This window comes from Mauremys reevesii, linkage group 6, assembly GCF_016161935.1.
Source record: "Mauremys reevesii isolate NIE-2019 linkage group 6, ASM1616193v1, whole genome shotgun sequence".
NCBI lineage: Eukaryota > Metazoa > Chordata > Testudines > Geoemydidae > Mauremys > Mauremys reevesii.
Window position 1 is genome coordinate 14,500,966 of NC_052628.1, and position 576,716 is coordinate 15,077,681.

The 576,716-nt window shown below is 43.6% G+C and overlaps 4 protein-coding genes, 3 long non-coding RNA genes and 5 other non-coding genes across 17 annotated transcripts; 3 read left to right on the forward strand and 9 right to left on the reverse strand.

Moving 5' to 3' along the window:
• Window positions 1-55,158: 55,158 nt before the first annotated feature.
• Window positions 55,159-422,462, reverse strand: DYM (dymeclin). Of its 2 annotated transcripts, XM_039543377.1 has the most exons (19): window positions 422,263-422,462; window positions 403,432-403,503; window positions 395,473-395,662; window positions 372,107-372,159; window positions 371,077-371,170; window positions 369,022-369,155; window positions 352,943-353,015; window positions 328,157-328,282; window positions 324,688-324,830; window positions 267,555-267,737; window positions 262,058-262,236; window positions 252,615-252,740; window positions 224,591-224,704; window positions 221,430-221,524; window positions 168,031-168,195; window positions 146,605-146,707; window positions 109,477-109,659; window positions 97,765-97,878; window positions 55,159-55,484 (listed from the first exon to the last, which is right to left on the reverse strand). In XM_039543377.1, the coding sequence occupies exons 3-19, from the start codon at window positions 395,610-395,612 to the stop codon at window positions 55,335-55,337; spliced, it is 2,175 nt and encodes a 724-aa protein (XP_039399311.1). In that variant the 5' UTR covers window positions 395,613-395,662; window positions 403,432-403,503; window positions 422,263-422,462; the 3' UTR covers window positions 55,159-55,334. The 2 variants fall into 2 exon arrangements, with proteins under 2 accessions (XP_039399311.1, XP_039399312.1); XM_039543378.1 differs by lacking the exon at window positions 168,031-168,195 and having other exon boundaries at window positions 422,263-422,457.
• Window positions 81,799-107,035, forward strand: LOC120407628. Its single transcript, XR_005600143.1, has 4 exons — window positions 81,799-81,984; window positions 82,539-82,605; window positions 106,286-106,405; window positions 106,927-107,035. It is a non-coding gene; the product is annotated as an uncharacterized LOC120407628 (long non-coding RNA).
• A 12,307-nt stretch (window positions 422,463-434,769) lies between the features above and the next one.
• Window positions 434,770-438,956, reverse strand: C6H18orf32 (chromosome 6 C18orf32 homolog). 4 transcript variants are annotated; one of them, XM_039543381.1, is made up of 3 exons: window positions 438,816-438,956; window positions 436,998-437,251; window positions 434,770-435,664 (listed from the first exon to the last, which is right to left on the reverse strand). In XM_039543381.1, the coding sequence occupies exons 2-3, from the start codon at window positions 437,223-437,225 to the stop codon at window positions 435,590-435,592; spliced, it is 303 nt and encodes a 100-aa protein (XP_039399315.1). In that variant the 5' UTR covers window positions 437,226-437,251; window positions 438,816-438,956; the 3' UTR covers window positions 434,770-435,589. The 4 variants fall into 4 exon arrangements, with proteins under 4 accessions (XP_039399315.1, XP_039399319.1, XP_039399316.1 ...); XM_039543385.1 differs by lacking the exon at window positions 438,816-438,956 and adding an exon at window positions 438,710-438,732; XM_039543382.1 differs by lacking the exon at window positions 438,816-438,956 and adding an exon at window positions 437,675-438,441.
• Window positions 438,957-443,985: 5,029 nt separating this feature from the next.
• Window positions 443,986-451,433, reverse strand: LOC120407626 (60S ribosomal protein L17). 2 transcript variants are annotated; one of them, XM_039543379.1, is made up of 7 exons: window positions 451,333-451,433; window positions 450,103-450,155; window positions 449,976-450,016; window positions 448,275-448,409; window positions 446,983-447,081; window positions 445,798-445,989; window positions 443,986-444,079 (listed from the first exon to the last, which is right to left on the reverse strand). In XM_039543379.1, the coding sequence occupies exons 2-7, from the start codon at window positions 450,140-450,142 to the stop codon at window positions 444,032-444,034; spliced, it is 555 nt and encodes a 184-aa protein (XP_039399313.1). In that variant the 5' UTR covers window positions 450,143-450,155; window positions 451,333-451,433; the 3' UTR covers window positions 443,986-444,031. The 2 variants fall into 2 exon arrangements, with proteins under 2 accessions (XP_039399313.1, XP_039399314.1); XM_039543380.1 differs by lacking the exon at window positions 451,333-451,433 and adding an exon at window positions 451,083-451,181.
• LOC120408795 lies at window positions 445,621-445,686 on the reverse strand. Its single transcript, XR_005600971.1, has one exon. It is a non-coding gene; the product is annotated as a small nucleolar RNA SNORD58 (small nucleolar RNA).
• LOC120408794 lies at window positions 446,253-446,318 on the reverse strand. Its single transcript, XR_005600970.1, has one exon. It is a non-coding gene; the product is annotated as a small nucleolar RNA SNORD58 (small nucleolar RNA).
• LOC120408790 lies at window positions 447,149-447,215 on the reverse strand. The gene has a single exon (XR_005600967.1). It is a non-coding gene; the product is annotated as a small nucleolar RNA SNORD58 (small nucleolar RNA).
• LOC120408793 lies at window positions 449,231-449,297 on the reverse strand. The gene has a single exon (XR_005600969.1). It is a non-coding gene; the product is annotated as a small nucleolar RNA SNORD58 (small nucleolar RNA).
• Window positions 450,248-450,314, reverse strand: LOC120408792. Its single transcript, XR_005600968.1, has one exon. It is a non-coding gene; the product is annotated as a small nucleolar RNA SNORD58 (small nucleolar RNA).
• A 7,113-nt stretch (window positions 451,434-458,546) lies between the features above and the next one.
• Window positions 458,547-467,160, forward strand: LOC120408600. Its single transcript, XR_005600815.1, has 3 exons — window positions 458,547-458,607; window positions 465,268-465,376; window positions 466,824-467,160. It is a non-coding gene; the product is annotated as an uncharacterized LOC120408600 (long non-coding RNA).
• An 11,308-nt stretch (window positions 467,161-478,468) lies between these two features.
• Window positions 478,469-494,161, forward strand: LIPG (lipase G, endothelial type). Its single transcript, XM_039545617.1, has 10 exons — window positions 478,469-478,752; window positions 481,336-481,532; window positions 483,733-483,912; window positions 485,107-485,218; window positions 488,508-488,732; window positions 489,224-489,466; window positions 490,069-490,189; window positions 490,905-491,123; window positions 491,732-491,836; window positions 493,472-494,161. Exons 1-10 carry the CDS (start codon window positions 478,659-478,661, stop codon window positions 493,491-493,493), a joined length of 1,518 nt encoding a protein of 505 aa, XP_039401551.1. The 5' UTR covers window positions 478,469-478,658; the 3' UTR covers window positions 493,494-494,161.
• Window positions 494,162-520,720: 26,559 nt separating this feature from the next.
• Window positions 520,721-533,236, reverse strand: LOC120408398. Its single transcript, XR_005600669.1, has 3 exons — window positions 533,065-533,236; window positions 529,089-529,213; window positions 520,721-521,330 (listed from the first exon to the last, which is right to left on the reverse strand). It is a non-coding gene; the product is annotated as an uncharacterized LOC120408398 (long non-coding RNA).
• Window positions 533,237-576,716: the final 43,480 nt, after the last annotated feature.

Genomic DNA, 576,716 nt, shown 5'->3' on the forward strand with positions numbered 1-576,716 from the left:
GCCAAGACTATAACAGGGTTCAAAAAAGAACTAAATAAGTTCATGGAGGATAGGTCCATCAATGGCTATTAGCTAGGATGGGCAGGGATGCAAAATCATGCTCTGAAGTGTCCCTAGCCTCTGTTTGCCAGAAGCTGGGAATGGGCAACAGAGAATGGCTCACTTGATGATTGCCTGTTCTGTTCATTCCCTCTGAAGCAGCTGGCATTGGCCACTGTCGGAAGACAGGATACTGGGCTAGATGGACCATTGGTCTGATCCAGTATGAACATTCTGATGTTCTTAATCGGAGTTCTGTAAGGTACTGAATTAGGGCTTGGTGAACGGTTACCAGGGAGTAGCTACAGCAGCAAGAAGTAAACAGTTATGCTAATTTTTCTGAGTTTGGTGTTATTCTGGTTTCCCAATTATATAACATTGCACCAGAGATGACAGGTTAAGTATCCAATTTGCTAATAAACACACACTCTTATAGACTTTAACGTCAGAAGGGGCCATCATGATTATCTAGTCTGACCTCCTGCACATTTCAGGCCACAGAATCTCACGCACTCACTCCTGTAATAAACCCATAACCACTGGCTGAGTTACTGCAGTCTTCAAGTCATGATTTAAAGACTTCACGTTACAGAGACTCCACTATTTACACTAATTTAAACTTGCAAGTGACTTATTTCCCATGCTGCAGAGGAAGGCGAAAAAACCCAGGATCCCCCAATCTGATCTGGGGGGAAATTCCTTCCCAACCCTAAATATGGCAACCAGTTAGACCCTGAGCATAGAGAAATACTGTTGGTAACATGCTGGTGAAATGTTTGCCACAAAATTTATATCAACACTGTAATCCTAATGATAAGAGGCTGATTGTTCTTTTAAATATTCTTGTCATTTTTTTAGATCTAACATTTTTTGTTAATGTGTCCGTCCCACAATAAGGAGCCGTTAAATGGACCACTGTGAAAAACTGAGCATCAGCATCCACGTCTTTGTGGATATATGGAATATTGGTGGGCTGAACTAGAAATTGACACAGTGCAGCCTTTCCTAAGTTGTAGGTGGGACAGCTGTTCTTGCAAACAGTGTTTTTATTGATTTGGCATCAAGCATTTTTAAAAGTTTCATTCTGAATGGTTTGTGTTATGAATTATGTTTATATGGGCAAGGCCTGAACCCTGACAAGTAGTCTTTACTCACACATGTAGCCCCATTCCTTTCTGAGTCAAGCTTTGCAGGACAAGGCCATTGTATTAAGTACATGAATATATTGTTATAGATATTGTGATAGACCCAGGCCAGTTGGGAACAGCAGAGTAGTAGAATGGAGATATACTGGCCACTGGATAAGCAGTTTTCTGTTCCCTGAGTGACCAGAGCAGGGGCTGCTCCAGGCTAATGCGAACACCTGAATCCAATTAACCTGCTAAGAGTCAAGTGAGGCTGTTAAGCACCTGACTCTAATTAAGGCCCCTCTGATGCTATAAAAGGTCTCACTCCAGTCAGGCCAAAGGGAGCCAGAGGAGAGGAAGTGTGTGTGAGGAACTGGGAGCAAGAGGCGTGCAAGAAGCTGAGAGTGAGTAGGCAGAGTGCTGGAGGACTGAGAAATACAAGTGTTATCAGACATCAGGAGGAAGGTCCGGTGGTGAGGACAAAGGAGGTGTTGGAAGGAGGCCATGGGGAAGTAGCCCAGGGAGTTGTAGCTGTCATGCAGCTGTTACAGGAGGCACTATAGACAGCTGCAGTCCACAGGGCCCTGGGCTGGAACCCGGAGTAGAGGGTGGGCCCAGGTTCCCCCCAAACCTCCCAACTCCTGATCAAACACAGGAGGAATTGACCTGGACTGTGGCTTCTACCAGAGGGGAAGGTCTCTGGGCTGTTTCCCGACCCAGGTGAATCTGTGAGGCGAGCAAATCCACCAATAAGCGCAGGACCCACCAAGGTAGAGGAGGAACTTTGTCAAAATATACAAATCAGGCAAGTTGAACACTAATATCCAATTCACCTTCAGTGAAAGGAGTCTCAAACCTATTCTGAAAAATAGCTCTAAACTACAGAGATTTAAAATTCCTTATGATAAAGATCAGACCATCCTGATATGTTAGTCTCATATGGAGCCTTTTACCAATAGGGCCTTTGTCTGTATGGGGAAATTGACCAATGTAGTTATAGCAGAGTAATTATTTCCCTATAGCGGGTATAACTCCCCTGTGTGGACATTCGATTCTGGACATGACTTTATTCCAGAGTAATCACAGTGCTGCTAAAGGAAAAAGGAACACTCCCATTGGTCAGACCTGGAGGCTTGAAGTTATGCACCTCTACATCCTTTTTAAGGCACCTAAGTAAGTTGCCAGATTTTCAGAGGGCTGGAGCACCTACATCTCCTATTGACCTTTTTTATTTAAATTTTAAATCACAATTTTAAAATGCCCCTACAAGTTGTGTGTGTCCTAATCACAAGCTGGATTTACAGTGGCAAATGACAGCCACGCTGCATCACAAATAATATATAAATATAATTTAATTCTGCTAGCCAATAAATCAAAGCAGCAAAACAAACCCATCACCCTCAGCCTTTCCCCAAAGCTCTGTTGAATTAATGCCGTTTGTATTCGGTCCAGAAGGTTGTCAAGTTTGGGCCTCTTTAATGGACGTTGGGGAAACTCAATACTTCGAAAATCAAGTTATATATCTATCTATATCTGTATCTATCTATTTAGGTGCATAACCTAGGCCACCCAGAGTGAAATTCTGGCCTCAGTGAAATCAATGACAAAGCCCCTATTAATTAAATGGAATCAGGATTTTAACCCCAGATTTGTAAATACTGGCCTATGTTATTTGTCTATTTTATTGGCGAGACGAGGTGGGTGAGGCAATACCTTTTATTGGAACAACTTTTTCAAAAAGATATCACCTCCCCCACCTTGTCTCTCTAATATCCCGGGGCCAGCACCGCTACAACCACCCACGGAATGGTCAGAGCCTCAGGGTTTGAGAAACGCTGAGCTAGTGACAGCAAAATAAGCTGTCTCCTGAGCCATCAGAGTTCTGTCTCATGCTGGTATGGGTGACACTGCACTCTGCCACAGGACACAATGAGAGGCAGCAAATAGGGGGGAAACCCCCCTATAAAATCCAGCGCGGGTGGAGTAGGAGAAGTTGTTCTAGGAGACCAAATGAGAAAAGGGTTCTAGAGAACAGGGGGCACATTTCCAAAGGTAGGAATGCACAGCTAAATGTAGACCGTTTATCCATGTATAATGAATGACTCTCTGATGGGTTACAAATAGGACTTAAACACAAGATCCTCTGCGCTGGTATAACCCACTGGTGTGTTACAGGTACTGTAACATCCTCTGTGCTCAATCCTCAGAGGATAAGTATCTGTTACAGTCCCAGCTAAATAGCCAAGCTGTAGCAGCCCATGATTTTAGCTCTGGAAGTCCCCATTTCAGTACCTCCTGTGTCAGCCAAGATGGCAGCCATCACATTTGCACTAATAGCATTGGCCTCTTGCCCTCTTCTGCTTGAACTAATGGAGTCCCTCCACCAGTTGTAGCAGAAGTAGGCTCTGATCCTCTTAAGCACCTCCCTAGAGTGGGACACAACACACACTTGCCAGTGTTTTATACATGTAAACCCTCCATGTGCTTGTGTAACTCATGTATTTGCACACATAACTTACCAGCTGGGTCCTTTGTTGGCCTTGAGCATGCACAAATACCTGACATACACGCACAGTGTGAATATTCACGCACAAATGCTACGGTTGTACGTATGTGGGCACCCAAGTGTGTGCATCTAATTCTAAAAAATCTGAGTGTTCAAGGCAACTGGAGGTGAAACCTGTGGGCGCGGGGAGTAAATAAGAAGCAATACCAATAAATACATCATGTTGGATTCATCGGAATAAAAATAAATACTTTTGTTGTCAGTTAATGACTATCTATCAAAAGAACAGCTTCTTTGACATTGAAGCACGCTCACAGTCATTTTAACCACAGGGTCACTCTAACCTAACGATTATTTATACAGCCTCATAAAAGTCAACAGATGCCAAACAAGTCAGTCCCTGACCCAGCAAGCTGAGAGTCTAAAGGCACAAACAGTTACAATGGAGCACAATTCTGAGGTCTGTGTCTTCAATAAATTACAAGCCAAGCTATAGACCCTAGCAGGAAAACGCATCATTTATTCTTGCTCATGACATTGATGTTGATCTTGTTGTGCATTTTAAATAACTGGAAGGCATGTGCATTATTTCAAAGCCATCAAGTAAGCATGGGCTATATTCTGATGTAAATCCAGGGTACCTGCACCGACTACATTATAACACCAGTGTAATTGACACTACAATTTGGCCCACAGAGACCTCCATGAACAGATACAATAACACTGCAGTGCAAAAGACCCATACCAGTTGATGGTAAGGTATTGTATGAAGATTTTTTTCCACCAGTGAAGGGAATGTAATTGGATTTTCCTTTAACAAACAGTGACACTGCCTAGGGTGATCAGCTGTCCTGATTTTATAGGGACAGTCCCGATTTTTGGGTCTTTTTCTGATATAGGCTCCTATACCCCCCCCCCCCAACCCCCGTCCCGATTTTTCACACTTGCTGTCTGGTCACCCTAGACACCGCCCCTTAGAAGGACAGTCTGCAAGTGCACGCTTTACCCTTTCACTCACTGCAGTAAGGCAGCAATGAGACCCTCCCAATGGCACTGACAATTTCACCTCTCACATTTCAGGCAGCTCCCTGATGGCAAGGATTTTCATAAAAGCAGTTCAGACAAGGGTCTTCCTCGCTGAGTTGCCGGCTGTAGAAAGGATATTTGTTTGTAAGACTCGGCTGGATTTTTCTTAAGAAGTTCTCTAAGTATTTCAGTTGCCATCTGTACACCTTTGTTGTTCAAGTGCATTAGCTGAACTTCCCCTGCTCAATCTGAATTGATAACTTTATCCAGTCTCCACTTATTATCACCATGTAGCAGCTGTTTGCGGAGCTGTTTAATCTCCATTAGAGAGCTTTGGTTAAAATCCACACCTGCCTCCATATTAAAGAATGACCAGATAAGATGCTTGCATGTGCAGTGCTTTCCAGGGCAAGAGATGTCAGGCCCCTTACAGAATTTCTTAAGTTTTAGCATATACCCCTGGAAAAGGAAATTGCTTTTCACGGCACCTCTTCCAAGGGATGGTCCTTAGCCCCAGTGCTCTGGGAATTCTAACAACTGCAAATCTACTGCTTTTGACAGCTCTCTATAGGCCCAAGGTTGATAATTACGTAAAAAGCCAATGCAGCCACTAGGGCAGTGCTGGTTTTGAATGAATCAAGTTAGAGTCACGCTGTTCACTTAGGGGCCAGTTATGCAACCCTCATTCCTGCCGGATAGTACTTATGCAAGTAGCTTCATGGATCTCTGTAGGGCTCCTTGTCAGACCAATATGAAGCTAGCTGCATAGCCATACATACAAATATTATACCTAATAGCCACAATGCTGTAGGACACAGACAAGGGAAAGTTCCATTTAATGAGACTCTCATAGGACAAAGGGGATTGAACCTCACACTGACTTGACTATGTGCAATATAAGGAATCCACACAGGTTATCATTTCTTCTTTAAACACAGTGGGTCTGATCCTGTAAGGAGCTGAGCCAGGGGCACCAGGACAGGGGGCTATGCCCTCCCTCTTTTTACGGGTTGTAAAGGCGAGCGACAGGGAGGAGGCGCTGGAGAGGAGGAGTCTTAGTGGGAAGAGGTGGTGCAGGAGCGGGGCCTTGGGGTAAAGGCGGGTGCGAGGGTGGGGCCTCGGGGGAAAGGGCAGGGTAGGGGGCCAGGGAGGGGGGTGGTGGCTCGAGGGAAGGGATGCCACAAGGGGCTTTTATGATGCCCCCCCACACACACTTTTAGGGACCTTCTTTTGCTCCTTAGATGAGCACCTCCTGCCAGGTGCTGACTGCAAAAGAAGTGCTCCCTGCCTTGCAGGACTGGGCCCAGTTGAGGGCCAGAGCCTGTTGGCTTCAATGAGACTTTTTGTATGCATAAGGGAAGGGAGATTTGGCCTTTATTCAAGGAAATGTGTTCATTGTAAAGTTACTCTCAGCCATCTGAAGTGCTTCCGAAGTGATATATGTTACACCTTGTTTTGTCTACGGGGAGTGAAATGTAGATGTTTGGAATCACTTTAAATTATGTCTGATAGCTGGAATATAGATTTTTTTGATCTTTTTGTTGTTTTTTCCTTCCATCCATGTAGTATATCCCCCATCAGACATCTGGGACCAAATCCCAGTGAGTATAAATTCCTTCACTGAGATGTATTACTTGAAGAGAAGTTATTTATTAGAGCAGAGTTTATTAATTAGAGGAAAAAAGAGACTCTCTCTATTCAGTCACTTAGTTGTTTGATCATTTTTCATCGCTGCCTGCCTGAAATATCTTTAAGACAACTCAGAAATCCACCCCAAATGCTTCACCAAACTCATCCATTTCATCTTCACTTGTAACAACTTTACTTTTAACAAGAAACACTTTGTCCAAACCATCGGAACAGCTGTGCATACTAGGATGGTTCCCCAATATGCCAGCCTCTTCATGGGCCACCTTGAAGAAGAATTTCTGGAAAAATGCACCAGGAAACCAATGATATACCTGAGATACATCAATGATATTTTCATCCTCTGGACCAATGACCTAAACTTACCCTTAGCTTTCCACCACAACTTCAATAACCACCACCCATCCATCGAACTCTGTACAATACTCCCACATTAGCATCAACTTCTTGGACACCACGAACAGTTTCAACAATGGAACACTACAGACAATACATACAAGAAACCCACAGATTACCAGACCTGCCTCTACAGATCCAGTAACCTCCTAGACATACCAAGAATTTGTTATCTACAGCCAGGCACACAGATACCACAGAATATGCTTCAAAGAGATAGTCTAGGTAACATACCTTAACACTTAAAAACTGCCTTGCTAAACAAGCACACTCCACCAGAAAAGCGGTGGACATCATGGAATGAGCCAATCAAATATTCCAAGAAAAAAAACCCTCCACTGACTGTACACCCCCGCTTGTCATGCAATATGTCATGCTGGAAGCCATATGTGCAGGGCCGGATTAACTTTCTGTGGGCCCGGTGTCAAACATATTTGTGGGCCCCCATTGGGGAAATAGGGCATGTGATGGGGGGTGGTCCGCAGAGCGAGGGGACGGCTGGGGGCAATGAGGTGCAGCGCAGCGGGAGTGGCCCCACTCAGCCCAGCACAAGGGCACTGTTTACAAACCCACAACTGCTAGACGCACACTGGCCCGCCCAGTCCTGCGCTGCCAGCATGCCCCTTCCACACTGCCCCCCTGCCCAGCATCCCCTCACCCAGACACTTCCCCCACAGATCCCTATGCCCAGCAGCCCCTGCCCAGAGACCCCTCCCGCTGACCTCCCACCACAACTGCACAGCACCCTGCACACCATACCCTCTGCCCAGCTCCCCCACCCACAGATCCCCTGCTGTCCAGCACCCCCTTCACAGTCCCACCATCACAGCTGTACAGAGCCCCATATTCCTGAGGGAATTCTGCATCAAATTCTGTGCATAATATTTTAAAATTCTGCATTTTTTTTTTTTACAATAAATAAATGTGGAAGCTCCACCATGGCAGTGGGGAGCACAGGCCACCGGCTGCATGGAGGTGGGAGATCACCCGGCAGCTTCCCCCACCCCCTGGGAAGGGACTTGGCAGTGAGGCTGAACCTGACCCTGACACAGGGCCATGCCTGCCACAGAAACACCCTGTGCCAGGCACACCAGATGTGGGCAGGGAGGCTCAGCTGGCAGCAGGATCCAGCAGAGGAACTTAGTGTGGGGGGGATCCAGATGGAGGTAAGAGGGTTCTGTGTGCAGGCAGCTCAGTGGGGGATCTGGATGCACAGGGAGGTTCCAGGTGCAGGGGCAATAGGAGTCTGCAGGGGGGACCAAGTGAAAGTGGTTGGCGCTCAGCAGGGGATGGAGGGTGGTGGTCTGGGTGCAGGGGAGATGTGGTTCATTGCGGGGGTCTAGGTGTCGGTGGTTGGGGCCTAGTGGGGAGGGTGTCTTGGGGTGGGGGGCTCATCGCAGTGGTACAGATGCAGGGGAGGTGGGGCTTGTCAGGGTGAGGGTTTGATGGGCCTGCTTAACAGGGGAGCCCCAGCTGCTGCCAAAGGGATCTGCATGCTGGGCTCCAGCTTCCCCCCAACCCCCACTTCCCCTATCCCCTTCTCTTCCCCATCCCATGCCACTTCCCCACTGTCCCATCTCCTCCCCATCCCACCCACTTCCTTCCCCACTGCCTCCTTCCCCTGCTCCAGCTTCCCCCATCCCCTTCTCTTCCCCATCCCATGCCCCTTCCCTACTGCTCCATCTCCTCCCCATCCCACCTCCTTCCTTCCCCACTGCCTCCTTCCCCCTGCCCACGCTTCCCTTGCCTGCTTCTCTTCCCCATCCCATGCCCCTTCTCCTCCACATCCCACTCACGGGGCAGTGGGAAGTGAAGTAACCCATGGAGTGGCGGCATGGTAAACCCGGTACTGCATACGGGGTATCATCAAACAATTATAACCCATACTTGATGAGGACCATTCTGAAATAAATCTTTCACAAACCCCCTCTTCTAGCCCTCAAATCCTCCCTCCCTCCCCCCCCACCCAAACCCGCCCCCCCAACCTCGCCAAACTCATGGACCAGGACACATCAACTGGAGAAACTAAATGAATTTGTTGCATCAGTCTTCATGGCTGAGGATGTGAGGGAGATTCCCAAACCTGGGCCATTCTTTTTCAGTGACAAATATGAGGAACTGTCCCAGACTAAGGTGTCATTATAGGAGATTTTGGAAAAAATTGATACATTAAACAGAAATAAGTCACCAAGACCAGATGGTATTTACCCAAGAGTTCTGAAGGAACTCAAATGTAAAATTGCAGAACTATTAACTGTGGTGTTATAATCTATCATTTAAATCAGCTTCTGTACCAGATGACTGGAGGATAGCTAATGTGACGCCAGTTTCTAAAAAAAGGCTCCAGAGGCAAGCCCAGCAATTACAGGCTGGGAAGCTTAACTTCGGTACTGGGCAAATTGGTTGAAACTATAGTAAAGAGCAGAATTATCAGACATGTAGATGAACATGATTTGTTGGGGAAGAGTCAACATGGTTTTTGTAAAGGGAAATCATGCCTCACCAATCTACTAGAATTTGTTGAGGGGGGCAACAAGCATGTGGACAAGGGGGATCCAGTGGATACAGTGTACTTAGATTTTCTGAAAGCCTATGACAAGGTCCCTCACCAAAGGCTCTTAAACAAAAGAAGCTGTCATGGGATAAGAGGGAAAGTCCTCCCATGGATCAGTAACTGGTTAAAAGATAGGAAACAAAAAGTAGGAATAAATGGTCAGTTTTCAGAATAGGGAGAGGTAAATAGTGGAGTCCCCCAGGGGTCTGTACTGGGACCAGTCCTATTCAACATATTCATAAATGATCTGGAAAAAGGGGTAAAGAGTGAGGTGGCAAAATTTGCACAGGATATAAAACTACTCAAGAGAGTTACGTCCAAAGTAGACTGCGAACAGTTATAAAGAGACCTCACGAAAAAGTGACTGGGCAACAAAACGGTAGATGCAATTCAATGTTGACAAATGCAGAGTAATGCACATTGGAAAACATAATCCCAACTATACATCTAAAATGATGGGGTCTAAATTAGCTGTTACCACTCAAGAAAGAGATCTTGGAGTCATTGTGGATAGTTCTCTGAAAACATCTGCTCAGTGTGAAGTGGCAGTCAAAAAAGCAAACAGAATGTTGGGAAACATTAGGAAAGGGATAGATAATAAGACAGAAAAATATCATCTGCTCCCACATCTTGAATACTGCATACAGATCTGGTTGCTCCGTCTCAAAAAATATATATTTGAATTGGAAAAGGTACAGAAAAGGGCAACAAAAATGATTAGGGGTATGGAACAGCTTCCATAGGAAGATAGAGTAATAAGACTGGAACTTTTCAGCTTGGAAAACAGGCGACTAAGGGAGGATATGATAGAGGTCTATAAAATCATGGCTGGTGTGGAGAAAGTAAATAAGGAAGCGTTACTTACTCCTTCCTAGAACTCAAGAACTAGGGGTCACCCAATGCAGTTAATAGGCAGCAGGTTTAAAACAAACAAAAGGAAGTATTTCTTCACACAACACACAATCAACCTGTGGAACTGTTTGCCAGAGGATGTTGTGAAGGCCAAGACTATAACAGGGTTCAAAAAAGAACTAGATAAATTCATGGAGGATAGGTCTATCAATGGCTATTAGCCAGGATGGGCAGGGATGGTGTCCCTAGCCTCTCTTTGCCAGAAGCTGGGAACAGGCAACAGGGGATGGATCACTTGATGATTCCCTGTTCTGTTCATTCTCTCTGGGGCACTTGGCATTGGCCACTTTCAGAAGACAGGATATTGGTCTAGATGGACCTTTGGTCTGACCCAATATGGCCTTTCTTATGTTCTTAACTCAGAGTGGCACCAAACCTTGCCAGAACAACAGATGCAAAACCTGCAGACATTCCGCCACTGCTATCAGGACCAGTACCCTCCGCAACACACCTTTCAAGATCCATTGCATGGATAGAGGGTATAATAGGCCAGAGGAGGCTCAGCCTCCCGTGGTCTGCCGCTGCCTCTGGACCCCCAGTTGCAAGGTTTGGTGGGGGAAGTTTTTGCTTTATTATGCCCCATGCAGGTTCTGGGACGGCTGAGGCGGTGGTATGTGCTATTCAGCTTCCCGGGTTCATCATTAATCTCTCTGGACTTCAGAGAGATTACTGATGAACCCAGGAGGCTAAGTAGCAAATACTGCCTCCTCAGCCGCCCCGGAACCTGCATGGGACATATCAAAAGCTTCTTCGGGATGAGAGTGAGATGCTTTATCTCAGGGCAGTTTGGGGTCTGTGGGGGGGAGGTGCAGAGTGGCAGCGGCTGGCCCAGGGCTCCTCCGGGAAGGTCGGTGGGGGGGAGACTCAGGGCACATCCAGGCAGGTGCGGGGGGCTTGGAGCTTCGGCCAACCTGGGGCTACTCCAGCCACACGTGGGCACTTAGGCCTCCTCCAGCCGGTGCAAGGGGCACTTGGGCCTCTGGCCATCTCAGGGCTCCCCCAGTCATGGGGGGGAGCTCAGGGCTCCTCTGGGTGGGGTGGTCTTGGGGCTCTGGCCACGGATATGTGTGTGCATGCAGGCAGAAGGGGCAGAGCAGGGGGCTAATCTCCCCAAAGGGGGGCTCCACCCACCATCCATTGGTCTTACACATGCCTATCACAACATATGGTGTACCATATCAAATGCATCAAGTGCCCCAATAACAAATATCTGGATGAAACCAGACAATCACGACACTCTCAAATGAACTCTCACAGAAAAATGATAAAAGACAAAAATGTCCTCTCACTTGTGGGCAAACACTTGTCACAGAGCGGGCTATGACTCAATGTCTGACCTTTCAGTGCTCGCCTTCAAAGGAAACATGCACAACATATGCAAAAGACAAGTCTGGAAATGTAAATTCATAACTCTGCCAGTCATTAAAAACCAGGAACTTAACAGAGAAACTGGTTTTATGACACATTACAATTTGTGACGCATTCTTCAGCCTTCTAACCCTCCATTGTCCAAGGATTGCAGAAGTGTTAATTGCCCACTTCCTTTTAAGTGGGCTCCTACAACATGTGAACCCCTTATGCTTATTCTGTCCCATCTTGTATTTAGCTTGGACTCTCTGGTTACCATCGCCAGACCTGAGGAAGAGCTCTGTGAAGCTCAAAAGCTTGTCTCACCCACCATCAAAAGTTGGTCCAGTAAAATATACTTCCTCACCTACCTTGTGTCTCTGGTCTCCTGGGACCAACACGGCTACGACAATACTACAAACAATTTTTTTAAATCAGACATGAAATATCAAGCTGCTCATATCTTGCATCAACCACCATTTTGTGTCTAACACTGCTGGAATTCCATTCAGGAACAATGATTTAACATGACACATTAACTTGGATACCAGCTCCGCTTTTTTTCTGGACCCTTTGGATAAAGTCCTGGCCCTACGGAAGTCAATGGGAGTTTTGCCATTGATGTCGACAGAGCCAGGATTTCACCCCTACTGTTTTGGTCTGTTCCAGTTTTTGGGTGTGATTTATAAAAAAGGGGCCTAATTTCAGTAGCAGGTGGGCACCTGACTCCTTTAACAATTCCAGGCTCCTTTAACAATACCAGCCTTCATATACAAAACCAGATAACCCATCATCCCGCCTTGGGAAAAGAAGAGAGGAAATAGAGACACAGCAAACAACAGGAGTGTCACTCACCTCCCCACAGAGCCACCGGTGATGAGCATGGTATAAATGTAGCATGATGGACATCTGTAAAATAGCACTTCCCTGCCTCCCAGGGGTGTTGTGTTAAAGACTGTGAGGTGCTCAGGTGCCATGGCATCGGGGGACATACAAGTACCACAGACAGAGAGACCCTAGGCTGATTAGTGATATTTGTACTGCTGTGTACTCTGTCCTGACACCTTTGCAGAGCTGCATTTTGATTAAAAAGACCAGTTAAAATACAATTTTTGAAAGCAGGAACAATCAGGATACTTGTGTTTGGTTCTAATGACAATCCAGGGCCTACTTCTCAGGTCCTTATCGCCTTTCTTCTCAGGCAAAATGCTCCTTACTGAGTAAGGACTCAGTAAAAGCTAAGGAGTAGATGGGGCCTTCATCTTACACGGTGTACCCCTCCTTCCCAGTCAGACGGCACAAGACCTCCCTGATCGCGGCTCTGGGAATTGAGAGGAGGGAGAGTAGGGGCTATATGTCTGTTATCCCCACCCACTGGCTCTGCCCCATTACATGGCAGCCAGCAGAGCTGCCTGAGTGCCCAAGAGGGAGCATGCTACATCTAAAAAGGACACCCCTCCAGTGGGAGAGGATTATTAATTGTAGGAGAGGCCCCAGCTGACAGTGAGGTGCTGTGCAGACCGACAGTCCCTGCTGCAAACAGCTCACAATCTACATAGACAAGGCAGGCAAAGGTGGGAAAGGGAAACAGAGGCAGAGAGATGGGAGGTGGCTTGCCTAAGGTCACTCATCAGATCAGCAGCAAAGCCAAGAGTACAGTCTAGTCACTGGACCACTCAGCCTCTTGATCCTGGAGAACAATAGTGCCTTGGAGACACAATGCCCCTGAGGCAGCTCAACTATCCACCTCCTCTTTCTCTGGTTCCTGCCTAATGCTATTGTCCAGCCGTAAGTTCCTGGACATTTAACCCTTGGGCTGCACAGCATGTTCCCACAGCATGTGCCTCTGAGTATCTCTGAAAACAACGCAAAGCGTGGAAACTAGAAACCAAGGTCTAAAGTATTGGTTTAAGGAAGAGCCTAACGATCCCTTTGCCAGGACAACGCTGTTAACGTTAGTTAATGTTGGAAAGGTGTCATGGAAATGCCTCAGGATTAATAATAATACTGGAACTGCCTATGCCACACTGATTCACTACACAGAAGTACCAAATGAGGCCCAGTGCTTAGCAACCTCCCCAGGCTCTCTCTGCCCCTAAGGCCAGGGACCCCATTCACCCTCCTCCTGTAGCTGCTCAGCTCAAGCACAAGGGGCCTGGGCACCCTCTGCGTGCCCCCCCCCCCCATGCATTCCATACCCCCATCCCATCCCAGCCTGCACTGCGGCCTGATCCCCTACACTCTGCACCACTAGCCCATCCCAGCCTGCACCCCCACCTGATCCCCTACACTCTGCACCACCAGCCCCCCCCTCAACTACCTGCCGCCTGACCCCCCAGCAACTCCCTACCCCTCCCACACACCTTTCCGGGTGAGTTTCAGGCTGTTGAAGCATCGGCCGCAGTGCAAGTCCAGTGCAGCCAGGGCAGGGCCCCAGGGCTGGGCCCAGAGTGGCAGGTGTAGGCCAGGCAGAAACCTAGAGCCACGTGGGTGGCTGCATTTGTGGCCTAAGCCCCAGCAGTGCAGTGCTGCCAGGAACCGCCCCAAGCTGCTCAGCACCTGAGCCAGAGCCGGAACCGTACCTGCAACAGGAGTGGCTGCGGACGGGCAGGAGCGCTCCGTGGCAGCCGGGCTGGTGGCCACTTCCTGCTCCTCAGAGCCTCTGGAGATGGTGGCTGTGTAGTCTGCCTCTAGGCAAACTGTGCTGTAACTAAAATGGTGCCTCCGGTAGGGTGCTCTCTGCTGATTGGCCCCCATAACCTCATGGGTCCTGCTGTAACCGCACCACTTGTACCATTAGAGCTACGCCCCTGCGACCAGGACTGCGTTCAGGGTGTTTTATCTCCCCATATCATGCATGAATCCAAGTACAGGTTCTGTGCATCACCTGCTGATGAAGGATGCCATGTGTCTTTTTTGGGAAGCAGAAGGCTGTGTACAGTGTGCCCCGTGCCTAGGGTGACCAGATAGCAAGTGTGAAAAATCGGGACTGGGGGTGGGGGTAATGGGCACCAGTACAGTAACTCCTCGCTTAACGTTGTAGTTGTTTCTGAAAAATGCAACTAAATGAAACGATGTTAAGCAAATCCAATTTCCCCATAAGAATTAATGTAAACAGGGGGGATTAGTTTCCAGGGAAATTTTTTTCACCAGACAAAAAATTATATATATACACACATATACACACTTATACACACAGTATAAGATTTAAACAAACAATTTAATACTGTACACAGCTATGACGATTGTGAAGCTTAGTTGAGGTGGTGAAGTTAGAGGAAGAGGAAGAGGGTGGGATATGTCCCAGGGAATGCCTTACTGCTAAATGATGAACTAGCATTTGGCTGAGCCCTCAAGGGTTAACACATTGTTGTTAATGTAGCCTCACACTGTACAAGGCAACACGAATGGAGGGAGGGGAGACAGCATGGCAGACAGAGACACACACCCTGCGTGTGGCAGAGAGAGAGATGCACATTGCCCTTTAAGTATGCTGACCCGACTCTAAGTACATTGCCTTTAAAAAAAATCAGGAAATTGAGACAACAGTTGCAGCCAGCAAGCTCTCTTGGTCCTGAGCCCTGTCCTGTCCCCACCCTGCTCTGTATGGAGAAAGGGTAAGCGGGGGGCAGTAGGGGGGAGGGGGACACCCTGACATTAGCCCTCCTCTTTCCCCCTCCCCTGCACAGCAAGCAGGAGGCTCCCGGGAACAGCTCCAAGGAGAGTGGAGGAGCAGCACATGGCAGTGGGGGGGAGGGACAGCTGAAATGTCTGCAATTGGTAGCCTGCTGGGCGGCTGCCACACAGGGAACTTTGGGGAGTGGGGAGCTGATAGGGGGCTGCCAGTCCACCTTGGTTCCAAGCCCCCACCATCTAGCTGCAAAGGACTGCTCTTCCTGCAAGCAGTGAACAAAGCAGGCGGCTGCCAAACAACATTATAAGGGAGCATTGTACAACTTTAAATGAGCCGGTTCCCTAATTGATCAGCAACGTAACAATGAAACAATGTTAACCGGGACAACTTTAAGTGAGGAGTTACTGTATAAGACACAGCCCCAAATATTGGGACTTATCCCCATAAAATCAGGACATCTGGTCACCCTACCGGTGCCGGTTGAAATACAATCCTATGCTAACAGGTAGCACAAACACCACATAACCCCCCAAAATAAGTCTTCGTGGCCTATGCCATAGACCTTGTCACAGATTCAGAGATCCCAAGGCTGGAAGGGACCACTGTGATCACCTAGTCTGACCTCCTGTGTAACACAGACCTTAGAACTTCCCCAAAATAATTCCTAGAGCAAATTTTTCAGAAAAATATCCATTCTCGATTTAAAAAATTGTCATTGATTGAGAATCCACCATGACCTTTGGTAAATTGTTTCAATGGTTAGTCTCCCTCACTGTCAAAAATTTACGCCTTATTTCCAGTCTGAATTTGTCTAGCTTCACCTTCCAGTTATTGGATCATGTTCTAACCTTCTCTGCTAGACTGAAGAGCCCATTATTAAATATTTGTTCCCCATGTAGATGCTTATAGACTGTAATCAAGTCACCCCTTAACCTTCTCTTTGTTAAACTAAATAGATTGAGCTCCTTGAGTCTATCAATATAAGGCAGGTTTTCTAATCCTTTAATCATTCTTGTGGCTCTTCTCTGAACCCACTCCAATTTATCAGCCTCCCTCTTGAATTATGGGCAGAACTGGACACGGTATTCCATCAGCAGTCACACCAGTGCCAAATACAGAGGTAAAATAACCTCTATACACCTATTTGAGATTCCCCTGTTCACGCATCCCAGGATCACATTAGCTCTTTTGTCCACAGCATCACACTGGGAGCTCGTGTTCAGCTGATTATCCACCATGACCCCAAATCTTTTTCAGAGTGCCCCATCCTGCAAGTATGGCCTACGTTTGTTGTTCCTAGATGTTAACATTTACAATTAGTTGTATTAAAACATATTGTTTGCTTGCACCCAGTTTGCTAAGCAATCCAGATCACTCTGAATCAGTGACCTGTCCTCTTCATTATTTACCACTCCCCTACTTTTTGGGTCATCTGCAAACTTTATCAGTGAAGATTTTATGTTTTCTTTCAGGTCATTCATTATTATAAACTTCCTCTTTCTTCTATTGTTTATATATTCATTTTTTACAGCTGCTTTCACTTCCCCTCTAAACCAGGTCATTTTTTTAATCAATACAGCCTTCTTCCTAGACTAAGTTTTGAGGCACTTAGTAAGGTATCCTTAAATTATTCCCAATTATCATTCACATTTTTTTTCTGATTAAGTTCTTCTTCCCAGCTGATTTGGCTCATAATTGTTTTCAGCTTTGTGAAATTGGCCATATTAAAGCACCAAGTATATATATTACTGGTCTGGACTTCATTCTGCTTGCACATTACAAATGTGATCAAGTCATGATCACTTGTACCTAAGCTACCATTAATTTTTAGTTCTGTGATCAGTTCCTCTTTATCTGTTAGGACAAGGTCTAATATAAAATCTCTCCGTGTTGGCTGCAACACTTTTTGAGTCAGGAAATTGTCATCTATAATGTTTAGAAATTCCAATGATGTTTTAGTATTGGCAGCATGAGATCTCTACCATATGCCACTCAAACTGAAGTCCCCCATGATCACACAGGTTTTTTCCCCCCACACTTATAGATAGGTGTGTAAGGAGGCAGTTATCCTGTTCCCTAATGTGATTTGGTACTCTGTAGCAGACACCAATTAGTGCCCCATCTTGTGCTTTATCTGTTAGAACATTGATCCATAAGCATTCAAGATCATTTTCTTCCAAGTAATCAGTGATTAGGAAACAGGTAATGTCATTTTTGACAAAGAGTGCCACTCCGTCTCCCCTTTTGCGCACTCGATCCTTCCTAAATAGGTTATAACCATTGATCTTAACATTTGACTCATCCCACCAGCTAGATTGAATTTATGCTAATAAATGAGCAATTCCAATTCCTCTGTTTGTTACCCAGGCTCCTAGCATTGGTGTATAAGCAATTCAAGTATTTCTTCTCTTCGTGTCCTTTGGTTCTTTGATTAATTTTGTTCTCAACATCTCTATTTTGTGCTGAGTGCTCATATGTTCCTTCTTTTTACCCTCCCCTTTTGTTTAAACTAATAATTTAACACTCTTCTAACTGCTCTAGCCAGCCTGTCCCCAGGAGATTGGTTCCCCTTCTACTGAGATGGAGGCCATCCAAACTGTATAGCCCCCTCTCCCTATAGAAGCCAGACCAACATTCCACAAAACTAAAACCCACCACCACTTACCTAGCCAGTGGTTCCTTCGCTTGTGGGACAGTGAGGATCTTAGAGAAGATTGCTTGGACATTCTTCTTCAGCATGCTTCTGTGTTCCCTGAAGTCATCTACTATCTGGAAGATATCCCATGACATACTGTCATTATAACCTAAATGAACCATCACCAATGGATCCTGGTCTGTCAACTTCAGAAGCCTATCCAATCTTAGAGTGATATCGCATGTCTTGGCTCTGGGAAGGCAGCACACCATCCAGTTGACCACCTGTCACAGAATTTCTTTTGGTTCTTCTGAATATTGAGTCTCCAAGAAGAAACGTCCATCTGCCTTGGATGCTTGGAGAACTCTTTGTGGGCAAATTTGATTTTCTTACAGGTTGGGCTGAGCTGACATCCATGCGTGTCTTGTACATTTCTCCATTCCCTTGGACCTACCGGATCTCGAGAGGTATCTTCAAAAATTTCCACATTGAGGACATGGTATCGATTTAAAACTTCTAGCTGTCTGGAATTCCTCCTGATCCTCTACTCCAGTGGTCCCCAACCTTTCCGTGTGGCGGGCGCCGGACGACTAGCCGCCGAGGAGTGTGGCCACCAGACAAGCAGCCGCCAAAATGCTGCCGAGAAGCGGCAATGACAAGAAGCATCACCGCCTAAATGCTGCCGAGAAGCAGCGTCATCAAGAGGTGTCAACGCCGAAATGCTGCAGAAAATCAGCGGGATTTCGGCGGCAGTGCTTCTTGACGTTGCCGCTTCTCGGCGGCATTTCGGCAGCTGCTTGTCTGGTGACCAGTAAATGGGCACATATAGATGCCCCGGCAGGCGCCATGTTGGGGACCCCTGCTCTTCTCTCTGGTGGCCATAGCATGCCAATCTATCTCCAGCCATGTAGAATACTGCCATGATCTCTTGCCACTAGTGGTTATGAACTGCTAGGCTTCCTTTCTGAATTCCTCTCACTCCAAATCCTTGGTGGCCAGCTCCATTCTTCCTTGAACCTGGTGTACTGGTGGTTCCTGAAACTAGCTGTCTAGGAACTCCTCAGCTTCTCTAATTCACAGCTCCTTCAATCCAAGAATTTTTCTTCCAGGACAGCCACTAAATTGGTACTTCAGGCACATGAAATTCCTGCCATCTTCAGGCAGGAAAGAGTACATGGCACATCTGTTGCATGTTACCACCGTTCCATCGCTAGCCATCTTTCCAATTTCACCCATTATGAACTAGACTCTTCCATTAAGAGATTAAAAAAGGGACTTTCCCAGGCTCACACCTGAAATTCATATTCAGATACATCTTTGGTCACCATCCACCTAGAACACTGCGCATTTTGGAGGTTTGTCTATTGATCCCGGTGCTCCCTTCTTGGATGATAGACAGCACACACAATCTGGATCTTCACACTTCAGAAAGATAATCTCTTTCAAGCCTCCCCTAAAAAATGAAGTAGTGATGGAGAAGAACAATCAGTACTATGTTTCAGCTCTGTGGCACCAGAGTTGTGAAGAGAAGTCACTCCAAGTAATAATAACCCATCATCAGCGATGGGACAAATCTTTTACTGTGCTGAGACACCATACAGGCTGATAAAAGAGCTCAAATATGATGTGGGAGTGGTCTTTTTATTTTACTGTTAGCATCCACTATGGACAAGATTCTCCTCTCAGAGCTGTGGTGGAGAGCAACTGCTATACTCTGCTTTCTTTGCAAGTGCAGGAATGGAACTTCCAAACTTGGAGGGGACAACCCGATATCAGTAGATTGAGCATGCCTTATGACTCTATGGAAGGAATTTTGACTTCTTTCTTTGCAGAAGAAAAAAAGAAGGGTAGCATCCTGGATGCTGTAGAAAAGTAAGATTGCATCTACCACATTGGAGATACTCTTCAAGTTCACCTGTTCACTTGTGTGGAAACAACAGCACCCCTCATAATGTGCCTTGGTCACTTAGAGAGGATGTGATTTGCTACCTATCATCAGCCGTGAAACAGAGTTGCTTTAAATTTGTGCACCTAATTTTCTCCACATTTCTGAATATTTTGAAAAGAAAAAAGCATGTGTAATATGTTCATTACATGGGCCAATTCTTCTTTTCTTAACATGCATCTCTCTATCCAGGGCCGGCTCCAGGCACCAGCTTATCAAGCTGGTGCTTGGGGCGGCCACTCCAGAGTGGGGCGGCACTTTCAAGGATTCGGCGGCAATTCGGTGGAGGGTCCCTCACTCCTGCCCAGAGCGAAGGACCTCCCGCTGAATTGCCGCAGATTGCGATCGCGGCTTTCTTTTTTTTTTTTGGCTGCTTGGGGCGGCAAAACCCCTAGAGCCGGCCCTGTCTCTATCTTACCTATAGACCACCTATCACTACGGCTATGATTTTGGCATGGAAATTTTTAGTAAATTTCATGGCAGAGGTGCAGGAAAAAAATGATAAGTCAGCAACAGGGGAGAAGCACTCTGGAGAGTGAGCACACCTCAATGGTGGCTCTGGTCACATGGGGCTAGGCCTGGCTACTCGCTATGGGCATTGTGACCAGGTGCATGAGGTTGCAGCACCACTCAGGTTTGCCTCATTTGCCCATCCATTGATGGAGTCAGAGAGGCGGACAAACTGAACCTGAGTGGCTCTGCAACTCTGTGTGCTAGGTTGCAATGCCACTCGGTTTGGAGGCCTAATCAAATGTGTTTTTACAACCTCTTCCAAGATTTCACAGGCTTTACTCAAATTCAAGATTTTCATGGCCTCCGGCACAAAACCATAGCCTTAGCTATCGTCTCCCCTTTCCTTAATATGCACATCAGTCTAATCACCATCTCTGTATCTTGCCTAGCTCATCTGTCATCTCCCCTTTCCTTAACATCCACTTTGAGCATATCACCTTCTCTCAACCTTACCACTAGACCACCAATCACCTCAATATCTACCTACCTAGGTACATATATGACCCTATTGCCATAATAGGTTACAAATTTCCTATGGTGTTCCCTATAAACCCAGCAGACATCTCAGAACTGAGACAAGACTGTCTCCTTACACCTGATGTATTAACGTATCTGAATTACAGTAGCATCTCCTGGCCCTCATCAGGTCAGAATCCTGTTGCACCAAGCGCTGGACAAATACAGAGCAGAGGGACAGTTCCTGTTGTGATAAATTTACGATCTAAAGCCATGGTCCTGCAAGCTGCTCTGTCTGGATAGACCCTTGTGCCCACACAAAGACTCACTGAAGATACTGAGGCGTCCTGTCTATGCGAGGGTCCGCCCATGCAGGGCCGTTTGAAGGATCAAGGCATAACTGAAGCCAAGGCAAGACTCTACAGTGAGGATAAGAAAGCGGAGGGAAGAACGGGAGTGGAAGGACAAGAGAAGTAGCAATGAGAGCATGAGAGTATCCTAGGCCAGCGACAATACAGCTGCCATGAATGCTGTGCGACTTTCTTTTGTTTAACTGTAAGGCTATGTCTACACTACAGCTTATGCTGGCATAATTTGTGTCGCTCAGGGGTGTGAATAAGCCACCCTCCTGAGCAACATAAGTTACGCTGACATAAGTGCTTGTGTGCACAGTGCTATGTCAGCAGGAGAGCTTCTCCCACCAACACAGCTTCTGCCGATCAGGACGGTGGTTTTATTATGACGACAGCAGAACTCTCTCCCACCAGCATAGAGCATCTTCATCAGATGTGTTACAGCAGCACAGGTGCGTCAGTATAGTCACAGCGCTCCCGGTGCACCAGGCAATCAGTCCCGGAGCACCGGGCGGCAGCCCCCCCCAGCCCCAGAGTGCTGGAGTGGCGTGGTCCAAGCACCGGGTGGGCAGTGCCGCCCCAGCGCCTGCCACCCCGAGTCCCTGCGGGAGGCAGGCCAGCCAGTCCCAGCCCCAGCCAGCCTGGGCCAGGGCAGAGTGCGGGGAAGTGCAGGAGCGATCTTGGGGGCAGAGCGTGGGCAGAGCCATACCAGGCTGTTTGAGGAGGCACAGCCTCCCCCAGCCTACAATAACCACCGCCCATGCCTCCAGGCACTACTGCAATACAAAGCAATACTAATGATCATCTCAGATACTCTGCGGGGAACATAAGGGAGATAAAATCAGAACAGTTTGCACAGAACTGTATAAAACCTATCCCCATCCTGCTGCACAGTTTGTCTCCTTTCCTTCCCTCTGGCTGCCTAAGGGTAATCTCATGTTTGTCCTCATTATCCTGGGCAACTGTTCTTTATGCTGAGCCCTTTCGCCCTGCTTTAGGCACTTAGCGTTTTGCCACTGATGAGTTAATCCAGATTATTATTGTTCCTGTCAACTCCACAACTAGCCTTAATTAACTGGAACCCCTGATGCTGCAAGCAGCTGTAATAGGCAGTAAGCACCCTAAACTGATAGCGCAATCGTGGCCACGCCAAAAAGACACAAAAAGGCCTTTCTGCATTGTTGCCTTTAAGCTCTTCACAACTTAATTCCCGAGTGCTTTACACACGTTAAGAGCCCCGACTCCAGCAATCCCCACTTCACGGCGCATTGCGATAAAGAGCAGAAATTGAATTCAAGTGGGAAATGATCCATATGCTTAAGCACGTTGTGCTCGGAGTATTACTGTTATCAAATTACAGCTAACAGGAGACTATTAATGTGCAATGCAACGCCATAGTTAGAGGAATTAACATGTGGCTCTATCTGGTTTAGAACGGATTCAGGAACCCATGTTTGCATCAATGGATTGATTAGGCCCTCGTTTTCCCATCTCGCTAACCCTTGTATGTGGCTTCTGTTTAGAGATTTTCACCACCTGCCCATTTACATGGATTTCTGAGGTTGGCTTTCCTTGGAGCTTGCGCTTAGCTCTGGTAATACATCCCTGCTATAACCTGTGTTTGTTTGGTGAGAAAAACAAGAACATACCTTCTAACTATAGGCAACTGGAAGAGATTTTTGGATGAATGAGAATGAAAATTATGAATTTTTGTGCGGGGGAGAATAGGGACTGTCCTTTCTAAATGGAGACAGAATATTGGGGGGGTGGGGGAAGACTTTTCTAGTTGCCACCAAAGAATATATTTAAATAATGCCTAGAATTTAATATAGCCCTTTAGATTCATAGGCTATTTTACAGATAGGAATAAAATGAAGCATAGTGAGATTAAGTGATTCATTGAAGGTCACAGAGCCAGGAATAGCTATTATGATAAAAAAAAAAAGGGTGTTTGTACACAGTACATCTCTCTGTGTAAACAGCAAAGTGATTTCCACCAGCTCTGTATAAACATAGTTGTACCATATTAACTGTAACAGTATAAAGCAGTAGAACCTTCCTAGTGTGGACACAGTTACACCAGTATAAATGTGCTTATACTGGTATAGCTAGTCTTATTTTGTGAGGGAAATACACTAGACTGGTAGAAGGCACTATTATACTGGGATGGCTGTTTCCGCACTAGGGGTTGTACTGGTATAGCTATATACAGATAGCTATAACCGATATAGTTACATCAGTCCAAAAACTGTATCTAGAGGAGGTCTTAGGGTCGGATTCTGCCACCCTTGTTGACAGTATTACCTTATTCTGTGAGTAGTCTCCGTGAACTACCCTGGAGTAAAGTATGGCAGAATCTGGCCCTCAGGGAATGCTCAGAGAACATTTAACATCAACAAAGTGTCTTTTCTAATCTGTCCTCGTAACAGACACTTTTTCACACAACCTTCTGGCTCACAGAGCTGAATGTATTTGTTGGCCAGACTTGGTCCTCTACACCATCTGGAAGCATATAGAGAGGACATCTGTGATGTCAGATTGCCAGGTAAAGGAACGGGTTCGCTGGGAGCACATTCTGTGGACTCAAGGATTTAGCAGTATTCCTTCCACCTTGCTTGGTACAACACTTGAGTGGAATGGCTTTGGTTCAGTACACTGCAAAGCCATATTGTTTCCAAGGCTGGATTAAGATATAGGCACATTAGGGACATGCCCTGGCCCCCAGATCTTGGAGTCATGTGATGGTGATAGAAGCACAACAAAAAATATGTTTCTAGCCTTCCTGGTTGCAAAGAAAAACATGACCCGGGTGTAACCAATGCAGTGACATCACCCTGAGTCTGCAGACAGCACGAGTCTCACTCTGAAACCTGGTGCTCAGGGCAGGGCCCTGCTGACACCACTCCAGCAGCGAAGCCTGGGGTTTGTTCCTCATTGCCACTCCCTTAATGGATCTGCTGGGATAGTACATTGCAGGCCTCCATGTGGAGTGGATTAAACCAGCCCCAACTGTTTCCTATTGCATCATTTCTTCGGGAGCCCATGTTCAGACCATGACTGCAGCATCCCCACTCTCCCAGGGCAGCAGTCGGTTTGTGTCTCTCCTGCAGGCAGGCAGACAGCCTGGGTTTCTCTACCCTGGGGTATTACATGATGTTGGAACATGGTCTAGAGGAGCTGTGGTAACAAACACAATGTTAAATGCCTCATGTAGGCAAGGGGCTAGTGTGGTTAACATCCTATCGGCTGGTCCTGTAGACCCAAGGGTCATCCACAACCAGCTGCTATGACATTAATGAAACACAATAGGGCCCCTCTATGCTAAGTTGCGTTTATCATCATGTTAATTACCACAACTCTACAGGGTTTTGTTTGAACAGAATGTAATTTCCCCTGGCAGACAAACCCCGCTTGATTACACACTCTCCCTGGAAGGGCAGATCTTCACACTCCCAGGTCCCTTCATTCTGTCTCCTACAGCCACACATTCTGTCTCCTACAGCATCTCCTGCATGCTGGAGGTGTGGGGTCTTCCAGGGTTTTCTGGGGTGAGGATGCTCCTGACAGTACTCAGCAGTGGGTATGAAGACTGGCTGCTGCTGAGCATTCACGGTAGCAACATGCTGCTGGCATTGACAGGCAGCATCACTGGGCTACCATGAAAATTGAAGCAGCCATGAACCACTGCAGTAATTATTGCGGTGGCTGTAAGTCAACCTAACATAGGTCAACTTAAGTCTGTAGTGTAGGCATGCCCTTAGTGAGGTCTCTCTCTCTTCTTCTTTTTCATGATCATCTGCAGCTCCAGGTGACCAAGCCCAATTTAAGCCTTGGAATCCAGGCTGTCATGCAAGGTTTGGGAAGCAAACAGTATGGTTTTCTGCACTATTTTAACATTGGATGATTGATCTTGGATACTCTTTCTTGTATAGCATTAAAAAGAATGCTCCATGCATGACATGCATAAGAATGCTCCATGCATGACATGCATTGGCTGCCGTTCCAGGACAGTGTCTTGGGAATTCTGTTGGAAATGTGACAGGCCCTCAATGAGTAAAGAGTGGAAAATAAATATCAAGGGTCTGAGGCTGAAGTCACTGGGAGTTATAAGTCTCAGGATCAAGTCCTGAATGGGAAGTGTCCCATGTACAGTAGCAGAACTACATATAAACCAGCGCAAATGATATTTCACATGATATTTCTGGCTTACAAGATGCACACACATAGATCTCTAACACAGACAGTCAACACATCTGGGTACACTGCGCACAACAGTAAAACATCTGGAAATGCTGTACAATAAACAAGGCATTCCCATGCAGATAATCCATTGTTCAAAGTGAAAGCTCACCACAGAAATCTGTAGGGTGGATTTCTTATTTTACTTGGAAACTATTTAAATATTTGAATATTAGAGCAACACAATTACCACTCGAGTCACTCCAGCAAACTAGTCAGTAACAGTGATTGCTTTAAGGGAAATCCATTTCCTGTTGGCAACATTCAGGACAGGAACTATTGAATAAACTAAGCTCTCCCACTCTGTTCCTTTGTCTTCAGCACTGAATCTGAGGATACATCTGATCCTCAAGCGAAATGAACACTACAGATCTGTCTACACTGGGGCTATTTGTACTGGTGTAGCTACACCAGTGTAGCTGTTATGGTGCAGATATATGACACTGGTGTGGCTTACCCTGGTTAGAATTGATGTAACTATCCTAGTGCAAAAGTCTCCAGTATAGACATGCCCTGAGAAAATTGTCAGGTTTACAGCTGACATCATTTATAAACCGAGGTCTGTATTGCAGGAAGAGGAGGAGGAAGAAGGATGATCTTGTGGCTAAAGGATTGAACTGTGACTCAGAAGACCTGGGTGCTATTCCCAACATTGACACAGACTTCGTGTATGACATTGGCCAACTCACTTCCCTGTTCCTCAGTTTCTCCTTCTGTGAAATGGTGATAACACCATTTCCCTGAAGCATGGGTCTATTGAGACGCTAGATTCATTCCTTTGAAATGCTCTGATGAAAGGCACTGGGAGAAATGCCAAGCAGTACAATTACTTAAGGCACCTACTAAAGAGTCTCGGAGAGGTTTTAAAAAATGGATGCTTACAGGAACCACACTATATGATCTCATCGTTACTGCTGGGTGGATACATCCACCCCCCCTCAAATTTGGGTGGAGAGGGGTGTCCAACTCTGAAGTGAGATGAGCTTTGCAAATGGCTGGGATGGTGCAAAGAACGAAAAGTTTCTATGAAATTATGTTAGGAACTGATGCAATTCCATGGCAGGGCAATGACAGACCTGACACTTCCTTGAGTGTCCCTCTCTAACGTGCCCAATCACGGTGGTGTCTGCAGTGTTATACAATTGTATTAAGCAAATCAGATGTTTGCTATCTTGGCCAACACACTAGGGATTGAACCAGGATCTCCAGAGCTGAAAACGTGATCTGCTACAGCTTGAGCTAACGCTTTCCAGCTGGGACTGTAACAGACTCATGTCCTTTGTAGACTGGCTCCAAGGGGGAACCCAGTGAGGTACACAACATTCTGACACTTGGAGCATGGCTCCACTTGCAGATGTAGAGCACCAGGAGTTAAACCAGCCCGCGTAGACAGCAGCAGGGAATGCACTGCCGTGCGCTCATACTGTCAGCTGCAAGCGCAGTGGCGTGGCTACATTTGTGGCACTTGCAGCGGCATTGGGAACGGTGCATTATAGGCAACTATCCCCACAGAGCACCTCTTCCCATTCTGGTGCTGAGGCTTGTGGGAAGGAGGAGGGGAAACGCGGGGCATCCTGGGTCCTGTCCCAATGCCCCATGATGCATTGCTTCGCATTTCAGCAATCCCTGTGCTTCCATCCACATTTGCCACCATCTTCCAACAATTTTTGTACTGAATGATCCGTCTTCCCTTTCGGTCTGCGGGAATGGATCCCGAACCGCTGAGGAATATGTTGATGGGTCTCACCAGCACGTCACAAATTACAGTCAAGTTATTCCTTAAGCTCCAAAGTGACAGTGAGGAGTCACCAATAATGTTTGGTGCCCTGCACGGGAGTGAAGTGCAGTGGTTCCAATGCTAGTAGGCATCTGTGACGAGCAGTGCCCTGTTGCTTTCCCGGGCTACGCTATCTTTTACTTAATGCTAAAGAATGTTTCCAAAACCAAAAAATTCATTTATTGAAAAGAAACACAACTGCTGGAGAAACACACATGGCATGACACATCTGTGCTGTGTGGGAGGAGGGAAGGGGCGGTGGTGGGGAACGGAACAATCACAGATTTGCGAATGTCCTGTTATCATATTCAGCCTTCCTGTCTGGAGTGCCGTGCAATGAGTGCTGCATTTCAGGCCTGCTAAAATGCATGGTGATGGGGGTTTGCTCCATGGTTTGTTGCTGGTGATCCGCATTCTCCTGCTGGACCCTCCTTCTGGTCTCCTGCTGTTACACCCCAATGACCCCCTCCTCCTTGGCACCCTCGCTCCCGCTTTCCTCCTCCTGCCTTGTTGAACTGCACTGTGTCCTGGTCATGGCCCCTTTCTATCATGGCCCTTGATATCTGCCCATAGGTATCATAATTCCTACGGCTGGAGCGCAGCTGGGACTGGACAGCTTCCTCCCTCGAAACACTGATGAGGTCCAGCACCTCGCCATTGCTCCGTATTGGGGATTGCCTGGTGCATGGAGGCATGGTCACCTGGAAAGATGTGCTGAGAGCACTCCACGCCTGGCTGAGCAAACCGGAAGGGGACTTTCAAAATTCCCAGAGAATTTAAAGGGCGGGTCTGACGGTTCGTCACCTGAGAGCAGAGCAGTAGACTTCAAAAGTGATAACCAGAGTGGCTAGAACAGGCATTGTGGGATATTTCCTGGAGGCTGATCAGAGCGCATTAATAGACCAGGGTGTCCACACTGGCACCGTGCCGCTCCAGCCGGGGTGCAGCAAGCTCTATGCTAGTGGTTCTCAAACTTTTGTCCTGGTGACCCCTTTCACATATCAAGCCTCTGAGTGCGACCTCCCTCAAATAAATTAAAAACACTTTTTTATATATTTAACACCATTATAAATGCTGGAGGCAAGCAGGGTTTGGGGTGGAGGCTGACAGCTCGCAACCCCCCACGCAATAACCTCAACTCTCTGAGGGGTCCCAACCCCCAGTTTGAGAACCCCTGCTCTATGCTTCTCGTGGAGGTGGATTACCAGGGACACTCCAGACACAGAGTCCAGGCACTCTACATGCCTTGCCAGTGTGGACACCTCAGGAGTTAGGGTGCCCGGGGCTGATTTAATGTGCTCCAACTTGCAAGTGTAGCCAAGGCCTTGGACTGTCGTATTCACCCTCTCAGTGAAACTGTGTTTGGTACAAACTCCTTCTCACCCTGGCCCCTTCTGCCACCTGTAGGGCGATTAGTGAAGTGAGGGAAAGCTAATACAAAGAGAGGGCTCCTACTGTTTCTTCTGAAGGTGAAGAGATCTGTGGCAAATACTATGAATAAAAATACTAAACATTATCCTCACGCCAACATTTCAGAAAGTGCTTGTTCGAGACTCTCCAATCAGCAGCATTTCAAAGGGCAACTTCCTGCCCTTCCTGTCAGAAGCTGCACAGTGGGTGGGTGCAGAACACAAGTGATGTCATCGATGTCTTCACTTAAAATGCTACAGCGGGACTTCAGCGTAGACACTTCCTACAGTGACGGGAGGGGTTCGCCCACTGCTGTACGTAATCCACTCCACAAGAGGAGGTAGGTAGGTAAATAGAAGAATTCTTCTGTTGGCCTAGCACTGTCCACACTGGGGGTTAGGTCGGCTTAACTACGCCTGGCAGGGGCGTAGATTTGTCACTCCCCTAAGAGACATTGTCATGCCGATGTTAATTTTCAGTGTAGATCAGCCCAGAGTGTAAGAACTAGAGGATGTAGCTCTCTCTCAGGCCTGATCTACACTAAAAAGTTTGGTCAGCCCAGCTACGTCGCTCAGGGGTGTGAAAAATCCCTCCCCCTGAGCGACCTAGTTAAACCAACCTAACCCCCAGTGTAGGCAGCATGAGGCTGATGGAAGAATTCTTCCATTGACCTAGCTACTACCTCTCAGGGAGAAGGATTACCTACGCCAAGAGGAGAATGCTTCCCATCAGCACAGCTAGGGTATGTCTACACTGGAAGCTTCAAAGCGCTGCTGTGGGAATGCTCCCCGAGTGTGGTCGTGTGCAAGCACTGGGAGTTAGCTCTCCCAGCACTCCTGGTAATCCACCTCCACGAGGGGATTAGCTCCCAGCACTCGGAGCCTGTCTACACTAGCACTTTAAAGCACTCAGACTTGCTGCCCTCAGGGGGTTGATTTTTCACACCCCTGAGCCAGCAAGTTAGAGCGCCATAAAATGTAAGTGTAGACAAGCCCGTACTGTCTACACTGAAGCACTATGGTGATGCAGCTGCAGCATTGCAGCTGTGCTGCTGTTGCGTTTCAAGTGGAGACAAACCTTCAGTGTTTTGGAGCAATTACTGAGGAAGACTCTTTTTTGTTCTCTAATGTTTGATGATATCTTTCAGATCTGGTTAGGAAATCCAGCACAACAGCTATGGAACGAGTCATGGAATTCTTTGGTTCCACAATACTTGTCTATATGCAGGCCCTGTGGTTGGCAGATCATTCATCATTCATGCCCGTCACCCCAACTGGGGTATGGGCCGCCAACAACAGATCTCCATAGTCTTCTATCAGAAGCTGGAGAGAAATGTAGGTCCAGATCTGAGACTTTGACCTCAGTGTGCAGGCGGTGCTTGGCTTTGGAGTTTTGGTATGGGTCTCTCTGTAACGCAGGGTTTACTAGGTTTTCTAAGTATTTGGAGAATACACACTCGCAATTCTCTGTTCTGACTTTCACAGCAGAAAAGGAAGGAATACTTTGTTTTCATTTAAGAGGGAGGACAGGTTTATACAACGGCACAGCGGATGGTAACATCACAACAGTGAGCTCGGCAGCTGCACAAACACAGCTAATCTACCCTTGTCTAATGCTTGTAGCCACAACATAAACAGACATATACACTGCATGAGGTAATAGAGGAGGTAAATTCATCATCAAGGGCCTCATTATACTTAGCATATTGCGTTCACTTTCTGTTTCTCTCAAGATCCAACTACATTGAGCTACAATTCCAGTCATGTGCACTAGTGACTTCTTGTCCTCACCCTCCGGACTACAGCTGGAAAACTGGATAGACTGAGAATACCGTAAGGCTGCTGAAACTAGACATGTTCCACTACATGTAAACTGAATAATGTAGGATACCAGACTGGGTCAGCCAGAGCTGGAATGCTCAGAGTCTGGAATATCCTCTGCCTAGAAACACGTTCTCTGTGACTCAGCTTGTACTCCTGACTCAAAAGCTAGAAACTAGCCCCACAAAAGGGAGGTTTTATGTAAGTAACACTTTGAATCTACATTGCACCTTGCACTCAAGGATCTCACAGCACTTTACACGCACTGCTTCAGTCTCACAACTGATACTATTACACCCATATTCCAGACTGGGCCAGAGAATTTAAATCACTTGTCTGAGCTAACAGTGGCAGAACCAGTAATAAAGCCTGGGAATCCCGGCTCCCAGACCAGTGGCAGAACCAGACAGCGACTCCAGCCTTCCTATCTTCCAATCCTGGGCTCTAATCACCAATACTTTACAACCCCTAAAATCGGCCCAGGTACAACAAATGGCCAAAACAGAGACCATTTGTGACATCCAGACTTGATCACCTTAATGGATTCTATCTGCATTGGTAGGATATGTACAGTGTGAGGCCTTGATGGCCCCTAATCTGTCTGGGTTTCCCCGGCATAAATCACTTACTGATGTTCTATTGATACTTGTGAATGACTTGGAAAGTGCTGTTAATGAAGGTGATTTGGGGATGGCTTATTTTATTGTCTTCACTGAAGCCTTCAGTTTGCTGTTGAAAATGGCTTCTAGACAGTTATTAGGCTTCCCCCAGCTCTGCCTCCCCATGCAGATTAGTGTTATTAACAATCTGACACGGATGCATTCAAATCAGCTCCCCACCCGTCAGCCAGACTGTCCATCTTAATGACAAACCCAATGTTCACAACAAACAGAGGTGGGTCCACATCAAAAAGCTCAGGCAAATGCAGATTTCCCCAGGGCTTCAGGGCATTCCTGATCCCAAAATATCATGACTATAACTCATTGTTCAGTGCCATAAGAGGTATTCACCATTACATTCACATCCTTCCTTTAGGCTCAATGCCCACTATGAGCGGATCAATGATGATCATTATATACATATAATTGTACCATACCACAGAGTTATAGACTCAGAGATGTAGGGCTGGATGGGACCTTGAGATGTCATCAAGTCCAACCCTCTTAGCTGAAGCAGGACCAAATAAACTCAGACCATCCCTGACAGGTGTTTGTCTAACTTCTTCCTAATAAAACTTCCAATGACAGGGATTCCACAGAGTCCCTTGGAAGCCTCTTCCACCCTTCTAGTCAGAAAGTTTCCCCTAATATCTAACCTCCCTTGCTGCAAATGAAGCCCATTACTTCTTGACCTACCTTCAACGGACATAGAGAACAATTGATCATTGTCCTCTTTAAAACATCCAGACCCTTAACATATGTGAAGACCGTTATCATATGCCCTCCCCAAGTCTTCTTTTCTCAAGACTAAACAGGCCCAGATTTTAACCTTTCCTCATAGGTCAGGTTTTCTAAACCATTCATAATTTTTGTTGCTCTCCTTGTGTCCAATTAGTCCAAATCCTTTTTAATGTGTGGTGCCCACAACTGCACAAAATACTCCAGCTGAGACTTTTTCCAGTGCCTGTTAATATACCCAGAATGACATTAGCCTTTTTTGCAACCGCATCACACTGTTGACTCATATTCAATGTGTGATCCACCATAGCCCCCAGATCCTTTTCAGCAGTACTACCATCTCCCCATGTTGTAGTTCTACATTTGATTTTTCCTTCTTAAGTGCAGTACTTTGCACTTGTCTTTATTGATTTTCTCTTGTTGGTTTCACACCAGTCAGGGCCGGCTCCAGGCACCAGCACGCCAAGCGCGTGCTTGGGGCGGCATGCCGCGGGGGGCGCTCTGCCGGTTGCCGGGAGGGCGGCAGGTGGCTCCGGTGGACCTCCCACAGAGACGCCTGTGGGAGGTCCACCGGAGCCGCTGTGCTTGGGGTAGCAAAATTGCTAGAGTCGGCCCTGACACCAGTTCTCCAATTTATCAAGGTCATTTTGAATTCTAATCCTGTCCTCCAAAGTGCTTGCAGGCCCTCCCAGGTTGGTGTCATCTGCACATTTTATAAGCAAACCATTATCCAAGCCATATGTGCACATGTCTAGCCCAAGTAATTATAAGATAAGTTTGTCCTTCTTCAACCCATGCTTTTACTATTTATGCTCACTCACTACTTCATATTTAATATCTGATTGTGAGCACTTCTGCATGCTATAATAACTGCATATGGCTACGTGGATAGGATTGTGTGTGTTCATTAATTGCAAGCAGTAGGACAAAATATTACATGAAAATAGCTGTGCCTCACACACACACTTAATTATTCTATTGATTATACTTATGTGGCCTCCATCACCATAGTATGTGAGCGCTTCACAATCTTCAATGTATTTATCTTCACAACATGCTATGAGATAGGGCAGTGCTATTATCCCCATTTTACAGATGGGGAACTTGAGGCACAGAGACAAAGTTGCTTTTTCATGTTTCCCAGTCCCAGGCTACTACCCGGACCACTGGACCATGCTTCTTCTCTTCTAGATCAAGCTCCATAGCTGGTGTATATCAGAGTAGCACCAATTTAAACCAGCAGAGGACCTGGCTCATAGCATTTAATGAGAATGCTCTCCATTCTACTGGATTTTTAAATCAACTTCTAGAATTTAAGACAGAATATATCCATGAGCGATGGGCCTCAGCTAAACCTCACCCTATGGGAAAATTCTATGGAACTCAAGAGAGAATATATCTGTATTAGCAACATTCCCAAAACACTTTCAGAAAGACGAGGTATGGTGTCTTCAGCAGCGTAAGTTCTCTACAGTTCTTCCTTTCGGGGTTCGGCACTTGGGGACAGGACTCAAACTCTTTCAATTCATTGCATGTTTGGAACTAAGAGCTACCAAAGCTCAGGAGAAGCTGCTGGGAGTCTAGCTGACAGGTATGCCTACTGCTGCTTTCAGTCGCAATCCAAGCAGCTTTTCATGCTTTCTGTAAAAAGAGACTACAGTTCTCAATAGCTCTTGAGTCTTTGTAATTCCCTACTCCTAAAAGCAGCTGCAGTACATAGCATGTTGTTCGGCCATTCTGACACAAATGGGAGGGGACACAGGTAGTATCCTACTCAATCTCCTTGTCCCAATCCCTAGCTCCATTTACAATCCACAGCATATCTGGATGCTTCTGCTGTGTGATCAATTAATGTGATTCATCATTACGCTTCAGAGCTTACACCTCATTGAGATGACCGGCAAAGCGGCCGCCTCCCAATTTTTCTCCAGTCTGTCTGTCTGCAGACTCAGGCACACAGCCCTGCCTTGTTTCACATCTGGAAGGTTTCGCCCCCTCCTCCCCCCATCATAAAGGAATACAAACAAGCCTGAGCCAAATCTCACTAAAGTCAGTGGGAGCTTTGTCACTGACTTTAGCAAACTTTGGATCAGCCCCTATTTATTTAAGGAAAGCTTCAACTCTGTTGAATTTGCTGATGCTGCCTGCAGCGCTCGCATGACGTTCCAACCTATTTGGCACATCTATTATAACAGACAATGTATTTGGCTGGGAGACATTCCTTGATGTTTGCCAGAAGAAAAATGTTGCCTTTCCCAACCCGGAAGGTGTAAAGCTATTGAGAAATTAAATTCAACCTTTCCCGGAATGACCTACAAATATAAATTCCTTGTACAAACCTTGCCTGCTGTTCATTAGAATTACCTCAGCTGCCTCCTTGCTCTGACAATACTCGCCTCTTGAAATATGCACCTAATAATAGTGTTTGCAAGGAAGTATCCTGGAAATTCCCTACACGTTGCCTATTCATACGACTGGCAATGCACAGACCTGCCAAACTGGCACCTTTAATCATCAGTTACTTTTCGTGAGCAGTATCAAGTCTGTGCCTGTGAAATACCCGTGATTCCCAACATAACTATAAAGGCCCGGTAGAGTTCAATATTAAAGGACACAGTTGCATTTCCTTTGATTTATTATGGGTCTGTAACAGTTGTAAAAATTGATGAAATCAGCCCTCACAGTTAGTCAGAGACTAACCTATGTTTGATGTATTGGGTCAACACACGCAACACACTCAGATGCATACGGTAACACACACCCATGCGCCGCATGCATATTCATAGATGGATAGCGTGGGTGGCCGGCTTCAGTTTTTTGTGCGTGGCTGTGATGGTTGTATGAGGATTTACGTCAAGTCCCCCGCAGGGCCCTAACAGTTAATGATGCCTATAAAGCCTCATGGTGCTTTGTGTGCTCAATAGGAAGTGCGCGTGCAGACAGGGAGAAACTACAGGCCCCAGCAGCTGAGGATTTGAGGGCAGGACAGGCCGGAGCTCTGCTGGGGATGAATGGTTGCCTGAAATGTCTAAGATGGTGGTTCTCAACCAGGGGTACACATACCACTGAGTGTACGCAGAGTTCTTCCAGGGGGTACGTCAGCTCATCCAGATCAGTGTTTCTCAGCCTGAGGGTCGTGACCCCCAGGGGGGTAGCAGAATAGGTTTAGGGGGTTCGCAAGTGCAGGGCCGGTGTTAGGGGGTAGCAAGCGGGGCAATCGCCCGGGGCCCCGCTAAACTGTTCCGTGCTTGCGGCCCAGGTGGTGGGGCTCAGGTTTCAGACTCCTGAAAGGGGTAGTCGGAAAAGGTTGAGAACCACTGGTCTAAGAAACACTTAGCATGTGGGGGGAAGCTGAGAACGCAAACTACTTGGCAGGGTCATGGACTTATTGAAGGCGACCTGCAAAGAGGGGAAAAATGCAGCTTTGTGCCCTTTTTAGGTATTTATTTTGGATTTTCATGATTGCCCGACTCTTCCTCACAGGTGCACCGCCACTCCTCGTCTGTCCCCAGGCCTCACCCCAGATTCTTGGGCATCGTCCATCAACCCCACTGTTCAGGGGCTGGCATGCTTCTCGCCTTGCTCAGGGGTTCAGGCAGGCTCCACTCATCGGGGTTCCTACCTCTATTCAAGCTTACAGCTCACCCTGGGTGTAGCGCATCTCTGCTTTCTGCTTCTCAACCTTCTTTCAGGCTGTTTCCACCTCCTCTCCTCTGTCTCCAGTTAGCTCTTTGGGAAAATCCCCAGCTCTTCCCTAGCTGGGTCTGATAACTACATGGAGCCACCCGATCTCCAGCCAATCAGGATCAGATGTGTGTGAAGGTAGCTGACCCGTCATAGGCTGAAACCTTAAAGGCAAAAGCCAACACTAGGGCTTTTACCAGCATAGAAATGTCACACACACAAAAATCACACACCAAACTGACATTGCTGTAGCAGGAAAAGTTTCTAGTGCACAACTGGCTTAAGTCAAACAGCTGTATGAACAGTTGGGAGAAAAGGCATCTTTGGTAAACTTTCAGTGCTCTTTGCAAGTAGGAGTCAGGAAAACACATAAGTCACCAGTGAAACCTCAAGCAAAGCCAGGGAAGAAGAGACTTGAAATTCCAAATGTTTCTAAGGCAAAAAACACAAGCAGCAAAACCAATGTCTTTTTAAAAGACAAAAACTAAACAACAGTTCTAGATCTCCTTTAAAAGGGCCAGAAAAGGCACATTCTCATTTCCTTTCATCCTGAGGGATCTAGGACAGGGGTGGGCAAACTTTTTGGCCTGAGGGCCACATCTGGGTACGGAAATTGTATGGCAGGCCATGAATGCTCATGCAATTGGGCATCGGGGTGTGGGAGGGGCTGAGGGCTCCGGCTGGGGGTGCAGGCTCTGGGGTGGGGCCAGAAATAAGGAGTTCAGGGTGCAGGTCGGGGCTCTTTTCAGGCAGGGGGATGAGGTCTCTGGCTGGGGGTACAGGCTCAGGGGGGCTGGGAATGAGAGGTTGGGGGTGCAGAAGGTTGCTCCGGGTTGGGACCAAGGGGTTTGGAGGGCGGGAAGGGGATCAGGGCAGGGGTAGGGGTGAGGGAGGGCATCAGGGGTGCAGATGCCAGACGGCGCTTACCTCAAGCAGCTCCCAGAAGCAGTGGCATGTCCCCTCTCCGGCTCCTATGCGGAGGCGCAGCCAGGTGACTCAGCACGCTGCCCTGTCTGCAGGCACCACCCCTGCAGCTTCCATTGGCTGTGCTTCCCAGCCAATGGGAGCTGTGGAACCCATTGGCTGACCCTATGCATAGGAGCCAGAGGGGGGACATGCCACTGCTTCTGGGAGCCACGCGGAGCCATAGCACGTGTGGAGCGGGGCAAGCCCCAGACCTCACTCCCTGGCAGGAGCTCGAGGGCCGGATTAAAATGTCTGAAGGGCCAGATGTGGCCCCCGGCCGTAGATTGTCCACCCCTGATCTAGGAAGATTCAATCAGTCTGACAACGTTATTGTCCAAAGAGATGGAAATAGAAGATTTTGCATCATAGTGTAATGGGCCAACTCTTATCTCAACACACCGTTCCACTATAAGAGGCGTTGTTGTTTTTTTGGTGTCTTAAGCCATGCAAAGCTGCTCCCGTTAACAATGGCGGCTATAGCTACGCAACTGAAATGCCTTAGTCTTCTGTGTACTGCACCTTTAAAAGCTCTCCTTGTTTGCAAAACTCAGTAGCCAGTTGCTATTCTCAGAGCTACTGCACAGAGACAAGAGGAGACTGACACACACTGTATGTTCTCCGCGGGAGACTTGGGTTTTGTTCTTTCTTGATGTTGTTTTCCTTAGTACAAAAAGAAAACGTGTTTTAGACTTAAAGTTAGTGTTCTCTCTCTGTGAATAGAAACGTCAACTGAAAACTTTCCTCCCACCAATAAGTAACAAAAATGTACACAAAAGGATCCTGTGCAGTATTGGCTAACCCCAGTCAATCAAAAATCATGAATCAGGCCCCAAAAAATCCTGAGATCGGCTCATAAATCATGAGTTTTTAAACATAATACAGCAAGGTTTCTTTTTATTTGCCTCTGCTGTAGGAAACTTTGCGGGTCATATTTTCAAGCTGCTCTCAACAACCACAAAGGCTAGAAACTTATTTTAAAACAACAGCAACAAAAACAAACAACAAAAACCAGCAAGCTGAGATTCTTACACTATAATGATGACCAAAGAAGGTGAAGCTGTAAGAAACGCTCCAAACATTGTGAGATGAAATCACAACCTGGAAATACTGCCAGCATCATATCTTTTTATGGTACTTATGTGTAAAAAAGGATAAATCCTTTAAAATTATTTTTCTAATTTGGTTTGCGGGAATACAGTCTGCTCAGAACTCTGCTCTGCAGCAGAGGGAAAAAACACACAAAACATGTCAGCAATTAAAATTCCACTTTTACAAACTTGATCTGAAATTGCCCAAAGGACATGGAAAATAGCGGGGCTTTGAAGATGCTCACATATCTCCCTGACTGCTGTGGACGCCTGCGTTTACAAGCTCCCCAGCTGTGAGATTATGTAGACTTCCATCCTCCTCATTCCCACCCCTACATGTATTCTTTAAGTAAGGGGAGAAAAAGATAAAGACAGGCTGAAGTTTATGGATGTTCTTTAGGTCAATAATTTATTGATTACAGACTTTGAGGTGGAAAGGTTGATCTTTCAAATGGCAATTGGCGCCTGCAAGATTTGATTTAGGGGAAGGAAAATAATTTAAATTTAATTTTCACTTCATATTTTGGTTGGGAGAAACTCGCAGGAGAGCAGACGCCAAGGACTCCTCGGCTGGTTTAAAGGTGCGAGCAAACTGCCTTGCTTCAGAGAGAAAATTGCACTGTTGATCCACCTCACTTGGGTCTGCTCTTCCTCCCAGAAGTACAAAGGAGTTTACAAAGCCCAAGCAACTAAACCCAAGCAACTAGACAGTGACAAAAGAGGAAGATGCTCTACCCTATTATCCAGTACAAAGTGCTCACATTTTTGTGTTACCAGGCAAACTGTTTAATGCAGGCTGTCTTTAAAGAGTGTGTCATTATATAAACCAATGGCAAGAATCTGCCTGGAATACTGCATACAGCCCTGGTCATTTTGCCTCCCAAAATATACAGCAGAAATCAAAAGGGTCCAGAAAGGGGGTAATAAAAGTGATTAGAGGCTTGAAGGCTTTATTAATTGGGACTCAAATGATAAAGAACTAAGGGTGGGTACTGTAATTAATGCAAATCAACATGAACTTATGGCAAATAGATCCTGTCAAACTAACTTGATATCTTGTTTTGATGAGATTACAAGTTTGGTTGATAAAGGTAATAGTGTTGCTGTAATATACTTAGATTTCTGTAAGGTATTTGGCTTGGCACTGCATGACAATTTGATTAAAAAACTAGAATTATATAAAATTAACCTGGCACACATTAAATGGATTAAAAACTGGCTAACTGATAGGTCTCAAAAATGTAAACAGAGAATCGTCATCAAACAGGTCTGTTTGGGGGCGGTCCCGCAGGGATTGGTACTTGGCCTATGCTATTTAACATTTTTATCAATGGCTTGGAAAGAAACATAAAATCATCACTGATAAGGTTTGCAGATGACACAAAAATTGGAGGCGTGGTAAATAATGAAGAGGACAGGTCACTGATTCAGAGCGATCTGGATCATTTGTAAACTGGGAGCAAGCAAACAATGTATGTTTTAACACAGCTAAATTTAAATGCAAACAAAGAACATAGGCCATACTTACAGGATGGGGGATCTATCCCGGAGAGCAGTGACTCTGAAAAAGATTCGGGGGTTGGTGGATAATCAGCTGAACACGAGCTCCCAGTGTGACGCTGTGGCCAAAAGAGCTAATGCGATCCTGGGATGCGTGAACAGGGGAATCTCAAATAGCAGTAGAGAAGTTATTTTACCTCTGTCTTTGGCACTGCCGAAATACTGTGTCCAGTTCTGGTGCCCATAATTCAAGAAGGATGTTGATAAATTGGAGAGGGTTCAGAGTAGAGCCACAAGAATGATTAAGGATTAGAAAACCTGCCTTATAGTGCTGGACAGAGCTCAATCTCTTTAGCTTAACAAAGAGAAGGTTGAAGAGTGACTTGATTATAGTCTGTAAGTACCTGCATGGAGAACAAATATTTAATAATGGGCTCCTCAATCTAGCAGAGAAAGGTAGAACACGATCCATTGGCTGGAAGTTGAAGCTAGACAAATTCAGCCTGGGAATATGGTGCTAACTTTTAACCGTGAGAGTAATTAACCATTGGAACAATTCACTAAGGGTCGTGGTGGATTCTCCATCATTGAACATTTTAAAATTAAGATTGGATGTTTTTCCTAAAAGATCTGCTCTGAGAATTGTTTTGGGGAAGTTCTATGGCCTGTGTTATACAGGAGGTCAGATGACCACAGTGGTCTCTTCTGAGTTAGAATGAGGAGAGCTCATTGAACAAATAAGCAGGGATGTGATTGAGGTGTACAATATACTAAAAGGGGTAGAAAAAATAAACTAAATGTCCTCTTCCATACCTCTTTCATAAGACGAGAATAAGGAGAAATTCAAGAACTGACAGGCAAGAGATATTAAACCAATAAAAGGAAATAGTCTGTTATAACATGCAGTTAACCTGTGGAACTCACTGCCACACGTTATATTTAAAGCCAAGAGGATTCAAAAGAAGAAGATCAGACATTGACATGCATGATGACTAAGGTTAAGGTAAAAGTCACGGACAGGTCATGGGCAATAAACAAAAATTCAAAGGAGTCAGTGACCTGTCCGTGACTTTTACTAAAAGTAACTGGAGGAAAGGGGTTGGGGGAGAAGGAATGACAGCTGGAGTCCCCTGGGGAGGGACTGGCAGCCCGAGCCCCGCTGCAGCGGGGTGGGTACAGACAGCTCCAGCTCCAGCCATGGGAGGGGCACACAGCCTTGGCTCCAGCCACTGACAGCTGACGCCAAAGACGTCACAGAGGTCACGGAACCTGTGACGTTCATGGACCAAACCATATTCTTAATGATGAGCACATGTGTGCCTCCATTATCTAGGAGGATAAAGCCTCTGGGCTTCAGGGAATAAGCCAACCACGATGGAGTTTTTGTTTTTTTGTTTTGACAATGTGGCTTCCTTTGCCTCATTTCTTCAGATGCCCCTGATGCCATGGACTGATATAAACCCTCAAGTCCAACCTTCCTGTCCTCTCTGCAGAACTGACCCTTTCCAGAGATGACATCTGTCATCAGGCAATGGAGGCAGTCGGGTCAAGCGGTGGTTGTGACTCTGCTGGGGCAATGTAATTCGAAGAAAGCTCCTTGGCTGCAGTATGGTAGACACTAAATCCAGTATAATACACTGTGTTGTTGATATAATAAACTAAAGCATGTCACACAGACCGAAGAGTTCCTGCTTTGTTGAGAACATGCCGCTCACTGTCACACTGTAAAATGAGTTCAAAAACCATGAGCTGAGCCTACAAAATAGCAGGAGTGTTTGGTGTTTTTTAATCATGTGGTTTCTAAGCCAGAGTGCCTCTGGGGCTCTTTTTGTCTTCTGGTGTCACAGTCTTTAGGATTCACGTCTTCAAGCTTTTCTCTACAACCCTGAGAGCTAGAAACTTACTTTTTTTTAAAAAAAATTTATTTTAATGAAAACTGAGATTTGCACCTAATCATATGACTCCAGGAGCTGGGGAGGAACTATCAAATATTGGGAGCCGTGCAATAAAATCACGAGAGCTTGCAATGCTGCACAAATCACAGAAAACTCCTACCTATGCCTGAGAGACGCACTGTGAAACACAGCTGAAAACACAGCACTAGAATATTAGCCATTTAGTTCAGGGAGAACTGGTGCTGAAAGCTATTTTCAGCTAAGTTCCATAAAGTAGTGTGCAGGCAGCGGTTAGGAGAGCCCAAGTGCGCTTGGTTGGTTGATGGTGCTCCCTGGCAGCCTGACCTGAACCTACTCCTACTCGTCCCAACTAGGCAAGACCCCTTTTAGCTGAAGTGATAGAGTCCTGAACAGAACTGAAGGATCAGGACACAAGGCCCAGCTCCTCCGAGGTGGGAGGTGATTTAGCCAGTAAATGGGGCCTGCCTTTTCCGCACAGCCCGCGGGTATCTAAAGACAAGCAGGACAAACTGAACAACACTGACACATGAGAGCATAATGGAACCCCACCAGGTATGGAATTCTCATTGGCCAATTATATTTCCATCATTTCTTCAGCCTGTTTTACAAAGCCTCACGCAAAGCAATGGCCTATTTATAGTCTCCCCCTCTCACTACCGGCTGTACGTATAGTTAAAGTCGGCTGAAACTCAGGGCAAACATTCCATAAATAGTTCCTATTTACCCACCTATTTTGACAACAGCTTATTTCATACACAGAATTATTCCTAAGCTTTATTTGGAAGTCAGGCGTATCGTTCTAAAGCAACTGTGCATGGGATGGAGAAGCACTGAACAGACACACATCATAGTGAGGCTGGGCTCCTAATGCTCCCCACTAGGTTTAAAATACACCGATCTGAGGGTGGCAAGTTTTGATCAGTCAAGGCCCACCACTCAGCAGAACATTTGAGGCAGTGGTCCGAAAAGAGTAACTTCTTGTACTGTAAAACCTGCGCGAAATCTACAGAGAAACTGGAGGGCTATGGGTTCTAATCCAAAGTCCACTGACGTCCATGGAAATCCTCTCATTGATTTCAGTGGGTTTTGGCTCCCTCCACCCCTTGAAAACTCAGAGAAGTTGGCAATGGGAGGTGGAGTCTTCAAACTCTTTGGTTCAAATCTGACCCAGTTTATTGCTTGGCTATGAAGTGAGCTGGTGGATCCACACCTGACGCAATTCAGACATGAATTGTTCACCCTTGGGGAAGTTCTAGCAGAGTGATTTAGGCCTGAGCAGAAATGGAGCTACATGGTCCCTTTCAGACGGGGTTCTCTCTAGAGCAGGACTGAAGCACATTAGCCAGGCAACGTATAGGAATCTTGCCTCATCAACACCTGGGCCATGCTTGTCCTGGAAGGAGAGGACTTCAGTTTTCAGAGATGCCAATCCAAAACTTTACACCAAAACTGTGTAAGCCAATTAAATTAGCTATCTTTCTTCCTTTGCATCCATATATCTACTCCTGTTTATCACTGCTGCTCATTGTGGTATCTTTAGTGAAGATGGGACTGGCAGCGGCCACTGATTTTTCTAAGGCTCTGCCTACATTAACGGCATTTCTACTGGTGTAACTATAATAGTATAGTTACAGCGCTGCACAATGGAACTGCAGATGTGTAGCACCAGCGTAAAGCCGGGTTTCCACCATTGCAGTTTACTTCAATATTAATGTTCATAGAATCATAGAATCTCAGGGTTGGAAGGGACCTCAGGAGGTCATCTAGTCCAACCTCCTGCTCAAAGCAGGACCAATCCCCAACTAAATCATGATAATCGTGAATAATAAGAACAACAATAATGAATTGCCACTACCAGAAACCCGATTCTAAGAATTACTCTCATTTGGTCGGGAAAGAGAAAAAATACCATGAGCTCAAATTTCAGAACAAATATTTGCAACAAGCTGCCACTCCCAAACCAGCTACAGCCCAAGCAATTGTCAGGAAATCATTTCCAAGAAATAAAATCATGCTCTGTTCATGGACTACTCAGGAAGAGAACAAGAGGCAAAATTTCCAGAATGAATTAATAATAATAATAGCAGCAAGCACTTTTCATCGGTAGATCTCAAAGCGCTTGACAACGGCATTGCGAATTATTCACGCAGCTCTATTTAGGAATAACAGTAATGTTGCCTGAAGGTTCCCTGAGCACTTTACTGATGTCTATGTAAAGATCACTCCCCCACCACTGAAATGCAACCAGCTCTGGGGTACACTGTGTCAGCCCCTCTGCCTCAGCAATACTAACCAGGCATAGGCTCTCTTAACAAAGTGCAGGTGGAATGAATGGAGGTGGAATATAAATTACCGATGGTGGAGGGAGCTGGCCAGGATTTTGGGGTTAGTACCACATCTCTTCTGGAAAGCGCTACAGGGGTTTTATTACGAACACAGTCAGGATTGCGGATTTACCTCTCCCTCTAAGAGATGCCACCTCCACCAAGCACAATGTCCCCTACTGCTGCTCTGGGGCATTGGGTCAATACTGAGCAAGAGGAGGAAATGCCGGAATCTGTAGCACCAGCCCCTAACTCCCTGCAGCCCCTGGGTTCCTCTTCAGCGTCTCCCATTGTAAAGCTCTGGACGATGCAAATCCACCAGATTTCAGCAATAGGTTGGAGGGAGATTATACAGGAATTAGGGCGACCAGATGTCTCAATTTTATAGGGAGAGTCCTGATATTTGTGGCTTTGTCTTATATAGGTGCCAATTACCCCCACCTCCTGTCCCAATTTGTCATCCTTGCTATCTGGTCACCCTAACAGGAATGGATGGAGTTTTAAGGTAAAGGTAATAGGTAATAATTGGAGATATACCAATCTCCTAGAACTGGAAGGGACCTTGAAAAGTCATCGAGTCCAGCCCCCTGCCTTCACTAGCAGGACCAATTTTTTTGCCCCAGATCCCTAAGTGGCCCCCTCAAGGATTGAACTCACAACCCTGGGTTTAGCAGGCCAATGCTCAAACCACTGAGCTATCCCTCCCAATAGCTGGTCACCTGCTTTGCCTGGCACTCCTCCCTCATCCACACCCTGCCGACAGCATGGGAGAGCTACTGTCTGCCCCGGCACGTTCCCCCCACATCTGAGATGATTCTTCGCCTTGCTCCTCCTGGCACGTGTGACCAAAGCGAGGAGCTGGTGGTAGGGGCTCAGCAGAGGGGCTTGGCTGTCAGCTCAGGGCACCTGTTTCGGGCAGAATGGAGAGTGTTGAAGCTGGGTGGTTGGAGGCATGGACTCGTGGCAGATAGCACAGCCCCACATCACCGGCAGGAAGAAGGGGGCAGGGGCCATGGCCCTCACTTGTCTCTGTTGACTTCAGGAGACTGGCAGGTGGCTCAGCACTCTGCGGGACCAAGCCCTGAGGTCCCATGGCTAATGACTACAGCTTGCCTCTGAAGTGGTTTCTCTCCTGGTGTGTGCTGTACCGTAAAACAAAGGCAGCAGGTAATTACCATATTTGTCTGAGTTCATGAGCAATAAAAACAGAAGAGGATTGGGCTCACCCAGTGTCTGCATGGAGACGGATTATCCATGAGATCAACCCCGGGCATCCCAGTGCATAGTTACTGTAATGACCATGCCAGCATATAGTACGTCTGTTGCTTTTTGAGACTGAGGATCCCTTTTTTAGAAAAGAAGCATCTCCAAGGATGTCATGGAGCATCGGCTGATGGGATGCAAACAGCAGCAGCAGGAAGTAGACAGATGTTTCCCGTTTAAACCTCCCAGTGTTTATTAAAGTTGTTTTGTTCTTTTTTTGTAGTAACTGAATTTTGTAAATGAACAGAGGGGACATTCTTTTCTAACTGGGGATAAAGTTGCTGGAAACGTCACCAGCCAAGGGGCAAAATAAAAGGAAGATGTTTCCCATATCTGAGTTCCAAGCCATAATCTGTGTGCACTGTCACAAGCGAGGAATGCCTGTTCAGAATTCCACATAACGCTCCCCTTATTGGGATGCTTGCTCACTCTCTGACTTTTAGATGATATTACAGGAGCAGGAACAATCCACGAGGCAAACACATTGCTAAGCATTAAGGGGTTCTCTGCTGTAACCCCATAGGCTACATTCCCACCCGCAAGAAGGAAGTGTCTCTCTCATAGGAATTCAAATGACTCACCCTATAGGGCAGGCAGCCCCTCTAGGAAAGCAGACGGCTAAGGCTCCACCATTGCAGTTCTGTTTATCCTTGTAAATTAACAACTTTTTAGCTATGTCGCCACCACATTGCACAGTCGTCTGTAATGCCACAGATGGGCCAAGTGGCAGGGCAGGGCTCAGATCACTCCCTCTGGCAGGGATACACAGTGGAAACCCAGGAAGGATTCCAGGGGTGGGGCTTTCCCCCTACAGAATGAGCAGCAGTTCCAAGCCCCACAGACTGCCCAGATGGGTAGCGTCTGCATACACCATTCCCCACAGTTTGGAGCCAGGGTTTTGGTTTGGGCCTGCACATAACATTGGAAGTCACAGGCCAAAACCAAGACGTTGCTGCTCATGAAGGAAAAGTCTCTTTCTAGTGACTCTGTGAACTATCTTCAATTCCCAGTGGCTTGGGAAATGACCGAGGTGATCCGTTATGTACTCTGAATGCCCAAACCTTGGCCTCACTGGGTCCCTACATGCTGTTCCCTAGAGACGCTCCAGCTCCTTAGGCTGCCTAGAAGGCTCTTTTTGATGTTAACTTCTATTTTGTTCATTTGGAGCTAATATGAGGCTCACAGATGTGTGTGTGTGGGGGGGGTGGGGTGAGGTGGTACCAGCCACCATCCATCCCAGCAACCCAGATACATCAAAGCCTCCTCTAGAAGGGCAAGGAGCTATGGCTGGGGAATGGGACGACCAGAAGCAGGACGGGGAAGGCCAGGGAAGATTCCCCTGGGTGGAAGGGAAGATACATTAATTCTTCCAAGACCCCCGTAATGCTGGGAGGACTCCTCTTTCTAGGGATTCCAGGGGCAGTGACTGCGGGGTGGGGGAAGCCCTGGCAGCCTGGTTCCCGTGCCCCTGTATTGTCAGAGATTTGGAGAGAGCTGCTGGGCACCCCAGGGCCAGTGCCAAGGTACTGGACTGGAACATTTCTTACTGATAGCAGCACCTCCCACAATTCTCGACGTCTGGGTTGCTCTGCTCACGGTTGTAGCTCCCTACGGCATGCTCAGAGTCGGCCTCTGTCCCCAGAAGCCGAGCCTGGGCAGGGAGCAGGCTGCCGCCCCTTCCCAGCCCGGCTCTCTCCCAGGCAGCTGGCTTAGCTGCATAGTCAGAGCAGTGACCAGGAGTGGCTCCTTCTCACTCCCCACCAGGGCCTGGCTGCGTGACTGTGCCGGGTTGGGGGAGGTGGGGGGAGCCGGCACAGGGGAGGACAGAGCCTCTCCCCCCCTCAGGTAATGTGGGACATGGGTCCTGGGCTGGGGGCGGGGCAGGGAGGAGACATGTGGGGAGGTCACATGTCTTCCCCTTTAGCTGGTTGCCTATGGAGGCAAAGTGAGGCACACAGTGCTCCTCCCCTGTTCTATGGAAGCACACTCAGGGCACTAAAAACCGGGTTACTTCCCAAGTGTTGCTCATGTCTAGGGTGTCCAGACAGCAAATGTGGGGGGTAATAGAAGCCTATATAAGAAAAGGACCCAAAAATCAGGACTGTCCCTATAAAATCGGGACATCTGGTCACCCTACTCATGTCCATTCCCATGTAAGTCTGTACGCCCCGAGCACTGCCACTGGAAAGTTTTGCACTCAGTGGTATCTGTCAGGGCGGCTCCGGTGCTCCCTGGAGTCGTGCCCTCATGGGGTTGATATATAGGGCCCCGCCGCTCCCCCAGTTCCCTCTTACCGCCCGTGCTGGTCGCTGGAACTGCTGCTTGTCCTTGTGTTTTCCTGCAAGTACCTCTCTCCGTGGACTTTGCTGATTTATCTAAAGTTCAAGTTTCAGGTAGGTAGTTAGTAGTGGACCCCGCTTACCCTTTCCGTGCCCTGGGGTGTGCCTTCAAGCCACGTGTGTCGCATCGTAAGCCGATGCCAGTTACTGACTTACATTCCATTGCCTCAAGCGTCGGGGGGAGGCCCACGTGTGGGAGCATTGCAGGATTTGCAAGAGTTTCAGGCCCAGAACAGGGGAGGACAGGGACGCTAGGCAAGCACACCCCTACATTGGAATGGACATGAGCAAGAGCTCGAAGAGCTAGATCATTCGGAACGATCTAGAAAACAGATATGGTTTGAATTAAAATAAATTCATAAATGGAGCCAGGGAAATTCAAAGCGAAAAGGCATAATTGCTGGGCGTATTTTCCAACAGCAGCCTCAGCAACCTACTTTGCTTCCCAGGCACGTGCACCGTGGATACGAACAGGAACAGCTCCCTCCCGTGCTGCTCACTCTGCTACCTCCTTTACTGCTTCGAGTGCCTGGAATAAACTCCTTAGATCTTAATTCCAGCCTGGACAGTATAGACACAAGCTTGCTTGACACTAGTGCAGATGTTCTCAGCCCCGCAGCCACAAAGAGGCATCAAGGGTTCAGGATTGTCCTGCCTTTCCATACCAATACAGGGGAGAGGGTCAGGGCCCTGATATGAAAAAAGGGGCTGCAGCACGAAAAGGTTGAGAACTACTGCGCCAGTGTCCATTGGGGTGGATGACAGGGGAATAATGGATAGAGGTTCCCTGCTGAACAGGAGAAGGGGGAAATCTGCAACATGTGCCAGGTGGGGCTAAGATAAAGCGGGAGACATCCTGACTCGCCGGGGGGCTGAATGTATCCGCAGCTCAGAGCTCCTACACCACTACCAGGGGCGGCTCTAGGCATTTTGCCGCCCCAAGCACGGCAGGCAGGCTGCCTTCGGGAAGCCGCGGGACCAGCGGACCCTTCGCAGGCAAGCCGCCAAAGGCAGCCTGCCTGCCGCCCTCGCGGCGACCGGCAGAGCGCCCCCCGTGGCTTGCCGCTCCAAGCATGCGCTTGGCATGCTGGGGCCTGGAGCCGCCCCTGCACACTACACAGCACTGATGCATGAATAGGAAGTCAGGCTATCCTTTCAACCTATCCCTGTTGGCTTGGGGCCCAATGGCTGCAGGTTTGGCAGCATTGTTTGAACTGGTCCTGCTGTTCACGTGGCAAATTAGGGAAGCCCTTCGGGTGAGGTTCCTCCGTAGACCTGTGTGTAGATCGTTTTCTAGTGCAATCTGAACTTCTAATGTGCTGAAGGCACTTCACCCCAGAAACCACAATGGAGCCAAGGAGCCGGTCTACCAGGATTTCCTGGCACCTAGGCTCTTCCCCAGGCTAGTAGCTCAGAGTGCTACAGCCAGCAGGGTCTGAGCGGGTGCATGGAGAACAGACTAGACGGCTTCCATGAGAATTTATTCCAGTCTTTCTTAGGGAACAGGCTCATCTCGCGTCTTGGTGGGCTGATTATTCTTTAAACAAACAATTGAGACAAAGAGAAGCTTTTTTTCAGACAGAGCTTCACCTGTATAAGAGGGAATGGTTGGTGTATGTGTGCATGTGTGTGTGTGTGTGTATAACAAATACAACAGTGACAAGAGCAGCAGGTTGTGGAATCCCTTCATTTGAGGTTTTTAAGAAGAGGTTAGACAAATAAATTAGAGCTCGGGATGGTCTAGGATTTACTTGGTCCTGCCTCAGTGCAGGGGGCTGGACTAAACTACCTCTTAAGGTTCTTTCCAGCCCTACATTTCTAGGATTCTATAAAACCAAGATAGACAAAACCCCTGTTCCTCCTTAAAGGTGATGGGCAAGTCAATGTGTTAATAAAATGAAGGGTAATCTTGTGGTTAAGGACTTTGGAGATCTGGGTTAAATTCCTGGCTGTGAAACAGGCCTCTCTCTTTGACCTTGAGCAAACCAATTAGTTGCTCTGTGCCTCAATTTCCCCATCTATAAAAGAAAATCCTTTCTTTATCCCACCCTTTGTCTGTGTTATCTACTTAAATGGTATTTACTGTGTATATGACAAGGGGGTCTCGATCCCTGTTGAGGCCTCTAAATGCTTGTATAACACATATAAATAAAAAATAAGCAGCAACCTGCGTGCTTAGTAAATCTACTGAATTTGCAATCACCCTGCACAGTAGCAGAGGACTACAGAAACTGATAACATTAAGCATGGGTGACACAAACGCCAAGGTAAGTTGTTTCCTTCCCTGCAGTTCCTCAGCGTGGCTTCATTTCTGTCTCTCCAGTCTTCTTTCAAATTTGCTGCAGTAGGTTAGAAGTGTTCAGAGGCGGATGTTAGGGGATGTGGTGCTGCTCTCCTGTGCAGTCCTGCTGAGGGGATGGAGCATAATGGATGTTTTTGCAACGAGGGGCGGGGGGAATACAAATTAGACTCCTGCTGCCAAGGTGTTTACAGAATGGAATGATGAATGGCTCCAAAGCAGAAAGTGCAAGTTTTGCAAAAACAATGAATGGGCATGTTTAATACAGGGATGGAGATCACCTAGCATGCTAAGCGGCCTATAATATTACAGTACTGAAGAATGTGTAAACGGCCCCTGGTATTGAGAGTTTCTTAAGTGTATAAATGTTCAGGTACCACTTCCACAGTCAGCACTTAGGTGACTGATTTTTAAAATTAAAGCCTTCATGTGCATGTAATGTAACGGCTGGGGGGGTAGGAGATCGGAGCTTTCAGATGAATATAAAAGTAAGGTCCTGCCCCCTTGTGCTGGTTGAAGGTTGCATGGCACTCTTCACTGGTCTGATGTTCAGTCCAGCATGAAGCGACCCCCCAGTTTGCACACTGCTTGGTAAAACACTTTGGGATGAAAAGCATTAACTGGTAAGATCATTTGCTATTCTTAGGTCACAGTTTGAATCCAGACCAGGCTGGTAGTGAATGAAAATCGTCTGACTACTCTTTGGTGCCTCAGGTTGGTGGTCTTGGTCCAGGTCAGATCAGCATCCTCATCATAGATCAGTAGCAGCCTTGCTGGCATGTAGCGTTAAATAAGCCAAGAAATGACTGGGCATGGATAGGAGATTGAACTGTCCTCTCATTGCTAGTGGAGATCTTTCTAGGGTGGAGCTGTAGGCTAGAAGTGGGGACCATGAGGATTTCATAGAGTCCTGGGAGGAGTTAGACAATCACACTTGAATATGTAGTCAACCTTATTCTGCTGTTGCTCAGTCTGAAGCTGCTCTCTGACTAAACAGAACAGTGGTTTTCAAACTGCGGGTGGTAACCCAGAAGGGTTGCGGCAGCTCTGGTCAGCACTGCCGACTGGGCCGTTAAAAGTTCCATCAGCAGCGCTGCCTGGCTAAGGCAGGCTAGTTCCAACCTGTTCTGACCCTGTGCTGTGTCCTGGAAGCTGCCAGCAGCAGGTCTGGCTCCTAGGTGGGGGGCCATGGGGCTCCGCGCGCAGCCCACACCCCGAGCATCGGCTCTGCATTCTCATTGGCCGGCTCCTTCTGTACTGGAGACATCTGTGTGTAGAACAATCTTTAAAAATTGGAGAAATGTCAGTTTATCAGAACATTCCTGAAAACAAATCAAAGTGTCGTACACGTGCCTGTGGACGAGAGCTGCGCGGAGCTGCTTGCGCGCTTCCGCCTAAGAGCCGGACCTGCTGCTGGCTGCTTCCGGGGCACAGCACAGTCTGCGGTGCCAGGACAGGCGGGACCCAACCCCACACCCCAACCCCGTGTCCCAGCCCTGAGCCCCCCCCCCCAAACCTGGAGCCCCTCCTGAACCGCCAAACCCCTCATCTCCGGCCCCACCCAGAGCCTGCACCCCCAGCCCAGAGACCTCCCAACCTGGAGCCCCCTCCTACACCCCAAGTCCCTCATCCCCGGCTCCACCCCAGAGCCAGCACCCCCCAACCCAGAGCCCTGACCCTCTCCTGCACCCCAACCTCCTGCCCCAGCCCTGAGCCCTCCCAAACCCAGAACCGCCTCCTGCACCCCAAACACCTCATCCCTGGCCCTCCCCAGAGCCGTGACCCCCTCCCACACCCCAACCTCCTGCCCCAACTCTGAGCCCCCCTAAACCCAGAGCCCCCTTCACCCCAAATCCCACCCGAGCCTAAACCCCAAGCCCTGATCCCCTTCCGCACCGCAATCCCCTGCCACAGACTGAACCCCCCTAAACCCAGAGCCCCCTTCACCCCAAACCCCACCCGAGAGCCTAAACCCCAAGCCCTGATCCCCTTCCGCACCGCAACCCCCTGCCACAGACTGAACCCCCCTAAACCCAGAGCCCCCTTCACCCCAAACCCCACCCCAGAGCCTAAACCCCAAGCCCAGAGCCCTGACCCCCTTCCGCACCGCAACCCCCTGCCACAGACTGAACCCCCCTAAACCCAGAGCCCCCTTCACCCCAAACCCCACCCCAGAGCCTAAACCCCAAGCCCTGACCCCCTTCCGCACCACAACCCCTGCCACAGACTGAGCCCCCCTAAACCCAGAGCCCCCTTCACCCCAAACCCCACCCGAGCCTAAACCCCAAGCCCAGAGCCCTGACCCCCTTCCGCACCGCAACCCCCTGCCACAGACTGAACCCCTCATTTCTGGCCTCACCCTGCAGCCCTCACCTCCGCACCCCTGCCCCTCCCACAGCCCAAACCCCTCATTCCCAGCTCCGTTGGGTCACAGGCATCGACCATTTTCTTCAACTGGGTCACCCGAAAAAAAGTTTGAAAACCACTGAAATAGAGGGCTCCCATTTTCCCCAGTGCTGTCAAATCTGGCACCTTTCAACAGCACAAATATTAATTTCAGAAAGATCGAAGTCTGCCATTGAGTTTGCCAAGCCATTCGGTGAAAACGTCATGTACAGCTGAACATTTTATCAGCCTTGCCAAGTCTCGTTCATTCTGGATTCATTTTAAGGCAGTTTTTAAAGTGACGATGAAGGATTAATGCAGTGTTTCAGCAGCATTTAAAATCTCTCTCTCTCTAAATCTTTCATTCAAATTGTCCCAGCTTGGCTATTCTGGAGTGTATTTGATTTGTGACTTGGAGCGATTCACTGATAATGACACTTTCATTTATCTGAGTGCTTACAAGTGAATGTACAATGCGTGGGTGGTTACAGTGCCTTCCACTTTTAAGCATGGATACTTGAAAGAATTCATTTGCAATAAAACCATATAAAGCTAATACAGTATATGAAAAGTACCTGTCCAGCAACAGCATAGCTATACAGGGACAGGATGCTGTGCAGTCGCGGCTTCACACCAGCAGTAGGAATTTCCCTACCTATGGGCTGATTGCTAGTGGCATGCAGGAGAATGGGCATGAAAGGGGCATGCAGCAGTGTCACGCTCAAGTCAAGGAGCTGAGGCAGGTGTACCAGAAGGCAAGGGAGGCCAGCTGGCACTCTGATGCAGCGCTGAAGACGTGCCACTTCTATAGGGAGCAGCACACCAACCTTGGCGGCGACCCCACCGTTCCCAGAGCTCCCAGCGGCAAAGGGTGACCAGTCGCACAGTGAAATAGCTACCCACGATGCAACACTCTCTCTGTCGATGCAAGAGCAACGACTGTGGACGTGCTCAGCTGACACAAGGAGTGTTGTGTGGACGTGCTCCACTGATATTACTAATGCAACTTACGATCGTTGACAAAACTTAAGTCGACTTAACTCTGTAGTGTAGATATGGCTTGAGATTCTGGTAAGAAGACAGCAAGGAGGGGAGAGGTCATCTATTGAAACTGTGTGTCCAGGAGCAATAGGAAAGAATAACCACAATTTAATTTCTCATATTAAATGCAGGATTTAAATGATCTCCTATTTAGTAAAATTAACTCTAGTTCTCTGTATTGGAAACCACTGATAACGTTATAAAACCGCATGCATGTAAAGTCTCAAAAGAAAATCCAAACACTCTGGGACCAAGTGTTATGTGCAGTAAGTAATTACTATGCAAAACAAATAGAACAACAGTCTGTGTTTAGGTTTTTGTTTTTTTTATTACTACATAATAAATCTTTCACACAAAAATAATGAAAAGGCTCCCTCAGGTGGTACTTTACAGATCAGAAGGAAAATCGAGTATTTGTGAACGCATCAGACTGCAGACTCCAAGACATTTCTATACCTGTATAATGCTCGGAAACTTGAAAGCATCAATCATACCAGGATGGATTCCACTATAAACCTTGGCTTGCTCAACTGCTTCAACTTTGGATTCTGGCTCCCGCTGTTACAAACCTGCTGGCTCCATACACATTGCATTTGAATTAACTGCACAAGAAAAGTATGGCATTGGAACCAGCACGCTTCTCGTTTACTTTAGTGCAATGTCATTATGAGGACAAACTGAAATTATTACATGCAACTCCTTCATCGACTCAGTGTCTTGTTTGACCTGTCTATATCAGATTGCTGCTTTATGCTTATACAAAGTTCTTTTAAAGAAAATCAGATTCTCTCAAAGTTGACACACCAGCCAATAACCGGGAGGTCCTGGATGTCCCCAGCTACCCTAAAATCAGTGGGGGTGGAGGATGCGCTTTACTTGGCAAGACCAGACTCTCAGTGTGGTTAAGTCACTTGAAGAACTGAACCATCCAGTTAGTCTCGGAATCCACAGTTTCAAAGTGCACCGTTAGAATGACCATTCTAAGGGCTGTGCACCTCTCCTGGATCACAAACACTCTAGACTTTATTTAAAGCAAAAATTACAAATCACTACAACAAACACAGAAGCCTTCATTCCCCTTTGACTTTTGTTCAGAGAGGTAAAAAACCAAACCACCCCAAAAGGTAGCACAAACACCCATATCTTCAGTCACAGTTCAATTGTTTCCCATATTTTACACTCAAAAGAGTCACAGCTCCTGTCTTCATGTCGCCTCTTCCCAAAACTACTGCTACTCGAAAGCGCTAGGAATGCCTATGCTATGCACGGCTCTTTGTACTTACAGGTTTAATTACATAGGGAAAGGCGTTTTTTGAAAACCCAGCAGTTCCATTTGTCCAAAAGGACTTTGCTTCCAAACAAGCAGATTAAAAAAAAGGACAATGCCAGCTGCTTCAGCAAAAGAAAAACGAGCACAGGAAACTCTGTTTAAAGCCACTCAGAGGATTGTGTGAGAAAGCGAATGTGCACTATCCTCCGAGTCCGTAATCAGAACATGCTGGGTCAGGCAGTGAATTGAGGGATTTGCCATATATGTGTAAGAATGAACTCCCTTATCTTTATATTTTGGCATGCAGTACACTTGATTTAGTGACAGAGACTTCCGCCAAGCAGCCCAAGGTGTAGCAGGAGTTTCTGTTAGCATGTGGAAGTGAACACTGTCAGGAGCTTGTCCCAGAGACAAACAGATCCTTGATATGCAGGGGGGAAAAAGACATTCTGTTAAAATAATGTCCACCTATTTCTTTTGGTTTTCTACCTGCAGAGAGAGTATTTGAATTGTTTTCATTACGCTAGGTACACCAGGAAAGAATACATTAAAACATTCATTTTGAAGCGTTCCACATTCTGTTAAATCCACATCTCTGCTATAATCCCTTTAGCAGCAAAAAGGGGATTTTTAACATAAAGCTTCACCAGGGATTCCCATCAGACACTGCTGAAAGTGCACAAACTTTTTATGTGGCATAGCTCTACTTTTACAAACTTAAACACTTTTCTCTGGAGATTTGTTTATGTGGTCAATTTCCAGGAAAAGCTTTTGTACAGAAGTACCATAATGTGAGTCTGTGAGGGACTTTCCTTTGGAAGCTAGTGATTCAAGCCCCATAAAGAGTATTAACCATCAAAAGTGTTTTGATAGCTCTTCAAAAGAAAAGTCTCCCAGTTGAAAACCCTCCCCCACATACCACAGTATCCTCTCTGTCTAGAAACATCATTTGATTAAAATGCGGCCTAGTTCACTCAGATGGCATTAATATGGATATTTTAGAGACTGTAGATATTACAATGTCACCAAAATAAATGGCCATGAGAGGAGACATGGTAGTGGTGAGATGAACAGTCCATTGTAGAAAATGATTGTGTTCAAAGACTTTGACACAAAGAAGTCAAAGGTAATTAAGAATATAAATGCCACTTCCAAATCAACTAACACCCTCTATTTTCTCTTTTCCCTGTTTCAGGTTTAAAAGCTATCAGTTTTCTTGGTGGCGGTAACATCACACTGCATGTCTAAGGCCTCATTTTCCTTGGATAAGCTCTAGGTTTTACGAAATACAACTAAAAGTTTGCAACCAAGCTTTTCAGTTTCTCTCCCCCACCACAGAACAATCTGCTCCCAGTGTGTCTGCTGCAGTCTGGTACCAAAATGTCAAAGTCGCTCTGTACAATAGTAGCAAGCTTCATTCTCACTAAGCTTCGGGTTTAGAGGGTGCACGCTGGGAGGGGTCACATAGTCACACGCAGTTTTGAGTTTCTTCACCTGTAATAAGACAGAGCAGAGCTGGCTCTCCCTCAGCCAGAGTCCATAGTAAAAAGCTGGATGTCCTGTGGGTTCCAGTACAGGGCCACAGCAGAATTGTACACCAGGGACCAGACATAGGGGATGAAGAATTCTTCAGGCTGCTCCTCCTCCACATACTTAAACTTCAGTTCTGGGAATTTCTGCAACAAGAAACAACAGTCTGTTGAGTGAGGGTTTGCATCAATTTGTAAACCTGGAGACTGCATCAGAGCTCAAGTAAGGTGTGGTGATAAAAAGAGCTCTAAGGGAACTGAACCATCAGACCTGAAAGCAAAATACATTGAACAAGGAGGATAAAGAGACCAGCCGAGTTTTCCCTTTTAAATGTATGCTACATTGACACGCGCTGTATTAAGCCCTTTGCTGCTGGTTACACACCTCGCTCCGGCTGCTTCAGTAGATCTCCAGGAGTCACACACGAGAAGGGCCATTAACTAACGCTAAGCAGATGGAACCTTATAAACATGAAAAGTTGTGAAAAGGAAAACTGTAAGATATAGAAGCCCCACGTCAACACTGCTGTCCATGCACACGGAGACCTGGCTATTTCAGTCAATACAAAAATGAATGATGCTATAATGGTCCACAGTAACTTGGGAAGAGACTCATTTTGACAGGCCCTAGGAATGTGTATGACACTTTATGATTTGCTTTCAGGAATGTTCTGATAAACTGACTTATTTCTCCAATTTTTAACCATTGTTCTATACACAGATGTCTCCAGTACAGAAGCTATCTCCCTCCTTCCAGGAAGTGTGGTCTGAGGAAAGAAGCGTGATTAGATTAGAGGGGCTGGGTGCCTGGACTCCTGGACACTATTCCTAGCTTTGCCACTAACTCACTTTATGGCTTTGGGCAAGTCATTGATTTCCCGTGCCTCAGTTTCCCCATCTTTAAAGAGAGAATAGTACTAATCCATCTCACAGGGCTGCTGTGAGGTTTAATTCAATTGTTTGTAAAGCCATTTGAGGCCTTCAGCTGAAATGCATTAAATATGTATTCCATTCTATAATCTAAGTTCTCATACTATTCCCATCTGAGTGCCTTATTACCCTGTTATCCTTACACACAGATAACTCCTCCTCCCCCAGATTACTGGCCAAACTGTATCATTTCCACAATTAGAGAGACAAGGTAGGTGAGGTAATATCTGTTATTGGACTAACTTCTGCTGGTGAGAGAAAGCTTTGGAGGCACACTCAGCTCTTCTTCAGGTCTGGGACAGGTACTCAGGGTCACAGTAAATGCAAGGTGGAACAGATTATTTAGTGTAAGTAGTTAGGACATATTCTAAGGGACCATTTAAGGCAGAGTGATGCTCAGGGTACGTCTACACTACGGGATTATTCCGAATTTGCATAAACCGGTTTTGTAAAACAGAATTTATAAAATCGGTTGAGATCCCAGTGCCTGATGGGGCAAAAATCATTGTCACGGTGGGTTCTGGGGTAAATGTCGCAGACAAGCATTTTGTGCCTTTTTCCTGGATTGCCCTGGCAGATGCCATAGCATGGCAATCATGGAGCTTGTTGCTTTTGCATGACAGCAGAGATGGTTACTAGCCATATTGCACCATCCAAACCCTTCCATAAATTGGAACTGAGGATGATCATGGCTACCAGTCCTTTTGTACCATTTGCTGCTAGTGAGCCATATTGCACCTTCCATCGTTTTGTACCATTAGCTGGATCAGCCAAAATTGGGAATGACTCCTGAGTCAATCCCTCCTTTTTTATCTAAAAATAGAATCAGTGCTGCCTAATATAGGCAAGTGTACTAGAGAACCACCGTATCATAGAACCAGAGAGCACAGCTGCTCTGTGTCAGAGCCTGCAGAAATTATGATCTGTATGCTATTCACAGGGGTGCTCCTGTAACAACCCCACCTGTTGATTCCGTTCTTCCCCAACCTTTCTTGGCTGCATTGTCCCCACTTGTGTGATGAATTAATAAAGAATGCAGGAATAAGACACACTGACTTGTTAGTGAGAAATGAGTGGAAGGCAGCCTCCAGCTGCTATGATAGTCCAGATAGGACATTAAGCAGTGTGTAGGAGAGAAGCCCAGCATCCCACTGCTAGTCCAGGGGCAACTGAATCTTTCTTTACACATACACATGAAGGGGGGGCTGATGGAGCTCAGCCCCTGTTGCTATGATGAGGATGGTTACCAGCCATATTGCACCATCCATCCACCAGAAAAATTAGGGCCAATAGGCTGATGATGAGGATGGATTTCCAGCTTATTGTACCATCAGCTGAGGCTGATGATGAGGATGGATTTATCTGCAGCATTCAGTAAAGATAGGGTGACATGTAAGAGTCAGAGGATTGTTTTACCGACACTGTGTTTGACCCTAGAAGCATTTGAGCTCAGCCAAGAAATGCAAATACTTTTCGGAGGCTGCAGGAACTGTGGATAGCTTCCAGTCCCAGTCCATGAGCATCCATTTGATTCTTTGGCTTGTCACGCTGCAGTGCGCTGAGTGCCTGCTATGGCGTCTGTCTGGAGATTTTTAAAAAAGATCTGAATTTCATCTTCTGCATCCGCATGGTCCATGCAGGAGCTCTTTTTATTTTGATTGCTGGGCAAACAGGAAATATTCAAAAGTTGCTTTTCCTGTTTACCTGACCACTGCATCCGAGTTCAGATTGCAGTGACCAGGCCTCAGACTACCTTTCCTAGACTTGAAGAAGAGCTGTGTGTGGCTTGAAACCTTGTTTCTCTCACCAATAGAAGTTGATCCCACAAAAGATACACCTCTACCCCGATATAACGCTGTCCTCGGGAGCCAAAAAATCCTACCGTGTTATAGGTGAAACCGCGTTATATTGAACTTGCTTTGATCCACCGGCGTGCACAGCCCGCCCCCCCCGAGCACTGCTTTACCGTGTTATATCCGAATTCGTGTTATATTGGGTCGTGTGTTGTATCAAGGTAGAGGTGTATTACCTCACCCACCTTGTCTCTCTAATATCCTGGGACCAACATAGCTACAACTACACTGCATGCAATCATTTCCACAATGTCTGGGGCTCTGCCGTACCATCTGCGGGTAAAACACTTTCCAGAATTAACATAGCATGGATGTGCCATGCAGCCTGTCCTCAGTTAGCCTGTGTCCACAGTCTCCAGTCTCTTGTCTCTCTTCCCTCCTATAGTGTAATGTACAGCACAGGAAGTCAGCCCACCCAAAAGCCAGCATATATAGTTCCTAACAAGGCAGCTATTAGCTGACTATCAATAAGCATGGGGTTTTTTTTTGGAAGAGCCGACCCTATTTTTATATTGTGCAATTCATTCATTTTATCTGCTTCTAAATGTTGCCTGTGTCAACAGCCTGGCAGAGATGCAGATAAAAGCCACATTACAGTAATCATTGGGGTAAGATAAAACAGGGCCCATTTCATTATTTATAAGGATGTGGCTAAGGCTAAGAATAAACTGCCGTGGTGCAACACGATTAGAACAAGTATGACAATGGCTTAGAAGCTTCTTTGCCCATTAATAATGAAGGGAACCTTATCACCTTTCTCTAGCTCAGACTGTCAGTGCTTCCTCGTGTTGGTCCAACAGTCTCTTCCCATCGGAATTTCTCTCTGCTGAATGGAGTTCTCTTGGCCACTTGGCTTTCAGGGTTATTTACATTTATTCATCTTGTTTATTTGTGCTCTAGGGAGCAACAAAAACATGGAAATTATGATTTCAGATATTTCCCTGTGTTGTCATCACTGCAAATGTCATATAGTAGTTTGATGCAAGCAGTGCCATCCTATACTGTGATTCCAACAAGCCACAAATTAGTCTGGCCTTTGGCTTGAAGCGTGTTGTATTAGGAACATTTTGTAGATGGACAGAAAAGCGAACAGCCCTTCCATAGCTCCACTCAGAGCCATGCTCTTGGGCTTGTATAATGTGTCAGGTTTAGTATATTCAAAGCAATGCCAATCCCACCTCGCTGTGCGCTGCACTGTGTCAGAATGTGCTGACACCCTCTTCTAGACTGGCACACTATGGCTCTGCTCTCAGTGGGATCAGGATGGAGAGAGCTACAATCCTAAATACAGTTCTAACTAGTTTGGTTCTGATCCTAGTACAGATAAGGCCTAAGACAGAGCTATCTTCGGTACTTATATGGTCCCCATTATGGAGTATCTGAGTGCCCCACAGTCTCTGGCATATTTTTCTCCCCAATACCCCTGTTAGCCGGACAGTATTATCCCCATTTTGCAGATGGGGAATCGAGCCACAGAGAGACTAAGGCCTGGTCTACACTACATGGTTAGGTCAACGCAAGGCAGCTTACGTCAACCTAGCTGTGAATGTTTCTACACTTAAATTTCACTCACACCAATGTAAGTGCCCTGCTGGACCGACTTAATAACGCCACCTCCTCGACTGTGTAGAGTCAAGGTTGATGTAATTAGGTTGACGTAGTGTCAGGGTAGACACTGTGTTACATATGTTGACCATTACTGGCCTGCAGGAGCTGCCCTATAATGTCCCACACTGACCGTTCTGGTATTGTTGTGAACTCCGTGGCCCAGGGGTCAGGTACACAGGAAGCTGCCCCTCCTCTTTAAAACTCTGTGCATCTTTGGAATTCCTTTTCCTGGTTGCCCAGCTTGGCAAGCGCACCTAGCAGCTCTCTCCACTGTTCAGTGCAGCCGCCCAGCTGATCATGCCGGCTACATGCTCCAGAAGTGCTGTTGCCTGGAGTAGAGAAGACATATTGCATCTCCTATGCCTGTGGGGAGAAGAGGCTGTGCAGGCACAGCTCTGATTTGGCCACAGAATGGTGGATATCTATGAGCAGATTGCTTGGGGGATGCAGGAGAAGGGCTACAACAGGGGCCAGCAGCAGGGCCGTGTGAAAGCCAAGGAGCTGTGGCAGATGTACCAGGTGGCCACGGAGGCCAACAACTGATCTGGTGAGGAGCCACAGACCTGCCACCTTTACAAAGAGCTGCATGCCATCCTTGGTGGAGACCGCACCACCACTGACCCACCAGAGTTTGGCAGAGAGCAGCACGTTTATTATATTGATAGCTAAGCTCAAGGAGAGGGGGTTACATTCACACTTGCATACTCACACTCCCAGGACAGGCATGGCACTGGAGATGTCAGGATCTTTCAAGGTAAGTGTCCCACAGCACAGCGATATACGGTGTGCTGAAGGTAAGTCTTCTCGAGGCACAAAGGAATGCAATGCAGCAAGCCACTGGCCAGGTGGTCCAGGCAAAGGGCCTTCACGGGAGGTACAAGCTTGTGAGTGCACTCCTGAGCACAGGGCCCCTTCCCCTTTTAAGGACCTGCTCCTCATGGCCTGCGACTAGAGATGACTTGGCTGCGTCTGGTTGGTCACATCCACATCCTCAGCCAGTGTCCATGGGTAAGTAAACAACGCCAGCGACTCCGCAAATGACCAAAGGCACATTCAACTGTCATTCTGCACCTGCTGAGCCAGGAGTTGAAGGGCTCCTTGGTGCTGTCGAGGTGGCCAGTGTATGGCTTCATGAGTCATGGGAGCTAGGGGTAGGCTGGGTCTCCCAGGATGTTGGCATTTCAACATCCCCAGTGGTAATCTGCTGGTTGGGAAAGGAAGTCCTTGCTTGCAGCTTTCTGAACAGTCCTGAGCTCTTAAAGATGCGTCTGTAAATCACCCTCCCTGACCAGCCCACATTGATGTCGGTAAAGCATTCCCGCTGATCCACCAGTGTTTGCATTACCATAGAAAAGCAGCTCTTTCTGTTGATGTACTCTGTGACAAAGTGTCTGGTGCTAAAATAGGGATATGAATGCCATCTATCGCCTCACTGCAGTTCGGTAAGCCCTTTGCTGCAAATCCCTCCACTATGTCCTCCACACTGCTGCGAGTCACAGTCCTGCACAGCAGGAGGCAATTAAAGGCCCTGCACACTTGCATGATAACGGCCTCTGCAATGGATTTCCTGACTCCAAATTGATTCCCAGCTGACCGGTAGCAACCCGGTATTGCAAGTTTCCACAGTGTAATCGCCACTCGCTTCTCAACTATCAGTACAGCTCTCATTTTGGTGTTCCTGTGCTGGAGTGAGTCTGGCACACAGTCCAGGAATGTGTCCTTGTGTATCCGAAAGTTCTGCAGCCACTGATTGTCATCCCAAACTTGCATGATATTGCGATCCCACCAGTCAGTGCTTGTTTCTCAGCCCCAGAACCAGCACTCCACCATCTCCAGCTGCTCCGCGAGGGCCATCAACAATCTTGCATTGTTTCTTTCTATGTCCCACAGCAATCTAGCTTCCAAGGAATTATCATGTTTCCTACAGCTCCTCTTGCAGCTCTGCTAATACTGCAGGATCAGGCACCTCGTGCTTATGACGCCCATGACAATGGTCCAGAGCCGTGCAGGCTCTATGCTTCTGTCACAGATGGCAGACAGTGAGAAGGGACACGCAGTTTTGCAGGGATTTTGAAAAGAGGTGCGAAATATTACGGGACTCAGCTGAAATTATGGGATGGAGAACACTGCCTTATGTAAAGTTGAACCCACGCTCCCAGTCACCCCGCGCGACTTGTTTCGGTCCATTGAGGCATTGCAAAAACTTCCCAAAACACCCTGAGAATGGTGGCAAGTTGCACAGTGAGATACTTCCCCATGGTACCCTGCACTCTGTGTTCATACAAGTGCTCCTGGTGGACGCACACTGCCAAAACAAGGAGCGCAGTGTGTACACACACAAGCAATATAATAACTGCAATGGCTGTAAGCTGACGTAACAAATGTTGACAAAATTTTGTAGTGTAGACATGGCCCACATGACTTGCTCACTCAGGAAGTCTGTGGCAGAGCAGCTTCCTCCTCAAATCCCTCCCACAGCCTCAAGCCAATCTCATTCCCTCCACCTCCTCTCCCCAACAATGTCCTCCCTTCTCTTAAATCTCCCCAATCTCTTCTACTCCTCCCAGTCTGTTCAGTCCAAATCTTTTCATCTCTCATCCTCGTCTCTCTCCTCTCCTTCCTGTTTCCTCCACTTATTATCCACTTTCTACTCTGTCCAATGCCATCACTATGCCCCAGAAATCTCTCCTCCTTACTACATCCTTTCAGTCTGTACTAACCCAAAATTTTCTTCTTCCTTCTGCTAAGCATTCCAGACTTCTTCCCAGTGTTTCCTCTCCCACTTCACTCTCTCCTTCCTTAATTCCAAATGCCCTGTCTTTCATCCATCATCCCCAACCCACGTTCTGCTTGCTTACAACCTCCGCTGTGCCTATTTTCATGTCTTCCCATAGATTTCACCAAGAACGCTCATGGCGGGATCTTCCCAGTGACCTGTCATCTGCCTCACATCCCCTCTTCATCCTCTCTTGATGCTCCCCAAGGTTTCCTTTCAACTATTGGCATCCCCCATTCCTCTTCATTCCTACAGTCTTCCTGGCACTTCTCTTTTCCTGTCTACCCTCGGGATTCCTGGGAATTCCTTCACTCTCAATTGGTATCCCCAATTTTCATGCCATCCTCAGTTCCCTGAAGTGTCACCCCTTCCCCACCCACTCCCAAAACCTACCAGCCTCCTCCATTTCCCACTACCCCCATAATCTCTTGCCCATTAGCACCCCTCACTTTTCACCAAATCCCGTGTTGTGTTCCCTCTTGACATCCAAATTCTCAAGTCTTCCTCATCTACCTTATCCCTGGCATCCTGTGTCTCAAGGATTCTTCTGGTATGTTGACCTCTCATCCTAAGAATTACCTTCCTCCAAATTTCCATCCTGCTGATCCTCTCCCCCTAATTATTTCCTGATTTTGTGATCAGCATAGACAAGGCCAAATCATGTTCAGTTTTGCACCAGCTAACTCAATGCTTAAAACTCATATTTAAAGCATGATTAAATTTCCTAGTATAGACAACTCCTTAAATGGCTGCCATCTGCCATGCCAGAGGTGGTTGGGCTTCAGTGTTGAGTATGTATGTTATTAAAGTGGTTTGGGATCCTTTGGAATGAAAGGATAAAAACAGAAAATATTATAAATGCTTCTACTGAGGTAAACAAAACTATATAAATATATTTCTTCCCCACAAGTCATGGCTTAAGAAATATTAACAGCAATGCCTGAGATGTTCAGCTCTCCCTATACCACTTTCTCTCAGTTGAAAGGAAAGTGTAGAATATTCCTGATGGTGTTAAATTTTTCTGCCAATAGCTGTCTTGTGTTGATCTTCTCATCAAGACTTTCTTCAAACTGATCAGTGCTGTCATCAACTGTGACTACTATAGCAATTAAATAATCAATTTAAGGATTAGAATTATAACCCATTGCAATCAAATTTGTCTCACTGTCATACTGAACTTTTTTCTTGAAAACTTTTCAGGTTTGGCTTGAAAATTTAGATGTCAATGATGAGATTTTTAGATAGCTATGTTTTTTGTCAGTGTCTCTATGGTTTGCAGTTACGGCATGCAATTTTCGTTATGTCTTCATAAAATGAGTATAAGTAATGACAGCTGTAACCAGACTTTGATTAAATACCTAAGCAGTGGACACTGGATGGCTCACTGGGTTGATGATGAGATATGGAGCTTTTCACTTCTAGCTCACTAATTCAAATCCAGCCTCTGTAAGGGAAGTATAATTATCCATGGCTGTTTAGTGGACTGCGTCAAACTAATTGGTGGCCTAATGTGAAAAGGTATCCACATCATGCACAGAAAGCTACCATAACTGACACCCTTTCTGGCAGTTTCAGCAAAGAGGCCAAGAACTGAACGTGTGTGGAGACTGAGCATCTTGTTCCTAATGGAGGCCCCCTCCAGTTCAATCCTGAGGCATGCTGGAGGGCCAAGGTGTTGTCCTAGTTCTGTGGATAACAAAGGTCTCCAATCGCCAGATTTACCATTCTAGCACCTTTTTATATTTATATTTAAGAAAGAAAAATAATCCTGTATTGCTCCATTTAAAAAAGTCGGGGGTGTTTATCGAACATTTATGATTATTAAGGTAAAGGCTTCTCTTACACGAGCTGCTCCTGACTCACTAGATTGATTTAAGAACAGTTTAAAATTACAGCAGGGATTAAGTATCCCCTAAAAGGTCAGACAGTTGATATAAATGTTTAACAATTTTGACATACTGTAGTTCAAAGTACAGTCTGCAACCGTGTGCAATTTATTTTTACATGTACTACTTCCAAATGGATGAACTGGAGCCTTTGACAAGTGGAGTATAGGTATGAGAAACGGTATTAAACCAGCATTCCAGGAGAGCTGTAAAACTACCTCATGTCACAAGTGAAAACACTCATGAGAAAAACAAATTCGCTAACGTAACAACAGACACACAGAGAGCTTTGTACGATAGTCAGCAAAATTCCACATACTGCTATTCAGACTATCTGGGAAACTATTTTCTTCTGTGTTCTGTTTAATCTGACTGAATACCGGAAAAACAAACATGGAGGCCAAGATTTTTCAAAAATGGCTGTTGATTCTGCATGGTTCAATTTCTGGATACCCAAGATGAATTACTTCAAAGGGTCCGGATTTTCAGAGGGTGGATGCTCGGTGCTTTCTGAAAATCAGGTGCTGAGACTAGGACACTTCAGTTTGTGCACCCAAAAATGGATGCATCCAAAATCACTAATAACTTTTGAAAATCTCGTCCAAGGACAAACTAGTACCTAGTTCTTTCTCCTGAGCTCTATTCACTTGTGCTTTCTCTCAGCTGGCTAACAGCTACACCCTTCGACTAAGAGAGAGCCTGTAGAACACACAACAATTATTATTCACCTTCCCCTTTGCTATCAGTCTTTGAACTTACTGTCCTGCCCTAAATAGGTCTGTGCATTCTGTGCATTTGTAGGTAGCCACTACCACATTAAGCAAAGACAATCCAATAAACCCAAGCTAGTTTAAAACAGAAACAATCCTAAAGACATTCAGTTGCTTTGAATTTTAAAGGCCAAGGTAAATGCTAGGATTTCAACTGCAGCCTTCAATGCAGACAGCAAGTTTATCAACTCAGATGAATCAACCTACCACAGTGGCCTATCTTGCTTTCTTCTGCTAGAAAAAGCAGAAGTCAGATTTAGTGGTTGGAGCAGCGGTATAACTAGACAGACCAGGAGCTACAGACTGTCTGAGCTATCATACGACTCGACGAAAAACCACAGGAAGTCCAATGAACAGATGTAGAAATAAACTGCAATAACTTTGCTACCACAGAAGTTCAACGACATTTTTCCCCTGCACCTAAAGATGAGAAAGACAGCATCACGAGTAGCCGACTACCCCGGCATTGCTCCAGAGGGGCTAATGCCATTTAAAATTCAATACCTCCTCAGTACATTTAAAAAAAAAAAGTTATGATTTAGGACTCAATGTCATGCCAGTGGATGATCTCCATTTAGAAACAAAACATAAAGGCAATGGCAGATGGAACTGGTCTAAGACTGAGTAGATTGGTATAAGTGGTCTCATGGTAGCCTATGTATTGCTTTGGATGAAAAGCTGGCCCAGTCAAATGGACTGGGGCAGTAACAGGGGAAAGGCAGAGTAGCAAAGTATGGGGTTACTTACATGACATCGGAGACACTTCCGTTTCTCAAATATTGTATCTGTATATCGTTTCTAGAGAGAAACTGCAAGAGATGCAGGCTCGTAAGTCATTTAGGTGCTTTTGAAAACATTAACCTAAGTCCCATTTTAAAAAGAGACTTAGGCACTTAGCAGCCAAACTCCGGTTGACTTTCAGGGAAACTGAAACTCTTAAATCAGTTTGAATATGGGACATAGGTGCTTTTGAAAATTGTACCCTTAGGGCTAGTCTACACTTACCAGTCGGGTCGACGCGGTGAGTTCGACTTCTCGGAGTTTGAACTATCGCGTCTAATCTGGACGTGATAGTTCGAACTCCGGGAGCGCCGCGGTCAACTCCGGTACTCCACCACTGCAAACGGTGGTGGCGGAGTCGACCTTGGAGCCGCGGACTTCGATTCTGCGGCGTCTGGACGGGTGAGTAGTTCGAACTAGGGTACTTCGAATTCAGCTACGCTATTCACGTAGCTGAACTTGCGTACCCTAGTTCGACCCCCGCCCTTAGTGTAGACCTGCCCTTAGTTTCATTTAGCAGCCCTGTGGCATATTGTCAGATTACGGGCTTGATATTGGCTCTGCTAATAGGAGTGCTGGGTGGGGAGCAGCTGTGTGATCAGACTCTGCATTAGTAATTCATCAAAGCTAGCAAAAAGAATTAGCTAAAGATTCAGCATGATAGTGAAGCCTTACTGCTAATGTTATATGCATCACAATGAAACTGTATCCTTACACGGCTAATTAATGTACTGGAATGAAATAGAGGCTTATCTGTTCTTATAACATGTCAGTCCCCCACAAATATGCCAATATACAAGGTGTTAAAGATTTCATCTGTACAAGACCACCAGCTAAACAGCTCAGAAAAACCTAAGAGGTCTTTTCCAAGACTTTCTCCCAACAGTCTCAATTTGTGCCAAACTAATAGCTGACCAATCAAAGTGCTGCAACAGCTGTACTTTGTATCCATTCCCTGGGATGTATAAGATGACTATGTGCTTAGGAGGTGTCTGGTTTTCCATAATTTCTGGAAGGACATTTCTCATCTGCTGTTTTAGGATACCAGATTATATCCCTGAAAGTGGTACTGCAGTTCTTTCTGGGGAGGCCATCGTGTTCCTCTCTCTTTGGTTCCATCAGCAATATTTGCATCACTTCTCTTTTTGCTGCTGACAGAGAGTCTATCTGACGTGGTTCAGTTAAGTGTCTGTGTGGTGTGCACCACATCTGCCTCAGAATATTTTTTTCAGATTTACAGAATAGATACCAACTATGAAAAACTCGTGTTGCGAGAGACAGAGGAAGCCACAGGAAATGTACTAGGCAAAGCAAGATTTGTAGATTTTATGCAAGGATCTCTGTGTGTGGGCTGGGTGAGGATGATCACGGAGGGAGGGAAGCTGCGAGTGGGAAGTTTGTCTAGAGAATGAGGAACAAAGGGAAACTGAAGAGTGAAAAAAAGGGAAGGCTTGGAAAACGTCTGCCTGGGTTAAATATTTTGTATACACCTCTACTCCGATAGAACACTGTCCTCAGGAGCCAAAAAATCTTACTGCATTATAGGTGAAACCGTGTTATATCGAACTTGCTTTGATCCACCGGAGTGCGCAGCCCTGCCCCCCTGGAGCGCTGCTTTACCGTGTTATATCCGAATTTGTGTTATATTGGGGTAGAGGTGTAGTGTGAACAATAGCATGGACTGTATAGAAAATCAGTTTGGGAAAATGGTATTTTTGTGGGGTAAGTCAATTGTCCAGGTAACCCATGCTCATCTTAAGTGAAGTGACTGTAATTATGCCACATATTTACTATTAGCTCTAATAAAACATGTAAATTTACACAGCCCTTTACAAATTCAGATACAACACTCCCTGCCCTGAAGAATTTACAATCTGAAGAAACAAAATGTTTCAACAAGTTTAGGTCACTGATAGTATCCTTCCTGAAGCCGCACAAGAATGGACCAAATGATGAATGATGAACAATATGGCCAATTGTTCAGCTAAGTCATGGGTGAGTAAACTTTTTGGCCTGAGAGCCACATCAGGTTCCCAAACTGTATGGCGGGCCGGGTAGGGAAAGCTGTGCCTCCCCAAACAGCCTGGCCCCCACCCCCTATCCGCCCCCTCCCACTTCCTGCCCCCTGACTACTCCCCTCAGAACCTACAACCCCCGCCTGCTCCCTGTCCCCTGACCGCCCCCTCCTGGGAACCCCACCCCTAACTGCCCCCCCGGGACCCCACCACCTCTCCGACTCCCCTTGCTCCCTGTCCTGACTGCCCCAATCCCTATCCACCCCCACCCCTGACAGGCCCCCCCAGGACTCCCACGCCTATCCAACTGCTCCCTGTCCCCTGACCCTCTCCCCCCCAAACCTCTGCCCCATCGAACCGCCCCCTGCTCCCTGTCCCCGACTGCCCCCTGGGACTCCCTGCCCCTTATCCAACCCTCCCGCTCCCCGTTCCCATACCATGCTGCTCAGAGCAGCATGTCTGGCAGCCGTGCTGCCCGGCAGGAGCTTGCAGCCCTGCTGCACAGAGTGCTAGTGGCACGGTGAGCTGAGGCTGTGGGGAAGGGAGACAGCAGGGGAGGGGCCGGGGGCTAGCCTCCCCAGCAGGGAGCTCAAGGGCCAGGCAGGACAGTCCCATTGGCTGGATGTGGCCCGTGGGCCGTAGTTTGCCCACCTCTGAGCTAAGTGTTGAAGAAGCAGCTACAGTAGGGATAAGGTTGACATGTTATAAGATGATAAGCCTGAAAGAGGTGTAAATACCCAAAGAATGGAAATCAGTGGATTGTAAAAGAAGAACCACAGCCACAAATAGGAAGAAAAATATTGTCAGCCATTGCAAGATCTGTTTGGGTCCATAATAGGTTTTCCTGAAGATACATGTGTAGTCTTTATCTTGTAATGGGGAGAATACAGTGGTGGTGCTGCTGCAGATGATAATGAATAACTGCATGACAGCATATAAGAGTGCTGAGGAAAGTTTCAAGACTGAAACCCTGGGAAATAAGTCAGGGGATTTTTTAAACCCACTTGAATAAACAAGCAAGCAAACCACTGAAAAAATTATATAAAATGGTTCCAGCTTCTGACTCTGCTGGAGCATTTGTGATATCAATAACTGTTAGACTACTCAGACAGATAAGTAAAATCCTTTGGATGTTTTTGAATTTGGAAAATTAAAAACTGAAAAACAGAATAATCCTTAGACCTGTTTCTCACTGGCATTAAAATAGATCACTGCAAACCGCACAAATAGAGATGAGCCTATTGGACTAACAGAGATAACCTTTATTGACATGAAATGGATGTATATTGCTTCCTAACTAGGGATTTGCAGAGAATGCACATTTTGTAATGAGTAAATGCTATTTTTGTCAGTGTAAAGGAAAAGGTAAATGAGTTTACAGCTCAAACTTCTCGCTCTTCATTCAGAACTCATACAGCTGTAGAATGCCGGGTAAAGCTTTTCACAACAATGAAAAAGCAGTGTGTTTGGAGAAACTATTCTGATTACAAATTTGAACTGTTTATATCACATAAGCAACTATAGATTTACTGTCAAATATACAGACAAGATGTTGATATTTGTAACTTGATCAAAAGTACAAAAATATGGCTCCTGGTTTACAGACTCTGCAAATCTTATTCAGGCACAACCCAGACTAAAGTCAGGAAGAGCTGTGCCTGTGTAAGACTATAGAATCAGGCCTTCAGACCTGCCCGTTCTTCTGTCGACATAGCTACCGCATCTCAGACTCAGACTCGTAGACTTTACGGTCAGAAGGGACCATCACGATAATCTAGTCTGACCTCCTGCACGTTGCAGGCCACAGAACCTCACTCACCCACTCCTGTAATAGACCCCTAACCTGTGGCTGAGTTACTGAAGTCCTCAAATCACGATTTAAACTCTTCAAGTTACAGAGAGAGACTACACCATCTACACTAGTTTAAACCTGCAAGTGACGTGAGTGGATTAACTATGCCGAGGGGAGAAGCTCTCCTGTTGGCACAGTAGTGTCTTCATCTGCTGCAGTGTTTTAAGTGTAGACCTGCTCCAAGAGTGAAACCCTGGCCCTATTGAAGTTACTAAGGCCAGGATTTCACCTTAAGTCACTCCCATCTGTCATATGTTTTAACATCTTCTAGTTACATTTTAAATGAATTCCATGCAGTTTACTTTATAACCAGAGGACCTGTGTGTTCTGCAGAATACACAGGAAGCAGAGTCCTTTCATAACTTTACTGTTCTGAGTACAAATGTGTTTTAAGACCAGCCCTGATCAAGGTGTAGGGTTGTCTAATAGGAATTAAAATGGAAGCTAAACAACATAATACAGGCTAGAAATTACTGTGTTTTTACATGGTTCAAAATTAATTTTGTATCTTTAAAAAAAAAGAAAGTGATTTCTAAGTCTTTCAGCTCTGGCTTTTGTAAACGGATCATGTTTAAAACCTGCTCCCTTTCAAATATGCTACATCTAAACTCAAAACAAAGAAATTGACTTAAGGAAATCATGAATCCCAAGTGCACAAAGCAGGCCGGGCAAAGAGGGGAAAACCCCCTCAAATGTCTAGACCTGGAATACCAACTGGATTTGTTCTGAATCCAAATTGCAACTAGATCATACTGCCAGAGATAGGAAATTTAAAAAATTATTGTGTGTAACCCACACACCTCCTGGGCGTGGTGTTCTGCTCCATCTAGTGGCACTGAGACCACTGAGAGAGATAAAATGAGTCTGCTCTACAGCCTTAGCTACCAGGCATATGGCTTTTAGCTCATGCGGTAGAGGCTCATGCAATATGCTCCAGAGGTCCCTGGTTCAATCCCACCCCTCGATGACTAGGGTCTGTTGGTGTTACACATGGGTTTCTATAAAGTGGGATTGGGGTTCCTGAGCACCGTGGATCAACACTGTTTATTAGTAGCACAGGCGTTTCTGTAACTGTAGTTCGGTGCCTTGGACAAAGCTAAGAGTGCCCTCAGATCCATAGTTTCACATGTGCAGTGCTAGCGTTTATACAATGGGCGAATACAAAACAAAAGGAATATTGGATAGTTCAGGATTTGCCAGAGGTTTTGAGGGTCTTACACAGTGTGTGGTTCTGTGCTTATAGAGGTATATTTCTGCTTGGTTTCAGAAGGAGCACATTTATAGAGGAGCATGTCAGAGATAATAAGATTGGCTTTGAAGCCAAGAACCTACCTATATAACGCAGGGCAAAAATCTTCTTTTGACTGCTCACACAGTAGATTTTCTATTGTGTATTCTTTGTTTGGAGCTTGCATTGACATTAATGGGAATTTGACTTGGCGAATGAGTGCAGAATACACAACACAGTTTTGCACATTAAGGGGCTTCCTTGGGACTCAAGATTCCTGGTTTCAATTCCCAGTTTCACAGAAAACTTCCTCTGTAACCTTGGGGAAGTCACTTAGTGTGTGTCTGTCTCAGTTCCAACCTGTAATATGGAGACAAGAAGACTTTCCTACCTCCGACGAGTGTTGTGAGGATAACTGCATTAAAGATTATGAGGCACTTAGATACAGTATGATAATGGGAGCCATATAAATACCTAAGATAGACAGACAAAGTGCAGTGCTAACATGCAACAAATGTCTAATATAACAGATGAAAAAATGGGCTGGGACTATACTGCAACAGTGATAACACATTCAATCCTAAGGGACTTGAGCATCGAGTGTAAATGAGCATCGAGGTAGATTTTTAACACAATTTTATGGCTATTAAAGCAAGTGAACATCTTTCCCTTTTAACGACAATTTAAAAAGTCACAAAGCTGCAACAGAAATGTGATCTCTCCCTCCCCAGGCCAGCAGGAGGTGTGGAAGCATCTGGGGAGAAGGCACAACATATCACCCTCAGACTACTCTCTTGGTCAATAAAGGGAGCGGTGCTGGCTTTCTCAGGGGAGTTGCATCCGGCACAAACTAATTACCTATTAGTACATAGGAAGAAAAAGTCAGTCCAGTCCAAGCCTTGTACAACAACATGAACTTTGATGTTCAAATTATGACAGATTATAAACAGGTAAATGCTCTTTGAAGGTTGCAACTGACACCACAAAGGAAAGGGTTAAAGCAACTCTTGTGGAAGTGCTTTCACTTTGTCCCAAGTTTAATGTTTTAATCTTTGCATGGTTACTACTACTGAGCTCAGTTTCTGGGTCTGTCCTTCTAATCGCTGGGTGTTAGAACATAGCACCCTTGGGTTTTTTGGAAAATGAGCATTGCATTGGGTCTCCCTGCAGTAGTCTCTCTTGCTGAGCTAGGAATGGCCCCAATGGACTGCGAAGGAAGTACCATCCAATGAAACCCTGTCTAGACTACAAATACAGCCATGTTTTGGTAATGAGCGCATGAAACGCATCTGGCCTGGAAACAGAACTGAATCGTGTCTCCACTGCAGCATCCCACAACACACCCACGTGTCAACTGTGTCTCTGCATCTGCACTTGCACCAGCCACACTGTGTATCAGTGCATTCTGGAAAAAATCTAGACAGCTATCCTATATGCCTCAGCGGGGGATACTGTTCCTGGAGGATACGTGCACAGAATGGCACCAGCAATATACAGAACTATGCACTCTGGATACCATGGATAAAATTACAGCCATGTCTTCACTCTGTACCTCTCATAAAATATGCAATATTACAAACAATGACAAAGATATTCCAATTGTCTTGTCAGAGACAGTAAGGTGCCAATTATCTTCTCAAAAGTTAATCACATGCTTTTATCTCTTGTTAAGCAGATCTGTTACAAATCTTACCTATGAAAAATTAAACTGCCTAGAAAAAGAATTGCAAAAAGTTTTAAAGGGGTCTCTAAATGTGAAACACACACAATAATGTTCTGAGAGCCAGAAACAGCTGAATAATGAATTCACTCATTGTATTTAGTTATTCATTCAGAGAAGAGGATGTACCGCAATGTCCTGTACATAAATTTTATAGCCATCCACACGTTAATGAAAATATAGGAAATAAACTTCATATAAAGAGAGCTACTGTACTTGTATCTTCAAAGTCACAACAGCAAAGTGATGACGCTTTCACTGCTATTTTGATTTTGAAAGATGAATGGTATAAAAGAGAAGGAATGTTGTTTACTGTGGAACTATTTTGTGCTAGAGATACCATCTTCTAAACTTGCTCCACCTATGTTAACAGACAAGCCCCTCATCTAGTGCTCCCCCATAAGAAGAGTGATGTTCTACTACAAGAGCACAATCAGATAAAAGCCCTCATTACAAGCTGACCTACCCACCTCTCTCCCCCCGCCCAGATACTGTAATCCACCAACTGCGCAAATAAAATTCAGACTGGGACTGAACCAGGGAGTTCTGATCAGCAATATAAAATAATCATACTGCTTGTTTATTACATTCCATAGCAACAAAAGAAACAATTAAGCTTCAAGAACATGATGAACATTTTATGTTTAAGCAATAAGCCAGAACAGGGCATGCATTACTGCTCCTGATAGGTGCTTCAGATATGCTGGGAGGTAGGAATGCAAATTCCGATCTGGCTCATTATTAGAGCATTATTTACAAACAGGACAATTTGGAGCATTATTGTGTTTTCAAATTCTTTTTCTGGGTACTGTTATGGCTGCAGTAGTTTTCTCTAGGGAGGAAAAAAGAGGAAATTTTTGTTGTCCTCCTATTAAATTGTGTCTTTTTTGTTTATCATGAAGAAGAGTCACCGGTCACCTGTGAAACCTCTGGTGTTTCTTTCCCCATTTCTGATTGGTGCCCATAATGAAACAGAAGGGGTAAAGGGAGTTGGGAGTACAAACTACACTTTAGGTAACACATTTATGGAGTTTTCTTTTGAAAGTTACCATTTAAACTGCAGCAAGGTCGGTTTAGGTTGGACATTAGGAAAAACTTCCTAACTGTCAGGGTGGTTAACCACAGGAATAAACTGCCTAGGGAGGCTGTGGAATCTCCATCATTGGAGATTTTTAAGAGCATGTTAGACAAACATGTTAGATAAACAGTCAGGGATGGTCTAGATAATACGTAGCCCTGCCTTGAGTGCAGGGGACTGGATTAGATGATCTCTCGAAGTCCTTTCCAGTCCTATGATTCCATGATTTTTTTCGGAGACTTCGCCATTATCCCAGGATTTAGTTATGGAGGCTTCCCATTTCACCCACAGAGGCAGGGAATAAAGCAGACATCAAACTCCAGGAACTCAGTAGATGAGCTTCCCGAAAAATAAAAGTCTAGGAGGTTAAAACAGACTTTTACATTTTTTTCTTTTTAGCTGTGTAAAAGTTGTAATGTTCCCAAGTCCTAGAGGGTGGCAAGAGGAGGAGCACAGTGATTCAGTTTGCATAGTTTTCCAGTGACGAGGTCCCAGATGTGCTTTCACTGGAAGTTGGTGTAAAGCTATGACACTATCCACAAGGTTCAATCAGCCAAATGACATTGCTTTGGGCAACTATCCCTGATGTCACTCCATCCAGGTCCCAACCCCCCACTAATCTTGGTTTCATGCACTGAGTGGAGAAATACAATCTCTGTCCCCACGCCACCATGCCAGAGCCAAGTTGAACAAGTTCTCCATTTGTCTTTTTATTGCTGACTTTTACAGCAGATTTACTTCTGCATCACAGGGCTCCGTGCAACTCACTTTGTATTTTACTTTTACATAGTAGTAGCCCACAGAGATGAAGACAGAACTGATATCCTCTTCCCCCACCCCCACCCCCTAAGTATGTCGCCTGCATGGCGTGCCAAGCCTGCAACATCCTCCCCCTTAAAAAAAAAAAAGTGTCTAGGAGAAAGCAGTGGTGTATGTTTCTGAAGGAAGAAGTTCTTTTTGATTTTCTACATTTTAATCTGAGGGAGCCAGACCTGTAAATATTACAAAATGATAACAATTACTTAAGAACAGAGACAGACTTACTGTCACCAACTGTTAACTTTCTGATCAGGGCAGCCTAGGAAGTGGACCCTTATCTGTCTTAAGTTCAGGACATGCTGACTAACATCCCTATTCAGTCTGCAGACCTTTGGCTCTGTAATCTTTGTGAACTGGAAAATGTACACTATGACTGACATACTCCCTTCAGAACTAGAGGCTTAGCAAACAGAGAATCGTGCTCTGAGATAAGCAGGCCCCCCACTAAAATGTAGGAAATCAAATTAATTTGTATTCAGAAGAAAAATATAAGTGTAATGACAGCAAAGCCTTTGCAACTTCAGTACATAGTGGAAGAGAGACTTTGGCTGAGAGAATAAACGAGAGAGAGACACACACACAGACAGACAGGGAGAATATGCATTAGCTTAGGGTGAAGGGCATTTAAACTTATCCGTGTTTGGGTGACTGCATCATTTGTGAGTAGCACAGTACAGGAGGGTCTTGAGTTGGTGACTGGGTCACTCTTACAAGTGAATTGCTCTCTATCGTATCTCCCCATACTTAGCGGTTTGTATAATGGAAGTTTATAGGGAAGCTATTTTTTTATTGACACAATAGCCGCACTCTATGTGAAGGTTTCACTGGAAACAGAGGCTCTTTTCACATTGTGATAATGCATGGGAACGATTTGGGCCTTCTATTTTGCTGCACTAGCATGGAATTTCTCTATATCCACTCACCCTAAGTGAGTTCAGTGTCCATGTGTCTCCTATCTCATAGATCTTACGTCGATGGCATGAGGGAAGTGGTTCATAGGATGCTGTCTCCTACTGCTGCTGATTTTTAAAGGGCAGTTTTGGTAAAAGAATTACTGTGGCCCTTTATTACTCCACAAATCTGCTCTGTGTGTGTATGCAAGTCATGTCTGCTACCTTGCTGACAACAACTCGTTTTTGCTGCTGTTAGCATTGAATAACAGAGCTGTGCAAACCCCAGTGAGAGAGAAGGTGGGTGAGCTAGTATCTTTTATTGGACCAACTTTTGTTGTCCCTCTCACCAACAGAAGTTGGTTCAATAAAAGTTACTACCTCTCCCACCTTGGCTCTCTAATATCCTGGGACCGACACGGTGGCAAACATTGCAAACAAATTGTAATGAGATCAGTTAGTGAGGAGTTCATGACCAGTACCCAGTTGTTTGGTCCACATGGCTTGGGACTACATCTGCCACCAGGGTTTCACCCTTCTCACCTTGAGTAAGAGATCGAATTTGAGGGCTGGGCTCCCTCTCCACTTGCCCTGTTCTTTGGCCAGGAGATTGCCTGCCTTGGTCTTGGGGTATGCCAGTTGACTGTACCTGCGCAGCAGGCTCTTCAGTGAGATGAGTCCCGTTACCCTACCCATAAAAAGGGGCTCTGTATAGGGGTAGTCTGCACCTTACAGCAACAAGACTTGGGAAACATTCCCTCTGCCACATCTGGATCTTTGCTGAGCTGGAACGGACACAACACATCTTAGCTTAAACTCTTGCTGTGGCAAGCCAACTCCCATAGATTCTCTAGCAGGTGTGTTAGTAGGAATTTGGGGATACATCCAGTGAAACTCATGGTGTTGCCCTGCTTACTCCCCCAGTAGAACTTTGATGGACTGTGGAAGGCAGCAGCTGTCACCCCTAAAAACAATGAGACTGCCACCTGACTCAAGGGCAGAGGGACAGAAACTGGCTATTTGGGCCATCAGAATTCATAGTGTTTGTTGGGACAAGGGAGAAGTGTGTGAATATGATCAAGGACCTCAGCTCCTGTTTGCAAACCTGCACCACGGGCTGACGCTTCAAATGTATGAACCTTAATCACAGGCTAAATTCACATCGATTCAAAGTTCACTATAAGCACTTCACCCCAGCTACACTGCATAGCTAGAGGAGAGTTATGGAGCACTAAACAAACCGCCCCCTAAATGCTAATTACAGAATCTTTATCACTACTGCTGGAATAGTTGAAAGAGTGAACCCCATAGCTGGCTTAAAAAAAAAAAAGTCAACAAAAACAGTCTTTCTAAAAAAGAACAAAATCAGCTTGATAAAAGCATTTGCAACTTGTACTGAAAGTTGTTATAAAATTTAACCCATGGACTGGAATGCAGTTGAAGCAACTATCAGTCAACAAAGCACATTTGTTCCTTATTTTCATTTTTTGGGTGGTTACTGTAAATATTCTAAAATTTATCTCTACTTAAGCATTCAGAGGAAAGATATTTGTATTGTTCTTAGTGGTTAAACATAAACCAAAACTGCAACAAAAATTGTAGTCTTACCTAGAAATCATAAGCCATATCTCAAACCATATCTCAAACCACCCTCGACACATTTTTTCCCCCAGCAGGCATTGGGGGCTCTACCCAGCATTCCAATGGGCAGCGGGGACTGCAGGAACTGTGGGATAGCTTCCCACAGTGCACCGCTTCCAAAGTCGACGCTGGCCCCGTTAGTGTGGAATCACAAAGTCGAATTACTGTCCTTAGTGTGGATACACAAATTCGACTTCATAAGGTCAATTCCACAAATTCGAATTAAGTTGAATCGAACTACTCTTGTAGTGTAGACATACCCTTAGGCTTCCTAATTTAAACAAACACTGGAGTGAAAATTTGTCTAATCACAGAAAAAGTCTTATTTTCTACTCCATTATCTAGCTCATCTGTCAGCCCAGGCAGCTCTGTTCCATACATTATATTCTTCAATATGCCAAATGTTATTGGAAGTTTAATTGAAAAGACTGATATAGAAAGCATTTTTAACATTAAAAATGTCATAGCAGGAGAGTTAGTGAATGGCAGATAGGGTTGTATGATAGTTTCCATTCTAACCTTGTATTCAGTTGCTCATAACTTTCGAAATCTTGCAGCTTCTGGGCTAAAGTTTTCTAGACTTGGCCTCGGCCCAATTATTAATATTATTTTTTGAAGTCTGGAAAAAAGTATTTCAGCCATTTTTAAATACAAGACTGAAAAGAAAACACCGACTTTATTATAATAAAATACAATAATATAAATTATTATTAAAAATGAGATTTTTTTGAAAAGCTCTCCAACCCGAAAAACTGAGGGTAAAAAGCTAACACATGGTAAGGAGGTAGCCCTCACTGAAAGGAAATGCCTTTGAGTATTCTTGTGAAATTTTCCTTTGATTTGACCCAAGTTACAAGTCCTTTGGAAATAACATGTCATGCATGCGCAGTGCATTTGGCACAGGGCTTTTCACTACACTAATAGTGGGTGTAGCTAAGGGAGGCTGCACAGTGCATGGTGAACTAGCTTAGCTAGATAGAGAAAAGTGTCATGAGAAGAAGGGATCCATGGGAGATGTCACCTTCCTCAACTGTGTGGCTCCTAAGATTTGTAAGAGAGGAGCTCTCCCCCACAGCGTTTGTAAGGGACAGGGTGTTCTGGGCTTGTTTAGCTTGATAGTTTTGGATTATTGACAATTTGTTGCAAAGCCAGAGGAGCTTTGAAGTCCTGGATAGTGACATTCCTTTTATGTGCTCTTAAAAATATTTGAATCATCCTTAAAAATAAACATGGTTTAAATGACACGGGGGTTAAATGGCCTGCAAAGTCAGAGCAATTTTGTGAATACTTGGGACTTGTTCATGCTCCATTTTCCTGTTTGAACAAAGTCCTCTAACGTCAAATAATTTACCTTAGTGTTTTCTTTTGTCCTGTATCTTACAGTATCTTTTTTGTTTTTGCATCAGTTTCTTTAAGTCAATGCCTAACCAAAGCAACATATCTAATACAACTGGTGCCAGATAACCAAGAGAAACTAAACTGCAATGGGCCACACAGTATGCTATGCTTTGTGTGTAGTATATCAGGTCTTTTGCTCATCACTGCATTTCTATGAAGTCAGACCTTCCTATCTTTCTTCAGCGTTGAAGGAACTTTTAGGGCCTACTTAAACTACTAGTTTTTTATTTTTTACTGCATCAATGCCAAACAAGGTAGACTGACTTACAAGCTATGTCATCCCAAGGCCTGCCTAGAAAATCAGATTTTCTATTGCCTTACTCATTTCCAGCTGATCTCATTGTGGAACTTCATACTACAATGAGAAGTCTAGTCTAGACTGTAGCTTGTGTAAAGAGAGAAAGAGAAACATTTTCTTTATTTCTCTTGGTCATTCAAACTCCCTTTAAAGACGGGAATTTGTATTTAATGGGCTGCCCCCTCCTCCACAAGGTTTTCAAAACATCTAATTTTAAGGTCGGGTCGCACATTCATCATGACAGCTTAAGAACAAACACAAAAAAGCCTTGGCTTTTGCTAGGACTGCTCAATCAGTGGCTGTTCTTCAATAGGAAGGAAAACAAACCTTTGTTGGTGGAAATATAAAAACACCCCTCCACCCCCACCCTGACAATGTCCCTGACAGTCCTGCAGATCAAGCCTTCCCTCCACATCCCCTCACTTTACACCCCCGCAGTGCAGCCTTCCTCCTTATGGATAAGAACTGGATGAAGAGTCCCTCCGGAGCCAGTCAATGACACTCAACGGAAGGAGTCATGAGGCACTGAACCTTCCCTTTTCAAGGCTAAGCTTGCTACCTTTTGATTGAGGGAGGGAGAACCGATGAAATGGCTCTTCCAGTGGCAGGACAACTATTGCTAGGCTCACCACAGGATAAGCTATGCATTATTAATTATTATTATTATTTAAATAATCAAGTTTTGATACATGGAAATTTTCACGATATCGATTTTGCATTTTATAGCACCCCTCACCCCTCACATTTGAGAACATAAACCAAATGTTAACTGCCTAGTGGTGAGGAGGTAAGATCCTCCATGGGCAAATTATTGCACGATTGCTCATTATGGGAGTTCTACTCTTTCCTCTGACGTGTCTGGTACTGATCACTGTCCAAGGCAGGACACTGGACTAGACAGACCATTGGCACAGCCCTACTGGTTTTAAAACATTGGAAATTAGCAGCTACAGTAACAGTCAATGTACCAAGGGGCACAACAAAACTGTAAACACTCCCAGCTCCAACTCCAGTATCACAAAAGGCTCCAGAATCAAGCAAATAGTTTGGCCACTGGATATGGAACACTAAAAAGTTTTAATATTATTTGAAAAGTTAGAATTTGTTTTTATGGGCCAATCACAGGTTAGTTCATTTGCACTGTTTTTTCTATTCAATTCTATATAGGCTTTTATACTGCACTCATCACAGCAGTGTCTGAGTGCTTGTATTTCATGCCTCAACAGGTAGCATGTGAAGCATCAACAGTGATGCCAAAAGATACACTTAGACCTTGTTTGTCTGGAGGGAACTGACTCACACGGCTATTCCAGAATAACTATTCCAGGATAATGTAGCAATCCTGGAATAAATCCCCCGTGTAGACACTCTGTTCTGGAATAAAAGTGACACATCTCAGCCCTGAAGTGTCACCTGAAACCCAGCTCTGCTAATGCACCTCAATGCTTTTGTGCAACAACCTATTCCATTCCAGTCTTTGGCCTCCGCCAATCATATCAAAGGACTGCCAATCATATCAAACATTTATTTGCATACAATGTGCAAAGTGACGTCTTTGAACAGGAAATACACTGTCCCTGCCCTCAGAGAATTCACAATCAAAGAATAAAAGCAGCTCATGAAGGGTAGGGCAGAAGGAGGCAATCAAAATATATACAAGGTGGGATTTGCAAAATCACCCACTGTCAGCCTAACTGACTTCCACTGAAGTCCATGGAAGTGTTACCCTTGCCTTTGAAGATCTCGCCCATAATGTTTATGCATAATGTATACTTACATTACTATAACCTACTGCCCCCAGACCTGTCCATTCTCAACTGCCTAATATTTTGCAGGTGTTAAGACAGAACTGTATTGTGAGGAGGAGGAAAAGTCAGTGTCCTTACAGATCAAATAGTGATAAGGTCTATGGTGGTTTTATGATGGCAGCTATCCATTTGGGATCATTATGAGCCCACCAAATATTTTTCCACTTGTGAGGCAAGTCTGTATTTGAATGTAGGAACCCATGGTGAAAGACTAATGACATTTGTTTTCTGGGGCACCTTTCACCATTAATTCTTTCATTTGTAACAGGAAGGATGCCAAATACAAGCACTTAGGGCTTTTATTTACGTTCTGGCTTGAGAATCTAGGGGAAAAAAAGATGAACGAAGTCTCTGAACTTTTCAGTCGCATGTTCTCTACACTGTGTATGTGTTTTAAGAATGTTGCTTGTTAGCAGGAACGTTTTGTTTATACAAGCATAATAAAAACAAAATGGCTCCCTTTGTAAGACTTGTAAGTACAATTTTAGCCTCAGACACAGCTTTGAAAATGTATGATTTTTATGATTCTCAATTACATCAGTGACAAGGCTTCACCGGATGAGACAGAATCATTCATCTATTCTCTTTTGCAACGGCTTGTCCCTGCAGGGTCCAGACTGTGAGCAAGGCCAAGGACTGGTCTTGTGACACCACGTCCATCTCAGTAGGTGGTAGACAAGACGTCCAATTCTCTACCGCAGGTTGCTGGGTAGCTCTTTTCAATAACAATTTGTTAATGAAAGAAGGATCCAAAACACTGACAAAGGCTGAGCATAAAGAACCCTAAAACATTTTCCTTGTGATCCATTCTTAATGAAAAAGAGAAAAAGCTACAATGATAAGACTGCAAAGGATCCTGTTTACAGGATCTTGTCATAAGGACGGATGAAAATTAAATAAGGCTGCTTTTAGTTGCTACTGCCATCAATTAATGCGGGAACCACTTCCAATCATAATAATTACCATATGTGCATTGTGCTTTACCTCTGGGCCTGTTAATTCCACAGATAAGAGGATACAGCTATAGACTGCATTAGAACACATTGATGTCACAATAGAAATGCTCCTATTGTAATATTCTGTTACACAAACTGAAATGATTTGGGTGATAGGGAAAGAGGATTCAGCTCTGACCACCAGACAACTTGGTGGTGATCATTCCTCTATCTGTCCTCAAACACAAAAACAGTATTGCAACAGAAGAATGACAACAGCTCACTTAGCTGTTTAGCAGACAAAGCCTTCATAGTCTTGAGAGACAGATGCTGTCTCCTAGATAGTTGCAACATTGTTCCGGGTACGTTTTGTATCAATGACTCTCCCTCCTCACTGTGATCTGCCAGATTATAGATTTATATTCAGAGCAGCAGTAAGTGCCACACAGAAGTGCTACATAAACTGCAGAGCAACCCTTAAATCTGAGTATGTCATATTTCCCAGTAAAAGATGTACTTTAATTTTATTTTATCAATTAACTTGAATTTATATATGTATATCTGATTTTACAGGTTTAGTATAATCTATGGAAACTATATACATAATAAAAGATAACGATACCCCAAATACCTTTAAAAATTGTTTGTAGCCAGTAGGGGGCAAATGGTTTGTAAATAAAAGTAAAATGCAAAGTTAAAAGTAAAGTGCATCCAAAGATGACCATATCCTGTTTATACTTTTCATGTACATCAGAATAAATTTAAAAAAAAAATGATCTGGTCCAGTTGTGGCCAAGATCACGTAAACTAGATTATCTATTTTAAAACTTAAACTTCCCAGTAAACAATAAAACATTATCTGTGTTTTTCAAATGCATGCTTCTCTCAATTTTGTTCCTTCTACTTTATGCACAAGTTGATCAGTGACATGAAGAATATGCCTAATTTGCCATCACACTGAATCACAAGTTAAAAGCATTCAGGTATGATCAAACTGAGAATTGGTTGAATATCATTTCTAACTATAATGCAAAGAACCTGAAAGTAAAGGTTCAAATTATCGAGTTCACTATCTTCAATAAGTTTATATAGTGAGAATGCATGTCTGCAACCTCATACAATATTTAAAGTTAAAAAGGATATAGAGTCTTCTTAGCAAAGTCATAAAGAACCTAACAAGAGTAAACAGTTAATGTGTTCTTGCTACTTCTGAAATTAGGAACAAACCAGATTTCGTCAGTGAGGTTTGGCAACGTGAGAAATCCTGTAACCAATTTCATTTCCTGATAAATGAACGGTCCACAGGGGAAAGTCAGCCAGAGGGTTTCGGAACTGTCGAGTGCTCAGACATTACTGAAAGACTCCTTGAAGGAGCCAGACAGTCTATTGCTTATCACTGCTGAGCCAAATAGCACCATGCAAACATTGGAACTGCCAGATTCCATTTAGAACTCTTACTGAAGCACAACATGATAGTACTTCATCAACATGTGGTATCCCCTTAAAAAATGAAACGGCTATAGTACACCTCCTATATTATGCTTTAAGCCACTGACCTGGAAACACGATTGTATAAAACACACACTGGTATATGGCTTTTAACTGTCTTTATTGTTTATACATTTTAAAGCCAAGCCCTAAAAGCAACTCTGTATTTAAAATGAGTTTAGATTTTTATTTTATTTATGTATTTGAACTGGAGAAATATAAGCACAGAAAATACATAATTCAAGTATGGATATATTTTGGCAAGAGAGTGACTAGGGAAAATTTTCAAAGGAATTGACCAGCTACGTTGCTTGCAAAGTTGAGCAATCTCTCTAGCATTTTGGAGTTTCTGGTTTTAATCTAAGTAAACCCTCTCAGAGTGCTTTTCTTTTTTAAAGTTATCATAACTAGTATAGGTGATCATTTTACAGCGTAACATTAACAGTAAATATCAGATATACCTGCAAAGTAACTCGAACTCTTCAACATGCTAGGCAAGCTGGGGTATGTTTTTAGATATGACAGTACATTTAAAAAACATCTTTCAAAACAGAGCTAAACTGAATGTTTGTTCATTTTTATATTATTACAAATTGATTCACCGCTCAAACATTTTTACAGGAAATTCACGTAGCTTGACATGTAGAGATTTAACTTTTAAAAGTCCAAAGCCTGAGCTCGTAAAAAAAAATATTGCAAGTCTGATGACCCCTGAAGGGAAGATAAAAGAAAAAAATAGCTCAAATAATAACTTCAGGCCTTCATTACAAAATACTGGCTAACTTTTCAAGTGGCTTGCAGGCTTAGATTAGCAGTGGAGCCTGCAGTTGATTAGCTACACCCTCACAAACAGATGTCACAGTAACAAGGAGAAAAATGCTATAGGTTCTAGAGTTTACAAGGAAGAGCACAATTTCACTGACGAATAACAAAATATTAAAAAAGGAAACCAGGCAAGTCAGAGAATTATTATATGCTTGCTCTTAGCCCAAATGTCAGAACTCATTTTCCCTGCATCTTCTATTGCTCTAGTAACCATAGGAGAAATTCTTCACTTCAAAGGAAAATTTTGCCCATCTGATTCATTTTACACTTTATCATGATATAATGATGCATTGATTTGCTGGGATCTAAGGTATATTGTACTTGAGGTTCAAACTGAAGGAATGCTTCTGTGTTTGATAAACACAGGGTGGATACATTAAAAAAAGGAAAGTTCTCCATGTTAAGTATTTACCATTCAAACTCTGGCTGGTTGTAAGCAAGGTGCATGAATACCAGAATGCACCTTGGAGAGAGCAACGTGGTGTAATCTTAGAATACAGAGCTAGGAACTACAGGAGTCATAATCCCAGCTGACACTGACTCCCTTCTGTGGCCTTAGTCAAGTAACTTAAATTCTCTGTACTTCAGATTCCCCATCTGTAAAATGGGGAAGATACTATTTACCTTACCTGGACACTGGGAGGTTTAGTTATGCTTGCAATGCATTCTGAAGATAGAAAGGAGTATCTAAATGCTAAGTATTACTAATACCCTTTGATTAAAGCAGTTAGTGCTATACGTTACATATATGTGATCTCTCTCCTCCCCCTCCCCCCATCCACACACAATTCAAGAATTAAGGTATTGAAAATAGGAAGTGTATTTTCTTCTCTTTTCAGCAAAAAACATAGCTCATTGGCTGTGGTATGAGAATGAAAGGCAATACTACCGGTTATGGTGTATTGTAAACTGGGTGACTTAACTGAAAACCTCTACTGAAGGACAGAAATTTATAAATAGCTTCTGAGATTACTAGCCAAAGCAAAATGAAGACATTTCAGCACTCTCTCATTGTAAGCATAATGCGATGCAAATGAGATGATTCCTTAGGCAGGTTCTATGGAGTACATGATTTACCAGCAACTTCAACACTCAGGCACCCAACAGTTAGATTGGGAGAGAAACATGATAATATGGTACTCAAGACTCACCCACAGCTCCCTCACGCTGAGATCTCCTCATTAGCCATGCCACTAATTCCATCTTTTCCCACCCACTCAACATTACTTTGCTTCCATAACCCTGCTATTCAGCTCCTGCTTGCAGAGTTGAAAAGTGAAATTGGCAACATTTTTGAAGCACTGGGGTCTCCTAAATTCCACCTTGCTGCTCCACTTACATACACATAAGAAAAACATGTTGGTGTGCTATATGAGATATACCAGTCCTGTGACCACAGACGCATGGCAAGGTGGACAGAGGTGTGGATTTAAAAGTGGATAACGGTAACTGAGGGAATAGCAAGTGTATAAGAGTAATGATGTGACTGGATAACAATGAAATATTTACGGATTCAATAGTTATCTGAGAGGGGATAAGGCCAAAGCAGAAGGGACACGAATCCAACAAGTGCTCTCTAATCGGCTTGTTGATCAGGGTGATGGATGCCTGCCTCTACTAAAGAACAAACACGATCGCTATGCAGCATCCTCAGTCCCTGCTGATATGGGGAGTAAGACTCAGGTCACCTACATCTAGGCAACAGCAATGCAAATGACTATTACTAAGTTTGCTCCACAGGTGACAAGTGATTAGAAAAGCAACATGTATAATATGTTCATTGTGAAATATTATGGTAAAATATTGCACCAGTGCCACTATTATGAAATAGTGGTCATAATAAAAATGAACAACATTATGCTTAAATAGCATCACTTATCTAAGTGTCTTAAAACACTTTACAAAGAACAGGCCTCGATTTGTGAAGTAGGCAAGAATTAAACTTGTTTTACAAACAGGGAAACCAAGGCATTGAAACTCACAGTTTCACAATGAGCCAATGGAAAAGCCAAGTAAAGAACCCAGGAGACCTGAATCCCAGCCCTGCAGTCAATTCACCATACCATTTGGGGGCCTACTCCCACTCCTGTTAACTTTACTAGGAGTTGGAAAAGTCCTTGTTTCCTATTATTAAAATAATATTAATGGTTCATAACATTTAAAACTACAGGGCAAAATCATGGCCCCACTGACTTAGACAGGGCCAGTAGTTCAACCATGAATCTTTAAAATGCTAAGGAATAGGAATGCACGTTTAGGAGGGAAACAGAGCTGAAGTTCTCTGTTTACTCTTGATCTACAAAGAAAAAGTTTTATGGAGTGCTCTTTCCAAGTTGAAGGCATGATTATTATTTTCTGCTGGAAAACATTCTGGCTCGTTTACAGTGAGAATCTAATATTACATGGGAAAGAGTTTAAAGAGCAGAGACTCAAGAGCTTGCTAATGCATATTTTCCTATGCTGATGCTGTAGTGATGTTTATATTACTCTTTGATAGGGAGGTGTCAGAAAAGCATTACTACAGTTTTGACTTTGTGCCAGGAGTACAAGTAAACTAAAATTGCTGTTTCTTACTAGCCCTGGTTAGCAATGCCAATAAGTTGCTTTTTAATTCTCCCCTCGGCATCCCACTTCCCATTTACTAGGTTTCCCCACCACCACTACTGGAAGAATCCACAGCAGGCCCTTGAAACAAATTTAAGCGAAAATCCTGTTTTAATTCCAGAAATGACTGACAGCTGAAATATAAAAGCAAACCTAAGTTGTTTGGGTTCTCAAGAACAGCCACATTTTTGAAATGCGTTTCCTAAAGCCACTTGAGGGTTATTTTTGCACATAAGCCTATAAAAATAATTTAATAAAAATGTATATTCTAGAATTTTCATATCCAGAAGACACCTGGGGAGAGGTGGACTGCACATCCCCTTTTCAAACAATCTTGAAAGTAATGTATAAATATGGTATCAGTTACAACATTAACTAACTCTCTTTGGGAGTGCCACACAGAGGTTGTGGATGCCATGCTATACACTACTGCTGCTAGACCTGGCAATCTTTTGACAGATAACTTGACTGTAACTAGGACCTTATGTGCAAAAGTACTTTTCTTACACCACCAAAGTAAGCCAAGTCTTGGAATGTGCAACATTTACAATTCCATATATAGGTTTAGAGGAGCAGTAATTGTACTGGGCATTTTCGTTGCTTTTTAGATTTAAAAATTCTAACACAAAAACAATCTTTTTATATCAATATGCTTTACAAATGACTCACCATATTAAGCAAACATTTTAAAAGTCTAGAGGTTCAGTAATATGAAGCTTCTCACTTATTGAATGTATCAAACTGAACTACATTCCAAATAGTCACAGTATACATTTATTTCACTTTCCTTAAAGCTTCCAACTTATGTGCATTCTTACAACTTATACTGGAAACATGGCTTGGAAAACAGTTTTGTTAGTAGTTGATCACTACCTCAATTCCCCCTCATCTGCAGCATTTGCATTATATATATTGTATGTACATAGAAACAGGCCATATTTTCATCTCTTCAGAGCCTGCTGAAATACCTTTTAGACAAAGGAAGTTTCAGCGATGGGTTTTTGAGAGCATCGTCACAACTGAGGTCAACCCATTTTTCAAATCATTGCGATCTGAAAACTGCTGCTGAAGAGTTATTTTCGTGCACTTGCGATAGCAAAGTTGATGTAGTGCCGTAGGCTATGTCTATACTTACAGCTCTACCGAGTAGAGCACACACACTGCTCGCCTCCCTAGCAAGGGTATAAAGAGCAGCATCACAGGGAAAGACTCTAGCAGTGGGGAAAGGCTCTGATAGGCAGGCAGGAGGCAGCGGGGAAAGGCTCCAGCAGCTCTCTATGGCAGGGAAAGGCTCCAGAAGCAAGGAGCTGACATAGCCATTCCCCTCTGTCTCCCCCCTGCCAGAGTCTTTCCCCACTGCCAGAGCCTTTCCCTGAAGCAGAGAAAGGTTCCAGCATTGGGGAGGCAGCAGGATAGATGGGGGCGGCACTGACTGGGCATGTAGAGAGCCTTGCAGGATCTGGTGTGCCTTTACTCCATTCACCTAAGCAGTGCTTCACCATTTATGCTGCTATTTATACCTGTGTTACGGTGCCATAGCTGTGTTGTTGTAGAACCCGTAGCGTAGACCTGGCCTGAGCCACTCTCATTCCAAAATAAGAGTGTCCACACATGGAGTTAATCAGGAATAGCTATTCCAGAATAACTCCCCTTAAACTAAGTAATTAAACTAAACTAATTCCCCTTACACTAATGAACTTAACTAAACTAGTGACAAAGAGTCCTGTGGCACCTTATAGACTAACAGGGTGAATACCCATCTGACAAAGTGGGTATTCACCCACGAAAGCTTATGCTCCAATACGTCTGTTAGTCTATAAGGTGCCACAGGATTCTTTATTGCTTTTTACAGATTCGGACTAATACAGCTACCCCTCTGATACTAAACTAAACTAATAACTAACTAGTTAAACTAACTAAACTAACTAAACCAAGCCCTATGATTATAAACCAGTTTAGTTAAACTGGTGTAAATCCCAGTGCGGACTCTTATTTCAATTTAGGCTATGTCTACACTACAGACCTTACAGCAGCACAGCTCCTGTGCAGCCGCTTTATGCCGACAGGAGACAGCTCTTCCACTGGCCACAACCAGTGGTGGTAGCTATGGTAGTGGAGAGCGTCTCCTGCCGACATAGTGCTGTTTGTGCCAGTGCTTTTGTCGGTGAAATTTACATTGGTCAGGGATGTGTTTTTTTTCATACCCCTGACCGACAAAAGTACTAGTGTAAACATACCCTTAGTTTAAGACAATTAGGAACAGGTTTAAACTAAATGGAAATAAGTCACTATTAAATAAGGGTTTTCACCACTTTAACTAAGGCTATTTAATTAAATCAGTGCAAGTTTGTGCGTAGACAAGCCCTTGGGCACCATCCTCAATGGAGCCATCTACTGTCACAAGTCCTGTCACAACACTTCACATAATTGTTCCTGGAACACCTGACTGTCCCAAAGCATATTTGTTGAGGGACAGGCAGCACATTTTTCTCTGCCAAAAGCCTGTGAGAATATGACCTCTGGGTATGAATGTTTTCAAAAGGAACATGAATTATTCTTCACTGCTTCTCAAACAGCTCAGAAGTGAGAAAGTGACATCTCTAGGGGTATGTCTACACTACAAGCGTCACAGTGGCACAACTGCAGCTTCTCTGCTGTAGCATAGGCACTTACTACAGCTACAGAAGGGATTTTTCTGTCACTGCAGTAAATCCACCCCCTCGAGAGATGGTGAGCTATGACAGAAGAATTCTTCAGCCGACTGGCTGTGTCTACTACAATGGGGGTTAGGTTGACTCAACTATGTCACACGGGTGTGAGAACCTAAGTTGTAGGTGCCATTGTAGGCCTTAGTCTCTTTCACTATGAAACAATGACATTCAGCCCAACGTCTGAGTTGCATTGCTTTGGTCTGTAGATGTACACTAGAACCGTGCTTTCATTTTTATTCATGGTCCATGCGGCCCCAATAAAACCACTACATATTGTTTTTAGCATCAGTTCTGGAGAGCCACAAAGCAGTTTGCCAAAAATACATCCTACATTCCTCATTCCAGTTTGATATTCCTTAGGTTAAGGGTTAACAGCAGCTGTGGGTTAGTAAAGGGAAGTTTGCATTACAGCTGCCTGCATAATGTCAGATCTAAGGATGTATTAGACACAGTCAGTTTCCAGTATTGTCAGATCCTTGACCTTTCAGAGCAGAAAAACATAAATATGGAGAAAAATCTGATGAATTTATTTTAGGAAGTTTTCTGTCTCCCTCACCCAGCACTATGCCCCAGAGTCCCTAGTCTCCAGCATTAATCTGCCATTTTCTCCTTTGCAATGCCATGTGGCATTAATTTACATATTCCTACGCACTGCCCAGTGTCTATGGCAGCTGGGCACTATTACAACAATTAAAACAAACATAAAACAGTCACAGGCAGAGACAACCCATTTAAGTTAGTAAACCGTATGTCTGCAATGGCTTAATTAAAGGCCTGTGTAAACAAATGTGCCTTGCACTGTGCCCTGCAGCTTGCCGAAGTCTTGTTCTGGCACAGCACAGCAGCATGACCTCCAAGCACTGGGGGACTCACTGGAGAATGCCCTGTTGCAAGGACTCCTACAATGAAACTCCATTAATCATCAGCAAGAGCAATCCGGCTGATCTTAACTGGTGTCATAGTTCACAGAGGGAGGGATGATCTCCCATGTAGTTGCACCCTAAACCACCCATGTAAGACTTTACAGACTGTAACCAACACCCTGACGTAAGGACGGCCATACTGGGTCAGACCAAAGGTCCAGTATCCTGTCTTCCGACAGTGGCCAATGCCAGGTGCCCCAGACGGAATGAACAGATCAGGTAATCATCAAGTGACCTATACGCTATTACCTATTCCGAGCTTCGGGCAAACAGAGGCTAGGGACACCATCCCTGCCCATCCTGGCTAATAGTCATTGATAGACCCATCCTCCATGAATTTATCTAGTGCTTTTTTGAACCCTATTATAGTCTTGGCCTTCACAACATCCTCTGGCAAAGAGTTCCACAGGTTGACTGTGCGTTGTATGAAGAAATACTTCCTTTGGTTTGTTTTAAACCTGCTGCCTATTAATTTCATGTGGTGACCCCTAGTTCTTGTGTTAGGAGGAGTAGTAAATAACACTTACTTATTTACTCTCTCCACACAAGTCATGATTTCACACACCTCTATCATATACCCACCTTAATCGTCTCTTTTCCAAGCTGAAAAGTCCCAGTCATATTAATCTCTCCTCATACGAAAGCCATTTCGTACCCCTAATCATTTTTGTTGCCCTTTTCCGAACCCTTTGCAATTCCAATATATCTTTTTAGAGATGAGGTGACTACATCTGCACACAGTATTCAAGATGTGGGCGTACCATGGATTTATATAGAGGCAATATGATATTTTCTGTCTTATTATCTATCCCTTTCTTAATGATTCTCAACATTCTGTTTGCTTTTTTGACTGCCGCTGCACACTGAGTGGATGTTTTCAGAGACTATCCACAATGACTCCAAGATCTCTCTTTTGAGTGGTAACAGCTAATTTAGACCCCATCATTTTATATGTATAGTTGGGATTGTGTTTTCCAATGTGCGTTACTTTGCATTTATCAACATTGAATTCCATCTGCCATTTTGTTGCCCAGTCACCTAGCTTTGAGAGATCCTTGGATCTTGGACCCAAATGCAAATAGGTGGTCAATCCAGAGCATGGAGCACTGGTGACCCAACGTACTCAAGATGTGGGTCTTTGCATTTTGCGCCAGATGTACAATAAACACTGAAGAGCATGTTGCAGTAATATAGTGGGAAGATAGAAAGGGCAAGCATAACTGTGGCAGTGTCTGCATCCAAACAGAGGGCCGAGCTGTCTAGCCAGCCTTTGATGAAAAAATGTTCTACAGGCCAACGCCAGTATCTGAGAATCCCAGTGCCATGGCAGACCGAGGATGACTCTAGTATCAGTTGCCATTATGTGTCAATTATTTGCAAGTGACACTGATGTGGGGGTTGATTTCATACTGCACAAGATTTATGCACCCCGTATTTATTTGCTGAATGGCACTCCCCTCACTCTGCATGAGCTCAGGCAGTACCTATGAGCCTCATAAAGGGGCAAGGAAGTGAACAAAAGATGCCAACGCCCTTCTGATCACCCCGGAGGAGAGGACAGAACCCTTCCAGGCTTCTGAGAAGTCAGCAGCAGAACCAGCAAATTGCCTGCCCTCTGCATTGTAAATTCAGGAGCTTCCTCCTGCCAGCTTCTGGGAGGTCAAAGACACTTTCCTCAAAGAGTATGTCTTCACTGTAGAGCCAGTTACGCCTCTCAAGTGAGCTTCGCTCAAAGTGAGAGTAGCCACACTGTGAAAACACACTTGAGTTGCTGCAGCCACACTAGCGCTACACTCACTTGTGCGTGCTGCTAAAATTTCTCAGGGCATATGCCATGATTTTTAGGACTGCAGTAAGCTAAGCTGCTCTATGAATTCTTTCACACTGTATTGTGGGAGAAGTTGTCTGTCCTTTCTGAGCACATGGGGGGACTTGTGGGAAAACATTGGAGAACTAGAGGCAGTTGAGTCATGCTAGCCTGTATCAATGCTGCAGTGGTTATGTTATTAGCAGACAAGTTGTGCTCACTCTAGCTTAAGTCTATACCCCCTCTCTTGGGCCAGCCAACTCAGTGAAAAGTACCACTGCACTCAAATTAAGGGGTTTTGTGCACGGACAAGAGTCAAGTTAGGGGCCACTCTTGAGCTATAACTTGAGATAACACTGCAGTGCAGACAAGCCTTACAATTTAAAGGCCAGAAGACGGAGTCCTCCATTACCACCTTTGCCCAAAGCCATGGTTTATTTTAATTACATCGGTTTCATTGTCTGTCTTCGGATGGATTAACTTTTGGGGTTGACAGTACTCCTGCAACCAGCTGGATGGTATGCCAAGGCTGCACAGCTATTAGGCACTACTCAGGAACAATCCTGTCTCCAATTTTCCATTCCCTCCCTACCCCCTGCTGTCTGGTGACTAAGGGCTTGCTTCCTATGTAACAAACAGGAGTGGAAGGACCTGGAACTGCTCAGCTAAGAGAGGAGCAAGCCTCAGAGGGTATGTTTACGCAGGGATTTTGGAGCGAGCCTCCCAGCCCAGGTTGATAGACTTGGCCTAGCAAGGCTCATGCTAGTTCCCTAAAAATAGCTGTAGAGACAATGCCTTGAAATTGAGGCATGGGATGGAGCTCAGACTCGTAAGCGACCTGGGCTGGGAGGCTCGCTCCAAAATACTTTGTTGTCATACCCTGAGATGTGCCCTGAACACTCAAACCCTGGTTTTTTGTTCAGTCAAGACCCAGAGACTGGATGGAAAAAGGTTTTTTTCCTTTTACATTTTGTTGAGTGAATTTTATTGCTCGTAAAACTAGAACAAGTTTTAATGACTGTTAAATGCTTGACTCATATCAAAGAGGCGGTGTATAAGAGCATAACTGCTTCTGTCGAGCACAGTGAGAGATTATAAAGAAACAGAAAAAAGAAGCAAATACAAATCAACACAGTGGAAAAAATCGGGCAGAGCGGAAATCCAACTTAAGCAAGTGTTTGTAAAAATAAAATGTTTTTACTTTAAATGGCTTAGCCAGTGGGAAATTTCTTTCAAAAGCAAGAAATGTGGTCTCTCAAGTGTGTTCACTCCATGAACCCAAATGTCAGCTTCCAGTTAATATCTGGCATTCAGAACAAGTTTTCCCACTTATTGTAAAATAGCAGTTATCTGCTGGCTAACTCCCATTGAAAATCCTGAGATAAATCCCAGACTCCAGACACAGTCTCACTTCTCTCACGCTCCTAATCCTCAAACTACAGATAATTCACTGAAAGGAAGAAAAGACAACTTGTGAATTTAAAAGAGAGAGAGACACTAATGCCAATTTTCACCTATCGCCATGATCTTTAAATTGCTCTTAATAAGCTTCTGCAATAAAAAAGGGAGCCTGGATTGTGGGCTGCTTGTCTGCAAAGGAGACAGCTCTATCTATGAGCTGTGGTTTCCACCTCAGTCCCAGCTTATTAGCTTCATTTATCTTCTCTCTCAGGCTGAAAGAGAAATAACCAGCTCTCGGTTTCAACACCTGCCCTTTATCTCTCTGTTTATTCAGGAATCTTCTAAAAGGCTAATTACTCGGCATGGACTTTCCCTGACTTACACAGTATATGGCTAAAAACACATGATTTAAAATAATGTTAATTACACTATGTTTATCTTGAACAGCAGTGAGGTTGCTTCTTGTAAGGATACTAAGACACAGAGCTTCCAGTTCTTGACATGTATTTGCCAAAAAGATTCAAGGGATGATTTTTCACATATTTACCTAAAAAGGTCAATTGAATTAGCAATCTGAGATTTGCATTTGAGTTACAGGTATGTGTTCCTGTCAGTCACATGCCACTTCCCAGTGTGAAAGTGATGAGGAGTGGCATGGAGTGCAGTGAAACTCATAAGCACCACTGTGCAAATCAGGATCATGGCTGCAAGTGCTTTTTTTGGTTTACTTTTTTCGTATTTTAACCATGGCTCCAACAATATGCTCAAAATCTAAGTACCGGTAAATCTAATTCATCTGAAGTTATTTCTTCCACTAAACCCACAATAACTGTCAAGAACATTCACTATTTTAGATATTTTCCTTATTGTTTTAATAAATAAATAAATAAATAAATAAATAAAACAAGCCCTGAACTGAGCTACCAGGATGCATGTCTGCCTTGAATCAGTGAGTGAAAGCACGGCTTCAGTCCTCACCCTTCCACCCCATGGCCTGTTTACTGTTCATCAACCTCACTCAACATCGGGGATTACTGATGTTTGAGAACTCAAGATGAAACTCCCTATAGATAGAGCTAACCATGGCATGCAGTGACCATACCCAGAGAGGAGTCATTCACGGTATTATAGGATTAAGGCACTTCTCCTTTGTCTGGTAGTTGAAGCTCTGAAGTTCCTTTATAGCACAGAGCTGCTGCACAAAAAGAGGGCAGACGCTCAGGCTGCCCTTCAGGCATCTACTCAAGCCCTGGGCTAGGAGTTTCCCAGATGAAAAAGTCAGGGGCTAGAGCAAGAAGAGCTATGAGGTGCCATGGACAGAGAGAGACAGAAGCCTGGTCTACACTAGGTGTTTAAACCGGTTTTAGGAGCGTAAAACCGATTTAACGCCACAACCGTCCACACTAGGAGGCACCTTATATCGATTTTAATGGCTCTTTAAACCGGTTTCTGTACTCCTCCCTAACGAGAGGAGTAACGCTAGTATCGGTATTAACATATCGGATTAGGGTTAGTGTGGACGCTGATCGACAGCATTGGCCTCCGGGAGCTATCCCACAGTGCACCAGTGACCGCTCTGGACTGCAATCTGAACTCGGATGCAGTGGTCAGGTAGACAGGAAAAGCCCTGCGAACTTTTGAATATTTCCTGTTTGCCAAGCGTGGAGCTCCGATCAGCACGGGTGGCGATGCAGTCCGAAATCAAAATAAAAAAAGAGCTCCAGCACGGACCATGCGGATGTGATCGCTGTAAAGGCAGGCAAATCCGTTCTATCAGCGCTCCGTTACAGAAGATGAAATTCAGAATCCTTTTTTAAAAATCTCCAGACAGACGCCATAGCAGGGACTCAGCGCACTGCAGCGTGACAAGCGTAACGGAAAGCCAAAGAATCAAATGGACGCTCATGGACTGGAGGACTGAAGCTATCCCACAGTTCCTGCAGCCTCCGAAAAGTATTTGCATTCTTGGCTGAGCTCCAAATGCTTCTAGGGTCAAACACAGTGTCCGCGGTGGGTCAGGGCATAGCTTGGCAATCTACTCACCCCCCACACACACCCCCAGAAGCGAAAGGGAAAACAATCCTCTGACTCTTTTACATGTCACCCTATCTTTACTGAATGCTGCAGATAGACACGATGCTGCAGCCGTCAACACCAACATCATCACTCCCCCCCTGCCATGGGTGGCTGATGGTACAAAAGGACTGGTAACCGTCCTCGTCATCAGCCTATTGGCACATGGGGCAGTAACCATGCTGACTAGCATCCGTCAGGTCAATCAAGGGCACCTGGCCCTAATTTTTTCTGGTGGTGGATGGTGCAATATGGCTGGTAACCATCGTCATCATAGCAACAGGGGGCTGAGCTCCATCAGCCCCCACCCTTCATGTGTAAAGAAAAGATTCAGTTGCCCCTGGACTAGCAGAGGGATGCTGGGCTTCTCTCCTACACACTGCTTAATGTCCTGTCTGGACTATCATAGCAGCTGGAGGCTGCCTTCCACTCATTTCTCACTAACAAGTCACCATGTCTTATTCCTGCATTCTTTATTACTTCATCACACAAGTGGGGGGACAATGGTATGGTAGCCCAGGAAGGCTGGGGTAAGAACGGAATGAACAGGTGGTGGTGTTACAGGAGCACCCCCTGTGAATAGCATACAGATCATAATTTCTGCAGGATCTGACACAGAGCAGCTGTGCTCTCTGGTTCTATGATACAGTGGTTATCTAGTACACTTGCCTATATTCTAGGCAGGACTGATTCTATTTTTAGATACCAAAAAGGAGGGATTGACTCAGGGAGTCATTCCCAATTTTACTTTTTGCGCCCTGGCTAAGAGCAGCCGGGGCACTTATGACAGCAGCAAATTGTACAAAAGGACTGGTAGCCATGATCATCTTAGTTCCAATTTATGGAAGGGTTTAGATGGTACAGTATGGCTGATAACCATCTCTGCTGTCATGCAAAAGCAAAAGCATGCTTCTGTGTAGCGCTGCTGAATCGCCTCTGTGAGCGGCATCTAGTACACATACGGTGAGAGTCACAAAAGGCAAAACAAGCTCCATGACTGCCATGCTATGGCATCTGCCAGGGCAATCCAGGGGAAAAAGGCGCGAAATGCTTGTCTGCCCTTGCTTTCCCAGAGGAAGGAGTGACTAACGACATTTACCCAGAACCACCCGCGACAATGATTTTTGCCCCATCAGGCACTGGGATCTCAACCCGGAAGTTCCAAGGGGCGGCGGGGGAGGCTGCGGGAACTATGGGATAGCTAGGGAATAGCTACCCACAGTGCAACGCTCCAGAAGCCGACGCTAGCCTCAGACCGCGGACGCACACCACCGAATTAATGTGCTTAGTGTGGCCGCGTGCAATCGATTTTATAAAATCTGTTTTACAAAACCGGTTTATGCAAATTCGGAATAGTCCCGTAGTGTAGACGTACCCAGAGGCACAAAACAGCTTCTTCTGAGGGACAGGGCTGAGGGGCTTGCCCTGAGGTTTCTGCAAGAGACAGTTGCTTGGGCTACTGTTTGTTACCACCCACTTGAGGAAATGAGGCTTGTGTACATTTTACAAACAAACACACACACATTAAGGAAAACCTTGATTCTGCATCACTGATATCTGCTTCAGAAACTGACTGCTCTGATCTGTCCTTTGGTCAGCAAACGGGCAACAATAATAAAGTCAGTATTTGGGAGCAAGTGTTGTCTAGTGCAGTCCTTAGAACATCTGGAGCTCCGAATGATGAATGATGTTGTCTAGTGCAGTGGTTCTCAAACTAGGGCCGCCGCTTGTTCAGGGAAAGCCCCTGGCAGGCCGGGCCAGTTTGTTTACCTGCCGCGTCCGCAGGTTTGGCCAATCACGGCTCCAACAGGCCGCAGTTCGCCACTCCAGGCCAATGGGGGCTGCAGGAAGGGCGGCCAGCACGTCCCTCGGCCCGCGCCGCTTCCCGCAGCCCCCATTGGTCTGGAGCAGCGAAGGGAGCAATGTGGGTGTCTGGAAGGCCAGAGAGGATGACGACGCAGTAGTAAAAATGGGAAATGATGATGGCCTGGTTGAGAATTTTTACAGTGTGGTCAGAGAGAAAAGACTTCATCTCTGAGACATTATGAGAAAACCCCACACCGTGGGCGTGTTCTAATTTCTCCAAATCGTAGGCACCAAAATTCACTAGCAAATCACGAAAACAGATTTTACACACACACAAAACATAAGCTTACAGTCCAAACTAATGGCGTATTTTAAATTCAAACATAAACATACTACAATCCATACTGCAGTACCATATGACCTGATCTCAAAAGAAAAATGACATTTTGACATAATTAATTGGAACACTACATTTGAATTGACTAGGTCTTTGCCAGCACTTACTCTTAGTCTGTCTTTGGGCAATGCAACAGCTCCTTGTTTGATAATTTCCAGAACTCTCTCCACTGACAGCTGGGCTCCAGCTTGCTCTAACCGTGAGCTGAAAAAGCTGATCACCTGAAATAGAAAGTGATAACATATAAACAAGTGCAAGAAAGAGATAATTTTACCAGTTTACGAATGAAACGATCATTTTCTCCCCCTCCTTGATCAGAATATCCTTAAACTGTTCTTTTCAAAGCACTCGTAATTACTTATGCCACCATCAAGAAATGTGCTGATTTATGACAAGTTAATAAAAATTATCAACATTCTTCAACAGTCAGTGTTGGTGGCTGATTAATTTACTACAGTTTATTTAGCAATGCAATTCAATTAATAGATTTACAATTTCTAGTGCCAGTATCAACATATGTTGACATTCCGTTCATATATATTACGTTACTAATGTGTACAAGTAGAAAGTTTCCTAAACAACAGAAATCTGTGTAATACCAGATTTATTTCTTCCATTGTTACATATACAAGAAAACTTTTGGGTAATATTTGACTGAAACAGGCTTATAATGAGTCAGTTTCTATTGAAACAAATTCACGATTACCTAACACTTCACAGTGGATGTCACATTGCTAAAAAAGATTTCAAAACTAGACTGGAGAAAGCATTAGAAAAAGCACTGTTGGGAACAATCTTGCTTTGGCAGTCCAACCTCTAGTATAACACAGAGCATAAAATATTATCCAATGATTCCTGCCTCAGGACCAATAACTTGTGGTTGAAGCAAAGCGTCCATTTTAGAAAATGGGATAGATTAATGCTTCCATCACAGTTGGACCCAAGTATTCAGAGATGCCAGCTCTCACATTCAAAGCAGTATCTCGGTGCTAGCTTGAGATTTTGCTGCTCTTGGAAAATTGGGAAATGAGCACTCTTCCCAGACCCATACACTGAGAACAATCACTGTAAAAACGACTGCACTGGCTGCTCCCTGCCTCTCCAGTTATAGCTGGCTGAGCCCCAAGGAGGGGGTGATTATTGGGGTTAAAGAAAAATAGAATAAACCCATCAACATAACTAAACCAGAGGCAGAGTGAGCAGAGAAACGAGGCGCCCAGGGAGCACGGGGTTTGGGACTCAGTGTTAATAAAGCTGGAGTGTGGAGGAAGTGATCCAAAACCCACATAAATCACAGACCATAGACAGGGGGCTGGCAGTACTGCCAACCCCAAGTGTCCAAATATCACGAGTCAGGTCCCCCCAAATCAGGATTTTTTTTTTAAATTTCACGTGCGTACCTCTACATTTTAAGCCTTTACGGTCCAACTTTTCAAGATTTTCTCCACCATGATGGCCAGAAATGTACTTTTGTTTTAAAAAATGGAAACTGAGGTCTGCATGTAATCACATGATTCCAAGAACTGGGGATTTAAAAAAATCATGAAATATGGTGATAAAACTGGGAGAGTTGGCAACACTAGGTTGGAACTTCAGGGGTACCAAAACCACAGTGATTAAAACTAAGCATGCACCCAGGTTCCCCACGTGTCTACCCTGTTTGTTCCTTCCTGTTGCTGCTCCCGCAAGGCTCTGAACACCTCATGCATCCCACTGGCCAGGCCAGGCCAGGCCGGGCTGGGTTCACACCATATTTTATTCTCCCTTCTCTGGTCCAGCTTGCCCCTGTCAGTCAGGGCTTAACCCCCATCATTCACCCTCAGGTTTCAGTAGAAGCAGGTGGTATGGCCCGAGTTCCTGATTTGGAATAACATGGAACAATAATTCCATCATCCTATATTTCTCTATCTCCTTTCATCCTCAAAGAACCTAAAGCACTTTGCAAATGACATTAGTTCATCTGGAAGATGGTGGCAACCATGAAGCACAGTACAGTGTACAAGAGCACAGAGAGGAGAAATTCTGGCCAAGGACACAAGATACTGCCTGCAGTTCCACAAAAAAGTGGGATAATTCAGAACCCAATTCCCAGAGCACAACTGCACGTACTCACTGGGCCTACAGAAATACCACAAGTCTGCATGCATAAGTGAGTAGCTGGATGTCTGATTGACTATCTCCATATGCAAATACCCAAATCAGTGTACATATTCCATATGCAAAAACGTCTGTGTACATGTTCCTGTTACGTGGGGATGCAGTCTAGATGGGTGAAACTGTGTGTGACATCTTAGAAAAGCAGTAATTCCACATTATGCATCTGAAGCTTTACAACCCTAGCACACTGAAGTAACCTTTGTTAATCATCTCCAAGTTTAAAAAAAAAAGTGTACTGTATTAAAAAATCTCAGTGGAGCTGCCTTTGTTCTGTTGAGCGAGACACACAGCTGGAGCCAGGAACCATTAACCTAATTATGCCTCACAACTGGGCTGCTGTTAGTAGAACAAAGACAGCTGATGGTTTGATTACTTTGGGATTCAAATTAGGCACTCCTTTACCCTGAGCCTGTAAACTCTGCCTCCTTTTAGAACAGGTAGATTTGCCAGGTTTGCAGAGTAAACTTCTCTGGAAATTGCAAAGTACAAAGCAAATTAAATACAAAAATATTTTATTACAATCACTGTAGGGATCCTTTCACAAGAGAAGTTAAGCAATGGTTTAAATAATACAGTTAAAAATGTGGTTTGAAAATGTCATTATAAAGTTACAAAATCTTTTAACTTTTAGGCAGTCTCATCAAACCAACAGACATATCTTCTACACCACACATAAATATCTTGTCCTTAAACAATGTGTTATGCAAAGGACATAAAATGATTATGTTTGAAATGTTCTGTCAAGCGAATAATGCTAAACAGCTCGTTGGCTAAAATGGGAGTTTAATTAAATAATGGGAAATACCCAAAAATACTGGGAGCAGGTGAACACTTGATAGAGTGGATATTGATACATTTAATCTTGATATGTCTGGCCTAAATACAATAAAATGTTTTAATATCTGTAGTTTGTGGCTTCGCTGAACAAAAAAGTTACCTCATGCATCTAGTCAAGTTATATAAAATCGCTCCACTCAAAACAATTTCTGTTGAAGGAATTGTGGGCAATCTTGGTACTGTGTGCACCATTTTGTGTAAAACACTGAGGAAAAGATACCAATCTATGGGTAAGCAATCTTGTATTTCATATAGAGGTGAGTGGGAGGAAGAGCTTTGGTCAAATTTTACTTTTATCTTCTATATTGCGCTTTCAATGTATGTCAAGGCGCACAGAGCTTTGGATGGGTATTCTTTGGTGTGGAGTTTAAGACTGAAATCTAAATAAATAGATATATTAAGATAAAAATATACAATTGTTTTGGTATTAAGACTTTATAATTATCGATTAGATGGCATAGTTGAGTAATACCATTTTTTATCCAAATATTAAAACCTCCCAAGTGAACCGGGGGGTTTACAAAAAAAGAGATGCACTATATATAAGGCATAGTATCCAAAGTATTTCAAGCCACATAGCTCAAGTCTGAATTGATGGCAGCTTCTCAGGGAAATGAATAGGTATATCATGTGTTGAGGTGAATGCTTAAGAAACCAACAACAGTGGTATGGTATTGTTCAATATTCAACCTGTATGGGTGAAGAAAACCACGGAGAGACGAACACCACCTTTCTTCCTCCAAGCCACTTCTCTGCTGTAACACAAGGTAACTGATTTTATACAAAAACAACAAGGCGTCTAGTAGCACCTTAAAGACTAACAGATTTATTTGGTAAAAGATGAAGAAGTGAGGTTTTTTTATCCACGAAAGCTTATGCAGACAAACACGGCTACTCCCGATACTTGATTTTATACAGTTTATTAGTCCAAACAAACTTGGAGACATATTATGGTAAGATGTTCTGGGGGGTGGTTTAGTTTGTTTTTTTGTCTAAGAAAAAAAAGGAATATACTCTTGGAAAAGCAGATACAAATAATTCATTACAGACAGAAAAATCATTTTTAGAATTAAGAGTTATTCAATAAAAGCTAAGACCAGTAAAAGTTGTTTTATCCGGCACGTCACCAACCAGAAAGCTCTATAAACCAGCAATTCTGATCTTAACTGAAATTCCGGTTTATAGTCTGGTTGGTGCGGGGCCGGCAGGGGGTTGGGGCACAGCAAAGGGTGTGGAACGTGGGTTCTGGGAGGGAGTGTGGGTGTGGGTGGGGGGTTGGGGCACAGGAAGGAATGCAGGGTGCTGGATCCGGGGGGGTGCTCACCTTGGGCAACTCCCCACAAGTGGGAACCTAGGTGAAGGCAGATCTGCGTACTGCCCCCATCCCGCCCGAGCACTAGCTCCACAGCTCCCATTGGCTGGGATCCATGGCCAATGGGAGCTGCGGGGGCAGCGCCTGCAGGCAGAGCAGTGCGCAGAGCCACTTGCTGTGCCTCCGCCCAGGAGCAGCCGGGACAGGTTGCTGCTGGCGGGGAGCTGTCTGAGGTGAGCGCTCCCCCAGATCCGGCACCCTGCATCCCGTCCCACATCCCATGCTCTCTCCCGCACCAAAGCTCCCTCCCTCTTAGTTAACCAGCATTTTTCACTTATCGGCTCCCCCCCATTCCCCTAACATGCTGGATAAAACAGCTTTTACAGTATTTTCCAGTGGTCAAGATCCTTAACTAGATCCCACTCCTAAATTACTATATTTAAATAAATCCTGAATATTAACTGAAACCTCAGCTCAATCTCATGCTCACTTAAAAGAAGGCATGTGAAACTGAAAGCGCTTCAGTTTTATCATAGTTATTTTAAAACCTGAAGGTAAACACACAGTTTTACTACCTTTTGCAAGGAGGGTTTGAGACCAAAAGAAGCACAGTTTCCATGTATTGAGGACTTCTATATTTTGTAGTGTCCATTTTGCTATCTCTGAAGTGATTGTTCTCGCTAACCATTTCAGCAACTGGTCTGATGGAAACAGTAAGTAACTACAAAGATGACAATGGGCAACCAAAGCTGGTCCCTCTGAATTATTTAAAGCCCTACAAATTCAAATATACAAGGATCCTGTCTACAGGAGGAAGATGACCCATGGTAAAAGGTTGCTCCTCCACCCTGGCCCAACCTTTAAAAGGGATTGAATAATCTTTGGCGACCAGTGTAGTCAGGGCCAAACTGCTTCCCTCCCCTATTACAGAAAGCAGTTTGGCCTGGCTGACAATAGTGCCTAAACAATTTTTGTCCCAATTGGTCAATTTCCCAGTAGAGCTGCATCTTTAGTTCCTCTTTTCATGTCACACAACAGTCACACAACTAGAATGCAAGTATAATTTATAATAAAGGTGTTTTGGTGTTTTTTAAGAAATGGCAGAGAATCCAAAATGTCTAACATTTTGCCTGTCTGCTGAAGTCATCTGACATTTTGAAATAAAGAAATATTTATAAAATGCGTATTAAAAACCAAAGCTTCTAAAAACATAGCTACTCATCTCTGCATTTCCTCAGCTTGGATTCTATTTCAGGTTAAGCTGAAGTGATGCAGAGCCTGTGAGCCTTTGCAGTGCAGCACCGTCTGCCTAACTAGCAAACTCACAACTTAACTTTCTTTCATAGATAAAAACAACAGCAGGATTCATTGCTGCCTTCTCGGTCCACAATTTTCAAGGCTAACTCTGTGAAAGAGGAAAATAGCCTGCAATAAATGCAAAAATCGTGACTTTTTTAAAATGGTGAAAACAGAAAGGCGTGTGTATATTCCGAGGTTTGCTATTTTAGATTTGCAGCATGGGCCATCACACTTTGAGGAACATGCCAAACCCACAAGCAAATCAAAGGAAGAAGGGGACAAAACAAACCTCTCATGAGAACAGACAATGAGCATCAGCACCTCACCTAAGCAGATTCCTTAGCAAGACATAGATCAATACATACAAGTAACACTTGGGTAGAGTATGGTGACTGCTGTTGGCCCCTACTGGCCTGCAGCACAGGTGAAACAGACCCTCTGACTAGCTCTTTAGCCCTAACAAAAGTGGCTTCAGGCATCAGCAATGAGAATTGTGCAAAAGGTTCAACATCAAACCCAAAGTAACAGTAAACACATCTGGCAGAACCTTAAAACAAAGAGTAGGTTCACTAAATAATCTGAGAACCTTCCTTGGGACTCTGGGACCATTTTCAAGTGATCCTTTCACGGAAAATTATTAAATATTATAAGAATACTACAGTACTGGGTAAGTTTTACAAACTCAAAACCAGGCAAATCATCATGAAAAACCTTTCATTGGGAATATTTCAACAGACTCTTGTAGTCAGCAAGGCTGCAAATTTTCCAGCAGACATTTTTAGAAAATCATGGAAATGTAGTTAAAAAAAACCCTAATTGAACAAAAGAAACCCCGCAAGCCATTTACAGTGTTTGGTACCGAAAATAACCTTCAGAGAGGTAGCCCATGTAAAAGCAGCAGAGAGTCCTGTAGCACCTTATAGACTAACAGACGTTTTGGAGCATGAGCTTTCGTAGGTGAATACCCACTTCATCGGATGCATGAGACGAAGTGGGTATTCACCCACGAAAGCTCATGCTCCAATACATCTGTTAGTCTATAAGGTGCCACAAGACTCTTTGCTGAAAATAACCTTTGCATTCCATTTTTAATGCAAAAGAGTGCTCATGAACACTGTAAGTTCTGTAATAACAGGCCCAAAAATAAAAGCTGCCATATTAGAGCCAAGCCAAATCTCCTCATTTAGAAGTCTCTAACTGGGGACGGAGATGGGAGCCATGAGACACACTGGGGAATTAAAGTTCTCACTAGGAAACACTGATCCTCTGCATCATCACACTGTTGTTGCTGAGCTCCTGCTCGCTATCAAACAAGGATTTTAGTAGCTCCTAATGAAGTTTGTTCAACTACTTATCACATCCATCCAACTCTCACAGCAGCCGTGAAAGTAATGAAGTCAATGCTGCTCCATGACATTCCTGGCACAGGTCCAGCCCTAGCAATTACCTGTTGGGAGCCTCTACCAAACTCCTGGGACATATGAGGCTGTTTACCAAATTAGAGATCATTTGCGGAATAAAGACAGGTACACAGTCTGCACTGCAGGGTTTCAGTAGTAAGCTGGAATAGAAATCATACCATTCCTCTGTGCTAGATGAGCCAGAGCAAGAATACCCCATTTAGCTCAACAAGATACACAATATCCCAGTAAGATGACTTTCTAAAATTAAAAGTAAATTAATAGGAAATGGAAGGTATTTTGATTTCAGGCTATTGTTTACAGTGTTAAGTGTGCCCATGTGTTCCCAGTTACACAGTGATGGTGATTACTAGTTTGTTTGTAAAAGATACAGAGAAGGGAAATATAATTAATGTCCAATTTACACTGGAAAGTCCTTTATACTCTGGTTACCCTTAAACACTTGCCATAAATATAGAGGTTACATCAGTATCTGCAATATTACCTCTAGGGAATAACTTGAATACTTCAAATACTGAGGCAAAGTTATGAGTTATCTAAGGCAGCTGAGTAAGTTTTTAAGGATGACCACTGTATGAAAAACTCTACAGATTTTTCACATTGGATAAATCATCAGTTACCTTCTGCACTGAACACTGGCATGCTGCCTAACAGTTTAGGGTGGGAAAAATCCTACGTCCAGTGTAAAGGGAGAATGATTTCACTCTGTAAGCAGGATTTTGCTGATGACTTCTGATCCTGCTAGTTGTGCAAGGAACAGTGCTACTGCACGAATGAGGTCTGCATAAGTGATGAGTGCAGCACCCCTTCTAGCAGGAGTCCCCAGTGGCACCTGGTGTGGAGAGCTACACACATTTGCCATGTGGTAAGGGTCAGACAGGGTTGGTGACGGGTGGAATCGGCATTTGGCATCACAATCTCTGCAGAGTGAGACAAGTGATTTAGAAGGCATGAGGAAGATGTCCCCCCACTGCCAAATATCCCTACACCTGGAAGCTTAGGGGCCATCATGTAGCCAGGGACCTGGTAGCGGCATCACAAGCACAAAGACCCTGAATACAGGCAGCCCTGCTGGAGAAGAGGCATGTCTGAAGGCTAGCCAGCCTATGGTGTCCCTACCATAGCCAGTCAGAGAGACACCCCAGATGGAATCCCACTCTGCAGTGTTGCGGAGCCATCAGATCATCTGTGGCCCCAACTTTCCATGGGGGGTGGGGTGGGGCTGTTTCAAGCTGCATAGGGAATCCCTGAACAATGATGGGCTTTAGATTGTGTGCCACTCCATGGGGTGGTCAGCATCCTCCCACAGGACTCCATGCACTCTGCAGCACCCTGAGAACCATATACTGGCAGGATCAAGTCCACAGAGCAGAGAAGGGAAATGTAGTGGCATGAGCTCAGTTCTGGGATTCAGGGACACTTGGGCTCTATTCAGATGCTTATGCCTTCTGTGGTCTTAGGCAAATACTTAACCTCATTGCCTCAGTGTTTTCATCTGTAAAGTGGGGGTAATACTCCTTACTACTCTCTTGAAGTTGTTGGGAGGACTTGTCCATATGCTTTAGCAACTGCAATCTAAAAAAGACTGATTCTGTTCTCCAGGGAATGGCAACTGTGCAGGCACTACTTCTGGATTGAGGGTGAGGAGAGGAGTCTATTGAGTCCAATCATTTATTCAGATGGGAAAGCTGACAGCTCTCACCACCTGCTAGCTGGTGACAGGTACATTTTAAAAATAAAATTTTTGACATCTTTGCTTTCCTAACAAAGAGGTTATTTAAAACTTCAAGACACTCCCTTGGAAGGCTTTAAATAGTTAGAAGGCTTCAGAACCTGCCTGGCATTATCCTATATCCTAACATTAAAGGGTTTTGTTTAAATGGTTACATTAGTAAATCCACATTTAACTGTTACATGGGGAAGAACGCCTTTGTCTTCCACAGAAGGCGTAGCCTAGAGCAATGCCTGGGCTCTATTCCTGGCTCTGCCTCTGACTCGCATGGTCACAGACAAGTCAAACCTCTTGATAAAATAAGTACAGAGGCTACCCACCTCACTGGGTTATTCAGTTAGTGTTTGTCTAGATGGAACATTGTTCCCCTTCCCACAACCTGCAAATGAAGTATTGTAGGTCACCTCTCCTAGCCAATCCTGCATCATTACACATCATCTGAACACTGTAGCTGCGAAAGACCCTGAGGCATTTTGAGGTCTGAACTCTACCCCTCAAAAATCTTTGGCAGGCAGCAAAATGAGAACAGTGAGTGGAAGAGAAAGAACAGCAATTCAGCCCCTTCAGATAAGGATGAAAATGGCTTTGCTTATGGATCTTTAGAAGCGTGTCAATCTCATCTGGTATTTTAAAGAAAGTAAACCAATATACGACTCACAAACAGGCTTTTAGTAACATCACATGAAAAATCAGGTACCCACTGCAGCAAGAAATACAACATTCTGTAGAGCTTAAGGCTCCAGCAGCTTGAATCCATTGCTCATAGTAGGACAAAATCACAGTAAAGTCCTGATCATTAGGAGCCTAATCTTGGAATCCATGCTGTGCATGTAGAATGCCTATTGAAGTCAAAGGGAGCTCCTGGAATTACTATGGCTATTTAAATTACTATGGGTATTTGCAATGTCTCATATGACAAGAACTGCTTTAACAATTTTAGTGCACCTCTTCTGATTAGTGAGCTCAAATATCAAAGGAGCAATTAATAAGGAGCACACGGCATGGATATCAGCATTGCACAATTAAGAGAGAAGTGGGAGAAGGAAAATATTTTGGTACATAGCAATCTGTAATTATAAAGAGGTTTAATTAAAACTGAAGGGAAAAATGAAAACAAGTTTTGTTTTATATGCAAACACTCCTGGTTTTATTTCATTTACTTTTCCATAGAAAGATAACAATTATGCTCAAGTTTAGATATGGTGCAGTTGAGAAAAAAAGCACTTAATTGGAGTTAAAGCTTCAGTGGGTCATGTGTGTTCCCCATTGTATGCAGCAGATACAATGACACAAAAGTGGAACACTGCAGGTCCAGGGAAAAGATTGGATAGAGAAGGCTGCACAGCAGCTGCCTCCTATACCACTGGCTCTGGCCTCATTTTTATGAATGCCAAGTGCTCTTGCAGAATATAAATATATTGGGGTTTTTTTTGTTTTGTTTTTTAAATCAACCAATCCTCTGTCCTCCCTAGCTATGATAGGGCCAGTAGGAATCTGTACCATTTGCTAATCTATACCCACTCATTTGGTTACACAAACTGAAAGAGGGCGATGGATTTGAAATGTGGTGAATTACCATCTAAGTTTTTAAATAAGGCTGCTAATGCTAATTTGGCTCTTCTAGTACAGAAGAAAACAAACCATTGGTGATATTAAATTAAAATATCTGTATATCACTCAACTAGTGTAGCTAGCTGACAGTAAGCCTGAACTATGGCCAGAAGAGATGGTAAACTATTTGCATTTAATTACTGAATAAATATTAACGAATGGAGGCCAAAATACTGATCTATTGAATCTTAACATTTGTTATTTTCTAGCAAGTATTATCATCCAGGTCCTTAATATATGAATATTAAAGGCACCACTATATTTCATATTAGAAAATACTTAACTACCAACCCCTTTTCCTACCAAATCCCCCATCACAGCAGCCTGCTATGTATGGAGATACATATGAGGATCTAACATGGCTCCCTATAGAGAAAGTAAAAACAACGAGGAGTCCTTGTGGCACCTTAGAGACCAACAAATTTATTTGGGCATAAGCTTTTGTGGGCTAAAACCCACTTCATCAGATGTATGGAGTGGAAAATACAGTAGGCAGGTATAAATACACCGCACATGAAAATATGGAAGTTGCCTTACCAAGTGCTAACGAGCCTATTCAATTAAGGTGGAAGTGGGCTATTCTCAACAGTTGACAAAAAGGGGTGAATACCAAGGGAGGAAAAATCATTTTTGTAGTGCTAATGAGGCCAATGTAATCAAGGTGGCCCATTTCAAACAGATGATACAGCCTAACAAGGCTACCACTCTGAAACCTACAGAGAAAGTGAAGTTCATCCTTTCTAATAACCAGCACAGGTCCACTTGAGAGTGGCAGGAGAGAAATTAGGGCTAAGAATTCTGTTTTATGCTTTTCCTAAACTCTTACTCACCAGACTCTTCCGTAGGTCAAAGCAACACAAGTTCAGGTAGGGTATGCTGCCTGCCTGCAGTTAGCTGAAGGAGAAACTCTCCTACGCTAGTTTTTTCTTCCACTTCCATCACTGGAGTATTAAGAGAGATTACTGTAGGAAAAGAACCTTCTGCTTGTCTGAAGAAAGAGGGTCCTTGTGGTGTGCCCTTGCAGAGGGGGAGTAGAGTAGCTGCCACTGGCCTCCTTTAGAAAATTGAAAGGCAACTACTTGGAGGGAGCTCCTTCCAGAAGAGGATTTGTTGCAGCTTGGGGAAATCCTCATCAGTGGGCTCCCTCAAATCTCATGGCACAAGTCATGGTGTCTGCCAAGTAAGGATGGAATCCAGTATGGTTCATGGTGGAGTCCCAGAGACTGAAGGAAGGGAGAGGTGTTGAGAACAACCCAAGTTCCACCCCTTTCTTAGCTACAATCATGATTTGGAAGCTCAATATTTTTAATAGAGTCTAAAAATATCTAGCAAAAGAAAGGGATATATAAATGTGAAAAAAATCATCACTTCTCTCAAAAGCATATTCAGCTAACAATGTGTTCAAGAGGCTTGTTTTACTGCTTGCAAGTGATTAATAAATATTACTTACCAGGTCTATATTTTGCATTATGTCCTGGAAGGAAGGGTGAGTTCGAAACTGTTCAAACAGATCCCGCTTGTAAAGCAGTGCATACACCAAATTGGGGTTGTGATGGAGAGAATTTGTCAAGCAGGAATTGATAATCTCTAACATCATTCGGATCACTTCTTCAATCACATTCAGGTCTTGTGCCTTAAGGAACAAACAAAAGGTTAGCATGCCCCTTCCATTATATATTAGGCAGAAATTATAGTACTCAGGTATTATTACTAATGTAGCTGTTAGCTGGCTGATGTCTCATCAATAGTGAAAAAGTCTTCCATTCTTGCTTGTCTGGTAACATGGCTATGCTTTCTCCTTTAACATCCAAACTTTTACCTTAAAGGTCAATGGACTCTAGCGTCCACTTTGCAGCCCGCCCTAAAGAATTTTAACCACAGTAATTGCAGTCAATTAAATTCACTGAAGTTATGTGATTTTAGTCAATTTCCACTCCTAGCAGGTGCTGCAGGTAAATGCAGCTCAGTACAGGTGCACTGCATTTTATTTTCTGTTCAGCATTCATTGTGGAAAACAAAAAGGAGAAAGAGTAAACAGAGAGCCAGAAAAAGTCAGCAAGAAGGAAAACAAAAGATGGCAGGGAAAAAGAGAAGGAAACCAAAAGTAGGAAGACAATCTGGACCAAAACACATTCCTCCTCCAAACGTTTCTATTGCACGTTATTTTGGCACTCTAGGTTACTGAAGTTGGATCACTGATGGTTCCCTACTGGTAGTGCACTAGGCTACCATACTTTAGATCAATTGCACTTAATGTATTTGACAACCAATCCAAACAATGACCACTCATAATCCAACCTTCCATTCTAAGCAAGATCACAGAGAAGATAGCAAAATTCCATCTCCAACCCCACCTGACAACATCCTGGATCCCTCTCACTGGGCCTTCACTCTAGGATATGACATACAGACAGTCTTTACATTGGACAATAGTCCTCTCTTGGTTGTGGACAATGGGCAAACCTCCCTGCTCATATTGTTCAACTTCTCAGCAGCATTTGACACTGTTGATCAAGACACTTTACAGACCTGGTAAGGGAGAGCAAAATCACCCCAAGATGGCTTCAGTCTTTCTTATTATCCTGAACACAAAATTGAGAATATTAGCTCATGAGCCTAGCATTGGTTTGGCCTTCTACATTTCAGAAAAAGCCATTAACTACCCAATAGCACTTCCCTATTTCATAATTGAACTCTGCTGACAGTGTGGGGAGTGAAAATCATTCCAATGCATTTTACTGGACTCTCAATCTGCAAATAGTAAAGTTTCTTTCCAGTATAAAGCAATACCACTTTTTAAAATCCCGTCAGATTGCAGCGATTATCACATATCAGTTAACACTGCCTCCTTTGCCAAGGCTGAGGAGGGGAAGAAAAGTTGCCACTATTCCACTTGGGGGAAGACAAGTGGGGGAAAAGGAATTCATGGCTTCCATGCATGGCTGTCCCTAGCCATTTTGGTCCCCTCCAAAGCCCCCCCCCCATGGGGGGGCTGTGTAGAGCCCCAGGCCTCCATGGGGGGGGGAGGAGGTGTGCAGGGCTGGTCCCAGGCCTCCGCGGGGAGAGGGCTGGGGGAAAGGGGGAAACCGCCCCCTAGCCCCAGCCCGCTCCGCTCTGCTCCCCTGGCTCCCAGCCTTGGGGGGAGGGGGGAAACCGCCGCCCAGCACTCGCCAGCAGCACAGCTGGCAGCCAGAGGAGTGGACAGGCGGGGGCCAGGTCGCTCCACTTACCATGCGGTGAGTGCAGGCCCGTCCCCTGCAGCAGTCCTCAGGAGAGTGGGGGTGGGGATGGGGCGGAGCAGGGGCTGGAAGAGGCGGGGCTAGGGCAGGGGCCTTGGGGAAGAGGCAGATCAGGGGCTGGAGCAGCACACAGCTGCACATGGCACCAGGAAATGTGGTGCCTCAAATTCCCTGGTGCCCTACACAGCTGCGGACTTTGCGTATGGGTAAGGACGACCCTGCTTCCATCCTACTGCAGCTACTTCCTATCGACAGTGGAGAGAAGTTAGTCTCCCTGCAGCTTCTCTATACTGGTAGTGAAGATATGTCTGCCTCTTTTCCCCCACCTTCATCTCCTCCACAGCTTCAAGTTCCCTGTGCAACAATGTCCCCGCCCCCACTTTATTCTGCAGTGAACTAAGCAATGTAGATCAGATAGACTCCAGTCTTTCACGCGTGTTTGTCTCCCATGTATACAAAGCAGGTCTAAATTATGAAGTCCTTATGAAATGCTTGTTGGAATAACATTGTACTGTGCACATGTTCAAATTCATTTTTCTCCTCAGCATGCCAACTGTTTTGACTTTTTAATTCTAATGCAAGAGGTTTCTTTTGAAGAATAGTTATGGTTCTCGTTCCAGTCCTGAGGATATCCCATATTTTTACTGCTTTGGTGTCACCCATCTTGAAAGCCTTTTGTATGGTGGCCAATACAATCCTGGCAGAAACTCACTGCAGAGATGAGCACTATGGCTATTTAATCAGCCAAAGAGATCATAGTGTTGTATGACAGAAAGCACTCCTGGCGTTCTGGACAAGATGTGCTCTCTCTGTAACAGTCCCAATACCAGGCTTTGAGTAACAAAGTGCATTTTAGTGAAAACGGAGTAATTAGTTCAGATGAGTTACAGTGAAAAATTCAGACCTGACTAAGCAAGGTGCATCTCCCATGACATCACCTGAGTTGTACCTGCTTAATTAGGTTTGAATTTGTCTCAACGTATTTTGAATGATGGGAGGATAAATAGAATATTACGGTAGGATTTTCAAAAGCTCTTCTTGCTTGTTTAACTCTACTCCCACTGAAATGGGGAGAAGAGGAAGGATAATCCAGCAGTTAGGACACTAGCCTGGGACTTGGGATATATGAGTTCAATTCCCTGTCCCACCACAGACCCCCTGTTTGACCCTGGGCAAGTCACTTAACCTCTCTGTGCCCAAGTTCCCCATCTGCAAAATGGGGATAACAGCACTTCCCTACCCCACAGCGGTGTTGTGAGGATAAATACGTTAAAGACCATGAGGCAATCTGATACGACAGTAATAGAGCCCACACAAATTCCTAAAGCAAATAGTTTAAAGCTGATAGTAAGACTCCAATTGTCTAAGACTTTAAGAAGGTAAAAATCACTAAATGGCTATTGCATGGTAACATTAAATCACTACCAATCTGGACTGAATTAATTAGCAAAGAGGTGAAAAGCCTTGTATCCCATCCCATTACCAAACTGATGAACTATCAAGCGTTCCAAAGTAGTCATTAAAAAATCTTCCGGGGCAAGGATTTGGTTTGCTAAGCTTTGAGTCACAAGCAAATTTTATGGCAGAGTTGTAACCCTCATGCCCTCTCCAAAACACCAGCACCCTTGGGTTCAGGATGGAAAGAAAGCAGATCTTACTATAGCAGATATAGCCTGCTGCCTGAAACCCGACTTAGACACATACCTAATTCCCACAAGTAAATTTTTTTTTAAACCTAAAACGCTCACCTAAAACATGGGAAGTAAAGCTATTTTAAACCGAAAAATATTAGTATCTACCAGCATGATGTTTAATGAAAAACAAACCTGTTCATTGCTAAGCACACAGTCTGCATCGAACAGCTAAAAGAACATGAAGTAACTCCTCAGTAATAACGTCTCAGGTTACTTTAGAATTTAATGGATGGAACTTCCCCACACATTTTAATTCCAAATATAATTAACAAATAGGGGGAACACTGTTAGATGTCATATTTCAGATTTCTACCTGTAACTTTCTACATAGATATTATGTAGAATGAGCTATATGAACGAATGTTAAAGAAAAGAATGGTTGATAATCCTATTATTCCGCACATACTATTTGCAAATTTGCTGCTATAATTTCTGATTAAAGCATTCCGAATAGCTTTAAATCTTAAATTTCTACAAAGAGGAAAAAAACCAAGTTAAAAGCCAAGGACAGCATTTGGATGGGAGAATGCAGACATGCTGTCAGAGCTGATAAAATATTGCGCTTTTGTTGCTTTGCATCACTAGTATCAAGCTAAGGCACCTCTGCATCTAGATGTGGCGTCAGGAAAGATATAAACGAGGTTATAAAAACATTTCATAGTTAAAGAAAAAAGTTTTTATCACCCTGTGTAATAACTTTCAGACCAGTTTCACCACAAGTGAAACACAGAGCGTGTGTGTCTGAGATGACGGCTAGAAACAGCAAAATGTTAGGAGCTTTTTTCTTGAGTAGATTAGATGCTATCCATAAGAAAAAGAAAACAATTACGCAGATATTTTTTGTGCCAACCAGTCTAGCTGTTGTGTGGTAATGGTGAATCCAAACAAGACACTAGTTTGAACTAGTGAGGTTTCCACAGTGCCTAAAGGGCTGAGTGCAAGCTCTGCATGTTCTTCATAATTCAGTTTGTTACCACATTTGCTGACTGTTAATTACTCATTAGGATACCAGTATCAAAAACATCTCAGATGCATAGGGCTCAACTAGACCATGACCCTTATTTGTGCTGCCAAATGTGCTTGGTGAAAACTGAGATTTATGTAGGGCCTTTCACACAAAAAGATCAGAAAAGAGATTTGATTATTTTTAAATAATCTACCAGTGAAATAGGATGTGAAACTCTCAGAGTGCACAGCATCACTTTGCAACTGTTTGTGACTGGATATTGGTCACTGAAAGCAGGGCAAAAGTAGGAACAACAGTTGCCGTTAGCATTTGCCAACAGAGCCCACAGAGCGGTAACCTTATGTACCACAGGTTTTCCCTTTTACTAAGGATAGGGAATAACTTTGGTAACTTTGTTGGCAAATATTTACTTTTTAACTAGATCCCTGGCTAAGGCCAAACTGCCTGAGGCACAATTCAGTTGGTGCTGTGAAAAGGTGGCTGAAAGATCAACTTTAGAGTCCCTTGATCCTGGTGCTGGTCTTTGCAGCCTGTTCTTCTTGTGTAGAGAGAGAAAGGAACAGGCAAACGAGACTCCGAAAGAGAAGAGAATGAAAACAGAGACAACTGACAGACACAGAAATGGGAGGATAACAAAATATATGAGCAAGCTAGATAATCACGGAGAAAAAAGATACAAATGAGGGTGCAAAGACTAGAAAAACTGGTGGACAAACCTAGATGGTCCAGTCTCCATCCATCCTAAATCACCGATTTCCTTATTTCTTAACATAATCCATTTCATGACTAGCAGGACAACACTCCAGGCACTGCCTTTCAGAGGATTCAGTGCAATCCTGGAGTGTTTAAAGCCATAAGTCTGGTTCCTTAAAACACCAGGTGCAGTATGATTGTTCAAAAGTGTACTGCTTAAAATGATATTAATATCTGCCTAAACATTCAAAACTGGGTATCCAAAGCTAGGCTCCTCAAATCCATGTTTAGACATCTACACAAAAGTAGACTGATTTTCAATAAGTGGACGATACAAAGCTCAATGCATTTGGAAATCTGCTCACATTTAGTTAAGTGCCTAACTATTGGCTTCTAGATTTTAATATTATGGCCATAATATTTATTGATTGCTTGTCTTTTTAATTTTATATTAAACATTTAAAAAAATACCTTAAAAAGTTCTATGGTGAGTGAGAGCGAACTCCCAACCACTAAAGTTTTTTGATTCCAAAGTCAATTTCTGAGGAAAAAGATGTCTCCCTTGCCGGTCTAGACCTACCTTGTAGGTTTTTTGTTCTTGCTCCCCTCCTCCCCCCAAAATACTACTACTAAGGATCTATCCAACAGGAACTGAGATAAACTACTGGTACTTTGTTTCTTGGTTCCTTTCCTACGATTCTAATTTAACTTTAGATGGGAAATTTTAGTCACATAAGATCAGAATTTCAGTCATTTATGAGAGTTCATTCCCTTATCCAAAGAGACACTAATTGATTAATCTATCTCGCAGGCTGAAATACAGCTTGTGCTAAGCTCCAGAATGTGAGAGAAGAGTGTTCTTTTAAAGAATACTAGATTTCTAGATGAAACCATTCTCTGTTCATTTTCAGCCTATACCAACTTGCCAACTACATTTTTACTTCAGTTAGCCTTCAGCAGTCACGAAGGCCTTGTCTTCACTGCTGAGCTAACGTGGGCTCTTATTCAAGTGTTGCCTTAACCCAGCTCCCATCCACACACAAAACCCTCTCGCTCAAATGTGGTGGTGCTTCCAACCCAGAATAGCTGGCTAGTCTTGAGGTACAGGCTTAAGAGAAGGTTACTCATCCTGTGTAGTAACTGAGGTTCCTCAAGATGTGTGTCCCTATGATTGCTCCACACTTTAGAGGTATCTGTGTCCCTGAGCCTAGGGTCAGAGATTTTTAGTAACAGTGCCTGTTTGAGCTGCACATGTGCTTTCCCTGTCTCACACCATATTTGGCAGCTATATAGAGCTGTGTGGCCAAACTGTCTTCAGTTCCTTCTCTACTACAGAGCTTGTGTCTAGAAACTCCGAAGTAGATGGGAGGAGGGTAGGTAGTGCAGCACCCGTGGGGATACACCTCTCACAGAACCTCACTTACTGCACAGGGTGATAGCTAGCTAGCTAGCTACTTCTTCTAGTAGCATCCCAATAGGTGCTGCAATTTAGGTGACCGTAGAACAGTGCTTCTTGTTAGAAAGATGTGGATTTGGAGTTGGATTCGTTACTGAGATAAAACAGTCAGTCCCAGTATTGCACCAGATGCTGAGTGACTGTGTAATGTTACGTGAATGTGTGAGTGGATCCCCAGGTCCCTGCTCTCCAAATGTCTGTGATCGGTATATTGTTCAAGAAAGCTACAGAGGTGGAAAGTGATTGCGTGGAGTGTGTTCAAGTTCCTGGTGGGGGTTGCAAGTCATGTTGATGATAACAAAGGTTAATGCATTTGGAAATAGATTTTGAAAGTCTTTATTTAGATATGGCTGATCCCTTAGATCGCTCCGCAATTGAAAGGAATAGCCTTAGTAATTTCCTGAAGGGTTTGGTCCTTTCGAGATATGAGGCTCAGACCCTTCTAACATCTAGTGTGTGGAACTTCACCTCCCTTTTATTCCCATGCGGTTTGGCGAAGAACAATGGAAGATGAATAGGCTGATTCAGGTGGAAGGATGAAGGTATTTTAGGCAGGAACTTTGAATGCAGTCTGAAAGTGACTATCTCTGAAGAAAACTGTAAAGGGGGTTACGCCATAAGAGCCCTATTTCCCTCACTCTTCGAGGGGATATGATGGCCACAAGAAAGGCAGCCTTCATGCATGAATGAGCAGGTCACCATGGGTTCAAAAGGGATCCAGAGAGGCATCTCAGCACTAGGTTAAGGTCCAAAGATGGAGTAGGATCTCAAACTTCAGGGTAGAGGTTTCGAACATCTCTGAAAAAACCTTTTTGTTATAGGATGGGTGAATACTGAATGTCTGTCGACCTTGTGGAAGGCTAAGCACAGTCTGCATCAAACAGCTTAAAGAACATGAAGTGACTCCTCAGTAATAAGGTCTCAGGTTACTTTAGTATTTAATGGATGGACCTTCCCCCCACATTTTAATTCCAAGTATAATCAATGAATGGGGGGAACAGTGTTAGATGTCATATTTCAGATTTCTACCTATAACTTTCTACATAGATATTATGTAGAATGAGATATATAAATGAACGTTAAAAGCCGTAATGGCTGCGAGATGTACTCTCAGTGAACTTGAGGATAATACTGTTTTTTAAAATACTAGTATATAGTCTCGCATCAGTGGCAAAGGCGAGGATATAGCCATAACATGTATACTGTCACACCAGATCTGGAATCTCTGCCATTTGTTTTCCTGCTATTTAATAGTGTCTCTTTTATGTCTTCTGAACAGGGCATTTCAACATTTTGAAACCATTAAGGAACCATGCTTTCACGTGGAGAACTTCTAGATTAGGGTAGTGAATTTGGATACAAAACTTGTATCCACATCCGATATGCGATCGCAAACAAGGTCTGTGGATATAAAGTGGATATCCACAGATTTGCAGAGCTCTAGCCATATACCCTAGTTGTAAGCAGGTTCTGGCTGATATCTGCAGGCTGGTGTGAACTGTGGAAATCAAATTAACTGGTTGTTGCAGCACATAAGTCTGGGGGAAGCACCTTGGGGCCTCCACCAAATTCTCAAAAATGTTTTGAAGTGGATAGTTGAGATGTAGATGCTTCTTATTTACAATGGCACCTGTTGTAGAACAGCGTTGCAAGATACTTATGTGCCAGATATGCTAAACATTCCTATGCCCCCTCATGCTTCGACTTGTAGGCTCTAAAGTTTTACATTGTTTTGATTTTGAGTGCAGTTATGTATTGCACTTTCATGATAAAGAGATTGCACTACAGTATGTCTGAGGTGAACTGAAAAATACTATTTCTTTTATCTTTTTTACAGTGCAAATATTTGCAATAAAAATAATATACAGTGAGCACTGTGAACTTTGTATTCTGTGTTGTAACTGAAATCAATATATGTAGAAAAACATCCACAAATATTTATAATAAATTTAAATTGGTATTCTATTCTTGTTTAACAGTGCGATTAAAACTGAGATTAATTGCAACTATTTTTTAAATCTACTTAATTTCTTTTTCATTAATTGCATGCATTAACTGCGACTAATGGACAGCCCTAAAACAGAGAGAACAAAATCAAGAAGGATATCTTATAGGAGGTGCAGTTAGCAACGTCTATACTTAAGGTCGTCTGAAGCTTTCCATTATAAAGACCCAGTTTTCAGTTGCTTGTAACTTTGCTAAACTTTACCTGTTCGGGCTGAAATTTTCCATCTGCTCTGAGCATGCACCATCCCTTCCCAGCTCCCACGTGCCATCCCAACAGAGTGAATAAATATGTTCCATCTCAGAGCTCTAAGGGCTGAAAGTGACTTTCCCTGCAATTGCAACTCTCAAGTGCAGTGGGTCACTGTGGTGCCAGGCACCAGAACCGAGACCAGGGACACACACTCTTCTGTGCTCTCAATTCTCCCCCAGTCAACACCTAGGAAGTTTCCTCCATCATGTCATAGGTCTCACCCCCACTTAGAGCTGTTGGGTTCCAAAATGGGGACCTGCACTGGTTTCCCTCTAAACTAAAAATCCTAGTTTAGATCTGGTAAAAGCTGCCACCATCCAATCAAGTACGTGGATTGGGACACAGTCCTTCCCCAAAATCCTTGGGGATCCCAAGAACCCCAAATCTATGGAGTTCTTACACCCAGGAGAAATAAACCATTCCCCCCCCTGCTTCCTCCCCCCTCCCTTTTCCTAGGAGAGATACCGGGATCTAACTACAGAGGGATGCCTCCCCCTCCCCTTTCCCTGAGAATCCACCCAAGGAAAAATCAACCAAGTCCTTTATAGAAAAGATTTATTACAGACTAAAAAGAAAGTCACTGTCTCTGTAACCAAGATGCAAACATACAGGGTCTAAACTCATCAATCTCTGGAGTGAATCCCCCCCTCCTTTCTTTCTCAGTAAAAGCAAAGTAACAGCAAACAGAAATAAAGAATTTCCTTCAGCAAACACACAATTGCAAATGTAGAAATCAAATTATAAGACTAATCCGCCTTTCTAATTAATACTCACTATAAGATAGTATCAGAGGGGTAGCCGTGTTAGTCTGGATCTGTAAAAGCAACAAAGAATCCTGTGGCACCTTATAGTCTATAAGGTGCCACAGGATTCTTTGTTGCTTTTATAAGATAGTAGGAACTACTCCAGGAGAACTTGGAGACATGACTGGCCTCTCTTAGATCCAAAGAGAGCCAACAAGGAACACAGACAAAGGCTTCCCTCCACAGAGATTTGAAATTATCTTGTCTCTGATTGGTCCTCTGGTCAGGTGGTCATCAGGTACTGCATGTTAACCCCTTACAGGTAAAAGAGACCTTAACCCTTAACTATCTGTTTATGACACATCACGATGCCAAACTTGAATGCAGAAGGAACAAGAGATTGGGAGGGAGGCAGACTGACATAGAGCCTGAGGGAGAGACTGGGAATAGCTGGGTCAGGAGCCTGGGACTGGGAGCCAGTAGGTGAAGGGAGGGAAGGGAAGCCTGAGCTGCAGGGGAAATAAACGGGAGCAGTATTTTGAATGTATAAAGTGCTATATAATGCTAAGTACTCTGAAAAATCAGGCTCAGATCAAATTGGGCATCCCAAATCAGTGGACACTTTTAACCTTCCTCTCTCTATACCAAGGGTTCTCAACCCTTTTCTTGCTAAGGTCCCTTCAACATGCTATAAAAACGCCAGGGCCTGGCGGGGGGGGGGGGGGAGGAGGGGGTAGCGGGGAGCACGGGCTCTGGGCTGGGGGGCATAGGCATAGTTTACTTCTTTGGGGGGGGATGGAAGGGCTGGTGGGGCTCAAGCCAACTCCACACAGCAGGGTCCAGGGAGGGAACACCACCTCCACCCCCTGACTCACTCAGGAGCCCACCCAGCCTGTCTGGGCTGTGTGTGTGTGGGGGGGGGGACACAACCAAACATATAACTCAAATGGGGGGACTCAGTTCAAAAAGTTTGAAAATTGCTCAGGGTGCAGGGAGAGGGTAGCTAGGGACTGTGTGTGGGCAGGGGGTAGCTCAGGGTGCAGGGAGGGGGTAGCTAGGGGCTGTGGGAGGGCCGGGGGGTAGCTCAGGGTGCAGGGAGGGGGTAGCTCGGGGCTGTGTGTGGGCAGGGGGGTAGCTCAGGGTGCAGGGAGCGGGTAGCTGTGGCTGTGTGCAGGCAGGGAGGTAGTTCAGGGGGTAGCTAGGGGCTGTGTGCGGGCAGGGGGGTAGCTCAGGGTGCAGGGAGGGGGTAGCTACGGGCTGTGTGCAGGCAGGGGGGTAGTTCAGGGGGTAGCTAGGGGCTGTGTACAGGCAGGGGCGGGGTCCCAGTGTGGCTCCCAGCTTAAACGGGAGGAGGCGGCTTCAGCTTTGGGGGGAGGGGAGGCAGGATGCCGGCTTCAGCCCTGCGCCGCTCCCGGCTTCAGAGCTGGGGCTCTGGGGGCCACGGACCCCCAGTTGAGAACCACTACATGGCACAGTGCCCTTTCTGTAAAATTGGAATAATAATACCCCCTCATATTATCAGGAGTGTTTTAAGCAACCTTAGTTTTGGACTTTCCTAACTTTTTAGTGCTCAATTTTGCAACCTTAATGTTCCTTTAACATTGCTGTCTGCGTGCAATATTGTAAACAACATGAGATTTTTACAAAATAAAAATTTACAACTCCTATTAAACTTAAATCTGCAACCTGAACCATAATATCATGACCAGTTCCATTATAATATAGATACAGTTCTAAGTGGGTATTGCCAACAATGGAAAGTACAAGGAAATGTCCATTACATATTCCAAAAGGCATATGAGTATGCTGTATTAACCCCAAGATGGCAGCTGTTTCTTGAAAATAAATCCAGGATTATAAGGAGCTCTGGAGTTTTTCTATTAACTATCTTCTCCTGAACCAAACTCTGCTCTCACCAGAGATGCTCGAACAAATGAAATTTGATAATTGGTAGCTAGGATCCACCTTTATCCATAGAAAACCCAGATTGATATTTGATGGATGTCCTTGGCTAATTCACCACTATGTTTTAATGCAGCTAGCTTCATAAATGCAAATTATTAGGTTTTCGGATGTTTAGCAGTTGGTTCTTCCTTGTCTACTTCTAATTTAATTACCAGAAACTCTGGTATCAATGCGCTATTTTACATCCAATAGACAAGTTGGCACTTGGGGGAATTTTAGTTTGATAACATCATTTAACAGCATCCACAATCAGAGCTCTCATTATGTAAACTTCCTTTTCCTCTTCGGAGGGGAATTTATAAAGTTAACTGGTTTCAAATCATTTACTTTATTTTTAGTTACTTTAAGAGAAGCATATGTATCTTGTTTGTATTAGCTTTGGGGAGCTTCCAAGAGGGTTGTCTGAATTTCCTGCATTTTCAGCAGAAAATAAAACCTTTAACAAAATTATGTGGCTTTGCCAAAGGGGTGGGGGGGTTGGGGGAAAGAAGGAAGTGCGCAAGAAAGCTGCTTTTAAAGTTAATGCACAAATGGCCTTCAAAGCCAGTCATTTAGTGATACAGCTCTGTTATCTTTGTGTAGCTAATTTACTGGCACATATAATACTTTGTGGCTCTCATGCCTCACAACCTGAGTAGTTTTCAGCCACAATGCTGAGTTGTTGTGGGGAGAAAGAAGGGGACTTCACTGTTAAGAGAAAAATTACATGGCTCGCAAGCAAATATACCATCAAAAAAAGACGAAATCAGAGTGCTATGCGCGTTACTCAGAATTGAAAATGGAATTGTCACTTTGGGAGCAAAGTTAATAATAATAAATTATCAGCCACATGAATTTAATATCCTTGGGACTATGGCTCTTTCACTATCATTCGCCTTCTGTCATTCGATTATTAAAAAATGCAGTTTTTAAGTGACGTCCAGCTGCCTTCTCCATAGTGTACACCGCCTATATCCTACCATGATAAATTAGATTCTTCAACATGCAATGTATACTGTCACTCTTCATCAGATAGAAGAACTCTTTCAGGGATGGGAGGCAGAAGCTTTTTAAAACTACAGCTGTCACTCAGAACAGCAAGGGAGAAACTGGGGGAAGAGAGGACAATCTGTGTTCCATACCAGAGAAAACAGCCAGCAACCAGCCTGACCCAAAGTAAAATATGTGCCAAATGAAAACTGGCAAGGTGATGACCCCAACAACGATGTTAGTTTTGCTAACCCTTTGAGAGGGTTTAACAGCCACAGATGCTGACAAGAATGCTCAATCAAACATTGTCTGTGAGGATTTATAGACACCCAAGTTGAACTCCTGCTCAAGTAAAGTGGGTAGTCTGCAATTACAATGCACGTTGGAAGATGAAGTCCATGCCAAAAGGCATACTGTTCCTCCAGTGCATCATAACAAATCTGAACTGGAACGGGAGTCTCCTGCAGCTGACCTTTAGCAATGACAGATTATCTTAATCGATGCAGGCAGCCTTTATCTTCTCACAAAATGTATCGGAGTGTTTGATCTCATCATTCCTTACATGAATAACTTTTTTTCTCTATACAATAAATAGTCAAATCCCTTCTTTGAGCTGTTCATACTGCGCAAACACTGTGCATACCTCCTGTCATCAGGACAGCACAACGCTGCAAGTCAAATGAATTGACCTGTACTTTTTATACAATTTACTACATCAGCTGCTATGTGTCCCTTCAATTTCCAGTTAATCCATAACTTGATGCCTGGACACATCTCTGCCTTCTCCTTTTCAACCCATGAACTTTAAAACTAGTCCCAGTAAACAGTCCTAAACAGTTGCTTTTTTTATTCATGATAAAATAGCCTCCCAAGCAATCAAAACTTTTTTGACATCCTCCTCTAAAAAGCTTCTTACAATCCACCAATTCTGTGACATATCTCCATGATGATGTCCAGCCACTAGTCGATCTTTGTACTGAACATACTCTATCCTTATTGACTGAGGCTTTTGCAACAGGAAAACTGTTATATGTTTGATCCTACTTTCCTATTATACATCAACATATAAAGCTTCTGGTGGTATATAAATAACTGGCGGATTCTTTTCATGGGTTAGTAAACTACATCATGGAAAGAACCAACTGCCTAGCCACTGTTGAGGCCAATAACTTAAAATGATACTACACAAGTGCTACACAATGTAATGGTTTCAGATTCAAGTTCTACATACATAGCTTAGCAACTGTAAAATGTCTACTGTAAAACATTTAGGATGTGAAATGTAACAGTTAGAGACCTGATGGACTACTGTCTAAACACGCTTATTTGAGAAGCTAGCAAAAACAAAACCACCTATCAACTTCCAGTATCCTGGACTCCTCTGAGTCAGGCTTCAGGTTCTCTGGCCTAGTTCCTCATTGACTGCAGAGTACAATTTTAAGATCGCTGTCCTGCTCTTTGAAGTCCTTCATTGAATTGGCCAGTAGCAGATACTATCTGACCTTCCATGCCAGCTACATTCCACTACACAACTGAACTGTCCGTCCATTTTGAATTTGGGGGGAAAATGTATGAGTGTAGGAGATGGAAGTTTCACAGAAGCTGGAGACTATGGAATGTACTCCCCACAAGAGGTAAGAATGACTATGGACCTCAACACTTTCAGGACTAATCTAAATAAAACTCATTTCTTTGATTTAGCTTTTCTCTCAGTAAGTCACACAAACATAATATTATACAGTGACTAATCAAAGTTATTTCTCATACAAGGTGAGAAGGAAGCTAGTTATTATCGCTAAATGGACTAAAATACTATGTTATAAGGATAATGGGGTCTATGTAAGTAGATCAGTTAGACAAGAACAAGTATTTTTGTGATGCAGCATCTGTCTGTTTCTATAATGTGAAGTAACAACAGAAATAGCAAACAGAATATCTTATATGAAGTACTAGTAGCTTGATAGCTTCTGTCACTTGTAATGCATGCTGTCTCAGTACCCTAAGAGACATTAGTTATCAGACTTCACACAGCAGCCAAAAAGCCTTTAAGTGTTTTTGTCTTTAGGGTGAAAATTACTTTTGAAGTGATTGTACGTGGCATAAATAAGTCAGACCGAGGTCACAAAACAGAAGTTTCAAACCTTTATGAAATTTTTTTGATGCCAGAAAAACAAATGAAAATTTTCTTGCTCTGAGACTGTCTAGAACCGGGATCTCAGGACAAATTTTTGGGTGGACTCAGAATGCGGCCTCCCATTCTTGCTGGTGGCCGCTCACATACTTTTTCCTAAAATACTTAATTAGCTTTAGAAAAACCAAATAAATATGCACATATACATGTCCAAATCATTGCAATTTATTTATTGCTAGCTAAGAGCTGAGAATAGAACCCAGGTTTGCTGAGTCCATGTCCAGAGCTCTGACCACTGGACTTCACTACCTCTTTGTTGTAGTCCAAATGACTGAGTACAGTTTATAGTTGCTTGTGATCCTGATTCCCTAAAAAGAGTTTCACAAATTAAAAGTTAACTGATAATACAAACTACCCTAAGGACTTCTTTTTCAATAGCTGCTTTTCTACCCCTTTAGCCTATATATCAACGTTGCAGTGGGCAAATGAATAAAGCAACATTGCTGTGATGTTGCACTCCATATGTTTTATGAAAATATGCTTATAAGTGTGACTATGATGTAACTGGAATATGCTTTATGCAAAAGGTCTCTTGTAAGGTATCATAACAAAGGTTATAACCTACTGAATATATTCCTCCTACACCTCTACCTCAATATAACGCTGTCCTCGGGAGCCAAAAAATCTTACCGTGTTATAGGTGAAACTGCGTTATATCGAACTTGTTTTTTTCCACAAGTGTGCAAAGCCCCCCCCCCCCCCCCCCCCGAGCACTACTTTACCGCATTATATCCAAATTCGTGTCGCATTATATCGGGATAGAGGTGTATTTGTATGCATGTATCATTCTTGTATTTGAAGCTAGAAATATGAAGTATAACTCTGAGGTCCTATTGTAATTATGCAAAGTGTGGGCTATTAATGGTGGTTTAGAATCTTAATGGCTCCCACTGACTAGGACAATTGGTTGTAAATGGTTTATCTATCTGCAAACCTTCCTGTGTACGTGTGAGCCAGTCCACAGGGAATGGAGACTAGGGGTCTTACAGTGACATGTGACCATGTCACCTGAACTGGAATCCATCTTAAATCTGGTACTTTTCCATTAGGAGGAGGGTTGGGGACCCAGAGAGACAGAAGATTCCCGCCTTGTGCCAAAGCTATAAAAGGGGCTGGATCAGGACAAAGGGAGTCATGAGAAAACCCCTGCTTACCACCTGAGATGTTTGCTGGATCTAACAAAGACTGGAGCAGGGGAAAGGATTGGGCCCAGACTAAGAAGGAGTCTAGTCTGTGAAAGAAACTTATTGGAACATCCTTGAGGGTGAGATATTACCTATAATCAGTTTCTTAATGTATTAGGCTTAGACTTCCATGTTTGTCTTATTTTCCTTTGTGACTTACTTTGTTCTGTCTATTATTACTTGAAACCACTTAAATCCAACTTTTTATACTTAATAAAATCACGTTTGTTTATTAATAAACCCAGAGTAAGTGATTAATACCCGGGGGAGCAAACAGCTGTGCACATCTCTCTATCAGTGTTATAGAGGGCAGACAATTTATTAATTTACCCTGTATAAGCTTTATACAGAGTAAAACGGGTTTATTTGGGGTTTGGATCCCATTGGGAACTGGGCGTCTGGGTACTGGAGACAAGTAACCTGCTGAGCTGTTTTAAGTTAAATCTGCAGCTTCGGGGGCGTGGACCAGACCATGGATCTGTGTTTGCAGCAGGCTAGTGTGTCTGGCTCAACAAAACAGGGTTCTGGAAGTCACAAGCTGGCAGGGAAAACGGGCTCGGAGGTAATTTCAGTACATCAGGTGACAGTCCGAAGGGGATCTCTGTGACCGAACCCGTCACCATTACCTTCTGATAAAAGGCCTCCTGAAAATATTAAACAATATTGAAAACTATTGCTAAATATTAGCAATGCACTACAAGGAGTTCAGGTCCAGATAATAAGCACTTGATAGGAATTATGGTACAAGACTCCCAGACTGTAAGAGCAAGAATATGCTACTTTACAGCCATCATTTTACCCTGCAACTGAAGCTAAATCATGAGAGGTGCTTTTATTTCTTCTAATAAACTGAGGAACCACAACATGGTCAGAAAGTTAATTCAGCAGTGCAACACTTTGTGAGAGCTATTGGCATACACACGCTGCACCTACCTTAATTTGTTAAGTGTTATTAAATATTTAGAAAATACAGTTGGACAGACACAGATGTTAGAAACATACTGTATTGTGAAGCAAAAACGGCAACATTGGCCTTTGAAGTGGTTTGCAGCCTAAAGTGCGTATAGGTAAAGCCTTTTAAAAGAATCACCAAAGTGGGTTTATTTCTATATCTTATTTTCTCTTTAAAATGAGCCTACTGCTAATTACAGTTTTCTTCATCATCTACTAATCTGTCAAGGCACAGACTGGTGTGTGTTTATATATATATATATATATATATATATATATATATATATATATATATACACACACACACACACACACACCAGTCTCTGCCTTGATAGATTAGTATTAAATATATATATATATATATATATATATATATATATATATATATATATATATATATATATATATAAAAGCAACATAAATAACAACAAAAAGAAACTCCAAGAACCTCTTCACAGATTAAGGAAAGTGCAAACAGGAAGGAGACAGGAGACAGACTTCTGAGAGCTGATAGCAGGCAAGCCAAATGAGCAGGGCAACTTTTAGATTAAATGTTGTCTTTTACTACATTCCTTTTTCATTTTTTTCTTTCGTAGTGCATTCCCCTAGACACTGGATAAGAGCACTGCATGATTTCTGATAAACACAGGAGCTGATGACGCTACTCAACTTCCTGCCTAATGTACTGGGAGCACACATCTGACAGCATTATTAAATGATACTGAAAAATTGACTTTTCACAATATGATTCCAAAAGGCAGGATATAAGAACAGCTTTCAAATGTCAGTTCCATTATATCCCTATTTGCCAGGATGAAAAAATAATGAGATATTTATATTGATCCTGCACTATATAGTCTTAACTGACATTTCCCTCCCCCCCCGCCAATATTTAATTAAAATTATCTTCATTTAAATAAAGTTATTGTCATATCAATCAAGTGCAAGAAAATATCTTAGAGTATTTCTGAAGAACCATCTATTTTGGATATGAAACTTATTCTAAGCAGTACGTTTCAGAAAATACAGAACTGACAGATATAGGTAGGGTAGCAGAGTGGTGTTTGTATGAGAGAGCAGAGAGGTAGACCATATATACTGCACATCCATACTGGCATCATTTAATTGCCTTAAACAGAAACCCAGTCAGCCATGATAATTATTTGCCTACAAATTAAGAGCAACGACTCAAGGCTAAGTTTTCTGATGAACCTTAATTAATAGATAATAGGAGTCAACAGCAAGGTGAGATAACTTTATGAAGAAAAACTGGACTTTATATTTCAGGAAAATTCAATTACGCTTTTTCCCAGGGCAATGTAACATGAGTCTCTCCATGGTTTTGATACACAGCAAGTTGCAAGAACAGTGTGAGAATGGGAAAACTCACAATTACTGACTTAATCAACAGTTTTTGTTTTTCTCCAGGCAAGTGGATGATTTTATGAAAAAAAAATAATTTTTTTTTACAGGGTGGAGGCAGGTTGCTGGTGAGCAAATGCCCTAAGCAACTGCAATTTAAACTTTGGTGTTTACTTATAATGCAGAAAATAATTGCTATTGTAATAAAGGTTTGGAAATATAACTAGAAAGACTTTAATTTGTATCCAGTTCTGTAGGAGAGAAAGGGAGATTTACTTTTTTTTGAGAGCAAAGAAGAAATTGTCTAAGGTCTGATGTCTGGGTTAACATACGCAGACGTGCTCATGTGGAACAGATTCTGTACACACTATCTCAGATTTGCATCAATCAAAGAGATGCAGTAAGACAGGGTGTCTTTGAAATAGATGTCATAGACTTCAACAGAAGTCTACAGCTCTCTAAGCTTCAGCTCAAGTCTAAATATGAACACCAGCAATTTTGGAAAAGCTCCACTACATTCCAGTAACATATCTGAAGGGTAATAAAAATGTTATTTGCCTTGACTCTGTTTTTGAAGTAGCATTACCAGCAGTCGGTCAATCACATACAACTCCCAAAGGTTCAGGGGAGAAGAATATGACAGAATTAAATCACTTGAGGTAAAATAAAGTCTATTCTCTTTATGCATGTTTTAAAAGATCTTGGACCCGAGTCTCCACTTTGTTCCATTGGTTTTATACCTGAAGTTTCACAGCATAAAATCAGAGTGAGAATCAGGCCAATCATCTTTTGAAATCCTTTCTCCTTTTATTTTGTTTAGCTTTAGAAAACGATATTTGTGCTTTTATGAAGTCTCAGGCAACCTAAGAATTAATGAGACAATGAGCAGTTATTTATAATTACATGCAAAAAAATGAAGTTGAGGAAACATTTAAGTTGCATGATAAAACACTCAAAAGCCAGGAAATGAGAAATTAAAGGTTGAAATCACAATCTTAACTCTGGCCCAATGGGTATATACATCCCAATTCAGTCTAATTACATAATACTTATCAAATATGATGCTTCACTTTCCCCATAGTTAAAAAGAGGGCAATAATATTTACCTACCTTATGGGGGTGATGTGAGGAACAATTTATAGTATTTGTAGCATTTTGAAAAGGTAAAGCACTATTTCAAAATTCGGCCTAAAGAAATTAGGTATCCAACTCCCATGGAATTTCAGTGGGATCTGAAAATTCCAGCTTGGGATTCTAGTTATTCTTATGAATGCAGAACATCACATTCATGTGCTTGCAGTCATTCTGGGAAATTTATAATTATTATCCAGTTCCAAAAGGATTGTTTAAAATCATTACTTTGTCCCCATTTCAGGGTTGCTCAGTAGTTGCTGTATTTGCAATAATTCATTTTGCAGAAGAATTCATATTTACAAGAACTGAGCACATGAAATGCACAACTTATTCTAATACCTCATTTAGAACATAAAACCATAAAGAAATGAGAAATGGGATAGAATTTAATGAGCAAACAAACAAAACTGAAGCATGTCCTGGCAATGTTTGGGCAAACTGTATCATTAAGAAGGGCAGTGGGAATGAAGATTAGCTTCTCCGAAAAATGGCCCTATCTGTAAATTCTTACATGAGTATATTGGTAGGGTTCTTTTCGGGGGTTTGTCAAAGGAAGACAATGTCCACAGATGACTAAAAATAGAGGAACACATTTTTTTAAAATGTCCCATTTTCTGGTTCTTTATATTGTCCCTTGGGTCAGGTGATTTAATCCTCTGTTGGGTAAGCCACTTTCCAATAAATTACCTGGCTTTCCACTTGAAGCAGCGGGGCTTCTATGTAACTGACAAGAGTACCTGGCTTTGGTGGGATGTTTTGTCTTCCTGTATTTCTGCCTATCTTCTCCATTTTCCTCTTCCTTCCCCTTTCTTCTTCCACTCCTTTATTCTTTCAATCTTTTCCATTTTGCTTGATCCCTTAAGTACACTTCCCTCCTATCTCAAACCTTGGCTATAGTCCTCCTCTAATACCTGCTCCCTTGGTATTACAAGCAAGTCCAGCATTTACACATTAACTATAGTTCACATGTAATGCTGCAAATCCTACTAACACCAGACGTTCATTTGAGAAGCACTACTAATAGATCTCAATGGGATGGTGTGCAATGTTGTTCCAGGGGATAAGAATGTGCAGTGATGGACCATGTTTCCTGTAGCCTCAAATGAAACCTTTACATTTTTTTAAACAGATTACTGCTTGGATTGAAATTTTATAAAGTTACATGCAAACAACTATTTGACTACCAGTAAAAACCGAACAAACCAGTGCACGTGCACTCACTGTGATGATAGTACTTGGATACTACAGTGATGGGTACCATTAAAAAAACAACAACAACCATAGAACCAATGAGTTTACAAGTATTCTTACTTTTATTTTATTTTTTAGGACATCCAACCTACCGTGAACCTCAGAGTTTAAAAAATACTTTCACACACAAAATCCTCCCCCCACAGGCACTCAAACAACCTAGATATCAGGTTACTATCAAGGTGAATATATTTGCAGGCCGACCAACTGTGACAGAGTTTAAGAAATGGTGATAATTTTTTTTTTTTTAAAAAGAGGCCAGGAAAAAATAGAAAAGAACAGCTGAATAATTCCAGCAAATATCTACATGTTGGGTTTAGTTTCTACCCCCTGCTCTCCCAAATTTTGATAAATTGATTGCTGCTGGAAGATACGAGACCAAAACCTCCTTCATGGAGAGCAGTGCATGTTTTCCTTATGTCTCTTACTGTGCTGTTGGTACAGTGCATAGCTCTGCTGGGCCCGGCAGGAAAAGGAACAATAATTTATCCAACCAATACATCTCTCCATCCCTACAAATATTTATACCATGTCCACCATTCTTGTACCTGAGCACTGAAATCTTCAAATAGTGAGACCAGCTTTAAGAGTGAGTGGTTAGTTCAGCTTCCATGTCCCAGTGAATCCTTGGCATCTCTGCTTAGGCAGCTAACAAGGCAATCAGATCCCTTGTATGGTTTAAATAGCGTAAATGCCTAGCGACAGAGTTTTGCCAGTTACTGCCAGTTGTGATGCTGGTGGTTTTTGTGATGTGGGCATGTTTGGTGTCAAACCAAATATTTTCATGTTGGCCATCAAATGGTCATAGAATCATAGAATCTCAGGGTTGGAAGGGACCTCAGGAGGTCATCTAGTCCAACCCCCTGCTCAAAGCAGGACCAAACCCAACTAAATCATCCCAGCCAGGGCTTTGTCAAGCCTGACCTTAAAAACCTCTAAGGAAGGAGATTCCACCACCTCCCTAGGTAACCCATTCCAGTTCTTCACCACCCTACTAGTGAAAAAGTTTTTCCTAATGTCCAACCTAAACCTCCCCCTCTGCAACTTGAGACCATTACTCCTTGTTCTGTCATCTTCTACCACTGAGAACAGTCTAGATCCATCCTCTTTGGAACCCCCTTTCAGGTAGTTGAAAGCAGCTATCAAATCCCCCCTCATTCTTCTCTTCTGCAGACTAAACAATCCCAGTTCCCTCAGCCTCTCCTCATAAGTCATGTGCTCCAGCCCCCTAATCATTTTTGCTGCCCTCCGCTGGACTCTCTCCAATTTATCCACATCCTTCTTGTAGTGTGGGGCCCACACTACAAGACACAGTACTCCAAATGAGGCCTCACCAGTGCTGAACAGAGGGGAATGATCACATCCCTCGATCTGCTGGAAATGCCCCTACTTATACAACCCAAAATGCCATTAGCCTTCTTGGCAACAAGGGCACACTGTTGACTCATATTCAGCTTTTCATCCACCATAACCCCTAGGTCCTTTTCTGCAGAACTGCTGCCCAGCCATTCGGTCCCTAGTCTGTAGCAGTGCATGGGATTCTTCCGTCCTAGGTGCAGGACTCTGCACTTGTCCTTGTTGAACCTCATCATATTTCTTTTGGTCCAATCCTCTAATGTGTCTAGGTCCCTCTGTATCCTATCCCTACCCTCCAGCATATCAACCACTCCTCCCAGTTTAGTGTCATCTGCAAACTTGCTAAGGGTGCAGTCCACACCATCCTCCAGATCGTTAATGAAGATATTGAACAAAACCGGCCCCAGCACCGACCCTTGCGGCACTCCACTTGATACCGTCTGCCAACCAGACATGGAACCATTGATCACTACCCATTGAGCCCAACCATCTAGCCAGTTTTCTATCCACCTTACCGTCCATTCATGCAGCCCATACTTCTTTAACTTGCTGGATGAATGGACGGTAAGGTGGATAGAAAACTGGCTAGATGGTCGGGCTCAATGGGTAGTGATCAATGGTTCCATGTCTAGTTTATCAGACTGTAACTTCTGGTCACTTCCAAGGTGGGCTGGATTTGAACAAGCAACCCAGAGGTGAAAGGCTTTATATATTCTTTTATCCATGCCCTAAGCATCCAGTCTACCACAGAATATTTTCTGTCTCTATGTTACTAACTCTCATTTACCTGCAGCTCTTTCTTATTTTCTGTTTCTGGACACTTCTTCTAGAGAGAGGTCTCTCCACTGCACACAACTTCCAGCCAAATCACTCCCCATAATACAACTCAATAGTGAAGGAAACGCCATAGAACTTGTTTTACTCTCCTTACACAACAGTGTAACTCCTTTTCAATGCATACAGATATTGTTTAAAAATGCCAGTCATCCAACTAGAAGAGTTCAAAGACCCTGTTAGTTAGTCGCTATATGTCATAAAATAGGGATTAAAGGAAAGCTAAGAGTAATTAGAAATAAGGGGACAAGGTCTTTTGTGCTATGAAATTTCACCAATATCTCATATAGAAAAGATAACAAAATATTTCAAAATTTTAAGAATTTATTTTAAACAAAAGCTTGAAAAGGTAATATATATTCCTTTCAGTGTCTCTGTCACCTACTTCACCTCCCCCCATCTTTGTATGTTTATAAAGAGAAATATTTAAACATCTGTAAAATAAGGAAACATACTTTGGGCTTTCTAAAGGTTATTTTTTTTGTTCCAAACTCTGCTTTATGACTGTTAACACTCTGTTTTACTAAACTGATGCAATATACAGAGGCTACAAAAATAATCTGACTCTTTCCAGAAATGCTGGAAGAATTAGGAACTATTCCTGCAAACACTTAGCCCTATTTTGGAGAACTACTGAATACAGAATTTCTCACTACCCATGAAGCCTTGATAAAGCTCAACTCCACAAAGACTGATCAGCCTTTTAGAAAATGTCCGGAGCAACCCATTCCGACTGAGGAATAGGTCACACCACAGACAACTAAAATATTCTCAACCAACAGCTGTTGGCAACTGGCTGTTGCATTCAGACTCTCCTACACTGATGCTTTCATCTATAGGTCTATTACTAAAAATTCACTCTTGGATGGCAGTGGGGAAACTTGTTAAAGACCAATCAAGAAGTAAAAATGAGGAACAAGCTTATTGGGGTACATGAACATAAATACTTGGATAGCATTTGTATCCAAGGAATTAAAAATTCTTTACTAACAGAAATTAATCAAGTCAGAGGCTTATTAACAAAGGTCAGCACCTTCACTTGCGAGCCAGCAGTAAATTGTGTTTACAAAAAGAAGGCCTATGAAGATTCTCTTCCCCCACAATGGTGGTGTCTTCTCTCAAGAGTTTAAACAGAATCATCTTGGGTTTTTTAAACACTGGACTGCATCAGTGTTCTAAATCCACTTTTTTAAACCCAGGCAACTATAATATTGATGTGTAAGGCAGTGCACAAAAATGTAATGGGGGTGTTTGGGGTCCAATATGAGAGCACTCAGTAGTTTCTAAAGAAATTATTCCACAATTTATTTAGCTAACCAATCCCTTTCACCTTTAATTATGTTCACATTAATTGCTTCCCCAATATATTTCTTCTGAGTGTAAATAAAAGTAAAAATCTTCTATACCTTTTTCTCCAGAATTATGAAAATGAAATCTGAGGAACAATAACCACCACATTTCAATGGAAAATAAAACATACAAATTTAGTATTTAAGTCTCTTCAAAAAATAGTAGAGTTATTGCATCTTTATACTTCAATGGGTATTAATATTATATATGTAGTCTAATTGCTATTGCTAATTGTTCTCACCATTTCTAAGTTTATTTTCATGCCTCATAAATCCAAAGGATGCAGCTCTTTTGACCAGAAGTTCATGAAACATTCCTACTACACAGAATATCCTTAAAGCAAATGTAGATGCTAAAATAACTTTAAACCTGATGCCTGGTTTGTAAACAACTCAATTTCTACGTAACATAAGATATATCTAGTAAATGAAACATAGATCATATGACACATTAGACTTTCACGAAATTCCTCGTGTTATACACCGAAAGTATTTTCTTGAACTTAAAATTGTCCAAAAATCCTTCAACTACAAACTTGTCACTAAACAAAAAACAATGTGAAGAGCAACTGCAAAAACAAAAACAAAAAAAATCCCCAAAGAAAACATACAAATAAACAGTACTTTAAACAGTTTGAACCGTACCAGCATTTTGTCACATAATTTTAGGTTAATTTGTTCTTTTTGTTCAGGGGTAAATCATGCAGTCTTTACTTAGTAAAGACTCCGAATGGATTCAAAGGGAGGTGCTGAGTAAGAATTCAGAAGGAACTGCAGAATTTGGCACTTACTTAATAAAGGAGCTCATTTTGGCTCTTAAGTTAGACTGTTATTCAAGTCTACCCAAAAATTGCTACCTTTTGATTATATGAAAATTGTGGGATTAGGTAGGAGTAATTTTCTCTCATGCTAAAACATAACTCATCTGGGGGAGAGGATGAGTAATACTTAGAAAATATATTTATAGCCTGCAGCTCAGCATTCACAGTGGAGGGAAGAGCACCCTAAAAAGAGTCTGATGTTAAATGGCAATTCCATTTATAAGCCAACAGTGTAGGGTTGTCAAGATCCAGACAGCAACCAGAATAGTCAGAAGGAGATTAAACTAATAGCTAAAGAGAGGGTAAAAAGAGGGAAAATACAAGCACTCAATACAAAATCAAAATGCAGAGAATAAAATTAATCAAGGAACCAAAGGACACAAAGAGAAGAAATACCTGAATTGCTTATACACCAATGCTAGCAGCCTGGGTAACGAACAAGAGGAATTGGAATTGCTCATTTATGAGCAGAAATTCTATCTAGTTGGTATCATTGAAACCTGCTGGTATGATTTGAATGATTGGAATGTTAAGGTCAATGGTTATAAGTTACCTATTTAGGAAGGATCGAATGGGCAAAAGTGGAGAAGAAGTGGCACTCTATGTCAAAAATGGCATTACCTGTTTCCGAGTCACTGATAACTCACAAGAAAATGATCCTGAATGCTTATAGATCAATGTCCTAACAGATAAAGCACAAGACGGGGCTTGATGTCTGCTACAGATCACCAAATCACAGAATGACCAGCTCCTTATGCATCTATGTATACCTGCAGGATAATGGAGGACTTCAATTTGAGTGACATATGCTGGAGGTTTCCTGCAGCCAGTACTATAACATCCTTCGAATTTCTAAACATTATAGATGACAATTTCCTAAGTCAAAAAGTGTTGCAACCAACACAGGAGAATTCTATAATTAAACCTTGTCTTAATCGGTAAAGAGGAACTTATAGACTTTAAGGCCAGAAGAGACAATGGAGATCCTCTAGTTTGACCTCCTGCACATCGCAGGCCACAGAACCTCAGCCACCCACTCCTGTAATAGACTGGCTGAGTTACTGAAGTCCTCAAACCATGATTTAAAGACTTCAAGTTATAGAGAATCCACCGTTTACTTCAAACCAGCAAGTGACCTTTGTCCCATGCTGCAGAGGAAGGCAAAACCCACCAGGGTCTCTACTAAATTGACCTGGGGGAAAATTCTTTTCCTACCCCATAATACAACGATCAGTTAGACCCTGAGCATGTCAGTGAGACCCACCAGTCAGACCTGGGACCTGAGAAAGAATTCACAGTAGTACCTTAGAGTCCTCCCAATCTATTGTCCCATATCTGGCTGATGGAGATATTTGCTACTAGCAATTGCAACAGGGTCACATGCCATTGTAGGCAATCTCATCATACCATCCCCTCCATAAACTTATCAAACTCAGGTCTGAAAACAGTTAGAATTTTGTCCCCTTGAAAAGCCATTCCAGAACTTCACTACTCTGATGGTTAGAAACCTTCATGTAATTTCAAGCCTAAACTTGTTGATGGACAGTTTATATCCACTTGTTCTTGTGCCAACATTGGCCCTTAACTTAAATAACTCCTCTCCTTCCCTTGTGTTTATCTTGCCAATGTATTTATAGAGAGCAATCATATTTCCCTTCAGTCTTCATTTGGTTAGGCTAAACAAGCGAAGCTCCTTAAGTCTCCTCTTGTAAGGTAGGTTTTCCATTCCTCTGATCATCCTTCTCTGCACCAGCTGCAGTCTGAATTCATCTTTCTTAAGCATGGGAGACCAGAATTGCACAGTATTCCAGATGAGGTCTCACCAGTGCCTTGCATAGTGGTACTAACACTTCCTTATCTCTAACGGAAATACCTTGCCTGATGCATCCTAGGACTGCATTATCCTTTTTTCATGGCCGCATCACATCAATGGCTCATAGTCATCCTGTGATCGCCCAATACACCCAAGCCTTTCCTCTCCTTTGTCACTTCCAATTTATATGTCCCCAGTTTACAGCAAAAATTCTTGTTGTTAGTCTTTAAGTGCATTATCTTGCACTTTGCACTATTAAATTTCATCCAGTTTTAAAGGTCATCCAAATCTTCTTGTATGATATTCTGATCATCCTCCGTATCGGCAATACCTCTCCATTTTGTGTCATCTGCAAATTTTATTAGCACACTCCCACTTTTATGCCATGGTCATTAATGAAAATGTTGAATAAGATTTGTCCCAAGACCTATCCTTGTCGAACTCAAACTACTGACCTCCCTCAAGCCTGACAATTCACCTTTCAGTATGACCCATTATAGTCTCCTCTTTAACCAGTTCCTTGCCCACCTTTCAATTCTCATATTAATCCCCTGCTTCTCCAATTTAACTAATAGTTTCCCATGTGGAACTGTATCAAATGCCTTACTGAAATCGATGTAGATTAGATCCACTGCATTTCCTTTGTGTAGAAAATTGGTTATCTTCTCAAAGAGATTAGGTTGATCTGGTGGCACGATCTACCTTTTATAAAACCATGTTGTATTTATCCCAATTGCTGGTTATCTCGATGTCCTTAACTACTTTTTCTTTCAAAATTTGTTCCAAAACATTGCATACAGTTGAGGTCAAACTTATGGGCCTGTAGTTTAACAGACCACTTTTTTCATTTCTTTTAAAAAAGGTACTATATTAGTGATTCTCCAGTCATGGGGTACCACCCCCAAGTTTACAGATTCATTAAGAACACTTGCTATTGGGTTTGCAATTTCATGCATCAGTTCCTTTAATATTCTTGGATGGAGATTATCCGGGACCTCTGATTTGGCCCATTAAGCTGTTTGAATTTGACTTCCACCTCGAACTGATCGCAGAACTAGAAATAAGTGGTAGCTTAAGTACAAATGATCATCATTTGATCCTATTTATAATGTGCAAGCACAATGAAGGACAGACCAGTATTTTATATACTTGGTGCTTTCAAAGGGCCAATTTCACAAAGCTGAAAACAATTACGAGCTAAATCAGATGGCAGGAAGAATTTAATCAGAAAAATGTAAATGATAATTGGGAATCATTTAAGGACACCTTACTAGATGCCTCAAAAGCCACAATTCTACAATTGAGGAAGAAGGCCATGCTGGTTTAAAAAAACATCTGGTTTAGGGGGAAATGAAGGCAGCTGTACAAATTAAAAAAATAATATACAACAAATGGAAGAAAGGGGAAGTTGATAGTAATGAATATAAATCAGAAGTTAGGAACTGTAGAAAATCGACAAGGGACACACGGATAAATCCATGGCTAGCACATTAAAGGACAATAAAAAGGCGGTTTTAAAATATATTAGGAACAAAAAGAATCCTGACAATGATATTAGTCCATTAGATGGAAATAGTAGAATTATCAATAATAATACAGAAAAAGCAGAAATGTGGAATAAATATTTCTACTCTGTATATGCGGAAAAAACATGATATAGTCTCATCATATGGTGATAAGACAAGACTCCCTCCATTCCACTAGTATCTCTGGAGGATGTCAAACAGAAACTATCTAAAGTTAGACATTTTTAAAGCAGTAGGTCCAAATAACTTGCATCCAAGAGCTTTAAAAGAGCTGGCTTAGAGGTCACTGGACCATTAATATGATTTTCAATAAGTCTTGAAGCGTTTGGGAAATTCCAGAAGACTGGAAGAAAGCTAATGTTGTGCCAATTTTTAAAAAGGGTAATGGAATGACCCAGGTAATTATAGGCTTGTTAGCCTGAAATCAATCCTGGGCAAGAAAATAGAGTAGCTGATACAGGACTCAATTAAGGAAGAACTAAAGGAAGGTAATGTAATTCATGCAAATCAACATGTATTTATGGAAAACAGATCCCATCATACCAAAACTTGATTTTTTTTTGATGAACTTGCAAGACTGGCTGATAAAGGTAATCGTGTTGATGTAATATACTTAGACTTTTGCAAGGTATTAGATTTGATATCACACATTTTGGTTAAAAAGCTAAAATGATATAAAATTAACTTGGCACACATTAAATGGATTAAGAAATGACTAACTGATAGGTCTCAAAATGTAACTGTAAATGGGGAATTGTCATTCAGCAGGTTTGTTTCCAGTGGGGTTCCACTGGCACTGGTTCTTGGCCCTATTCTATTTAATATTTTTTATCAATGACCTGGAAGAAAAATAAAATCATGACTGATAAAGTTTGCATATGACACAAAAATTGGGGGAATGGTAAATAATGAAGAGGACAGGTCACTGATTCAGAGCAATCTGCATCGCTTGTTAAACTGGGAGCAAGCAAACAATATGCATTTTAATATGGCTAAATGTAAACATACATCTCTTGTGATAGACCCAGGCCAGTTGGGTACAACAAAGTAGCAGAAGGCCACTGAACAGTTTTCTGTTCCTGACTGACCAGAGCAGGGGCTGCTCCAGGCTAATGAGAACACCTAACTCCAATTAACCTGCAAAGAGTCAGGTGAGGCCATTAAGGTAATGTGAACACCTGACTCTAATTAAGGCCCTTTTGTATTATAAAAGGGCTCACTCTAGTCAGGCTGAGGAAAGCCAGGGAGCCAGAGGAGAGGAAGTGTGGCTGAAGGGCTGGTTAATGAAGACACCCTCAAGCCATCGGTAAGGGAGCCCTAAGGTAAGGGTGAAGAAGAGAGAAGCGGGAGAGCTGTGGGGAAGTGGCCCAGGGAAATGTAGCAACTCTGGCAGTGAAAGGTTGGCTGCCAACAGCTGCTGCCACTAGGGTCCCTGGGCTGGAACCCGGGGTTGCGGGCTGGCCCGGGTTCCCCACAACCTGCCACTACAGAAAAACCTCCTGGGAGGGGAAGACAGGCCCCTGTCAAGACAGGAGGCTAAACTGTTCTGAAATAAGCCCCTAGGGACAACAGAGACGGTGGGAGTTCTCTCACCAGCCTCCTTGCTGGCTTATGATGAAAAGGGCTCAGTAGACTGTAACCCTGGCCCTAGAGAGAGGGTCGCAGTGAGCCACTGAGGCTAGCATAAACCGCCTAGAAGCGTGGGACTGACGGGGACAAGGTCGGAGCTCTGCCACACTCTACAAACAAAGAGTGTAGGCCATACTTACAGAATGCAGGACTCTATGGTGGGAAACAATGACTCTGAACAGTGAACTCCCAGTGTGATGCTGTGGCCAAAAGAGATAACGTGATCCTTGGATACATAAATGGGAATTTCTAGTAAGAGTAGAGAGGTTATTTTACCTCTGTATTTGGCACTCGTGAGACCACTGCTGGAATCCTGTGTCCAGTTCTGGTGCCAAAAATTCAAGAAGGATGTAGATAAATTGGAATGAGTTCAGAGAAGATCCATGAGAAGGATTAAAGGATTAAAAAATATGCCATATACTTGTAGACTAAAGGAGCTCAATCTATTTCGGTTAACAAAGAGAAGATTAAGGAGTGACTTGATTACAGTCTATAAGTACCTAGATGTGGAACAATTATTTAATAATGGGCTCTTTAATCTAGTAGAGAAAGGTATAATACAACCCAACAGCTGGAAGTTGAAGCTAGACAAATTCAAACTAAAAATACAGTGTAAATTTGACAGTGAGGGTAAATTAACCATTGGAACAATTTACCAAGAGTCATTGTGGATTTTTTATCACTGACAATTTTTAAATAAAGAGTGGATATTTTTCTAAAATATATTCTCTAGGAATTATTTTGGGGAAGTTCCATGGCTTCTGCTACACAGGAGCTCAGACTAGATGATCATAGAATCATAGAATCTCAGGGTTGGAAGGGACCTCAGGAGGTCCCTTCTGGCCTTAGAATTTACGAATAATTTAGTGCAAAACTGGGTAACCATCACATTAGAGGGGGTCTAAATTGCTAGATTTTGCATACCTTAAACAGACATTGCCAAGTTAAAAAAATATCACAAATATCTGATATTGTTTTATGTACTGCAACTTCCAATAATAACAAGTCATTTTATTTCATAATTACAGTAGAAAAGCTTATTAAGTGCAGCCACAAAAAGGTCTAAAATTCAAGGACTCAAACATTTAGGAGTAAGTGAATACTAAACAATGCTATTCATTCATTAACATTATGTAACTAAATACTATCATTTTGGTAAATCAAACCCTGAAAAGCTTAAATTAAGTAGGGACCTTGACAAGTAAAAATGGAAGAAACTATACAGGAAAATAATTCTGGAAAGAAGCCGACAGAGCTTCAATGGAAAGAACAGAGCTAAACAATAGATTTTAAATATGACTCTTGAGTAAACACTATGCCAGGAAGATTACTTTCTTTTTTATAATTTTGTATATATTAGGCATATACTGCACAATGATGAGAAGCCTTTTCTCGTTCAGCAAAAAATGACAACTTCTACTGCTAGCATAATAAAGGATACAATTAAGGAACTCTAATGCAATACACAGTCACTCTGTGTAACTACTGCTAGACAGTATATCGACAGACTACTGTCTAGACCAGTGGTGGGCAATCTGCGGCCCATCAGGGTAATCCACTGGCAGGCTGCGAGACAGTTTGTTTACACGGACCATCTGCAGGCATGGCTGCTCCCAGTGGCTGTGGTTCGCCGTTCCTGGCCAACTGGAGCTGCGTGAAGCGGTGCGGGCCTTAGGAATGTGCTGGCCACTGCTTCCCACAGATCCCATTGGCCAGAAACGGCAAACCGCGGCCACTGGGAGCTGTGGGCGGCCGTGCCTGCGGATGGTCAATGTAAACAAACTGTCTTGTTTATTATCCTGGTCTAGACATTATCAACTATATCTTACTAGCTGGATGGCTAACTGGTTTAGTTTCACCTCTAAAACACTACTAAAGTTACCAGATGGTAGCACAGAAGACTGTTTTCTTAGTTCTATTTCTCATTAATCAATCTATTCATTTAATGATAGGCAGCTCACCTTAGCAAGAAATGCTTATTGCCAATTGTGATGCAGTTCTTCTTTAGATGCTGAGAATATCACAAGTAAAGTCTGTTCTACCTTAATATAGCTCTATAACCAAACTTTTGTTAGGTACAGCTGCTGCCTATAGGTTGTACCCATGTAAACATATAAGACTTTACATGGTGCCAAAACATTACAATCTCTTAGTTACAGTTTTTACATTGTCCAGACTGAGTGACTGAAAGTCTCATATGTTGGCAGTTTGGTAGACAGATTAACTCCTCATTTGTTCAGGTCACAAAAACCACTACCTCAATTGGTACAACTGTTGGCAATCTTAGCTAACAGATCAAGTGGTTGTCTAAAGAGATCACAGCTGAGAGAACATCACAGACATTTATTCCTAAAGAACAAGGACAGGACAGAAGATATGGTGGCATGGTAGGGTGAAATAATCTATATTATAGAGCATTAATTTTGCTTCAGCAGTTTAACAAAACTGAAATTAAATCACACATGCTGAAGATAAAGCTTATCTAATTCTTATGTACAGTCATTTTTTATCAACAGCAATGTCATTAAATCCTGAATAAAATATGTAGCTTTCTATGTTGGTTTCACCTTGTTTAAAAGATAGCTAATAATATTTCTGTTCAGAGACCTTCCTTCAGCTAGACTTTACAGATGCCAAGCCATACAAGACAAATATGTAGATTTGACTTCTAACACACTATTTGTTTTAAGGAATTAAATGAAATAAGGGAATCATTTAACATCCACCCATATATAAGAGAGCAAGATTACAGGATCCTTTGGTTCTCAGTTGGGGGAAGCTGAAACGAAGGACTATTAATAAAGTACTTTCAGCTTTGACTATAATCAACTGTAATAACAAGATAGAAGTTACAAAAAATTCTTTTTGTTGAAACCACTTTTGTAATACTGCTTTTTAATAACCCTCATAATGGCCGAATTAGGAGGACCCCAACTGAAGTCATTCATCCCACATAAAACAAACATTGCTTTTTCTTCTTAGCTTTGTTTTACAAGCTACATTATTTCCAGATGATGCTTGAGGGGCCTAAGGGTTTCAAGAATTAGATGCTTAAAAAGACAGCTGCTTTCTATTTACCATATAAATCAAGGATAAATCAAAGAAGAATCTAAATAGTGGACTTCATTTACCACCATTATAGAGCACAAGCTGAGAAAGAAAAAGAATTGACAGAAACATCTCATCAAGCAATTACAAAGTTTTATTTAGATTATTAACAAAGGAGGAGGAAATGCAGTGACATTTGTAGAATCCTGGGCTTCCAAATAACATTAGCTCTGCACAGCAGGTAAGAAATAATTCACTAGACTGGGAATTGGCCAGGAAAAATTCAGCTCTGATCAGCAGTTCTCACAAATCCATCAGGCTTTGCTACTGGGCTCAAAATGCAGGGCTACTTTGCTCAGATCGTTTAAACTTTCCTTATTGACTATAAAAGTAGATCAATTCTAGCCCTTAACCAATGCAGAAACGTCACATTTTGGACTATGCTTTGGAGGATGGATCATGAGAGCATTTTTGTATTTTCAAAGATGGGGTCAGATGACCCCCATATGAAAGATGCGTTGCAAAGGAACTTTCTTGCACAGTTCATATGATTTGGTCACATGACCTTCAGCATATGGCACCAGAGTGCTCTAAAACACTAGGAATTTCTTGAGACTGACTTTAAAATGTATCCAAGAAATAAATGTTTAGTAAAAGTATGTACTGAGCAACTGTGTAGCTACTCTATAGATCTTGTGGGATGAAAAAAATAAAATTTTGTACTTGTACAGCACCTTTCATCTGAGGGATTTCCAAATGTTATATAAATAAGCCAGAGGTTTAATTGCTAACGGGTACTTCAGGCCACTGACAAGCTTTTAAAGATGGGACAATTTAGAACTCCAGCACCTAATTGATATGTGTATGAGGATGTATTTCTAGGGCTCACTTTGGGAAACATCCACTTATTTTCTACCTCCCAAATATAAATGTCAAATTTTAAACTCAACTGAGTTACAGAAATTTCCCCATGTGGCCAGTTACCAATTTACCTTGGCTGTTTGTGGATAACCTAGTCAAATAGAAGATCGGTGGCTTAAATTTTCAGTGCTGGTAGTTGGCTAGTGTGAAAATAAAGGGGTAGATTTTCAAAAGAATTCAGCAGCCAGGTACCTCTGAGTGCTGAGAACTTCTGGAAGTCTGACACCAACTATGGGTGTTGGGTACTTCCAGAAGTCTGCTCCAAAAGGCCTTCAACTTGGTTTGAGCATTGGCCTGCTAAACCCAGGGTTGTGAGTTCAATCCTTGAGGAGGCCACTTAGGGGTCTGGGGCAAAAAATTGGTCCTGCTAGTGAAGGCAGGGGGCTGGACTCGATGACCTTTCAAGGTCCCTTCCAGTTCTAGGAGATTGGTATATCTCCAGTTATTACCTTTAAGGCCAAATACTAGTAAGCAGCAAGTAAAGCACCTGCTACCATAAGGCCCCTATCCCAGTTTTGCATATAATTGCTGTTAAAATTAATGTAGACACTGAACAAACCAACATGACTAAATGTGCACTGAATATGCACAAGTGATGCATGTCAACTTAGTAGAATAAAAAATTATTTTTCAATTTACATTTTGTTCCTTAGTGAGTTTTTCAACTTCTACCTAAAATTAACTATTTCATAAGATTTGGGGGAGAATTCTAAAGATAAAAAAGATCTTTAATCTTAAAAACTAGATGTAATCCCCCAGACCCCCAAACACAACCATCTCTTTCCTCCATCTTGGGGGGGGGGAAGGGATGGACAGAATTCCAAGGGTCTCTTCTTAAAATCAGCAGCCTTTTCCATGACAGCACAGTTATGACCTTCCAAGCAACCAGATGAGGCCATTACAGCTATAATTCATTGGTTAAGAATGTGTGCAAGCGGTAAAATATTTTGTCCTTCTATACAGATTTTCATTCAAACATCTCAAAGTGCATGCATACATTAGCTATTTAAACTCCACTACATTTCAGTGAGATGGGTTTGATAGCTAGAGAATGATTGTGCCACTACCACTGAAACACAGCCACTTCTGGGCTGAAATCAGTCAAAGCAACTCTAGTCAAGATTTTAGGACGGGTCATGAAGACTCCTGTAACTGAAAGAGGCCTTTGAATATGTAGAGCTGTAATTGCCCAAAGTTGGAATTTGACAAGGCACTGAGGTTAATTACCCCTACGAAAAACTATCTGAGATGTGTAACGATAAGTGCTCAGGAATAGTTTAAAATGGCACCTCTAGCAGTGTAGTGCCCCCTTACAGCACACTGGGACATGGGTTCAAAACTGACCCAAAGGAAAGAGTACCACTTATGAAGAACACCAACCCATTGAGACCCTTGCAAAGTCTAATGGACATTTGTTTGTCCATGCTTACGCAACTGAAAGAGCTTTTAGACTTATGTTATATTCTCTTTTAATAAAACACATGATATGGTTCTTTCCTTATGCTAAGAGGTGACTTTCTGTTTTGTTTGTTTAACACCATGTTTTGAGTTACAAATCAGTTGATATGTTAAAGGTTAGAGTTTTACTTCTCAAAAGCACAACAGACATAAATCGGAGAGTATAAAATCACTGGTGTTGTAAGAAGTTACTCTGAAATATATCACATCACAGGTAGCAAGACTAAATAGGAAAAAATGCTGATTGTTTACTCAATAACCTTAGCCAGCACTCTGCTTTTGAATAGCAAAATGGCATTGTTTGTGTATTGCATATAAACAACTCTGGCCAGGATATGCGCAGGGGCGGCTCCAGGCACCAGCACGCCAAGCCTGTGCTTGGGGCGGCAAGCCACTGGGGGCACTCTGCCAGTCGCCGCGAGGGTGGCAGGCAGGCTGCCTTCGGTGGCACGCCTGCGGAGGAGCCACTGGTCCCGTGGCTTTGGAGCCGCGGGACCAGCGGACCCTCTGCAGGCAAGCCGCCGAAGGCAGCCTGCCTGCTGTGCTTGGGGCGGCAAAATGCCTAGAGCTGCCCCTGGATATGCGAGTCAAGCGATGTTGCTAGTTAAATTAACCATTTTGAGCCCTCAAAATATAACCTGTTAGATAAAAAGTAATAGTTTTAATAGATATTAGCTAGTGTGTTGAGACCACAGCCTATCGTGCTGACCAATATCGTTTCCGTGTATTCCCTTATTAGTCTGTCTGTATTCAGCAGTTGTCTCTTGTCTTATACTTAGGGTTTGTAGAGCAGGGACAATCTTTTTTTTTTTTTTTTCTATTTGTACAGTGCCTACCATTGGATTCTGGTCCATGACTGGAGCTCCTAGGTTCTAAGATAATGCTAATAATAATAATAATTAATAATAAAAGATCTTCTAAAAGGTACATAAGCTTTTAAAAGCTTGAAATATGTGAAGATGGAGTTGTACAGTTTGTAATCCCTCAGCGTTTGGTTTCCTGAAACGCTTACTAAAACTCAAGGTAAAATATGGTTATATTTCCATGATCAAACACATAGCAATTTATAAATTAGGAAAAACATTTTTGCACAGATTTATAAAATAAAATGTAACAATGTAAACCAATATAAACCAGTGACATTTGAAAAGAATGTATAAAAGACCTGGGAGGAAGTTTCTTTGTCGTATAAATTAACAGTATAGTAAACAAGAAGTTTTCTGACAATCATGTAATCAATTTTCAAACTGTTCTCCCATCTGCAGATATTGGCTTAGACCAGATGAGAAGCCATCCTTAGAAGTGCATGTGTACGTATGTTCAGAAAACACCAGTTTGGTCTACAACTTCAGTCTTATATTGGGCACTGCTGTTTCAAATATGTATTAGGGTTTGTTTCAAGAGCAGATCTGCATAATATTTTAGGCCTTTTAAAATATTGGTAGATGCCAAAGAGTTTTTTTTTTTAAAGTATGGTTTTAACTATATCTCCCAAATGCATCTGATTGCAACTGTCTTGAAAATTGCAAGCTGACAGGCTATGGAAGGTTTCTTAGCTTTGAATAGCTGTGGTTTTGTTTTGCCATTTGTAAGTATATTTTTCATTTTCTTACAAAGTTTCAGACATGATGTCATTTTTGAGAGGTTCCTATATTTTGGTGTTGGTGGTTGCCTCACTGTCACACACTTTGATAAACTTTTGCAGATTTAGGGATGTTGCTGCTTCTATTTTGAGAAGTTCACTAAAACATTAAATTCAATACTCACGTAATCAGGAAGTGGAGAGTCATCTGAACTGAGGGAACCTCTCAAGGTTTGTGTGGCTTGCTCCAAAACTTTGTTGTGTTTTTTAGACAACAAAGAAAACAAACTGAAAAAGAACACAAAAATCAGAAAATGTTTACTATAATAAGAATTCACAAGCGACCCTCTTCTTCCAGTTAGCTAGACTATTCAATTAGAAGAAACTGTCCATAATATTTCCTTGAATTGGGAGATCTAAAGAAAAGTACAATGCACATCAGTTGCTTGGGTAATATATGCTTTACATCTTCGGTAAGTGAGAAAGAACTCTGAATTCCATACTACAAAATATGGAGAAAGAAAGTTAAGTTACGTTTTAAATATTCAAAAGCCTGGGAAAACAAAGTTAAGATTGTATGTGCAACTTAAATTCTGCTCATGTGTATCCATAACAATTAAGTCTTCAAGCTCACTATCTCAATGCAATATACTTATTTTCCACAGCCTTGGGTACATGTAGTATCTTGTACATTTCCCCCCACTTTTTATGTTTCAGTTCGTTAATGTTCTAGTACATTAAAAAACCCTAAGTTAATAAAGATATGTATTTTGCTAATTTAGTCAGGACTCCCGTACTATACGTTTTCTTTTCAAGGAGCAACAGAGATTTCTGGTGCAATTCAAAAGATGAGGAACTGAATTACACAGGTAATTTCTCTATGAATTTAGAGGGGCTATGTATGTCTACATTGTTTTCTATTATTTTTAACTTCTTATACTTTGGGTGGAAATTTCAAAATCATATAAGTTACGTACATCATCATAAAAAGTCCCACTAAGGACATTCCCTTATGCTGCTAAGTCACTTTGGATCTTTTAAAAGTCCTGTGCTTAATCTTTACTAATTGGGGTAAGCACTGTGTATTCCCCAAATAAGTTATTTTGCATGCACTACCTGGCGTACCTAGTACTACAAGATGCTAAACAGATGTATTAAGTCTGAAGAAAAATGTAAATTATGCAGTCCATTACTGTATAGATTCATAGACAAGCCCAGAAAGGACCACTTTGATCATCTAATCTGACCTGCATAATAAAGGTCATAAAACTTCCCTGAATTAATTCCTATTTGCATTTGAGCCTATCTTTTAGAAAAACATGCGATCTTGATTTAAAAAGTGCTAGTGACAGAGAATCTAACCCTTGCAAATTACCAATGGTTAGTTACCCTTACAGTTAAAAAGGGGCACCTTATTTCCAGTCTGAATTTGTATGAGTTCCTTGGCAGTGATTTTACTGGTTCAGGTTAATTACATAGATGAAAGTACTATTTTAGAAGGTATGTATTTTAAAGAGACTGCTCTTTAGTGCCACTGGTATTCCTTTGTTGAGTGTCTTCACTATATCCTTCACTATTTTGTACACCACCTATTCTTTCTCTTCAGGCTAAAGAACGTCAACAATCTGACTTCATATGTAAATCCTGCGTACCTCTAAACTGTTTTTTGCCCTTCAAGACTTTGACGGTCTCTGCTACTATAAATCATTCTCTAGGTGAGCTGATCAAAGCTGAACACAGTACATAATAGAATATCGAAGTGACACAGTGGCCAAGAATTATGGGGTTTTGTGTGCTTAACCTGATCTATTACATTATCGTAAAAATAATTCACGGGCAGTTGACCGCTTCTTACTCTCACTTCTTGCATGTAGGTCCCTTCACCAGGATATCCATCTGTTAATTTTTCAGATTTTAAAACTTTACCCTACTGCACCCCCCAAAAAATTAAATCAAAATTTATTTTCATTAAGGTTAATAGATGATTTAGAAGATGGGTGGTTTGATGGATAAAACACTGGCCTTTCAAGCAGAGTTTAAATCTAGCCTTCAGCTCTCAGTCACATTAAACTGACAGGTTCAGCTTCGTTTTCAGATGTATGGGTATGTTCCTGGACACTGAGTAGAGCATGACTATTAATCTCAACATTCTGAACACATTTAATAGTGAATGTAATCTTTATGCTGTATATTTATTATAAACACAAAGACATCACAATACTGTACTGCCTTGTTTAATGTTAACACAGAGATGTGCATGGTGCTTTAAAGACACAGAAAGACAAGTCCCTGCCCTGAGGATCTTACCATCTAAGGAAAGCAAGGCATAGGGAGACAGGATGTAGTCAAGGAAGTGGAAAAGCAAGGAACAGTGTTGCACAACAGAAAGCCAAGAAATCGTCTGTTTAACATACGCACCACAGTGTTTGATGGAGGGATATGAAGGAGGAAAGTAGCCTGAATGATGTGGATGAGAGGTCATTCCAGGCATACAGGGCAGTTGTGTAAGGAAGCATGGCAGTGAATGTAGGAGGACGTAAACTGAAGGTGAAGGCAGAGGGAAGGCCCTGACATTGATAGCAGTAGGAAATAAAAGACTAGGGGTAGTGCTCAGCACTTTGACAATCAGAACTCCTGTAAGTTGAGTTGAGTATCTAAAAAATGGAGACCTCCAAAATTGCTAGTCACTTTTGAAAATCTTGGCCTAGAAGAATGCAGGAGCAGAACTGTGTACAGCCTTGAAGTGTTCAGCCTCTGGCCTTGACAAATGTTATATTGCCCTACTTATACTATACATTTACTAACTCACAAATCATACAATTTATTACTGTCTGGATCTCTGCTTTATGAAGCTCCCCAACCTGTCTATTATAATTTCTAACCTTTCTATGTCTCTCAGACAGTTAGCTTACTACTTTTACCCTCAAATCCATTCACCACTTCTATTTTCAGTCTTCCCATATATTATATTTTACACACAGAGACAAAGTACAGACACTTTTGCTTCTCTTTGACGGCTATAACCATTCTGAAAGTGTGACGTGCCACCACCACAAGGTCAGAGAGAAACTCAAAAGACACTTTAAAGTCAAGCATGTTTTAGTTCTAGATATGGCTTAGACAACACTGGTCTCATTGGTCAATTATAGCCGGTTTGAGGTAATCAAATGTCAATGCAGATTCTTTGAGATCTCTCAGTTGCCTTTGGTACCAGTCAGGGCTGGCTTTAGGCCGATTCCCTGGAATCAGGACCCACGTTGAAGAGGGCCCCACACCCGCGCCTAAGGGGGCCCCGCTCCAGGGGTCTTTGGCAGCATTTCAGTGGCGGCGGGGTCTGTTCTGGGGGTCTTCGGTGGCGGGGGGGGGGTGTCCTTTGGTGCCACAGAAGACCCGGAGCGGACCCCTCACTGCCAAAGTGCCGCCAAAGCCCCGGACCGCCGCGGAGTATTTCAATCAGGCCCCGCGGGTCATAAAGCCGGCCCTGATACCAGTGACCACAAGGCTGCAGTTCTTGGCAAGGATAGAGTGGCTTGAGTGGCTCCATTCTTTTATCTCTGAAAGAATCCACATGGTAGCACTGCCCCAAGAAATCCCTCTTTTGGAGGGTTCCACAGGGCTCCTCTGGTTCAACACGCTTGTTAGATAATCAGAATATATAGTGACACAATCTGAGGCTGCAGTGCTTTCAATTTGCAGATGACAATAGCTCTATAATTGTGTGATATCATAACTGTTGAAATATTCTCAGTTGCTTAAACTACTAACTCCTGGATTTAAAAGGGAGGGGAACGGGAGATAAGGCACTCAGGTAGTATGGTAATAGGCATAATATAAGCTAGATTGATTGCAGAGAGCATTTCCAGAGAATCCACCTCAGTTTTCGAATCTGCTTCCTCACACTGGTTCATCAGAACCTGAATTTGTTAAGCTCATATATTCCCCTGCCACCCCCCAAGTTTTTCTGGAATTGTGGACTGAGTGAGTTTTATCTGGATGGTTGGAGAGTTCGGATTGGTTTGTGTCCTAATTTGTATGTTTTATTATATAGTTCTTCTACATGCACCCACAGCTCTGGATGGTCATAGTTGTAAAAACCTTTTTTTCTTGGTGCAGTCGACTATATCCAAGAGGTGACATGATTTGCCATAAGTAGAAGAGGTCTGCTGTTGTACATTCTTTTATCAGCTCCTGCTGGCTCATTTTCAGAGCATTCATAAGGATTTAGAGCTGGTATAGGATTTCACAAAAATCACTAATATTATTTAGCTATTTATTAGTGAATATAAAACCAACAACACAAAACAGGGTAAATAAAAGCTAGTGACACCCACTAACATTGAAGTGGTGGTGTTAGCATTGGGGAATGCTTGGTATTCTCTCTTGATAGGCACCAGGGTGCAGCGGCAGAGTCTACTCTGTTCAAGTGTTACATTTATATAGCTAGTTTCATAAAATAGTATGCAAGAGGCAGAATATTTCCTGGGTTAATATACTATAGATACAGAATCTTTTTGGGATCTGAGAGACTGAGGTTTAGTGCTTTGAAGAGCAGAGAGAATTCAAAACTTTTCTCTCTGCAAAAGTGTTGATCAGAGTTTGAGCAAGTCCTCTTTGTTTGAGCAAGTCTTCTTTGTTCTTTACTTGCTTAAAATAAGAGTTAAAGGGCGGGTCACCTGAGGCCAGGGCAGGAGAGTTCGAACTGATGAGCAGAGTGGCTGAACAGGCATTCTGGGATACCTCCGAATACCTCTGGAGGCCAATAACAGCGCTTTTGGTGGCCACACTGGCGGAGCAGCGCTGCAGCACCAGCGCTGCAGTCGTTATTCCCCGGGCCGAGGTGGAGTACAGCCAGCGCTGTAGCCAGGGAGATACAGCGCTGTATGTGCCTTGCAAGTGTGGACGGTGAGTGAGTTGCAGCGCTGTAAAGCCACCACCAGCGCTGCAACTCTCCAGTGTAGCCAGGCCCTCAGTATCTTTTACACTAACAATATATCCTCACACTAACATCCTGATTATTGTTATCCAAAAACCTCAGCAAAAGGCAAGAGATTTTTGCAATACTCTTCTGAAGGAGTCAGGAGGAATGAATTAGTTTTTCACACCCACACCTTACCTTTTCTCTTAACAATCAATTCAATGTCCTATCAGTTCCCAACATCTCTTCAGTCTGTGTCATTTTAGGAATAGTGTTAATAGCTTGATTTCTATAACACTTCATATTCAAATTCCTTATCAGTCATTAATCCTCACAACTACCTTTATGATAGCTATATATTATCCTCCCTATGTTACAGATGGAGAAACTGAAGCAGAATAATGAAGTAACATGCCCAAGACCAGAGGGAATCAGGATCAGAGCTGATGTTAGAAATATGGCTTCCCAAGTCCAAGCCCCAGGATGTAACTATCACTGAACCACACCTCTCTCAATTAGTCTGATATACAAATAGCGGTAAGTAAGATTAAGAAATACTAATCCTTTGTGATAATTATAGGTGGTGATCAATACCTACAGCATTAAGAATAATTCAATAGATCTGAAGGCAGTGAAAATCTGCATCCCAGAGAAAAGTACAGAAGAAAGCAACCACTTTCCTAGCCTCTGGAATCTCTCATCCTCTTTTCCCCTCAAGTGGATCCATCTGCAGTCTTTTATCAAGATATCTACCTGCTTAGGCCTCATATCAGCCTCCCACCAATCTACAACCTTTACAATTGGAAACACTTGGAATAGACGAGGGGTAGGCAACCTATGGCACACGTGCCCGGAGGCGGCATGCGAGCTGATTTTCAGCGGCACTCAGGTCCAGGAGCCTCTGCATTTTAATTTAATTTTAAATGAAGCTTCTTAAACGTTTTTAAAACCTTATTTACTTTACATACAACAATAGTTTAGTTATATATTATAGACATAGAAAGAGACCTTCTAAAAATGTTAAAATGTATTAGTGGCACCCGAAACCTTAAATCAGAGTGAATAAATGAAGACTCGGCACACCACTTCTGACAGGTTGCTGACCCCTGGAATAGACCCTCAGTCTACAAGACTACTGAAAGTGAATAAGAAAACAAAAATAAGATCTAGGATAATGGCATACACAGCAGCACAGTTCCTTTTCCCTTCCCAAATCCAGATGCTGTATTTATACTGTAAATCGCTCATTTGAGGACAGATTTTCAGCTTGTTTAAAGCTTGGCTTTGAAAACTGGTTGTTTACCTGCACTGGGGAATGTAGTGTTACTCCTGCTGTCATTAATACTGCTAATTCAGTAGTGTCGTCAGCACCATCTAGTGCTGCGCAGACAGCATCATTGGTTAAAACTGATCTAGAGGTGTCTGTTTAATCTGCACTTGGACTCACTGCACTAAAGTGTCTCCATCTATTTTGGAAGGTACAGTTCATTTCATGAAGAGGAAGAAAACAGCTCTGGAAGGAAGAGGGGCTTCCACCATAAGCAGCCTTTTTGGGAAACCCCAATGAGCTGCTTTGGCTGAAAAGGGAATTTAAATACAAAACACAGAATAAGGTAGCAGGGTTTTGGGTAATGTATTTCTTCAACATGTGAGAATGGAAACATGCACAATATTAATCCTGCACAGACGTGGAGAACATATGGCAAAATGAATACCCCACCCCACTCTAGAAAATAGAGGAGGATGGGTGAGGAGAGGGGAAGGAACAGCAGAGTTAGAGAGAGAATTCCGTCTTCTTGTCTGATTTTCCCTTTTCTTCATAAAATTTAAAAGCTCAGAGAATTTAATTAGGAGATTAGCTGCTGAAACCTCCCCTACCAATTTCTACTTTTGAAGCATTGGTGGGTGTGTGATAAGGTGAGCTATTAATTTCACAGAATTCCTGGGATTTGATGAAATTAGGCGAAGGAAAATGTAGGATGAATATCAGGAATAAATGCTGAACACTTATGTCTCAAGGAGTGTGGAACAGTGGAACGGGGAAGTGTGGGGAAGCCTCATCACTCTAGACAATTAATAAATTAGAATAATAATTTGCACTTTATGTAGCACACTCTCTCTGAGCATCTGACAGCAACTGGTAAAATATTAATTTAGCCTCAGAGCACCACCTAAAGGTAGTATTGTTATTCCCATTTATCTGTGGCAGAGTCACAAAAAGGTCTCCTAATTCCCATTCATATGCCTTAATCACACTTCTACTTCTGCCTATTTAAAACTAGACTGGACACAACAATGGAAAAATATATAGTAGGAAAAAATCCTTCATGGTCAGGCTGGATAGACTAAATGAGATGATGATAGTGTAGGGTTTTCCATCATTACTTTCTGTGATATGTAATTTATATAATTAAATTATATAATTAATATACTCAAGTTCAAAACGGTTAGAGCTCAAATACACAGGGACCTCCTTACCACATCCTTTCATAAGCATTCTTATGGATCAATGTTTTAATGAATCAATGGACCTCCAAAATCACACTAGAGAACAGGAAAACCAACTATAACATGTAGGAGGAAAAAAACGCTGAGTTATCATGGGAGACCTCAAAGTTTCATGCTGCCAGTCCTAAAGTGTCCTTAGAATTCCTAAAAATTATTTATGGCAATTTCCTAACTCAAAGTGTTGAATCCAACATGAGGGAACTGTATATTAGACCTGATCTTGACAGATCAATTTCTCTTTATAGCGAAACTAAAAATTAGTGGTTGAATAGCTGCAAGTGATCATGACTTGATTATTTTGTTTATGTATAACAAATGTAAAGTCCAAACCAGTAAAATATATATATGGTGCTTTTAAAGGATCAATTTCCAAAGGATTAAAACAATAATGAACCAAATCAGCTGGGATAAATAATTTTAAAAGACAACTGTCAATGATAATTGGAAACTGTTTATAAACATTTTACTAGACACCCAATGCCACAATTAAGAAAGAAGGGAAGCAACAACCTGTCTTAGAAGGGACATGAAAACAGCTATTTTTTTGTTGATAGCAATGAATATAAATTAGAAGCTAGGAATTACAGAATATTGATAAAGGAAGCAAAAGAACACAAGCAGAAATCAAGGGCTAACAGAGCTAAAGAAAATAAGGAGTTTTTAAAGTATATAAAGAACAAACAAGTCCTAACAATGATATTGGTCCCATACTAGAAATGGTACAAAAATCAATAATGCAGAAAAGGTAGAAGTGGTCAATAAATATTTCAGTTCTGTATTTGGTAAAAAGAGATGATGTATTTATATCTTATGATGAAATACTTTCCATTACAACAGTAACTAAAGAGAATGTTAAAAAGCAGCTACTAAAGTTAGACACTTAATATAATATACATTTTGGATGTAATATACCTAAGACTTCTGTAAGGCATTTGGCTTGGTTCCACATGACATTTTGATTAAGAAATTAGAACCACAGAAACTCAATATGCCATACACTAAATGGATTAAATACTGGCTACTGATAGGCCTCAAAATGTAATTGTAAATGGAGAATCATGATCAGGTAGGTATGTTTCTATTGGTCAATCATAGAGATAAATTCTTGGCATTATACCATTTAATATTTTTATCAATGACCTGGAAAAAAACCCAAAATCATTACTGATAAAATTTGCCGTGGAACAAAGATTGGAAAGTGGCAAATAATGACAAGCAGAGGTCACTGATATGGAACAATCTTGATTGCTTTGTAAGAGGGATACATGCAAACAATAACCATTTTGATGGTACAACCACTACTAAAATACTGTGTTCAGTTCTAGTATCAGACTTCAAGGAGGATGCCGAAAAACTGGAGAGGGTTCAAAGAAGAGCCACAAGAGCGATTAATGGATTGGAAAATGTGCATTATGGTGATAGGCCTCAAGGAGTTCAGTCTATTTAGCTTATCCAAGAGAAAGTTAAGCGGTGACTTGATCACAGCCTATACGTATCTACACAAGGAACAGAAATTTGATAATCTATCAGCTAAACATATACTAACATTCAATGTCTGGAAGCTGAAGCTAGACAGAGTGGAAATAAGGTGCTAATTTTAACAGGGAGACTAATTAACCATTGGAACAACTTACCCAGGGTTGTGGTGAATTCTCCATCAATGGAAATGTTTTAAATCAAGACTGGATGTTTTTCTAATAGATACGCCCTAGATCAAACAGGAATTAATTCAGGGAAGTTCTATGGCCTCTGTTTTGCTGGAGATCAGATTAGATGATGACAATGGTCTATTCTGGCCTCAAAAAAAAAAGTATGAATCTAAGGAATGTCCTACAACAAATACTAAATGAAAAGATAGAGAGAGGAAAGGCTGCAGCAAAATTTGCATGCATTTTTATTTTGTGGTTTGCCATCAGACATAACCTAAAGAAAGAGACAGACAAGACAAACAAACCTTTGTGGGAGATGGGTTTTCTTACATAAAGAAAATCAGTCTAATTAAAATGGGTATACTGGCCCATGTCTCAGCAGAACTAATCTCTTGCATTAGCACCCTCACAGACCATCGCGACCATACAGAAAGGCAATATTAGCACTGGATCTGTATTGCTATTAGCCATGACCCTATTTGTAATTAAAGCTGCAATGATTAATGAATATATTTAGTTACACAAATCATTTATTTTGATTTGAAAATGTTTAACTGAATATTCAGGCAGGCAGTGACATTAGGACTCCAATCCTGTAGCTGAATGCATGTCAGCAGGACTCCTGTGTGAATAAGGCTGTTGGACTGGGGGTCTGGGGACATAATACTCTAAAGTTCCCTGCCTCCTCTGATGGTCAGAGGAGAAGTCAAAAATGACACTGAAGTTTGGAGCCTGGGTGATGGGGAAGATGGTTGTGTTAGCAACAACAGCAGAGAAGAGAGGAAGAAGAGAAGGTTTGGGAGGGAAGAAGAGGAGCTCAGAGTTCCCCAGATTGAGTTTAAGCAGGTGCTAGGATGTTCAGGAAGAGGTGAGAGGTTGAAAGGAAGGGGTAAGGTCAGAGGAGGAAAGGTAAACTGAGAGTTGCTGGAACAGAGAAGACAGACGAAACTATGAGAGAGAGAAGAGAAGGGGACCAAGGACAGAACTTCTCCCTCCCAAACAAACACTTCCCCCCCCAGTTTTCAAGGACAGTGGTTAACTTTAATTTATCAGACCAATTAATTTGTAATTGTTTATTTGGTGTGTGAGGGAGGGATAGCTCAGTGGTTTGAGCATTGGCCTGCTAAACCCAGGGTTGAGAGCTCAATCCTTGAGAGGGCCATTCAGGGAACTGGGGTAAAAATCTGTCTGGAAATTGGTCCTGCTTTGAGCAGGGGATTGGACTAGATGACCTTCTGAGGTCTCTTCCAACCTCTAATCTATGATGACCCAGAGGTCTCACGTAATCCCCTTTTCAGGAAGTACATGGTGATAAACTGAGCAGCAGCTAAACAGAAAACAAAACACAGCCTAGTGGGCCAGAAATTGGATGAACATGGTGTGACTCTGTATGGAATTTGGGGGACACTTTAGGATATTATGAATATTGTAAAATAGCAATGAGTTGTGCCAGATATGCTCTGTAAAGTATTTGCAAAAATGTTATAATTTGCCAAGTATGGTAATCTTGTATATGTGTGTGTATAGTAAGTTATATGTATGGTATGTCTGTAGTTCCAAACTTGTGCTGTTCATCTGGGTGATACCCCCAGACAGATTGGCATCAGCACTGCCTTGCCTGCTTGATGGTCCATCAAGGAGCAGCAACTGTACAATGAACCCATTGAAAAGGCCAGGGGCTACACCTTATGACTGAGCAAGGCATGCAGGGGCCTGCCTATGGCCAGAACTCTAAGGCTTCCAGGCCATGTGCTGGACACCTTGTGTTTGGAACAAAGGAAATAGAAACTGCATGGCAAAAGACTATAAAAGGCAGCTGCATCTTCTTCATTATGTCTTCATCATTCCTGCTTCTTACCTCTGGAATAACCTTTCTACAAACGAAGCTCTAGTCTGAGCAAAGGACTTCCATCCAAGCTGTGGATGTGTTCCAGAGGGACTTTCAAGCCAGCAAACTCACCAATACTGCTAAGAACCTGATATATGGACTTTGAAGTCTCTGTATATATGTGACTGCTTTACCATTTAACCTCTTCTTCTTGTTCTTTCTTTTTTCTTTATAATAAACCTTTCATTTTAGAGACTAAAGGATTGGCTGGCAGTGTGGTATTTTGGGTAAGATCCAAACCTATACTGACCTGGTAATGTGGCTGACCCTTTGAGGTCAGAAGAACATTTTGTATAGTGAGCAGAGTTTTTTAAATAACTCCTCACTGTACTGGACCTACACGCTGATTAGGAGCCAGAGAACTGGAATGCAATAAAGGGGGTGGTGTGATTTCTTTTTTGCTTCTTGATAATCAGTGTGGGGGATCAGAAGCACAGTTTGTGACTGGTTGGGGAGATTAACTTTAGTGTTACCCACCAGTCTTGGGAGTATCTGTTCTCCCTTTTGCAGCCTGCCCTGACCTTGGCATTTCCAGTGAGGGCTGCTCTAGGCACACCTGGGTCACACGTGGGTAGTTATGTACTCTAATATTACAGTAATATTCTCTGAATTATTGTTTCTCTTCTCTCTCATTTTCACATGCCAAGTGTATTACTGTCCTCAATTTAAAAATGTAATAAAGTTACAGAATTAAATACAGGCCATAAAGGCCACACATTATAGAAACACACTTTAAACAATGGCATTCTACAGCTTACATTTCACCATCATAATTCCATTAGAAAAGATCCCCTTTATATAAAGACATGAGAATAACTTAGACTCAAAATTTTACCTTTTTTAAAGTTAATATAATCTTATGGAGAACGTCCTCTATGTTGTACCTGTAGCTTTTGGTTTTGAGCTACTGTTTAATGCATCACTGAAAGAAAGATAATATCTACATAGAGTCCCATTATAAACAATAATTTCTTCTCCCTCTGTTGGCTCATTAGTCACAATCAAAATATTATTTCCCAAGTTTTACTGTTTTAAGCTTTGTTGTTTTCTGTGTTGCTGTTGCCGTGTTGGTTCCAAGATATTCGAGACACAAGGTGGGTGAGGTAATAATTTTTATTGGACCAACTTCTGTTGGTGAAAGAGACGAGCATTAGAGCTGCACAGAGCTCTTCTTCAGGTCTGGACAAGGTAATCAGAGGATGGAAACATCACGATGTATCTCACGGGGCCTATGCATGCCTATCACAGCATGTGGTCTACCTCATACAGTGCACTACGTGCCCCAATAACAACTGTGTGGTTGAAACCAGACAATTGCTACTCTTTCAAAAAAGCTTGTCTCTTTCACCAACTGAAGTTCATCAAATAAAAGATATTACCTCACCCACCTCGTCTCTCTGATCTAAACTTTTGCAAAACAAATGAATCACCTCCAGTTATTAGTTCAGTCCACTGGTTTTTATTCATTAAACAAACAGATTCCTTTATTTGGCATTAGTTTCGATGTAAACGGGGCATCAGTGATGAATGCATTATAAGACCAATCCACAATATATTCACTCAAGTGGATTTCAGTTCAAACAAGTAAATAAAAAGCATACATGTGTATCATACACTAGTATTATGATTGATATTAGCAGATTCAATGCGAAGGTATTGAAAACAGCTAATTAAAGCTAATAAAAATGATTTCCTGCTAAAATACAGCAAAATAGACACAAGAAGCATAAGAGAGCAATGAAATCATAACCTCCATTTACTCAGCCCAAAAACACAAAGATCAGGTAATTTCAGCAGATAACCATTGTCCATATTACAAACACAACCATGTCAAAGAACTTTGTTACAAGAATGTCTGCTACGCAGGTTACAAACAAGGTTTCAGTCTTTGGCATAGGATGGATCTTAACCTTATTTTATAACAAGAGCTAGGTCAGACCATGGTGTATCCGAGGTCTTTAAGGTGGTCATATTTCTAGTGTAGTCAGGGACTAAAATTTTTCTAAAAACTTTTTACAGATTTATGAAATCTCAAGATTTATAAAAGCTATACAAGCAAATATCCATTCACAGGCATGCTATTAAAGGAAGGCGTTGACTTTACAATAGGTAAAATATTTTAAATTTAAATAACCCTTCTAGTAGGAGAACAGTTACTAATCCATGTACATACTATCTCTGCAGCAGACTATTCATTTTATTTGTTACAATCCATGGGAATATGTATATTCTAAGAAGTCAGTAAAAGGAATCGTTCAACAAATACATACAAACTTCTGGATTGCTGGGAAAATCAATACAGATTTGTTCAGTCTTATGATTCTTACTAATGTACTTGCAGTTGTGCAAGTTTTTTCCATCTGTAAAACCACCATGGCATTCTTTTTTAAAGAAGTCTCAGGCCCCGAAGAGCACAGTAATTAAATTTACATTGTCTTCAGTTTGTGTGGAAATTAACCTAATTTCCACAGAGGAAGCAGGGTTTGCTCTTTGTTCCTTCACATTTTATTTCAGCATTTTAATCTTTCCTTATGCAAAAACCAACCAAACCAACCTCCCCCCACAACCAAATAAAAAAGGCCAAATTTATTATATTCTGTACCTTAAATTACTCCATTTACAAATTAAGAGGAAAATTCTATCCTCCAGATCACACTGTGTCCTCATTAAAGCCAATGGGAGCCCCAGGTACACAACTAAGGGTAGAACTGGGCATAATGATAAAGCCAGCAACTGCGGGATCCCAGACACAATATTATAAATGTATACTGCAGCACACTAAGTGTATGCTATATAGGTCCATGGAGAATGCTAATCCCATTGGGTCTCCATAGCATTCTCAACAGGATGCAAAGCCTTTGCCCAGAGAATACAAGAAATATTGGTTTCTAGATCATGCTAATATGTCTCATACTCAGACATTAATTTGCACAGCAGACTGCAAAATTTATGCAAATACCACAATGCTCCCTTCACTGCATTAGTAATTTGGACTAATTTCTACTTCAAACTACTCTGAATACTAAACAAACTTGCAAATCTAAACTATCTACCATACATGTAGAACAGAACAGCCTTCAAAAGAATAATAATTGGATTTATATTTGTATTTAATAGCATCTACCCAAGCTCTAGGTTCTTTTACATATAGATAATATATAAAAATAAAAAGGAATATAAAAGACAAGCACCACCCCGAATCCCATTCAGCCTCCAGCCCTGCTCTGCCTCCAAGCCAGATCCAGCCCCAGTCCCACTCCAACACCAACCCTGCTTCGCCTCCATCTCCAGCCCAGCTCTGCCCTCATTCCCTCTCTGCTCCCAGACCAGCTTCTCTCCCATCCCCAGCTCTGCTGCTGAGGAAGCCTTGGCTGTGCACTAACGGGGGAAGAGGGGCACAGATAGATTCTGTTAATGGGGTCACCAAATGAAATTAATAGGCAGCAGGTTTAAAACAAATAAAAGGAAGTTCTTCTTCACGCAGCGCACAGTCAACTTGTGGAACTCCTTACCTGAGGAGGTTGTGAAGGCTAGGACTATAACAATGTTTAAAAGGGGACTGGATAAATTCATGGTGGCTAAGTCCATAAATGGCTATTAGCCAGGATGGGTAAGAATGGTGTCCCTAGCCTCTGTTCGTCAGAGGATGGAGATGGATGGCAGGAGAGAGATCACTTGATCATTGCCTGTTAGGTTCACTCCCTCAGGGGCACCTGGCATTGGCCACTGTCGGTAGACAGATACTGGGCTAGATGGACCTTTGGTCTTACCCGGTACGGCCTTTCTTATGTTCTTATGTTCTTATGTTCTAATGGTAAGGGGGAAGGGCGTGTGACTGGAAAAGTTTGTGCACCACTGCTCTAAGGCATGTTTTCCACTCCTTTAACCATTCTCATGGCTCTTCTCTGAACCCTCTCCAATTTTTCAACATTCTTCTTGAAGTGTGGATACCAGAACTGGACACAGTACTCCAGCAGTGATGGCACCAGTATCAAATACAGAGATAACGTAACCTTTCTACTCCTATGTGAAATTCCCCTGTTCATACATCCAAGGATCACATTAGCCCTTTCAGCTACACCATCGTCCAGGGAACTCATGTTTATCCTACATGACCCCCAAGTCTTTTTCCGTTATTGCTTCCCAGGATAGAGTTCCCCATCCTGTAAGTATATAGCCTGCACTCTTTGCTCCTAAATGCGTGACCTTACATTTGACCATATCGCAACACATATTGTTTGCTTGCATCATTCTTACCAAGCAGGGGCGGCTCTAGACATTTCGCCGCCCCAAGCAGGGCGGCATGCCGCGGGAGGCGCTCTGCCGGTCGCTGGTCCCGCGGCTCCGGTGAACCTCCCGCAGGCGTGCCTGCGGAGGGGCCGCTGGTTCCGCCTGCGGAAGGTCCACCGGAGCCGCCTGCCGCCCTCCTGGCTACCGGCAGAGCACCCCCCGCCCCAAGCACGTGCTTGGCGTGCTGGGGTCTGGAGCCACCCCTGTTACCAAGTGTGGCAGGGGTAAACCCCTTGAATGCCCAGCTAAAATGCTGGCTAAGCCCTGCCGTTTGATAAGGAGGCCAAGTGCAGGGGCTCGGGTAGCCAGCAGAGGGCCAGGCTGCAGGCCCTAATGGGGGCTGACTCACAGCAATGACTGGAGTTAAATCTCGGCAGCTGGGCTGAGGATGGGAGGGCTATAAAAGCCCTGAGGAAAGCTCAGCCTGGAGGCTAGCCTGGGAAGAGACAGGAGGGCTATATCACTGTCTCCCCAGCCAAGGAAAGGAGCCTCATGGGCCAGCAGACCCTGGGGAGGGTCTAAATGTGGATAACTGTTGGGGGAACAAAGAGGGCTTGCACTGCTGCACGGTAAATAAAGACACCAAAGAAGGAGAGGACTATTTATTTAACCAGCCAACACAGGGCACAGGCACAAGAGGGTGCAAGCGTGTGCGGACCCTGTGACACCAAGCAACCCAGATAGGTCTATGTCATTAATCAGTCACGTTCATTATTTACTACTCTCCCAATCTTCGTACCATATACAAACTTGATCAGTAATGATTTTATGTTTTCTTCCAGGTCATTGATAAAAAATATCAGATAGCACAGGGACAAGAACTGACCCTTGCAGGACTCCATTAGAAACATACCTGCTCAGTGATAATTCTCAATTTATTGTTACAATTACATTTTGAGATCGGTTAGCCAGCTTGTAATCCATTTAATGTGCCAGGCTGATTTTGTAGGCAGTATTGGTGTAGCTGTGTTGGTCCCAGGATATCAGAGACACAAGGTTGGTGAGTATCTTTTATTGGACCAACTTCTGATGGTGAGAGAGTCAAGCTTTTGAGCTTACACACGATCTGAAGAAGAGCTCTGTGTAAGCTCGAAAGCTTGTATTTCTCACCAACAGAAGTTGGTCCAAAAAAAGATATTACCTCACCCAATTGCTCTCTCTAATGTTCACTTTGTATGGTTCTAATTTTGTATAGTTCAGAATGTTACATGGTACCAAGTCAAATACCTTGCAGAAGTCTATTATAGCAAGCAAACTTGTAATCTCATCCAAAAAAGATAGTTTGACAAGCTCTATTTTCCATAAACCCATGCTGATTGACATTAATTATAGTACTCTCTTAATACCCTATTTAGTCCTGTATCAGCCACTCCATTATTTTGCTTGGGATAGAAACTTAAAATGCACACATCATTTCAGCTATAACTGCAGCATTGCTACTGCAATCTTATGAGCCCAAGTTATTAGTTTAGTTTGTTTCTCATTGATGGCTTGATCAGCAAAATGCTGTGCACTCCTGTAAAGTGTGATCTCCCTCAACTCTCAGTCAAGTCCCTCTGATGTAAAAGTGAATGCTCAGTCTCTTGCCTATCTGAGCACTTTGCACTTGAAAAAAAAATCTACATTTTAAAAAGTGTCTAATGATTCTGGATGCTCAACTTGATAACTTAAAGGGACTTGATGTTCAGAGTGCTGATGCAGTCTCAAGTTGGGTACCTAAAATCACTAGTCACTTTTGAAAATTTACACCTGGCTTCTTATTCCTACCATGATCTTCTTAAGTTATTGTTTTTTATTCTGGAGTTATAATGACTTTTCCTTCTGTTTAATTCCTTCTAATCAGACACTGGGATTGAATTCCAACAGTACAAGGCTCTGTGATTTTTTTGTCTTGATACAAATCATAGTCTGCAATGACTGCGCACGTGCTTAAATTTATGGAAGTGAATAATTCCCACTGACTTCAGTGGCACTAGGACTTCCCAGGTCTGCAAAGTTAAGCATATGCTTAAGTCTCTGCAGGACTGGGGCTTGCCTCCAAAAAAAAAAAAAAAGGGCCTACATAATCTTACTGTGCAGTTCCTGTGGTTATATAAACCTAAAATAAAATTACAAACAATATTCACAATAGCTAAGACTAAAATTTCGACAACATATTCCTTTCCTTTTCTTCCTCTAGCAAAAGCTTGACTCAAATAAATTCCAGTCATTTTTTCTTTCACTCTATTACAGCGGTTCTCAAACTTCATTGCACCGTGAACCTCTTCTGACAACAAAGATTACTACACACCACCACCTCCGTGCCAGGCGGAAGCCACAGCCTGAGCCCTGCTGCCCCGGGCAGAAGCCCTTGGGCTTTGGCTTCAGCCCCCTGGTGGTGAGGCTCGGGCTTCTACTTCAGCCCCAGCCCCAGGCCTCAGCGAGTCTAACACCAGGTCCAGGCCACCCTATTAAAATGGGATTGTGACCCACTTTGGAGTCCCAACCCACAGTTTGAGAACCGCTGCTCTATTGCTTCATGAATTTGCTTACTCAGTTTACCAGGCTCATCAAAAACCTATTTCCTGGTCGTTCTCTCTCTCTCCCTTCTTCCCACACAGAAAATAAAACTGTCCTTAATTTGTTTAGCATCCCCAAAACCATTATCTTGTTAGCTGCCTTTTGCTAATACATACATCAAGGAGTCTGTTTCACTTTCTAGAGTTATTCTCTAGGGATGACTGGAGCTCAAAGAGGTTTGAAATGGACATTGAAGTATACATGACTAATAGAACATCATACAATGAATATGTAACCAAAAGGAAACCATAATGGTTGAAGTTAATACATTTCATGAGTTAGAAATACCATGGAAATCAATAACTAGTACAGCCACAACAGAATTAAGACAGTATCAAACAAATCTAAAGACTGTGATCCCAGCTTCAAGTATTTATGCTACACGAATGTATGGTATAATAAAAAAACAATGTGTGTGTCCCCACAAGTCACCAGAGTGACATTGTCATTAAGACAGAGCTGAAACCTCATTCTCCTCTTTAAGTGCCTTGAGAACAGGTACCACAGGCTGATAGTGCTCAGGCAATACAAGTGATAACCAAATACATCCAACCCCACCTTTTCTTCTTTTAAAAGCCCATTCATTTTAACCAGTGTTTGTTGTTCAACAAATGTGGTATAAACATGTTTACAGATCCAAGAAACAACAGGTCATCAGAAGCTTTTACAAGTCACCAGTCTCAAAATGTGAAAATAGTGTTCAACAGACACCAACTAAAGTAAATTTAAAAAAAATTAAATATAACTTGCAATGAGTAAGAGCAGGCATGAACTGTGTTACTTTTTCTTAACTCTGTCACCTCTAGAGGTTCCATGATGCCCTTCCTTCTCCCTCTCTTTTTTTCTTTGACGTATGCTCTCCCCCTCTCCATTTAAAAAAAATTAAAATGGTATTACTCTTCACAGTACATATGCAAATAAAATGCCTGATCCCACGTGGTGCTATGGAGGGGAACACCACCTCACAGGAGCAGATACACGGCTTCAGAAGATTAACACACTATTTGTACAGTTTTTGGAGTCTGATTCTATTGTCCTTACTCAGGGAAAAGTCCCACATATTTCAGTGGGAGTTTTGCTGGAATGAGGACCACAGTGCTGTAGCGCAGTAGGAACTGTACTACAGCGCAGTGGGAGTTTTGCTGGGCTCAGCATTAATGAACTGGTGTAATTCATTGCTTTCTGTGCTCACTTCTGATTTTTGGAGTATAAATAATATTTGCAACCTCTAAGATAGGATAAAGGTATCGATAATGAATACTACAGTAAATGTTTGTACAGAATTTGTGCATGAACCCACACTGTCGGTACGAACACCTAAGTTTTAGATGCTTTTCACCAGCTCCTTTTATACCCAACACATAGAACTTGATTTTTTTTTATCTACAGATTTATACAGAGTTTTACTTTTAGCTGAGAAAAGCTCACATATTGGTAGGGGTTTCCATTCCCAAATCATTAATTATCCATATAAAAAAGAAATAGCTAACACAAAAAAGGCAGTTGAATATTTTCATGAGCACTGTTTTTTATTTGAAGTATTTTTGGTTTAAACAACCTCAGTTTGTCTTGTAAAAAGATAGCTTTTTAAACTGAAAACCACATTCTCAAAACTTCTTGGGGTGATATATTCTGATACCTCTCAACTGGTATACAGGTCACATTTCATAAAAGAATAATGTCAAGTTAGTTGATAGTTTATAAATATGTATTCATTATTTACAGTATTCCAATACCAAAGCTGTTTCCTTCCACTATCTATAATTACATGCTTTGTTATTGTAAAGCTATTTTAAGTGCTGAGCTGTTGTCACTTTTTGTATTTATTTATTTTCAAGAACATATGTTTGGAAGGGAAAAAGGTGCTCACATTTTGTAAACAAAACAAGATTTTTTGGCCTTCCCAACACACTGTAATTCATAAGTATAGTTACTGGAAAGAAACCACTGATGATTTTCATGATCCCAGCACTCAGTGTTGGATCATTTTGACTGCACCATTTTAGAAGAGCTTTACAATTGTGCTGAGTGCTGATTGAAAGGTTCCTTCTATTCTACATAGGTTTTTATATTGCCCCACACCACAGTATTATCTGAGCATTTACTATTGGGTGTGTGCTCCACTCTTCCATCCATCCCCGTAATTGCCAGCACAAGCGCAAGTAATCTTTCTGCCCCTGCATCTTAGTTGCAGGAGTCTTGGAAATATCCCTGTGGTACTAAGTGGTTGCAGTAGTAGCTTGGGGTTAGAGGTGAGGAATTCTATCTCCAGGTGGAACAAACTAGTTTCTTTTGTTTTTTAGTGGTTTCTTACATTTAATTTAAAACTAACGCTTAATAAATATATACCCAAAGCCCTAAATACAATTTGGCTCAACAATATCCATTTTAATAGATTTTCTAGAGTTTTGCAGATTAATTAGCATTTTTAGTTCATAAACTATAGTCAGGGGCCTCAAGCCAAAACGGGTCATTTGGGCACTACCACAATACATATATTTACTAATAATACAGATATATAACTAACAAATGAATACACAGAATAATTTTATATTAAACCATGTCATTATATGTACAGGATTTCAGTCCCTAGCACAGCATAACATTTAGCCTGTGAATTTTTCTTCATTATTATTACTATTACTTTTAAGCAATGCCTTTGTATTCTTTACATTTTTTTAAAATAGTGTCTTGTCTTCCTAATTAGTTGGTGATTGCTTCTGGGATTGCTAGATTTTCATTGCCTGTTAGGATTCTTTGGCATGATTCCCCATCATTATGGACTACTATAAAATTCATACAAACAGAACTATTTCAACTTGCATGCCACAGTTTCTTCTTCCCTGGATAATCAAGCTGGTTTTACTTATGTTTACTGTGTGGTCTGTTGCTATTGTACGCTTGCTTTGCTGGGAAGCTGCATTTCCATTCTGGATTCTTTCCATGTTCTGGTCAATTTTGTCATGCAATTTTTTCCTTGCTTTCCTAAAACTCTTAGCATCTTGGATAATACATTAAATTATCTACCTACTCAACAGAATAGTGAGCACAGAACTATTTTTATTTAAAAAAAAAAACAAAAAAAAACCCTTATGTTTTGTCCTTCTTAGTAGAGATTTTTAAAACATTCTTTCTATTTTACTGTTTTTACGTATGATCTAATAATTCTGGTGACTTTCTATTGTTATTTGGGATTGATGGCTATTCATTACTCTCCCCATTATATCTAATCTAATCTACGATATGTCAAAAAAATGGCAGCTCTCAGCTTACTGAAATGAAGTAAGGTTCAAGAAAAGAGAGAAGGCTCTATCTCCATTCCCTAAACCAACATTGCTGTAAAGACTATCTGCAACAACAGGACTCAGGCTTGTGTTTAAGACAGATGCATCGCTATACCAGCTCTGCAGTGCAAAGCAAATACATAATTATGCAGTAGCTTGAATATTATAGCCCATGAGTCTTATATTTTAAATATTATGGAATTTTGGAAGAATATTAACATAATTTATATCTAATGTAAAAATCTAAAGCTTCCAAAGGCTGCACACAACTTATGAAAGCTTGTGCTCGACTTATGGTGACAGACACTATGTCGTGTACCACAAAACCTAACCGTTGGGTCCTCTATTTATACCACACTTGTTATGACGCATATTTAGGATTCCATTAGTTGTATGATATTAAAGATACAAATAACCCCCTTGACCATTTCATGTTTTACATCTGTTCACTTAAGCATGCAAAGATCAGTCACACACAGCATGCAGCATGCAATAAATGCAGAGCAGAGGTTAATAACCTGGAAGCATAGGATCTGAGAATGTGAGAACAAGTTAAAGACAAAAGTTCCTCTCCATTGTCACTGAGGGTCGAGAAGCAATGCTGCAGCGTAGAGCAGTGAGAGTGAGGGAAATACAGTTTGTCCAAGACATATACATATCTCCGCAAGTGGCGGCAGGCATAACTGAAAGACAAGGGTAAAGGGAGAAAAACAGAAAGAGGAATTTTCCTTTAAGAAAGCCAATTAATGTTTTATGTCCAAAGAGGTTTTGTGCCGACACTTAGCAGAAGATGCCAAACAGAGCAAAGTAGCAGTTCAAACTAAAACAACAAAAAATTAGAAAGGCAGAAAGAACTGATAGTCTGTGGTCATGTGCTGGGGAGTTTGCCAAGTTTGGGGGCTTGTAAACACACAAAAAAAAAGAAATAAATTTTTAAGCTAACTTTTAACTTGGCTTGAAGATGAACACATGAGCCTTTGGACCTGGTTTACAATGTTACCAGAAAAAAATGAGAATATTCATAGAATTTAACTGGCTTCATGGAAAATGACATCTTACCCCCAAGAAGTGAAAAAGTCATGTAGAATTACTGAATCATTGCTTTGAAGTACTTATGCACCCTAAAATTCCAGCAGTGGAGACAGCCTATCAGTTATTTCTAGTTATTAGAACAGGGTTGGTCAGTCCTTCCATGAGAAACCACTTGAATTTATTTTCAAGAAATATACACTTCTGTCTTAGAGTTGGCAGATGGCGAGGGTTCTGGGGAAATCACTCTGAGATGTTTGGCTTTAGTGTTAATAATACAACATGTGGACAGAAACCCTGAAAATATGTTGATCACTCTTGAGTCAAAGTTCATACAGTATGTGTCAATGCTGTTTCACACGATGTCCTCGCACTCATGAATTTACTGGAGGACAAGCTGATCAATAGAACAGTTCACCTGCAATATATTGTACTGCTCTCACACTACCATGTGTACACACTTTAGATCCACAGAAAATGTATATCACTACAGTTATTGTATAGTAAGGGAGTAGTGTATGCACAGTACAGATTAGATCATACACACGCAGTGACCAAAGAGAAGACTCAGGCAATCTGCTCAGGGTACAGAAAGTGGCCACATTGCCCAGAAAATTCCTTAAATTATCTTTTAGCTCATGCTAATATTTAAAAAGAGAGGAAATCGTAGGAAAAAACTTGGCTCAGCATAAAATGCTGAATAGTATTCCATGTATTCTACTGAAGAATTGAAGATTATTTACCCAATTACTTTTATTTTGGTTTAAAGTTCTGTGAGTAAAATTCTGACCTCTGTTATGGGGCATACTAGATGGAGAAAGAAAGAGTAACTACTGTTATTACTGCTCCCCCACCCAGCAATTCAGCACTCAAAGTGCTAGAGTGACAGAGTGGTTTTCAGTCTGGACACTAAACCACAACCTTATGGGCCTGCATACTATAATTATTTAATATCCCCCAAAAGTGTGCTAGACATTTCATGGAAGATAGATATGGTCTCTACCTCAAATGGCTTACAATCAAATCTGGCACTTTAGGGGCATATATGCAGTCCTCCTGTCCATAGCACATATGTTGCAGTGTTCAGAAGTAGCGAGGGGTGCTACCATTGAAAAGGACCAATAAAGTACAACTCAGGATGTGTCTTAATTGCAGATTTAATTCAAGTGCTCAGACCCATGTGCCAATCACATGTGTTAGCTCAGGGATCTCAAAATCAAATCACCACAAAGGCCACATGAGGACTAGTACATTGGCCCGAGGGCTGCATCACTGACACCTTTTCATATAAAGATACAAAAGTCCCCCCCAGCCCCGCCCCCACTCCACCCCTTCCATGAGGCCTCACCACTGCCCCGCCTCTTCACACTTCTTCCCCGCCCCCATTCCAATCCCTTCCCCCAAGTCCCCACCCCAACTCCGTCCCCTCCCTGCCCCCATTCCAACTCCTTCCCCAAATCCCTGCCCCTGCCCTGCCTCTTCTCCGCCTCCTCCCCTGAGCATGCAGCTTCCCGTTCTTCCCCCCTTCCTCCTGGAAAGCGCTAAGCACCACCAAACAGCTGTTCGGTGTCGGGAAGCGCCTGGAGGTAGGCAGAGGAGCAGGGACGCAACACGCTGCGGGTGAGGGGAGCTTGGCACCTGCAGGAAATAACTCCGGGGGGGAGCTTGGCGGGCCACAGCAAATAACTCCGTGGGCCAGCCGCGTGTTTGAGACCCCCGTGTTAGCCTAACCCATGTGTGAGCAGCCATACTGCAAAGTTGTACCCAAGTTACCGTGCCCTCTCTGGTGCTGCACTCACCAGTGTGTGTTGCTAGGACTTCTGCGGGCACATCTCCTGTGGTAAGCTGAGTTGCTCCATGATTCCTTCCTAGTGAATTGAGACAGAACTTGTCTGTCTCTCTGAGCACACAGAAGGATTGTGCGAAAGCACTGGAGGATTATCAGCACTTGAGTGATTTAACCTGCATATTCAGTGCAAAGCGTGTGGGGTTACTAGCTCAAGTGAAAGCAGTACCGGAGCTCTAGCCTATATCACCAGCTGGGCCAGCTAGCTTGGGTTTAAAGCACCACCAAATTCAGGAGAGGTTTGTGCGTGTGGACTGGAGCGGAGTTAGGGACAACACCCAAGAAACAGCCCAAGTTAACTCTGAAGCATAGTCATACTCTCAATGTACAAACCTCCCCTGAACCAGACTGCAGTTTAGATTATAAATTCTTCAAAATATGGGCCATGTCTTTGTATGTTTGTACAGTTCCTGGCACAGCAGAGCCTCAATTCTGATTGGGATCTCTGGGCACCACTGCAATAAATAAATAAATAAATAAATAAATAGATGGCTGTGGGACTCTGTGGGCAGCGCTGCTCTGCTATCCCGACTTCCATGGTTCCAAATAGCAAGGCAAGGCCTTATCTATATTCAAAGTTGAACCAGTTTAACCTATAAACTGCTGAATAAACACTCAATCATATAAACTTGGCTTATATGGATTTAACTTAATTTAGCATTGAATTAATTTAAGCTATTAATGTAAGCATAAATATGAGAGTAATATAAATTAAACTGAATTAAAGAATGTCCACACTGTTTTGCACCAGTTTAACTAAATCAGTTTTTAAAACGACTTCAGGTTAAACTGGGCCAACTCTGTATATAACCAAGGGTTATATACTCTCTCAGTATATGTGTATGTAAAGAAAAACAACAGTGAAATTTGGAAGATAGAGCCAATACCAGTTTAAACATGGATCTTAACCAGAGTCTGAAAACTAATGTTCCAATGGGCATTCAAACTACAATCAAATGTTATGGAAAATTTTGTGATTTTTAATAATTTTATTGGGTTGACTATTTTCATTTTAAAGCAAATGCCTATTTTGTATTTGCAATTCATTATTAAAATTTCTGAAAAACACACGATTACAGCAAATGAAGAATACTGTTAAATACTGAGGGGTAGGGATATGTGCATTCACACATGCATACACATACTCTCTCTCTCTCTCTGTGTATGTGTGTGTGTGTATATATATATATACACACACACACACACACACACAATACATAGATATAGATAGGCAGATATTTAATCCTAAACACAAAAAGCCCAAGCATGTATTTTATCCTTTAAAAAGAAAAAGAGGCACCAGCACAGCAAATTAGATTTGTGCATTTTCCTCTTTTAAATAGTAAAACATCAAACTGAGTATCTTGAGATTTGATAGTAAAATGTTAAGGAATCAATATCAACTTCCAATAGTTCAAATTTGGAACCTCTGGGTAACTGTAGCCTGGGAAATCATTAAGTGTGGTCTGGAGTTATCCCATTAAAAACAGTTGTTCTTACTTAAAAGATGAAACTTTGCCATTTTCTGAGATAATGAAAATAGTAAAACATCTCTAGTGTCTTCTCACCATATAAATATTTCCAGGGTTATATGATGCATAAATCTGAGAAGTTATTAGTAATAAAATATTCTCATCTGCTCCATTAAATCTAAAGATATCAAATTCTTAATGATCTGGAATAATTTCCTCTCTGTAAGAATCAAAATAAGACCCAAGACCAGTGGTGGGCAAACTACGGCCCACGGGCCGGATCTGGCCCGTCATAACTCCCTGCCTACCCTGGCCCCGCGCCGCTCTTGGAAGCGGCCGGCACCACGTTCCTGCGGCCCCTGTGGGAGGGGGAGCAGAGGGCTGCCCTCGCCTGCACACACCGCCCCCCGCAGCTCCCGTGGGCTGGGAACGGGGAACTGCGGCCAATGGGAGCTTCGGGGGACGTACCCACAGGCAAGGGCAGTGCTTGGAGCCCTCTGTGCCCCCGTCCCCCAGGGGCCACAGGGATGTGATGCCGGCCGCTTCCGGGAGCAGCGCAGGGCCAGGGAGCCCGCCCTGGCCGCGGTGCGTGCCTCTGCCACCCCAGAGCCGCTCCAGGTAAGCAGCACCAGACCAGAGCCTGCACCCCGAACCCTTTCTGCACCCTGCCCCCTAACTCCCTGCTCTGAGGCCCCTGCCGCACCCTGCCTGCACCCCAACCACCCCCGCACCTCAACCGCCTGCCCTGAGCCCCCTCCCACACCCCAACTCCCTTCCCTGAGCCCCCTTGTACACCCCACACCCCTCCTATGCCCCAACCTCTTGCCCCAAGCCCCTTCCTGCACACTGCACCCCCTCCCACGCCCCGCACCCCAACCCTCTGCCTCAGCCCTACATTCATGGCCCTGCATGCAATTTCCCCACCCAGATGTGCCCCTTGGGCCAAAAAGTTTGCCCACCCCTGCCCAAGACCTTACAATGACAAACCAAAAGAAAATGAAATGTGCATAGAGAAAGTAATTTAAATAAGAGATTAGCATTACTATTACAGAGCCCAAAGTGACAGGAACATAAGAATGGCCATACTGGATCAGACCAGTCAATATAGCCCAGAATCCCATCTTCTGACAGTGACTAATGCCAGAAGATTCAGAGGGAACGAACAGAACAGAACAATTATCAAGTGATCCACCCCTGTCATCCAGCCCCATCTTCTGGCAGTCAGAGGCTTAAAGACACCCAGAGAATGGGGGTGAAGCCCTGACCATCTTGGCTAATAGCCACTGATGGACCTGGCCTCCAGGAACATATCTAATTCTTTTTTGAACCCAGTTATACTTTTGACCTTCATAACATCCACTGGCAACTAGTTCCACAAGTTGACTGTGTTGTGTGAAGAAATACTTCCTTTTGTTTGTTTAAACATGCTGCCTATTAATTGCATTGGGGGTTCTTGTGTTATGTGAAGGGGTAGATAATACTACTTTATTCATTTTCTTCACACCAATCCTAATTATATAGGCCTCCATCATATCCCTCTTTAGTCATCTCTTTTCTAAAATGAACACTCCTAGTCTTTTTAATCTCTCCTCATATGGAAGCTGTTCCATATCGTTCATCATTTTTGTTGCAATTCTCTCCACTTTTTCTAATTCTAATATATGCATCTTCTTTGAGATGGTGTGACCAGAACTGCACACAATAGTCAAGGTGTGGGCGTACCAAGGATTTATAGAATGGCACCATGATATTTATTGTCTTATTATCTATCCCATTCCTAATATTGTTCACTTTTCCAACTGGTGCTGCACACTGAGCAGACGTTTTCAGAGAACTAGCCACGATGACTCCAAGGTCCCTTTTTTGAGTGGTAATAGTTAACTTAGATCCCATCATTTTGTCTGAATAGTTGGGATTATGTTTTCCAATATGCATTACTTTGCAATTATCAACACTGAACTTCATCTGCCATTTTATTGCTCAGTCATCTAGTTTTGTGAGATCCCTTTGTAATTCTTGGCAGTCTGCTTTGGACTTAACTCTCTTGAATAATTTTGTATTGTCTGCAAACTTTGCCACCTCACTTTTTACCCCTTTTCCCAGATCATTTATGAATATGTTAAACAGCACAGGTCCCAGTACAGATCTTTGGGGGACCTCCTCTATTTACCTCTCTCCACTGTGAAAACTGACTATTTATTCCTACCCTTTGTTTCCTATCTTTTAACTAGTTACTTATTTGTAACAGGACCTCCCCTCTTATCACGACTGCTTACTTTGCTTAAGAGCTTTTAGTGAGGGACTTTATCAAGTACACTATATCCACTGGATCATCCTTGTTCACATGTTAGTTGACACCCTCAAAGAATTCTAATAGATTGGTGAGGCATGACTTTCCTTTAGAAAAGCTGTGTTGACTCTTTCACAACATATCATGTTCATCTGTGTCAGATAATTCTGTTCTTTTCTATAGTTTCAAGCAATCTGCCTAGTACTGAAGTTAGGTTTATTGGCCTGTAACTGCCAGGATGGCCTCAGGAGCCTTATTTAAAAATCGGCATTACATTAGCTATCTTCCAGTTATCTGGTACAGAGGCTGATTTAAGCAATAGGTTATACACCACAGTTAGTAGTTCTGCAATGCTAGAAAAAAGAGGAGGAAAGGGAAGACAGGAATCTAATAGACACTAAAATCAAGGTGAAAAGAGTCAATAATATGCTAACTACAAAAACAGTAATTGCCTTTTAAACCAAAATGTACCTAGAAAGTTCAAGCTGCAGCAGAGTTAGTTGAAGGAATCTTCCATCACCTGGGCATGCCTGTCTGCTCTAGCTGGAGGTTTATTTACCTTCTCTGGCCTACAGTTCTGACATCTACCACAATGCTCTCTCCCCTGCTTGTGGCCTCTTCTAATTTGGCCCAGAGACATATGTGAGATGAGGAGGAAGCATGCAACAGTCACTGCTATTATCCACTGCCTCCCCATTCCAAAAAAGCTCCAGCAGAAGATTTTAGAGGCCTCCCCAGCCTACCCTATAGTCATTAGATATGTGAGAAGCATAAGTGTATTTTTACTATCCTCTTGATATGCCCCTTATCATGTCTGTGATCCTAAAAGCACCCCAGTGCCAACTGACACACAGTTATGATACGTAGCCAAAAGGGGCATGTAATTTATCACCGGAAAACTCACAATTCACTGATCATTACTATTATTGCGTGGTGTATGTATGGGTAACATATGCAAAGTTACAAATGTGTGCTGACATTATGTTCTTAAAATGTGTCCCAAATAGGACAAAAGTTACCCACCCCTCCCCAGACAAAGGAATGTGGTTCCACCTGCTTGAATGTGTCTCCAAGGTAAATTGAGAGACACTGGACATGTATTTACATAAAAAGTAAACAAAGCCATCAAGCTGAAAGGAGGTTGCAACCACTCATCTATTACCAGCAGGGGAGGAACCAGCATGAAGTCTTCACCAGACTGCATGGCATCTCCTCCCAGCAGGAGAAAAGGAACTTTAAATCAGGTTTTAATCTTAGGAGCATATTTTGCTTTTGGTTACTTGTAACCCTTTCTATCTTTATGACTTATACTTGGTATCGCTTAAATCTATGTCTTTCCGATTAATACACTTGTTTTATTTTTAATACAAAACTACTCAAGATAATTAAGTCCCAGGCAGACTACGAAGAGCTACAAAAGGATCTCTCAAAACTGGGTGACTGGGCAACAAAATGGCAGATGAAATTCAGTGTTGATAAATGCAAAGTAACGCACATTGGAAAACATAATCCCAACTATACATATAAAATGATGGGGCCTAAATTAGATGTTACCACTCAAGAAAGAGATGTTGGAGTCATTGTGGATAGTTCTCTGAAAATATCCACTAATGTTCAGCGGCAGTCAAAAAAGCAAACAGAATGTTGGGAATCATTAAGAAAGAGATAGATAATAAAACAGAAAATACGATATTGCCTCTGTATAGATCCATGGTATGCCCACATCTTGAATACTGTGTGCAGATGTGGTCGCCCAATTTCAAAAAAGATATATTGGACTTGGAAAAGGTTCAGAAGAGGGCAACAAAAATGATTAGGAGTATGGAACAGCTGCCATATGAGAAGAGATTAAAAAGACTGGGACTTTTCAGCCTGGAAAAGAGATGACTAAGGGGGGATATAACAGAGGTCTATAAAATCATGACTGGTGTGAAGAAAATAAATAAGGAAGTGTTATTTACTCCTTCTCATAACACAAGAACTAGGGGCTACCTAATGAAATTAATAGGCAACAGGTTTAAAAGAAACAAAAGGAAGTATTTTTTCACACAATGCACAGTCAACCCATGGAACTCTTTGCCAGAGGATGTTGTGAAGGCCAAGGCTATAAGAGGGTTCAAAAAAGCACTAGATAAATTCATGGAGGATAGGTCTATCAATGGCTATTAGCCAGGATGAGCAGGGATGGTGTTCCTACCCCTCTGTTTGCCAGAAGCTGGGAATGGGCAACAGGAGATCGATCACTTGATGATTACCTGTTCTGTTCATTCCCTCTGGGGCACCTGGCATTGCCCACTGTTGAAAGACAGGATACTGGGCTAGATGGACCTTTGGTCTGACCCAGTATGGCCATTCTTATATTCTTATGTAATATAAACCCCAGTTAAATTAATGACATGCTTTATCGTCTCTTTAACAGAGCAGGAAACTGAACTTCTGACAGTGTTCCAGGAGAGGGCTGGAAACTCAAGGGCAGCCAGTTCTGGGGAAATCTGGGATGGGAGAGTCACCTTAGAAGGAGTAACCAAGGTTTGTGGAAGCCAGGGTGAGGCTATGGTGCTGTGAGCATGCTACTGGTGTCAGGGCAGGCAGTGACACAGACCCTTACTGGTCTGCTTTGAACCACAAAGCGTCACAATGGCTACAGGATTATTGCCTTCTCCCACCAAGTCCTACGCTTCCTGCCAATTCTTTTTTAAAAATTTCACTGCATCACTGGCAGTAAGCAGAGGATAAACAGTCCCTCTTCATGCAGTGTTTCAGCAAAGGCAGGGACTGTGCCTGTATGCACTCCTCAGAACTTCTGCCACAAACACCATCAGAACAACACTCTACTAGATCCTACTGAAAGTTGAGACTGTTCCTGAGAATTCAAAATGTTATCTAAAACACAACTACTTCTAAGAGGAAAAAGAGAGATGCAATGAAATTTTAGACCGTAGGGCATTTATTTTCTTTAGTTTGGATTGCAAGAATTGACTCTAATGGGCCCTAAATGGAGGAGTCTTGGGGGTGCAAAAACACATGGGCGTATACTGTAAAAAACCAATCCCGTATTAGAATAGAGATGGACAAGATGACTTAATATGGTAGTTTTTTTCCAACTAAACTTTCAATGAGCCCTCCTACTTCACCATATTTCTCCCTCCCAAACCCAGAAAGAAGCTGCCTGTGCTCCCCTCCAAAGACATACTCTCCCTGGGGGGACTGGGAGGGACAGAAAACTCTTTATCCACAGTAGTGCTTCTCTATAAAGAGCTGCTGGCATTTCAGCTAAGCTCTCAACCCACAGAACCAAGACCTTAAGGTTGCTCGCACTTTTAACTAAGCCATCACACCTACCAGGCAGCATTTTTTAAGTTATCTGTGCCAACTTTATACATTGCACACTTCCGCATTGGATTGTGGTATTTATCAAATAGATGAATTAATGCTTCCAAAAGTTAAAAAACAAACAAACAACTTTTATTGTGTATTGTGGCTTTGAAGGAGGCAAAGACATTTATTCTCCATAATGTCTACAAAATCCCAACCAGCTGAACTATTGTGAGGCAGGGAAGGTTTTTTTGTTTTGTTTTGAAGCCCAGTTGTCTCTACTCAGTCTCTCTTGCAGAAAGGAATTTTCATGATACTCTGAAGATAAAAATTTCTTAATTCTGAAATGAGCTCTGTACAGACTGTACAGAAGTGTCTCAAGGGCACAAATTTAATATCTTCTCTCCAGTTTTTAGCCAGTGTCACTCACTGAAGTTCTGCAAGTTTTAGGGGGTTGTAAATAAGTGGTAATTCTCACCCTCCTCTGGACAGAATCTACACACACTTTACTCCAAGTTTAGCCTCTTTCTGGGTCATAAACCTTAGCCTAAGCTTTCTCCCAAGTCTGGCTGTTCCTAGACTTTCATAGAATCATAGAATCATAGATCAGAAGGGACCAATATGATCATCTAGTCTGACCTCCTGCAAGATGCAGGCCACATTAGCCGATCTACCCACTCCATTAGCAAGCGACCCCTGCCCCATGCTTCGGAGGAAGGCGAAAAACCTCCAGGGCCACAGCCAATCTACCCTGGAGGAAAATTCCTTCCCGACCCCAAATATGGCGGTCAGCTGAACCCCGAGCATGCGGGCAAGACTCTCCAGCCATACCCTCTGGAAAAAGGTTAAGAATAACATATCATTGACCCATTGTACTATTTACCAGTGTGGCACTTAATTAACCTATTGACTAAGCCCGGTATCCTATCATACCATCTCCTCCATAAACTTATCTAGCTTAGTCTTAAAGTCATGGAGGTCCTTCGCCCCCACTGTTTCCCTCGGTAGGCTGTTCCAGTATTGCACTCCCCTGATAGTTAGAAACCTTCGTCTAATTTCTAGCCTAAATTTCCTAACTGACAATTTATATCCGTTTGTCCTCGTGTCCACATTAGCACTGAGCTGAAATAATTTCTCTCCTTCCCTGGTATTTATCCTCTGATATATTTAAAGAGTGTAATCATATCTCCTCTTATCCTTCTTTTGGTTAAGGAAAACAAACCGAGCTCCTCAAGTCTCCTTTCATATGACAGGCCTTCCATTCCTCGGACCATTCTAGTGGCCCTTCTTTGTACCTGTTCCAGTTTGAATTCATCCTTCTTAAACATGGGAGACCAAAACTGCACACAATACTCCAAATGAGGTCTCACCAACGCCTTATATAACGGGACTAGCACTTCCTTATCCCTACTAGAAATACCTCGCCTAATGCATCCCAATACCGCATTTGCTTTCTTAACGGCCACATCACATTGCCTGCTCATGGTCATCCTACGATCAACCAGGACTCCTAGGTCCTTCTCCTCCTCCGTTACTTGCAACTGGTGCGTCCCTAGCTTATAACTAAAATTCTTGTTAGTCATCCCTAAATGCATAACCTTACACTTCTCACTATTGAATTTCATCCTGTTACTAATGCTCCAGCTTACAAGGTCATCCAAATCTCCTGGAGGATATCCCGATCCTTTCCCGAATTGGCAATACCTCCCAACTTGGTGTCGTCCAAACTTTATCAGCCCACTCCTACTCTTGGTTCCCAGGTCAGCAATAAATAGATTGAATAAAATTGACCCAAACCGAACCTTGAGGAACTCCACTAGTGACCCCCTCCAACCTGACAGTTCCCCTTCAATACTACCTCTGCAGTCTCCCCTTGAACCAGCTCCTTATCCACCGCCGCATTTTCAATTCACTCCCCATCCTATCCAATTTAACCAGTAATTCCTCCTGCGGTACCGTATCAAACGCCTTACTGAAATCTAGATATATTAGAGCCACTGCATTTCCCTTGTCTAAAAATCTGTTACTTTCTCAAAGAAGGAGATCAGGTTGGTTTGGCACGATCTACCTTCGTAAATCCATGCTGTAAACTATCCCAGTTGCCATCGGCCTCCTGCTCCGTAACCACTCTCTCTTTTAAAATTTTTCCATGACTTTGCATACTACAGATGTTAAACTAACAGGCCTGTAGTTACCGGTCACTTTTTTCCCTTCTTGAATATAGGAACTACGTTAGCTAATCTCCAGTCCAATGGTACAATCCCGAATTTAGAGATTTATTAAAATCATCGCTAACGGGCTAGCAATATCACTCGCTAGTTCCTTAATATTCTAGGATGAAGATTATCCGGCCCCGATTTACTTCCATTAAGCTGTTCAAGTTTGGCTTTCACCTCCGATACCATAATGTCTACCCCCATATCCTCATTCCCATTGGTCCCTGTATCACTATTCCTTAGCCCTTCATTAGCCTCATTGAAGACCGAGGCAAAATATTCGTTCAGATATTGTGCCATTCCAAGATTATCCCTAATCTCCACTCCGTTCAAAGTTTTAAGCGGTCCCACTTCTTCTTTCTTGGTTTTCTTCCTATTTATATGGCTAAAAAACCTTTTGCTATTGGTTTTAATCCCCTTCGCTAAGTCCATCTCCACCCGTCGTTTTGCCTTTCTCACTGCTTCCCTACACCCTCTGACCTCAATAAGGTAGGTTTCTTTGCTGATCCCTCCCATTTTCCAGTCCTTGTACGCTTTCTGTTTTTCTTAATGACCCTCTGAGACGCTTGCTCATCCAGCTCGGTCTAAAACTGCTACCTACGAGCCGTTTTCCCTTTCTTGGGATACATGCCTCTGACATCTCCTGCAACTTCAACCTGAAGTAACCCCAGGCGTCATCTGCCCTTAGATCCCTAAATATGTTAGGCCAGTCTACTTCCTAACTAGTCGCCTTAGTTTAGTAAAGTTAGCCCTTTGAAATCATAAACCCTAGTCTCAGATGCACTATTGATTATCCTCTCATTTATTTTGAAACGAATTAGCTCATGATCACTCGAGCCAAGGTTGTCCCCTACAACTATTTCCTCAACAAGGTCCTCGTTGCTCACCAAAACCAGATCTAAAATGGCATCCCCCCTCGTCGGTTCAGCAATCACTTGATGAAGGAATTCATCCGCTATCACGTCTAGGAAAAGCTGAGCCCTATTATTGTTACTAGCATTTGTTTCCCAATCTATATCCGGGAAGTTAAAATCCCCCATGATCAAGCAGTTCCTATTAGTGTTTACCTCCTTAAAAACATTAAAGAGCTCTCTATCCGTCTCTAGGGTAGATCCCGGCGGTCTATAGCACACCCCAATCACTATCCCAGGTGAGGCTCTAGTAGTTTTCTTCCCCAATGTGACCTTTGCCCAGACAGACTCCGTATTATCCATTGCATTGCTAGTTATTTCATTACATTTCACCTCATTATTGATATACAATGCTACTCCCCCCCCATTTACCTTTGCATCGGTCTTTCCTAAATAGCACATACCCTTCCATACCTGTACTCCAGTCATGGCTACCGTTCCACCATGTTTCGGTTATTCCTACGATATCCGGCTTCAATTCTCGGACCAAGAGCTCCAGTTCCTCCATTTTATTACCTAAGCTTCTTGCATTGGTGAACAAACATCCTAATTTTTGCTGTTGGGCTCCTCTCACTCTTTTCACCCAACTCGGTAGGGACACAGTACTACCAGCATGACCTGTAGATCTAGTATCCGTCCCCACCCCCCTCTTCCTGACACCTAACCGTCCCCCTCTGGCTATATCTGTTGTTATCTTGTTCTCACTCCCAATGTATAAATTTGGCGTGGAGAGCACCAGGACCTCTCCCAACCGTCTCCCCTCAGTGTCTAGTTTAAAGCTCTTTTAATCAGGTGAGCCAGCCTCCCTCCTAGAAGTCTACTTCCTTCCCTACTTAGGTGGAGCCCATCCCGTGAGAACAGCTGTCTGTCCCCAAAAGCCTCCCAGTGCCCATACATCCCAAAGCCCTCCTTGTAACACCACTCCCTCAGCCAACTGTTAATCGTCACTATCTTCTCACCCCTTTGGCGCCCTTCCCTAGGAACAGGTAGGATCCCACTGAAGATCACCTGAGCCTCAATTTCCTTGAGCGTCTTACCCAACCTGGCATAGTCTCCCTTGATCCTGTCTAGCGAGAATCTAGCAGTATCATTCGTTCCCACATGAAGGATGATCAATGGGTTCTTACCTGCTCCTCTTAGGATCCTTTTCAACCTCAGGTCCACATCCCGTATTTTAGCGCCCGGTAGACAGCACACCCTTCTGTTTTCCGGATCGGCCCTGGTCACAGGCCTATCCACCCTTCTCAGTATGGAATCCCCAATCACGTAGACCTGCCTTCGCCTGGGGACAGTGCGGTCTGCTAACCTATCCCCTGTCCCCCCTCGTCGCACGCTCCTTCCATTCCTATCGTCCCTTATGGTTCCCCTTACGCCATCCTGTAACCTCCCTGGGCCCAAACTTGGTGCTGTCTCCATAGACTCCTCCCCTCTTTCTATGGGACTGGCCGCTCGTCTCTTTTTCCTTGGCCTCCCACCATCAGCTACCACCTGCTGTACCCTTCCTCATTCTCCAAACCTTCATACCTGTTCCTTAGCTCTATTTCCCCTCACTGGCTCTCCTTTTCCTCTGCCTGCTTCTCACGGTCACATGCTTCCACCGCCCATCTTCCTTGTCTGGTGGTCCCCTCGTTGGCCTTAGCCCCTGCTTCCCCCTTTGCCCCTGGGCGCCCCTTCCGTTACTGCTTGCCATTGCTCCATCAGCTGCTCGAACCCCTTCTATTCTCTATCAGGGTTTCTACCTGCAGCTCTAGGCCCTGGATCTTTTCCTCCAGCAGCTCTATTAGGCGGCACTTCATGCATACATAGTACTGCTCTGGGTCCCCCGCTAGGACAAGGTACATACCACAGCTGCTGCATGCTCTCATCCTCAGTGTGTCCTCCAGGGCTTGGCTCATGCTGTCCCGGCCTCGCTTGGTGCTTGTACCTGGGGGGACAGGGGGGACACTCGCCACCTTCCACCTCCCCTGCAAACTCCCACTCAAAACTCCTGTTAGCCGCCCTGTTGGCCGGCTCCTGGGCCGCTGCGATCAGCTGTGCCGCTGCCTGGCTGGGCCCTCCGCCTAGCTCCGCCCCTAATCAGGGGGCAGCAGTCTGCCCGACACAGAGAGACACAAGCACCCCAAAGACAGACGCAAACACAAAATACCTGGCTCCTCCAATGGGAACTCCCACTCAAAACTCCCTGTTAGCCGCCCTGTTGGCCGGCTCCTGGGCCGCTGCGATCAGCTGTGCCGCTGCCTGGCTGGGCGGCCGCTTTATAGGCCCCTCCTCCGCCTAGCTCCGCCCCTAATCAGGGCTCAGCAGTCTGCCCCACAGAGAGACACAAGCACCCCAAAGACAGACGCAAACACAAAATACCTGGCTCCTCCAATGGGAACTCCCACTCAAAACTCCCTGTTAGCCGCCCTGTTGGCCGGCTCCTGGGCCGCTGCGATCAGCTGTGCCGCTGCCTGGCTGGGCGGCCGCTTTATAGGCCCTCCTCCGCCTAGCTCCGCCCCTAATCAGGGCTCAGCAGTCTGCCCGACAGAGAGAGACACAAGCACCCCAAAGACAGACGCAAACACAAAATACCTGGCTCCTCCAATGGGAACTCCCACTCAAAACTCCCTGTTAGCCGCCCTGTTGGCCGGCTCCTGGGCCGCTGCGATCAGCTGTGCCGCTGCCTGGCTGGGCGGCCGCTTATAGGCCCCCTCCTCCGCCTAGCTCCGCCCCCTAATCAGGGCTCAGCAGTCTGCCCCGACAGAGAGAGACACAAGCACCCCAAAGACAGACGCAAACACAAAATACCTGGCTCCTCCAATGGGAACTCCCACTCAAAACTCCCTGTTAGCCGCCCTGTTGGCCGGCTCCTGGGCCGCTGCGATCAGCTGTGCCGCTGCCTGGCTGGGCGGCCGCTTATAGGCCCCCTCCTCCGCCTAGCTCCGCCCCTAATCAGGGCTCAGCAGTCTGCCCCGACAGAGAGACACAAGCACCCCAAAGACAGACGCAAACACAAAATACCTGGCTCCTCCAATGGGAACTCCCACTCAAAACTCCCTGTTAGCCGCCCTGTTGGCCGGCTCCTGGGCCCCTGCGATCAGCTGTGCCGCTGCCTGGCTGGGCGGCCGCTTATAGGCCCCCTCCTCCGCCTAGCTCCGCCCCTAATCAGGGCTCAGCAGTCTGCCCCGACAGAGAGACACAAGCACCCCAAAGACAGACGCAAACACAAAATACCTGGCTCCTCCAATGGGAACTCCCACTCAAAACTCCCCTGTTAGCCGCCCTGTTGGCCGGCTCCTGGGCCGCTGCGATCAGCTGTGCCGCTGCCTGGCTGGGCGGCCGCTTATAGGCCCTCCTCCGCCTAGCTCCGCCCCTAATCAGGGCTCAGCAGTCTGCCCGACAGAGAGACACAAGCACCCCAAAGACAGACGCAAACACAAAATACCTGGCTCCTCCAATGGGAACTCCCACTCAAAACTCCCCTGTTAGCCGCCCTGTTGGCCGGCTCCTGGGCCGCTGCGATCAGCTGTGCCGCTGCCTGGCTGGGCGGCCGCTTATAGGCCCCCTCCTCCGCCTAGCTCCGCCCCTAATCAGGGCTCAGCAGTCTGCCCGACAGAGAGAGACACAAGCACCCCAAAGACAGACGCAAACACAAAATACCTGGCTCCTCCAATGGGAACTCCCACTCAAAACTCCTGTTAGCCGCCCTGTTGGCCGGCTCCTGGGCCGCTGCGATCAGCTGTGCCGCTGCCTGGCTGGGCGGCCGCTTATAGGCCCTCCTCCGCCTAGCTCCGCCCCTAATCAGGGCTCAGCAGTCTGCCCCGACAGAGAGAGACACAAGCACCCCAAAGACAGACGCAAACACAAAATACCTGGCTCCTCCAATGGGAACTCCCACTCAAAACTCCCTGTTAGCCGCCCTGTTGGCCGGCTCCTGGGCCGCTGCGATCAGCTGTGCCGCTGCCTGGCTGGGCGGCCGCTTATAGGCCCCCTCCTCCGCCTAGCTCCGCCCCTAATCAGGGCTCAGCAGTCTGCCCCACAGAGAGAGACACAAGCACCCCAAAGACAGACGCAAACACAAAATACCTGGCTCCTCCAATGGGAACTCCCACTCAAAACTCCCTGTTAGCCGCCCTGTTGGCCGGCTCCTGGGCCGCTGCGATCAGCTGTGCCGCTGCCTGGCTGGGCGGCCGCTTATAGGCCCCCTCCTCCGCCTAGCTCCGCCCCTAATCAGGGCTCAGCAGTCTGCCCGACAGAGAGAGACACAAGCACCCCAAAGACAGACGCAAACACAAAATAACTGGCAACTCCAATGGGAACTCCCACTCAAAACTCCCTGTTAGCCGCCCTGTTGGCCGGCTCCTGGGCCGCTGCGATCAGCTGTGCCGCTGCCTGGCTGGGCGGCCGCTTATAGGCCCCCTCCTCCGCCTAGCTCCGCCCCTAATCAGGGCTCAGCAGTCTGCCCCGACAGAGAGACACAAGCACCCCAAAGACAGACGCAAACACAAAATACCTGGCTCCTCCAATGGGAACTCCCACTCAAAACTCCCTGTTAGCCGCCCTGTTGGCCGGCTCCTGGGCCGCTGCGATCAGCTGTGCCGCTGCCTGGCTGGGCGGCCGCTTATAGGCCCCCTCCTCCGCCTAGCTCCGCCCCCTAATCAGGGCTCAGCAGTCTGCCCCGACAGAGAGAGACACAAGCACCCCAAAGACAGACGCAAACACAAAATACCTTGCTCCTCCAATGGGAACTCCCACTCAAAACTCCCTGTTAGCCGCCCTGTTGGCCGGCTCCTGGGCCGCTGCGATCAGCTGTGCCGCTGCCTGGCTGGGCGGCCGCTTTATAGGCCCTCCTCCGCCTAGCTCCGCCCCTAATCAGGGCTCAGCAGTCTGCCCCGACAGAGAGACACAAGCACCCCAAAGACAGACGCAAACACAAAATACCTGGCTCCTCCAATGGGAACTCCCACTCAAAACTCCCTGTTAGCCGCCCTGTTGGCCGGCTCCTGGGCCGCTGCGATCAGCTGTGCCGCTGCCTGGCTGGGCGGCCGCTTATAGGCCCTCCTCCGCCTAGCTCCGCCCCCTAATCAGGGCTCAGCAGTCTGCCCCGACAGAGAGAGACACAAGCACCCCAAAGACAGACGCAAACACAAAATACCTGGCTCCTCCAATGGGAACTCCCACTCAAAACTCCCTGTTAGCCGCCCTGTTGGCCGGCTCCTGGGCCGCTGCGATCAGCTGTGCCGCTGCCTGGCTGGGCGGCCGCTTATAGGCCCCCTCCTCCGCCTAGCTCCGCCCCTAATCAGGGCTCAGCAGTCTGCCCGACAGAGAGAGACACAAGCACCCCAAAGACAGACGCAAACACAAAATACCTGGCTCCTCCAATGGGAACTCCCACTCAAAACTCCTGTTAGCCGCCCTGTTGGCCGGCTCCTGGGCCGCTGCGATCAGCTGTGCCGCTGCCTGGCTGGGCGGCCGCTTATAGGCCCTCCTCCGCCTAGCTCCGCCCCTAATCAGGGCTCAGCAGTCTGCCCGACAGAGAGACACAAGCACCCCAAAGACAGACGCAAACACAAAATACCTGGCTCCTCCAATGGGAACTCCCACTCAAAACTCCCTGTTAGCCGCCCTGTTGGCCGGCTCCTGGGCCGCTGCGATCAGCTGTGCCGCTGCCTGGCTGGGCGGCCGCTTATAGGCCCCTCCTCCGCCTAGCTCCGCCCCCTAATCAGGGCTCAGCAGTCTGCCCCGACAGAGAGAGACACAAGCACCCCAAAGACAGACGCAAACACAAAATACCTGGCTCCTCCAATGGGAACTCCCACTCAAAACTCCCTGTTAGCCGCCCTGTTGGCCGGCTCCTGGGCCGCTGCGATCAGCTGTGCCGCTGCCAGGCAGGGCGGCCGCAATTATAGGCCCCCTCCTCCGCCTAGCTCCGCCCCCTAATCAGGGCTCAGCAGTCTGCCCCGACAGAGAGAGACACAAGCACCCCAAAGACAGACGCAAACACAAAATACCTGGCTCCTCCAATGGGAACTCCCACTCAAAACTCCTGTTAGCCGCCCTGTTGGCCGGCTCCTGGGCCGCTGCGATCAGCTGTGCCGCTGCCTGGCTGGGCGGCCGCTTATAGGCCCTCCTCCGCCTAGCTCCGCCCCCTAATCAGGGCTCAGCAGTCTGCCCCGACAGAGAGAGACACAAGCACCCCAAAGACAGACGCAAACACAAAATACCTGGCTCCTCCAATGGGAACTCCCACTCAAAACTCCCCTGTTAGCCGCCCTGTTGGCCGGCTCCTGGGCCGCTGCGATCAGCTGTGCCGCTGCCTGGCTGGGCGGCCGCGATTATAGGCCCCCTCCTCCGCCTAGCTCCGCCCCCTAATCAGGGCTCAGCAGTCTGCCCCGACAGAGAGAGACACAAGCACCCCAAAGACAGACGCAAACACAAAATACCTGGCTCCTCCAATGGGAACTCCCACTCAAAACTCCCTGTTAGCCGCCCTGTTGGCCGGCTCCTGGGCCGCTGCGATCAGCTGTGCCGCTGCCTGGCTGGGCGGCCGCTTTATAGGCCCCTCCTCCGCCTAGCTCCGCCCCCTAATCAGGGCTCAGCAGTCTGCCCCGACAGAGAGAGACACAAGCACCCCAAAGACAGACGCAAACACAAAATACCTGGCTCCTCCAATGGGAACTCCCACTCAAAACTCCTGTTAGCCGCCCTGTTGGCCGGCTCCTGGGCCGCTGCGATCAGCTGTGCCGCTGCCTGGCTGGGCGGCCGCTTATAGGCCCTCCTCCGCCTAGCTCCGCCCCTAATCAGGGCTCAGCAGTCTGCCCGACAGAGAGAGACACAAGCACCCCAAAGACAGACGCAAACACAAAATACCTGGCTCCTCCAATGGGAACTCCCACTCAAAACTCCCTGTTAGCCGCCCTGTTGGCCGGCTCCTGGGCCGCTGCGATCAGCTGTGCCGCTGCCTGGCTGGGCGGCCGCTTATAGGCCCCTCCTCCGCCTAGCTCCGCCCCTAATCAGGGCTCAGCAGTCTGCCCCGACAGAGAGAGACACAAGCACCCCAAAGACAGACGCAAACACAAAATACCTGGCTCCTCCAATGGGAACTCCCACTCAAAACTCCCTGTTAGCCGCCCTGTTGGCCGGCTCCTGGGCCGCTGCGATCAGCTGTGCCGCTGCCTGGCTGGGCGGCCGCTTTATAGGCCCCCTCCGCCTAGCTCCGCCCCTAATCAGGGCTCAGCAGTCTGCCCGACAGAGAGAGACACAAGCACCCCAAAGACAGACGCAAACACAAAATACCTGGCTCCTCCAATGGGAACTCCCACTCAAAACTCCCTGTTAGCCGCCCTGTTGGCCGGCTCCTGGGCCGCTGCGATCAGCTGTGCCGCTGCCTGGCTGGGCGGCCGCTTATAGGCCCTCCTCCGCCTAGCTCCGCCCCCTAATCAGGGCTCAGCAGTCTGCCCCGACAGAGAGAGACACAAGCACCCCAAAGACAGACGCAAACACAAAATACCTGGCTCCTCCAATGGGAACTCCCACTCAAAACTCCCTGTTAGCCGCCCTGTTGGCCGGCTCCTGGGCCGCTGCGATCAGCTGTGCCGCTGCCTGGCTGGGCGGCCGCTTATAGGCCCTCCTCCGCCTAGCTCCGCCCCCTAATCAGGGCTCAGCAGTCTGCCCCGACAGAGAGAGACACAAGCACCCCAAAGACAGACGCAAACACAAAATACCTGGCTCCTCCAATGGGAACTCCCACTCAAAACTCCTGTTAGCCGCCCTGTTGGCCGGCTCCTGGGCCGCTGCGATCAGCTGTGCCGCTGCCTGGCTGGGCGGCCGCTTTATAGGCCCCCTCCTCCGCCTAGCTCCGCCCCTAATCAGGGCTCAGCAGTCTGCCCCGACAGAGAGACACAAGCACCCCAAAGACAGACGCAAACACAAAATACCTGGCTCCTCCAATGGGAACTCCCACTCAAAACTCCCTGTTAGCCGCCCTGTTGGCCGGCTCCTGGGCCGCTGCGATCAGCTGTGCCGCTGCCTGGCTGGGCGGCCGCTTATAGGCCCTCCTCCGCCTAGCTCCGCCCCTAATCAGGGCTCAGCAGTCTGCCCCGACAGAGAGACACAAGCACCCCAAAGACAGACGCAAACACAAAATACCTGGCTCCTCCAATGGGAACTCCCACTCAAAACTCCCTGTTAGCCGCCCTGTTGGCCGGCTCCTGGGCCGCTGCGATCAGCTGTGCCGCTGCCTGGCTGGGCGGCCGCTTTATAGGCCCCCTCCTCTGCCTAGCTCCGCCCCCTAATCAGGGCTCAGCAGTCTGCCCCGACAGAGAGAGACACAAGCACCCCAAAGACAGACGCAAACACAAAATACCTGGCTCCTCCAATGGGAACTCCCACTCAAAACTCCTGTTAGCCGCCCTGTTGGCCGGCTCCTGGGCCGCTGCGATCAGCTGTGCCGCTGCCTGGCTGGGCGGCCGCTTTTATAGGCCCCTCCTCCGCCTAGCTCCGCCCCTAATCAGGGCTCAGCAGTCTGCCCCGACAGAGAGACACAAGCACCCCAAAGACAGACGCAAACACAAAATACCTGGCTCCTCCAATGGGAACTCCCACTCAAAACTCCCCTGTTAGCCGCCCTGTTGGCCGGCTCCTGGGCCGCTGCGATCAGCTGTGCCGCTGCCTGGCTGGGCGGCCGCTTATAGGCCCTCCTCCGCCTAGCTCCGCCCCCTAATCAGGGCTCAGCAGTCTGCCCCGACAGAGAGAGACACAAGCACCCCAAAGACAGACGCAAACACAAAATACCTGGCTCCTCCAATGGGAACTCCCACTCAAAACTCCCCTGTTAGCCGCCCTGTTGGCCGGCTCCTGGGCCGCTGCGATCAGCTGTGCCGCTGCCTGGCTGGGCGGCCGCTTAGATAGGCCCCCTCCTCCTCCTAGCTCCCCCCCCTAATCAGGGCTCAGCAGTCTGCCCGACAGAGAGAGACACAAGCACCCCAAAGACAGACGCAAACACAAAATACCTGGCTCCTCCAATGGGAACTCCCACTCAAAACTCCCCTGTTAGCCGCCCTGTTGGCCGGCTCCTGGGCCGCTGCGATCAGCTGTGCCGCTGCCTGGCTGGGCGGCCGCTTTATAGGCCCTCCTCCGCCTAGCTCCGCCCCCTAATCAGGGCTCAGCAGTCTGCCCCGACAGAGAGAGACACAAGCACCCCAAAGACAGACGCAAACACAAAATACCTGGCTCCTCCAATGGGAACTCCCACTCAAAATCCTCTGTTAGCCGCCCTGTTGGCCGGCTCCTGGGCCGCTGCGATCAGCTGTGCCGCTGCCTGGCTGGGCGGCCGCTTTATAGGCCCCCTCCTCCGCCTAGCTCCGCCCCCTAATCAGGGCTCAGCAGTCTGCCCCGACAGAGAGAGACACAAGCACCCCAAAGACAGACGCAAACACAAAATACCTGGCTCCTCCAATGGGAACTCCCACTCAAAACTCCCTGTTAGCCGCCCTGTTGGCCGGCTCCTGGGCCGCTGCGATCAGCTGTGCCGCTGCCTGGCTGGGCGGCCGCTTATAGGCCCCTCCTCCGCCTAGCTCCGCCCCTAATCAGGGCTCAGCAGTCTGCCCCGACAGAGAGACACAAGCACCCCAAAGACAGACGCAAACACAAAATACCTGGCTCCTCCAATGGGAACTCCCACTCAAAACTCCTGTTAGCCGCCCTGTTGGCCGGCTCCTGGGCCGCTGCGATCAGCTGTGCCGCTGCCTGGCTGGGCGGCCGCTTATAGGCCCTCCTCCGCCTAGCTCCGCCCCTAATCAGGGCTCAGCAGTCTGCCCGACAGAGAGAGACACAAGCACCCCAAAGACAGACGCAAACACAAAATACCTGGCTCCTCCAATGGGAACTCCCACTCAAAACTCCCCTGTTAGCCGCCCTGTTGGCCGGCTCCTGGGCCGCTGCGATCAGCTGTGCCGCTGCCTGGCTGGGCGGCCGCTTTATAGGCCCTCCTCCGCCTAGCTCCGCCCCTAATCAGGGCTCAGCAGTCTGCCCCGACAGAGAGAGACACAAGCACCCCAAAGACAGACGCAAACACAAAATACCTGGCTCCTCCAATGGGAACTCCCACTCAAAACTCCCTGTTAGCCGCCCTGTTGGCCGGCTCCTGGGCCGCTGCGATCAGCTGTGCCGCTGCCTGGCTGGGCGGCCGCTATAGGCCCTCCTCCGCCTAGCTCCGCCCCTAATCAGGGCTCAGCAGTCTGCCCCGACAGAGAGACACAAGCACCCCAAAGACAGACGCAAACACAAAATACCTGGCTCCTCCAATGGGAACTCCCACTCAAAACTCCCCTGTTAGCCGCCCTGTTGGCCGGCTCCTGGGCCGCTGCGATCAGCTGTGCCGCTGCCTGGCTGGGCGGCCGCTTGTATAGGCCCTCCTCCGCCTAGCTCCGCCCCTAATCAGGGCTCAGCAGTCTGCCCGACAGAGAGACACAAGCACCCCAAAGACAGACGCAAACACAAAATACCTGGCTCCTCCAATGGGAACTCCCACTCAAAACTCCCCTGTTAGCCGCCCTGTTGGCCGGCTCCTGGGCCGCTGCGATCAGCTGTGCCGCTGCCTGGCTGGGCGGCCGCTTATAGGCCCCCTCCTCCGCCTAGCTCCGCCCCTAATCAGGGCTCAGCAGTCTGCCCCGACAGAGAGACACAAGCACCCCAAAGACAGACGCAAACACAAAATACCTGGCTCCTCCAATGGGAACTCCCACTCAAAACTCCCTGTTAGCCGCCCTGTTGGCCGGCTCCTGGGCCGCTGCGATCAGCTGTGCCGCTGCCTGGCTGGGCGGCCGCTTATAGGCCCCCTCCTCCGCCTAGCTCCGCCCCCTCATCAGGGCGCAGCAGTCTGCCCCGACAGAGAGACACAAGCACCCCAAAGAAAGACGCAAACACAAAATACCTGGCTCCTCCAATGGGAACTCCCACTCAAAACTCCTGTTAGCCGCCCTGTTGGCCGGCTCCTGGGCCGCTGCGATCAGCTGTGCCGCTGCCTGGCTGGGCGGCCGCTTTATAGGCCCCCTCCTCCGCCTAGCTCCGCCCCCTAATCAGGGCTCAGCAGTCTGCCCCGACAGAGAGAGACACAAGCACCCCAAAGACAGACGCAAACACAAAATACCTGGCTCCTCCAATGGGAACTCCCACTCAAAACTCCCTGTTAGCCGCCCTGTTGGCCGGCTCCTGGGCCGCTGCGATCAGCTGTGCCGCTGCCTGGCTGGGCGGCCGCTTATAGGCCCTCCTCCGCCTAGCTCCGCCCCTAATCAGGGCTCAGCAGTCTGCCCCGACAGAGAGACACAAGCACCCCAAAGACAGACGCAAACACAAAATACCTGGCTCCTCCAATGGGAACTCCCACTCAAAACTCCTGTTAGCCGCCCTGTTGGCCGGCTCCTGGGCCGCTGCGATCAGCTGTGCCGCTGCCTGGCTGGGCGGCCGCTTATAGGCCCCCTCCTCCGCCTAGCTCCGCCCCTAATCAGGGCTCAGCAGTCTGCCCCGACAGAGAGACACAAGCACCCCAAAGACAGACGCAAACACAAAATACCTGGCTCCTCCAATGGGAACTCCCACTCAAAACTCCCCTGTTAGCCGCCCTGTTGGCCGGCTCCTGGGCGCTGCGATCAGCTGTGCCGCTGCCTGGCTGGGCGGCCGCTTTATAGGCCCTCCTCCGCCTAGCTCCGCCCCCTAATCAGGGCTCAGCAGTCTGCCCCGACAGAGAGAGACACAAGCACCCCAAAGACAGACGCAAACACAAAATACCTGGCTCCTCCAATGGGAACTCCCACTCAAAACTCCTCTGTTAGCCGCCCTGTTGGCCGGCTCCTGGGCCGCTGCGATCAGCTGTGCCGCTGCCTGGCTGGGCGGCCGCTTATAGGCCCCCTCCTCCGCCTAGCTCCGCCCCTAATCAGGGCTCAGCAGTCTGCCCCGACAGAGAGACACAAGCACCCCAAAGACAGACGCAAACACAAAATACCTGGCTCCTCCAATGGGAACTCCCACTCAAAACTCCCTGTTAGCCGCCCTGTTGGCCGGCTCCTGGGCCGCTGCGATCAGCTGTGCCGCTGCCTGGCTGGGCGGCCGCTTTATAGGCCCCCTCCTCCGCCTAGCTCCGCCCCCTAATCAGGGCTCAGCAGTCTGCCCCGACAGAGAGAGACACAAGCACCCCAAAGACAGACGCAAACACAAAATACCTGGCTCCTCCAATGGGAACTCCCACTCAAAACTCCCCTGTTAGCCGCCCTGTTGGCCGGCTCCTGGGCCGCTGCGATCAGCTGTGCCGCTGCCTGGCTGGGCGGCCGCTTATAGGCCCCCTCCTCCGCCTAGCTCCGCCCCTAATCAGGGCTCAGCAGTCTGCCCCGACAGAGAGACACAAGCACCCCAAAGACAGACGCAAACACAAAATACCTGGCTCCTCCAATGGGAACTCCCACTCAAAACTCCCCTGTTAGCCGCCCTGTTGGCCGGCTCCTGGGCCGCTGCGATCAGCTGTGCCGCTGCCTGGCTGGGCGGCCGCTATATGTTGCGCCCTCCTCCGCCTAGCTCCGCCCCCTAATCAGGGCTCAGCAGTCTGCCCCGACAGAGAGAGACACAAGCACCCCAAAGACAGACGCAAACACAAAATACCTGGCTCCTCCAATGGGAACTCCCACTCAAAACTCCTGTTAGCCGCCCTGTTGGCCGGCTCCTGGGCCGCTGCGATCAGCTGTGCCGCTGCCTGGCTGGGCGGCCGCTTATAGGCCCTCCTCCGCCTAGCTCCGCCCCTAATCAGGGCTCAGCAGTCTGCCCCGACAGAGAGACACAAGCACCCCAAAGACAGACGCAAACACAAAATACCTGGCTCCTCCAATGGGAACTCCCACTCAAAATCCCTGTTAGCCGCCCTGTTGGCCGGCTCCTGGGCCGCTGCGATCAGCTGTGCCGCTGCCTGGCTGGGCGGCCGCTTTATAGGCCCCCTCCTCCGCCTAGCTCCGCCCCCTAATCAGGGCTCAGCAGTCTGCCCCGACAGAGAGAGACACAAGCACCCCAAAGACAGACGCAAACACAAAATACCTGGCTCCTCCAATGGGAACTCCCACTCAAAACTCCCCTGTTAGCCGCCCTGTTGGCCGGCTCCTGGGCCGCTGCGATCAGCTGTGCCGCTGCCTGGCTGGGCGGGCGCTTTATAGGCCCTCCTCCGCCTAGCTCCGCCCCTAATCAGGGCTCAGCAGTCTGCCCCGACAGAGAGACACAAGCACCCCAAAGACAGACGCAAACACAAAATACCTGGCTCCTCCAATGGGAACTCCCACTCAAAACTCCTGTTAGCCGCCCTGTTGGCCGGCTCCTGGGCCGCTGCGATCAGCTGTGCCGCTGCCTGGCTGGGCGGCCGCTTATAGGCCCCCTCCTCCGCCTAGCTCCGCCCCTAATCAGGGCTCAGCAGTCTGCCCGACAGAGAGACACAAGCACCCCAAAGACAGACGCAAACACAAAATACCTGGCTCCTCCAATGGGAACTCCCACTCAAAACTCCCCTGTTAGCCGCCCTGTTGGCCGGCTCCTGGGCCGCTGCGATCAGCTGTGCCGCTGCCTGGCTGGGCGGCCGCTTGGAGAGGCCCCCTCCTCCGCCTAGCTCCGCCCCTAATCAGGGCTCAGCAGTCTGCCCCGACAGAGAGACACAAGCACCCCAAAGACAGACGCAAACACAAGATACCTGGCTCCTCCAATGGGAACTCCCACTCAAAACTCCCTGTTAGCCGCCCTGTTGGCCGGCTCCTGGGCCGCTGCGATCAGCTGTGCCGCTGCCTGGCTGGGCGGCCGCTTTTATAGGCCCCCTCCTCCGCCTAGCTCCGCCCCCTAATCAGGGCTCAGCAGTCTGCCCCGACAGAGAGACACAAGCACCACAAAGACAGACGCAAACACAAATACCTGGCTCCTCCAATGGGAACTCCCATTCAAAATCCCTGTTAGCCGCCCTGTTGGCGGCTCCTGGGCCGCTGCGATCAGCTGTGCCGCTGCCTGGCTGGGCGGCCGCTTATAGGCCCTCCTCCGCCTAGCTCCGCCCCTAATCAGGGCTCAGCAGTCTGCCCCGACAGAGAGACACAAGCACCCCAAAGACAGACGCAAACACAAAATACCTGGCTCCTCCAATGGGAACTCCCACTCAAAACTCCCTGTTAGCCGCCCTGTTGGCCGGCTCCTGGGCCGCTGCGATCAGCTGTGCCGCTGCCTGGCTGGGTGGCCGCTTATAGGCCCCCTCCTCCGCCTAGCTCCGCCCCCTAATCAGGGCTCAGCAGTCTGCCCCGACAGAGAGAGACACAAGCACCCCAAAGACAGACGCAAACACAAAATACCTGGCTCCTCCAATGGGAACTCCCACTCAAAACTCCCCTGTTAGCCGCCCTGTTGGCCGGCTCCTGGGCCGCTGCGATCAGCTGTGCCGCTGCCTGGCTGGGCGGCCGCTTTATAGGCCCTCCTCCGCCTAGCTCCGCCCCCTAATCAGGGCTCAGCAGTCTGCCCCGACAGAGAGAGACACAAGCACCCCAAAGACAGACGCAAACACAAAATACCTGGCTCCTCCAATGGGAACTCCCACTCAAAACTCCCCTGTTAGCCGCCCTGTTGGCCGGCTCCTGGGCCGCTGCGATCAGCTGTGCCGCTGCCTGGCTGGGCGGCCGCTTATAGGCCCCCTCCTCCGCCTAGCTCCGCCCCCTAATCAGGGCTCAGCAGTCTGCCCCGACAGAGAGAGACACAAGCACCCCAAAGACAGACGCAAACACAAAATACCTGGCTCCTCCAATGGGAACTCCCACTCAAAACTCCCCTGTTAGCCGCCCTGTTGGCCGGCTCCTGGGCCGCTGCGATCAGCTGTGCCGCTGCCTGGCTGGGCGGCCGCTGTTATAGGCCCTCCTCCGCCTAGCTCCGCCCCCTAATCAGGGCTCAGCAGTCTGCCCCGACAGAGAGAGACACAAGCACCCCAAAGACAGACGCAAACACAAAATACCTGGCTCCTCCAATGGGAACTCCCACTCAAAACTCCCCTGTTAGCCGCCCTGTTGGCCGGCTCCTGGGCCGCTGCGATCAGCTGTGCCGCTGCCTGGCTGGGCGGCCGCTTTATAGGCCCTCTTCCGCCTAGCTCCGCCCCCTAATCAGGGCTCAGCAGTCTGCCCCGACAGAGAGAGACACAAGCACCCCAAAGACAGACGCAAACACAAAATACCTGGCTCCTCCAATGGGAACTCCCACTCAAAACTCCCTCTGTTAGCCGCCCTGTTGGCCGGCTCCTGGGCCGCTGCGATCAGCTGTGCCGCTGCCTGGCTGGGCGGCCGCTTTATAGGCCCCTCCTCCGCCTAGCTCCGCCCCCTAATCAGGGCTCAGCAGTCTGCCCCGACAGAGAGAGACACAAGCACCCCAAAGACAGACGCAAACACAAAATACCTGGCTCCTCCAATGGGAACTCCCACTCAAAACTCCCTGTTAGCCGCCCTGTTGGCCGGCTCCTGGGCCGCTGCGATCAGCTGTGCCGCTGCCTGGCTGGGCGGCCGCTTATAGGCCCCCTCCTCCGCCTAGCTCCGCCCCCTAATCAGGGCTCAGCAGTCTGCCCCGACAGAGAGAGACACAAGCACCCCAAAGACAGACGCAAACACAAAATACCTGGCTCCTCCAATGGGAACTCCCACTCAAAACTCCCTGTTAGCCGCCCTGTTGGCCGGCTCCTGGGCCGCTGCGATCAGCTGTGCCGCTGCCTGGCTGGGCGGCCGCTTTTATAGGCCCACCTCCTCCGCCTAGCTCCGCCCCCTAATCAGGGCTCAGCAGTCTGCCCCGACAGAGAGAGACACAAGCACCCCAAAGACAGACGCAAACACAAAATACCTGGCTCCTCCAATGGGAACTCCCACTCAAAATCCCCTGTTAGCCGCCCTGTTGGCCGGCTCCTGGGCCGCTGCGATCAGCTGTGCCGCTGCCTGGCTGGGCGGCCGCTTTATAGGCCCCCTCCTCCGCCTAGCTCCGCCCCCTAATCAGGGCTCAGCAGTCTGCCCCGACAGAGAGACACAAGCACCCCAAAGACAGACGCAAACACAAAATACCTGGCTCCTCCAATGGGAACTCCCACTCAAAACTCCCTGTTAGCCGCCCTGTTGGCGGCTCCTGGGCCGCTGCGATCAGCTGTGCCGCTGCCTGGCTGGGCGGCCGCTTTATAGGCCCTCCTCCGCCTAGCTCCGCCCCCTAATCAGGGCTCAGCAGTCTGCCCCGACAGAGAGAGACACAAGCACCCCAAAGACAGACGCAAACACAAAATACCTGGCTCCTCCAATGGGAACTCCCACTCAAAAACTCCTGTTAGCCGCCCTGTTGGCCGGCTCCTGGGCCGCTGCGATCAGCTGTGCCGCTGCCTGGCTGGGCGGCCGCTTATAGGCCCCCTCCTCCGCCTAGCTCCGCCCCCTAATCAGGGCTCAGCAGTCTGCCCCGACAGAGAGACACAAGCACCCCAAAGACAGACGCAAACACAAAATACCTGGCTCCTCCAATGGGAACTCCCACTCAAAACTCCCTGTTAGCCGCCCTGTTGGCCGGCTCCTGGGCCGCTGCGATCAGCTGTGCCGCTGCCTGGCTGGGCGGCCGCTTTATAGGCCCCCTCCTCCGCCTAGCTCCGCCCCCTAATCAGGGCTCAGCAGTCTGCCCCGACAGAGAGAGACACAAGCACCCCAAAGACAGACGCAAACACAAAATACCTGGCTCCTCCAATGGGAACTCCCACTCAAAACTCCCCTGTTAGCCGCCCTGTTGGCCGGCTCCTGGGCCGCTGCGATCAGCTGTGCCGCTTCCTGGCTGGTCTGCCGCTTTTATAGGCCCCCTCCTCCTCCTAGCTCCGCCCCCTAATCAGGGCTCAGCAGTCTGCCCCGACAGAGAGACACAAGCACCCCAAAGACAGACGCAAACACAAAATACCTGGCTCCTCCAATGGGAACTCCCACTCAAAACTCCTGTTAGCCGCCCTGTTGGCCGGCTCCTGGGCCGCTGCGATCAGCTGTGCCGCTGCCTGGCTGGGCGGCCGCTTATAGGCCCTCCTCCGCCTAGCTCCGCCCCTAATCAGGGCTCAGCAGTCTGCCCCAGAGAGAGACACAAGCACCCCAAAGACAGACGCAAACACAAAATACCTGGCTCCTCCAATGGGAACTCCCACTCAAAACTCCCTGTTAGCCGCCCTGTTGGCCGGCTCCTGGGCCGCTGCGATCAGCTGTGCCGCTGCCTGGCTGGGCGGCCGCTTTATAGGCCCCCTCCTCCGCCTAGCTCCGCCCCTAATCAGGGCTCAGCAGTCTGCCCGACAGAGAGACACAAGCACCCCAAAGACAGACGCAAACACAAAATACCTGGCTCCTCCAATGGGAACTCCCACTCAAAACTCCCCTGTTAGCCGCCCTGTTGGCCGGCTCCTGGGCCGCTGCGATCAGCTGTACCGCTGCCTGGCTGGGCGGCCGCTTATAGGCCCTCCTCCGCCTAGCTCCGCCCCTAATCAGGGCTCAGCAGTCTGCCCCGACAGAGAGAGACACAAGCACCCCAAAGACAGACGCAAACACAAAATACCTGGCTCCTCCAATGGGAACTCCCACTCAAAACTCCTGTTAGCCGCCCTGTTGGCGGCTCCTGGGCCGCTGCGATCAGCTGTGCCGCTGCCTGGCTGGGCGGCCGCTTTATAGGCCCCTCCTCCGCCTAGCTCCGCCCCTAATCAGGGCTCAGCAGTCTGCCCCACAGAGAGACACAAGCACCCCAAAGACAGACGCAAACACAAAATACCTGGCTCCTCCAATGGGAACTCCCACTCAAAACTCCCTGTTAGCCGCCCTGTTGGCCGGCTCCTGGGCCGCTGCGATCAGCTGTGCCGCTGCCTGGCTGGGCGGCCGCTTTATAGGCCCTCCTCCGCCTAGCTCCGCCCCTAATCAGGGCTCAGCAGTCTGCCCCGACAGAGAGACACAAGCACCCCAAAGACAGACGCAAACACAAAATACCTGGCTCCTCCAATGGGAACTCCCACTCAAAATCCCTGTTAGCCGCCCTGTTGGCCGGCTCCTGGGCCGCTGCGATCAGCTGTGCCGCTGCCTGGCTGGGCGGCCGCTTTATAGGCCCCCTCCTCCGCCTAGCTCCGCCCCCTAATCAGGGCTCAGCAGTCTGCCCCGACAGAGAGAGACACAAGCACCCCAAAGACAGACGCAAACACAAAATACCTGGCTCCTCCAATGGGAACTCCCACTCAAAACTCCCTGTTAGCCGCCCTGTTGGCCGGCTCCTGGGCCGCTGCGATCAGCTGTGCCGCTGCCTGGCTGGGCGGCCGCTTTATAGGCCCTCCTCCGCCTAGCTCCGCCCCCTAATCAGGGCTCAGCAGTCTGCCCCGACAGAGAGAGACACAAGCACCCCAAAGACAGACGCAAACACAAAATACCTGGCTCCTCCAATGGGAACTCCCACTCAAAACTCCTGTTAGCCGCCCTGTTGGCCGGCTCCTGGGCCGCTGCGATCAGCTGTGCCGCTGCCTGGCTGGGCGGCCGCTTATAGGCCCTCCTCCGCCTAGCTCCGCCCCTAATCAGGGCTCAGCAGTCTGCCCGACAGAGAGACACAAGCACCCCAAAGACAGACGCAAACACAAAATACCTGGCTCCTCCAATGGGAACTCCCACTCAAAACTCCTGTTAGCCGCCCTGTTGGCGGCTCCTGGGCCGCTGCGATCAGCTGTGCCGCTGCCTGGCTGGGCGGCCGCTTTATAGGCCCTCCTCCGCCTAGCTCCGCCCCCTAATCAGGGCTCAGCAGTCTGCCCCGACAGAGAGAGACACAAGCACCCCAAAGACAGACGCAAACACAAAATACCTGGCTCCTCCAATGGGAACTCCCACTCAAAACTCCCGTTAGCCGCCCTGTTGGCCGGCTCCTGGGCCGCTGCGATCAGCTGTGCCGCTGCCTGGCTGGGCGGCCGCTTTATAGGCCCCCTCCTCCGCCTAGCTCCGCCCCCTAATCAGGGCTCAGCAGTCTGCCCCGACAGAGAGACACAAGCACCCCAAAGACAGACGCAAACACAAAATACCTGGCTCCTCCAATGGGAACTCCCACTCAAAACTCCCTGTTAGCCGCCCTGTTGGCCGGCTCCTGGGCCGCTGCGATTAGCTGTGCCGCTGCCTGGCTGGGCGGCCGCTTATAGGCCCTCCTCCGCCTAGCTCCGCCCCTAATCAGGGCTCAGCAGTCTGCCCCGACAGAGAGACACAAGCACCCCAAAGACAGACGCAAACACAAAATACCTGGCTCCTCCAATGGGAACTCCCACTCAAAACTCCTGTTAGCCGCCCTGTTGGCCGGCTCCTGGGCCGCTGCGATCAGCTGTGCCGCTGCCTGGCTGGGCGGCCGCTTTATAGGCCCCTCCTCCGCCTAGCTCCGCCCCCTAATCAGGGCTCAGCAGTCTGCCCCGACAGAGAGAGACACAAGCACCCCAAAGACAGACGCAAACACAAAATACCTGGCTCCTCCAATGGGAACTCCCACTCAAAACTCCTGTTAGCCGCCCTGTTGGCCGGCTCCTGGGCCGCTGCGATCAGCTGTGCCGCTGCCTGGCTGGGCGGCCGCTTTTATAGGCCCTCCTCCGCCTAGCTCCGCCCCTAATCAGGGCTCAGCAGTCTGCCCCGACAGAGAGACACAAGCACCCCAAAGACAGACGCAAACACAAAATACCTGGCTCCTCCAATGGGAACTCCCACTCAAAACTCCCCTGTTAGCCGCCCTGTTGGCCGGCTCCTGGGCCGCTGCGATCAGCTGTGCCGCTGCCTGGCTGGGCGGCCGCTTATAGGCCCTCCTCCGCCTAGCTCCGCCCCCTAATCAGGGCTCAGCAGTCTGCCCCGACAGAGAGACACAAGCACCCCAAAGACAGACGCAAACACAAAATACCTGGCTCCTCCAATGGGAACTCCCACTCAAAACTCCCTGTTAGCCGCCCTGTTGGCGGCTCCTGGGCCGCTGCGATCAGCTGTGCCGCTGCCTGGCTGGGCGGCCGCTTTATAGGCCCCCTCCTCCGCCTAGCTCCGCCCCTAATCAGGGCTCAGCAGTCTGCCCGACAGAGAGACACAAGCACCCCAAAGACAGACGCAAACACAAAATACCTGGCTCCTCCAATGGGAACTCCCACTCAAAACTCCCCTGTTAGCCGCCCTGTTGGCCGGCTCCTGGGCCGCTGCGATCAGCTGTGCCGCTGCCTGGCTGGGCGGCCGCTTTATAGGCCCTCCTCCGCCTAGCTCCGCCCCTAATCAGGGCTCAGCAGTCTGCCCCGACAGAGAGAGACACAAGCACCCCAAAGACAGACGCAAACACAAAATACCTGGCTCCTCCAATGGGAACTCCCACTCAAAACTCCCCTGTTAGCCGCCCTGTTGGCCGGCTCCTGGGCCGCTGCGATCAGCTGTGCCGCTGCCTGGCTGGGCGGCCGCTTTATAGGCCCTCCTCCGCCTAGCTCCGCCCCTAATCAGGGCTCAGCAGTCTGCCCCGACAGAGAGAGACACAAGCACCCCAAAGACAGACAAACACAAAATACCTGGCTCCTCCAATGGGAACTCCCACTCAAAACTCCCCTGTTAGCCGCCCTGTTGGCCGGCTCCTGGGCCGCTGCGATCAGCTGTGCCGCTGCCTGGCTGGGCGGCCGGTGTTATAGGCGCCCGCCTCCGCCTAGCTCCGCCCCTAATCAGGGCTCAGCAGTCTGCCCCGACAGAGAGACACAAGCACCCCAAAGACAGACGCAAACACAAAATACCTGGCTCCTCCAATGGGAACTCCCACTCAAAACTCCCCTGTTAGCCGCCCTGTTGGCCGGCTCCTGGGCCGCTGCGATCAGCTGTGCCGCTGCCTGGCTGGGCGGCCGCTTATAGGCCCCCTCCTCCGCCTAGCTCCGCCCCTAATCAGGGCTCAGCAGTCTGCCCGACAGAGAGAGACACAAGCACCCCAAAGACAGACGCAAACACAAAATACCTGGCTCCTCCAATGGGAACTCCCACTCAAAACTCCCCTGTTAGCCGCCCTGTTGGCCGGCTCCTGGGCCGCTGCGATCAGCTGTGCCGCTGCCTGGCTGGGCGGCCGCTTTTATAGGCCCCTCCTCCGCCTAGCTCCGCCCCTAATCAGGGCTCAGCAGTCTGCCCCGACAGAGAGACACAAGCACCCCAAAGACAGACGCAAACACAAAATACCTGGCTCCTCCAATGGGAACTCCCACTCAAAACTCCCTGTTAGCCGCCCTGTTGGCCGGCTCCTGGGCCGCTGCGATCAGCTGTGCCGCTGCCTGGCTGGGCGGCCGCTTATAGGCCCCTCCTCCGCCTAGCTCCGCCCCTAATCAGGGCTCAGCAGTCTGCCCGACAGAGAGAGACACAAGCACCCCAAAGACAGACGCAAACACAAAATACCTGGCTCCTCCAATGGGAACTCCCACTCAAAACTCCCTGTTAGCCGCCCTGTTGGCCGGCTCCTGGGCCGCTGCGATCAGCTGTGCCGCTGCCTGGCTGGGCGGCCGCTGGTATAGGCCCCCTCCTCCGCCTAGCTCCGCCCCCTAATCAGGGCTCAGCAGTCTGCCCCGACAGAGAGAGACACAAGCACCCCAAAGACAGACGCAAACACAAAATACCTGGCTCCTCCAATGGGAACTCCCACTCAAAACTCCTGTTAGCCGCCCTGTTGGCCGGCTCCTGGGCCGCTGCGATCAGCTGTGCCGCTGCCTGGCTGGGCGGCCGCTTTTATAGGCCCTCCTCCGCCTAGCTCCGCCCCTAATCAGGGCTCAGCAGTCTGCCCGACAGAGAGAGACACAAGCACCCCAAAGACAGACGCAAACACAAAATACCTGGCTCCTCCAATGGGAACTCCCACTCAAAACTCCCCTGTTAGCCGCCCTGTTGGCCGGCTCCTGGGCCGCTGCGATCAGCTGTGCCGCTGCCTGGCTGGGCGGCCGCTTATAGGCCCTCCTCCGCCTAGCTCCGCCCCTAATCAGGGCTCAGCAGTCTGCCCGACAGAGAGAGACACAAGCACCCCAAAGACAGACGCAAACACAAAATACCTGGCTCCTCCAATGGGAACTCCCACTCAAAACTCCCTGTTAGCCGCCCTGTTGGCCGGCTCCTGGGCCGCTGCGATCAGCTGTGCCGCTGCCTGGCTGGGCGGCCGCTTTATAGGCCCTCCTCCGCCTAGCTCCGCCCCCTAATCAGGGCTCAGCAGTCTGCCCCGACAGAGAGAGACACAAGCACCCCAAAGACAGACGCAAACACAAAATACCTGGCTCCTCCAATGGAACTCCCACTCAAAACTCCTGTTAGCCGCCCTGTTGGCGGCTCCTGGGCCGCTGCGATCAGCTGTGCCGCTGCCTGGCTGGGCGGCCGCTTTATAGGCCCCCTCCTCCGCCTAGCTCCGCCCCCTAATCAGGGCTCAGCAGTCTGCCCCGACAGAGAGAGACACAAGCACCCCAAAGACAGACGCAAACACAAAATACCTGGCTCCTCCAATGGGAACTCCCACTCAAACTCCCTGTTAGCCGCCCTGTTGGCCGGCTCCTGGGCCGCTGCGATCAGCTGTGCCGCTGCCTGGCTGGGCGGCCGCTTTATAGGCCCCTCCTCCGCCTAGCTCCGCCCCCTAATCAGGGCTCAGCAGTCTGCCCCGACAGAGAGAGACACAAGCACCCCAAAGACAGACGCAAACACAAAATACCTGGCTCCTCCAATGGGAACTCCCACTCAAAACTCCCCTGTTAGCCGCCCTGTTGGCGGCTCCTGGGCCGCTGCGATCAGCTGTGCCGCTGCCTGGCTGGGCGGCCGCTTTATAGGCCCTCCTCCGCCTAGCTCCGCCCCTAATCAGGGCTCAGCAGTCTGCCCCGACAGAGAGACACAAGCACCCCAAAGACAGGCGCAAACACAAAATACCTGGCTCCTCCAATGGGAACTCCCACTCAAAACTCCTGTTAGCCGCCCTGTTGGCCGGCTCCTGGGCGCTGCGATCAGCTGTGCCGCTGCCTGGCTGGGCGGCCGCTTTTATAGGCCCCTCCTCCGCCTAGCTCCGCCCCTAATCAGGGCTCAGCAGTCTGCCCCGACAGAGAGAGACACAAGCACCCCAAAGACAGACGCAAACACAAAATACCTGGCTCCTCCAATGGGAACTCCCACTCAAAACTCCCTGTTAGCCGCCCTGTTGGCGGCTCCTGGGCCGCTGCGATCAGCTGTGCCGCTGCCTGGCTGGGCGGCCGCTTTATAGGCCCCTCCTCCGCCTAGCTCCGCCCCTAATCAGGGCTCAGCAGTCTGCCCCGACAGAGAGACACAAGCACCCCAAAGACAGACGCAAACACAAAATACCTGGCTCTCCAATGGGAACTCCCACTCAAAACTCCCCTGTTAGCCGCCCTGTTGGCCGGCTCCTGGGCCGCTGCGATCAGCTGTGCCGCTGCCTGGCTGGGCGGCCGCTTTATAGGCCCCTCCTCCGCCTAGCTCCGCCCCTAATCAGGGCTCAGCAGTCTGCCCGACAGAGAGACACAAGCACCCCAAAGACAGACGCAAACACAAAATACCTGGCTCCTCCAATGGGAACTCCCACTCAAAACTCCCTGTTAGCCGCCCTGTTGGCGGCTCCTGGGCCGCTGCGATCAGCTGTGCCGCTGCCTGGCTGGGCGGCCGCTTATAGGCCCCTCCTCCGCCTAGCTCCGCCCCTAATCAGGGCTCAGCAGTCTGCCCCGACAGAGAGAGACACAAGCACCCCAAAGACAGACGCAAACACAAAATACCTGGCTCCTCCAATGGGAACTCCCACTCAAAACTCCTGTTAGCCGCCCTGTTGGCCGGCTCCTGGGCCGCTGCGATCAGCTGTGCGCTGCCTGGCTGGGCGGCCGCTTTATAGGCCCCCTCCTCCGCCTAGCTCCGCCCCTAATCAGGGCTCAGCAGTCTGCCCGACAGAGAGAGACACAAGCACCCCAAAGACAGACGCAAACACAAAATACCTGGCTCCTCCAATGGGAACTCCCACTCAAAACTCCTGTTAGCCGCCCTGTTGGCCGGCTCCTGGGCGCTGCGATCAGCTGTGCCGCTGCCTGGCTGGGCGGCCGCTTATAGGCCCCTCCTCCGCCTAGCTCCGCCCCTAATCAGGGCTCAGCAGTCTGCCCCGACAGAGAGACACAAGCACCCCAAAGACAGACGCAAACACAAAATACCTGGCTCCTCCAATGGGAACTCCCACTCAAAACTCCCTGTTAGCCGCCCTGTTGGCCGGCTCCTGGGCCGCTGCGATCAGCTGTGCCGCTGCCTGGCTGGGCGGCCGCTTATAGGCCCCCTCCTCCGCCTAGCTCCGCCCCCTAATCAGGGCTCAGCAGTCTGCCCCGACAGAGAGAGACACAAGCACCCCAAAGACAGACGCAAACACAAAATACCTGGCTCCTCCAATGGGAACTCCCACTCAAAACTCCCCTGTTAGCCGCCCTGTTGGCCGGCTCCTGGGCCGCTGCGATCAGCTGTGCCGCTGCCTGGCTGGGCGGCCGCGTTTATAGGCCCTCCTCCGCCTAGCTCCGCCCCCTAATCAGGGCTCAGCAGTCTGCCCCGACAGAGAGAGACACAAGCACCCCAAAGACAGACGCAAACACAAAATACCTGGCTCCTCCAATGGGAACTCCCACTCAAAACTCCCCTGTTAGCCGCCCTGTTGGCCGGCTCCTGGGCCGCTGCGATCAGCTGTGCCGCTGCCTGGCTGGGCGGCCGCTTTTATAGGCCCCCTCCTCCGCCTAGCTCCGCCCCCTAATCAGGGCTCAGCAGTCTGCCCCGACAGAGAGAGACACAAGCACCCCAAAGACAGACGCAAACACAAAATACCTGGCTCCTCCAATGGGAACTCCCACTCAAAACTCCCCTGTTAGCCGCCCTGTTGGCCGGCTCCTGGGCCGCTGCGATCAGCTGTGCCGCTGCCTGGCTGGGCGGCCGCTTTATAGGCCCTCCTCCGCCTAGCTCCGCCCCTAATCAGGGCTCAGCAGTCTGCCCGACAGAGAGACACAAGCACCCCAAAGACAGACGCAAACACAAAATACCTGGCTCCTCCAATGGGAACTCCCACTCAAAACTCCTGTTAGCCGCCCTGTTGGCGGCTCCTGGGCCGCTGCGATCAGCTGTGCCGCTGCCTGGCTGGGCGGCCGCTTTATAGGCCCTCCTCCGCCTAGCTCCGCCCCCTAATCAGGGCTCAGCAGTCTGCCCCGACAGAGAGAGACACAAGCACCCCAAAGACAGACGCAAACACAAAATACCTGGCTCCTCCAATGGGAACTCCCACTCAAAACTCCCCTGTTAGCCGCCCTGTTGGCATTTTTTAAGTTATCTGTGCCAACTTTATACATTGCACACTTCCGCATTGGATTGTGGTATTTATCAAATAGATGAATTAATGCTTCCAAAAGTTAAAAAACAAACAAACAACTTTTACTGTGTATTGTGGCTTTGAAGGAGGCAAAGACATTTATTCTCCATAATGTCTACAAAATCCCAACCAGCTGAACTATTGTGAGGCAGGGAAGGTTTTTTTGTTTTGTTTTGAAGCCCAGTTGTCTCTACTCAGTCTCTCTTGCAGAAAGGAATTTTCATGATACTCTGAAGATAAAAATTTCTTAATTCTGAAATGAGCTCTGTACAGACTGTACAGAAGTGTCTCAAGGGCACAAATTTAATATCTTCTCTCCAGTTTTTAGCCAGTGTCACTCACTGAAGTTCTGCAAGTTTTAGGGGGTTGTAAGTAAGTGGTAATTCTCACCCTCCTCTGGACAGAATCTACACACACTTTACTCCAAGTTTAGCCTCTTTCTGGGTCATAAACCTTAGCCTAAGCTTTCTCCCAAGTCTGGCTGTTCCTAGACTTTCAATGAAGATGCCCTCTGTTCTAAACCCCAGCTCCCCAGGACCAAAAAGCCAGTCCTACCTCTCTTATATCCAAGGCAGAGTTAATGAGCCTCCCTTGTCACAACAATTAACAGAATCAGGCTTTGGCTACACTTACACTTCAAAGCGCTGCCGCGGCAGCGCTTTGAAGCGCTAAGTGTAGTCAAAGCGCCAGCGCTGGGAGAAAGCTCTCCCAGCGCTGTCCGTACTCCACCTCCGTGTGGGGAATAACGGACAGCGCTGGGAGCCGCGCTCCCAGTGCTGGGGCTTTGACCACACTGGCGCTTTGCAGCGCCGCAATTTGCAGCGCTGGAGAGGGTGTGTTTTCACACCCTGCTGCAGCGCTGCAAATTTGTAAGTGTAGCCAAGCCCTCAGGAACTGAACACATGTTCTTTGTGACTGGCTTAGTGAGACAGTGTGGTCGGATGAAGGAAGTTGTGCAATTTGTATTGTGTGAGCTGGGTTTTCATTTGGAAGAAGTCATTTAAGATTTTTATCCTGAATCCTATACATTTAAAATATTGCACAGAAGCCTAGAGCCCTAAGAAATATGAAGGAAAAAATACAAAAATGCTAAATATGTGAAATTCTTATACGCCTTTTCTTGTCAAACTTCAAGGATAGATTTAAAGACCTGGGTTCCAGCATCCAACAAAGTCTACAGAACAGCTTAACTTCTTATTTATTTACATTTCTATCCCTCCAAAGAGAGTTTAAGTAATCAAAATTAGATATCTCCGCTACTCAAGTCAGCTGAAGTTTTATAACAAATATACAGAAGACTCAAATGCAAACTGTACTGAACCAATGTCCTTATGAGTACACAGACCCAAACTAACCAAATGACTGAGATATGGCATAGAAAGTGTGTTTCAGTTTGTGAATATTGTGCTTCACCCCTTCTGTTAACACAAGAAAGTCTAAAGCAGCATATCCAGGCATATTCAAAAAGGAAATAATTCCAAATATTGATTAACATTTCAGTTATTGTAGTTCATAATCTGGCTCTCAACAAATGGCAGAGAGATTTTATGAAGGTTATAAATCCTTAAAATTACTCAGAAAAAGTAAGGTTTTGATTTTAAGTCTTCGAGACATGCATGCCACACATATTAGCTCAGAGAAGCTAGATTAATCTGGAGCCATGAAAAAAAGCCAATTCTGCAAAGCCTGATTAAATATTTAGGTCATACTGTTTCTGCAGCAGAGTCTGAAAAATATACACTACACAACACTGTCTGCTACATGAAGAGTTAGAAAGAGCTTAAAGGTCTAATCATTTATCTTTTCAAATGACAGTCATCATGCCGCCACGAGACCCAGTGGGAAAACCCAGCTAAAACAATTTGATAAAGGAACGGTGAAAGTCCACAGTGTTTGTGAACATGCCCAAGTGTTTGCTGGTATCCAAACTATACACATATGTATCGAGAATGTGACCCACTAGTCACTTACTCAGACTTTCCCAAAGAGTGACAGTAAAAATGTACACCATGTAGACCCAAGGAGGATATAGATGATGATGATGACCTATTAGATCATCCAATCAATTTCCTGAGGGTAAATGCTGGATTGTTCCACATCTTCACATATTAGATTAATGCTACATTTCATCTTAATTTGTTACATTTCTGTTTTTCAGGCTTGTCTTGTTCTCCCTTCCCCAAAATGAAGTACTTTTGTTATTATGGAAACAAATAATCTCACATTGGCATAGGCTCAAGTTTAATGATACACACAAGTACAAAACAGAGTCAATTTTTTCCCTGATTTATAAACTATCAATTCACATAATGGTCATTTTGCTCATATACATACTATAAACACTTTCCTCCAGCTACTGGAGTTGGCATAAAACCATGATGGCTCGAAGTTGTATATGCCGTCTTGGAAAGAGGCATTGCAGAATAGTAAATAAAATTTCTGACCATAATGCTCATTTACATATAATACTCTTCCATCTTGCAACTAATATATACTGGCAGTGGTATCTAAGCACTGAGAGTGATATAAAAGTTTAGTGCATATTTGTTGGTGTATCGAGCTCTTTTTTGCTACTCTGCCTCAGCAATCTCACATGTTAAGCACAGTCAGCTCAATTCAAATACTGCAAAAATTGGTGTTGCAAATTCAGTAGGTAGTAACTGTTTATTTGGAATCAATACCAAACCAGTGCCCTAGAAGGCACTGCTGGAAATGCTCTCTTTTGGATGAGAAGTAAAATCAAGGCCCCGGCAGTTTGTGATCATGAAAAGATTCCATGGTAGTTTCTGAATTTTTACTTTTTTTGTGTGTAAAAAATGAGAGTATTAATTCCTAGTCTGCTGGCCAATCTATGGTAATTATATTCTCCTTATATACACCCTCCCTACAATTTCAGTTGAATACTGGATTTTTCTTCACTTCTTATCCTAAATCATCAGGTAATTTCCCTGTATGTTGTTAAACAATTTACATACCCCACTCTATGGGAGAGCACTTTTCTGAGATCTTTATCTGCCATACAGGGGGTATAGTGAGGCTTAATTAATGATGACTGAAAAGCACTGTGAAATCCTGGGAGGAAAAGACCTATAGCACTGAAAAATATTATTTAAATTCCAGAAAAAGGAATAGCTTGTGCTAATGCATAATGAGCATGAGTTCCCACACCCTTGAAGAAACACTCTGTCACAGCAGATCCCTATTTAATGAATGTAACAGGCAGTGGGTTTAAAGCAAACAAAAGGAAGTACTTTTTCGCACAAGGCACAGTCAAAGGAATGTTGTGAAGGCCAAAACCATAACTGGGTTCAAAAGAAAATTATATAAATTCCTGGAGGATACGTTGATCAATGGCTATTAGCCAAGATGATCATGGATACAAGTATCCTTACATTTCCAGCTGCCAGAAGCTGGGACTGGACGATACCAGATAGATCACTTGAAATTGCCCTGTTCTGTTCTTTCCCTCTGAAGCATCGGGCATTGGCCATTGTCAGAGAGCGGATACTGAGATAGATGGACCATTGTTCTGACCCAGTATGACCATTCTTATATTCTTATTTAATAATGTGATTAATGATGAAACACAAACTAAAGTCTTATCAGATGGGTATTATTTCCATACTATAGCATTTATTGTGGAGGAATATGGAAAATGGATACAGATTTGGTGATTCATTGGCTGTCCTTGGTAGACTGAAATGCTAGTCGTACATTTACGAGAAGAAGGATTCTCCATTATATAGGGTCCACATTACCTTTCTGAACAAAAAAGGATTTGTAGATTAGAACCAGACATAAGAAGTTGATGACCCATATGAAGAAAAATATGAAAGAGCCAGGAGGTGGTGTTTACATGGTACCAATGTTAAAGACAAAGCACAAAAATATTTAATCATGCAGATGGACCAGCTATTTAGAAGGAATGTATTCAGGGCAGCTTAAGGAATATTACTACTGGAATGCTACCTTTGAAATGTATTATACTTTTATCCTTCAGTTAGACACTTGTGATAATTCACAAACTCTACAGAGAATTAAAGGAATTTCTTAATACACTGGTATTAATACAGACACTGCTTTTGTGCAAAGCTGCAAATTTGCAGTCTGTATGAACTTGAAAATCTCAGTCATGAGAACAAGTATTTGCATGAGCCAGCTGGTCTCTAAAAGAGGGCCTTCCAACTGTAACCTGACAAGTCTTTAGAGCTGTTTTTCTAAGCCATCACCCCTTCTACCAGCATCCTCACAGCTCTGCCCTAACACACACACTGACTTTGGGGAAAGATCCACTTGTGGACCGAAAAAGTAGTTAATGAGTCAGTAACACCTATTCACATGACATCATTGCAAGGTTGATCATTCATTTCAGACTTAAGTTTATATCCACTACACAGAGCCTGCTGTTATTTCCCATATTTACTGTAGACTACTAGCTTTAGAAATGCTGAATCATAAAAGACTTATAGAAAACTTGATGCATGTTGCAATTGTCATATCCTACATCATTTCAAGCTTCTTTCCTCTGTAGCTATAGCTTCACCCTTCATTTAAATCTGCATTAGCGATTTTAAAAGCCCATGTTCCATCTTTGGGGACTTGGCAAGTTGAGACATAAGCATATGGAGTTAGTAGATATCTTAGATGAAGTGCTTAACTGGACAGACAGATCCAGACTTCTCTCATTTGAGACCGCTCTAAGATTCCATCCTCAGCCAGGATCCTTAGTATAAAGATGAGGTCAGAGTGAGAATTACAGATTCCTGGGGGCAGAGTAGGTTTCTTTGGGATGGAAGCTATGGAACTTAGACTCTGACTGATACAGTTTATTTGGGAATTCTACCACCCTCTTTTATTTCCTCTTCAGCAGCTACTTCCTCAGACATACCTATCCTGATCCTGTACTACCCACACTTTCCATAATCCCTAGACACAGTGATTATATCACTCACTGTACTGCAATGTTGCAATAAAAATAATGCCATTAATAAAGTGTGAAGAGCAGAGAACAAATCTCACAAGACATATCATGTTTTATAAGCAGTTGAATATTTTACTGTGCATTATTCTTTACACAGAAACAGTAATAGAGTCTTTAATTAAGCTGGTAAGTGATGATTCCTAAAACCTCAATATTAATTTCCTAATTTAGATCAGATTTTCACTCCCAAAAAAGAACATTTATAACAGGAATCATTGTGTGTCAGACCCGAACTAAGACCACATGCACTATGTGTCAGAACTCCTCACTGATGCTTGCAGAAATAGTCAACAATCAAACTACCACCCAACTGGAGATGACAGACAGGCTCAAGCAAATCGTGACTTATCCTGAATTTCTCTTTCTTTCTTTGTTACAGAATGTGGCTCATAGTTCTATAAATATGTTTAACTTAGAACAGACTGAGAAGATATGGTCAGGAATGACTGCTGTTTTTAAGGTTCTACTGGAACAACAGAATTGTTTCTAACATTCTACTGAAATGTCTTTTTTTTTTTTTGGTTTTCTTTTTCTGAAGCTCAGAGAAAACCCTGTGTAAGGCAATCATTACCACACACAGTCGCCTTAATTTTTTTAAAATGGAAATGATGCATTAACATGTAGGATTTACATTTTCAAAGCACTGTGCTGCAGACTAGACAAATCCCAAGTAAAATAATGGGACACATGGTAACCACTTTTGAACTATGTTACTGTGCTTTTCTTAAACTTAGGGTACATCCATACTACCCGCCCGGATCGACGGGTAGCGATCGACTTCTCGGAGTTCGATATATCGCGTCTCATCTAGACGCGATATATCGAACTCCAAACGCGCTCCCGTCGACTCCGGAACTCCACTACCGTGAATGGCGGTGGCGGAGTCGACGGGGGAGCCGCGGACTTCGATCCCGCGCCGTGAGGACGGGTAAGTACTTCGAACTAAGGTACTTCGAGTTCAGCTACGCTATTTGCGTAGCTGAACTTGCGTACCTTAGTTCGAACCCCCCCCGTAGTGTAGACCAGGCCTTAGAGAAGTATAGTGTCTACAAGGCATGCATACTGCCGGTAGTTCTTCCACTCTCCTTCCTAACACTGTTTAACAAGAGAGAAACCGAATGTCATCAGTTTTGGGGACTCAAGAGAGTACAGAATTGCTCAGCAGCAAAAACCAGAAAACAAAAGACAGTCAGTCAGTCGGTCATCTCCCTCAAGGTTTGTCCTTGAAGAAAGAAATTGAACGTTCACAACAAATAAAACAGCCCATCCAGCAGAACAGAGTCAGAAGATGCCCAGGTTGGGGTTGAACTCTATGGAGTCAGGTAGTCTCTCTCCTCTGTATCCTAAGCACTCACTCTTACAGACCTAGGCCTAGGCAACCAGCGCAAGGGGAGTGGAAAGCTGAGTTGGAGTTAGCCCCCTCTTCACTGAAGACCAGTGAACAAACGCTGGCACCTCACCACACAGGAGATGTTAGATCTCAGATCTCCCTTAGGTTAAAAGCTGAAGATTGGATACAAGCCTAAGCTTTATTTAACCCTCCCCCAAAAGTTTAAAAATAACTGCCAGTTGCTTAAATGCCAATTTTCAAAGCAAATATAATGTAAGCTATTCTATTTGGAAGTTCTTTCTTGCCATCAAAGACTAGAATATCTTCGTAAAATATTCTAGTATGATTGAGAGGGGTAGACATAAGGCTAAGTACTTCTGTAAAAAGGGAGAATAGAAGGAATTTGTAGATTGTTTTCTGGCTGATAGGAGAATATGCAAGACAGGATCAGATAAACTGTATTTGTTCAAGTCTTTCCTCTGTCACTCATTCACTAATTAATTTAATTAAATTTTACTTTGCAAAGACATTTGCAGGAGACATTTGTGCCCCCTTTCAATGTCTTATCTTTCCCCTATTTTAACAATAGAATCCTCATTTTTGCTACATTACTTTTTATTAATGACAGTGACCTCCCAATAATGGAATAGCTGATCAGCTTATCAAACTCCCCATGGCTGAACTAGGTCAACAAGCTACTAATACTGCCAGCATATGTTTCTTTATTTAATTATTACCTTGAGACTTTCATGTATTGTTTCTGCATTCCTCTGACATACAACACAACATGTGCATTCTTGCAACTAAGGGTATGCCTACACTGAAAACACAGATACATTCTTAACTCAGGTTAGCTAACTCACATTAGTTAACTTGGGGATGCTCATTGCTGTTTTTGCCCATCACGTCCATCCTCTTGCACTTTGTCCTTGGGGGTGGATTTATACCTTCCCTGCCGAGCTCTGTCATTTGCTGCAGTCACCATCAGGGAGTTAGGGGCCAGGTGAGAGTAGAAATCCCCAAACACTTGCGTGGGAGAAAAATATTATTTCTCTGAATGCTTTGCAGCAGGGAGCAATGAAGCACAGGTATTCCAGAGGGCCTTTGTAGGCTCCAGGAGAGCCTCATTTATCAAGAGGGCTATTCTCTCTGGAGATGATGGTTGGAGAATATCCAGCAGCTTATGCATATTCTCCTGCAAGAATTCCGCTTGGATACCCAAGGTAGCAGCCATATGCTTCAGGGGATCCTTACATGACTTAAAGCCCTTGGGCACTGAGGGAGAGGACGATGACGGCACAGTAGAGTCATCCAGGGAAGATGAGGAGGTGGTTTGCCGCACCAGTGACAGATCCTTCTCTTGTACCACAGGATCTGGTTGGAAGAGCCCCATTGGTCCAGGGGAAATGACTCAGTGATCACTTGCAGCTGAGATGACAGGAAAGCAGGCGCCACTGTCAGAACCAGTGATCTTGCATTGGAGTGGGACCTCAGGGACTGAGGAGTGTCCCAGGGATTCCAAAGAGGCCATAGGGCATACAAATAAGGCACTGGTGGCCAGAACGCACTGGACCAAGAGCACTTGTCTTGACTGCAGGACACATGCCAATCTCAGTACTGACAGCGAACCAAGGATTGGTGCCTAGCCAATGAGGAGAAGGAGGGCAATCTTGAACTGGATCTTGAGGAATCCTGGAGGTTCTGTGGTGACAACAGAGGAGCCAGCCCCGATGGGGCAAATAACCAGTCAGACTCATCTGAAGCCCAATAAGGAGGTGATATTAGTTCTAAAGAGGAGTGGGGAATCAGCACCAGTGGCACTGAATGAGACATTCCCACTTGGTGTCAGGAGAGGTATCAGCACCAAGGCCGGTACCAAACTCAATGATGGGATGCATGAGTATTAAGTGGGCCTTCGGTGCTGGGCCGGGCCTTGAATCCATAGTCTGTGGCCCAGGTGATGTGAGCTGCAGTGCTGATGGACCCGTCAGCTCTGCAACATGGGCATAAGATGCCAAGGGCACAATGCAGGATAAGCTGGTAGAAGCCATAGCACCGGACAACTCCTGAACCAGCAGAGCGTCTGGGATTGAGAGGCAAAGCAGATCTGATGCCACCTGGCATGCCACCGGAATGGAGACAGCACAGTAGCTGACATCATTGGTACTGGACTTAGTGGATGCCCTGTGGCCAGAACCAGAGTCAATGATACGGGCCCTTTCTGATCTTGGACAGACCTGCTCCATCTCACATGCCAGTGGGAGTATGGTGTTGGTCAGCACTCATCCTAGAAGAGGAGGAGGAGTCTCCCTGAAAAGTGCTGTTGATTGTGGGTAGCCCAATTTTACTGCATTTCTGCCCTGTTTGTCCAATACTATGACTATATGAAACAGGAAGCCATATTTTAAAAAGTTTCTCTCTAGCATAGTGACCATCAAAGAAAAAAATAAATAGGCAGGAAGACTGGAATGCTCACATTGGGTAAAGCAGTGTGGTATACCCATTTGTTTATCTTCCTGTGCCAGCAGCCTAATGAGTTCTGAACTAGTAATTATGTTTTGGTAATGTCACTGCTTGGAAACTTTATTAACCAATCAGAGATTTCTAATCTCCCACCATATTTTTAGACTATTAATTTCAGGATTCTAAATCCAACAAGGCCCCAAATAAGCAGCTCAGATCACATGCATCTTGCTGCTGCACAAATGTTTTTACTTCTCGACAGAAAACATGTACTGTACTAATTGAATAAACTTTCCTGTTTCATATAGGCATAGTAATGGACAAACAGGGCAGAAATGCAGTAAAATTGGGCTACCCACAATCAACAGCACTTTTCAGGGAACAAAATTTGAAAGGAAAATGTTCTGCTCTTCTTCAAAACATCTTCCACTTCTTTAAAAGATCCTTTTTAAAGAAAGTTAGGGTTTGGAGTAAAAAAGACATGCCCCAAAAAACACGTTACTACAATTCACCTCTGAGGAACTGGTGAGAGACATTAAGCTATCTTGAAGTTACTTTCTGCTTTAGATCCTGTAAGGTGCAGATATCCTTCAACCCCTCTTGAAAGAATGGGAATTGTAAGTTCCAAGCACATTGCAGGATTGGTCCTTATAAGACTGATTTACTTCAAAAGACTGCTATAAAACAAAACCAAATGAAAATTCGAACTCTATACATATAAGTTACCCAAGGCATTAAACACCACTTCTCAATCTGCACCGTATCTCTTTGTTTTCAGTTCTTGTGGGTTATTTTATCTCTAGCTGTTTCAAATATTTCACCAAGATAAACTTCTAAAAATAAAACTTCTTGTTTTTATAAAAATTGCAAAGGTTACAAACAAAACAAAAAGTACCCCATGAATCCAGATCTAAATACAGGCATTTGTGAGTTTCTGTACTTCTACCAAGCATCAGACAGGATGTTTGATTAATTTCACTCTTGTTTTTAACTTGAGGAGTTAACTGACAACAGAGAAGAAAATATAAGCAAGGGAGTTTTAGCGTTCTCTACCAGTATAATTCTGGACACTACATTTGTCAGCGCTCTCCAAATACAAAAAGAGTTAGACAGTGGCAGATAATATCCTTAGCACATTGTGAAAAAATAGCATGTGTGTAATTAATGAAGAGGATCCTAACAGTTAAGAGATGGGAAGGCTCTCCACACGCACAAAGCAGGACAGTCTTCAATACACGATGTATCCAATATTAATTGAGTGCTGTCAAGGATTTTATTATAAATAATGTTATATCTATTTCCATTCCCAGCAGCTGAACATAATGAAAATATTTATACAAATCTATCAAGTTTGATGTTTACAGGAATGTGATGTAAATTTTCTGATGTTATAAAGTTATAGTTTATTGAGATCCTACATGCATTATATTAGCTATTCTCAGTCTTTAATAGACAATAGTCTTCAAAAAATTTTTAAAAATTGGCAGTCTCTGCTCAGAAGAGAATTAGCAAAAAGCTTGCATGGAAACAGAATTTACTTCTCACACTAAAGAAGGAATTATTAGAGCATCTGGTGAGACTTGAATTATGACTGTCTGCATTCTGTTGTATGGCTAAGCTATTAGCTATTTTGTTTTAAAACTGTATATCCTAAAATAAAAAATATGTAGTTGTAAAGTATTATCTGCTTTTTAGGGCTTTCCTGTGGCCCTCATTCAGGGCACCTTTTTATTATGGGTATGACAGTTTCTTAATTTCCCTTCAGAGAGACATTTGTATTCTGATGGGTTCAGAATAAGAATCTAGATATAAATATAATTCTGCTTTATTCCTACTAGAGCAGTTGGGTCCACTGGGTGCTGAAACAGTTTAATCACAGTGGCTATTCGGATTGTAGGGTATGAAAAGAAGGATGAACAGAAAGAGTACCCCTAAGACTATTTAACTCTTATGATATACGTGTGGTACGATATGACGCACAGAATACAGAGGGACCAGAGGATGAAGAACAGGCTACTCTGCAATGAGATTACCTGCTGGTCACATTGGGCAAACACCCCAATCCATTTTGGTCAAGAACCTATATACGGTACTGGCAACAAGAGGAGAGGAGCACCCTAAAGGTTGGGGAAAAGGAGCCACCTGCCCTGAGGCTGGGAGACTCATTGACTCCACACTCAAAGAGGAGAAGAAATAGGATGTTTGTGATTGTGGACTCCCTTCTGAGGGGAATGGAGGCATGTATCTGCTGACCTGACATGATGTCTGGGTGGTGTGCTGTCTGCCTGGAGCCCATGTCCGAGACATTACAGAAAGGTTGCCGAGGTTCATCCTTCTGACCACTACCCCATGCTGCTCATACATGTGAGAACTAATGATACTGCCTATGACCCAGAGCATATCAGCAATGCCTACAGGGCTCTGTGAAGTGAAGGTGAAGGAGTGGGGGGTGCAGATTGTATTCTTGGCCATCCTCACAATTAAGGGTAGGGGCCCAGGCAGAAACACATACATCCTGGAGATGACACTAACGGTCCATGCCTTGCAGAGCACCAGAGCTTGGGCTCCAACTCAAACCCAGTCGTCTTCACAGTAATTGTACAGCCCCACAGCTCAAGCCCCAGGAGCCCAAGTCAGCTGACCCTAGCCAGCCGGGGATGTTTAATTGCTGTGTAGATGTATCCTGAACCACCAACCTAGTGAGGAAGGCTTTAAACTAGGTTCAAAGGGACCAGAAGACAAAAGTACACAGGTAGGTACAAAAAAGAGTGACCTTAATAAAGGGCTAGATGCTGGGGGTGGGAATGGAAAATTACAATTGAGTCACAGGAGCAGCAAGAGGGAAAACAGTGGGGGAATCTGTTCAACGGCTTAGATGTCTATACAAAAATGGAAGGAGCATGAGGAAGACACAGGAAGAAATGCAAGTATTAGGGCATAAGCTAAATTATGACTTAACTGGCATCACTGAGACTTGGTGGGATAAATTTCATGACTGGAATTATTGGAATTTGGGGGATAGTTTGTTTAGGAAGAACAGACAGGGGAAAAAAGAGGAGGTGTTGCATTTATCATCAAGAATATATATACTTGTTCTGTGGTCCAGAGGGAGGTGAGAGGCAAACTAGTTGAAAGTCTGGCTGAAAGTAAAAGGGGAAAAAACAGGGATGATGTCATCATAGGAGTCTACTACAGATCACCAAATCAGGAGGAGGAGGTGGATGAGGCATTTTCAGAACAAATAAACATCCAAAACACAAGACCTGGTATTAATGAGGGACTGTAACTACCCAAACATCTGTTGGAAAAGTACTGTGGGAAAATACAAAATGGTTCTTGGAATGTACCGGGAACAACTTATTGTTTCAGAAGTGGAGGAAGTAACCAAGAGACACCCCGTCTTAGACTTGATTCTGACTAACAGGGAGGAATTGGTTGCGAATCTGAGGTGAAAGTCAATTTGAGTGAAAGTGAGCATGAAATGATACACTTCATGATTCTCGGGAAAGGAAAGAGTGACAGCAGCAGAATAAGGACAATGGACTTCAACAAGGAGGCTTTAAACAAACTCACAGACCTGGTAAGGTCAGATCCCCTGGGGAAAAAAAAATCTAAGGATAAAAGGGGTTCAGGAGAGCTGGCAGTTTCTCAAAGACATAGAATCATAGAATATCAGGGTTGGAAGGGACCTCAGAAGGTCATCTAGTCCAACCCCCTGCTCAAAGCAGGACCAATCCCCAACTAAATCATCCCAGACAGGGCTTTGTCAAGCCTGACCTTAAAAACCTCTAATGAAGGAGATTCCACCACCTTCCTAGGTAACCCATTCCAGTGCTTCACCACCCTCCTATTGAACATGTTTTTCTTAATATCCAACCTAAACCTCCCCCACTGCAACTTGAGACCATTACTCCTTGTTCTATCATCTGCTACCACTGAGAACAGTCTAGATCCATCCTCTTTGGAACCCCCTTTCAGGTAGTTAAAAGCAGCTATCAAATCTGCCCTAATTCTTCTCTTCTGCTGACTAAATAACCCCAGTTCCCTCAGCCTCTCCTCCTAAGTCATGTGCTCCAGCCCCCCATCATTTTTGTTGCTCTCTGCTCGACTCTTTCCAATTTTTCCACATCCTTCTTGTAGTGTGGGGCCCAAAACTGGACACAGTACTCCAGATGAGTCCTCACCAATGCCAAATAGAGGGGAACGATCACGTCCCTCGATCTGCTGGCAATGCTCCTACTTATACAGCCCAAAATGCCATTAGCCTTCTTGGGAACAAGGGCACACTGTCGACTCATATCCAGCTTTTTGTCCATCGTAACCCCTAGGTCCTTTTCTGCAGAACTGCTGCCTAGCCGCTTGGTCCCTAGTCTGTAGCAGTGCATTGGATTCTTCCACCCTAAGTGCAGGACTCTGCACTTGTCCTTGATGAACCGCATCAGATTTCTTTTGGCCCAATCCTCTAATTTGTCTAGGTCCCTCTGTATCCTATCCCTACCCTCCAGCATATCTACCACTCCTCGCAGTTTAGTGTCATCTGCAAACTTGCTGAGGGTGCAGTCCACGCCATCCTCCAGATCATTAATGAAGATATTGAACAAAACCGGCCTCAGGACTGACCCTTGGGGCACTCCACTTGATATCGACTGCCAACTAGACATGGAGCCATTGATTGCTGCTCGATGATCTAGTCAGCTTTCTATCCACCTTATAGTCCATTCATCCAGCCCATACTTCTTTAACTTGCTGGCAAGAATACTGTGGGAGACCGTATCAAAAGCTTTGCTAAAGTCAAGGAATAACATGTCCACTGCTTTCCCCTCATCCACAGACCCAGTTATCTCATCGTAGAAGGCACTTAGGTTAGTCAGGCATGACTTGCCCTTGGTGAATCCATGCTGACTGTTCCCGATCATTTTCTTCTCCTCAAAGTGCTTCAAAATTGATTCCTTGAGGACCTGTTCCATGATTTTTCCAGGGACTGAGGTGAGGCTGACTGGCCTGTAGTTCCCTGGATCCTCCTCCTTCTCTTTTTAAAAGATGGGCACTACATTAGCCTTTTTCCAGTCATCCGGGACCTCCCCTGATCGCCATAAGTTTTCAAAAATAATGGCCAATGGCTCTGCAATCACATCCGCCAACTCCGTTAGCACCCTCGGATGCAGTGCATCCGGCTCCATGGACTTGTGCTCGTCCAGCTTTTCTAAATAGTCCTGAACCACTTCTTTCTCCACAGAGGGCTGGTCACCTCCTCCCCATATTGTGCTGCCCAGTGCAGTAGTCTGGGAACTGACCTTGTTTGTGAAGACAGAGGCAAACAAGCATTGCGTACATTAGCTTTTTCCACATCCTCTGTCACTAGGTTGCCTCCCCCATTCAGTAAGGGGCCCACCCACACTTTCCCTGACCTTCTTGTTGCTAACATACCTGTAGAAACCCTTCTTGTTACTCTTAATATCCCTTGCTAGCTGCAACTCCAATTGTGATTTGGCCTTCCTGATTTCACTCTTGCATGCCTGAGCAATATTTTTATATCCCTCCCTGGTCATTTGTCCAAGCTTCCACTTCTTGTAAGCTTCTTTTTTGCGTTTAAGATAAGCAAGGATTTCACTGTTAAGCCAAGCTGGTCGCCTGCCATATTTACTATTCTTTCTACACATCGAGATGGTTTGTTCCTGCAACCTCAATAAGAATTCTTTAAAATACAGCCAGCTCTCCTGGACTCCTTTCCCCCTCATGTTATTCTCCCATGGGATTTTGCCCATCAGTTCCCTGAGGGAGTCAAAGTCTGCTTTTTTGAAGTCCAGGGTCTGTATTCTGGACAGATGTGTAACAGCAAACTATCCCAGCGCAAAAGAAAGATAGGAAGAATGGTAAGAGGCTAATATGGCTCCATCAGGATCTCTTTAATAATGAAAATCAAAAAGAAATCCTACAAAAAGTGGAAACATTGACAAACTGCTAAGGAGGGGTACAAAAGAACAGCACAAGCATGTAGGGAGAAAATCAGAAAGGCTATGGCACAAAGTGAGTTATATGTAGCAAGGGACATAAGAGGCACTACGAAGATTCTAAGTTGATCCAAGATACGTCGACTTCAGCTACGCTATTCTCGTAGCTGAAGTTGCGTATCTTAGATCGACACTCCCCCTCCCCCCCCAGTGTAGACCAGGCCTGTGAAAGCAGTATCCCTTTTATTAGAACACAAACTGACATTAACTGACTTGTTACAAGAAAGGCAATGAACTTGACCATTCAAAAAGGCACAAAAGTAAATAACTGCAAAAAGTGCACAACACCCCATCACAAAGGAATGGCCATATTTTGTCTACATTAAAAATAAAGGCAGAAATATACCAAGTTGAAAGTCCAGTTAGCAATGTTCTGGAGAACTATTACCCATTGTAATTTTGTCATAACAGAACAAGTGACTGAAAAATATTCCAGTTTAAAAGCAATCGCTATGGCTGCTCTATGGAGAACAGAAAAATATCAAAAGTTTCTTTGATAAAGATTCACAGTATTTTTCACCAACTCACAATGTAACTCAGACTTCATGAAGGGAAATAAAATGTATCAGGTGTAATTTAATTCCAATTTCACTTATATCTATTCAGTCATAGAAAATTCAAGTCCCTTTCCCTCTGAATTTATCTGGAAGACCAGTTTAAATATTTTTAAAAGGCTTATATTTACCTGATGATTCTCTGAGCAGCATACTGATGAAGTGAGCGGAACTGTGCTGACATATTTGCTAAGGCTGCCAGACAATTTGTATGAAGGTATTTGTCCTGTTGGAAAAGGGGGGAAAAAAACACATCAAACTGTCCTTTTCATATACACTGAGACCTGTCATAAGAAACCACTCCAAGGACTTACAAACATCCGTTGCTTAACAGAGGTGGTCTTCTAATGAAGGTGGAGCAGAATTGCACTTTGTAGACTTAGAGATGCTTTAATAATGGTCTCTTTAGACATGAATTTTCCTAATAAGGGTGGTCTCTTGTACAGATTTCACTGTACATATATATTTTAAAATCAAAGTTGATATACAATGGGATCATGAATATAACTGATAAATGGTAGAGAAAATAGTCTCTACTGCTTTTTAATTCTCTCTCCTTTCCTTTGCCCCAATTATCTCTAACCTTACCCAATCCTTTTTGCCCTATACTCTTTGACCTCTATATTAATTATTTCAAAACATTCAACTTCTCCACAACTACCACTAATATGGTACTTCATAAGTTCTGCTCCTCTATAGTTGGAGTTTCTGAAGCCCATTTTAACTGCCATCTTTCCAGATAAATGTTTAAACACTGGCTCACTCCAAGTCAGAGAACTGCATAGCACAGACAAAACGGTGGAATCCACAATCCTATGGCTTATGCAATATTTATTGATCCTGCTCACAGGGGAGAGGCAAGTAAACATGGATTGTGCTATTCTTCAAGGGAAGAGAATAAATCTTAAGAAGCATATTGGAGGGATTAATTTACTGTAATAGATATTACAAGTGGTAGGGGTTGCTCATTGTATCCTCACATTTTGCAGAAAATTACATTCTCCACTCCCAGGCTTTATCTTTAGTCATATGTTTGACCAACCCCTCAACAACATGAAGCATGATTTGTTTAATGATTTCCTTCATTAAGAGTTCCTCTTCCCTACTCAGTACTAAAACGTGCATTTATTCTCCCTAAGAGTAACACAGACCCCCAATGCCACATATAAATTCCAAGTATTTTCCCGTCTAACTGATGTAAACATGGAGTGGCCTCTGGCTCCTTCTACTACTTATTCTGCCAGTGCCAAGGGAATCTGTATATTATGGCAATCAATACAGTAGGCTGAAATAAGTGTGACAGACCCAGGCCAATGGCATACAGGAGTCTGGTAGAGGGCAAATATACTGGTCACTGGAGGAGTAGTTTTCTGTTCCCTGAGTGACCAGAGCAGGGGCTGCACTAGAGTAATCAGGAACCTGCTAGAACCAATTAAGGCAGACAGGCTGATTAGATCACCTGCAGCCAATCAAGGCAGGCTAATCAGGACACCTGGGTTTAAAAAGGAGCTCACTCCAGTCAGGCGAGGAGGAGCCAGAGGAGAGGAAGTGCATGTGAGGAGCTGGGAGCAAGAAGCACAAGGAGCTGAGAGTGAGGGGGTGTGCTGCTGGAGGACTAAGGAGTACAAGCATTATCAGACACCAGGAGGAAGATCCTGTGGTGAGGATAAAGAAGGTGTTTGGAAGAGGCCATGGGGAAGTAGCCCAGGGAATTGTAGCTGTCATGCAGCTGTTACAAGAGGCACTATAGACAGCTGCAATCCACAGGGCCCTGGGCTGGAACCCGGAGTAGAGGGCGGGCCCGGGTTCCCCCCAAACCTCCCAACTCCTGATCAGACACAGGAGGAGTTGATCCAGACTGTGGGGAAGATCACTGAGGTGAGCAAATCTGCCAATAAGCGCAGGACCCACCAAGGTAGAGGAGGAACTTTGTCACATCAGATATAGATTCAAAATTCCATTTCCTATGTCACCTGCACTTGCCTTGCCTGGAACAAGGCTAGATAGAATTCCTGTGCTCCCATGTTCAAACTATAAAGCTCCTTTTGTGAGCAAGAAGATTCATTCAGCATTGTTTGCTAGAACTTAGCCATGATTCAAAAAAAGGGGGGAGGGGGGAAAGAACAGGGGCTGGGGTGGGGGGAGGAGAGTTTCTGGTTCCAACTGAATATTCTGTAAAGCCTCTAACTTAAACCAGAGGTAAATCTGATAAATATTTGGAATTTAATATCAAAATGCAGCCTATTTACAAGAAACTATTTACTGGTTAAATGGCTCGCAAACCCTTATTCCTGTTTATAAAATCTTACTTGACAAAGTATTGCTTACATTTAATCCAATATAAACTCTGCAACCAGTATCAGCTTCCTTTCCTTCCATCTCAGTGTGTCTGTTATCTCATGAAATAGAACTTACAGCCAGTTAAGTCTGTTTTAAGTTGTTAATGGGGGTGGTGTTAGTATTATTACCATATAATTATCTCATCTATTTGTTTGGTGTGACCACATAGATGGTGATTTTTGGTTTTAAATTCTTTGATCTAGTACAAATAACACCATGCTTTAGTTAATTTTATTGCAAAAACTTCTCAACATTTTCAGCAATGAAAGAAACGTACAGAAGTCTTTAATGTAGTTTACATGTCTGCTACACACATTAGAGAGAGACACTTGAAGTGCCCCTAATTCGAAGATCCACAAAATATAACCTAATGGATTTTAGGGAAGTCAGAAGTGAAATAATGCATGATGGGGAATGTATCTGAAACAACCATGCTTTGCCACAGATCTCTCAGTTATACTCATAAGAAAAAAATGAACTTCTTTTCAGAAAAAAAGTAGAAGTAATTTTTTTCCACCTCAATTTCCACACCTGTTTATAAAACTATACTATCAAATAACAAGGAACCCAAATCCGTACTTCTGAATAATTTAATACAGGTGAAAAATCCCATACATAATTTAATTATATGGCATGCTGATATTTTTTTCTCTGACCAGAAATCTATTACTTATTTCAGGAACTATGCAACTACTACTATGACTGGACTTTGTATGTTAGTAATCAAAGCAGCTGAACTGAATGATATCACAGAAATTGCTTTACACATTCAGAAGCATCTCATACTGTACCTGAGTGCTGACTCTTTTTCTGCCTCCCCCACTGTGTTTAGGTGCTCATTTGCTGCGAAAAGGTTCACTTTTGTTTTTTTACCACTGTTTGGAACTGAACTCCAGCTGATGGAAAACCACAGATATACACAACATGTGTAAGTTCTAAATATAGCTCTTACCCTTGTCCTTGTCATGTTGTACTGAATGGTTCTTATCACCACCAGTATCAGGAGACTCCCCAGTGAAATCTCGGTTAGAACACGCTCTGAGTACCAAGTGATATTTTTCAGTACCTGCAATGAGGAGAAAAAATAGCTTTCAACACCACATTTCAACTGTGAATGAGATGACATAAAATCATGCAGTTCTCTGGGCTCTTGCTTCCCTCGAGACAAATAAATTACCCTCCAAGTTCAATACACTAAACTTTATCGTGTTCTAGAGTTTCAAATGATACTGCAGTAGTATCCAACTTGCAGATCTTATTAACTTTGTTTTGCAGCTCATGTGGAAAAGGGACAAAGAGGACATCAGTAATTTTTTATTCACATGTGTGCTGAACTAACTTGAATTGAGCAGTATGAGTGAACACACACACACACGCGCATATGTGTGGAGAAAGTAAATAAGGAAATGTTCTTTACTCCTTCTCATAACACAAGAACTAGGGGTCACCAAATGAAATGAATAGGCAGCAGGTTTAAAACAAACCAAAGGAAGTATTTCTTCACACAACATACAGTCAACCTGTGGAACTCTTTGCTGCCAGAGGATGCTTTGAAGGCCAAGACTGTAACAGGGTTCAAAAAAGAACTAGATAAGTTCATGGAGGATAGGTCCATCAATGGCTATTAGCCAGGATGGGCAGGATGGTGTCCCTAGCCTCTGTTTCCCAGAAGCTGGGAATGAGCAACAGGATGGATCACTTGATGATTATCTGTTCTGTTCACTCCCTCTGGGGCACCTGGCGTTGGCCACTGTCGGAAGACAGGATACTGGGCTAGATGGACCTTTTGTCTGACCCAGTATGGCCATTCTTATGCAAAGTGAAATCTGTCTTGAAAGACTATTTAAGAGACCAGCAAAGGTCAATGCTTACCATGACTAGAGTTCCTAGGTTCTACGGGCAATACAAATACATTTATAATAGAGGTAGCTCACTAAAGGTGGAGAAGAACTGTACTCAGTGCATTTGGGAATACTTTGGAAAGACTAGTGAAACAGGAAGCTGTCTAATAAGGGTGGTTTCAATATAGAGATTTTACTCTACGTAAATGAAAGATATTAGTATGAGTTAAGTTTCAATGCAATATATGAGATTTACAAAAAAGTCTAATACCATGAAAATGCATATACAACAAAACCTATGCAATAGTTTAACAATGTATTAGCCAACCTCCTATCTTGAGACCATTCAAAAATACCCTGAAACTAACAGAGTACTGTTCTGCTCCACTTTTATTAAACAGCCACCCTGTTAAGGGACAGATCTGTCAACCCTCCGAACTGTCATTTGTTGCAAGTTTAAACCAACATTAGCAATAAAATGAGGCAAGGAACTTCCTCTTGTTAACAAAGCCAGCACAAAACTCCAAACATCCACTTAGTATGGATGGAATTTTAAAACCCATGACACATTTACCCCTCACTGAGCCCCTCCACACTTGAATCCTGCCTGGTTAAGCCTACCTGCCCCATACCTGGTATACCTAGGCAGGGCTCCAGGGTGTTTCTGGAGCAGGCCCAGGCCTTGTGCTGTGTCAGAGTGGGGTGCAGCCTCACCGCTGAGTCCGTGTCCTGGGGGTTGGGGGGCTGCCGGGTGATCTCCCACCTTCATGCAGCCAGTCGCCTGTGCTCCCCACTGCCATGTTGGAGCCTCTGCATTTATTTATTGACCAATAAAACTTGCAGAATTTTGTAGAATTTTTAAATATCATGCACAGAATTTTTCTTTTTTTGGCACAGAATGCCCTCAGGAGTAAGTATTATAAGTAAATCCTCGTGGCAGATGTAGTTTTCAAGTCAGTCGGTCTCAGACTCATTGAGTTTTTTGCACCATTTTATCTCCTCAGAAAGGGAATTCAATCTATGTGCATCTTGACAGAGTACAATTTACAAGTTATGAGATAAGAGTACATGGAGAGGTCTATGCCAGAGGAACAGCCGAGACTATGGCTATCTTTTGCTTCTCCAGTTGGAGTTTAAAGGAATTGTTATGATTCATTTTGTCAGCTAGGTTCCCCTTCCACATTTCCAGAACCAGACCCTCATTTATCAAGTGTTGAATAGAAAGCTTTCAGACTCAAACATCCCCTTTAAAAATAATATTTTGTGCATCTGTACTGCACCCCATGCACAAGTATTCACTTCCTTCCTATAATTAAACTTCTAGCTTAAGAGTCAAATTAAAAGCAGCCCTTGGCAGAACTCAAATTGTACTGGTACGGACCAGTACATCAGGACTAGAACATTTTGCCAATGTATCAGCACTTCAGTGACTCCTGAGTCTTCAGCTATTCTTTTGGGAACCCAGGCTGTATCCAAGTTCCACACCCTACTTCAAAGTGAGGGATACTACTACTGGTCGACTTCCGTAAAGCCAATCCAGCCTAACAACTACTTTCACTCTACTGGGTGGAGCCCAACCCCAGTATAAGGTATAGGAGGGTGGGAAACTTGTCTTCCAGGCTGATTGTGTTCATCTTCTCATCTCTCCTTTGGATGGCACCAAGACAGACCAATACTCTCTCTTTTCCAAGTAAAGGCTCTTCAGATGGCAAACAGCTTTACCCATTCCAAAGAAGCAGCAATGAAAAACTGTCCTCTGGTCTGCTGACTTTTACAGCCTCTTAGGTAACAGACTTAGAGGGAAATATTTCCTCCAGAAGAGAGAAGGATGGGGAGGTGGCAGCCACTATCCTCAGAAAGAAACAAAGACCTGAAGGGGTGGTCACTACAATACACAGACAAAGGGAGGAGGTCACACCTGGTACTACTTCAGGTTCTGGCATCTTTACACTCACTTCCTCTCTGGGATTAATGGGGTGGGATCAAGGATCTGCATATACACCCGCCCCTTTCAAACAGGAGTCAGAGGAGGTACCTACAGCAAAAGAGAGCGTCATATGGGCCAGCCTTTAAAACGTTTTATAAAAGGAAGTGTCCAGGTTTCACAAAATAAAATGCAGTTGGTGAAACTCCAGAATGTTTTAAAAAAAGTTACAAGATGTCTTGTGAATCAGAAGTCCTAACATATACAATTACCAGACAAAGAGTGCAGCCTGTGTTCTGAAGTCTACAGGGGATTCTGGAGGAATGCAGCACTAAGGTTGTTAACTCAGCAAAAAATCTCCCACAACATTTGGAACCAAAGCAAAAAAGTATAGGAGGCCGTTATTAAAAAGTACACTAGGGCTGTCATACCATTACACTTAACATTAATATACAACGGCAATTTGATATACCAGAAATCATGGCATTGTAATTCCACACTATTACAGGGCAAATGCATTTGAAAATAAATGCATTGGCCATGCCTCAACAGATAGAGCCCATTATTCTTTGGTGATATTGTAATCCTGGGACATACGTTAGCCTGCAAGAATGTACTTCTCTAAACGTGGATGTCAGAGTTCGGGGCAAATGCACTGGTATTTCCACTCAATGGTTCAGCAAGAGTACCCAACTCTCAGGCTTTCAGCTACCCAGCTCTTGCCTCTCTTGAGTGGAGATGCACATCTCTCCCCCTTCTGACCGGCTACTCCCAGACTGCCCTATTCCCTTGCCTCCGCTGTGTAATTCCCAGCACAGACAGGTTCCCTAGGCCACCTGCTTGCTTTCTCTTCAGAGACAGGTAACAGATATAATTTACCACACTGTTCTTTCTAAGCAAGCCTACTCTATTCTTAAGGTACAAAGCATTACAGAAAAAACATTAGAAACAATAAAAGAACCTACATGTATGTTAATAAACTTATCAGAGTTCATAGCAACTCTCACAGGGGCTCTGACAACTGCAGTCTTTTAATAACCCACCGTAAGGGCATCCTTGTGGTAACAAGTTCATCAAAGCTTCAGCTCAGAACAAGCACACAGTCTTATGAAGCCTCAGTAGGCCAAGTTCCTCCTGTCCTCCCTTAAGGATTGGGGGCCTCTGTGGATCAGGGGTCCTGTCCATTTGCTGGACCAGGAAGAAGGCCCTGAGTCAGCTGAAAATGAAGGTTTTCACCCAAAAGTCTATTCTTTGTCTGTTGATCTCTGGAGAATCCAGGTTGAAATAGTATATGCATCTCTCTCCAGGGGAACTTCAAAGGAACTTCTAATAATGGAGGAAGTTCATTAGCATCCCCTCTCCCTACTACAGAAGGTACATATAATGTGACAGCAACACATACACAATTGTATTTTTAATACAATTTACCTCAAAAGATGTTAATCCGAACTCAGCAAGGTGTAACTTAACTCAATGAAGCTTATCTTAATTCCATAAAGTTTCTTCAAGATATTGTCAGTCTGTCACAATGGGTATTTAAATAATAAATGTATGGCTTGATTTTTAGATGTATGTAGCACTCACACTTCTCACCGATGATAGTGGAAGAAGCTGTGGGCAGCATCTCTGATAGTCACACCATTTCCTTCTTTGACAGAGTTACTGGCCAACTGGATACGTATAAGCAGATAACATGACTTATCTTGACGTTACTAAAGCTTTTGATAATCCTACATGACAATCTCATAAGAAAACTAGGAAAACATGGTGTAGATGAAATTACTACGAAGAAGTATGTGCACAACTGATTGAAAAACCATATTCAAAGAGCAGTTATCAATGATTCACTGTTATACTGGGAGGACATATCTAGTGGAGTCCTGCAGGACTCCTAGTTCCTAAACTATTCAACCATTAATGGAATGGAAAAGACAGTTACCTTTTTGTAACTGGTGTTATGAGATGTGTAACGAGACGTGTTGCTCATGTCCATTCCATTGTAGGTGTGTGTGCTCATCACATGCACTGGTGCCAGAAGGTTTCCCCTCAGCTGGTGGGGGGAACCACCAGTGCCCCTTATACTGCAGCATACAGGCACCACTCCAGAGCACACCCTCTGGAGTGGTGCCTGTATGCCGCAGTATAAGGGGCGCTGGTGGTTCCCCCCACCCTCAGTTCCTTCTTGTTGGAAACTCTGACAGTGGGGAAGGAGGGTGGTCATGGCAGGTTTACCACTGGAATGGGGCATCGCTGTAGTCGCTGTGGGAAGCACTGGTAGGACTAGGATGTCCTGAGTAGCCTGCAGGACCTAAGGCTTCAATGGCATGTCCAGGTGCTGAGCACCCACGCCTCTATCTGGGGTGGCAGGCACGTCTCTGTGTGGGCTAACCCACTCCACCTGAGCTGGGGCCCGACTCCCACTCGGAAGTGAGGACCTGCCCCTGTTGGGTCTTTGCTCCCCTCTGGCCCTATCTTTCCCTTTATGGGATGTAGGTGATTGTCCCCTGCAGGCCTTTCTTTGCTTTCTTGCCGGTGCTGGGGACGGGGATTGGCGTCAGTCCAAAGATGGTGCTGGGAGCGAAGTCTGATCTGGATGGTTCCAGTGCCGGTGCCAGCGCAGACTCCTTACGGAGTGCCCTGAGACGTATGTCCCTTTCCTTTTTTGTCCAAGGTTTGAAGCCTTTACAGATGCGACAGTTGTCGCTGATGTGGGTTTCGCACAGGCACAGCTACCGTTAGGATCGCTGATGGGCATCGGCTTTTCACACCGGTCACAGGTGTATGTGTGTGTGTGTGTGTGTGTGGCGAAAAAAATTTCCCTGGAACCTAACCCCCCCCCACCCTCATTTATATTAATTCTTATGGGGAAATTGGATTCACTTAACATTGTTTCACTTAAAGTAGCATTTTTCAGGAACATAACTACCATGTTAAGCAAGGAGTTACTGTAATACACTGGAAGCCAGTGTTTCAACTTTTATCCAATTTGTTTCATAGCTTTAGTACGGAAATTATGAATCACAGAATTCTATTAGGGATGGAAAGAAACATATTGCCCACTCTGCTGCCAATACAGGATTATTCCCATACAGTACGTTCTCAAGTGCTTTGTCCAGTCCAGTTTTCAGTGACTAAAACAATTAAACTTCCCATCAATTCCCTTGGAAGATTATTCTACAGCCTAAAAGATCTCAATGCTAGGAAATTTTTCTTAATTTTCAGCCTACATCTTCCTCTTTACCCACTCTCATCCCAATTCTAATTAGTTATACTCCACTGGACTATCATGGGTATTTCCTTTCCGTCAGCATTTATGCTCTCCAAATAAATCATATATTCCTCCCGCCCCCTCCTCGAGTTATTTTAGTCTCCGCCTGGCCACACTTTGCATTTTTTGTTCTTGTAATTTTTCATACTTCCAATGTAAAGACTTTTTAAGTACCAAAGTGCAGAGAAACTTATGGTATATTTTAGGTGCAGTCTCAACAGTGACTTCTTATAAATTTCCTGGTCCATAACACAATGTCTTTGCAGGCTGATCAAAATTAAATCAACTCCCCACCTTTCAAAAAAATAAAAAATAATCATCATATAGGAAGCTTGTATTCAATTTCCTGCTCATCATCACCCGAGGTCTTTCTCATTATTGCTGCTCTGCAAGTATCTCCCCCACTCCTCTTAAGTAAAACCCTTTAAGTACAATTGTTTGATTAATATACTATTTTACTCATTCTTCCAGATGCCAAACCAAGGCACATGCAGGGGCGGCGAGTTATATGGGCCCGTGGGGCCCAGGCCCCACCAATAATCCAGGAGCTGGGCTCAGCCCCACCAATGTTTGGGCCCCAGGCCCTGTGCTGGGGGTCCCCCCTTTGCAACACCCGGCCGGAGCTCTCACTCACCGCAGCGGCAGCTCCCGGGAGGGGCCTCAGGAGCGACTGGACTCCCAGCCCATTGGCTGGGAACCCCAGCCAATGGGAGCTGCCGGGGGCGGTGCCGGAGCTGCCTGGCCGCGCCTCCACAGCAGGGAGGGGGAGCGAACCACAGGCAGCGGCTGAGCCCTGGGCAGCCATTGTGAGCAGCAGACAGACACAGACGGTGAGCTGTGGGCAGCCAGACACACACAGCCGGGGAGGGGGGGTTGGTGGGGACAAACACACAGAGCCAGGGGGTTGTGGGACAGACAGACAGACAGACAGACAGCCTGTGAGCTGTGGGGGCAGACAGACACACACACACACAGCCGGGGGGGGGATTTGGTGGGGACAAACAGACACAGCCAGGGGGTTGTGGGACAGACACACACAGTGGGGGGCAGCCAGCCAGCCAGACACAGCTGGGGGTTGTGGGACAGACAGACACAAGGACACAGCCAGGGGGTTGTGGGACAGACAGACACAAGGACACAGCCAGGGGGGTTGTGGGGACAGACAGATGGAGCCGTGGGTGGGGAAAGGAGCAGCAATGGGCACCCCGGGGCTGGTATAAAATACACAGGATGGGGGGGGCTTCCTGAGGGAACTATAGCAACACCCCCTGCAGGGCAGACCCAGGTTGCAGCTGGCTCCGCCCATCACAGCCCCCTGCCCCACAGAGACCTACACAATCCTCTGCCCCCTCGAGAGACTCCCAATGACCCCTGTGCCCCTGTCACTCCTCTCCAAAGAGCCCTCCCCTTTGTGCCAGCCCACTCCCCTCCCCCACTGCCTCCCCTCCTCCAAAGCTCCCTACAATCTCCCCCTTTGCCTTCCGCCCCCCAGCCCAGCCCATTCCATTGGCCGGGAGGCTCCCAGTCTAGTAGCTAGCAGGGCCCATGGGAGCTGCACCTGAGGCAGGGTGCCTGCCTGCAGATGCAGACCTGCCTGGCTGTGCCTCCACAGCACAGGGAGGGGGAGCCACAGGTGAGCAAGCCCTGGTCATCATCATCATCACAGGCCCAGTAATTCTCTGGATATTTAATTTCACTGAGGCAAAATGTGTGCACTGGTATGGGCTGAATGACTGAATGACATAATACCCACCTGCCTGCATTGTCCGTCACTAAGTCCAGTAATTTTGTCAAGTGTTTGTTGCACAACATGGTGGTGCCTACCCCTACCTTGTGCTTCAGGGGGTGATGGGGTCAGGGCAGCCTGTTATAGAACTACCTGATTAGTAATTGGATATGTTGGCTGGCATCTTTTTTAGTAATTGGATATGTTTGCTCCCCCTGATGTTAGAACCTGGCTACACCACTGGGGAGGGGAGCTTCCTAGACCTGTGCAGCTGGGGCTTAGGTGAATTTTGTGATACTGTGCCCCTTCCCAGCTACCACCCTGCAGTCCCCACTCCTGCAACATGCTGGGCAAGGGGCAGCCCCATCCCCAGTGAGGCTCTGGTGAGGGATGGCAGCAGGGAGGCCATGCGTGATGGCAACCTCCCCCGGTACCCACCATAGGGGGCCGAGTGGGCTTTCTGGACCTGAGAGGGACCCTAGGAGCATGTGCAGTGAACTGCGGGGGAGAGGAGGGGTCCCTCCCCTGGAGCTTGCTGCTGCCAGGGAGGGTGGAGGGGAGTCCTCTTTGGCCCTAGCCCTGGGGCAGCCTGTTTGCACCCCAAGTTCCTTATCCCCAGCCCTGCCCCAGAGTCCTCACCTGACCGGAAAAACACGCAACTTAAATTTGGTGGTCAGTTTAGAGTATCATAGAATATCAGGGTTGGAAGGGGCCTCAGGAGGTCATAAGGTCCAACCTCATGCTCAAAGCAGGACCAATTCCCAACTAAATCATCCCAGCCACAGCTTTGTCAAGCCGGGCCTTAAAAACCTCTAAGGTAGGAGATTCCACCACCTCCCTAGGTAACCCATTCCAGTGTTTCACCACCCTCCTAGTGAAAAAGTTTCTCTTAATATCCAACCTAAACCTCCCCCACTGCAACTTGAGATCATTACTCCTTGTTCTGTCCTCTGCTACCACTGAGAACAGTCTAGATCCATCCTCTTTGTAACCCCCTATCAGGTAGTTGAAAGCAGCTATCAAATCCTCCCTTATTCTTCTCTTCTGCAGACTAAACCATCCCAGTTCCCTCAGCCTCTCCTCAGAAGTCATGTGCTCCAGCCCCCTAATCATTTTAAATCATTGGATTTTCCAATTTTTCCACATCATTCTTGCAATGTGGGGCCCAAAACTGCACGTAGTACTCTAGATGAGGCCTCACCAATGTTGAATAGAGGAGAATGATCATGTCCCTCGATCTGCTGGCAATGCCCCTACTTATACAGCCCAAAATGATGTTAGCCTTCTTGACAAAGGCCAGAGGAGGGAGTGTTAGTGCCTGTGTGGACTTCTGAGAAGTGCATGGGGTGGAAGGAGATGCTGGGATGCTCTGGAACCACTCCTTCAAAGGAAGTCAGGACTCTGGGGGAGCCTCCTCTCTGAGCAGACTGTCTCCAGGGCAAGAAGCTTACACCTTCCTGGGTCTGACCTCAGAGCATTCAGCATGCCCTTCCACACCATGCACTTTCCGCAGTGAGTCCGCCCAGGCGGGGTCCTGGGGCAGCCAGAGGTCCCTGCACCCCAACTCGGCAGTCAGATGTGACTCTCAGCCAGACTGTAAAACAGAAGGATTATTAGATGATGGGAACACAGTTTAAACAGAGCTTGTTGGTACAGAAAACAGAACCCCTCGGTCAGGTCCATCTTGCGGGGTGGGGAGCCCAGAACCAAGTTCTGAGTCTCTCCCCATTTCCCCAGCCAGCTCCAAACTGACACTCCCTCCTCTGGCCTCTGTGTCTCTTCCGGACAAGGAGGCCACCTGATCTCTTTGTCCCCAACACCTTCAGTTGGCATCTTGCAGGGGAAACTGAGGCACCCACACAGTATTCAGAGAAAATATTAAGAACATTCCCACTTCATCACAACAGGTACAACAAAATATAATACTGTATATTGAAGTAGGCAAGTGCTGCTTCTGACTTTCCACTTTTAATTGACCCTTGTAATCTTGTGGCGCTGACGCATTGTAGCTTCATTTTATATCGGCTTACAGGGCGGGAGCGGGGGGGCACCACCATTTTGGGCCCCACCAAAAATTATACAAACCTGCCGCCTATGGGCACATGCTGGATACCTCTCCTCCTTTATTTTGTACTTGCACTAGCACCAAAACTCAGAGTTGCCAATAGTACCGATTTAGCTAGGATAAGCCCTAAGACAAAACCTTCTTCATAATTTTCTATCCAATAAAGCTAGACTTAACAAGCCACATCTTTTCAAAAAATAAATGACTAATTTACGCAGTAGTCAAAATATTTTGCTCATAAATATACTGCTGCATCACAGATTTACAGATTCCAAGGCCAGAAGCCCCATTCTGATCATCTAGTCTGATCTTCAGTTCATAGAACTTCCCTAAAATAATTCCTAGAACAGATCTTTTAAAAAACATCCACTCTTGATTTAAAAATCCTCAATAATGGCAGAATCCACCACAACCCTGGTTAAGTTGCTCCAATGGCTGGTTATTGTCACTGTTAAAAATTTACACCTTATTTCCAGTCTGAATTTGTCTAGCTTCAATTTCTAGACATTGGAGTGTGTTATACTTTTCTCTGCTAGATTGGCGAGCCCATTATTAAATATTTGTTCCCCATGTAGATACTTACAGAGTGCAATCAAGTTACCCCTTAACTTTCGTTGTGTTAAACAAAATAGACTAAAAGAGCTCAATCTATCACTATGAGGCATGTTTTTCTAATTTTTTGATCATTCTCATGGCTCTTCTTTGAACCCTCTCCAATTTATCAACATCCTTCTTGAACTGTGGATACAAAACTGGACACAGTATTTCAGCAGCGATAGCAGCAGTGCCAAATGCAGAGGTAAATAACCTCTCTACTCCCACTCAAGATTCCACTTGCATCCTAGGATTCCATTACCTCTTTTGGCCACAGTGTCACATTGGGAGCTCATGTTCAGCTGATTATCCATCATGATCCCTAAATCTTTTCCAGTCCCTGTTTCCCAAAAGAGGAACCTCCCTTCCTGTAAGAATGGTCTACACTCTTTGTTCCTGGATATAGACATTTACATTTAGCCATATTAAAATACATATTGTTTGCTTTTGCCCAGTTTACCAAGCAATGCAGATTGCTCTGTATCAGTGACCTGTCCTTTTCAGTATTTACCACTCCCATAATTTGTGTGTCGTCTGCAAATTTACAAATCCAAAACACCTTTACAAACCCACTTCCTAAGCCTACAGGTACACGTATTTGCAGCATTTTCACGTAAAATAAAACACTTTACCATCTATGCAGGAACACTGAGGACCATGCATAGCTGCTAAACACTATGTATTTTGCCACTACTCATTCTTTCTTTGTTTTATAAAAACAAAAAACAATCCCCTCTCTCCTCCCCAAACAAATAAGTTGTGCATTGGTAGCATTTATTCACAATCCCAAGTTTTTAATAAGGTAATTTTTTAAAGTCCCAAACATAGGATAGTTTTCATGCAACAGAACAGCAATAGGATATGTGATCAGTACTATACAAAGATTGTCAGGGCTGCGCAGTGGCTTTAAAACCAGAGACCAACACACACAGTAATTATTTTGTTTTTAATTTAGACAGATTTCTTTGGGGAGGGACAAAGAAAAATACTGGATTTTTTAGAAAGAATATATTAAAAGGATGACTTTTCTCATCCTCCCTTCTTATCCATCTTTCTGAATTCACCAATCTTCTCTTTTCGTTGAATTTTCCTACACTTCCTGGAGTGTGTGCTTGGGACATCACTAATGCCATTATAAAACAGTAGGACTCTGCTGGTCAAATTCCAAACGGATGTCAAACAGCAAAGGAGTTTTATGTTTCAAAATGTAAGTGTGTATTTTAAAGCATGCATCCCTTTTGCAGTCAGTGACCAGAGCTTTTCCTCAGTATGTCTTTACTCCCTTTACTCCCTATACTTCCACCCACAAAACTCCATGAACTAATCAAGTTAACTTCTTCTACAGCCTGCGAAGGAAGAAAGCTTTTTAGTGTTGTTTCTATTTTTATATACTTTGGGGGCACTCAGATTGCTGGGAATAACACGGTGTAGGCAGGGAACTGTGCAGCCCAGAAAAACCCTAGTCAGGGGGAGAGAAACATAACTCACTGCCCAAGAGAGGTGACGGCTGAGGAGCCAGGAGTCTACAGTGGGTGCCTTGTTGAACCATGTAGAAGGAATACAGGTGCAGTTACCCTGAACAGTGACAAATGTCATCTCACAGAACTTGCACCCTTAAGTCTCAAACTATAAGTACAAGTCAAGCCAGGCATTCCTTATCAATGGGGTTTAGTCCTGTTAGCTAGGCATGGTTCCCGCTTCCTCTTTGAATATTCACCAGATGCCAGTGCCTAAGACATTAAGAATATTCTTGCCAATTCCAAACCACAAGGGAAAGTAAGAGTTACCCTATGAAAGCCAAATATAAAACACCACCCCTAAAGTCGTATGCTATAATCACTCTAAAAGTCAACATACGACCTCCTAAGGCAAACTCCTTAAACATTTAGGAAATGTGGGGTGAGTGAGATAGCTATAATTCTGTTGCTGTGAAGGTAAGTAATTTTCTCTCTCTCTCTTTAAAAAAAAAAAAAGTAACATACCATCTCCTCCATAAACTTATTAAGCTCAGTCTTGAAGCCAGTTCGTTTTTCTGCCCCCACAGCTCCCCATCACTCCTCTGATAGTTAGAAACATTCATCAAATTTCAAGCCTAAACTTGTTGATAGCCAGTTTATATCTATTTGTTCTTGTGTTTCAAAGTAGAAAAACTGCGCACAATTTTAAGCCAATGAAATAATTCTGCTTTTGTTGCACAACTGAGCTCTGTATCCTCCTCCTCCTACTATTGTATGATGCACATTGCTCTATTTGCTTAACTCGTCCTGAGGCATCAACCTCCTCCAATACAGGCCAGCCCTCTGATTCCTGTCCACAGTGCCAGCTACTCCACTAGTTTTACCTATTTTACAGCCACTGAGGCATGTGCTTTTGGGATTTGGTTATGAACAGGGCTCCTCTGCAGAGCACCTCAAGTGCAGCTCTGACACATATACTAGGGGCACTAATTGGGCCACCGATACTAGGACAGACAGCACTATGTTTGTAAGGATCTGAGATGAAGACCTGACACATTGTATTACCCTAAACACCTTATGGGGTTCTACACAAAATTACATTACAACGATCAAGAAGTAGGTGATCCATTTTATCTACGTTAGTCAAAAGATTCCAACTGAAAGTCCAAGCGAAAGGATCAAGTTAATAGAAATGACTGTTTAGAGGAATGTTTTAATTTTTCAAGGCTCCGCACAGTTCCTCACTTGCCTACCCTCTCTCCATTTATTTCCTCTTACACCACCATCTGCTTTCTCTGCTGCACTCACTGTTCTCTGTTAACTGTTTCCATGTCTTGTTGGTCTGCACCCAAATTACTGTTCTCTTTCATGCAATCCAATATGCCTGAAATAGCACTCTAATCTGGCTCTCTTCAGACCTCTTTCAAAAATTTCCTAAAGATCCATCTCTTTCGTAATGTAGTCCCACTACAAAGACTATGCTCTTCCTTAGATGGCCCTGTTTGTACTGTTCTGCATTGTACCATCTAATGCCTTTTAGACTAACCTCTAGGAGGCAAACATTCTTGTCTGTTTAATACATTTACACTTTGTAGACCACCATATAGAGCAATTCAACAATAGGGATGCCACAAATACCGTCACAGACTAGATACATTTAGAAGAGGTATGGCCAGGGAAGGAAAACTTAGTGCTAGTAATATAATTGTGGTGTGTTAATACCTAAACCTATACAGGAGATTCCTTTCATATATGGAGACAAAATAAGTGATTGATCATTAAAACAGGGTCACATTTTCAATAGCTATGTGTTGCAAAAGTCATAATGGAAATGTTAAAGAATGCTATCTGGCTAACAAATGGTGAATCTTATTATACGGGTAAGTCATAAAAGATGCAGCTCTCTATCACTGATAGAAATGCAAGGTAAGCATAATCAATAATGAGAATAAGCTGCTCAAAGAATGAAGCAAGGAAATAACAACATGGGTAGACTAAGTAAGAAATGGTCATCATCAGACTAATATCAGAGGGGTAGCCGTGTTAGTCTGGACCTGTAAAAAGCGACAAAGAGTCCTGTGGCACCTTATAAACTAACAGAAGTATTGGAGCATGAGCTTTCGTGGGTGAATACCCACTTCGTCAGACTAATAGTAGTTCAGAACATGGAAGAGACACAGAGGAGATAGGTATTCCAGGATAAGTGAGGAGGAAGAAAAGGGGTAGACTGTAGTTTGTGAAACAGAAGTAAAGATAATGCATATCTTAAAAAGGAAAGGCTGATTTGTCACTAAGTAGGAAAAAGTGAGTAAAAAATACGTATTAACACGGTTCAGAAAGCTTGAGTAGAACCTGAAGAAAATCCTGAAAAATAAACCTTCATGACCAGTGCTACAGGACACAAAAACAAATAAAGAATGAAGCAGTCGTTAAGAGCGGGCCATCTTCTGTCAGCACCTTCTAATTTCCCACATTGGAGGAAAGGGAAGGCAACAATTGCAATCTACATTGGGGAAAAGCCACATGACCTCATGTTATGTTGCACAGTTGTGTAGTGCTGGACAAAGTGATGGTGGTACTACGGATGCGATTAAGTGTGAACATTTCCGGTAGGCATTTTATGCTGAAGGGGCTCAGAAACGCTAAAGGAGAGAGACTAAAGGGAAATTGATATTTATTGGAAGCATAAAGAAGGCTGAGGAACCCAACAGGAAGCATGAAAGTACCATAAAAAGTTTTTCAGATGCAGTGTATATGAATGGATGAGGGAAAGGTAAACTTTAAGGCTTTGTGTGGCCATTTCCACTAGTTTGAGATTAAATTGACAGGGGTATAAAGTTAAAGCAAGGCATGCATGAAGTTTTGGAAAATGAGAACTACACATAGAAAATGAAGGCCATGGTATCTGTAGGGAGGACTAATAATGAGAGATTGAAAAAAGACACTATGATAAATTGTATAAAATAGGCCTATTCAGGGCCAACCCTAGACTGAATCGCTCCCCAGGCGAGGAATGTCTTCTGTGCCCCATCTCCCCATTTGTTAAACTTTTGAATACTTTTTTTTTTTTTTGCACTTGTAGCTCATTTCCTGACTTTGATGCATGATTTGCATGCATGATTTACCCCGTCACAGAAGACAATAAATTGGCATGCTAGGATCTGTAAACCTTTATTTACTCATACCATATATAAGCAAATAAAAATAATTTCCTCTAAGCTTATAGAAACTTCTTAATTTTAAGAATAACTGAAAGTACTAACGTCAAGAAATTGAACTGTGCACCAACACTGGGTGGACCAACACTGGGTGGACCAGTGTTAAATAGTATTACAGTAGGTAACAGCCTTAGACAGTTAATCCTAGCCCTTTAGTTCTAAAGGTCGCTTTTCTTGCCTTTGCCCTTGCAAATTGAAGCACAGTGTCAGAGATCCAAAGACTGGCCAATGGTATTTTCAAGCAATAAAATAGCAAGCGATGTCAGTATCTTGTCAGCTATAATCGATCGAAGATATGTTTTAATGAGCCTGAGCTTCGAAAAGCTGCACTCTCCACTCATGAGTGACTGGCAGCATGAAGAGAATCCTCAAAGCTATCCACACATTAGGAAAAGTGTCCTTGAGCTCTGCATCATGAATGAATTGGAGAACTTGAAGTGGAGAATCTTTCCCGATGCGGTGTTAAAAAAAGTGACGGACGTTGTCCAATTCAACACAGACATCTTTATCACTGATGTCTGAACATTCCCCATGTGTCAGAGTCCGGTGAAGGCCCATACAATTATTCAAGAGTGTTTTCCTGTGCGCCAGCAGCTTACCTCGGTCATACAGAACTGCTCCAGGTCTTTTTGTGGTGCTTCATTTGTCCAAACCTTTCTTTGATGGACACTAGAGTAGTATCAATGAGCGTTCAAAAAAAACAAAAAATCCCTCTTGAATTTTTTTCCCGAGCTTCCTATCTTCTCATCTCTGCCCTCATAGCCAAACTGACTATTCTTCCGGTGAATACGAGTTTCCATGAAGACAGGCTCAACTCCTAAGTTTTCCACCATTTCTTTGGCAGCAGTGATGGCATCTTCAAATCCATTGTCTCTGTAGGCCACAATTAAATCAAGGCAGTTTCTCATTAAAGTAGTAGCGGTCGTGATGTCCATTGACTGAGTTTGTAATGCTTAGCTTACAACATTTGCTTGGAACAGGATATCATGTCAAACCACAATTGACACCAGAAATTTGAAGTGAGGTGATCTGGTTTGCCAGGCTTTGTGCATCGGTTTGGATTCTGACCTCGGCTTTATTTGACTGCGCCAGTTCCATCAGGGTGTCGTAAACCTCAGACACTTGGTACCTCACTGGCTTTACACTGTCAATGCGGCTCTCCCAGCAAACATCACTTAGCAGCTTCACAGTCAGATTTGTAACATTGTCCATGAGGAACTTCCACCTGATAGTTGATGCTGAAAACACGACGTATACCACTTTGCAGTACTCCCAAAAGAGAGATATTGAATCTAAAGATGATGATGCTACATCTGACACAACCAAGTTGAGGGAATGGCAGCCACAAGGCATGAAGAAAGCTCTTGGATTCAGCGTAAGGATTCTTGCCTTGATGCCACAGTTTCTTCCCTTTATGTTCACACTGTTGTTGTACCCTTAGCCATGGCAATCCTGAAGCTTTATTTTATTCTCATTCAAAATGTTCATAAACATTTGATTAGGCCTTTTCCAGTAGAGTCATCCACAGATCGGAAACAGATAAAGTGTTCCTTTACTTGGATACAACCACTCTCATCGTCAACAAATCTTACTGTAAAAGACATCGTTTCACTGTGACTAACGTTGGGAGTGCAGTTCATTATTACAGCATAGTATTTCGCTTTGCTGAGCCACATCAGCATGTTATCAAGCAGTTTCCTTGCCATAAAGTCAATCACTTCATTTTGAATTGTTCTGCTGCAGTAATAGTCCATAGTTTCATTACAAACTACTTGATGTAGGTATTCACCCATGACATTGCCTTATTCCCCAAGGAGCTCTACCAAACTGAGGAAATTACCATTATGTTTAGTGAACAACTTACCTGACTAGCCCTGTAAAGCCAAATTATTCTTTGCAAAGAAGAGAGGTGATTGAGATCCATGCACTAGCACATTCCTCCAATGCTGGGTTTCTACATTAATAATGCATTGGTTTTCTGTGTCTATGCATTTATTCAGCTTGAGCATGGATTTGACCTCCATCCACTTGCAGTAGGCCGTAAAATGTTTGGATAACTTTTAATGTTGCTTCAGAGCATCAGCTAAGTTATGCCAGTAATTGTACCAGGAAAGTGCAAGCAAGAATTTGGCTTTCTTGTCAAATATTTTGAAACAAAAACAACACTTTGTCACTTGATTTCAGGTAAACTAGCCAACGCCAATTGAATTTCTCACCATTCTCAAGCACTCTTTCGCAGTATGACTTTGAGAAGTGTCATTTCTGCTCATTTACAGAAACGTCATTTCGATTTTGCCCAGCCCATTCAAAACTGTATTATGAATAACAGCAGAGTTTAGGATCGCGGGCCAGAAGGCTTCTTTGGGGGAAATATTTTATTTTCTACGGGCGAAAACAGCCAGTATTAGGCAAAGCAAAAGACTATATTCTGCATTATTATAAAATCATCAAACATTACATGTTAAGCCTGGGGAAAAAGTAACAGTATTTCTTTTATAGTCGCATAGATAGGGGTTTGATAGCTATCTCTGGCATCTCATTAAATATGTCCTTTATTAGTCGCTGCTTACACTTTTCAAGTCTTAAAACACAAGTACACTTTCACAATTACACAATAAAATAAGGTTCATAATATCGCAGCTGGGCTCACTTCACTTCAGTTTGTTCTTATACCTCACTGACTGACTGGCGACATCCCACCCCTTATATACCCGCGGGGGCACAGCTGACAACATTCTAGGAGGTTCAAGGAAAATGTAGTTCTCAGAAAGACTGGAAGGTTCCACGAGATACTACAAAGGTCCAGAATATTCTAGGAGGTTAGTGAAAAATGAATCCACATACGGAATACCTGAAACATTTTACTTCAAACATTCTATTTTACCTTTTGTCGCTAACAACAAAAATAGCACCCCAAACCTGGCACCCCAGGCAGTTGCCTGCCCCTAAATCTGGCCCTGGACCTACTGGTCCATGACACATCCTACAAATAAAGAGGCGCTTATCTTAAATATTAATGGCAGTCTACCCAACAGTATTTAATAATTATTTATAGGACAGCTCCTGCCCTAATTTGAGAGAGACACAGTGAAGTGGAATGATGCTGGTCATGAAGTGATGTTGTGCCAGAGCCATCCAAGTGGCACAAAACAAGAAGATGTGGGGGAGGCTAAAATCATGTGATGTGCACATTGAAGACTGACTTCCTAACTGCTATGTACGGATATTGCTCTGATGCATATATGCAAGAGACAGGGAGTAGAGGCACCCACATGCTTTTCTCCCCACAACAGCACAGAGTAGAATTTATTCTTAGATATTCAATGATATACAACACAGCTCCTCCCTGGGTACTTTAAATTTGTCATTGCTGAGAATTTGGCTAGGCTGCTGAATGTGATTACTAAGTTGTTACATACTATTAGTTACAGATAGTAGTTTAACATGCAGAATGTTAGCTTGACTTAGTCTGTGCAACCTTAATTCAACCCTTTATTATAATGCAGTCTAATCACAAGATTGCATGATATTTTTCCACAGGGCCACTGCCTCATTCTTTGCACAGGATGACCCTGCTCTGGGGACGAATCATAATTGTCTGTTTTCTATAGGATGCCTGTCTCACTTGTTGCAGAAGTTGGAAGATATGTAGTGAATGAGATGCGGGTCTAAGGGAAGACAAAGAATTGCCTCATGGTTAATGCAGTTGAATGCCTTGGAGAATTGGAGAGCTTGACTTGCAACCTTAAGAATGTTCTTTTAATATAGAAATTACAAACAAAACATAGTTTTTTTTTTAAAAATGGCAAAGTGAAAAAACAAATTCCATCATGTGACATCATATCCACATCCACATGCTTTGTCAGCAGGGCTGGAACCTTTAGATCCACAGATCTCTACCGCTTGAGCTAATGGAAGAACTGATAGGATGACAACCTACTGTTGTTACGTGGCCCATCACTAGAGAGGGATAAGACACACTCTGCCACTGTGTCACAAATATTTGCTGACAGCAGAGTAATGGTGACAGTCGGGAATCTCAGGTTCAATTTCAGGCTTTGGAGAGGAATGTGCTCTATTTGGTCAGTTCTGCATGTCCCCCCGCCAACCGTGACCCCTTTTGCCCCTTCCCTATCCATCTTGTCTCTGTCCAAGTCTGCTCTCTTCCCCACCCCTGGCTCTTCATCCCAGGCCCAATCTTCTTGCTCAAATTGTCCTTTTCTCCTAGTTTGCCCCTTCAGGCTTCCAGTCCATGTCCCAGGCTCCCCACAACTCTCAATCCAAGCCAGTCACCCCTGCCAGCTCCCCATCAGATCTCCTCCCCTCTGCCTGCCACTCCCCTTTCTCCACTACGCAATAGCTTCCAATACCAGTCTTCCTCCCAGGGCTCCAGTTCTAATCTGAGTCTCCCCGCTCCCAGACACCTTGTCCCAGTTTCCCCCTACACTGTATCTTTTTCCAGGCAGTCAAGTTCTCCCCCCACAACCTGGCTCCTTGTCAGATCTCTCTTTCCTCCTTTTCCTGCCTCCCTTTTCCCCCACCCCACTTAGTTCCCAGTACCAGTCTAAAAATTAATGGTAGCTTAGGTACAAATGATCATGACTTGATCACATTTATAATGTGCAAACAGAAAAAAAGTCCAGACCAATAATATAGATACTTACTTGGTGCTTTAAAAGGGTCAGTTTCACAAATCTGAAAACAACTTTCAGCCAAATCACCTGGGTGGAAGAATTTCATCCGAAAAATATGAATGATAATTGGGAATTATTTAACAGAACTTTACTAAATGCCTACTGGTATGGCTCGTCCCCTCTGTATTCAGGTCAGGCAGATTCCTCCTCAGTGTTGCCTAGGCATCAGCAGGAGTGTCACTGACCGCACAGGACAGACAGGTTCCCTGCGCTCAGTTCTGATATCCAGCCTCACATCCCAAAGCAACTGGGGCAACAATTACAAGGGAAGTCTGGCTTTGCCCCTGTAGCACTGGTCTGGTGCATGCTTAGTTGCTCTGTGGGGCTGGTGCAAGTACAGTCCAGGCAGCACTAGAAGCGGTGAGAGAATGAAGCATGCACAGTCACTCTGTGGGGATGGCGCATGTGCAGTCTGGTTAATACTCGGAGCCAGAGCATGCCCAGTGAGCATGGAATGTTTTGGACTGTTAAATTCTAAGATCTTGGAAGTCTCTTCTGAGCTTGTGCAAAATGGAGATTTTTCAAAGGTTTATACCTTAGCCAAATTCAGGCAGATTTTCATAGGATCAGAGTGATGGGATGTCTATCCTACATTAGCACAAAAACAGTTATCAGGAGCTAAAGAGATCCATGAAGGTATTGGCCACACCTGGAGGATGTGCCAGTCTCAGTTACTGATGAATCCCATCTGGGGAAGGAGCTGGTCGCTAGTGTAAACAGAGGAAGTTTGCAGTAAAAGGGTTCTGCAGGGGAGAGAGGGAAGGAACTCTGCAGTCACCTTCTGGGATCAGAGCATGGAAAGAGCCCAGAGAGGCAGCTGAAGGTCCAGGGTGTGATGAAAGATTAAGCCTGAGGATGACAGAAGGGGGTTTAAATTTATACTTTTACACTGGGATTTATAGGAGGATTCCAGGGGAGAGCCCTGTGAGTCCTAGCCCTGCAACAGGGGTGAGTTTACAGAGGTATTAGAGAGGCCTGCTGATAGGCTCAGATAGAAGAAAGCCCAGGAAATTAGCAGGGAGTGGGTCTGAATATAGACAGACCTTGCTTGCTAACTACAGGGTCCCTGGGCTAGAACCCAGAAGAGAGGGAGGGTCTGAGTTCCCCTACTAGCTACTGGGGAAGATGGCGGGAAAGCTCCCCAGAGAGAACAGGATAAGGATAATAAAGCCCTGAGAGAAGGGTGTGGACAATGGGGCCTGGAGTAGGAGACAGAAAATCGGACATAAGGACATTGGACATTCTGCTAATCTGGAACAGATGGATTTAAACGCAATGGGGCTGGAAGGCTGAATTGCAAGAGTATCAGCAACTCGGGTGTGGTCTACACTACAGACCTATACTGCTATAATTACATCACTCAAGGATGTGAAAAATCCACCCCCCTGAACAACGCAGTTATGCTGACCTAACCCTCTGTGAAGACAGTACTATGTTGGCAGGAGAGCTTCTCCCGCTGACATTATTAATCCACCTCCCTGAGGGGTGGTTGCTATGCCAATGGGAGAGCTCTCTCCCGTCGGCATAGAGTGCCTTCATTAAAGTACTGCAACAGCGCAGCTGCATCAGTGCAGCAGCGCCAATGCAGCGTTTTAAGTGTAGACTTGCCCTCAGTCTTCTCTAATGTCCTTTGTCAACAGTTGCTCCAGTCCTTTGGTGTTCTATCACACCTGTCCCGGAGGAGGGGCTCTTGTGATGAGTCCACTCATCCACAAACAGCAGAAGACACATCCTTGACACAAAGGCCACCCCATGGTTCAAAATATGGAGCTCCTCAAAGAAAAGGTCACCAGAATTTTTAACATGTTCTAAACAACATGCTTTCCCCTGTCCTCATTCTGGAAATTGCTGATCCATTTCAGTTAAAACTTTCCAAAATATTCTGCCTGAGGTGGACACTCAGAGAATTTCAGCCCCAATGGTTAAAGTTTGCCAAAGCAGTAAAACTGAAAATAGGGTCTTACAATGGAAGTGTTAAGCAACCTTATTAACAGGCGTACTAGCCACACCTTTAATATAATTCCCCACTCATCAGCGTTTAATAGCACTGTGTAGAACTATGTCATTCCTGATCTACAAGATACTCGGCAACTCTACTTTTAAGACTCTATTAATAATTACAGTACCTAACTATATACTCAGCTGACTCTTCAGCTCTAGTAATTTAATAGTGTCAAATCAAAAGGCATACTAACAATCACACACAAAAAACAGTAAAGGATGTGGAAATCTCCTTTCTACTGATTCACAGAACATACATTTGAAGCTCTATCACTGCTACATGAATCTTTCGGAAGGAGGAACTAGTGATATTAATTTCTCAGATACAGTAAGATAATAAACCAAGTCAGTTCTGATGGCTAAGAGGACTGATTATATTGTTAATGAGCCTAGAAGGGAAAAAAGTAACCTGGGTACCATTAAACCAAAACCAGCACAGTTGACTGTAAGGCTGAGTGCCACAGAGACACACGCTTCACTAAAACAGAACACATCAAAATAACAGCCTGCATTCCAGAGTAGCCCCAGAACACACAAATATGATTTTATTCCTCAAGAAAAAATGTTTCTGAAATTTTGACTGATTCATGGTGGTCAAAAGAACAAACCCCTAACTCCTGTATGTCATGCCTACAGCTTTCATTTCATATTTCGTTTACACCAATTATGCCTTTAAGATACAAAAAATTCCCAGAAAAGAATGCTTCAAAGCTGGTTTCTGAAACAATAGTAGTATACAAGTACATTAAAAACACGCCACCAATTAACAAAGAAGCAAAGAATTCAGCAGTGTCAAATGTTGTCTCCTGTCCTATACTTAAGATTGTAAGCAAACTGGGGCAGGAACTATCTTTTTCTTCCACGTTTGTACAGTACCTAGCACAATGGGGTCCTGGCCCACGACTAGGGCTCTGATGCACTATGGTAGTACAAATAAATAATAATAATAAGTCATTTCATAAGGGGACTGGTAGTCAGGAGATCTTGGTTCCCAACTCTGCCACAGACTCATTAGGTCATTAATTAAATAACCTCTGGCTGATTTTCAGAGGTGCTGAGGACCCACAATTCCAGCTGCAGCTAAAGGGAAACGTGAATACTTGGTTCCTCTGGAAAACACCTGACTCTCACAATCAACATTTTTTTAAACAAATGGGGAAAACGAAACTTCTGTCTTTGCAAAGTACTTTGAAATGCTTGACAAAATGTGTTATTTTCACACACAATAAAATTTCATTACATGACTGTTCAGCTTCAAAGTAGCTTCATCAAAAAAAAAAAAATCCATAAACTCTCAGTAAAAAACAGGAACTTTAAATTAAGATTTAATTAGCCAAATTATGACATTTCTGCCTCTATATTCTCACTGAAGCTTACAAGTTAATGGATAGAAAGAGTGGTCATGACAGAAAATACATCTCTTATCAAAATGACAACGAGCTACAAAACAGAGGCAGTTACTAGACCAACCATGTATGCTTTCTTGCATTGTTTAACTATTCTTCAGCAAACAATCTCACAAAAAGCAACATGACTAAGTAAGCAGCATGAAATGCTCACAACAAAACCCCAAAACACATTAAATTTACCAGGTTTTAAGATTTCATAAATTCAAAATTTAGTTACGGTTTTAAGAAAGTTTTGCTAAGGGTCAAACAATTTAAAAGGGAATGCGGACCCAGTTTCAAACAAATCTGGTACGATTTATGGATTTGCACTGAAAATGAAAATAAAACCTGAAGCTTTGCACACAACACCCAGAGAAAAGTCTGCAAATTTTGACTTGAGTTTAGCTCTGACTTCTCAAAGTGAAACCAGGGCTGTAGACCCAAGAGAACAGAACTTCAAAAATGTGTTTGCATGAAACCCTGAGAACTGAAACTTCAGAATTTCCCACAGCTCCGATTATGAGGCATTTCTTCAGAATCTGAGGAAGACTGACTCAGTGTTAAAATTTTCAACTGCAACATACACAACGTATTTCCAGTTATTATTATTGGATAACAGTGTCACAGCACCATTCAGGTTTAGCCCAGCCCCCCATGGTGGGATGGGGGGCAGAGGAAAGAGGTGTGTCTGGGTCAAATTTGAGGCCCAGTCTACACGGGGGGGGGAAGAGGGGAGAGAATCGAGCTAAGTTACGCAACTTCAGCTACACGAATAACGTAGCTGAAGTCGATGTACTTAGATCGACTTACGTGGTGTCTTCACCGTGGTGAGTTGACTGCTGCCGCTCCCCCGTCGACTCCGCCTGCACCTCTCGCCAAGCTGGAGTACAGGAGTCGACAGGAGAGCACTCGGGGGTCGATTTATCGCATCTAATTAGATGCGATAAATCGATCTTCGCTGGGTCGATCGCTGCCCGCCGATCCGTCCGGCAGTGAAGACATACCCAGAGTGAGTGGCATTGCAAATCCCATGCACCAGAGGCCAGGTCACAAAGCCCAGAGCAGGGAGCCAAGCCCAGCCAGCCTGCGGGACAGGAGCCAGCTCAATTGGGACATTCTGGCTTTCCCGTGGTTTCTTTATTTCCCCCCAATGTCTCGCAACTCCTCTGAGGTCACAACCCACAGTTTGGGGAATGTTAATTTAGAGAGCTATAAGAAGGTGTTCATTAGTATTTGTACAGTGCTATGAAGCGTTACAGAAGCATTTGCTAATGGGCAGCACAAATTCATTGACGAGGTAATTTTAAGTGTACTGTGGCAATTTGGAAACAAAATAACATTTAAAAATAAATACAGCTGCCTGTAGGAAAAAAGTACCATAAAAGTTTTGTGACACTGCATCTCATTTGAAGATCTCAGTTAAATTATGATTTCATATTGCTGGGGGGGTGGGGATAGGTGGGAGGGGATCAATTCACCAAAGACCCATCCCAGTTAGGGAACTCCGGATTTACCAGTTTACTCCATTGTTACTACTGAAGTAAACCGGGTTCTGTGCGAGCCCTGGGGGTCTGCCTGCATGGAGTCAGTTGCAGGAACAAGGTCTATGTTTTTGATCACCTCTTCCATGCAGCTAAGACCACATTTATTTTAAATAAAAACGCTTTAGCAGTTAGAAGAGTTTCTGTGGTTTCCTGGGCTCTTTACCAGTCTGTATAATCACAGAGATTTATAAAACTGTGCTTACTAAAATTAATCTTAAAAATCAATAAATAAATAAATGTGGGTGTAATACCACAAAGGAAAATATGCCCATAAATGGATCACACAGTAATGACTGTTATAAGAATATTACAGGATATGCATCAGCACAGAGAAAAACAGGTCGACTCAAAATACATTAAATTATTCTCTTATTTTCTCAGACTTCAGCCAAGTGATGGAAGAAGCTTCCTGCTGAAATTGCTAAAATGCAATAAATACTTACAGTGAATAAGAGCTTCATTCAGGTTGTATGACTGGTGCTAGACATTCACATTTTACAGCCTGATTTAGATAGTTCCCTTCTCTCCATTGATAAGTTTTTTTTCTTCCCTATGAGAGCCTCTCAGCATTTGGGGAGTTGTGTGTTTGAGATTTAAGACATTTAATTAAACTAATTCACTAATTAACACTATACAAAACTAATCTATTTGGAAGCTAGTCCCACACCTTTCACACTGTGAGAATACACACCTAGAAACACTGAAAAGGATGTAAACTGGTGTCAGATGCACCAATGCATTCCTACACCTGATTTCCAGAGGAAAAGAAAAAGCATGGCTTTATCTGTCCTTTTATTTTCTTCTGGCAGCTATGCACAGGTGAGTGGGTCCTCAGGAAGTGGCATCAGGAAGATGCTTTCACAAACTGTCCATCCAAACAGGGTTGGGCTTAACCTGCAATATTCAGATCTGGATTTTGAAATCCTCCTTTTCTTCTCCTCTTCCACAAAGTTCAGGGATGTTCAGAATTAGGAATGAAACAAGGGAATCAGAAAATGCTGCTTGCCCGGGGTCCTGGGTAAAGCAAATAACTGGAGGGGAATTTTCTTGAAACGCAGGAATCCTGGAGACTCAGGGTCGTAGTCCTTGACCCACTTCTAGTCAAGTATGTCATGGCTGCTAAAGCAGTGTTGTAGCCTAGACAGGGACCTCACCTGCACATCCATAGCTGAATTCTCTGGGTGAGGGCAGGAGATACCCAACCTCTCCTCTTCATTGCACTTGTCCATCTCTGTGATGAAGTTTTGGAGTGCAAGGGGAAACAAAAGCCCTGGAGTTCAATGTAAGCAATGCTACAGGAGTAGCAAAGGTGCATTTTGTTCGACTTTAGGCCTTATGCACAGAGGGAAGTACAGACCACTCATGGGGTGTAAAAGAAGGGTAGAAAAGAGGACTGCACAGAGGAAAGGAACAGAGGAGAGTGGAAAAGGTTGGATGACCCCCAGGTCTGCCCTCTAACTCAATGCCAGTGTGTTCCTTCAGCTGTTGATAGAGCAGCATGCAGCTCCTTGAAAGTCATCGATTTTTGGCCCTCTTCCCAGATGCAGCAAGAAGCTGGTCACATGAGCAGTTCACATACACAGGACTATGGGCTCAGGTAGCAGCCCACAGGCCCAGGAGTCTCTCCCCCATTCCCATAGTACTCATTTAAGGAACAAAAATATGTATGTCCTGGCTGCCTGGAGCCGCCAAAGGATACCCCACCAAGCATCCTCTGCTGAAGGGGGAAACAGAGGCATAAGATAAGGCAGCAAAGAAAATACTGAAAGAGAATATATGGGAAAGAAAAGAGAACAGAGGCAGAGAAGGGCTAGCATGTGAAAACTGGCAGGAAAAAGGAGGACAAATACTTGTTTTAAATAAAGGGAGATCATAAATACCCCTGACATTATAAAGTCACCATTACAGCCATGTTGGCAATCTCAGCAGTGAGGACAAGGATTAAATGGACATAGAAAGTGAATTATGCTCTCACCCCATGGCTTAATCTACCCTGGCCATTTTAGGAAAATCTGCCACGTTTGCCTAAACAATGAGAGATCTGTTGACAGAGCATGTTTAAAGCCTTTAAAATAAATGAAGAAAGATGAGGCAAGGAAGTGATGGTGGTGGTGGGTATACTGTATCTCAATAGTTCAATAAACTCAATTCATGAGCAAAAAACTTGAATGTTAAGGAGATACTAAATCTACAGACACTGCATCCAAATATATACACCCATGGTGTGTGGGGCGGAAGGAAATGTCTCCAGAGAAATGTTGGCTTCAGCAGTTTGCATATTTGCCATCGGTTTTCGTCCCAAAAGTTGCTTATTAGTCCCAAGAAACTTCACATACACACAAAGTCCTCCTGTTTTCTACATACAGATCTATATAATCTCCTATGAAGCTAAAGAAATTTGTGACCAAAATTCTCTCTCTTGGGTTTTTACAAGCCTCTATCACTTTGATACACTGGGGAAAAAGTCACATTCCTGCTAAGACAGGACAAACTTACCTGCGAGAAAGATTCTGTTTAACTACCTGAACATTTGCTTTCAGTTTTTCACATCTCCTTTATGAATCAATGCATCACATAATCTCAAGAGATACTTTGCATGTCCGAGCCAAAAATCAGATAAAATTAGTGTAAACTTCTTCTACATTATGATAGTTTTACAAGCTCCAGCACAGTTGGTTAAGGCCAATGAAATCTAGTCAGAATTTGGACCATGTTATATGGCTAATATAAAATAGATATTAATCTGGCCGAAAGACAGACTGGAGATGCCAAGTAAGGAAGTTACATCCAGTTTGGGAAATAAAAACTCCCAATAAAGTCCCTTCAGTTGGAATATAAGCTGTTTAAGTAAGGTTGCTGTGAAAGCATAAGACTGTTTACCTATCATTCTATTTCTTTTTCTTCCTTGGCAAACAGCATCCTTGAGAAACCTGCCTGCCTACTTCCATGCTCAGTTGGAAAGAGGAAACACCAGAGAAGAACAAAGTTATCCTACTGGCAGAAAAATCATTTGTACACATCACTAAACAAAGATTCTTGAAAGGAAGCTTGTAATCCTGTTTTAATTAGTCCTGTAGGAAATGAGTATATATCCTCAAATCTTGAAGAGCAAATTTAATCTGTAAGCCAGTTCTGCTGAGGAGACAATTATTGTCCTAGTGGAGTAGGCAGTACAACATGCAAGCTTATTTATATTCAGATAAAGATCTAAATGATTTTTATTTTCTAAGAGTTATTTACCATAACAGTAACTCACCACTTCATGAATGGATCGATTGAAGCCATCATCCTCTGTAAGGATCAACAAAATTATAAGAGCCATGTAAACATGGTGTGAATTCCTTTCTTCAACATGATAGAGAATCTCAAGAATTGGCAAAACCTTGAGGGGAAAAATATGAATACGTTAGTTTAGTCTTTCAAACATCACAAACAATAAACACAGAAGGTTTTAAACCCTCCTTGTGTCATCCTGTCCTTTCATAATATCACAGTTTCCCTTCCCTCCTGAAACAGCCACCTCTAACTACTGACATAAAATGCTCAAACACCTTCCATCTGCTTTTTATGTCTCTGTGAGAGTCATTAATAGTCTAAACATATTCTTTCTTGTAGTGAGACACTGAATTTTAATTCCTAATAAATGGAATACCTAGCCACACCAGTTACTATAAGGCTCTGAAAATTCCATCTCCCATTGGACAGAAAAACTGTTTGCTGAACCAAATTTATACCAGTTCACGGCTAACTCAGTTGAAACACAGTTTGCCTGGCTACAATACACCAGGCTCAATCATCTTCCTCACAACATTTTACAAAGGTTTGAAATGGTTATGTCCCATCCATCATAGCTAGACAGTGTTTGAACTGCACTATTCAGAATCATTGTAAAATCAGAGGAGGGCCAAAACTGGCACTTTAATCCAAACCTCTTTGAATTTCAAGGGGTGGAGGTGATCAAATTAGAATCCCCAGATCTGAAAACCAATCTGGGTTGGATCCAAAACCAGTAAAAACCTGTTTTTTCCTATTCTACTTCATATACTGCCAGGGTTTGAGTGTTCCCATTCCTATGAGAGTTCAGCCCAAGGTCTTGCAACATTTCCACCAAGATGGCCAGCTTGAGCCAAAGTCCTGAAAGACGAGCTGACAAGATTTCATTGCCACAGAATTAGTACCTGAACTCTAGTCTTGATTTGTCCTCAAACTCCAGCCTAAACTTAATCCAGAGGCAAATACTGTCTCTTCACCATCTCTTTGAATATTAGCTTTACACTGGCTCAGTAAAATTTCCCCTTCCCATGATTTCTAAAATCACAAAATAATATAGTAAAAGGACTTCAGAAAATTCTTATTTCCAAGACTGAATGAGGCACAGAAAACTCTTCCCAAGAGATTATAGATGCTTAAAGACTTAGCTTGATGTTTTAAAAAACAAACCGAACGTAGCAGGATGAATCATGTGAAACCTTTTCTGGTGACCAGCCAGTACTCTGAATGCATCATATGCCTCTAAAATTACCAGAAATGTTCTGTTATAATCACCAAGTTCCAAAACAGTTTGTTTTGGCTAGACACATTAAAGACATTTTTACAGTTTCTTATAAAACCAGTGGGTTTGTCTTTATGTGCTTCTGGCACATACCTTTTCTGGGGCACATTAACCAGGATCAAGATAACACCACAGGAAAGAATGAGACTTTTTAAAAACACTTTTTTCCATCATTAGAACCAAACATCTTTCTCTACAAATTCAGAAGTTAGGGATTTCAGACAGCCACTTCTTTGCTGTTAAAAACAGTAAATTTTTCTACATCCTGCAACTGTAGGGATTGAGATTTTTTTCTCTAAACTACATGATCACTAAGACAAAGACCACTTTTTTTTATAACATTTGAATTACAGATAGCACAATATCTGTGCTAAAAATAAAAGATATTTATTTCTCCCATCCCTCAGTGGGAAGTGGTTTTCCTCATATCCCTGAGCTCTTCATTTTCATCTATCCCTATATACAATAAGCACCATTGTTATGGCTGAAATGGACACAACTCTCATCAGCATTAGATGCCACTACAATTCCTTCATTAGAAAGTCAGCATTTCTGTTAAGGAATGAGAGATACTTATCTCCCAGCTCCAATCAGAATCAATGTGTGCTCGCTCTCTCTCTGTTGCATTCCCAGGAACTCCTGCCTTGAAGCCAGGAGAACAAGGTTAGAGACCCAGTTCTCCTGGATGGTAGCACAGAACACTGCCATCTAGATCATCCCTACTTTGATATTTTTAAGCATAAGAAAAACAGATAATGACTAAAGACATTTGTTTTTCTGACTTGAAGACTACAACTCTTTAGTGTTATTATTTTGTACTGGCTTGTTCTGTCTTTCACAAGTTTTTCAACTGAAAAAGAAAAAAAATTCAAAACTACCTCACACAAGGCTTACTGCCTGAGCCCATAGCTCATAGGTAAGAATGGTGTCCCTAGTCTCTGTTCATCAGAGGATGGAGATGGATGGCAGGAGAGAGATCACTTGATCATTGCCTGTTAGGTTCACTCCCTCAGGGGCACCTGGCATTGGCCACTGTCGGTAGACAGATACTGGGCTAGATGGACCTTTGGTCTGACCCGGTACAGCCTTTCTTATGTTCTTATGTTCTCCAATTGCTTCCAACTAAAATACAGTAGAAACTCAGAGTTACGAACCGGTTGGAATGGAGGTTGTTCGTAACTCTGAAATGTTCGGTACTCTGAACAAAACATTATGATGAAGTTTACAAGTGAACATTGACTTAATATAGATTTAAAACTTTACCATGCAGAAGAAAAATGCTGACGTTAACCATCTTAATTTAAATGAAATAAGCAAAGAAACAGTTTCTTTACCTTGTCAAATTTTTTTTTAAACTTTCCTTTTATTCTTGGAGTAGTTTACATTTAACACAGTACTGTGCTGTACAGTAGTTGCGGGGGGGGGGGGTGGGAGGGGGGGAAGGAGGGGGTTTGGTCTCTGCTGCCTGATTGCGTACTTCTGGTTTCAAATGAGGTGACAGGTCAGTTCGTAACTCTGGTGTTCGTAACGGTGAAGTTCTACTGTATGTATATTGCACATGGCTTTGCATTGCATACATTCAAAATCCAAATCCTTTCCTAGTGCTAGTACTGTTATAAATGCCAATAGATGAAAATTCTCTTTGCACAACATAAAGCAATATAAAACTACTGCAGAGTTTCTTTCACAATTTTGCTTTGCAGTGAAAACAACAAAAAGCTTTTTGAAGTCTACCAAGTGATGCATATACTTAGTTTCTTGGATGGCTGCTGAGTTGAGAAAAGGGGGAACATCAGCTTTTTAGTCCTGTAGGATTTATTACAGTAAAATACTAATATTTATTACTAATCAAAATTTAATACATTGCCATGCAAGTTATAGGGCCTTATAATACTTGTCAAGCAGTCTTGGTAGTGCTGAATAACACTGTACCAAGCACATTTGGGACACCTGTTGCTTCAGAACTGCCCAAGATACATATTATCTCTATTTGAAAGGATGTTAGTTCATAAACCATAGCTGGCGAAGTGTATTCATGTTCAAGAAGCACCCAAGGCACTAAAGGTGCAGGGATAACACCCTTATTGACACTGAGTGAAATACTGTATATCAGCTCAATCCGCAGTAATTTGGAAATAAACCAGACACCCGTTTCCACCCCACACTCCATTTATAACACAGCTTCTAAAATCAGATTTCTTTATTATCATTCAGATCATGTCACCTTCTCTTGGAAGCCCTCCACAGACTCCCCAATTCACTGCAAACTTAACTTCCTTGTTCTCACCTTCAAGGCTTTTCATATCTGTGCCCCTCCCTACTTATATATCCTTATCACTCAGCATTTTGCCCAAGCCTCCTCTGCTCTGGGAATTAGGCCAGACTTAACACTCATTTGCTTCCCGAACAACTGTTATTGTGCCCTCTTCCATGCTGCCCTTTGCATATTGAACCTGAAATGATTCATAAGTGGAACCATCTGAACCTTGAGATTTCTGGTTCACCGCAAATTTTGATATTTTGAAATTTCCTGTGCACCAGAAATTCTGAAACATTTTTGTTTCTGAAACACTGACACATGGCTTTTGCAAAACTAAATATAGCCCACAGGACCCTGCCAGTTGCTACTGAAATTAACATGCATCTGATCAGTATCACCCCTGCAGTTGTGAAATTGACACGAATCATATCAGTTTCAGTCAGCAGCTTCTAGGGCTACCAGGGTTTGCAGTTCTGGGGCAGTCCAGCCATGCAGACTGCCTGAGGCCAGGGATCCAGGATTCCACAGTCCCCATCCTGAGGCAGTCCACATGGCAGGGCTGCCCTGGAGCCACAGAACCTGGAAGCCTGGTCTCTCCAGCAGCCTACCAGGAAACAGGCAGAGTTCTGACAAAAACCTGCATGTGATTAGATGAAAGGTCATGAACCCAAGATGTTTCCACAAAACCTGTTGGGTTTGATGAATCAGTATCTTCCGATGAAACTTTGTTTTGTCTGAAAATTCTCCATCAGCTTTATTCATCCCTTTTCCTTCTTCAAACTCTCTTCAAGACCCAGTTCTGCTATAATTTTTATAAGAAATTAGCCAACTAATTTTGGCTAGGGTGCAGGTATTAAATGGAGATTAATGTGGTAATTAAAATAAATATTTTTGTCTCACTCTTTTTTCCTTTTTATGTACTACATCTTGTGTTAGTTTGTAAGCACTTCAGGTAAATGACAGTCTTTATACATGTGCATCTGTGTGTGTGGACAGCACCGGGCACACAGTGGGTCGTACCGAAATATTATTAATTATCATTAATCATAATAATAATTGTTAAATCACTATATGCACCAGGGCTTGATCACAGACAAAATATTTTAAATGCAGTTGAGATCTCAACATTCTTACTTCCAGACTTCTCAATAAATGCATTTTCACATACTTGAGTTAATTAAAAAATTTCTATATGAAATATATTTATGCTTATAAATCCATTATTTAAAAATAAGATATTAACATGCTCCTTTCATTCAAAGATCTTGTCTTATACTCCTCTACTGCATTATGTGGTACTGATATTCATTGAATAAACTCTTTTACTTCTACAAAACATGAAATAAACTGCAAAAACATGCAATAAACCATTTATTTTGCACCATGGGCCCACCTTACACACATTTTGCCGACTAAATCATCTCTACTGGGCCTATTTCTTACATTTCTTGTCGCTGAGCAGTCTTCAATCAGCTGACATTTTTACAGAAATTAAAAAATGTGGGCCAAATAAAAACAGACACTGAAAATTACAGATACTATAGTCAGTTCAGGGCCAGAGACTATTTAACCAGGAAAAAAAAAAAGGTTTTTATATACATCTTATCTAAAGTACATGACAAAATATACAATTTCTGATCAATATGCTCATACCAAATTTTTGTCAATGAAAATTATAACAAATCATCATATTCTATAATAATACATCATCTCATCCATTCCTTAAATACAATCATTTCTGGGAGGAGAGAGGCAACTAATGAATAGTCCTTAGCAACAGTGCACAACTGTGCAGGACCCAAAGCAAAGAATTACTGTATTCATTAGAAACTACATTTTGCATGCTTAATATTGATTTGCAATTACCCAACTAATATTTAGCCTTGAAAATGGGGTTAACAATCCATATCCTTGCAAAAAGAGTCAACATTTTTCATGAACACAAGTAACACACAGCTTGTTTTTATATCTGAAAAGCTGTTCCATGACACCGTGTTGGGGCATTGGCTTTGCAAAGTGCCACCTACTGCAACACCAGCATCACTTCCTGCAGCAACCTGAGAGCATTTCCCAGTGATCTCCTTTCCAAATACGAACTAGGGATGCCCCTTGCTAAATTTATGATGAACTACATCACGTCATATAATTTAGGACATTGGACTACATCATTTCACACAATACTATGGATGCACAGAGATGATCTAGAAATTGTTATAATTAAATGAGTGATCTATTCTTGTGCGCAGATTGTTGTTATAGAAAGAACAGAGTCATATTCTTACAAATAAAGTTTTTATATAAGTAAAGCTAGCATTACCATACTGTTTTAATACAAGGTAAGCATACTTCACCACCTTGTAGCTGAATGATCATGACTTGGGAGAAAAAAAAAAAGAAAGAGCCCTTAATAGATAAAAGTAGGCTCACACACAATTAAATTAAGAAATGAGTTCAGCTAAAATAGTTTAACACATACAGGACTAATTAAAAAATGTAACTAAGAAGTTATGAGAGAGTAGAGATTGATGTCCAAAAAATCAATCTCAAAAATAAGGAAATCACACTAGCAAGTCTGCCAATGATGTTTCCTGGGCAAAGAAAGGGTATTAAAAAGAAGATGAGGGGTGGGAACTACCAGATGTTTTGATGTGGCAAATAAAGTGTAATTTTTCTTTTAGAGTGATCACAACAACAAAGAAGATGGACCCAAAGTAGCATTAAATAAGGAGTAATAATATCATACAATCATAAAAGTGTAGGATTGAAAGGGACGTCAATAAGTCATCTATTCCAGTCCTCTGCACTCAAGGCAGAACTACAGTAATAACTAGACCATCCCTCACAGGTGTTTGTCTAACCTGCTCTTCAAAACCTCCAATGATGGTGATAGAGTTTCACAGCCTCCCCGGGCAATTTATTCCAGTGCTTTACTACCCTGACAGTGAGGAAGTTTTTCCTAATGTCCAACCTAAACCTCCCTTATAGCAATTTAAGCCCATTGCTTCTTGTCCTAACCAAAGAGGTTAACAAGAACAATTTTTCACCCTCCTCCTTGTAAAAACCTTGTATGCTGTCATATTCCCCACTACCTCCCCGCCCTCCCGCCTGTCTTCTCTTCTCCAGACAAAACAACCCCACTTTTTTCAATCTTCCCTCATAGGTCATGTTTTCTAGACCTTTAATCACGTTTCTTGCTCTCCTCTGGACTTTCTCCAATTTGTCCACATCTTTCCTGAAATGTGGCACCCAGAACTGGACACAATGCTCCAGTTTGAGGCCTTATCAATGCAAAGTAAAGTGGAAGAATTATTTCTCGTGTCTTGCTTATAACACTCCTGTAACACATCCCAGAATGATCTATGCTTTTTTTGCAACAGTGTTGCACTGTTGACTCATATAATCCCTAAGGCAACGTCTGAAGTTCACAATATACCAAATACAATAATTAAATAAACCCAGCAAAAAGTAGCAAAAAACCCCAAACTTATGAATATTTTCCCACAGAACAGAAAACTAGTACACTTAGTGCCTTACTGTCACACTGATAGCCTGGAAACTTAATGATGCTATTGATCCACAGAACTGATCCACCAGAGTGACTCAGCCCTGACCTACACTGTTCATCTATGGGGGGGATAGAGAGGAGTTCAGTCTTCATTGGCAGTTCAGTAGCTGGCCTCCTTCCTGAATTTGCCAACAAATGTGCCTATGAGTGCTAATTTTCATCATGTCCTTATCTGTCGACTAGGAATCAGACTGAGACCAAACACATTTCATACAGGTCCCCAAACAGCCTTCAGATGCTAGCTAAAATCCAGCCTAGGTTGTTAGGTTATCTAACTATGAAAGGCTCTCTTTTCTTTTACCAATCCCTGAGACATCCAATTCCATCTTTACAAGAATTTTTATAAAATAAGATTTGCATAAAAGATTGCCAGCATGTCCGCATTATATAAAAAATAGTGATGTTCTGTAAACTGCCATACTACAGAACCACAGATCAGATAGGATCACACTGGCCATTAGCCACAACTGGCTGCTGGAAAACAAAAATTTAATTTCATAAAAAAAATTCAAGGTTTGGGCATTTGTTTCAGCTTTGCATTGGAATGAGACAGACCTTTTGAAATTTTTCATGAAAAAACAAGAGAGAGAGAGCGATACACTTCTTCAACCCCAGAATAGCCAATAGCCGAATCACGCAGAGCAGGGTCTTGAAACTAGGTCTCTCCAACATTTCAGGTTAGTGTCCTAATCACCAGGCTATTGGGTATTCTGGGGAAGGTCTCTCTTTTAAGATCCAAGAAACCTCCCCAACAAATATGTTTCCACAAAATATTTCCATTTTGACACAGCATTTTCCTGACTAAAAAATGTTTTGTTGAAAAAAGTTCCAGACCAGTCCAAGTCATGACCTCAATTCAAAGCAGTGAGAAAGTTTTTGCTACCATAACATTTCTAACTAAACTTTGTCAGCCTCCCTCCCAGAACCTTTAGAACTGCCTGTTTTATTTCTGTACTCCAGAGCAGGTCAACTTTCATTACATTAATAAGCAAAGTAGTAACACTCTGCAGTTTAAAACTTACTTAGCTCTGCAGTCTGAGTATAATTAACTGGAAATAATAAAACTGATCACGTTTCTTGAGCATACCCTGAAGGTCAACAGATTTGGGCTATATCAAACCAACTGTGGCATGTGAGGGGGTGAGGAGAAATTGTCCAATAAGGATCATTAGGCAGGAATAGTTTAAGAGCCTGGAGTGAAGATCACAGCATTTTGCTCACTACTGATCCTTAACAGAGAGGGGAGGAAAGCAGCAGAAGAGGTCTGTTCCTCATATTTTAATGTGGGGTGTGTGCATACACAAACAGGGCAGGGGAGGGAAGAGCAGAAGAGAAAAGATGGTGATCTTAGAATAGCTGTTCTGGGTGGACACCACCTTCTCATGCTCCTGTAGTTAGGACACCTGAAACAGGAGAGGGATAAAGCTAGTAAGTGGCTTCAGAAGATGCAATTTAAGCAGAAGTGGCTTTACCATGGTCAGATGAAAGACTGAGAGGAGAGGCTATCCCAGTTAAATAACAACTTAGCAACAGTTTGGAGGCCACTGTCGAAGCTGTGCTCCTTATTCTATAAAATACCATAAGAAGAGTGGACAATTCATCACACCTTTAACTAATAGTCACAAATTTTTACCTGTTGACACTAACACATTTAGATCTGTGCTGACTAATAGTTTCCTGGCTAATGAAAGCTTGGAACACAGTTTATTCGTAAGAATTCAAAGTTTTCCTTTTGATTTCTCCTCACATTATTCATCAAAAAATACCAACTAATGATATTTATATATAAAAACAATGGAAGACCATCATGTCACTAAGGGCCAAATTTATATAGGCCTATAACAACATGTCTGATTATACAGGCACATGCAGAGCTGCATGTTGATACTGAATCGGTCTATGCAAATGCAGGTTTCTGCACATGCAAGTTTGCAAATGCATTTTTGGAACCCTGTTAAAAATATCAGAGTCATAGAGCTTAAGTTGCAAAGGGACCACCAGATCATGTAGCCAGACCTCCTGTATATCACAGGCCACTAAACACCTACGGTCCTAACTCTCCTCCCATCTTGGCCCACCCATGCCACTCTTATTCTATCCAATCTCCTCTTCCTCCCACCCCCCATTTTAAACATATTAAGTTTCTCTATCAATTTTGCCAACATTTCAGAGATTTACACTCTTATCAGTGCTAATCCAGTCACATGCTGAGCATAATAATATGAACAAGTATTGAATAACATTACACAACCATACACAAACCTCCACAAATCAACCCCAATTGCCAAATATTAAGTATTAAATATGCAGTACGATACTTACAAGATTTTCCATATCAGTGCGGGCCAACATATATGTCCGAACATTGCTGTTCTGATGCAGTAATATGTATAAAAGGAGAGTTGCTTGATCAGATTTCTGCTGTTCACACAGAGCTGTGTACAAACTGTTAAAATTAATCTGGAAAGCATGTGGACTTGGTGAAGGAAAAGCAGTGCTATCTGGAATAAAGAAACCAAAAACATATTTTTAAAAAAAAAAAGAAAAAAAATCATTTACCGTCTTGGTTCAACTTTTACTGGTGTCAATAAACCTTAACCAAGTCTCATAAAACGTCAGTTCTGTCAAAGTTACAATTGTTCTCCCACATGAGAACTGGTGAGCCTTCCTTATACCCATATTAGTCTTTCTTGCTCCTCCCTCCAACTCACAGTCAGTCATGCCTGTAACAAAGCTGCCTTGTCACCCTTTCTTCCCCTCCTTGACTCTTAAGGTAAGAAAAGAAGGCATCTCAGGAAATGCTGGGTAACGATGCAGCTACCAGGCTTTCCTTGACAGCTAGAATTCCAAGGGAACGTGAAGGGGTAGGTTTGTTTCCAGTCCCAAAATGACCCAACTTCAGGGTTTAGTTTACAGTGCTCTAGGAGTATCAGATCTGTATTTGCCGGTTAGTATTAGTCCTTCAAAGGGCTAGTCTACATTGAAAACTTACATTGGCTTAGCTACGTCTCGCAGAGTTGTGAAAAATCCATACCCCTAAGAGACTTAGCTATGCCGACCTAACCCTTTGTGCAGACAGTGCTAGGTCAACAGAAGAATTCTCTCAATTTAGCTACTGCCTCTTAGGGAGGTGGATTAACTACCCTCCCATTGCTGTGGTGAGTGTCTACACTGAAGAATTACAGTATTGCAGCTGTAGCATTTTAAGTGTAGACATACCCTAAGTAACCTATGTTCAGTGGCCATAATATAGGCCTTGATTAGACTAGAAAGAAAGGTGTGTGTTGTTTTAAATTAGGTAAGTGATGTTTCAAATCACATTAGCTAAGCACAGTTTAACTCCTTGAAAATCATGTCAGGTGGCTGTAGTGTGTATGGCATAATTTAGGATGAAGATAGAAATGGAACCAGAACAGAATATTATGAAAGTAACAGTAAAACAGGTTGAAAACTGGTTTCTCTGTGTTTCTATGATGTTCGTGGAACTAATTATGTGACTTTTCAAGTGTATTTGAGACATAAGCAGCTCAGAAATGTCCATTTAAAATAAAAAATTTGTAAGTGGATACATGGAGAAAGATATTTCTTGCTATATGAGTTTCCAGAATGCTGCAAGAAGTCAACTGGACATAGCTTTATTTTCAGAGAAGGTAAGCTGTTTGGAGCACCAGGAAAAATTAAAGCAGCCTTTCAAGATAACACTTGATCTTCTGCACAGAGTAATTTTTAAGACAGAATGGAAAACGTATGGAGGAGGGGGTGTTTATTTTTGTTGTATTTTTTTTTTAATTGTGATCACCATGGTGAGTGTAGGAAGCAAGCATATTGTGTGTGTCTGGGCAGGTTTGTTGATTACTTTCCATAACAAGTTTTCAAAAGCTGAAAACTGGACTGAGCAGTTTTAACTTTCTTAATATAACCGCATCAGCTACAGAATTTCCAAAGTGTTCAAAACTTCAAAATCTACTTTTACTCTCCCCAGGACTTGAGTTAGCATATTAGGGGTGCTGGAGAACAGCTAATACTTTGCATGTGAATCCTCTATTTTGCATAAAAGCAAGATAATTATCAAATAATATACATTATATCACCATAAAGAACAGTGGCGACTTTTAACATTCTCACCAGCTGTGCTCCTATGGAAAAGAATTGCAAGTCAATACAAATTTAACCTTTAAATGAGCAGTCCTGCACTTCTCTACTATGCTTTTCAACTTTTCTTAATCAACCTTTACATCTGTGCAGCGTATGCAGCAAAAACTCCTATGCATCAAAAACACTCCCCTATTTTTAAAAAAGCCACTACTCTTCTTTCTCTTCCTTTTTCTTCCATATTCCCAGAAAAGCTTCTAAACCATTGTCACTGTGTATTCCATTAATCCAAAACAACTGCTACTTTGGGAAAATATTTCTTATTAAAATTTAAAATGTATGTGTAGCTACAGATGGTGAAGCAGATTAATTCAACATACTCTACTAAAGGAGCACTTAGGTGCTATAGTCAGCTGAGAATTCTACATGTCTCAAGGCTCGAGCTGTGTGAATTACTAAACAAACCCACTAAGAGTTGCAACATTTCTTTAACTGTTTTGTTACAGAGACACTTACAAACCTTTTTAAAAATTGACAAAAACTAGCAAAAGAATCTTTTAAAAACATTATGGAAGAAGAGTCCTAAAGAATTTAATAAAGACAGATAATCTTTCTAAACCTATTTATGGATTTCAATAGCAGGGATATAATCTGTATTATATTCCATAGAATGGTTTTAAAAATTCTATAGAAAAGATGTAGTTACTCTTTATTAAATTCTACAAGTTTCAGAGTAATTTCTCTAGAACACAATTGGTTTCATCCCCAATAAATTAGATAGGATATTTTCATAAAGAAAAAAAAGTTATTTCTCATATTATATTCAGAGCCTATACATAGTTAAAGTTGCAACAAGGCTTCCATTGTAATTCTTGTTAAGAACATAAGAACAGCCATACTGGGTCAGACCAAAGGTCCATATAGCCCAGTATCCTGTCTTCCAACAGTGGCCAAAACCGGGTGCCCCAGAGGGAATGAACAGAACAGGGAATCATCAAGTGATCCATCCCATTGCCCATTCCCAGCTTCTGGCAAACAGAGGCTAGGGACACCACCCCTGCCCATCCTGGCTAATAGCCATTGATAGACCTATCCTCCATGAACTTCTCTAGTTCTTTTTTGAACTCTTTTATAGTCCTGGCCTTCACAACATCCTCTGGCAAAGAGTTCCACAGCTTGACGGTGTGTTGTGTGAAGAAATACTTCCTTTTGTTTGTTTTAAACCTGCTGCCTAATAATTTCACTTGGTGACCCCTAGTTCTTGTGTTATGAGAAGGAGTAAATAACACTTCCTTATTTACTTTCTCCTCATCAGTCATGATTTTACAGACCTCTATCATATCCCCCCCTTAGTCATCTCTTTTCCAAGCTGAAAAGTTCCAGTCTTATTAATCTCTCCTCATATGGAAGCTGTTCCATACTCCTAATAATTTTTGTTGCCCTCTTCTGAACCTTTTCCAATTCCAATATATCTTTTTTTGAGATGGGGCAATCACATCTGCATGGAATATTCAAGATGTAGGCGTACCATGGATTTATAGAGGCAATATGATATTTTCTTATTATCTATCCCTTTCTTAATGATTCCCAACATTCTGTTCGCTTTTTTGACTGCTGCTGCACATTGAGTGGATGTTTTCAGAGAACTATCCACAGTGACTCCAAGATCTCTTTCTTGAGTGGTAACAGCTAATTTAGACCCCATCACTTTATATGTATAGTTGGGATTATGTTTTCCAATGTACATTACTTTGCATTTATCAACATTGAATTTCATCTGCAATTTTGTTGCCCTATCACCCAGTTTTGTGAGATCCTTTTGCAGCTCTTCACAGTCTGCTTGGGACTTAACTATCTTGGGGCTTGGCTACACTTGAGAGTTGCAGCGCTGGGAGTTTACAGCGCTGGTCATCCAGCTGTGTAGGAACAGCGCTGGTGTGTGGCCACACTCACAGCTACCAGCGCTGGTGTGTGGCCACATTTGCAGCATTTGCAGCGCTGTTGGGAGTGATGCATTATGGGCAGCTATCCCAGCATTCAAGTGGCAGCAATGTGCTTTTCAAAAGAGGGGGGTGGGGTGGGGTGGGGCGTAGTGTGACAGGGAGCGGGGGAGAGAGAGAGAGTGGATTTTTGGAGCCAACACTGTGTGTTAGCTTCCTGTCTTGCAAAATCAGAAAATGTTCCCGATCCCTTACCCTTAACTCTTAACTGCAAATAGCCTGCATCCAACGGACTCCCTTTCTCCCCTCTGCTCCCGCTGTTTCTGTCAAGCAAACACTCACTCCCTGCCTGCCTCTTTCACAGGGGTTATCTCATTTGATTGTTCACAGTCAGGTACAGATTGATCACAGCAAACAGGAGGTGTTTGATAAGCAGCTCCCGAAGCACCGGAGCTCCGAGTTCACAACAAAACAAAGAGAGGCTGCATAACAAAACAAAGAGAGTAATTTAGTTAAAAGCATTCTGGGATATCTGCTAATACCCTGGAGGCCAATAACAGCGCTGGTGTGTGTCCACACTTAATCAGCAGCGCTGGATCACCAGCGCTGCACTCGCTACACCCCAAGCAGACCAGGTGTTCAGCCAGCGCTGAAGCCAGGGAGTTGCAACGCTGGATGTGCCTTGCAGGTGTGGATGGTTACTAACTGCAGCGCTGGAAAGCCTCCACCAGCGCTGCAACTCTCAAGTGTAGCCAAGCCCTTGAATAGTTTTGTATCATCTTCAAATTTTGCCACCTCACTGTTTACCCCTTTTTCCAGATCATTTATGAATATGTTGAATAGGTGATCTGGAAAAAGGGGTAAAAAATGTTGTCATTCCCTTTTGTTTTCCCTGCCTCCCAGTTTTTCCACAGGAACAAATTTAATCTGAAGAATAGCATGGTTAACAATGGGTAGGAGCAGAATTCATCTGTTCTAATTGTTCAATGCAGATGCAATGTTTCCCAACACTTAAAAATGAGTCTAAATAAATTAGATGTACACTACAAGTAGGCAGCATGTCATTTAAACCACCACCACCACCACCATGATGAAATGAGGGCAGCGGTAGCCCAAGGACCCCCTCAGGACTAAGAGCTTTTCTGGAAAATGAAAGCAGCTCTGGGCCCAGGTGAGCTGATTAAAGTTTCCTGCTTAAATAAGCAAACTAGTTGCAAGCTCATCCCTTCAATGCTTCAAGTTTCAGGAGTATAAAACTTTAAGTGTCAAACCAGCTCAGCTACACACAAGTTCACATCTTCGCATATAAAACTAAACAATGAGGTATGGTCCAGGCTGCCCAGATCTCCCAATGCCCTATAGCATTCCTAAGGCCAACAGGATCCTTCTGGCTGCCTGACTTGGCCCCGGCTACCCCTCCCCCCCCCACCTTCCTATTGCTATTTCTATCTTGTGAAGTTCCAGAGCCATGCAGAAGAGAAAAGGTCTTAAAAACTTTGCAAGAAAGCAAGCTATAGAAACTCCGTTTTCCAAAACTGAATTGCACAGTACCTTTCAGTGTTTAACCCATCCCTCCCCCCGCCACAGTGTCTAAAGTTTCATGGGCTGCGACATGCCGGCTCAGGAAGTTCACAGGATCTGTGGAAGAGGAACTCCCTTTCTGTACATTTCCTAGGTTTACAGGATTATTATAGCATACCTTGGTAAGAGCAATGGTTAAGAAACAAGGATAACACAATGCCTCAGTTGCTTCAATTCACACTAGAAGATTAAGAAAAGGTACAAACCTTGTGTGTTCTTGAAGGACATAATAGCTTGTCTGTATGGGTTTGGTGTATCTGGAGCATCAGTCAAATTAGCTAGCACAAGCAGAAGCAGAAGGCTCTGATTAGCTAATGGTGATGACTGTTCCTGCTGTGGTGCTGGTTTACTTCCTACTCCACCCAACGTGAATACTGTCCACAGGCCAGCTAAAGGGAAGAATTGAAGAAGAGACTCCTCTTAGCGAATGTTATTAAATATTTATGGTGCACTTTCAGGGCATACCTATCTTTACAAATGAGTAAGATGTTTCTTTTGGTCTACCCCAAAGTACAGATACAATACAGAGAAGAACAATTCATCCTGAGAGAGACAAAGTGACAACACTAATCATGAATTTGATGGTGGAAGAATTCATGAAAGCACATTTCAAAGGAGTAGAGGGGAGAGCATTTGGCAGATGAGAACAGGGAGGCTGCTGGAAGTGTAAGAGGTAATAGTGCAGGAGGAAATGAAAGGTGCAATCAGGAGAAAGAGGCAGGGCCATAATGGTGCAAGGCTCTGAAGGTAAAGAGATTAAACCTGATGTGATAGAAGACACAAAGCCTGTGAGGGGATTCAAGAAGGGGACGCTGACACAGTTGGTGCACAGGGAGAGGAAGACAAATGCGTACAATATTTTTGTAATCAGATAATCTCCTTTAAAAATGCAAATTGATTCCGACATGCTGCATTTCTTAATGTGTTTTATTAAACCCAGAATGTTATAATAGATTCCAAGGCCAGAAGGATCACTGTGATCATCTAATCCAGGATCGACAACCTTTGGCACTCGGCCCGCCAGGGTAAGCCCCTTGGCGGGCCAGGCTGGTTTGTTTACCTGACTCATCTGCAGGTTCGGCCGATAGCGGCTCCCACTGGCCACGGATCGCCACTCCAGGCCAATGGGGGCTGCGGGAAGTGGCGGCCAGCACATCCCTCGGCCTGTGCCGCTTCCCGCAGCCCCCATTGGCCTGGACGGAGAACTGCGGCCAGTGGGAGCCGCAATCAGCCGAACCTGTGGACGCAGCAGGTAAACAAACCGGCCCGGCCCGGCCCGCCAGGGGGCTTACCCTGGAGAGCCGTGTGCCAAAGGTTGCTGATCCCTGATCTAATCTGACCTCCTATATAATAGAGGCCATAGAACTTCCCTAAAATAATTCCTAGTGCAGATCTTTTAGAAAAGCATCCAATCTTGAATTAAAAATTTTTAGTGATGGAGAATCTACCATGACCCGTGGTAAGTTGTTCCAATGGTTAATTACTCTCACTGTAAAAATGTACGGCTTATTTCCAGTCTGAATTTGTCTAGCTTCAACTTCTAGCTAGTGGACTGTATTATACCCTTCACTGCTAGACTGAAGAGCCCATTATTAAATATCTGTTCCCCATGAAGGTACTTATAGACTGTAACCAAGTCACCTCTTAACCTTCTCTTTGTAAAGCTAAATAGATTGAGCTCTTTGAGTCTATCACCATAAAGCATACTTTTTAATCCTTTACTCATTCTGGTGGATCTTCTTTGAAACCCTTCCAACGTATCAACATCCTTCTTGAACTGGAGACACCAGAACTGGATGTGGTATTCCAGACAAGGTCACACCAGTGCCAAATCCAGAGAAGTAAAATTACCTCTCTACTTCTACTCAAGGTTCCAGTTTTTCCATCCAAGGATTGCATTAGCCCTTTCAGTTACAGCATCGCACTGGGAGCTCACATTTAGCTGATTATCCACCACAACACCCAATCTTTTTCAGAGTCACTGCTTCCCAGGATAGCATGCCCCATTCTTTGTTCCCAGGTGCATACAGTTTACATTTAGCCTTATTAAAATGCATGTTGTTTGGTTGTGCCCACTACAAGTAATGCAGATCACTCTGTATCAATGACCAGTCCTCTTTGTTATTTACAACTCCCCCTATTTTTGTGTCATTGTGACAGGATCCCCAGAGTACAACCTGGAACTAGTGTACCGCTGTGCCCCCTTAACTCTCCAGCCTGGGCTCTCTCTCACAATGCTTTGCTAGTGACAAGCAGCAAACCCCTTCAGGTGCTGTTATCACTCAGCATAACCGCATGTGGAGCCCCAACTCAGCTAGACTGTATGAATGCTGCTTGAGCCACTCACGAATCACACAGAGAAAGGCACCACCAAATCTCCCAAGCCCCTAGCCTTGGACCCCACAACTTTACCGTCTTGCCCTCGTCAGAAGCCTGACCAGTATAAGTTCATTATCTAGTGCGCCCCTCCTCTATGTGGAGAGGGCACACATCATCCTTTGTAACCTGAGATTTCCGAAGTACTTCAACCAAAACACACTGTTTTAGGTAAAATATAAAACAGATTTATTAAGTGCAAAAAGATATATTTTAAATTATTATAATTGGTAGGCACAATAGGTCAGAGATAGTTACCAAAGAAAATAAAAGGTAAGCACACAGTCTAAATCCTAAACCGTATTAGACGAGGCAGTATTTGGATCAAGCAGTTTTGTCACCCCACTAGGTGTTACAGTTCTTAGTACACAGGGATCCCCTTTAAGCCTGGGACCAGTCTCCTCAGTTCAAGTCTTTGTTTTCCCAGCATTCTTGGTGCTTCCAGTGTAGGCAGGGGGAGGAGAAAGGCCCAAAGCATGATGCCACTGTCCCCTCTTTTATATCCTCAGTCCATGTGCCAGGAAGACACTAGCTCAGGTATGCCTGGTGGGCTTTGTTAAGTCACAGGGTTGAGCAATCCCCCTGGTGTGGTCTTGTGCAACTTAGTCATAAAGTTGAGCAGTCCCCATTGTGTGGTACTTGCACAACTGTCACTGAATTGTAAATCCCTTGTTTACTATTCCCCTGCTGGTCAACGGCTGGTGATGATCATTCAACGCCCATTCAACTGATATCGATTGGTATTAATTATATTATCTTCCTTTAATTCTTTATTAATCGAGTCCCATATCAGCTATTCCATTATTTTGCCTGAGATCAATGTCAGGCTGACAAACCTATAATTACCCAGGTCATCCCATTTACCCTTTTTAAATATTGGCACAACATTAGCATTCTTCCAGTCTTCTGGAACTTCCCCAGTGTTCCAAGACTTATTGAAAACCCAACATTAACAGTGCAGCAAGCTCCTCAGCCAGCTCTTTTAAAACTCTCATATGCAAGTTATCCAGATCTACTGATTTTAAAATGTCTAACTTTAGTAGCTACTGTTTAACATCCACCTGAGATACTAGTGGAATGGAAAGCGTGTTATCACATGATATGACTACTTCACATGTTTTTCCCCCCAAATACACAAAGAACTTTTCTGAATTATTTATGACAATTTTACCATTTCCATCTAGTAATGGACCAAAACCATTGTTGGGATTTTTTTTGTTTGTTCCTAATATACTTTAAAAAACTACATCTTATTGTCCTTAACTCTGCTTGCCTAAGCAGTTTTTTTTACAATTCCTAACTTCTAATTTATATTTATTTTTATCAACTTTCCCTTTCTTCCATTTTTTTAAAAATTTTATAGCTTCCTTCACTTCCTCTCTAAACCAGGTTGGTTTTTTAACCAATAGAGGCCTCTTCTTCGAATGTGGCTTTTTGGGCATCTAGTAAGGTGTTCTTAAACAATTCACCTGTTTTAGGAGAAGCACGATTAGCTCATGACCAGGGAACATAACAATTGCTAGTACTTGTTAAACTTTAATAGCCAGATTTACAGTTATGCAAAAGACAGCAACACTGTACACTTTGTTGTGGATGAATGTCATGTCTTTCAAATTCCAAACAATGTTCTTAATGAGGACTAGGCAAAACTAACAATAGTTAACCTCAGTTCTGTTTTAATCAGATCCACCCTTTGATTTTTAAGTTAGAATTTAGAATAAATGAATGAAACTTGAGAAAGTCTAATACTTCAGTGGAAGACACTTATGCTACCTTTGGGCTTTTTTAATGGATTAGATAGAACACATGCATTTATGGAAATACAAATTTAGCCAGGAAAACTAGCAGACAATAGTTTACCTTTGACCAATTGGCTTCTGTTAAGCTTAAAGCACACAATTTACTAGGAATTCTGTTGGGAACCAGTCACCTTTATTGATTGGTGCCTCTTAGTAAAGTGGTAGCTTCCCCACACAAACAAAACCCCTTAAGTAATTAATTACAAAAAATTACATTAATGCAATGCTATGGTTGCACAATTAAGCACCCAAAAGAAAGCAAAGCAAAGGACCTTAACTCTAGCCCCTTGCTTTAAGCCACTATGATACAGTCTTTAATTACACAATCACGTTACTATATACATGTATATCTAAGATAGTAGAAATTATCTTATATAAAATAGTATGTCATGTAGCTGTAGAGTTTCTGTAAAAGAGTTAAGATTATGCGTTAAGCTTAATTTCCATATTTTCCAAGCTTTGGATGCTTGAGTGCTAATTTGCATATTATAGTTTAATTTTAAATTAAATGTGTTAATAATACCTTAAAACAGTATACTTGAATGTCCACTTCTTATTAAAGTACTGATGATTAACAAAGTTGATCAGTTACATTCCTGTTTAGCACTCAATACATCTCCCAGCACATCCCTGTTTCCACACATTGTATGACAGAAACTGCTTGATTAGCAAAATCTTGAAACTCATTACTCAGGATCATGAAATGAACAATCCTAGCATTAGGAATTCTTACTGATCACCTGTAAACTAAAATTTTAATTTACAATAAATACAATGTATTTCTCCAATTTAAAGAAACAATTTAAGGCAATTTAGTCTTCTTTGAGACTTTAGACACATTGGACATGAGCGCCCGTATGGATCCTTTTGAATTTAAAGCAGAAATATACTCTGCCTGATAGAATCATAGAACAATAGGATTAGAAGGCACCACAAGGGTCAGCTTGTTTAACTCCCTGCAAAGATGCAGGATTTGTTGTGTGCCTAAATCATCCAAGACAGGTGGCTATCCAGTCTCCTTTTGAAAGCCTCCAGTGAACGAGATTCCATGACTACCATATGTAGTTGTTCCATTGTCCTACTGTTCTTACAGTGAGGAACTTTTTGCTGAGATTTAATCTGCTATGCTGTAGTTTGAACTCGTTGCCTCTTGTCCTGCCTTCTATGGCAAGAGAACAATTTTTCTTCATTTTTTAAGGCATTCTTTCTAGTATTTGAAGACCTCTATCATGTCCCTCTGCCCCCCCAGTCTCCTCTTTTTCAAACTAAACAGACCCAGTTCCTTCAGCCTTTGCTCATATGGCTTGCATTCCATCTCTTTGACCATCTTTGTCACTTGCCTATGGATCCTTTCCAGTTTTTCTACACCCTTTCTATACATTGGTGACCAAAACTGGACACAGTACTCCAGCTGAGGCCTAACTAGTGTTGACTTATGCATCTCCCATGACTTGCATGCTATGTCTCTGTTAATGTAAAAAAAAATTGCCTTTGATTTTTTGGCAACAGCATTGCATTGTTGATTGCTGTTGAGGTTCTGATCCACCACAACTCCCAGATCCTTCTCAGCAGTGCTGGTGCCAAGCCAGTTATCCCCCATTCTGTATCTGTGTATTTGGTTTTATTTCCCTAAGAGTAGCACCTTATATTTGTCTTTGTTGAATTTCATTTTCTTGTCTATAGCCCAGTTCTCCAATTTATCAAGATCTTTTTTTAACTTTAGCTCTATCCTCCAAAGTGTTTGCAACCCCCCAGCTTTGTGTCATCTGAAAATTTGATCAGTATGCTCTCTACTCCTACATCCAGATCATTATTAATACGTCAAACACACACCAGACTAGAACAGATCCCTGTGGAACTCCACTTTTGAGACCTCCTTCCAATCTGACATCATTCCATTAATAGTTATTCTTTATTTGCAGTTGTTTAGCCAATTATGTATCCACTGAATGGTAGTTCCACCGAGCCCACATTTCGCCAGCTTACTTATCAGAATGTCATGTGGGACTGTGTCAAAAGCCTTGCTAAAGTCCAACGAAAACAGCTTAAACTATAGTTGGCCTTGTATAAACTCAAGCCACCTGAATGGCACTTTTCTTCAAACACAGTTATACATTCAGATTCTGTAATAAACCAACACCCACTTCCTCATGCTCACTGCAAAGAAATTATTACAATGCCAAAAGAAAGAGAAATAATGCCATTCAGCATTAATTAGTTTGAAGGAGACCCCTTAATGAAGAGCAATTATAATTAAATACTTCACTAAAACAATCATGTTACATGAATCACCCTTTATCAGTAAATTTTTGATCAGTTGCTCCCAAATTGAAACAATGCAGCTGAATAAAAAACGCTGCTCAACAACAACACTGAAGTGTACCTTTAACTCACATTAGAGCCATTTGGAAGTGTAATTTGGCTGGCCACATTTTGCAAAGAAGGTTAAAAAAAACCCTGACAATCATTTATTTTATCTTCGCTCATTAAATTAACCAGTCTGTAATACATTTGACCCCTTTTAAACCACAACTATTCTCAGCTAAACCAGCATTTTTATTTTCCACCATCCCCTCCCCATGCAAGGCACTGCATTTAGCCGTATGGAGTGGAAATCCATCAACCTCATCCGACGAAGTGGGTATTCACCCACGAAAGCTCATGCTGCAAAATGTCTGTTAGTCTATAAGGTGCCACAGGATTCTTTGCTGCTTTTACAGATCCAGACTAACATGGCTACCCCTCTGATCCTTGACAGAGTAGTAGAAAGTTTGTTATATTATTCCATATTTAGTTCTGTTCATAATAAAGGGTTAATCTGGATATTGGTATGTTCATCAGTAAAATACTACACTCACTACAGCAGAGAGTGAAAGTTGTTTGGATGACTTAACTGCGCGTTTTCATACCATGTTTGGATTTCTTTTTAAATATTATCTTCACTTTGAATTTTATTTGCTATTAGTTGTTTTATGAAGATCCAGAATGTGAGAATTAGATTGATGTTTTTTTAAAGGCTGTTTCCATCCCAGAAGATGACAAACACTAGCTGCGACTCCCAGCCTCTAAAATATCCTTTTCCTGTTGAAGATTTGTACATTAGTTAACACAAAAGGCTTTGCTTCAACTACCCTAGTTGTCAGTCTATAAAAGCAACAAACCCACAGCCACAAAAAATTATTTCTCCATGTGTTTTCAATAAGCACATTTTTGGGTGTTTTATTTACATTTATGCCTTAATGTTGCACGTAAGAATATTTGCAGTGAATTCTATAATTGAAATTCTCTCATATGATTCTATTGATGCATTCGACAACAGGATACCCTATTACCTGTATTATTGTCCTCTAACTAATAGAACTGCCAACAAATTTTAAAAAATTTATTTTGTTTTGGCAAATACACAGAAGAGTCTGGAGAGAACATGTTGTTTTGATCTTAAACACTAATCGTTTTTTTCCTCTGGCAGCTCAGACAATGGAAAATTTCTTACTGATAATTTCATTTCTGCAAGCAGTTATCTCCCACAATGCTGGGCTTCTGGGCTGCTCTCCTCTCTCTGCAGCTTCATGGAGGCAGATCAGTGCTTTGACTCCGCACATTCAGGCCATGCCCCATTTGCCACCAGATGAGTTATTCCCAAACCTGTAAAACCTGCATAATATCAGTACTTACAAAATATTCCAGACACTGAAATAACTGTGTACATGAGACCAAGGAAAAACTATCCTATGGTAACGATTCCACTTAATATTTGACCTTTGGCTCACAAGGGGAGTAGTGGGGGCAAAAGACATACTTGGTAATAGGTAATAATTGGAGATATACCAATCTCCTAGAACTGGAAGGGACCTTGAAAGGTCATCGAGTCCAGCCCCCTGCCTTCACTAGCAGGACCAATTTTTGCCCCAGATCCCTAAGTGGCCCCCTCAAGGATTGAACTCACAACCCTGGGTTTAGCAGGCCAATGCTCAATCCACTGAGCTATCCCTCCCACAGATAAGGCTGCCAACTCAGACATTCGCTTGGTGGATGTGACAGCTAATAAGAAACAAGTTTTAATGGATAAATAAAAACCTAACACTGAAAGCAAAGGTTCACAGGGATGGCTTGTCAGTGCCCTCAAAACTAGAGGTAGGTCCCATTTTGGAAAGTAGTTTGACCACTGATCTGGCTGGTCAGACTGCTCAAAGGAATCTGGCTACCTGTGGACTGTACACCTGGGTGCTCGAAAATCCTATAAATAGCACACTAAAAGTGGACCTTACATGCAATGGTGCTGGGCTGAAGGCCTCTGTTTAGGCCTTCTTGGAGAAAATCCAGAATGGCTAGAATTCCAGGATCTCTGGGATCAGCACTGTATTCTTGGCACCAGTTATAGAATGTGGTCCAGATAGAGGAACATGCTTTTAGTGTGGATACCCTCTTAGATGAAAGCAATGTCCTGATGACTGTGGAGGACAGACATGCCTCCTAGTGATTCCCTTTCAATAATCAGGCTGTTAGTTGAAGCAGTTTCAGTTCCGGATGAAGAAGAGGACCTTTCGAAAGAATGTTCAGTCTCCATGGAAGCTGGAGTGGGGATTCCGGTTTCAGCTCTATCAGGTCTGAAAACCAAGGTCTTCTTGGCCAATAAGGAATTATAAGCATTAGTTACGCGGTCTTGTCTTATTTTCTGAACCACCTTCCGCAGTTGCTGAAAGCAAGAGAACAGGCAAAATAGGTCTCACGCCCAACTGTATGATAAGGCACACAGGGGTCTGCCTCCCTTGTGAAGTATTTCAGCCTCTTTGCGTTTGTATGATTCACAAACAGGTCAGTTGAAAGGAGGCTAACCATCTGACAGATGAGACTGAAAGCTGCTTGATTCAGGAATAACTTTGAGTTGTCAACCCTGAGCCTTCTGAACCAATCTGCCTTTTGGTTCAGATCTTCTTTGATGTGGATCATTCTGAGGGAAAGGAGGAACTGTTCCACTCGCTTCAATATTTCCAGTGTTTCTGAGTATAGTGTCAGACTCATTGTTCCCGCTTGGTTGTTTAAATATGTGACCACAATAATAGTGTCTGATTGAATCGGGACATGGTTTCACCTTAGGGTGGGCTGGAACCTTTGCAGAGCTAATTCGACCACTCTCAACCCTAGAGGTTTATATTGTGAGACTTTTCCTCCTGGCTCTAGAGACCCTAGGTCTCCAAGTGAGCTCGCCAGCCCTCCAGACTGGCACCGGTTGTGAGGACTAACTAATGTAGAAGGCAGATGGGCATGGTTTTGCAAACAATGTCATGGATTGACCTCCACTGTAAGGAGTTGATTTTTCCTGCATTCCTGGGAGTGTTCCCACACCTTTAAAATGAAGGCTTGAAGACATCTGATGAGTGACTGTGCCCATGAAGCGATCCCTATGCACGACATCTGGAGTCATAGCAGTTGGAGGCATAATGCTATGGTAGAGTCTCCTGTGGCTCTTGAGCAAGATGATAAATTTCAGGATTTTCTGAAACCTTTCTTATGATGGGTAGATCCTTGCTACCAAGGTGTCTATTTCTGCCCCAGATGGATTATTCTGGTGGACAGAACCAAAGAACTTTTCTTGGCATTGGTGATGAAGCCGTGTACCTAAAGGAGATTCAACATTCAAGATGTGGCCCTGTGCAGTACTGATCGTGATGGAGCTCTCATCAGAATGTTGACCAGGAAGGGGGATAGGATAGGCTCTCTGTGACCTGAGTCTGACTATTATCATTACCAACATCTTTGTAAAAACCTTGGGGACCCAGGAGGGGGGCTGAACAGAAGTGTGCAGTACTGATAAAGATTCCCATCATGAGCAAACCTCAGAAATCTGTGGTGGCACGATCTGATAGGGATATGGAGATGCGCATCTGGTAGACCTACAAAAGTCAGTAAGTCCTCCCTTGACAGAGATGACAGCATTTAGACCAGGGTCAAGAATGAGACTTTTGAAGTCAAGAATTCTGCACAATGAAAAAAGAGGGAGTAGAACCCAGAGAACCTTTCTTCTGAGGGAACATTCTCCACCACTCTCATATCCAGAAGATGAGTTATTTCATTCTGGATCAGATTGTGTTTTACAGGGTCCTTGGAACTGGGTGACTGGATGAAAAATGGATGGGATGGAGCCCTCAGCTCAAGGGAGTACCCCTAGCTGACTACCTCCCTGGTCCATTTGACTGTGGCTGATGAAAACCATTTGTCTAGGAATGGAGAAATTCTGCCTCCTAGCTTCAGTTCTGGGTGGATATGATCTTTGTCATCAAGTAAATTTGATGACAAAGTGGGGGGGTGGAGAAGTGAGGTCCCTCTAGATCAGGGGTTCTCAAACTGGGGGTCGGGACCCCTCAGGGGGTCACAAGGTTATTACATGGGGGGTTGTGAGATGTCAGCCTCCACCCTAAACCCCGCTTTGCCGCCAGCATTTATAATGGTATTAAATATATAAAAAATGTTTTTAATTTATAAGGGGGTCACACTCAGAGGCTTGGTATGTGAAAGGGGTCACCAGTACAAAAGTTTGAGAACCACTGCTCTAGATTGTCTCCCTGCACCTCAATGCCACTGTTTTCCCTCAGAGAATCTGTTATCCTTCGCTGGTGCCTCTATTAGGGCGAGCAAAAGGACTGTCTCTGTCTGAAAGCCGGTTTGTACCCTCTCCTAGGGATACTTATTGGGGCAGGGAGAGACTGTTTGGATTTTTCCATTCATAGAATCATAGAATATCAGGGTTGGAAGGGATCTCAGGAGGTCATCTAGTCCAACCCCCTGCTCAAAGCAGGACAATTCATATACAGAAGAGATATTTGAGTCAACGTTCTCCAGCTCTTCTCCAAAGAGAAAGGAACCTGTAAAGTTGGCCGAGCATAGAGTGAGTGTCCACCTTTCAGGGACGGAACCATAGGTGGCACCTGGCTACTGAACTGGAAGCCACGGCTTGGGCTGAGAACCTCATTGCATCCATTGAGGCACCAGCTACAAACACTGTTCCTAGGGAGACTTCTTTAAAATCGAACCAGAAGTGGGTGATTTCTGTCCTTAAGGGCTTTGAGATCTTCCAGTCAGGAAAGAGTTACTCTTCCAAAACAGGTAGCTGCCTAGGATGCTCAGGGGAGGCTTCAAAGGCCTTTTTGAGCATGGCCTCCATCTTTCTACCTGTGGGGCCCCCAAAGTAGAACTCCCCCTCTGAGTGAATATCCATAATCCTGGCAAGAGATGCTATAACGGTGTTCACATTCTATATCTTAATAATAGAGCCCTTTGTCTCTTGAATATTATAGAGCCTGAGGTTGCTCTTGTTAACTTGCTTTCCCTTATCAGGCTTGTTCTATTCATCCCTAATCACATCCTTAAAGGAGAAATGAAAGAGCACTGCCACCTCTAGGGAGGATTGTGAGGCAAGAAATTTACTCTGAGGCTAACTCTCATGAGCCTGCTCGGGTGGGATCTGAATAATGGAAACAACCTTATTGCACACAGCTTGAAATTTTCTAAGGCGAAAAAACCTTTGCTGTATTTTTCCCCACCCTGTTTAGATTCAGAGCCGGACTGCTCAACTTACTCAGTGGAGGATGGGGAGGATAACGAGTCAGAGGATTAATCTCTCCTGGATTTTTCATGCCTTTTCTTTCCTCTTTTGACTTTTTAGCATGTCGGGAGCGCAAAAGTTCTGCTGTAGCTCTAGTGAGGACTCTTGCGGCTGCCTTCTTTAGAGCCTGGAGCCCTCTCAAGAGGTCTGACAGAATCCTCTCCCTCTGGGTCCTATTCCCCCTGGAAGGGCGGAACTTGTTGTCAGAATTATCTTGGTCAGCTTGGGAGGAAGGAGGGATGATTAGAAGCTTTGCTTCTTCCCCAGGTGCTCAGGACCCACTTTAAAATGTTGGGAATGGGGAATTTGTGGCCCCGCAAAGCTCCCCTCTTTCTTCTGCAGGGATCTCCTGTGGCTTACTTCTTGAGTCAAGTGGACAGGGTCCTCGTCACTTTTAGAATCTCTCCCTGCTCTGGACTGGGATTCCTAGTTCATTTTTTGCCACTGGATTCACAGTGAGTAGGGTATCCCACCCCATCTGACTTGTAGCCCCAGGACCTAACAGAATGAGGAATGGAAGGCTAGGAGCAGGCTGGGCACAGCTCACCATCTGCCAAGGCTGGGAAGGCCACCTCACAGATAGAACAGTGCTTGGATTTAGCCCTGTGCTTTCCTTGCTGCTGTCTCATGCCAGCAATGGATCGAGGAGCTGGCAGGCAAACACTGCAGCAAAGGCTCAGGGAGGATTAAACCCCCAAGAAGTTAACTGACCCAGAGAGAAGAAGGAATGTCAGACAGAGAGAACTTTGCTCCTCATTGCCCAAAAGGTGGACAGAAGCAGCTCAATTTTCAAAGTAAGAGCAGGAGCAACAGAAACCGTCCATCTGCTGCTGCAGACGTAGAGAATCTGCAGTAAGCCGGAGCAGAGGGGAATGTGTCCAGAGTGTGCAAACCCAAAACACTCAGCTGTCTCCATGAAGTTGCAGAGAGAGAAAAGCAGCCTAGAAGTTCAGAATTGTGGGAGACACAGGTTGCAAAATTCTCTCTCCTCCTGTAATATCAGTTTAATATCAAACATAGCATGTAATCAAATGTCTTTTCCTTGCTTTGTTCCAGTGTTTCAAGCAGCCATTTTATGTTTATATCCAAAATACTGACGAGAGTTTTGCTTACAAACCCAACAAAGTCATATCTTCTGATTCCCTCATGAGATAATACAATCACAGAATCATAGGACAGAAAGGGACCTCAAGAGGTCATCTAGTCCAGTTCGTGGCAGGACTAAGTAATATCTAGACCGTCTCAGTTGTTTGTCCAGCCTGCTCTTAGAAACCTCCAATGATGGAGATTCCACAACCCCCCTAGGCAATTAATGCTAGTGCATAACTACCCTGACAGTTAGGACGTTTCTCCTAATGTCCAACCTAAACCACCCTTGCCACAATTTAAGTCCACTGCTCCTTGTCCTATCCTCAAAGGTTAAGGAGAACAAATTTCTCCAAGCTTTTATGTACTTGAAAACTGTCATGTCCCCGCTCTACTCCAGACTAAACAAACCCAATTTTTTCAATCTTCCCTCATAGATCATATTTTCTAGACTTCTAATCATTTTTGTTGCTCTCTTCTGGACCTTCTCCAATTTGTCCACACCCTTCCTGAAATGTGGTGCCCAGAACCAGACACGATACTCCAGTTGAGGTCCTATCAGCACGGAGTAAAGCAGAAGAATTACTTCTTGTGTCTTGCTTACAAAACTCCTGCTAATACATCTCATAATGATGTTTGCTTTTTTTTGCAACAGTGTTAACATTGCTGACTCTCATTTAGCTTGTGTTCCACTGTGACACCCTCCTCCCCCTGATCCCTTTCCGCAATACTCCTTCCTAGGCAGTCATTTCCCATTTTGTATGTGTACAACTGATTGCTCCTTCCTAAGTGGAGTACTTTGCATTTGTCATTATTGAATTTCATCCTATTTACTTCAAACCATTTCTCCAGCTTGTCCAAATCATTTTTAATTTTAATTCTATCCTTCAAAGCACTTGCAACCCCTCCCAGCTTGGTATCATCCGCAGACTTTATAAGTGTCCTCTCTATGCAATTATCTAAATCATTGATGAGATACTGAACAGAACCGGACCCAGAACTGATACCTGCGGGACACCACTCGATATACCCTTCCAGCTTGACTGTGAACCACTGATAACTACTCTCTGGAAACTGTTTTCCAACCAGTTATGCACTCACCTTATAGTAGCTCCATCTAGGCTCTATTTCACTAGTTTGTTTATGAGGTGTAAAGAGGTGTAAGCTGGGCCCCTCTGGTTTCTGCCCCTGCTTCCCTCGCAAATCAGTCAGGGACACCTCAGGTTGATGCAAACACCAGTGCTGTTTATTTACAGTTGTTCCCCATCCACACACACACACACACCTCACTATCTATGCACTGGTTTTTCACAGCCAAACTCTGCCAGCAGCAGGCCTGGCCAGCAGCAGACTAGAGGGCCCCACCTTTGTGCCTGGCCTTTCTCTTCTCTCCTCCTACTCTAGCTTCCTTCCTCACAACCTTTATAGCCCCTGGCTAATTAGGCTGGCAGCTGTTTCTCATTGCCAGGCAGGCACAGGGCTGTTCAACCAGCTCCAGTCCATTCCCCTTGATTGGGGCTGGAGTGGCAGAGTGCTGATTAAGCCCTCCTTACTCAGCACACTGTCACAGAAGGTCATGTGAGATTGTATCAAAAGCCTTACTAAAGTGAAGATATACCACATCTACTGCTACCCTGCTATCCACAAGGTTTGTTACCCTGTCGAGGAAAGCTATTAGGTTGGTCTGACATGATTTGATCTTGACAAATCCACAGTTACTTATCACCTTATTACAGGGGTCAGCAACCTTTGGCACGCGACCCATCAGGGTAATCCGCTGGCAGGCCACAAGAAATTTTGTTTACGTTGAGCGTCCGCAGGCACGGCCCCCCACAGCTCCCAGTGGCCACTGTTCGCCGTTCCCGGTCAATGGGAGCTGTGGGAAGCGGTGGCTAGCATATCCCTGCAGCCTGTGCCACTTCCCGCAGTTCTCATTGGCCAGCAACAGCGAACTGCAGCCACTGGGAGCTGCGGGGGTCCATGCCTGCAGACGGTCAATGTGAACAAAATGTCTCACAGCCCACAAGCCGATTACCCTGATGGGCCTCGTGCCGAAGGTTGCTGACCCTTGTCTTATTATTTTCTAGGTATTTGCAAACTAACTGCTTAATTATTTGCTCCTACTAAAACCTTGGCCTTATTGCTTCAATTCCTGTCTTCAAGATCATCAATTAAATAAATTAATAAAAGACAATCTGAAGCTCCCTCTCTATGCGGGTATGCTTTGAATAAGAAGGGAAGAAACCTTCTGGATGCAGGGTACATTTGTTCAGCAGAGAATTTCAGGGCTTTTATGAACTGATTGGAAACATCTTCCGTATCAGTGAAAACAAATTTGGGATTTTAATTTAGCTTGACAATTTGTGGAACAGTATCAAATATATGAAATGAGATTTTATGACAATAAGGAACCTCCATTCAACATCCTACATAGTCTTTTATATAAGCAGAAAACTAAAGAAATTCAGTGCTAAAGATCTAATTTCCATTATCCAGGAAAAATAGGACACATCTGGGTGATGTTCATGTTTGTGCTTCCACTCAGTTAAGTTTTAAACTTTGCTGCACACATTCATGCTTTCATGTGATTAAAGAAAAAATTTAATGGCTTGGTTTCAAGGTGAAAGGTTTTACATTTGAATGGGGGATGGGGATGGGAGAATGGAGAGCTTACTTTAAAATATTTAGATTCAATTGAAAATGTTGCACTGATTTAATTTTAGCTGACTCGCATGTTAGAACCATACATTATTTCAACATACACAATATTTCCACGAGTTTTCCCCCTCTGGAAATTAGTGGCCTCATTGCATCAGTTCTATTGAGTTTGGGGCTCTTCCTGGGATACTGATTAAACTACTCAGTGGTTAATGGTCTCAGAATGAATGTCTTTTTCTATTTCATGACCTTTAGTTTAGTAGGGGATAAAACGGCCACTTCTGAGCCTTCTTCCTGGAATAAGAACTAAATCAGCATGTATTCCCTTTGTTGCTTATTTCATGTTTCTGACTGGAAAAGAAATATGGGAGGGGAATTTTCAAATTCTTTTAGAATTTTTTCCCCCTAGTTACTGCAAGAATCCATTCGTGTTCCAACATCTACTGCTACCCTCAAGATTTATGTTCTGGCACCATCTTACTTCATTATCAGAATCTTACAGAGCAGGATCCTGTAACATTCAGCCACACATTATCAGTCTCCACATTTATGACAGAATGCAAGACAAACTTTCAGTGAACTTACATGGGTCAGTCAACTACACAGCTTCCAAAGTCTCAAACAATTTTCCATTAAATTGATTATCCATCATTTTAAGTCAAAGCTTAACTTTTTATTTTAATTCATGCTGACAGTCTTTTTGGATTGCTCATTCCTGTCATCACTGGAGCCTAACAGGATAGCACATCCATTTCTTCTCAGCAGCCTCAACCTCTACTACACATTCTCCACTCTGCAGTTGAGTTTATTGATTTAAAAAAATTTGACTAAGTGCCAGCTTCTGGCCATCAGACTTTTGCTGAGAGCCTTCATCAGAGCCTTACATAAAGCAGATTTATTTGGCAGCCTCTGGCCACTTTTTGGCTGAAGGAGATGTAGGAGTTTTAGAGACTGTAGGGCCTAGAAATGCTGGTGACTTGTTTTGGTCTCATTTTAAACATTTCCAACCTGACAATCATATCCCTAGCTACCAACTAGAAAGAAGAATACTTACAGATTGGACTTGGGGGGAAAAAATGAACAGGCATCTAGTTGTACACGTCAACTCAGCTCAAGAACTAGTTCCATGTCACATCCCACCATTTGGTGAAACTTTTGGAATACAGGCAGCTGTTTTCTGCTGCATCCCAAAAAGCTTACTGTGAAAGTAAAAGTTGATTGTGAAGGACAATAGCAAAAGGGAGTTTCCTCAAACACTCACCTAATGCTAACAAGTCTTTCTTCCACCAACTGTTCTTAAAAAAAATAATCAATAGAACTAATATTTAATTATTATGTCCAGACAGCAGCTTTAGGAACTTCAGGGTATTTCTTTAATATTCAGCATGCATACCAAATTTCTTAAATCAATGGTTCTCAAATTGTGGGCTGAGAAGCACTTGCTAGTGGCCTGTGGAGAGCTGGCTGTTGACGTGGTGCTCTTATTCTTGTTCCCAGCTGCTATATTGTATTAGACGAAAGCTAAAAATATATAAACATTTTCCTAATATTACTTTTCCCTGTAAGCAATTTCGCTAGTTGCCACGGGGATGTTATGTGATAACAAATGGGAAAGGAAAAAGTGGTCCATGGAATCATTAATGAGAAAGGACAGATCCACAAGGCCATCTCTGTATCAAATTGTGGTTCCCATAATGAAAAGGTTTGAGAACCCCGGTCTTAAATCAAAGCACATTTTTATAATTTCTTAGAATTTTTTTTTAAGTCCTAAGACAGACTTTAAAGAACTAAAATAAAGCTAAAATTGGGGAGCACCAGCCTAACCCTGTCCTGTTGATTAATGACTTGGATACCATTGCAGCCAAATAAATGTAGGAAATTCCCATTACAAGTTTCTGAAAGACTCAGCCTAGAGAGAAACTGGCAACGCTGAAACAAAGGAAACATGGGGTAATTTCATCTGTATAGTGATCTTTTAGGTCAAAAATCTTTCATCCTCAAAATTACTTTACTGCTCTTTATAAGTTTAACACACTGTTATATAAACTATACAGAGGGATTACTTCATCCAATGAAACAAAGTAATTAAGAGCAAGGCCTCACAAATTAAGACAGGAGTAGCTATAGCCTTCATGCATTCTAGTTTTCATGCAGTGAAATTATAACACTTCAGAGGGACAACAGTTTTTTTAAATATTGAAAATGCTATCTGCAGTAGACACAAGTTTTAATAGAATAACATATCTCAAAAATCTGACAATATATGTGGCACTATATAAAATAATACTAATAATAAAATAATAATAGCAGCAACAGAATTTCTAATTTTCAGCCATATTTAACATGCTTTGTGCAATCATAAGTGCTGGCTCATCCACTGCCTGGCATTTGGATAAGATAATTAACCAAAACTGGCTTGCAACATAAAAGAAAAAAAAACTAATTATGAAAGCCTAGTTTCTAGCATATTCAGAATCTGGCAAAGTAAGTTCAGTTATCAAATACTTGTATACTGGCATATTTTTAAGACATTGGCACAGTGTAACAAGAATGAATGCAAGAGAAATACTGAATTTAAAGAAATTTGTGCAAAGTTTTAAATGTTTTGAGATGAAAGCTAAATACCAGCAAATCTTTATTTTGTTTTTACCTTTTGGAATATAAACACTCACAGTAACTGTACATATAAATGGTAAGTCCATACCAAATGGAGGCAGCAGGATCTTTAATAAGCATAATCATATCAAGCAAACATTTACTCTGAAACCTGAAGTACTGTGTGTGCAATGTTTTAGTCTCATGATTTTCATGAACTTTAATAGGAGACTCTCATAAGATATTAATAAGGGTGGCATTACTAAATCTCCACACACCACTGTAAAAATATAATTCTCTGGGTCTAGACTAATTAAAAAAAAGCTCACTTCAAATACATTAAGGGAGTTGTTTTTTTAAACGGACAATTTGCAGAAAAGCTACTTTTCACAGTATGCGTCCTTTTGATCAAATCAGCATAACAAGTCCATTAATATTGGATCACATGCAAATATTTGACTGTCAACAGGAAATTTGGTTATTGGTACAGAAGATTTTTCTTGGGTCAAAGTTCTTTAACACATACTACTATTCAAAAGCAGAAAAAAGTACTCTCTCCCTGCTGCCAAGGGAAACAAACTAAAAACTTCTAATAGGTCAAACTATGAAGTTAGAAATCTACTGCCTGTCCCCACTTTTGATCCTAACTTTCCTGGGAACAGCACAGTAAGAGTCACCTGATTCACTGCTGTCCATGTGGTTCCCAATAACCCAATGCAGCTGCAGCATGGAAAAGCGGTGAGATGCAGCAGAGACAATGAAGCTATCTGAACAAGGTGAGAGAGCATCAATTTACAACTGAAAGATTCTCTCAATCACAATGGGCAGAAAATTTAACATTTTTAAAATGAGAGTTCAGATTATACAGAAAATTATGGCACTCACCAGAGATCCTTGGATGAGTGGATTTTTCAACATGTGGGTATATTACCACTGAAAAAGGTGTTACTAAGAAGAATGAATGTGTTTGAAGAGACCAAGGCTCTGGTGTCATTAACATATTCTGGAAGCAGCTTTTCAAGAAATGATCTTTCCCGTTCCCAATGCAGGAGCGTTCCCTACAGTACATTCTGCTATTTGGTCCAGTCTAATTTTAAGTGAACGGCAACGAAGCTTGAATAACTTTAGGAAGAATGTTCCATAATCTAATAAACTTCAACTTCATCCATTTACTCCTACAGGTAATTCTCTCTCTGTAATACCATAACAGCCCCCATCCTTTCGTGTTCAGACCCCTTGAATAAAGGCAGACAGTCATTGTCTCTTTTGTTGTTTAGCCAAACTACACATATAGGGTTTTCCTTTTAAGTCATTTCTTTTACAGACACTTTTCATTTTGTTTCCTGTGATTAATCCTAGCTCCAGCACTCTGTGACCTCAAACATCACAATGAAAAAAATCACAAATAAACTGCTAGTGTGTAGAGATCACTACGTACCACGCTGACCTATACTGCCTCATTGTTTACTTGTACTCCCTTGTCTGTTTATATCCATCTGTTGTCTTTTGGGTTGTATTTACATTGTAAACCCCCTTGGGCAAGGACTTTCCATTTGTTCTGTGTTTATACAGCACCTTGCACAATGGGGTCCTGGTCAATGACAAAGGCTCCAAGGTGCTATAGTAATACAAATAATAAACAACAATACATTTGACAAAACAAATGAGCATAATTATTTGTAAAGAGTACACTCTCAATAGCTGTATTCATTTTCCTTCATCATCTACCTTTTCTCCTTCCTCACTGTCCTCAATGATTTGTCCTTATTTCATTACGATACCTAATTTAAAATAGGCTTTTCTAGACAGGAACCTTGGTTTTGTCTTTAAAGAATCAAACATCCTTTTTCCACTAAATGAATAATGATAATTGGTCAGTCCTTCCTAGTCAGTAATAATTTTTAATCACATGTCTGAGTTCCCTCTAAATGGTCAACCTCTTCCTGGAACTTGAGATACACTCAATTATACACATTCTAGGTGCAGCCTCATCAACGTCAAATAGCACATTTAACAACAACTAAGGCTGTCAAGCGATTAAAATTTTTTATCATGATTAATTGTGCTGTTAAACAATAATAGAATATCATTTATTTAAATATTTTGGGATGTTTTCTACGCTTTCAAATATATTGATTTCAATTACAACAGAATACAAAGTGTACAGTGTTCACTTCATATTTATTACAAATATTTACACTGTAAAAAACAAAATAAACTGCTAGAACAGGGCCTCATCCTCCCTGATTGAACTAACCTCGTTATCTCTAGCTTGCTTCTTGCTTGCATATATAAACCTGCCCCTGGAAATTTCCACCACTTGCATCCGAAGAAGTGGGTATTCACCCACGAAAGCTCATGCTGCAAAACGTCTGTTAGTCTATAAGGTGCCACAGGATTCTTTGTTGCAAAATAAATAGTACTTTTCAATTCACCTAATAAAAGTACTGTAGTGCAATCTCTTTATCACGAAAATTGAACTTACAAATGTGGAAATATGTAAAGAAAAAGGGAAAAAACTACATTAAAAAATAAAATAATGTAAACTTTAGAACCTACAAGTCCAATCAGTCCTACTTCTTGTTCAGCCAATTGCTCAAAGAAGTTTGTTTATATTAGCAGAAGATAATGGTGCCTGCTTCTTGTTTACAATGCCACCTGAAAGTGACAACAGGTGTTTGCATGGCACTGTTGTAGCCAGCGTTGCAAGATATTTATGTGCCAGATGTACTAAATATTCATATGTCCCTTCATGCTTCAACCACTATTCCAGAGGACATGCATCCATGCTGACGACAGGTTCTGCTCAATAACGATCCAAAGCAGTGTGGACTGACACATGTTCATTTTCATCGTCTGAGTCAGATGCCATCACCAGAAGGCTGATTTTCTTTTTTGGTGGTTTGGGGTCTGTAGTGTGCATATCAGAATGTTGCTCTTTTAAGACTTCTGAAAACATGCTAAACACCTCATCCCTCTCAGATTTTGGAAGGCATTTCAGATTCTTAAAACTTGGGTCGAGTGCTGTAGCTGTCTTTAGAAATTTCACATTGGTATCTTCTTTGCATTTTGTTACATTTGGAGTAAAAGTGTTCTTAAAATGAACAACGTGTGCTGGGTCATCATCCAAGACTGCTATAACACATAACAGAATGCGGGTAAAACAGAGCAGGAGACATACAATTCTCCCCCAAGGAGTTCAGTCACAAATTTAATTAACACATGAAGAGGCATATAAATCTGGCACATAAATATATCTTTAGTGTATCTGGCACATAAATATATTGCGACACCAGTTACAACAGTGCCATGCGAATGACTGTTCTCACTTTCATGTGACGTTGTAAATAAGAGTGGGCAGCATTATCTCCCATAAATGTAAACTAACTTGTTTCTCTTAGCAATTGGTGGAACAAAAAGTAGGACTGAGTGGAATTGTAGGTTCTAAAGTTTTACATTGTTCTGCTTTTGAGTGAAGTTATGTAACAAAAAAAAAAATCTACATTTGTAAGTTGCACTTTCATGACAAAGAGATTGCATTACAGTACTTGTATGAGGTGAACTGAAAAAAATACTATTTTGTCAATTTTACAGTGCAAAATTAATATGAAGTGAGCACTATACACTTTGTATTGTGTTGTAACGGAAATCAATATATTTTAAAATGTAGAAAAACACTCAATTATTTAATAAATTTCAATTGCATTCTATTGTTTAACAGTGTGATTAATTACGATGAATGTTTATCGCAATTAATTTTTTGAGTTAATCACATGCGTCAACTGTGATTAATCTACAGCCCTAACAAAAACATTTTTAAACACTATTGTATTTAACTCCTTTAGAACGGTGCTAGCTGGTCACAGCTAGGAAGAAGACAACAGGTTGTGCTGAGAAATGAACTATTGGACTGGAGGGAGCTTACTAGTGGAGTTCCTCAAGGATCAGTCTTGGGTCCAATTTTATTCAATATTTTTATTAATGACCTTGGCACAAAAACTAGGAGTGTGCTAATGAAATCTGCTGGTGACACAACACTGGAAGTCGTCATCAATAAATGGAAGGATCAGAATATTATAATGGAAGATCTGAATGAACTTGAAGACCGGAATGACAGAAATGGGATGAAATTCATTAGTACAAAGTTCAAGGTCATGCATGTAGGGTCTAATAATAAGAATTTCTACTACAAGGTGGGGGCTCATTAGCTGGAAGTGACAGAGGAGGAGCGAGACCTGGCTGTCTGGGTCAATCACAAGATGACTATAAGCCACGACTGTAATGTGGTTCCGAAAAAGGCGCACGCAGTCCTAGGATCTATTAGGCCAGGCATTTCCAGTAGAGAAAGAGAACTATTAATGCTTTTCTACAAGGCACTGGCAAGACCACATTTGAAATACTGTGTACAGTTCTGGTCATCCATGCTCAAGACAAATTTAAACTGGAACAGATACAAAGAACAGCTACTAGGATGACCAGGGGAATGGAAAGCCTATCTTTTGATAGGAGACTGGAAGACCTTGGCTTTAGTCTAACAAAAAGAAGGCTAAGAGGTAGGGTGACCAGACAGCAAGTGTGAAAAATCGGGACAGGGGGTGGGGAGTAATAGGAGCCTATACAAGAAAAAGACCCAAAAATCAGCACTGTCCCTATAAAATCGGGACATCTGGTCACCCTACTTAGAGGGGATATGATTGTTCTCTCTCTAGATACATTAGGGGACTGAATACCAGAGATGATGAAGAGCTATTTAAGCTAAATAACAATGATGGCACAAAAACAAATGGATATAAACTGTCCATGGACTAATTCAGGCTGGAAATTAGAAGACGTTTCTAGCCATCAAAGGGTGAGATTCTGGAACAGCCTCCCAATAGGAGTTGAGAGGATTAACAACTTAATCAAAGCTGGACAAATTTATGAGTGTGATTGTATGACGGGGTTGTTTGTGATGGTAGGGGACAGGGTTTGGCAGCCCTGAGCTCACTTTCCCTTCATGTCTAAGAACTCAACTTCAGAGTTTCAGAAGACCACCTGCAAGGGCCAGGAAGGGATTTCCCACCTTCCTCAACTAATGAATTGTGAGTATTTTTCAAATATCCTTCCTCTGAAGCATCAGGCATGGCCATGGCTGGAGATGGGACATTGGATGGGGAGGGCCAGAGCTCTTAGGGGCACCAAGCATTCTCTCTCTCTCCCTTTCTCAGGTGCTTGGCTGTCTGGTTCTTTCTCAGATGCTTGGGCTCTAACTGATTGCCATATGTGCAGTTGGGAATAAATTTTCCCCCAGGTCAAACTGGCAGTGACCTTGTGGGATTTTCATCTTCCTTTGCAGCATGTGGGTGTTGGTCACTTGCAAGGATTATTTGGGTATATCTCACTTAATCATTTCCCTGGCATTGTGGGGGCCTCAAACTGGTGTACCTCGGTCCTTCCTGTTCTCTGCATGCAGCACATACTAGTCTAGTCTCTTTGAGCTGTAATTCTTTGGTCCAATTTCACTTGTTGGCAGAAGGCCTTCAGGCCAACCCAGGACATGCTGGAGGGATTATATCTCTGGCTGGCCTGGGAACACTTGGGAATCCCCCAGAAGGAGCTGGAACCTGTTATGGAGGAAAAGGAGGTCTGATTTTCCCTACTCTCCATGCTGCCACTGTGGCCTTCTAACTATATAACTCTGACTATATTAGTGCTTAAAGATGTCACTTAAAACATGTTAGTTAACCCATTTTTAAACATGACCTGTATCTCTGGTTTACACAAAGTCACAGAGAAGGATAATCCTCTTTCTAGTCGTAATGTCATGCAAGAGATACTATAACAATCCCAAACCCCAACACATTTCCTATCTAGAGCATACTTCAGAGTAGTGGGCATATCATGTGATACCCATCTGAAAAAACTGCATCGGACAAACTCCAACTCAAACAGTTTTTAAACTACCAAATTATAAAACTGAATATGGAACAAACTGTGAAACCATCAACTCACCCTCAATCAGCGTAGTCAAAAAGACAACAGGATGAGTAAGAACAGCTGTTCTTTCCAAAAAAGGACCTAATTCATCAATGTAGGGACTATACACATGCTTGTGTGTCTTTGCTGAACTAGGCCTAAATTAGTTTCATTTTTTTGTATCTTAGTTTACAATTAATAGTAACAGGAAGAAAAATACAACAAAGGTTAAACAGCTAATGTGCTAGACCATTGCTTATCACACCACACAATCTTGTCATGGTTTCCTTGTGCTCCCCCATCTGTTTGTTGGATCCACCTATTGTCTCTCATCTTATACGCAAATTGTAAGATCTTTGTGGCAGGGACCATCTTTTTGTTACACATTTGTACAATGCCTAGCACAAAGATCCTTAACTGAGGCCCATGGCTACTACCAAAATACAAATAATAAAGAAAGTTTTACAACATTATACAAAAACAGAATATCACAGCATTAAGACTGCTTTAAACCTCAGAAACCTGGGGAAGTGGGGCTGATAGAGATTAAAAGCCTAAGAGAAATGTGGGAAAGACTGCAGTCCACCTAGTTTTGGATTCAATTACGTAATAACTGACTCAATCAGCTATCACGTCTCAGAACAGCAAACCCCAAGCCAAAAAGAAAACCACAAAATGAGACATAAGAAAGAGGAAAATTTATAGAGAACTCCCCTGGCTTCTACGCAGTGTCCTACTTTGTGACTCCTCCTTTTCATTTTTTTTGTTTGGTTTTGGAGTGGCAGGGAGGGAGGGCACATTGTGGCTATGTGTAACTACATTTAGAATCAATAATATGATCTGTCAATGGTTATCAGACAGAAACAAGAGAGAGAAACATAGAAACACGTCCAAAAATTTCTCCTGGCAAAAAATACAGCAACATTTATTTGCAGTATTGATTGTGAAAACAAAATGATCCAGTTGGTCTGATGGAGAAAAATACCACCAAAAACAACACATGCCTCACAGACTGGACAAAGGAGGAAAAGTACAGACAACAAATTTACAAAAAAAAGGATCCAAACATGTAAACTGAGTAACGGTATATAATAACCTATAAATAACTTGTTTCCCAGTAAAACATCAGGAAATGTTTTTATAATAGGTTCTTGATATCTAATATTTGCAAGTCTTTTACCTTCCAAATTCACCTTTACCAATTTGTGTTTAAAGCACAGTCAAGGGGAAGGACAGAAGAAAATCCATCTATATTTAAAAAGGCTACTTCGCAGTATTTTCTGGGAAAAATGATAAGTATTGGCACTAAAGTCAAATCTGTTTTTTTCACATTTACTTTCATTTAAGAAGGTGTTTAAAGTGACAGGTCAAGTGGATTGGATTGCTACAGAAACATTTTTAAATGATTTCATGACTAAAGTGTAAGATATATTTTAAATGAACCTAGATAACTTCAAACCTACTGTTGGTATATTTAAAAATTCAAAGGAAAATTTTACTTAATCTATTAACACCAGAGAAATTTTTGGTTAAAACAAAAAATGGCAAGCCAAATTTCTCTCAGTTACATTGTTTTATTATTTGCAGTGGAATCTATAGGTCCTTATCAGGAACTGGAGCCCCAATGCTAAGCAATCTCTACACATGTAATAAAGAAAAAAGCCAGTGTCTGCCCTGAGAGCGCACAATCTTAGCATATGACAAAAGACTATAGATGAGGGGGTGGGGGTGGAGAATATACACTGGAGGAAGGAAAGAGCTAACAGTATAATGAACCTGTTCGTTTCACTAAGTAGCACTCAAGAAAAGGCGGCTATGGAAAGCAGAATACAACTATTCTAGGTGATTTTATTACACTAAGGCAGCTACAAATACTGTAGCTTAATAATTATGAGAGAGATAATAGACTAATGTGCAGCTGTCTAGGACATAACCACAGTGATCATGTTATGCTACACCCAACAACAATTCCAGTGTAAACATGTCAAAGATAGCTAGAGAAATGTGATGAATTGAAATCAGGTATCAAGGTTTTATGTTTTGAAATAACTTGGCTTCCTAAAGTTAAGGGAATATTTTGAATCTTTCTAAATCTTCTGAGTGAAAACTAAAAATTCTTTGGGTCCACATTTTCAAAAGTGCTCAGCACCCACAAGTGGGACCAGATTTCAAGACCACGCAGCCCCTGTTTGGGCACTTAAGTGAAGGGGCTGGATTTTCAAGCAATCATCTTCCTAAAATTTGTAGAAGAACAACAAACGCTGCTGGATGCTGAGCACTACTGAAAGTCTGCTCTCTTGTTATTAAATTACACACAGGTAAAAGTTTTAGAACCTCGGCTTACTTCAGAGGATGGTCTGGATTTATCCCAATTCCCTTGCCCCCAAATTATTTAAGGTACAATGTGGGTCTACAGTGCTCCAAGCATGTGTTATCTAAATCACAAATTCACAGCAAATTGCATCAGTTCCCATTTGAGAGGGCGGATGTAACATCTTTTTATGACCACCACTAGTTACTGTCAATGCATAGGTTGATACAGGATACTCTAGAAGTAGGGTAAGTCAGCATGCTTTCCTGGAGACCAGCCTTCCCCTCAGCAAAAGCTCTAGTCTCCACTAATAAAGAAAGCAGGATTCCCGAAGTACTGCCAACAGGCTTCCCACCAAGCAAGTGTAACTTATTAAAGAGACAAGGTGGGTGAGGTAATATCTTTTATTGTACCAACTTCTGTGGGTGAAAGAGACAAGCTTTCGACCTACACAAAGCTCTTCTTTCGGACTGGGAAAGGTACTTGCCTCTCTCACCAAACAGAAGTTAGCCCAAACAAGATATTACCTCACCCACCTTGTCTCACTAACATCCTGGAACCCACATGGCTACAACAACACTGCAAAAAACTTTTAAAAGGCAGACAGAAAATTGACAAAGTCAGCCTATAACCAAAATAGTTTGTGGCTAATCTTTTTTCACATGCTTAAGAGGGAGATGCTGAGAAACTATGTTGACCTTCACGGGTAAATTAATGGATGAATTTCACTATAGCAGTCCTTGCTGGACAGTCTGGGACGCACCAATACCTGCTTCAAACAGTGATGCTCTCTCACATCACTGAACAGAAAAGCTGGAAATGAAACACAGTACCTTTGAAAGCCATCCCAAGGGCATCCAAGTGCAATACCAGTAGAAAGGCTTCCGGTGCGAGCAAATTTTGCTTACTAGGAAGTCCCACTCACTGCAATTCAGTTCTGCCTCAGAAAAATTATTTGATCCTATGCAAGAATTTGATGGATTTCCCTAAGATTAAAGACACAGCTGAAAACAAATCTGCGCAACCCTCCCTTTTCCTTACGCTGCAGTCCCTAGCCACTGCCAAATACCTATACTAAAAGAGGCTGAGGTGCCACAGTCAAGTACTCAGACGTTAGGAAATGCCAAAATTAAGAATGCTTGTGCAGCCTTAATTCTCTTGCCCCTGTTCCCCTTCTCCTCCTCCCCCCTCTATATTCCATTCAGGCAACTTCCTCTTCCATGATGCCAGGTACCAGCAGGGGGTATTAAGAGTACAGAAAAGACAGTCTCCATGGTCTCAGTTCTGCTGCTTGGAGCCACAGGTCCCCAACTAACCAGAAAGAGCAATTACTAAGCTCCTGCAGCCCTAGGGTTGGAGCATGCTCAGTGAACTCTAGGGGCACAGTATGCTCCATGTGGCTGGCATGGTGCTCTGTGGGGGTGGAACACATTCAGTTTTCATGAAGTGTGCAGACTATTTTTCTCCCAGCTAACAAACCTCTACTGAGCATGTGCAAACAGCTATTTTTCAGAAGCTTATAACTTTGCCAAGTTTGGGTAGATTTTCATGGGGATAGCAAATGGTACATCCTCGTGCCCAGGGGACCCTGATATGCCAGGTATCAGGTAACCCTGCCTATGGAAATCACTACTAGTTCTGCCTGTAATAAAAATAATAAGTTGATGGAAATGGCACTTGTGTGTATGTGCAGGGCTGCCCGGGGGGGGGGGGGGGGGGGCAAGAGGGGCAATTTGCCCCGGACCCCACAGGGGCCCCCACGAGAGTTTTTCGGGGGCCCTGGAGCAGGGTCCTTCACTTGCTCCGGGGGGCCCGGAAAACTCTTGCGGGGCCGGGCCCAGGAGCTTCTTCCGCTCCCGGTCTTTGCCGGCGGGAGGGGTCCTTCCGCTCTGGGACGGAAGGACCCTCCTCTGGCGAATTACCGCCGAAGCGGGACCCGCCACCGAAGTGCAGCCCGGTCTTCAGCGGTAATTCGGCGGCGGGGGGCCCTTCCGTTCCGGGACCCGCCGCCGAAGTGCCCCGAAGACCCACGGTGGGGGCCCCCCCGCCACCGAATTACCGCCAAAGACCGGGCTGCACTTCGGTGGCGGGTCCCGCTTTGGCGGTAATTCGGCGGCGGGGGCCTTCGGGGCACTTTGGCGGCGGGTCCCAGAACGGAAGGGCCCCCCGCCGCTGAAGACCCCAGGGCCCCAGAATCCTCTGGGCGGCCCTGTGTATGTGTGAGAGATTTTGGTTCTGACAAAGGTGCTAAAGTGATTGGCCTGCAGACTGAGGTCCTATTCCTAGAACAAGCGTATCATGGTCAAATGAGTGCAATCTTTGCTACAATTTGACAACTTGCCTCAACCTTGACTGCATGGGATTACTTCTAAGACTGAGTGAGAAGTCTAGTCCTTGCTTTCCCTGTTGATTCTTCAAGAAGAATTATAATTATTGCCAGTGCCAATAGGTTGTTTTCTTTAACAGCTGCCTCTTGCTTGGCTCTAAGAACTGAAATCAACGCCACAGACATCAGATCGTAACAACTTTCTGTCACCCAGGCTGGATTGAAACCAGTGACATGGAGGTGTAAAACATGATATCCCATTACCAATCCTCTGATCCATCTAAACCCTATTAAATTCCTTCTTTTGGGGTGGGTGGCGGGTGTAGAGAGCAGGGAGAAGGGAGGTCACATTCAATGAATTTGGGGCGGCATATTTAAATATGTAAAACTCTATAAGATACAGACCCTTAGACCAAATGGAATCTGATTCTAAGCATTATTTTTATATATATTTTACACAAACAAAAATACAGAAGAAAAATAGCACAACATTGAAAACATGGAAAGTGTGTGCTAACATTCACTAACTTCGGCAGTTAAATCTTGTTAGAAAATAATACAAAAGAAAGTTTTGGTTCTGGGCAATTATTTAATATTTGCCAATTGCACTTTAATATATTAATCAAGAGTAAGGTCTGACTGTATACAAGGATTTGCATTTTCCCCATAGGACTTCCCCATAGTGTTGAAGTCATATTTGTCTTAACATTTTTTCATGTAGATTCTGTGACAGACCCAGGCCAGTGGGGTACAGGAGTCTGGTAGAGGGCAAATATACTGGTCACTGGAGGAGTAGTTTTCTGTTCCCTGAGTGACCAGAGCAGGGGCTGCACTAGAGTAATCAGGAACCTGCTAAAACCAATTAAGGCCGACAGGCTGATTAGATCACCTGCAGCCAATCAAGGCAGGCTAATCAGGGCACCCGGGTTTAAAAAGGAGCTCACTCCAGTCAGGCAAGGGAGAGCCAGAGGAGAGGAAGTCCATGTGAGGAGCTGGGAGCAAGAGGCACCAGGAGTTGAGAGTGAGGGGGTGTGCTGCTGGAGGACTAAGGAGTACAAGCGTTATCGGACACCAGGAGAAGGTCCTATGGTGAGGATAAAGAAGGTGTTTGGAAGAGGCCATGGGGAAGTAGCCCAGGGAGTTGTAGCTGTCATGCAGCTGTTACAAGAGGCACTATAGACAGCTGCAATCCACAGGGCCCTGGGCTGGAACCCGGAGTAGAGGGCGGGCCCGGGTTCCCCCCAAACCTCCCAACTCCTGATCAGACACAGGAGGAGTTGATCCAGACTGTGGGGAAGATCACTGAGGTGAGCAAATTTGCCAATAAGCGCAGGACCCACCAAGGTAGGAGGAACTTTGTCACAATTCTCAGACCTCAAGACCTCCTAAAGGTCTTGTCTTTCCTTCACTGTCCACAAATTGTTACCACAGGGCAGGGGATGCCTTTGGCGTCTCATCTTCATAAAAGTTTCATAATGATTGTTGTCATTAAAGGTCTGGTGTTAGCTCTCAGAGAGATGTTTGGAAGTACACATGGGGTATTTTCTATGACTCAGTCTTAGATTATACTGTTTACGGTATTTCTAAGCCTACACTTAGAGAAACAGAAATTACTAGCTTACCACAATTTTGATTCCCTACCAGACTAGATCAGGCACTGGATGTTGCTTCAAGTTACAGTATTGTCTTCGAGACTGAAAGACTGCACACTGCTCTCCTACCTACCTGATCCACTTTCTTTTCATAAACTGAATGTTTCTGTTTTTAGCTAAGTTCTATCTTGTGCCAGAACTGTTTTGAAAGCCTGTGCACACAAACCCTTCAGTATATAATACAGAACCTTTGTAGGCCTTCAAAATCTGTGGTGGTTGCTTTTATAGAGCACTGATTTTTAATGAATAAATGGTTTTGTGTAGCTGGATATGAATATTTTAATATTTGTGAAAATATCGCATTTTGTCCTACTGTCCACTTAATATTTGTGCAATTGTCAGTTTCAGTTAACTTCATGAAAAACAGACAAACTGGTATCATTGCCAAGCTCTTCAAGTACTTACATCCTCTGTCTAATAAGCCATCTCCAGCTGCAGTGTAGAGAACTGACAGGGTGAGTTAAGATAGCAAGGTCTTGTGACCGACCCCTGTACATCACTGGCACCAGAGAGACTAGACCAAGGCTCCAGCCTCCAAGTCTTGGCATGACTACTTCCTGACTGACTGGACACATTTCCAAAGCTTCCAGCTCTCCTTTCATTTCGTCTTCTGCTTGGCTGGTCCCTTTTACCTCCTGTAATCACATTTACTGAGGTTGGTTGTTTATTTAGTTACTTTTAACAAACAACTTCGACTCCATAAATTTAAAGAGCCATACACTAAAATATTTAATTGTATTTTTATCTATTAGAATTACATTTGATGTGACTGGTTTTTACACCTCATAATAAAAGTTTTTCTGAGAGAGTAATGTTACCAACATTCCTGAAGGGCAAAAATGACATTGATTACCCAAGTATTATACTTAACTTAAAATGTAAAATATTACCCTTGCAAAGAAAAGGTACTGTACAGCTACAGAGCCACCCCTACACGTTAACCATTTTAGTTCTTCAAACGGGGACCTTATATAGTAAGTTATTACACACGCAGCAGTATGTTTTATAAATCTTGAAATAAGGTCTAATGGTTACAACATGGCACTAGGAGTTAGGACTCTGGGATTCTATTGCTAATTCTAATGCCAACTCACTGTGTAATCTTAGTCAGGTCATAACCTTTTTGTTTCCTCTCTTTCCCCACCATCTATAAAATGGAGAATATACCCAACAAGTGTATTCAGGCTTATCTGTCAAACATTTAGATGCCCTTGGATTGAAGGTGCTGTATTTGGTATTTTGGTTTAAGGCACTGGACTCAGATTCAGGAGCTATGGATTAATTTTCTGGTTCTGTGACTTTCTGTGCAACCTTGGGCAAGTCACTTAGTCAACAGAGCAATAAACAATACCATGAGTCATCTTCATCGAAGCCGTAATTCAGCAAGGTACTTCAAGTGTAACTTCAAGCACTGAATAGTCCCTAATGTGACTACTCCCATGCTTATAGTTCTGTACCTGTTAACATACCTTGCTGAACTGGGGACTGAAAGACTGGTTTCCAGAAAAAAATCCTGAATTAAGACTAAGGAACAGAGGCCATGTAAAGTAAATTGTCCAAGTTACCATACTGCTATTCATATAAACAAAAGCAGAGTCGCATGAGGCTATGGTACAAGTCAGCTGACAGACTAACCTTGCAGAAACTATAGACAGCTACTATTTGTATATGATTCCAAATTGTTTTAAAAACCTTTAATGATTCTAGAGAAACATTAGAGAAAGAGTGAGTGAGTTCCAGTCTCAATTTATGGATGGATGCACAAGAGTAGAAGAGACCCACATTTTGGAGAGCACCATGGATATGGAAACTTTCAATGACAATAATTTTGAGAACTAGCTCTGAAGCAGAAATGAATGCAAGCATGAAAATCCACCAGAAAGATGGATCATATTAACAGAAATAATATAATCAGCAAGGCACAGAAACAATTAGCTCCATAAAACAGCCAGTGTCCAATTTAGAGGCAATCTGTGAATTGCATGAACAACTTTGAAGCCAGAATGGAAACTGAACCAACCAAAAAAATAGTTTTCAGTCTTACTAAAAATCCTTTCTCCTTTCAGCTTCGTTACATATAATTTCATTAGCTCTCAACATGCCACAAGATTTTCCAAGATGAGACCTGATTATTCAATAATAAACATTATAGTTTCCCCAAAAGGCAAGTAAATAAGGCACATCTTCCAGTCAGTATTGAAAAATTAATGAAAAGACCCATAGGCTTCAGATTAAATAGCTTGTGTCTTAATTTTCAACACTAGATCTCATATTTTCCAAAAGCTTTTCTTTTTTAAAGGGACTTGCTACTGACTTTTATGAAAATGTATATCAGAAGCTTATAATCATGTCCCCAAACCCAAACTGGTCTGACAAATTTACAAGTTATTTATTGGTTGAGCAGTCAAATAATTTATTTCAATGTATTCACAGATACGCCTTTCAGAAGCTTTAGGTGCATTTGTTTTTAAAAGAAGAATTAAACTGATCCACTGCATCCTTCTCCATCCATGGCAGGAATAATCTCGGACTGCTCTCTCCCTGAAGACTGCAAATTTTGTACATGTGAAGTCTTGTCACAACCAATTTCTCTCTCTTTCAGAAGCATAAAATCCCTACTCCGGGACAGGATCCTGGTATCCTTCCTTTATTTACACACAAATCCACTTGCGCCAATATTATATATTAAAATGTGAAAAAATGTGAACAAAAGATTTATCCAGCCCCGAAGCATCTTGTCATATTGTAATTGTGTTTTTATAGTGCGCCCAAAACTGACCTGATATATATCCATAACATTACACATGTATGATGTGAAAACAAATACAATAAAAGATTGTGAGATACTCAGATGCTACGGTATTGATGCTCTGTAAATCAGTTATTGATCCAGTAAGATAATCTAAAGATAATGTAACACTAACAATACAGGTATAATCAAAACAATACATTGTAATTATTAATTTGTATTAGTGTAGCATCTACAAGCCCTAGTCATGAACCAGGACCCCACAACACTTTAAGAATAGAAATGGATAGAGCCATATAAGGGTGCTTACACTGTTACAGCTTATTTCTTTAAGGGAAAGATGATAAACTACAATATCAGTATAAAGTATCTTTATACCCAGGGCCGGCTCCAGGCACCAGCACAGCAAGCAGGTGCTTGGGGCGGCACGTCCGGCTTTTCGGCGGTGGGTCCCTCAGTCACTCTCGGATGGAAGGACCTGCCACCGAGTTGCCGCCCAAGGATGAAGCAGCAGCAGTAGAGCTGCCGCCGATCATGGCTTTTCTCTCCCCACTGTTTGGGGCGGCAAAAACGCTGGAGCCGGCCCTGTTTATACCAATAGGAGTACATCACAGTCAGGATTCCCAATTCATCTACTTCAGTAGAAAGTCTCACGCCCCTAATGAAAATAATTAAATCGGTACCAAAACCATGTGTAAACCAGGCTTAGATATTCAAGTAGTTTCTGTAAGCCACTCTAGCTGGACTGATCAGTATTAGGTGCAGATATGCAAGAGAGAAATACATGCTGTAATGTTTAATTGCTGCTCCATTAACTGATTAACTAAAATCTTCATTTAAGACATCAGAGCTGTAGTTAAAAGGGACCCAAAAATACATTCAGAACAAAATTGTGAACACACATATTCAATATATTAACCATTATGGCACAAGCTTTTATTACCTCCCCCATTTCTCACACAGACATTAAAGTTTAATGATGAGTCGCCCACATGCATGATTATAATTTATGGATGATGGATCATGTTCAATACTGGCCAAAAGCATTTGGCATTCTAGCAGATTATTATGTCCCTTCCTACGCTTGAGAAAGGATACAATAATGATTTACATAATGAACACCACACTTCATAAGGAATTATGTCTAGCACTACACCCACACTACCAGAGAGAAGTATAAATTACCTTTTATAAAGTCTTTCTTCCTTTTCTGCAATCTGCCTCCTAATGAGAAAAAATTGTTAGCAAAAATGTCAAGCCTACAAAATGCAAGGATTGTCAAAATCTAACTTTATACAGTGTGTGCAATTACAAGTTTGAAGGTTGCCATCTGTAGTGGTTGGCATGTGCTTGTTCTAAAGCACTGTTAAATTCTTAGTGAAAATTAAATTTCAAATCCACTAACTTTACGGGTCAAAACGTACTCAGTAGTGGGAGGTGTCTGGTTTGTGCTGGGGCTGTGAACTAAATTTTCTCTTTTGTCCTGGCGTGTAGATGCCCAGCAAGCAGACAATGGCCCTAGATTCTTTTAGGATATGAAGAAAGGTATCCGTCTTCTCTGTGAAGAGCTTTGTGCCTTCAAAGGGAAGGTCTTCAACAGTTGACTGCACCTCTTTAGGGAAGCCCAACAGACGTAGCCACGACGCACACCGCATAACCATCACAGTGGAGATAGACCTGGCCACCGTGTTGCTGCATCGAGAGTAGACTGTAGCGTTGTCTTGGCTGACCCTCCTGAATGATGGCTTTGAACTGATCATGGTGCGACTCAGGCAGCTGATCAATAAAATTAAGTTTTGAATAGCTGACGGAGTCAGATTTTGCTGCAAGGGCTTTGTAATTGGCAATTTGAAACTATAGCATGGCTGAGGAATAGGCTTTCCTCCCAAAGAGGTCCAAACACTTCCAATCCCTGTCGTAGGGAGTGGACCTCATTTGGTGTAGATGGCCACAAGAGTTCACAGCTTCCACCACGACGGAGTTAGGTGGGAGATGAGGAATTCCGTCACCCTAGCTGAGACATAATACTTTTTGTTGGCCTGCCTGCAGCTAGGCACCACCGATGCTGGGGTCTGCCATATGGTTTTTGCAGGATCCAGGAGAGCCTCATTAATAGGGAGGGCCACTTCAGAGGATGAGAAGGAGTGTAGTATGTCAAAGAGCTTGTGATGGGTGTCACTGAGGGACCAGTAAGATCACTTCTGCTTCCTCCTTTCTGTTCTTCTGTATTACCCTGGTGATGATAGGGACTGGATGAAAACCATAAAGTAAGCCTTTTGGCCACTTGAGCAATAGAGCATCTATGCCCAGGGCTCTTGGTACCTTTTTTCTTGCTAAATATTGGTGAACCTTCCAGTTTGCCTTGGATGCACAAAGATCCAGAATCGGAACTCCAAATTTTTTTATGATCAGTCAGAAGGATTTGTTGTGAAGAGTCCACTCTGACTGATCAATTTTTCTCTGCTAAGGCAGTCAGCCATCACATTGCTGGTGCTCTTGATATGTAAGGCCCTGATAGCCAGTAGATGGGCCTCCACACATCGCATCAACGGAGATGCTTCCTTTTGTAGATCCCTTGAACCTCGTACCTCCCTGATGGGTTACATCTGACATTGTCGACGTACTGTTTGCTATTACCAGAACAAAACTGCTTAGCAATACTAGGGCCAGCTGTTGAAGAGCATACTTTATTGCTAGGGCTCTACCAAATTCACAGTCCATTTTGGTTAATTTCACGGTCATAGGATTTTAAAAATCGTAACTTTCATGATTTCAGCTACTTAAATCTGAAATTCCAGGGTAATGTAATTGTAGGGTCCTGACCCAAAAAAGGAGTTGGAGGGAGGTGACAAGGTTATTGTATGAAGGGCTGCAGTACTGCTACCCTTACTTCTGTACTGCTGCTGGTGGCAGCTGCCTTCAGAGCTGGGCAGCTGGAGAGCAGCAGCTGCTGGCCGGGAGCCCAGCTCTGAAGGCAGAGCCACGGCCAGTAGCAGCACCGAAGTAAGGATGGCCTGGTATGGTATTGCCACCCTTACTTCTGCGCTGCTGCCTGCAGAGCTGGGCCCTCAGCCAGCTGCCACCATTCTCTAGCCACCCAGTTCTGAAGGCAGCAGCGCAGGAGTAAGGGTGGCATGGTACAGTATTGCCACCCTTATATCTGCGTTGCTGGTGGTAGGGCACTGCCTTGAGATCTGTTGTCCAGGAAACGGTGCACCTGTAACCCCTTCTGCCTGAGAAAAAGCCACTAGAACAACAAAGACTTTAGTGAACATTAGAGGCATGGATGACAGTCTAAAAGGCAGTGCTTTGTATTGAAAATGATTAGTCCCATGAGCAATTCTTCAAAATCTCCTGTGCACCTGGTGAAGATAGGCAACCTTCAAACTGACTGATATAAGGTAATCCCCCTGGCAGATCACCTCCACTGTAGACTTCAAAGTCTCCATCTTGAATCTGGTCCTCCTTATGAACTTGTTCAGGTATTTTAAGCCCACCACGGCTCTGTCCTCCCTGGATCTCATGAGAACCAGAAACAAGATTGAATAGTGGACAGAGATGATCTCTGCTTCAGATATTCTCTATATTGTGCCACTTTACAAAAGATCATTCATGGCAATTAACATATTTCAGCTCTTTTGCGGAGGAGAAGATACTGGAGAAGGAAGAAAACAACAGGTTGGAATCCTGGAAAATCCTATGGCATTCCCTTGTTGAACCACATACAGAACTCATCTGTCCAACACGGTGGGAGATTATAGGTCCTTGAATTTTAATAGTCTCTCCTCTAGGAGTTGCTCACCAGACAGCAGTCAAGCACTTTTTTCTAGTGTTGGAATTTTCATTGTGGGAAGATTGGTCTCTCCCCTTTCCAGGCTTAGACTTGTTCCACTTGCTTCTGCTGTAGTCTCCTTCCATAAAAAAACTATTTAGACCTATAATAAGGCTGGCTACCCCCTTTTCCAGATTTGGTGTCCCGGATGTAAGCTCTTATTTTATTTACCTGAGGATTTTGCCACCACTTCGTCTAACAACTTCCCAAGAACGAACCTCCTACATATTTCCAAGCCGCTAACATGATTTTGGCCTGTATATTTCCTTTCCAGGCTCACAACCAGAGGTGCCATCTGGTATGTTGGTGGCTATGGCATGTGCTGAAAACATCAACGTATCCCTGCCTGCATTGGCTATGAATGCTCTAGCCCTAGAGATTTTCTTTAACTCCAAAACTAACTGCAATGATCTCTTAGCCTTTTTTTGGCAGTCTGGCTGCCAAACTGTTAGTCCAGGACAGTACTGCTCTTGCAAATATGTTGCTGTAGCAGAAATTCTCAGAGAGGAAGACTTTTGGCACTGTGATATTTTCATTCACAGTCATTGGGTTCTTTTGGGGAAAAAGTCCTCTTCCATCAGTATAGTGTCTGTCTAGTGCTGAAACTGCTCCATCCTCTTTCAGAAGAGGCATAAAATCTGCTTTGCTATGGTGCATATTGTAGAATTATTTGGCAAACCAGAACAATCTGACAGACTGTGCTAGTGTTTTCCATTTGGTCTCAATGACTTTTGCCAAAAAGACATGAAGGGAAATGAGTGGTTCAGATTTTGAACCAGTTGGAAAACACTTTTTTGTAATTTCTGTACCCATCCTCTCTTATTCCTTAGAATCTTTTTCTAATGGTCTCATCTGACAGAATACCCAAGTGTCTAATCACCTTTTGTAACATCTCAAATGATGAAGTAGGAAAAAAGATCCTCCTACTTCACTTCATCCTGCAATTCAGACTCTGAGATTAAGAGTTCATTTTCCTCCTGTGAAGAAGATCCTGACTTTCCTCTTAACTTTGGTTTTTCATTTCCTAACCTTCTCCTCCTTTGGCAATGCCCAGGAAGATGATGATGAAAATGAATTAAATGACAATAAAGATGAAGAACCAGACACAAAAAATTCTATTCTTTTTGCTATTCTTTTTCTTTCTGTGTAGGAAAATCTTGGGAGCAGAGCCTTTAGCTCTGGCACCCTCTGGTGATGAGTCAGATGAAGTGCTATTCCCAGAAGAACAGGCCAGTTTTCTCCTAAATTTAAGAGTTAAGGTCTTGAAAAATTTTACTCCCTACCGGATGTGGGATTTGGGAACCTGAGTCAGATGACACGGCTAACAGGCAGCTCTATATCTTTGCCCCTTTGAGAATGAATAGCATGCCTGGAAAAGGACACTGTAGCTGCTGCCTGGCGATCACAAGATGGTGACCTTTGAGGTGAAGGTATTTTCATGCCAAATCCAAGGGCTTTGGTCCAAAAGGAAATTTCTTCCTGAAGGGGAGATTCCCTTCTTCCCTTTAAAACAGAGCCACAGAAGACAGAGTTCAAGGACAACACAGTTCCTCCAGGTGGAGTTTTCAAAGCCCATCACCAAACGAGAAGTCATCTGCACCCTACTCACTGAACACAGAATTTGGGTTCCTAACACCAGAAGAAGCATGGCCTTGCTGTTAATGTTGTGGACTGGGAATCTATAGACCTGAATTCAATTCCTGTTCTGCCAAAGGCATGCTATATGAACTTGAGTAAGTCACTTAATCTCTCTGTGCCTCAGTTCCCGATTGCAAAAAGGGATAAACAACATTTCCCTACCTCACAGCAGTGTTGAGAGAATAAATTAATTAAATATTTGTGAGATACTCAGATATTACAGTGATAAGGGCCATATAAGTCCCTTGAGTACATAGATAGTCTTATCCCATGTTTCTGATTCTCTGTCTCATGGACCGTAGAATCTCAGGAAGTGCATTCCCAGTGCGGGAAAAATTGAGATAGAAGGGACAGTCTTTGAGAGCCAGTAATCTTCAGTCTATACACTTATCCCATTTTCTTATGGGTGGGTATATTCCCATAATGAAAGCAGACTGTCAATCACTTGCTCAGCAAGCTTATAAAATTTCCAGATGACACCACGCTCAGAGGTGTTGCAAGCATTTTGGAGGACAGGATTACAATTCAAAATAACCTTGACAAATTAGAGAACTTGTCTGAAATCAGTAAAATTAAATTCATTAAAGACAAATGCAAAGTACTTTACTTAGGAAGGAAAAACCAAATGTATAAGTACAAAATGGGGAATAACAGGAGAGGTGGCAGTACTGCTGAAAAGGATCTGGGGGTTATAGTGGATCACAAATTTAAATATGAGTCAACAACGTGATGCAGCTGTGAAAAAGGCTAATATTCTAGGATGTATTAACAGGAATATGACATGGGAGGTAACTGTCTGACTCTACTCAGCACTGGTGAGGCCACAGCTGGAGTACTGTGTCCAATTCTGGGCACCACACTTTAGGAAAGATGAGGAGAGATTGGAAAAAGAGCCACAAAAACTATAAAAGTTTAGAAAACCAGACCTATGAGGAAAGGTTTAAAAAACTGGGCACGTTTAGTCTGGAAAAAAAAGATGACAGTTCTCAGATACGTTAAGGGTTGTTACAAAGAGGACACTGATCAACTGTTCTCCATGTTTACTGAAGGGGGGACAAGCAGTAGTGGGATTAATCCATTGCAAGGGAGATTTAGGTTAGATATTAGGAAAAACTTTCTAACTATAAGGATAGTTAAACACGGAATAGGCTTCCACGGGAGGTTATGGAATCCCCATCAATGTCCAACTGATCTTAAAAAGCTCCAAACACCTGTCAGGGATAGTCTAGGCTTACTCAGTCCTACTTTGGTGCAGGGGACTGGACTTGACATCCTGAGGTCCCTTCCAGCCCTACATTTCTATGATTCTGTGGTTATTCACTGGGAGAATCTTCTTAGACCGTAACTGCAGGCTATATATTTTATTTAGCTGCATTCACCAATTTTTAAAACTTGTATTGGTAATATTCTTCCCACCTTAAATTGTCTTTTTTCCTTTCCTGTGTTACTGCATATGACAGGGTTGGCCAAAGTTACTGACCCTGTGAGCTTCATGCAACAATCTTCAGAAATTCAAGAGCCAGGGTACACCTGCCCAGGGCTTGGGGCTTCAGCCCTGCAGGGAGTGGGGGTCTCAGGGCTTCAGCACAATGGGATGTGCCTGCCGGGACTCGGGGCTTCAGCAGGAGTGGGGATGAAACCCTGAGTAGGCTCACGAGCCAGTCTGGCCACCCCTGACATATGACATCCTAGCAATATCCTTTGGATCAATGGTTTTAAATGTGTTTACAAGAGGACAAATTTTTTTCTTACCTGTAACAACTATTTTTTCTCCAAAGAGACAATTGCCAACCCAAAGGAATCCTTGCTAAATTACCTTGGTTTACTTTACTGGTTCTATTTTTGTTACAGATATGCAGCTTTGCAAATAGTTGTCTGGGGATTTTTTTGTTCTGCAGCTATTAGTTTGTAAAGTGTGATGCCAAAAATATTGAGCAGAGCTGCCCCCGGGGAAGAGCAATTCTGATGGCATCTTTTCCCACATATTAATAAACACAGTTTACTAATGTATCTATATTAATATAGTATGTATCCTTGGGGCATTTCATGGCTAGCCGCCTAACATTTTGAAAATTGCCTATTTATTGCTACTCTTTATTTTTCGTATCTCTTAAAGTCTCATTAAAAAAGCTATGACTAGCATTGAATTTTTCTTGTTACAGCTAGTATAATAATTTACTCTGAAATTAACATATTTAATCCATTTTCCTATATCTTGACTTGATATTGCACTGTTGAAGTGAATGGAAATTTTGCAACTGGCTTCAATGAGAGCAGGATCAGACCGCCAGTTTGGTAACACAATATTTGTCTCATTGGATCCACTTTATTACAATTTCCATTTCAATGTTTGCCATAATTCTTTGTAGGAAATTAACAGCAATTATTGTAAAACTTATTTGAGCCTTCACTGTTAAGTGTTCTTCAATAGTGCAAAGAGACCCATAGTCTTTCACAAAGTGTCATTTAATCACCTAGATATCAAGTGATTCTCAATGCAATAGCCAAACATCATGAAACATGTCTGCAGAGGATGGAACAAGGTTTTCTAATGGCTTGAAAAAAAACAAACAAAGTTTCAGGGTAAGTCTACACTGCAATTAGACACCTGCAGCTAGCCTATGCCAGCTGTCTCGGGCTCACAGGGCTCGGGCTAAGGGGCTGTGTAATTTGCAGAGTAGATATTTGGGCTCAGGCTGCAGCCCAAGCTCTGGGAGCCTCCCACCCCAGAGTCCTAGAGCCCGGGGTCCTGCCCGAACCCAAACATCTACACCGTCATTAAACAGCCCCTCAGCCTAGCCCCATGAGGCCAAGTTAGCTGGCACGGGCCAGCTATGGGTTTTTAACTGCAGTGTAGACAGACCCTCAGCCACTTGGGAGAAATGTGACCTCTATCCCTTTCATTTATATTGGGATCCTGAAGCAGACACATCCCTGACATCAAAATCCTGCAGAAATGCAAGAACTACTCTCACAGGATAAAATAGATTAACATTTCACAATGTAATAAAGGAGTACACTTTTTTCTCCATTTCTTTAAAAAAAAAAGTAATTACATTTAATATTAAAAGCTGAATCTCTCATATAAGGAACAACTGCGGACTCCAGGATCAGTAATTTTTTAATCCATAAAAATCTGCTAAATCTTAGCAAAAAATCAAATTAAATATCTTAAAACCATGTAGGAAAGGGATGACTTCAAGGCGCAGAATCATAGTGACTGTATTCATGTTGGCATAGTTACAATTGTGTTAGCATTTCCATTATAAACCTCTGCTGGGGGGGAAATTTCAATCTGGAATGAATTCCAGAAGCTAAATTATTTGTTTTTTAAATAAATTTGTAAGGAAATTGACTCAGTTACATATAAATGATAAGACAGTTAAACGGTGATTTCAGATGCTTTTGAGGCTTTCAGTAGTTCCTAAAACATTCTATCATTAAATTAATTTTTATATGTGATTAAGTAATGTCCTAGGTATTGGGGTTTGGTATTTTAGTTTAATGAAGTACATTATACCATGCTCCATGCACCAGCAGCTGATCAATTTCTAAGCAGAAAGGGTTGAAAAATACATTTATAGATGTTGATATGGTCTATTTGATCAATAATACTTGTACTAAACATTGTCATGATAATTGTCCTGAATAGGCAAAATACCATTTAGAAAATACATGCTGAACATAAATGTGTATTCAGCTGTTTTGAAAGGCAAACACTCACCAAAATATACATCTGCTCAGGCGTGCAAAGTGGCTGCAGCTGATCGAAGGGATAATTGCAGCAAACGCACCCCCAGTCTTGATGTGAGGTACATGATGGACTACATGGACATACTCTCCATGGAAATGGAACATTTCTTTAAATGCACAAATTACGATTTCAGCAACCTACTTCCTACTTTTGTCCCATTCTCATCCCCAGTGGCTAAGGGATGTGCAGAAAAGGTGTGGGTTTTGTTGTTGTTTTGTTGTTGTTTTAATTAAATAACATTTGAAATTCATGAAATCATGAACATTCTCCAATGCACATATGAGTAATGTATTGGTGCCTGCTATGGTTAGTTAGAGACACTACCTTATGCCTCCTAACACACAAATTCATATGAAACTGCATGCATGCATTATTGGACTAAACATATCTTCTTGTGTTTAGCCTATACTTTGGCTCATCTTTCATCTGGTTGAGATGGAACTGAAATGCACGATTACTGATTCTCTGACAACTGTTGATCACACATTTGTTTTTGTGTAAGTGTTAAATATAATTTATTTTTCATTGCTCCTGGTATAGTAGGCAAATGAGCAATGAAGAAGGTGTGTTCTTATTTCCTCCATTACTAGAAATTACAGATTGTGAAAAACTTTATCAGGAAATGCCCTTTGGTATTCAACTTTTTCCAAGAGAAAACTAACGTTTTTGGCAAAAACTGATTGGAGCAGCTTCCTGCAACAGAGTTAAAAGCTCTCCCCCACACACTTCACAAGGTGATCCCACTGAATGTCACTGGGACGCTGCACAGGCACATGGGTGTGTCTATGTGCATCATGTTACAGGATCATGACCTACTTTGTTTAGGTCCCTTAACCCCACATGTCATCTGAGTAGTATGCCTAGAGGGGCATATATGGCACATCTCACACAATAGTGGTTGGTTCTATTGCTCATTAATTACAGTGGGGCCTACCCACTTTAAGATCAGAACTGTCTAAATATATGCTTAAACAAAATTTTAACATGGCTCCTTTACCATGGAGGGATAGCTCAGTGGTTTGAGCATTGGCCTGCTAAACCCAGGGGTGTGAGTTCAATCCTTGAGGGGGCCACTTAGGGATCTGGGGCAAAAATTGGTCCTGCTAGTGAAGGCAGGGGGCTGGACTCGACCTTTCAAGGTCCCTTCCAGTTCTAGGAGATTGGTATATCTCCAATTTATTTTTATTTATTTTATTACCAGTGTAGACAAGGACCTTTTACAACAAGAACTATGATCTGAAACTCCCCTACAGTATACTGGGGGGAGAATATCTAACATGGTTTTCAGTAAAGGATTCCTTTCTCAAGTTGATCAATGTGCCAATCCATCCCACAATTTCCATCTCAGTTTCCCAAAGCAGTGCATTCAGGGAGATTTGTCTAAATCACTGGTGCCCCGGGAGTTGGATAGTAGGAGGAAGACTACTTTTGTCTGCATCCACACTGGCACTAAGTTGATTCAGACTGTTCCAATTATGCTTTAAGTGGTTATCACACATGCTGAAAAGTAGTCTGCTCTAACCACTTACTAGACAATTGTAAACTGAGGATTTTTGAGTGTATAAACAGTGTATTACAATCATCACAATGCCTTAACCGGTTTAAATTTTTCTAGTGTAAACTAGACCTTAGATGCTGGTGATATACTCTATTATGGCAAGGACCAGACCTAAGTAAGTAGTTCCAGAGACTTGACAGTTTCAATATACCTCCTCCACGCCACAACTTCAGCAAGGTGTGCATATGTTGTGGAGAGAGAGGTTGAGCGGGAAGAGCAGGGATGATGTTTTTCCCTGCTTGCTCATTCCACAACTCTCTCAAGACGATGAAAAAGCAAGACTCCTGAGCTGCCTGCTCCCTAATCCTCCAGAGGGGAGGAAGACAAATATTTTTAAAGATTTTCCCCAATTTTCTTGGGCCACTATACTAAATGTGAACATCCATCCGGATACTTCACTCGTGAGGGCTCTTCTAGGAGTTTTCAGAGACCAGCCAGTAGAGAGAAGGGAGGTCCTGTAGTAGCAAGAGCAAGATTGGATCCAAACTGCCTTCTGGATGGCCTTTAGATGTCATCATCATCACCATCACCACAGTGCTCTTACTAAGAAGGGTGTGGGGGATGTTCATGCAGGAGGCAGCAACATAGTGGGCATTTTCCAAGGTCACTCTCCATTCTTTTAAGTTTTACTTTATGCCACTTATGAGGTGCAAAGTGAATTAAATGGATTGGAGAATCTGGCCTTCTATATTATAAATAAAATATGGCTTCAAAATGAATGCCAGCTGCAGCTGATTTGAGTAGCTCTATTGCCATATACAAGCTGTCAGCAGAGCCTGAGTGAATTACAAACCTACATATACTCCAAGGACACATATTAGGCTTATGTAACGTATAACAACAGCTGTTTAATAAAAAAAATTAATAGTAGTTTATGTTCCTGTCTGAAATAAATGGACTTACATTGAACTGATTAAGTGTTTTGTGTTATAGTTGTTAAGATTCAAAATAAGTTATTCCAATAAATGAGATTAGTATGTTATTTTGTGAACTAATATGCACTCTGGTTGGAAAGTGAAAGTTATTTTACTACATTGAAGTTGAGATCTTATTACCATGTGCACGTTCACCGATTACAAATTTTCATTATGCTGAACAAATAGCTTCAAAACACTAATGAAACCAGGAAAGATGTAAGCACTGTAACAGACCCAGACCAGTGGGGTACAGGAGTCTGGTAGAGGGCAAATATACTGGTCACTGGAGGAGTAGTTTTCTGTTCCCTGAGTGACCAGAGCAGGGGCTGCACTAGAGTAATCAGGAACCTGCTAGAACCAATTAAGGCAGACAGGCTGATTAGATCACCTGCAGCCAATCAAGGCAGGCTAATCAGGGCACCTGGGTTTAAAAAGGAGCTCACTCCAGTCAGGAGAGGAGGAGCCAGAGGAGAGGAAGTGCGTGTGAGGAGCTGCGAGCAAGAGGCACAAGGAGCTGAGAGTGAGAGGGTGTGCTGCTGGAGGACTAAGGAGTACAAGTATTATCAGACACCAGGAGGAAGGTCCTGTGGTGAGGATAAAGAAGGTGTTTGGAGGAGGCCATGGGGAAGTAGCCCAGGGAGTTGTAGCTTTCATGCAGCTGTTACAGGAGGCACTATAGACAGCTGCAATCCACAGGGCCCTGGGCTGGAACCCGGAGTAGAAGGTGGGCCCGGGTTCCCCCCAAACCTCCCAACTCCTGATCAGACACAGGAGAAGTTGACCCAGACTGTGGGGAAGATCACTGAGGTGAGCAAATTTGCCAATAAGCGCAGGACCCACCAAGGTAGAGGGGGAACTTTGTCACAGTACATTAAGCTATTGTAACAAACAAGATTTTAAGATTATTATGGAAGTGTCAGGAGCAACTGTAGAGTTAAGATTGTATTGAACTTTTCACTTGATGTAGGATTCAAATCCTCTTTTTTCCCACAGTTCGTTCATTGAATTTAGTCTCTAAATTTGCCACACACACTGTTCAGAGGAAAAGTGGCAACATCTCAGCTGTGTTGCTGTTAGAGGCAGGACAAAAAGGCAAGTTTGTGTAACAGGCAGAGTTTGGATCTCCGCCATATAGAGGTATCTTCTCTTATGGTTTACCAGATGGCAACCCTGCTCACTAAACTGTAGCAAGTCCATCAGACCAGCGGTGCCACGGGTGAACCCTATCAGGTCCTTGAAAATTTGGGGGAAAGAGAGCTATACATGGGGTGAAGAACGAAATGCGGGATCTGGGGACTAGCTAGCTGTGTAAAGGCACATGCTTAAGTGCTTTGCTGGATCAGGGTACTCAGCACCTTGCAGGATGATCAAGCCTTAAATAACAAGCCTGTAGTAAAGAATGACCTGACAGACTGCAGCTGAGCTACAGAGAAGTAGGGAATGGAGCTAGGAAGCATGGCTCTTTGCCATTCAGCCTGCCTCCCTCACACCACCATCTCAGTTGCATGCTTCTCCGTCTGTTCCACTTTATAGGACTGGGAAATGAGGCAGGCTGGAAGGAACTGGGGGGGGGGGGGGAAGAGGGAAAGATGCATATATACTCCCTTCCAGCCTCTTCCATCTATCCAACCATTCTCCTTGCCACATTCCTCTTTAAATTTATACTTCTTCAAAATTAAATACCTCCGATTAGATGTTGGTAACTACCGGGTAAAATTATAGTGCAACTATAATACTTCAGAAATAGATTTCACTTTTTAGAGCCTCAGGCCTGTTACCACTAAAATGGATGACTCCTCTTGACTTCAGTGGGAGCAGGACTGGGTCCTTATGGAAAACATTTGAAGTTATAAAACATTTAAACATCATTGCAAATAAGCATTTTAAAAGCTGGCACGGTTAATTAAGCAATAGTTTAAAACAAGACTATCACCTTAAAAGGTGAAAAACAGTTTAAAACCATTACAGCTGTACATCTTGGTTTTGTTAACTCCAGCTTGAAAGCCATTTTTGTTAGGCTCGGTCTATACCACTGGGGAGGCTTTGTCAGGGCATCTCTACTGTTATATCAGCAAAATACTCCTAGTTTGGACACAGCTTATATCTGTAAAACTGCACTTTTGCTAGCATAGCCCAAGCTTCTTTCCCTTTTCTCCTTCCCATCAAAATATGTTATACAGAGCTGTGTCAGTCACAAATAACCCCTCAACACACCCCTGACTGGCATAGTTATGCAGCAAAAGTTTGTAGCATAGATCTGGCCTTATGTCATTTCCAAATCCTCAAATTACTGGAAGGTGAAAACAAATTCCTGTTGGGATACTAGTTAAACTTCCCTATAACTCAAAAATATATTTTTAAAAGTGGAAATCCATTCTTTTCAACAAGACGTCTGTTCCTAGGTGCCACATTCTTTTCCCGTTAATAGTGTTTTTCTTTCCCCCAAATGAGTCATTCTGGAAAATGCCACTCACTTGAACTTGAGAGGAAACTGACAAGCTAACCCAACTGTCATGAAAAATAATGATCGTTGCTATATATTATAACTATCACACACCAACCATCCCCCAGCTGCAGCCACCAAAAAAAAAAAAATCCCAAATCTACTCATCAATAATCACTGGTTTCAGGAGGAGGAAATAAAATAAATCTGCAACAGTTGAATAGTTAGTTTTTACCACTATACTGTTATTTTGCTAAGCACAGGATCACTATTTTGGCCTTCTAATTTGGCTGGGAAACTCTTTCACAGAAATAAGGAAAAAATGTTTTCGATGGCTTGTTCAAAAGGAAAAATAGTCATTTATCAGAGGTTATGTAAAAATCTCATACTTGTGTTGAAAATTCCAGTTTGGCAGAACACATTTAATTAGAGCTGGCTCTTTTAAAACATTAAATACAAAATAAATATGTTTGCTATGATCATGTGAAGGGTTTATCCTAATCCAACCAAGACAGGAATTTTCAGAACCAAAGCCCTCATAAAAACCTTAGCTCACCCTTTATTGGAGCTACATGTTGGAGCAGTCATGAAGAAAGTGCACAATGGATAGGAAACACAGCTGCAATCCCTAGGACCAACAGCATAGATTAAGGATATAATGAAGGCTTCCATATTCAATGTGTTATTTTCCAGTATTTTAGAACTTTTTTATTCCCCCACAAAAAACTTTGTTCACTAGGAACTAACATTGCTGAAGTAAAGAGAAGAACAAACATTTTAGTTCATACAGACCATATTGCAGGGAACCATATTGCAAATACACACAGACATCCATGCAAGACATGCACAAAAGATAGCACTCTGTATACTTAGCAGGTTTGAAGGTGGTGTTACTTTTTGTATATATGTCCCTGTCTTCCATATCTTCTGTCATTAGGTGCCAGCTGAGGTCACGTCTACACTACAAAGTTATGTTGACGCAAGATACATTGGCATGAAGCCAATAGCAAATGAGCCACTGAGCCAATCCTTTTCCTGCGCCTTGCTTCTCTCCACCGTTTTACATCTCCAGGCTATCTCCAACGTTCATCCTCCAGGCCCTACGCTCACAGCCTGGTGCAGCACAGGCTTGCAGGACCTCATTCAACATGTCATCCTGAGTCCTCTTTTCTCCTCCTCACCTGGTTCAGACGTTCCATGGGAATGGAAGGGGAGACACTGAATGCCACAATAGCAACAGCTGTAGATAACACACACTGAGGTGCCCTTGTCAGTCTATTCAGTATGGAAAGCTAAACTTAAGATGCAGAACTAACTCCCCTTGCTCCCCTAAAGTTTTAAGCACTACATTCTCACCTCTGCTTGGGATTGCTGGTGCACAGCACCCGTCACAGCACCCATCATGCTGAATATGGTTTGCTGGGGGTTAGGGACATGAGGAGGGTGCCAGTAATACATTTTAATGTTTTTAGAAGGTCTCTTTCTATAAGTCTATAATATATAACTAAACTATTGTTGTATGTAAAATAAATAAGGTTTTAAAAATGTTTAAGAAGCTTCATTTAAAATTAAATTAAAATGCAGAGCCCCCCGGACTGGTGACCTGGACCTGGGCAGTGTAAGTGCCACTGAAAATCAGCTCACGTGCCGCCTTTGGTACACATGCCATAGGTTGCCTACCCCTGGTATACATGAAGGCTCGGCACACCACTGCTGAAAGGTTTCCAACCTCTGTCACAGATCAAGACCTTACTGTGCTAAGTGCTATACAAACACAGAACAAAAATAATAATACCAGCCCTCAAGAGCATACAATATAAGACAACAGACCACAAATGGACAGACAGACAGATGGCGTAGCACAAGGAAACAATGAGACAGTATTGGTCAGCACTATAGGCAGTGATCACAGCACACCAGCAGCCTAACCACTGCCAAGATTTTTGCAGACGTCATGGAAAAAGGGGGATTTTAAGGAGGATAATCAATCAGTTTTGTGAATGTTTACATGGAGCTTTTCCCAAGTGTGAAGGGCAGCATGGGAGAAAGCACAAAAGTACTTGTTAGAAAATTTAACAACTAGGCGACGGAGGCTGATCCTTTCAGCAGCTTTCTGTATGGTTATGACATAGTGTTTACTTCAGACCATTTACTTCAGCTAGCTTCAGACCACTTCTCCAGTTTGTCCAGATCATTTTGAATTTTAATCCTATCCTCCAAAGAACTTGCAACCCCTCCCAGCTTGGTATCGTCTGCAAACTTTATAAATTGTACTCTGTCTGCCATTATCTAAATCATTAATGAAGATATTGAACAGAACCGGACCCAGAACTGATTCCTGCAGGACCCCACTCGTTATGTCCTTCCAGCATGACTGTGAACCACTGATAACCACTCTCTGGGAATGGTTTTCCAACCAGTTTTGCACCCACCTTATAGTAGCTCCATCTAGGTTGCAGTTCCCTCGTTTGTTTATGAGAAGGTCATGCGAAACAGTATCAAAAGTTTGACTAAAGTCAAGATATACCACATCTACCGCTTCCCCCACATTCACAAGGCTTGTTACCCCGTCAAAGAAAGCTATCAGGTTGGTTTGACATGATCTGTTCCTGACAAATCCATGCTGTTACTTATTACCTTATTATCTTCTAGACATTTGCAAACTGATTGCTTAATTATTTGCTCCATTATCTTTCCGAGTACAGAAGTTAAGATGACTGGTCTGTAATTCCCCGGGTTGTCCTTATTTCCCTCTTTATAGATTGGCACTATATTTGCCCTTTTCCAGTCTTTTGGAATCTCTCCCGTCTTCCATGACTTTTCAAAGATAAATCACTAATGGCTCAGATCGCTCCTCGGTCAGCTCCTTAAGTATTCTAGGATGCACTTTATCACACCCTGGTGACTTGAAGACATCTAATTTGTCTAAGTAATTTTTCACTTGTTCTTTCCCCATTTTAGCCTCTTCTGATTCCACCTCATTTTCACTGGTGTTCACTATGGCAGACGTCCAATCACCACCAACCTTCTTGGTGAAACCGAAACAAAAGTCATTAAGCACCTCTGCCATTTCCATATTTTCTGTTATTGTTTCTCCCTTTTCCCGCTTCACTGAGTAACGGGCCTACCCTGTCCTTGGTCTTCCTCTTGCTTCTAATGTATTTGTAAAATGTTTTCTTGTTACCCTTTATGTCTCTAGCTAGTTTGATCTCTTTTTAATACCAGGTACTCAGGTTTGCCCATTTTAGTATTGAAACTTACAGCATTTGTATGCAAGTACTTACAAAATGTGTCACTTTTTAGCTGTCTGCCATTAAGTAATGTAACTGAATGGGACTCTTTCATTTGACTGTTTCCCTTCAGTTCCTAACTGTCCTTTATCAACTTCTATACTCTCCACCTTTCTCAGATATGGAGAATTCCCATTAATAGATCTTTCTTTAAGGGATGTCTCTGTCAGTATTCCTCCAGCTCTTAATTTAAAAACTCTTCTACAACCTTTTTAATTTTACATGCCAGCAAACTTCTGCTTAGATTTTCAAAATCCTTATTTATTGTGCCCTGCCAATGTATTTGATGCTGTATAAAACAGAGGAGCACACAGAGCTTAACTTAGAAGTGTCAGGAACTGATCAACATGTAATTTACATGACCACTATATTGCCTCTTATTTTCACTTATGATCCATACCCCAAAGAAATGTAATATTCTAAAATGACAAAGAATACAATTCAGGCACACAAAGCACTAGTTGACTCGCGTATGAATACAACGACATACTCCTGGGGGAATTCTGCACTATTGCGCATGCGCATAATTAATGAGCCCCACAGATTTCTAAGTTTTTGCACAGAAAAAAGCTTCTGCCGAAATGTTGCTGCAGTTCCGCCTTTTGCCTACAAGAGGGCGCTGTGGCGCAAGAATGGCAGCAGCTCCCAGCAGAAAATAACTTCTGTATAGAATCAGAATATCAGGGTTGGAAGGGACCTCAGGAGGTCATCTAGTCCAACCCCCTGCTCAAAGCAGGACCAATCCCCAACTAAATCATCTTCCGCCTTTTGCCCACCAGAGGGTGCTGTGGCGATAGAACAAAGCTGCAGCTCCCCAGCTGCGAGGGAAGAGGGCGAGCTGCCTTCTTCACAGGGGGCCAGGTCAGGAGTCAGGGGCTATGGGGAGACAGACAGTGTGGGGTTGCTGGGGGGTCAGCCAGGGGCTCATAAGGGCTAGTTGAGGAGGACAAACTGGGGCAGGGGCTGAATGGGAGTGGAGGCACAGGGCCACATGGGGGAGGGAGGTACAGAGACACATGGGGACGGAGGGGGAGAGGGTACAGGGACACAGGGTGGTGGCACAGAGACACACTGGGATGGGGGAAGGGGTACAGGGGAGTGGCTGGATGGGGGCACAGAGACATGAGGACAGGGGGAAGGGGTACAGGTACACAGGGAGGATCAGGATGGGATACAGGGAGACACAGGAACAGGGGAGTGCCTGGGTGAGGGCACAGAGGCACAATTGGATAGGGGGAGGGGGACAGGGAGACATAGGGACGGGGAGCGGCTGGGTGAGGGCAGAGACACACATGGGACAGAGGCAGATGTGCTTGACTGAATGGGAGAGGCTAGGGATCAGCCGGGGTCTGCATGGGGGAAGCTCCATAACAATCTCTCCCCGCCACCCCAAAAAACCTGTTCCATACTTTTCCCACCCATATCCAACAACCCTCCAAGTTCACACCCAGACTCCTTCCCAGCAATTTACTTCCCTCTTCCTCAGCTCCTCTGTTACCCCCGATCCCCCAAGCCTTTGCACTGTTTCTGGGGGTGCGGGAAATACAATTCTGTTTTGTAGGTTAAATAAATGATTACTCAGAGTTCTGTATTAAATATACCTAGTATGGAATCTATTTGTCAAAAAACATTTCCTGAATCTTTTTTGTTGCCTATATTGTTACAGACATATTTGCTGACAGGTATTTTGAAAAAAAAATGGCCAAAATAATTGAAACTGGTGTGATTATATTCTGTTATTTTGACAAATAAAATATTCAGAATTTTGCAGAATTTTAAAATATTGTGTGCAGAATTTTTATTTTTTTGGCACAGAATTCCACCACAAGTAAACTAGAGCAGCACTTTAAAAGAAAAAGGAGAAGACAAGTATGTCTTTTTTTTCTGGGATGGATCTTCAATGGTTTCATGGAAAATAGTGTTTTAAGAAAATTTTAAATTAAGACTGATTTATCATGAGATGCAACAATGGCAATGAAAGCAGAAGCATGAAAACTAGTGTGAGAGGACACCAAGGGAGCTGTAAGAAATTTTGTTTAGGAAGAGTGAAGGGGAGAGAGGCATAGGAGGAGATGAGAACAGAGCACATGAGTGCGGCACTTCTGAGATGAGGACAAAAAATTTGAACTTGATAAGGAAATATAGTAAAAAAGGATTCACACAAAGGCACCATGTCATTAGAGCTGCATGTGAAAAAGAATCTGTAACAGTGGCAATTTGAATAGATTGGAACAAGGCAAGCAGACTGCCGTATTCTCTATATCATTGATTTGAGGGCACGCAAATACTGTAATTCGTGATGCTTAACTTTCCTGTATTCCCACAATCCCATCCATTGCACACAGGCCCAGTCTACACAGTGCTGTATTTGTTTACTCCTGAGGGAATTTTGCACCAATACATTAAAAATTCTGCACCCAAAAAAAAAAAAATGCTGTGCACAATATTTTAAAATTCTACAAAATTCTGCATATTTTATTTGTCAATAAATAAATGTGGAGGCTCCACCATGGCAGTGGGGAGCACAGGCCACTGGCTGTACAGAGATGGGAGATCACTCTGCAGGCCCCCCACCCACCCCAGGATACAGACTCTGCAGTGAGGCTGCACCTGAATCTTGACAGTGCACTGCCCCAGAAACAGCCTGGGGCCCTGCCCCTCCGCGCCAGGCGCACCAGGACAACAAGCGAGAGGGACAGCCTCCCATGCATGCCCAGCCTTGGCCCCCAATCCAGGTGTGGGGCAAGTAGGCTCATCCCAGTAGGATCAAAGTGTAGAGGAGCTTCGTGTGGGGTGAGAGGGTTCATTGTGGGGCAATCTGGGTGCAGGCAGCTTGGTGAGGGGTCTGAATGGGTGTGGGATCTGGATGCATAGGGGCTCGTTGAAGATTCCAGGTGCAAGGGGGTCCAGGTGATTGGGGGTTGGGACTCGGTGGGGGGAGGGTCTGAGAGTGTGTGTGGGGGGGAATAGGGCTCAGGAGGGGTGAGTCCGGGTACTGGGCAATGTTCCCTCTAATTTTTTCCACCCCTGGGCAGAATGAATTTTGTTATGTGCACCAATATCAAGGTAATGTGTGGATGTGCACCACCGGCAGAAACAAAAATCTAATAATATAATAAGATATAACATATATACACAATATATATTTTTTAAAAAAGTTACCACAGGGATAATTACTCCAGTTAACACAGGTTAGGAATTTTAGAACTCAGTACTCAAAGAATTAAATTTAAGCATAAGAGAGAAATAAATTATGAAATGCAGAGACCAGTCAAAAAACTAAAATAACAGCACCTTGAAAGAATAAAATTACAGAGAATATATGTGCACTGCAGGAAGTATCAAGTAACAACAAAACCAAGAACACAAATATGCGTTGGGAGGTGAGTGTGAAAGAGACAGAGAGTGTGTGTGTGTGTGTGCGCGCGCGCGCACGTGTGTGTATGTGCGTGGGTGTGAAAGACGCACTGGCTGCTGGGGAAGTGTATGAGAGTCCGTGCAGAGAGGCACTCACCAGTGAAGGCTCATACAGACCGCAGCAGCCGCATCTAATTCCCAAGCCATGTCTCCCTTCTCACATAAAATAAGAACATAAGAACGGCCGTACCAGGTCAGACCAAAGGTCCATCCAACCCAGTATCCTGTCTACCAACAGTGGCCAATACCAGGTGCCCCAGAGGGAGTGGACCTAATAGGTAATGATCAAGTGACTTCTCTCCTGTCATCCAACTCCATCCTCTGACAAACAGAGGCTAGGGACACCATTCCTTACCCATCCAAGCTAATAGCCATTAATGGACTTAACCACCATGAATTTATCCAGTTCTCTTTTAAACGCTGTTATAGTCCTAGCCTTCACAACCTCCTCAGGTAAGGAGTTCCACAAGTTGACTGTGCGCTGCATGAAGAAGAACTTCCTTGTATTTGTTTTAAACCTGCTGCCTTTTAAACTTCCTTGTATTTGTTTTAAACCTGCTCTGTGAAGATGGGGAACATGAGTGGAGGTGAGGCAGGGGGAGGGGACACCCTGACATCAGCACCCCTTCCCCCTGCCCCTCTCTGCACAGCAAGCAAGAGGGTCCCGGGAGCAGCTAGCCAGGGGCTCCAAAGCAGAGGGCAGGAGCAGCGCGGCAGGAGGGGCACCTGAACATGTCACCGCTGTGCATGGTTCTACTAATCCAGTGTGTGGTACTTGATTGACTTTTGCATGGGGGCGCAGCTTAGAGGGAACACTGATGCTGGGAGAGTGGGCCTTGGTGGGGTGGGGTCCAGGTGCAGCTGGTTGGGGCTCAGTGTGGGGGGGAGGTGAAGGCTCGTTGGGGTAGCCCAGGTGCAGGGTGCAAATTCAAAATCGGGTTGCAAATTCAAGGGGGGACTCGGTGCAGAGGGAGGGGCTCACAGGGAGTCCAGAGACAGTAGAGGCAGAGTGGAGGTGCAGGGGGTGAGGCTCGGGGGTAGGGGGGTCTAGGTATGGAGGGTTAGGTAATTTGTCCATGGTAGCTGATGTCCCTTTGAAGTGGGCAGATATTGGAGCATGACTGAAAAGCCTGGGCCTATGGAGGAAGACATGGAGAGAAACAAAAAGATTGGGAGGAACAGCAGGAATCAAGTAAAGGTGGTTTTCCATGTTGTAAACAAGATCACAAACCACACAGAAACTCACCTTTTAAACAGTTTTAAAGTAGTTATCACTATATCCTTCTAAGACTGAAATAAGAGGAAGAAGAGTGTATTAGTGGGTAGAACAGGGACTGGGTGTCAGGACCGTCAGAATAACATTAATTTTATGACCAATATATGTATACATAAATGTTCGGTTATTTAAAAAAAGAAGTGTCAAATTATATTGCAAGGGAAACAACTGCTTTATGACAGATTCTGGGCACAATTCAAACACTGTCAATGTCTGCATATTTCTCTATTAGAAAACTGTAAACAGAATTTGAAATTAGAAAAGAAATATGGGCTAACAGATATAAAGATGTGTGTGACTGTATCTCTTTATGTGTAAATAGCACTATGCACTGTGTTATAAAGACATGCTCTTTTACTGCCTCCATGAGGAGATCCAGATACACAGTCCCAGTTGGACTGTAAAGTATTTCCTGGCAAACCACTCAGGGTCTGAACTTTAATACTCCTTAGAGAAGCAGTCACTGAATGGATTACACAAAAGAATAAAATAGAAAGTCTACATTCCAGCAGCAACACACTTGCACAGAGTAGTCATTTAACTGGTCAGATTAAAAAAAAAAAAAGGAATGTACAATGTTTATTTAACATAGTAGATATATTCTCTTCTTCCCATTATGTAGCACTACTCATCTCAAAGGACTTTGCATACTATACACTGAACACACATATACAGAAATACAAGCCCCCCTTGGGGGTTGACGAGGGCAACAACAAGCCAGAACTCCGCACAAAAGTAAGACAGATAAAAAACTTATCAAGGACAGTAGAAAAACCCCCTACTCTTAGGGGGATGACATAGGACCTTTAGTATCATCTCAGCAGACAGTACCTCTGTTTTTAAGCACAAGACCAAACCACAACAAGCTACATGTACTCAGTTTATATACCATGCCTGTGTTGAAAGTAACTGACCAACCTTCTAGAATCCGGAGCATAAGTCTGGTCCACACTTCAAACTTAGGTTAACATAGCTCCACTGTCCTGAGTGCAATAGCTATGTTGAACTAATCATCAGCGTAGATTCGACTAGGTCGAGGGAAGAATGCTACTGTTGTTCAGGGAAATACCTGTTACAGTGATGGAAAAAACCCTTTAAAATCGCTGTATTCTAGGTTTACAGTATGGGTTACAGTGCCACATAGTGCCCACAGTGGAGGCACAGACAAAGCGTTGCAAAACTGATGAGGACACTATCTCTCCAGCTACAGTTATGTATCAAGCAAGTACAACAAATAGATAATTATGTAAGTTTGTTGCTTCCTATTCAACCAAAAAAAATGTATAATCCTAGATTAAAACAATCAGAGGTGTTAAAGGGTCAATCAGTTTATGGTCACCATTTTACATATCTTGCAATGTGTAATTTGGCAGAAGTACAGACATAATTCTTTCTAATTAAATTTTTCTTCAATACACGTCTAAACAAGAGGAAAATGAAAATTAAATGCATGTGACAACCCTTCTACCACGTGCAATGATGCAGTTAAGACTTATCTGCAATCGTTGCAGAGACAAGATTACTTCAAACTATAGCAGACATTCAGAAAAGGATGGCTTAAAAGAATGATTCATATCACGTCTTGGGAGAAGCTTTCCCTTGTTATCACACTTAATATATTAAATGTAATTTTTCCTGTAGTACAGTAATTTAAGAGAAAACAGTAACTGTCGTAACTCTTAGAGCCTTACATCTTCAGAGTGGTTTCTCAATATTCACTACTTAAACAAAGCCAAAGAGGTAGAAATTATGGCAGATTATTATTATTATTTAAGTGCTATGGCGATGGAGTCTATAGAAATATTCAAGATTGATAATGACTTGAATACTTGAGAGTGGCAGAGATTCTGAATTATTTTTAATTTTGCCCAGTTCCGGCTTCACCTTCCAGATCTGTCCTCAAACCTATTAAAACCTGCAAAAAAAGTCCTCCTCTCTGCTGTTGGGCCCTGCTCCTGCTCACTCCTCCCTGCCACTGGCTAAGTCCCCACAATCACAGGTACAGGTATTATTGCTGCAAAAGGAAATGAATTGCATGTATAAAAAAAACTTATTACACAAACTACAGATTTGGATAGCTGTTTAGAGGAAAGGTAAGACTTACTTGCCACCCCTGATGCAAAACCATAAAGCAATCCTCCTCCATCTGTCTGCTGCTGGAAGACATGGGAACCTGGGGGAGGGCTTCTCTCTTGTCTAATGAAGTTATATAATAATGTTTTCACAAGCCTGCTGGTGTATGGGAGGCTGAAAAGAAAAAAATCTAATATTTATCAAAGTACATGAAGTAACTACAGTGGTAACTGCACTAAAACTTAAAAGAGAGATTAATATAAATATATTTGCACAAGAGGGCAGGTATTAACCATGTGAATAAAAACTCAGAACTGGAATATTAAGCACCTCTACAGTGCATTCCATCCAAGCAACTTAGAGATCTCTGCAGACATTATCTAATCCACGGAGGCTTAACTCAGTAAACATCCCTGTTTTACAGAGGGGGAAGCCGAGGCACAATGAAATTAAGTATCTTGCCTAAGGTTAAATAAGACATAAGTATGTTTAATATAATTTTTCCTGTAGGATAGTGACTTAAGAGAAAAAAATAAATGTCATAAAATTCTTAGAGCCTTGCATCTTCAGAGTGGTTTCCCAATATTCACTACTTAAACATAAAGCCAAGGAAGTAGAAATTATGGCAGATTATTATTATTTAAGTGCTAGGGCAATGGGTTCCATAGAAATATTTGAGATAGATCAAGACTGGAATAGAGTGGCAGACACAGCCAGGAATAGATCCCAGGTATCTCTGCTCACCGCCTAGTGCTTCATCCACAAGACCGTCATTCTTCTCTTTAATAAGGAAACTTAGTGAGGTATGCAACTTGACAAAGTTATAGGTTTGATGCCTCCTTTTGTTCTCCAGAATGTAAATGGTAGCCAGGGTTGTAGACACATGTTTAAAGAGTCTCTCCTGATGCTGGTCACTTTCTCCATCTTAAGGACATTAACACATATTAGAGTGGACTGATTTAAACCAAAGCAATTTAAATCACTGATTTTAATCAACAAGCAAGAAACCATGATTTAAGTAATTAATTTTAACTGTGTTTCGCATTTCTACATTTGAGTTATTTTCCCAAAGACAGGTTGAATCTCACTGGTTGATAACCATTAAAATGTTTGATTTGCAACTACATAGAACCTTTACACTAAATTTAGTGTTGTTTCTTGCTAACCAGGAGGATACACTGTATACTCATTTATTTAAGCAATTATATAGCTTAACTTTTTACTTGTTGACTAATATTTTACTTGTGATATGAGTCAAGCTCTATTTGGATGGAAAATAAAATGAATTTGAAAATACACAAAAAACATACTTTTATTAAATAAAAACTGCCTTAAATGTGCTGAATACATAAGAAAAAAGTTTATGAAAACATATTTTTCATTTAAAATTAATTTTTGTAACCCAAGGAAGTATTTGTAGTTAGTTAATTGAACTGTTTGTTTCTGATCACCACATCCTTAAAGATTAGAATTAGTAGCACTTGTCCTCCAACATTAGTTTTTATCCACAGATTGGAAGAGGAAAACAAGCTTTCCTGCTTTTTCAACTCCCATTTGGTTTATTAACTTTGAATAAACTAGTTCAATAACCTGAAATGAAGAAAATATTCTCTATGCAGCTGCAGATGAGGTTACTGCTTTCAAAAGCTGATTTAGCACCTTAGCAAACTCCGGCTCCCCACGCTTAGCCAGTGATTTCCATCAGTTCAGTGGCTTGACTCTCTTGGAAACTTTGCAGCAAATATGTACTGCTTCATATTTTTGTATTTAATTTCAATGATTGTAATAGATTATAAATTTAGGTCTTAACATATGTTGTCAGTTTCAAATTTAATTTTAATAGATCTATTTTTAATTAACAAATCTCTATTTAATTTAAATTTTAAAGAATCGGGGAAGGGGATTAAAAAATTCATTGATTTTTATCCATCCTGACACTTATGTTGATTTGCCCATTGCTGTACATGTGCGCCAAGCACTCCATCAGCTATATAAAAAGGAGCAAGCAGCAACAGCAGGTCTATAGGAGAATTACTGTCTACTGAAAGGTTGTCGACCCCTGCTGAAGTGCTGTACCGAGTCTTAATTTATTCACTCTAATTTAAGGTTTCGCGTGCCGGTAATACATTTTAACGTTTTAGAATGTCTCTTTCTATAAGTCTATAATATATAACTAAACTATTGTTGTATGTAAAGTAAATAAAGTTTTTAAAATGTTTAAGAAGCTTCATTTAAAATTAAATTAAAATGCAGAGCCCCCTGGACCGGTAGCCAGGACCCAGGCAGTGTGAGTGCCGCTGAAAATCAGCTCGCGTGCTGCCTTTGGCACGCGTGCCATAGGTTGCCTACCCCTGGTCTACAGCTAATATTGCCAGTGTTTATTTTTTGTTTCTCTTACAGTTTAAAGCTAGAGCATAAATAGCGCTCAGGAAAGTGGGATTTTTTTAATATTCTTTCACTTTTAATAATCTATGATGTTATCAGTAACTTAGTGATCCTGCAACAAGCAGCTCTGCACAAGTGGACTCCTGCAGAGCACCACTGACTTCAACAGAGCACTGCATGAAATCACTTGCAGGACTGGGGCCTACAGACTTATGTTTGTTTTCAGTACGATTTTTAAACTGATAGTGTCCCTTCAATTGCTCCATCATATTTTGCCCCCCAAGAAGAACATTTTTATTCAGAGAAAGGAAATATACAGTACTTATTCCATTATTCCTCTGCATCTTGGCTACACAAAACGGGTAGACTGTATTTTCTCCAACATTTATAGTTAGTTATGAAACTAGTTGGGTCCAGTTTACATTGATTACTGAAACACATGACCTCACCTCAGTGACTCTTAGTGGTAGAGAAGAGAGTTGTTGGAACTAAATGAATTAAAGCAAGGGAAACCACCATAATATGTTTAAAAACAATTCAGAATTAATTACCTAAATTCTCCAAAGCCAATGGGACTACTAATGTAAGTAAAGTTAAGTACATGATTCAGTGTTTACAAGATCAGGGCCTACAAAGCCTCTGTCTTTCATTTCCCCATCTATACAAATAGGGTTCATACTTCCTTATCTAACAGGGAATAATTTCAGGAGCATTTTTGAGGCACTCAGGTACTACAGAGAGGAATACTATAGAAAAAACCCACAGATAGATTAAAAAAATAAAAAATGATTTCTTTTAAAATAAAAGTTTCAAGTAATGAATAAAATTTATAAAGGATATATATCAAGTTATAAGGGCAAATGGGATCCAAAATAAAGCCGTACTGAAACCAGGGTGTGGGGAACCTTAAATGTGAAACATTTCACTAACATTTGGCAATGTTTTGGTTTGTTTTTCTAAAGTGGCAGCATAATGCAATTAAACTTTTTACATGTTCCTCTCCTGACACTGTCTACAAGTACAACAATCTATGAACACAAAACAGAAGTTTATCAAGAGCATGAAAAACTATTTGCTTTTCTCTGTGTCGAATGCAGCACTGTAATGTGACGTACCATCGGCCACGCATCAGGTATTTATGAATGACGCTCTCTCGCAGAATTTCCTTGTGAAATAGTTGGCAGGAAAGGAAGACAACAAGTGTCGTCACAGCTTCCAGGGAAATGCTGTATGTTATGTCTCTGCAGGGAGAAGAGAGAATAGTCATAAGGATTAAGCTATTGTTTCTATTTACAAACTGACTTTTACATTATGAGAAAATGCTCTAAATTCACGTTTATACAATGCTTAGCACATTGGGCCTGTATCCAATCTATGCCTATTTCCGAAAAAGCCTCTCCCACTCCCGCCAAAAACGAGGCGGCTGTATTTAAAAAAAACAAAAAAACACCACAATTAACTACCCAAAATACACAGGCTAAAATTTTTAATTTTTGACCAAGTTTAGTCGCTCACTAAAGTAATGTATATATTTTTAAAAACTGCTCTGACATTTGCACTTCATATGCATTTGTTTTAAAAGTGAACAAAGAAAATTGAGAGGCCAGCTCTGATACAGGAAATATTTAGAGATACCAGAGGGCACTGAGACCAATGTGGATGCAGGTTGCTTGAGCTCTAAAGAGGCCTACAGGGAATCCCCAAACATTGTCCCCTAAAACACAACATCTAACCCCAAGAAATATTGCACCAGACTACTGAAACCCCTAAGATGCCCTGTAGCTCGCATCTTCCTCTGATTCCAAAAGCACCAAAAAATCCCAAAGATCTGCCTCCCCCACTTCTACAAACAAGATAGTGCCTGAGCCTGATGGAACAAAGCTGATGACTGTCGCACAACAGGTGGCTACAAATACTGTTGAAATTAAATCTACAGTTTCCACCCTACAGGCCATCATGACAGAGATTCAGATGGACGGGTGAAGCAGAACACAGAGTTTCTGAAGTGGAAGATGACTTCAAGGAAAACAATTTGCAGGTTATGAAGAACTATAATTATATCAAGACTATTAAGACCAAGCTAATTGATCTAGAAAACCACTAACAACGATGTAACATCAGGTTTGTGGGTGTCCCTGAAGGAACCGAGAAAGGTAAACACTCTGAATTTGTCCCTAAATTGCTACGTACATTGCATCTGCCAGTAGATTTTTGTTTTGATAGAAAACAGGCACAGTGGGCCCTGGTCCCCAAACCAGCTCCAAGAAGTCGGCCTAGAGCACTGACTGTGAAATTCCTGAAGTTTACTACTAAGAAGCTTATATTGCAAAAATCCAGAGAAAAGAAAGAGCTAGTATGGGGAGAACCAGCAATTAAAATACAGCTCTTTCATGATTATGCCCATGATGTGGTTGCAATGAGGTCAGCTTTTAACCAAGCAAAACAATTGGCCGGGACGATGGATTTGAACTATTTTATTAAATATCTGGCAATGCTCCAATCTTACGAATGGCAAGACATCATCATTCAGTTCTCCTTAGGAGGCAGAAAAATACCTCAAAAATCTGCAAACTCCTCCTTCACAGCAGGAGACATCTAGGGAATGACCCCACCATAGGGAATTTATGTATTGCTCTCTGAGCTCTGATATGGCTGCTCTAAACAAGTTGATGAGTGCTAGGTTGATATGGATATGTTAGTTTCTTTTTGTTTTTCTCTCTCTGATTGGGGTTGAAGGGCTATCATCAATTTACTTCCTATTGCCTTAATTCACGGGAAAGGAGCATCAATGTAAAATCACTTGATTAGTAATTACATATCATGGTTTTATTAGATGGTGCTTCCTTATGGACCAGTGTATCAATGTTCTATTAGTAATAGGTGATTACTATAGTTGTAATGTTTGGGGCCCCAGGGAATGTGGGAATATCCAAGTTTCACCTTATCCAACTGCCCCTCTGGGTGTCAAGTGGATAATTTTGGACAGTTTAAACAGATACTTCTATCTGATTGTAGGGTACTACTGTGTTTTTCTCACACCACTATCTTTTCCAGGGTATTCAGTTTAAAAAAAAAAAAACACACCTTATTTAATTCCTCTTTCTGCCCCCTTCTACTACCCTCCCATGCAGATAATTTCCTTCCCACTCCTGTAGAAAATGTTCTGTGAAGTAACACCCCACCACTGGATTATATAACTTTTGCTGCTTAAATATGCAAGAACTGTATGCTGCTTGGCAAAATGTGTCATTTCTCATTTATTCATAAAGTGACTATGTTTTATCCGGTATATTTTAACAATGATGGCTCCCATAATTAAATAAGTCTCCTAGAATATAAAGGGGTTTAATAATCCTATTAAAAGGAAAAAATATACTCAATGCTTAAAAAAGAGAATGTTGGCATTGCCGTGTTCCAAGAGACAGATCTGACAGAACTTGTAGCTTATAAACTGAATAGAGATCAGGTAGGCCTCTCAGTTTCTAGTAGCTTTAATTCTAAAGCAAGAGGCACTGCCATACTAAATACATACAAAGTTGAATGTTAATATTCTGAGCACAAGGTCTGACAGTGAAGGCAGATTTACTGTCCTCAAGGCTGAAATTTTGGCAATTCTATAATCATCTTTGCCAATCTCTATGCACCAAATCAGGATGATCCCAAATTTTTTCATAAGTATAAATTACATGGCCCACGATATTGTTGGTAAAGCTGGAGACATTAAACTTCTAGACCAGGTCTTTGATAAATCTTCTCTATCTCCATATAAGAACACTAATACTCATCAGGTTCTTCATACATATATGGCTGATTCAGGTTTACAGAATGTGCAGAGACTGGGTAATCCTACAGCTAGAGGAGGTGGGCAACCTTTCAAAAGTGGTGTGCCGAGTCTTCATTTATTCACTTTAATTTAAGGTTTCGCGCGCCAGTAATACATTTTAATGTTTTTTTAAGGTCTCTCTCTATAAGTCTATATATTATATAACTAAACTATTGATGTACTGTAAAATAAACAAGGTTTTCAAAATGTTTAAGACGCTTCATTTAAAATTAAATTTAAATGTTGATCTTACGCTGCCGGCCCGCTCAGCCTGCTGTTGGTCTGGAGTTCTGTTCACCTAGGCCGGCAGTGGGCTGAGCAGGGCCTGCGGCCGGGACTCTGGCTGGCAAGGATCCGGCAGCCAGAACCCCAGACCGGCAGTAGGCTGTGCGGGACCAGCAGCCAGGACCCCAGACTGGCAGTGGGCTGAGTGGCTCCTGCCAGCCGGGATCCAGGCTGCCTGCCTGCCAGGGCCCCACGCCACTCCCAGAAGCGGTTGGCTGCTGGCACATCTCTGCGTCCCTGGTGGTGGGGAAGGCAGTGAGTCTCCATATACTGCCCATGCCCACGAGCGCTGCCCCCCTCAGCTCCCATTGGCTGGCTTCCAGCCAATGGGAGCTGCGGAGACGGTGCTGGGGGCGGGGACCACACAGGGAGCCACCTCCCCTCAAGGGCCGCAGAGACGTGCCAGCAGCTAGCCACTTCCGGGAGTGGCATGGGGCCAGGGCAGGCAGACAGTTGGCCTGAGCCCCGCTGTGCCACCGGACTTTTAGTGGATGGAGATCACGACTGACTGGCAGAGGCTCCAGGATTGATCAGTTGATCGTGATCGACCGGTTGGTGACCACTTGCCTAGGACTATCTTTTTCATGTGCTTGGTTACCAAATCCAAATTTGGCTACCAATCTATTGCTTGGATTAAGCTTTTATATTCTAATTCGACTTCCATGGTAGTAACCAATGGTATTATTTTTCCCTGTTTCTATTACAGAGAAATACTAAGCAGAACTGCCCCCTTTCTCCTCTTCTGTTTGATTAAGCTCTAAAACCTTTAACCATTGCCATGTGAGCAAATCAACATATTTAAAGGTATCATAGAGGGCTAAACAGAGCACAGAATTATGCTCTGTGTTGATGATGCCTTTGTATTTGTATCTTAAAGTCCAAGGTTACTATTCCTAATCTCTTACGTACAATTAATAATATTGGACATCTCACAGAATATAAAATTAATTGAGATAGATCAGAAATCTTAAGCATGAACAAATAAGCCCAAAAACGTCTTTTTTCAAATTGGTGGCAATCCTCTTACATGAAATCTTTGGGAATGCTGATTCCCAATAATATTCAGGACATCCCTAATATAAATGTAGAACCAGTGACTAACAATGTGGCTAATGACTGCGGGAGATGGAGTTCATTAACCCTGAGTTTGTAGGGGTCAACTTAACATACAAAATTCTGGGAAGGACATTCATTTTCAGTATGTCCTGAGAGATCTCTCTATTTCTGTTCTCAAACTCATTTTAAGGAATTCAGTAATATTTTCATAAAGTCCCTTTGGGGCACAGGTAAGAAACCTAGACCGGCTTTGAACAAATTACAGCTCCCCCCCAATCTCTGGGGGGATTTTATTTTTCCAGCCTGGAAAGTTATCATATCTCCTTTTTGTTCAGCGAGGCATCTTTGTGCCTTTTAGATAAGACAGTACAGACCCCACTTTGTGTTCAGACTGAACGAGAATTGGTGTACCCTCTCCCCCTTTCAGGCATTGTAGGATCAAATTATTGTAGATTTGATGGCTCCAGAGCTCCCACAACAATGGTTGTGAGGCAACCTTGGTCAAACTTGGCTAGAAAGTCCTGCTTCCATCCATTCTTCAATGTAGAGGCAATTCTATGGAGCAATCCTACACTTAAAATCAGAAGCAAAAATTTGATGTGGAGGAATTAGATGGAGAGAGGAATTATGACTGTGTCACAGCTAACTGACAATGATCAATTTAAACCATTTGTAGATCTTCAGCAATAATTTGGCTTGCCATGTCCCAGATCATAGAAATTTATCTACAGTTGAAGCCCTGGATGTGAACTTCACAGCAACATTAATACCACTTAGTAAAAGGAGTGAGATGTGAACCAAAGAACATGTGGGTTTTTAATTTTAATAGATCTATTTTTAATTAACAAATAGATAAGGAAGTATGAAGCTTTGTAGGGTACTTAACTTTACTTACATTAGTAGTCCCATTGGCTTTGGAGAATTTAGGTAATTAATTCTGAATGTTTTTAAACATACACTAAGAGTCACTGAGGTGAGGTCATGTGTTTCAGTAATCAATGTAACTGGACCCAACTAGTTTCAAAAAAACTATAAATGTTGGAGAAAAATAAAGTCGAGCTGCTTGTTGCAGGATCACTAAGTTACTGATAACATCATAGATTATTAAAAGTGAAAGAATATTAAAAAACTCCCAGACCAATGGACATTCCCATATGCCAACAAGTATTTCATGAGGGGAAGGATGAGTCTATCTCATGATGTGCTACCACCAAAAAATGCATAGCACTTGGCTGGTCTGTCACTAGTCACTTTTGAAAATTTTGCCATAGTTACTATTCTCTGAAAACTAGAACCTTTACATTATGCTAGACCTATGCCTTGACCTATATATAGTTCAATGTCGAAGATAATTGTTAAAGGAAGGAAAAATGTCACAGTAATTATAGTGTAAAATCAGGCTCTTTCAAATAATGACGACTAAAAAAAAAAGTCATGCTCTAGTGCACTGAATGTAATGGACAACTGAATTTAAAAGCAGCCTGGACTAAAAGCCACTGCTCTGCTAATTAGTCTCAAGATTACACCGGAAACGATCCAATTTAAAAATTGCACAAGTTCTCTCTCTATGAAAAAAGTAAATGTGATGTTTATTACACCTAAGAATTTTTGGTATTCTCAAGTGTACTATTTCAAAGACTGGCAATAATCAGGGCCACCCCGGGGGGTGGGGGGAGAAGTGGGGCAATTTGCCCCAGGCCCTGGGCCCCGCAGGGGCCCCCATGAGAATTTTTCAGGGGCCCCTAGAGCAGGGTCCTTCACTCGCTCCGGGGGCCCCAGAAAACTCTCACGGGGCCCAGGCCCCCAGAGCTTCTTCCGCTCCGGGTCTTTGGCGGTAATTCAGCGGCGGGGGGTCCTTCCACCCCAGGACCCACCGCTGAAGTGCCCCAAAGACCCGCAGTGGGGGGGGGGCCCTTCCACCCCAGGACCCGCCGCCGAAGAGCTGGGTCTTCGGTGGTAATTCGGCAGCGGAGACCCCTGCCACGGGTCTTCGGGGCACTTCGTCGGCGGGTCCCGGAGCAGAAGGACCTCCCGCCACTGAAATACCGCCGAAGCGGGGCCCCCAGCTGCCGAGGACCCCAAGCCCCCTGAATCCTCCGGGTGGCCCTGCCAATAATTTGCATTACTATAAATCATAAGGAATGGCCATTATGAAATACTTAGAACATATACAATATTGCATAAATATTCAGTAATCAAATCTCATAATATCCCAGTAGTAGTCGATATTAAGCACATTAATCGAGAGGTTAATATTTGTTCAAAGTCAAAGAGTCAATAGCAGAAGTGAAATTACTTTCCTGGCTCCCAATCTCATACACAGTCCACTCGACTATGCTACCTCCAACACTGAAGCACGTTTTACAGGAAGGTTATGCAAACTAACATTTTCCTTAAACCATTTTAATCCACGCATTTTTATTGCACACTTTGGCAAGATATTTCTGCTTTAATAACATTCTTCCTTTAAAATTGCTGGCTCTGGTTTAATTAGTTTTAGTTTCTGTGAGTCACCTGACTTTTTGCCCACTACTCAGAAAGTTAGGCAGTGAAAATGTTGATAAGATCCAAGATCAGACATTACACTGTGATCCAGTTCCACTGCAAATTCATCTAAGCCAGAAGCAATGCTGAGGTAGGAGCTGCTACCAGGTTCTCGCCAGATTGTGCTGCATAATAACTCATACCTACATCAGTCCCAATCAGAGCACTATGCAGCCCATTACAGCATGCAGGGATTAGATATCCAGGGCTCTTTACAGGAGGCATCTATGTAGAACGTACTGTGTTTGGCTTTTTTAATGACCATAAAAATAGAATACATTCAAATGTGCACTTTCCCCAGGGTTGAACGGTATATGGAGATTGGTTCTCTCTCACTCACACACACACACACACACACACACACACACAATGAACAGGGAGGCTGATTTGCCCTGGCTACAGAAACCACCATAAAATCCAGGACACTCGTGTATTTTCACTGGGAGAATACAAAAAAAGGTTTAAAAAATAAATACCCAGAGAATTTAAGATGTTCAAATTATATACATTTTTATATATTCTACCTATAATTCTTTTCCATTAAAAGTCCAGCAATATAACTGTCTCCAACTCATTTTTTCCATGAATTAGCATTTTTTTCCCGTGGCAAAACTAAATGTGAAAATACAAGTTTGAGGAGAAATTAGGAAGTCCCTTCCTCCTTTTTTTTTTTTTATCTGAATAATATAAGAAAGTTCTAAGATGTTAGTGTAATATATTATGCCACTTTCTAAAAAGCTTCTTTTCATATTATTTAACTGTTCAGAAGCAAAAATAGTAAAATTCAGTAACTGGAGTTATCATACGTGTTAGTCCCATGTTCTTTTTTATTCAAGCCCATATCCCCAGCGTTGCCATAGTTAAGGGATGTTTAAGTGTATGTTCCTTACTTTCAGCTTGCAGAAGAGCATGGACAGAATATCTAAATTAAACCTTTTCTCCTAATTCCAATGAAAACCCTGTTTTCCATTATTCCAAGCTGCTGTTCTTAAGTTACCTGCTCAGTAACACTGCTTGAGGTTTCAGAGCCCAATGCCTGCCTGTCCTGAGGGCAAGTTCTTAATTCAAGCGTTTCTAAAGGCCCCAATGACTCTAGCAGCAATCTTTTCTAACTTTTCAAAGAAAATCTTGAGTGCACACAAAAAAGGTAAAAAACATGAGGCAGTCAGTTCATACACACAGCATATCTGGCTAATCAAGTTACACCTATGTTATTCCAGACTCTGGCTTCCTCCTGTGTTAGGGTTTGTTGTTGTGTTTTGTTTTTTTTCCCCCTCCAGAAGAAAGGATTATTCCCCCTGTGCAGTAATTGAGGTTCTTTGAGATGCTTCTCCCTATGGTGTGGCAGTGCCCCTGTGCTTGGGATCGGAGATCTTCACTAGCAGTGCTCGTTGGACCGCACATGCGCACCTCCCCCTCTTGCGCTGTGCGCGGGACATATATATATATATAGCACTGTGCAGTTCGACCGTGCTCAGTTCCTTTTCTGACACAGAGCTTATGTTTTTGGCTCCGAAGCAGAGGGGAGGAGGGCGGGTAGTGGAGCAACTATAGGAACACACATTTTGAAGAACTTCAGTTACTCCACAGGTGAGTAACCCTCTCTTCTTCTTCTTCTTCGAGTGATGTCCCTATGGGTGCTCCACTGTAGGTGATTATAAAGCAATGCCTCCAACTGGAAGGCTGGGGCTTCAGACCGACACGTATGGGTAAGGATAGGCATCATACATAATAGTGTACTGCCAGGTGAAAGTACCTGTTGATGCCAACATGGCAGCCTTACAAATGTCATCATTGGGGACATTATTAAGAAAGGCAATTAATGTAGATAACGATCCTGTGGAATGTGTTCTGATTGAAGTAGGAGGTTGTCTATCGTGAAGTTCGTAAGATAAACGTATACACGGTGAGATCTATTAAGAGAGGCATTGTTTAGATAGATGCCTATGGATCTTTTGGTGGTGGAGAGGAATAATCATGGTGATTTCTGGAAGGGTTTAGTCCTGACCCAGTAGAATGCACGTCTCACGTCTAGGGTGTGTAGAGCTGTCTCCTGTTGATTACTCTGAGGCTTCAAGAAGAAGCAAGGGAGGTGTTATCAGTTGATTTAGATGAAATTATACTGGGACCTTAGATAAGAATTTTGGGTGTGGGCATAGTGTAACTTTGTCTTTATAAAACACTGTGTATGGTGGATATGCCACGAGGGCCCCAATTTCGCCCACCCATCTAGCAGAGGTGATGGCAACAAGAAAGACCATTTTCATTGATGGTGTACATAAGAACAGGTTGCCATTGGTTCATTCAGGAGCTTAGTCAGAGAATGTAGAACTAGGCTGGGGTCCCAGGCCGGGATCAGGTCTCATATATGGGGATAAGATTTTGAATACCCCTCAAGACGTGTTTCATGAGTGGGTGTGCGAAGACTGAGTGGCCATCAATGGGGGAGTAAAAGGTAGTGATTTCCACCAGGGTACCCTAATAGAGTTACTGACCAATCCTGAATGTTTAAAGTGTAGAATGTAGTCAAGAATAAGTGGCAATGAAGAGTACACTGCATCAACCTGGTGTGAGGCGCACCAGCAGTGAATCTAGTTCACTTACGAATGTAAGTGCATCTGGTTGTGTCACACCTGCTATTCAAAAGTATCTGTTTGACTATGTCTGAGCAGGTTATTTCCAGATCCTGGAACCACAGAGGAGCCAGACTTTGAGGTGGAGCATCTGTCGATTGGGATGGAGGATGCATCCTGTGAGAGGAGCCACAGTGTTAGGTGGAAAGAGATCAGTCAGTATACCATCATGCCTCATGCGTAGAAGATAAGTATACCAGACTTTTCATGGCCATGTTGAAGCTATTAATATTGTTGTCAGAGCGGTACCGGTGTGGTGCTCTGCTCTCTCCAATGTTGATATTACTCAGCTGCGTGCGTGTGTTCCCTCTGTGTGCTGCCCCAGCTCTGCGCAGATAGCTGACCCAGCAGACCCGATGAGAACCCCCAATAACCACAAAGTCTAGTAAGGTACAAAGGCACGTCGGCCAGGTTTATTGTCGAAAAAAGTACAGCCTCCGGCTCCCCGGCAAACGTAGTCCAGGGTGCTGACAAGGTGCAGCTAGCCAGTACATATGTACTCCCTGACAATGGACTCAGCTCAGTCAGTGGCGGGATTTCCACTGCCCCCTAGGCTGGAAAAAGACACCGCCCCAAGGATGCATTCTTATACACAGATACAAACAAGTTACACATCACACCTGACGTATTGAGGGGCCACCTCTCTACGTAGCAAGTTACAACCCTTCTACGTATTAAGGTACCGCCTTCTACCTTGTACATGTTGGTTCGAACAAAACAACTCTATCCATCATTTTACCCTTTTGCCCCTGTCATTGGGATGGGTCGGCCTGTCCTTTTATTATCTATGGAATGTTTTAGTATAGTGTGTTCTAGTGCTGTGTTTATGCTAGGTGAATGCAGCATCAGCCCTTTCCGTGCCAGCTTCTGTGAGCAGGGCCTACCTCTGGCTCACAGCTTAACTTTGCTTTATGTTAGCAAGGTCTTGACCATTACTTTAGTTCAGGCCTCAGGCCTCATACTGGGCCTTTATCAGGGCCTGCGCTTACTACAAATATGACATGAGCTCGGCCCTTCTGTATTTTGCAAAGTACTTAGAAGAGGAAGGGAAAGAGAGAGAAGGCATAAAGTAATGGCGCATGCCAGGTTATGAGGAATGTATCTCCAAGTAATCCACACCCCAGTCCCGCCCTGGAACAGAATTGAGGGCAGCAGACGTTGTGTTGAGTGGCCAAGAGATCTGTGATGGGATGGCCCCATTGGTTGAATATGGGTTGAACTGCTTGCTTATCCAGCTCCCACTCATGACCATGTGAGAACGTCCTGCTGTGTGTCGCCAGTAGTGTTCTGGTGGCCGGGAGGTATGAGGCTGAAATGGAGATGTTGTTCTGGACACACCAGTCCCACAGTTTGATCATCTTCAACCATAAAGAGTGGGACTTTGCTGTGCCATACCTCTTGATGCAATACATGCAGGCAAGATTGTCCGTCATCACTCTTATGGTATGAGAAGAGGTAGGAAATATCAGCGGGCATTGCAGACCACTCATAGCTCTAGGAGGTTGATTTGTAAGGTGGATTTGGTGGATGACCATCTTCCCTGCACTGTGTGTTCATGTAGATGCACTCCCCAATCGATTAGGGAGGCATCAGTGGTTAGGATCATAATCGGTGATGGCTGTAGGAAGGAACTCTAACACAGATGTTATTGGGCTGTGCCCACCAAAGTAGTGAGTCCTTGACTTATTGGCATGGATAAGAGTTTGTGGAGGCTGTGTTTGTGGGGGGAGATATACTGTACGGAGCCATGCCTGAAGTCACAGCATGTGAAGTCTTATGTGCCTGACCACAGAAGTGGCCGCTGCCATGTGGCCTAGAAGTTGGAGGCACATTCTTGCAGACATCTGGGGGCAGAACCATAATTGGATACCAGATCTAGTATGGCCGAGAATCTGTGAGGCGGTAGGAAGGCTCTGGCTTGTATGGTGCCCAATTGTATGCCGATGAATTCCAGGTGCTGTACTGGTGTTAAAGCGGACTTTTCTAGGTTCAAGAGGATGCCTAGCTTCGTAAACAGGTCCATTGTTATGTGGACAGCTCAGGGAGCATTGGTTTCAGATGGGGCCTTGAGGAGACAGTTGTTCAAGTATGGAAAGATGACGACACCTTGTTTCCTTAGGTAGGCAGTGACTACTGCCAGGACCTTGGAGAATACCCAAGGGGCTGTAGTTAGACCAAAAGGCAGCACCTTGTACTGGTAGTGGTCATTACCCAGGACAAATTGGAGAAATCATCTGCGGGCAGAGTGTATTGCGATATTAAAGTTTTGGAAGCCGAGGGCCAAGAACCAGACCCCCTGTTCCAGTGTTGGGATAATAGAGAGAGGGTAACAAAGAGAGGGTAACAATCTTGAAATATTGCAGTTTGACAAACTTGTTTAGATTGCAAAGGTCCACAGTGGTTTGGACCTCTTTAGGAAAACCCAAGAGATGAAGCTAGGATGCACGCCTCATGACTACAGGAGCTGCAATGGACCGGGCAATGGTGTCTGCAGAGTTTAATGAGGCTTGTAAGGCTGTACAGGCTAGGAGGTGTCCTTCCAACATTAGGGACTGGAATTGCTGCCTCCAGGAGATCATGACAGAGTTCCTTCAATTTAGAGTAGTTTAAGCAGTTATACTTAGCTATCAGAGCCTCGTAGTTCAAGATTCAAAACCGGAGTATAGCTGAGGAATATGCCTTGTGTACAAATAAGTCTAGGCATTTCCAAACTCTCTCTGGATGGCTAGCACAGGATTGGTAATGATGGCCTCTCTCTTGCCTCCCTCATTGACCACCAGAATATTTGGGGTAGGGTGAGAGAATAGAAATTCAGCATCTTTCGCTGAAATGCAGTACTTTTTGTTGGTGCATTTGCAAGTCATAGGGATGGACGCTGGGGTCTGCCAGAGAACTTTTGCAGGGTCGAGAAGAGCTTCATTGATTGGTAGTACGATCTTGGAGGAAGAAGATGCGTCGAAAATATCAAGCAGTGTAATGCTGCTGACCCTTGACTTCCTTGAATTCCAAAGGAATCTGCAGGGAATCTGCAGTCCTTCAGAACAAGTCTTGAAAATGACTGAAATCACTGGCAGATGTAGCGGGTGGAGGCATGATAGCCTCATCAGGAAAAGAAATGTAATGTAGGAGGAGCTTGCTCCTCCTGATCACTGGGGAAGAGATGTGTCATCCTCGGAGGAGAAACAGAGGAGTGTTGTGAGCCTGGAGAGGAGGTGGAAGTGGGGCGAGGTCATGTCGAAGAAGAGGTGACTCAGGAGTGTCTGCTACCAGGAGGTCTTTAGAGTAACTAAAGTCTACTGGGGAGCGGGGGGAGGGAGCACCATTGGTGGCAACGTGAGACTCGGTACCAAAGGAGTGATGTATTCCCCTAAGGTGTCAGTAGATGGAGACTTGACTGGCTTCGATGACCTGGCTGGCTCCAAGGGCTTGCTCAGTGCTAAAAAGGATGTCAACGCCGTAGCTCCTGCAGTCGGCTTGTCTCGATCTCCAGAGGTGATTGACTGTGCTGAGGGCTGTAGGACTGCCAGGTTAAAGTCTTTATCCCATTTCTACATTCTGTTTAGAGGTACTTGGGTGGGTCCTAGAGCTATGTCCCCTGTCAGATGCTGTTGAGGCAACTGACCTTGCAGGGGACGGTGTTCTGGTGGACTGTGCCTCAAAATGTGAGGAGGGAGCCTGTTTCTTCTCGCCCAAGTGAGAAAGGGACGACTTTCTCTTCATCTCCTGATCCTCATTCCCCTCAACCCTCATCCTGGCAGAACACGAGGACCTCACAGGAAGAGAGTCCGGGCTCAGGTCTGATGCAGGCCCCAGTGATTTCTCCATGATGAGACGTTTTAAGCAAATGTCCCAGTCATTTCTGGCCCTGGTTGTGGCAGTGAGAACATTTTTGTGGAACGTGTCCCTCTTCAAGACAGCAAATACAATGCAGGTGGGTCATCGGTTACTGGAAGGTAGCCTCGCAGGAGATGTACCTCTTAAACCCAGGGAACCTGGGCATAAGGGTGAGGGGAAAAAAGCTTCCCAGTCGGTGAGGAAATGAAACCTAAGTTATGACATAACTTTAAAGGTAAAGAAAAACAAAAAATTTGGGTTTGGTTTTTTTACAATAGAAATAAAAAAGAAAGAAGAAAATACTAACTACACTACATCTAAAAAGTAAGGCGCTAACTACTGAGGGAACAGGAGAAGCAGGCTCTGCTGTGGATTCCATCCCAGACCAAACGCGTCAGGAGAAGGAACAGGAGGCGGTCAGACTGCGCAGCACTATATATACATCCCGCTCACAGCATGGGAGGAGGGAGGTGTGCATTTGCAGTCCAAAGGGCACTGCTGAGAAAGATCTCCAATCCCAGGCCTGGGGGTGCTGCCACACGTACAGTGGAACACCCAAAGGATATCACTCAAAGAACCCCAAACTCTCTCTCCCTACCTTTTAATTATTTTCTTGGACTTTCACCACACCAATTTAGGACCCTCTAAGTATCAAAAGGTTAAAGTATAACTAATTTTCCAGTTAAGGATGCAGGGACGGCTCTAGGAATTTTGCCGCCCCAAGCACGGCGGCACGCCGCGGGGGGCTCTCTGGCGGTCGTCGGTCCCGCGGCTCCGGTGGACCTCCTGCAGACGTGCCTGCGGAGGGTCCACTGGTCCCGCGGCTCCGGTGGACCCTCCACAGGCACGTCTGCGGGAGGTCCACCGGAGCCACGATACCAGCGGACCCTCCGCAGGCACGTCTGCGGGAGGTCCACCGGAGCCGTGATACCAGCAGACCCTCCGCAGGCATGCCTGCGGGAGGTCCACCGGATCCGCCTGCCGCCCTCCCAGCAACAGGCACAGCGCCCCCTGCGGCATGCCGCTGAGTCACAAAAAATTTCAAAATCATACAAGAACCAGGTTTTATTAGAATGCTTCCTCGGGGCCCACCAGAAAGGTGAAAGAAGAGTCACCACAGAGAAGAGATCAGTTTTGAACACTGAAAAGAAGTAGAGTAGCTGATTATTGGTCTCCAAATGCAAGTACAACAGGTCAAAGTGAACATAATCTTTCCTCTTGGAATCACTTCCAAATTTATACCCAATGATGGCAAACATACACGCTGGCAATAGAAACATTTGGGAAATTTCTCAAATATGCACTCAAGAAATATGAATTGAAAGCAAAGGGCACCCACTGGCCGTTTCTACTACTCTCTCTCAAATGAAAGAACAGGAAATATTCCCATCTAGTTCTCCCATCTCCATAGATAGGAAGGGAGTGTGTCTAATGAACAGGCAGTGAACTGGGAATCAAGGTTTATGAGTTCTATTCCCAGATCATCTCTTGTGTGGTGAGCGCAAATCTCAGCTTCTCTGTACCTTAGTTTTTCCCTCTGGGAAATACCTATTTTTACCAGGATGAGATAGTTTAAGAGAGAATTTCATTAAAACCCTATATAAAGCACTATGTGAGCATTTTCAAATGCTTCAACTGATCTTTCATACCAACAAGACAGGTTTTCCTGAAAACGTTAGCTGTAACCAAATTTGAGATATTGTCATTAACGTAAGAGAAGACTTAAGACAAATGCCTAAATACCTAGCCATATATGATCACACATTAAAGTTACTACAAAAGGAAACTGAATTCTGAATGACATTTTCAACATCCTTGATAAGAAATGCAGGATTAATAAAGAAGATCAGGCTTCATCCTCTACGGGATGACCACCATATGCTTTTAGAACTATAGTGCTTTAATGTTAAATGGCACACAGTACTAAACTACTCAATATGAAACAATAGGAAGAGTAAACTTTTGTCATGCATTAGACGAACTTGGTGATGATACTCTCTGGATCAGACAAAAGGAGACAAGGCTGTGTATCACTGAAGTACCAGTGCAACTGTAGGTCTTATCATTTCACATTCACCCCAAGAGGCTTCATACTGATGTTTGAATAGAATAGGTGACAAGACTAAGCTCTGATGGACCATATAGCCAAGAGCCCTCAGAAAGGGCCATCACTCCTTGGGACAGATCAGAAGGGAATGAATGGCATGATTTTACAAAATTCCATCCACTCCTGCTAAGTTATGTAGCTGCGACAGCAACACCATGTCAAAAGATGCTAAAAGATGAAGACTTTTTAAAGCTGTTTGACTTAGGTTCCCGAAGGGGAGGTTGACCACAGTAATTGGTGTAATTTCCATGCAATTCCAGTGATGATTCCAGTCTGAAGCCTAATCAAAGGAGGGTCAAGGGTTCTGAGGATGTCAGATGTTGGAAACAGACAGTTACCGATTTCTCAAATATATTTCCAAAAAAGGGACTTTAAAAATAGCTGACTGGCTGCCAAGACACTTGTGCCCAGAGTTGGTTTCTGTAGGAGCCAGACAACAAGCTTGGCTGAGAATTACCAATGGGTACATTGGCTATCCCCTTTCAGAAAACAGCCCACGCTTTTCATAGAGGCTTTCTACATCCAGTATGGGCACTGGGTCTGGTTTACTTTAGGCATATCACTTGCAGTATCGTTGGGACCTTCATTGGGACAATGACTGAAATTCATTATGGGATGATGATGCAGCTGTTCTTTCTAACCTTAGGTTGCAATGCCAAGTTCCAGCAAGGTCACACTGAATCTGCTCAGAGTTTTCTTCAGAAGAATAAAAGTTCATCATAGCCAAAAAGAGATGCCTCTGGAGCCATTCCAAGATGACAGAACTGCTTACTACCACCTGGAATGTATCCACAGGTTGGGATTTAACTGTTGTTGACAGAGAAGACTTCTTATTCCCCAACGTGGCCATGTGTAATAGGTTGTTCTTACCACTGTAGTGCCACCTGGCATCAGGGAGCTATATTGCAGGGGACTTTGCCTCTAGTGCTCCTTCCTGGTGGCCACTTCCTTTGCCCTACAATGGCCTGTCCTGTTCAAATCTTCTATGACTTAGCCCTCCTGCCAAGTCATTTAAAAGTTCAATCCCTTTCCAGGGTAACAGAGGGTCCAATTATAATGAATTAAAATAATTGTTTTGCCCCTTTCAGGCTATACTGATACTCTCTGCTTCTTCTATGTTGCATCCTCCCAGCAGGTTTTTCCCCCACTGCCTACTTTCTCTGGGGACTCCAGCAGTTTCCTTCAGAAGTTTCTCTGCTTTTTGCAGGCCCTATCTCAGAGCTCCCCCACAGAAGCCTACCCTGCTCCCTGTGGGTCTTCTAGCTTGACTTCCCTAGGCCTGTCCCAGAGGGGGAACTGCCCTTATTCCTCCTTCCCTCTTTACTGAGTTCACAGCTTTATTTAAGTTGTCCTCACTCTCATCCCTTGAAGCTGAGATCTGGCATAATTAAGCTCCATCACACTCAGCTGGGATCACTAACTATCAGTACATTGCTCGATCACCGGCGAGGCTGAAGGATAGCTGCTAGGTCACAGGCAAGGCTAAGCCCAGCTTTCCTTAAAGGACCAACCAAGCCTGTGATACAGCACCACAGAAATGCGTTACACATTAATTACCAGACCACCACCACCAATGCTCTAGCCTTTTGCTATCTGTTTTTATAGTAGGTTATTGGTAAACCATGGTGTCCTGGGAAGGAGGTATGAAATCAGCGTGCTGATGGTTGTGTTCTGAACAATCTAACTCTCTCATGATTTGGACATTTTGGTTATATTCAAAGATGAGACAGACTAGGAGGATTTTTTCCCTTTATAATTAAGACAGATTTTCCTAAATAAAGGGTTATAGTCAAACAATTTTCAAATATCATGGTGTTGGTAAAGTCTCTTGAGTAGCTCTCTAATCTAAACTGAAGTATTTAAATTATTTTTGGAGAGTACCAAAACTAGCATCCAATATAGCAACCTTTTCAAAATGTAAAGGAGGAAAAAGCAAACTTACCTTCCTCCCTTTCATACGATTAGTGAGGGGGAAAAAGGGAATTGTATTTTTCATTGTGTATTTATGGGGAGGAGGAGGGGTTTGTACAGTCCCATGAAATTATAAAGTGCTACATAAATGCTACTATACACACTATAATTTTGCAATAACTCTCTCAAAAGATACTGTATCTGGATCACACTGTGAACCTGCCAGTTGCTACATTTCATTTTTAAATACCAGGAAATGCAAAGAGCATCCTAAACCTTTTAAATTGAAAATGGTCCTAATTATTTTCAAATTTGGAAGATTTTAGCCAACTGCAGGGTTTAAAAAAAAAAAAACTACAGAAAATAACGGAATGTAATGGAAATGTTCACTAACCTAGAGTGGCACTACAGGGTGCTGCTTAACAATGGTGTAACTGGATCAGAGTATTTCATTCTTTTCCCAACATGTACTTATAGTTCTTAATTAAGTGAAAATGTACTAACAACCACCAGATGTTCTGTTATGTACACCAATTCCTAACAAGCTGCTGAAAGATGCCTCTATAATTTACCATTTTTGGAACTTCATCTTGAAACAAAATGTTTGTAACAGTTGCTACACAAAGCATATTGGATGACATATTTAAGCAGTGCTACTTGTTAATGCACACCTTTGGGTGCTCACAGTAACAAGACCAAAGGAAGCCCAACATCTGCAACCTGAGGCGTCCATAAATCAAACAGCATTGAACAATAACTTGTCTCTTACTGGGATTACACAATGCTGATTTTTAAAGAGCAATAATGTTCTTTAGACCATATTAATGTTTTAAAATTAAAAGTTTTAAATGTTAAAAGCTTTTCCACTTAGTGTTTTGTGAATGACACTGGTTGCCTATTATTCAGCAAGCGTAATTCAAGGTCTCATTAGTAAGCCTTAAATAATAAAGGGTGCTGTCCTATGATCCATATGCCACCTGCTCCAACCCAGCTGATGACAACTTCCATGATGAGGCAAAGGGCAGCAAGCAGTCCTCAGGTAGATACTAATTTCAAGAATATGGGGCTTCCTCCATTCATGGCTACAACTCTGAAAGGTTCTCCCATAGTACATCCCAAAGTACATCTCTGGATCCTTTCCAGACAAGGCTCAAAACATTTTGTTTCTTCACTTACATTTCATGGGAGGCTTTTGTATGCTTGAGATGAGATGTGTTCTAGATTTCTGTTTTGTCTTTTGCTGGAGCACACACATTAACACTAGGCTAGGCTGAAAAAAGCTTTTCTAAATTATTTAGAAATCAAAATTAACTTTAATCAGCCCACTCCTACATGGTATCAGTACCTTTAAGTCAGGAATTATGGCTCTCAACTTTCTAGAAAGTTGTTTTCTACAGAAAGCTAACAAATAGAAATGGTGGTCAATTAGGAAACAAAATAAATAACTAATTTATATCAATCTCTGCATACAAATTTCCTAACAAAAGACGGCCATATATGACACCCTAGAAAAAGGATCTGGATAGACAAATTACCCCAGAGGAATGGAATTTTATGTGAAAAAGAAGACCAGCAACCTCAATCTGTAGCAAAATTTCCTTAAGATACTGTTTCAATGGTACTTCACACTAGTCAGGTTAAGAGAGAGAGAGAGAGAGAGAGAGAGAGAGAGATTTAATGGGGATAAACGTTGGAGAAACTGTTGTGAAGGAGGAGATTTCATGCACATATGATGGACATATGATTTCATGCACATATTATTAGAGAGTGTCTTGGGATGCAATTTATAACCAAACTGTTGGCCATCTATTCCAAATGATCTTTTTCTAATCCTCTTGGGGCTTCCTGGTAGAAATGGTCACATAAAAAGAAATAGAGAATTAATCTCTTATCTGCTAGTAGTTGCTAGACTACTGGAAAAAGAAAAAGTCCAGTCATAGAGGAATGGTTAATAAAACTCTGGTAAGTTGTTATGGAAAAATTAAAATACCAATTATGTAGCCACCAAAATAGAGGACAAATAGATATTTGTTATCATTTACTCAATACTCAAACAACGTACATTTGCCTGCACCAAAACCCAGCACATCTCTCCAATTTTTTTGAATATTAACATTTGATAGATATGGTTGGTTTGATAAATGTATAATCAGAAGTTTCACTCGATTTAGTAAAATCACCGGAAACATCACATTCTCGTAGCTTAAAGAGGCTCACTCTGTAAGTAGATAACACCTTAAGTAGAGAGATCTGATGATTATATTAGTGTAAAACATTTCTCTAAACAAAAGCTCACGGTTCTAATGATTATCTTTTTGTTCCTGAAAGATACATGGCAATGATTTGTAAACCTGTAAAAACTTTCTAAATAAATAAATCGATCAAAGAAATTGGGAGGCTACACTGCCCATTTGCAATTTTCAGACTCCTCTCCTACATGCCCTCAGAGTGTCTGTTCAGTCATCTACATCTGATTCAAACTGAACCTCTCTGGGATACCCGAGACTGAACCTCTGTGAAGAAGTTTTCCCCAGTTTGTTTTACAATCATAATTTCACCATGATCAGTAATTCAAGTGTTCTCTCTGCTCTTGAACAGTTCCCTTCACAACAGGCTGGTTCTCTATTGAATAATGTGTTCTCCAAGAGATAATTTGCGATGACACACACTGAAATGATACAGTCACAGAGAAAAAGTTACTTTCCAGTAACTGGGTGGAATGTACTGCCTCTGTAGGAGTCAAATGTCCTGCTAGGAGAGGCATAGAACCATTTAAGTAGTGAAGCAGCTGTGGGACGTGAAAATGTTACTCCAGTCCTGCATTCTGGACACAAGGAGGCAACTATATAACTATCCATCAGCTTCTCCAAGACAGTTCATTAAAATCTTTTACTGAGGGGAGGAATGCAGTATAGGTAAGGATCTAAAGAAGGGATACATTCAGAGAGCATCACCGGTAAGTAACTTTTTCTTCATGAAATTGCCTCTTCAGAACCCCAGAGTAGGGTACTAGCTTGCAGTGACAGTCCTCTGGAGGTATATTGATTGCTACTAATGGATGCTCTACTGCGCAGAGCTTCCAATCTGGACTCCCCATTGGAACACTGATGGTCTATGGAAGTGAAACTTCAAATCCAAAAGCAGGTTTACAGACCACAACTACAGAGACATTAACAATACAAGTTGCAGAAGCTGCCCACCCTGTAGTGGAATGGGCCCCAACTCCTCTGCTATTGGAAGGCCACGCAAGTCACAGTAAGTCTGAACATGTAACCTAGTCATTTAGACAACCTCTGGACTGAAAAGGCTTGACCGTCCCAAAATTCACATACAAATTTGTGGATTTTCTAGATTTATTTCTATCAAGGGAATAATTACACCTCTTATGCCCAAAATAGGGGTAAAAATGATTTGGTAAATCTGGCTTGCAGGAAGAGAAAAATTTAACTGGCAAAGAAAGTGATGAGTTAGATAAAAATCTGAAGTTACCATAATCCAAAAAAAATCTTTCAACGCTACCATATCTTTCTGAAAAAGAGCACAACACAGTTTGCAGTTCTGGGCCCCTTCTGGATGACATTATAGCTACTAGGAAGGCAACCTTCAGCAACAGTTGAGTTTGAAAAGACTAAACTAAGAGCAAATCCTCAGTGAGGATTTTTTTTTTTTATTGTGTACTAGAGGGAGCAGTTTTCCATGCATTCCCCTCCACCAAATGACCTGCAAAAGAACTTGTTGACTGGAGCAGTTTTACATTGTTAAAGGTAAACAAAATGAACAGTTTCTTAAGTATCCATATTTGTACTTAAGATGTGTCAAAACCATCAGCATCTTAACATACTATCTGAGGAATATTTTGGCTAAAAAAAAATCTAGCTCAGCATTTCTCAAATAGGGGGTCCTGACCCACAAGGGGGTCACAAGGCTATTGTATGGGGGTACTGCCACCCTTACATCTGCACTGCCTTCAGAGCTGGGTGGTCGGAGAGCAGCAGCTGCTGGCTGGGTGCCCAGCTATAAAGGCAGCGTCACCAACAGCACAAAAGTAAGGGTAGTATGGTATGGTATGGGGGAAAGGGGTTGCCACCACCTGAAATATTTTCAAGGTGGGGGGGGGGGGGGCTCAGCAAAAAAAGTTTGAAAACCTGTGATCTATATGTAAAAATATTTTGCATATGTATTACTCACAGAGCCAAGAGTATGAACATAAAAAATGTAAGTTTACACTGCAGTTAGACACTCCCAGTTGGCCCGTGCCAGCTGACTCAAGCTCATGGGTCTTAGGCTAAGGGGCTGTTTAACTGGAGTGTAGACATCTGAGCTCAGCCTGGAGCCTGAGCTCCAGGACCCTGTGAGGTGGGAGGGTCCCAGAGCTCAAATATCTACACCACTATTAAACAGCCCTGCAAGCCCAAGTCAGCTGACATGGCCCAGCCACAGGTTTTTAATTGCAGAGTAGACATACCGAAAGAGAAACTAAACTATAATGTTTCTCACATAGGCTTGCCAACTTTCTAATCAAACAAAACCGAATACCCTTACTGTGCCCCTTCCCTGAGGTCCTGCCCCTGACCCACCCCTTCTGTGAGGCCCGCAACACACTCACTCCATTCCCCCTCCCTCCATTGCTCACTCTCCTCCATCTTCACTAGCTCTTTTTCACCAGGCTGGAGCAGGGGTTGGGGTGTGGGAAGAGGTGTGGGTTCCAGGGTGGGGCAAGAAATGAGGGGTTCATGGTGCAGGAGGGGGCTCCAGGATGGGGGTTGAGGTGCGGAGGGGGTGAGGGCTCCAGCTGGGGGTGCGGGATCTGGGGTGGGGCCAGAAATGAGGGGTTCAGGGTGCGGGAGAAGTTTCTGGGCTGGGGCGGGTGTTGGGGTGCGGGGGGGGGTCTCCGGGTGCAGGCTCTGGGGTGGGACTGAGAGATTTGGAGTTCAGAAGGGGACTCTGGGCTTGGGGGTGAGGTCAAGGGGTTCAGAGTGTGGGAGGGGGCTCCAGGGTGGGAGGGAGCACGGGCTCTGGGGGAGGGCCAGAAATGAGGGGTTCAGGGTGCAGGAGGGGGCTCTGGGCTGAGGCAGGGGGTTGCTGTGTAGCAGGGCGGTAAGGGCTCTGGCTGGGGGTGCGGGCTCTGGGCTGGGGCCAGGAATAAGAGGTTTGTGATGCAGGAGGCGGCTCCGGACTGGGCCCAAGGGGTTCAGACTGTTGGAGGGGGCTCAGAGCTGGAGCGCAGGAGGGGATGCTGGCTCCAGGAGGGAGTTTGGGTGTGGAAGCTCAGGGCTAGGGCAGGGGGTTGTGGTGCAGGAGCGGGTGCGGACACCAGAAGGGAGTTTGGGTGTGGGAGGGGGCTTAGGGCTAGGGTGTGGGAGGGGGTGAGGGGTGCAGGCTCTGGGCAGCACTTACCTCAGGCAGCTCCCAGGAAGCGGTCGGCATGTCTCTCTGGATTCTAGGCAGAGGCACGGCCAGGTGTCTCTGCGCACTGCCCCTGCCCGCAGGCGCTGTCCCCATAACTCCCATTGGCCACACATGCTGTCTGCTTCCCGGTAGGGAGCCTGCCAGTCCCATGCCAACCGGACTTTCAACGGCTCAGTCAGCAGTTCTGACCAGAGCTGCCATGGTCCCTTTTTGACCAGGTGTTCCAGTTGAAAATCAGACACCTGGCACCCCTATTCCCACAGAGCTAAGTGTTTTTTTGGAAGTATGTAAAGACTCCACCAACCCACTACATGGTTTTTCCTATATTGCTGTTGGTGTAATTGTGGCTTTCAACAACTACTACTATACCTAACAGGTATATTCACAGAAAACGTGGAGACACTGAAACTAGAGTCCAACTGTTAAAAAGGGTTACGTCAACTTTGGTTGTAGAATGTGTTTTCAACTAGAATGACAGAATACATGGCATTGGGCTCCACACAATATATGACATTGGACTGCCTTCCAACAAAAAGATACAGGATTTATGAATGTCTCCATGTGTCTCAGCCCTTCCACCTCTTAGTATTTCCTCTAATCAGTTCCAAACAAAAAGTGTAACAGTTTCAGGAAGCCTCTGACAATGCCTCTTTGCTTTGCAGACCAACACTCTAAATCATACCATTAATTGATTAAACAGTGACAATGTGTAATGCTGACAGAATTCTATTTAATGAGCACAACATTTCAGAAACAGTTGTATCTTTATCAGGGCAGCAAACAGATTTGTCAGCTTTCCAACCAGAAGAGTAATTAGCAATGTAAACACTAAGGGCTGGTCTCCACTACAGGGAGATCGATGCTGCAGCAGGGATCGATTTAGCGGGTCTAGTGAACACCCGCTAAATCGATGGCAGAGAGCTCTCTGGTCAACCCCAGTACTCCAGCTCTCAGAGAAGAGTAAGGGAAGTCGATCGGAGAGCATCTCCTGTCAACTCAGAACAGTGAAGACACCGGGATAAGTCAACCTAAGCTACGTCGACCCCAGCTTCATGAATAACGTAGCGTAATTTAGGTCGATTTACCCCAGTAGCGAAGACAAGTCCTGAGTCTGCAACAACAAAGTGAAGTGCATACAGTGACAGATAATCTAAGAAAAGTTAGAAACATGGATCCCACTGACGTTCTTTCCGAATTGACTACATTTCAATTTGGACAATACATATTTTAGGCACAAGCTACCTACCAAGTGATCACACACATGAAAAGTTAATGTTGACCAAAACTGCCTTTTTAAAATTTATACTGGAAAAATGAAGTTTAAAATTAAAAGAGACTGGTGTGGGGAACACATTATTTCAAATTAAAGAAAGCAAGTACCATTCCAGAAAAATGAGGTTAGAAGATAAAGAACCTATAGTTTGTATTATCCTAGTGCCTAGGAGTCCCAGTCCTGGGCCAGGACCCCATTGTGCTAGGACTGTACAAACACAGAACAAAAAGACTGTCCCTAGTTAAGGATATTTCAGAGCACATCTCCCAGATGAACAGGTAATCAATGTATGTTTTTTACATGGTAGAAACTGTGAAAACGCAGTATCACATAAACATGGTTCCAAATCTGTTTGATTTCTGGAGATCTATAGAAACAGTGTGCTCTATTATTTCTCTATTATTCAATCTTCAATTCAGCTGTAGTTTGGAAATAGAGCTTATCGCCATTATCTTTTAGATTAAAAAGAGCAACATAATTTTAATTGAAAAACCCAGAACCCTGCATAAGTGCAGGAGGCAAGAAGCCGTTCTCTCACACTTTGTTGTGTCCTTATGCTGCCAGCAGGCACAAGTACAATTCTGTCACTCAGAAGTTTCAGGTTATAGTAACAGCAGCCTTCACTTGAAGGGAAATGATCCTGAGTCTCACCCCTGTTCCCACCATAACAATTAGTGCAGCTGTTCCCAGCAGAAATAGGTGTACATAGCACCTTTTCAGAGTGTAGTAGCTGTGCTTTCTGTGTACTCCCAGAGGTAGTGTGCAAACTACAAAGTAAAATGAAATAGGGCAGAGTAGATGGACTGAGGAGGGCTGCATGCCTACAGTTTATCTAGGGCAGTAACATTCTTCAGATCAGATCCAGAGGGCAATATATCACTATTTATATGAGACACGATGGTCTTGCAATTGGCTAACGCTCAAATAAAGTAATTATTTTTTGAACAGTAAGTTTGGGAATTATGATGAACACATTCCCTTCACAGAACACAAGTTTCAAACACAGATCCTGTAAAAAGTACTTACAGAAGAGGAATTTCAACAATGAGCTGAATGAGGCAACACAGCAACTCTTCTGTAAGGTCTTCACATTCCACTCCTGAAACAGAATAAAAGGAAACACTGTTTGTCTCTGGAATTTCAAACTAAGAAAAGAAACCACAGATTCAACTAATACTGAAACTTTTTAAAAGTTAGGTATCAAATTACTGGCATGGGAGCAACCAGGCAAATAAAATGATATAATGTTAATGATATAATGTCAATATCAGAGTTAAGCTCAAAGCCTTGTCTACATACTAATCATACTGGTGTAGTCAAAGATGTACAACTCCCAATCTCCCCTAGTCTGGTCACAGTTATATTTGAATAAAGGTCCCTTTTACCAATACGGTTATTTCCGTAGGGAAGGTTAATGAGCTATCATGGTATAAGGCACCTTTATATTTATACTGACAATTGCATCTACACCAGGAGTTGTACTGGTACAAGTATTTCAGTAGAAAGATCACATCCCTAACTGATATCAATGGTACAAAAACTGTGGGCAAACAAGGCCACAGTGGCAACTAGTTATTATTTATTATGTGTATTATTGTAGCTCTTGCAAGTTTCAGTCATGGACCAGGATGCCATTATGCTAGGCCCTGAACAAAGAATTAAAAGACAGTCCCCAACCCAAAGAACACTAAAAGCCTGAGCTAATTAAAAATTATGTCCAGTCAACCTGATTCCTGAGTGCTTAAACCTCCACTTCTTACTAACTGTTTGATTTCACTCAGTTTGGGTGATTAAGATTAGTGGTGAGTTTCACTTTTTCTAGTCATTTCTAGTCATTTCTCCCCTTTGAATCTCAATGGCCCTTCAGGGAATGTTGCAAGACCCACCACCTCCTACGGGCTTTTGGTGTTGAGGATTCTGATAAAGGTTGGTTTTTGTGGATATTAATTCAAGTTTGATTTAATCTCTGGTTAATATATTTTCTAGTTTAAAGGTAAGGAGTATCTGCTCCGTGAACTTTTTTAGGCAACTATATTTTAATTTTACAGGCGAGTCTCATCTTACGCGGGGGTTCTGTTCCGCGGTTAGCACATGAAGCGAAAACTGCGTATAGTCAAAATTACATTGAGTTGAATGGCAGGCGGAATCGCCCGCACTACAGGTACAGTATTAAAATTGTTATTTTTCTCTTTTGTTTTTGTTTTTGCCGACCGCATAAAGCTGAAATTGCGCATATTAAATGCGCATAAGATGCGACAGACCTGTATGGTAAAGGCACACTGGCCTTAGGATATCTGTTTTCTGGGAATTATCAGTCAAGGCTATTTTGCTTTCATGTTTTTATGCACTAGCACAATACAGCATTAGGATTGCACACAACACAGGGAATCCTGGATTATAAGCCTTTTAACGTAAGTTCTGTAAATGTGTATTTATCAATATTGGGGGAGGGGTGGCAAATTTGACCTCAGTGACCCCATCCGGCAAGCCAGTACTGCCATGCTAAGTTTGTACAGTCATTTACCGTAACAAACCAAACACTTGGATCTTGGCAGCAACCCAGCAAATACTGTATCTCTTTGATGGGGCGTTCACCCTACACTAGCCCTGGAGGAGTTAATATACGCAAGAGAGGCCAATTAGCCAGAGGCTGCAGCTGGAGGGGAGCTATGATGCAAATGAGGCTTAATTAGGAATGAAGCTCAGCTGGGCAGAAACAGTCACACTCCCTGACACAAGGGGAGAGAGTAGTAGCCTGTAATAGGCAGTGTAGGAAGCAGTCCAGGGAAGGAGCAGTAAGGGCGGGGAGAACAGAAACCCAAGCTTCTGGGTGGAGGGTTCCTGTATTGGAACCGGTATAGAGGGTGGGCCCAGGTTCCTCTACAAGCTATTGGGGGAGTGGCATGCTAGGGGCAGCCTATCGGGGGACTACCACGCACTTTTAAAGGAGGCACTTTTAATCCACAGTTTCCTGCTAGATGAGACATCTGGGGAAGAGCCAACACAATTTAGTTGGTTTAATCACTGACCACATTTCTTAAGAACTTTACTTGTTTAGCTGATTTAACAGTAGAGATGCAGGACAGGCCCACAATCCCCATAGGAACAGGTTAGTTTGCATCTTTTTAATAAATTCTAGACAGGAGCACAGAAGGGACACTTCTCTATTCATACTATACATCATTCCAAATCATGGCCTGCCCTCCACAAAGAATTCAGTCTACATTAGGGGGAGGGATAGCTCAGTGGTTTGAGCATTGGCCTGCTAAACCCAGGGGTGTGAGTTCAATCCTTGAGGGGGCCACTTAGGGATCTGGGGCAAAAATTGGTCCTGCTAGTGAAGGCAGGGGGCTGGACCCAATGACCAGTTCTAGGAGATATACCAATCTCTAATTATTACTTTTTTTTTATTTTACATTAGTAGACTTAAGCAATTCAACCTCGAGTTTTATCATCACTTAATACTTTTTAAGGAAAACTGTATTTATTTAGTGCAAAGCTCAGCACATTTCAAGAACAAGGTCTCTGCCAGAGCCCGTCAAGAATTATCCTCTTCCAAAGAAATCCAATAGGGTTTTATTTGCTAGAACAAGAGTTCTTCACTGTTTAACTCATAAATGCATCAGGGACAAGACATAAAATACCCACCTCACACTTGGTGCTTCAAAAAATTTATCTCAAAAGAATTCCAGGTATTTCTAATTAATAAGAACACCAATGTTTTACATTCATACAGCATAATTTAAAAAAAAATTATCTTATGGAGCAAAACTCGATTACAAACCATCGGAGATTAAAGTGTCACAGCTCTAAGCAAGTTTCAGATGTATTCCTGAGTCAGCAGGTGCGTCTGTGTTTAATTTAACATTTCATATTACAGAAAGATACTTAGGAACATAATTTACTCGCATTTTTCTATTTTTAATGCTTCACAGCAGGCAAATCTTATCCTTCAGCATATCAGATAATGGGCAGCAGAGCATTAAAATAATTACCCAAACCTTGGTATACTTCATATGTTCAATTAAACATGTCTTACAATAAGCACAACTTAATCAAATTATAGTAGTGCTATTCTGTTTAACCTGAGTTTGCTCCTAATTTCAAGACTCAATTTTAATAAGCATACTATAGGGACTACTAACAATAAAGCAAAATTATTTCTTTCCACAATTGGTTTATTAAAAACACATTAAAATTGTCACCTAGTGAACTGCACATTCTAAAGGAAATCATTTTTTTATCACGGAAACATGGTTTCCTTTATATGGAATCCCCCATGAGTAACACAATGTAGCTCCTGTTAGCGACAAACAAGAATTAGTAAATGAGCATACTTAACCTTGGATTTAAAACCACAGCCAAAAATGAACCCTAGGTAATGTAATCTAAGAAGTTTCAGTTTGGAATTACCTAACTTTATGAATCTTGGAAATGCTAACACTGCAAAATTGCTAAACTGACCAAAACTTAGAAAAGTATTCTAAAAATTCCTCCTACCAATTGGAAATAAAAATAAAATCAAGTGCATGTCAGAAGAATCTTTCCATTATGTCGTAAACACATTTTGTTAGGTAGAGTTCAATGTGATTTGAACTATTATAAATCTACAAAACATGAAGATTTCATTTTTTCTACTCCACTGAACTTAAAGGATACACCTCTGCCTTAGCATGTTCGTGAATTATGCAAAACGTTACCCCTTTTTAGTTAATAACAGTAACCAATGGCACTCAGCTAAAACAATTTATGTATCCTTTTCCAGACTGGAACGTATGCATTCTTGTCTTGCCAAGACAATGAAACGGATGCATGCCAAATCTATAACGTGAGAGAGAGCTATAAAAATGGAACACTGTGTATTTTCATAAACAATGTTTTTTCAATAGCAGGATAGACACAATACACGCCCTACTCATTCATATTAACAGATTAGATGCTTGATTAAAAGGAGAGATATACCCTCTCAAATCAAACAAGGGATGGGAGAATCCAGATAAGATTAGAACCAATTTGCATGGATGGAAATCAGAGGTACATCTTCTAGTCTAAGTAACATTGCTAAAGTAATAAGCAATAACACAAAGACGAAAGAATTCAGACTTAAGGCTGAAACACCATTTAACCAACTGGCTATGTAAAGTCTTCAAAATATGAGTTATTTTATTTATAGGATTTTGTGACAGGAATAATACTTAGCACTTAATATTTTCAAAGCCACCCATGATGCAGATGGCAAAAACAGACACTGGAGAGACTAACTGACTTGCCCAAAGCCAACTAGGCATTTTTCTTAGCATGCCGTATTGTTGCTAATATTGGTGCAGCTCCACCAGTGGCAGCCACAGAAAGAGCACTAGGTCAGTGATTCTCAACCAGGAGTACGTGTATCCCTGGGGGTACGCAAAGGTCTTCCAGGGGATACATCAACTCATCTAGATATTTGCCTAGTTTTACAATAGGCTACATCAGAGGTCAGCAACCTTTCAGAAGTGCTGTGCTGAGTCTTCATTTATTTACTCTAATTTAAGGTTTCACGTGCCAGTAACACATTTTAACCTTTTTAAAAGGTCTCTTTCTATAAGTCTATAATTTATAACTAAACTATTGTTGTATGTAAAGTAAATAAGATTTCATAATGTTTAAGAAGCTTCATTTAAAACTAAATTAAAATGCAGAGTCCCCTGGACCGGTGGCCAGGACCCGGGCAGTGTGAGTGCCACTGAAAATCAGCTCAAGTGCCGCCTTCAGCGCCCGTGCCATAGGTTGCCTACCCCTGGGCTACATAAAAAGCACTAGCGAAGTCAGTACAAACAAATTTCATTCAATGACTAGTTTATATTGCTCTATATACCATACACCGAAATGTAAGTACAATATTTATATTCCAATTGATTTATTTTATAATTATATGGTAAAAATGAGAAAGGACGCAATTTTTCAGTAATTCTGTGCTGTGACACTTTTGTATTTTTAGGTCTGATTTTGCAAGCAAGTAGTTTTTAAGTGAGGTGAAACTTGGGGTATGCTAGACAAATCAGACTCCTGCAAGGGGTATAGTGGTCTGGAAAGGTTGAGAGCTTACATAGACAAAGCACTGACAGCCATCAGGATTTTAACCACTGTGTTTTCTACACTTGCTCTGGGCTGCTGCAGCAGCTGGTTGATGGTGTGCATTAGTGCTCCTACTGTTGTCACCATGAGTGGTAGCAATGGTGGAAAACTTTAGGAAGACAAATCTAGTGCAGACCCAGTCAATGATAAAGCCCAGATTACAACTCAATTGTACCTGGTCCCTACATAGTCACTTACTCACATCATCTCTACAGTACCTGCAAGGTTGCAATTAACAGCGGACAAGTCAAGAAAAGCATTAGCCTACACTTGTTATACTACATACAAAGACATGGCCCAAATCACTTTTATTTATTAATATTTAGCACTGTCCTCCTGGCCCTGGAAAACCTATCAGCTCCACTAAATGATGGCTGCAACTTTGAAAATATGTGGTGTGACTCAATCAACCAATCCAAGGAGTTTCTTTGCTACAGATCACACATGCATGCATCAACAGGGAGTGGGCATGTTGCCGTAGAATTCACGCTCAACCTGAGCTGCTGGGCAACTGGGCAGTGTCTGACTGGTTAGTCATTTCCTTGGGCTATCTGCCCTGTCTGTTCCCAGCGGTATGCATGCACACTGAGTGTCTGCCGCCTTGTAGAGCAACTTTCTTGCCCCTACACTAGCAGCAGCATGTGAAGTCTGAGGTAGCTCATACAGCATAAACCACAGCGTCTGCTAGCTGCAGCCTGAAGGTCACTGGTGAGGGAGCTAATCAGGAGGCAGCCTCAATCCCTGCTACTGCCTGCTTCTCCCCAGACCCCGTAGGCTTCCCCCTCCAGCAGTCCCAGATGAAAGTCTAAAAATAAGTAATAAAATAAGTATTTCCAAATCACTTATGAAATAGGACTAAATAATTACAATACTTCTTTAAAATCCCCTGTATGCAAAAATGTAAATATAAAATGAAGCAAAAAGCAGCCATGTTGTCAACCTGATGGGTAAGGTCTGCAAGCAGAGAGAGAGTTTTCCATGGCTCTTTTTTAAAGAAATCTGTGTTTTGTTGATGCCCGGGCGGAGGGGGAGGGAGAAGATGTTTCCATTTGGTTTACTATAAAAAAGACCCCCAGAAAAGCTGTGAAATCTGCTGTTCTCTGGGTCACCGTCTGATCTGCTTGAACTGACACAGTAGCATCAGGCTGCATTTTCTTGAGTCATGATTCCACATTGGCAATTCCAATGCTTAAGTTCCACTGTGTGATTACTGAAAATTTCCAGTATTCATCTAATGGCTGAAAAAAAATGGTTTTTTTCCATTAAACAATTGTTTGCGTGGAAATATGCAGTAACAGAAAGCATTACATATGCAAAAGATCAAGTGTGTTTTCAGAGAAACTGTAGCTTTTAATTTCCTGCCTTTTCACTTGAAATTCTCAGCCACATTCCATGAGTAGTTGCGGGGGGAGGGGGCGCATGGTTCTGCATTTACTGTAATATTTTACAGTTATGATTAGCAGCTCAATGAACTGTAACTGGCTAATACAGAAAGAATAAGAGTTTCTGCTGCAGGTCAGGGTATGGGCTACATGGGGGGAGGGATAGCTCAGTGGTTTGAGCCTTGGCCTGCTAAACCCAGGGGTGTGAGTTCAATCCTTGAAGTGACCACTTAAGGATCTGGGGCAAAAATCAGTACTTGGTCCTGCTAGTGAAGGCAGGGGGCTGGACTTGATGACCTTTCAAGGTCCCTTCCAGTTCTAGGAGATAGGTATATCTCCAATTGTTTTTTCTTTTTTTTTTATGGATTTATGGTTATGTTGGTACATATTGTGATGTTTCCTTCCATATTCTTTATGAAAATATGCTTACAATATGGATCTGACAAAACTGAGATATATTTTAGGGAAGATGGCTCCTGTAAGGTATCATTGGAAAGGTTATGATGTACTGGATGTGATTATCCAATGTGTATGCCCATATCATTTCTGTATCTGAAATTAGGAAAGTTAACTATGTATCTGTATTACAAATGTGTTACTTTGGGTGTCACCCCCAACCAGCCCTTCAGGTACAACAATGGAAAAGCCAGACAGGGCTAATGGGCCATTAGCAGAGACAATGGACTGTGAAAGAGCTTAGTCTTCCTATGGAAGCTCCAGACAGCTGAAAAGTAATGGCTGCCACACCCCTGCAGAGACATGGGTCTGACTCACCTGGTACTGGACACACCCCTTGGAATGCCAGTATTCTTCCATTGGAAGACAAAGGGTTCCCGCCATACACAAGAGCTATATAAGGCAGGGGAGTGACATCATCATGGTTCTCCTCTGCCTCCCCACCCAAAGAGATACTGAAAAAAACACCTGGAAGCAAGAACTGAACTGAGGGGAAATGGACTGAACCCAGGCTGGGAGGGCATCCAGTCTGTGAGTGGAAATACCTGAAATCTCCAGATACAGGCCAGAGCAGCTGCCTTTCTGTTATCTACCTGTGACAATATCTAGGGAGAGAAATTACATTTTGTAACCTGTTTCTTAAGTATATTAAGCTTAGCTTGCGTATTTCATTTTAGTTGCTCAGTAATCTTCGTTCTGTCTATCTCTTATAGTCACTTAAAATTCACCTTTTGTAGTTAATAAACGTATTTCTTGTTTATAATACAACTGTTATACGAATTGTACAATTCAAAATTGGGGGGGAACAGGGGGGTTAAGAGGCTGTGCATACCTTCCTCCACACTGAGGGAGGAGGCGGATTTCATAATATATCTTTGGGTCTGCACCCCAAGGGAAGTGGACACCTGAGTGCTGGGGGCAAGTCCCTTAAGCTGAGCCTTCACAGAACTGATCTCAGTGTCTGTTTTGTTCTGCAGTTTGGTGTGGCCCTCCCTGTGTGCGTGCTGGCAGAGGCTTAATAGAATTGCTTGGCTCAGCAAGACAGGTAAAAAAGATACTCAGGCTGGCATAACAGATAGGCTCAGTGGTATCTCAGCATATCGGGTGGCATCCTAAGGGGGGACAAACCATCACACATCTATGCCAAATGAATTTTGTGTGCATGAATGGCACTGGATTGAAGGCCATGAAGATAAATTTTCTACCAATAGAAATAGCATGGTACAGGCAGCGAAAACTTCACTAATGTGTCTGATTGACGAAAGATTAACTCTCTAGGTTCAGATGCGTCTGTTCAGTCCTCTGCTTCTCTGCTAAGACTGACAATAAGGAGCTACAAATGTGACAGAAGATTTTGAGATATGGTTAACCTGCTGTCAACAAAGAACAAATGAAGTCAACTCATTTCCACAGGATGCTGGACAGCCACCAGATATCAACTACTTTCACTCAAAATTCCAGGCCAGACAGAACAGCAACCTAGGGTGAATACCCTGTCCCCACTAAAATCAACTGGAGTTTTGTAACTCACTTCCAATGGTGCCAAGATTTCACCCCTACAGATGAAAAACTCACTATCCCATTATTAGTTCACAAGTCATCCAATTCCCTATACAATGTTAGAATTTAATTCCAAGTAGAATGTTTAGTGGCTAGTACGCCATGGCACAGATAACAAAAGGAAAAATAAATTATTATTATTAGCAACAGAGTTTAGAATTTTGTTAAACTAATGGATAATATTTATTTCATTTTACTCTTAAAATATAATATAGGATTGAATTTTATGGTCACCACAACATTAAGTAATAACACCAGTGACCAGGTCATCTGCACAGATTGAACCTAGGACCTCTGGGCTTAGAAACATGAGCCTCTTCTGTTTGTACTAAATAACCAAGTGCATTAGATAGAAATTTCTGAATGCAGTAGCAGACTCTATGTCAGGGGTCGGCAACCTTTCAGAAGCAGTGTTTCGAGTCTTCATTTATTCACTCTAATTTAAAGTTTCGCGTGCTGGTAATACATATTAAGGTTTTTAGAAGTTCTCTCTCTATAAGTCTATAAAATATTGTTGTATGTAAAGTAAACAAGTTTTTTAAAATGTTTAAGAAGCTTCATTTAAAATAAAATTAAAATGAAGATCTTATCAGTTTAGTGCAGTGGTTCTTAACCCTGGGGTGCACGCACCCCCTGGGGCAGGGCCGGTGCAAGGATATTTTGTGCCCTAGGCGAAACTTCCACCTTGCACCTCCCCCCGCACCACCACCACTTGCACATTGGTTCATTGAGGGGCAAATCCCAATGAGCCTTTACAGACCCCAAGGGCCAGCCATGCCCAGAGGCCAGCCATGCCCAGGGGCTGCTTCCCAGACCAGGTTTCGCCCCCTGAACTCCCCTGGAGGGTGCACAGCCCCCCCGCAAGCCCTCCCCACCCCACCCAGGTGGCCCCCGACCTGAGTCAACTGGCTTTGCTGGGCTTGGACCCCTGCAGCAGCTCGGCAGAGAGGAGCCGCCTTCCGGAGGCACCGGAGAGCCAGAGCGTCCCACTTGCGGCAGCAGCGAGCCCCAGCCACAGAGGAGCCGGCGCGGTGCAGGGGGGCAGCAGCCCTACAAAGGCAGCGGCGTTGTTAGCGGGAAACAGCTGTGCCCCCCGCGGCCCCTCCTGCCCAGGCTGTGGCCCGGCGCCCCCCCGGGGGCTCCTGCAGGCTGCAGTGGATGTGTGCAGGTGCCAGCCCCCATGCACCCCCAGCTTCCCCCTTGCCTAGGGTTACCATATTTCAACAATCAAAAAAGAGGGGAGAGCCCTGCCCTAGCCCCGCCCTCATCCACTCCTTCCCACCCCGATTGCCCCGGTCAGAACCCCCAACCCCCCCCCCGCTCCTTGTCCCCTGACTGCCCCCTCCTGGGACCCCTGCCCCTAACTGCCCACCAGAACCCCACCCCCTACCTAAGCCTCCCTGCTCCTTGTCCCCTAACTGACCTCTCCTGAGACCCCCACCCTAACTTTCCCTCTAGGACCCTACCCCCTACCTGTCCCCTGACTGCCCCAACCCTATCCACACCCCCACCCCACACAGACCCCCAGGTCTCCCACACCCCATCCAACCACTCCCCACCCCCTGACAGGACCCCCAGAACTCCTAACCCATCCAACCCTCCCCCTGCTCCCTGACTGCGCCCTGGGACTCCCCTTACCATGCCCATGTCGGTCAGACGTTGGCTCCATGTGGAGGCAAAACTCCACATGGAGTGCTGAGGCAGCCGGAGGGGGGGAGCTGCAGGAGGGGCAGTGGTGGCTCACACTTCCGGGAGCTGCAGAACCTGAGCGAGCCTGGTGAGGGGGAAGCCTGGGGGCGCGCCTGCCTGGACTGCGGCCCAGTGCCCGCCCCCCCGGGGGGGGAGGGTTCCTGCAGCAAATGCATGCGGGCAACGGTCCCCATGTGCCCCCCGGCTCCCCCCTCACCGTGCTCGGGCTTTGCGGCTCCTGGGAGCGTGAGCTGCCGCCCCTCCCACAGCAGGCTCAGGGCCCTGCGCCCTGGCGGCTCACACTCCTGGGAGCCGCAGAACCCGAGCGTGGTGAGGGAGGAGCCAGGGGGCGCGCCTGCTGCTGGTCTGGGATCTTGGCCGCTGGCCCCACTCAGCCTCCTGCTGGCCTGGGGTTCTGTTCACTCAGTTGGCCGCGTGCCAGGCAAAATCAGCTCGCGTGCCAAAGGTGGCATGCATTCCGTAGGTTGCCGACCCCTGCCCTATGTGGTCTAGCCATAGAAGGGGGACAAATGCCACTGTTATGTTTCAATTTTCCTCTTATATTTGGTTCTATAACTTTGCTCATTATAAGCCTAGCATTGTAATTGCAACAGTATGTTCTAACAGCCTTTCTTCTCATACACTTTTTGGACCACAAAAGTTGCCACTGGGCACTTTAATTGATGCTAAATGCAACAATATGAAGCTCTTTAAACCTAAAATATAGTCTGCTGAGAAAGCACAAGCTGGACTCACTTGCATAGATCACACACTATACATAAAATGAGTAGGTACCATCTTTCAGATGAGTCACGACTACCCTCTAACTAACAGTTTGCTGTAAAAAAACTGTGCCGTCAATGAACTGCCAAACACAAAATGCTTACATATTTATAAAAGATATTGTTGCCATTGAGCACTCAGTATTTTCCCACACATCATCACTCTAATACATTGTACAATCCTTTTCATTTAGAAATAGCAGAAATCTTGCAGAAGGTGTTAATGTTTTAGTTCATTCTAGCAAGACTGTGGTGCACTGCAATAGTATGTTCTCAGTTTGTGCCAAGATCCCAGGTATCTAAGTTAGCCACATTAAAATCAAAGAGTGCTTTACTCAAATATGGGCCTCTGGCTAGAAACACTAGAGAACAGATGCTAAAAAACAAGAGAGTAGGAAAGCAGACTGTACACAATATTGACTTACAGAGTGGCTTTTAGGGGACCTTGGAAGAATTCTGCCAAGGTGACCTTGAAAAGAGGTAGCTGCTCTCTCAACGTCAAGGTGAATGACACATAAGGAAAAGGGCTGGAATCACAGGAAGCATGGATTATTATGAATGACCACAGAAGGTGATTCTTTGCAAGTGGATTACAATTAAGTTTTCAACAATAATTTCTATTGATTAAATAAAGTTATTTTTGTGGGTGGAAGGAGTCCATGTGGGCCATGTGTGCACAATCAATAAGGAATAACAATAAGCCCAACTGTATATCAGGCTGTAATGCTAAAGGTCCTTCATAAGCCATAACAAAGCTAAAGCTGATAACATCCTCAGAACCCAGATATGGAACTAATGTCTTCATTTATGTACAGATTATTTGTACTTTTATTAAATAATATATTTCATAAGATTTGCCCAAATGCACTGCCATCTGAAAGAGGGAGAAACACCAATAACCTAGTGCAGCAGCTGAAAAGCCAGTGAGAACTGTTCAAAACTGTTTCTTTTTAATAAGTAAACAGTTCATCGTATGTAGTGCTAAGTAAATAAGCAAATACAAAATGCAATAATAAATCAGCATATACTTTGTGACACTAGGGGGAACTCTAAGGTACCAGGAATGAAAAAAATTACTTTGGGAAGCTACTGTTGGTATAGTTATACAAGGGACCTTAAATTCATTTAATTTTTTCCTCTTTCTTTACTAGGTCAAAATACAACATCTTTTTTAAATTATTATATTCTTTGGTGACACTTCAGTCATGTATTTTTCCAATATCCTAAATTTACAGACTGTAAAAATCCATCAGCCTACTACAATATTAGATGTATAATCGTAATACTGTGTAAAACTGTTTAGGATCCTCAAATAAACCAGTACTCCAGTGAGGTTTGTAAGAAATAACCCCATTTTACAGAGGGGGGACCTGACGCACAGAAGTAACTGGCCCAAGTCCACAGTAAAGCAGTGACACAGTTGAAAAGGAACCCAGATTTTCAAAAATCCGGTCCCCTGCTCTAACCAACAGACCACACACAGTTACCCTCTTAATTTATAGCATTCAACTAACAATCTACTAATCTAAGATGATTGCTAAGTAACTTTGTCTATACTGCTCCATATGCACAAACTTATACTTAAACTTCATAAATATCTTTATGACTTACAGTCAAATGGTGCTAAATACTGTCCAAGTACTGTACAGATATCTAGACATCTACTCTACAGACATATAGCTCAGTGATATTAGTTATTCTGAATACTGTAGAACATGGAATTCCCTCATCGTTAAGAATAAAAAGATTATTGTGGTTCTGACGGTAAAATAAAGCACTTAAATGTCACTTTTCTCATCTGGCATTTCCCTGTGTGTTGTTACTATGCTGTATTAGACAACTAAGCAATATCTCTTTACCAGGTGAAAACCCACGTTCACTCTGCAGTGATAGTTTATTGTAATCAGGCACTGCTTGTTTAATGTATCAGCTAGCTGACCTCATTCTTAGAGATTACTCATCACAGCTTAAAGACATTAAACCATTTCAACATGTAGCTGTTAATCTTCTGGCACCAGAAGTCTGGTTTCCCCAGAGCAACAGCAGGCGCCAAGGAGTTAAATAGATTTTAATGAATGGTTTTCACTAGTCTATGCACGAACAATTATTATGCACTCAAGACACATGCCCTTGCCTGGGCTGACTGTTTGAAGGAAGCCCATATTCAGATGCTTGTGGGTTCTTTTTTCCACAACCCACACACATTGTATTAGAATTCTGACACCAGCCATCCATGCTGAAGAAAGCAAAGTAATTGGTTTTATTCAATAAGCCACATAAGATTAGAACCTTAACCAAAACTTTATTGTAAAGCCAGGAAATTGAGAGGCAAGGTTTGCACACTAACCTTCACTCTGCCTCCTTGTGTGCGCACTCTACAATAATGTCTCATTTCAGGATGACAACACTATTCAAAACAGTCTTCAGCAAATGAAGCATTATATTGAAGAATATTTTTATAATTGTAAATGGAATGGATACACAGTGTTCATGTTTTAAAAAGACTTTTTGTAATACACATCAGCAAGTAATAAGGAGAAAGTAACTATTCAGGTTGCTAAAGTAAGCTCAGCTCTTCATTTCCTTACTTCTGCAATGAAAATTATGTCCATTTTAAGCTGTCTGGGGCAGGAAACTGATATTTGTCAACACAACTTCTGCTCTGTGACTGCTATATAAATAATAATACCTCAACATTTATATTACACTAACCAATTGTTGCATTATCAAATGCATGTATGACTCTATTATTACTTTTGCAACAGAACCACTGAAAAATTGTAAGAGATTGTATATAAGAGATCATGCAGTCCATCTTCCTATCAGTGCAGTCTTTTGCCCATCTTAAATTTAAACACTCCTTGCACTAGGCTTCCATCACTTTACCTGGAAGACTATTCCACAATCTCTAGAGGTTCTCACAAGAAAAATTTTGATGGCCTTACAGCGTGGCCACCAACTCTTGCTGGTGGCCACTCTGACAATTTTTCCTAAAATACTTAATTAATTTTAGGAAAAACAAATAAATATGCATATATCCAAATCACTGTAATTTACTTATGTAGGGTTTTTTTGCAGACTCAGTAATAAAAATAATGTGCAGTTGTCTCTATTCTTTTCTGGACCTAAACAGAATAGAAACAAAATAAGGTGCTTTGCACATTCTTGTCTATTCTGTTGTTTCTTATGCTTTTTAGACTGCTTTTTTCTTAAGACGTGCTAGCTAGTAAGGCTGCTGCTATGAAAAATTATATATGTATATTTGTATGTATCACTTTTCACAGCAGACTTATTAGCTAGCTGGGAGGCAGTGAAAAGTGATATTAACATACATACAAATATCGCTTTCCACAGCAGACTTGCACAGCCCCAGCAAGCCAGGGGACAAATTAAGCCGTGGATGGAGAGGTGGGTAGGGAGGCAGTGGGGGCCAGGGGGGTGGTTGTGAGCCCAGGGCTGAAGCCCGAAGCCTCCCAGCAGGGAGACGGAGCCTGAAGCCCTGTGGCTGCAGTCTGACACCTGCCACCCCAGGGCTGGAGCAAGAAGCCCGAGCCCCACCACCCCTGGGAAATTCATACAGCTGCCTGCTCCTCTGGCATTTGTGGCTGCAGAGGAGGGCAGGGCCCAAATCCCTGCAGGCAGCACCAGGGGAGGGGCCACTGTTTTCCACCTCTTCCCCATCACTGCCCAGGAGGTTGTGGCCACAAGAAAAGCCTCTGGTGGCCGCATTTGAGAAACATACTCTAACTGGTTTCACTGTGAGGAAGCTGTCTCTAATTTTCAGCTTACATTCACTTTTCTATATTTTTCTTGTTGAGTCAGACAATTTTTTTTTTAAATGGAGTACAACTATTATCCACAAGTGAATTTTACCTGCATCATTTATTAATGGTTCTACTGTATCCATAGTGCTGCTCTTTCCACTTGATATATTAGTAAAAGCTCTTTATTCGCTTTGGCTGCTAGTTTTTATGAAATTTTGTCTTTTACATATAAAATTGTACATTCCTTTAAAAAAATAAAAAAAAGATGAAAGATACAATACACAGACAGTGAGGAGGAATTTCAGATACAACTGCAGGAAGAGATTCCAGCAGCTGTGGTCTGAAGGACACATCAGAGTGTCTATCCCTAGAGGCTTTCCTTCCAAGTCCTGACAAAAATTATTTCTATTTAACTTGTGATCTTGACAGAGATCATAGCACATCAGCATGGGCAGAGGGGGACTAAGGTTTTGTCGGTGCATTCTTTAAAACACTAGGGAGCACAATCGTCAACAGTGGGAATCAAACCTAGGTGTCTTATATAAAAGTCCAAAGCATTGCTACTAAGCTAGCAGGCATCCTGCAGGACAATAGAAATTAGAAATAATGGATCTAAACATTTAGGACAGATCCCTTACAGGACAACATTTTTGCTTCATCTTAGTAATATCAAAGAGGATCAAATACACAATTCTCACAAATATTTAAGGAAAAAGATCTCTAGATGTTAGTGAACTCGATGAGTGGCCAGTTTAAGAAAACCAAATGCTTTCAGATTCCCCCAAATTACTGAACATGCAATTTCCTGAGCAACTATAAAATCATTTTTTCCTATCATGGAAGCACAATATACAGCGCTGATCCAGGTATATTTGCAAACGACTTTTTGGTTCTCACCATCTCCCTGTACTCAACAAGGCAGATGACATTTCTCCCGAACTCCCCTATTTTCCACCCATCCCACTCCCCCCCTCTACTAGGCTTGGAACCTCGTCCTCTGATGAGGCAGGTCTTATACTTTGGGGTGGGGCTCTTGGAGCACAAATATGGATGATGCAGTCTTCTGATCAGATGGCTTTAATCTCCAATGGGAGCAGAGGTAGGCCCATGCTGAGTGCTTTTGAAAATCCCACTAGACACACTTTCAGGCTCTCCTCAGGTTCAAAGTTTCTCCAGCTGGTTTTTCCATGGCTGATGAACACCTCGATATATAGCATAATTACTTTACTATTTCAAATTTTGAAGTGATGTTTGGACTTGAAGCTGAACTGGGTGCTATAGTAATTATAAAAAACGTTTTTCAACAAATTCACATCTATGGAGCATTGCTTGTTTCCACGATAATATGCAATACCTACCATATGAGCCTGGCTTTCTCTCCTCGTAAGTAAAATGAAGTTGCAGTTCCTCTTCTGACATCTGACATATGAACACTTTTAACAAACAGCAAATAATGAACAATGCGTTGTGGGCCTGCCAAATAAAAAGATGGCTAGAAGGGAAAACAGAAAAGTAAACAAGAGTCAATAATGTTTTACTTATTAATGTTTCGCAATAGTCGTGACTAGGTGTGTGTAACAGTGAATGGAAAGATTCCTGCAGCCCATATGAGGCAAAGGCAAGTCTCAAGTGACTAAAATGTGAACACTCAATAGCAAAGAAAATGTATTTAAAAATAAACGTTTCTTTTCAAGACGACGCAGCCTTCTTGCTACATATAGTTTAGTACTATTATTAAAAGCATCACAGTTACCATTAAGTGCCATTCTCTTCAGGAAATTGACTAGCTAGTCTATTATCTTTTTTAATCTCTATACCTCAGAGGTCCCCAATCTGTGGGGCACCCCTCGGGGGGCATGGAGGAACATTCAGGAGAGCGTGGTTGGGGCCCCAGCCTCAGCCCCGGGCACCTGCGCTCGGGGCACCAGCTGCCGGCTCAGCCCCTGGCCGAGGTTCCGCTCCCAGCCTCAGCCCCCTTATCCCTGTCCGTGTCCTCCATTCCCACAGCTGTGGACCCACTCCTGGCCCCACTGGACAGGGGAAAGATGGGGTGCGAGGTAAAAAGTTTGGGGACCCACTGCTACGTACTATAGGGCAGTCTCAAATGGACTGAGACCTCTTTAAATCTCACTCTTTCTGCATGGAAATTTATCCCCAATCTTATCCCTTTACGTGCACGAATATTACTCAGATGACACTCAAGGTGGAAGACGTTCAGTGGATTTCAGGAGCAACAGCAGTAAGTCCAGTTACTCTTCACAACTTTTCCCCCAGATTTCTAGGCATGAAGGCAATCCAGGAGGGAACTGTATTATGTTCCTCTGGGTACCTACGTGCAGCTTCAGGGGGACCTAGTCAACAGCAATATATGCAGCTCCTGCTGAAGCCACGCTGTCAAGGGGCTGAGGGGCCAACACAGCAGCAGCCAAAATGATGATTTATTTCCTCTGGACATAAGAGAGATTCTCTCTCAATGGATCCCTAGATTAGAAGAGGAGTTGGCCTCAAAATGTCTGCAAACTCCTCCTTCCCCTGCCAGGAAAGAAATTTCCAAGGAAAAAAAAATCTTTGGAAAGTTTCCTGGAAAACTATACTTCTGAAAGTCTAACTTCTTGAAGTTTTCATCCCTCACCGGGAGGGAAGAGGATTGGAAAGGCAATCTGATCATACGATTTGAAAGTAGTGGAATTTTATATCATTTTCTATTCTGGCCTGGTCAGAGTTTCAAGTATTCTAGAAATAATGCGCTGATTTTAAAATAAATTTAGATTAGCTAAAAAGCTTTATCAGATGACTTATAATATGCCTTAAAGAAAGCATCTCAGTTGAAAAATAAATGTTTATTTTACAAAATAAACAGCCAGTAGCATGGCATGAGAGCCACTGCTACTACAGGTTAAGGAAAACAAAATCCCTAGAGCATCAGTTGTTCTCTTAAATTTTATTTATGCTCCAAGGAATTTTGAGTCACAGACTATAAACCTAGCAAAGGAGTATTTGCACAGCATTTTTATTGTCTGTCATGCACAGACACCCACAGAAAGAAGTGGGATAGCAGTGCCTAGGACTGCAGAGTGAGAAGGGCAGAGATTAATCCAAAGTTATATAAACATATGTTTGTTGCACCATTTAGACCCACTCACACAAATGGAAAACTTCTGTTCTTCTGTAATGGCACAACTGTACATATTATACTCCAATCCCAGTGATTGAAATACACAAGATACTTGTTCCTCTGAAATTACAGTAGTTTCTCTTTTAAAAACAAAAATAAACTTTAAGAAAAACCTGAATTTTCACCTTGCCGATTAAGGTATTTATGGAGCAGCCATCATTGCATTACCCAAGAGCTATCAACAAGTTGAACATTTAAAACATAAAAGGGAACTCCTGGCATTTCACTGCCAACTTACTTTTGACATTCCGCCGAAATTTTCAACTCTTTGGTTCTAGAAAGGAAGACTTTAATCAATGCCCCAAGATTTCCTGTTCGAGGATTGTTCTCAACTAGATGAGGGATTGAAAAGATTAGAGTACATTTGTAATTTAAATTATGATAATTAATTCAAACACTGGATATATAGAACGGGAATTACTCTCCATTGCACATTTTATGTATTTTTTTAAATAAACACACACCAAGGCTACTTTTTTATAGTTTTTTTTTTTAAACAGTCTATAGTGAAAGATGGCTCCTGTCCATGTTTCTGCTATTGCAAGATTGTTCACTACACTACATTTTCCAACCTAAATTTAAAACATTCCGAACAATGGAGCCACACCATTTCTTTCAGGAGACTATTCCAAAGCTCAATAGGTCTCACTATCAGGAAAGTGTGCCTGACTGTGACAATAATATCATTTCATTCCTCACTCTTCTACCATCCCTGGTTCCGCCCTGCATAATCTCTCTCTATCAGCATTGCTATCCTTTCAATATTTTAGAAGTTTCTATAGTGTAATGAACAGAGTTAACATTGCAAGTTAAAACTTAAAACATCCAGGGAATCAAATTATAATTCAGAATGAGAAGCAGGATATGCACTCATCTTCTAATTCCAGTGTCAATTCCACATGACAGGTGTCACATACTATACTCCATATCTGCCCACTGATATTCTACTTCTAAAGGGGCAATGCTTTAAAAATCATCATTTAAAAGAAGTCTGTTCAATTACTAAAATAACCGTGCCCAAGTCACTTCCTTCTGTTGGCAACACACAGAATAATGTGACAATGTTACATTTAAACAGCACAAATTAGAAGAATTTGTTTTCATCTTCCACTTGGGAGACAAATATGATTTTAAAAATCTCACTACCAAAATGCAGACGAGCTAAATTAAATAAATACAGACACAGAAGTTTACATGAACAGTGATTTATCAGAAAAGTTGACAACAAACAAAGAAATATGTGAAGACATCAAAATAATCTCTCTCACCTAAAGACTTGAAGATTGAGATGGTGGCTTCTTCCAACAGCTTTAACTCAGCACTGAAGACGAAGAAAGGAAGCATTTAATTATATGAGCAATAACAATCCCTGAGCCTATAGATGCCTGCCACTTGTAGAATACAATTACTGCATTTAAATACATTTGTTATAGTGCAGTACTGCAATTCCTATGACCTTGTAATTTTAGTTACTCCATTTACCTCACTCACATAGACTACGCGCGCTATTTGAAGTAGTGTGGCCATACAATGGACAATTAACATTCATCTCACTCTGTCAAACAATTCATATTTAAAGTGGGCACATCATTTCAATGTCATAAACTTCACTCATCCCAGGCTTGTTTTGGAATAAGCCCCTGAAAATAAACATAGGTCTACAGTTTCAATTTGTAGAAAAAGTTTGCTTTTGTACTAGGAATATCATTGCATCATGAGTGGATATAAAAGGAAGACTCTAACCCTTTTCTAAAACTGAAAGTGCCTCCATAAGCAAACATTTAATTTCAGACTTAATACTGTAACCCAGTTTCAATAATTATTGCATGTGGTTACAACAGATGCAATTGTAAATCATGTATATGCCAAGAGGATAGGATTTTTACAAGTTCACTAACTGCCAGATGACATATCTATATCAAAACTTCTACTTACAAAGGTTTTATAATGCAAAGGGGGGGGGAGAGGGAGGAAGAGGGAAGGGAATCAAACAACCTTAAAATAATCCCAACTATGTGAAACCTATATAATACATACTTTGTGGTGTACGTATAGGCCTGAAAAGCATTGTACAAATTAACTAATCCTCGTATAATCCTTGTGAAGTAAATCAAGTATTTGCATTTTAGAGACAGGAAAAACAAAAACAGTATGTAGGCATCTTGCCCAAGACCACGTTAAATGGGACACCTCTATACGGCTTCTATATTAGATATTTAAGGATCCTGCCAATATGTACCAAGGAAAGATAAGATTCCTTAACAACAGAATGTAAATTTCCCCTTTTCCAATTTAGTGTTGTTAACCTGACAAACTCCATTGAAAAGAACAGATTTAAAATTTTTTATTAAAGCTAACGTTAAAATTATATAATACACAGGTTAAGGAAAGAGTGTTTATACATCTGGGTATAATGCTTAACTTATCCCAAAGTACAAATTTTGGTTTAAAAGTCATAAAATACGTATACATCGCTACCTCGATATAACACCACCCGATACAACACAAATTTGGATATAACGCGGTAAAGCAGTGCTCCGGGGGGCAGGGCTGCGCACTCCAGTGGATCAAAGCAAGTTCAATATAACATGGTTTCACCTATAACGCGGTAAGATTTTTTGGCTCCCAAGGACAGCATTATATCGAGGTAGAGGTGTAGTACATAATCTGCAATAACCCAAATTAAGGTTAATAAATTTAATGATACTGTTTAGATATTAACAACCAAATATTCAAGTACATCACTCATAAAAGGTTATACTGAGAGTAGCTTGTGGAAAGGAAATATAGCAATGAGTGTAGATTGTCCCTCAGTAATTGAGCATTTAAGATAGGCTGCCACTCAGTAAATACAATCCATCACAGAAGTATTTCACTATGTATACAAAGCCAATACGTTTTTTTGGGTGGGGAAATGTCTTTTACACTTCCAGGTCCAGCTTGTTTGTTTTAAGAACCTGGTACAAAGTAACATGCTACGATCAGTAGAAAAGCTGGAGTCTATTAAACTTCCATTTTCAAAACCCCCAGCCTAGGATAACTTGCAGTTCAATGAGTTTTCTGACAAGCTGACAGTCTATAGGTAATTGCCTATTATCTCATCAAAAACAGCTAGACATATTTTACCAAGTGCAACTGTGAAATGGGATTTTGTTTTTCAAGTTGTCACCTTCTGAATACATATAAGGTAAATATCACAGCATGAATTTTCACTAAGCACCAAGAGATGTTTAGAGGCAGAACTGAGTCTCGCAAGTAAAGAGGACAGTTAAAAGACTAGATTTCTGCTCCTTGCTCTGTCACCAGCTCACTCAGATATCCTTGGGCAAGACACTTATCCTCTCAAGGCCAAATTCATTGCTGGTGTAAACAACTCTAGTTATTTGAAGCTGTCATTTATAAAATGGGCAAAGCAATACAGGAGTGAGCATTGTGGTCAGTCTTTCAGAATGAAAATGAGGGTGGCACAAACATCCTAAATGGATTTGGGCCGGGGGAGGATATCATATTAGCCCAAGGCTGAGAAAAATCTAGAGGGATTTTGTTTGCTTTACCGTAAAGGGGTTGAATAGAAAACTATGCTTTTTCATTCTCTTATATATTTCTGCCTCTTCTAAGCTTCATCTGTCTTGATGTATCTTTTCATTCTCTCTCCACAGCCCCAAAGGCTTCCATGCACTAATTTCTTCCTACTGCACTTTATCTCTCAGCTCCAGCACACACCCTCACCTAGTTCTCTCGCCTCCGCAGATTTTCTCAATTTTGTTCATCTTTTCCCTCATGCATTTCCCATACATCTTTGCCCTACTGGTATAGAAGGTAAGCAGGCAGCCTTCCTCTACTTATCTGAAACACAGGTTACCAAAGAGATATGGAGGGTGAGCAGGTGAGTAGATCCCAATATCACCTGCCAATGCAGGTGTGTTAGTAAGCCTGGGAAAAGTGAGGATTCAATCCTTAGTGTTTGCAAAATGCTCTGAGATCCCTGGACAGAAAATGTTATGAAAGTGGAAAGTATTTATGTTTAAAAAGTCTTTACAATGGGAAATTAGGGGAAAGACCGACTTTAGTGGTTTCAGGAATCACCAAACATAAACCAACCTAGTTGCCAATCTCTTTTGCAGTCAGAGGCAACCAAAGACAGTAGTGCACTTTCTCTCTGGCAGAAAGTGACTCAAGAGCCTTCTTAAAAGCTCAAATCTCCTCTACTTGTGAGATATTTTGCCCACAATGTTTTCCCAGTTTGCACTCTCATATAGTAATTATATATCATCCCACATGTTCTCAATAGAATTCCTCCCTGTAAAACCAAGAGAGGTGCATCCAGAAGCCCAAACCTCTCCAGTGGGTTAAATATGAAACAGATTAGTTCCTGGGAGGTCTGGCTCTCCCACTCACCCTCAAATCAGGCAAAAGAACTACAGAAAAACAGGACTGAATGGATTAGCCAAACCAATCACCATACTCCAAGGAGACCTCCAAATTGAGATTCCATAGGAACTGCTATGCTGCATCAGATCCACGATCCATCTAGTCCAGAACTCTGTCTTTGACAGTGGTCAGAAGCAGACAGTTCACAGGAAAATGCAATAACCCTTTACAGTGGAAAGATTTGAGATAGTTTTCCCCCATGAAGGTCTAATCTTAATCCCTAAGGGTTAGATTTTGTCTTAAACCCTGAAATATCCCTTACAAATACTCTTATTCCACCCATTAACTATAGCAACTCTGGATATATTCTGGTTATCCATATAAACATCCAATCTTACTGAAATCTTGGTCTCAGTGACATCTTGTGGTAATGAGTTCCACAGTCTAACTATATGTTGACTGAAAGAGTACTCCCTTTCATCTACAACTTGACAAAATAAGAGCCATATTTGCAGAAACCTTGGGCCCAAATGCTTCTGAGGTGAGCGCTCAGTTCCACAGCAATGACAAAAATGAAGCCTGGAGAAATCTATATCCCCAAAAACTTCCCCAAACTTCACTTCACTATGCCATAGCATTTAATATGGAAGTATATTTGTGGGAGTAGGAGAGAAAAATGTATATAGGCCAGTGGGCAGGAAAGATCCATAGATTGTAAGGCCAGAAGGACCATTGTGATCATCTAGTCTGACCTTCTGTATAGCACAGATCACAGAACATCTCCAAAACAATTCCTAGAGAATATCTTTCAGAAAGACATCCAATCTTGATTTTAAATGGTCAGTGATGGAGACTCCACTACGACCCTTGGTAAATTTTCCCCATGGTTAATTACTCTCACCATTAAAAATTTATGCCTAGCTTCAATTTCCAGCCATTGGATCATGTTATACATTTCTCTGCTAGACTGAAGAGCCTATTGTTACACATTTCTTCCCCATGTAGGTACTTATGGACTGTAATTGAGTCACCGTTTAACCTTCTCTTTGTTAAGCTAAATAGATTGAGTTCTTTGAGTCTATCACTATAAAGTATGTTGTGTAATCCTTTAATCATTCTCCTGGCTCTTCTCTGAACTGCCTCCGATGTATCAACATCCTTCTTGGAGTGTGATACCAGAACTGGACACAGTATTCCAGCAGGGGACGCATTAGTTCCAAGCACAGAGGTAAAATAACCTCTCAATTCCTACTCGAGATTCCTCTCTATATGAATCCCAGGGCTGCATTGGTTCTATTGGCCACAGTGTCACTCAGAGCTCATGTTCAGAGGATTATACACCACCGCCCCCAAATCTTTTTCAGAGTCACTACTTCCCAGAATAGAGTCCTCCATCTTATAAGCATAGTCTACATTCTTTGTTCCTAGATGTATAGATTTTCATTTACAGGACGATCACAAGCAGAAATCCACTCTGTGACACTTCCCGGGGGTACCCAGGGTTGTGAGGCACCTTGCTACCACCTGCTTTTAATGTGAGGAAGCCTTGTCTGTGCCTGCCATGGGTCAGATCCCCAACTGAGATATGTCACTTTCTGGTGACCTGCCTTAACTTCAAAACCTTAAGAACATAATTTCCTATATAGATACATCACGCCTTAAATATTATCCATCCCTACATTTTGCAATGACTATGATGACCAGTGGGCTACTGGCTCTCAGAGATCACACTGCCACCCTTCCGTGAATTATTATGCATATATCTGACCCAAGAGATCCCTATAAAACCATATGCACACACTGTGTCCTCTGCCCACTGGCACCGCATTATGTCTGGGTCACACACTCCTAGCTAGTAAACATTCACATACAGCTAAGGATAAGCCAAACCCATCTATATACATCAACTTCAAAAATCACTTCAGCAATTCCTAGTGAAGCCTCTTGCATCCTGAAGAGCCCTTCCATGTTCCAAATGGATTATTTACTCTCACTTCCATGTCTCCTCCACCTGCACACACAGACTAGCTGCACACACTCTTCCTGACAAGATTACGGTCTCAAATTGCACGACACTCAAGGCTACATTCACATCAAATGCATTTCTGCTGCCCACAGGTGTTTCTGCCTTCTTAGGGGCTCAGCTACCAGTGTGGCTCAGACTGAATAAAAAAAGGAAGCTCAACTTCCAAACAGGGGTTTTCCTTAGTCTGTGGGCACTCATTTGGAAATGTTTTAGTGGTCCAAACCCCAGGATGTTAAAGAAGGCATCTACAGTCTCTGTGCAGAGGCAGTCAATTCAGAGTCTGAACTGTAGAAATGACACAACTGTTTTAAGCAGCATTTTTCTAGCAGTTCTCAGAATACAAACACACTCAAGCCAGTTTAATATCTGAAGATGACAAATGCTACATAACATATAATAAGTACTTCCAGCACTCTTCATCTACATCTCAAGGCACTTCAAAGGTGAGTGAATATCACTGTCACCAATTTACAGATGGGGAAACTAAGGCACAGTGAAGTCAAGAATGGTGTCCAAGTTTACCGCAAATCAGAGTCTCTGTCCTAGTACCCCTAGTATACAGCCTTCATAAGCATTGTCTTATCATAATCAATTTGCTAAGTCACTCCCCATCTTTACTAAATATTAGCGAGTGTTTTCCAATAAGCAATCTGACAAACAAAATCAAAGTGATTAAAGATGCTTAGACCAGGCCGCTAGATCCCTGCACGGATACAAAATTTATATCCATGGATTCAGATATCCAAGGAGCTGCAGGGCTCTAGCAACAATGAGTGAAACCAGCAGGGCCATGGTCTGTGACCAGGCCAAGAACCACAGCAGTGAAAGCAGCAGCATGTCAGGTTGCCGCTTGCAGGAGCCAGCGCCCAGCACGGGCAGCCCCTCCGACGTGGCTGCAAATATAAATTTTGTATGAGAGCCAATGAATAGGGTATTGGTAGGATCATGAGTCAAAGGAGTTATTAAAAAGGTTTTCAGTAGTAAAGCCAGTGTTTATGCTCCACGACGGAGTAACTTCACCAGTGAGATGAGCCATCAAATTTAATTTAAAAAAAAAAAAATCAGCAGATTATCCTGTGAATTGGACTATTTTGCAGCACAGTGAATTGACTGCATGCATGAGAGAGAAAGCAGTCATCTTGCACAATGTCTCATACTCTGCCTCCTCAATTTTAGTTTATGCTTGTTTGACGCAGAGAAACGCACATTTGCACTGCTGCCTGCTTTATAGTAGCTTCTGTAGTTGAATTTCAGAAAGACTAAACTTACTTGCCAATACATATTTTTTGAAATGTTAAAATTTCATCTCTGAGGTGGTCTCTTATTTCAGCTCTAGAAACACAGCTGTAATTGAAGACAAATGGTATAAAAATGGAAAACAGAATTAACGCCTACAGACATTACAATTTACTAGGTCTGAATGAAACAGGGACTTTCAATCTTCTATCTAAAAATCTGTCCAGCTGGCTGCTTGTCATCAGGATGTATTCCTTCCTGACACTGACAGACCGGGAGAATGTTTATTGCACTCCAACTACACTTGGGAGGGTCTCCTTGAATGCAGTATAATCTGAATCCAACAAAAAGGGAGGGGAGGAGTGGGGTTTTTTGTTTGTTTTTTTAAATGGGGGTGCTTAAAAAGATACCAAAGGCTCTTGTAACTCAGATTACCTGGTTAATTTAGCTTTTTTAATTGCTCCAGGATTGAAACTTTCAATATGAAGGGACAATAATCTCATAACCGTACCTCTTGTATTTCCTAATTTCTGAATGTTTGTCTTTGCAACTGTAACACTTTTAACTACGGTAGTTTTTGTTCCCTAGTTATTTTGAAAAGCAAACTGAAAAAACTCAAACTACCACCATTCTGTAGAACCAGACAAACTTCCTTCTTTGGTCAAAATGGTTAGACAGCATAGACTTCTCTAACTCTTTAGTCATTTTCCACTGAGAATAAAATATAGAGTTAAAATCTTGAAAACCAGGCACATCCTATTTCCTCAAGTTCAGACAACAAGAAGAAAAACATAGAATTGTATTTTGCCATTTTAAAATTTTATACTTTAAGTAAAAACATGCCTGCAAAATCTCAGCACAAGAGTTACAAGCACCCGGGGGGAAGGTTATAATGGAAGTGCCTGCACCACAAGTACAGCATTGCTACCATGCCCAAATATTGTAACACTATTCCTTTACGACTCAACATTATTATTAGGCCCTCAAGGATGCCTTATGAAGAGGGTGCAGTGTACACCTAAAAAAATCAGCCCATTTTAGGAAGCTGAGGCAAAGCTTAACAGGAAATGCAAAGTAAACTGCCATGTAAACTGTAACAGTCAGCTAAACTCAAGCAGAGGGGAAAAAATATGTGCAGGAAGCGGAAAAAGTTGCCTGAATAATTTTTCTGTTATGAAGACAGAACATGGACTATATTAACCACTTATGCAGAAAATGTCTCTGCATGTCATCAGCCAAGATTCATGAGGTGGCATGAGAGCAACAACACTAGCACTAGCTATTGAATTTGCTTTGCACCACAGTCCCCGCGGAGATGCTGTTTAGTTAATGAATGAATATAAAGATGGAAACTTATCTTAAGCATGGATCCTTTCATTAATCCACAGAGTAGCAGTGTTAGACTTCAAACTGTTTTCCAGTACTGATGAACAACGAGAGAATATTTTTCAAGGAGTAAAGTTCATTTAGTGGATTGATCCAGACTGTAGTTCAAGAATTCCAATCCCCCTACCCTGCCAAAAAATTCTCTCCATAAACTAATGGCAGCCTTATTGTCAGGTAGGACTTTTTTCAAAAAGTATTTATGATTTGACGTATTCAATATATGCTTGAAGTCATGTAATTCAGACGATTACTCACCCATACATGAGAACAAATTCGAGAAGTAACCTATGAACCAGAATCACAAAAGGAGTTGCAATATACACTCTACCTACCTATCAAGTATGTTTGAAGCAATAATTCATCCCAGGAAGATGTGTCTTATACACACACAGAAGGACAATCAAAAAGAGCCCTCAACTTTATCAGGTAAACTTTTGAGAGTCCCTCTACGTTTGTCACAGAATGAAAGGATCCTAAGCTAGACTCCACCATCGCTTTTCACAAAGCGACCACTCTATATCTGACCTATTGGTCCTCATCCTCAAAGGAAACCTGCACAATACCACTTTCAAAAGATTATCTTAAATTCATAACTTTACTGGACACTAAAAATCATGGACTGAATAGAAATACTCAATTTATGGTTTATTACAAACAATCAATCACTAACAACCCTCCTGCCAGCTACTCCCCCACACTCCTTTCTTCCCTATGACTGGAGGGGTGTAAATGGACCACTTCAACTTGAATGGTGCCTTGAAATATGTGTTAACCACTTATGCTAAACAATCTGTTCCAACTCGCATTTAGGTGTAACTTTCTGAGGCTATATGTGTATACTGCCTACTTTACAGTGGCACAGCCATGCTGCTGTAAGGTACACAGTGTAGCCACTCTTTGCTGGCAGGAGATAGATCTCCTGTTGGCAAAATAAAACCACCCCCAATGAGGCACTTTTTGTCATTAAAATTTTTGTCAGTCGGGATGTGTGTGTCTTTTTTCGCACCCCTGACCGACAAAAGTTTTAATGACAAAAGTGCAGCGCAGAGATAGCCTGCGGCTACATCTACACTACAGCACTTACAGCACCCCGGTAGCGCTTGTGGCGGAGACGCTTTAAGCCAACAGGAAAGAGCTCTTCTGTCAGCTTAACTCCTGCCGTCAAGAGAGGTGGTAGCTATGTCAGCAGGAGACGCTGTCTACACCAGCGCTTAGGTAGGTATAACTTATGTTGCTCAGGGGCATGTAGTTTAAATCACATAAATTACAATAAGTTACAACAGGTTTCAGAGGAGCAACCATGTTAGTCTGTATCTGCAAAAAGAACAGGAGTACTTGTGGCACCTTAGAGACTAACAAATTTATTTGAGCATAAGCTTTCGTGGGCAACGTAAATTATACCAAAGTAACCTGTAGTATAGACAAGGTCTGAGTAAGTTTCCCAGAGCTGAAGATAAGCTCTGTGCAAGCTCGAAAGTTTCTCTCTCTCACCAACAGAAGTTGGTCCGATAAAAGATATTACCTCACCCACCTTGTCTTGCTAATATTCTGGGACCAACATAGCTACAACAATACTGCATCCACTGTCACTGTTGGATTGCTCTCCACAGACTATTCTCAAACAATATTTAAATTTAACTGAAATCAGTTATGCTATTAATCTGGATATGAATATTTTTCTAGGTTAATTTTTGAAAAATTTATTTACATCTTTATTGAAGAATATTGTCCTAGACACACTTTTTCATTCTTGTTTTACCAAGTTACATCCTTATTATTAAACATTTTATGGAAAAAAAATCAATAGATTTACTTTAAACAATATTTGATCACTGCTCTACTTAATGAACTACCAAACTAGAAACAGTAGCTTCAGTTGCACTTCCAACATTTCTATGTCAGAGGAATCCCTGGTGAATGGAGCCTTCAGGCAGAGTGTTTGCAGTTACTACATGTTCAAGAGCTAAGGATCAGATTCAAGGAAAGAAGATCTATAGGTGAAAATCTTATAAATCCCCCAGTAGAAGCGGGAGTTACTTAGGGCATGGCTACACTTGCAGATGTAGAGCGCTGTGAGTTAAACCCGCCTTCGTAGAGCGCAGTAGGGAAAGCGCTGCAGTCTGTCCACACTGACAGCTTCAAGCGCACTGGCATGGCCACATTTGCGGCACTTGCAGCGGCATTGGGGCGGTCCATTATGGGCAGCTGTCGCAGCAAGCAAGTGACTGCAACGTGCTTTTCAAATGGGGGGGTGGGGTGGAGTGTGACAGGGAGTGTGTTGTGTGTATGTGGGGGCAGATAGAGTGGGGTTTTGGGGTGCTGAGAGTGTGTCAGCATGCTGTCTTGTAAGTTCAGACGCCCCTCGCCCCTCCGCCTCTCTCTCTCACTCACTCAAAGCAAACAGTAAATGTTTGCTTTTCTCTGAGCTGATAAGCAGCCTGCCAAACGGAGCTTTGAAAGGGCATTTCCACATTCCTGCAGCCAATTTCACAACAATGGCCACTTAAGGGGATTATGGAATGTTTCCGGAGGCTGATCACAGCGCAGTAATGCAACACCTCATTCCCACTGGCGCCGCAGCACTCCAGCAGGGGCTCAGCAAACATTATTCCACTCGCCGAGGTGGAGTACCAGCAGCGCTGTAGGTGTGGAGTCAGAGCGCTCTACGTGCCTTGCCAGTGTGGACGAGGAGTGAACTAGGGCACCCGAGGCTGCTTTATTGCGCTGTAACTCTCAAGTGTAGCCAAGGCCTAAAACAACTACCTCAAAGTCAGGGTATCAAAGTCATAAACACAAGGTGAAGAAGTTCTCAATTAATTCTGATTAATATTACATTGGCAGATATAAATAGAGGGAAGTCCACTGTATGGATATAATAGGTGTTAACACTGTACTGAAGAGGAGGACGAGGCAAACAATACATACATTAATCATTAACAAATTGTATATTTTACTTCTAGCAAAACAGGTCAGTTAATTATGTGCCTGAATTTTTACTGAGCCAGACAATCTCCATAGATTGACGCTGCTTAGAGCAAGCACCAACATGTCAAGAGGGCTTTTGGGGGGAGAAAGGGAAGAGCACTGAGACTTGTGATTCCAAAGTACATGCTATGCCAATATTCATGCACTGTTCTCAGCCAGCCTTGCTCAAGGAGAATTGCCTATCACTAGTAATGAGCAAACAGCAGCATGAACAATGACCACTGTTCTTTCAAAGTATTGCTAAGGAGAGACAAGGTGGGTGAGATAGTATCTTTTACTGTGAGAGAACTTCTGTGAGAGAAAGCTGTCTCTCACCAACTGAAGGTGCTCCAATAAAAGATATTACCTTTCGATAGTGCCTTTGGACCTTCCAGTGGTTTTGATTTTACCAAGTTGTGAACGCTTTCCAGGTGGGGAGAGGGGTAATTTATTTGCACAGTACTTTATTTTTAAAAAACAACAGTAGCACTTTAAGCAACATTGAAAGCAAATGTAGGTTGATTTGTACGTGCTTGGGAAGCTAATTTAGCGGTGCATTGAACATGCAAAAACCCACTCTAATTCACTGCACAATTTACCATTGCATACATTTTGGGTTTTTTGAGGGGTGGGGTGGGGGACTTTAATTTAATATGTTCACATACAAAGCAAAAGGCATTTCAGAAACATTATAGCAAAGCAAGGTCAACCTTTCTCAACTCATAAGTGAGAGAGTGCAGTGGAACCCCAGAGTAGATGATGAGTAGAGTTGGACAACATTTTTTAGATGAAACTGATCTGCTGAAATGCAAAATTTTGTATCAACCAAAACATTTCATGAATTTGTGTCACTTTTAGCAATTAAGTTTGGTCAAAAAAAATCAGAAATGTTGAAATGGTTTGTGACAGACTGACAATATCCTGATCAAACCCTATGGAATTAAGATAAAGTTTACTGAGTTAAGTTAAACCTTACTGAATTACGGTCAATACCTTTGGGCTCCATTGCATTCAAAATGCAATTATGTATATATTATTGTGCATTGTCTGTATCTTCTCTAGTAGGAGGTGGATGCTAATATATTTCCTCTATTATCAGCCCTTTGAAGCCACCTCCCTAGAGAGGTAACTACTTCAAACTGCTTTCTACACGGACCAACCAACAAAGAAAGGATTTTGGGATAAATAGCCAAATTGATTTTAAACTTGCTCAGGGTCTTCTTCCTGAACCAGCCACGGACAAGACCTCTAATCTATTGAGGGCCTCAATCCTTAGGGAAGTAATGGATGAATTGGCCTACTGAGGCCCCATAAGACTGTGATGAACTGGTGACCATAAAGGAAACTCTTTGGGTAGAATGTTGAATAACTGCACGTGTGCAGATTCTTTTATTAATGTTTTCTCTGTAATGCTTTTTTACCTTAAGAATAAAGTAGACTTGCAGAGGAAATACTGTGTGGTAACTTATAACTATGACAATTGCACTATTAACTGTTGCTGAGGAGGAAAGCAAAGCAGGCCCGCTTAAGGAATCTGATTTTCCTGGTGAATTCACAGTACAATCAGGAAGCTGTGCAGTCTAGAAATACTCTGGACAGAAGAAAGTAAGACAAGTCACCACCCAAGAGAGGTGACAACCAGAGGAGCCGAAAACCTGAGAGTAGGTGCCCTTGCTGGACTATAGAGGCAGAATATAGGGGCAGCAGCCCTGAACTGTGACATGGTTCATTTTTTTCATTTCTGAAATGACACATTTTGATGTTTCTGGCTAGATTAACAAAGCCTGAGGTCCCATTCGCAAAACCGAGGAGGACCCCCCCCTTTTATCCAATGGCTGAGTGGTTAGAGCACTCATCCAGGACATGGGGGACCCAAGTTCTAAACTCCCTTTTGCCTGATGTGAGGCAGGGACTTGAACTCTTGTCTCCCACCTCTCAGGTGAGTGCCCTAACCACAGGCTATAGGAATGTATTCTGGGTGAGTCTCAGGGCTTGTCTACACTGGCAATGTTAAAGTGCTGCTGCGGCAGCGCTTTAATGTGGCTGGTGTAGTTTCCGCACAGCGCTGAGAGAGAGCTATCCCAGCGCTCTAAAAAAACCACCTCCATGAGGGGCGCAGCTCCTAGCGCTGGTGCACTGTCTATACTGGCACGTTACTGCGCTGAAAGTTGCAGGGCTCAGGGAGGTGGTTTTTCACACCCCATAGCAAGAAAGTTGCAGCGCTGTAAAGTGCCAGTGTAGACAAGTCCTCACTCTCTCCTGTGGAAGCTTCTCCACTTGGTATAAACAATTAAATACTCATTAAGCCAGACAGCGAGAGAATGACTACAGCCTGGTAGTTTGGGCACTAATCTGGGAGGGAAGACAGCCAAGTTCCAGTCCTTCCTCCCACATCCTGGGCGAGTGCCCTAACCACTGGGCTATTGAGTTAATGGTGGGTAGGAGACAACTACCCCTTGTGAAATGTGCCCATATCCCTTGTGAATCTCACCCTTTGTTTCCAAATTTCCTTAACTTTTATTAAAACCAGCTTAAAAGGCCCAAACATGATTTTATTATTATTATTATTTTTCAGAACTGCCAGTGAACCAAACATATCCATTATTTCTCACTCTTATTATGAGCCATTATCCGGATTGAGTGACTCTTGTATTACGCTAATCACTATTCATCCACAGTATTTTGTTTGGACAATCCAGAATTTTGTTTTGCTTTGTTGAACTGGCTTTTTAATCTGTTAGCACCTGGTCTTATATTTATATTTTTATTTTTTTGGAATTTATTTTGTGTTTCTATTTCTGTAATCACTTCTTATAGCACAAGGAGTTTCTTCCATTGATGAGTAATTTCCAGTAAGAAATAGTCTTTTTAAAAAGCAAAGTTTGAGGAGAGGTCCAAGATAGGCAATTTATTGCCCAAAATTGATGGTTATCATTCCTTGTAGGTTTTTATATTCAGCTTGGTCTCGTCTCTAGTTTAATATTAGTAGAGGGCCAGATTCTGTTCTCAATTATTACAGCATAATTCCAGTCCAGAAGTGGTTAGAGCACTCATCAATGTATTTAATCTACAGTAACTAAAGTTCGTTTCAACTCAGTTATTTTGGATTTATACCAGTGTAACTGACCCAGAATCTGGCCCACAGACTTCAGCAAAAGCATCACAGTAACAGAGACTGAGTAAAAGTTGCTGCCTGACCATGTGAAAAGATTGACAGGTTAGAATATTCTTCTTTCAAGAAGCCACTCTCCTTTTAATTTAATGACGTCAAAGCATCAGAAATAGAATTTCTACTTAAAAAAAAAAAAATCACTGTGGCTCAAAGCATCAGTCAGAATACCACCCATACAAGCTGCAGTTACACATGTTACAACACTGGACGAGTCTTCATAAGGCATAAATAAGACCCCAACTGTAGTAGACAACTACCCGGGGGGGGAGGAGGGGGAAGGAGGAGAGGAAGCTTTCCTGACAGCTTTTTCCCTTATGCAGTGTTGTTGTAGCCGTGTTGGTCCTTTTTCCCTTGACTAAGCAAAGCTTTTCCCTTGCCATCATTCACAAAACTGAGAAGAATCAGCCCATTCAGTAAATTCATACTGTGGGAATGCTGACTTTAATGGACTATTCATAAGAAAGAGACGTCGAACGAAAAGCTACATATAATTTATTGTACCAATTTTAAAAACGTACCATATTAAGGCAACATAAGCGTTGTTCATTTTATGTCTTTCCATTAAAGAATCATGCACACTATTCTTCAACCAGCCATTTCTAAAACTCAAGGGAAAGAACAAAGTGGAACGGTAAATATTAAGCATATGATTTTCAGCAAGTTCTGCTTTAATTAATTCTGTTTTAGGTTTCCATCATGAAAGCATTGTAACTAACAACAGCACTAAAAATAAGGTCACATTCCCCTCAGCAATGCACTGCTCTGCCTGACTTGAGAGCAAGGCTCACACATCACATGTCATGTCCCATGGCTCTTGGCCTAAAACCAGGCAAAGCTAGATAAAGGCCTACAGATTGTTAACAGTTTTTCTGCATACAAAAACATTATTTAGGCTGGAAAGTCAAGCAACTGAAAGTCAGGAAATGCCAAAATTATGCAACCTTAATTCAGCCTCCTTGTGTGTCCATCATGTGAACTGAACGAGCCAGGAGTCCGTTAGGAAAAAAAGTCACATGTGATCATGTAATTAAAGATTATCATGATGTATATGGACAAGGGGGCTGAAACAAAGGGAATTTCATGGGATAAAGAAAAGGCACTTCTGTAGCCTGAGGAGAGTCCACCTGATGAATACCCACAGCCTGACTAAAAACAGAGGTATTAGAGTGCCTCAAAAATAAGGATGCAGAATGCTCTATAATGGAACGCGTTGGGCAACCTAACAGAGGTCGCTACTTGCTCCCCCTATAAAACCACATACACATGCAGTGCCCACCTTCCATCACCCATAAACTCTGCTGAGGTCCCACTAGCAATAGCTGCCAAATGTCACAAGAGTGAGTCACACATTTGCCCCTGCTGCTTATCACTCATGCCAAAGGGGCTGCAGGTAGCCAGCAGTTTCCCTTTCAGCTCCTCCTTCTGGCTATTACACACTTGTCTCCTTGGCACTACATGGCAGAACCCCATCATAACAATCAAAGGTACACATAATATTTCTTAAACCAACACCAATATCACCCACTTTCCTCACAGATGGCATGTTGCATCACCCGGGGTGTACTTCCTCATATGACTAAGGGGCAAAAAGCACACATAGCTGGGGGGCGGGGGGGTGTGTGTGGAGAAAGCCACTGGAACAGGTAACAGATAAGAGCTTGTTGGCCCCAACACCCAGGAAGTTTCAGAGGTCAGGAAGAGAGAAGAGATCTCCCCTTAAGCATCCCCATTCCTGACACTACTAGCTAGAGGACTAAACCTAAAAAAGCCAAAGCTAACATCACATATATGGCCTCATGGGAGATGGCATCCACCTTAACTTTGTAAGAGCTTGCCCAATTTAACCTGACACCACTTATGAAAAACTATCCCCCTGAAGAGTCACCATCAGTTACCTCAACTTAGCATTGATATGTTTTTCATTAAAGCCTGAAAACTAGCATCTACTGATAAACCATCCAATTCTGCAAGAGACTAAAATGAAGAGGTATAATTCTAGAATAAACTAAAAAAAATTCTGCCATGTTTAACAAGTGACAAACTTGACCCCTTCAAGTCATTGTTGAAAACGACTGATCCCCTGGGGTGAACAGGAATAGCTATATTTAATACCCTCTGTAATAAAGCATGGTTAACACCTGATTTCTTAACGAGGTTGACCTTGCATTTTTACAATGAGTGTTGAACTCTTATTTTGCTCATGTGAGTAAGATCATCCAGCTCAGCCACTGGTTCAAGGTGGCATGCAGGAAGCAATGTTTGATACCATTTGTAAAACAGCAGAACTTCTTAGGCACAGCTTAACTAGAAACATTCATGTTTTCCCCTAATTATTAAGCCACATAGAAGACAGAACTATGTCTCTAAAAATACATATCTATTCTAGTTGTCATGCAAGAGCACCATCTGGTGTTCAGTACACTGAATTCTTCACACCAGTTTCCATTCCTGATCTTGATCACTCCAGATTTTCATACAGAACCAAAACACTTACAGGGCCTGACACTGTGACACTCACTCAAGTAAAGGTTGCTGAATAGACCCCCAAGAGACAGACTTTCCTCAAGGAAAATATCCATATTTTACTAACATTTCTAATATAATATCTTCCCATCTTTATTCAGTCTGTCATTCATGTTTAAAACTTAAGATTTTAAGATTAGCAAAACTCTCTCTACAATTCACTTGAAAAATAGCTCCTTATTAATAAAAGTATTTTCAAGATGACAGAAAAAATTAATCCAGAATGGATACAGCATGTTTTCAGAGAAAACATGTAAAAGCTAAATGTGTCGTCTTAGACTGCAGACAGTTTGATGCACTCAGCATAGCCAATAAAATAGCTTGGATGTAGTTGCTTCAGATCACTAAAGAATGCATGACTTCTTCGGAGCAGACAATGTTTCCACTAATTAAGAGACAGCCTGCTATCTTCAAACTCAGCAACAGAGAATCAGGGACAGAGCAATGCTTGGCAAGACGAAACCAAGTGAACAGCCCTTTGGGGGACCAGGAGAGTTGAGCCAAGACTAAGGTCGAATGAAGAGCTTAGGACAAGGAAATGTGCAACTATACGGGACTGGATGGATCATCAACATGGAAGTTACCGAAAACATGCATGTGAGATTGTGATGCGAGGAACAGAGAGACAGGAACCAAAAATAAGAGGATCAGTGGACAGAGCTGTGTGGACAGAAGATGACAGCAACATGGAGAGGTGAGTCAGAGGCAGTGCTGTTCAAAAGGAGAAAGAGTGAGAACCAAGAGGAGGAAGGGGTTAGAAGCAGCAAGTCTGATCCAGTACAGGCAATGTGAGAGAAGGACAGGCCTTCATAAGAAGGAAGCTGTAGAGGCAGTGTCAGACAAAACAAAAGAGGTCCAGGTCTCAGAGAGTCAGGAACTGGAGGGAGAAAGATAAGACAACGTCATCGATAATGGAGATCTCTTTAGAGATGGAGCAGGCATTCCAGAGACAGGAAGAGAAAGGGAAGAGGAAGTGGGAAGATGAGCGTGAGGTTAGGAAAGGTGACATGAGAGGGGAAGAGATGGTGATGGGGAAAGATGTGGGAGCTGGAAAGGGTGGAGTTGTGGCAAATGTCATCAGCAATAAGGAGGTGGAGGCCGAGAAGGCTGTGAATGTGGTTTCTGGATTTGAGCTGGTGGGAGGAATGTGGAAGGGGTGTAGATAGAACTCTTGGGAACTTTAGTGGGATGATGATAACAAGGATGGAGAGCCTGTGGGAGGGGATGGAGGAGGGTAGATGCAGTGATGCAGAAGATGAGTGTAGTGAGAGCCTTGGTTAAGTTGGAGATGGACAAAGTTACCCCAAAAAAGTTTGAAAAATACTGCACAAATTCCCACTGCTAGATAGCTAGACTGTATTACCCCAGAAATGGGGGAAGAGACAGTCAGGCTGCACCATTGTTCTGTGAGGCTGACATAGCTTTCAGGCCCTCCTCTCACCCTTAAAGTGATATAAAGTAAGACACCTTCAAGGAGAATCTAGACCACATGCATCCTATCTTGGGTGCATCATTATTAAAACCTGCCAAGAAGAAAAACCAAATTTATGACAGTGCACTAATAACCTACCCAGATTAATCATTACCGAGGAAAAAGCAAGAACATAAGCATGGCCATATTGGGTCAGACTAATGGTCCATCTAGCCCATTATCCTGTCTTCCAGCAGTGGCCAATGCCAGATGCCCCAGAGGGAATGAACAGAACAGGTAATCATCAAGTGATCCATCCTCAGTCACCCATTCCCAGCTCCTAGCAAACAGAGGCTAGGGACACTATCCCAGCCCATCCTGGCTAACAGCCATTGATGGACCTATCTATTAATTTAGTTAGTTCTTTTTTGAATCCTGTTATAGTCTTGGCCTTCACAACATCCTCTGGTAAAGAGTTCCACAGCTTGACTGTGCATTGGGTGAAGAAATACTTCCTTTTGTTTGTTTTAAACCTACCTATTTCATTTAGTTCTTGTTTTATGAGGAGTAAATAACACTTCCTTATTTACTTCCTCCACACCAGTCATGATTTTATAGACCTCTATTATATCACCCCTCAATCATCTCTTTTCCAAGCTGAAAAATCCCAGTATTATTAAGCTCGCCTCATATGGAAGCTGTTCCATAACCCAAATCACTTTTTTTTTTGCCATTTTCTATACCTTTTCGAATTCCAATGTATCGTTTTTAAGATGGGCAGATCTGCATGCAATATTTAAGATGTGGGCATATCATGGATTTATATAGAGGCAATATGAAATTTTCTGCCTTCTCATCTATCCCTTTCTTAATGATTCCCAACATTGTTAGATTTTTTGACTGCCGCTGCACATTGTGTGGATGTTTTCAGAAAACTATGCACAATGAATCCAAGATCTCTTTTTTAACTGGTAACAGCTAATTTAGACCCCACCATTTTATATATACAGTTGGGATTATGTTTTCCATTGTGCATTACTTTTCATTTATCAATACTGAATTTCAACTGCCATTTTGTTACCAAGCCACCCAGTTTTGTGAGATCCCTTTGTAACTCTTCAGTCTGCTTTGGATTTAACTATCTTGAGTAGTTCTGTATCATCTGCAAATTTTGCAACCTCACTGTTTACCTCTTTTCCCAGATTATTTATGAATATGTTGAACAGTACTGATACTGATACAGACACCTGCGGGACACCACTATTGACCTCTCTCCATTCTGAAAACTGACCTTTTATTCCTACCCTTTGTTTCCTATCTTTTAACCAGTTACTGATCCAGGAGAAGACTTTTCCTCTTATCCCATGACAGCTTACATTGCTTAAGAGCCTTGGGTAAGGGACCTTGTCAAAGGCTTTCTGAAAATTTAAGTATATTATATCCCCTTGTCCACATTCTTGTTGACCCCCTCAAAGAATTCTTGTAGATTGGTGAGGCATGATTTCCCTTTACAAAAACCTTGTTGACTCTTCCCCAACAAATTGCGTTCATCTATGTGTCTGATAATTCTGTTCTTCACTATGGTTTCAATCAATTTGCCTGGTACTGAAGGTAGGTTTACCAGCCTGTAACTGCCAGGATCACCTTTGGAGCCTTTTTTTAAAAAATGTCACATTAGCTATCCTCCAGTCATCTGGTTCAGAAGCTGATTTAAGTGATAGGTTACATACCACAGTTAGTAGTTCTGCAATTTCACAGTTGAGTTCCTTCAGAACTCTTGGATGAATACCATCAGGTCCTGGTGACTTATTTCTGTTTAATTTATCAATTTGTTCAAAACCTCCTCTAATGACACCTCAATCCGCAGCAGTTCCTCAGATTTGTCACCCAAAAAGAATGGCTCAGGTTTGGGAATTTCCCTCACATCCTCAGCCCTGAAGACTGATGCAAAGAATTCATTTAGTTTCTCTGCAATGGCCTAATCGTCCTCAAGTGCTCCTTTAGCGTATTGATTGTTCTGTGGCCCCACTGGTTGCTTAGCAGGTTCCTGCTTCTGATGTACTTAAAAAATTTTTTTTTGCTGTAACTGAGTCTTTGGCTAGCTGTTCTTCTCTTTTCTGGCCTTCCTAATTATATTTTTACAAGTCACTTGCCAGAGTTTATGCTCCTTTCTATTAAATCAAAAGGATTTAACTTCCACTTTAACAGCTTCTATTACTTTGTTGTTTAGCCACAGTGGCACTTTTTTGCTCCTCTCATTATGTTTTTTTATTTGGTGTATACATTTAAATTGAGCCTCTATTATGGTGTCTTTAAAAAGTTTCCATGCAGCTTGCAGGGATTTCACTTTTGCCACTGTAACTTTTAATTTCTGTTTCACTAACTTCCTCATTTTTGTGTACTTCCCCTTCTGAAGTTAAATGCTACTATGGTGGGCTGCACTGGTTTCCCTCCCCCACAGGGATGTTAAATTTTATTATATTATGGTCATTATTACCAAGCGGTTCAGCTATATTCACTTCTTGGACTAGATCCTGTGCTCCACTTAGGACTAAATCAAGAATTGCCTCTCCTCTTGTGGGTTCCAGGACTATCTACTCCTTGAAGCCGTCATTTAAGGTGTCGAGAAACTTTATCTCTGCATCCCGTCCTGAGGTGATATGTACCAGGTCAATATGGGGATAGTTGAAATCCCCCATTATTATTGATTTTTTTTATTTTTATAAAATAATCATCTGAAGATTTCCATCACTATCACCGTCCTGGTTAGGTGGTCGGTAGTATATCTCTTCTGCTATATTCTCATTATTCAAGCATGGAATTACTATCCATAGAGATTCTATGGTACAGTTTGGTTCATTTAAGATTTTTACTTCATTTGACTCTACGCTTTCTTTCACATATAGTGCCACTCCCCCACCCAGCACGATCTGTTCTGTCCTTCTGATACGTTTTGTACCCTGGTATTACTGTGTCCCATTGATTATCCTTATTCCGCCAAGTTTCTGTGATGCCTATTATATCAATTTCCTCATTTAATACAAGGCACTCAAGTTCACCCACCTTCGTATTTAGACTTTTTATATACACATTTGTATATAAGCACAAGGAGTTTATAGAAATACGCAGAAAAGCCTGAAATAAGATTGTGTTCCACTGGACTGAGTATGACAGGGAACTGGCTTTGGAAGCTACTCAAACCTCTTCTGCGGAAGGAAGCAATTAGCCTTGTGTTGGGGACTAAATGTGAACCCAAAGGGCTAGGTTCACTTTCAATACTTCTGTGATTCTCCGCAAGTCTGATATGGGAGTAGTGAAGAACAGCAGAGCCAAGCTTTGTACTGTTACCCTAAAGCCAGGATAGACTTTTTGCCCTGCTCCCAGTTGTCCAGCAAAAAAAAATAAAATTTCAAAATGCCGCTAAAGATAAAAATAATAAATATTTGTCATGATTAAGTGCTAGGAAACAACTGTGATGAATACTCCCTTGTACTCACACCCTACACCAGGGGTGGCCACCCTGTGGCTCTGGAGCCACGTGCAGCTCTTCAGAAGTTAATATGCAGAGCCTTGTATAGGCACTGACTCCGGGGCTGGAGCTACAGGCGCCCATTTTCCAATGTGCCAGGTGGGTGCTCACTGCTCAACCCCTGGCTCTGCCACAGGCCCTGTCCCCACTCCACCCCTTCCTGCCCCCTCCCCTAAGCCTGCAGTGCGCTCGCTCCTCCCCAGAGCCTCCTGCATGCCATGAAACAGCTGAGCGGGGGGGGGGAGAGGGAGAGGGAGGTGCTGATCGGCAGGACTGCCAGTGGGTGGGATGTGGGGGGGAGACTGATAGGGGCTGTTGATGTATTATTGTGGCTCTTTGGCAATGTAGATTGGTGAATTCTGGCTCCTTCTCCGGCTCAGGTTGGCCACCCGTGCCCTAAACACTATTGTAACAATCTTTATACAAAGTATGTCCTGTGAGGTATCATTTGAAAACTCATAATTTGCTGATCAGTATTGTCCTGATAAAATGTGTGTGACAACACTGTTTCAGATTCCACTTTATGATCTTATTAACACATGTTCCAAACACCCCCGCCCTGCCCAAAGTCAGGTTTGTCCTAAACAAAAGAAGGAACATGTGCTTGTCTTAATTTGCATTTAAGAAGTAAACAGAGTCATCAAGCAGGGAGGGAAAACAAAGGAAGCTCAAATTGGGGGGGCGGGAGGGGAGAACACAGCAGGGAATATCCTTCCACATAGATTCTTTGTCTCCTGGTCCTCAGCTGGAAATGTTTTTCAAGGGGTGGACTGAAATTAGTAAAAGGAAGAATAAATACCCCAAGAGACCCTCTCAGCCCCCATTCTTTCTGACATTGCATTTACTGCACCTGAAAAGACAAATGAAGCAGCTGTTGGACTCTGGGGCAGGAGTCCTTATCTAAAGAGTTTGGCCAGTAAGACTGCTGAAAGCATATGGCGAGAAAACTTTGTTTTGAATCCAATGTAATTTGTTAAATTAGGCACCAGTGAGCATTCTCTCTCTATTTTTCTTGTAATTATTTCTGACTTCTATGCCTCATTATTTGTAGTCACTTAAAATCTCCCTCTTTGTAGTTAATGTCTTTTACAGTTTTATCTTATCCAGTATGTTCAAGTTAAAGTGTCTGGGTAACTCCATTTGGGGTAACAAGTTGGGTGCATATTATTCCCTTGAATGAATAACAGACTCAGTTATTTGTACTGCCCAGGAGAGAGCTAGGAAGTACAGGACATACATTTCTGGGGGGAAATCTAGAACCAGGGATGTGATGGGATCACCCTGCAACATAATCAAGGCTGGTAAGAGCCGAGTTGTGGCTGGCTAGAGCCGAGTTGTGGCTGGCTGGCTGGAACACACACACCGACATAGCTGGGAGAGACTTACATGCTGGAGACCATTTGTGAGCTGTTCAGGCTGGAGGCTACAGCAGCAAAGCATTGTAAAAGGCTCCCCCAGGCTACAAGACAGGGGTGAGACAGCTACTCATTAGCCTGGATTATATCCTGGTATGTCACAAGAACATAAGCCATAAGGGACCCTATCCAGTAACAAACTTACAGCCCAATCACCTGAGATGCTGAATACCCTCAGCTCCCATTAAATTCAATGGGAGTTTAAGGGGCTCAGCACTGGCAGGATGAACCCCATAACTTCATCATTGCTTTAATTTGCTTGAGCTGGAAGCTACAGTCCTGCAAAGGAGGCACCATCTGTTCTTCAGCATTTCCAGTGGCCTATTTAGAAAAACAGTGTTATAGACCTATTGCGGACCTTTCTTGGCTGTGAGGAGAATGAAGACTAATTACAGCTGCAATGAGGAGGAAAAGAAGCTACAAGAATGAGAGAATATGGTGGAATGGTATTCCAACAGCCCACGCTCAGGTGGACTTTCCACATGCCTACCGCCTCCCAAAAAGAGAGGAAAAATAAGTCTATTTTGCATTCAGAGTTATTTGGCACCATTGCTAATGTATTTGTCATAAATGTTCAGTCCTTCAGCAAGCATCCTCTTACCTGCTTGTTGGGGCAGTAAAGCTAAAAGAAAGCAGCTGATTCCAGAATGGGTCATTCTCAGAGACAGCCTCGGCTCCCGATAATCTTTTTAAGTACTCATTTTCTGGGAGCTCACAAATGCTGCTACTGTTTGCTCCCATTTTCTTATTTTGTAAGTTCCTTTTTAAAGCTTCATTCCTTCAACAGAAGCCTACAAAAAAGAAAAAGAGGAAATATTTAAATCCTAGTAACAGGAATACACATCTTTGGCACGTGTAAGGGATATACAGAACTTACCAAACTAGAAATCTCTAGTTCCATAACTACAACAGTTGTTGAAAAGACATAAAACTGAAGAGCACAGGAGCAGGCTGCAATAGTTTGCTTTCAGCAGTTTAGGACAGTAAGATATAGTTAATATCCAGATTTTAAAAACCTGATTGGCATACATTCCAGGCCTTTTCCACTGAATTTTTCATTAGCTGTGGTCAGAGAGAGAACACCTTGACACAACAGCTGTAAGCAAAAGGGAAAGTAGCAGGAAATTTACAATTTAAGCAGGCACATTAGTTAGACCACTATTCAAAAATTTAGCATTTTCAAAGTCGTGCACAGATACTCAGGGTACATCTACACTACACTTTTGGAAGAGATGTAGGATGTATGTGTCTCTACACGCAGCAATGAAAAGCAGTCTGTGATCACATTGCACTGTGTAGCTACCCATGGCAGTGAAAGTCTCTAGCACAGGAGAGGTGAAAGAGAATGGCTTCAGCAGCAACCTGTAGTAGAAGCCTTTCCCTGAGGCAAGGAAAGGCTCTGGCAAGGGGGGGGAGGGGAGGGAGGTATAGTCAAATGGAAAAAGGTTAAAACTTTCCTCACTGCTTCTTCCCTGCCAGAGCCTTTCCTCACTGCCAGAATCTTTCCCTGCTGTGGGGAAAGTCTCCAGCTAAAGGGAAAGCAGCAGAGAGGCAGTGGGACACTACACTGCTAAAAATAGCAATGTAGATGGGGAGGCATAGCTTGGGCAAGTAGAGAGCTGTGTAGGATATGTACTCGAGTACATACCCACACTCTTTCGGGGTGTCTTTACTTACCTAAGCCATGCCTCACAGCCTACACTGCTATTTATACCCGTGCTAGGGGATATATATACACGCTATGCACCGCCGAAAGCAGCATGCAATGTAGACGAACCCTGGGGTATGTGACTGCCATAGGCAAGAATGGGAATCAGGCAACTAAATTCCTGTGAATCACTGATGGATTTTCCCTTTCTCTATGTTCACAACCACATCAAGGTCACAGATATTATCACTTCTAGGCGAATAATTTAAATCTAGACCAGGTGACAAGCCCCCTAGTGTCATTAGTGTCTCATAGCTATTCGCTGACCTATGTGAAATGAGCCCTAATCCAGTTGTTAGTGGAAAGGTCTAAGACCAAATGTTCATAAAGAATTAACTCATTTTCAGAGGTGATACCTGCAGAACTAGGTAGCAGCACACTGTCGGTTATATGGGGAAATAATCACACTGTCATTGGCTGGGCTGTACCTGTTCTGTGTATAAAGGGAGGACTTCATTCTTCCAGACTGCCAATTATGCTTTCTCATTTTTACAAACATTAACTAATTAATCTACTAGAGAAGGAAGAAACTAGCCAAGTGCAACTGGAGCTTAGAAGATATTTTAATTAAAAAGGAAACATATGAAGATCCAATAAAACTAACCTCAGTCAGTCAGGAATCCAGACCATTCTAAGAGCTGAATTAGCACCTTTCCACTGAAATTTCATACAATTCCACAAACTGAGCTATACATACTTGGAGAAGAGACTTTCAAGGAACACCTCTGGATAGGTGATGCAGAAAGAGACACTGGCAATCAGTAAGGGCACTCTTTCCTCTGACTCCACATTGAACCAATGCCCAGCATACGTTCATGGTGCTCTGTTTTACTGGAGGTGCCATCTTTCATATGAGACGAAAAACAAGGTCTTAACCTCATTAAAAATCTCATGGATCTTTAATAAGAGTACGCGTGTCAGAATTCAGTTAAGGCACTGCAGGTTAAATCTGATAATTATATTCTGCCTACCTACACTCCCCATGAAGTTTCAAATGGAAATGCTATTCATGTCCTGCCCTAAACCAGTGCACTGTTAAATGCCTGCTATGTTTCATTTCAGAAGTGGGTGCACTTCAGGGGTGGTAAAATGATCCCTGTACAGACTGTATAACTGTTTAAGTTTGCAAACTGGTTTGTCATCCTCTGGGTTAAGAGGTGCTATTGTAGAATCCTGCATGCTGGTTGGGTGGCAACAGGGAAGGGTTTATATGCATAAGTGATATTAGGAGATGATCAGCATCTTGAATGATTTCACTTAACAGTAATGGGATTTTTATTGTGTTTGTGTGTCACTTGCCCATGAACTTCCCAAAACTATCGCCATGGCAATACCTCTTACTAAGACTTTCACTGCTAGAGTAATATTAGTTTTGAAATCGATACAAAATAAAAGATAAAAACAGAAACACCAATTTCTTTCATTTGCAAAGATACTGGCATGGCACATACTACAGCAGGACAAACTCAAAGAGAGATGCTGCCCACCACACACATAAATAACTGATGGAATATTATATCAGGATTCCCAAAATACATGAAATAGATGCATGACTCCTCGCAGAAGTAAAAAGGGATTTTCAGTTTCTTCATAAAATTACAGTTGTTTAATTTTATTATTTTTTCAAGAAAAAATATAAAAGTAAAACCAATATAATTAACAAGACATTTAAAGTAATACAGCAATCATTATTACCAGTGTCGGGACAAAGAAATACAAACACAAATCTGTTGCTTTATGCTTTTAGCTTCTGGTTTTGTTTGTTTAATGCTGGCCTCCAACCAGCTAACTTATCCTACACAAGAAGTGTCACATTGGACCAGACCCAAGGTCCCAGCTAGTCCAGTATACTGTCTCCAAAGTGGTCAGAACCAAATGCCTCAGAGGAAGGTGTAAAAACCCCACAGTAGGGAGACCAGGTCCCATCCTGATCTCTAATAGTTAAAGATTGGCTTAAGCCTTTTGCATGAGGTTTAAAATCCCTTTCACAACATTTTTTTGGTATTACTTATTGAAACTTTGAATATTTGATATCCATATAAATGCAAAGGTAAATCATTTTTCTTCCCATAAATTATAAACGTACTGGAGCAATACATGCAAGATCTTTCCACAATTTTGTATGTGTCCTGCTTTAACACTCTGTGTGCTGGAATCAAGCAGCTGAATTTTCTAGTAGAGCATCTCTCAAATACCATGTCTTCATTTCCTTCTTTTTAAAAAAAGGAAAGGGTTTTTCTGCTCCTTCACTAAATTTACCTGGGTCTTTTGGTCAGGCCCGCAACCACTGCCATCACCAAACATGCCCAGGCCCATTCTTTCTCCCCCACCTTCCTCTTCCCTCTTAAGCTTTGCTGTTATTACTGGTAAACACCCTCTTGCAGAGCAGAGGCAGAGGATGCATGGAAGCTTTGCCACAACAGCAATGTCTTCGAGCAGTGGTGCCCAGACTTTTCCTGTTGTGCCTCCCCTTATCAGTAATGGAATCTGTCTGCACCCTCACTCCATTACTGCACAGCCAAGGCTTCCTCAGCAGAGGAGCTTAGGTTCAAGGCAGAGGTGGGGGTGGAACTGGCGATGCGGGAAGAGCTGGGGATGGAGGTGGAGCTGGCTGGGGGACAGAGAGGGCATGACGGTAGAGCTGAGCTATGGGTTGTACAGAGCTGCGGCTGGGGCTTGGTGCACAGCGGAGCTGAGGGGCGTCCTTCCTTGCCCTCCATGGAGGTTGCCCGGGCCCTGCCGCATGCCCTCCCGAACATTCCTCCACACACCCCTAGGGGTAGGATATGTACTCATATGTATGCCCCTGGGGGGGCACGCCCCACAGTTTGGGGACCCCCCACTGCCTTAGAGCGATCCAGCTGGCCATCAACAAACCAATGAAACTGACTAGGCACAAAGCAAGGAAACTGAAAATAAATGGAGAAAAGACAAACAAACATTTTCTCTACAATACTTTTCTTCGCGTAATTTTAGAGATTACTTGTTGTAAGTACTAATGTTCGCATGGAATTGTGATTTCCAAGTTGATGTAGTCCCTTTGATACCCTAATAAATCTAGCTCATGTAAAGCAGTTTCCCTTCTCAGAGAGATTGTTTCAGGTTGTCTGCAGACTCCGGCAGACAGCACTGCATCCATCAAACTTTAAAAGCATGAACTAAATGTACATTCACAACTCTGAAGTCTACAAGGGGGTAAGGCTATTAATGAAAACGTTGTAACAATCACAAATTAATAAATTCTAAAGGCAGAAGGGACCACTGTGGTCATCTAATTTGCCCTCTTGAATAACACAGGCCACATGACTTCCCTGAATTAATTCCTGTTTAAAACTAGAGCATATCTTTTCAAAAACCATCTAGTCTTGATTTTAAAATTGCCAGTGATGGAGAATCCACCACAACCCCTTGATAAGTTGTCCCGATGGTTAAAGATTTGCACCTTATTTCCAGCGTGAATTTGTCTAGTTTTAGCTTCTAGCCATTGGATCTTGTTACAGATGTCCCCCCAGGTTACGCAAACCCGACTTACGCAAATCCGCACTTACGTAAAAAGTTCCGTAAGCTAGATATAGGAATTGTTGGTTTGGGGTTTTTTTTGCACGTAGTGGTCAGGTATACTTTTCCAACTTACGCAAAATTTGAGTTACGCAAGGAGTTCCAGAACGGAAAGCTTGCGTAAGTCAGGGAGCGTCTGTATACTTTTGACTGATACGTTGAAGAGTTGGCCTACTATCAGATTTCTGTTCCCCATGTAGGTTCTTAAGTGATTAAATCACCTCTTAATCTTCCCTTTGTTAAGCTAAATAGATTGCGCTCCTTGGGTCTATCACTATAAGGCATGTTTTCCAATCCTTCAGTCATTCTCGTGGCTCTTCTTTTAACCCTCTCCAATCTATTAAGATCCTTCTTGAATTGTGGACATCAGACATGGACACTGTGTACCCATAGTGGTCACACCAATACCAATCTGAATTTGAGTCCATCATTCCAACATGAAGGCTGGATCTAGCCTCCAAGCCACGTGTTTTGACAAAATTGTATTAGCATATTAAACACATACTGATTATAAACTAACATTCAATCGAATGCAATACTGGATCAGCACTCTTACACTAGGCTTGCACTTCTACTCAGAGACCTACAAGATTTCAGTCAACTAATGAGGGCAAGACTGAGGGACTGTCAAGGTTTCCTCCCCCACTTTGAACTTTAGAGTACAAATGTGGGGACCTGCATAAACACTTCTAAGCTTAATTACTACCTTAGATCTGGTAACGCTGCCACCAGCCAGAAATCAGTGTCTGGCACACTTTCTGTCCCCCCAAAACCTTCCCTGGGGAACACAGATCCAAACCCCTTGGATCTGAAAACAAGGAGAAATTAACCATCCCCCCTCACCAATCCCTGGTGAGTTCAGACCCAATCCCCTTGGATCTTAAAACAAGGAAAAATCAATCAGGTTCTTAAAAAAGAAAGCTTTTAATTTAAGGAAGAAAAGGTAAAAATTATCTCTGTAAAATCAGGATGGAAAATGCTTTACAGGGTACTTAGATTCATATAGCCCAGAGGAAACCCCCTCTGGCCTCAGGTTCAAAGTTACAGCAAACAGAGGTAAAAATCCTTCCAGCAAAAAGGAACATTTACAGGTTGAGAAAACAAACATAAGACTAACACGCCTTGCCTGTGCTACTTACAAGTTTGAAAGATGAAAGACTGATTCAGAGAGATTTGGAGAGCCTGGATTGACATCTGGTCCCTCTTTGTCCCAAGAGCGAACAACCCCCAAAACAAAGAGCACAAAACAAAGACTTCCCTCCACCAAGATTTGAAAGTATCTTGTCCCCTTATTGGTCCTCTGGTCAGGTGTCAGCCAGGTTTACTGAGCTTCTTAACCCATTACAGGTAAAAGAGACATTAACCCTTAACTATCTGTTTATGACAGGGACAAACAGGAACAGCTGATTATTATACATTAGGTGGAAAAGTTCAGGTATGTATGTAAAGATTGCATATAAATTGTATATTTTTGACTGTATCTCTTACAATTGAAGTGATGGAAGAAGGGTAAGGGCAGAGACTGTATTGTGTGTTTGTACATCACCTAGAACAGCACCACCACATCACTGATTGGAGCCTCTGAGCAATACTGTTATTAATAAGAGACTAACTTTTCCACATTTGAAGTGGCTGCCAAACATAGAGTATGTTTACACTACGAAATAAGGTTGTATTTACAGAAGTCGATTTTTTAGAATTCGATTTTATACAGGCTATGGCGTATGTCCACACTAAGCGCATTAAGTTGGCGGAGTGCGTCCTCACTACCGCAGCTAGGATCGACTTACAGAGCAGTGCACTATGGGTAGCTATCCCACAGTTCCCGCAGTCTCCGCTACCCACTGGAATACTGGGTTAAGCTCCCAATGCCTGATGGGGCAAAAACTTTGTTGCCAGTGGTTTTGGGTACATGTCGTCAGGGCCCCCTCCCTCCCTCCTTCTTTGAAAGCAACGGCAGACAATCGTTTCGCACCTTTTTTCCGGGGTCCCGTCCACCGGACCCACTCAGCTGGCAGACCTCGGTGAGGTCAATCAGGGGTGCCTGGATAGACATGGCTATCCTCCTCTTAGAGCACCGAATGGGAGTGACTCCAGGTCATTCTTCTCTTTATGTTTCATCTCATGGAGATTCAGTCCTGCCTGGAATATCATGTGAACTGGAGGCTTCTGCCTCAGGCTGCTCTCCCAGCCAGCAGCACCGTGCGGTCGCACCTACCCCTATTATTTAACTCATAATTGATATCATTCAAAGTAAAATTTCACAGCGCGGTCTGTTCTAAGACTAAAAATGCAGGAGGGGAGTCGGAAAAAGGAACAGTGACCTGTTTCCGCCCGGTTTCGAACCAAGGATGTTTCACGTGTTAGGTGAACGTGATAACCACAACCCTACGGGGCTTTCATGTGTTAGGTGAACGTGATAACCACTACACTACGGGGCTTCTCTTTTTTTGCCACAGACTTTGCCGAATGCACAGGAACGTTTTCTCTAGCTACAGAAGCTACCTAATGCAACGTCTATATCTATGGCCTTCCTGCTCACAAAGCGGTCATGCCCCTGGCCCAAGGCTGACACAGCGCGTAGTGCATGTGACACAGCGACCTGGCTCGGGCAGGATCGCCAACGAGGCATGATATTTTTGCCATTAAGCAAACACAGCAATTCTTTCCTTGCCTGTGCCACTGAATGTCTCCATGCATCACGCTGTGCCCTATCAGTGCAGGAGGACTGCATGAGCTCGGAAAACATGTCCCCGCGAGGGCGGTTTTTTTCACCTTCTAATCTGCGATAACCACAGGGATGGAGATGATAGAGGGAACATAGAAACATTCTGGGGGGACTGCATGGTCACCTATGCTGCTGAGTTCGCCACACTGGCCAAACAGGAAATGAAATTCAAAAGTTCCCGGGGTTTTTCTTGTGTACCTGGCTAGTGCATCTGAGTTCAAAGTGCTGTCCAGAGGGGTCACAATGGAGCACTCTGGGATAGCTCCTGGAGGCCAATACTGTCGAATTGCGTCCACACTACCCCAAATTTGACCCGGCATTGTCGATTTCAGCGCTAATCCCCTCGTCGGGGAGGAGTACAGAAATCGATTTTAAGAGCCCTTTAAGTCAACAAAAATGGCTTCATCATGTGGACGGGTGCAGGGTTTAATCAATCCAACGCTGCTAAATTCTACCTAAACTTGTAGTGTAGACCAGGGCATAGTAAATTAATAAGTGCTAGCTTTAGTTAAAATGCAGAAGTTAATCAAAATTTCAGTTTATACATAATAAGAAGTGCTTCTTACCTTTGGAACTTGAAGATTTCCAGAATGAGCCAAACGGATGCTCTTTTCCTTTAAAGGAGGTAGATTAGAGCACTACAAAAAATGAGAAAATAAAAGATATCTCTATTATACTGTATATTCAGCATTAATCAAAGCAGTTATACTAAGACGTGAAAGTATTGATTCACTAAGTGAGCATATTGGTATTCTGAGAATTATACTTTATAGAGCACATTTCATCTGGAAACATTATGCAGTTAATGAATAACCATTCACTAGTGCATTCTATTTTATGATCATATAATCCTAATGCAAACCTTGCCATCAAGTTAGTGGCAGGTTGCAATACAAAGAATTCCCCAGGCAGCAGAAGGCCCAGAAGAGCATTCAGAGGTCTCAGTTCAGACATTCGTATTTTCTTTCACATTATCATACTCATCCAGTAGGACCATATTATCTCACTCAGAATTTCTTGTGATTATTCGTATTGCAATAGCATCTAGATGCCTTGATCAGGATCCATTGTGTTAGGTACTACACAAACATGGCCCCTATCCCGAACAGCTAACAAGAGTAGGTCTCACAGAATAGTCCAATTGACCGTCTTCATTTAAACTACTCAGGTGCATAGTTACATGTGTAAGTGCTCGCAGAATCAGGGCCTAAGTTTATAGTTCAGTGGCTCTCCCGAGTCTATTGCATAAAGTTTTAACTTCTTGCCTTTGCCTTCAAGCTTCTGTATAATTGTCCCTGCCTAGATAGCCAATCAAGTCTCATCACACCTTACGCATCCTTGAATCTTCTACTCCACCACCGAGGCCAGCTTCTACGCTCCATTTGTCTGCTTCTCACCATAACAATGCTTTATTCACATACACCCCCTAATATGGAATGCCCCTCATTGTGATCCATCCAGTAAAAACTCTCAAGATTCACTATTCCTACTATTCTCACAAGAAGACAGACTATTATTATTATTAACAAAAAAAATTCTAAATGAACCAAGACGAATAAATGCCTTAAGGACTGACTGCATGACCGTATTGCTGTAACTTCTGTCCTTCCTTAACCCAGCCCCTTTGTACACACCCCAACAGCCCTTTCTACACAGCCCAACTCACCATATTTTGAAGTTAGACTCTAAAATTCTTGACAAGCAGGGACCACATCGCTTTGTGTGATCGGTAAAGCATCTAGCCCACTTTGGGCGTGGTGTGACTTGTTTCATTATCCACAAGTTTTAGTTGCTGTTTTTCTTCCAGTTCTAACACATCTAGATTTTGGAAGTGAAGTCTCTGCAATGACTTACTCTAATTTTTAACTCACTTCGATGCAAGGAATACCAGTATCATTTATGCTGAACAATTTTACAGCCTGGCTCCTTTAAGAGTGAAATGAACTGTCAAGTGACGTGCACAACACAACCTAACAGTTTGCTGAGCTCCATAGGCATTAAAGACAAATAAAGTAGGGAGGAGAAGTTTACAACAGAAAGGGATCTTGGCCCTGTAAAGCTTTAACAAGAACACTAACTGTCAGCTGTAAAGCTGTACAATTCAGAGCTTCAGCTTATCTCAAACTAGATAGGCTACACTATTTGCTTTCTGCTCACTCCCACGTGCGGCAAACTGGGAAAAGAATGTGTCACAAAAATAACTAGAAGTCACAACCCATTGTCTATGGCAGCTCATCAGAGCTAAAGGAACGCCCCTCCCATCCCACATGTCCTTGATCCCACTGCTTTTCCAGCAAAGCTGTGAATGTCATAGTTCCCCTGAGCAGTGCTGTCTGTGGACTTGTCTGACACACTGAACTTGCGCAGTGCTCCAATCTTGCATTTAGATTGATTTAAATCATGATTTAAATAACTAGTCAGGAAGATTCGATTTAATGATGGATTTCTACATAAAAGGGCATTATTGTTGGTTGTTATAACCTTAATACGTATTCTTCACAACTCAGAGATAGATAAGACCCAAACTGGGTCTCTTTTATGGCCTGCTGCCTTTATAGGTTTTCCCTTCTAGTGAGAGAATGGTATAGTAGATCTCAAATCAATGAAGGCTACACTCAGAAAGACCTCAAGACTTCTGGAACATGATGCTCAAACAGTTTCACTTTTGTTTCTACTGCCTGTCCCTCCCTTCTCACATTTATCTCCAGACTTCTTCTCCTTGTGCAGATCTATTCTGCCCCTAACAATCTTCTACTCATTGAACTTTTTGAAACTTTTCACTTTTAGAGAGAGGTAAGGGATTGACTCTGTGTACACAAATTTGCAAAGGAACAATAGGGTTGAGGTCTTATTTCTCACCTCTATATGTTATTTATTTATTTTTAAACATTTTTACTGTTAACAAGCATGTTACCTCTGGAGACACAAATCCAGTTTGAGAACTACAAAACTAAGCATCTCTGATGGTATCTTCTAGACTTAAAACTGAGTCCCATTGGGTAGATAGAAAGATTAACCTAAATAATCTATATAGAAGCCCTTGGAACCCCATAAGATTGGGTCCCTAATCCATGAACTATTGGCATTCATTTACAAAACTTTTCTTAAACATTACGTGAATATATTGTCTCATACTACAGAATTAGAATTTATATTCCCTATTCCATTATGAGATAGTTTTAATTAAGATAAATTATAGCTCAAAGATATCTTTAGATAGTTTTTTTCCTCAAAAAGCATTTTATCAAAAAAATCCGATTTAAATAAAAAAATCTATTTTTTTTATTTATTTTTTTAAATATCACTGATTTTTATCCTCCCTGGCAACTGTCATGATTGTCTTGTCCACAGTTCAGTTTCTGTTCCTATTAATTCAATAGGCCTCCAGGGCCTTTTCCCATTTTACCTGAGCAACAGTTCAACTAATGCTTTGGCAGCACAGAATATTCCCATGCTCCATTAGCCCTTCGAATAAGCAGCCCCTTTCACCACAATATCTTGATGAGCTGAAAACTTCCTTGCTCTAAACCAGTGGTCACCAACCTGTCGATTGCGATCGACTGGTCAATCCTGGAGCCTCTACCAGTCAACTGCGATCTCCGCGGCGGGCAGTGCAGCGGGGTGCAGGCAGGCTGCCTGCCTGCCGTGGTCCCAGGCTGTTCCCAGAAGTAGCTGGCTGCTGGCACGTCTCTGCGGCCCCTCAGAAGAGGGGAAGGGGTGAGGCAGCACTGCGCACTGCCCCCTCCCGCAGCACCATCCCTGCAGCTCCCGTGGGCTGGGAACTGTCTCTGTGGCCCCTGGAGGGGAGAGGGCACTGGATCTGCTTGATAATGAGCCAAAGCAGTGCAGATCAACACACATTCATTTTCATTATCTGAGTCAGATGCCACTAGTAGAAAGTTGATTTTCTTTTTTGGTGGTTCGGGTTCTGAAGTTTCCACATTGAAGTGTTGCTCTTTTAACTCTTCTGAAAGCATGTTCCACACCTCCTCCCTCTCAGATTTTGGAAGGCACTTCAGATTCTTAAATCTTGGGTTGAGTGCTGTAGCTATGCTTAAAAATCTCACATTGGTACCTTTTTTGCATTTTGTCAAATCTGCAGTGAAAGTGTTCTTAAAATGAACATATGCTGGGTCATCATCCAAGACTGTTATAACATGAAATATATGGCAGAATATGGGTAAAACAGAGCAGGAGACATGCAATTCTCCACCAAGGAATTCAGTCACAAATTTAATTAACACTTTTTTTTTTTTAAACGAGCATCAACAGCATGGAAGCATGTCCTCTGGAATCATAGACTATTAGGGTTAGAAGGGACCTCAGGAGGTCATCTAGTCCAACCCCCTGCCCAAAGCAGGACCAATCCCCAGACAGATTTTTACCCCAGTTCCCTAAATTGCCCCCTCAAGGATTGAACTCACAACCCTGGATTTAGCAGGCCAATGCTTAAACCACTGAGCTATCCCTTCCCCCTAAGCATGAAGGGGCACATGAATGTTTAGCATATCGGGCATGTAAATACCTTGCAATGCCAGCTACAAAAGTGCCATGCGAACATCTGTTCTCACTTTCAGGTGACATTTTAAATAATAAGCGGGCAGCATTATCTCCCATAAATGTAAACAAACCTGTTTTTCTGAGTGATTGGCTGAACAAGTAGTAGGTCTGAGTGGCCTTGTAGGCTCTAAATTTTTATATTGGTTTGTTTTTGAGCGCATAAGAACAGTCACACTGGGTCAGATCAAAGGTCCATCCAGCACAGTATCCTGTCTACTGACAGTGGCCAATGCCAGGTGCCCCAGAGGTAGTGAACCTAACAGTTCACAGAGGGAATGCAGTTATGTAACAAAAAAATAAATAAATCTACATCTGTAAGATGCACTTTCATGACAATGAGATTACACTACAGTACTTGTATGAGATGAACTGAAAAATACTATTTCTTTTGTCATTTCTACAGTGCAAATATTTGTAATCAAATATAATAATATAAAGTGAGCACTGTACCTTTGTATTCTATGTTGTAATTGAAATCAATATATTTGAAAATGTAGAAAAACATCCAAAAATATTTAATAAATTACAATTGATATTCTACTGTTTAACAGTGTGATTAAATGTGCGCTTAATTTTTTTTAATAGTGCTTAATTTTTTTGAGTTAATTGCGTGAGTTAACTGCAATTAATTGACAACCCTAATTTAAATCTAGGTGTTCCATCCCCTAAGGACTGACTTTACAGTTTAGGGATATGGTACCCACCCATATAATAGTACTATGTCTCTTCACTGTTTCTTTTTGTTCAGTAACTGGAAAATAAAAATTTGAGGGCTATCACAATAATAGGGATGACATTTCAAATGCATTAATTTGTCCAATTCTCTTTTCTAGTGATTACTTTTTAAAAAAAATCTATTAAAATCATTATTGTTGGAAGCATTTCTTAACATCAGAATGTTTGCTTACTACTGTATGAAAATTCCATGGCAACTCTGTCCATCTCTTTCTTTACCTACTACACACATGTATCTAGAAATAAATTAAATTTCAAAACTCTAGCATTTCACTTTAAATTATGATTAAAATTGGCAGCTGCGTATGATGTAAATCATGCCAAACCAAGCACTTATTTGGCAATCCAGGCAGATTTACCCAGGTTAGAGCTGGCACTTTCCAGAAGAGACTCCCTTTGACACAAAAGCTGTAAGTATACTCATTTCAGCCTTATGGCCCCCCCTTTCCTCTCCCAAAGAACTTGCCTACTGGCCACAATATACTTCCACAAAGGAAATCTCAACTGTGGTATCTGCAGTGCCTTGTAGGTATGCTTTGTAGGGTATTAGGCCTGGTCTACACTATGGGGTTAGGTCAAATTTAGCCACATTAGGTAGATTTAAAAATGAATGCGTCCACACAACCAACCCAGTTCCGTCGACCTAAAGGGCTCTTAAAATCAACTTCTGTACTCCTCCCCAACGAGGGGATTAGTGCTGAAATCGACAACGCTGTGTCGAATTTGGGGTAGTGCAGACGCAAATCGACGGTATTGGCTTCTGGGAGCTATCCCAGAGTGCTCCATCATGACCGCTCCGGACAGCACTTTGAACTCTGGTGCACTAGCCTGGTACACAGGAAAAGCCCTGGGAACTTTTGAATTTCATTTCCTGTTTGGCCAGTGTGGTGAACTCAGCAGCACAGGTGACCATGCAGTCCCCCCAGAATCGTAGAACGTTTCTATGCTCCCCCTATCATCTCTGTCCCTGAGGTTATTGCAGATTAGAAGGTGAAAGAAAACACACTCACAAGGACATGTTTTCCGAGCTCATGCAGTCCTCCTGCACTGACAGGGCATAGCTTAATGCATGGAGGCATTCAGTGTCAGAGGCCAGGAAAGAATTAAGTGAGTGCGAAGAGCGGAGGCAGGACATGATGCTGAGGCTAATGGGGGAGCAAATGGACATGATGAAGCGTCTGTTGGAGCTGCAGGAAACCCAACAAGAGCACAAACCCCAACTGCATCCACTGTATAACCGCCTAACCTCCTCCCCACGTTCCATAGCCTCCTTACCCAGATGCCCAAGAATGCGGGGGGGGGGGGAGGGGGGGTCCTTTGGGCACCCTGCCACTCTGCTGCAGAGGATGGCCCAAGCAACAGAAGGCTGTCATTCAAACAGTTTGATTTTTAGTGTGGCTACAATAAGCAATGTGGCCTTGTCTTTCCCTCCTCCCGCATCCCACCCAGGCTACCTTGTCCGTTATCTCTCTCTTTTTTTTTTTAATTAATAAAGAAAGAATGCATGGTTTCAAAACAATAGTTACTTTATTTTGAAGCGGGGAGGGTGGTTGGCTTAAAGGGAATTAAAATCAACAAAGCGGGCGGGTTTGCATCAAGGAGAAACACACACAACTGTCACACTGAAGCCTGGCCAGTCATGGAACTGGTTTTCAAAGCCTCTCTAATGCGCAGCGCACCTAGCTGTGCTCTTCTAATCGCCTTGGTGTCTGGCGTGAAATGATTGTCTGCCGTTGCTTTCAAGGAGGGAGGGAGGGAGGGAGAGAGGGGAGAGTGACAACATGTACCCAAAACCACCCACGACAATGTTTTTGCCCCATCAGGCATTGGGAGCTAACCCAGAATTCCAATGGGCAGCAGAGACTGCGGGAACTGTAGGATAGCTACCCACAATGCACCGCTCCGTAAATCGATGCTAGCCACGGTAGTGAGGCCACACTCCGACGACTTAGTGAGGACATACGCAATCGACTGTATACAATAGATTTCTAAAAATCGACTTCTATAAAATCAACCTAATTTCGTAGTGTAGACATACCCCTAGATAGTCATTACGTTTGATATGGTTATAATCTTTTTGCATAGATCAAGTGTTAGAGAGGCAATTATTTTGGCTGCTGTAATCTGGCCACACGTGAGTGTTATGCAGACTCTAAAATAGAGCTAAGTGTCACTAGTTTAAACATAGCTAGAAATCTGTACACTGTATAAAACTGCATACAGCACAGAACAAAAGTAGTCCAACTTTGTTTAGCTTTTTTTACATTCATATAAATTACCTTGTACTTCACATTAGGATTTATGTCTGTATTTTACCCTCAAGCTATACCACCAGAGTCAGCTGCTCCCACCACTTGCTCTAAATGAAAATAACTTTGCCAACCAGTTTAATCACTGCAAGGTACAAATAGGTTTCCTATTTTGAATAGCATTTTCAGGCTCTGAAAAATGAGGATGATCTGCTTTATCCACCCTTTTGGATAACAGGCCATCAGACACCAAATAAGATTTCTCAGATTTTAAATATAATATGTCATCGTATCTGCTTTATATAAATAGCCTTGCCATTTTGTTTTTATGATGCCTAAAGATGAATTTGCAAGCCCAACTCTCAGTCATAAAAGTATTAAAAACACATTGAGATTGAGCACAGCTGTCAAAAAATTCTAAGTTAATATAAACTGATATTTGCTAAAGAAAACTTCTGTTGCACTGAAACTCACAATATATGAACACCAAATACTGCAAGTAGTAAAACATTTTAGACAGCCAGGGTCAAGCCTCTCAGCACTAATCTAAAGTTTCCAAGGAGGTTTGCGCCTCATTTTTCTCCCCACCGCTAGAAGGAAAAAAAAGAGATCAGACAGTACGTTTCTCCAGTACCAAGAACTGTCCAGTAGCAGAACCACAGAGGGAGCAGGGGGAGAGACACAAGCGGATTGAGCTCTCATGTGATCACGGGAAAGGTTTAAACATACACAAGGCTAGGCCTGTGCTCTCCACAACCAACTAAGAGGTTGGGATGAAGGGTTCTAAAAAGAGTTCCTCAGGGTCTAACTCACACAGTGAGAGTTTTAAAATGTATTAAATATTTCCTAGTTCTGTGCAATCTATCTATTCCTACAAATGCCTAAAGCGATTACTGCCACTGCCTAGAACTAGCATGTTACCCCATATTGTATGTAGTGAAAGAAACTAGTTGTAGGCCCAAAATTTATATGGCAGAATCAGGACCTTGCTGCACTAGGCACTAAAGAGATGCATAATGAAAAGACAGTGCTTGACTTACAATCTAATATAAGATATAAAACATAATATGAATGAGTTAATTAATTTTAATTAGAATATTTTTAAATTTTTAATATTTCCCAGCCTAACTGTGAACCCAAGAACAACATGCTAGAGTAAGGAAACTAGAGAGTGAAAGTGACTAGGAAACGTCAATGACAATTACCAGTTTTGTTTCACTGTAGAGGCTGAGTTTTTTATTTATTTCCTGAGCACCAGAAGTGCCCTCTGCTCTATTAAATGCAAAAAGAAAAACAGCAAGAACTGTAAACCACTCCACCGCAAATGAAGCATAATTAGTAAGGGCTGTGATAAGGAACACAAAATATATACACACAGACAACTCTCTTAAAGATCCCATTCTAGACTGCATATAAAAAGATCATAGATGCAACCTGCAGCATTGAGGAGAATCCCTTATGATTCCAACAAGAAGACACTAGGGAAATTTCTTAGTGACTATTCTCATAATAAACCGCTACAAACAACAGATATTAACAGCACAGGGCCCAGACTTCACAAGCATACAGACAAAAAGTGACAGACAGAGATGACCACAGCATGACTATTTAACCATGCATTAGAAGTCATGGTCTTCCCAGTTTTGGCTGCTACAACACAACACATATGGGGCTAGCAAGCCCAATCCTTTTAAAGAAGAAGGAAGACTCAGTGAACAGCAAGGCTAAGTCTGAGCATTTTATCAGTGTATTGGGAACTCTCCACAGAGATAGTGCTGAGAGTTACTGCAGTACACCCTGCACTTGCATTCCAAAGCAGCAAAGCAAGCCAATGGACATGTGCAACAGTATGGTAATAGTGGTACCATGAAAATATATGTTACTGATGGTTCCATTAAGTCAGAATACTACAGTGCGTGTCTCAAACACCTATGTGCACCACACTAAATCTGGGCAAAATTTCCTGCATTCTCTCCTATGACACTTTGAAAAAGTAAAGAGAATAAGGAAGAAAGGGGAAGGATGGTTCCAGTGGTTACAGAGCTCATCTGGGAATACTGGGGCCCAAACAGGTCGCACAGGAGTGACTGTGATCATGGGATCAACTTCCCATAATGCATTGTTAACCATCCCCTAATTTTAAATATTTATATACATAAACTTATATATAATGTTTGGACCTTTTTTTCTAAACCCACAAACCTGCCTGGCCCTCCTCACTGCCTGCCATCTCACACATGGAGCCTGCATGGCTCTGAACTGTTGTCGTGAGCATTGCAAGCCCAAGGTGCATGATCCTCTAGTATTTGCAGAGCAACAAGCATAGAAGTGGAGTGTGACATTATACTCTATGTTCTTTATGAAAATATGCTTATGATATAGATAGGACATAGCTAAGATATACTTTATGGAAGATCATTGATAAAGTTATGACCTACTGAATGTGTTTATCCAATTTGTATGCATGTATCATTTTTGTATCTGAAGCTGGGAATATTGATCATGTCTCTGCATTTCAAATATGCTAGGTTGGATGAGGCCAGACAATGTGAGTGGCTCACTGAGGAAATGCACACAAGCATAGGGCTTATCCCAGGAACTGTGTGCAATAGAAACTTCTCAGAGATAGCTCTACACAATGGGAACTGTTTGACTCAAGTCACAGCAAAAGAACCTTCCAGCAAGTGGGGGGAAGATATAAAAGGGGGACAATGACATGAGGGGGTCTCACTCTGGGAAGATGGACACTTCAGCTCAGACCAGCATACTGAGAACGAGAAGGATCTGATATTATCAACCATTAAAGAATAATCCAGGTGTGTATAGTATATCTTGTGTCTACATATGCAGACATAGGCCTTTTCCTCACTGCTAAAAACCTAATGAGAACACCACAAGACAAGTTAAGTTTTAACTGTGAGGACAAAGCTCAAGAAAATATCTCAAAAATTAAATGAGAGAGCAATGAGGTAACGTGAGCATCATGGCTCTGAGTGTAATTTTTGTGGTGATACACACACATATGGAGCAAAAAGGTAACAGTGACAAAAATGGAAGTCTGTATAAAGCACAATGTAGATTTTTCTGCCTATGAGCTTGCTTTCAAAAGGGGAATTCATATGTATTTCACATAACATTTATAATGCTTTTCACTACTCTCAATATTTTGTGTGCATTCAGTGTTTCTTTACTAATAGATTGTATGACCTACTATGCAGTCGAAAGGGACTAATAAAGATTTCTTTTTAAATGCTCAGACTTTCATTCAGGGTTTTTCATGCAATAGCCATGAAATTCCACTTGCAAAGTGTTTTAAACAGTCCTGAAAAGATAAGGAATGTGGGCTTGGTCCTCTCTACTCCAAAAATGTGTTTGGTATCAAGTGTTGTCTAATAAGTACTGTGAGGATGTTGACTAAGCATCTTGTCATACAGCTAAAATGTGACATATGATTTCTTGAGTAACAGACATCATGCACGCAAGGCTGTGACACTGTGACCCTGAACCCCTTAATTAAGGGTTGTCATATGATTATGAGATGTGATGCACAAATGCATGCTTTTGCTTTTTAAAGGTTTTTCATGCCTGTTATCATCATGATACATAAATGTGTGTAACATGGGTTTATGTATTTCAGATTCTTCAGAATTTCAGAAAACTGATTTTTCAAAAACACCTTGACTAGGAAAGGAACTAGGAAACATCAGTATGGCAGATAAGGTGGGCAAGAAGAGGGTTTTTATATATATTCTGTTGATTTCTCAATATATTAAACAGTGTCTGCAAACACTGCTACTTGTGCCTTTTTTAAAATTCTCATTCTTGTGCTGTATCCTGAGTTACTATGATTTCACTTTGTTAAAATGTTACAGGTGATCTCCTTATTTCAAATGAAATGTGATTTCCATGGATCAAATGCTGCCAGACTTTGTAAACCAGAAATACTTTGAACTTATGCACAGAGCTCAAATTTATTTATGTAGCCCTTGTGATTGGCCTATGACTGACGCTGCATTGGGGAGTTTGTTGAGTTCGGCTTTCCCTGCGTATGTGTCTGCAATTTTCATGTTATACCTACAAAATAAACTGATTATTATATGTATAGATATTTGATGTTTGCAATGTTGTGAATGTTAACAGTGTGTAATGTTCTCTTCTGTGATCAATACTCAGTGAAATCTTTTGAGGAAAAAATTGCACAGGTATTGCCATATAAAAGGAGTAGCACATATCCAGAAGGAATGAATAAAGCAGGAAGACTTAACCTGTGTCGATTTGCTGCCAACTTTTCTTTGGAAGGTAAGCAATTCTTTTCCTCAAAATACACAGAACACAATGGAATCTTCAGCATATATATGATGGTCCTGATCTCCCAACACTGGGATTACTTGAAGTGTTAAATTTACCTTCACTGGGACCAGGATTAATTTTCTTCACATTTCCAAGAAAAACTCCTTTGCCTACTGCAACAGGGCCTCTTGGTCCCGCTTCTGTCTCACTATACAAACTATGCATTGATCCTTGTTCTGGTTCAACACCCTGTGCAGTTTATTTATAATTAAGTCCCACCTACAGCTGCCAGCTATCCAGTTTTCTACCACAACAGCTGGTCAAAAACGGACCCTGGCGGCTCTGGTCAGCAACGTTGACTGGGCCAGTAAAAGTCCAGTCGGCAGCGCAGCATGGCTAAGGCAGGCTCCCTGCCTTCTGTGGCTCCGCATGCCTCCCAGAAGGAGTGTCATGTCCCTCCCTTCTAGCTCCTAGGCAGCCAGGTGGTTCTGTGCACTGCTCTGCCCCTTCGGCAATCACTGGCTCCGAAGCTCCCAAGCAACCGTGGCCAATGGGAGCTGCAGGGGAGGCGCCTGTGGATGAAGCAGCGTGCAGAGATGTCTGGCCGCACAGGAGCCGGAGTGGGGACATGCTGCTGCTTCTGGAAGCCGCCTGAGGTATGCACTGCCCCGAGACTGCACCCCTCACCCTCTCCTGCACCCCAACCCCTTGTCCCCAGCCCTGATCCTCCTCCCGCCCTCTGAACCCCTCAGCCCTAGCCTGGAGCACCCTCCTGCATTCTAAACCCCTCTTCTCCAGCTCCACCCCAGAGCCTGCACCCCCACACACATCCCACCCCCTGCCCCAGCCCAGAGCCCCCTCCTTCACCTTGAACCCCCTCGTTTCTGGCCTCACCCCAGAACTCGCTCCCCTAGTCCAGAGCCTGTACCCCCTTCTGCACCCCAATGAAAATTCGAGCGAGTGCGGGGGGGGGGGGGAAGGGGCCCAGCAAGGGTGGGGCCTCAGAGGAGGGGCAGGGCAAGGGTGTTTGGTTCTGTGAGAGTAGAAAGTTGGTAACCCTAGTCCTACCACCTTCACAGCATACCTAGCACCTTTACAAGCAAGGGGAGAGCAATCTCTCTCTCCTTCTCACTGCCTGCTTTGCCCCCTTTTCAACTCCTTCCTGTGCCTATTTGTGGGCTCTGGCTAATGGCTTAACTAGCCTTTCTGGCCTGCCCCACCCACTAATTAGGCACAGGTCTGCCTCATATGCCTGATTGGAGGTGCTAGGAATAGAGTGCCGACTCAGGGTTTCTTACCTAGCACTCTGTCGTACCTACATATGTAGGTACTGTAATAATATATTTCTCAGTTATATGACAAAAGAGTATGAAATATAAATATTACCAAAAAACCCTAAATTTTATATTTCTTAAGTATGTTATCCAGTGTATCCTACAAACAACAGTCCATAAATGTTCACTGAGCAATGAGTTCTCATTTAAATTTTTTATATCTACTCATAGTCATATATTGAAATGCCACCCACTCACCCCTTACCAAAGGCAGGACGACCCATTCAGTATTCAGATATCTTGGATATGCATATGCCTTATAATGAATCTATGACTTTGAAAATATCTGATAATTGCTTAAGCACAGCAGGTGATGTCATCATCACATCTTCATCTTCTCTGATTATCAGAGGGGGCACTTTTTTATTCTGCCAAAGGAAGAAAGGTTGTCATTGTGCACACCATAAAACAAGCCCTACAACTCTTTGAACAGTATCATGAGAGTCCACGGGGTGGACATCAAGGAATAGTCCAAACGGCAATGCCCATGAACACAAGATACTATTGGCCTGAGATGACAAAAGACATCGCCGATTGGGTCTGTACCAGAATAAAACTAAATCCTGGAATATTTACTTTGTATTTTAAATTCAAGTTTTACATTTACATTGCAAAAACAGTAATTATACATTTGCTGCAAAATGTACAATCCTTTCCCTTGCAATAATATTTTCATACAAGAATTTTAATGTCATCCAATTATTCCATCTAAACTAGGTTTCGCGATGTCTGAATTTCCTTTTTACCTTCCTTCCTTCCTGTGTCAAAGTATTACAAATGTTCTTAGTGTGGACTCCATATACATGATATCAAGTCTCATTCTCTTCCCTTAAAAACTGTTAAGAAATCTTATAAATAGAGAGTCAAACATAATTGCTTATCATTATCCATTTTTACCACTGCTACACAATGAGGCCTTTAATTCCCAATGAATGCAATGCATGAGAGCGGCACAACAGAGTGCAACAATGAGCTCTATTGCTCCTTGCACTGCCATATTTCTGCAGGTTTATTATGATATAATTTTTCTTATAAGTATTCCTGTATTACTTTTTTGGTCTCTTTTTAGCCACCAAACCTGTCCAAAGGAAGGTTTATGGCATAACTTTTTTCTTTCAGTATAACCTAGAAATTTGCAAAAAATTGGGAATACAATGTCGCTTCACCAGCCCATACCACCCACAAACCACTGGATTGGCTGAAAACACAAACAAATCCATCGAAAGGTAACTTTAGGGCTGGGAAAATTACAGTATTAATAGCAAGGAGAATGCACTAGGACATGAAGAGAGCGACGCACCCCACACACAGGGAGTAGGCTTCATGATGTCCAAACAGGCACAGAGAGCACTGATTGGTTGGGAGGCACATGGTCCCAGGATCATCACAGCATCCTTCAGAACTAAAATGAAGAGGATTAAGATGAATGTTGTTCAGTGCTACGCTCCAACCAATGACAGTGAAGAGGAGGACAAAGACTACTTTTACAACAGACTCCAGAAAATATTAGAGACTCTCCCAGACAAAGACATTACAATCCTTATGGGAGACTTTAATGCCAAAATTGGACCTGATAACACAGGATACGAACAAGTCATGGGGACCCACGCTCTGGGAGAGATGAGTGAGAATGGAGAGAGATTTGTGGATCTGTGTGCACTTAACAACCTGGTCATAGGAGGCAGCATCTTTCCTCACAAGCGGATCCACAAGAGTACCTGGGTATCGCCAGCAGGCATGACAGAAAACCAGATCGACCATGTCTGCATTAGCAAGAAGTTCAGAAGATCCTTGCAGGGCGTTAGAGTTAGAAGAGGAGCAGACGTGGCGTCCGACCATCACTTAGTGGTGGCCAGATTGAAGCTGAAGCTGAAGAAGAACTGGATAGACGCGTCAGACAGAAGAGCGAAGTACAACGTCAACCTTCTGAAGGACCATAAGACCAAGGAAGATTTTGGATTGGCGCTGAAGAATAAGTTTTCAGTACTACAGGATCGGTCTGAGGAAGAGGAAGACAGTGTACTCAACAGATGGCAGAAAGTGAGAGACACACTTAGGTCAGCATGCCAGGAAGTGCTTGGAATTAAGAAACACCAGCAGAAAGAGTGGATCACAGCAGAGTCCTTGACAAAGATAGAAGACAGAAAGAAGAAGAAGGCAGCAGTCAACAACAGCAGGACTAGAGCAGCAAAGGCCAAAGCTCAAAAGAGTATGCTGAAGCCCACAGAGCAGTGAAGAGGAATATTAGGAAGGACAAGAGAGATTATGTGGATGGACTGGCAGCAGAAGCAGAGCAGGCAGCATACAGCGGTAACATGAAACAGCTGTGCGATACTACCAAGCGACTGTCTGGAAAGTTCAGCAAGCCAGAACGTCCCGTTAAAGACAAGCAGGGAAAGTCTATAACAGGAATAGAACTACAGATGAACAGATGGGCGGAGCACTTTGAGGAACTCCTGAACAGACCAGCACCACCAAATCCACCAGACATCGACCCAGCCAATGAGGACCTCCCAATCAATTGCGATAAACCAACCAGAGACGAGATCAGAAAAGCCATCACCATGATGAAGAACAGGAAGGCGGCTGGACCTGACGATATCCCAGCAGAGGCCCTGAAAGCAGACCTGGATGCTTCAGTGGAAATGCTGTACCCCTCTTTGAGAAGATATGGGAAGAAGAAGTGATTCGGCTGACTGGAAAGAGGGATATCTCATCAAAATCCCCAAGAAAGGAGACCTCAGCAACTGTGCCAACTATAGAGGAATCACACTCCTGTCGGTGCCAGGAAGGTCTTCAACCGAGTCCTCTTAGAGAGAATGAAGGATGCCGTCGATCCACAGCTACGAGATGAACAGGCAGGTTTCGGCAGAACAGATCATGCGGACCAGATAGCAACGCTCCGCATCATAGTCGAGCAGTCTATGGAGTGGAACTCCTCGTTGTACATCAACTTTGTTGACTATGAGAAAGCATTCGATGGCGTGGATCGAGAGACCCTCTGGAAGCTCCTTCGCACTATGGCATCCCAGCAAAGGTGGTCAACCTGATCAAGAATTCATCTGACGGCATACACTGTAGAGTGATCCACGGAGGGCAGCTCACAAACAGCTTCCAGGTGCGAACGAGTCAGACAAGGATGCTTGTTGTCACCACTTCTCTTTCTTCGTCATCGATTGGATTATGAAGACATCCACTTACAAGCGTAGGAATGGAATCCAATGGTCATTGTGGACCCAGCTTGATGACCAGGACTTTGCCGACGACCTTGCACTCCTTTCGCACAGTAAACAGCAGATGCAAGAGAAGACCAACGTAGTGGCAGCCACGTCATCACAGGTTGGCCTCAACATCCACAAGGATAAGACCAAGATCCTTAGGATCAATTCCATCAGCAACGACCCAGTCACACTGAATGGAAGCCCCCTGGAAGAAGTGCAGTCCTTCACCTACCTAGTTAGCATCATCGACCAGCAGGGTGGCACAGACGCAGACATCAAAGTAAGGATTGGTAAGGCAAGAGCAGCCTTCTTACAGCTCAAGAACATCTGGAGCTCCAGAGAGCTGTCTTTGGCAATAAAGATTCGACTGTTCAACTCCAACGTGAAATCAGTCTTACTGTATGGAGCTGAAACCTGGAGGACAACCAAAACAACCACCAGGAAGATCCAGACCTTCATTAATAGCTGCCTCAGAAGGATTCTCCAGATCCGCTGGCCAGACACCATCAGTAACATCCACCTCTTGGAGAGGACCCATCAACTCCCAGCAGAGGAAGAAATTAGAAGGAGAAGGTGGGGCTGGATAGGACATACACTACGCAAGCAGCCAACCAACATCACCAGACAGGCACTGCAGTGGAACCCCCAAGGCAAGCGGAAAAGAGGCCGCCCAAGAAATACCTGGCGACGCGACCTTCAGGTTGATAGCAAAAAAATGGGCTATACCTGGAACCAGCTAGAGCGAATGGCCCAGGATAGAAGACTATGGAGATCTGTGGTTGGCGGCCCATACCCCGGTTGGGGTGACGGGCATGAATGAATGATGAATGAGTTGTGTCCACATTTACAATGGAGATTTCACAATGGTAACAAATTGTGACAAGGCATCAATCATCCATAAATGTTTGCTACCTCTGAACTTTCTCATGCTGTGCCCTGTCACACTCATAGCAAATTGGGCCAGAGGTACTTCCCTCGATCACACTTTGCTACCCCTGGATCAGAGGAGGGGAAAGTTGAGAGGAGAAACTGGAGGCACGCAAGGTGATGTGACTTGCCCAAGGTTACACACCAAGTCAGTGAAAATCCTGGCTCTCAGTTCCCTGTACTTTTCTGCAGAATCCCAAGTTATAAACTTTCTGGATTCCCCTTGCAAATTCTCCAAAGGCCTCTCTGGTATACTCCCCCGCTGTATTTCCAGCAGCAGCAGCTATTACCTGGCAGGTTCATCAAATGAAACTCTCATCTTTCCAAATGTCATCTTGTGTGTATTTCATTTTGTGCTGAGTGAGAGAAGCCAGATGAAAGTAGGGAGTGTGACTGGGCCAGATATGTGCGAGCTGAGCTAAAAGCTCTGGGAATGATAGAGAGATCTGTGTGATACTTGTTTATATCACATTCTGTCAGCTGCAGTATTATGCTCCTAATGTAAATAGCAGGATAGGTTTATTTTGCTAGGCTGCTTCACTGGCTCATTTGTGTGTTCATGGGAGAAGCCTGAACCTCTAAAGAGCTATTCATCTCACCGAAAACACCACGTCAGTTTTTCAAAAGAACTCTTTGCCTCCCCACTAGGTTTGTCTGAGTTTGAGATCCTCAGTAGTAACAGTTATTATCCTGTCATGTTTTATACAGATCATCAGCACTTTACAAACTGCAAGCTCAGTTATGGCTCTAAAGCTTGAGCAATGGGGTGGAGGAGGAGAAGGTAGTACATCTTCAAGCAGTGGTGGTAGGAGGCATGTTTGTGCTGGTGGAAGCCAGGGGAAGCCCTGGGGCCACCAGGAGTACAGTGGAGTGAGGGTTGCCCTCACCAGTATAGAATAGATGTAGCAGCATACACTCCACACAGTGCATGGCTCCTCTGGGGTGCTCAGTACAGCTGGCAGTGCCTTCTGCCCCTACCAGTCTGCCATCAGTGTATTTAGGCAGCAGTAACATTATGGCTTCCACATGCATGGGACTGTTTGGGAGAGGGAAAGGACTTTTTGGCCCTCTTCTCATGACCACCACCGCCAATGCCTCTGTGTGATGGCAGCCATATTTTGACCTGTAATAAATAGACAGGAACTGCTTCTGCCAGGAAAAATTTCAGGTGAGCATAGATGGCGCTCAGTAATGGAAAGTGGAAATCCAAAATATTCCTCTCTCCCCTTTCTACCCAGCCCCTGGAGAATAAAATATAGCTGCATGGAGACAAACCCATGTGGCTCATCTTTACCATACTGACTTCAAAATCTCTTTCTGAACGACCTTTTCATTTCTAATGAGACATTACCCCAGGAGCTTGCTGGAATCTACACTCCCTTTGATCAGAAACCTTTCTCAGTCAAGGCAACAGGACAAGTGCATTGCTGCCTGCTGAGTTGATGAACTATAATGGTCAGAGATCGCACAAGCACAGAAGTGTACTGAAGGCGAACCCTAACGAAATTAAGAGTTTAAATTATCCATGTGTCCCGCGTCCCACTACAATGAATCCAGGCAGGCTTGTTTGGAAGCTGAACACTTTATGCTTCCATCCCACACCACTGCCAAGTTTTAGCAAATTAGGACAAGCCAGCACATAAGAACCACCATATGTATCAGAAACTGTGAATGGTGGTAACCTCCACTACCCCTCCCTACTACAGGTAGCAAACTCCTGCAGCGAGCCGTTTCACACGCCCTACACAGGGTGAGAAACTGCTACCTGCAGGCATTAGCTCCACCAGAGCACACTGCTACAGGGAGCAGATTCTGACTCTACCGCCCGGCGCTACACTTCTCCCTCCACCTGCCACCCCCCATCGCCCGCCCCAACCCCTCCCAACACCCAGTCCTACTCCCCCCGCCCCTCCCAAACCGCCATCGCCCGGGCAGCAGCGACCCCCGCCCAGACACAACCAACCGCCAGCCCCGCGGCTCGAGCCCCAGCCAACCGCAAGCCTCCCCTCCAGGCACCACCCCCTCTCCCCAGAGATGCTCAGCCCCGCACCGTGGGAGGGGGGAAGGGGGCGGAGACTCACCCGGCTCCTGCTCCCGCGGGAGGGGGTGAGGGGCAGCGGCTGTCGCTCCCCTCCCCGCGCGGCTGGCGGGCTGACGGGCGGGCTCGCTCTCCGGACACCCCACACACCCCTTGGCTCTGCCGGGATCAGGCCGCGTCCATCTTTCCACGTCGTCACCGCCGCAGCTTCCCCTCCCCCGGCTGCGTCCGTCCGCGGCCAACGACCGGCGAGGAGGAGCATGCTGGGAAATGTAGTTCTCTGGGGGACTGTACGTGGGAGCCGGAGGCGCAAGCTGCGCATCTCCTGCAGAGCGCGTCCCCGGACGGGGAGGGGCCGGGACCCGCCCCGGGTAGTGCCCGCAGCGGGGGGGGAAATCTACCCCCGTTACCATTCACTGGAGGGCAAGAGAGGGGCTTGTGAGTTTTCTTTATGGGCATTTTTACTGACAAGTTTCTATTAACTCCTATTCAACTCTGGCAAGGATTACCGCTGGTCACCTCATCGGAGCTGCTATAACATTTTATTCTTTGGTCTCTTTTTAGCCACCAAACCTGTCCAAAGGAAGGTTTATGGCATAACTTTTTTCTTTCAGCATAACCTAGAAATTTGCAAAAAATTGGGAATACAATGTCGCTTCACCAGCCCATACCACCCACAAACCACTGGATTGGCTGAAAACACAAACAAATCCATCGAAAGGTAACTTTAGGGCTGGGAAAATTACAGTATTAATAGCAAGGAGAATGCACTATGACAGAAGCTACAATTTGCTTCAAATTTTTAGTATATTGCACATCCACTTGTCTTGCATTTCAAGAAAAAAAAATCATGCCAATGCACTAGGATGGCCTCTTTATGCCTTTTGGATTGCATATAATTTCTCTCAGTAAAGACAGTCCTTTCCCCTCCCCCACAAATAATCCATCACCATTTGTTATAGAGCATTGCGGAAGTTGGTTGATGACACTGGGAATCACTGGGACGAATTGCTTGGTGACATTTTATTTTCTTTGCAATCAAAACCGAACATAACCTCCAAAATGTCACTTTCGACTACTATATGGCTTTGAAGCAACATTCCCAGACCAAGTCTCACACAGTTACACGGGCATGTCTCCCTTGCAGGGGGGAGAGAGGCCCGCCCTGGCCCCAGGAGCATGACCTGAACTCCTGTTCCTGCTGCGCTGTGCAGCCGCGTGTTCGTGCCCCGTTCTCAGTGTCGCTGTGTCACAGAGTGTGCTGACTTACTATCGGTGCCTTAGAGTTTATCTCTGGGATGTGGCGTAATTTACCCTTAATATAAGATGCTTTTAAGGTTGATTAAGGGGTGGTTATTAAGTCACAGGGTAGGGGCATAAGCCAAGAGAAAAGGGAAAGGCTCAGGCCTGAATTTTAAACTTGCAATTAATGTTCAAGGTACATAAAACAGCAGAAGTCATCCAGAAAGGCCTGGTATAAAAACCTAACAAGGTAGAGACAGTGTTAACAACCTGATGTGTTAAAAAATACTGAGACAAGCCTAAGAGATTGGGTTCATTAGATTTAAAGAATACACTTGTTTTATTTGCAGTCTGTTTTTTGAAACTGTTAGCGTTCATGTTGGATTTTTTAACAGAGAAAGTTACCAAGGATTGTGGTGGAATCTCTATTGCTGGCAATATTAAAGTTAAGATTAGATTTTTTCTAAAAGATGTGTTCTATTTCGAACAGGAATTAATGCAGGGATATGGCCTGGGTTATATAAGAGGTTAAACTAAATGATCACAGTGGTCCCTTCTGGCCTTAGAATCTACATTTTCATGTTTTTCTTTCACAAGCGTGAAAAGTTTACTAGAAACTTTCTATTAAACAAATGCCAATATTCTCATTTACCATGTAACTCCAGGAGCTGGAGTCTTAAGAAAGACTATCTAATCTTCTATACTTATACAGCTCTCATCACTATAGTACCAGAGCACTTCACAATCCCAACAGCCCTGTAAGGTAGGAAAGTGCTGTTATCCTGATTTTATAGATAGGAAGCCGAGGCAAAGGGGCTAAGGCTGTGTCTACACTACAGACCTTACAGTGGCACAGCTATGCCACTGCAACTGCATCACTGTAAGGTCTCCCATGTAGCCGCACTATGCCAATAGGGGAGAGCTCTCTCCTCAGCATAATTAAACCATCCTCAAGAAGCAGCAGTATCGATGCTGGCGGGAGAGCAACCAAGGCGTGTTTCGTTTAATAAATACTCCCAAGAGTAGAGTGAGATCCCAGATAATAAGATCCATGATGATAAGTTACATTCACTTAGCACCTGTTAGTTAAAAGGTTTCAGAGTAGCAGCTGTGTTAGTCTGTATCCGTAAAAAGAACAGGAGTACTTGTGGTACCTTAGAGACTCAAATAAATTTGTTAGTCGCTAAGGTGCCACAAGTACTCCTGTTGTCAGTTAAAAGATTCTCAAATACTCAAACTATAACTGTGGATTGCTTCATCCATTAATAAATGCCATTGCCTCAGGGGTGGAACACAGCAGCTGTTTAACAGTGCATAACAATATTTTAGGATGGAAAGAAAAAAATTGTATCCCCTTGATTCTACAGGGGAATTTAAGTAGGTAGAATATAGCTAATTTAGTCATGACATCATAATTAATACAAACTTGGCAGACTCATGCAAAAAGTACTATGGGATCTTAATGATCTCGTGTGGTTGGAGTCCCAATTTTGTCTCCTCCAAAACCACTAGACGATCACCTACTGAGCCAAGGTGGGTGAGATAATATCTTTTTATTGGACCAACTTCTGTTGGGGTAAGAAATAAGCGTTCGAGCTTCCACCGTGTATTTAACTGTGACACTCTGAGTACCTTTTCCAGACCTGAAGAAGAGCTCTGTGTAAGCTCAAAAGTTTTTGTCTCTTTCACCAACAGAAATTGATCCAATAAAAGAGATTACCTCACCCACTTTGTCTCTCTAATATTTTGGGACCAACAGGGTTACAAAAACACTGCAGATATTACCTACTGCATCACATACACTACTACCTGCAGGATTTGGGTTTTCTTTGGTTGTCTCATATTTAATTGCTAACATTGCATCCACGCTTAGCTTATAAGATCTGATATGTTCACAGTCCAATGTGGTGTGACTCCAGCAGTCAATGTCTATTTGACTTGTTTAGATTTTAGTTTTTAAATGACTATTTACATTTAAATCCCCCTTTACATTGGGACATTTATAACCTTGACTCACAGAACTTGGGTCCATTCATGGATTCATATGACACCACTTTCCTATAAGACTAGAAACAGAACTATAATATTGCAGTTGTCATCCTTCTGATTAATTCTGCTTATTGCCAGAGGCTTTTCTCATTACCTGTTGAGATATTCTGGGATATTCCTTAATGTCTTGACCTAATTTCATTTTCTGATAATAGTACAGTACTTTCAATTAATGGGAACTCAGATAAATATAAAAAGTTGAATAAAAAGCAACTGTTAAAGCGATAGGAACATAGAATTTGCCATACTACATCAGACTCTTGGGTTATCAAATCACTTACCCTGCTTCTGGCAACCAGGGGTGGCTCCAGGCACCAGCACGCCAAGCGTGTGCCTGGGGCGGCAAGCCACAGGGGGCACTCTGCCAGTCGCTGCGAGGGTGGCAGGCAGGTTGCCTTCGGCGGCTTGCCTGCAGAGGGTCCGCTGGTCCCGCGGCTTCGGCGAACCTCCCGCAGGCGTGCCGCCTAATCTGTGGGACCGGGGACCTCCCGCAGGCAAGCTGCCGAAGGCAGCCTGCCTGCCGTGCTTGCGGCGGCAAAATACCTAGAGCCACCCCTGCTGGCAACATCCAGTATGTGTGTGTATATAGCTATCTAGCATGGTATTTTAAGGTTTTCTGTTGTGTCCATCAGTATCTATTCAATTAAGTATCTCATTCTTCCACTGAAGATGAAAACCCTCATAGTGTCATGAGCCCAATCCTGTTACCTGTGTGCATAAAATTATATATAAAATTTGAGTAATGCAAATGTAAGCAATAGTATTTTAACCTTGCTACAGGCAGACAATATATGACAAAGCAACATAATCTGCCTTAGAACATAAGCACAATATATAAATTATTGTTTATTTATGCAATAGGAATTGATTTGGGGTGGGGACTGTAATTTGTTGAAGTGGAAGGAGTGTTTGGGGACTGCAGGAGATAGTTTGCAGTCACTCCCTAGGAAGAGGGAGGAGGGAGATGATTTGGAGCTGGTACACCCAGAGAAGATCTCCTGGTTAAGCCAGGGTGGTCTCGTTCCATACTTCCTCTCATTCCTATGCAGTGGGATAGTTTGCTGTTATGCCCTTAATAACATCTCCTTGAAAAACTGCCAACTCCATGAGTTTGCTTAAGTCTGCCTTCTTGAAATCCATTATCTTCATTGTGCTGTTTTCTCTCCTACCATTTCTTAGACTTGGGAACTCTGTCATTTCATGATCACTTTCACCTAAGCTGCCTTCCACTTTCAAATTCTCAATGAGTTCCTTCCTATTTGTTAAAATCAAATCTAGAACAGCCTCTCCCCTAGTAGTTTTCTCCACATTCTGAAATAAAAAATTGTCTCCAATACACTTGTTGGATGATCTGTGTCCTGCTGTGTTATTTTCCCAACAGATGGCTGGAGCATGGTCTACACTAACAAGGAAAGTTGATCTAAATTGCGCCAGTTAAGTTACATAACTTAAGGCGACATAGCTTAGTTCGACTTACAAGTGTCTACTCTGTGCTATGTTGACGCTGTCCTGTCAACATAGCTTCCACCCCTCGGGGAGGTAGAGTATGGAAGTCACCAGGAGAGCGCTCTCCCATCAACTTATCGTGTCTTCACACTAAATTGACACCGCTGCATCAATCACAGCAGTGCCAATTTAGCTGGTGATGAACACAAGCCCTAGGCAGGGTGGATTTGATTTAAATCACTAGTGAGGAAGACTCGATTTAATCATGGATTTCTACATAAAAGGGCATTCTTGTTGGTTGTTATAACCTTAATACATATTCTTCACAACACAAAAGATAGATGAGACCCAAACTGGGTCTCTTTTACGACCTGCTGCTGTTATAGGTTTTCCCCTCTAGTGAGAGAATGGCATGGTAGATTTCAAATCAATGAAGGTGTAAACGTGGGAGTTGCCCTATCAACTCTAAGAGGCTAATTAATTGAACAATTATCAGCAGGAGAAAAAAAACTTTTGTAGTGATAATCAAGATGGCCCATTTCAGACAGTTTGACAAGAAGGTGTGAGGATACTTAATATGGGGAAATAGATTCAGTTTGTGTAATGGCTCAGCCATTCCCAGGCTCTATTCAAGCCTAAATTGATGGTATCTAGTTTGCATATTTATTCAAGTTCAGCCATTTCTTGTTGGAGTCTTTTTGAAGCTTTTCTGTTGCAAAATAGCCACCTTTAAGTCTGTTACTGAGTGACCAGAGAGGTATAAGTGTTCTCCTACTGGTTTTTGAATGTTATGATTCCTGATGTCAGATTTGTGTCCATTTATTCTTGTGTGTAGAGACTGTCCGGTTTGGCCTATGTACATGGCAGAGGGGCATTGCTGGCACACGATGGCATATATCACATTGGTAGATGTGCAGGTGAATGAGCCCCGGATGGCGTGGCTGATGTGATTAGGTCCTATGATGATGTCACTGGAATAGATATGTGGACAGAGTTGGCATTGGGCTTTGTTGCAAGGATAGGTTCCTGGGTTAGTGTTTTTGTTGTGTGGTTGCTGGAGAGGATTTGCTTCAGGTTGGGGGGCTGTCTGTAAGCAAGGACAGGTCTGTGTCCCAAGATCTGTGAGAGTGAGGGATCATCTTTCAGGATAGGTTGTAGATCTTTGATGATACGCTACCAGCACTCCCAGCTATCTTCGAGACACCACTGACTTCCTGAGGAAACTACAATCCATCAGTGATATTCCAGAAAACACCATCCTGGCCACTATGGATGTAGAAGCCCTCTACACCAACATTCCACGCAAAGATGGACTACAAGCTATCAGGAACAGTATCCCCGATAATGTCACGGCAAACCAGGTGGCTGGACTTTGTCCTCACCCACAACTATTTCACATTTGGGAACAATATATACCTTCAAGTCAGTGGTACTGCTATGGGTACCCACATGGCCCCATTGCATGCCAACGTTTTTATGGCTGACTTAGAACAACATTCCTTAGCTCTTGTCCCTTAACGCCCCTACTCTACTTGTGCTACATTGTTGACATCTTCATCATCTGGACCCATGGAAAAGAAGCCCTTGAGGAATTCCACCATGATTTCAACAATTTCCATCCCACCATCAACCTCAGCCTAGACCAGTCTACACAAGCGGTCCATTTCCTGGACACTACTGTGCTAATAAGTGATGGTCACATAAATACCATCCTATACCGGAAACCTACTGACCGCTATATTTACCTACATGCCTCCAGCTTCCATCCAGGACACACCACACGATCCATTATCTACAGCCAAGCTCTAAGATACAACCGCATTTGCTCCAATCCCTCAGACAGAGACAAACACCTACAAGATCTCTATCAAGCATTCTTAAAACTACAATACCCACCTGCTGAAGTGAAAAAAACAAATTGACAGAGCCAGAAGAGTACCCAGAAGTCACCTACTACAGGACAGGCCCAACAAAGAAAATAACAGAACGCCACTAGCCGTCACCTTCAGCCCCCCACTAAAACCTCTCCAGCACATCATCAAAGATCTACAACCTATCCTGAAAGATGATCCCTCACTCTCACAGATCTTGGGAGACAGACCTGTCCTCGCTTACAGACAGCCCCCCAACCTGAAGCAAATACTCTCCAGAAACCACACATCACACAACAAAAACCCTAACCCAGGAACCGATCCTTGCAACAAAGCCCAATGCCAACTCTGTCCACATATCTATTCAAGTGACATCATCATAGGACCTAATCACATCAGCCATGCCATCCGGGGCTCATTCACCTGCACATCTACCAATGTGATATATGCCATTATGTGCCAGCAATGCCCCTCTGCCATGTACATAGGCCAAACCGGACAGTCTCTACGCAAAAGAATAAATGGACACAAATCTGATGTCAGGAATCATAACATTCAAAAACCAGTGGGAGAACACTTCAACCTCTCTGGTCACTCAGTAACAGACTTAAAGGTGGCAATCTTGCAATAGAAAAGCTTCAAAAACAGACTCCAATGAGAAACTGCTGAACTTGAATAAATATGCAAACTAGATACCAACAATTTAGGCTTGAATAGAGACTGGGAATGGCTGAGCCATTACACACACTGAATCTATTTCCCCATGTTAAGTATTCTCACACCTTCTTGTCAAACTGTCTGAAATGGGCCATCTTGATTATCACTACAAAAGTTTTTTTTTTCGCCTGCTGCTAATTGCTCATCTTAATTAATTAGCCTCTTACAGTTGGTAGGGCAACTCCCACCTTTTCATGTTCTCTGTGTGTGTGTGTGTGTGTGTGTGTATATATATATATATATATATATGTTTCATTCTATGCATCCGATGAAGTGGGCTGTAGCCCATGAAAGCTTATGCTCAAATAAATTTGTTAGTCTCTACGGTGCCACAAGTACTCCTGTTCTTTTTGCGGATACAGACTAACACGGCTGCTACTCTGAAACAAATCAATGAAGGCTACACTCAGAAAGAACTCAAAACTTCTGGAATATGCTGCTCAGTTTCACTTTTGTTTCTACTGCCTGTCCCTCCCTTCTCACATTTATCTCCAGACTTCTTCTCCTTGTCCAGATCTATTCCATCCCTAGCAATCTTCTACTCATTGAACTTTTTGAAACTTTGCACTTTTAGAGAGAGGTAGGAGATTGACTCCGTGTACACAAATTTGCAGAGGGACAATAGAGTTGTGGTCTGTTATTTCTCACCTCTATATATTATTTATTTTAAAACATTTTTGCTATTAACAAGCATGTTATCTCTGGAGTTACAAATCCACAGTTTGAGAACTGCAAAACTGAGCATCTCCGATGGTATCTTCTAGACTGAGCACTGAGTCCCATTGGCTAGATGGAAAAATTAACCTAAATAATCTATACAGAAGCCCCTGGAACCCCATAAGATTGGGTCCCTAATCCATGAACTATTGGAACTCATTTATAAAACTTTTTGTAAACGTTACATGAATATATTGTCTCATACTATAGAATTTGAATTTATAATCCCTATTCCATGATGAGATATCTTTGAGCTTTAATGTATCTTAATTAAAACTATTTTATCAAAAAAATCCTGTTTTATTTATTTTTAAATCATTGATTTTTATCCACCCTGGTCCTAGGTAGTTGAAGTCCCCCATCACTACCAAGTCCTGTGTTTTGAATTATTTTGTTATTTGTTGGGGGAAAAAGCCTCATCTGCCACTTCTTCCTGGCTAGGTGGCCTATAGTAGACCTCTACCATGATATCACCCTTGTTTGTTACCCATTTTATCCTTACTCACAGACTTTTAACAAGTGTGTCTCCTATTTCCATCTCAAACTCAGTCCAAGTGTATGCATCTTTGATAGCGAAGGCAACACCTTCTCCCTTTTTTCCACCTGTCCTTTCTGAGCAAGCTGTACCCTTCTATACCAATATTCCAGTCGTGTATTACCTGTGATGCCAACTATGTCATAGTTGTGTTTAACAACTGGCATTTCTAGTTCTTCCTGCTTATTCCCCATACTTCTCACAATAGTATACTGACATCTAAGATACCAATTTCATTTCCCTTCTATTTTCTCCCTTATCTCTGCTATAACGGCCCATGTTCCCCCCAGATTCTCACCCTTCTCCCAGGTCTCCATGTTTTTGACTTACCTGAGGGCTTTTGTCTCCTGCCCCCATCAAACCTAATATAAAGCCCCCCTCACTAGGTGAGCCAGTCTGTATCCAAAAATGCTCTTTTCCGTCCTCAGTAGGTGGACCCCATCTCTGCTCAGCAGTTCTTCTCAAAACAACATCCCATGGTCAAGAAAGCCAAAGCCCTCTTGGCGACACCATCCTCGCAGCCAGGCATACACCTCCAGGATGCATCTGTCTCTGCCTAGGCCCCTACCCTTCACCGGAACGATCAAAGATACCACCACCTGCACCCCATGTAGTAAGAAAGCTCATTACAAGACATGGGCACCCAACTAGAGTCTTGAATCAACCCATGGAAGGATAATATACTGCATTTGGACCTGCCTATACATGAAAAGTTTTTGACTTCTAGGTGGACTTGCTGGTTCTTCATAAGTGGTATTTTTACACATTATGCAGATCAAGCTCCTGTGGTTTTAGTCTGAAGCTCCCCTAGTGCCAGGATGAGGTTCCTAAAGATGCATATAGACACCTGTGCCAGAGGCCCATTGGTGCCAGCTGGAAAAAGGTTTATTGTCCTTTACAAGCACATCCTGTGTCAGACCTGACAAACTCACTATACCTAATATAGTACCACTTTCACAGTATTTCTTCATGAAGGGTAGCATGTGAGGTCTCAACTGAAAGCTTGTAATTTAGCAATACTCATAATCATTGCAAGTTGTGTGTATGGGTAGTATTTAAGGAATAATATAACTATATTGAAATCTATTCCTTTTGGCCTTGAAGTAAAAGTTGAGAGTCCCTGGTGACTATGTCTGAGTGATGGTCCATTCGAGCGGGAGGTTGTTTTTCCCCCTACTTGGTTAGCCAGTAAGGTAATGCCCTATCTCTACCATTCCTCTATGCCAGAACCATCAGTGGAAAACAATCAGACAACTGCAAACAGTGAAAACCACTTGGAAATAAAAAGGAACATTATAGGAAACATGAGATCATCCTATCTATGAATAAAGCCAAAAGACTGATTCACTATATATCACAGGATGGAGAAAGACACTCTGCATCCATTCATTGAGGAGACATCTTGTTGAGCAGGGGTGTTTCATGAAAGATTAGATCCTGGTCCTTGGGAAGCCACCCAGCTCTGTGCCAGACTGCACTTTGACAGGGGGAGAGGAGATAGAACCCTACTTTATTAGCTAGGAAAGGTAACAATTAAGTGTAGATTTAGTTCACATTTTAGGATTTTATTTTATATTGTAACCATTTGTTTCCATTCTTGTTTCTACTGGAAGTATTTTTTCCACACAACAGACAGACAACCTGTGGAACTCCTTGCCAGAGGATGTTGTGAAGGCCAAGACTATAATAGGGTTCAAAACAGAACTAGGTAAGTTCAGGAAGGATAGGTCCATCAATGGCTATTAGCCAGGATGGGTAGGAATGGTGTCCCTGGCTTCTGTTTGCCAGAAGCTGAGAATGGGCCACAGAGGATGGCTCACTAGATGATTACCTGTTCTGTTCATTCCCTCTAGCGCACTTGGCATTGGCCACTGTTGGAAGACAGGATACTGGGCTAGATGGACTTTGGTCTGACTCAGTATGGCTGCTCATATGTTCTTTCTTAAATCATTTTTGTTTTATAAGTGCACTGTGTTATACAGGAGTAGTGCAGAACCTAAGGTAAAACTGGGGTACACTTTCTTTGGGAACAGAGGATCCAGAATTTATGTAAGTAGCCAGTGTCAGGGGCTGGATAGCTCTTGGGAATACTTCAAGGGCACTTATGTGCACCTCTTTTTAACCTGCAAGCCACAGACAGAGCTGTGTAATCAGGAGGAGAGTGAGAGTTACTGATAGCTCCCTGACACCTAGCTACCACAGGCAAGACTCCCTCGTGCTGGAGATAACCCACCCCTGTGAGTCACTTTATCTGAGAACTGGAGACTAGTGTACTCTCACACTGTACTTTTAAAGCTGTTCTACTTTGTATAAACTCAAATATTCATTGGGCCAGAAAGAATGACTATAGGCAGGTGTTTAAGGCACTCACTTGGGGAGGTAAGAGATGTGGATTCAAATTCTTAAGTCAATCAGAGAGAAGATTTGAATCTATACCTTCTACATCCCTAATCCACTAGGCTACAGTCACACTCTCTCTCTCTTTGGGCCAGCGAATACTAATAATCTAGCTGGGAACCTCCCAAGAAATCCAGGAGACCTAACAGAGAAACAAGGAGGAGTGACTGCAGCAGGGGAATGTATGAACCATATCCCATGACTCTGCAGACTGGCTGGTGCAGTGACAAACCCACCAACCTCAACATCAGCCCCAGCACCCTCCATACAATCCCTTTTATGGATTCCTGCTTGCAAAGACTCTCTGCCGTCACCTGTAGAAATCTGTGTTCCTCAAGGTTGAGCTGTCTCCTCATCTGATTCTGTAGCCACTGGAGGCCATGTTCCCCTCTTCTCCTCCCCACCCCATTACTCTCTGCAACTGTCATTTCCTAGCCTGCAAATGCTTGACTTTGCAACCTTAGTGTTTCGAATGTAATTTTTCCTAGCAGCATCAATTGCAGGGAAGGTCCTGCTTGGCCCCTGCAGCCCTGAGCTGGAGCATGCTCAGCACAAATGGAATCTTTGGAAGAACTGTGAAGCCAAAACAACAAGTCTGACTATCTGTGTACTGAGATCTTTCAAAGGCTTATAACTTGGGCAAGTGTTCACAGGGACAGCAACAGGAACAAGAGACCCAGGTTACATTTCAAGTCCCTGCTCCAAATCTCATTAGACCTAGAGCTTCTCAACAAAATGGGTGTAAAAAAATTGAACCTGGGCAAAGCACCACTTTTCCCTAATCTCGTTCTTGGGATCGGTGGAACCATCTGTGTTAACTTTCAAACAAGAGTTCAGGCTGAGACAGGCACTAAAGCATGGAAAATTTCAACCTGAACGGTTGAAGTTTGGCAAAGTTATAAAAAACTTAAAACAGGGTTTTATAATGGGAAATCTTGTGGAACTTTAACTACAGGCGTTGTTACCTGTGCCATACAGAATAAAATAATCAACTGTTAAGTGGAATATTAAAATAAGTTCAGTTTTAGGGCATCCCAAGAGATGAGGCTCCAGCCACATGCATTGGAAGAGTGGGCCATAGCCTAATATACATCAGTAACTTTTCCTATTTTAATTCCATTACTCCTAGTTATGCCCTCCATGAACCACCCAAAATAGTTCTCCTCCAGACCTGTCATATTTTTGGACTGTTCAGTAGAAGGAGCCCCTCCAACCATGGGTCATTATTGCTTCTCTCCTCTAAATTGCCTTGACTCACGTACGACTCCAAACAGAACAGTATCCCACCTGTATACAGAAAGGGACTATTACTTTTACACTCTGCAGAGCTGAGAGGCATCTAAAATAGCGCAGTTTCCATTAATAGAGTTAGCAGCAGAGCAGGACAGAAAGCAGCTTTTTCTATTGGGGGCCAGACCTGGCACGGGGTGAGAAGTCAGGAAGCCAGCCACAAACAAAGCAAGCAGTTCAGATGCCATCCCTGTGTTGGGGTCCTGGTCTATATAATATTCTCGAGCTTTGAGACTTTTCCATTCAAAGAACTAAATTTTAAAATAGAAAGAAATAACTAGAAACATTTTTATAAGAAAAAAAATGCTTTAATAAAATGCCACTTTGTTTTAATTAAGTTACACACGCAGGTTAACCAGATTTTTCTGGACTTATTCTGAATTTTACAATTCTGACACCTACAATCTTAACTACTGAGGCTTGCATACAACATAGTAATTCCCTGCCATTCCTCAGGGCTTGCTTTCTGCTTCCCATAAACTAAAACATCCTGTAAATATTGCACCTATTCTAGCTTATCGGTTACCAGGTGGAGATCTCCTTTTATAAATTTTCTTCATAGCATTGCCAAGAAACACGCTGGTGTCCTCAGTACAATCCATAACATCTTTAGCAGGGATGGGAGAGTTATAGCTCTTAGAGCAAGAGATTGCACGTTACTCCATCAAACTATATTGGATGAAACCCTAACCTTTTGCATGAGGCTCTGAGAGCAGAAGTTTGAGTTTCAGGAACTGTTGTAAAATACATGGATTTTAGATGCATTACAAGACAGCTATAAGAATCTGACACATTTACCATGTAAAGCTTCATTTATTGATAAAAATAAATTAATCTAGGATATCTAACCTTATCTGAACTGCATTACAGCTGCAAAGAATTTCAGTGAGGAAAATGTAGTAAGGAATAAGAATAGTTTAAAACAACTCCTCAAACATCTTAAAGAGAAAGCTGCTAAATTTACCCATTTCAGCAGCAGAGGAAACCCTCTGCTATAAACAACTCATGCTTCCTTTCAGGTAGAAGGGCCACCAAATCTCAAAGTGGGAACAGTATCACCAGTTCACATTGTACAGCAAAGAAAAGTTCCTAATGAACAAGTTCCTTTAATCAGTCTTCTTGTCAGAAACTTCCGTTGGTCCCTTTGCAGTGATTCCATTTGCGACCCCATTGCTTTCAATCTGAAATTGGAAGTAAGAGAGAGTACCATGAACCAATGTCAAAGAAAAACATTCACCACATTCAGAACCCTAGAGTTTAGTTGGGGAGGAAAGAATGAAGAGAGGAGTTCAGAACATCTGCCTCGGTTCTGAGAAATTTGCACTAACAGATGTATTGGAGCATAAGCACGTGCCAGCAATGCCCCTCTGCTATGTACATCAGCCAAACTGGACAGTCCCTATGTAAAAGGATAAATGGACACAGGTCAGATATTAGGAATGGCAATATACAAAAACCTGTAGGAGAACACTTCAACCTCCCTGGCCACACAACAACAGATGTAAAGGTGGCCATCTTACAGCAAAAAAAATTCAGGACCAGACTTCAAAGAGAAACTGCTGAGCTTCAGTTCAGTTGCAAATTTGACACCATCAGCTCAGGATTAAACAAAGACTGTGAACGGCTAGCCGACTACAAAAGCAGTTTCTCCTCCCTTGGTGCTCACACCGCAACTGCTAGAAGAGGGTCTCACCCTCCCTGATTGAACTAACCTCGTTATCTCCAGACTGATTCTTGTCTGCATATTTATACCTGCTTCTGGAAATTTCCATTACATGTGTCTGACGAAATGGGCATTCACCCATGAAAGCTTATGCTCCAATACATCCATTAGTCTTTAAGGTGCCACAAGACTCTCTGTTGCTTTTTATAGTTTCAGACTAACACGGCTACCCCTCTGACACTAAGACTGAAATTTAAAGAAGTTAGGTAAAGCCTTATATACAATTCTTACTTTTTAAAAGGCCAGAGGAAAAAAAGGTACATAGAAGAGCTTGCCCATTTCTTTGGATATTAAAGTGTAATTATGGTTAAAAAAAAGGTTACCATGCTATATAAAAAAAAAAAACACCTGAAACATGTTTGTCAGTAAACACAATTGTTTTCTGGGACTGCAGAGCCAATACAAAAAACCTGCTTCTGTTCTGCTTAATGCATCAGATGAACTGTCATTTAGGATTTAATTACTGAATTTTTTGAAGTGGAAAAGTAAGGAGTCAGAAAAGCTCTTAAGCAGAACTATTAGATATAGCTGGGATAGAGCATGCCATTCTAGGATGATTCTTTTCTAAGAGGTCTCAGAGGTTGATTTGAGGCAATTGTTCTCCCTACTTAAGAAAATTGTACCTGGTTATACAGTCACAACCTTTTCTGTCATCTCTGAATTTCCTCCAAAACAATCCACCATGCCTTTGTGACTTCTAGGTTGGATTGTTATAGGGTGCTCTGCTTGGGGATTCCTTGCTTAGCTACCTCCCCTCCCTCCTCTAACATGCTTTAAAATATATTGCTTACCTTATACATTCCAGAATCATCTGCTGGGCCTAGGTTTGTGGTTGAAGTCCCCAGAATAGCTCCAGTACTGTCTCCTTGGCCTTGCTTGGTGGCCAGTGTTCCCTGCACAGCTTTCCTAGGCCATATGCGCTTAATGAAAGGTGAAATTATAGGGTAGACATACGGCTCAAGGAATTTCTTATAGACCCAGAGCAGAACTGGAATGACGATACAAGGAATGCACACCATGGTTCTTTCCAATCCTCTGACAGAATCTGTTGATATAAGAGGCAATAAAAGAGCATTGAAAACCAAGGGACTGACATTTTTTAAAGTCTTAAAAAAAAATCTTACATATAAAAAACTTTCCAATGGTTTAAGTTTAAGAAACCAGTTTAAGTCTGTAATTTACATCAACAGGTCTACTGCTTGCTTTTCATCCTTCCAACAGCTTATACAACAGAAACAGTGGATCTGTTTCTATAATCCAGTGTTTGGGTTTCAAACAATGCAGGAGGGGGAAAAATATCAGTCCTCAGCTAAATACTGTTTTCATTAAAACATTTAGAACTAGTGAAATTATTTAGAAATTCATGTTAGTTTTTGTAAACATTTACCCAAATTTTGGGCCTGAACTATCTGAAATTGCCTTTGTGTTGTCCAATTCTGCTTTGCCTGAGGACCACAGCAAAACTCACATTGACTTCATTGGGAGCAGGAACATCCTCTTGGTAAAGCTGAACCACATACAGTATTTAAAGTATGTAACTTTAATAAGGACTTAAGAAAAAACTTCAGTCAAGATAATGAAGATCTTAAACTAGTCATCCTGTTCTGCCTCTTCATGTTGTATAAAGGGAACCTGAAAGTTTTCCTGCTTATTTCTTTACATTAGTCTCTTAGATAGCACCTGAATTTCTAAGAATGGAGATTTCTTGAAACAAGCAAATAAGAAAGTGAAGGCTGAGCAATGGAGAGGGGAAGGGATTTTAGTCAGTGTTAAATTCTCTGTATTCATAGAATCTATTTAACATTGTGGATAGAGGAAATCTTTGTTAAAACTTTAATTGATCCCAACTCTTCCATTAAGTTATGGAAGCAAACAATGTATGTCGAGACACCCCTTCTCCCCCAGTCTTCCAGCAAAGACCAGAATTGGCATGCGTGACATGTCAACAGCCAGATGGTTTCCAAGGTCTGTATTCTTTTTACATAAGAGTGTGTTCATTTTGCAGCCACAAAGCTGGAATTGTTGAGTGAGAAGTTTTTATACAGAAAAGCAATAGTCACTGAATGACAGGCAGCCTTTCAGGGGTGACCCATCCCAAAGGATTTAAACCAGGCAACAAAAACTGGGACTCTTTTCCTGTTTATGACACACAGATTCCTGAAAGGATTTATTTCCAGGAGCTGGAGGGAAATGGTGAGCGCAAGACAAGGCCAGAGGCCCAGCCACCTCCACCAGGCCAGAGGCAACTCTGGGCATAGGGCAAGAAGGGCCTCCCGTCTTTCACTGCCTCCACCAAGCCCAGGGGCACACGCGGGGGGTGGGGGGGGGTGTCCAGGGCACCAGGAATGAGGGGGACGAGGAAAGCAGGCAGGGGAGGAGGGGATCAGTCCAGGGACAAGCGGGGGGGGGGGGTCAATCAATGATGGGGGGCGTCGGGTGGCTGCGGGTTCGCCCTTCACCGGGGGAAGCCACCAGCTCCCCTCGGGGAACAGCTGCCCCCTACCCGCAGGGGCGGCGCGCGACGCCCGGCAGGAGGCGCGAGGAGGTGGATGGAACAGCCCCCCCTTAAGAGCGGGGGGAGGGGAATTCCCTGACCGTAACGGACCCACCTGCCGGCTCCTCCTCCCGCAACGACCCCAACCGCCGCCAAGCACCAACGGCACCACCCGAGCTGTGACCAACGCCGCGCCGGAAGCCGCCTCTTCACTTCCGCCTTCCGGAGGGGATTGATGACGTGAGGGCCCAGCGCCAATGGGAAAAGGAGCATCGTTGGTCACGTGCCCAAAACTAAGGGGTGGGAGTTGACGCCAACCGCCATGACACCAGAGGCAAAGCATTAGGCGCCAAAGGAGGGGAGTTGGCTCTTTCGAACAGGAGCCACCTACCCCTGAGTGTGCAAAGCTGGAGCAGTAGCTCACGGGCAGCACGTGCCAGGGTAGTTTGCTAACCCCATTAAATGATTTTAGTTGCATCACAAGACTTTTTTGGGGGGAGGGTCCACGTGCTCACCTTGAGCAGCAAAAATTTCTGCTTGAAGAGAACACAGGCATTACTAGATTAGCTGAAACCCCACAGAGCCAACACCGAGCTGGACGGCCCTTCTCAGCCGCATGTCTTAAAGCAGTGGTTCTCAAACTTTTTTCCCCGCGGATCACTTGAAAATTGCTTGAGGGTCTCAGCAGACCACTTAATGATCTTTCCAAACGTTTGTACCGTTAGCTAACTATTGTAAAGCACTTTGGATAAAGGCTCTTTATAAAAAACAAACTTTTTTTTGTTCTACAAATAAAAGCACACCACTGATATTTTAGTAGTAGTAGTCTTACCATTATAATCAGGGGTGAGCTGGAGCTGGTTTGCACCGGTTCGCACGAACCGGTTGTTAAATTTAGACATGGTTTTGGAACCACTTGTTAACTGGCTTCACTGCAAGGGAAGCTTTGATGGGCTCCGTCTGGGAAGTGTGTGATTCCTCCTCCGGGCCCCAGGGGGGCGCTGCACTGTGCTGCCGGAGCCATGTGGGCTGCCTCCTGGCCCTGTTGCTGCTGCTCCTTGTACCTCTGGCCCTGGGGCTCCCGCTGCTGCCTGGTGAGTCCCCGGCTGTTCTGCTGGGCCTGGGCTGCGTCCTGCTGCTCGGGCTGCTCCCAGCCGCTCTCCCCATGTGAGTACCCGCCCAGCCCCTGCCCACAGCCACCCCCTGCTGGCAGCTACCTGCAGCCAGCCCGCCCTCATCGCCAGCCCCTGTTGCAGCCAGCCCGTGTCACACTCCCTGCCTCCAGCCGGCCCCATGTCCGCTGGTGCCCTGCAGTTCTCAGGGCAGTAACCCTACACACCTGCTTCAATGAGGGGGGGCAGGGAGCAGCTGGGACCCCACATGTGCACACCCTAGGGTGACCAGACAGCAACTGTGAAAAATCGGGACAGGGGGTGAGGGGTAATAGGAGCCTATATAAGAAAAAGACCCAAAAATTGAGACTGTCCCTATAAAATTGGGACATCTGGTCACCTTAGCACACCCCAAGGGAGTGGCAGGGACCCACACATGTGAAACGGAGCTCATTTCTAGTTCAGCCCCATCTTTTTTTAAAAAGAACTTTAGGTAGGGTTAACATACATCTGTATTTTCCTGGACATGTCAGACTTTTCGGTTCTTAAATTGCTGTCTGGGCGGATTTTTTAAATTTTAAAAATTCCTCCTGGGAAAATACGGACATATGGTAACCCTATTGGTACAAAAAATACATGCTGTGGCACATCCCTTAAATCAGAATTTTTTATAGGGAACCAGTTAAGATTTTAGCAGCTCATCACTGATTATAATGCAATGCATGTGCCCTCTCTCCCCCACCATGGCATCTCCTGGGCTGGGGCTGGGAAGAAGTGGGGTCTCTCCCTGTCAGCCACAGCCCTGGAGCTAGGAAAAGTTGCCTTTTTCTCTGGCCACCGCAGCCCTGCACATCCCAAATTCCCTCCACTCCCTAGTCTCACCCCAATGCCCTCTCCCACCTACCCCCTATTCCCCCCAAGACCACCACCTTACCTCACTTGTGTGTCTTCTCCAGGGTCCAGGCACCTAAATTAATGGAGCCATGCCTGCACGGCTCCACTAATTAGGTGGGTGGCCCTTCAGTCTCTCTGTGCAGTCGCCCAGGCATGCACCTTAGAGGGAACTGTCTGTGGACCAGTTTAACAACCTCTGTCTTAAAGCACTTTATAAAGGTGGTCAATATCATTAGCCCCATTATCAGTAGTGCTGTTCAATGCTTGGGAAATGGGAATAGGGTTACCACCCTTTCAAAATGCAAAAGTGCAGGAGCACTTCCTTCACTCGCTCCAGGTCTTCCGCGGCACTGAAGGACCCGCCCCTGAAGACCCAGAGAGAGTGAAGGACTCTCCACCGAAGTCCCGGACCGCCGCCGGGTGAATAAAAATTAAAAAGTTAGGTGCTCTTCTTTAGGGCACAAGGTCCTCTTAGGCATGGGGCCCAATTTGGGGGAAGTTGGCCTAAAGCTGGCCCTGCCCACCTGCCCTCGGTGGGGGATCAGGATGCCCAGGAACAGCCTGTGGCTCTGCCTGCTGCCCAGGGTCCAGGACATTGACCAGGGGTGCACATGCCTGATACAGGCCTTGACGGTGTAAGCAGTATTACTGGCATCAAATACTTAGTGTTCATTTCCATAATTTAAAGCAGAGATGGAAAACTTGTGTTCTAGGGGCTGCATACAACCCACCAGATCGGTTTACTTGGCACACAGTTAATAGGGGATTTATTTTACTATGACATTTTTTATTCCTCAACTGTTCTTTTCCTGTGATAAACATATTGCAGATTAAAAAGTGGAAGACTAGTTTTTAGGAGTGGCTGTGCACTTTAGTTTGACAGTAATTTTCATCTGCATGAATTTACCAAGTTAACCTCATTGCACACAACAAAGGGTCCAGCTATTTTTGATGTCGTTGAGGCGGTTGCAGATTTTTGAAAAGTTGTTGGCTGTTGTTACAGATGGAGCACCTGCTGTGAGTGAACTAAAGATCAGGTTTCAACATGTATCAAAGCAGTGGGGTTGTGTAGAAAAATTGCTCAACTCAGATCATGTCATGAATGGGGTTGTGAAAGTTACAAACTTGATTGGAAGTAGCAACAGATCACTGCATCGTGACAGATTTGTAGGAAATGCTTTTTGAGAGATTATTTGCGCTTCGAAGAGGTAAGCGCCTTTCTGAAAAACACTGCAAGTTTTGATACCGAGTTCTTGGAAAAGCTGGAATATTCCATTTTTCTTTTTAATATGGCATTTTTTATTGACACAACCCAACCTCTGAATTATTTGAATCTGCAATTGCAAGGCATGAACCAGACCTCACTGATCTCCTCGATAGTTTCAGAAGCAAAGTTGGACTTCTGAAAAGACTCACCTGTTGCATTTGGATTTTGCCTATTTTACCCACTTTTGCCCAGCATGGCACAAATGCAAATCAGGTTAGCAGGAACACTACTGATGTGGAAATGATGCTTAGTATCAACAAATTTTACAAGTTTTCAGCCTTACCTGATCCCTTTTAATGATCCACTTGCAGCTGTTGTCAATGACCAGCCTTCTGAACTGGAACAGTAACTTCAAGCTGATCTTTTCTTGGTTGCAGCCAATGAAAGTGATATTCAGTTTTGGAAACTGCTTTGAGTCCTGTTTCCCAAATCTGAAAAACTGGTGGTTGAAACTGTTCTATGTTTGGAAGCACTTACATCTGTGAAAGTAACTTCTCTACGCTGAATCATCTGAAGTCAAAGAAAAGGAACTGACAGATGAAAACACGCTCCCATCTTAATGAGTTAGATGCACTAAATTGATATATACATTGAGGCTCACCCTCAAGTTTCACTCTGTAAAATACTTTAACAATAAGCAGCAAAGAAAAAACATTTGCTATTTTCATTTATTAATCCCCTGCTCTTCTGCATACTGAAGGAGTTTAGTGAAAGACGCTTACATTTTTTCTTAATTTAAAGGTGGTGCTGTATTTATATTTAAGAAAATGTTGGTTTTACACTGAATAGTTAGCTGGATGCAAACATGCTACACTGTAAATCGTTTGAGTTACGCAATAAACTAAAAATAAATCAATACTGATTATATAGTCCACCAAAGGGTTTTAGTGGATTTTGTGGCCCTTTACTACCTTAAAGTTGCCTATCTTTGCTTTAAAATGAGGATTTCACCTTAAACACTGACTTGTAATTTTTATATTTTGTAGAAGAAATAGATCTAATAGCAATCAGTTCAATTTTGTTCACACATTTACTTCAGTACAACTCAGAATATCAGTTTGAGCACAGGGTTTTTAGATCAAATATATTCCTCAAACTTTGCTACACAAGAGATGGTGCTATTTAGAGTAACTCTGCAGGTTAACAAGCAAATTAATCTACTCAGAGAAGATACAAATACACCAGGGACAAGAGTGATCAGGGGACTGGAAGCCTTTCAACTATTATCACGTCAAATCCAGCCCTGGTCAATGGTGACCAACATAACTAATGAGAACTGTTTAGCAGCCTAGGTGAAATGAATGGCTGGATTCAGTCCATGCTCACAATGGGACAGCTACCCACACAGAAAACCATCATAATGTACCTATGTGCTCCCCAGATGCCAAGGATCAAATGGGCATCAGTCACCTCCTAAAAGCAGTCTTCCCGCAGAGCAGGATTGAAAAACTGATGGGACAAACCGTTGATAAACAGAAGATTAAAATCTACTGTAACGTATAGCCATCTTTCAGCAATAAATTCAGTATCTGCTAAACTAATTTCCTGCCTCACCTAAGACAACTACAAGTTATTCAATCCAATGTTATCTATCTACTGTTCTCATTTATGAAAGCTAAAATAATATTGTTTCCAAAGTGATGTAGAACAGGCATAGCTCTGGACATTGCACAACTTTCAAAGATAAGTTCATTAAAAAGCAGTCAAAACACTTGTGTAAAAAGTTTACACTACCCTAGTTGATTTTACTGAAACTTTTGTGATGTGTCTTCTCATGAAGGCCATATCTGATAATCCAAACAGAATTTTCAAATCCTGGAGAATTTACAAATAACTGCTTAGGAAAGAGTAGGGAAAGAAGCACACTTTTAAAGATTTGAAGAATCTCAAATAGTAACATGCAAATATTGAAATAGGGCAAAAAAAACCCAGTTAAATATTACAAATAAGTTATGCTCAACAAAGCAAAAACCCTGGAAAAGTTAATTACTCAAGAAAAGAAGCACACATGATAATATCCGTTTTCTTTTTTATTTATGTACATCTGTTATGTCAGATTTACTCCCGAGCCATAAGTTTTTGCTTCTTCAGCTTCTTTTGAGAGATCTGAAAAATAAAAAGGAAAGAATGAAAATCTGCATCTACCAAGAAGATTATACCACCACTCTATATGTGACCTATCTGTCCTCATCCTCAAAGAAAACCTGTGAAACACTTTCAAAAGACAAGCGTGGGAGCTTAAATCTGTAACTTTGCTAGACACTAAAAATCATGGTCTCAATAAATACACTGAGAATTTATGGTTTATTACAAATCTCTTCCCGCCCCCACCCCTTTTTTGTCCTATAACTACAGGGGTATTTTAATAGACCACTTCACCTTGAGTCATCCCTTAGAATATGTGCTAACTACTTAAGCGGTTCTCGAACTGTGACTCCAGACCCCAAAGCGGGTCACAACCCCATTTTAATGGGGTCGCCAGGGTTCGCATTAGACTTCCTGGGGCCAAGGGCTTCAGGGCTCAGGTTACAGGCCCCTGCCTAGAGTGCAGCTCTTGGGCTTTGGCCCCTCTCCCCAACCTGGGGCGGCAGGTCTCAGGCAGGCTCAGGCTTCGGTCCCCTCTCCTGGAGTTGTGTAGTATTTTTTGTTGTCAGAAGGGGGTCGCAGTGCAGTGAAGTTTGAGAACCCCTGTCCTAAACGGTTCGATCTTCTATTTAGCTGTGACACTCTTAGTACCTTTCCCACACCTGAAGAAGAGCTCCAGGCTTGAAAGCTTGTCTCTCTCAACAGAAGTTAGACCAATAAAAGGTATTATTACCTCACCCACCTTGTCTAATATCTGGGGATCAACACAGCTACAACACAGCCTACAATTAGGCCACTGTCATTCTCAGTTTCACATAAGAGAGTTTGGAAACCTTAGAAATGGGACTGCCCTAAGTGTGTACTATTTCACCAGTTTTCCTCTTAGTGTGGCTATTTTAAATAGCCCATTTTAATATAATGGAACAACTCTTTATACCTTGACATTATCATGTGAATTTTTCTTCAGGAACAATTACCGTATATACTCATTCATAAGCCGAATATTTTTGGTAAAAAAAGTGACACCTCAAAGAGCGGAGGTCAGCTTATAAACGGGTCTACACCAAAATTTGATAATTTTAAACTCTATGGAATCATTGAATTGAATATCTAATACATAGTCATTTTGTTTACCTAGAACATCTGAAGGCCTGGAACCCCTCAGCTCCCTGTGGCCATGGATCGCTGTTCCCAGGCAATGGGAGCTGCGGGAAGTAGCACCACATGGGGGGCTCCATGCCTGTGAATGCTCCAGGTAAATAAAACGTCCCAACCCGCCAGTGGCTTACCCTGACAGGCCGTGAGCCAAAGTTTTCCAACCCCTGAAATATAGGGTCAGCTTATAAAAGGGTCATACAGTTTTTAACTATCCATTTGGGGTGGTGTGGGGGGGTGTCGGCTTATAAACCAATGGGCTAATGAATGAGAATATACAGTATAAGTATTATTTTTGAATCAGGGACTGGAAAGCATACAAATGAAAGCCATCCCTTTCAGTGAAGTTATTTATAAGGCATCCTTTCATATTCTGAACACTACATTTAAATTATAACACTCTTAAGGTTGCTTAGAATGCATTTTTTTCCATGGTTATTTCCAAAGGTGTCTTAAGATAATCATAATAGCAACAATTTTATCTGAAAAATGCAAGTTAAAGACACACTGACAAATGAACAAGTTTGTAATACACAAGTTCAGAGCAAAACCACTCAATAATACCACTACTAAACTTTTCTTACCTTTTTCTTCTGAGCAACTTCCTCTTCTGGCTTTGGAACAATCTGCTCCTTCTCAGTGAGGATCATCTCAATATGACAGGGGGAGCTCATGTAGGGGTTGATACGACCATGAGCTCTGTAGGTACGCCTGCGCATTTTGGGGGCCTTGTTGACCTGGATGTGCTCAATTACCAGAGAATCCACATCAAGACCCTGAAAAAATGCAACAGAAACTTGTAAGATTTATTCTAGGTTTATTTTCCTCTATGAACAAAACATTTTTTGTTTGTACCAAAAATGGCAGAACATGAAAACTGGAAAGTTATCACATGGGAACATATGCTAGTTTATCATGGCAAATCTCACAAAAGCACACAGCATTTTTACGCATTTATAAAGTTGAAGAGTCAACTAAGAGCCCAGGAAGCCTAAAAATTTCAGACTGCCTTTTACAAAAAATATTCAAAATCATTATGATGGCTCAGAAATGAAGTTTGTTTCATTGTTATTCGAAAGGTGTCCTAAGATAGTCATCACTGCCACCACAGATCACTACAATTTAGTGTTACAACATCATAAACAAAATGCAAGTTTTCCATGTGTAAACCCCTCCCCGCCCCCCAAAAAGCCATGGACCTAACTGTGGATCTTAAAAGACTCATTTTTGACACATGTATTCATTCTTTATGTAGTCAAGTTGATAATTTAGTGTATGAACTAGGTATAATTTATAAGACTTCCCACCATGTTTTGTGCTCCAAAGATGTGCATAAATTTAAATATTTTAAGAGATATGATGCCAAACCAAAATCCCAGATCCAGACCTCAGTAGACAACTCAAAGCTCTCCAGGCTCCCCGACCTTTCAGATTTTTTAACCACCATTTAGGAGTATTTGGATCCAAGGTTTTGAGCTGCTTTAAATCAGTGGTACCCAAACCTTTCCTCTCGCATCCCCCCTTATCAATAATGGAATGTGTCCACATCTCCCCCCATGCCGCCCCAAGCCAGGGGCAGAGCTGCAGCCAGGAGCTGGGGCCAGCGGCCAAGATGCAGCCAAGCCACACTCCCCAACCCCGCCCCACCAAGGGGCTGGTCCAGGTCCCACTGCACCCCACCCCCCGGCCACATTCCTCCAAACCACATGCCCCACAGTTTGGGGACCACTGAGTTAAACTGTACACGTCAATTTGCATTTTTAACGTACCTTGAGTTCAGCATTACTCTCAGCATTTTTGAGCATGTGCAGTAGGAACTCTGCACTCTTTTTAGGCCAACGTCCCTGTGTCCAGCCCCACTGCTTGGCCTGGAACGTTTAAGAGTTTAGTTTTAATTTTACTCAAAACAAAAACAATCAGCTTTCTTTTACAAAGGTTGCTCAGAATATACATTTCTTTTCATGGTTAATCCAAAGGTGTCCTAAGAAAGTCATCATAGCAACCACAAATGCACATGACTCTACAAGCAATTCTTACCCAAAAATATAGGATGAAATCCCTTTTTGCTTTTTTAGATAATACACCAAAATGACGGTACCTTCTTTCCAAATGCAACTAGCCCACCACAAACTCTCCATTCCCCTTTAACAGTGTTCAGGATCAACCAAAATACATCTGTCTTCTCATTTTACATACATCCCCAAGTTGGCTTTGTGGGCTTGTTTTTTGTTTTGTTTTTACAAGATATGAGTGCTATAATGTCACCCTCCCCAATGCATGTCTGAACACATCAGTTCTGACTTACAGTATCGCTAATGACTGCTGCCCTGGACCTTCTAAACAAAGGCTGCCAACTATGTGAAGTTATATGGAGGCTTACATTCATTAGAATAAACTGGGCTCATACTTATCTTTTGCTTATGATCTAAATCAGGGGTGGGCAAACTATGGCCCGAGGGCTGCATCCGGCCCTCGAGTTCCTGCCGGGGAGCGGGGTCAGTGGCTTGCCCCACTCTGCATGGCTCCCAGAAGCAGCGGCATGTCCCCCTCTGGCTCCCACATGTAGGGGGCAGCCAGTGGGCTCTGCACACTGTCTCCACCCCAAGTGCTTCCCCCGCAGCTCCCATTGGCCAGGAACCACATAGGAGCTGGACAAGGGGAGATGCTGCTGCTTCTGGAAGCTGCCTGAGGTAAGCACCACCCAGAGCCTGCACCCCAACCCTGTTCCCTCTCCTGCCCTCCAAACCCCTCGGTCCCAGACTGGAGCATCCTCCTGCACCCTGAACTCATTTCTGGCCTCAGCCCAGAGCCTGAAACCCCCAGCCGGAGCCCTCATCCCCTCACACAGCACAACCCCTAATTTTGTGAGCATTCATGGCCCGCCATACAATTCCATACCCAGATGTGGCCCTCGGTCCAAAAAGTTTGCCCACTCCTGATCTAAATAAACCATTTTTTGCTTGTCATCCGTGGTGGGATACACACAATGCAACCTAGCCCCCTTCTACCATGAGAATCAATTATTCAAAGAGTCTTTCCAAATTTCAGTCTCAACTCTTACCTGAGCGCATCTGCCGACTCCACCATTGTAACGGCGGAAGGGAACACACTGCTTTTTTAGGGTCACATCCTTTAAGTATTTAGTGGCTTTCCGGATATGCATGCCCTTGATAGCTTGAGCGGTCTCACGAGTGTTCTAGCAACAAAACAAAGCATTGTACATTCATGGATAGGTTTCTCTAAGTTCTTTTTTTACTGACAATTTAAATATTCTTCTATTTAAGCACAACTTAGGCCACCCTCATTATAACAATTTATTTAAAAATAGAAATATTTCTCTTGCTTCTCAGCAGAGAAAGGAAAATAGCTGATTAGTTCTAATTTTATGTTTTGTTGCTTAATTTGTGACTGCAGAGCTTACTGAATGCAAAGAAAGATTATTTTTTTATTTAGTTCTGAATTCAATGAGGTTAGCAGACATTATCTGTCTGGTAGTGAATTCCATAATCATGGACTGACTTTGAATGTTGTGCTTCCTGCACCCATAAGCCCCATCCACTCGCCACTTCAATTGACAGTTTTATGGTTCTCGTATAATCTACCTGCTCCTTGAGGTCACTGGGGGGGACCAGATTTTTCAAGCAGCGGTAAGCACACCCTTGACTATACTTCCTATTAATTACCCCGCTATTGATATTTGGACATTTGCCAAAATCAAGGGCATAAAAAATTACAAATATTCAGCTACTTCAGACACGAAATACTGACATAATACACCTCTTGTATTATGGTGGGGACTGGGCTAATTTAATACTATTTCATCCACTACTTCAGAACCAAATAGCCAGTAAAGGCTATTCTCAGAACTGTACCAAAAACAAGAAAAATCAAGGAAACAAAAAAAGGGTCATTATTAATTTCAAAGCCATATAAGAAAACTGAAAGGAGGGAGGTGAATTAATAGCTATCAAATGAAGGAAGATGCATGATAGATGAAATTTAACCTCTGAAAAATTAGCTGCTCAGAACTCCATTTTCTTTTCATGATTAATCCAAAGGTGTCCTAAGAAAGTCATCACGGCAGCCACACAACACTGTTTGTCCAACAATAAAGGATGCACCCTTTCATATGTAGGCAGATATTACATAGCAATTATTCAAATATTTTTCTTTGATGGTCAGTATGACACGATACGATTGGCATAATAATCTTTACTAACAGTCAAAAATAATTTAATGAAATTTAATAGAACTCCTCAGACATCTCTATCCCTAAGCATACAAACAACAAAGCATTATAAAACCAACATATTTGAACACTTTTCCATTGGCTGGAAAAAAAAATAGGACTAGATGAAACACTGGTCTGATCTGATATATATATATATAGATAGAGATATATAGATAGAGATATATAGATCTCAATTCCTATGTTCCCCTTATAAGCAGCTACTTTTCCCACTGTGTTGTATAATCCGTTAGACAGCAAACTCCTTGGGACACAGACTGTCTTGTTTCTATATTTATGAACACAACCACTACAAATAGATTTAATAGATTCCAAGGCCAAAAGGGACCATTGTTTTACACAGTAAAACTACCCCAATGTGCTAACACTACTTTATACTACTGTACTTGTATAAGTAGTAACTTTAATGAATTCATGAAATACAAAGGGAGAAGGCATTTTCTTCTAAAATCGTTTTTTCTATTCCTTATAGTCTCAAAAAAAAAATTATTCCAAAACATACACTCTGCTTACCTTGAAGTGGACTCGAAGGTTAGAACCCCTTGACTTGCATGCTATGGAAACAAAAAATAACATTTTGAAATTACAGAACCTGATTGATTCCTGAAAAGTGCAACCAATACTTGAAAAAACCACTTACATTTGGTGGGATTCTCTGGATCAAGTGAGTAGCGGACCATTTTCAGAGCTTAACTGTGGAAAACAGTAATGAAGAGTTAGATTTCAAAGTTCTATCACATGTATGTCCAATACACTGTTATTTCTTAGTTTGGCTGAGAGAAGCAGCTGCTCAGAAATCACTTTTATTTTCATGATTAATCCAAAGGTGTCCTAAGAAAGTCATCACTGCAGCCACAACCTTCTCATGAAAGCTGTTTTTAAGAACAGTTCCTGTACCATTTAGCAGAGGGTAAACACACTATACATATGACCTTAAAACCTACTCCTTTCACAAACCGTTCACATTGTGTGTGCCCTGTTGCAACACAACAGTAAAACATCCTTAATCTATCAGGACGTCTGGAAGATCACACATACAGGGGACTCATGAATATATATTTATTTTACATAGAATCATTCTTTGGATTTCCATACTGAAAAATCGTTATATAAACCACATATACATACATGCACCCACAGAGAGAACTTGTAATTATAAATCTTGTTAGCGAAAACATCTTAGTCTCAGTTTCAGACAGAAATCTACCCATTACCTTTACATGTTAGCCCCAGTGCATAGGGCACCGGTGCTCAGATACTACAGCAATGAGCGCGGGCAGAAGAACGAGCATGCAAATAGGCCAGGCAGCGAGTGGGCTCCTTTCGGCATGTAACAGCCTCTCTTCCCCGCTCAACCCATCGGTAACTAGGGCTCTTACCCACATTCTAGTGGGAGAGGCAGGGGCAGCGATTAGCGAGCCACGTACAGAACGCGCCTCCCGCTGCAGTGAGCCAGCCCAGTCCCCCAATCCCCCCTCCCGCTGCAGTGAGCCAGCCCAGTCCCCCCTCCCGCCGCCACGTCCGAGCCCCTCACCGCGGCGTCTGGCCCCGACATACGGACTCTGTCGCCCCGCGTCCCCCAACAACTCGAGGCCGCGCGTCCCCTCCCCAGCGCCTCACCCGAGCTGGCACATCCGGGTCATTCGGAGCCTCCATGCGGGGGCACTCAGAGTCCGCCATTTTGCTCCCCCTCCCCCGTCCTCCCTGTGGCGACCCCCGGGCACGGAAATATCGATGCCAACAGGCGGCTGAGCCCGTCCCCTCGCCGCCCGGTGCCGGCTCCGGAACTCCCAGGGCAGGATGGCGCCGAGGGGCGACGGATTGAAACCGGATCCGGGGCAGCCGGGCGCAGCAGCCATAACAGACTCACCTCAGGGGCCGCCCGCACCGGGGAAGAGAAAGAACAAGGGCTGCTGGGAGATTTCGTGTAACCTCGAAGTCTCGCGAGAGTGTAGGAGCTGGGATGGGATTTTAGTTAGGGAGAGCTGTGGTGGTGCTGAGCTGGGCGATAGACGAGAAGAGCAGTAAGGGACCGTCTGCAAGTAACATGTATTTGGGTAATTCAAAGTGTGCTGCAAAAGATTAAAACTTGAGAGGTTGGGGTTTTTCCCCAGTACTGAGACCTCCAGCTTCTAAGAAAATGACAAAACTGTCAATTGTGTGAATTCAAACTTATAATTAATATACATTTATGTAAAAAGCAACAAAGAGTCCTGGGGCACCTTATAGACCAACAGAAGTATTGGAGCATAAGCTTTCATGGGTGAATACCCACTTCATCAGATGTTTGACGAAGTGAGTATTCACCCACGAAAGCTTATGCTCCAATACTTCTGTTGGTCTGTAAGGTGCCACAGGATCCTTTGTCGCTTTTTACAGATCCAGACTAACACGGCTACCCATCTGATACTTGATACATTTATGTAACGTCTTTCATGTCAAAGAATTCCACAGAGCCTGAAATGCAGCCAACTCTGGGGATGTGGCGGGTACCAGGTATAATCACGGAAAGTGGGCCAGAACCAAAACCTCAGATCTTTTTTTGTTACTTATCTGAATCCTGGAGTGAGGGCCCTGGGCACTACCAGACTATAAAATATAATAATAAATCATTAGCAAAAGCAATTAATAAAAAGCTCCCCCCACATTACACACCAATCACAAAAATCCTAACTGGCTGCTGCAAGAAGAATTCTGTGGCACCCTTGCAGAAAGTAGGTATGTGGTCATAAACTGTCCCTGTCATTAAATGACTTTCAAACTCCCCATGATAATTTGGTGTCACTGATTGTACCTATTCATATGCATAGATTGTATATTCCTTGGAAAATGGATTCTGTTTTTTGTTCAGTACATCTAATTTTCTTTTAGTCAGGATAACTAGAATACTGGATGGGGTGAAGCAGTAGATGTGATATATTAGGACGTTAATAAGGCTTTTAACATAATTTCGCATGACATACTCAAAAGGAAATGAGAGAAATATGATATGCACTCATTTTATAGTAATTTAATCTATAAGTGGTTGAAAATTCTCAACGAATACTAATCAATGCTTTACTATCATAGTGGGAGGACATATCTAGTGGAATCCTGCAGGGGTCTGTCCTGCGTCCAGCATTATTCAATATTTTCATTAATGTCTTGGCTAATGGAATGTATACTTAAAAAATTTGCAGATGACATTAAGCTTGGAATGGTTGCAAGCAATGTGGAGGACAGGATTAGAATGCATCAATTTCAGAGATGGACTGCTTCTGCACACCGGAAGGCTGATCTTGCTCCCCCCTGCTTGTTGATGTAGAATACCATTGTTGCAGTATTGTCTAACATTATCAGGACGTGGTGAGAGCAGATGAACAGAAGAAAGGACTCGCATGTGTTCCTTGCTGCCTGTAATTTGAGGACATTGATGTGTATTCTGGCCTCTCAAGTTATCCATGTTTCTTGTGCAGTGGGGTTGCCCATAAGTAGAGCCTTGTGCTGATACAAAATTTGTATTAACATCCGATCTACGATCCTCAAACATGGTCTGCAGATATCTGCATCTGGATATAAAAATGGAAATCCACAGATTTGTAGCGCTCTGTCCCTATGGGCTCCCCAAACTAGTAGGGACACATCCGTAATGATGGTCTTGTAATGATGGGAGAAAGGAGATTCCCATGCATAAGTGATGAGGATTTGTCAGGACAGTACCTTGGTGGGATCTGCCAGCATTAGGTTAATGGAATGACGGTTTGGGGAGTACATCGACTGTAGCCATACTTGAAGGCAACTAAGGTGGAGTCTTGCAAATGGAGTGCATGAGGCCATGTGGCCAAGTAGGGACAAACGTGTTGACCATTACCCGAAGGTGACTTGTGATGTGAGCTATGATATTGTTCATGGTCTGGAATCTGTATGTGGGCAAGTATGCCCTTGTGGTGATGGAGTTCAAGGCTGCTCCAGTGAAGTCCAAAGAATGTGTAGGGGTAAGAACAGATTTTTCTATGTTTACACAGAGTCTTTACCAAGGTATTTTCAGTGGTAGCAACTCACATCAGGCATCATGGATTCCTCATTTTCCCATACCATGATGACTGGGTCCTTGCCACCAAATCTCACCAAGAAGCCTGTACATCAACCTCTCTCATGCCCAATTATCACAACACTGCCCAGAAGGAATTCAGTGAGCCTCTCCCAACAGAGAACTGATTCATCCTGGCCAGGACTCTTGCACCAGTCTCTCTAGTGTCATTTTCAATATGGCAGCTAGTCCTTCCTGTATCTGGACTCATACCACCATACCAGGCTTCGTCTCCCAGGCACAGTACTGCCCACCAGCAACAGCTTACAGAGATTCAAACACTCTGTCTGCAGAGGTTTTAAAGATTTTATAATGCAATAATTTTTTAAATATTCATAAACTTATCCATGGTACCAGTCAGCTGCAATAAGGGACAATCCATGTGTCATGGAATCACACCTCAGTGCTCTGAAACTGCTCTGAATGAAGTTCAGACAGGACTCTAGTGCAGTGTGTCTCCCCTCAGGGCACACTTTCACCAGGGCAAGAAGCCTCCTCAGCTTCAGTGCTTCCTGGGTCTGACCTCGGAGCATTCAGCGCCCTTGTTCACATCATGAGCTCCCCACAGTGAGTCCACCTGGATGGGACACCTGGGGAAGCCTTACATGCCTCCGAAGTGGTGATGCATCCCAACTTCACAGTCAGAAATGACTCTTAGCCAGTGCTGTAAAACAGAACAGTTTATTAGCTGTCGGGACCACAGCGTAGAATAGATCTCAGCACAGAAATCAGGAACATTCAGTAAAATATATCTTGGGGGGATCCAGGATCCTGGGCTCTCTTCCCTGTGTCCCAAACCAGGAGACTGACTAGTTTCCACCAGCCCAGCCTCAGACACCTCTGCTGCCCTGCCTCCAGACTGTCTCTTTCCCAGGCAAACAGGTCACCTGGTCTCTTTGTTCTCGGTTGATTCTTGCAGAGGAGAGTGCTTGGCCATCAGTTGCCTGTCCCTAGGCAGCCAGTCAGCAGTCAAACCTGCCCTCTAGGGGTCTCTGCAATTACATCCCCTTATCCCGCTACCTAGATACTTGAGTAATACATAGGGGAAACTGAGGCACACACATAGTTCAGATAAAACATTAAGAACATTCCCACTTCGTCACACCATGGTGTACATTTTATGAGGCCCAGAGCCCTTTTGTCTCCTATCTCATCCCCTCCCCACAAAAAGTTATACAATTTTCAGATTCTTTTAAGGAGCTCATTTTGGGGGTGGTGGGAGAGGGATGGGCTCTGTCTCATGAGCGACTTGACAAAATGACCCAAAATTTGCATTACAAACTCTACTAAAGGCCTCATTGTTTGCAGGGAGGGATAACTCAGTGGTTTGAGCATTGGCCTGCTAAACCCAGGGTTGTGAACTCAGTCCCTGAGGGGACCATTTAGAGATGTAGGGCAAAATCAGTACTTGGTCCTGCTAGTGAGGGCAGGGGATTGGCCTTGATGACCTTTCAAGCTCTATGAGATAGGTGTCATAACATTTCCAAGACAATATCCTAATGCATGTGGGTTTTAGAGCAATTTAAATATTAGAAAACTGTTCTTTATTGGTAGATGCCAAGTTCCGAGCCTTGGTGCAGATATGAGTGCAAAGCACTTTGGGGGTGGATGCATGACAGTTCATGTATCAGCCATGCCCCTTAAAACAAAAAAAGAACAAAGAAAGAAACTTACTTTGTTTGGATAATAAAAAACAGTTCTGGATTGAGATTCACTTACTCAGAAGATGCGTCTAACAAATCTTTATTAAGGCAAAACACTCAGCAAATAGCAACAAAGAGTCCTGTGGCACCTTATAGACTAACAGACGTATTGGAGCATGAGCTTTCGTTTGTCAGATGCATGTGACTCAGTAAATAGTGATCAATTACGCACAATTGGGAAGCTCATCAGTATGATCTCATCACAGTCGCCTCCAGCACCCGACAATAGAGCTTCAACCTATCTTTGTTACACATGCTTATTTATAACTTCTTGTTATCTTTTTATACATATATATTAACCTGGCAATGAAAGACTAACTCTCCTCCCCTGTCAGTACAGGTTTACTGTTAGTTCAGAGCAGTCTTTTCTAGCTTTTTAGTTACTTTACCTTTCTTTTTCTCACAAACATGATTACTCTGCAATTTCTTACAAATATGCAGCTCTACTTATGCCTGTACTGTTAAACGTTATCAGAACAAATTCTTTTAATGCCTCAGGGCGGGGGCATGGAGGGGGGAAGGGCGCAAGGTGGAAGTTTCGCCTAGGGCGTGAAACATCCTTGCACCGGCCCTGGGTGGACCAGCAGCCCCACATCAGCTCCCCACTCCCCTAAGTTCCCTGTGCAGCAGCTGCCCAGCAGACTAGCAATTGCAACTGTCTCTCCCCCCACTGCCATGTGCTGCTTCTGCCCTCTGCCTTGGAGCTGCTCCCCAAGACTCCTGCTTGCTGTGTGGGGGAGGAAAGAGAAGGAAGAGGGGAGCTAATATCAGGGTGTCACCCTCCCCCCTGCTCCTGCACCCCACTTACCCCATCTTCCATAGAACAGTGGAGACACACCAGGGCTCAGGATGGAGGGAGCTTGCAGCAGCTGCGTCTCAGCAAGCTGATCTAATTAACAAGGCAGTGTACTTAAAGGGGAAATGCATTCCTCCATTCCTGCTGCCTTGTAAAGAGTTAACACTTGAGGGCTCAGCCAATTGCTAGTTCATCCTTTAGCAGTAAGGGAAATATCCCACCCTCTGCCTCCTCCACCTCAACTAAGCTTCACAATCATCTCACTGTGTACCACTATTAAATTGTTTGTTTAAAACTTATACTCTGTGTGTGTGTGTGTATATATATATAGTCTTTTGTCTGGTGAAAAAAATTTCCCTGTACCTAACCCCCTCATTTACATTAATTCTTATGGAGAAATTGGATTAGCTTAACATCGTTTTGCTTAAAGTCACATTTTTCAGGAACATAACTACAACGTTAAGTGAGGAGTTACTCTATTAAGCAGCTGCCATACCATAAACAGTAACTGCCTTTGATATATTAGGATGGTTCATGATTTTTCCAATTTCACTGATTGCTGTTTCAACTTCCCTAAACAGCTGTCCTGTTACCCTTTCAATCCTCCCTTATATCCTCATTGTGTTGTTTGTTTAACTTGGTTAACAGGTTTTGTAACTGAACTTTCATTTTCTGATTTTCCTCCCACTATACTGCGCTATCCATGTTGATGTTCCCAACCCCCTAGCTCAGAGGTCCCCAAACTGTGGGGTGCACCCAGCTAGGACAGCCCAGAGGAACATACAGAGGGGGAGAGGGAATGCCACCCAGCCCCCATAGGGGGTGGGAAGGGAATGCCACCTAGCTCCCCTTTGTTCCCAACTCTGCTCTGGCTCCGCCCCCAGCGGTGGCCCTGGCTCCCAGCCCCACCCCTGGCCCCACCCCCAACCTCCACTCCTGGCTGCATCTCTGTTCGCAGCCCCAGACCCACCCCCAGCTGTGGCCCCAGCCGTGGCCCACTTACCCCTGTTCACATCCCCCCACCCACACCTTGGGAGCCTGGCCCCAGCTCCAGTGCGGGGGGAATGCAGACAGTGGTACAGGGGACTGTGACCCTGAAAAGTTTGGCGACCACTGCCCTATCTCCTAGTACTGTTCCTATATCTCTTATCTCTCTTCCCCGACTCTTTCCCTTCTCAGGCCACCAAATTTCCTTCAATTCCACCCCACCACCACCTCCAATTTTGCACCACTTTTGCTCTCACTTGCATATAGAAGGGCACATATTTTGCATGACCGAGCTGCTGTAGTAATGCCAAATTGATTACATTCAACAGTATCTGTTGGTACTGTACATTATTATACATCATTTGATATTCATGATTTATCACTAATTCATTTTCAGATCCTGCTTCCATTTGTGGGCATGGTTCATCATTTTGCTTTAATTCTGGCATAGGAGGCACTGTAACTCCAGTATGCTCAGGAGCGGTAGTGGTACTCTGCCAGTCCTTAATTACATTCGGAGAGAAGGTCAAAGTCTCAATCACTTTCCTGGCATGGTAGGTGGGCGGCAGGTCAGTGATCTGCTTAAATAAATTATTGGGAATAAAATACTTCCCGCATGTGTTAACTGTATGCTATGAATGGTTAGGTTAGCCACTACCGTCCCATTTAAAACCCACTGGTCTCTCTAGGTCCCCTAGTCCAAGTCCCTGCTCCTGAGAGCTGCTTGTGCTGCATGATCCCCGACCTTGGCTGTGGTCCAGTCTGTACCAGAACACTGTAGGCTTTCCTCCATGATAACCCGGGAATCATAACACTAGGCTGGCATTTCCCCCCTCATGCACAGTCACTGCCTTGTTCCTCTGCATAGATCCCAGTGTAATTAATTTATGTATTTAATGTTATGCCTCTCATGGTGAGAAGGACAATAGATGGCACACACATTCCAATTTTGGCACCAGACTACCTTGCAACGGAGTACATCAATAGGAAGGGATACTTCTTCATGGTGTTGCAGGTGCTTGTGGATCACTGTGGGAATGTCACTGACATCAACGCAGTGTGGTCCAGGATGGTGCATGAGGCATGCATCTTCAGGAACAGGACCAGCTCCGGGCACCAGCGAAGGAAGCAGGTGCTTGGGGCGGTCAATGGAAAGGGGCGGCACATCCGGGTCTTCGGCAGCAATTCGGCAGCAGGTTCCTCAGTCCCTCTTGGAGGGAAGGACCCGCTGTCAAATTGCTGCCGAAGAATGAAGTGCCGCGGCTTTATTTTATTTTATTTTTTTTTCGCTTTGCCGCTTGGGGTGGCATAAAAGCTGGAGCCAGCCCTGTTCAGGAACACTGGCCTGTATAGAAATCTACAAGCGGGGACTTTATTTCCAAACCAGAAGATTACAGTGGGGGATGTTGAAATGCCCATAGTGATCCTGGGAGACCCGGCATATCCCTTACAGCGGTGGCTCATGAACCCTTATACAGGAAACCTGGACAGCAGTAAGGAGCGGTTCAACAACAGGCTGAGTAGGTGCCGGATGACAGTGGAATGTGCCTTTGACAGATTAAAGGTGTGCTGGGGAGGCCTTTATGGCAGGTTAGACCTCTATAAGGATAATATTCCCATGGTCATAGCCGCGTGCTGTACGTTGCATAATCTCTGGGATGCTAAGGGTGAAAGGTTTGCTCAGGGGTGGAGTATTGAGGCAGACAACCTGGCTGCTTATTTTGAGAAGCCCAATACCAGGGCTATCAGAGGGGCCCAAAGGAGGGCAATTCGAATCAGGGAGGCTTTGAGGCAACACTTTGAAAATGAGAACCAGTAACGTATATCTCTGTGATTGGTGCTGCAATGTTACATTACAGTAGTTTTCCTAGGAAGCAGTGGTGAAATTTGGGGCCTTATATTCCAGTAAGTAGATGATTAAATGTCCTGTGTATGTATTGGTAGTGGCTGCTATCTCAATTTGTAGGAAACAAATAAAGGTGAGTAACCATTCAAAAACTTTGCTTTTGTTGCACAAGAAACAACTCACACACACACAAAGATACTTGGTGGGAAAGCAGGCACCAGGGAAGGGCACACTTTCAGAGCTATGTGTAGGTCCAGCTATCATTTTGAAAGTTGTCCGAGGGGGTACAGTGAAGGGGAAACCGAGAAGTCCCAGAAAGCAGAAAGACTGAGCAGGCGTAGTTTTGGTGCGGCATGGAAAAGAGTTCTGAATGTGCTGCAGGGGAGTGCAGGCACAGATCTGCTTAGTCTGCAGCATTATTAAGGACTTCAGCATCTGCGTATGCTCCTCCGTTGCTTTAATCATCCGCTCAGTAGCATCCTTAACGAACTCCTTATTTTCTTTTCTGTCCTGCCTTTTGGCTTCCTTCCACTCTTTGCATTCCCTTTTCTCTGCATTGGAGAAGTGCAGTATCTCCCCGAACATGTCTTCACTGCTCCATCTTGGGCACTTTCTTCTCTGGTGGGGATGCTCGGCTGGTGTGTGGGGGGGGTGTTCCTGAAGGCCACATCTGCCGAAGCACAAGGAACAATGCACAGAAGCATGATTGTTAAATTCATGCACAGCACCGAAACATTTCAGTAAAATACACCTTTTGTAACATAACAATCACTTTCTCACTGACCCTTGCTTGCTTGCTAAGCATACATCTCTGTGAACACCCAAAGCATGGTGAGTGTTGGCGGGGAGTGGGGGGTCGGGGGACAGAGGGGACGTTCCACATGGGGAAAAGAGCACTCACTTAGCAGGTAGGTGGAACAAATCTTTATTAAGCAAAACACTCAGCAGGTAGTGATCAATTATCCACAAGTGGGAACTCAATGGGACAATCTCATCACAGTCGCTTCCAGCACCAGACAATACAGCTTCAACCTTTCTTTGTTACACAAACTTATTTATGTCTTTGTTATCTTTTCTTATACATATGTATTAGTATCTCCTTTCCACATTAACTCTTCTCCCCTACCAGTTCAGGTTTAGTGTTAGTTCAAACCAGTCTTTTCTAGCTTTTTAGTTACTTTAGCTTTTCTTTTTCTCATAAACATGATTACTCTGCAATTTCTTACACATGCACAGCTCTACTTATGCTTATTCTATTAAATGTTATCAGAACAAACTCTTCAGAGCCACAGCAGGCTTCTGTCAGCCCTAAATATGCCTTCACTCCCAACATACAGGAGAAAGCTCATGCTCCAAAATGTCTGTTAGTCTATAAGGTGCCACAGGACTCTTTGCTGCTTATACAGGAGAAAAATGTATGAAAGGAAATATACCAAAGTAACAGAACTTGTGGTCTTTGCTTTCCTTCCCTTCATTAATGGCCATACCATGTCCTTGGTCCAAAGCAGATCACCCACACTGCAAATGAGAAACCCTTGAAAAAATAAAAAAACCCACAGAAGCCACTTGGTGGAGCTGGTTAGTAGCCCTATAAAATCAACTAACTATCTACACCAGAGGTTCCCAACCTTTGTCTTTCTGAGGTCCCTCAACATGCTATAAAAACTCCACAGCCCACCTGTGCCACAATATCTGGTTTTCTGCATATAAAAGCCAGGGCCGGCATTAGGGGGGTAGCAAGCAGGGCAATTGCCTGGGCCCCATGCCACAGGGTCCCCCACGAAGTGACATTGCTAAAGCTTCAGCATCAGCCCCGGATGGCGGGGCTCAGGGACCTGGGCTTCAGCCCCAGGTGGTGGGGCTTCGGCTTTCTGCCCTGGGCCCCAGCAAGTCTAATGCTGGTCCTGCTTAGAGGCCCCCCTGAAACCTGCTTGAGGCCCCATAGGGGGCCCCGGACCCATGGTGGAGAATTACTGATCTACACATCATTTGCGGGTTAGACTGGTGTGTTTTGCAGACTGTAGGACAACAGCTGTATACTGCACCACTGAGACTTTTATATAAATCATTTTATACCATGGAACAAAAAGTGCAAGTAAAGTTTACTAGATACTGGAGTGCTACATAACAGTATGTAGGTCTAACGTTTAGGCTGTGACCCTATATGTAAATAAAACACAGTAGATGACAAAATACACAGATGAGTTTCAATTTAAAACAAATTTGCGCCAGTAATTTTGGTGGGATGCAGCACACTGAATGTGAATAATTTGGGACAGCCTACCTGACTTTCAGGAAGCAACATACCTGGTGTACGCATAGACACCATGTATACAGGAATATATGTATAAAAATCAGGAGCTATCTTGCAAAAGCAGTATTTTGGAGAGGTCATAGCTTGTGTGGAGACTAGCTCCTGACAGACTTGTTTGTACTATGAAAGAGATGTCTTCCCTAACTACAAGGAATACTTAAACCCTACAGGCCAATTAAGACATGCCAGCTGTTTACATCTCAGCATGCAGCACACTTGTGTGCCAAACTTCTTAATGCATGAAATCAGAAATAACCATGGTAGATTCTCAGTCACGTGTTGAAGACATGAACGGTGCCTTGTGTTTTGTTTGCATATGCCTGGTTATTGTAGCAATGCCACATTCAAACTAGTTTTATTAACTACTGGCTCAAGACCACTTCTAGTTACAGTAGGAAATAACTAAACTTTAAGCGTGAGAAAAGAATAGGGAGCAAATCGGAGAGCAGCAGCTAGGTGGCAGATTAGGATGAGAATAAAAACAGAACGGGAAAGTGTTTCAGCAGGATAAAATAAACCAATCTGAGAGATGGAGCAAGGATAATAATTTCTCAGAAATAATTTCTTTTATAAACTGCAAGTGATAATAAATAAATTAAAAGCTTCAGAATAAAAGAAGAGAAAGCTGAATGTTAATAGTGATGATGTGGACTTCTAGAGTGCATTTCATCCACCTATCTTTATAAGATGCCTTGTACCTTGGCATCTAAGCACAGTCTCTCTGCAGGATCTCAAAGTAATTTGCAAGTGCTGATGAATTAATCCTCACAGTGGGGAATTATTATCATCCCCATTCTATGGATGAGGAAATTGAGGCAGAGAGAAGCAGCAGCCCATATTTTCAGAAATTCCCACTAACTTTTGGCACTTAAATATTTGGGGGTCCAGTTTGAAATACCTATTATCCAGATCTCAGAGGTATTGAGCTCCTCCATCGTCCATCAGCTTCAACTGGAGCTCAGGTTGCTCTACACCTTTGACAGGCAGGTCCTAGTTGGACTTTCTAAAATGGAGGCTCCCAAATTAGTGGGCATCTGTTAAATTCCAGCCTAAATGACTTCGCAGGTCACATAAGTGATCTCAAATGAGGATTTATAACTAGACTTCTGTGACTCAGGGTATTAAATTGTAAATCATGTATACATATTTGGTACAATAGAGCTGTACACATATCTAACAGTTGGATCAAGGTGATGGTAGTTCCAGACAAGATTGCTGTAGGCAGGTCCTAATGGCTTGTTGTCAAGATATCTGGAATCACAGTTCTTTGTAAACAGAACACACCTATAGATAAGCAAACAAAAACTACCAAAAAAGAGGTATTCAGCTCCTAGGAAAATTAGCCTTTAAGTGTCTTATGCTGAGCTCTGAAAAATGTGAGAGTCATTCAAAGATCAGAAGCAACTTTTGAAAATGTAACCTGTATCTCCCAGTGTCTCAATTTCCTCTTCTGTAAAATGTGGACAATGCTAATGTCTGAGAAATGCCTGCGGATGCTCCACCGGAGCCGCGGGACCAGCGGACCCACCGCAGGCATGTCTGCAGGAGGTCCACCAGAGCCGCGGGACCGGCGACCGCCAGAGTGCCCCCCGCGGCGTGCCGCCATGCTTGGGGCGGTGAAATTGCTAGAGCCACCCCTGGGTGCATGGGATTCTTCCGTCCTAAGAGCAGGATTCTGCACTTGTCCTTGTTGAACCTCATCAGATTTCTTTTGGCCCAATCCTCCAATTTGTCTAGGTCACTCTGGATCCTATCCCTACCCTCCAGCATATCTACCTCTCCCCGCATCTTAGTGTCATCTGCAAACTTGCTGAGGGTGCAATTAATCCCATCATCCAGATCATGAATAAAGATGTTGAACAAAACTGGTTCCAGAACCATCCCCTGGGGCACTCTACTTGATACCGGCTGCCAGCTAGACATCAAGCCGTTGATCACTACCTATTGAGCCCGACAATCTAACCTGCTTTCTATCCACCTTATAGTCCAACTATGCTTCCTTCCACATGACATTAGAATAATAAATAACATTAGAATAATTATTAGAATAATAAATAACAATAATACCTAGCTCTCAAATAGCACTTTTCATCAGTAGATTTCAAAGTGCTTTACAAAGGAGGTCAGTATCATTATCCTCGGTTTACAGATGTGGAAACAGACACAAGGAAGTGAAGTGCCATGCACAAGGTGACCCAGCGGGCCTCTGGGAATTGAACGCTATGATTTCTCTGAACTCATCCACCAGAACCCTATTCTCTCCTGCTTTTAGCTTCTTAAGAACCCACTTCTGCTGTTCTGCCTGTAACTGATTTGTATAGAAAATTCCTTTCATTGCTCCTGTACCCTGACCTCTAACTACTTGTCTGCCTGCCTGTCCTTAGTCTGTGAGCTTCTTGGGGCATGGACTGAGCCTTCCTGAATGTCTGGCAAGCAACTTCATCGGGGAAACACAAATAAATAATTAATAATACATACCCCAGTTCCTTATAGTAAACTTGCTCATTTTAATAATATCCATATTTTATTCACACACAAGCGGCTGATAAAGGGAGTGAGTAATTAAGAGAATAAAAGTTAAGCAATAAATGGTAAATAGCCAAAGTGCAAACAAGAGTTCTATGCTGGGGTACCATTTTCAGATCCATCCTGATCCTTTTCTGCCTGCACATAACAAGAGGTTCTTCACATTTCACACGCAGTTAGTGTGTAGATTTATTTATATTAACTTTTGATTGTACATCCAGGGGTCAGGCTGCAGGGAGGAGAAAGGTGGTGAGGCTCTTCTAAGCTCCACCCAAATGAGTTGTTAGCATGAGATGCCACACACAGTATATTAGGCAGATGCTTAAGATACGATAATGCACGTTCTCTGAAATGTCACTGGCTCATCTTCAGTGAGGCTGAATGTATCCATACTGGGCTCTGTCAGGCTCCATGTTAACTGGGGGTGGGGAGGGAAATGATGGTTTCCCCTAAATGCCACCTACTTGTGGCAACAAAATGAGAGTCGGAGCAAATTGTGCAAATCCGTGAGAAATGAAATAATTTAAATTGTCACCATTGTAAACTAATGTCTGAGTTAAGACCTCACTGAGAAGAATGGGAGAGTTCATCTCTCTCAGAGGTATTGGTCCAGGCAATCTGCAGGCTCCAGTAGACGTCTCTGCATTAGTTTATCCTTGGTTCACATTTCTGAGATTCTCTTTGCAATCCTAACAATTAAAGACATATTTTATATATATCAAAGGAAAGTTGGGATTCAGAAGAGCAAGATAGGCATTTAAGAGAGGAGCTGGTATGTAGTACAGCCTTGTACTGTGTATTTCCAAGAGCTGAATTTATACCTCTCTGTCTTGCTCTTATTGAAATAGAAGACACCGTATTAAGCTCATTTGTAGTTTAAAATATCAACACATATCCACTAATATGCGTGACAGGGAGTGTAGTAACCCAGTGTAACCCTTCTACCAGCAATAAGGGCCAGGTTCAATATCTAGGGGTTCCTCTTAACAATAAAAAATAGAACCAGTCGAGCCCCCACCCAGTAATCTGGGAACACTTGACCCCATCATGGGCACCTCTAAGAGGCAATATTTCCCCATTTGCAAGCACAGAGTCTGTGGTAACAAAAGAGAACTTTTAATAAAAGGGAAAAGGAACCAAGCATTAGTTTGGGAAAACACCACAACCACATGCAAAAGTATGTAACCATAAGCAAAAACCCAACCCCACAGTGCGTTGGGCAGTGCCCTTTGCCTAGTTTCTCACCTTGCAATGGGAAAGTCCAACGAATGTATGTCCCTTTAACACATCACTCCCCTCTCCCTCCACAGCACCCCACTTGTCACTGGCAGTCCTTGGTTAGCGAAGATCCAGGGTTCACAGGGGGGAAGGTCCAGTCGGGGGAGGGAGACATCAAGCAATGTCTGTGGTTGTGCGCCTCTGCAACTGGCTGGTTGTTGCTGCCTCTCCGCTGCTTTTCTCTGCTGCCACTGGTGGCATGCTGCCGCTGTTGGACACTCACTGCCCCTTCTGCAATGCCATGTTTGATGTTCCACCACTTAACCCAGGTCTTTTGTGATTTCAGCTCTTGGTGACATCACCGGGTAGCAGAGAATCTCACTACCCACACTCAGAGCTCAGTGTGGACTGTCTGAGCCTATTACAAGACCTGAGGATGCAGACAGGAATAGCAGGTTTTATAAATCCTCTGTCTCTATTTAATTCCACCTTTCCATACTCCATGGCATTCATGTCATCCTCTTAAGACATGTACCCCGTCATCAAATGGTATGTCTGATAGCCACATATACAGTCACAGAACCAGGGCAAGTGGATGCTCATTTGAACAACGTACTGCAGTCTATTTTGAGCCTCAATCTGAATGTTCATTGGTGTAACGCATGTGCCTAATGGTAGATATCTCTTTAAGAGCTCTATAGAGCAGGAGGAATGGGAATGAGTAGTGTCTAAGGCTATGTCTACACTACCGTGGTAAGTCGACCTACGCTACGCAACTCTAGCTATGTGAATAACGTAGCTGGAGTTGACGTACCTTAGGTCGAGTTACTGCGGGGTCTACACCGTGGGGGGTCGATGGGAGAAAATCTCCTGTCAACTTACCTTAGTCTTCTCATTGGGGGTAGAGTACAGGGGTCGCCTGGAGAGCAATCTGCTGTCAATTTGGCGGGTATTCACTAGACGCGCTAAATCGACTGCCAGTGGATTGATCTCAGAGCGTCGATACTGGCTGTAGTGTAGACCTGCCCTGAGTGATGGCTGATAACCACTGGCCTAGCAACATTTTCCATATCCAGAAAATTTCAAATGGAGGTGCGGATCCCTTTGGAATTTCAACCTCTGGTCCATGGAGCCCTACCATAGAAGCCTTAGACTGAAAACTGAGTGAACAGAATTCAACTAGAATTCAACATGTGCTGGGTATGGCCTTTGATGCAGTGTGAGAAAGGGCACTAAACTGTGGGCTGCTATAGTAATGAGAACACTTCTGGGTTTTGACCAGTAGGTGGGGATATTCACATACTTTTGATTGATCAGAAAAAACAGACTGCCTTTTCTGGGATCTGAAACTATTTTCATAGTCACCTTTCATGGACACCTTAGACATAATCTGCAGAACTCCAGGGGTCTGCAGAACACAAACTGAAAACCACTGTGCTAGGCTGATCTACAATTAGCACTCCACACCCAGAAGTTTCTGGATTGGTTGTGGCAGTTCTGGGTATGCTCAATAGGTTCCCTGCAGCTGGACTCAGACTCTATGAGAGCACAAAAGGCCATGTTCCCCGCGTGGGTTAGGAGAAGCTGAACCAGAGGAGCAGAAAGCAGGCCGTTTTCCCTAACTCTGAAGCATTTTGCAGCAGTTTAGTGATGTTGTTAACTCTCCAACAGGGAAGCCCTGGCACTGTTAGTTATGGAAAGAGGAAATTGGGAGGGAAAACTAATTTATTTTATTTAATTTTAATTGTACACTTCGAATGTTACTTGCTTTTAGCCAAACCGTTTTAGTTAAATGGTCTCAACCAGTATGATTCACCAACTCTTCCCTTATTTAAGATGTGATGATGTGGAAAGAGTCATTTATATTTTGCTAGTCTCAGTTTCGTATTTTTCTTGTTACAGGTTGTTTTTTTTTAAATCTATATATTTAAACTGAGTAACTGGCTAATTAGTTAGCTAACTAGCTAACAGAGTGATTTCAGCAGAGGAGGAGGAAGAGTCTGCATGGATTCCAGCTGAAGATTTCTACGAGCAAGTGGAGGGAAGTTACTGTTGCAGTGCTTTTGACCAGCAGCCTGTATAGATTTTGGTGATCAAAGACTGTAACTGAGACTCAGGTGAACTCAATCTAAGATTTTGGGAACTCAGTTACTTCTCACTGTATTTCTGTGCGGACTGACCTGTTTAGATTTAATGTTGCGTTCTTTATTTATGTTTATGTATCGCTGAAGGTAATATATGTGGGTTATAAAGTAGCCATGCTATGTTACAGAAATTAAGTTATGATGTTTCTTTATCATTACACGATTCGATAAAGTTGGTATTTAATAGTTAAGTAAATGTATTTTGTTCTTTTTGGACTTGATTATGGGAGGCTAACCCTGTGCAATCCTTGCTGAAAAGCCCCAGTGACTGAATTGTGGGTCTCTGTGTGCTTTTCTGTGGGAGCTGGGTTTTTTTAGGCCCTGGAGAAGGGCAGTGAAGTAAACTCTACCCCACCCAAAGGTTAGTTTGGCACTCACACACACTCTCCACGGAGACCGGGCAAATCATCCCCAGAGATCTGGAGGAAGAGAGTGAGAGGTCCAGTCTAGTTCAAGGGAGCTATAAACATACTTAGCAGGGTATCAGAATTTCTGCAGGGATGGGAAAGGCAGCTGGTGCATTTAGAAAACCGGGAAGGAGAAGAAATATTATTCTTTAAAAAAAATATCTTGTCCCTGTTACTGGGTGAGGAGAAAAGTGAAGCTAGAGAAGCCAGAAAAACACCATTGAGTATTCATCCCTCTCCCCCACACCTTCAAAGGGTGAGGGCTACTGTAAGGACCGAGTCAGTACCCGGGGTCTTTGAGACAAAGAACAGGTGTTGGTCGGGTGACCAGACAGCAAATGTGAAAAATCAGGACGGGGGTGGGGAATAATAGGAGCCTATATAAGAAAAAGACCCAAAAAACGGAACTGTCCCTATAAAATCGGGACATCTGGTCACCCTAGGTGTTGGAGAGGAGCAATAGCAAGCAGACACCTGTCTGGAAACCCAGTAGCTAGAAAGAGGAAACTCTTACCTGAGACACTCTGGAAGAACACTGTGTGAGTCAAGAGCAATCTGAACATTAAGGCAAGTCAGAGGTCTCAGGGAGAAAGCAACTAAAAATAAGGATCTAGCTTGGCCGGCACTGGTTAAGAAAGCCAGCAGGAGCAGGGAGGGATCAGGCAAAGAGCCTCTCCTTGGTTAAGGGTCAGCCCACCACAGAATAGGGACCTGCCACGGGGGAGAGGGGGTGGATTCAGTTCAAACCATTCTGAAAATTTCACTGCTGACAGAGATGCCTGGAGGCAGGTACACCCTGTAACTCTCCTCACTGTCTGACAACATGAATGGGACTTAACATTTTCCAGGAATGCATGGATTTACTCTTACGGCTACAGTGGGCCTGAACACTGCACCAGGGGAGCATGTGCGTGATAAGAACATGCGAACAGATGCCGGGGGATTTAGTGGAGGCCCATTGCAGGTTTTCAGATCCCTGGCAGGGTCTGTTGAAAATATCTATTGACAGTTAGAGGCATTCATCTAAGGATTATGTGCTGTGGTAAAGTAAATTTGCGGCTAACAGAACACTTAGTGGCCAGACAGTTTAGCTGGCCATCTAGCAGCAATTTATCTTCCTTGATCACTTTTACTGCATCTAAATATCAGTGGGGATATTGAACCTGAATGATGCTGCATAAAAAACAGATTAGGAGAAATATGGGGTGGGGGTTACCTTTAGCAAAGACAGCTTGGCAGAGATCAAACTGGGCCTTCAAGAGAGGACAATGCCATGGAAGATTGTGGCCTGGCTTCACCAAACCTCCAGGCGATTAGCTTATTCTGTAAGCAAAAAGACTTGTTTATCAAAGAACATGAAGGAACTGAAGTGTTGTCCTCATAGCCATTCAGTGTTTGAAAGGAATCACTATGGGGGTGGAGGGGAGGAGAGAAGAAATGTATTTGGGGTGGTTCACAGAGGAATGGCTTTGAAATAAATGGGATGGAATTGAGGCCTCGTTTATGCTGGGATTTCCAGCCACAGCTGTTAGTGTAACTGCCCCTGGGCAAACCCCTAGTACATATAGCCAATGCCATGATTGACACTAGTGCAGCTTAACCCTGCTTGAAACTGGGGCAAACCACACACATCAGTGCAAATACGGATTTATAGAGGTATGCTGGTGGCCAGCTACCGATGGCTGTGACCAGGGCAAGCCCTCAGTGCAGACAAGTCCTGAGCTAGTGAAAGCATCCAGAGTGGAAGTCCTATTGCCTGAGACATGTAAAACTGAACTGGACAAGTCATAAGAATGGGAGCTGTAGGGAATGATCCTGCCCTGTTAGGTAACTAGGGCCTGGTCTACACTCGGGGCGGGGGGGGGTCGAACTACTAAGGCGCGCGAATAGGCTGCTGAAAACTACCTTTTAGTAATCGATTTTCCTATCTCCAGCAGGCGCAAATCAACCTCACTCTGCCGTCCCGCGCCCGCCACACGCGTGGTGGAGTTCCAGGTTCAGAGTCCGAGCGGGAGTTTTGTTCGAATCGCAACTATCGCGCTTAGATTAGAGATCAGTTCAAACTCGAGAACTCCTCCGGTTTCGACGGGACCGACCGACCCTAGGTGACCTAATGGAAAAGCCTGCCCTAATTTCAATGGTGGTGAGATTCCAAAGGTGACCTAGACTATGGGCCAGACTTGTGAAAAAAGTGGTAGAATCCCAGTTGCTGGAAGTAATCAGAACTAGAGCCAGGAAGGTTAACTGGCTGGAGGTAGGCAGGTGTTGACTACGGAAATCACTTGAAAATATTAAGCAGGGAACAATCCTGCATTGGCAGTGGAAATGGTCTGAAGCGGTGGTTCTCAACCTTCCCAGACTACTGTACCCCTTTCAGGAGTCTGATATGTCTCACCTCACTTAAAAACTATTTGCTTACAATATCAGACATAAAAATAGAAAAGTGTCACAGCACACTATTACTGAAAAATTGCTTACTTTCTCATTTGTCTATATGAAATTTTAGTTTGTACTGACTTCCCTAGTGCTTTTTATGTAGCCGGTTATAAAACTAGGCAAATACCTAGATAAGCTGATGTACCCCTTGGAAGACCTCTCCATACTCCTGGATGAGAACCACTGGTATGAAGGATCTTATACGCTTTTTCCATCTCTACATTCTGCTCTTTGGTCATAAATCTACTTGTATGTGTGAGCAAAAGGAGACAATGCCATTAGGGTCACCTGCCAATTATGCAGAATTTTCTGGGTTCCTTTCCTTTACTCCACTCATACATTTCCCCCTCAAAGCTTTGTCTACACTAGCATTTTTGTTGACAAAATGTTTGATAGTCAGGGGTGTGAAAAAACACACCCGTGACCGACATAAGTTTCATTGACAAAAGCGGCAGTGTGCACAGCACTATGTCAAGCTCTTAATCAACAGAGCTACCGCCACTCATTGCGGGTGGTTTAATTATGCCAGTGGGAGAGCTCTCTTCCAATGGCATAGAGCAGCTACACAAGAGAACTTACAGTGGTGCAGCTGCATCGGGACAGCTGTGCTGCTCTAAGGTCTGCAGTGTAGACATAGTCTTAATCTCAGTCTAGCCTCCTCACCCTATTCCGTTGTCCTTGGTCTTTCTGTACTCTTCCTCCCCGCCATTCACCAAAAACCAAACTGTCCTTTCCCTGCAAAAAACAAAAGAAAGAAAACCACCAACCAATGCTCAAATCTCATCCCTGTGTTGGCTGTGCTCAAATGCTTTGTATTTCTAACTATTAGGGGCACACTCTGTCCCAAAATGCAGTTTTTATCAGAAACAATGGGTGGGTAATGCTGGTTCAGTCCTGCTGGGTCCAGTCTTACAACTCTACCTTCATTTCATACACCTCTCTCCATTTTGTATAATCATAGAAGGTTAGGGTTGGAAGAGATCTCAGGAAATCATCTAGTCTAGCCCCCTGCTCAAAGCAGGACCAACCCCAACTAAATCATCCCAGCCAGGGCTTTGTCAAGCCAGGCCTTAAAAACCTCTAAGGATGGAGATTCCACTTCCTCCCTAGGTAACCCATTCCAGTGCTTCACCACTCTCCTAGTGAAAATGTTTTTCCTAATATCCAACCTAGATGTCTCCCACTGCAACTTGAGAACATTGCTCCTTGTTCTGTCACCTGCCACCACTGAGAACAGCTGAGCACCATCCTCTTTGGAACCCCGCTTCAGGTAGTTGAAGGCTGCTATCAAATCCCCCCTCACTCTTCCCTTCTGCAGACTAAACAAGCCCAGTTCCCTCAGCATCTCCTCATAAGTCTTGTGCCCCAGCCCCCTAATCATTTTTGTTGCCCTCTGCTGGACTCTCTCCAATTTGTCCACACCCTTCCTGTAGTGGGGGGCCCAAAACTGGATGCAATATTCCAGGTGTGGCCTCACCAATGCGATCTGCTGGCAATGCTCCTACTAATGCAGCCCAATATGCCATTAGCCTTCTTGGCAACAAGGGCACACTTCTGACTCATTTCCAGCTGATTCTTCCGTCCTAAGAGCAGAACTCTGCACTTGTCCTTGTTGAATCTCATCAGATTTCTTATGGCCCAATCCTCTAATTTGTCCCCAGCTTAGTGTCATCTGTGAACTTGCTGAGGGTGCAATCTGTCCCATCATTCAGATCATTAATGAAGATGTTCACTGAGCAGTTGATCACTACCCGTTGAGCTGCCTGACGATCTAGCCAGCTTTCTATCCATCTAATAGTCCAGTGACACACTCATGACACACACACAATGACACAGTCAGGCAGAAGGAGGAGCACAGATTCAGGACAGCATTAGAGAACCAGACACAGTGACAGCACAAGGGAGCATGATCAGTTTTCTTTACTCCACAGTTAGCATCAGGAAGAGAAACCCCTTACGGGATTAGAGTTTTCTTAAAAATCACTTGCCAATGCATCTGCATTGGCAACTTCTCCGCCACTGATAGTAAATACTGGGATATATTCTGCTTCATGACAGAACATTGAGCTGCATGTTATAATACAAGAAATAAACTTGGCCTGAATAGGCACAGAACTGTGTGATGATAAATCAACGTGTGCGATATTGCTCCTGCTGTCGTTGGCCAGGACAGTTACAGGAGCAAACTAGATGTTGTTGCCTGATTGATGGCTGGTGTATGTGTTATACTGGTTTCTTAAAAATTCCCAGTTAACACCCTGAGGTTTAATAGGTTTTTGTCCCAAGAACAGGCCCAGTCTTATTAACATTACTGCTCATTTGGGAACCCTGATGTGCACGGTTGCAACGCTCACAGTTAGGAAAACACTTCTGTATTTGTAATAGTTTTATTAATGCACTTCACAAAGTCACCAACACTCAAGCCCAGCAAAGTAGCTAGAAATAGCACATAATTTCCATCTGCACAGGATGGTGTGAGTATATGAATGTCTACAACAACCTGAAATGTTAGTCATGATCTTCCTCATCACCATCGTCTCCCTCTTCACCATTGCCAATGGCCATCATCCTGGCACCTCCCAACAACAGCTTCATCTCTCTCTCCCCAAACGCACAGGCTGAGATGCAACTTTCATAATATGTTATGCTGATACCACTATGCCTAATGCATATTCAATAGGGGTTTCTCCTCTCTGCATTATTTGTATTTCCTCACCCTACTAATGTTGGGGTGCCCTTATCCTATAGGTTAGTATAATAATAAATGTAGTTTATTAACATATACTTTAAATTGTTGCAAAGGCAAATTTGTGGTTAAGCATTTGCCAATGACTCTACCCTAAAATATCCAAGCCTAGGATCAGTTCAATATTCCTGTGGTTGCCTGGTATAATGATGTACCAACTTCTCCCTTAAGCACTCTGTTCCCAGTTCTCCAAAATGCACAGGTGACCATTAGGCCATTTATCTGTGCCAAAGTTCTTAGGCCTCAAGCATTATGCTAACTGCTGAAGCCAATGTCTTACAGGATACAGGCCTGTAGGTCCCATGCATTACTGCTAAGAAAAATAAATGCCAAAGCTTGCATTGTACTTAGACTGTAAGCTCTCTGGGGCGGAGACTCTCTCTTTGTACTATGTACAGTGGGTTTCTGGTCCATGACTGGGGCTCCCAGCTGCTACAGCAATGCAGATAAACTGGAAATTCCCTTTCTTATTGTAACAGTCCTGCGAAACATGGAACATTTTGTTCAATGGAAGTTATCACAGGGGGATCTTATCTCCATCCGATCTACAGAACATCCAGCACACAACTGACACTGTGCAAATAATAATTAGCAACCACCCAGGGCTCCTGACTTGTGCTCAGTCAACTACTAGACTGTATAACTTAATGACAAGGGTCAGATCACATGCCCTTACCCTTATTGGCTTCTTTTACTCCACAAGTAGCCCCATGGACTTTCAGTGGTGTTGAACTTGACATCTGAATCTGGCCCAAGTTGTGTAACAGACAACATTTCCCCATGGCTAGTGAAAGGCTTTTGCTGAACCCAGGAGGAGAAGTAGGACCCTTACCTGGTTTGGAGAGGAGGACGCTCTGGAAAAGAGTCAGAAGGAAAACTGCTGTTCTTTTGTATAAAGCAGGGAGCAGTGCATTGTGTGTGGTGTGGTGCTTTCTCTGGAGATACACTAAGTGCCCTGTGCAAGATCATATAATAGTGTAATGGAGTCAGTGTCTGCACAGACGTACCTGACACACAGGGTGCTGGTAGGTGTAGTCAAACTGAGTTCTTGGGAAATCGAGTGGAAAGAGGTCTCGGAGGGAAACCCAACAATAGGGTGCACTCCATTTGCCACAGCTCCCATCAGATCCTTTAGCCAGGTTGGTGTCCCTGCCCAGCATATGCACCTTCTCCTGTCCCTAGCTCCTGTGTGCTCCAGGGTTACTGCCGGTCAAAACCGTCCCTTCCCCACATCGCTCCATTCATTCTCCAGCACTAGTCTCCCTCTCTCTCTTCCCCGCTCCCACCCCTCTCAAACCCAGATTAGGTGGAGGGAGCTGGGAAGGGAACCTGGTAACCAAAGTCTATCCCATTAAATCCTGATGCCCAAATTGCATTTTATAACTAAACCTAAAAAATAAAAAGCTCTAAATCCTTCATTCCACTCCCTCTGCAACTGGAGAAGAGAAAAGAATATAAAGTGTGTGGTGGGGGGAAGCAGTGGAAAATATATAGGAGGAGAGGTTCTGTGTATTGGTGTGCATGGAAGAGAATTGAAAAAGGAACCCTAACAACTTAGTACTGGGTCATTACCATACCCTGGATTTCTGATCAGAGATTAAAATATAAATGTAAATATTCAGTTTTCTTTGTATCTTTGGTGTGCAAATCAAAAGTCTTTATTGGAATACCTCCCACTCCTATTGTTGTGCCATTAATTTCAATAATAAATACCCTGTTAGCCCCAAGTAGCCCAAAGCTATCATACTCACTCGTTTTAAGAGAATGACTTACTTGTTTGTGACTAAAGTAAAACACCTAAAGATGGCTTGGCCTGCAGAGAGTTAGTCCCAGTGCAGAACCCAATCCACATTTCTTATCTGCTTTCCTGATTGTCTATTATATAGTTAGGCCCAAGCTAATACATTCTTATACTGACCTGGATCCAAAGTTCAGGCAGGGCCATTCAGACCCAGCGTTCCACTTTTGCCCCATCTGTAAGGTTAGTGAGACAGGTTTATAGTTAGAAGAGAGAATAATTTGCAGATCAATTTGGAAATGCACATGCATTATCTGGCTAACTAAATGCACTAGTGCTGGGTAAGGGACTGTTTTGTTCTGTGTTTGTACAGCACCTAGCACAATGGGGACCTGGTCCAGGACTAGGGTTCCTACGTGGTGTGGTCATACAAATAATAGGCCTGAGATATTGAACAGTTTATCTAGTGTTAATGAATGAAGTTCCTTGGTAAGAGTTTGAAGTAGCTTGTGAGTTCACTTTCAGCCCCATTCAGATTGTTGCCGTTTATTTCCCATTAAAAATTTCAATCTAGATATATTACTTGGACCCTCTGAAGTCCTTTGATCTTTTTGATGTGATTTCACAGGACCCTCGCTTTTCACTTAGCACTTATGTGGCATGGTTTATTCATAGACCTCACAGTGTTTAACAAAGGGAAGGCAAGTGTCACGACCCCCATTTTACAGAGGGGGAAACTGAGGCAAAGAGGTGGCAAGGCCAAATTTTTGAAAAGTGCCTTCTGATATCAGATGCCTTACTTGAGACACCTTAAAGGCCTGATTCTGGCCATTGCTGAGCACCTATAGCTCTTAGTGGCTTCACCTGGAGTACAGCACCTGTGTAAATCAGGTCAAGTGTGTCATTGGTGGGCACCCAAAAATGGAGACACACTAAATGTGAGGCCACTTTTGACAAACTGGCCTTGCCTCAGGACACACAGCGAGTCAGTGGCAGAGCACGGAGTAGAAAATAGATCTCCTGGAAGGGCTTTGAATGGCGAGAGGGAACGGTTTGGAAAGTGCATGTAAATGTCAAGAGGCTAAAGATTTGGAAAGTGCCTGGGGGAAGCAATTCCGTGTGAAAGGTGGCATGGAAATAAACAGTGTTGGTTTTCCAAGTAGCATACACTTCCCACACCTCAAAACGTAACTCCCTTCCTGTCTTTTCTGCGGGGAGCTCTACTCTGGGTTTACAGATGGGAGATAGGTCAACCCCTGCCTCTCAGGATAGGGCTGAGATAAGGAGCGTAGTCATTTCTCCAGCCCATTCAGGTTACTGAGGGGAGGGGTCACTGCAGATAGTATTTTTGGTCCATGCATTAATACTGTGTCCAAGCCCCTAACTTCAGAATTAGCCCCTCCATCACAAGGCCCACATTCCATCTTCCACTGAGGCAGCCAGGAATTACTCTGCAGCAATAATTCCTCCTCCTTTCCCTCTGTTCTCATATAGTCTTTGCTGTGGGAAAGCTAACTGCAGTGAATAGTGGTGGGATCCATGTGTAACCCTTCAGCCAGGTGGAGCCAGCAGCAACCAGGGCAGGGTTCAGTATATTGGGGTTCATTTTCAACATTACAACACAGAACTGGCTCAAGCCCCCACTTAGTAACCTGGGAAAATTCACCACCACCCCTGGGTGCCTCTGAGAGGCAATACTTCCCCTCTTGCAAGCACAGAGTCTGAGTGTAGAAAATAAACTTTTAATGAAAGGAGGGACGTCACCTAGCATTAATTAGGGAAAATGCCACAAGCGGGATTCATAATCACAAAACCGTGAGCAAAACGCCCACCCCAGAGTGTGTTAGGCAGCGTCTTTTGCCTCAGGGTCTTGAGTCCAACAACCAAAGGGGCCTTTAACGTGCCCCCGCATTCTCCCTCCACCACATCCCACTCAGGGTAGGTCTATACTTACCTGCCGGGTCGACGCGTAGTGTTCGACTTCTCGGAGTTCGAACTATTGCATCTAATCTAGACGCGATAGTTCAAACTCAAACAGCTCTCGCTCGACTCGAACCACACCACACCAAAACGCGCGTGGCGGGGGGGACGGGGAGCCCGAGATCCAGCATCGCGCGCCTGAGGGGTGGACGGTCTCGGTAGTTCGGAGTTCAGCAGCCCATCGCTGTGCTGAAAAACTGTAAACTTCCCAGTTCCAGTGTAGACCAGGCCTCACAGTGGTTGTCCTTGGTCAGTGAAGACTCAGAGTTCAGCACTGTATCTGCTTGAGTTCAACTCCCACCCTGTGGGGGTTGGAAGTGAGATGGCACCTTGCTCGCTCTTCCATCTGAGCGCTTGCTCTGGTGTCACCACCCCACTGGTCACTCTGACCCACTGGTGAGGTAACCCAACAACACAGCTCCTGTCTGCTCATACCTAGGCAGAGAGGGTGTGTTCATGTAAATACAGTCTGGTTCTGAGGTATTTTCCCTTCCCCAGTTCATCATTAGTGTCAGGGGAGAGTTCATTCATTCAGACCCTGCATATATATGGTTATTCCCCTCCTTCAGGAGCAATTCCAGTCTTGGACCAGCTAAACCTCCCTTGCTGCAATTTAAGCCCATTGCTTCTTGTCCTATCCTCAGATGTTAAGGAGAATAATTTTTCTCTCTCCTCCTTGTAACAACCTTTTATGTACTTGAAAACTGTTATCATGTCCCCTCTCAGTCTTCTCTTCTCCAGACTAAACAAACCCATTTTTTTTCAATCTTCCCTCACAGGTCATGTTTTCTAGACCTTTAATCATTTTTGTTGCTCTTCTCTGGACTTTTACCAATTTGTCCACATATTTCCTGAAATGTAGCACTGGACCTAATCAGCGTGGAGTAGAACCGATTAATTACTTCTCGTGCCTTGCTTACAACACTCCTGCTAATACATCCCAGAATGTTTGCTTTTTTTTGCAAGTGTTACACTGTTGTGTTGGCTCATATTTAGCTTGTGATCCACAATGACCCCCAGCTCCCGTTCCGCAGCACTACTTCCTAGGCAGTCATTTCCCATTTTGTGCTTGTGCAACTGACTGTTCCTAAGTGAAGTACTTCGTATGCGTCTTTATTGAATTTCATCCTATTTTCTTCAGACCATTTCTCCAGTTTGTCCAAATAATTCTGAATGATAATCCTATCCTCTAAAGCAGGTGCAACCCCTCTCAGCTTGGTATCATTTGCAAACTTTATGTGTCCTCTCTATGCCATTATCTAAATCATTGATGAAGATATTGAGCAGAACCAGACCCACAACTGATCCCATGATGACAGGTGCACTGGAAATATGTAGACAGACATGGGGGCAATGGATCGGGAAGTAGCTGCCCTTGGGGCGGGGGGCGAGGAGAGAAGCAGGCAAGGGGTTGGGTGGAGAAGGCAGCGGCATGGGGTGGGGTAAGGGTGTTGCTGGGGGTCAGAAAGCAGCACTGTGGCAGGGAGGAAGCAGAAAAGCACCAGGGCTGGCTCAAGCAACTCCGGGACCCCCACAAAGCCTCTCTTTGGGCTGCACCCCCCAAGTCTCCCTGTGCTCCCTAGGGATAAGTACCAGCAGAGCCTCCTTTCCCAGAGCCGCTCGGAAAGGGGGGGAAGGTCTCACTCAGCCCCCAGGGGCAGGGAGCGCCCCACGTGCGGAGGAGCAGGCACTGGGGTGTCCTGTTACACAGGAGAAGGGCGGGGGGCTGTGATGTGCCGCAGCCTATCAGAAAAGGAAAGATCCCGCTGCCACCCCCGGGCCCGGGACACCACGGGGCAGCTCCGGGCTGGCAGCCGCCGCCGCAGCCCGGGCCATGCCGCTCCGCCAATCGCTCTCCTGCCTCGTTCGGCCGCTCGCCGGGCGCTGCCGGCTTCATTCACAAGATTTGGAGCGGGGCCGCCGCGCGTCTGGGGAGGGTGTGACCAATCGGATCCCGCAGCCATGAATAAATTAGTCAAGCCCATCTGGCGATGGGTCAGGTGACTCCCAATTCCCGACTTTAACTACTACCCCCCAGCCCGCCTCTTGGCAGGAGCGACGCTTCACCGGCAGCACTCGGCGCCTTGCAGTTGCTCCTCTCGCTTTCTCCTCTCTCTCTTTTGTTTTAAACTTGCTACGTTCTCTTTCCTTCTTCTGGAGAAGGGACGCTAAGAAGCGCTGTGCCTCTGTCACCCCAGCTCTGATTGGAATAGGGCCAGCAGCAGCAAAAGAGAAAAGACACCCCCCCACACACACAAAAAGAAGAGATCCTGACTTGTTTAAGCAATGAGAAGCTCTGCCTTCCTGCTGTGCATTGGTATTGCATGTTGCATTGCAGCGAGGGACCCCGCACCGGTTGCAAAGGAAGAGCTGCTGAAAGGTAATTTACACCAGAACTTAGTGTAAGGATCAGTGCAACAGTTGTTTCATTGACTTAACGCATGGATTAGGCATAAAGCTACAGTCAGATGCCAGTCATTTATGTGCCCCACTTTGAACTCCATGTTGACTTTAACTTGTTCTTGACTATGCTCCTTTGGTTGTTACAGTACCCACGTTCATACTTTTTTGTGTGGGTTATTAAATAAGCCGGTATTGTAAAAATAAAGTTCATATACATTTAGTTTAACATAATGGTTTAGTTCAGGTAGATTTCTCCTGCCACCAACAGTCTTGATTAATAGATACATACGTGGCACTAAAGTTTCAGATTTAAGGGGATAACTGCTGGGAGAGGTTGCTCTATTACTGTAATAGCAAACATCTTAAGAGAAAACTTGCTGTGTGATTTCTTTTTAAGTACTTGACAAGACTAGTGTGTAGAAAGCTGGTACACGCATCATCCAGTGTAGGCATGGGGTAGGAAATAGAAATAGCCTTTTTCAGCTGAAGGGATAGATGAGCTAGTGCTCTAGGAATGTATGAAAGTTCCCCCTGAATGTTAGAAAATTTACTCACTCTACAAGCTTTAAACAAACTGTTATGTAGATAGCAAGTATAGCAAGGTATAAGCAATATCCTCTAGCACCCCTAACTAACTGTCACTTCTTTCTTTGGGAGCCTGGATGCAGGAAACCTGTTAGACACTCTCACACACATTTTCATAGCTAGTTCTGCTCACGTGTTCTCATGAGCTGCAGAGTCCTGGTGCATTCTGTAACATGACACAGACAAGGAAAATGGCATGTTGAGGTGATCAAGACACACGTAATCTCATGTTAACGTGTGCTTGATCCTAGGTGTTAGCTGTAAGATGCTAGTAAAGGCACAGAGGTCTAAAGCAGGTGTACTTCCACTGAAGTCACAGGGGTTGCACGAGGGCTGGATTTCCTTTCAGTTTATAAAAGTTGCACGTGCAGTAAGACTAGACACCAATTTTGAAATGAAATTAAACTGATTCAGTGTCAAATATAGCACTTGCTCCACAAAAACCCAGCTGTTAATCACCCCCTGCCTCCAATTCAAGTTCAGAGGGGACGGGGAAAGGCAAATTCTGTCACTAACCCTTTCTCAGAACTGCCATCAAAGTCAATGGGGATTTTGTGCTAATAAGGGCTGCAGCATTTTCCATGGATAATTAGATTTTGGAAGGTCAATTCGTTTTGGCCTATTTGAGCTACAGCAAGCTATGCTCTTGAAAGCCAATCAACATTATCTACTCTTCATAACTGACTTACACTAATTAAATGGACAGCACAGTATCCCCCCACGGCATCCTTCTGGACACTCCCCTGTCCCTCCTGTAATGTCTGTGAATTCCAAACCAAACTACTCTGGCTAGCAGACTGAAGTGACTGGGCAGCTCACCAATCTGTAATCAGAATAGCTTGCCATACTGTGTAGGAGATCCTGGGTGAAGTTCAATTACAGCAGAGTGGCTGAAGTCCCAATCTTCCATCAAAGAAGCCCCAGGCCTCAGAAAAGTTTGGATATTACCAAGAAACCTGTTTTCCAAAACTTTAGAACAGGGCATGAAGCTTCTTGCTTTGACAGAACAAAAGTCAGCTGTTGAGCTGGAAAATGCTGCTCTACTGGATGCAGGATAAGGAGGGGGATGTAGTGTCTGACTTTGAATCACTTGCAGAGGATGTAGTCAAGGGCATTTAAGGAAGTTGAGGTATCCTCCCTATGCAGCTGTCTCTGAAACTACATGCCAGCTGGTATCTTCTAGAGCAGTGGTCCCCAACCTTTTTGTGGCCAGTAGCACATTCATGTTTTCAGAAGAGTGGGGCGGGTGCCAACAATTTTTCAAGGCTTATTTTGTATTTGTACATTAAATAATACAAAAAATCATATTTAAGATAACGTTTTCACCTCTTAGCTCAGAGAGCCATAATGAATGAATCCATAAGCTAAAAAGGGTAATTTTACATGTAAAAGGTATTAATTAAATTATTCGGCAATTACTCTTTCATCTTACCATGTGAATTTGCTTTTTTTATCTACCTGTAAGAAAGATTAAGGAGTTTTTACAAAATAAGTATCATAAACAGTTTTCACCTTATTTATTTTAAAAAAGTAAAACATTGTTGAACCGCTGGTCCAAATATATGTATTATTCTTACTTTAACATAGAATGAAGCCTGCAGCCCCAGAGTTCTCTGTCCCCAGCAGGCGCGGGGCCGCGGCTTCTCTCCCCTGCTGGGCACTAGGCGGGTGCACATAAATGCCCTGGCGGGTGCCATGGCGCCCATGGGCACCACATTGGGGACCTCTGTTTTAGAGGTATCTTTAGAAATACTGTATTGTGTAAGCCAGAAAATCACCTCCCCTTCTTCAAATTGAAGAAGTGGAGAATCTGATTTCCCATCTCCCAGCCTTCATTTGATACCAAAAGGGCAGCAAACAAACTCTTAAAATACTCTACTTCGCTGTGTTTAAAAAATGAAACCCTACCTTGCACTTACTTTGTTGAATCAGACCATAAAAGTAGTAACCATGCACCCTGCTGATCTCTCTCCAGATGACACTGTTGCTGAGCTGCTGAAGAAAGAAAAAGAACTTGCACAGGCTCAGAAGCTACAAGTGAAGTTTAATCTTCGCTCCTCCACAGTTCCAGGGGCTGAAGGCTGCTTTCTTTCCATAGGCCAAGACAAATGTTTAGAGGACTGCAAATTCAATTTGACAGCTAAAACCTTCTTTATTATTCATGGATGGACAGTAAGTATGGGGAATTCTGTGTAGCTCTAGGCACTACTTGGTTTTCTTTGAGCTCTTTAGTTGGGCAGCACAAATGGCTCTAACATTATTATTTGGTATGCTTGAGTTTCCATGCATGTGTCTGTCTCTAGAACAGAGGTGACCCCTCCCGCCAAGTGCCTCGAGGCAGATTATGATTTATTGGGGTCCTGGGCTCAAAGAACATTTGGGCCCCTCCACATCTCCTCCCCCTTCCTGCCACAGGGCCCTGTCCCCTGCTCACCCTCTTCCCCCAAGGCCTTGCCCCTGGCCTGGCCGGAAGCTGGGGCGTGGTAAGAGCTGCCCAGGGAGCTCAAGCCATTATGGGGAGCCCTGGACTTTTCACCTTCCCTGAGTGGAACGCCCTGGGTGGCAGGGATACAGGCCGGGGGCTCCCAGGCACCTCAGCCCCCTGCCCAGGGAAGATGGAGGGCTCTGGGCTCCCCACGGCTGCCCAGGCTCCCTGCCTAGGGCGGTGGCCCCCAAACTGTGGGGTGTGTCCTCTTAGCAGGTCACAGAGGAACATTCGAGGGGGTGCAGTGAGGCTGGAGGAGGTGCAGTGGGGTTTGGCTCAGCCCTCACAGGGAAGGGGTGGGAGCGCCACCCAGCCCAGCCATGGCTCTGCTCCCAGCTGCCGACCGCGGCCCCACTCACAGCTCCTGGCCTCAGCTTTGGGGAGGGGCATGGACCATGTAAGGGGAGGAGGGGGATGACCAGAAAAGTTTGGGGACCCCTGGCCTAGGGTGACGTTATGTCCTGTTTTGGCCCTGGATGTCCCAACTTTTTTTGGCAAAATTGGACATTTGTTCCCTTTGGTCTTGCCAACTGATCACCAGTTGGCAAGAGCAAAGGGGACAAATGCCCAGTTTTCCCCAAAAGGGGCTACGAGAAGGGGGGTGAACGGCGGGATCAGGTCAGCCCTAGGTGGGGGGAAAGGGGACCTTGGATGAGCAGCTCGGGATATCTCTGCATGGCAGGAGGGGCTTGGACCAGCTTGGGATGGGGGAGGGGCTCAGGCAGATCCAAGCTGGGGGAGTAGCAGAGGAGGGGGAGAATATACTCTCTACCACAGGCTCCTCTTCTGGCCTGGCCTGGCCCGGGGGTGGGGCCTCGGGGGGAAGCAGAGGAGCCGGGGTGGAAGAAAGTGCCAGCGCTCCTGCGTGGCCTCGAAATTGGCCAGGGCACCCTGGGCCTGTGCAGTAATCTGCCACTGCAAGTGCCTCCCCAGATTGGCCTTCTGAGGGTGGGGAGGGAGAGGGGCTCTGTCCTTCTCTCCCTGCGCCTCCCCCCAGCGTGTTCAGACGCTCTCCCCGGCAGCCAGGTGGCGAGCGGAAGGGAGCTGCTTCGGCATGAGAGAGCCTGGCTTGGAGGCAGTAACGGCTCACTCCTTGCCCAGGCTCGGTTGCCGGGGACAAGAGCTGAGCGAGCCAGAAACATGCTGGGGGGAAAGGGGCTCTGGCTTGCTCGGCCCCTGGCAGCCAAGCCCGGGCAGGGAGTGAGCCATCGCTGCCTCCCACCCAGGCTCTGTGCCAGGGAGAGCACCCGAATGTGTGTGTGGTGGTGGGGGGGGGAGGCGCAAGGAGAGAAGGACAGAGGCTCTTCTTTCCCCCGCAGATAACGTGGTGCGGGGAGAGCTTGGTGACCCAGGCTGGGCACAGGGTGGAGGGCAAGAGGTGTCACTGGGCAGAAGAGATGTGGGGCAGTCATGTGTCCTCCCCTCTAGATTGTGCCCCTCCCCCACCAGTATGGGGAGGCACAAGTCGTCTCTGGTGTAGACTATACAGGATACTGTACATTTTGTGTTCTGTACTGTGCAACCTCCTACTCCTTCTGCTTGAAGGCATAATTCGAGGTAGTGGTGCAATGTTGCTAGCACTTATAAGAACTCTGCAAAATCACACTTACCAGCCCGTGTCTTTTTATCCTCATTTTATATTTGTGCCACATGAAGCTGACTAAAGAAATCAAACTTTCTAAATGAAAGCGTGGAGACACTGTTCAAAAGCAGACTTCCTTTTATAGAGGTGGTAGCGAAGTGCGGGATACAAGCACTGGTGCCAAGTGAAAGCTGGAACTGTAAAAAGTTGACCATGTAAATTTTAAAGCGTATAAGGCTAACCTACTGGCATGTGTGTGTCTAGCTTTCTATGACCAGGAAGGGCTAATATTTTATCTCTTGTAGATGAGTGGCATGTTTGAAAACTGGCTGGAAAGCCTGGTGGCCGCTCTTCAGAAGAGAGAGAAGGATGCTAACGTGGTGGTGGTGGACTGGCTTGGTCTTGCCCATCAGCTCTATACTGATGCTGTGAACAACACAAAGGTGGTTGGAAAGGCCGTTGCAAGGGTGCTCGACTGGTTACAGGTAAGTTGTAACAATGGCCCCTGTGTTGTAGTGTACCGTATCGTTACGTTCTGTTCCCATGTGCAAACTGATGCCAGTTCTAGCACTTCTGGAATGTGAAAGATGCTGGTGTAATTCTTGACCTCAGTTCAGCGGCATGGTCAAGCACGAAGATGTGCCAAATTCAAACCTCATGGAAGCAGGAGCAACCCTTAAGCGATTCCATTCCTGCTTTAGTGAAGATGCATCTGCTTACATCAGGACTGGCGTTCTGGCCAATGGGATGACCTTATCTAATGCTACAGACAAGAGCAGATATACAGTGCTTACTGAATTTTTGAAGTTTAGACTCTTCACTTAATGAAAATTAAGGCCCAAGTTTTCAAGCAGTGACCAGTGATTTGCATGCCTCCATTTGCGGATGAACAGATTGAGACCCTTTGGGCATGTGTTCAGAGGTGCTGAGCAACAGTGCTGGAACTGGGGGAGGGGGGCATGCCCCCCATTTTTTAACATGGGTGTAGTTTGGGGGGCAGGGGGCAGTATTGCCCTCCAAACTGAGTTGATCCCCCACCACAAAGCGCAGCCCCTGCTGGTGCCTCTCCATGCCTGCCTGAGGCTTGCAGTTTGGGGGTATAATGCTGCCCCCTAACTCCCCCCCCAAACTATGCCCATGTTAAAAAGCAGAGGGCATGGCCCTCTGGCTCCCCTAGTTCCAGCGCCGGTGGGCCCTCTCCACTTCTACAAATGTTCCAGTGCCCTTGGTGATGAGCACCTGCAGAACTAATTGACTTCAGTTGGAATTTGGGTGCTCAGACCTCTGAAAAATCAGGCTCAAGATGTCAAGTTAGGCATCCAAAAATCAGTACAATTTCTGGAAAAAATAAAAGCTAACCTGCTAATGCTGCTACTAAGTTACTAAACCTATAGGGCTACAAAGCAAAACTCTGAAGCCCAGACTCATCACACCAGATAGGTATGCTTTGAAAAACTTTACTGGGACTGAAGGCTAGAAACAAGAAGGGACTGACTAGTCTCCAAACTACTGAATCATCTTGCCAGTGTCTTGAGAAAACAACAGTTAGAGGCATGATCCAAAACCGCTTTTACACTGGGGATGTGTAGACCTGAACTTTGCAGTTTGAGTTCCTCTGCTAGATGAGCGTTATCAACTCTCGAAAGTATGAACAAACTTAATTATTTCTACACTTGCAGGAAAAGCAGAACCTCCTGCTTAAGAACGTCCACTTAATTGGGTACAGTCTTGGTGCCCATGTTGCTGGATATGCTGGTAACTATGCAAACGGAACAATAGGCAGAATTACAGGTAAGGCTGTTCTAAAACTACTACAATGCAATACTTTTGTCATCTCCTGCAATATTAATAGGGTTGTCAGAACCTGAAAATCCTAACTGCTTTGTTGAGATGTCTTACTCTGGGGTTCGTAATAATTAAAGTATCCAACTTTTCTTTTTTAATTCTCCACTCAGGCACTCCTCACTGATGGCTTTTCTTGCATCTTAAGGATATTAAACTAAGATGATTGCTCCAATTCTACCTCTCACTTATTGCCAAAAAAACCCCAAGCCCTCGGTGGATTTTTTATTAATCCTGACACTTTCTCATGAAAGTGAGGCTGCTGGCACAGACTGGCATCAGGTCCCAACTAGGTGTGCAAGCTAAACAGTGATTCACTCAAATGCCCTCAGACACATCCTTGCTATCAAAATTCTAAATCTCAGAGTAGACCTGGCTTACAAGCTAGCCTAAGCGAGAGATCCATTTGCTTCCCTTTTGGCCAACATCAAATTTTAAACTCTGCCCTTCCTTTGTGAAGAGCTACCGTGTCCCTCCATGACCCACTTCCTAGTAAAGTGCCATTGGTTCAGAAAGCCAGTACTCTAAAGAGAAACTTTCAACTTTCCATGTGGAATGACTTGGATCTTGTACAGATTTGGAAACATGGTGGGGAGGGCCGCATTGAGAACAGGATGTTCCCTGCAATAAAGTGAATAAACTAGAACTTAAAGTTAATAAACAGTGGAAATTTACATTTCCACCTGGTGACCTCCAAATGTCACAAGTCCTCAATTAAGAGACAACTAGGTTTAATTTATATTAGATAAAGCAAAATAGGGGAGTGGGTAGTAGTGGCTTATAACTAGGGCCCTACCAAATTCACCAGCCATGAAAAACGCGTCTCGGACTGTGAAATCTGGTCTTTTGTGTGCATTTACCCTATACTATGAAGATTTCGCAGAGGAAGGCTGGTGTTTCTCAAATTGGGGGTCCTAACCCAAAACAGAGTACCCTTACTTCTGCGCTGCCTTCAAAGCTGGGTGGCCAGAGAGCGGTGGCTGTTGGCCGGGCGTCCTGGTCTGAAGGCAGTGCCCCGCCAGCAGCAGCACAGATGTAAGCGTGGCAAAACCATACCATGCCACTCTTACTTCTGCGCTGCTGCCTGCAGAGCTGGGCGGCCAGATAGTGGCGGCTGCTAATGAGGGCCCAGCTCTGCAGGCAGCAGCACAGAAGTAAGGGTGGCTATACCATACCAGGCCATCCTTGCTCCTGCTGACGGCAGCGCTGCCTTCACAGCTGGGCTCCTAGCCAGTAGCCACTGCTCTCCAGCTGCCCAGCTCTGAAAGCAGTGCAGCCGCCAGCAGGGGCTCAGAAGTAAGGGTAACAGTACTGCAACCCCCCCGCCCCATAACCTTGTCACCTCCCTCCAACTCCTTTTTGGGTCAGGACCCCTACAATTACAACACTGAAATTTCAGATTTAAATAGCTGAACTCATGAAATTAACAATTTTTAAAATCCTCTGACCATGAAATTGACTAAAATGGACTGAATTTGGTAGGGCCCTACTTATAACCAGGTCCCTTGTGTTTAAAAATTGCCAAAGTGCAGGATGATTCAGACAAAACATTCTGGTTTTGACCCATCTTTAGTTCTTGGTCTTAGCCAGCTACTCGTCTAGACCATATTACCATAAAGAAACTTCCTATTGTCCGAGGTATCAATATGGTGTTACTAATAGGAATTTGGATCCCTTGACTACTGGGAAAGGTCAATTGTTCAGATTTTCTTCACTACTTCTCTCTCTTCTTCCCCACCAGTCTCTCCTCTGCCAATGTACCTTCTGGAGTCTGCAGTGGTTCCTCTCCCCTATAGAAATTCATGCTTCGTAGACTGTCTGCTGTGCCCCTCCCATACTGATGAACCTGTCTCCAAGTCACATGTCTTATGCCCTAACATGAAAATCTCAACTAACACACCTACCCATAGAACTTGCCTTGTGTTGGAGTTACTATTTATGCAGGGTATTACTACAACGCTAATTTAGCCATAAATTCCTTTATTAAATCCAAAGGCCAAATGGTATTTATACAATTGCTGTAAACGTGCCTAAATAAGTTATTACAGCCAAACAGTAACAAAATGTTGATAAGCATTTGATCAAGATGCTACAACAGGCTAAACCCAGGGATGCTTAGATCCATATTGGTCGGCTCCAATGTGGTCAGGCAGGTATTAGCAATGAACCCTTTAAGTGTTTACTTTTTTTATACCCTTTAACAAGAGATGTCATTGCCAATTACTGACATCAGCTAAAAACAAATTTGAGACCGTTTACCCTCATTTCCAGTCTCAGTCCAGATAAGATTTACAACCAGCTTTCTCCAAGGCTATTCCTCTCCTCCTCCTTTCTGACAAACATTTTTTTTCTGTTGCACCTGGGTTCACATAGGCCCTAATTTTTGAGATAACGCTGGTATGTGGGGTGGTAAGATCCACATTGGCTCATTGTAAGACAGATTCTCTGTCTTATTTAAAACCATCTGCAGTCACCTCTATCAGTCAGAGACCTTCTTTTTAGAAACTTCCCCTATTTCATTAGTTACTTTTTGCACCTGCCACCCTCTCTACTTACAACTCATTACTTTCAAGGCCTTTCTCTTAGTTGCTAGTTAGGGCCTCTCTTTACAACACATTTCTTTAACCCAATTTAAGCTAAACTTTAATCCTCTAGTTTTATATTCATTCTCGGGATAATAAAGTGTCCTACAGGGTAAAGGCCTTCACTTGTTCAATCCACTGCTCACTCCCAGCTCCTACTGAAGTTCAGATTTAGCCCCGAATACTTAAGCAGTAAGAGTGACGCATTTCAGAACTGTATCAACACAAACGTCCTCCTTTCATGACCTGAATAATGGCTAAACGTAAATGACCAGCTTTCTCTCCTGGTGATCAGACACCTTGTGGGGGTGCCTGCTCTGGTGTGCCACACCACTGGACCCCTCTAATACAGACTCACAAGTGCCTAGTGGCTGGAGTTTCCAGTACCATGGAGATTGCACTACTTTTTTTTTTTTTGGACTTCTGTTCTTTGCATCACAGCTTCTAACAGCAGCAGTTTTGAAGCAATGCCCCTTAATAACTTGAAGATTCCAGATACTAATGCACACTTTCACTCCGTGTGACATTGAATGAACAGTTTATACTTGGTTTTCTAGATTATATTCTGTGGGGTAGGGTCTGGTTGCGTCACCCTCTGCTAGGAAAGTACCTAGCAGATCTTTTGCCGCTGCTGTATTGTGCGTTCTGCTTAACAGGCTTGGATCCAGCGGGCCCTATGTTTGAAGGAGCTGATCCTCACAGACGACTCTCCCCTGATGATGCAGACTTTGTGGACGTTCTTCATACATTTACAAAGGAAACACTGGGTCTCAGCATTGGGATCCAGATGCCTGTGGGTCACATTGACGTCTATCCCAACGGGGGAGACTTCCAGCCAGGTTGTGGATTAAGTGATGTTTTGGGAGCAATTGCATATGGGAGTAAGTTCTTATTTTTTCCTATTTAATAACTGATCGGGGGCGAGGGTGGGGGGAGAGAAGAGACACCCACCTTACATAGGCAGGTGTATTGGAATAATAGTTACAACCTCACAAGAGGCAGTTCTCCATCTAAGCTGTCTTTAGACTGCCCTCTCCTCTTGCAGTCAGTAAATCTGGTAAGTCTGGTGTTAATCATCATGAGCTGAAAGACTAATTTCTACTCCAGGCCACATTACACTGGCTCTGAAGTCTTGCCTTCCATCTCTGCAGCTAAATGTGTTTGAACAAAAAAGTCTGTCAGCTTTAAATGTAGTGTATTAACATCTCATTGTTTTTTAATTGGGGAAAAAATGTTTTGGGTCAGACAACTTTTGTGTTGCACATCAATTAATCTAACTCACTAACTTGTGCAGCAGATTGTAGGTGTTGGGGTGGTGAATGCTAGACTTCAGCCATTTATCTTCCCATCACAACCTTCTCTATTGAGCTAGATATTGGGGATGTTGTTAGATGCGAACATGAGCGAGCTGTACACCTCTTCGTGGACTCCCTTGTGAACCAAGATAAGCAGAGCTTCGCCTTTCAGTGCACCGACTCCAGCCGTTTCAAGAAGGGAATCTGCCTGAGCTGCCGAAAGAACCGCTGCAACAGCATTGGTTACAATGCCAAGAAAATGAGGAACAAAAGGAACAGCAAGATGTACTTAAAAACCAGAGCTGATATGCCTTACAGAGGTATGGGGTTTTTTTAAGCTACTGAGATCATAACTTTAGAGAGGACCTAATATTTTTGTCAGAGAGATGAGTGGGTTCTCACTCTCTCTCTGTTTCAGAATGCTTGAATTCAGATTTAGACTTTGGAGGGCTTAGCAGAAACTAAAATAGTACAGATGTGCAACAGATAGTGACAATAAAAGCAACCTTCACTAATACACTTATGCGTAATATCTGCTTCAGGGTAGCAAGACCGCAACATTTAGTATTAAGGAAGAACGTTCATGCTCCACCTCCCCACTAAAACAAATGTTTCACTGACTGACTGCTTCTATAAGAGGACTCTTTCAACAGTGTTCCTCTGTGTGGGGATGGTAGAAGATTGCTATGATTCTGCTGCAACACAAGGCTCAGGGAGTACTCCAAAGAATAGAATGGTCCTAGAGTTCCATCTGTGGCTGATTATCAGCTTTCTAATTGGAGCTAAGGCTCATAGGCACCCATCAAGGCTGATTGGGTGATCTTGTTCCTGCCAACTGGCACCATCTTGCAAACCACGACTTGTCATGGAATAAACAATGCCCTCTATTCACAAACTGGGCTCTGTGCTTGTCTCTCTTCAGTTTACCATTATCAGATGAAAATGCATATCTTCAGCTACAAAAGCTTAGGAGAAACAGAACCCACCTTCTCAGTTACCCTTCATGGTACCAATGGCGAGTCTCAACCTCTCTCTCTGGAAATGTAAGTGGAGTACAATTGACTGATCTCCCTATTTTGATGAAGACAGTGGGAAGGACTCATGGGACTAGAAGCAACAGTTAACAATTAAAGTAGAGTTGAGAGAGAATTATTGCAGTTGAGTCTAATATCCAAAGGTCTGCTGAATGACGGTAAAGCAGCAACCTAATTAGTGCCAGATTTTATTCTTGGGGAGATGAACAGCCGTGTAGGAGACAGTAGATTGGTCATGGGGAAAAGAAAAGCGGAAACAGAGCACACTACCCCTTACAGCCCAGGGTGTATCAGATTGGAAGCCAATTTTACCAAAGACCTCCCCCCTCTGCCTTGCATGATGGAGGATTTTTATGTGGTTTAAAAGCATCCCCCTGTAGTTTGTTCTTGGCAAAAAGCATTCTTCATCTGGGAGGATTACAAGAGGGGTGCATAGTTCCTTCACTGGAGGAGTAAGTAAATTGTAACTGCATATTGCTTTAGGAGGGATGGAAAAATGGAGGAGCCAAATATGAGCCACCCCACAAGGATAACACTAAACCAGATAGCCAGAGTCACTTTCTTTAATCAAACCAGTAACAAACTAGAACCATGATTTTCAATTGCATGTGTAGAATGTTTGATACTCTCTCAAACTCTTCTTTTCAAAAACACAAGTGTTTGAGAAGTACAATAAGTTGCTTCATTAATGAGGAAGAATGCTGAGTCTCTGCCTATTTTTCAGACTTGAGCAAATTGGCCTGAATTCTACTAGCCCCTTCCTGGTCTATACTGAAGAAGACATTGGTGATCTCTTAAGGATCAAGCTCACCTGGGAAGGATCATCTCAGTCTTGGTACAGTCTGTGGAGAGAGCTCAAAAGTTACTGGTTCCAACCTGATAAATCTTCCAAGGAGCTGCATATCAGACGTATACGTGTGAAATCTGGGGAAACTCAACAGAAGTGAGTAGAGCAATAGTTCTTTAGGGAACACTTGTGACTTGGTGTGAGCTTGAGATTTCTGAATCAAGAGTGTTCAGATGTGTCAAAGACAGCAAGAAAAGTAGCTAATTGCAGCTCAGTGAGGGAACTTTGATGGGTCAAGCAGTGCCTCTGTTAGATGGCACCCTGTCGCGTGGCTTACAGTGGTGAACTTCCTAATGCTGCCGGTTAGAGAACAGGCTTTCTGTGAAGCTAATGAATTCAGAAGAATGTACAGGACGTGTCAAGGACTTGGCTTCTTACTGCCCCTTACATTACCTGTAAAGCACTAAACTAGAGAAGGACACTAATTCTTTTGAATGCTGTTCAATAGCAGCCTGATCACTGTTAAAACTAATACTCTAGAAGGGATGGTGCGACAGCATTCTTGAAATAGAAATGGCCCATATCTGACAAGAATTGCCTTCTTGGCAGCGAACAGTGCTAGAACTCTTGCTGACCCCTTCTCTGACTCTAGAAAAGAATGATGGATATGTGTTCCATTTAGAAACGACTTTCCAAAGTGTATAAATAACTTGCATCAGTTTGTATGTGTAACCTCTCCATGGCTTCTGACCTTTTCCTTTCAGGCTAACTTTCTGTGCGGAGGATCTTCAGCTGACCAACATATCTCCTGGTAAAGATCTTTGGTTTGTGAAATGTAGAGATGGATGGCCAACAAAAAACCGAACAAGGTAGGGTTTAATTAAATGCTTACCTTTTGCAATTAAGGCATTAGGCTGTGTATATTGAGGACAAGTATAATCAGATTGACACTGAAATTTCAGTAAGTGGGAAGTTTGCAACAGGTGTTCTTACAGTCTTGAGCAAGAAAGCTTAATAAAACTCAGTGGACTCCTAATTACTAAAGGCATGTTAATGAAAACTCAGCTGGCCCATTTAGGGCTATATAACACCTTCTACAAAGGAGATCCTCTAAACTCTAGTGCACCCTCCTGATCAATTAGGATTGCTACTGCAGTGTGACTTTAAATCCATCAAGTGTTAAGTAGTGAGGATTTGACTCCAACTATCCTATGTAAGGAGAAAAAAAAAAAAAGAGGGGGGTGGGTTTTCAAATTTGTTCTATATCACTCCATTGACTTCAGCTGAGATGCACTAGAGGTGAACTTGGTCTAGCATCTCTTGGACTTAAAGTCCAAGCTGTAAAAGAGTCTGTCCAACACTAACATTTTGATTAAAGCTTTTGCAAACGCTGTAACAAAGCCCCGTGTAAAAAGTTTGCTTGCACAGTTACCTCAGATGGCAGAATTCAGTCTTTGAGCAATCTCAGATGGTATCTAGTGCCAGATTTGACAGAAGTAGTGAATTGCTCTTAGTGTTGCTATTGCGTGCATTAAGAATTTCACAAATGAAATTGTGCAAAGTCCAATATAAAATTCTCATGGCAAAAGAATCGGAGAATGTGCTAGCTGAAACAAATACCCAGAAGGTACAAAGGCAGGCTGCGGTAATGCCTACATAGCAGAAGGACAGCTGGCAAACCCTGCTCTTCCTCATGGTGTAGGTTCACTCCTGGAATTACTCTTTGGGGCTGGAATCTACCACCCTTCCTCATGTGGTGTAGTAGCTTACTTGACAAGTAAGCAGATGAGTATTAATGGATGGGCAGAGTTAGGCCCTCAGGGTATATCTACACTGCAATTAAACACCTGTGGCTGGCCCATGTCAGCTGATTTGGGTTTGTGGGGCTTGGGCTAAGGGGCTGTTTAACTGTGAGGTAGACATTCAAGTTTGGGTTGGAGCCTGGGCTCTGGGACCCTGCAAGGGGGAAGGTTCCAGGGCTCGGACTCCAGACTGAGTCTGAATGTCTACACCACAATTAAACAGCTCCTTAGCCTGAGTCAGTTGATATGGGCCAGCCACAGGTGTTTAATTGCAATGTAGATATACCTTCAGTGAGTTGGAGTTAAATAGATTTGTAGGTCAAAGTATCAATCCATCCTTAAATACCATTGAATGTGCAGGCTCTAGAGTCAAAGATCTTAAACATATAGTTTGTCTGTTAGTAATTACACTTTTTGCCTTGCATCACCACCATCTGCAAGTCTGTCTAAATGCATGTTACACTTGGTACAAGTTGGAGTTCCCATAAAAGGTTCCAGCTCTCTGAAAGTTATTGTAGGCAAAGGTTCCCAATAGGACAAAATACTAAACTGCACCTAGTCTTCAGCCTGTCTCACAGGTCCATGGTTTGCTTTCTTACTAACCCGTATGTTACAATTTTGAATTTAAAAAAAAAAAAGCAACCTTTTGCATTTTACCAGGTATTTCTTCCTCTCATCCATTTCTCCCCATTCTTTCCTTAGATCAGCTTTGAATCTGCACTGAAGGTTTTTCTGAAGACTTGCACAGAAGGACCTAACTATCCAAAACATATGAGAAGACTACTGCAGAAAATTACATAGGTGGAGAGACATTTATGCAGTTTGTCTTAGTACCACTTACTATTCAGGACAGAAAACTCTGTCTTGTTGAACTGATGCAGGCAATATTTCTGGTGAGGAGTGATCCATATGCATTCACTTGCTGTCCTAGAATAACTTATTAAAATTACTAAACTCACCCTACTTAGGGGAGTCTGGTTTATGTGCATTAACCTACTTGTCCTGATCGGTGTTATGCTCTGCATAGTCTATTCCCAATTGTCCCAGTAAATTGGAAGTATCAACAAAGTTGAGATAAATCTGTGCCTTGGTTCTAAGTCTATCTATGTGCCATAGAAGTCAGGGAAAATTGATTTATCTGATCAGAATAGTTGATGACTAAGCTACTGAGAATGCATAGCAGTGTCTGTAGCGTTTAGGAGTACTACAGAATCGAAAATTGCACTAAATGGTGTGGAAGAATGGGTAGACCAAACCAGCAAAGTGTAAAAAGGCTAAGCACAAGGTAGTCTCTCCTCTAACTTCCATCTTCTCTCCATTTTGTCCTTTGCTTTTCCCAGAGACCATTACTGTAGATCTGCCGGATATTGTAGTACACATGGCTAATCTTGTGTGTAAAAAAAAAAAAGTCCAACACTCCATCCCACTCTGTTCTATAGAGAAAGCAGATCCAATATGTACTGAAGTTATTGGCAGCTACTTTCCTTTAAAATGGTTGTTCTGATAAATGTCAGTATTTTATTTAAACAAGGACTATCCGGTACTTGCTTCATGCAGATCTTATCCTGAAGAATATAGAAGGGCAATAGGCATCTACTTACTGTATACTTGGAAGGTATCTGTACTGCTTCAGGCAAACTTGACATTCAACAATATGTATTTTGAAGATGCATTCACCTCTGCAAAATGAACTTGAATGCAACTGTAGCAGCAAGGCACATTTTAAGGTGGTGTGTGAGTATATGCACACACACACACTTGACAGGGTTTGGATACTAATCTAACCTACAACATATAACCATGCTTTCTCCCCCCCCCCCCCCCAAAAAAAAAAGTATTTTAAAACTATTTTTATTCTGTGATTCCAGATAAGCTTGATTTTGTAATGGAATTAATCTAATCCACTCTGCAGGAAACTACTGTTCTGACTAGGCCAGATTCTTCCAGGTAATCAGTCTGCTTAGGTGAGAGGTGACCTGACTGTCTTTTCAGGGGTGGGGGCATTTTAATATATTTGGGATCACTCTTGGCTTTGGTGTTAAAGTGCAATGCTTTCAACACAAACACCAAAAGCTGCCATGCCGCCTGATGCTTTAAGTTATGAAGACCATCATCAAGCAGGTCTATTTAAAGGGCCAACAAGAGTGCGTTAGTTTGGCTTCTTTCTTAGTGTCTCATTCCAACCAAAGTTAAAATAACCATACACATTTGGAGAATAGCGTGATGTTTGTCTTGGTTATATACAGTCTTCAATAATTGAAGCCTCTGGTAACGATCTGTGATTTGTCGCCCCATATATTTATACAGTGGTCTTGAAGCTCTATTTGTATATTACGATTTTTGTACGACTTGGAACGCTATTTATTTCTCAAATGTATATATGTAAAAAGTTTAAACTTTTGCTTTGGAGTAACAGTTTTAATAAACTTTAAGCAGAAAAATAAACAAAAGTCTCTTGTAAAAAGTTGCATAGTTTGGAATTCCGGGAAAGGAGAACACCCTGTAAGTTGGCCATGAAATCTTTCTGCCTATTTTATTCAAACTTATAAACCATGCAGGTCAAACGCTGTTGCCAGTGAAGTCACTGAGCACAGGATGTGGTTGATAAATTCCAAGGCCAGAATGAATATTGTGATCATCTAGTCCAGGGGTCTGCAACCTTTCAGAAGTGGTGTGCTGAGTCTTCATTTATTCACTCTAATCTAAGGTTTCACGTGCCAGTAATGTTTTTAGAAGGTCTCTTTCTATAAGTCTATAAAATATAGCTAAACTATTGTTGTATGTAAAGTAAATAAGGTTTTTAAAATGTTTAAGAAGCTTCATTTAAAATTAAATTAAAATGCAGAGCCCCCTAGACCGATGACCAGGACCCGGGCAGCGTGAGTGCCACTGAAAATCAGGTCGCGTGCTGCCTTTGGCACGTGTGCCATTGGTTGCCTACCCATGATCTAGGCTGACTTTCTATATAATTTACACCATAAAACTATTCCAATATAATTCCTAGAGTTTTATCTTTTTGGATGTTATTCTATCTTAATTTAAGACTTCAGTGACACAAAATCGACATTACTTACTGTTTAAATTTATGCCTTATTTCCAGTGTGACTTCGTCTAGCTTCAACTATGGTGTCTGAGATCAGTGAACATAAGGGTAATGCTAGCCATTGGGAACAGGGGCAAGAATTTCTAGTGGAGGCAGGCAAGGAAATACACATTCTACTCCATCTCTATTGCAAAGTTTTCTATACGTTAGTGAGGATAGCTTGGGTGCTCTCTGCTACAACTTTGCCTGCTTTTAGATTAGACTCACTGAAGTGAAGTTATTACACTTGCTTTAAGAAGAAAAAAAAGCATAGTCTAGACAAGTTACTGCAGCAGGACAATTCGTGAAACTTCAGCCATTCTAAACACACTCATTTACATTCCTCCAAATTAAAAAAAAAACAAAACAATGCTATTGACAACGTTCTGTAACAAACCTGCATTGCCAAAGGGATGACCTTCCCTTTGAAAAGGACCCACAAAGTGAGTGCATTCTGAGTTTGCACATCTGTGTGAAAAATTACTGCTAATCAACTGCAAATAAGTTATGCAGGGATTGTAATATGACACTTCCTAGTGTTTCCTTCTGAGATCTTTAGGGATCCAGAAATTTCCAAGATGACCTTACTAGGGGAGAAGGAAAGAGGCTAGTTAAGAGTTACTGTTTTCAGCCAAGACAGCAGTTTTCCTTATCTCTTACCCTGATCCACATACAAATTGGTGCTGAGCTAAAGATCTGAATTTCTACTTTGGTCAGGTAACTTTCCTCTAATTTCTTTGTTTGGAGGGCTGGGTTTTTTGGTTTTGGCTATGGAGAAAGAGAATGTCCATTGTCCAAATGACCAGTTCTAGCCTCACATGGTCCAACTAGTATTTTTAAGAGATATATTGCCCAAAGTAAGGTTTTGATTTCTAGAAGCCTATTTTGCCTTAAAGCAGCAGCTACCATTTTGGTAGTGAACGTGTTTGACTCCAGTGGCCAGTGCTGGTGTTGACAGCCTCCCCAAAACTTGCCAAGACAAACTTGTCCCTCTTCTCACTGGTCCATTAATTTCTTACTTTTCTAAAATGAGATTTTTCAGAAAAGCTGAGTATGGGCTTAAGACTACTCCCCTTGACCTCAATTAAAGCGAGTTAGTCCAGCACTGAGCACTTGTGAAACTTACTCTAACTATCCAAAGAATTGCTTAACTCTCCAAATTTCCCCACATATAACAAGGACAGTGCAGAGATCTTACCAAATCATTTTGGGTAGGTGATACTTGTGGCTTTAAGGAAATCTTTTGTTTGAGTCACTGATGGCACACATCCCATAAATCCAGTGGTTTTGCACAGGAAATAAGTATTTAAAACCTATGCCACCCCCCACCCCCACGCTGAAGGATTTAACTCGGGTGCGTAAACCTTTTTGTATATTAAAAACGGAGGTATGGTTGATTATGCAAAGAAAATAGCTATTTTTTGGAAAGACAGCATAGAAATGACCACATGGGGTGGCTTTTTAATGTACATGTTTAGAGTCAATCTCCAGCCAACTGACAACTCTCATAATGCCACACAATTCTGCAGAGTAACCTCCACTCACCCCAATTTTTTAAGCCCCAATACCAGATTGTTAGCAGGAGTACTTCAGATTTTCTCCTCTTATCTAGATGTTACAGCGGGCAACTGGTACCATCTCCTCACATGCAGACAGTTCCCAAATGATAGAGTCTTTATAGAGCAAAATTAACGCCTTGAATTGAACTGGAAGCCAGTACTGGTGTTTAGCACTGGAAACCATAGAGAATATGCTACACAAGTGAAGCTCCACAGGTAGCCTCACGTGTGGCATATTGCAATAATCGGAGAAACTGAAGGTTATGATCTTGAAACAGCAATGGTAATAAGTTGTGATTTTACTCCTGCTAGAATGGATACATCCCAACCTAATTTATACAGTTCACTGGCTTCCAAGGAATTTTTTCTAGCCTGGTAGTGAACACAAAATTTAGCAAATTTTAAAATCTGTGCAAAAGTGTCAGCAAACTTTATACTGCAGATAAAGGATATAACAGTCTTTCCTAAGGCCTTGGCTACATTACAAAGTTTTGTTGGCAAAAGTTATGCTGCTTGAATTAGAGCACTTTAATTGAAACTGCAGTTACATGTCCATACTAGCTCCTTGTGTCAGCAGAGCACATCCACACTAGCAGCTCTTGCATGGACACAGAGAGCAGTGCACTGTGGTAGCTGTCCCACTGTGCAACTGGCTGCAGGGTGCTTTGGGAAGGGTTTGCAATGCCTCATGGGGCAGGTACAGCGTCACATGATGCAGATTTCTCAATCTCATTGTTCCAGGGGCATCCTAGTAGATTGTCAGCTGCTTTTCACCGAAAGTGTGTGCCGGGAGGGAGAGAAGAGCAGTGTGTTTGGGAGGAGGGGGGTCAGCAACAGGCTGACTGACCTATCCTGAGGCAGGGGAAAGGGTACCTCTACCCCATGTCAGCTCCCGGCTCTGCTGCTCAGCACAGCAGGCTCTTCCCCAAGCAGCCTGCCCTGCCTGCCTGCAGTTCTGTGATTCCCTCGACATTCTCCTACGGGAGTGGCATCCCCTATGTTCCTAGTGCAGGGGAAAACAGCAGTATTCCACATTAATGATTTGCTCTCTGTGTTCCCAGAACAGAGCAGCACCCACAGCTGTCAGATGGGGCGCATGCCTGCAGAGAAGCGGAGATCAAAACAGTAAGCAGAGCGGTCACTGCAGGCATTGTGGGATGCTGGTGGAAGCCAATTATGTTGACAAAACAAACAGCAGTGTACGCGGACACTTTGCCGCTTTGACTTTGCTGCAAAAAGCTTTGTGTCTCTCATTGAGGTGGTTTTATTTTTGTCAGCAAAACAGCAGAGTTTTGCCCCCCAAAGTAGTTTTGTAGTCTGTACACCCCCCTTCTCCCTATTTTGCTGTCAAAACTTTGTAGTGTAGACAAGGCCTAAACAAGACCTGACCCAGACTCCAAACTTAAAGTCAAATGGAATCCGATCTCTTTCTGAGTTTTGAAAAAAAGAATATACTGTTGTACATCCCTACCTTTTTTGTTCTAGATCACTCGGCAAAATGTTTCACTAGCGCTAGGATTTTCATGGCCAGCATTACAAAGAAGGCATAGAAGGCAGAGTATTCCAAGTAAATTCCTTCTGACACAGATTGCCACAAGAAGGAAAACTGGAGAGGGGTTGAAGGGATAACATTCTTATTACTAACATAAGATGCCACCAATAAATTCTTGCCTGGTCACACTATTCTGTCTCTTATAATCAGTGATCCTAGTTATAAAGGGATGGGCAAACTGGTTGAGATTAAAAAAGAAACAACCCAATACTTGTACCAAAGCCAAGTCTGGTTAAATTTTTCATATGCATCCTCCTTTTGGCTAACAAAATATCAACAGCAAGGCTGCTTTTCAGCTGAGCAAAATATACCTCAAGAAGTGGAGTACCTCGTGTAACGTTAGCTAATTAAAATATGACCACGCAAATCATTGTTGCTACCACTGTTATATAATTGAAACAAATCTTATACAAAGTATGACACAGGGCCAGAAAGGGTTAATCAGTTTGCAGGCTAAATGTCTCTAAAGGTTGGATTTGGGTCATGTTAGAAGAGTATGCAAATGGTAATTAGGGCCATTCCATGGTAGATAGGCTAGAAATTTGAAATGCAAACCTATATTGTTAGAAGTTAGAGGTGATACTAATTGTATGTGTGTACTCATATCTTGTTAAAGGTTAGCCATGTAAACAGACAGTTCCTGTCTGTCACTATAGCTATTAATTCAGAGAATCTTGGGGTGCAATAATGTCATTGTCTATATGTCTCTTTGAAGTTTGTGACAGACTGCCTAATGAATAAATTGCCTTATGTTAATTTGTGTAACTAATTACTGGTGGTGCTTAGGAAATAAGTCTCCATAATTGCCTATTGTTCGCTGAATGACTCCAACCTGTCAAAGAAGGCCTGAAACTGTATAAAAAAAGGGCTTGGGTCCTGATCCTTTTTATCTCATATCTACTTGATGCTTCATGCAGGGGAAGCTTAAGCCCAAGATTGAGATCTCCAGTCCTAACCTGGAATCACCCTGAATATAAGCATTATATGTATATTGAACTTTTAACCAATACTCTCACTCTTTTTTCTTTTTTTAATAAATGTTAGTTTAGTTAATAAGAATTGGCTGCAAGCGTGTATTCGGGTGAGATCTGGAATATTCATTAACCTGGGAGGTAATGTGTCTGATCCTTTGGGATTGGTAGAACTTTCTTATATGATGAATAAGATTTCCAGTAATCCTCCTCATATTTGACTTGGGTGTATGGGTTGAGGACTGAGGCTGGGTTGCTTTAAGGGAACTGTGTTGTTGGCTTCTGGGTAACCAGTGAGGTACTATAGAAGCTGTTTTGTGCTGGCTTGGTAAATCTAAGTATTGGAATATCTACCAGCTTTGAGGATTGTCTGCCCCATTCTTTGCAGTCACCATAATTGAGTGACCTCAGTGGGCTCCCCTGGGACTCTGGTCACACCTTGAAATCACCCTTATTAGTCATTTTCCTCTCAGAAGAGACTGCCCCATAGTATCCTGAAATGTTTGGCAGAAGAGGACCTGTGCTTTTACAGATCTCCATGAAGCAACCACCTTTTGTTATTCCCTGGAATGATCTGTTATGGTCATCTTGTGGGGAAGCCAAATTAATAATACGTGTACAACCATAGATCTCAAATAAATATCAAATAATGCTAGCAATTGTGCTATAAAGTATATTAATATTGACATATCTATTTTACAGATGTGTAAATTAAGGCAGAGTTCACTGGCCTCAGTCAAATGCATTTGTTGGTCTCAGAACTATCAAACAGGAATCCACATTGCAAGACCTACCACCATAATGGGTATTAACTTGCACCATCGCAAAAAGTCTCAGAAGAACTGACTGGACATGGAGAATGGTAGTGCTTCCTGGACAGGATTGAGGCACATTGGATGGGAACCTTGCAGTGCTGTCTCCTGTTCTGTGGGTAAAGTAATGCCCAGTGCTGTTAACCCAGCATCTTTCAAGTATATAAACTCTTTAAAAAACAGCCACCCCCAACCTGAGGCACAGAGAGAATTAACTGCCTGGACTAACTGTTACTCAGCAAATCGGTGGAAGAGCCAGAAACAGAACTCAAACATGCTGAGCCAAATCAACGGTGCTAACCACTAGACATGCACTCTCTCCCAAGAGGCTTCTACACATATCAGACAAATATTCAGACTTTTGGGCACTTATCTAAAACCCGCTTGTTTTCACCTATCTCCTACATCTGCCGATACAGAAAAGCAGCTGAAAACCCCACTCCTTCCCATCCTTGGTATGGAAAAGAAGGGAGAAGCATTCAATATTACTTCAGAGTGCTCCAGCAGAAACACTTTTAGTTAACACAAAGAGGTTAGCATTTGTGTACCAAATGTTTTCCTTAATTATGTTAATAAATAAAGCCCAAACAATCAAAGTCAAATGATATTTTGGCTTGCATGTAAGCATCATCTTCGGAGTTTCAACTTGAAGAAACATCTGCTTTTGTTTTTGACCTTGCATACAAAGGAAACATTGTGCAACAAAAGATGCAACAAAGGAACAAACTCTTGGGTTCTTTTCAGATGAGTAAGTATCCAAAGAAAGTAATTTACAATTACAGCTAAATTATGATGTATGTAGCACTTCAAGTATACATGAGGCTATACAGAAGGTGGCCCTTGCTAAACAGATAATTATAGAATCTTAGGACTGAAAGGGATCTTGAGACATCTTCTGGTCCAGCCTCCTGCACTCAAGGCAGGACTAAATATTTAGACCAGGGGTCCCCAAAGTGGTGCCTGCAGGCGCCATGGCGCCCGCGGGGGCATCTAAATGCGCCTGAGTCCTGGCCATCGGTCGAGCGTCCGCCGAAATGCTGCAGAATTTCTGTGGCATTTCGGCAGTGACGCCTTTCGATGACGCCGCTTGCCACCGACAAGCAATGTCACCGAGAGGCATCGCCGCCGATGCTGCAGAAATTCGGCGGCATTTCGGCGGATGCTCGACCGCCGCCACAGTCCTTCGTCTGGCACCTGCCACATGTTCCCCGCCACTGAAGTCCCCAGGCCCCCTGAATCCTTTGGGCATTCCTGCCCAGGGCCAGGTGAGTTTCCTAACCACTGGGCTAAAGATTATAATGGAGGCCATCAGCTGTTTTGTGTGGAGTTAGGCATGCTCTCAGCACACCTACCAGATCGGACAGGTAGAACAATGCCTATCTGCACCTTATTTGATGATCATCCTGAGGTTTAGGCATGAGGTGCTTGTGTGAGGCACCAGTGCATGTACCCAGAGACGTAGGCACCTAAGTAATGTTCACAGCAACATTTAGGTGGTGAGTGAGTTTAAGCACCTACATGGTGAGGCAGCAGCTAAACATGGCTTTTGTGCATTGCAGTAGAACCTAAGTCCAGGATTTAAGCACCTAAATCTCTTTGTGGATCTGGGCCTACATGAGGAGGATACTCAGCACTTCACAGGATTGGGCCCTAAAAGGTACAAAGCTAGAAGATTAGCTTCACATTTTTGTTGGGTCTCATCTTCCCAGCACCCCCGGTTGCTGTCCTAAACTCTTATCTTAATTCCAAGGAAGTTGCAGTAACAATAACATCAAAGTGCGGATTTTGACTGATATGATAGTCCAGCCTACAGGTACTTACAGGGATACCATTAACTTTAAATCTAGTGTGCTTTTTAAAATTGAGCCCAAAGTAGCTCCAGATCCTATACTTGTTCCAAAGTCCCTTTACCGACTTTTTTGTCTATTTCTTTAAATGTTCTTCTCCGCCCTATTGCTGAGTGAAAGGCTGTCGGAGACAATTGGGAAAACTGACTATACAGAAGAAAGAGCAAAACTGATTGTATGTAACCTTTGGGTGGGCTAGAGTTTATGTCACTGCTCCTCTCTTAGTGCTTAAACACAACTCCTCTGGAAAAGCACATGGAGACCCAAAATTCACTCACTAAAGATTTTCAGCAAGGATTGTCAACCTCCCAAGTCCAAAAGATCAAAAGGAATGAACTTAATTATGAGTACCAACTTTATAAAATCTTATAATGATAAAGTAAATAATAATTGCTTAATTTTGACTACATAACAAGACTACTTCATAATCCACTTACATTATCTTTACAATTATACAGAAATATAATAAAAAAATGTAAATCTAAATTGATCAGGCCCCACAGAAAGTCAGTGAGAAGTAACTCAGAAGGTTGAATTCACTTGAGCCTCAAAGTCTTTGTTCATCAACTCTCTATAGTTTACTGAGTCAAAAGCACTGCAATAACTTCCCTCCTCTTGCTTGCAGACATCTCCAGTTGGAACCCATACAGACTTTGTTCCGCTCTGCTGAACTGCTAGAGTCATTCAATTAGCTAAGTATCAGAGGGGTAGCCATGTTGGTCTGTATCCACAAAAACAACGAGGAGCCCGGTGGCATCTTAAAGACTAACAGATTTATTTGGGCATAAGCTTTCGTGGGTAAAAAAATCCACTTCTTCAGATGCATGGAGTGAAAATACAGATACAGGCATAAATATACTGGCACATGAAGAGACGGGAGTTATCTTACAAGTGGAGAACCATTGTTGACAGGGGCAATTCAATTCCCTCCTAGTGTAGTTCCAAAAATGAAGCAGCTGAAAAAGGATAGTTTTCACTGTTGTCTCTGCCTCTTCCCATGATTGTCCTGTTCTGTGCGGTAGTGAGCAGCAAGCAGGGAGCCTGAGAACTGAGACTTGAAAAGGGACAGGCTTAGGCACCTAAAGACCAGGCAGGATCCAACACAGAAGCTGGGGAAAACACTGCATCCTTCCTGTGACTTTGCAGCAGGTAGGCCCAAGGCATGACACTTGGTAGCCGGCTCTTTTGGTCAGTGGATTTTATGATACAGAGGCCAGTCCACTAAACTGGATTGAAACCACTGATATTTTTTCATATAAACCACTTAATTTGGGTAAACAATAATGACTTTCAACACTATTAACCCTACCAGAGTTTGACCTACTGACCTAATAGTAGACACTTTAGGTACCCAAAGCCTAGTACCCAACCCCTGAGCCATGCAGTCTGCCGAAGTCAGCTGCATTTAAAGTTTTTCAAAAGCAGTTGCTCCAGAAAGTTATCCACATCCAAGTGTGTGTATGGGAAGGGGGGTAGAGGAGAGAGACCTGAAAAATGTCTTACAGCATAAAATGCTGGGTTTTAAACACATCAGTAACTCAATGTAAATGTTACTAAGAACAAACATGAGAAATTGCAGCTTGAAGATCAATGATTTATAACCACCTGAAAACAAGGGTCTTGGAATAAAAAGTGCCACCTCCACTGTAACTCCAGCACAACTACCAAGACAATGGATACCATTACGGAGTGGTGTAAGCTCTATGGACACCACTGCAGACTTCTGATTGGCTGACATTAATGTCTGACCCATGGCTAGCATCCAAATGATAGGATCATGATTATTGTGTTTCAAAAGTCAAGTGATTGGGAGTAAGGACGCTGGAGGGAAACAAGGGCCAGGAAATGGGAGGAGCGAGGCTTCTATGGTACGAAGAAAATCATTGTGTTTTTCCTGTACCTAAACCACATTGTTTTAGCAAAATAAATATTTTGTTCTAGGAACTTAGCATCTCTCTTCTTTCTTCCCACAGCGGAACTCACACCCACAACATGCATCTAATACACAGCAATGGCTGTTCTGATGTTTTAAATATAAATTCCAGCTCACATTGGCGTCAACAGGAGTTTTCCCATCAACGCCAAAGGTCCTCAAAATTCTTAGTGCCCCTGACATCCTGTGACTTCAGTGGCAGGTGAGGTTGCTCAGCACCACCCAGGAGTTGCTCAGTACCACAGCAGAGGATCAGGCCCTTCATTACTAATCTCACTACATTGAGAGAGTCTGAATTAAGTACAGCCCCAATCCCGCAAAGACTTACGAACATGCTTACTTTAGGCACTCCAAATACCACCATGGATTTCAATGTGACTACTCACAAATCATAAAGTTAAGCAGGTGCGTAAGTCTTTGCTGCAGAGAGTCCTAGGATAGCAGACATCTGGGCATGCCAATATCGGTTACTTTCCCATAGAGCCTGGCAAAGTGTGTGCACAGCAGTGGAAGGACTTCTTGTTTTAGCTCTTACGCACCCTGCATGAAAACCTAACATTAGTATTTTTAATGTAGTAACACACACACACTGCAGCCTGGTCTACACTAAAGTTAGGTTGACATAAGCGGCCTTGCATCAACCTAGTTGTGCATGACTATGCAGAAGTCAATTTGTCTCCCACTTATGTAAACGCCCCCTTACAGCAACATGGTAACACCGCCTCTCTGAGCGGTGTTGAGCCATGGTGGTATGGAGGTCAAAGCAGCATGAGTGTAGACTCCGTGTTACTTATGTTGACCCTAACCGTTCTCCAGCAGCTGAACCACAGTGCCCAACACTGACCGCTCTGGTTACAGTTGTGAACTCCCCTATGTTGCTCAGGAGTGGGAATTTTTCCACAGCCCTGAGCGACAGTTATACCAATATAAGTTGGTTGAGTAAACCAGGGCTTAGATGACTGTGCCACTCTCTTCCCCCCAGATCAGGGGTGGGCAAACATTTTGGCCCAAGTGCCACATCTGGGGATGGAAATTGTATGGCGGGCCATGAATGCTCATGAAATTGTGGTTAGGGTGCAGGAGGGGGTGAGGGCTCTGGGGTGGGGCCAGAAATGAGGCATTCAGGGTGCAGGAGGGGGCTCAGGTTGGGGCTGGGGATGAAAGATTTGGGTTGTAGGACAGTGCTCCAGGCTGGAACTGAGGGGTTCAGAGGGCAGGAGGGGGATCAGGGCTGGGGTGGGCTCTGGCATGGGAACAGAAATGAGGAGTTCAGGGTGTGGGAGGGGATCTGGGCTGGGGCAAGGGGTTAGGGGCTCTGACTGGGGGTGCAGGCTCTGGGGTAGGGCTAGGGATGGGGGTCTAACCTCAGAGATAAACAGCTCAGGAATGGAGGTTGTTCATAACTCTGAAATGTTTGTTACTTTAAATAAAATGTTATGAGTGTTCTTTCAAAAGTTTACAACTGAACATTGATTTAATACAACTTCAAAATTTTACTATACAGAAGGAAAATGCTGCTTCTAAGCATCTTAATTTAAATGAAACAAGCACAGAAATAGTTTCTTTACCTCATCAAATCTTTTTTTAAACTTTCCCTTTTATTTAATAGTTTACATTTCACACAACACTGTACTGTATTTGCTTCTTTTTTGTGTGGGTGTGGTCTCTGCTGCTGTCTGATTGGGCACTTCTGGTTCCAAAGGAGGTGTGGGGTTGACTGGTCAGTTCATAAAACTCTGGTGTTTATAACTCGGAGGGTCTATTGTATTAGTCCAATCTTTGCTACCAGTCCCAGCTGACGTAAACTGGTGTAGTCCCAACAAAGCTATTCTAGTTTACACCAGCTGAGGACCTCTCCTGTAGAATTTAAATAGTCATTGAATGCCAAGTGCAGGGGAGATTTCCATGCTCTCTTTGCAGGGCAATATAGGCATTTGTTCTAGCTTGTTTGTAAAATCAATTCACTGCACAGTATGCCAGGTTGTTTCAACCACCCTTTCATCCTCTTTATTCTTTCAGTCCAGGATCATTTTTGTTTTCAAACAGACCCATATCATTAAGATGTACATTGTTTAGTCCTCTGGCTAACGGAAATTGTTTTGAAAATTCCTGCTGCGTTTTTTGGTTCTGTTGATCCCCCACAAATTCAGTTTTTAACTTTCATTAAAAGCTTTTTTTTTTTAAATTAAAAAGAAGCTAAATCTGTTTTTATAATCCTATCGATTTACCTTCTTAAACAGCTTTAGCAGCATTTTCTTTTCCTGACGCAAAATGGAATGCTGGCTGCGCCAAGTTACTCACATGGCTTTGCCAGTGCAATGCTATTTCATAGCATTACTGGTGACTGAGCGTCAGGGAATAAAACTGTAAAATGTAGATGGGTTTGAGCATGCACTAATTTAATTTCTTCAGCCTGCTGTTCAAATGTTTAATTATTATTTTGATTAGCTGGGGGGAGAGGGGGCACCTATGGTGCTGTGGATTGTGTATGTGTAGGAGTTACTGTTCCAATGTGTATGATCAGATGTGAACCTATTGCAGAATATGCACCAAGTGTATGCTTGTTGGATACTGTCACCTTATTAAGGAGTCCTGTTGCAAATTCTCCAGAGGCATGGGTACCACTTTAAATGGTCTGCCAGCCACAGAAACTAAAGTGGATTAAATTGCCTCAAAGGCTAATACAGTAACTCCTCACTTAAAGTCCACCGGTTAATGCTGTTAGGTTGCTGATCAATTAGTGAACATGTTCGTTTAAAGTTGTGCAATGCTCCCTTCTAACGTCTTAGCAGCCGCCTGCTTTGTCTACTGCTTGTAGGAAGAGGAGCCCATTGCAGCTAGCTGGTGGGGGCTTAGAACCAGGGTGGACTGGCAGCCTCCTATCAGGTCCCCATATCTGCTCCCCGCTCTCCTAAGTTCACTGTGCAGCAGCTGCCTGCAGTTCAGCTGTGGCCCTTCCCCCACTGCCATGTGCTGCTCCTGCCCTCTGCTTTGGAGCTGCCCCTCAAGACTCCTGCTTGCTGTGTGCGGGAGGAAAGTGAAGGAAGAGGGGGGCTAATGTCAGGGTGTTACCCTCCCCCCTGCTCCTACACCCCACTTACCCCATCTTCCATAGAGCAGGGGGAACACACCAGGGCTCAGGTGGGAGGGAGCTTGAAGCAGCTGTGGTCTCAGCAAGCTGATCAAATTAACAAGGCAGTGTACTTAAGGGAAATGCACATATCTCCCTTCATTCCTGCTGCCTTGTGTAGAGAGAGAGTTAACCCTTGAGGGCTCAGCTAATTGCTAGTTCATCATTTAGCAGTAAGGGAAATATCCCACCCTCTGACTCCTCCACCTCAACCAAGCTTTGCACTCATCATCACTGTGTACCAGTATTAAATTGTTTGTTTAAAATTTATATTGTGTGTGTGTAATATAGTCTTTTGTCTGGTGAAAATGTTTCCCCTAGAACCTAACCCTCTCATTTATATTAATTCTTATGGGGAAATTGGATTCGCTTAACATCATTTCTCTTAAAGTCACATTTTTCAGGAACATAACTACAACGTTAAGTGAGGAGTTACTGTACACAACTGCAAACTGGATTCAAGGCATGGTCATCTCAGTTATGTATCCAGGGGTCTCACAGCCAGCTTGTGATTTCTCCGCATTGAGAGGGAAACTTTTCGAAAATGAAGGTCTGCCATAGAAAGTCAATCATATCCTAGACCCACAGGAAAACATATTGGAAAGGAAACATGATGGATACTGAGGACCTCACAAAATGCCATGATGCCAAATGTCAGGTGGTGGCCCAGAAAAGGGCAGGAGCTAAAACAGAAGTTGGAACCATGTGAGTCTTGCAGAATAACCAGAAAGACTCAAAGGCCCTCTCAGATCCACCCACATTACCTGATGGGCCTTGGATAAGAATACCACTGGCCTTGTGACAAGAAAAAGGCCCTACGTATCTGGTACTCATTGACTCATTTTCTATATTTGTAGAAATTCTGCTTCACTAAACCTGCGAGTCAAAAACCAGTAGAAAAGTTACATGGGATCTTTCCTCGTCTTGGCATCTAAAAGAAATAGTCACTGACAGAGGGGCACACTTTGACAGCTATGAATTACAAGCCTTTGGAATACACTGTGGTTTTAGGGATATAATTTCCAGGTCCCACCACACACCAGGGAATGAAGTGTCAAAGAGAGCAGTACAGATTGCTAGGAGATTTTCGCAGCAGAAATCCTATATTAATTCTGCAGAGCTAAATGGCAACCTTTCATTAGTTACTGGAGTTAGCCCAGGTCAGCTGCTTATGGGTGCACAGATGAGAACTACTCTGCTAACTGTGGAAGTAAATTTTATCTTCAGTGCCCCAAATTTAGAGGTGTTGGAGCTCACTTACTGCCAAGCTATCTGGGTCTGGGCAGAATGCAGAAACTGTCCCAACTCTGGGTCACTGAGGTACACTCCCAGGGTGTGGACTCTCTGCCTGAAACCCTTCCTCGGAACATGGGACTTCCACAGTCCAACAGCCGTAGGCCCCAAGACCAGTGCTCTGAGGCTTCCCAGTTGCTAAGTCAGGCTTCCTCCACCCCAAGTTCCACCACTATGGACCACTCCAGTTTAACTCTTTGGGACTTATGGCAGGTAAAGTAAGGAATACAGGCTTTATACAGGAGTTTCTAAAGCCCTAAGAACTTTTACTCTCAAAGCACATGAGAGTTACAGAACTTTAGGTAAAACAACAAAAACCTATACGCGCTCTCCCCCGAGTCTATGCTCACCCCTTCTGTGACTACTTAGGCCCAGTCCATGCATAAGGTACCAGGTGTCTGGTTTTTGACCAGAACACTGTCAAAAAGGGCTTGTGACAGCTCCGGTCAGCACCGCTGACCAGGCCGTTGACTGTCTGGTTGACAGCGCTGTACATCCCTTCTATTTATTAAGCACTGACATTGGTGACTGACAAAACACACAAGAAGACATGGACCATGGCTGAAGGAGCTTCTGTCTTTCTAAGCTAACATATCTACTTTCTATGGTTTAACAGTAGCTGTCCATCACCTTGGTATCCAAGTGGTATAGAATGTTAGAGATTAGGGTGCCCTAAATGGCAAAGAAACATAATTGCCATGCTGGGTCAGACCCCTGGTCCATCTAGTCCAGTATATTGACGCCATCAATGGCCAGCATCAGATGCTTCAGAGAAAGGTTCAAGGAAACCTGACGTGAGCAATTATGGAATAACTTGCCTATAGGGAAAATTTCTTCCTAGCCCTATCACTTAGAGGCTGGTTTATGCCCTGAAGCATGAGGGTTTCTCTCTCTCCTGAACTTTTGGATTTTTTAAAAACATCTCTGCTAGTTAAATTCTGGATGTTCTCATTAATCCAAATAAATGTCAATTCCTTTTTTGAATCCTGCCCCTCCCTCAGCCTCAGCAGTGCCGCAGTCATCAATCAGAGGATTCCCTTCCTTTGGGCTCAATGCAGTGCAGGCTAGCAGTAGCCATACACCCATGCTCCCTGGACCTGTGCCCCCGCACTGGGCCAGGTGTCTCCCTGCTGTGGCCACACACGCCCTTGCCTGCATTCTCCCTTCTCCAATGGCCTCCCCATCCTCCAGTCAGAGGGAATCTGGCAGCAGGAAGATGGGTTTTCCAGCCAGCTCCCTAGTCAGCCCAGGCTCTAGAGGCAGAGGACTGGCCCTTTCACTGGAATTGGAGAGGACTCTCACCAATAGCATTTGGAAAAGAGGTTTATTTAGCTTGACAGTAACAGCCACCAAGCTATCTCCTAGATTGGCTGGGTGGAACTCAAGATGGGGACCAGATCAAGAGAGTCTCTCTGCAATTCATGCCTGCATCCTCTGTGAAAAAACTGTTAGGAGTTATAGGATTTGAACTCTAGTCTGTTACCAAGGAAAACACGATTTCATTTACTTTTTTTAGTCTCTTGTAACATCGTCTTTTCATAATCAGTTTCTAGGGTCCAGCTCTGCAAAATAAATGTTTTCCTTGGACAGCTTAAAGGGTAGGAGGGTAACTCAATTCTCCCACATCTGGAAACACCTTTTAATCACACACTATATAGTTACAGAGAACCTTTAATCCAGGATGATGCTGAAGCATTTACAGGCCATGGGCCAAATTCTGCCTTCAATTATATCTGTGCAACACTATCCTGATTGCATGAGGGCTTCATGGATGCAAAGCGGAGCAAAAATTGCCACAGTGTCAGTATAATAATAATACAATGAACCAAATTTGTCTCACAGCAACAGTTAAGAGGATGTGGATCTACTGGTATAAAAGGGCAGATACTGGCACATAGACGCTAATTATTTGTTTGTATTACTGAAGCGTCATAAGGCCTTGACTGAGATCAAGGCCTCATTGTGCTAGGTGCAGTATAAACTCATAGTAAGAGACAGTGACTGCCTCAAAGAGCTGACAGTCTAAGAGCCGGCCTGCATTAGAAAGTTGGGTCAACCCAGCTATATTGCTCAGGGGTGTGAAAGCCCCAGTGCAGACAGTGCTGGGTCGATGGAAGAATTCTTCCTTCGACCCAGCTACCACCTCCTGGGAGGTGGACTTACTACAGTGACGGAAGAGCCCCTAAGTGTCTAAACCGTAGAACTACAGTGGCACGGCTGCAGCGCTGCAATTGTGCCGCTGTAGCGTTTCTAGTGTAGACATAGCTTAAATAGATAAGACAGAAAGGGCGGAGGAGGGGAAACAAAGGTACAGAGAAGTGAAGTCATTTACCCAAAATCACAAAATAGAATCCAGGAGTCATGACTCAATCCCTTGCCTTACCTACTAAACAACCCCGCCACTCCATCTACACCTCCAAATTCTACAGATAATATTGAAAATAACACAATGTTTCATGAGCGGGACAGAATAAAATTCAGACCTAGAGACACAATTCACCCACCACTGGAATGCAGCCACCTCTGGTGTGAAACGTGCAGCTGCCATTCTATACCTGCTACATTGCACCAAGAATTTGAAGCCTGTTGATGTTTAGTGTCTTAAAATGAGGAAAATCCCTTTCTCTTATCATAACATTGCACTTGACATTGAATGTGGCAATCAAGTCCTTCAGAAATATTTAGAAAAACCTTACTAGTACTTTAAACATCAGACTCTACATATGCTTAAGGGTCCTGACTGCATACAGTGCCTCCTCCTCAGTAGTCTCCAAGAATAAGTGCTGTGGGTCTGACGGGGCTACTTTGTTAATGAAAAGGTTTCCATTTATTCAGTGGTACAGGTTTGCACCAATTATATTAAATCCTGCATAAGTTGAGTACATGTCAAGGATTTATTGGGGGATGGGTAAGTTCATTTTCTTTTATCCTTACTGTCACTAATTGTTCACAGGAATAAAAGCTGCAACAACTTATCCTTGGATACCAGAAACAATGGACTTTCCAGGAGGTTTCTCCTAATCCAAATAGAAAATGTTGGTATTCGCAAGAGTTCTTGTGACAGAAAACCTGTGACACTCACTAATCCAACTGCTTTTTCTGCCAAAATTAACCAATGAACTTATTTCTTTTTTGAAATGTCAACGGCATGATTCATTGAAGCTGGAAATGCCTTTTTCTCATGACGAGTTTGTGCTTGGAGCAGAAGCTGGAATGAGATAAATCCAAAACTCATGACATATAGTGAACTACGGTGCAAACTCACCCCATTCTCATTACCACACTAACACTATGACCTTGTGGTCCTCTTGGGCTGCTCCCAGCCCAATAGCTGGGAGAAGGAAAGCAGAGGAACTATTCTGCTTGAAAGGCTTAGCTGAAGAACTGCCAGGTGGACCCCAGCCAAAAGGCAGCAGACTGTGACAGAGTGACCTATAGCATTTAGATAGCAGCAGTTACTCAGGGAAAGAATCTAGCCAAGGAGAGAGAGACACACACACACACACGGAATTTTGCATAAGGTCAAAGTCCAATTTAGGTACTTTATAACTCATTTAAATCTTGCCTCGCTTTCAAGGGCAGCACAATGATGATGTATGCACATGAATCCCTATCTCTGCTCAAGATGGATGAGGATTTGCATTTGAAGTGACTCCCGGATCCCATTCCCAGGAGGTTTACTTGAGGCAGAGTTTAGCAGGATGCGTGGGTTAGTTTATTTACTCCGGAATTTGGCACATGCTGACTGCTCCATATTCACAAAACATCTGACAGGACGTCAGCACTGAACGCAGGCTTTAATTTCACATGCCACATGGAGAAATTATGGGCCTGATTTCTCCTGGGGCTGAGCAGTCCCATTGCAGTCGCTGGGAATGGATGATCAAGGCCTAGATAGAGTCTCTGCCCTGGCACTAGGATTTGGAAGAGCTGAAAGCTTTTCTTGGAAATCCTGTCACTCTGACCCAGGGCATGAGTGATATGGGATCTCTCTCCACTGCAGCTGGGATGCTGCTTTCCCAGCATGAGTAGACAAACACACTAGCTCTGCTAAGCTAGCATGCTAAAAACAGCGTGACTGCAACAACAGGGGCAGCGGCTCAGGCTAGCCACCAGAGTACAATCACGCCCAACCCCCCCCGAGTATGGACTCGGGCATCTAGCCCAAGCTGCCAGGGCCACACTTCTATTTGTAGCACACTAGCTCAAGCAGAGCTAGTGCGTGTCTGTTGACCTATGCTGGGAAACACACTCATCTGCAGTGCAGACATGGTCATGCTACTTATCCGTCATTTGTAACACACTACTTGAACAGTAAATATATAGTACATATGTAGTTCGCTCATTGTAAGTGTTTGAGGAGTTGGGTATGAACTCCACCTGGGTATGAACTCCACCTGGGTTATATTATTAAGGGCTTGAAGGCCATGCTACGTCAGTGGAAAGTTAATTTTTCTTAGCTTTGCAATAAAGTCTTGAGTCTGACTTACAATATACTGCTCAAATCTACTCAAGGTAGATCTGTTAAACAACCTCTTAGAAAACTTTTGAGAGAGGAAGTCTCTGCCGTATGTGAAGGGAAAGATTATTGTACATCTTTAGGAAATTAAGTGTCATACTAACCCAATAACCCTGAGAGCTGACAGATTAATAGTTACTTATTTATAGTAATGCCCACTATGTGCTGCCAAACACTCAAGGACAGTCCCTACCCCAGGAAGCTCATGATCTCAGGAGTAGACGTAAAACCCTGATAGATGAGCAAGAACTGAAAGTCAGAACACGCAGTTGGAAAGATAATTCTCCATTGATTTGTAATTTTGGATTTAATCTGTATGACACCGATGTCATGAAAATGTCGCCATCTTAATATTCCTATTCCTCTAACCTATACGTATGCTGGCATAAACAGTTAAAATATGCTGCACATTAAATCCCCTCAATATTTCATATATTCATATTTTTGTGTGCTTGATTCTCTACTAACATCTGAACTCTACACATAGTGGACTGGTGAATCTGCTCTGTATATTTAAAATCCACGATATACAGGGGACGGTGGGAGTTAACATTCACTCAGCACCTCCCAGTGTACACTCAGCAACTTGTAGGATCACACCCCCAATTTTGATATTTTTCCACCTAAGACACTTTGAAAATACACATCAATGTCCAAAAGCAAATTACCAACAGGGATTTAGAGGCTACACAACCACCTCCGAATCAGAGTGTACTGCTCAATTCATGGATTAAACAAACTGATGGATTTTGTGAACATTTTTATTTTAAAATACTGTGGTTGTAGCTGTTGCACTCTGTGTACGTTTCTTCCTACATCGTTTTTGAATAAGCAAAAACTAGGGCTGTCAAGTGAGTCAAAAAATGAAACACGCGAGTCAGAAGGAATCACAATTAATTTCGCTGCTAAACAATAGAATACCATTTATTTTAAATATTTTTGAATGTTTTCTACATTTTCAAATATATTAATTTCAATTACAACACAGAATACAAAGTGTACAGTGCTCTTTATATTTATTTGATTACAGATATTTGCAAAGTAAAAAACAAAAAATTTATATTTTTCAATTCACCTCATACAAGTACTATAGTGCAATCTCTATCATGAAAGCTGAACTTACAAATGTAGAATTATGTAAAAAACAAACCCCTGCATTCAAAAATAAAATAATGTAAAACTTTACAGCCTACAAGTCCACTCAGTCTTACTTCTTGGTCAGCCAATCACTCAGACATGATAGATGATTATAAGACTTTATTTTTTTTTAAAGATTCCTCTTTTAACCAGTTATTGTAAATTCCCTCTCCTTAACTGAATAAATAGTTACAGATGCAGCCAGCGCTCTCCTCCATCTATGGGTGAATGGGAGACTGCCCCCAACGTATTGCATTTAGATTTGGTCACTGTCATTCATGCATTTGCAACCAGCAGCCTTCATTACTAAAGTGGACTGAGCTGTCCCTGCATTTGGAGCTACTGATTTTTTTTTTTTTAAGAATCTCCAATTAGCACGCAATGTAACAGTTCAATTATTGAGCAACATAGACTACCTAGGGGACATGACTCTGTTCCAGAGGCAATACTGGGGTGAAGATGAAGGCTTCAGTCCTGATCTTTAAAGGCATCCACAGGAATGGCCCAAGCTACCTGAAGACCCAGCTCATTCTCCAAGGGGTTGACCGCGCATGGCAGCTAAGTTTCATTGCAACAATGGACGCATACGTCAACAAAAACCATTATCTGCATCTGTGCAGCTTATCACCTGGCCCCGGTGACTGGATTCAGGGCAAATCTCCAGTGTAGACAATGGAGAGGAGCAAGATTTGGAGATGGAGGCAAGGGGAGAAGAAAGAAGGACAAAGTAGCAGAGTGTATAAGGAACAGGGTAAAAAAAAAAAAGTAACCCCAAAGGTCAAGGGCAGAAGTCAGTAATGGGACACAGGAAGCTGCATACGGTAAAGTAGCAAGTAGGTGGGAGGAAACAGACTCGTGTCCTGGTTTTTGTCAGAAATATTGTCACTCTAGAGTGGAGAGAGGCAGCTGAGTAGAGCCCAGCAAAAGAAAAACTATGATGTGGTGCAATCTCAAACAGTACTTCATGGACACGGCCAGACCAGAAACAGACAGATTAAGGTCAAGAGTGGAATCTGGTTATGGATGACATGCATAACAAGGGACCTGGCTAAAGGATTTCAAAATAAAACTATGATACTTACACCATTTATCAGTTCCCAAATACAGTTATGCTGACCCAGGTGGCATGTCCCAGCCACAGTCTCCCACATAAGAGAAACAAGGTCAAGTACAGTCAAACAATAGATAAGTTCTATGGAGCAGGACGCCATGGTCAATACAGGAAAAATAAAACAGCAGTTCAGTTAATAAAAGAATTAAAACGGGGGTTGGAGGAGAAGCTTCTTTGAATCATGAGAGGCTCAGCCAGTAAAAAGTGATTAATAAAAATCAAAGCTGAAGCCAAGATTCAGCTGCATATAGAGCCATTGAGGCATGAAAATAAATGCCTAGATTTTCAAAAGAAAAATGCCAAATGTGGGTGCCAAGGCCTCTTGGCTATCAGGTTGCAAGTGTCACAATGGGAATTGCTGAGAGCTGAGCACTTTGGAAAAAAAAAATCGGCCTGTGACAGGGTGCTGTTAGCAGCTATAAACAGAGCCCTTTGGAGGCCAGCACGCTGGTGACTTAGAACACCAAGGGCCCTGGGCATAGTTAGAGAAGGAGGAACATAGGTAGTTTGGGTTTGGAAGGATAGACGGGATCACTTGCACCTGTAGAGGGCCTGATGAGCCAATGAGGTTTTTAGCACACCAACTGGGTGGCCCTGAGAAGCAAGAAAGTAGTTTAAAAGGTTGAGCCAGGGAGCAGCAAGGGGACTTGCATAACTGCTGCTGTGTTGTGATGTATTTCACCAGGAACATAAAGAATAATAAAGACAATTGGTGGAGGTACCATGGTGGACTGTGAATGCTGCTTAATTCACAAAGAGGGCTTGCCAGACAGGGTGTCCAGGAGCCGAAGGGGGAGCCTGTTCACACTGCTGCTTATCCTGTACCTAAGTGGGATCTGAGCTCTTTCAAAATCAGGCCCCAGCTGTGGGTCCTGAGCACTCGAAAAATCATGGCCATAGCTCTCAAAAATCCAGCATATAGGGACTGCATTAAAAGGTTTTTCTGTTGTCCTTTCCGTTCTGTGGCTGCGTATGTGATAACTTTATGTAGAGTGAAATCTGATATATCCAGCTATTGAACCTGGCCAATGATGTGCTGGAGCAGCAGGTAGCTCGCATGGGTTAAAAAGTGCTCAGTTTGCTGGTAGAGGTTCTGCTTGGACCATTAGTCTAGTCTAGTATCAGTTACATATGTTTGGAAGAATCCTACTTTTAATACCCATCTGCTCCATATGGTATAATAGCCCAGAACCATTAAACATCTTCTCCCTGTAATGTCAATCTAGGTTCCTTTACCACATCCAGGATAGAGATGGGACAATGTTCCCCTGATGTGGTATTACTCCAAGAGAGTTTCATTTCCCCAGAACCTTCCTCTTATAAAGGCACATTTTGACATGATTGGATATTTGGCATTAACTTGACTAAAATAATCAAATGCTATCATATTTCTAAAGGTATTTATTGCCATGATATTTAAGTAATGACAAAGAATAGTGACAGCAGAATTAGTATTAGGTGAACCTTAAAAAGTTCAGAGTTAGGATTCCATTTGGATAAGCACCCAAAAGTTTGAATGTTTATCAAAACTCAATGAGCCTGAAGAACTTGGTGGGAGAACAGACTGACTTCCTAGGTTACTGGTACTTTCTGATTCCAGTTGGAATGAGCCCAGACTACAAAGTTTAGCTTTGGAACTGAACTTCAGAGGTGTTCAGTAAAATCTAGCCCTGATATTTGTATTAATTATTTATTATTAATTATGGTGGTTGCTCCTAGACACCTCAGTCAACTCAAGACGTCACTGCTCAACAAGTGGGTGCTGTACTAACACACAATCCATGTCCCAAAGGGCTCACAAGCTAGAATTTAAGATTTGGATCTGAGCTGCACTAGACTTTGGGGGTATTAAGATCTGGTTTTTTGGTCTGGATCCATCTTTAGTTTAAGCACTTGTCATTCTGGTCCCATCTGGAACTTGGAGATGCAGAAGTACAGAAAATAAAAAATAATGGAGAGAAAAATAAAATTCTGGTTAACTTGAAAACAGGGAGCTTGGAACCTGGGCAGAAGTTCAAGGGGTCTCACAAAGAGCACTGGGTGGGAAATTATTTTCCCAATCTGTAAAAATTTAAGATTTCAAACAGTTTTCCCATTCTGAATCAGGACAAAACAGTAGAAGTCTCAATAATTTAAGTGAATCTAAAATCTGATTTTTTTCCAGTGTGAATCAAAACATTTTCTTAGATAATTTCCTAAAGTTTTGTTTTGATTTCAACCAATTTTCATTTTTTTTACTCTAATTAGCCTAGATTTTAAAACAAAGTCATTCTTTTTGCTTCAAAAATAAGACGACCCATTTGGACAATTGACACTTTTCAAAAATAAGTTTCAAGTTGATAAATTTGTTGAAACTGACCCTAGCCCTGCAGTTTTCACAAAACAACTTTTTTTTGGCTGAAAAATGACAACAAAAAATTCCCAACCAGCTCTAACCATGACTACCATCTGTTGACACAAAACTCAGTCAGAAAAAAGCAATTTAGTGTTTCTTTTAAGTGGGAAAATAAAAATTAAATACATTGCATCAGAACGAATTCTTTCTCTGTGTGTTGACTAAGGGTTTTCCGCCTGATCTCTCCATGATGTCACAATAGTATAGTTAGATGGTAGTCATGTTAGACTTCTTCCCTCCCTTACCAATTATGGTTCCTTAGAGATTACTTAACAGCCAACACAAGAGATCACAGCAAAATGTTAGAAACAAGTTTATTCACAAATCTTACTTATCAATATTAAACCCATAGTTTTTTTGCAACATGCACTGGGGATTAGCAGCCATAGGTTTAAACTATATACACAATAAACATAAGGAAGAACACTTTATGTCATGCATATAGGAAACTGTCTAAAACAAATTTACATTAACCAGAAGAATGACGACTTTTCTCTTTCTAAGATGCAGTCTACCAGTCACCACTCAGTCATTTTATTTTCTTATTCCAAAAACTCCAGAGAACTCATTTTGAAATGAGGACACAAGAACATGTGGAAACAAGAACAAATGGATATAAACTGGACACTAGGAAGTTTAAACTTGAAATTAGACAAAGGTTTCTAACCATTAGAGGAGTGAAGTTCTGGAACAGCCTTCCAAGGGGAGTAGTGGGGGCAAAAGACATATCTGGCTTTAAGACTAAGCTTGATAAATTTATGGAGGGGATGGTATGATGGGATAGCCTAATTTTGGCAATTAATTTGGCAATTGATCTTTGATTATCAGCAGGTAAGTATGCCCAGTGGTCTGTGATGGGATGTTAGATGGGTTGGGATCTGAGTTACTACAGAGAATTCTTTCCTGGGTGCTGGCTGGTGAGTCTTGCCCATATGCTCAGGGTTTAACTGATCGCCATATTTGGTGTCAGGAAGGAATTTTCCTCCAGGGCAGATTGGCAGAGGCCCTAGAGGTTTTTCGCCTTCCTCTGCAGCATGGGGCAAGGGTCACTTTCTGGGGGATTCTCTGCAGCTTGAGGTCTTCAAACCGCAATTTGGGGACTTCGATAACTCAGACATAGGCTAGGGGTTTGTTATAGAAGTGGATGGGTGGGATTCTGTGGCCTGCATTGTGCAGGAGGTCAGACTAGATGATCATAATGGTCCCTTCTGACCTTAAAGTCTATGAGTTCTATGAAATAGGCTATTCAGGAAAAAAGTTTAGATGCCTTTCTCCTCTCCACTGACTTCACTCTTTTGGCATTTGTATCTGTACCATATATGTAATCAGACAAAAATAAATGGCCATTGTGAGTGTCTATTCATTGACATAAGTGTATCTATATTTATTTCATTGCAGACACTGTCAGAGAGATGCTCACATAAACATGCATCTCTCTGATGTGTTGCACTCTAACCACAACCAAAAATCTACACAAAGACCCTTGATCTGATCTTCATGGGTGACTCTTATCCATACAATGGATCAGTTTCCAAATAGGAGACTGAAACACACCCAAACTGCGGACAATCTGGAAGCAGATCTGGGAGGTTCACTTATCTTTATTTTTAGATTAATAGATTATAAAGCCAGACAGGACTATTAGATCATCTAACCTGACCTCCTGTATAAACACATCATAGAATTTCATCCAATTTCAATTTCATTCAGTTCTCCTCTGTTGAGCCCAATAATCTGTTGTAATTTATCTTCCAGACAGGCATCCAGTCTGGTTTTGAAAAGTTCAAGAGACGAAGAATCCACCATCTCCCTTGGTAGTTTGTTTCAATGGTTAACAACCCTCACTATTGATATTTATTCCTCTACAACCATCACCAGTTCTCAGTGGGCATTGAGCAGGACCTTCAGCACCTAAAAACAGTCAGACCTAGATAAGGGCACCCACTAAGGCAACATGTTATGTTATATCCTTGGGGCAGCCGGTGTAGGAAGCAATCACTTGAGGCCAGAGAGCAGGCAGCTAACCAAAAACCCATTTTTTTTTTATATATAGAGAGAGCTCTCAACGGTTGAAAACCGCTAAGCTAAAATATAATAATCTAACTCAGTTGCCATAGCAACAAAACCATGACAACCAAATACACAACATGTTACACTTGCACCATATGAACTATATGAGCTGCTAATACTATAGCCAAATTCGTCCCCAATGTAAGTCAATGGAGTTACACTAGGGGTGAACTTGTCTAACTCACAGTAAATAGTGGGTTTTCCTATCGCATAGTAATGTAGGTTAGTGAAATCCCCACACTGTATAGATCAAATATGGACTTCAGTCTGTACACTCCTCAGGGCAGGGACTGTCTCTTCCTCTGTGTTTGTATAGAACCTAGCACATTAAATCTCTGGCTATGATTGGGGCCTCTGGGCAATATTTAATACCAATAATAAATACTGCTGCTCTTTCTAATGTTAAAAATGCAGCAGCGTTTCTTCATTGAGTGTATAGAAAAAACCCTGAAACATTTTTGAAGAATGAAATGAAAAGTGCCTAGAGAGGAAGACAGACATCTTACACTCATATTTCAGAAATGACTGCACAGATTCACTGGAGAACTTTTCTGTAAAATGTCTTTGAGGACGAGACCAAGCTAGAGAAATTTCAGCTGAAGTGGCAGCTCTGTGAAATAGTTATCTGAGGGTTTGAGAACAGCATAGTCCTCTCAAGATTAACTAGACAAGTGTGCATTAGCACTAAAGTGGGCTTGGTTCTAGCAGAACTTCTACTCCTCAAAAAACAAAACAAAAATAAAAAACTGGACCTCTCCTGACACGCCTGTCCCCATCCTCCTGGCACATCACCACCACCACAGCACAGAGTACACTAGAGTCTCTCCACGGATGGCTAGTTGAAGAGGCCAGTGGATGTGTCTGGCATTAGAATAAAACATCTCCTATGTACATGTTATTCTGCCCTTGTGAATTATGGAGTTATATTTTGGAACCTTCCACTGAAGTGTCTAGTGCCAGCCATGGTCTCAGACAACAAAGGACTAGATGGGCCGCTGCTCTGAGCCAGTATTGAAGTTCCTATGTAGCTCCAAGGATCTTATCTTAATCCTTCTCCTCTAAAGCATTGCTTCCATGATGAAACATAGAATAAGACCTACTGTATTACTGTAAGAAGAAGTAGTCAATGGGAGTTACGGAGCCAATTCTTCTGTTGCAGGATTTGGGTATGTCCCCACACAGATATATGAAAATAAAGAAAAGAAGATTGTTAAAAGCTTTGCCCTTCTGGGTCTGTTTGTACTTTTGCAGCTATCAGATGGATATAAATTACGGCCAACAAGCAATTAAAAGTTAATCATGATTAAAAAAATTAATCGCAATTAATTGCACTGTAAAACAATAATAGAATACCATTTATAAAAAGGGAAATAAGGACAACCTGGGGAATTACAGATCAGTCAGCTTAACTTCTATAACCGGAAAGATAATGGAGCAAATAATTAAGCAATCAATTTGCAAACACTTAGAAGATAATAAGGTGATAAATAACAGTCAGCATGGATTTGTCAAGAACCAACCTGACAGCTTTCTTTGACAGGGTAACAAGCCTTGTGGATGGGGGGGAAAATGGTAGATGTGGTATATCTTGACTTTAGTAAGGCTTTTGATACCGTCTTGCATGATTTTCTCATAAACAAACTAGAGAAATGCAACCTAGATGGCGCTACTATAAGGTGGGTGCATAATTCATTGGAAAACTGTTTCCAGAGAGTTATCAGTGGTTCACAATCATGCTGAAAGGACATAACGAGAGAGGTTCCGCAAGGATCGGTTCTGGGTCTGGTTCTGTTCAATATCTTCATTAATGATTTAGATAATGGTATACAGAGTAAACTTATAAAGTTTGCAAATGATACCAAGCTGGGAGGGGTTGCAAGTGCTTTGGAGGATAGGATTAAAATTCAAAATCTGGACAAACTGGAGAAATGGTCTGAAGTAAATAGGATGAAATTCAATAAGGACAAATGCAAAGTACTCCAATTAGGAACACTCAGTTGCACATGTACAAAATGGGAAATGACTGCCTAGGAAGGAGTACTGTGGAAAGGGATCTGGGTGTCATAGTGGATCACAAGCTAAATATGAGTCAACGGTGTAATGCTGTTGCAAAAAAAGCAAACATCATTCTGGGATGTATTAGCAGGAGTGTTGTAAGCAAGACATGAGAAGTAATTCTTCTGCTCTACTCTGCGCTGATTAGGCTGCAACTGCAGTATTGTGTCCAGTTCTGGTCACCACATTTCAGGAAAGATGTGGACAAATTGGAGAAAGTTCCGAGAAGAGCAACAAAAATGATTAAAGGTCTAGAAAACATGACCTATGAGGGAAGATTGAAAAGATTGGGTTTGTTTAGTCTGGAGAAGAGAAGACTGAGAGGGGACATAACAGTTTAAGTACATAAAAGGTTGTTACAAGGAGGAAGGAGAAAAAATGTTGTTCTTAACCTCTGAGGATAGGACAAGAAGCAATGGGCTTAAATTGTTGTAAATGTAAACAAAACTTGTTTGATTAGTGATTGACTGAAGAAGAAGGAGGACTGAGTGGACTTGTAGGCTCTAAAGTTTTACATTGCACTCAAAAACAAAACAGTTATGTAAGAAAACAATCTACATTTGTAAGTTGCACTTTCACAACAAAGATTGCACTACAGTACTTGTATGAGGTGAACTGAAAAATACTATTTCTTCTGTTTATCATTTTTACAGTGCAAATATTTGTAATAAAAAATATACACTTTGATTTCAATTACACAGAATACAACATATGAAAATGTAGAAAAAACATCCAAAATATTTAATAAATTTCAATTGGTGTTCTATTGTTTAACAGTGTGATTAAAACTGCGATTAATTGTGATTAGTTTTTTTGAGTTAATTGCGTGAGTTAACTGCGATTAATTGACAGCCCTACTATAAATAAATAAAAACCCCATAATCTCTTGATTTTCCCTTGTCTTTGCACTCACAGAATGAAAACTCGATTGTATTGTATCTGCCAGCTTAGGGCCAGACATTAGAATGGATTTAACCAATTAGCAGATTTCCGCTTCAAGAGGCTGGACGCCCGGCAGGTATATCTTGCAGATTACCACAGCTGATAAGCTAAACCAGGACTCCTGTGATTTGTACACAGCAGTCCTACCAGGGGAGCCATAAAAGAGTCTCCCTCTAGGTAAAGCAAGAGGAGCTGTCTCTTAGCTGGAACCTGATCTTTCATATCTTACAGAGTAGCTTAGGCTTCGAGCTGATACAGCACTTGAGATAACAGCATGTCAGGTTCCAGATAACATGCTCATTCGTTTCACACAGGATTACACAGAGCTGTTATTACAGACAAGTGCTTCTGTCTGGGCAAATAAAAATGAGGAACCTGCTGCCAGCCAACAGTAGGGCACCTATGTTAGAAAGATCCGTTTGATGGCTGGAAAGGCCTCTCCCTGCAGGTTTCTCTGCTTCACGCCAGGTGAGAAGATATTGTTTTAAAATGCGCATGTGGATTTTTTAAAAGTGAAGTTGCGTATCAGGAAACCATAGACTCCGGAATATGATTTACCCAGCTGTCAGTTGGGCTGCTACATTGACAGGCGCCTGAGAGCCATACTTAACTAAGATCCAATCGAACGGATTGTTATTGTTCTCATGTTTAATATGGCAGTGTTGCTGTAGAGACTGCAGGTCCCAGTTTGCACCGCTCTCTACTGGCAAAGGGCCGCCCCCAACACATTAAACGTGGTAGGAAGGCAGGTGGGGCTCACAGGGTAGAACTCTTTGGCTGCTCTTGTAATAGAGCATATACAAAATAAACACGAGATGCAGTTTTGCTCATAAACACCCAAAGATCAGGACACACAGCAAAATCCATTCACCAGTGGGCTTAGTTCGCTCCTTCTACAGGTGTAACATAGGGTGTGAGGTTCCCAGATAGGATTTAAACTTTGCCAGTAAGAGGTTTGATGCTGCACCAGGTGCTCACCTTTGAGGTGTGTGTGTGGGGGGGTCTACAACCAGCCTGCACACCCCCCACATGTTACTCTACCCAGGTGGAACTGCTGGGGGAGGGATGTGGTGCAATGGCACTGAAATGTACCCATTTCTTTCCCCTTAATATTTCATTCATCTTGCACAGAGGAACTTAGAGTCTCAAGAGGAGAGAGACTAATTGTACCCAGGTCAGGGTGGAGTGCTGCCATGCCTTTTGGCAAGATCTCCTTCTGGACAGCTGCCTAACAGAGAGCAAGGTGAAAACTCAGTGTGTGACATTCATTGAATGAGCCTGAGGCAGCATGTGACAGGCTTTGCTGGTGCTTTAGGCATCAGGTGATTGCTTTTCTCGGTGATGATCTCTATGAAAGGGGGCTGCATGTGCTTTTACATTCAGATGCTCCACTGAGACACTATGTCTATTGTGAGTCATCTGAGCTACTCAGTCAGAGTGCCGCCAGCCTCAAGCATTCACAAATCAGGATCCTGGCCCTTAACAAAAATCATGAGATTGGCTTAAAAATCATGAGATTAAAATGGGTTGTTTTTCTCTGCCTTCTCGTTTGTAGGCTACAGTGAGGTCACATTTTACAGCTTTTCTCCACAGTCATACAGACTGGAAGCTTTGTTTAGTTATTAAATGAAAGCTGCGATTATCACAACTGCAGGAGTTGGGTATTTAAGAACAAATTTCAAGACTTGCTATAAAATCACCTAGATGAGCAACACTCCAAATACCAGACCCATCTAAAGACAAATAGGGGCTTTGTAGTTAAACTCTGAAATTCTGAGGTGAGCTCTTCAGCTGCTTTGGGGTTTCCTTTTTCACCCCCTCAAAAATTCAGAGGAATTAAGTGCAGGAAAGAACAACCAACCAACCCGCCCCACAACCAAACTAGCACTGAATTATTGTTAAAGGCTGAAAAATTCCAGCAAGGGAATTCTGGAAGCTAAGCTTATTTCCGGACTGCCGCCGGGTATTCAAATCGGGCCCCGCCCTTCATAAAGCTGGCCCTGAGCGCACATTAAGGTCCTTTAACACTGGCACAGCAGTGTAAATGGGCCTCATCATGAGAAAAATAGCCCTAGGAGTTGTACAGGACTGGAGCACCTAATTATCCAAGCCACTGATTAGCCAAAGCTTCAGGATGTCCCCTGGACCTTTGGATAACCTGGGTTTACCTGGATAATATTTTACAAGGAAAACTTCATACACATTGGATTGTACTCTGTGTGTTATTAATTAGAGCTGGTTGAATATTTTGCATAAAACTATTTTGGTGGAAAATGGCTTTTTGACTGAAAAAAATTGGAGGAAAGTTTTCATTTTGGACAAAATTTTCCACTTTTGTAACAGAACCCCCAAATTTAAATTTGGAAGGTTTGGTAAAAAAAGTTTGAGAACTTCCCCCCCACATTTTGTTTGTTTTTGTTGAAAAAGTTTTATCAAGGGAAATTAAAAAAGAAAAGATTTATCAAAAATATTCTGCAAAAACATAATCAGCATTTTTCAACCTGTTCTGTTATCATCATGGACCAGTTAATGCTGCACGAGAAAACTTTTGAAGTTTCTTGACTTTTGATTGCTTCACTTTGCAGCTTACCCATACCTCAATTCTAGAGGTGTGTGTGCCCCAATCAAACTTTACTTTAAGCAATGCAGGAGCTCTTTTCCCCCCCCTTACTGCTATTACTCTGTGGTATACCCCTCGGTAGGTTCTGTCTTGTTAAAATTCCTTCTGGCATGAGTCCAGGGCCACCCAGAGGATTCAGGGGGCCTGGGGCAAAGTGGGGGAGCTGCGGTGCTTGTACTCACCCGGCGGCGGTCTGGGTCTCCGGCAGCACTTAAGGGCCCCCTGCTGCTGAAATGCCACCGAAGACCTGGACCGCCGCCGGGCCAGGTCTCACGGGGCCCCTGTGGGGCCTGGGGCAAATTGGCACACTTGCCGCCCCCACCCGGGCAGCCCTGCATTATTCCCACTGGTGTAAAAAGGTGTTTTAATCGAAGCGTTTCTACAGAATTGGGTCCTATATGAATGAATAAAGATGACTTGGTACAGTGAAGTGAGGGAAGTACAATGGCACATGTCTCACAATTCAGCCTTTAATAGTGTGTGCTGGCTCAGAGCACAAGAGGAAGAATTGGATAAAGTGTAAATGCTACACCGGTAAGCAATGTGCAGTGTTGGTATGCGGTGTATGCTGGTGAATTTAGTAAACACCTTGCCCCCTTCTCCTCTACGAATCTAGAGCAAGATTTATTAAAAACAACACTGGGATCAGGCATTTTTCTCCCAGAAAAGATTACAAAACACAATTGCGGTGTTTGTCCAAGATTGTGTGTGTGTGTGTGTGTGTGTGTGTGTGTGTGTGTGTGTGTGTGTGTGTGTGTGTGTGTGTGTGTGTGTGTGTGTGTGTGTGTGTGTGTGTGTGTGTGTGTGTGTGTGTGTGTGTGTACAACGAATAAATATGATCCAGACAAAGTCATAAGCACTAATAGGAACCTTAACTCAGTTTTAGCTCCAGACTAGCTAACTAAACTCCTTCTGCCTGCTGATGTCTGATGACATTGGCTCAGATTCAGCCCCAGTGAAAGCACTGAGTCAATGTAGTTGTGCCTGATTACATGAGGATTGAATTTGGCCCATTAGAACTAAAGGGGTCTCAACCAAGCTCTTAAAATTGTGGTCATAATTTTCTGCACCAGCTGTATGTTTGTGGGCATGCAAAACCTTTAATTTGTGCCTGCATTGGAGATATATATATATATATCAATTTGCATGCAAAAAAGATGCTTGTAGTCAAATTAAATTGGAGGGGTTTTTTTGCACCCAAAATCCTAGTCATAAAAATCTGACCCATTAAAAATCACTATGGAAAGTTATGCCTCTTAGAGCAATTTTTGAAAATGTCTAATTGTATGCAGGTTTCAGAGGGGTAGCCATGTGTTGTATGTAGTATTTCATAGATCTTGGCAGCCTACAGAAAACAATGGATGATCTGAAAAGGAAGAGCTCTGTGTGAGCTCAAAAGCTCACCTGCAGAAGTTGGTCTAATAAAATATATTACCTCACCCAACTTGTCTCTCCAACAGGCAGAGCCAGAAACACATGCATTATAATAAAAAGATGCAGCTGGATGAGCAGAATGTGTAATCACATAAGTAAATTCATATCTGGAAGCACAGTTAAGTTGTTTCATGTGCTTTTGCAACAAAAATTATCATATAATCAAACACTTATGTACACAGCTGCTTATTTTGCAATTTATATTTTGCTTACTTTGCATCCACTGTGTGTATGCAGCAGGGCGCTGTGCAAGTAAAGGTGCATATTTAGCACGCAATCACCTGGTTTTGTCCATACACAGGCACAAGTTAAAGCTCTATTGTTGAAAATCGGCGTATCCTGTATGATCTACATTAGTGGGTAGGCACCTATGCTTCCCCACTTTGGCCTTGCCTACCCTAGGCTTTTGTGACACCAATTTTCTATCGCTGCTACGATCAGTTTATTTCTACAAGTGGTAGCAACCATGGAAACATTCACATAGGGTCTAACACAGGGGTGGGCAAACTTTTTGGGGCGCGGGCCACATCTGGGTGAGGAAATTGTATGCAGGGCCAGGGCATGGGGGGTGGAGTGCGGGATGTGGAGGAAGGGGCTCAGGACAAGGGATAGGGACAGAGAAGGGGTGCAGAGTGTAAGAGGGGGCTCAGGGAAGGGGGTTGGGGTACAGGAGGAGTGTGGAGTGCAGGACGGGGCTCAGGGCAGGGAGTTGGGGTGCACGGGGTGCAGGGTGCCGCAGGGAGCTCAGGGCAGGTGGTTGGAATGCAGAGGAGTTCAGAAAGGGGCTCAGGGCAGGGAGTTGGGTGCAGAAGGGGTGCGAGATACAGGCAGAGGGCTTAGGGCAGGAAGTTGGGGGGCGGGGGGCAGGAGGGGTTTGAGCTCCAGCCCGGTGCCGCTTACCTAAAGTGGCTCCGGGGTGGCAGTGGCGCACACCAGGGCCAAGGCAGGCTCCCTGCATGCCTGCCCTGTCCCCACGCCACTCCAGGAAGTGCTGTGGCCCCTGGAGGGGGGGGGGGCAGAGGGCTTTGCGTGCGCACATGGAGCCCTTTGCCTCCTGGCCCGGGGGCTGCTTCTGAGAGCAGCGCCGGGCCCGCAGCACCACCAGGGGTAATCCCGCGGGCCGGATCCAAAGCCCTGAAGGGCCGGATCCGGCCCGCGGGCCATAGTTTGCCCATCCCTGGTCTAACAGGTTTAGATTTAACTTAAGGCATCAGGGGGTGATTTAGTGAAGTCCCGCTAAATCGATGGCAGAGCGCTCTCCGGTTGACCCCGCTATTCCGGCTCTCCGAGAAGAGTAAGGGAAGTCGACCGCAGAGCATCTCCCGTTGACGCAGAGCAGTGAAGACACTGAGATAAGTCAACCTAAGCTACACTGACTCCAGCTACACTAATAATGTAGCTGGAGTAGTGTAACTTAGGTCGATGTGCCCCCGTAGCGAAGACAAGCCCTACAACATAGTGCTCAAAATGCTGGCAGCTGCCTGGAGCCCTGTCTTTAGGAGATCTCCTGCATGCAACACAGCTTAACAATGCATGCAAAATATGCAGTTGCATATTCAGTCACTTGTTCTACTCATGCGATTGCACATTTTTCATGCACAATTACCCAGTTGCAGCCACATAGACAACTCTTTCTGAATACTTGACCCTACACTCAGGGTAATGTAGCAAGCACTGTATGTGGTTAACCTGACACACATTAGTTGGTTTGCATTTAGCTTGTCCAAACTTATATTTTTGGACTGATAACACAACAGCTTAGCTGACCCCTGCTTATTACAGATACCAACAACAAATGGGACAGACAGACAATATAAATAACAGATGTTCAGCTGCATGCTCTGTGTTTCCACTCACCATTTCTGTTTACAGTCACTGTGTTTCTGTTTACATCCAATGACGCTCTGGCCAAGTGTGCTAACTCAGACTCAGAGATGCCTTTCCTGGGGAGCAGCTGTCCTTCCTCACATTGGCTCAGAAGACTAGTGGAAGGAAGGGAAATGGAAGCAATAGTAGATCTGTCTCATTCCTATTACTGGCGATGCCTGACTGTCTCAAGAGTTAAATGTTATATCCGTTGATTTCAGCTTAAAGAGACACCATTTCCCTAAACCGGGATGTGTCAGTAGTAGTAACAACTTAGATGTCTCATTTAGACTGCCTTCGCAGCTGAATCCATTCTGGTGGTCTTTTATCCCCTTCAGGAGCCCTATGGCTCAGAAGAGTCATCCTTATGTTTCTGCTGCTGGCAATGCTGCCTTCAGAGCTGGGCGCCCAGCCAACAGCTGGGCGCCCAGCCAACAGCTGCTGCTCTCCAGCTGCTCAGCTCAGAAGGCAGTGCAGAAGTAAAGGGTGGTAATACCACAACCCCACTACTATAGGCTTGTGACTCCCTTTTGGGTCAGGACCCCCAGTCTGAGAAAGACTGTACTTTTGTATACTTTTACTACTATACTATACGGTAAAAGTACTCAAACAACCAGATTTCATAGTCCGTAATATGTTTTTTGTGGCCACAAATTTGATAGGGCCCTACTTATAAGTGAACTTATTGTGATGCATAAATAGGGCCCTACTAAATTCACAGCCATGAAAAATGTGTCATGGACCATGAAATCTGGTCTCCACCTGTGAAATCTGGTCTTGTGTGCTTTTACCCGATACCAAACAGATTTCATGGGCGGAGACCAGCGTTTCTCAAATTGGGGGTCCTGAACCAGGGGGCTCACAAGATTATTTTAGGGGCAATGTGGTATTGCCACCCTTACTTCTGCGCTGCCTTCAAAACGGGGTGGTCAGAGAGCAGTGGCTGTTGGTTGGGTGCCCAGCTCTGCAGGCAGCGCCCCGCCAGCAGCAGCACAGAAGTAAGCATGGCAATACCATACTATGCCATCCTTACTTCTGTATTGCTGCCTTCAGAGCTGGGTGGCCAGAGAGTGGTGGCTGCTGACTGGGGGCCCAGCTCTGCAGGCAGCAGCTCAGAAGTAAGGGTGACACTCCCATACCATACCATACCATCCTTACTTCTGTGCTGCTGCTGGTGGCAGTCCCGGCCAGCAGCCACCACCCTCCAGCTGCCCAGCTCTGAAGGCAGCACCGCCGTTAGCAGAAGCACGGAAGTAAAGGTAGCAGTACCGCAACCTCCTGCGCAATAACCTTGCAACCCCCGCACAACTCCTTTTTGGGTCAGGACCCCTACAATTACAACACCGTGAAGTTTCAGGTTTAAATAGCTGAAATCATGAAATTTATGATTTTTAAAATCCTCCGACCGTGAAATTGACCAGAATGGACTGCGAATTTGGTAGGGCCCTATGCATGAGACAGTATTCACACACTGGCTTAATAATGCTGAATATATTCAGGATATTTTTTACACTGGGAAAAGGTTTTCAAAAGGAGGTGGTTTAAGTCCTATTGCTTGAATCATTTGAGACTAGACAGGACAAAGGAGTGGAAGACACTCAGGGAAAATTTTGTGCAAGTTGGGAAAGATGAACCACCATAAATTGAGGAACACGTTTATCCAGATTAAGAAATAATGGCTCACATCTGCCTTTGCCTACAGAAGGATTACAAAATAAACCACACACAGTAAAACTAAAGCAAACTCCCACAAAACCTAGACTATCGAATCAAGGATGAAATTCAATTATTAACTACCTGTTATTATTACAATTTAAAGCATATGTAACATGCTGGAACATCCACCACATATTTGGAGTCTGTTGTCAGACCAATTACTTAGCATCTTTCAGCATCTGGGGGTTTCTCCACAAGAGAGAATACGTCAGTAATGAAAATATCAGGCTAGGCCCAATGACTCAGAGAGCCAGCCTCTCTGCCAAACAAAAATGGGCCTAGAGGAAAAAAATCCAGAATAAAGAGCAAGTGAAAAAGAAGCCCCCCCAAAAAAAGATCCAAAATGAACTGACTCAGACAGAAAGGCTTAAAACCTGAGGCATGAAGAGATCCACAGAGCAGCTCTAGCAAACATTCTCAAGGAAGAAGTTCAACAGACTGGGGCCCTTACAGGAGAAGGCCCTGTTTCTATCCAGCGTGTTCAGGTAGAACCTCAAGAGAAAAAGAGCAAAGATAATTCAGTTGATCTCAGGAGTCTTGAAGGGACATAGCAGGAGAGATGGTAGCTGAAGTACCTCCAGCTTAGGTACACAATGCTTATGTGAGGGACAGAGCTTGAGAAATAGTTGTGAATTTCCTTACCTATGCAGAGGTTTATTTGTTGTCATTTGGTTACACATGTAACAATAATACCTAGTTCTTATGTAGCACTTCTCATTTGTAGATCTCAGAGCGCTTTATGGAGGGAGGGAAGTATCATCCCCATTTTACAGAGTGGGGAAACTGAAGCACAGATTTGCTCAGGGCAGTGGTTCCAAACTTTAACAACCTGTGAACCCCTTTCACTAAGATGTCAAGTCTCATGAACCCCGTCCTAAAAATGAATATTTTCAGGGATTTTCTCCTTTACCTGAGTATAAATTATAAAAGCAGTGATCTTGGAAATATAAAATTTGTTTTTATGACATGCGTATTACACGCTATTTATTATCAATCATTAATCATTACAGTATTTTTATTACATTATGAAAACGGCAACACTCTTCCAAGATCTCACTTTCGTAGCTTGTAAAACTTTGAATAAGCCTGTTATAAGACAAGGCTCCTATGTTTCATCAAGGAGTATCAGATGTGAAACAGCATGAAGGGATTTAAGAAGCCAACTCAAAGAGTTCCTCCTACACAAGCATTCAGGTCTTGAGCAGTCCAGGCAAACAACGCATGTTACAACAAAGCTTAAACTTGTTCTTCATAATAATTTTAAAAACAACACTAGCTGCCTATTTAATTTTAAAAACAGCAAAAAATATCCACCTCCCTTTCCATTTCTTATAAGGAGCCTTGAAGTTTAAATCTCCTCACTGTGATAGATATGCTTGCTTTGATCTGCTTAGCCTTTGGCAGTCCAGGGGCTCTGGGCTACTGGCCCCGTGCTGCCTGGGGTCCCTATGGAGAGCTGTGGCCACCATTAGGGAATTCCCCCCTGAGAACTCCCTGTAACATTTCACCAACCCCCAGGGGTTCTCAAACCCCAGTTTGGGAACCACTGGCTCAGGGTCACCCAGCAGGCCAATGGCAGAGTTGGGAATAAAGCCCAGGTCCTGAGTCATAGTCCAGTGCTCTAATAAACAAAGGGGAAAAGCCTGCTAATGGATACATGAGATATTGCAATCTCCAAGCATTCAAAAGACATGGGTCAGGCCCCCACCCCTCTGAAAAAGAGCATGTGATTTTTAGAAAATAAGTGTTGGGTTCTTTTTATTTGCTCTCTGGTTGTGGTGGGGCTAGTACCTCGACGGCCCCGTAAGTCAAGGGGGTGGGAGGTAACAGCCTCTCCACGCCCAAGTCCATGTTCTAAACCCCTCTGCAGTTAGCACAGTGAGGCCCAAGGGCCAGAGTCCATCTACTTCCCCTCCCCTAGTGGGGTAATGCAGCCTAGCGGCCGGAGTCCCTACAAGGCATCCTTGAAGTCAGGGCTATGCAACCTAGTGGCCACAGTCAATACAACTGCCCTTGGGGTCAGGGCTATGTGGCCTAGTGACCAGAGTCAAAGAAGTAGGCCGCCACCTGGGGTAGGTGGTGGCAAAGGCGGTAGGGGGACCCAGCCCCTCCCTCTCCACCAGGTCCCAGGCCAGGGCCCTGTCAGCGGTGAGTGTGGTCACCACGCAGTCAGCAGGGATCCTTCCACAACATGCTGACCTTCTTCAGGTGCGAGGTACCACTCACTCCACCCCCCTGGGCCACTTCCTACCATGTGTCCTGAAGCTGGGGTCCATTTGTAGTCGGGGTCTCCAAGCTCCCTGGAGCAGGTAACTTGTTAGGACTCCAACTCCTGTTGACTAGCTGTGGGCAACTGGCTCTAGTCTGGGCCTCAGACTCTCTGGTTTCTACAGTCAGGGGCTGGAGCCTCCACTAAGCATCCTTCTTCCCCAGCAGTCAGTCCTGACTGAGCAGCTCTGCAGGCTTTTATACCTGACTCCCAGGTGGAGCATGCACTGGCAGAGCCTCAGGGGCGGGGCTTCTTCTGCTAAGAGGGAAGGATTAACCCCTGTTGTACCAGTGCAGGGCTGATCCACCCCATCACACTGGTGTCTGAACATTTAGGGTACAATCACTTCACATTTTCAAAGTTTTCTTTGCAACTATGAGGGCTAGAGACTTACTTTTTCCAAATGGAAAGCTGAGATTCTGATGCAATCACAGGACTCCAGCAGGTGAGGCTTTAACTCTCTCCTGTTGAAGCTGTTCCACTCTGGGATAAATAATGAAAGAGTCATTGGTTCAGGGAGACTGGACACAGGGACTCTCAGATGAATGCCCTAACCCCTGGACTACAGAGTCTTTGTCACTCTCTCTGACCCTAAGTAGTTGTCCCCAGTGGAACAATCACTGGCTGTAGGCACTCAGGACTAATGAAGTGGTTTACTACCCTGGATAGTTCCTTAGGGTGGAATTTGGCAGCTTCTACGGAGGCTGAGAAGAAGGTTCTTTTTCTGTAATAATAGCGTTAGCATAGAATTTTTCCACCTCTTTGTGTTTCAGCCTGTCCATAACATCACTCTGGGGCTGTTTGAATTAACCCTTGTAATACATACTTTCTTGTCTGTAGACCACTTTGAGATCCTTGCATGTCAGGTAGTATAGAAACAGAGTTTTTTAAAAAAGGCATGTTAATAGTGATGGGCCTGACGGGTGAAGTTTGAATTCAGATCAGTACTTTACACTGGTGTGTGCGCACATGCATGGACATACACATAAGATGTCAGATTTGGCATTCCATGTTGGTCCCATCTCTAGTTCACAGTTATGCAACCCCATCTCAACAGCTTTCCAAGGAGTAGCAGTAGCCTAAAGCGTTGAGCACTAAGCAATGTGGATATTGCAGATGGTATCTACCATGAGCCAAAGTAAGGCATGTTGCAAAAGGAAATTGGTTGGCAGACTTTGGTTGTGCATATCTCGCTTTCCTTGGTGAAGTGATTGGCCATTTTCCCTTTTAAACATTTTTTAAGTCACACTTTGAGGGGAAATGCTGCCTGGAGAGGCTTGATGCGTGGATCTATTTACAGTTTTTCTTATTTTTGCTAATTGTTTTTGTTCCTCCCTTCCCCACATTCTCTCTTCTGTGAATCAAAACCACAGTCTCTCTCACACTCCCAGAAGCCCCTCCCAACTGCTTCTCTTATCATTTGCCGGCATCATTTAACAGCAAAGAGCTCTTATGTTTCAGTTTCCTAGAAAACTCTACCTCTGCCTTACAGGTATATGGCCTGAGTGTAGCTAGTGCTTTTGCATGTGCACGTGGGAGTCTTATTTGATCTCAGGACCAGGCAACTTTTAATCCGACCAATCACAACTGAAAATACACCCGAAGTGTATGGGGATGGAAGCAAGAGGTCAGTGGACAAGATAACACTACTAGCATCTGTTCATTACTGTAGCCAAAGCTCTATAGTGGTTTGGGGGCTGTGTTTGTGAGCAGTGACAAATCTCTCTTTTGCTCCTGAAAAATGTACTCCAACCTGCCTGCAGCATTGGACTCTGATCCTGAGCTGTGGCCAAGGAATACTCAGCACAGCTCAGGAATGGAGAGTAAAAAAAGGAATATTTAAGCTACCTTTGCACCCCTGCCCAGTCCTGGAGCTGACCACCCACAAAGACACTTCCCGAATTGTCCACCTAATTGTGACAAGTTGAGCACCTAAAATTGAGAAATCAAAAATTAGTGGACACCTTTAAGAATTTTGGCCCTGTAAAGTTAAGTTTTCTGAAACTATTTAATGTTCAAGTTAGATATTTGAACGGACCTCCTCTGACAATCTATTGATGCACCCCCACAACTCCAGTTAGAGTCACAGGAAGTTATTGGTACCCATGAAGCTGAGGAAGATAGAAGCTTTACAGAGGACACTTGAACCAGAGATAGACATTCTATTGCACTTGTAAGAGTATAAACACAATTTGCATTTAACTCATTTTCAGTTTTGAATGGAGCCAATGTTTCTCGTTGCTGAGTGGCCAGATAGATACTTCTGGAAAAATGTGTTTATCTAAATATTGGTGGAAAGTCCCAGATGGATAGCTGCGGAGCTGAAATCCTCTGATTATCTACAGCCCCACACTACCAAGGGCCTTTGTTAGGAGTGAGAGAATAATTTAGTCTCCACACTCATTTAGTTCATGGCTTCTCAGGTGAAATTGCTAATGGAGTTTCCAACTGAGGAGATGGGTTCTGAGATATTGGCACTTTGTCTAGTAGTAAGTGGGAAAGACCACAAACTCATTTCACCAAACAACTGTCTGATGTTAACAATTCCCACTCTCCACCACCCTGAACTGGATTTTAAATGGTGATCTCTCATTACAAATCACTTGAGCCATCCAGTCCTCCACTGCCGGAGACATTTTAAGCGAAATGGTTTTGGATTGAATATATGCGATATTCATCTTCATGCTGACACAGAACATCTACTCACATTTGAGAGAAAAGAAGCTACTGTAAGTCATAAGTTTTCATTATCTGTAGAATGTAAATTGGTGCTTTAATTTATTGCTGCTTAACTATCACTTGAATACCAGCCAATCAAATATTGTCTGACCTTTGTCTAGTGTGAACATGTGTGTCAGAACTCTTGGGTGAATACCATCTGGTCCTGGTGACCTATTACTATTTAGTCTATCAGTTTGTTCCAAAACCACCTCTAATGATACTTCAGTCTGGAACAGTTCCTCAGATTTGTCACCTAAAAAGAATGGCTCAGGTTTGGGAATTTCCCCCATATCCTCAGCTGTGAAGACCGACGCAAAGAATTCATTTAGTTTCTCTGCGATGCGAGGATAGACACGAATGGTGTCCCTAGTCTCTGTTTGCCAGAAGCTGGGAATGGGTGACAAGGGATGGATCACTTGGTGATCACCTGTTCTGTTCCAGGGCCGCCCAGAGGATTCAGGGGGCCTGGGGTCTTCGGCGACCTGGCACTTCGGCGGCAGGTCCTGGGGCGGAAGGACCCCCCGCTGTGGGTCTTCCGGGCACTTCGGCGGCGGGTTCCGGGGTGGAAGAGCCTTCCGCTGCCGAATTGCCGCCGAAGACCCAGCACTTCGGTGGCGGGTCCCAGGGTGGAAGGACCCCCCGCTGTGGGTCTTCGGGGCACTTCGGCGGCAGGTCCCGGGGCGGAAGGACCCCCTGCCACTGAATTGCCGCTGAAGACCCGGAGCAGAAGCAGCTCCGGGGGCCCGGACCCCGCGAGAGTTTTCTGGGGCCCCCGGAGCGAGTGAAGGACCCTGCTCCAGGGGCCCTGAAAAACTCTCGTGGGGGCCCCTGTGGGGCCCAGGGCAAATTGGCCCACTTGCCCCACACACCCCCGGGTGGCCCTGTTCTGTTCATTCCCTGTGGGGCACCTGGCATTGACGACTGTCAGAAGACAGGATACTGGGCTAGATGGACCTTTGGTCTGACCCATTCTTATGTTCATAATCAAACCCTACAAATATGTTAAATTTCCAGTCATGCCCCCCACTAGAGTCAGTTTCCCCATTGACTTTAATGGGGACAGGACTATCCCCTGGATCCCCCTTGTCCACATGCTTGTTGACCCCACCTCAAAGAATTCTGGTAGATTGGTGAGCCGTGATTTCCATTTACAAAAACCATGTTGACTCTTCCTCAACAAATTATGTTCATCTGCGTGTCTGGCAATTCTGTTCTCTACTATAGTTACTACCAGTTTGCCCGGTACTGAAGTCAGGCTTACCAGCCTGTAATTGCAGGGATCACATCTGGAAACCTTAAAAAAAATTGGCATCACATGTAAAGGTACAAAAGCTGATTTAAATGATAGGATACAAACTACAGTTAGTAGTTCTGCAATTTCACATTCCAGTTCCTTCAGAACTCTTGGGTGAATCCCATCAGGTCCTGGTGACTTATTACGGTTTAGTCTATCAGTTTGTTCCAAAACCACCTCTAATGACACCTCAGTCTGGAACAGTTCCTCAGATTTGTCACCTAAAAAGAATGGCCCAGGCTTGGGAATCTCCCTCACCTCCTCAGCTGTGAAGACTGATGCAAAGAATGCCCTTATCATCCTTGAGTTCTCCTTGAGCATCTCGATTGTCCGGTAGCCCCACTGGTTGTTTAGCAGACTTCCTGATGTACATCTGATGTACAAAACCATTTTTTTGCTATTACCTTTTTGAGTCTTTGGCCATATGTTCTTCAAATGCTTTTTTGGCCTGCCTAATTATATTTTTGCACTTCACTTGCCAGAGTTTATGCTTCTTTCTATTTTCCTCATTAGGGTTTAAACTTCCACATTTTAAAGGATGCCTTTTTGTCTCTCACTGTTCCTTTTACTTTGTTGTTTAGCCACAGTCACACTTTTTTGGTTCTCTTACTATGTTTTTTAATTTGGGGTATACGTTTAAGTTGAGCCTCTGTTATGGTGTCTTTAAAAAGTTTCCATGCAGCTTGCAGGGATCTCTCTTTTGGCGCTGCACCCTTTAATTTCTGTTTAACTTACTCATTTTTCTGTAGTTCCCCTTCTGAAATTAAATGCTACAGTGTTGGGCTGCCGTGGTGTTTTCTCTGCCTCAGGGATGTTACATTTAATTATATTATGATCACTATTACCAAGCGGTCCAATTATATTCACCTCTTGGACCAGATCCTGTGCTTAATGACTTGTCCTATGAACTGACCACTGCTAGCAGCAAAGAAAAATAGAAGCTCATTCCTAACTGAAACAATAACATTGTTTGTTTTAAAGTCTATGTGGATAATGATGATGCTGTTGCTGAATAGTGAACTGCATAACCAAAAATACATTACACAACTGTGTTTGTGCTTGCTCTTCTCTCCTTTGATTATAAGGAAGGCTTTATAATAGTTTATATTCCCTTCCTGCCACACAACCTCTCTTCCTGAGGAACTCTGGTGGGCACAAAGGTCCTTTCCTCCTTGCATGCCTGGTGTCAACTCTGAATCCAACTGCAGGCCATCCAGTTGGGGGCGGGGGGGTGGGGGAGCGGAACATAGGGCTTGCTCCTTCAGGTTCCCCCCTTGAAAAAAAGTCACCCCCACAGCTAAGACAGGGCTGGTAGCACCATGGCACCACCCTCCTCTACACTAGCCCACAGAGTTGGCTGCATGCATGGAGGGAGCATGCTGTAGCATACTAAGGGACGGTGCAGTGTGCTTATTCCCCTTGTACACCAGAGTGCTCCAGGTAGGAATGTGCCTTTTGAGGCCCGCTCCCTCCTTGAGCTGCTCTGCACTGCCCCTTACCCAGGGCAGAGTCTGGTCCAAAATATGATTAGTATCACCCATGGACTTCAACTGCCTAACACTGATTAGGTCCTGCAGCAGTAAATTTAAGTTCATTCAGAAGGTCCTCAATTCTTCATGACTTGCCAACAAGGCAGGGACTTTGGGTGGTCAGGGGAAATCCATGAAGGAATTTGTTCAGCATTGCAGCATCTATCATAGCACCTAACTTTTAGGCACCTAGAAAAATCTCAGGAACATGCAGTAAGCCACACAACTGAGTTAGGCACCTAAGCTTCCCTGTACAATGAATGGAAAGAGAGAGGTGCCAAAGACTGCAATACATAAAAGCCAACCCACTGAGCAGGGAGCCGCCTAAGCTAACCAGTGGGAGACGCTGATTACAAAGCTGTGTGCTAAGCACAGTCCCTCGCTCACAGATAGGTGCCTGCAGCAGCTCAGTGATACACAAACAGAGACCTGCCCCCTTGAGTCAGTCAGCTGAGGTGCCTAAGGGATTTGAGGGAATGAGTTAGGTGCCTGCCTCACTCCATACAAAGCAGGGAGCAGGACTTGTAACTTTTAACTCCATGTTTAGAGCACTCACCTGGCATGTGGGAGACCCAGTTTCAATCTCCCTCTCTGCACCAGAGTGGGAGAAAGGATGTGAACAGGGGTCTCCCACCTCTCAGAGAGTGCGCTAGCCACTGAGCTATGGGATATTCTGATGGGGAGCTCCCTCAGTCTCTCCCTGAATAAATAATGAAAGACTGGTTGGAGCAGGAGGTCTGGATGCAGGGTCTCCCATCTCCCAGCTGGGTGCCCTCTCTTGCCCAATGACTGAGTATCTATGCACAGTGGAATAGTCACTGGGTCAGAGAAAGGCGGCTGAATGCCTGCCTTCCTCTGGTTTGTGAATCACTGTAGTGCTTGGGCAGGAGATGGGCATCCGGACACCTAGAATGAGGCTGTGATGGGTTGGACCCCTTGGGAAGCCACCTGATGTGCTGAGATACCACTGAGTCTACCTGTTCTGCAAGCATGGGTCCCCTTTAACCTGTCTTGCTGAGCCAGGCTCTTAAAACCTCCTCTAACCCACACAGACAGGGCCACACCCAGCTGCAATCAGCTCTGGAAAGACTCAGCTTAAGGGACTTGCTCCAGCACTCAGCTGTCCACCTCCCTTGGAGTACAGACCCAAAGATATATTATGCAATTCGCTTCTTCCCTCAGTGTGGAGAGAGGTGTGCACACTTCTTGCCCCCCCCCCAGTTAGAAATTACGGAAACTGGGTTTAATAAAAAACAAATTTTATTAACTATAAAAGGCAGATTTTAGGCAGTAAAAGGGGTAACAAACAGAACAAAGCTGATTACTAAGCAAATGAAATCAAACACGCAAACTAAGCTTAAGTTTCACTAAATAAATTGGTTACAAATAGTATTTCTCACCCTAGATATTGTTGCAGGCAGGTTGCAATGTTTCTGTGGTTCAGAGTTCCAGTTATATTCCTTTTCAGACTGGACCCCTGGCTCAGGCTGGACCCCCCGCTCCCGGCCTTCCCTTTTGCAATCTTTGTCCTTGGGCAGACAGGCCATAGAGAGGAGGAGTCCTGTTGGCCTTCCTCCCCACCCTTAAATAGGATTTACATAAGGCGGGAATCCTTTGTTTCCCAACCTTGACCGCCCCCCTCCTTCCCTTACAGTGGAAAGTTACAAGAAGTCCCAGGTAATGTTTTAGTATCAGGTGACAAGACCACCTGACCCTGTAGGATCACAGCATCCATGAGTCAGGGGCAGTATGGAAGATCCACAGGAAGGCCAAGCTTCTCACAGTCCATTGTCCTCGCTGATGGGCCATCCACCCTGTCTGGCTGTTCCATTGTTGTACCCAAAGTGTTAGCAGTGGGCGTCACCCAAAGTAACAGTTGAAATACAGATACATAGTCAATATTCCCAATTTCAGATATAGAACTAGATAATTTCAGATATAGCCCAACTTAAATGTATACCCCAAATTAAGAAACAGAGTAAAAGAACTAAAAAAGAGCCACCATGGCTTAACAACCATGTAAAAGAAGCAGTGAGAGATAAAAAGGCATCTTTTAAAAAAGTGGAAGTCAAATCCTAGTGAGGTAAATAGAAAGGAGCATAAACACTGCCAAATTAAGTGTAAAAATGTAATAAGAAAAGCCAAAAAGGAGTTTGAAAAATGGCTAGCCAAAAACTCTAAAGGTAATAACAAAATGTTTTTTAAGTACATCAGAAGCAGGAAGCCTGCTAAACAACGAGTGGGGCCCCTGGATGATCGAGATACAAAAGGAGCGCTTAAAGACGTAAAGTCCTTGCGAAGAAACTAAATGGATTCTTTGCTTCAGTCTTCACGGCTGAGGATGTTAGGGAGATTCCCAAACCTGAGCTGGCTTTTGTAGGAGATAAATCTGAGGAACTGTCACAGATTGAAATGTCACCAGAGGAGGTTTTGGAATTAATTGATAAACTTAAAACATTAACAAGTCACTGGAATCAGATGGCATTCACCCAAGAGTTCTGAAGAACTCAAATGTGAAGTTGTGGAACTATTAACTATTAACCTTTAAATCGGCTTCTGGACCCAGTGACTGGAAGATAGTTAATGTAACACCAATATTTAAAAAGGGCTCTAGAGGTGATCCTGGCAATTACAGACTGGTAAGTCTAACGTCAGTACCAGGCAAATTAGTTGAAACAATAGTAAAGAATAAAATTGTCGGACACCTAGAAGAACAGAAATTGTTGGGCAAAAGTCAACATGGTTTCTGTAAAGGGAAATCGTGTCTTACTAATCTATTAGAGTTCTTTGAAGGGATCAACAAACATGTGGACAAGAGGAATCCAGTGGACATAGTATACTTAGATTTCCAGAAAGTCTTTGACAAGGTCCCTCACCAAAGGCTCTTACGTAAATTAAGTTGTCATGGGATAAAAAGGAAGGTCCTTTCATGGACTGAGAACTGGTTAAAAGACAGGGAACAAAGAGTAGGAATTAATGGTAAATTCTCAGAATGGAGAGGGGTAACTAGTGGTGTTCCCCAAGGGTCAGTCCTCGGACCAATCCTATTCAACTTAATCATAAATGATCTGCAGAAAGAGGTAAAAAGTGAGGTGGCAACGTTTGCAGATGATACTAAACTGCTCAAGATAGTTAAGACCAAAGCAGACTGTGAAGAACTTCAAAAAGATCTCACAAAACTAAGCGATTGCGGCAACAAAATGGCAAATGAAATTTAATGTGGATAAATGTAAAGTAATGCACATTGGAAAAAATAACCCCAACTATACATACAATATGATGGGGGCTAATTTAGCTACAACGAATCAGGAAAAAGATCTTGGAGTCATCGTGGATAGTTCCTGAAGACATCCACGCAGTGTGCAGAGGCGGTCAAAAAAGCAAACAGGATGTTAGGAATCATTAAAAAGGGGATAGAGAATAAGACTGAGAATATATTATTGCCCTTATATAAATTGATGGTACGCCCACATCTTGAATACTGTGTACAGATGTGGTCACCTCATCTCAAAAAAGATATACTGGCACTAGAAAAGGTTCAGAGAAGTGCAACTAAAATGATTAGGGGTTTGGAAAGGGTCCCATATGAGGAGAGATTAAAGAGGCTAGGAGTTTTCAGCTTGGAAAAGAGAAGACTAAGGGGGGCTATGATAGAGGTATATAAAATCATGAATGGTGTGGAGAAAGTGAATAAGGAAAAGTTATTTACTTGTTCTCATAATATAAGAACTAGGGGGCACCAAATGAAATTAATGGGCAGCAGGTTTAAAACAAATAAAAGGAAGTTCTTCTTCAGACAGCACACAGTCAACTTGTGGAACTCCTTGCCTGAGGAGGTTGTGAAGGCTAGGACTATAACAGAGTTTAAAAGAGAACTGGATAAATTCATGGAGGTTAAGTCCATTAATGACTATTAGCCAGGATGGGTAAGGAATGGTGTCCCTAGCCTCTGTTTGTCAGAGGATGGAGATGGGTGGCAGGAGAGAGATCACTTGATCATTACCTGTTAGGTTCACTCCCTCTGGGGCACCTGGCATTGGCCACTGTCACTAGACAGGATACTGGGCTGGATGGACCTTTGGTCTGACCCAGTATGGCCATTCTTGTATGCTTGTGTCATTTCGACATAAGAACATAAGTTGGATAATCACATTCAGTAAATCATAACTTTTCCAATGATATCTTACATGAGCCATCTTGCATAAAGTATCTCTCAGTTATGTCATATTCATATCATAAGCATATTTTCATAAAGATATGGAATGACATCACAGAGGCAGCAGTGCACGTGCTCAGAGGCAGGAACATTGGTGCCTGGGGAACTTTTACTCTGAAAAACTTAGGCGCCAAGGTGAATTTAGGCACCTACAGGTTCTGGTGGAAGTTTTGTGGATCATAGTGGAGCTAAAACTGGGACTTAGGTGCCTAAGTACTTCCATGGACAAGGGCGGCTCCAGGCACCAGCACGCCAAGCATGTGCTTGGAGCAGCAAGCCATGGGGGGCACTCTGCCGGTCGCCGTGAGGGCGGCAGGCAGGTTGCCTTCAGCGGTATGCCTGAGGAGGGTCCGCTGGTCCCGCAGCTTCGGCAGACCTCCCACAGGCGTGCTGCTGAAGGCAGCCTGCCTGCCGTGCTTGGGGCTGCAAAATACCTAGAGCCGCCCCTGTCCATGGATCTCACTCTTAATGTTTAGTTTTCTTCACAAAGCGATCCTACCCTTCCCTAGCCCATGGGGCTTTGTACAACATTTTAAATTAACAATAGGCCCAAGCTACAGAGTTTGGTATCTAAACAAAACAAAACAAAACAAAAAGACTACAAAACCAAATTTTACCTCTCACGGAGGCAAGCTGGGCCTCCCCAAAAGCTGTAGTTTTCTCCTTTCTCCTCACTATTCCTCCCTCCCTCCCCTATCTGTTGTTTTTTTATGATGTCTTTGGTCTAACTAAAATGTACACCCTTGGCGGTGGGGACCATGCACACTTGCGGTGCTATGTGTGTAATAAATTTTGAGGCAGCACTGGATCAAAACAGGAACTTCCTCAAAATGTGTGTGTATGGATCCACTTCTTACAGTTAAGCCACAATAAAAATATGAATAGTGAAAGCAGGAAACCAAGATAGTTTCACCCACAGGAAGTTGTTCAAAACAAACAATGTAACTGATTTTGAGGTCAGCGAGCCTGATGCTCTTGTTCCCTTTTAAGTTTCCTGCCTCCCAACATACCCCAAAAAGTCTCAGTCTAGTTTTCAGGTCCCCACACTTTGAAAGCAAGATTAATGTTCATCCACTTCAGAGAACACTCATGCTACTTTATGGACAAAAACAAAGCAAAACAAAAAACGGATTGTCATCCCTGAGAGAAAGGCAACTGTAGAAGAACCAAGAAGTCCACCCCTCCCATCCACCTTGCTAGAATTTGGACAAGTTACCTAAACAGAAGCCCTGGATGCTCTGAACATCTCAGAATACATGTGAAACTGCAGAGGGGAACATCTAGAGCTGACAATAATGCTTCTTTCAAAGAAGGTAAATGCCTAGACACCCTCAATAAAGAGTGAGCAGTCCGACCAGTGCTCTATATGGTTGCATCATGACTTCTGTTTAAAGGTCGACATTTCTAAGTCCCCTCTAAAATTGACATGCGTAGTAGGATACCTTTGAAATTTGGTGTGCTTCTGGAGGGTGTAGGGTAGGTTTAGTGACCCAAATTTGAGGTAATTCGGGCCAGGAGTTGGAGATGTAAGCCTTGAAAAAATAGCCAAAAATATTCTAGGTGGGTTTTATTGCACAGAGCTGGAGACCAAACTATTGATGTGATGTGGGTGAAAATGGTCTTACCCTGTGGAGTTTTACCCAAGGGAGTCCATGGCAACTACCAAATCTTTTGGGGGTGGGCCCAAACTGAGAAAAACATATAAGAAAATGTACTTTTTTACATCACATACACACCAATACAGAGCAACAGCTAGAGGGTTTCCATGCCCACCAATTTATATGCTTTGAAGCTCAACTCTTGTAACTGCTCTATAATCTGAATGGCTACTTGGCTTGCTTTGGTATTTGGTGTTGCTCATAGGGGTGAGGGGTAGTGTTACTGATATAAATTTACGGTTATTTGATCAAGGATTTCCCCCAGAAACAGCTTCCTTCTGCTGCCTTGCACCGCTAAACAAAGATACTATTGACTGCATGCTTCCCAGACCTCATTGAGACTGATGGCTGCGAATTCAGCCTTCAATTAAAAGAACTAAAGGATAAGTTAATCACAAGTTCCCATCTAAGACAAAGTTTTGGACTGCATGGCTAAAGGTTGCGAACATTTTGGTGATGGGTGGCAATTTTACTTGGGGGCGGGAGTGAGTGGAATGTAATCAAAATATTTGGGGGAAAATTACATGTGACTGCTTCCTGGGAAGGGAGGGGTATTAATGGGGAGAGGGATTATAGGTTGGGGAATAAATGGGAACTGGTGGTAGGGGAGGAGAAAAGGGTTGGGGGTTCAGGTGAGGGAGGGATATTCTCCACTCCCATGTGTGTGCTCAAATCTGGGGGGAAGCTTGCCCCTTTTAGGGATTTAAGCTCCCTAAAGAGCTGGGATATGGCGGGCCTTTGACAACCCTGAGGACCAAGGCCCTCTTGCTGCCCCCATGTCTGAGCCAGGATCTCGGGTGCCGATACCCATTGATAGGGTTTGGATCCCCATTCATGTGAGCCAGATTCAGGGAGTATCTAAGGACCCTTCCCTGTCCCCCATATGAGCTAGGATCAACAGAAGTCCTGCCCCTTTGGGTGGGGAGCTGAGAACAGGCAGCCCTGTGTAGAGGAAGCCTTTTCCTCCATCCTTCCTGCTTAATGGATGGGAATTCCAAGTGCTCTAAAATTCACAGGTTTGCAGAGATTTTCTTGAAATTTGCTATACCTTGTGGGTGTGCAGAGTTAGCGACCCACATTTGGGGCCATTTGAGACAGGAGTTCCAGAGATAAAAGCCCCCCCTAAAACTGTTTTTTCAAAGAGTTCTAGGTGTGTGAGGTGGGATGTTGTGTTGTGTTTTGTTTTGACACAGAGGTAGAGATCAAATTATTCCTGTGATGTGGGTCAAAATGGTCTCAGTTATTCAATTTTTACCCACGCGTGGCACCCACTAAGTCTTTGGAGGACCTGACTTGTGAACGGGACTTAAGAACATGTTTACTTCTCTACTTGCATAGATGTGCAAGCTAGAAGGATTAGCATGCACATGCCCATAAGGAAAAGCACCATGAATGTTTCTGTGCAGCTACTTTATGCTTGCAGGGGTAGTTCTAGGGTATGTCCTGATGCCATCTCCCCTGTCGAACACCTCACCACTGACATTTCTAGTCCAAACCTCGGCAATAAGATTTAATAACTCCTGTTGCTTTCTACAAGCTGTCTGTTATTTTACAGCAAGGTTTACTGTGAACACAGCAGAATAGTCAGCCTCTGGTCTAACCAAAATTTGTTAGGGAGGAACCAGAGACTTTGGGCAGCGGGCTGGATGGGGAGCAGGGTTGCAGCTCAGGAGGGATTGGGAGATACAGATAGGTAGTAGGCAAGCCTTGGATTGGTTATTTGAGAAAAGTCTGTATTTTACTATGTCCTGAAGGAGGAGTGGAGGCAAGTGTCTATTTCCAGATTTTGGGCAGATTAACATTGTGTCTCTTTGAAACCATCACAGAGGTTCGGAACCAATAGCTCAGGTACCTTGACTGCTGGGGGGATGGCAGTGAAATCTATATGCTGCTAAGGTTGCCCTCCTGTGGATTTTGCATTGTTGCAGAAGCTTGTGGGACAGCCAGGAGTACACCATGCCAGGAGGACTACTGACCACAGTCTGATTTGGGCAGAGAGATCTCGCCTGTGTTGGTATCCTGTATTCACAGTCTACAGTGGGTAACTGGTGACTTAAGGGGTTGTAATTTATTGGACACTGTGGTGATTCACTTGGGCAAAAATGATCTGGACTTTGTTCCTGGTGTGCACCTCATACAATATGAGAGCAGATTTGGACCACTTCAGACATGTGTCCAGGAGCAGTGATAGTTTGCTCTGATTTGGCTGAGTGTCTAAATAATGGCTAAAGCAATGATTCAAAAGCAAGCAGTAAGGGCTGGAAGAACATTACTGAGGAAATTGGAGGGCTCATGGCTGACCAGAAAATGTACTGTACGGCGGTAAGGCAGTGCGCTCACCACTGTAGCACCCCCTTCTGTCAATATGCAGTACTTCAAGGATCCTTGTGACTAGCACCTCCCACTGGTTGGGGCTCTCTTACTAGGTCTTCCATAACTCAGCCCTCTTGCCAAGTCAAAGTTCAGCCCTATTCCCAGGTAACAAGAAGCTCCAACTAAAAGTCCACAAAAAAACTTTCCAACAAAAAAGAGCCTTCAGCTCCCACCTCTCAGGCTTTCCTCAACCCATCTTTCAGGCGGATCAGTTTTCAGCCTCACCCTGGGCTCAGTATTCCTGCCATTGGGCTTGTATACCCCTTCTTCAGGGGCTGGGAGGGAAGCCCAGACTCATCCTGGACTCTGGGTTCTAGCCCAGGGAGCCCGTAATAAGCAGTTAAGTCCACTTCATCAGATGTGCTGCTGTTTCCTTGGCTGCTTCCTATCTCTAAGCCCCCTTGTGCTGCTTCCCCACAGCCTCCCTTTGGTCCCCAGGCCTCTGGCTTCTCCCTAAGTCCTCTCAGCTTCTTCTTTCTCTGCTGAACTAACCACTCTTCCACTCCTCCTTAAGTGCTTTTACTTGACCCTACCTCAGGGCCACTGCTGCTATCTCTTAAGTCTGGCCTACTTTTTTTTCTGGGTTTCTCACCACTGAGAAATCCTCCTCCAAAGCTACTCCCTCAGCTTCCTTTATAAGGCCCAGATGCCTAATGATGCTTACCTAGCTCCACCTCCCCAGCCAGAAATCAATCAATCAATCAATCAATCACAGGTGCACTAAATGGCTCTTACACCTGTCACCTGTTTGACAAATGGCTAAGCCCCATCGCAATAGCACAGAAACATTACACGCTCTGACACAGCACTGTTTCTCAGAGATGGGGTACATCTTTCGGACAGGGGGGTCAGACTCAGAAGCTCTCTCTTTCTCTAAGATAAAACTGTCAGTATTTTGGGATAGAAACCCCATCTATGATTTCTCTTACCAGGCCTGGCACAAACTCTACGCTCCACCCATTCTGAAACATGAGCAGGAATGCTGTTCCACTATAACAGCCGCTCTCAGACTGTGGGTTGGGACCTCAAAGTGGGTGAGGGCCCCGTTTTAATGGGGTCACCAGGGCTGGCTTAGCTTTGCTGGGGACTGGGGCCAAAGTCTGAGCCCCACTGCCTGGGGCCAAGGCCAAAGCCCAGCAGCTTCAGCCCTGGGCAGCAGGGCTCAGATCACGGGCCCCTTGCCTGGGGCTGAAGCCCTTGGGTTTTGGCTTTGCCCACCCCCACCCACCTGGGGCAGTGGGGCTTTGGCTGGGTGGCAGGGCTCAGGCAAGCTCAGTCCCCTCTCTGGGGATTGTGTAGTAATTTTTGTTGTCAGAAGCGGGTGGGGGTGCAATGAAGTTTGAGAACCCCTGCACTAGAGCATAGTTTCCTTTGCTGCAGGCACTACATATGAGTTGGGTTGTGCGAGTGGGGGAAGTAATGACAATCCAAACATTTGTAGATGAGGGAGTGAGGCCTTCAGGAAGACATTTCCTGCTTGTGGTGGTGGGGGATCTGGGTACAGCAGTGGAGAACAGAGAGGAATAGGTCACAGGCACGGTTGGGTAGGTGTGCCAAAGTGGGGCTGGGGGGCCCTGCATGCAAATTGTGGACCATGATAAGTATAACTGCCTAAATGACCTTTGGCTCCTGCTGACAACATCTCTCTTCCTGTTTAAAAAAACAAAAAACCCCCTAGGAAATTCAATTTCATAAAACTACATTCATGCAGAGTTAAGGTTCCTGGGTGGTAGCTCATCCCCTTGCAGAACACTGAGTTAAGTAAAACTCAAACTTCAGAAAACTAGGGAATGCACAGTTAAGGTTGCCCATGTAAGTAAATGTACTGCGCTAAATGGTAGAGGCAATAGTTGGGCCTGCTTGGCAAAGTGTTTGTGACATGAGAAGGTGTGTGAATTACTTTCAGGTGTGTGACAGAGCTGTGACTATGATATGAGGAGATCTGTTTTGTACCCTTTAATGTACGTAAGCAAAGGGAATCGCTGCATGTGTACCTCCAGGATCCAGTCTGCATCATTTCTGTGCAGAAGTTGGGTACATTATAATAGTTAGCAGGGCACAGGGGTTTTAGTACAGAGGGTATTGTCAATAGTGAGCTGGGATATGAAGGCAGTCTAAGCATTAATTATCTGAATACACTCCAGGTAAAGTGAGTGTGATTGGTGTCAGGTGTATCTGTACTGAATGGTGGAGGCAATAGGTAGCCCTGATTGGTAGAGGTGTTTTCAAGGCCTGGGGATTACTCTGAGACTGTGACGTGAGGAGATCTGTGTTTTCCACCCTCTTGTGTGTGAGCAAAGGGGAGAGGTGAACGTGTCCCTTCAGGATGCAGTATCCATCCTTTCTGTGCAGAATTGTGTAGGTGGTTGGTAGCAGAGCACAGGACTTTATTACGAAGAGTATTGACAGCAGTGAGGTAGAGTATCAGAGGCTTCTAATGCTTTAATGATGGTTAAGTGAAAATGCAGACTGTGATGGTATCCTGTGAATAAGTGTAAGGAAGTTGTACAACTTAAGAACCAGTTCTCAGCCTTTTGCATGTGAGGTATTCTTTCTGGGTAGTTGGCCATGTGTGAATATACACCAGGATCTGCAACCTCCTGAATCTTACAGTGCAAATGGCCAGTGTGAGTGTGTGCATATGGAGGCATTGCTCAAAGAGGGAAGGTGGCATAGTCAATTTTTCTTCCTTTTGTCCTTTAACAGGGATAGATGGACTCCTGTGGGTGAGAGTGAATGGGCTGTAAAAGGATGCAAAGAGTTTGTACATTTCAGCAACTGTGGCATTGGCAGAGCAAACGTATGTGTGTAGCTGAAAGAGGGCAGAGTTAAGGTTCCATAGGCAACCTTAACTGTCTATTTCCTGGCTTTCTGACGTTTGAGTTTTGCTAATCTCAGTGTTCTGTGATGGGATTACCTACCACCAAACAATCTTAACTCTGTGTTAATGTAGTTTTTTTGCCATTGAATAAAATCAATACTGATAAAATTTGCTGTTGACCCAAGGATTGGCTGAGTGGAAAATAATGAGAAGAGGGCAATTACATAGCATGATCTGGATCATTTGGTAAGATGGGCCCATACAAACAATTTGTTTTAATACAGTCAAATGCAAAGTTATTAATCTAGGAACAAAGGACATAGGCCATACATACAGAATGGGGGACTGTATCCTGGAAAGCAGTGACAGTCTGAAAAGGATTTAAGGATCTCACTGGACAAGCAACTCAACATGAGCTTCCAGTCTGATGCTGGAGCACAAAGGGCTAATGTGATCTTTGGCTGCACAAACAGAGGAGTAGTGAGAAGGAGTACGCAGGTGATTTTACATCTATATAGCATTTGTGAGACCAGTATGGAAATACAGTGTCCGTTTCTGGTGTCAACCTTTAAAAAACATGTTATAAAATTGGAGAGTGTGTAGGGAAGAGCCACAAAAATGATATAAAGGCTGGAGAAAATGCCTTCCAGTGAGAAACTTAAGGAGCTCAATCTCTGAGAAAAGGATTTAGCTCTTAGTGAGAGAATGTAATTCAACTGCATTCACTCATTACACAATTTTAAGGAGGGAGAGTGGAGTACAGTTTATGCAGCTGCAGGAGAAAATCTGAAGTAGCTAGATCATTTACAGCCTGGGAAAAGTACCAGGGGATCTTTAATGACTGTAAATGGTCAGGACCTTGGATTTATGACTAATCAAAAAAATAAGGGTGAAAAGGGCTAAAAGTTGAGGCCTGAAATTTAAGGGATTTTCTTTTAAACAGTTCCTCAACAGTTCATGTTCTAGTGATTCATCCCTTATCTATTGTATGTGCCATTTCTCAATGTGGGAACAGGACTTCCTACTGATAGCAGTTTCTGCCTGTGGCTGATAGAGTTGCTATCACTGGAGAAATATATTTTTCTGTCTTTTTCTTTTGTCTCCATCTCTCCTTTTTAATAAAATAATACTCCTTCATATGGAACATTTTATTCAAGGATCTCAAAGAACTTTATGAAGATGGGTAGTTATCATCATCATCATCCCCATTGTATGGATATGAGAGAGGTAGGACAAATTGTTTAGACGGAAGTTAGGCACTTGAATCTACCTTCAGACACAATAAAATTAAATACTTGTGGCTCCCATTTAACTTCAGTGGCAATTCTGGGTGATTAGCACCCCAATAAATAAATCAGGACACTTGCTAAGTGTGCCTAAGTACAGATTTTAGGCACCTCTATTTGACAATTATGGCCTAAAGGCCAGATTCTCAAAGATATTTAAGGGCTGCTTGCAACCATGAGGCGTTAGGTCCCTAAATACTTTTGAGGATCTGGGTCTGTGTGATTTACCTGAAGTTACAGTGAAGCGGTAGTAAAGCAGGGATCGATATCATCATTCCTCATCTCCCAACTCTGCTGCTCTAGCTACTGTATTGAGCTACTCAACTTCCTCCCTCTCCCTTCATCCCCAATCTATTCTACTTCCTTTTGCCTCACTTTTTTTCCTGCTCCTCTTCCCTCCTGATTAGACAGCACACCAAGCTACCCCAGGGATGGAGGACATAAAATCAGTGGCATCTATTCATTACCGTGAGTGCCATAGTGCAGACCCGTGGCCTGAAATGAACCCTGAATTCTACATACAGCCTTTATCATATTTTCAGAAAATACACAAGAAAAAAAACATGCTCAGAAATATGCATGGACTGATTGGCCCAGACAGTGTTTTGAAAACCTCCCTGCCTACCTGCTCCTCATGGTACAAGGACGTGGCCTGTGAACAAGACAGTAATCTGTTTTATGGGTACTCATTAGAACTTAATTATCTAGTGTTCACAATAAGAAGTGAGCAATGTAAGCTAAAATCTAACAAGATTACAAGCCCTGGAGACTGATGTCGTCAGTTTATCCAGACAACATATAGGGGCAATGCAAGCTACTCCACATGTCCTCAAACCTGATTTGGAGAAACAACTTCTAAAGTAATTGGTCTCCAAGCCCAAACAATCTTTATTATTTGTATTATGGCAGCATCTAGGAGCCCTGTCATGGACCAGGAGTTCCATTGTATTAGGTGCTGTACAAAAAAAGGAAAAAAGTCCTTGCCCCAAAGGGTTTACAGTCTAAGTCCTAGGCAGAAACATCACAAGGGGCCTGATGCAATATTATCATGCACTGATATGCCATGACTTGAAGATGTAAGAACCAAACATCATGAAATGGCATCACACACGGTGTTGTTGGGTGGCCCTACCAGGAAGAACATTTCTTATGTATTTGTGTGTGTCTTCCCAAGATTCTTGAATCCTCATTTCGGTCTGAGCCATCGTTTGGTGCTAGTAGATATTTTGGTAAATTGAGCAGAGCTGCTTGAGAAATTATTTTTGTTCTAATGGAAAACTTTAACCAACTCTCCTCCACAAAAAAACAAACAAACAGTTTGTTTGCAATGCTGTAGCTGCATTGGTCCCAGGAGACAAGGTGGCTCAGGGTTAGGGTTTGCTCCCAGCTCTGTAGCACTATCTACACTGCCACTTTACAGCATTGAACCTTGCATCACTCAGGGGGTGTTTTCACCCCCCTGAGTGAGGAAAGTTTCAGAATTGTAAGTGGCAGTGTAGACAAGCCCTCAGCCACCACCGTAATTAACTCACTTTTGCATGGCCACACTATGCTCCTTGTGTCAGTGGTGCATGTGCTCACCAGGAGCACTAGCACCAATGTAACTGTCAGCATGGGGCATTGAGGGATGGCTTCTGAAAGGCAGCAACAATCGATGTAAGCAATGCAGTGTCTACACTGATATTGCATCAACCTAACTATGCCAACCTAAGTGCAATGCCTCTTGAGGAGGTGGAGTTAAGTCAGTGTAGTGGGTGAATGGCAGTGGTGGGAGATACATTTTTGTGTAGACACTTACAGAGTTAGGTCAACATAAGCTGCCTTACGTCAACCTAACTCTGTGTGTAGACCAGGGCTCAGAGTGTCACAATTAAATACAAGGTGGGACAGATTGTTAAACATAAGCAGTGAATGCATGCTGCAAGAGCTCATTCAAGGTGAAGCAGGCAGTTAACTCCTCTGCATCATAGGACAAAGGAGGATTAGTGGGTTACAGATAATGTTCCCTCTAATTTTTTCCATCCATATGCAGAATGAATTTTGTTATGTGCACCATATCAAGGTAATGTGTGGATGTGCGCCACAAGTAGAAACAAAAAAATGTAGCTATATTATGTATTTTTAAAAAGTTACCATAGGGATAATTCCTGAATGCTATTAAAAGCCTTCTCAAAATCTATGAAATTTATGTAGAGTTGCCGTTGCCATTCTAAGCACTGTTCTATTATGTTTTGTAGAGTGAAGATCTGGTCTGTGTATCCACACCCTTTCCGAAAACCAGCTTGCTCTTATTTCAGAACCCTATCAACTGCTGCTGATATGCGCTGGACTATGATCTTACACGATACTTTGCTTGGCACAGATAAAAGTGTGATACCACGCCAATTACTGCAATCACTGAGAGTTCCTTTCTTTGGTATCTTCACTATAACCCCACTGGTCCACTCATTTGGTACTTTTTCCCTTTCCCAGACTGATGTAAACAGTTCCATAGAACCTGCCTCAGAAAAATCCTCTGTATCTTTTGGCCCAGAACAATCTCAAACCAAGATCTATTGACACAGTGCAGCCAAGAGGATCTGAGCACCGTCATTGACAGGAAGCGTTGGAGGTGGAACGGTCATGTGCTTCAGCTGGAAACTGAGTCCATCACCAGCATAGCAATAAGTTGGATACCTGAAGGCAAGTGAAAATGAGGCCACCCGAAAAAAATATGGCAAAGAGCTGTGGTAGTCAAGCTGAAAAACCTGGGGCACAGTTGAGGAACCATTGAAAGACTTGCCAGAAACAGGAGTGGAGGAGCTTTGTCGCTGCCCTAAATGCCAGAAGCCTAATAGGAACATGATGATGATAGGGATAATTACTCCAGCCAGGACAGGTTAGGCATTTTAGAATTCACTACTCAAAGAATTAAATGCAAGTGTAAGAGAGAAATAAAAATTATGAAAGGCATAGACCAGTCAAAACACTAAAATAATGCACTTTGAAAAAATAAATGTACAGAGAATACATGTGCATTGCAGGGAGTACCGTGAAGTAATAATAATACAAGTATTTGTTGGGAGGTGCGTGTGAAAGACTGTGTGTGTGTGTGTTAGAGAGAATGAGTGTGTGGTGTGTGTGTGTGTGTGTGCGCGTGCTGGCTACTGGGGAAGTTTCTGAGAGATGCTGTGCACTGTCTCTTTAAGGCACTCTTACTGAAAGCTGTCCTGCTTCTGAGCCCTGTATCTCCTCCCCTGCTCTGCGGAGATGGGGTACATGGGCAGGGGGGAGAGAGAGAGAGAGAGAGAGAGAGTGTGTGTGTGTGTGTGTGTGTGTGTGTGTGTGTGTGTGTGTGTGTGTGTGAGGGAGACAGAGATGGAGTGTGCTGGTTGCTGGGGAAGTCTATGAGAGACTGTGCACTGTCTCTTTAAGGCACTCACTGCTCAAAAGGCTCGTTCAGATCTCAGAAGCTGCTCTGAGCCCTGTCCCCACTCCCTTGCTCTGTGAAGATGGGGTACAGGGGCAGGGGGAGGGGGACAGCCTGACATCAGGGCACCCCTCCTCCCCACTATGCACAGTCAGCAGGCGAGGCCTGGGAGCAGCTGGCCAGGGGCGCTAAGGCAGAGGGCAGGAGCAAGGTAGCGGGGGAGAGGCACCTGAACACATGCTGCCGGATGTGCGCAGCTTTGCTAATCAAGTGCGTGGCCCTTGAATGGCCCTGGATGGCTGCCTGACCGCGCAGCTTAGAGGGAACACAGGTTACAGATTGTTGTAATGAGCTGTAAATCCAGTGTCTGTATTGAGTCCATGGTTTTTAGTGTCTTACTAAGTTATGGCTCATCTTTTGAAGATGGTGTGCAAGTTTCCTTTGCAGACAAGGACGGAGGTCAGATATGCAGTGATCGTTTTTCTCTGAGTAGCGTCCCTCTGAGTGCTCCACTTCAGGTGTGCTCAGGCCCCTTGTGTCTTTAATCGGAGATTTTTCGTAATCGTTCACCTTTGGCCTGCACGTGCACCTTACACTTTCTTGTGCCCCATTCCAAAGCTATCTAGAGTTGTGCAGGTGAACCACCATCAACTCCTTGTCAGCTGCCTTGGCCTGAGACGGAGTGGAAGTGTGCCTTTCTTTCAGAGTCACTTAGCCTGGTTATCCTTCTTTAGTTATTTTATTTATTTTTTATTGAGGGGGGCTTTCTCTCGATCTCTTTCACCATCTCTTGTTAGATTCTGTTGCCTTGGGGTATGCCTGGCTCTCTGAATCCCCTCCCACACCACAACCCCCTGCCCCAGCCTGGAGTTCCCTCCCACACCCAAACTCCCTCCCAGAGCCCACACCACCCCCAACACCCTGCCCCAGCCTTCTCCTACACCCCAAACCCTCATCCCTGGCCCCACCCCAGAGCCTGCCCCAGTCCGGAGTCCTCTCCCGCACCCTGAACCCTTCATTTGTGGCCCCACCCCAGGGCCCGCACCTCCAGATAGAGCCCTCAGAGCCCCCACAGACCCCAACTTCCTGCCCCAGCCTGGTGAAAGTGAGTGAGGGTGGGGGAAGAGTGAGCAATAGAGGGAGGGGGGATGGAGCAAGCAGGGGAGGGGCCTCAGGAGAAGGGGTGGGGCCTCAGGAGAAGGGGTGAGGCAGGAGTTTTCAGTTTTATGTGATTAGAAAGTTGGCAACCCTACCTGGGCTCCTGGCGGCAGCGCTTGGATTGGGGGCCTACTCTGAAATGCAGCTCACATTGGGCAGTCATTTTATATAAACAAAAAAACAGGGAACAACCCGATTCAGGCGTAGTAAAAGCTCGCTTCAAGATTTTAAAAGTTTATTTCCAGAGATGGATTAAAATATTTATTTCATGATCTTTTAACCCTTGCTTCCCACTCCTCTTTTCTATTTGTTGTGTCTCTTTCCTGTTTGTAACCCTGCCATACTCTATAAAACATTCAGCTAGGCTTGGAAGGATTAGATATTTATTGGTAAATGTTGGTAAACTTCCATTTCACCCAATGAAAAAATATTTCCATCAATAATAATCAACATGTACCGCTAGCAAAGTAAGAAAAATGCTGTTTGAGAACTCTAATGAGTTCGATTTAAAGATATTTAATTTGTATATTTTGATGTCTGGTGAAGACAGGTGTGTTAATGTTTATGAAGCGTTAACTCTTTGAATCTCATCTACTCTCATTAAATAATTATTGTCTCCTCCTTCTCTCCTGTGTGACACTTCATAATTTCCTACAAATTGTGAATATTTAATTTGATAAAAAAAATTAAAACATGCTTAAACATCCATCTATGTTCTGCCAGAATTTTAAAAAAAATAATCAAATTCTGCCAGGCTTAGTTATAATTTACTTTTTTCTGTACTACGGCCCAGATCCCCCAAGGTATTTAGGCACCATTGATTTCAATAGAAATTAAGCACCTACATATTTTTTGAAGATCTGGGCCTACATCTTTACATTTCTTAGGCGTCAGCAACAGAGGCAGCGGCTACACTTTGAGGCAGTGATGTTAGAGAGGAGAGACACACAGACTTTACTTTTGTCAGGTTTTTGTTGTTCCCCTTAATCTACAGTAAAAGTCAATCAGATGGAAATATGATTGCATGTTGCATTTGGAGAAATGTAAATGTTTACTCATCTCTGCCTGGCATGCCAACTCATTGTAATACCAGGAGGGTGACAAAATTACAACTATGTTTTTGCATTTTTACTAAACTTATACAAAGGAGGAATGCTTTTTACATTAGAGGAGGACAAGATGAAAACATCTTTAATTCTCTGGGTTTTGCCTTAGCTAAGAGGGATTTGTTGACTTTATATAATTAAATATTTATTTACTATATCCATGTAAAGTTCTCTCCACAACACTTGAAAAAAGATAGTATTTAGTATGAAGGCTGCTGAATTCTTATTTAAATAAAAGGTTATAGCAGTCAGAAAAAGTTTCTGAGATAATCCCACTGAAAATCCCTTAGGTGTTGCTGAAAATATCGACAAGCATAGAAAATTTTCCAAATGAAGAGAAATTGGAACTATTAATTTGAGAAAGAGGAGTCTATAAAGAGTGGTCATAATATATATATATAAAAGTAAATGATCTAGAGACAGTAGGTTAGGTACTTCTCTTCACCTTCTCTCATAACAGCAGAACAAGTGGACATTCAATGAAATTGAAAGGCAGCACATTAAAAACAGATAAAAAATGTGTTACAGTGTTCACTTGGTCTGTGGAACTCATTTCTATAGATGTCATTAAAGCCAACATTTTAGTAGGATTCCAAAGAGGACTGGACACTTGTAAACACGGGACACTTGAAAACACCCAGTGGTACAGCATGAGTAAGGATTAATTTAAAAAGCCACAAAAGTTGGGAAGGGCATAAGCCAACCTCTAATTCATGGGAGATGGGAAGAAACGTTCCCAATGAATGCCCACTTCAGTTATTGCATCTTCCTCTGAAGCATCGGAGACAGGATACTGGATTAGATGAACCATGGGTCTGATCAATGAAGCAATTTCTACTTTACTAATGTTACTAGTTACAGTTTGTTTGCAATGCCTTTTATAATTAGTAATGTTACTAATGCCTAATTTACTAATGTTTACATAAAAGTCCATCCTTCAAAACCATACTATCTCTAGTCTGTTATTTTTAGCACAAAAATAAAATAATGAACATTTTGCCTACAAAAATTCTCACTGTGAATTTGTTCAGACATGAAAATGCTGCGGCTTCCGTTGAGCAAGTCTGGTAGGACACCAACCTAGGCTGCCAAGAGCGCTTAGGAAAAACATTTAGTCAAAATCTGCACTTAACTACCCCATGCCACCCCACTGACTCTGTCTTTCCCTCTGTTTTTACTCTCTACTCCATTTTTGTGTAGTGATCTGGACCCAGTTCTTCAAAGGTCTGTAGGTGCCTAACTTCCATTGATTTTAATAGGAATGAAAAGCCCAAATATCCATCCGGAGCAGGGCCATGACTGCTTGCTGCTGAAGAAGAGTGGAGTTGACTCTCTGCAGACCTTACTATTATTTCTTTGAAAGTCAGCAAGAGTTACTCTTTCCTCTACCTGGCCTGACCCTACTGCCTTGATACCACTTGCCTGGGAACCTTAGACTAAGATGCATATCCCTTGTGTGACAGTGCAACTCCCTTCACAGAGCTGATCTGGCAGAAAGGCTGATTTTTCTGAGCGTTCCAGACATACATGCTCTTTCTTTTCTGGATGGTGTCCAGGAACGTGCAATGTATGTTAGTATTTGCCCAATAGTCTTCCAGAGTTCTACAGAGAAATGCAAGTGCCTTTCATCCTCCAGGCTAAAGACTGGGGCATGACCCCTGCAGCCCTGGCCCCTGTCCAGGATGTGCTTTGTCGCTGCGAACACAGTCTCAAAATCCTTTCCAAATCCAGGTTTCCCATAGGGTAGGACAGTCTCCAGCAGCTGCTGCCTCTGCTCGCTCCAAAAACACAGATGTGATATAGGGTGTGCTTGGTGTAGGGGTTGCCAAGATCATTGGAGAGGTGCGCAGAAATTCATTTTAGGTCACACTCCCCTTCTTACTGTAAGTAAGTGAAGCAGTTCTGGGCTTAACTGACATCTAGTACAAAACGTTGTGGGTTTTTTTTTTTCAGGAAAATTTTATTGCGTGTGGAGGAGGGGATGGTGTACAGACCTTCTAATTGACCTTGAAAACCTTGCTTAATTAAAAGTTAGTTATCGACTGTAGTTAAACTGTGAGAGCTCTAGCGTGCATAGCCTGTGAAAGCACTATCTTTATTATTATTGTATTTGCCTTCAACAATGAAGAATGACATGTAAGCCTAATGGGATGGGTCACAGTGTACTAGAATGGAATGCAACACAGTTCCATGCCTACTGTACAGATTTATTCATTCTCTTGCTCATGTTCCCTCATTTTCCCCTCCATCCTCCCGTGACCCCACAATGAGCCAGCACATTCTTCCTATCAAGGAAAGATGGATGCAGCTTAGTTTGGAGCCTGTCAAATGCTGTTCTTGGGTCAGCCAGAGGCCATCATCACCTGTTAACTTTTTTCCAGGATGTGGGAAGGAAAGGCTAAGGAATTAATTTATTTGAACTAGAATTTCCCACCCACCACTACCTCGCTCACTCTCCAAACACTGGACCACAGAGCCAGCCTACTACAAAAAGTGGTGTTGATGTTTCAGCAGGTGACACTTTAACCAAAGAGTCAGTACTAAACCAGTGCCCCAGCATGGAGTTTGTGGCACTGTGCTGCTGGAGGGGGCATCTTTCAGAAGGGAGGGAAAAGCAAAGTCCTAATTGCTTGAAGTCATTAAGAATCCCATGGCACTTTTAAATATTTAGTCTGGAATCCTGGCCAAATTCTGGCTAGTCATCTTTTGCTTACATAAATTTTCCCCAGCAGTTTCAATGAGACCATAAGACAGCCTTCACTTCCTGTTATAAACTGTTGTGCAATTTTTCTTTTAGAATAGCTGTCACATTTCACTTCAGAGATTAGTGCATTTCAGCAGCACATGACAGTTAATTGTTCACATACTCAAACAAACACAACGACTCGGGGGTCTTTTTATAAGGGAATTTAATGATTTTTAATTTTGTTTCTTTAGTTATTTTATTTGTTTAAATATTAATTGTTGTTCATTATTTCATAAAGCGAATCTAAATGCAGAATTGCTCCAACTACTGTTATACCAGATGGCAGCAGTAGCTTCTTGAGCTGCATTACTAGCAGAGCAGTTGCTATGAGAAGCAAACTAAATCTGAAAAGTTGTGTTTGCCTTAGGGGGTGCAGGAAACAAGTTTCCTCAGCAGATTCCTCCCCTCTCCCCAAGCTACTTTCATGAAAGAAAAACTGTGAAAGGATCCTATAATGTCTGAAATGCAAAGAATTAGCTGAATAGGAAGAAATGACCCGTTGGCTTTATGTCCTAGTTACAGTCAGTGCAAACATTACAGCTAATCCCTCTTGTTGAGGAACTGGAGAAGAGACAGATAGCTGCCCATTGGGAGCATTTTGTCTCTTTCAGGCTACACTCCAGAGCACAATTTTGTGTGTGTGGGTAAGTAATAGGATTGAGTTGTGTTAAGAGGCCTATAATATGGTGCTGTAAGGATACTGTTTGTTTGGAATTTCTTCTATCAAGTACAGCACCTAAAATCTTCATATAGAAGGAGGTCTTTATTGGCCCATTCATTTCATCGAAGTACAAGAAAGCTATTCATCCCAAGTAAATCCCATTTTACCATGGCAACCCTATCCCTGCCCCTCGCACATAACCGTTGTTCACAAGGGGTGTTTTTAAAAAACTAACCACCACACATAATGTACAGTACTAACCTTTTCCACTTTGAATATTTTGGCAATTGCAAGTCTGTACTGTCTAGATCGTCAGATCAGAATTAACCAGAGGGGAAAGACAAACTCCACACTTATTTCATCTCTGTTTCCTAAAAGTCCTTTTCCCTGTCAACCTCAGGGTCTGAAATCTCCAAAATGCACCTTAGACATGGGAGTGTCCAGCTTTTACCTAAATAGAAATCACCTGTGTCCACTGAAACACTCACTTTTTTCCCTTTCTGAATCAGTTGCTTCCTACATTATTTAGTTTTGATGACTGTTTCCCTTCACATGTTTGTCACATATGCGGTGGCTGTCATTTAAACCGGGTTAACACTGCAATTAGTCCTGATGGACAGGAGAAGCTCATACCACTGTGCAAGGGCTAGACACAGTCTTGGTCCTTGAATGACCGGCAAGTATTAGACTTCCCAAAGGAGATGGGGGAAGGGTAGGATGAGGCAGCTGATGCCGTGTGTGCTCCCCAAACCTGCCACCAACACATCTAGCCTTTCCACACCCACACAGGGGTTGTGGTTGAAGGAGTAGGAAGGGTATATTGCCGTTAGTGCATTATCGATTCCCAGTAAAGCACTCTCCTGAGCCAGACATCGCTGGCTGGCTCACGCAGAGCAGTGGTCTGGCATACAGAGGCATTGCCTCAGAATCACTGAACAGATTGGCAGTGACCAGTACTCATCAGGTGCCAATATCTGTATAATGACCTGTCTGTGAAATGGGTTAGTGGTCTCACTCCAGTTCACATCTCAAAAATCACCACCACATTTGGAAGTCATTGGTGCCCTTAATTTCAGCAGGGAGCTTATTGAATCCCGGCTAGTTGCCAGCAGAGATAGGCCCTCCAGTTCAGGACTAAGACACGTTGGTAGGGCCACATGTGGGAAGCTAGAATTTGCACTGCTCAGGCTGTACCTGTTTTCTTTATGTATCTGTCCACATCATCCACTCTCCATCTTTTTTCAAGTCTCAGCTGAAGCCATAGGACACTCAGATTCATCCTGGGTGTGATCTGATTGCTGACACTGGACTTATACTGGAGATGAATTTGGTCCATGATTTCGCCTTCCTGAATACCCCTCGCTCTCCCCCCCACCCCATCCGCTCTTTTGTCGCTCTAAAACCATCATTTCATTCTGGAAAGCACTTTGAGACAGTTAGCATGAAAGATACTTTAGTGTATTGAGTGGGTGGGGGCACCCTGTGTTCATTAAGCCGAAGCCAAAACATGTGCCTGAGAGAACCCTGCTTGCCTCCCACGAGGTCCAAATCCCCTGGTTTCCTTCCATAACCCACGTGGGGGAAGGAATTGACTCCACACAAATGCTGCACTCAGCTATAAAAGCATTTTATCTGGGCAAAGGCAAACCCTTGATTAGTACAGGGACCAATCGAGGACGCCTATGCGGAGTCCCACAGACCTCCTCTCCGAGCAGGAGCCCAACGGACTGAGTCTCCAATTTCTAGATAGATAGAGGGATGCTCTCTAACTCAACGGACGCCAAATAGCCCCCCACCCCAGTTCCAGGCCGAGTCCCAAGCACAGGCACCTTATGCCCTTTGCACTGGTAACTGGTGCTGGGTACAGTGCAGGCTTAAAGGGTGAAGCCCATGCCCTCCCCTAGGGTCACCATATTGGTCAAAACTCCTGGGCCTTAGCTGTTCTTTCAGCCTGGTGGTGGTCATGCCCCTGGCCTGCTCACTAGGTCAGGCTCTTAGCTCTGGGTTCAGGCTGCATTTGTGCCTGCTTCTCCAGCAGCAGCTGCACATCCCCAAGCCTCAATGTGTGTCCCTTCTCCAGTTCCAGCCCCACCCCTGTCTTATATGATTGGCCCAAAGCAACCAGCTGGCCTGCAACTAATATCCTGTCTCGACTTGGGCAGTGCTGAGCTCCAGCTCTGGAGTGATCTACCTCCTCTCCAACAGAGAGATGGGCTGGCACCAGGCAGTCAGGGTGGGATTGCCTCCCAGACCTCTAGCCAACTCCTCTGTCTGCCTAGTCCCTAACCAGTCAGAGCTGGCCTTTCTCATGCTGCTGATCTGTGGCTCCATGATTGTATAATTCCATTGAGCAACAAAAGATTCCACTTTCCTGGTCTGTAAATCTGGTCCCTTTTACCAGCACCAAATTCATTTGAAAAATAAAGAAGAACTAGCTATGAGATGTCCACCCATGAGAGGTCATCTTCTCCCACTATAGTCAGGTCCTGGGTGACTTCTTGCACTCTCACAACTTCATTTGCCACCACTTTGCTGACAATTCCCAAATCTACCTCTCTGCCCTGTGCCTCTTCCACTCCGTTCAGTGTGGTCTGCAACTGTCTTTCTGACAATCCATCCTGGAAGTCATACCTATGTCTCTTAGCCTGCCCTGAGAGCAAACAGTCCTCGTGCCTGCACTGGGTAACACTACCGCATATAGGGAAAACTGAGGCACACATAGGATTCATAAAAATATTACATAAAATTCCCACTTCATCACAACATGTGCTTCTAAATTATCTCGTCACGTCAACATTTCACCTAGAAAATTAAGTATCTGATTATATCAGCTGCGGATGCTACATTCAAATGAATGCAAACAAGGTTCCAGAAAATTAAGACAAAACCTCTTAATTAGGTCTCCCAAGAAACAAAATGTTTTAATGGCAGTCTGGTTCTTCCTATAGGGCCTGAATTGGCTGGGAGGCAGAGAGCAAGAAGAGAGGAAAAAAATATCTTAAAGCTGGTCTGCACACAAATTTTCACTCTAAGCCGACAAACTGATGTTCTGTCCACACAAGGGTTTGCACTGATTTAACTACATTCATTAAAATCCATTTTAAAATCAAACCAGTCAAGTTGTTTGTGTGAACTGGCCCTTATATAATAAATAATGTCATTCAAACTGTGCCTGTTGGTGTGGCGCTGATGTCAGAACCGTTGAGCTCTTTGGCATAGTTAGCGATCAATTCACCTCACAGTGGAGGGTCTTTAAAAGCCTCTTTAGGGAGAGGAATGGATACTGCTTTTCATTTAGATACAATCAAACTTGAGAGGTTTTATACCAGACGTACCATGAAAATAAATATCTTTAATCCTTCACCTTCAAAAGTCTTTTTTTCAATATTAAAAAAAAACAAAAAAAAAACCCAAGATCCTTCCCAATGGCAGAGATAAGAAAAGAATCCACAAGACTTTTCCAGATGCACAATACATTAGAAATAGGACAAAACTGGATCCTTTTAACCTCAACTGGCCTCTTGTATCCACCCCCAACTGGGGTGGCTTAGAGATAAAATGGATCCTGGACCTGAACCTCTCCTGCTTTTGCAAAAGCCAGAGCTGAAGGATGAGGTCTTGCAAAACTGCTTGTTGCCTTTGTACAGAGATGGGAACAAATCCTAACCTTTTATTCAACCCACTGGCGATCTTTGGTGGGTTGCCTAAAATAGAATCTGAATGCAAACTCCTCCTGAATTTGAGGTTTGGTCTTGCAAAACCAAAACAACCTTCTAGGCCCCCTCTATAAAATAATGCTTTGCATTAGCTCTGTATCTCAGCAGGTTATTTTCATCAGAGATAATGAGTGCACTATAAAAGCAATAACATGAGACAGAGATAACATGCCATGGCTGAGACAGTGTACTAGATCAGGGCTAGTGTGCCATGCTCAAGACAACAGAGAGATCAAACAAAGCCCTCTTATTGAGATAACATACTCCGACAAAGATAAAGACATCCATCCTCTGATTTGTTTACTTTTATTTGCATGGAAAGTCAGTTGGCATCTTCCCTCTTCCCCCCACCCCGTTTCTCAAATACAAAAGCTCATCTTTATCTTCCTTCCAAGTAGTTTCCAGTAATTAATGTCTGTGCAATACTTTTGTGACAGGATCTGTGGGGTGCAGCCTGGGACTGTGGGACCACTGTGCCCCCCTAAACACTCTCCAGCCTGGGCTGTCTCTCACAATGCCTTGCTACTGATCAGCAGCAAACCCCTCCAGGTGCTGTTATCACTCAGCATAACCACATGGGGAGACCAAACACCCAGCTTAATTGCACGAATGCTTCCAAAGCCACTCATGAATCACACAGAGAAAGGCACCAGAGCCAAATTCCCCCAGCTCCTAGCACTGTACCTCAGGAATATATCATCTTGTACTGCTCAAGACAAGCAATGCAGATTTATTAACTGGTTCACCACATCATCAATGGAGAGTGGATGTACACCAGTCTTTGAAAAACCTGATCAGATTTACCACACACTTCAGACAAACTCACTGGTAAAGATAAACAGTTAAACAAATTTTTTGACTACAAAAGATAGATTAAGTGATATTAAGTGACAGGCAAAAAGTCAGAGTTAGTTACCAAAATAAAATAAAATATAAGCACTCAGTCTAAACTCTCAGCCCTATTAGACTGGGCAACATCTAGATTAAGCAGTTTTTCTCTCTCATCCTGGATATTGCAGTTCATAGTACATGGATTTCACCCTTGAAATCTGGGCCAGTCTCTTCTGCTTAAGTCTTCTCAGTGTCCTTGTTGCTTGCAGGATAGGTTGGTGAAGGAGAAAGGCCAAGCCTGGGCCCCCTGTGTTCAGTTTTATACCCTCAGTCCATGTGCTCATAGAACACAAGTCCAGGCATGTCTGGGTGGCATTGCTGAGTCTCCAGGTAAGGCTGAGCAATTCCCCTGGTGTGGGGAATCTACTGACCGGACACCCAAAGTCCAGTTACTGCAGCCCAGGGAGACACTGAGTCATCAACCACACCAGCCCCTACTCAGCTGGGGCTGTCTCCACCTGCATTGGGAAGCTACAGCTCCCAGCTCTGGCTCTACAGATAAGTCCTTCCCAACCCATGCAGGGAGGGGGGGGAAAGAGAGGAAGAGCATTGAGTGATGGGGGAGGGAGAAAGAAGAGCAAATGGAGGGTGGAGCTTCAGGAGGAAAGGGTGGGGCCTTGGGAGAAGAGGCAGGGCAAGGGTGAGACCTGGGGGCAGGGGTGGGGTCTCGGGGGGTGGGGCAGTGCCTCAGGGGGCAAGGGCAGCACAGGGAAGGTTCTGGCACTCCTGCTGGAGTGTCCTTTTTCAATTACAAAATTGGCAACCCTAGAGTACCCAGAAGGGAGCAGTACCTGGAATTGGGGCCATATTTTTAAGGGCATTTATCTCCTATTCAGGCACTCAAATATGTGGCCTGATTTTCAAGAGTTCAACAAGAACGTCTTCTGAAAACCTGGTCTTTATTTAGGTGCCTAAATTCTGACCCCCAAGCCTGCTCCCACTGAAGCCATCAGCAAAATTCTCATTGATTTCAATGGTGCAGGATAAGGGCCTAACTGAAGAGTTTCCTAACAATAGGGCCCACCATTTTGCAGCATTTACTGTACTTTTCACTGGAGAATAGACAGTCTCATTGAAACTTTGCTTTTCTGGAGACTCAGCTAGTAACAAAGTACACAACCTGCAGGCAGCAATGTTCTTATCCTATAACCAGGCACCCTTTCTATAATGATATTAAAGAATGTTAAATCCATATGTATTAATGGTTTTATGCTGATGGCTTAGGAATTGCAAGGACCCCTGTTTGCTCCCTCAAGCCTCATTAAGAGCAACTACAGCATTAGTACCTGTGGAACAATTGCTCTTTTGAGTTCAAAAAGCCAGAACGAAACAAAAGAGCCCATTGTTAAGTTGAAGGGCCACTACTATGCTGGGGCTGAAACATTCAAACAGAAAGGAATGTCCTTCAGGGAGATTTCAAGTTATACTATTCTGGCAGCATTCCTTCTGATTTGCACATCAGACTCACTCAAGCAGCCAGTGAATGAAGGAAATGGGCTTGTTTGCTGATATTTCAGCCACACTTAACTCGGCAAGACTTAAATATCCAGCCTTGCATTTTCCTTTCCTCACCTCACTGTCCATCTCTCTACCCGATGAACTAAAGAAAGAAGAAATCTTTAGCCTATCAGGCTTGGCCATTAATTTTTGATGTCCGCTTTGTGACTGGCCGCCGTCTTTATTTGACATGGCTCCAGGCAGAAGGACCTTTTGATCAGTCCATGGTACCAGCTTACAATCATACCTTTTGATTTTACTGTAGCACAGAAAGTCCTCCAGTGCAGGTGTCCCAGTAAAACTAATAAGACCAGCAGCAAAGTAACTCATGAGAAACATAACAAAAGTTCTAATAGTGTATGTATAGTATCTATCATATAAACTGATGATTGGACCTATATCCCATCAACAATCCCATAAGCCATTTATTTCCCCATGGGAATGAGCTAGTGTCTTCAATGCTCTTAATAGAATGATACCAGCATTGATGCAAACAGTATGGGCAAAATCTGGCCTATTTACTCCTTCAAGCCTGGGAAATGGGAGACCCTGACAACACCACCATTCGTTTTTAAGGTAGACAAGGCCAGATACAACATCTTCATTCCAATTCCTCACAATGTGTTACATTCACTGTATGCCTTATGGAAAGTTAATGTCATCATAGCTAATATATAAAAGCGTGTTTTTCTTCAAGGGATCCCATTAAATTTAAAGAGGTGGGATGCTCATTAATGTGTTCTGGACTAATAGGACATTTGATCAGTTATCAGAACTGAATTAATCCAGCTTGACGGTGACCAGTCTAAGAAAATCCATGTGCTATGCTCTATTTAGCTTCGTTGCTAATCTTATGCTATGATTAGGCAAATATGACTTTGTATACTGTACAGTGGCTGAGTTAAAGTAAAAAGAGGGCATCGGAAGATACTGTCCAGTGTCCACATTACAGAGAGCTGCCAAGAGACACAAAGTTTCTTCCTATACTTATTCAGCATAAGTGTTTACCTACACAAGAATTTTCCTAACTTGGTTGCATGGAAGCAACTGAGGATGAATTTTGGCCTATAGGTTTTAAGTTGCCACACACAGGAGCACACTTGTATTGGGTTATTTTATCAAGCAAGGCATTCATGTTCCTTTAGGCTTATCAACTGATAGTAACACCCTCCCAGAAATATTACAGAGTGTAGCAACATCAGACGTGTTACTTGTCTTCACTTTCAAGGCCCTTCTCAGCCTGCCTCCAATACTACATATCATCTCTCGTTCACTAGCAAGAGATGAGCTCCTGCCTCCAATCAACCATTGAACCAATCTTCATCACCCACTTGTTAAGTAGTCAAACAAGCACTGTCTTTTTCCCATGCTGCCCCTTACACTTGGGAGACACTTCCTGTAAACATTTCCAAATAACAATAGAATAAATTAATAATAAAGAATAATAATCAATTTGGATCAAAAGTTTGTGGTGGCCTCCATGTTTATAAAGGGCTGAGAAGGTGGGAGAGGGTAAGATTGAGGAAGGGAAAGGTAAACATTTTTCCTTTTTTAAATATATTTAAGTCATTGTACTTTCTCCATCCAGTTCCACATGGCCATCTTCTATTTACTTTTTAATTAAAAGGGGATCTCCCCTCTGTGTTCACGACTTTAGGTTTCAGAATCATTTGTCTAGAGCTGCTGTAGGTTTTACCTTTTTTTAAAAAAACTTAAGAAATTTTGAGTCATGTGCTGCTCTCTGACATGTACAGTCAGCTTCTACTATAACCAGTGAGAGAGAAGAATTTAGCTCTTAATTTGAAGTTTAATAGACATATCTATCTCAGATATTCCTATACCACTAAACACCACAGAATCTAGCTTAAAAATAATATTTTGTGAAATAAGATGAACTGAACAAGAAAAATGCAGGCATTGCAGTGTAGCTAAGTATCAGAGGGGTAGCCGTGTTAGTCTGGATCTGTAAAAGCAACAAAGAATCCTGTGGCACCTTATAGACTAACAGACGTTTTGCAGCATGAGCTTTCGTGGGTGAATACCCACTTCTTCGGATGCAAGTGTAGCTAACATGATTTTAATCATAATCCTCATGATATTTGATGTTTTCTTAAAGCCTCGCTGCTGGAAAATCTGTTTTCATTTAAAAAATAAAGTTAAGCTTCTAGCTCATGGTTGCAGAGAAAAGCTGAGAAATAGGAACCCAAAATACTCTGACACACAGAAGACAAATAACTCCTCCCGAAGTATTTTTTAAAATCATGTTTAAACATTTTTTATGATTTGGGTGGGGCCTTACTTGTGACTTTTGAACTGTTGGGGTTGATTGCCATTGAAACTATGATAATGCCCTGCAAGTATCTGAATCTGCAAAAGCAAAAGAGGACTTATTTAAAGTAGACTGAATATAACTAGTACTAATGGGGAGAAATGGAGAATAGAATGGTTTCCTAAGGGAAGCAGTAGAAATTTCATTGCCTGGGCCATTTAAAATTAGAGGGGGCCAAAGCAGAACCCAAAATGCAATGTCCCCTTAGACTTCACAGGATTTTGTATTTACATTCCTGTATCTGAGCTTGCCCATTACTGGGGTTTCTTACTCTTCAGCAATTTAAGACTGAGTATGAGATTTTGGGGCAGGGGGGTACATGTACTCCCTAGGTTACATGTAAGATGTTTAACAGACAGCTGCAGCCCAGCTGCGGGGCTCACAAATCCAAAGGATTGGCCACTAACTATAATGCACTATATAGAGACCTATAGAAGACCAACAAACTTAGGGTATGTCTGCACTTAACACACTGCAGCGGCGCCCCTGTAGCGCTTCAGTGTAGACACCTATTCTGATGGGAAGGCTTCTCCTGTTGGCACAGGTAACCCACCACCCCAAGAGGTGGTAGCTAGGTCGATGGAAGAATTCGTTGTCAACCTAGCACTACTAGTGAAGATGAGGTAAAGATGGGGGAGGGGGCTAGGGTCTAGCTTGATCAGCTAACTTGTGTGGAAAATTACAGATTCTCTTGTCTTCATTGGGCTTTTACCGCGTGTTAATAACCACACATCTAAACAAAAATACAGGTCTTTGCCATTAGAGCTATACAGAGAACTCCCTGAGCTAGGTAGCAATAGCAGGTTACACACCCTCTTTATGGACCAGCTACTAGGAGACAACATCAGACAAAGCCAGTGTATTACATAGCCTCCATATCTGACACAGCTGAAGGAATTTGGTCACCTCTGGGTCCTGTCACTATCTGTAATACTTATCACTTATTTTCAAAGCCCTGTACTAACCTTAACAGAATTTAAGTCCAGAAAAGACCATTATGATCATGCAGTCTAGCCTCCTGCATAAAAGAATCACTAACTAATCCTCACAGCTCCACAGTGAGGAAAAATGAAGCACGGTGTGGTTAAGGTGGTTGCCAAAATGATGGAGCTGGGCTTAGAACACAGCAGTCCCTCGATGCTAGCATCATGCTGTTGCTCTGTTTTTAATTCCCCTTGTGGTGTGTTTAATGGTATAACTGTATGGACTAGGACATGGGCAGTCAGGCCTAGTGGTCAGAAACAGGGTTGGATGCCAGGAACCAAAGCCAGAGTCAGAGCTGGGGTCAAGTTCATTCCAAGAGTTGGGGTCAGGACTGGAGTCAGAGAGCTGTGCCAAGGGTGAAGCCAGAGTCAAGAACCAGGGAACAGTGCCAGGGTCCAAGCCAAAAATCACAGTCAGATAGCAGCATCAAGGATCAAACCAGAGTCAGGGAACAATGCCAGTGTCAAACCACAGTCAGGAGTTAGGGTCTAATACAGCAGCATATCAGATATTCACTCAGGTGGTCTCCTTCTGGCTTAAGTAATGTGTCCGGGCTAATCGGTGGGGCAGGATGTCTGCTCCAATCAGGAGTTCCATGGGCAGGAGTTCCATGGGGCAGGGCCGCCCAGAGGATTCAGGGGATCTGGGACAAAGCGGGGGAGCTGCAGCGCTAGTACTCACCCTGTGGCGGTCCGGGTCTTCAGCGGCATTTCGGCAGCGGGGGGCCCTTCAGTTGCTCCATGTCTTCAGCAGCACTGATGGGCCCCCCGCTGCTGAAATGCCGCCAAAGACCCGGACTGCCGCCAGGCCAGGGCTCGCGGGGCCCTGTGGGGCCCGGGGAAAATTGCCCCACTTGCCCCCCCCCGGGTGGCCCTGCCATGGTGAGCCAGAGTTCTGCTAGTCCCTTTCTCCGAGGATTCCAGAGAGCAGTTAGTAATAGTTGCAGTCTTGGCACCACTTGGCGCCCTACAGACCTGGGTTCAAGACCTGTGATCTTTCACCATAACTCCCTTTGTCCTCTTCAAGGTGGTGATAAACTAAACAAGAGCCACCAAAAAACACTTTGTCGGTGTTTATTTTCACATTGTAAGAGCCATATTTAATTACAAAGTGAAGCTTGGCAGTCTTTGTAACAGTGTCTCTTCTCCGTTAGAATGCTCTTCATGGATTCCCTACTGTAATGTTATGTTTATGAAATTGTTCCAACCTCTGCAGTCCAGCCCTCATTTGAACAATGTGCTCAGTGTAAGCTAATGAATAGAAAACAGCAGACCCTGGTTATATAACAGTGGTCAGTGTCCAAGTCAATATATGGTATAAAAGTGCTTTTCAATGCATACTTAAGGGTGAAAAAATGTTTACACAGTATTCCCTTCAATCTGCTAATGCTACTAACAGCCATTGATAGTAATAATTAGCACTAATCTTAGCAGAGGTTCCCATGACCTTTATGCTTCTGAAATGCTACAGTTTTTCTTAAAATTATCCTTGTGAGGAAACAATGGAAAATATACCGAAGGATTTTATGGCAAACAAATGGCCACTTGTTAAAAAGCAAGAAATCTTATAACACTGGATTTGCCTTCTGATTATGAATCTGTTCCTGGGGCTAGAGAAATCCAAAATATTGACGTATTAAAGGGCAAAACAAAAGTCTAATCTAAAGATTGAAATATACTTTTTACACATTGGGGAACTTGCTGCCACATAATATTTAAAAATTAGGCATTTTAATTTACAAACAGCACCAGGTGATCATGACCACCCTCTGTTTTTTAATGACAGCCTCAGAAGAGGATCTCAACATTTATATTCTATTGTAACATGGGGTCAAGATCTGAGGAAGGTGGAGAGAACCAGTGGTTTAGACTTGAGATCATAGAATGAATCCTTAGGAGAAGCAGTACAAAGCAATGACACAGAGGTAAAGTATGAGTGAAGAGAGGATTGGATTGGAAAAAACAGACAAAGTAAATTTACTCTCCCCAATTTCTTTGTACGCAACAAACGTGAGAAAGCTGTTATTCTGGGCTCCACATGACCAGACACTTGCTGAATTGAAGTCTAGAGAAAATATGACAACTGGGAAAAAATGGAAATCCTGGCAAGGAAAATACCATTTTTGTACCATTTTCTTTTGATGTAACAGGAACAAACCCTGCTGGATTCTGCACCAAAATGAATCCGACAATGGAAACAATATGCAAAACTGCCTTGAGATGGGAAGAAAAAACAAACATTCTAGAAATGTGTCACATCAGAACAAATTGAAGTTTCAGTAACACTGAAAAATAGTTGACAGCAAAATGGAATAGTCCCACTCTTTCACCAATAAATGAACAATTTTGAATCAGACCTTTTTATAAAAATAATTATTCAGATTTTTTTTATGATGTGGAACAAAATTAAAAGAACCACCTATGGTCTTATCTTTGCAGTTAAGATCTCAGAGTTATATGTTTCATGTTTGCTAAGACTCCTACACCTCTAACTGTGTTTGACTAAACATCTTCTGTTCATGCACATCTCTGTTATGGGGGCCGGTGCCAGATCCTGAGAGGTGCTTAGTATGCTCAGATCTGAAATCAGTCTTTCCTCCCTTCACACCAGAAACCTTCTGCTCGATTCACTTCCTGAACAATTCTCTCCCTTCCACTCCAACTTAATTCTCCTCAGCCACCACTACCTCTCATACCATTTCCCACCAACCTAGCAAGCAGCTTCTGTTGCCCTCTGACAATTAAAACAATATGAATTCCTCGCCCTCTCAGATCAGTGTCTTGACCACAGGAAAAAAAAAATCACCTTTCAACACTCCCTCTCCAAATGCATTGTCCCTTTAGGTTTCTGTTCCCTCTCCTCCTGCATCCTTTTCCAAGTCTTGGCTCATTTATGGCCAGCTCTTACCCCTCCTGCCCTTACCCCTTCCAGAGCCCTCCTTCCTCCCCCAACCCTACTGTGGGCCTGTTTCTTTCCTCCTCCTTCCTTTCCATGGTCCTGTCTCAGCTACTTCCTAACTCCTATACATTTTAGGGACCCTCCTCCCCAGTCCTTCTTGTTTCCGATACCAGTCTCCTCCTATCCTAAGAAGGTAACGAGGACTCCGTCTCTACTTATATCTGCCTGAAGAATAATTCAGAAGGAAGCCGAGTAGCCTGAATGTGACCATAGTGAGGGCCACTTCCAAAATGAGACTATGCACAACATTGGCACTCCTTAGAAATAGCAAGAAACTTAAGATATAAAAGACTAGGAACCTTCATGCAAACATGACAAAAAGCATATCCAGACCTCAGGGCAATACTGGACTCTTGTCCATGACTCCTGTGAAGAAGACCTCACTTGGTCATTGTGTGTGTGTGCGCGCAATCATGGATGTCCTAATGTTGTGTCTCATTACATAACCCATGTGCACCCTAAAGGCTCGAAAACCAAAAGGAAAATAAAAGAACCCCCAAAGTATATGATTTTTAAGCCAATCTCATGTTTTTGGAGGGAGTCTGTCTCCTGAATCTTGAATACTTGAGGCTGATAATGTTGCTAGTTCTTAATTCTACATTCCTACAAGACAGAAAAGGAAGAGAATTTCTAGATTCAAACTTCATTTAAATTCTGGAGGTGTTCAGATCAAAGGGTTTGGTTCATGTCCATATGTAAAAGCTGACAGCTAGTCTTAAAGGTTAGCTTTACCTTTGGACAAAGATGGAAGTCTTGCAAGAATAGGCTCCCTTATTAGGCTGGAAAGACCATGAAAAGAGCCTATCTCCTCTCTCTACTCTAGCTAGAATTTGGAAATGCAGATATGTGGGGAAAGTGAACAATATTTAAAAAAACAAACAAACAAAAACCCCAGAGTGTTGTGAACTTCAAAAGAGAGTTTAGGCCTAATTTAAGGCAAACATTTTGGGGTGAATAGTTTTCCTCCATCAGAATTAATTTAGCTGTTCTTAGTTTCATGTGCATAGTAGTTGATTATAACAGAAAAACATCAAGCAGAGCCTCTGTTGGGAATCCTTCCAAAAGGGCATTAACATTAGCTTGGAGCTGGAACAGAATTCAGTTTACAAGAGGAGGAAGACCGAAGGCATGGTTAAAGCTAACCTTTAAGGCTCCTTTCAGTTTTGCAGCAGCTGGGCATGTCTGAAGAGGAGACAGAGAACAATGAAGAGTCATTACAGATAGGAAATGTTGTGACAAAATAGAGACCTTGCGATAAGTATAAAATGTGTCCAATAGATACTTAGACCAAATAAAAATCTCACGCTCACAGAAAGTTCCTGGGCCTAAAAAGTTCTGTCTGTTCAGATATTAAAAGCTTAACTGCTTCTTTTTGAGATGGGCCCAAGCCAAAAACCCAATCCAAAACACTTCTGAACTCTGGGGTAATTTGGATCCACTATCCAGGTTTTGTGATTTTTGAATGTTTGGGGTTGGCAGTGCTGCTGCAGCTCAATAATAATCTTTACTCAAAAGAACAAAACACCATTCATGTTAGTTGATTTCTCAGAAATGTTTCTTGAGCACGTTAGAGGCAAATTAAAGATTTTGTTTCATGTTGCTAATATAGTGGCCTCCACAACTACCAATCCTACCTAAACCTTGTACCAAAATTGCAATCATCTAATCACTGGACCAGGACTCAGCAGATGTTTCAGTTTTGCTAGCAAAAGAGTATGATGGGATTTTCCTCTACACAACGGCAGCACATCAAATTCCCTGAACCAAGTGCTATTTAGAGAAATGAGAAAACTCACCAGCTCATCCTGAATGTTCTGGTGTTACAGCTGATTCTCAAGAAATCCCCTTATGTTGTTAGTCAACTGTCTTCTCCTAAATGGCATGCAGAAGTTTATATCTGAAAACACTTCATCTCAGTACAAACACACAATAAAGGCTGATTAGCCAGAAATAATCCATCTACGCAAAGTCTATTGAAAGGAAGATTTCATAGTTGGGTATTTTTAAAGAATTAGATGCATATAAACTCTAAACCTTCACTCCACTAATCAGTGAAAAACTTTGGAAAGAAAAAATCCCAGAGATTCTTCTGCACTTAATTACATTCTTAAGCGGGAGCACGATTACTGAGGGGACTGTGTGACACTCTGATCCTCAGAGTAGCACCCTGGAACCCTCACATTCACCCGTTATATAATTATGATATGTTTTGTACAAAGTATACCTTGTGGGATATTATTTTTGAAGTCTTGATCTGTTGAACATTAATATCTTGTTGGATTGTATGTGCTATCATTATATGCGAATTTGTGAAGTATTGCTGCATGTGTTACTGAAATATATTTTGAGGTTGGGAACACTCACAACCAACCTTTCAGGTAGAGCAATGGAGCAGCCAGACAGGGTTAATGGCCCAATAAAGGGAATGCACTCTCCCAAGCGCCATCCCAGAGACTTCTTCGGGGGAACACGTATACAATGGAGATTGCTTGACCAATGGGGACTGCCTGATCCCCACTTCACAGCAAAAGATCTTTCCAGCAAGCTGGAAGAACATATGCAAGAGAGGAAGTGACATCATCACTTGGCCTCTCTCCTTCCCCAACTCAACACCCGGAAGAAACGTCTGGAGGACAAAGACTTTGAAGTGGGGAAGGGTGGTCCCTGTTTAGAAGGCAGTTCCAGCCTGTAGACTGGGGATCTGTGACCTGTTTGTGCAATCTGTCAGGGTGAGACACTGCTTGATTCAAATCTTGTTTAGTTTGTAGCACTTAGGCTGCAAATTTATTTTTCGTAAGTATATATTTCTTAAGTAACCAACTTTGATCTCTGCACTTTCTACTTATAATCACTTAAAACCTATCTTTCTGTAGTTAATAAACCTGCTTTATATTTGACCTAAAACATTGTGTTTTGGTTGAAGTGCTTGGGAAATCTCAGCTCAGTTTACAAAGGCTAGTGTGTGTCCATTCCACACTGAGGGAGTGGCAAACTTAATGAACTTACACTGGTCAGGCTTCTGACCAGTGCAAGATGGTATAGTTTTGGGGTGGAAGGCTGGGGATCTGGGGGGTGGGATTGGCTGGAGCTTCCCTACTGATGGTTCATGAGTTCCTGGGAAATCATTCATGTAACTCACTTAGGTGTGTCCCTGCCTATGGATGTCTATGTAAGTGCAGGACCTGTCAGAGGTTTGTGGCTTGACACAGCATCACAATGTGAGAGTGAAACCCCAGGTTAGGGTGACAGAGAGCTCAGTGGTCCCACAGTCCAGGTTTCACCCCCAGGACCCTGTCACAGTGGCACAGCGAGCAGGGTAAAATGCATTGTTCTGAGTGAGATTTGCACTTCATGCATGGGTGGAGAGATTTTAAGTGAGACTTTATGTGTGAATATAAGAACAGGCATACTGGGTCAGACCAAAGGTCCGTCTAGCCCAGTATCCTGTCTTCTGACAATGGCCAATGCCAGGTGCTTCAGAGGGAATGAACAGAACAGGTAATCATCAAGTCATCCATCCCCTGTTGCCCATTCCCAGCTTCTGGGAAACAAAGGCTACAGACACCCATTCCTGCCATCCTGGCTAATAGCCATTGATGGACATATCCTCCATGAACTTATTTAGTTCTTTTTTTAACCCTGTTATAGTCTTGGCCTTCACAACATCTTCTGGCAAAGGGTTCCACACGTTGACCATGCGTTGTGTGAAGAAATAATTCCTTTTGTTTGTTTTAAACCTGCTGTCTATTCATTTCATTTGTTGACCCCTAGTAATGAGAGGGAGTAAATAACACTTCCTTATTTACTTTCTCCACACTAGTCATGATTTTATAGACCTCTATCATATCCCCCCTTAGATGCCTCTTTTCCTAGCTGAAAAGTCCTAGTCTTATTAACCTCTCCTCATATGGAATCTGTTCCATACCCCTAATCATTTTTGTTGCCCTTTTCTGTACTGTTTCCAATTCCAATACATCTTTTTTGAGATGGGGTGACCACATCTGCACGCAATATTCAAGATGTGGGCATACGGTGGATTTATACAGAGGCAATATGATATTTTCTGTCTTATTATTTAGCCCTTTCCACATGATTCCCAACATTCTGTTCGCTTTTTTGACTGCCGCTGCACATCGAGTGGATGTTTTCAGAGACTATCCACACTGACTCCAAGATCTTTTTCTTGAGTGGTAACAGCTAATTTAGTTTCCATCATTTTATATGTATAGTTGGGATCATGTTTTCCAATGTGCATTACTTTACATTTATCAACATTGAATT

What these genes read in the sequence shown, in the direction of transcription:
- LOC120407626 (XM_039543379.1), bottom strand. Translation starts at nt 450,142, where the DNA reads ATGGTCCGCTACTCACTTGATCCAGAGAATCCCACCAAAT. An exon ending in TCCAGAGAATCCCACCAAAT is followed by an intron (nt 450,017 to 450,102) that starts GTAAGTGGTTTT and finishes TTGTTTCCATAG; the next exon opens with CATGCAAGTCAAGGGGTTCT. An exon ending in ACCTTCGAGTCCACTTCAAG is followed by an intron (nt 448,410 to 449,975) that starts GTAAGCAGAGTG and finishes TTTTGTTGCTAG; the next exon opens with AACACTCGTGAGACCGCTCA.
- DYM (XM_039543377.1), bottom strand. Translation starts at nt 395,612, where the DNA reads ATGGGAGCAAACAGTAGCAGCATTTGTGAGCTCCCAGAAAATGAGTAC. An exon ending in ATTTCGGCGGAATGTCAAAA is followed by an intron (nt 369,156 to 371,076) that starts GTAAGTTGGCAG and finishes TTTCCCTTCTAG; the next exon opens with CCATCTTTTTATTTGGCAGG. An exon ending in TTTTGCATCAGGGGTGGCAA is followed by an intron (nt 267,738 to 324,687) that starts GTAAGTCTTACC and finishes TCTTCCCTTTAG; the next exon opens with CTGGCCTGTGGACAGTATTC.
- LIPG (XM_039545617.1), top strand. Translation starts at nt 478,659, where the DNA reads ATGAGAAGCTCTGCCTTCCTGCTGTGCATTGGTATTGCATGTTGCATT. An exon ending in AGCTGATATGCCTTACAGAG is followed by an intron (nt 489,467 to 490,068) that starts GTATGGGGTTTT and finishes GTCTCTCTTCAG; the next exon opens with TTTACCATTATCAGATGAAA. An exon ending in TCTGGGGAAACTCAACAGAA is followed by an intron (nt 491,124 to 491,731) that starts GTGAGTAGAGCA and finishes TTTTCCTTTCAG; the next exon opens with GCTAACTTTCTGTGCGGAGG.
- C6H18orf32 (XM_039543381.1), bottom strand. Translation starts at nt 437,225, where the DNA reads ATGGTGTGCATTCCTTGTATCGTCATTCCAGTTCTGCTCTGGGTCTAT. An exon ending in ATGATTCTGGAATGTATAAG is followed by an intron (nt 435,665 to 436,997) that starts GTAAGCAATATA and finishes TTCCAATTTCAG; the next exon opens with ATTGAAAGCAATGGGGTCGC.